Below are 576716 nucleotides of genomic sequence, written 5' to 3'. Positions count from 1 at the left end.
CCATTCCAAACTGTAACAACATTTTATATTACATTCTATGACTCAGCATGAAATTATGTATGAAATATAAATTTAAGAACATGTTAACTGATAAAATTCTTTACAACCAATTTACGTACTATTCTAAAAAAATACTTACATCTTAGAGTCAGCAAGGTACTTACTGTAGTCAAAATTTTGATCAAATGAAGATAAGTCAATTATTGTGTATGTAGTGAATTAAAAATAATTTCCGAATATCGTAAATACCATTAGTAAAAAACAAGTCTTAGTAAAAATCTTATAGCTTTTTAGAGAAAACCAAATGCAAACAAAAAGTCAAAAATGTCCATCTAGCTCATGTAAAATGGTGACCAAGTTTGTTGAAGACATTAGTTTTTTAGTAATTTTCCAAGCGTATTCACAGTCCGTTTCCCAAAAAATAAAAACTCTGCAAACAAAGTGGGTTGCGTTTATTTTTTTCCATATATTTTGCTTTTGGTTAAATGTATTTGAAGTTTTTAAACGTGAGTAAAATTGTAATATGATCACTTTTGTTCCTTAAAAAACTTTCGGATGAAAAATTTACATAACCACCAGACGTGTTTGCACTGAACATATTATCACACATTCCAGGGATTAAATTATACGCACGCTTCAAAAAACTAACCATATTAAATAATTAAAAATTAATTTGGTTTCTTAAAGAGCACGTATTTTTGGAGTTAATATTGTTACTTTGCGAAAAACCGCAAGAAAGCGCTAAGGGTGATCCTGTCACATGCATTAAGCAACCAGTTGCCTAAATGTACCTCATGCTGAGTATATATATAATACTTCAAGTGGTGGCACTATAATGTTATTGTTAAAAAAATCTGCGGCAATGTACAATGCAAATAGTCTGGGTAGTTCAGCAAATATTCAAATGGAGGGTTTTGACAAACAGCATTGTGGCGATTCCTATTCAGGCCATTTCGTAGGGCTTTGATTTAAAATCTGCAGTTTAGCTAAATATCTTTAACGTAGGCTGACAAAGTATTATTAAATTCCCCTCCCCCCACTTATTATGTAAAAATGGTGGAATTTTTTTTGCCAAAGCACTTATTTCGAACATCCTACAGCTAGATTCTGTGGCAGGCGGACGCGCGCCTAAACCCCTTATTACACCCACCACCGTGAGAATTATACAGACGAACGCTGCCGCAGGTAAGCACCATACTGGCGCTGGAGTTCCTAGCGACGTGCAATTACAACAGCGGCGATCAGATACAAGGGCTAACCCTTCTCCCCCACCCCACTATTCTGGGCTACGTCACGGCGCGAGCTGTACCCCAATTGGGAACCTGCTATTCATCGCCAGACTACCGCATGCAATGTGTCGTGCATCCTCGGTTTTTGTTGTTGTTAAAGTAAATGGTAGGTTAAGTTATGAATTTTTACATAAGTAAAATTCTAGAAAAAAAAATCCATATTTTATTCATTAACTATCTAATTCCCGGCATGCATTGTAATGGCTCGATCAAGTTTTTTTTTGTGAATTGTTTTAAGTAGGTAAACATACACAAAACATCTCTCCATCCCTCTCTCTAACTCTCAATCTCTTTATCGATCTCTCTATTTACATCTCTGGTAGTAGGTCCTAGGCTCCGCTTCGCGAACATGGGTCACACGGAAGCGTTCTGGACTCCGATTCGCAATGAAACCTTTCTCGAATACGTTTTTCTGCTTGGCGATACGCACAATTTCACCGACATTAGTTTTACGCTTTCATGAATCTTCATTCATCATGTAAAACACTGTGCGAAGGAGGTGACTATATTTCACAACTTTAGGCTTAATTTTCGTGGTAGAATGCTGTGTGGAATTGTGTTTGTTTGTTAGTTCCGGCAATATATCCAGCCACTTGTAATTTGCATTAGCCATGAACTGTTGCCACATCTTGATGTGCAAAATTCTGTTAAAACTTTCGATAAAAGAGGCTTTGACATTACTAAATGTAGAGTAGTGTTTGATGCCAAACTTATTCATCAAAGCCTTAAAGGAAAATTGTATAATTCTTTGCCGAAATCTGTTTGCAGTTGCGATGGTACACGTACACCACGCAAAATGTCCATCATGCTTATGGTTACATCGATTGCATTCTACTATTTCACACGTCTACCCAAGCGAACTTGCTATACTTTATGTCCGTTAACATGTACGTGAAGCCTTTATTCATTCGGGAATATGGTATCATCTCAACAAGGTCCTCTTGGAATAAATCAACAAGTCCACGCACTACGTATTTGCAACGAAGGTATTTTCGTCTTGCAAGAGAGTGAAGTTCGCGAGCGCTTCCGATTCGACTCATTGCATGTAGCCGACTTCCCTTAGTTATTCGAGTATGGAGAATTGATATCGTTGATGAGCGAATAGTTTCCTGCACTAAGTGGAGCAAATAAAAATCTTAACTTTTAGATCATTTTGTTTGGATCATCCCAATTCACATAGTCAAAGTAATGACCAACTTATAGTTTTTTAAAACCTTCACCATGTACTCTGCTAATTCACTGATGATATTGGTGAGAATGTAGATTTTATCATGATCATCTTTATGTATACAACTTTCAGGATCTTTATCTCGAAAATGTGCATGAGTTAGTTCTATAAACTTTTTTAACCATTAAAAGTTTTTGTGAGAATAACGTTTAGTTTCCCTGCCGAACAGCAATTCGAAAAAACCTAAAGTCCCATGTGTTTTCTATGCGTACGATATTTCTTGATAACAATTCTATTTCCTTGACACCGAGGAATCACCTATTATGTTTTTTGTGCATTGCATAGATCACGTTATTATTCCGATTTGTGAAAAATCTCATGTATTGTCGGACCATTGCATTAACTTTGTGACCGCATTTCTGTAACTTTTTCTTTCGCATAGATTCAGTACTTGTAAAGTCCTTTTCTTCTGGAGTTGGTTCGAATTTCCAGTTCTTTACAGTATTCATCTCGTCATCAACTTCAGTCTTCACTTTATGGGTAGTTCTTCCTTATTTTTAAGTTCGTCGAGACGACTAATGATTGGTTTAAATATCGCTTCATTTTACATTTCACGTGCAAGTCTGCTCTTCTAGCAAGTAGATATTTTTCACGAACAGACTGTAAAGCTCGATGAAGTTCACTGGCCAAGTCCGAAATTGTACTGACTGAAAACAATTTGCAAGACTTCCTTTTATACTTTTTATTTATCCGCAAAAACGTCTTTCTTGTGGTTAGCAAGATCTATTTTCGTTTCCAAGTGAGTTAATGGTGCATTCAGGCTACTTTGAAAAGCCCTCAAATCGTCTCATCTTTGCACATTCGATATTTCGATCATGTCGTGAATACGAGAATCCGAGGCCTCCACGCGCTGTTCTATGACTAGCAGGTACTCTAGTAATTCGTTTTAAACACTTTCTACTTTTTTAGCCAGTAGTGAAATGTATTTCCGGATATCAGCGTCGTGAGACTCGATAACAGTATGCAGTTCGGTAGTGTTACAGCTGCGATAGAATTTCAAAATGCTTTGGCTCATGTCTGATGATAAACTGATCTAAAACTTGTCTGTTCCTGCCTTTATATAGAGGCACGTTATTGACTATAACTAGGAATCCGTGCTCGTTTTTTTCCAGCACAAGGAGAACATGGCTTTGAATATCGAAACATCATGTAGGTATTTACATGGTCATCGTAAACATGGTGTAAATTAAGTTCGTCCATGCAGAAAAGTACTATGATGTTCGCGTTTTCTCGTAGCGGATGCTTCGGAATACGAATGTATGTTTGACACAGGTAAATGCATTCTACTTTTGCGTGTCTTCCCATGGAAAAGTACTCTTGTATTATGCCTTGTTTCTCGCACATGTCATCGTCAAAAACTGTTACTAAATTGGCTGTTGTTTGACTAGGAGGCAGCACATCTGCATTATTGGTAAATGGAAAATACTGCAGGCCTTCCACCGACTGTAGAATCGTAGCTATGCGCTGGTACTTTGGTTGTTGCAACTTCTTGCAATAGAGGTACACATTTTCGAACCTAAGACCATTTGGTTCCTCCAATAAACTCATTAGAACACACATTTTCCCAAAGTTGGTCGGGCCTGCCATTACGCATCGTACGGTAGAAGACATTACGAACCATATCGCGATTCGTGCGCACTGGCTTCGTCTTGTGTGATATATTAATAAACAATATTAATGAATGCAACGTACTGAGCAGTTATGTATGCACCCTTCTGATTTAATACAATTCAAAAGGATGGCCATTTATTGAAATCGGCCGTTGCTTTAATCACACACAAATGTTAACGGAACATTGCCACCAGTCGTGGCAGAGTTGAAGCAGAGTGTGAGAACGGCACATCAACGTAATATCATTTGTCCTCTTTCCATGAATCGTGAACACACGTCGTGAAACCATGACGGAAGTTCTTATGTGGCTTCTACGCTGAGTGAGAAGCCATTGTGCCATGCTCCACCACTGAGAAATATACATGCGTTTGTAGGGAATCTCCGTACACACAGCCCTGAGACTGGTATTACAGGAACAGAAATAAGCTGGGTTGGAGTTACCATTCAACTGATGCTGCAACATACGGAACGGTTATGAACTGTGACTCAGGATATTATGTATACAGAGAATTCTTTTCCTGCTACTGAAATTTGGTACACTGATAGAAATAACAGTATTTTTTAAACGAAGAATTGACCTCAAATAAACGAAGAGTTCTTTTTAATCTCAGATAACGTTTTATCTTCGTAGAAACTACGGCGGATTCCGAGTTCAGCGTTACGTTGCAAACAAGGAAAAACACGTGCGGAAGAAAAATGAAGGTTCTTGCTGTAGATTTAGAAAGTTGTTCGATGTTTTGTAATTGCAATAAGATTGTTATTGTTGATTAATATTCAATGTAGTGAACTCAAAACCCTTAAACTTACGTAGATAACCATGAATTTACGAAAAACCCTGGTTAGTTTATAATCAGTTTTCTTCGTAAAATTTAAGTACAATTTACTAACAGTGTACCAGCTTCCTTGTAAAATTATTATTGATTTGTCCTCGTTTTCCTTCTCTGCTCATTTATACCAATGAACTGTAGAGCTTAGGTTAAAATTCATTCCATTTTTAACAATATTTTTTTTAGGAGAATAAATCTTGAATTATAAAAAAACATTAGACTAAGTGCATGGGTTTCAGTATTTTTTTTTTTTTCAGTTTTAGCTCAACCCGCGGTAAACAAAGCCATGCATACGAATTAAAGTCAGTTTTTCTGGATAAGTGTAATAGTTACAACATTTGTGTCCGTTCGTGGGAAGCTGTCCAGCTATCGACACACGGTTAAAGAAAAAACTAATTTATTTAATTCACAATTCCAAACAGTTACAACTAAAGAAAGCGTAGTGAAGTGAACAAATAAACCAAAAAATTAAATGACAAAAGGGGCAAAAAAGAAATCATAAACTATAAAGAAACAGTAATATTTTGGGACATGATCGTGTATTTTTGTACTTTGCACTACAAATTCAGTAGCTTATTAACTACGTGATTGACAGCAGAAGTAAAGAAGCTTGGAGCATAATCTTTAAAGTGATTAGAAAGAATATAGAAATATTATTTTATTGTTTCACGTATATTAAGAGAAAAATCCTTCAACAAAAAAATATTTATCTTAGAACATCCAGTAGTAAACAGTTTAACACTGTCATTTATTAAAGGTTTTTTTTTTACAAAACAAGCAGATGATGGTAGCATTTATTCGAAATAATTATCTTGTTCTGTAAAAACATGAACTCTTTCGACAATATAGTAAGAATTGTTTATTAACTAATTAATTTAACGTAATCAACCAGCAAGCTAGCGTGGCATGAAAGCCATTCCAATTAATATTTAGACAAGTTAATTTGAAACCAGTAATTACATATTATTATTTAATTTCCTTGCATGAACGGTATTTGTCAGTCGATGGTGTGTGACTAATAGAACATAATTTATAAAAGAGACGTAACCATGTCTGTGCATTGCATATTAGAGACCCATTGTTTTTCACATCGACAGCTGATATAAAAATTACTGAACAACAGTAAGACTTTATTTCATTAAGTTAAATATTTTGTATTTCAACTTTATTTTATGTTCAGTGAAAAATTCGTTGGATTTGTCCTCACACATATTAAAAGTTACATTAAAACTTTAAAATGTAAAACTACTGAGAATTCAGAGAAATTTCCCTAGGAATCCGTTGGAATTGATAGTGTTTGACTCCGTATGAAGAATTTATAACAGTTACCCAATAAAGTTCCTGTGATTCGCAATAGTTTTAATAGTGTTATATATGTGTTAAAACAAATGTTACAATTGTTGCCAGAGTTACTGAAATTTTACTAAATTGTTTTCAGGTACACATCAATGTCTTTAAATACCAGGTCGCTTCATGCCGTAAATGGATGTGTTATTGTTCAAGTTCTAGAGTATAAAATCGTGGAAATTATAATTATAATGCCGTAACGTTTGTACTCGTAAAAATTACTGCAATGGAAACCACAAAAAATAATTGTAGACTAAGCACTGTATTAAAAAATATTTTTGTTGCTAACTGGCATATCGTATATTAGTCTTAAGTAATTATTTTAATAAACATAATGTGCAATTTACTGCGGGTCATTTACCCAAAACCTACGTTTATATAATTAAATTAACCTTCATTTTTTATTCAAATGTTTTGCAAAAGATTAAAATATCTTAGATCGCGGTTGCCAGCAAGTGATGAAAATATTTTAAAGCGTTATTTGCTAGTATTCTCACGAGTTTGTTGCAAATGTAACTTACCATTTTTTAGTACGTATCTTAAAATTTCGCATCTGAGGACTCTTATAATGTAGTCTTCTTTAAAGTAAATATAAAGTAAGACGTGTTGATCAAATTTAATTAGAATATAAACTTTCATGTAACTTTATTAATACATATTTTTAAATTCAAGTTACTGAGTATGTGCGGTGATCGGTTTATTGTAGTTTGTTTACGAAATAGTTTTAACAACCAGCAAAAGTACGCCGCATACAAAGCAAAATTAATTCAGTCAGTATTTCTCAATTATCATTTGATCAATCTTGTTTACGTTTAAGGTTTAGTAACTACGTCATTTGATAGATAAACCCGGACGGTTTAGACATGTTTTGCCCCGATGAGACTACCAAGACTTTCACTGTCCTTGGTAAATATCACTAATGAGCTGGCAGTTTAATAATTTCTAAATATAAAGACTGAATCACATATATGAGAAAGTGAATTTAAAATGACTCCTAAAACCTGTTTGCTGACTGGTAAATCAGCGAACGTTAGAAATCTGGGCCTTAAAAGAGGAGCTTAAAAGAAAGTTAAGTCCAAAAATTCAAACGTTGTAGATAAAATTTGGCTTTAGCTAATCTTCTATCTTTTTATCCCTGGTTTAAACATACTAAGAGTTATAAATCTTCTTATTTTGTTCCCTGGTCCCATATTGCCTTTTCTGATAGTAATGCTTATTTTTACTAAAGCTACGAGTTGTTTTTATTACAATAATATTTTTCTTCTATATATGAGCTATACACGTAGTTACAAAAACCTGTTATATAATTCCGTCTCATTATTTAACTTATAGTTCTTCTTTAAGTCGGAGACTTTTTTTTATCCTAATCACAATCTTCCTTCTGAAGCAGCCTAAATAGTTATTCTTTCTTCTTTGTCTTCGTACTTAAACAATATTAGCCAAAGTCATTCATCTTCTTCTTATTTCTAATGCTTCTTCAATTTTAAAACTGTATAAGTTGGAATTGTCTGTTTTAGTCTACATACTCCAAGTTTTATAAGTTATTCTTGATTAATTTCCACGATCTATCGTTTAACGATATCTCCATTTTTTTTAAATTCATTAATAAATCTGACTTTAGAAAATACCCCTTTTTAAATCTAGACATAAGTATTAGTATACAACAATTTAAAGTACACACTTATATAAATAAACTAAAATATAGGTATTTAATTAAAAACGGTCAGTTTTAAAGAAATGTACAGTTAAGCTACACTAATTTGGAGCGAACTCAGGTATTCTGAACTTAAGTGGCATTCCAAGACACAAAAATAAAGGTTTAGTTCTACCCTTTGCCGATCTGTTGCCCAAATTCCGAGCATGCGCAGAGCTCACTTTTTCGAACTGTATATAGTCACTTTTTGGAGCATCGGGGGACGCAGCAAGTGTGTTTGTGTGCCAAATATAACTTTACGATAGAGAATTTATCCTAGATAACATTTTGAACACTTTAGTGGACTTAAAAATAAATTATCGCAACTTGAAAAGGACTTGAGAATATTAGAAAGGCGCCTTTATTTTGTGCGATGGTGCTGCTATCATTAGTTTTTTTTTTGCCGTAACAACTGTATCGGTGGTTGCGAAACGTTCGCTAGAATGCGTCGAAACCATTTTCTAGCCTTACGCAGGGCACCATTTGGGGAAACGATTGCCGAGCTGTTACCTTACTGGGATTCGGTTTTTTGAACACGTACCGGCATGCAGCCATCGAGATAGGTTACGGTTGTGTCCCGACGAGGCAGTGCTTATTCTCCACCTTACCCGAACGTCTTGGGACATCGCCCTTGGAGCCACCTCGAGTTGTCGCAGCCGGAGACGCACGGTCCCTCACTCTCTCTCTCTCTCTCTCTCTCTCTCTCTCTGCGCCAGGGCCGGGCGCGGCGTGACGTAACGCGACGTCACGGGTGCGGGCCCCGGGGCTGCAATTTATCGGGCAATATCGGCCTCTTCCTCGCGACATGTTGTTCAATTACACGGGCACGGGCTGGCGGAGACGGGCGAGTCGGCCAGGAATTTCATTAATAAAACTGCCGGCGCGCGCGCGAGCGAGTCACGGACTCATTACGGCGGAGGCGCGTTCCCCGGCAACCCCTCGCCCCGCAGTCCGCGACTCGTCTCTCGTGTTCGAGCAACGCCCGCTTACCAACGCCGAAAATTAAAATTTCCTTTTGGAAACCAGTCACCAAGAAACAGTATGTAATAATACAAGCGAGATATTGTAACATTGCACAACACATGTCTACGGTTATTTTTTCATGTATAAATTACGGTTTTCGAGATAACACTAAGCATGTCTTACAAAATATTGGCGCATAATTTTATATTCTAATTAATGTTTCATTTAAGAATAATTTTTTTAACTACGGAAAAAGTAATAAAATATTAATTAAATGGGCTTTTTATGTGTTATCATGCGTATTATGTGCTCAGTTAATACTGGAAGCCATTAACGGAACGGTTTACTATCAAAGGTTCTGGAACAGCACGAAACACAAATTCGTGGATAAGAATACTAATACAGTACTACTGCAAACACTATTTCGTAGTGATACAGTTGTTTTCGTGTAAATGTACAAATGTACAACTATCTGTAATTTTACATGAATATTTCTGTTCCATTTACTGTCCATAGCAGTCACTCGCAAAGATACACGTGGTGCTTGCTTGTGAACAATGATAACCCCATGAAGTTGTTTACAAGCACTGTAAACAGAACAACATTGGAAGGAAAAAAACGCTTAGATTACTGGTGCCGCTTCTGAGAACTGTCAGTTTTAGGACATGTTAAATGGCAAAAACTGTGTTTGCATCGCTGCTCAGGGTTCCAAAGATGACTTTGGTTTGTATTATGTAACGTTATGTAATTTGACAGCTCTTGAAAGAAGCACGAACTATCACTGGTAAAAGAATCACATAAAGATGGTTGTTTGCTAACACTAGAAACTACAATAAGTTTTTTTACAATTAGTGTCGACATTATAATGAGTGGGTCATAAATTTGTTATGATAATGTTGAGCTCAATAAGGTAAAGAACTATTTACAGACTGATTTGCGTTTTTAAGAAAAAACAAAAAATGAACAACTTCTTGGTGTTATAATATGTTTATTTAAATATTTCAGGTTTATATTTAACTAAAGTCATATAAGTATACCTTCTAACGTGTACGGAAACTTTAAAGTATTAAAATTTTAGTTTTTATTAACAAGATGGGCATTGTTTTAATAAAAATTCCATGTTAAAAACCGGTCCAAATCAGAGCTTTATCGGAGCCGTTTCTAAACATTTGAATTCTTCGTTTGTTTCTTGGTGCTAATTGCTACCTGTATTTGATTGTAACAAGCTAAGTTTACGATTCAGGCAGCGAATTCTAGCAGCGAACGCAGAAAGTATGTGTGATTTTCGCATCCAGAAATTTTTAGTATTTGAAAAGCGTCTATTTTATTTATCTTTTTCTTTATCACGCTCGACATTATTTTAAAGTATACTTCATTAAATTTCGTGTCTGAGTTTTGTATCATACGTTAATTTGCAACATGACCAATATGAGAACACATGAATGCGCTCTTTACTGAGGTTACATTTTTACTCATCACTGCTGAGTACTGAAAGACTCGTTCAAATTTATTTCCTCTGGTTCTTTCTTTTTCTGTTTACCTGAAATCAACATGTCGAAGATTTGAATTTAGAATTCCATTTATAGCGTATAAAATCATCTTGTATTCACGCAAGTTAACATTTTCAGGTCAGCGATTGTGCGGTTTTCCATTAGAGGTTCCCAGTAGTATTTACAATGGAGTTTAACCAACCACTGGTGAGTCTCCAGTTCTTTTTTAATTGGTTGCGGGGCCGGTTTTAGAGTACACGGCCTCGTTTGTAATATGTATATTTTACGTCAAACAACAAGCAAATGTAACTTGATGGAGTTGGCAACCCTGCAGCCCTGCAAATAAAAAGTGCTATGGAACACGATGCATCGTTTTGGGAAACGCTCAGACGCGGCGCCTTTTACAAACGATAGTTCCAGTTTAGAAAAGGCAACGTTCAGAACAACTTTCCACCACGAAAAATAAAAATGGTCGTGTAGCTGTCGAGCGCGTTCATATTGCGAAAAAAAGAAATATCCACTTGAACGGTAAAACAACACATGACCGATAAAACTGAACGATAAAGTACACAACGACATACTAAACGAAATGTGTTATTAGGAGACCGCCGGAGTGTGTTCGTCAACGTGTTTACAGTAGACTGTCCACTAGGAGCAGCGGCGGTCAGCGTGCGTAACGAAAACTGGCAACACCGTAGCTTCGCTTCACCAAAGCTTGCCCACGAGATGAAGAGCAAGGACGCTTAATATTCCCTCCTCCGTTTATCTACTCTCGAGTGCCCCACTCCTGAGCGTTGCAATTATAGTTACGCTCTGATGGGTCATCGTTTTACCCGCTGCAGTTTGGCAGAGCAGCTTGAATGAAAGGCTAATGAAACACTAGCTTAATAACCCGGCATTGCCCAGGCTAAATCACCCGTGGGAGTTGATTTTCTGAAAACCTAGTTTCAAGTATGTAGGAAATATATTTGAAATATATAATTTTTTATCTTTAACCCTTTCAGTATATTCATCCACTGAAATGGACAATTTATATCTTAATGATACATCGAGTTGATCAAATCTTGAACGTGTAGGTTAAGTTGTACCTACAATCTAGTGGACATTACACTTAATGGCTATATTATAATTACAGCTTAAGATTGTTACTATACAAAAAATAAATAAAAATAGTTTAGTTACAATAGTAAAATAAAATAAGTTTTATCTAAGGAATTGTCAAAGTGTGACTGATACGTGTTATAAGTGTTATATGTGAAATGTTTAATTTTAACACCCTCCGCAACCCTCCTTGAGAGCTGAAGTTCGTAAAATCCTTTCTTGTTGGATGTCCACGTAGTAAAAGGAATACACGTGCAAAATTTCAAGTCTGTAGGTCCGATAGTTCCTGATGATTCGTGATGAATGAGTCATTGAGTGTTATTTCGCTTCATAAAACTTTACTACCCGTTTTAACCCCATTAGGGATAGAATTTCTTAATGCACTTCGTGGGTACTCTAGATTTCAACTCTCTATGTCCACCGGTTTAGGCCGTGTGTTGTCTGTCAGTGCATGTAAGAGTTTGACTGAGTAGACGCCGGTCCGGCTGTCGTGAGCTCCTGGCTGTGATCGGCCCGAGGCCAGCGAGCAGTGAGGTGTGCCCCTGGGAGACACCTTGAAGAGGGGGGGGGGAAGGTAGGAGTAATGAGGCTGGACGCCACTCCCGTCTAATTAGTTTCATTACGTCATGCGGCCTCCGCGGGAGAGGCTGCGCGGCAACAGGGGCGTAACTGCGTCGACGGGACACATGGGAGCGAGGTAGATCCTGTTATTTCAGGGCTGCGAAACCGGTCGTTAATTAAATGCTGTCTATACAAATAAAAATGTTCGTTCGTTGAAAACCTCAAATCTCCGAAAGTTTTTCACTGATTTATGTGAAATTTTTAGACTGCATTGTATTCTAATACACACATGTTTCTATATACCTATGTCACAACTGTGACATGTGAAAAGATAGATAAAAATAAAAATAGGTAAAAACAAAGAGTTTAAGTATTTTAATTGTTATAGAGTTATATATCCAATAGAGGTATAACGAGATATGTGGATATAGGTATCTAGATGAGAGCGCTAGAGAGATAAAGAGGGAGAAATAAATATAAAGATATATATGTATAAGAGATAAAGAAAGAGATATGTAAGGAATATATAGAGAGATAGTAAGATATATACGTTAAGATATATAGAAAGAGGGATAGATAATTAAAGAGAGATAGATGCTTTGATATGTGTACCTACTTCAAACAAATTACAAATAAAAATATGATTGCGGGATTGCATTACATGCCGGGTATTAGCTAGTTATAAATATTTACTCTCTTTTTGGGTGATTTATTATCATTTCTGTCGTAGGTTAAATATTACATTTTTATAATTTAATTTAAGTAAATTCTTTATTAATGTGTATAAATCTTAGCTCTCGGTATACGGCATTTTGTAAGAGTAATTACGTGAATGGAACGGAAGTCGATGAACGGAGATGTGACACAAAGATGGCGGACCCACGTGTAGCAACATTAAACCCATATATAGTCACTATCGTAACATTAGGGTACATACCAAACGTATTGGTATGTCAAAAGAAATTTTATGATAGTGAAACTACCCAGGAATATGAACTAAAGTGGTCACACTAAAAATTAAATCCACAGTTTGTAAATACGTAATAAATCTGGCATTACAATTATTATAATGAATATTCTCCTTGCAATATGTCAACGGGTTCGTTAGTGTGACACCGGTAGAGTGCGCGTTTGTTATTCTTAAGAGACATGATTCAAATATCGTCACTAAAAGATTTTTTTACATCTTAAATAACATTATTATATGATATTTTGTAATGACGATGTTAAATCAGTTCAGTAAAGTTAAGGCTTGCTTGTAAAAAATATTTACAGACTGATTTCAGTCGTTTAGGCAAAAAATATATAAAAACGCATACTTATTATTATAATATAAGTTTTAAAATTTTCAGAATAAGAGTTTAGCAATGCCATAGAAGTATAACTTTTAACGTATGCAAAAATTTATAGTATTATCTGTTTGATGAATTTAAACAAGATTGACAGTATTTAATAAAATTTCTTGTCGAAAATTAGGTCCAAAGCCAAGGTTTAGGATTTTTGCGAGTCCTTTATTATTTTTTTCGGATCCGTTTCTAATAGTTTAAAATTATATCTGTTTCGTGGTGATAGGATATGCGCGTGATGGTGGCAAGCAAGTTTTACGATTCAGGCAGCGAATTCTAGCGGCGGGCGCCGAAAGTAAGTGTGTGATTCGAGTATAGAAATTTTGGCATGTACTTGAGAAGCAAATATTTTATTTATTGGTACGTTTGTCATACTCAGCATTATTTTTAATAATTTTATTTTAAATTTCGTGTCCATGTTTCGTATTACTAGTTAATTCGGAACATGAACAACATGAGAACAAGTATTTTTGCTCGTTACCGACCTTAGATGTTTTACACATCACTGGCGAGTACTAGAAGAAACGCTCATCAATACTAATATTATAAATGCGAAAGTAACTCTGTCTGTCTGTTTGTTACCTTTTCCCGGCTGAACGGCTGAACGGATCGTAGTGAAATTTGGCAAGGAGATAGATTATATCCTGGGGATGGACATAGGCTATCTTTTGTCTAAAAAAAAATCTTTAAACGGGTTAAAAATATATAACTTAATTTTATTTAATGGGTGTCATAGATATACAAATTGTTAGTGTCATTCCTCTATGTCTGCCGAGCAATAGCTTTCAAGCCATTACTTAACGTTTTGCTATTGTAAGGAATTGAGTAGAGAGTAAGAAAAATTAAAGCTCTGCATCGTAGTATCTCAATACACCAGTAGATGTCACTGTTAGTTTTTTTTTATTAATCGTTACTCTGTTGTCTAAAAAAATAATCTTTAAACGGGTTAAAAAATATATCTTAATTTTATGTAATGTGTGTCATAGATATACGAACTGTTAGTGTCATTTCTCTATGTCTGCCGAGCAATAGCTTTCAAGCCATTAGGCTGGGTTCACAATTGAAAAAATAACAGTAACAGTAACAGTAGGTCGTGTGCATAGGATATGAACGCCATGTTTCCTAACCTAACGATTCACAATAGCAGAAAGTTGGTCGTGTGCATGGGAGCGAGGTCGTGCGCATAGGAGTGAAATGAATATATTTTATTTCGGTCGCGTACGCATGGCACAACAGCCAATGAGAGAAGAGCAGGGTGTTTTTTTTTTGGTGGGACTAGAAATATGTTTATATTTACTAACCATATTGTGGTAAGAAAATGTCGAGATAATAAAAGTATTATCGTTATTTTGAAAGTTAATGTTTATTTACTAACACTGCTAACAGATGTCGCATCGTACGCGAAATTTCATTGGCTGAAATTAACAGTAAGAATTCAATTGTGAAACGATTTCGCAGTTCGCAGAAGTCGTGTGCACAGGTCGTGTGCATGGCTTGCTATGCACTCGCTTAATTTTTTTAATTGTGAACCCAGCCTTACGTTACGTTTTGCTGTTGTAAGGAATTGAGTAGAGAGTAAGCAAAATTTAAGCTCTGCATCGTAGTACCTCAATACACTAGTAGATGTCACTGTTAGTTTTTTTATTAATCGTTTTATAGTTTGCACATCCTAACTAATATTATAAAAGCGAGTGTTTGTTGCTATGTAATTACCTCTAAATTTACGTAATTTTCTATTTTTACATTTTGTTTGGTTGATCGCACGGTAAATTTATTTATATGTTTTTTTATTTAATTTCTTCTTTATATATTTTCACCCTACCTAGGGCACCCATAATTCTTTTAAATTTCACGTGAATGTTTTCAATGTCATTCGAGAAGTACAAATTTTTTTGTTAAATTGTTCGTTATTTATATTTTTTGTTTTATTCTGGACTATGTTTTTTTTTACTTAATTCAAAGATTTGTGGTGTGTAAAGGGAGTGAAATCTTTATTAATATCTATAATCCTTTGGATAAGCGGAATATGGCCACCACAGTTTTTTTGGTGTGTATAGTTTGAAGTTTAATATTATGTATGTACGTAAATTCTTTATCATAGAGTTATTTATTAATTTATTTAGAAAATTATTCATAGGTAGGTAATAAGTTTTTCTATTTGTCAATATTGTTATTATGGTAGATAGGAGTACAGTAAATTCCTACATTCTTATATTCCTTTATATCTCTTTCGATTTGGAGTGTTTCCGAGCCATTCGGGGTCCTCAATATCACCCCCCCCCCTTCGGAGGTCAAAGCCCCAAAATTTCGAAAGTTTAAAAAATTTTAAAAATCTTTTTCTTTCAATTTTAAGTGATTTCGAGCCATTCAGGGTCCTCGAACCCACCGCCCCCTTCTGGGGACAACGCCCCAAAATTTAAAAATTTCAGGAATTTCAAATATCTATTCTTTCGAGATGGAGTGATCCGAACCATTCGAGGTTCTGAACCTCAACCCCCCCCCCCCCCTTTTCCCCAAAAGTGAAAGCCTCAAAATTTCAAAAAATTAGAGGAAATTGTATTAAAATTAAGTCATTACGAACTAAAGTGTCCGGGGCATGGTGGAACTTTTACCCAAAGTCGACTTCCCATAAAATTTGTGGAAGGGGGGGGGGGGGGGATGCTAAACCACAAAATTTTGAAAAAATTTGAAAAATTTCTTAAATTTAAGTATATTTTTTTACTATTCGGAGTGTTTCCGAGCCATTCGGGGTCCTCAAACTACCCTCCCTCCACAAGGGGTCCAAGACCCAATAATTCAAAAATTTCCCAAAATTTCGCAAATCTATTCTCTTTCAATTTGGAGTGTTTACGAGCCATTCGGGGTCCTCAAAATACCCCCCCCCCCCCCCTCAGGGGTCAAAGCCCCAAAATTTCGAAAATTTCAGGAATTTCTAATATCTATTCTTTCGAGATGGGAGTGTTCCGAACCATTCGAGGTCCTGAACCTCAACTCCCCCCCCCCCCCTTTTCCCAAATGTGAAAGCCTCAAAATTTCGAAAAATTAGAGGAAATTGTATTAAAGTTAAGTCATTGTGGACTAAAGTGTCCGGGGCATGGTGGAAAATTTAAATTCTTATCCATCAAAATTGAAATGGGGGGGGGGGGGGGGGAGGAAATGCAAAATCCCAAAATTTCGAAATATATATATATTTTTTTAATATATACTTTTTTGCGATTTGTAGTGTTTCCTAGCCATTCGGAGGTCCTCAAACTAACCTCCCCCCACAAGGAGTCAAAGCCCCAAAATTTCGAAGTTTCATAAATTTCAAAAATCTATTCTCTTTAGATTTTGAGGGTTTCCGAGCCATTCAGAGTCCTTAACATACCCCCTCCTCTAGGGACAAAACCCCAAAATTTCGAAAATTTCACAAATTTCGAATATCTGTTTTCTTTCGAGAGATAAATAGAGATAGATACATAGATATATAGATGTAGATAGAGATAAATATATATATATATTTAGAGAGATGGATAGATGATTTGTATATGTGTAGGCTAACAACTTCAAACATATTACAAAACAAAACTGAATGAGGCATTGCAATGCATGCTGAGCATTAGCTAGATGATGGAATCTTTTCAATATTAGTAATCTCTTATTTTTTCAGCTTTTTTCTATAGTGGTTTATATAGTCTATATCACATACAGACCACCAACTTTTAGATATATACAGGTAAATAACTATACACTGGCAGAACAAAGTCTGTCGGGATCTGAAAATGATATAAATTATTTTGCGCACTTTTCATTCAAATTAAGAAGACAATTACTTACTACATCTGATTACAAAAAAGGTCCCCCCTCACCCTGTGTTCAGCCCGGGCAACGCCGGGTACTGCAGCTAGTATTTTTATATACTTATTATTAATTGATAGGATTTTAATGATGTAAAACATTTCTTCTAAACTAGCTTCCCGACCCGGCTTCCAATGGCTATACTATTGGAAAAAAATTAAGCCACATCTTCCATTTACAGTAATGGTAAATAAAAAAATTTCAGTGGAAAACTAATACAATGTATAATGTACCGGAGAGAAAATGAATAGCACCGATGGTTTCCCGACTCGTGCACGCAACGGACAACTGATGTACCCATACTTCGCTACGGCAGTCTACAGGCAGATCACTCTTGCGCCGCTCATTATACATGCCCCTCCTAGTGGGTACGCCACTGCCGCGCGATGCCCGTTGCCATGGAGACGCAGAAGGCATGGACAATGCAAAATCCTGTTCTCATGCAGACAAAGTACCCACTGTTGCCTGGTTTTAACCACCCATGGGATATAATTTTCGGAAAATGACATCCTGCGTAACATAAGGTACATTACTGTGAAGTTTCAAGTCTGTAAAATATATATACTTGAAAAAAAAAGGGCTATTTTTGATATTTAAAGTACCCGCAAAATTTCAACAGTGATAAGGACTGCACTTACAATGAAATAGTCGTTGCCATAGAGACGAATGAAGCATCAAAAAAGCAACAGCCGTTGCCATGATGATTTCCTACCAAAAACTCGACATTTTGATATATTACGCCCCCGAAACTCCCCTTGGGATCTGATTTCCGCAGAATCCGTTCTTAGTGAGCGTCTACATCACAAAATGAGTAACTATGCTAAATTTCAAGTGAATCGGGTGTATAGTTTTAGAGAGATCTCGTGATGAGTGAGTCAGTGAGTGGTATTTCGCTTATATATATATATATATATATATATATATATATATATATGTATATGTATATGTATGTGTATACAAGTCCTTGTCAGAATTTTAACGGGTGAGGAAAATTATTGATGGTCCGAAAAATGAAAATTAATTAAAAATAATAAAAATAATTCTAGTAAAAGAAAAAAAATAAACACAGAGAGAGGAAAAAAAAACAATAGTTTAGGTTTGCGATTTAAAGTGATAAAAAGTATTCAAATACTAATTGAACTCTTATGAGGGTACTGATTGCTTCGTCGTTAATATCACACGGGTGTTTTTTACTTGTATGGGAAAATTAAGAATGTTAAGGCATCTAGTGCGTGGCAACAATGTTAATAGGCAATAGGAAATAAACTTCTAGTGCCTGCGGCATTGTGAACACACACTTCGTACGTGTACTTCATGTTGTATCTAACCCCCTCCAACGCATTTGATTCTAAATTGGACTTTTAGTAAGGATCCCTATTGTTATTTATAATATAATATAGCCTATAGCCTTCCTCAATAAATGTACTATCCAACACTGAAAGAATTTTTCAAATAGGACCAGTGGTTCCTGAGATTAGCGCGTTCAAACAAACAAACAAAAAAACAAACTCTTCAGCTTTATAATATTAGTATAGATTTAAAATAATGTAATTTGAATGACAGATAAAGCTTTTTCAATAAAAATCAAAGGAATTAAAAATCAACTTATATTTGATTATACAGATAATGTATCCAACACTTCTTTATTTCTTTGTGATTACATTTACATTGGTTTCTATTATAAAATACATATATTTGTTTTAGTGGAAAATTAGAAAATTCCTGACAAAATTCTTTTTTTGTGTAGTGGCGAGAACGTGATTTCAAATAACGATGACTACCGGAAAACACTTAGTGTATATATGAGTGGGAGGAGAAAGTCATAGGACTTGTCCAAAACAAGTAGTACGCAAAATGAAAAATCAGTAAACGAACGTGCGCGCGAAATCTAAACCTGAATAACCTTAGACTTGTAAATCATTAAACTGATGTACATGATATCTGAGCTTCGAGCAGGGCGAGCATGGTTCTTTTCATAACCAATCAAAGGAACGAAGCGTCATCGGTATTATGCTTCGCCATTAAAAGCGAGCATGGGTTGCAAGTCGTATTTCTTGAAGACTTCCGCCCGTCGTACATAAGACGCTTATTTAATCCCATAATGCCACTGATGACGTGTCTTACACTCATTTAATACGAAACAATTCTTTCAAACGACCTCAGTTTTGTATTCTCGTAAAAGTTAATGTTTTGCCTCAGAAATGATTTTAACGGGATGTATGATGGATTAAAAAAAACGTTATGATGGTGCCTGAAAAAACTTCGAACTACTCGTCTACACAAATAGTTACGTGGTATGAAATATAGTATTATATGTTTCGTGTAAATAAGTTACAATGATTGTGTTTTTCGTAATATTTTTTACCGCTCATTATTTATTTTGTCAAAATATACCATATTAAAAATATATATAATTTACAGGCAATCTGTCTAATATTGCAATATTAAATAATAAAAAATTAAGTGCAGGACAGAAATACGTAATATTTAAACAAGATACCTTACCATTAGTCAATTATTCTTGACTGAAATTAAGTGTAAAACAGATAGAATAGGGTCGTTTATATAACTTCTAAAAAAAGACAATTTTTTCCTTTGCCTTTCCTTGCGTGGTATAAATTTTCAACTGGTAAAAATAAAATGACGTTCATTGATAAGGCCGAAAAAGCTTAATAATGCTTCTGATTAAACACCGAGCAGTCTGCTGGTTATTGCACCCAAATATTTTATCCAGTTTTAAACAGAAATCATTTCTACCAAAAATGAATAATTTTTAGGTTATACCTAATTCCCAGTCCCCACTCTTGTTGGTGGCTAGGTTTGGTCTTGCTGTATCGCTTATTCTTGCCACATATTTTGTACACAAAGGCTTCCATAAAATAATTTGAAGCATGAAAAAAGATTACAATTTAAGAAAAGTGTTTCTCATGGAGTTAAGAGGCTTCGTGTTTATCTTTAATGTTACAGTTGTAGCTATTTAGAGTAGCGGCTTCTGTGAAAAGAATCCTTTAGTAAATGGTACTTAAGTTCCTATAATTTTTTAGTTGTTACACAATACAGTTACAATAATCTTTACTTTAGTTACTTGTAATTATATTCAGGCATTTAATTAAAAAAACTTTTCGTGTTTTACGTTTTCGAGATTTTATGATTCAAAATAAATTATATTATATTCGCACGATCCGTATGCTGGAGTGCAGAACAGTGTACTGACAGTTTACTAAGAAAAATTCTTGAAGTAATTCTTAACATAATGTAATTTCATAAAACAACACTATTTTAAAACAGTTTTTTTGAAACATAAATAACATGGTTTTTATTATTTTTTTTTGCTCTTAAAAATGGCAGGCTAACGTCAGCGGTTGCAAAAAAACCCAATTATGATTAAAGCAGTCTAGTAATGTTTCACGTCGAGTAGCAATAGTATTCATAATTTGTTTGTTTTATCATGTGGCTATAAGTAACAAAATATAATATTAATATGAACGGGCAACACATTTCACTAGAGGGCTAAATAATGCCGTCATATTAAATCTACAAACGTTTATAGTTTAGCAAAATATTTATTGAGCCTATTAGGAAGTATTTAATAATCATAATCTACTTTGGCATGTTAAATTATTTCATCATACTCTGAGTCTGATACGCGACGTGTGCATTGTGGTGCAAATAATATTCTATAAAACTTACATTGCACGAAAAAAAAAAACAGTAGGAATACAATGCAGGATGATAAAAACATTGAATTTATTTGTGGAAAATTCACAATAGGATGGAAACATCAAGCCTTATTTTTATGAAAGTCCAAAAAAAAAATGTGTTTGTTTCAGTAGTTTTCTAATGTCTGTTGATTGCCAGCAGATGCACCAACTGCCAAAATAAAACACGTCCTTTCTGTCAAACCACTGCCAACGTCTGCATATTAACAAAAGCCGAGCCGTATTAGGTTTGGCGCTTTAGCGATGACGGTAGAGTTATGACGATGGGATCCGTGCTCACATTTTCACGCGGCCGTCACAACTCAGCCGTCATACCAGTGACGCGTCGTCGCTATGACGGTGGCTAGTAAAAGAACCATGCTTGCACTGCAGTTACATAGGTAACGAAACGTCGGACATTGTTGGCACGAAAAAATATCTGCAGTTTTTTTTTTGTATTTTATTCCAGAACAGCCTGTGGCTTGAAATACGATAGACGCAAGGTCGAGACGCCGTCGGAGCTGGCGCTCGTGATTCGAGATATAAAATCGATGTTCGGTTTGGCAGGGAGAAACCATTCCCTCCCCCCGCGCCGCCTAGTGTATCGGCAGGCGGAGGTCGTATAATAGCGGTCTGGCCACGTGCAGGGAAACTCCCTCCAAGGCAGTTCGAGGCAGAGAGCAGAAGGAAAAGTCAAGTTCTGAACGCACGGTTTTTTTTTTTTTTTAGCGTTTCAGAATTTAAAATGGGTGGAATGAAGTTCATAAAATAACAGGTATGAGTATTTATTTCTCGAAACGGGTATATGGTCTATTTAGAATGCTTCGCCAACTTTCAATTGCAAATCAAGAACCAACCACCTCTGCGTTTTACCGACGTGTTGCGCTAAAAAAAATATATTTTAATGCCTCGAAAAAAATAGTTTGTTTAAATATGAGCAATTGCTGAATCATATTGCTTAAAATAAAATGTTTTATTGGAATGTACTTTTACAGGAAAAGCAGTATTAAACTGTTGTGGTAAAAAATTATAACATCCTATTGAATGACGAACTTAGCTGCTAGTGATATTATAAGTGGGTGTCGTAACCTCAAAATAAAAATAAATATTCAAATGAAACAAAAACATCAAAGAAAAATTTACCAGAAACGATCGTAGGATCAACCTTTAGTTTATGTTTTAATAAATTTGATAAAAATGATAAATAATATTAAATGTTATTAAATTTGATAAAAAATTCTTCTAAAATTTTAAACCTGGTAAGATTTTTAAATATCCTATAAGGTTATAATACTGCGATTGTTTCGTCCAGTCAATGCCTTTCTTCAAAACGGGGACAGACTACATACAGGCCGGGAAATGACATAAAGTTTGTATTTTATTTTCTGCCATCTTTCTTCGTTGTATATTTTCTTTGGGTTTGAATTTTCTTTGTCTAATGTTGATGTGTTTTGTTTCGACTAGTTTTTGAAATCGAATATAATTTGGTCAGGTGTATTTTGTCTTTCTTGGTTGTTATTTAAAGACATTTATAGTCCAAATTTAATTTTGCTAAAAATATAATATTCGATCCTCATAACAGCTAATTTAAGTTTTACGGGGGCGTTTCTAATGTTTCTTGAATAAATTATTACAGTAATATAACTTTGGGGTGGGAGGGAAATATAAATGCACAATGAAAATATTAAATCGACAACACTCACAAGGACTAAATATATTTTAAACTGTGAGTATGTGTGTAAGTAGCATAAAACATTAATTTTTTAGTTAACATTCTTTCACTTAATGAAATAATGAAATACTTATAAGATTGACTTAGGAAGTTCAGCGGTGTCGCAGTAGTAAAGAGTACTGACGTTTTTCTTTGCATTTCGTCAGGCATATGCAGTGTTAAGAATAAACTAAGAACTGGGAGGTTGTAGATTTATGCACACAAACACACGCACACACATATATACACACACCCATGCAGGTGGTCTTCTTTACGAAGCCAACCACTAGAGGCCTCTTCTTATTGGCTCTAGTTACAGCCAATCGGAATAGGGCACGTCTACTGTTGGCTTCTGTATCGGCCAATAGCGTATGCCGTTGTCTCACTGGGTGTTATTAGCCAAGCTCTCTCTCTCTCTCTCTCTCTCTCTTTGCTTACTGCTGCTGTTTGTTTTTTACCTTTTTTATAACACACGTTCATATTTTTAGTCAGGCTTTAAGCATCTTCTCTTTTTGTGTCGGTCGGGTTTTAGGTAATATATTTACATGCCTTATCCATCTTTTTCATGTAATTCTCCCTATTAGCTTGGGTTGAAAAATTTCTCGAAATCATAATTAAAATTTAACCAAAACAGGGGCAGTACTAAATATACATTTTACATGTCATAGATGTCACATGTTTGTAACTATGTGTTCCATTTCATCCCACGGCAGTAGGTACCAGTCTATTTTGCCTAGTTTACAGTTTATATTACAGTAATAATCACCACCACCCCCCCCTCCAACTTGAGGTACAACGAATCGCGCTTTTCAGCTGGCATCGCTAGTTGCGTCTGCGTTCGACGTCCGAGCTTCGATCCGTAAAAATTTTGTATGTAAAACTTGTTTATTTACTGAACTGCCTACCCGTTTCCCTCAATACAACTTTCAATGGTTGCCTAGCTGCGTGACCATTACCCGCTTCAAGTCAGCATTACTTCTGGAGTTCCACCTCTTTTATGGCCTGAGGTAGGAATAAAATATCACTTTTATATGTGACATTTCTCTTAAAGTAGCATAATTTACGTTATATATTAACTACAATTTTCCCGATTTCGTGGGCTATTAAAATGTATGCAGTGGTCTGCGCGTCTTTACAATATTTGCCACTTCATTACAGTTGATTTAGGATTGAAGATTAAATATATAAGTGAAGTCATAATAAAGTACTTCAATTCAATGGTACGTTGTCTATTTTATGCTGTTTTGTCCCTCGTCGCCACATTTTTTTATAACATTATATATTAGGCACGAGAAATTTTTGTAGCAAGAAAATTAACCTACTGTTCAAAGTACTTATGCTGTTAAAATAAAAATATGAAAATTCTATTAATACACGGATAGGCTATTGAAATATCTGTGCGTGCCATTCTTTAACGAATAACCCAGATAAATCTTGAGAAGTTTTCGTTGAGAGCTGTTTGCTGACTGTTTCGTCCTTATCATCATACGTTATTATTTATTTATTTCCGTGTCGGTGACTAATTTTTTTTAGCTGATTTGATTACTTCATCAAGATTTGTTTTTTCATTTGACTATATATAACCTAGGCATCGATTTTGAATTTTTTGTTGTTGTGTTCAGTTCGTACTTAACGTACTTCATTTTGTCAGTCTTGGCTATCAGTGGCAGGACGAATGCCTTGAAATGGCATGTGTCCGTAATTCCTAACTTGGTTTTGAAGTTACGCACACCGTTAGGATGCTGGTTGGTGATCACATACGGGTCACTGTGTGGGCGCTGCGGGAATCCGCTTATGGTCTGCGCCATGTTTGTGGCAAACATAAAAACAGAAGAAACAAATGGTTGAAGATTAGTATTTGCGTCATGGAAACAGTTTTAAAGGATTCTTATTTAGTGCAAATGACTGTGATTATTGCTATAAACTCTAATTATAATTTATTAATTTAATATAATTTCCTGGACATACGCCATTGCAGTTTTGCACTGTTTATAATGGAAAAATAAATTAAAATAATACTTATATTTAAGTTTCTAGTCCAACAGCCGAATAATGCACCACAAGTCTGTATAAATTAAAACATGGGGTGCTTGATATCATTTCTCTTAAATTTTCTATCAGTAATAACTATATGAATTGTAATAGATTTGCTATCACTTATTTTAGGATATTGTCAATACGAAAATTTTAGGATATAGTAATTACGAAAATTTTAAGAGATAGTATTACGAAAATGTATATATGAATTTAAAAACAATAACGAACTTAAAATTAGTAATGGGGTGCTTCAGGAGCGCAAATCTGAAGGATTCGCAAGTGGGGCCCGCGGAAATTTACAAAGGGTGTGGCGCGGCCCGAGAATTCTGTAAGTGGTGTTAAACGACACGTCATATCTGGATGCGGTGGCCGTATGCTGTACAATGAACTTAGAATTAGTCTTTAATGTTCATGTAATCGTCATTTCAGCTAATGCGTCAACATAACATGGATTTTTTCTTGTTATCTGAGAGTAATCAAGTTCTTCTTCTTGGAGACCATCCAGTGACTACGCGACTAAGAGCAACATTAGCCTGTCTGGCAACAAAGAGACGCAATCGCAAATAAACAATTGCATAATCTACAGTGCAGCCTTACATTTTATGCACGGTAGATGTGCAACACAGTATTAATGGCAACATTTGCCTTTCAGCAATACCATAGCTGTACTTCGCTGGAACCTGAATAGCTATTGGTTTAATTATATGTGCAACATCTGTATTGAAATCAACTCAGACTGATGCATACACTTTATCATGCCGGAAGAGTGGCCGGATAATTTCAGATATAGTACCAAATTGCCATTAACTAACCCCAGGCAAATTTTCCACCATAACCCGATATCGCAAACACACTAAATAGAAAATAATATATTTTTGAAATTTTGGCAATTTAGGGGCAAATTCCCCTCCACCCCCCCCCCCCCCCCCACTTCCTACCTTCCGAGGGGGAGAAAGACGAAGCCCGGGCATATTTTCCACCATAACACATGACACAAACTCGGAATACACTTTTAAATTTTTCAAAATTTAGGGGCATTACCCTCCCCCTAACCGGGCACATATTCCACCATAACCCGACCTTTTGGATCGGAGAAACACTTAAAATCAAAAAAATAATTATTTTTTCAAGTTTTCAAAACTTTGGGTTTTTAACACCCCTCCCCCAATTAGGGGCATATTTGACCCCAGGGAAAATTCCCCTCATAAATAGACAAAAAGCGTGGTTATTTCCCACAGCTCGAAATTAGGTTTTTTGACTCTCTGACTCCCTCCCCCCACTCATCCTTAACACTAAGGTCTTACGTTATTAAAATATTGTATTGGCAGAGGTTCTTTAAGGGTTTGCAAAATTGCAACACATTCAAACGTCGAAAATTGGGTAAAAATTAAATGGAAAGATTTAATTACGTAGTCTATTCATTCATATAGCCCAAGCTAATAAATTAAACATGAAAACATAAACCCACAGAAAACAAGCCAAAATCAACTGATACCAAAGATATACGCCCAATGCTGATTTTAAACAGGTTTTATGGACAACATCACGACGACAGCACTGAGGAACACATTCAAACTTAAAACAACAGAGAGCGCAAGAATTCCATGGTAGGAATTTAGAGATGAAAAAATAACAGCACAGATGAATACCGTCGACTAACAATGACGAGACAGTTTAGACACGAAAAATTTATACAGACTGACAACTAAACCTGGAAACGCAGAAAATATACGAACACAACGATGTAGATGAACAGATATTATGGTCAACAAACGACAACACCGAAGAACACAGTAACTTTTCTACGACAAAACATTTGAGACGTTTCGGGAACTGGCATATGTTCCCGTAATCAGGCACAAACAGACAACGTCGCAACTGTTTTGTGATAGGAAACTTACTATGTTCGTCGGTTTTTGTCGTCATTTGTTGTCCATAATATCTGTTTATTTTCATCGTTGTGTTCGTATATTTGCTGCGTTATCCAGGTTTAGCTATCTACCTGCATTTATTGTTATTGTTGATAATGCGTTGTTCGTCTGTACTGTTGTTATTTTTTCATGATTAATTTCTTGTGCTATTATCTGATATTTAAGTTTGAATGTGTTCGTATGTGCTGTCGTCGATTTGCTGTACATAATACCTGTTTAGGTTCATCGATGAACATATTTGTTTGACATCAGCTGATTTTGGTCTGTGGATTTATGTTTTCTTTTTTTAATTCTTGATTTGCATTCATGAAATTTTTTTCTACGACAAACAGTGCTTAACTGCAATGGCGTTTGTCCAAGAAATTGTATTAAATCAAAACTACCCAATTGCGTGTTTCATTTGAAGAACGTAAAATTTGTTCAAACATCACGAGCATAATTCCCGCAGTGTTTCGGGGCGTTCCGATGCGGCGAAGGTGAGGTAAGAGAAAAGACCTGAACGGCGGCGTCACAAGCATGCCGTCTCCTGACACCTCCCAGCCCCGTGACGGCTGCAGTCCCCTGTTCTCCACCTGCTGTGTCGCGGACGCCGCTGACGGACTGCCGCCGTCTGCAAGGGCGTCGCCGAAACATAAAACACACCTTCTTCGTCCCCATACCCCCCCTCCCCCCTCTCCTTCAAAAACACTCATAAATATGGCCGGAGCCGGGGGACGCCGCGCCGTAACGACCGCCAGATGGCGAGGAGATCCCATTCACCCGGCGCGGCGCCGGAGATTCCTGGGAGGAAGTGTGAGGGAGGGGGGGCCCCCTGTTCGATATTGGCTGCAGCGGCGAGGGCTGCCCGTGTGGAGCAGGGAGGTGGGACCTGGGAGCGCAGGCAGGTGGATGAGGCTGGCTCCCTCGGAGGAACTGCGGGGAAGAGTGGCCATTTCGGCAACCTGTCCTCTAGTCGGAGGAAGTATTCACGTGCAACCTCCCGGCACCCGTCTTTCATTTACTTAATTTACTTCCTCCTCTTTTTTTGCTACTGGTGGACTGCTGACCAGATACGTATGTATGCTCACTACATAGCCCAATAAGATTATTATTTTTTTAAGAATTAATATATGTTAAGAAAATGTTAAGAAATATTTTATTCCGTTACTTTATTTAAATCGCTATATTGTATTTAAAAAAATATTTTAACGAAATTGTCGTTCAAAGTTTACTTTCGAAGGGCAACTGGATGTAAAAACAACTTAATTAACATATATTAGCGGTTGTTTATGAAACTGAAGATTTAGATTAAATTGTGTAATTTTTAGAATAATATTTCGTTTACGGACATGCTTCCTGATGTATATTTATAATTATTAAAATTATAACTGTTATTCATAGTTCCTGATTTTTTTACTGTCTTCAGCATATATTTATTTTACTTTGTGGCTAAATTTTATTTTTACATTTACTTATTTACAAAATTTTATATAATTGCTAAATATTCGATTTAAATATAACTTTGTGAGCCTACAAAACTGATACTTTTTTATTTTATTTCTGCGCGTTTACGTAAAACAGCATTAATATTCGAGTGGAAAAATGTGATACGAGAACATTTGTTTTAATTTTCCAGCTTGCATCATCGTGTTAATAGAACCTTTTGCTGCTTCAGATTTATGCTTTTGGAAGCAACAATTACCACCCGGAACTACTTTAAGAAATACAGTCTGTAAGTTCTACTTACAAATATCGTTAGGCTCAAATAATTTACCCACTAAAATAAAAAAAAACACAGAATTATTTTTTTATTACAGTCATTCTGATTACGAGTTTTCCATGATTCTACGAAATATTCACGAATAACCTCAAGCAAATTTTAGGAATAAAAAAATTCCTTACTTTAGAAATATTTCTTTGTAAAACAGTTGCCAAGAAATATATTTAATAATACTACAATATATATGTTATAACTTTGTACAACACATGTATAAGGTTATATTTTGCATGTATGAAATACGTTTTTCGTGATGATACTGAGAATTTACTACAGCAATTGGTGCTTAATTTTATAATTTAATTGATGTTTCACTCAAGCATAATTATAATTTAATCATGAAGAGGTATCCGAATATTCAATAATTTGACTTTATATTGTATTAGCAGAACCCGGCAGACGTTGACCTGCCTCTCAAAATTAATGGATTGTTTTTACCTGAACAGAAGTGGTTATGAAAACTTTGGAAAAATGAAAGATAACTGATATTATAGATAGCGGCATGCATATTTCGTGAAAAGATTCCTCGACTAGCTGAAAGTTAAAACACTGTAGCATCGTCTGTGTTTCGTGATTGGGTGTCTTTCCTCCAGGTACACGACGACTGTCACAACACCAATCACAGCAATTCAGTTCGGAAGCAAACGCGTCCTGAGTGGCTCGGTCAAACAAGGCAACGACTTCTCTAGCAGACGGCCGCCAATCACAAGGAAGAAACCGCTGGTGCGGGTGTACCTTGTTGCAGTCTAATGGGCGTTCAGGTTTATTCGCGAAAAATGCCTGCCCCTACTTATATATAACTAATCAAAGTCATAATAAGTATTTGTTATTATTTATTGCTATGTATTCCTAGAGTTATAGAAAAACAGGTATTTTATAAACTAGGAGTTTGTAAGGGGTCTAAGGCGCCCGTTAAAAAATTATGACTTAACATATTAATTTATACTAATTATTTATGATATATTTATGAATATATAAAAAATATTTGACAAAAATTATATCTATATAAAGTGCATTATTGCTATTTACCGATAATTTTAGTAGCAAGAAATAAAGTGACCAAAAAAGAAGAACATAATATAAAAAGTCAAAAGGGCGTAACTACAAAAAAGCAAACCAGCCAAAAATTCTTTCGGGTATACATACATATATTATATTCATAAGAGACAAAAATCCAACGGTTTTTAATAAAATTAGAAACTTCAAATTTATAAGCATATTAAAAAAAATAGGTACAAATATTTTCGAAAAGAGCTTAAGTATAAAATTCAAAATATCACTAAAAGATACCCAGTGACGCAAAATTGTATTTCCAAAAAGTAAAAAAAAAAATCACTATTTCTCGTTTAGAGTTAAATTTTCTGAGATATAAGCCTTTTATAGTAATTATAAGGATAGTTATTTGTAAGGCGCCTAAGGCGGCCATTGAAAATGATGGATTTAGCAAACACTTAAATTTAATAATTAAGGCGTGTTCCTCTTATGTAGCTGTATTTCCAATGTTACTATTTTGTTACACTTAAAAATTTTACTTTATACACATCTCTAAGAAATAGGCTAATATTTGTGCTTCATGATATATTTATATCTTTGGCGGTACAAAGTCAGGGAGTCAGTGATGATCTTTAATATGTGTATGATTTATATAAATCCAGGGTATGAAATAATTATTAAATAAACAAAATAAATTTTAATTATGTAAAAAATCAATGAACACACTGAAATAAAAAATTTGAATTTAATATTAAATTCCTTACGTAATTTTAGTTACCTGAAAGGCGCCTAACGAACCCGTTGAAAAAAAAGATGTATGTAAAAATCACTTTAATATACACAAAATATTTATTAGAAATTCAATTATTCATTTTAATAAATTTTAATAAATTGCAAATGAAAATTATTCTATATATAGAAAATTATTAAAACAAATTTAACATTGTTTTTAATTTAGAACCTCTTCAAAAACTTAATTTCACATTAATAGTCTCTGGTGATTTAATAATCTTTTTGCTGTTGATTGATTCAATATAGGGGAGACCGGGGCAGGTTGGCATCAGGGGCACGTTGGCACAGTCGCTGTAGTTCTCCAAACAGACGCAGTAAAGGGCCACCATTACTACGTGAAGTGCGTCAGTCTGAAAATTGTGACTTTTTCAGCGGAAGAAAGAACTTTTTGTGTTTCTTGAACATGTAAGTAAGATTGAATTTTAAATTAAAATCCTAAATAGCATTGTATATATAACGTAATTTTTTGTATATAATATATTCATCTTAAAGACAACTGTTTAAGGTTTGCTTTTAGCTATCAAGATAGTTAATTTTGTTAGGTTGATTTATTGAGGGTAATGTAAAGAAGTAACCAAGGAATGGGGCACATTGGCACAATGAATAAGGGGTAGGTTGGCACACTGTGCCAACGTGCCGCATAACTGAAAAATTTATTAACAGCCCATTTTTATATCCCGATAATGTTTATGCAATATTAATAATAATAAAAATAATATACTTTTTTATTATTTATAATATATTTGCTATATTTTACAACTAGTCTATTCAATATTGCTTGCAAAAACTGAGTATGAATACTAAAAATAACTGTTTGTTTGTTCCTAAAATTTCACAATGGTGCGCACTTACAAGAAGAATACTACCAGGGGCCAAGTGTCAGCTAAAACAATGGAAGCAGCTTTACTTGCTGTAAAAAGAACGAACCGTTCAATAAGGGGAGCAGCTCAAGATTTCGGTATACCATATAGGACACTGGCGAGATTTTGCGCTAATTATAAAAAAACATTCACTATCAGGGCCAGCATCAACACATCCTCTTACATCCCCACAACCTATGGCAGCACCAAAACAGCCTATGGCAGCACCACCACAGCCTGTGACAGCACCACCATAGCCTATGGCAGCACCACCACAGACTATGGCAGCACCACTACAGCCTATGGCTGGACCACCACAGCCTATTGCAGCAGCACTACCACAGCCTATGGCAGCACCACCATAGCCTACGGCAGCACCACCACAGACTATGGCAGCACCACCACAGCCTATTGCAGCAGCACCACCACAGCCTATGGCAGCACAACCATTACAGCATCTGGCGAATGTTCCTGCATCTTTGCCCTGGGTGCAATTTGGCTATGCTAAACCATAGAAAGTAAACCTACAAAAGTTATTTTCATTTATTTAATATATCTTGACATCCCTTTGTATGCCTTTTGAGAACATACCATCGACATCTACTCATATTGATTCGTCCCCATTACCTACTGCCCAGACTTCGTATCCTTCCCCAGAGTTGGTAAGGCCATTCACCACAGTCCGACCAAAAAAAGAAACTGGCAAAGGCCGAAAGAAAAGGAAATCAGCAATTTTGACAGACACTCCAATCAAGAGGGCTTTGGCAGAGGAACAGGAATCTTCAAAGAAAAAAGAAAGAAGGCCGTATAAGAAACTGTAAACCGCCAAAGAATATTTTTCCTTTGGATCACACTTCCAAGAAAATTTGCATTCCAAAAAGATCTTCCCCTTTGGAAAGTGATGATCAAGATGAGGACTGCCTTTGTATTTGCTGCTTAGATGCATTTAGCAATTCAAAATGCAGTCAAGATTGGGTTCAGTGTACCAAGTGTCATAAATGGGCACAAGAAGGCTGCGTTTCCGGTGACACTCTATTTTATGTGTGTTTCAGATGCGAGAAAAACTTATGAATGTGATCTTTCCGGACGTATATTGTTCAAAGAAACAAGTTAGTTAACTTTTATGTTTGTGTTTATTTTATATTGATTTATTGTTATGGGTTGTATTATATTTCCAGATTATTTATTACAATATTTTGATATTTGTGTGTTGTGCCAACTTGCTCCAATAGCGGGGCACGTTGGCACGCTCGTCTTTACTTCAATAAAAATTGTTTTGAAAACTTCATATTGAAATTTACTTAAATATAGTAATTTCAATATGTGCATTAAGGTCTATTCTTTTTGCTAACGCCACAAAACTTTAATGTATGTTAATATCATATCTTTAAAAAATAAATTTACTAAAAGTGTGCCAACCTGCCCCGGTCTCCCCTACACTTTCACGTGACTTGCAACTCTTGATCGTGAAAAAAAAAACACATACAGTTCGTCGTGTGAAGATATATTGAACAATAAAATTAGTATTTCATATTTCATTAATCAATACATATAAAGGTAATATAAATAAAAAGGATAGACCATTCATCTACCTTATGACATTAATCATTCAAACACAGAAGGACATAGGGGAAAATAATGGGCATAAACATTAAAAGATAATGGTTAGTATATGGGAAGATAATGGTAAAACACATAATTATTCACGTACAGAATAATACAAATAAACTAACACACATAATCATACATTTAAGATACTTAACTCACCGATGATGTGCAGGAAAAGGGCTTACCCAACACCAAGATGTAGTCATAATATTATCCTTGCGCCACAGACTCGGCAGCAATGCTAGGAGGAACAGGTTAGCAAAGAGCAATAAAATTTATATAGCCTACAGCGTTACGCGATCATTTAGTCAATGATGAGCGTAACTAAATATAGGATTATTGACATATAAGAACTTCAAAGGTAGTTTAGTTGAGTGTGATACTAAAATATTTAATGCTTATTGACACATAAGACGTCCAAAGATAGTTAGTAGCGTGTGATACAAATGTAATTTGCCTGCAAATAAAAGAATGCTAGTTATTGCATAGCTGCAGTACACTGCGTTACCCGGGCTGAACACAGGGTGACAACAAAAGCATAATCGCCCGGGTAAGAATCCGAGCCCAGTATTACTCCGAACTCTATTTTGTATTGATACAAATTTTTTAATGTAAATGTACAAATTTACAAATGTCCGTATTTTCACATGAATATTTCTGTTCCATTTACAAAAAAATATAAATATTTCAGCGAGGAAAGTGTTGGACTGATCATCTCCACGATTAACGATTAGGGACTGTGGACGATGTTGACTTGGTGTGAGTCTCGACTAAGTCACTCGTGATTCGACATTTATTTGGTTTCGTATTTTTTTACTGGGACAGAATAACCTGCATGAAGTGTGAACCCATTGCAAATGCAGCAAAACATTACAATCGTTCGGATTTCATTACGTCATGAAATGATTTGTGTCATTTGGTCAACAGTAATAAGTCGAGTCCTCTCTGCATTGCGTCAGGCATTTTCACAGTTAATAATAAACTAAGAACTGAGAGGTTGTAGGTTTATACACAAACAGCCACACACACACACACAGAGACACACTTGCAATGAGTCTTCTTTAGGAACCATGAGAGGCCTCTAGTTCCAACCAATCAGAAGAGCGCATGCGAGTGCGAGACTAGCTGAAAGTTAAAACAGTTTAGAATCGTCTGTGTTTCGTGACTGGTTGAGTTTCTTTCAGGCACATGTTTACTGTCGGCACACGAATCACAGCCTTTTAGTGTGGAAGCAAACGCGTCCTGGATGGTCCTGTCAAATAAGGCAGTTGGTTTTCTAGCAGACGGTCACCAATCACATGGAAGGATCCGCTGGCGCAGGTATACCTTAATGCAGTCAAATCCACGTTAAGATATTTTTTTCCTCACGAAAAATACATGGCCCTATCAGAGGCATGCATTTTTTGTGAGAACAATCTGAAGCCTCATTAAACTGCAATATAGTATGCCTGCGCTAGCGGTTTCTGCCTTGTGATTGGTGACCTTCTGCAAGAGAAGCCATTGTTTATTATTTGGACGAGCCACTCAGGACGCGCTTGTTTCCGAACGGAGTTACAATAATTGGTTTTGCTGAAAATAGACATGCACCAGAATGAAACTCACCCAAATACGAAACGTTGCTGCGGGTTTTTAATTCTCAGCTAGGCTACAAAATGTTTCGCGAAAAATACATGCCCCTACGTATACGTATTACTGCCGCCCAATTGAAGGAATCCGAAAAACTAAACACGAAGACAGTAGACAATAAACATATAAAAATGGCTATAAAACAACTTATTACCATCAAGTCTAACTTTCCAGAATTTCAAGGTCTTAAGGCTCGGTCTCACACCACCATGTTCATTTTTTTTGTTGGTCTTTTCGCCATTACTTTTTAAAGGGTTATTTATAAAATTTTAATTTCTGAACTCCCTTGCATTGGTGTTTCTGCTACAAGTATTTCCAACAGATATTCCTATAGAGCAATATAATGGTTGTAAAAAGGCGCGCAATTCTTAGTTATAAACATTACTGTGAATATTTAGGGACGCTCATACATGCACTCGAGAAAATTACATCTGCTCATTGGCTAAAAACTCGTGACAATGATTAACTGAGGTGCTCGTGATTCAATACTTCTTTCGTAAATGGTTTTCTATTGGCTCAGAGTCCTTCAGGTAAACTGCGGTCCAATCACTGAAGCAACGTGAAAACGAACAAGTTTGGCGAAGTGGATCCGCTAAATTTTCCTGTCTCTATGAATATCTGTTGAAAATGTTTATGTGCAGGACAACAAATTCAAGAAAGTTATAGATATAAATCTTTAGACATAACCATTAAATGAAAGAAATAATGAAAAAATGAAAAAGATCTTTTGGCACGACAGACAGAGCCATAGATAATAATGTCAACAACAATTATCGATTGCGTTGAGAGGGAAAAAAAACAGAGAAAGACGCAGTTCAGGTTAGCGTAGTAGATTTTTCGTGAAAACTTCGGGAAAAAATTGTTTCTTACTAGTATATAATTTAATTATCAATCTCTTTTATACAGTGGACATGATCCGTGGAATTTGGGACTGTCGCTGGCCGCTGTATGCCCGATCGGCCAGCTACGTAATCACTTTGCGCCGTTTTTTTTTTATGTTCTTTTCGACGCTGCCGTAGCTCTCGCAATCGCTCGGCACTGGGAATTTTATACCGTTTTGTATTTCTTTTGCCTTTTTCTATAATTTCAAGCATATTTACGAGTGATATGAGACGACATCTTCAATTATTTCGTAATTTTTCGATTTAATACCGATTTTCACCTACATTCCGACTTTGGGTCCTAGTAGTGCTTCGCAAGCGCTTCACAGTGACACCCGAATAAATGTCCCAGCTGAAATGCGTTTTCACGCCACACCATTTATTAACTTTACATAAAAAGATCATTCCTAACCATCACGCGAATGCTCCTAAACTGTTACGATGACGTCACAGGCCAAAAAAAAAAAATACTGTGCTACAAACACGTACAGACATTATGTATCCGTCGTGAGCTAACCATTGGACGCATTATTAGTCTCGCAGCTACTAGCGGTTCATATTATCACTCAAGAAAGTTCGACCGACCATCGCTGTGACGAGCGAATGGATGTTTTCACGCTAAAAAAAAAAGGAAAAGAAAGAAGAAAGCTGTAATGGAGCGGTGTTCCTCGGAGTTCAGTCTTCAGTCTCTCGCGAACCAGGTGACCGAGGTTCGAGAGAGAGCACCAGCAGGAGGCAGAAACACGGAAGAGCAGTGCTCTTGCAAGACGAGGGAGTCTCTTCCTTTCACAATGGAGCAGGCGCAAAGTCGGCGCGCGAATGTTCGAGCGCAGGAAATATCCGTCGCCTCCATTCGGAGCCGAGTGTCGCTGGCCTTTCCCAGAGAACAATTTTATTTTATTTTTTTTCCCTTACGCGCCACGGGAAAGGGAAATCAGAGAGCATGAATATTTTTTTCGTTCGGGTTTTCTCGACCATTGACCTTTCACATCTGCCGAGGTGTCGAAAGTTTATGTGTTATATCACATCTTTGCAAATACGAGACCGGAACATTCCATTTGTGATAGTTCTCAGCACACGTACAAGAGAAACAAGGGATATTTTTCTTCGATACGGCGAAAAACACATTAACTTGCTGTTCTTATTATTTTTAATGTACCTGATTATGGGAACAGATAGCAGTTCCCGAAACGTCGCAACTTATTTGTAATAGGAAACCTACTTTTGTTCAGAATATCTGTTTAGTCTTGTAAATGTGCTCATGTTTGTGGCTGTGTTGTCTAAGGTTGTGGTTTGTCTGTATTTACTGTTCTTGTTGCAACTGTTTAATCGTTGTCAATCCACTGTGTTCATCTGTGGTTGATATAATTTTTTTTTCTTACTAAATTCCTTCTACGTAATTCTTTGTGCTGTCTAGGCATATTACATTCGGAATCAGCTTATATTGTCTTTTTCTCCGTGTATGTATGTATTTGCTGTCCATTTTTGAGATTGCCTTATAAAAGTCCGTGTAAACTAGCCATGGCTATGTCAATGATGTTTAAAAAAAATTATGATGACAAAGTATAATCTTAATAATTTTACGAGAAACTAGGCATAATAATATGGTCCCCCTCCTGTAATTATTTTAAGAAAATATGAAATGCAAATGAAACGTATTATTATTAAATATTCTTTTCCCATTGAAATGAATATATTTAAAATTGTTTATAAAACTACCTACAATGTTTTGGGAATGTTAACAAAAAATCATACAATGTTATCAATTGATATAAACTATTCACAAGCGTTTGCTTTTAAATAGTATTTGAACAGATAAGCTTATTTATAGTTGTATTTATATTTTTTATGTACTAGCCACAAAAACGTAAACGTTGTATCAATGAAACTAGGGCGTACAACGTGATGTGAGATTTCATAAAAATAAACACGCAGCGGCAGCATCCACCATGGCGCTCGGTTTCAACATTTCTTCCGGCAAATTATCTGTTCAATATTGGTGCCAAATAAATATTTTGCACGGAATTTTGCGCGTGCGGTTTATTTCATTATTACTGTATGCCGCAGAACGGCTGTGTGAATAATGTTCAAAAATTTTTAGTAATCGGACTTCAGTGCCAATAACAGAATCATCTGTTTTCAGAACATTCTAAATCATTGACTAGAACAATTACATTTGTGTAGTAACAGTACGTTGGTAGTAGAAGCTCTTTAATACGACACGTTTGGAATAAAGACCATGCTAGATTAGTGATTTTTCCATACTATTAAATATAAAAAACATTTTTAACGGTTTATTTGAATGGTTCTTGGAATGGGGAAAATTGATTTAAGATTTTATTTACATACGCCATTTCTGGTAACATGTAATAGCGAGTGTCCACAATAAATTCAATAGGAATAGAAATAAAGTTATTAAACATTTCTATGGCTGAACTTTGCGTGTACAAACATTAAATTAAATCCAATAAAAACAGGAATAAAAACTTTAATATCCTAACGCAAGAGAAACGATCCGTGCCGGATTACTTAATGTCCTGATCCGTGCCGGATTATAGGGATGCAATACAGCTTATACTTCAATATACTACCTAACAGTATTGGAGGGTTGTGGGAACGTCATTTCGGTTCCTTCAGCCATGTTTTTCTTCTCAGCGCGAGGGCAGTTTGCTTAATGCGTTTGGTGAGAGGAGTTGCAGCACCCGGAAGAAAACCCCTGGCTTACGGTGATACGTCCCCCGTTAAATTTCGCCAATAATCCGGATTGGACCACCGACGAAAGAAGCGAATGTTTGTACACTTCAGCGCTGAGGTCTAAATTTTGGAGATAAATAAAGTGATGTTACTGAGGAAACATAAAAAAATTACTAAATATACCATAAAATCAAGGTGTTTTTACATGATTTATATATTTTCTGCATATCTTTGTAAGATAATACTATATTAAGGGTTGGTTTAGTCTAAAATTTACACGCTTCAGAAATGTAATATGTTTTAATGTATTCATAAAATATTTTAGTATCCTTTTTTTACTGATATTATTTAGGGAGGAAAAACGTAATGCTGAAATTAAATATGTTTGAAAACAAAAATTTTCAATAACTTTAATATCAAGAATTTTTTTATTTTACTTAATGGTTATTTGCAAGTTGCTTCAAAGCGTAGGGTAGGAAAAGTAACTAGCTAATGGTTTCTTCTCCGTTCTCTGCCACAATGCAAATGTCGTTACAAACTGATATCAATATCACGAGTTGCTACGTTAGGGCTTAAAATAAATACTCTGGAGACTAATACCAGATAGCTTCAGGATTCCTGTGTGAGAACTTAGCGTTGTTTTCACGTCCGTCCGATATATGGCAGGTGGTATGCCCAGTATGAAACATGACGGTACTTGGGTGGTGTGAATAATGTAACTGTTTAATACTTATGGTACCAACATTATGAACACGAAAAAAACTTTCTTATCTCTAAGAAAATCTTATCTGAAACTATACAGATTTAAGGGGAGGAAATAAACCTCCGGTGCTTCTATTTCTTAAAAAGAAGTGAATCCTTTGATACCAGAAATTAGACTGTATAATTAAACGATTAATCTATAAAATGTGTTTGTAGTCAACCCTCTTGCAGGTAGGTTATTTCTCTCACTCTCGCCTGTGTTGTTAGCATAGAGCTGTCCGGTATTAGTCTCCAGTGCATTTCCTTAAAACCTGTGCTCAACGACAACAAAAGTAAATGTGTGTTTCCCTAGCGACGGAGAGCATTACGCGGCCGACCAGAACAGTGGGGAAATCCTAAAAGTGTTTTCCTACACAGCGGATGACGTCATTTTTCAGCTTGATAAAGCCGACCGCTCGAAGAGGAACGATTCCATCATGCGCTCTGTGCTACCTGCGTTGTGTGCGTGGAGGAAGTTTGTTGTATTTGACAATTTCCATGTCAACAACGTAAAATATGTCGTCTGTTCGTTTCTCAGCGGCAGATAATGAACAATTAAAAGACTTGACAGCTCGGCATCAAATTTTGTGGAATATGGTAGACGCTGAATTCAAGAACCATATAAAAAAGAAGCAAAAAACGGACGGAGATAGGAAGGATGGTAAACAAATAAGATATTTGGCTATTTTTAGTTATATTGAAATAATTAAAAGCCAATGCAGCTATAGGCTATTTGCGGTAAAGTGTTTTCATATTTCAGCCAATCTGAATCCTTGGCCACATATCGGTACAAAACACAACTAAATACAGTGTTTACGATTCTTTCCATACCACGTCTCAGACAACAATTAAATATATTAATTTATTTAAATTGAGGGTTAAGTAATTCATCCTTTGAATCAGTACGACATAAATAAATACTATCCAATGGCTTGCGTCATTTAAAAAAATAGCTGAAATATCGGTTATACATGAAATCGCCTTTTTCGTCTATGTCTTTTGTGAATTTAACTTCCAATAATGCACACAGTTTTCGTTTCATTGCAACACCTCGTCTGTCTTGAGGTAAGTCTCTGCATAACTGATTATTGTCGCTTTTCTGCCATCCTCAACCAAACAAATTTACTCTGAACTCCACAATATGACAAACCTCAAGAGACATTGCGAGTAGGTAACACAGTTGTGCTACACAAAGTTAAAGAAACTAGGGAATTGTTACGTCTTACATTAAATCCGTTAATAGGCTTTTCTTACATGTGGGTATGAAAAATAATAATCTGATCTTCAAACATGTTTAGTAAAAACAAAACGATTAACAAATTTTCTTATATTTACACACTGGACACTGTATCATATTTTGCAGTACACACACATTCATATCGTGAATTTATATTGTACACAACTACAAAACACTTACTCTATTGTAATTTTAACATAGAAACTACGAATCTACCAAAAATATATTTAGAACAATTATTTAAAGGTATTTTTTTTATAAACAACACTAAGGTGTCATTTTTTTAAGTATTAATCATTTATATTCGATTTAAGTTTCTAGAACGACTTTGTTCCTGCACATAAAACATATTTTGTAGGTGTCGTAGTGCCTACGCTCTACATTTTTATTTGAAAAACTTATTTTGAAGAATAAAATAAATTATTTTAAGTATGTTAAATTTTCTAGACATAATTAGTGAAATTAATTATTTTTTAAATGGAATAGTAGCCCTCCATCCTCCATCCATGAAGTAGGTTTTGGTTTGGAACAGCAGGGTTTGGTTTCGAAGATGGGTGTCAAAAGAGGGCATAGCCCCAATGGAATTTTTACGGGAAGTCGTTTAAGCAGCTAGGAATCGATTGCCGAAGTAGCCAAAAATTGCCAGGATGTTCCTGATTGTTCTAGAATGTTGGATAATGTTGGAGAATGGTGTAGAATATTACAAAATGTTATTTAATCTTTGAGAAGGTTCAAGAATGATCTATGATATTCCATAATGGCATATAATATTAGAGATTGTTGTAGAATATCCCAAAATGTTATATTTTTTCCATAATGTTCCATAATGTTCCATAATGTTATAGACTGTTTGAGACTGTTTTAGTATGTTTAAGAATGTTATTTAATCTTCCTGAAGTTACGATAATGCTCTATAATATTCCCTAATGTTATAGAATGTTCGATAATGCTGGAGAATGCTGGATAATGATGTATTGTTGTTTAATATAAAAAACAAGGTAGAATTGTGCTTTGAAAATAATTTTTTAAATTTAATACCAAAAGAGCTAGGGCCATCAAAAAACTTAAAGAAGACTTGCTGATGTTACAGGGCGGACAACGCAGTTTCCAAACACCGACAAACGGACAAGGGTGTACCTACATCTGGAAATGAAAGGTGACAGTCTACTTGTCACGGCCTGTGGAGTGATATGACACAGAGGAATGCAATAAGTAACGAAGTGGGATGCATATAAGGCGCGAGAAAGGGAATCGGGCGAAGATTTAGTTCCTGGAAAGGAAAAGGAGGAGAAAAAGAAAAGAAATGCCAAGCGACTGGCGGCGGAGCAAAGGAGAATAGAATGGGGTCTCGGTGGGCGCCTAGTGGGGGTTGTTTTCGAGTATTTTTTTTTTTTGTTGGGGGTTGGTTGGGTGAGGGTGGAAGGGAAGGGGTAGCCAACTTGTCAGGAGCAGTTGATGTGCTGCCGGCGGGAGAGAAGCGGCTGCAACGGACGCGGAGCTATATACGGCTCGAGCCCAGGGCTGCACAAAACAGAGCCTCTCATTCCTCTAGGCCCCTCGACACCTCGGGGAAAATAAACGCAATTACTTTAATCGCCGCAAATGCCAACACAATTCACGGAAGCGTCTCCTCTACCGGTATTAATTATTAGTTTCGTGGAACGATCTAGATAAATGACCTTGTTGTACTGACGGATTTTACGATAGAAAATTAGTTTTCCTAGAAAAATAAATGAATTAATGAACATTTTTTGTTATAATTGCAAGTAAGATTCTCGTTTTTACCACATTTTAATTTCATTGCCTAAAAAAACAATACTCATAATATATCGAAATGAAACTTTATTCTGAATAAGTAATTAAGAGCAAAAACTTCATGTTTTTGACTCAAAAACAACTGAAAGTCAAAAGAGAGTAATTGCAAAAACAATCCTTACCAACGCTTAACTTTTAAACAATCCCACGTTCAACAATGATTCTAGAAATTAAAAAAAAATTGCTGCTCGAATGATACCTAGGTTAGTGTAAATTTAGCTGATGTAACGTGAAGTCATGGTAAGATCTTCCTTTCATTGCCGTGTTATTATTCCTTTAGAAATTGCAAGTTTATGCTGATAACGTGATAAGGTTTGGGTGAGTCTCAGAAGCTTAGATCTGTACGTGTTTAAAGTTTAGGCGAACCTTAAATAAACCATATTCTTTTTATTGAAACATTGCCCAATTAACATTCATTGTTTGTTTTGAGGCGTGTATCTGTTCCTGATGAGCCCAGTGTCAACGAAATGTTCTAACCTATTAGAACATAATTTTTCTCACGAAATTTCTACCAAATTTATCATGCTCTGCAGTGGGTTCTGTTATTGATGAACTGTTTGTTATTTCAGCAGGCATGCTTCTTTTTATAATGTAAGACATTAGACGTGTGACTTCCAGACCCCTTTTAAATGAGGTGATTTATTGATTCCACTAGTTGAACGTACGGACGTCAAGGTGTGTAGCGATGTAGGAAATGGTTGGGTCCCACCCGAACCCATTCACACGCAGTCACCTCTTTTGCTCTGGCGGGTGGCCAATTATGCACCTGTGCCACTCTTGTTCTCATCCCCACAACTAGACTCACCACGAGACACTCTAATCGGCATTCGTCCTTCACACCAGTCGCCTAGTCGAGTCCACCGAGGTCTAGATGGGGGCGTTCCACCTGCCGTTTTCAATGTGGAACAGTTCGTAGTAGTCCCGGGATACGTTATATGAGGTGAGAGGAATACTGCGATAAAATCAAAAGGAGTGGCTAAGTAGTTGTGGACATAATAACGAGAAGCGCCCGTTTCGCCCGTTTCCCGGTTTTGTATCAACGGATGAACCTGAACTTTTTTTTTAACTGGGTTTCCTCTTTCTTTGCTTCTCTTCGTGCACGTTAATACGCACAAGAAATAATGCTTCTGCTTCCTCATACTGACATTCCACTGGGAAGAGAAGTTGATTCCACAAGTTACCTAGTGTGAAACCAGCCCGTAAAGAGTCTTCACATGGCAGTAAACTGGTTGAGAGTCAACCAGGCATAGCTTAGTTGAATCATACAAACTGCCTCGTCAGTTACTCTCCATCCCGAAGTCTAAGTTTGTATCTATAGTTTCTTTTTGCGATCACAAGTATACTATTTTGAAGGCTTCCTGAATTTAACAAACGGACGCCATCATAGGTAAACCAGACAAACTCAAATAAGGTGGAAAAAACTTATGTTAAACTTTATAAACACCAAAAACCATCCTGAAAATAGAACCCAAATTTCTAATAAGCATTTTACATACGGAAGGTTAAAAAATTTTCTCTATGTAATGCCACAAAGGCTCTTTTGATATGAAACCATTCTCTTGAAGTTTGCTCATCCAGCACCCCTTCCTCCACTTTATTCACTCCCTTGAGAGTGATTTTCTACAAACGCTGTATACAATCTGTATACTGACCGAACATTTTGTATTTTCGAAAATATTTTCTTTGGAGACTATTTGCATAATTAATTTATGGTGAATATAGAAATTTATTAGTAACAATATGACCCAAATTTAGTACTTATGTCTAACAAGCAAGTACTCCATTCCTCAAATTATGATAAACAGTTAGTGACAGCATAATTTTTTATACTCAACAGCAGTGAACTAGATAATGTTGAATTGTTTGATTTTGTTGTTACAACATTTTTATTACAGCAGCTAGTATCCAAAGGATTTCCTTGTAAGTGTAACAAGAATTTTTTTACTGGTTGTCACGGACAGTAAAATTTAACCCATAGAATCACTCACATGTCAGATTCTTGAGCTCCTTCTTCGGTTTTAGTGGCCGCTAGGAATCGATTGCAAGCAGGACTAATGTTCGACTGTGCGGACTTGCTTCCTGGCTGACGTCAACAGCCAGCGGGACATAGTTCCTATGTATCTACGTTGCAGGTGAGAAACCGTTGCCCTGCCGCTTGATCATGATTGGTCGTTATTAACCCAGTAATACCACTTATATCCCCTTTCCGGACTCTGCGGTGTCAAATGGTTTCTGGTTCATGCACAAAGCTTTTTGTTAACAAACATAAATACAGTTTTTACACGTGATATGAAGATTAAAGCAATTTATTGTAGGTTTTCTTCATCTGGTTCGAAGTGATTGGTAGTAATTTATTCTCATATTTACTACTCATTCTCATTTACACACTAAATTAATCTGCATATCTAAAAACAAACATGTCCAGTAGCTAGCGGTTGACAAACTGATGTGAAAATACATCAAAAAAGTAAAATAAGAGGATGTGTGTGTGATATTGTGATATAAAAAAAATGTTTGGGGATTTTTCCCTCTTGGTCTCCTGTTTGGGAATACGTCAGCGAGTAAGGACAGGGTAACAAATGACGCATAATCACAGCGGGGCCTGAAACTGATATTGACGGCTAGTAAGAGCTTACGAAACGGATCATTTGTTACGATAAAACATTAACGGTGCGTGGCTGCGCACACAGGGTGTTGTTTTAGACATTGTTTCAGGCGAGGCTCTGAAAAATAATAAATCACCGACCACATGAGCTTTACTAATAGTTTATTTAAACCATTGAGTTCGCTAACGAACACTTATGCCATTTTACTTTCATTATGAGTAATGTCTTTATTAGTAAAATGCTGTTTAGGAATATTTACTTTGTTAGCCACTACAACTAGAAAGACATAGTTTCTAAAAAAAAAGAAGATGAATATTTCATAGAACTACACTCTGTATTAATGAGTGATTTCCATCATACAATTTAATCCCTTTTTATATTCAATGTTTTTTATTCTATACATGTGAGTCATATTAACTACTGCTAAGTGTTAAACTGTGTAAGATACTGTTCATCAGTGAAGTTCGACTGGAACACACTTTAAATTGTTCTGCTATTAATGAGCTTTGGGTAGTTATAATATTTTTTTTTAGTGGAATTCAATTTATTGGGCGTAGTTTAAAGGCATTCATATTTGGGCTATTGACAAGACGTGTGATGAATGAAGTATCTTAGATAACACAGTCAAGAATTATTCGTAAATTAGTTTGTGTATAATAAATAATAAAAACATATATAAAAATTTATCTTTTTCATAAGGTTCTATTGTCAGTTTTAAAATGTTTGAGCTTAAATAACATTATAAACCAAAGTAATCGTTTCAGAAATTAAAGATTTATTATCTTAAGTGTTTAATAAATATGTTTTTCGATTACTTTTCTGTTAACAAGTTTAAATGAATATGCACAACACTCAGGAATATATATATGTGGACTATATATATATAGTATCACAGTGTTTTTTTGGTAAATATATGTCTCATGGTTTCCACTATTCACAAAATATTCACGAAATTATAACTAAAAAATAAAATAATAAAATTAGGGTAATTTTATATAAAATAAGCTTGTAGTCATTAAATTTTGTTAGGCACTGTAAATATAGGAATGGTTTATATTTTTTGGAAAATTTCTATGATTTTTTCACTGTTTAGCATTACACTTTAAGGTTTGTCTCAATTTTTACGCCATATATGTTTTTTACACGTAAACTGCTGTTTGTATAATTTTAGGCGAGTTTTCTTAACTAAAATGTTTTCTTACCCATCCTGATTGCATTGTAGCCACACACTAGAGGCTCTGGTTTTAGTGTTTAAAAGCTTTGTAAATGTTGCAGTTTAGGTCAAGAAGTATATCGTCAATCAATGTGTTCTATGCTCCCACCTCGAGTAAGAAACAAATTTTGTACAATTGAAAACTACTTATCTTTGATTAATTATTTACTTCTAATTCACAATGGTTCTAAATAAATAATAATAGACAAAACTAAAAATTAAGATTGAATAAATAAATTAAAATTATGAACATAAAATATAATTTTTTAAACAAAATCAATTGAAAAACGGTTCTGTTCATAGTTATGAAATAAGTTTACTTACTGAGTCATAAAAAACTTTGTCCAGCCGAGGTGTTAAACTGTATATTTTATGCTAACATCAATAACCTTGAAACATATAAAACACCGTTTAATCCTACAGCAATCAATCTAATTCTCTAGAATCCTTCTTACTTGCCATGTTAGTTATTCCATTTTATTGTAATTGTTGTGATTTAAGTGATTTTAACGTAATATTTTAGGTCTCTGGAATTAGTTTTTGAATCATAAAAATGTGTTTCATGTACTTACTGAACATTTTTTGAGTTGTTAAAAGTCATGTATGTAAGTTATATAATTGTAAATACTTGAGTAACAGTTTGAAAATATGAAATAATATTATAAAAAAATACCTGTTGAGAAAATTTGAGAGGAAGCGTAAAATGTAGGAGAGCTGTTGTGAATAATCTACAGGAAAATCCCTCGAATAATAGAAATAACAAGGAAACAAAATCCAACATGGCGTTTGCGACCGAGCCTTTACGCACTCCCGCCGGACGGAAAAAAAATAATCCCACGTGATTTATTTCTGCGTGGGATTATCGACCGCACTCCAGACGCCTGGGGGGTGGGAGGGGGTATCCAGCAACAACACTCGAGGGAGGGGGGTCGTTGCGCCCTGTAAAAGCGAGGGGGTTAGTACGGGCAGAGGGGTTGTTGGGGTTGTGAAATATTCATGAGAGTCTCGCGGATTGCCTATGGTGACAGGGGCCCTGCAGCGGGAGTCAGCCGCTAGCACCCTCGTCATTGGCGAATTCCTCCCAACACCCCCCCCCCCCCCACACACACGAACTCTTCCCGTCTTCCTGGAAGCCGATTGGCGCAACTCTGAACGGTCTTGAGGTCTGGAGACGCGTGAGTGACGTCACCAAGGCTGGCTGGTATCCAAAACATCAAATGACAGAAAAAAAAACCTATGTTTGTTGAAACAGAATTTCACTGTCGACAAGTCATGCATACTGTTATCTAAGAAATTTGTAATTTGTACCATATAATTTTCCTAAAAGTCACTAAAACTGTCATAAACTACTAACTGGATTTTAATTATTTCAGGCCATTCTGTTGGCAGTTTTGAATGTTGTTGTCTGCTACCTTGTAAACGTTTTTTCCCAAAATGATATTATTTATTTTGTTCCAGGTTTAATCAAAATATTTTATACAAAATCAAGTTAAAATATAGTGCTCACCCCATACACTAGGTTACTTCTAAATTAGGCCAGCTTAAACTGTTCTTGTTCGTTACTGTCTCAGGGTCACCCAAGTTTATGGCAAGAGAAATTTGATGCATTTATTTGAGTTAAGAAGATCTTCAAGAATTGTTTCAAGCCTTCTTTGCTGCCGAATGAATCTACTAAATTCTTCGCGTCAATAAATATAATAAATGAGAACATGACGTAATCATAAAATAATATATATATTTATATCATCATTTAATAATAAATTATCATCTTCATATAATATCTTTTTAACTTTAGCTATTACTTTGATGAATAACAATAATAAACCAAATCATTATAATATTTTTACATATACAAAATAACACCTAATATTCATAAGTTTTATGTTATAAATACCAACAATATTTTTGCCAATATATTATCTACTATTTTTGTAGGTATTTTTATACGTAAAGAATTTTGCGTATAATTCAAATCTTTTGAATAAGTATTTGGAAATCTGGCCAAAAGTGGTATTAATCTGTGTCACGTTACTTGTCACAGATTCTACCATTCTCAAAAATAGTGCTAGTGGTACACAAGTGTCGCTTGCAAAGCAACATGTGAAGTTTGTGAAACGACAGTGACTTTTAAATTAAATAAACATTGCAACAAAATATTATAGAAATATTACACAAATAAGTGGTATTGTAAGGAATCTACCATCAGTTCATCTTGCAAAAAAATATTTCAGCAATATGTGGTTGTATAACGTCCGAGGTCCAACTGCAAAACAATGCAGTTGTAGTAAAATAATGAACTCAATACTTTCACTTTAAGGGTGATTTATTTTTATATGTGAAAATCGTAAGGCAGATTTAAATGCTAATTAAAGGAACGTTTTCCATTTTAACTGGACAAAAATATAAAATAAAATATAAAAATTCTCAAAAACAATTTTTTTTAAAACTCTGCTTGATCTTCAAAATTTTAATATTTCCTTTATTTGAATTTCAGGACATAAATATGAGTCAACTGACTAAAACGTATTGGTCATTAGTTATGATTATCAAATCTTCTGCGCCAATAACTTCTTTTTTCAAGCTAACCACCAATTCATTAAAACAAATTGTTGTTTTGAGAGAATTCGCAATCCGTTTATACCAAAATGCAAATATTGGGGCATAAAAACGTAATTTGCATTTCCATTGCGTATAGAGCTTTCGAAACTGTAACTTTCAATGGAATTTTTATATATTGACAGCTATGGCTTACAGAAGAACAACCACTTTTGACGGCAAATTATGAGGAAAAAAAACCGCGGTTTAATTTTGAAATTGCTACCGCAAGCTTTAGTGCTCGTTGGCGCGCGTGTGTTTGCGCTTGGAGTAATAGGATTTAAAGTCGCGGCAACTCGTCCCGAATTTGCATTAAATTGCGTTTTCGAAACTACCATGCCGTTGTTAAACCTCGCTCAGAAGGGGGGGGGGAGGGAGAGGAAGTGAAATCACATTGTGAATAAAACAAGTACTGTGCCTGACTGCAAACCGAAATTTAATTACAGAACAAACAGTTGGCAGGCCTGCCCGTTGCTGCACGACGGCAGAAACGATTTTCGTTTCGCGGGACCGTTTGCTTATCCAGAAAAGAGGCTTATGCCATACGTAAAAAAGGGGGGGTAATTAAAATTTAATTAGCCGTGATGGAAAGGGGGAATTTTTTTTTATTGGGTTATTATTCATGGGCGAGCTGGCGATCGCGCGTGCGCACACCGCTCGCTTGTTAATTCCCCCGGCGACGCCGCTGCGCCTTTATTTACGTTTCATTATCGCGTCTTTACGCTGCGCTTTTGTTTGAGCGTCGCGCGGCAGGGCCCGAGGGCTGAAGCGCGCTGACGGGCGGTGTTGGATCACGGCGTTAGCGTTGTCACAGCGCCAGAACTGATTCCCTCCACTCAGTAGACGCGCGCGGATTTACATCACAAATCTTTTCATTCCTCTTCCTCTCTACTACCCTTAAATAAAAAAAAACTAATTGTTCGTGTAAATAAGAATAAAACCTTGAATTAACATGCTTGCTAGAAAATACGCCACTATACCTTTATTTAAAAAAAAAACACTCTTCAACTGTTGCGAAAATATTCAGATTAGAAACTAAATTAATTAAATAATTTTATAAAGTTCTTGTAACCATTATTTAATATTTAGCAGGGTTTTATACAAAATACGGTTGTAAAAATGTAATGTGTCCAAACTATACCTATAAAAACACATTTAACTGTTTATATGTTAAATTAGTAAAATATTTTAATAAACAAAGGAACTATTTCTTAGAGTAACACAGGAGGTTAACGCAAGACGAAAAATAAATTAAATTTTTTGTTAAAATAAAAACTATGTGTAAATAAAAATGCTATGTAAGGAGCAAAAATAAACTAACTTATATGCATTTTCCACGGCCCACTAAACAGATACATTTTCCTGAATTTATAAATTATTTGACATCAATAATTTTACAAGTAATATCATAAATAAAACTTTAAATTATTATGTCAAAATATTTTACAGATGTCAAACCAATTTATATTCATTTATTGAGCCTTAGGCCCTGTCGATTTTTTTCTAAGCTGTAAACGTGCAGCCATCACAACACTGAGAAGCTCAGGCCATAATCGGCCATCCATGATGTACTGAAAGCAACCATCTCAGCATTCACCTGGATTGAAATCATCATGGCAGAACAGGAACTTGTAACACTTTCGTCCTCTATATGTGAAAAACGCTATCAATGTTTTCTAACTCGCGTGGTAGATATTTTACGTTTAAAAGACATAAAAATTGGGTCTCGTTCAAGACGCGAGTCTTAACTATAATTTAGTTGCTGTCGAAATGGCAAACGTTAAATTGGAAAAAAATATTGGATATTAACATTAAAGACTAAAACGTTTATTTAAATAGTGGCCTGTCATAATGTTTCACACATGCACGCGACTATAGCTGGTATTTTAGGGATATCTGCTGAGGATCTAATTCCAGTATTCCTGCGCCACACGCATACGAACTTGCAGTCATGCGCCGAGCAAAGAAAAACTGTTACAGTTTTAAAAATACAAAAGAGTTTAGTTTTAAAGTAAATATAATTTTAATTACCACTTACTTATATAACCAATTCATAACAGCAAAATATCCAAAGCATATTTTTATAGATATAATATCAAGTAACTCACTTTCGTGATATTTTGCGCACTTACATGACTAGGTAATGTAAGGTTAGGTTAAGTATCGTAAGGTTAGTGATCTAATAGGCTAAATTCTAAGAGGACAGGTTGGTTCAGGTAAGGATAGGTTAGTTAAGGTCAAGTAAGAAAAGGTAGGTGTATTTTACATCGGGGGCCACAATGGTTGAGTGATGTAGCGTAGTCGATGCGGGGGGCTCTGGGTTCGAATCAAGGATAAGACATGGATGTAATATGTGTTGTCCTAATAGTGTCCTTGGTGCTTACCCATACACCATCAACCACAATAATCAACGACTCAGGGGTACATAAAAAAATACCAAATAGAAAGTGGGGAGGACAGTTGGCTTTTTGAGACTGTCAAACTGTGCCAATCATCTTTTTAAAAGACTTGTTGTGATCACTCACCTTCCATCGAGATCCTCTGCGATCGAAGCTTGGCCGAGGTAGAACTCGGAAATTTTTTCTATCAATAAACGTGGCGAACGCGCCCACGTAAGCCCTAAATGCTACATTCTCACCACATAACCTCTCATCATCGACGCCAAACGAGCTATTTTGAAATTATTTTAATTATTAAATAATTAATATCCCAGAGTGCGACTATAGCCTTTAATTCACAGATTCTTCAAGCGGTAACCAGTTAGCAAAAAAAAATGTGAGTGAGCCTTTCAGTACTCGCCAGAGATGTGTAACATCTAACCTCGGTAACAGGCAAATTCATTTGTTCTCATGTTGCAAATACGAAATTTGGACACAAAGTTGAACGTAGAATTCTTTAAAATAATTATGAGCGTGATAATTATACGCAAAGTGCGTTTTCGAATGCACATTTCTTGACGCGAATCAAACGTAGTTTCCGCACCCGCCTCTTGAGTTCGTTGATGGCACTGCTCCGTCGACCATCAAAAGGTCAAACTATAGAATGAAACGACTCCGATAAAAGCGCAAATGACGTGAAAAAAATACTACACCCCGGGTTCATACCTGATTTCAACAAGGAATATTATTAAAATACTGCCCATTTTGTCGAAATTCAGTAAAAACTAAATTTTTTCCCTTTTGGATTTTTGAGCTTTGGTTCCTGCCATACGTTACAGATGGCAGCACAGCGGATACACATTTCAGTTCCAATCGACTTCCGATCAAATCGCGAAATAACTCCTATCAAATGTCATGTGCCGAAAGCTAAGATGTTACAAGCGGAAGAAAAAAAAAGTTCAGATAATAGAGAACGCGCAATGTCGGCTGTTTAGCCTGGAAACATCGGTCAAAGCATGCGAACGTTGGGGCTGTAGTCTGGCTGGTGTTCGCCCGGCCACACCAATTCCCTCGTCTTCACTCCTTTCCAACTTATTTCCCCCCCTCCCACCCTCCTAGAGACGCACAGCGCTTCCAGAAGGGTGGCTCAATCCCCCCGACGACTAGACCAGGGGCGGCGAGGGAGGGGGGAGGGTTGCATTAGGCTGTCCAGCTCTCCGGGGACGGGCTGTCGCAATCATCCGCTGGCTGCGGCCAAGTTCCGCGAGCCGGCGAGACAAGCGGCTGTCCAATTTACCCTTCCAGGGCCGTCCACGGGGTGTCCCAGCTCTTGAATCCTGAACTCTGCGAGTCAAACCTTCTTTACAAGAGCATCCAAAAGTTAATTGGGGATTATTTTAGAAAAAAAAAATCCTACGTTCAGGAGATAATTGACATTTTTGTGTTCAAATATAAAAAAACGGTAGTTTCCTTTAAACATTGTACTGTTACACTCATACAGAGTATTTTAACGTTAATTGTTTTGGTTAAAGAGCAGCAAAATTGTTATTATGTTTACGGTATAAAATTAGTACTGTGACATGTAGAAACAAATTTTGCTCTATGGCACCTGATATTTCTTTGGTAGAAAGAAAAGAAAACGGTTGTTATTACATGTAATGGAGAGGAGCTTAAACAGAAGAAAATAAAAAGTGTGTGTCCATTTGAAATTGTGATGATTATTTTATAAAAGATATAAATTGTTATAAACTTGATGTTTCAGACTATATCAATAAGAACCTTTATTACTCACTCAGTGGTCTGAATGTAAGTGGTCTTATGCTCGTTACGTAAGTAGCTAAGCCGGCGCATAAAATTTTAATATTAATCAAACCAATGTAATAAATTTAAATAGTTACTGCTGAAATCAGTACAACATTATAAAAAAAAATTAAAAAACGAACATAAGGCATCGAGTTCATAGTCCAAAAATGTAATCCTTAGAGATAAATTTACATAAATATTTTTAAAAAGTACTTTTAAGCAGGATAGTTTTCAAATAGCCCTGACGTTATCTTGGCCAAGCTTAAGAAGCCGAAATCAATGTATTGGGTATGGAGTGTGGACGTTAGTAAAATCATTTGCGGTTTTCAGAAATAACATCTCTGCTGTTTTCAGAAATAAAGTAAAAACCTTTATTTTAGTGAAAATGGGGTTGGATGATTTTTTTAACAATTTCCATGATTGGATCTAATAAAGTGTAAAATAAAAATTTAGCATGAATTACTCACAAAGAATACCTTATTTGTTTTTATTTTACGAAATTTGACCCATAGCGCTCGGATAAAGATTACTTTCACTACATAATTTATCCCCGATTTCAAACAATTATTAAGCAATATACTGGATTTGAGTACTAGTAATAAAAAATACTAACACACTTTTACCCAATTATAGGTACTTTTATTTTAAGATATCACAGTTTTCATAAAAATATTGTATTTTAAATAAGCGTAAATAGCTCACAAGTGCACACGTGGAAGTGGTGGCATAAATTTGAGCACTTCATGCTCACTGTTTAACCAACTCACCAGAGTCAAGTGCTCAATGATTACATGTTTTTCTTAGCATTACAAGTCGTTTAATATTAGTGGTAAAATCCAAGTATTTTTGCAGATTTGAGTTTGCTATACCGATGGATAGTTCGAACGTTTCAGTAATGTGGACTGTATGTAACTATAAATCAAAGCTGCAAAATGTTTGATTGCTGCTTCTCTTTTCTTGAGTCCTTCATATATATATATATATATATATATATATATATATATACACACACACACACACTGGTATGTTGTATATACTGGCTGAGTCTGAACTCAACCGACAAAAAATGTTGAAAACATGTATTACCACTAATAACCACATTTGAAGTTGTAGCTGAACCGGTCGTTATATTAAAAATAATAAATTATCTATTAATGATGCAACAGAAAGTGTCTAGGTAATATAGAATTGAATAAAGTTCTACAAATCCGGCAAATCTTTTCGCTGAGGCAAAATTATTAATTGGAAATAATTTAATGTAATGCCCTTATTTCCTACAAATATTTGTGACGGGGAGGAATAATGTCGTATATAATAGCTGTTAATTAATCTGGATATCCAAAGTAACGAAAAAGGTCGCCGTTTTCGTGAAATTTATATCGGAATGCTTACGCGCCTCGCAGGTATGCAACACTCACTACAGTCAGTTTTAAACAGCCGTTATTAAGCAATGTAAACGCAAATGAAGGTATTTCGCAGAAAAAAATTGAAACTAATAAAATTAAATAACTCCAGACATAAGGTAAAGCACATAAACGTGAATTATAAATAAGCTGTGAGTGTCGTAGAACACTACAAAATTAATTAAAAAACGTGTTTGCACCTTGCTAATTAAAGGATAGTTAGAACGTAAAGTGTGGAGGATGCATTCTAATTCTGGAAGTCACCTCACAACACAGTCGGACACTAAGTTGTTGGGTTCATGTTGATGTAAGTGTGGGCAGTTGTTCAACGTGCTACCCGATTTCCATATTTAAAGCGAAATTTTCATATTTTAAATACTTAATTTCATAAACTGTGATACCAAATGAAAAATCCGTTTATTATCAAGTTATGTTTAATAATAAAATATTTCCTCACGAATAAATGTGCGACCACATTTTTTCTCCCGTAGTGTTTTATGAGACGCATGTTTTGTGCATTATTCACGTCTATGTGCTTTAAGAAAGTCTGGTTGTTTAAGTTTAGTTAACATTTGATTTTTTTTTTCTGTGAAATACTTTCATTTCCATGTACATCACTTAACTATCAGTGTTCCTGATTCTAGGGAAGCTGTTTAAAATTGAGTGTTGTGAATGTGCACACCTGTATAAGTATTCCGTTCTAAATTTGAAAAAAAAATTTCGCGTACATGATGAGGTATATGGCATTATAAAAAACCGCCTTTTTTCGTCACTTTTGATATCCATATTTATTATCAGCCATTAGCAACACATAACTATTCGAGTCACCAAAAGTTATGAAGAAATTAGGGTGTTACAGTAAATAATTTCCACTTAATAATTTTACTTCAGCAACGAGATTTCCTGTTTGTACAGCTCTGTTCACTTAAATACTACCCAGACGCTTTACATTGATCGCTAATAGTTTATATATACCTATTATTTAAAAATAAAAATAAAAGGCTGTTTCAGCTGCAACTTCAGAGGCGTATACTAATCTTGGAAAGCTTTTTGGAATATATATATATTTTAAACTTAATTTTACGTGATGAAGCTGCAGCCGAAGTTTGAAAATCGAATTCGGTTTCACTGTGTACTTACGTCTGCGCCTGGCTTCCTGTGGAGCGCTGGAACGCCGCAGCGCTACGATCGCCCGGAAAAGTCCTCTGAAGTCCGAAACATTTAAATTTGCTCGCTTCTGTTGCCACTTCTCACGAGAAATATTCGTGAAACAAGCACCGTATGGTCATTAAAAAGAAAACTCGAGAAATAAAAGAAAGCTTTCATTGAATGTTTTAGTTTACCACAGACCTACTTTACATTTCCACATGATCACAATTCATTTCCAAGCACTTTTCGCAAAATTGCACCAGTTTCTCTAATCCCTCTGCATAGAGTTCGCCACCTGGAAATTTAACCAGTTGACGATCATAATTTTATAATTGTTGTTCTGATTGTTTATCAACGTTTCATTAAATCATCCAAAAACGACACAGTTTTCGTCCCGAAAAAAAAAAAACAGTAGGCCACCATTTTTCGACTCGGGTACGGAGGTTCCCTAATTGTTTTCCGGAGACGTTTACCGAGCGTCTGTACGCTGAATGCGCGATGCACGTGGCAGAGGCGTCCGTTCCATTCTCAGACGGCGAACTTCTGCGCAGACGGGGGTTAAAGAAACTAGTGCAGAGATTTACGAGAAAGTGTCTGGAACTGAACGGCGATTATGTGAGAATGTGCAGCAGGCACGTTGGAAACTAAAACTGTTAATAAGAACTTTTCTCTCACGAGTTCATTCCATTTTCTTAATCATCAAACGGACCTTACTTTAAGAGATCCCTCGTATATTTTATATACTTGGCGTGTAGACCGTGTACACGCCCGCTAAATACGAGCGCTGTCCGCGTGGCGTTCCGTGCCAGATTACGTCGAAGGGTATCCGAGAGAAGCTTCGGGCGGAAAGCAAAAAAAAAAAAAAAAAAGAGTTGAAGGGCGAGCGGATGGAATGGCTGTCGGGTTCGAACGCCATCCCCGCAACAGACCAGCCTTTCTTTTTTTCTTTTTTTTTACGAGAGCCTCGTCCGCGCACCGCCCCGTAAAAGAAACACCCCTCCTACACCCCGCTCCCACTAACCTCCCCTTACGAGAGGGGAGGAAAAAAAAATAGGAACCTTTTTACCCCAAGCCACGGAAACCCTCCGGCCTCTCGTTTCGTCCGCGCGTCTCAAATCACAGGGCGAGGAGGAAATGGAAGTCTGCCGGGAGGTGGTATCGACTGTGTGCTCTCGGTGTCTGTGCCGTCGTCCCGGGACTCTTGAGGGATGCAGCTGCCCTCGGAGCACAGCCTGCGCCGGGAACAGCCTGTAATGATCAATTATTCACCGAACTTGGACGGATGTGCCAATTCCCTTTCCTTTCTTCCAGCGCCCAATTCTTTTCTTTAGTTTTTTTTTTCTCCCCGCCGCGTCGATGCTGGTCTCGTCCCTATTGGTTCAGGAACGAGGCAATAACCGCCCAAAGAACTCGGCGAACCGCATGTGGCGTGAAGATGTCAAAAAAAAAAATAATAACACGAACTTTGCATAGTTTGACAAATATACAATTCATTGCAGCTGAACTCATATTTTTGAAATATATTTCACTCTGAGAAAAACACTGCAGACAAGTTGATTTATATTTCATAAAGTAGCTCTAATTAATATTATACTAAATTCTGCGTTATTTAGTAGCAGTAACGTAGTACCTTTAACCTACATATTTGCTGTTCCAATATTTAAAATATTCATTACAACCGTATTAAAATTCTTAACTGCAGTGCGGTAAGTACAGAAAATATGTGGTGACAGGAATCTTGTGATTTGTTTGGAGATTGGCAGGTCACGACATGAAACAGCACTGCAAATAACTTTTCGCTTTCCGATAGTGATTTGGACTTGATCTTTCTAGGTGGATAAAAGAAAACTACAAAGGCACAGGAGGATGAAAAGTGTTAATTCATTTCATTCCAGCTGCAAATATACATGGATTAGGTAAGATTATAATTAGGTGTTCCGGTAAAAGAACTGTTCGAGGCAGTGGAGGTGAACCATGCGAGGGTTAGGGTTTAGACAGTGTGATCTGGATTATTATTTTGTATTCACGTCTAGGTATATAAAAAAATGAGTTTATAAATATCTCTTGAACTTAAATTAAAAATTCATACAATCACTAAGGAGTTTAAGACAAATTAAATATTATCATTATGCAATATTATCCTACAGTGGCAAACACCTGCTGTGCTGCAAAGTTATTGCATGAAATCCGTCTCCCAATAGCATGCTCGCGAACTTCCCTGTGCCTCGTAGTACAAACACGTTCCTCCTGGCTTCAAAATATTTGAACACCTGTCGGCTCACCAGTCAAGCAACTAACCGTTCACATTACTGCAGGGCGTGACATATCTATCGGGCGTAACGAAAGTAGAACTTGAAATCTATCAATTCTCTTGAGTACTGAAACAAAGCATTTAATCATACCTATAAATTAAATAAATAAATTTAAGTGCACTGTCTCTTACTTGGGCCTACACATGTCTGCGTAATCATTTGACAATGCTGATTAACCAAGCCATTGAAGTAAATGGAATATTGAAATAACTCTTATTGTTTTTGATTATTTATGACGTCTGCAATATGAAAAAATAAGTTACATTTAGAGTTTATACCCCACAGTTGTAGACCAAAGTACTAGTAAACGTTTGAGATTGTAGTAGATCACTAAACACTTGAGACACCGACTATGTTTTCTCCAAATAATAAGTTCCCTCACGTTTTTTTATCAAACCAATTAGCTACACTTGATACGACGCATGAACGTTTCCAACAGACGAACTTTGAGATGTGATTATCTTCTGGATTTTTTTTAAATAAGGCGATTTTAAAAGATGTGTAATAAAAGAGAACCTAATAATTCACTTGAAACTGGCACTGACTACTTGATATGTCTTTTAAAAACATAAAATTGATCGTTTCTTTTATTTGTGCAGCAAATTCGTTGTTCATATGGAAAGTTAAACCCAGCTGTTCGAATTTTTTTTAAGAATTTTCTAAAAATGTGTTCATTTTGTCCTTTGAGGTTAGTATTGGACAAAATAAATAAATATTTATTTACGATTTTCTTATAAAATTTTATAACTGAATAAAGAAGGTGTTATGAAATATGGATTTCCTTGTCAAAATAGTATTAATTTATCAAGGACACTCTAGTGTGCTATAGTTATTCGTATGAAAGTCATTTTCTTGACAAATCATACAGTAGTTTCCAAAAATACTTTCTTTTAACTGTTTGTACTCAAACATATCATTTGTAATGGTAAGAATATATTTAAAGATTAAAAAAACTTAATTGATCAAAATAATGTATACCCGCGCAATGTGATTTCTAAACCTAACAGCCCCCGATTACACACGTGAGTTTAACCTTTTGTCTTTATGCTCGCAGAAATCAAGAATTTTTTAATGGAAAACTTGATGCAACTCACTCAGATTAACAAAGGTGGGCATGACTTTTATTTTATTTAAAAAAAATACTATTTGTTTGTTGTCCTTTAATGGATACTGCTCACTTAACTGTGCGCCACAGAAAGAAATAACGTTAGCATATAATCTAAATATGTGTTTTAGAGTGGCTAGAATATTGTTCAATAATCTTTTTTGAAATTTACAGTGTAAATATTACTGCAATAAAATTCCTTTTTATAATTTTATAATTTAAACCTACTTTCGAGCACATACCAGGCTTAGAACCCTTAACAAATAATCAATTGTTTGACTTAAAAGATTTTAAAAACATTTGTTTACATAAAGTGTGATTTAATGAAACAAATTACGTATGGTTATTTCTATAATTGAAAATAATTGTGTGTACATTTAATAGCTGCAAAAATTTTTAATTTATACTATCAAGTTTTTAAGCACACATCCTACAATCTTACTCACTCTGAACCATTATCTTCTAACTACGATTTTCTATTATTCCAAGAATCGTATCAATATAATTATTACTAATGTGTTATATAAAGTTACACACTTTCTGTTAAATTATCGGCATTTTTTGTAAAATTTTTGATTTGGAAATACATGGCTGCCATTAAACTCAAGAGAATAGGCTACAATCTTCATTTTGTAGTACTCAAGCATTTATATCGACTACCTTTTGACTTCCGAAGTTATTGGAGACAAGATGTTCTCTCTCTCTTTGTTGCAACTGACTTCTCTTTGCACCGTCCTCTGCGCGAACATTCTGAAACGCAGAACACTCGTCTAAGTAGCAAGGAAGAGACGGGTTGTTGAATCTACTTATTCAGTAGACAAAAATCTCTGTGAGTTTTAACCCTACTTGTACGAAGAGCACTCACCTCTTAGCATTGCAAATAAAAAAAACACAATCTCTAGCTGTCTTGCTGTTCGATCCGAACACTCCATTTCATTGATTTAGAAAAAGGAGAAAAAGGAAAAATAAAAATTCGGGAAGAAAATCACGCGACTTGAAACTTAGTGCGCACGACATTAACTGTCACGTTGGATTTTTATGTTTTACTTATTTAATAAATGGAATTATGTGTATATATAAATATATATAGACACATACACAGGAAATCAACTTATTGTGACTGTCACGCAATTATTTAGGCCAAAACTTTTAATATGTATATTTAACTGGTTTTTTTTCCAGTTAGAAACTAACTTCTGGCACAAACAAATAAAATTTCAAAGTTCGTTTAGCTAAACATAGGTCAAAGTTGCAATGAAACATTAGTACTGTTGACACAACTGAACAGGTTGAGTGGAGCCATGTTTTAACGCCAGAGCATTTTCACTTTTATTCGCACAACCCCTTCCCCTTCTTGCCCCTTCTCCTCCTGAGAGAAGAAGGACTCCTCCCAGCCCGCCAAGCTTCCCTCGAGCCACCAGGGGTAGTTTTACCCTGAGTTTTACCCCTTCGAGACGCGGCGCAATCTCCCCCCGGGGGTGCAGCCAGGCCTCCGGGCCTCCATTGTTTGTCGATAACAGGGGCCTACCCCCGGCTCCATACCCCACCGCCCCTCCTGCCCAGCCTACTCCGCTGCCCCGCGGCGTAGTTGACACAGCCCGATGGCGGCGGGAGGAGCTCCGACACGGCCAGGCCGAGCTACAGACCAGCGACTGTGTTATAGATAGGGTTACCACTTTCTTTTCCTAACCTGACCATAAACTAAGTGTATTTGCAGGACGGGTCCCGGGTTAGGGAGGAACTTAAGTGCGTCTCAGACAGAAGCCTATACGTCTAGCCATGCTGGGAAGGTACGCATTCATCGTGTGCGTTGTACATTGATTGGTCAGCCATGGCAGCGATTGGCGCCATGACTAACTGCCCCATCTTATTTAACTAGGTTAAAACTATGATAAGTTTGGCCTAAGTGAATACCTGCACAGACACGAGGAAAACCCTGGAGACAGACATGCGGGATACAGAGGATGGTACGGATGAATAGTTCGGCAGAGTAGAAAAGAGTCTGAAAGGCAGGGGTTTGGGAACATGGACGCGTAGTCCACTTTCATATTTTCATACTTTGCTGGAGTGGCTACACTGGTCACTCACTCCACTACCAGTCTAAAGAAGAAAGACAATAGAAAACTTACATACTAGGCACGTTGACTGCGACATTCCAGAGTCGGCACTCGCAGTCAGTAGCTGCGAGGATGACCTCGGAGCCTGACGAGACGAGGGCCCGCGGGTGGCATCTCTAGAGTGACATGCTGAGTCACCGTGTCGATGCCGGTATGCTGACCCGCGCTTAGGCCATTCGGGTCTGACGTGCCAAAACGAAATTACGATGTCGATATTCTTACACCTACTTGCCGAGACCAAAATGAAGATATTTATGCAGGAATTATCTGACATGTTTTTGCATTGCATAACTATCCATATCATTGCAAGGCATACATGTCAATCGTTGACATAATTAGAGGGTGTCACATCTATATATTTAATGAAAGAGAAAGTTTATTATCCAAATAGTTGTATATACGATCAAATCCTTCTTAAGTGGAAACACTTTGCACGAAATTTTAGTCAATTTTATAATAATTCTGAATATAATGCACGAATATCCTATTGAAAGATTACATGAATGCGTCAATAGAACCTTTTGGAATTGAGATAGGCAGTGACAAACATATCGCGATGTTATTCGACAAAGTTACTGGATAAAATCTAGTTTCTGAAATCCGGTGTTCGTATCAAAGCGAAGATAAAGTATTCTTGTTTCCAAAAGTCCAAGAATGTTTTATTATAAATGTTTAAGACGTTTCAATTGTTTTTTCCAGATACATTTTAGTGTTTCGTTGTTGACTGCAAAAAGTTTGTTCCAATTTCTGTTAGCTATAAAATTTTCCCAAATTGGAGATAGAAAACCTAATAAGTGAGTTTGTGCAATCATTGCCATGTCATTAACTGAAGAAAAATTAGAAAAATACTATTCACTTAACTATGAACTTTTACAATTACACCTAGCGATATAGTTAGTTACAAGACAACTTGAAGCTTTAGCTTTAATACAGCTCGGGTTGGTTTTACTAAAATTTTGCTAAGCAGGAGAGACCTCAACTTAAGAACAGACACGCACTTCACTCATCCAGTTAAACCATAAAAAATTTCCTTCTTAATGTCTATAATCAAAGAAACTATTATTTCGTGGATTCATTTCACTCTCGGCCAGACTATACTTTGTCAGTAGCATTTTTAGAATGGTCAATTTTCGATGAGATAGCCACATTCATTGACAAGTAACAGGCAACTGAGTAACTAATTTCCATACTTGTTTGTAATTTGTTCAGGGTCGTTAAAGGCCGTGTCGAAATCATCTGCAGTCCAATCAGACGTGAGCGTGCTCCAACTCTGCACCCAGAAGGAGTCACCTGCCGTGGCATTAGGAACGAAGTCTCCCGGCGACCTGCAAATCAGCTGATGACGGATCTTGGCGAGGAGAGAAAGAGTACGGACGAGCTCACACAGGGGGGGCAGGCACGAGTCCAGATGTCGAGCTCCATGAATCTCCCCTCCCGGGTCGACGGGGCTCGTGGGTGATGAGTGATGACGCGTCACGGCACGTGATGTACGCCGCGCGGTGCGCGCCCCCGGAGTCGGCCGCGCCATCACTCATGCCGGACACGAGGACGGGGAATTCGAACGCGAGAGTCGGTAAAATGGGGGAGTCGGGAAGCGCTGGTTTGCCAACACCCCCTCCCCCCCCCCCTCCCCCAACAACACCCCCGAAAACCGAGCCTGGGTAACTCACCGGCGGCTCAGTCACTCGCTGTACCCTCTGGCACCGCGCACAGACCAGAGTTAATATGCAACATACAAAAAAAAATTAGTACACTAATAATTTACTGTTCCACGGTTTTTTTCCCCCCTTCACTCATTGGTGATTTTTCATCACTAGCGAACAAACCATGCTACCTTCGTGAACAAACCATCCTCCCTTTATTTACTTGTTTTGGTCATACGACCATTTTTTTTTACGCTTTTTCAACGGTTCCGTTCTCTTTTAAATATTTGTTTCCATCCCCGATTAACCTAGCACCCGACTCCATTGCATCGAAAAACGGCATGTACGTATCTAATTTCCCTATCTTTTAAATTTTTTTCTCGTAAATTATTTTTTTTATTACCAAAGATACATATTTTCCCCCTTTAAGGAGATATTTTAAACTCTTTTTGACACACAATTTTCACTTGACAATTGAATGTGTAACGAGCTATGACGTATCAAGACGATAAAAATTTTATACTCTACCTAAGCTTCTCTTGAACTCGGAGGTCGGAATTTATTTATACTATCACAATTATAATTAATTGAAATTTACTATCAATTGAAATTATAAAAAATATCTATTGCATGAACGCAGTTATACAACGAGGAAACAAATGCCATTAATCTAATTTTTTGATCAATCTTGATTGGAAAAAAAATTAATGATTCAAATAAGTTAATCTAAAATTAATACTTTTTAAATCACTTCGATGTGGTGTAGGGACCAAGAGTAATTAATTTTTCCACAAGGCTTCGTGACAATGGCTTTAGAACAAGAGAGTATATTATTATTTAGTTTCGGATGCCTATACGACAGTGCGGCTGAATAAAAACACAATTCAGGAAGAATGTTATAGTACATGAGAATATATTTATTGCAGTGATTTTTAGTAGTAAAATTATTTCTTATTCAACCAAATTCGATACTTTGAGGAATTTTTGCACTAGAAGAAAGTTTCGTAGAGATGATGTCATGTGTATGATATATATACATTATGCAAAACAAAACATCTTACTTAATAACTAATAGTTTTAAAAATATATTAAAAACCATTTTAAAACTCTCAATATTTTTTTTTAGATCAAACAAAGAAAATTACGTTGATGTTATATTTTACTTTACATTTTGAAATAACTAATTTTTAAAAAGAAAAAAAAAGAAATGATTAGGGTTTTTTTTTAAATCCTATTAGATAACCATAAGACCTTTTAAAACATAAAATGACATATACAAAGGAATTAGTTCGCTTGAATCACACTTACTGTATTGTAAATAACATTTAAAAAATCAAATATGTGTTTTTTGTGACATAAAAGTAATAATCTTTAATCTATTTTAAACGTAGTTTAACTAGAGTTTTTTTCTGTAAAAATTTACTTAAATGTTTTTCGGTAAAAATATACTGATATGTTTTTTAGAGCTTCCGCTAATTTTAAAGAACGCAGTGGTTCATGAAAAAGGTGTGAAACCAGTACCTGTTGATAAAACAAGTAGGGAGCTCAGCGCCCAAGCCAGCGTGATTTACGCCTCAGTCCATGACAAGCCGGCACTTCGTGAGCATGGATTCGATGATGGCTAAAAACTTCAAGATATTCGGCAACAGTTCGGTCAAACGCAAAAGGATTTTCAAAAGGAATACATGTAATCGAAATTCCCCCTTCCTCCTTTTCATCAAACCGAAAGTCCTAGGCGCAAAAAAATAACAAATATATTTAAATTTCATGCAATTTATAAAAAAGGGGAGTTACTTGTCGGAGCTACTTACGAGAGGTTGCATGAAAATGCAACACCGACTCTTTTACTCATTTCCGATTGTGGTGCGGTTTTATTCCATCTACTGCTGCATATTCGTTTTTACTGTGAACAGATTTTTTTTTTCAAAATTTAATAGTTAATAGCCCTAAATAGTTATGAAATGTTCGCTTTGCTGTGATGCATAAAAAGAGTGCTTTATTCATCCCAAACCACATAGTAAATAATGACATTCTCTCTCTAAGGTCACTCGCCGTGAACTGATTCGTCTTGTAGTTCGTCACCGATTGAAAGCATCACTCTACCTCATCATGCGGCGGGTGGGGAAAGTTTCGGCTGGTTCGCTTACTCTTACTCGCTTACTCTTTAATGAATCAAGTTCCGTGGCAATGAAGAACCCCCGCCGCAATGGAATGTTTCTCACGTGAGTTTCTTGACAGTTCTTCTCACACTGGCGTAATCGAACCGTCTGTTAGCTAGTAATATAATACTTAGGAACAAATTTATCTAGGTAAAGAGGAATGATCAAGCAAGACAAGAAACCGCATGTAAATATTTGAACCTTCACATGGAAGAGACTGGTTCCGGTACAATTCAATGACACCATATAGCATTAATAAATAAGTAGAATTTCTAGAAACCACTACAAATTATGATGACCACTGCAATGCCCCCGGATGCCGATTTTAAGGAATTGTTTTAATTATCGTATTTAAATCTGTGTATTATATATATACGTAAAATAAATATAACATCTTCATGTATACCCTATTCAGATGATAAATTTTGAAGAAACAAGATATTAGGATTATAAAACCAAATGGGTGGGATAGGTTGGTTCGCTTATCCAAGTTGCGATGGAATGGCGTATTCATTTCCCTGTGGTTCTAGGGAGCCCGTGTTGGTGGTGATCTATCTCTCCACGGGGAGAAGTTGCCATTAAATGGAGCACGTTAAACCAAAGCGGGATCTTAGCTGACCTACATGTTTCGCTTATCGCTCCCAACCTCCCTCTGTCGAGACACTGCCCTCGCATTTGTCTTCGGGTACTAGTTCCGAACTTGACAGTTTTGGTGTCGCCCAGAATATTTGCACCTAGAAAAATGATGGAGATGAAGAAAACAGGAGAAAAAGAACCCAAGGAAAACCAGTCAAGAGGTGAGAAGAGCAGATAGTTAAAGGAGTGCAGCAGAGAATAGAAGACTGGAATAAAGTGTAGGATGGTGAATGGTGGAGGAAAAGTGGAAGGTGCAGGCATTTTATTTTGCTTACCCGAGCACAGGCTAAAAGCATTTGGTGATGTTGATGATCTGAACCGTTTTTATGTCAGTAAAATTTGATTCCTCGGCGAGAAAATATCATAAAGGGTGATATAACGCACATTTGCGTGTTAGGCTCTATATCATATACTCGGAAGGAAGCTATTACCCTTCCCAGAGATAGCTCATCATGCTGTGGTTTGCGGTGACACAACTCTGGTTCTAGCTTGGTAAACTAGGAGCTGGTTAGAAGCGCTAACCGCATCGTGGTGATCGCTACTCTGGCTGATTGAAGCTCAGTACAAGCTGGTAAGGGAAATGGGGCCAATAAGGGCTTTGAGACTTGGGTTTGTAGGTGGATCAGTGAAACTCTTGGGGGTTCGCAATCTAATGACGTCTCCGTTTCCACATTACGGTTGTGGGTGGTCGTGTTCATCAATAATTAAACTCTCGCGTCTGTAACTTGCTACGTATTTAGAAACCATGTTATATTGGCATTGTCTCCTTCTGTGTGAGAATAATTTTCAATATCCAATTTATTTACCGAAGTTTGATTATAATTTTAATTGTTTTTGATGGTTTGAATCCAAAATTATACTTGAAAAATGTTTTTGTGTAACGAGTGGAAAAAAAAAAGCTTTAGAAGTTTCTATCACGTTAAAAACAACTTGTTTGTTTGTGACTAAAAACAATAAAATGAAAATACGTAAAATAATATTGTAAATAGAAAAACGTAACTGATATTTGTTTATTTACCACTGAAAAATATTAATTGTTATCCGTCAAAGCAAATATGAAGTGTTTATTTAGCCAAATACATATTTGATTTTCAGATGTATCGTGAAAACATAACAAAAAAAGTTAAATCAATATTTACTACTTTATTTTGGGTTGGAATAGTTAATTCTACGAATTTCCATGAACATTAGGCTTAGATTATCCAAAAATACATTAATTACTTCAACTCTGTATATGTTTCTCCACAGATGAACAAACGTTTGAGTGCATTCAACAAAACATCTTTGTCTGCGTTTTTGTAACACCAAAAATTCTTAAAGCTAGGCAATAATTCGTACTGTGGTTGAGTGGCCAGTCTACGCGCATAACAGCAAGACAATTCCGGTTAAATTCTCAGGCAGGGCCAAACCCAAGTTTTCTTCTCGCGGGCAACGTGATGTTCATTTTTTTTCGTGAGCTTGAAGTGTTTCTCAGGCTACTACAATTTCCTCCAACCAATGCGTTCCACCGCTGATCCATTAGCCACCACGTTCTACGTAACGCTATCTCCAGGCTGGACGGAACGACAGGTCTGTCACTCTGGCAGGGCAGACGGTTGCCACGAGTGTCAGACACGTTCCATCCATGTCGATCCTGCCACAGGCGGGATGTTACATATGGATGTGTGTGAACCAAGTGAGATGGGATGTTTATCTCAATACCACAGCTGGAAACACGCCAGCTTTCAAAGCTACGCGTTCTGGGTTCGAGTCCCAGACAATTAATGGGAGTAAATTTGTTTCCTCTAAACTATCCACAAAAATAATAATTCAAATTACTTAAAACTGCCAAATTTAACAAACGAATATCGATAATAATATGTTCTTAAGGTGGAATTGTTTGTTCGTTGGTGGGAAAGTTATCAATACAACACATTTATTTGAAGCAATTTTAAACAAAAAAAAGTTATAATTCGGGAAAAATCTCTGGTCAATTCTGTTGTATTTAGGTTTTTTTTATCGTTCCTTGAAATCACACCAAATCACTCCTTTATTTCCTTGACTGGTTTGGTGTCTCTAATTACCTTGTCCGCAAAACTTTAAATTTAGATTTAAAAATTAAGTTACTTATCATATGTGAAGCAAGGGCATGCACTGCCAGGTATACCCAAGAGAAGTTTCCAGTGAAGTATTTAATAATTTATTTTTGGAAAAAAAAATTGTTAAAAAATGTTAGGGGGCGATAGATCTCAATTAGACAAAAAAAAATTCACCACACTATATATACCCAGACCTGGACCGATGATACGGCAGAGGTAACTTTCCAGCAAATGATACAAACGTGAATCTCATAGCAACCTTCAGCATCTGCTCTGTCGATCTACAAGAAAAGCAATGAGATTGTACCGAGAATATTTACCAAAAATACACGTGTGAAGTCTACATAATTTTTGGAGGCCGCAGTATTGAGCAGTTGTGGGGTTTTTGTTTATTGTAAGTTGTTGATTATAACTTTTTTCCCTTTAATTCATCGGGTTTTGCCATTTTGTCCCTTTCTATCATGATTATCATTTGAATAACACAGCATGTACAACCCCACTAGTGACTTACCAGTTGAGTTCCAAGCTTATATTGTGTTGTAACTTGTATATCACATCCTAATATATGACCACGAATTTCGAAACACCAGTACATTTGTATGTAAAGAGAGTGGTGTTCAGAAACGAATATGCCACACCACACCGTAATCAGCAGCTGGGAAAGCATCGTTGACCAAGGAATGCTATGCTTGACTGCCCTTCCTGGCCCGACCCGAAAGGCCAATTAAGGTCCGGCACATCCACTTACTCGAGACCAAAGGTTAGTAACTTTCTCGCCTCCCGCCCTTCAGCTAGGACCCCATCTGCAGCTGAGGCCACTCGCTAGCAGGGCCAGAAGTACAGACCGGCGGTGCTTCGAGCCCAGATATCCTTGCGGGTCTCACGCGCACTCTTTTGGCGATCTAGGTTTCTTTGGCATACTTTACTTCAGGCATACCTTCGTTTTCATTTAAAATCACACACATAGCCGCTGCACGCGTCCCAGAAATACGCCACGAACGCGCGAAACAAGTTTGCATTCAGATGAACACACTAATTTGAGACTAACTGGAATCGCACACCAACTTCACGCTCCTGCAAGACGGAAATACCTTCGAAGCAAAGTTGTGGTGCGTGGATTTAATGATTTATTCCAGGAGGACCTTGTTGAGTGAAAAAAAAAGGATTCAAGTACATGTTAACGGTCGTCAATGTGTAATGTAAGTTCGCTTGGTCAAAGCCTGTGAAACCTAAGAATGTAATCTATGTAACGAAGGCCATTGCAGACATTTTGCTCGATGGACGTGTACCGTCACACATGCAAACGAATCTCGGCATAGAATTTTACATTGTGACCTCAAAGGCTTTTATGACGGAGTATGACATCAAACACTATTTCATATTTAGTAATGTCAAAGCCTTCGTTGATGAAATGTTTAACAGAACTTTGCGCACCGAGATATGTCGTCAGTTCTAGTCTAATGAAAATGATAAGTGGCTGGAAATATTTTCCAAAATAATTAAATAATATAATTTCACAGTGCATTCTACCACGAAAATGAAGCCCAACGACGTGAAACCCGATCACATGGTCGAACAGTGATTTTCAACATTAAGAAGAACGTTCCACGAAAGCGTAAAGCTAACGCTAACAGTTCTTTAAACCCGATCACATGGTTCGAACAGTGAATTCCAACATTAAGAAGAACGTTCCACGAAAGCGTAAAACTAACGCTAACAGTTCTTTCTTATAAATAATAGTGTAATTAAGACATATGTCATACCAATACAGGGCTCCATTAAAAGAAAAATAGGCAGATCCGAAGATGTGGCCTCCACATGTGGCATTCTAGTACAAGCAACGTACATACAAATACCGTCCAACAATGAGTGCTGTTAAAAGCAAAAAAAAAATAATAATTTAAAGGCTGAGCTACTGGCTGAACAGTTTATCTGTGCAGATTTATGATTACATTTTAAAACCTTATATTCTTTAAAATAAAAATTATAAAATAATATATAAAAAATAAAAACTATGTAGGTAGGCCTACGCTATTACATAAATAATAGGCAAAAAGGTGGCTTCTCGCACGGTATACACGTGTACAAATACAGTACCAAGTCTGTAAAATTGTTTTTCTTTTTCCTTTCTATAACTTTGGGTACAGTTAGAAGCCTGATGGCTGTTGTTTTTAACCACCCACCACCAGGAGTGCTTATGTCCCTGGTTACAACCCCAGACCTCGCGTCCAAATGCCCCCAGCCCCCGCGTGGTATTCTCTTTGTCTGCCCCGTCCAACTCTTCATCCAGACCATCCTCTGACTCCTGCATTCTACAACACCATTGGCGCAGGCTCGTTTCATCCCGCATGTCTGTGACCAGGGCCCAACTTAACACAGTCTTAGTCTAGATTTAAGATAACCGCTGCCATGGCTGGCCAATCCCCGCACAATGCACACGATGCATGCGACCTTCTCCCTGCATGACTAATTCCTGCATGACTAGCTTCGGCCCTGAGACTAACCTAGGTCCCTCCCAGATCTGGACCTACCAATTTTCAGTTAAAAAATAGGGGAAATTTTTTTTTAAAACGTACGAGGGCTGTTTTTTTTCAACCTCCGAAAGGCTAAATAAAAAAGGAAATTTACGTAACATAGTAATTCTACCACCAAAAGTAGAGTAGGGTCTTACTTATTTTAATACATAAAAGCCAAAACTATCGAGGCATTTGTCATATCGTAAAAGTTAGCCGCCAGTGAATAGAGATAACAGGACAAGTGCCTTGATCTCCCGCTCTCTCACGACACCGCTGTAAGGCCGGTGGACTAATTTTGCGGAGTATTGTGCCTAATTATTCATATTCTTGCGATAATTCTTGACGCGGGAGCCAGTGCGCCGCGCGATTAGTCCACCCGCCTCACAGAGGTGTCGTGAGGGAGCGGGAGATAAAGGCCCTTGTCCTGTTATCTCTATTCCCTGGCGGCTAACTTCTTCGAAACATGCATAGATAAGATTGTGTTACGATATGATAATGCCTCGATAGTTTTGGCTTTTATGTATTAAAATAAGTAAGACCCTACTCTACTTTTGGTGGTAGAATTACTATGTTACGTAAATTTCCTTTTTTTATATAGCCTTTCGGAGGTTGAAAAAAAAAAAACAGCCCTCGTACAATAATAGTTAAGTTTTCCCCTGCATTTGTGAAAAATATTCATTGTTATGTTTCTCCTAACAAACATTTGCTGCCAAATACAACATAAGGGATTAATTTGTTTCAACACTTGGTGTTTAGCGGGCGTGGGAGATACAACCTGGTAATCTCTCATTTTAGGTAACCCGGCCCCGGTAAAGTTTCGAGCGTTGTTGCAAGTGTGGTTGTTGTGTGTCGCCGTCTGTAAAGACCTCGTGGTCGGCTCGACTGAGCGCCGCGACGCCCGGTTGCCCGCAGGCGAGCGGCAAGACGGCGCCCTCCTCACCGGCGCCGCCCCGCTGCCTGGCGCTGGCGCCGCGCTGTTACGGCGCCGCCTCCAAGAGGACGCCCGCCGTGGACGGCGAGATGCTGGTGGAGCCCGACACGCCCAGCGACAAAGGTCAGTGGCAGTCCCTGCCTCCTACAGCTTCTGCGAATACTGTCTTCTACCTTTTTCCCCTTTCTAATCGAATTAGAGAATCGAATATTCAGGAAAATCGAATATTTTTTTTTAATCGATTCGTAACATACAGTGAAATTATTTTCCCCCCTCCTCTTTACAGGAGGTCAAGAAAAATGATCCAAAACACAGTGAAATAAAAAGGCGAGTAGTATATACGGAACCATTTACAACAGGTGTAAAAATAAAGGGATTTAAATTTAAACTGGCATTAAAATATTTTAAACCAGTAAATTTTAAATTTAATAATCAATTGGATCTGTTTACATGCGTAAAATATAATATTATTAATAATTTTAAATCATAATAATTATTTTTGTTTGGAAGTAAATTATTGTGTGAATATTGTTCCTGTACACATTAAAATTTCTTAATAAATAATCTTAGCCTCGTACATATTAGATTTTTAATCTGTTTTTATTAAATTGTTTTGACATGGCGTAGGCCTATCTATAATTACCAAATAATCTGAAAAAAAAAATTCTATTTTAAATGTGGAATCGAATATCAAAATTTTTATGAACATCTAAAATCGAATTATCACAAATATCGAATTTTTTTCGAGTACTTCCAAACCCCTAACGCTTTCCTGGCATGTTCCTATACGAGATGTGATCTAAAATTGCTGTTAATAAATTATCACACCAGCTACTGCAGACGCTACATCTATTTGAAGCCATAAGCCCGATACCATGATCCGTTGAAATAGTCAGTGTCAATTTTGAACAAGTTGTGACTTGTCAGTTGGCTTCCAGCACAGGAAGAGTGAGGCGTGTTACCCTGTCTGTCGCGCGGTTAATGGATAGAGATCTGGAAATTTCGCGTATTCTTCTGTCCTCTGGGTAGAATAAAAAGCCATACCCCGTGATTGATTTCTTAGCAAATTTTGTCCTTATTAATTGGCACTACCTGATTTCCTTACTTATCTCCTAGTTGAGCATCCTTGGCTCACGGTTGTAGAGGGGTGTAGCTAATTAACTGCGGTCCTATCATGAACACATTGCGAGAGTGAACATTTACATTCTTACTTGCGACTAAATTAATCCGCGAAATTTCCGTATCTTCAATCGTGGATTCCGAACAAAGCGTTAACATTAAGTTTTGCTTGCGAAACAAAGACCATAAAAATGTATCTTGCTAAAAAATAAAGATTTTAACGCCATTCCCGACATTGAGAGGGTCACAACAAAGCTGCTGAAGGCCCCTACGAAAATCCTTCCAGAAATGCTTTCAATCCTGAAGTCAACATTGGGATAAAGGGGCATGACTAACCAAGGAGAGTATTTCTTTTTTAAATAAGGTTACATTTTATGTAAGCTTGATACTTTGTGCGTGATAAAATTAGTCACCGTATTTATTTGAACACAACTCATATATAGAGAAACAGGAAAAATTCGCGGATTCATTTCGCGATTTGCTTGAGTACCTTTGCAATGCTTCTTATATTGGCTCTCAGTTTATCTGGAGGGCTCTGGGTCAGTGAGAGACGCTCGAACATAGAAGCGTCTCACAAACACAAAGTCATCAGCCAATGAGCAGGGAATATTTGATCAAGTATGCAGAGGACTGTGAGGTAATTGAAACCGCAAATTTTTCCAGTCCTTAGTTCTAACCAGGGAGAGTCTGAATTGACAAAATTTGGCTGCAGGTTCATTTCGACAAAAACAGTTGAAACTTTCATACGTCTTATGGTCTTTAAGTGCTTCCCGAAGCTGGTATACTCTTTGCATCTTAACAACATTTTTATTGTAAAAAAATAAAGTATTATTATAGATAAGGGCAGGCATTTTTTGCGGAAACGTTTGAACGCTCATTAGACTGCAATATCATATTCTTGCGCTAGCGGTTTCTTCCCTTTAATTGGCAGCTGCCAGCAAAAGAAACCATTGCCTTATTTGACCGGGCCTTTCAGTATGTGTTTGCCCCTGCACTAAATTATTGTGATTCGTGTGTTGACAATAGATATGTATTTGAAACAAATTTGACCAATCACGATGGATATACTCTCAACTAGTCTTAAAACCCTTTTGCGAAAAATAGATACCCTTAAAAGTATAACACTATGCGTCTGGGTAATGTTAAATTGAAGAAACTTCTAACACCACATATAAACTCTTCGCTGTGATAAAAATATTTCAGTTTAATAATAAAGGGTAAAACCCATAATTTCCACATATTTTTGTGACTTGCTGCTAAAAGTTTCAATGAAATTAGTTCACAACAGCAATAAAATTCTATGTGTGTAGTATATAATAGGAGCAACATCCACCAGTGCGTGGAGCGTGGTGCCTACCGCCATCCTGGATGACCTTGATCTTAACATTGACATTTGACGTTGACCTTGACCTTTCCTTTGACCTTGAACGTTTACCTTTACCTTTCCTTTGACCTTGACCTTGACATTGGACCTTGACCGTAGACACCATCTTGTATTCTACATCTTGATATCGAATCTCCCACTCCACAAACAATGCAATTGTTGTTACCCCTGCCATCTTGTACATTTATGAAGCCATTGTTTCACTTTTGATTATGGTAACCATCTTGAATTCTAAACGTTGCAATTTTAGATACTGCCGTCATCTGATGTAACTACATCTTTTTTGATTTTAACATCATGTCCGCCATCATTATTTTCAACACTTGCCACCAGGAGCGCTATTTAATATGCATCACCTGCTAGAGTGCGCTGCTGCCCTCTTGTTTTCAGTAATCGATACGAGGAGCGCTAGTGTCAAGTAGTATACACACCAACTGCTAACGTGTGTTGCCACCATATTAGTTTAATTTTTACCCGCTAGAGTACAACAGTATTTATTACTGTGGCGTCCGTCATATTGTTGGACGTCTTGGCCACCATCTTGAATTTCTTTAACTGTTTATCTATAAATTTTGAAAAAATTCTAAAATTATTTAAAGAAATCACTCATTAAAAAATCATTGATTCAATCGATATCCGTCCTCGGTTCAATCCTTGTAACTTTTTCAATGAAAAAATAATAATTTAATCAAAAATACCATAAAACGACTTCAATAAATAAAACAAAAAAAAAAATACTAAATAAAAATATTATCCCATAAATTCTACATGTACAAAAAAAAAAAACAAGCAAATTACTAGCGTATCTCGATTTGTGCAGTCTTAGAAGACGAAGTAAGACCCTTGCATGCCTTGGCATATGATTTTAGGGCAACTCTACATGACAGTCGATTAACCAGGCTCGTCCAGTCAGCACCAAGACCCGTCCAGTTAGATGACCAAAATCGACCAGCTGCTTGGTCACGCTAACACGACCAGTTTTTGGCCAGCCACTTCCAGTTGGTGGCTAGACACATATATTCAGTGGCCAGTAAAGCACGACCAGGTGGTGGGCGAGCAATCACATCTAGTTAGTGACCAGGCTCACCCAGTAGGTGGTCAGACACATCCAGTCAGTAGTCAAGAGGTATTTTTCATCGATACTCGGTGAAAATTTTAACATTTCATGTACAAAGTCATGCGCATTTTTTTATTGTTCGTCAATACTTGACCAACATTTTTTTACAATTCATGTTTAATGTCAGGCGTATAGACCAGGCGTCACCTAACCACGATATCAATCATGTCCTGAGTACAGATTTGTCGATGCTCATTTGTCAAAAAGGAGGCACATTCTAAAAAGAAAGCACATTCGTCAAAAAGAAAGCACAGTCAAAAAAGGAAACACAATTGGAAACACAATCACGAAAAGGAAGACAGTAAAGAGGAACCACATTTGGAAGCACAGTCAAAGAAAGGAAGCACAATCAGAAGCACAATAAAAAGTAAGCACAATCGGAAAAACGATATAAAATGAAAAACATTCGGAAGCATTATCAAAAGAAGGAAGGAAGCACATTTGGAAGGACAATCAAAAAATTTATATAAAAAAAAACCAAAACCCCGCTTTTATCGTTGAATTAACTAAAAATTAAAAACTAAAATTTAAAATTAAGTTTATTGCCCAACAACCAAATAATGCACTACAACTCTGTATAACTAAAAGCGTGGGGTGCACTCTTCTTTCATTTTCGTATTGATTATATCCTAAAAATAGTGGTAAAATTGTTTAGACAAATTATATCCAGCACCCCAGTACTAATTTAAGTTCATTAATGTTATTAAGTTCATATAATCATTTTCGTTTTGGCTACATATAAAATTTTCGAAATGACTATATCCTAAAATTTTCCTACTTGATAGAAATTTTAAAACAAATGATATCAAGCATCCCATTACAATTTTTAAGTTCATTATTGTTATTAATTTCATAAAGTCATTTTCGTAATAACTATAATCAAAAAGTTTGGTATTGACTATATACTAAAATTAGTGATAAAAAATCTATTACATATCATAATGTTATTTAGAATCGAATATCACAAAATTCATGAAAAACGAAAAATTTTCTAGTCGAATTGTATCATACGTCGCACTAAAAGCTTGTCATCAATCCAGGTCGCTGGTCTAGGAACCCACATTTATTTTCCCCGATCGTCCATCGTGGGCTGACGCTCAGACAAAAGTAGACCGCGAATGACTCTACTGGACGACAGCTAACACGGAAAGAAGCCCGGAGGCCCGTGATGCCAGAACTGTAATGCATGCTGCTCTATCAACGCGCACGCGCAGCAGACCAGGGGAAGAGGGGCGGGACCACGTGACACACACGCAAAAGGAAGGGGGGGGGGGAAAGATGAAAGGTGGAAAGGAATGGTAACACCGGACGGAGGGGAAATTGGCGCCCACACACAGAGTTTGAAGCGGTGATGACGCTGTAACAAGAATAAGTATAACAGTGAAGCTATTTTTGTAAATATACTATTCATACTGGATATCTGAAAATTTTCATAAATTTGCTTTTTTTAATTAAACCATAACTTACATTTTATAGTCATCTAATTGGAGGAATGTAAAGAAAAAGATGTAAAATCAATTTGCAATTCTTGTATGTTTAGTATTTATTACCATTAGATTACATTCAGTTTCATTTGCTCCGGAGAGCAATTGTTTCCCCTTTTTACCACTTTAGGGTGGAGTTTAATATTTCTATGAAGACTATGTTACGCTACATTATACGTGCTATCGTACTCCCAAATGTTATCGAACTCGGTTAAGAAATAAAGAAATGGTTTGGTTACAAACTTAATAACGCAAAAAAATCGCCATCATCGAAAAAAGCAACAAAAATATTCACATTTATATATTTAGTTTAATAGGAGAAATATCGAACAAACACGATTTTGGGAACATTACGTGATGTGTTTACGAACCTAACAAAATATATTTATGTTCCACAAAAGATTCCTTTGGAAACCAGTACTAAAAAATAGTTTGTAATATTACAAGAAATATGTGGTAACTTTTTACAATACATTGTCATGCTTATTATAAGCGCAGTGAACACTAAAACCCATTCAGGGAACGGTTTACAAATAAATAACTATTATAGATTCTAGGACAACACGAAAAATAAATTAGCAGGTAATAATTCGAACCCAGTATTATTGCGAACACTATTTTGTAGTAATAAATTATTTGTTTTCAAGTAAATGTACAAATGTACAAATTCTATAATTTTACATCAGTATTTCTGTTCCATTTTCAGAAAATAATAAAGTTTTACTTTTGTTTAGAATTTTTCCTACAGATATTTTTATTGTTAAATTTTAATACGTGAAAGTTATCTGCGTTTTGGGAACAAAGTTGATCTAATAAAATATCTAATTATTCCTTTTGGTGGCGAGTAAATGATGACATTGTTATTCACACGAACATGTCACGAACAAATTTTATGCACACCCAATTTTTTTACAATCTAGAATTTTCTTCCTTTTTTGCAAGACAGATAAATATTCTAGCACATGTTCTTGTCACCCACGCACACTTTCTACGTCCCTTTTTCAACCATAACTCTTCAGGCTAACGTCGCAACGAACCCATTTACATCCATCATACCTCGTTCCGTTTTCTTTTCGGTTCATTTCTTATAAAGTTTTTTTTCTCTCCCTCTCTCTATCTCTCGCCATACACGACATTTGTCGTGTTTTCTTCAGCACAGCGGGGTGGGAAACTGTGCTACATTGCGGGATCCGCGCAAAACATACGTGAGGCGCTTGGTAGGAGGTTATAACGTATACCCTTGCTTCGGTCGCCATAGCGCTTGTCTCATGTTTCTCTCTCTCTTATAAAAAAAATAAAAATATTTTTTTTTGATCCCACGTGCGTGCGTTAATATAAAATGCTAGACCCACCTCCTGTTGGAGTCTTTGGGTTGGAAAGGAGTAGGGAGGGGGGATATCGTTGTAGTAAACCACCTTCGTCTTCATAAAAGCTGGGATGAAATTGTCGCAGTGTTCTGGCCATCCGTCGTGCTTAGTAATATTTGTGCGTGTGAGCGCGGGAAACTAATTTTCCGACGAATTTTACCGCAGAAGTTTCTCCTCGCGTTTCGTGTATTTATGAGTGCAGGATTGCCAGCGCCCGTGTTACACAAAGAGTCGTCATGACTGTCTCCACATTATACGAGTTGCTACCAATAAGAATTCCTGGGACATTTCTTAACATATCAGCTCTATTTTTAAGGTCCATGTGGTAAAATGCTCAGATTGTAGCATAAAACGTTTTGCATAATGAACTGCCCAAGTCAAATTTTCTAACTTTTGGGAATATTCCCACAAGGATAGCTAAATGGTTTGCAGGGATGAAGTTATTCAATATAGAAGTCAGTTGTACTGACAATATACGGCCTAACTATCGTAAATCATAGAAACAATTAGTATTGAGTGAGGTATGGAGATTCAAATAATTCATAGATTTTGACATCAAACGAAACGTAGATGAGTTTTTCCAAGTAATACGATTGTACAATAAATTTTAACATTACTAACCGTGTGGTATCAACATTCAATATGGAATTATAAAAATAATTTTTATAATTTTTTCGAAACTAAGTCAATAGCATACATAAAAATATGATTACATCTCTAAGTAATAATTTTACATAAAAAGCTATAAATTATTTTTTTACAAATTTCATAATTTTTATACTTAAAATAATTACAATTTGTGCGATGTTTTAAGTTCAGGTTAGCCGAGATTCACCACCAAGTAAATGTAAAAGTTCAAACAATTCAGTTTTTTCTCAATCAATTAGTACGTTTACATACAAATATTTGCATTCTGTAGTGAATATATCAGTTGCCTTTAGTAAACCACAAGCGTTCCCTAACCACCTTTTTTAAACTCTTCTTCGCTTGAGACATGCAAATGATTTTTTTCGTTTATTGGTGTGCACGATAAAGTAAAAATGTAAGCATGTCTTTCAGTGATGTGGAAATATCTAACTTCGGTATTGAGCAAACTCAAATGTTCTCAAAGAGTTCATGTTGCAAATAAACGTAAAATACAAAATTCAACACAAAATTTAACGAAAAATTATTAAAAAATAATGCCATGAGTGATAAATAAACTGATAAATAAAATAGTCGCCATTTAAATACCAAAATTTCTGCATGTGAATCACACACACACTTTCTGCGTCCATTGATATAATTCGCTGCCTGAATATTAAACGTTGCTTGCCACCATCAAACGTAGATAGCAGTTAGCATACCGAAACAACCGGAAATTTTAAGCCATTAGAAACTGTTTATGAATAAACGCAAACTTTAGAACTGATTTTCGACAAGGAATTTGTTTTAAATACTGCCATCTTATTAAAAAATTTATTGAACAGTTAATACTATAAATATTCAGCAAGTTTTAATAATGTCATCCTTCTATCACATTACAAAAGTATTAATCTGAAATATTTTAAAACAAATATTATAACACTTATCACGCCCCTCAAGTACATCTCTCAGGAAACTACAATGATTAATATGTACTGTAATGAGTGCAATTCCAGTTTTATTAGGTATTTTAATATTATTAATTACTCTTTACTATGGCTATTTTTGTTTACCAAATATATTACAGGGTAGATTCACTATCATAAAGTTTAGTTTGGCACACTAATAAGTCTTGTATGTCCCCTAATATTTATGAAAGTGTTTATGTTCAGGTTTATGTTGCTACAAGTGGTTCCACCATTTTTGTGTCACATTACCGTTTATAAAATTTTGTTCCATTTTCACGAAATTACTCCAGCGAAATGCCGTGTACCGACATCTAAGATGTTAACACATTAAAAATATATATTGGTAACTAGTGAATAAATATTATGATACTTCATACAAGAATGGTCGTAAGAACAAATTTTACTCTAAAAAAGTAGGTTGTTACATTTAGTCCAAAGACAGTTCGAAATTTTTTTATGGCACTCGAAATTACTGTCTTGAACACTATTTTGTATAATAGCGTTTTGAAGTCATAATTTAGTTTTTTATGTTCATTCCTGATAAATTTTATATTTTTGTAATAATAAGATTATAGTATTTTTAAAAGCCCAGAAGCTATTTTTACATAAGTTTTTTTTTTTGCTTTGCTAGAAAGTTATTCACTGGACGTGCATTTTCTGTTATCGTAGTTGGTTAATGTATGAAACTTAAAATCGATATTTCCAATTTCCAAATATTTATTTGCGAAACTCTGGAAAAAATATCTAACCTGATGTTTGCGTTTTAAGTTGTGGCACACCTGTGAAAAAGACGATGTGCATGACGTTTCAGCATTCATTCTTGCAGCCAACTTCAAGGGTGGTAAATTACATGATGTTCCTCCACAGTCTTTATTAAGGTTATTTTTAGGTAGCTGTCATTAGTCCATGGGAGTGGCCATGATTTGACGACGATCTGATCAATAAGGTCGATTCCTCGTTCTGATTGGCTGGGACTCCCCTTTCCAATCATGATCGCCTTCGTGTACGAGAATCACAGCTCGCTGTGAATGACTCTTACAAATACTGGGCCAGGACACCAGGCTGTTAACTGTACTTGAAGACGGTTTGAAGAAAGCACGTTGAAACGTATCACTCATAAAAATCTTCACAAGTGTCACCTCAGCCCAGAAGCCAAAATGTAGGTTTTTCACTATCTGCAATCGAAATGGCGGATGCCGTCAAAAGCTCGGCTCTATCCCAAACATTGAGAAGTATTTTTTCACTTCTTTAGTTTCGGGTTTGGAAATCTTCATATGAATGTTTTACTGTACAAAAAAAAATTAGATACTACGTTTTGTAGCGCTATCTGCTGTTTGTATATGAGCAATTAAAATATTCGGAACTAATACATATTGTTGGTTAATAGGGTCAATCCCACTCTATGATAATTCTTTCCCGGCACTTCCACGGCTGGATAATATATTATATGTGTAGTTTGTGATTAATTTTTGTAATATTTATCTATACGAAACTGAAAAAATTTAAAAATTTTAAAAATCGAACATGGCTTAAAAGGGCTGAGCCGCAACTGTTGTCGCGTCCGAAGAGAACGTCGGGTCGCTAGTAAGCTTGCAATCTCGTCGGAACAGCCTCTTTTGCATTAGGTAAGTTGGGAGGGGGGAGGAAGAGTGGCGATATAGGCGGCGGGGAGGGTAGGGAGGGGACGAAACTCGAGGCGCCCCGACGCACTTCCCCTGGGACGCCCCGCGCACCCACCCCCGTCGCTCCAATTAACCCCTTCCGCGCGCAGGTACATGTCGTGCGAGATTCCCCTCCCACGCCCCAGGATTCAACCCCCTGAACTCATCAGCGGCTGGTCCCCTGGGGGGATTCTATAGGGTCTACTCAACTACCCCCACCCCTCTCTACCCCTTTCACCACGGCACAAGTTGCGTTCTCTGCTATATATATATAATATATATTATATTTCCAACGCAACCCAACCCCCTTTCAGCCCACCCCTGGTCATTCCGACCAAAATCCACCCTCCTCTCCCTCCTCCGAGGGAAGATTAGTCTCCTCGGCTCGGAAGCTTCCACCCGAGAGAGCTATGACGTAATGGAGACGGATGCGAGCGAGCTCGTGAAGCGACGATGAAACACACGGCGAGCAAACTGCGACATTTCCTGACCCCTTCCCCGCTCGCGACGTCATCTTCTTTTCCGCACTGTTTTAAGGCTCTGCATCGCACGCCATCTTGATTTATCCTGTTTTTTTCCGTGTTTACTTTTTTAAAGGAATATTTCTAATTTTTTTTACTTTTATTTGATGTTCTACCACATATATTTTCAACTTGTTGATACAAAATGTTTATAAGAAGTCGCATAGGTGATTATAATTACCATAAACTTTCGCGCCTTTTTACACCCGTTATATTACACTAAGTTAATGTCTGTTCCAAACGTCTGTTCAAAATTAAAATAAGGACGGAAAAAAAACCCACACATCGTGTTCGGCCGAGCCTTATGTACTCTAAGGTAACACTGCGTAGGACCTACCAGAAGCTATCACAACCTTCCGGGATGTCGTTCGTAACAATTATTGTTATCTGTCGACAACTGCAACGCATTATTCTTTCTTCCCGGCGTAGGGAATGATATTTGACATTTCACTTAATGACTTGCCACTTGCAAAAATTCAGCAATCTTCGGGCGTGTCCGACGAACAATATCTGTGATCGAGAGATATTCGACCACGATCGTTCACCCTTTGTTTCGACTTTGACCAAAGTAATAACCCGATGTTTTACTGGTTGTGTAGCAGGGTGCGCTACTGTTGCCTACGGAGTGAACTATCGCCACCACAGCCATACATAAATTTTTTTTCTGTACTGACTACTTAAATAATAAATTCAAAATAATGGAACTAGCGTACCGAGCTCCGAACAATTCGATTACCGACTCCGTGCTCACAAATCTTGTTTTATACCGAGAACCTGGTGTATCGCACCGACGATTCTTGGCACTCTATCGCAACCTTTTAGCTTATACAACCACCGCGCACCTCCATTTTCAAAAAATATAAAACATTTTTGGAAGTTCAGCAACTAGATTAAGGATTTATCTGATGTATTTCAAATAAAAGAATATTTCAAAAGAGTTACGGAAAAAATTATTTTATATTTGTGCTAATACATTTTAGACATCGTTATATCAAAATAAAAATTAACTTTACTTTATAAAACAATATCGTCTTTACCAGTTTTGCAACAAATTTCTACTCTTCACAACACACAATGAGTATTCGTTTGAATGTGTTTTTTCCTGACAGGCAGCTGAAATCACTAAACAAAAAAATAACTGCGAAATTTAAATTTAAATTTTATATTTTTTCGATCACGTCATAGATATTCTACGAAATTTCGAAATTATTTGTTACCTCATTTGCGAGGATAAAAGCGTTTAGTTGTAAAATAAGAGTTGCTCTACCGAAAATATGACAAAGATTTTGAGATCATCTTTTTGTTTTGGGTTCTAGAGAATGTAGTCTACGTAGTGTGTATATATATACATATATATAAACTCTCTTATTTAATCGTAGCATAAGATTATATTTAAAAAAACACAACATAAATGATATAGCACAACTTACCTGGTACAATAAAAGCGTTGTTTAGATAAACATTTTTGCACATGTGTTACCGGGTACCTTGACTTTAGTAGATAAACGTGCGTGGAATCTTACTCGATGGTATGATAAAATGATGTTTTAATCTGACTGTTGGATTAAATAATGGTTTTCGTCTCTTTAATGATAGCCTCTCAGTGTTTTTTGAAATTAATTCCACTTCTGTACTCTAGATATTTTACATTATATTACACGAAAAAAAAAGACGCAAGCAGAAGAGAAAAATAAATATATATGCTGATATTAAGGAATGCAGAGCTACTGTAGAAAAAGTCTTATTAAAATATTACTTAATACTTCTGTAAAGGTGTCTGCTTACGAATGTAAATCAGGGTCTTTTAAACTTACCAATGTGATTTGAAATGTTAGTGTCACCTTTATTAAAAAAAAAAATATTTCACGAATATGAAAAATATTTTAACGCAATATTTTTACTACATTAATCAATTCTAGACAAAACTGCACTTTTAGTAACCAGCTGTAAAATAGTTATAGCGATCAACGCAATTTGTAATGGATTTAAGATTTTTGTTTTTAGAAAATTCTTCTTTATCAGTTAATTAGTAGTCTTTAGATTGCCCAAATGTAAAAATATAAAGTAGTGACCTTAAAGTAATTGGTTACGAAAAAGTTTTTTGTTATTAATAAATAGCATATATAATTTGGAAAATATGTAACAACGAAATTCGCAAAAAAATTAAATTTACTGAGAACTAAAATGTGTACTGAACTATCCAAAGGAATGCAGTTTTTTTCAATGCAATAATCTAACGAGTTGGGTCCTGTGCTCTGAGCTATTAGTTGTCTTCCAAACCAACCGAAATCACTACATACGAGAGTATATAATTTTATTTTGAGACTTGATGTTAAGAAAATCATTCTTATAGTAAAGAAAATATTTTTATGATGTTACGCAGGTAAATGCCTGAATCACACAGTTGATATTACATTAAGGTTCACATCTTGGTGTATCGTTCTTGGCGAGCTCATGCTGAGATCAGCAGAGAAAATTTCGAAAAACCTGCCACGATTTGCACATAAATATGCTTTTTCCCTTAAAAATTACAGGATTTTTTTTTATTTTGGTTTGTTGTGTGTGTTTAAAGTCTGTTATGCAATGACAATACGATTCCTTGACCGCGTATAATCTCGCTGGATGAGATACTTGAGCACTCACACGAAATGAGGCCTGCAAACTTATCCGATATTTGGTTTTTTTTTATGAGAACAAACACTTGGGATTCGATTTAAACTGATTGTTTGAAGTTATTATGTTCAGTCAGCCCAGGTATAGCTACCTCACTTAAAAAAACATATTTAAAATTTTGTAAGCAAGTTTCGTAAGAAACAACATGTATATGGAAGCCATTAACGCTTAATTATTTATTGTTACACAGTCTTTGCAAGATATATTTTTTACAGTTAATATAAATAAGTTATTAACTAAATATATATTTTTCAAGTTTTTTTTTAAAAAGGCATGCACAGTTTTAGCTCATTCCAAATATTTTTATCTTTTTCAGCTATTCAATATATATTATATACATATTTAAAATCTCCCAATAATGATCAAAAATTATTCATGTTTTTAAAGTAAAGTTTTTTTTAAATATTATGGTTTAAATTCATAATATGGTAATTATAATAATTTCAGACAGGGCAGACAGTAAGGTATGCAAGCATTTCGATTAATTGAAATAATAAATAATGCTAAAGATTCAAATACTTAAATATGGTATGATTTTTCAAATTTAATTTAAAAATTATAAAAAAATTAACGTGTATAAAACACACACATCAACTTATACATGCATGTATAAATCCTCAAACAATACTTGAGACAAAACTGCTCTGGGATCATTCATTTTATTTGTTTTATAAAATAAATAAAATTCATTTTACTTAACCATGTAATTAAACATTTGTTAGACAAGTTTTTCCGTGGGATCTGAGCATGCCTGTTTGGACATTCATACTGTTGCCATTAATATCTCACTTATACCTTAAGTTTAATCCTTTAATACCGTGGAGTTAAGTGGCCCTTATCAGAGTTACAGCAAATCCGCTTAAAAGCTTTTGTCCGAAATTAGTAGTCACTTCACGAACTTTAACCAACCAGCAACTATTAAGCTCATTGAATAAAAATGTATGTTGTGTTTGTAAAAACAGAGAGTAAAGTACTAACATTACCCAACGATGCTATTAGAGAACTAACTGCTTTCCTGACTGGTTAATATAAGTTTAGATAATAAGTTACCATGTATGTCGCGTTTCACTAAGTTAATTTAAATAAACCTGGGATATTAATTTTAATGTAAATAGAATTAAAAATTTAATATGTGAGATAATTTTAAGCTATCTGTAATCTCACGAATAACACAAACTAAATAACAGTAAATAAATTGTATAGGTATTTTAAGCATCCATATTTGAATACGCTAAACAATTAACATTTACGCAAGAAACATTAAAATTCACCGTAATAATATATATTGAATTTTATTGTTACTATGTTGAAACCAGTCATAAATTGCTTATAATGTATGTTTAGTGAAAATGTCGATAGTGAACACAATAATATATACGGTAAAGCAGAGAGAAAGAAAAAAGCATATTATGCACAAACTCAGTAACTACATCAAATGATACATCCAGTTGTTGTTGACGTTTTTTTACTTAACTTACCTACGCAGTTGATTATTCTACAATTAATATTAATTATATATGCATAAAAAGTTATGTCTTCGTTGAAATGTTATAGACATCTGCAACTGTGTTAAGAAACCTTTATGCATTCACACATAATTCTTTAAATAAGCAATTACTTGATAACGAAATGAGAAGTTTTGCAAGAACGTTGTTTACTAATTTCTGAAGTTCAATTATTTTATATATCACGGTTATTCAAAAGATTTTTTTTCAGTTATTAAGCAACTATTTGTGAATAATACTTATCGATAGGCAGAGGTATTTATTGCTTTTAAAATATTCGTTTACACATTTTGCGAACATACACGTTTGGCACGTTATAGCCCCAGGTTACAGAAGTCAACCGTATTTTGGGGTTTCTTTAGGTTTACTTTATATGTTACACTGTTTTCACCACTGCTCTGTTGAAAATAAAAATTAAAAGCTCTCCATTATTGAAAATCTTTTTAAATCTGGAAGCTGTTTCCTGAAATATCAGCGCTGCTTCTTCGAGGCTGTCTTGTCCTGGAGAAGTGACTCGCTAAGGTAACTCCGGTGGAATCCAGATAGAGAGTGGACGTGGCTAGCAGAAGCAAATTTGGTGTAGCCAACGTCAGTGCCTACAAACACATAATACGTTAGTCTGGCCAATAATTTTCTTGAATAAGCCAAAAAAAAAAAAAAAAAACTAAAGGGATTATTCTTTTTATGGAAAAGACAACACCATTTCACTTTTACACTAAAATACTTAAAAATTCTTAATTTTTATAATATTCACATGATGTCATTAACAAAATATTTTTACAAAGACTCAACAAACAAATATATAAAAACCTCAAAAACAACCAAATTTATCATAGCCATTCAGGACTCGGATGTTAATATCGTTAAATACATGAAAAATGGACATACGAAATTATGTTTGTTTAATAAGAGTAGTGAGCATAAGACCTATATCACTTTCAGTTTATGTGAATTCACTCTACGCCACCAAACCCACTTACTATTTCAGAGCGCACCCTAGGGTGTAGTACACCACAAACACTGCTCTATACGAACTACTGCGTAAACGCCCATATAATTCCATATTTGAATTCGTATCTAAGTTTATTCTTTTTAAGAGCCTTAATTGTTTTTCATTATTTGATACATTTTAATAAAACAAAAGCCAGAAGAGATTTTATTTTTGTAAAAATGATTTTCTATAGAAAATCCGTAGCAGATCAATAGTTATTTATGGTAAGAAAGGAACCGGAAGAAGTTAATTTTTTTGTAAAGTATTATTGTTATCAACATATGTAGAAGACGTAATAATTATAAGATAAATAAATAGTGTTCGATTTAATTTATGTGTGTTGAACAAAGATAATAGCAGACCCTACGTATCTGCTCTCCCACATGTCAGTGTAATTATTTAAAAACGAAGGAACTGTTCCCGTGGCGCTATCTTACTGTCCCGAAGCGGAGTTTAGTATGAAGAACACAGCGTCGTCAAAGAAGCGGTTCTTGAACATAGACTGACGGTGAAATGGACCACGCTTTTGCTGTTCAATTGGCAATAATGGTGGTACCATTATTGAACACACTTATTTCAAATATTAATATTCAAAACGTGTATCATTTCGTATGTATCAGGCACATTGCTTAACTTAGGAAATATATTATAAATTTACAGTCTCACTTAAAATTCAGTCAATAAATGTTTGATAAGTAGTGACAAGTATAATATAAAACGTACTACTTTGAAATATATGTATATATACATGTAATAATTTCAAATGAAAGCTTAGGTTTATTCTAGTGCTTCGTATTCACAGATAAGCATAAAATTGTTAAATCCGATAATTACTGCTTATGTTTAATACATACGTGGAAGTAAGTCTATGATCTTGACTTTTAATTTACCAAAACCATTAACATTTTCTTTTAACAAGGTCGCAAGCTGAGAATAGTAGTTTTGTAAAAATTTTCTGGAATTCACCTATAAATAAATTATGTTCTGTTATTCTCCTATATACCTAACGAGAAGAAAACAAGAGCATAACTGTAGCTGTACAAACATGCATGCTGCATTCATGGTCATTATAGTTTTTTTTCTCGTGTACTCTATTTGAGAAAAAGTATAACAAATTTGGACTGGATTAAATAAATGTATAAAAACTGGTATATTTAACTTCTGTGCACTAATAAAAACGACTTGTGACCCTGTGCAAAGTCACGAGATTCTTTAGGTGTTTTGTTTTTATGTTTTTAGACACTAGAAACACAGTTGAGGACAATTTAAATAAGTATCGTTAACCGTACCTGAGATTTAGAGTGGGGAAAACAAATCATGTGTTGTCATCAACGAGCTGTGTGCTGTGTGCTGCAAAAACGTTAAACATTCAGAGGAACCATAGGATCAGTAGAGGGCTGAGAAAACTATCTTCTTGTAAACATAACCAAAAACCTCAGGGGCACCAACCGAACAGGTAGAGAGCTTAAAGGAAAAGAAGAAAAGCGTAAGTCTCGTCTACGAATCGATTGGGCCGAGTTTACTATAGAACAGTGAAGAATACGCCAGAAGGATTTAGTTGCTTCTCCGGTGTTCCGAATTCCCAGAGGATTGAGGGGTAATAGAAGGAAAGGGGGAGGGATATGTAGGGTGTATAAACTCGGGATTGGAGCAGATAAGCCAGAGAGAATCACGATACCAACCGACGAGAAACCGCGTTGAGAGAAATAGAGGGTCACAGACTAAATGGAGGTTTGAAGAGTATATTGCTAGTTTTTATTTTTTTATTTTTTTTTTTAAGTTGCCAGTAGTTTTTCAGACTTCAATGTGTTTTGCTTGCTTTCATGATATAATTTTTCAATGTTTTTTCTTTGTTTGATGCACCTGTTAAGAAAATTGAGAGAGAGAATTTTTTATGGTTGCTCATAATGTTTATTTTCCTATGAGCGACTTCTGCACATTTTCGACACCTTTTGTTCTAACAAATGCTATTTGTTTTTTGTGGCCGTATTTGTTTGAGGAAAATACTTTAGCTCTCCAAATACTTTAAACATTATCTCTCAAATGTTATAATAATTTATTATTGATGATTTTTCAACAATCTTTCCGTATTGTTAATATTTGAATCACCCTTCAGAAGTTTTTGCACTTAGTTATCTTCCTTCTGTTTTGTTATTAATCTGCAGGTTAGGCCCCATATGGGCAAGCAAGTTTGTCCTTTATGTGTTGAAACTTGGTTAATAGAGTGAAGCCTGCAGTGAGTGTTTGGTTCAAGTGGGAGGAACCTCAAAGTTAATAATTTTTTTTAAAAACATGTGAAAAAGGTAGTGCTAACCAAACTTCACTACCAGCAATAGATTCTCCCGCATACGGAACCATATGAGCTGTTTCTTAAGGCAGTTCCGTGCTTTACAAAAGGAAGTAATGAGGTACCTCAAATGCAGACAATTTTTATTCCTGTATTAAACGCATGGAGGATTGTATGCCACAGACAAATGTGGAAGCTATAGAAGTGCGACTTTTACAGTAGAATGCCATCTGTTGAGTGGGCCCATAACTACAAGCAAAAAAAAACTCTGTCTGGAGTGTTAGTTTCATAATGATAAATTAACTACTTGACGACTAATTGCTTAGTAGAAGAATATAAACTGTACCAGTTACATTTTTGTAATAAAAAGTCATGTTCTATATAAATGAGTAGGATATACAATATTTATGGTATGCCACACCACAAAATATGTGGCTTCCAAAATAAAGTGAGCTAATTTTCACTGGTTTGTTTGCCTGATAATAGCAGTTGCATTACTTCTAAAATCAATGTAGATATGTTAGTATTATGTTATTAAAACTAATATCTAGCTAATGGGCCCGAAACTACATTAAAAAAAACTAGGGTCTCACTCTCAGCAAATAGAGTTTCTCTCACACGGTATGTACAAACGTTTAGTTGCATAGGATCATATTTTTTCCTCAGTGTGGAGTATTGTTTTCAAATTATTGACGTCAACTACTTCTTGGCCACTGGGCTGAAAGCCAAGCCCTGGTCAGTCCGACGTTTCGTAATGCCTCATTGCCGCCATCTTCAATGGAAATAAACATCAGTTGTAAATCGCCCATAATTTCCATGGAAGTGACCTCAATCTAGAACCATAGAAGTTAGTTATTGATCATGGCCGGGAAAGACTTAAGTTATTGGTGTTTTAGAAAAGTTTTTTTAAGTTTCAATCAATGAAAAGATTTGTAGGGTATGTATATACTCGGATTTCGAGCAGATTAGGTAGAGAGAGAATCGTGATACTGACTGACGAGAAATAGAAATGAGGGAGATAGAGACACGGTCATCGACTGAATGGAGGTTTGGACTGTGTAGGGCCCATGAGTCACTTTGAGACTTGATGAACTGCATAGAGAGCAGCTTTCTGGAATAACTATACCGCTAGGGTAAAAACGCACGAAGAGACGTGTCGGATGAGCCCGAGAGAGCTGGCGGCGAACGCGCTCCGACGACGAGGCCTGCGGGGAAGCCGTCGGGGAGAGAGGTGACATTAAGAGCAGGAGTTCGATAACGAGCGAAAGTGCAAGTGCCAGTTCCGGTTACGGCGACATGAGCCGCCTGGTGGGTGGCGGGGGGAAAGGAAGGCGCGGCTTCGCTTCATTACTGCACGCCGTCGGCGCAGCGACTGCGCCCGCATAGCAAACGAGGCCGCCTCGAGCTGACACGTGACCGCGCTGTCGGGGAACACAGCGCCAGCGCGGTGATGATGTACCTGCTACGTCTGGACTTGAGCTGGCGGTGTCCTTAATTATATACGTATTTTTTTTTATATTTCGTGTTTTAGTTCAGTATTAAAAAATAAATTCAATTTACTACCCTTATAATTGTTTACAAAACATGCTTTTTTATACTAATAAGCACTTCTTTATGTTTTTTTTAAATAATTTGAAAGCAAGTATTTATGTCAGTCCCAGCATTTACTGAAAACATGAAATTATGTGTTCGACAGTTTTGGATTAACTTTTCGCATGTAGCCTTCATCTTCAAACACTTTATATTTAATATACCATTCATAAATCAATCAAATTCAGTTTTCCCTAAGTCCCCGAAATATTAAGGTTGCTTTGGTCATGGAAAAACATATTTTTTATTTATTATTTACTAAAAATAAAGTCTTTGAAGACGAAGGATATTTACGAACGTTTAATCTAAAACTGTATACACGAATTTATGATTTTAATATTTGCTAAGACATACATGAAAAATTGCCTTAATTTCATAAATTAAATAAGTATTGGTTTAATTGAAGAACCCTGTTTCAAAGAAATAATTATTGTTGTTTTAATTTTTTTAAGTAAATTGCAAAACACGAAATATTGAGGCAAAATAATTATCGATACTACCTATTTAAGGCTTAGTCTTACACGCAATAATAGTTAATTGTTTATAATCATTGCTGGAATTATTTTTTCTTCAGATAGATATTTAATTCATTTTATTTGCAAGACGTAAAATGTCATTTAATTTAGGAATTATTACAGTTGATTGTTAACGGTTCCTTTACATTTATGTTTAAAAGATTTGGAAGGAATATTAAATGCTAATGAGCAATCAGAATAAACTGACATGAGTTACCCTAAAATGAAAAAAAAATAACAAGCATGGCAAGTGTGACAGAGCTTTTAAGGAGAAGTATAGGAAACAAAAGAGGCAATATTGTTTTTGAAATGTTTTTTGATTTCAGAACAACATTTTAGTAGTTTCATACAGAAAATTTGCCTTTGTGCAGACAATTGTCACAAATAAGTAGATTCACAAGGAAACCACGATCTGGTTAATTGCATGTATTACTAACGTTATAGTCATTTCCAGTATTTAATCCAATACTGACAGTCACTAACTTTACTATGAAAACTATCTGTAACAGGCAGGCATTTCATTAAATTTTAATGTAAACTTACATATAATTATAAATATGCGCATTTACATGAAAACAACTATATCACTACAAAATAGCGTTCTCAGTAATTCTGGGTTTGATGCTTGTTCGGGAATTTATGCCTTGTGTTGTCCCAGTATCTCCAATAATTGAAGTTATTTGTAAACTGTTAACTGAAGAGCTTTCCAGTATCTTCTGCGCACATTACTAAGCACGTTTAAACAAAATAAAGTCAATTTGTTGAATATTCATTCATCTTTATCATGGTTTGAAAAAAATACGCTTGAATAGAGCATCAAATAAAATATAAAACTATGTGCCAATTTTAGAAAGAAATAATCCTTATTATCTCGAAAAACGTATTTCACGTATGCAAAAAAACCATAGCCATGTTGTACAAATTTACAATATATTTCTTTTAGTGTTACAAAACTATTTCTTGGCAACTGCTTTCCAAAGGATTTTTTTTTTTGTAAAAGTACATAAATTTTTTCTTTGTATAATATTGTTATGGCCTCAGATGTGTTGCAAGCAATATGACAATATTTGGTCGACAAACCTTCGCCTGAAAGCCCAGTCTCACAAGCTATGTTTGCTATTTAATTTACTTGTCACTTATTTCATTTAAGGGCTCCTTCTGTTAACTTACCTGTATAGTTTTTTTTACAAGAAAACCACTTCCTTTGCCGCAGTAAACTGTTTTTGTAATAAACTTATAAAAAATTAAAATGTTATCCATTACATGTATTATGCAGCTGCAAAATTTTAGCTTTATTTGTACACACCCTGTAAGCCCAAGCTTTCGTTGTCATTAAAATAGCGAAAAAAAAATCTTAATTATGAATTTAGCTACTATTTCTATGAAGATATCTTAACATACATTATATTGTAACTTCAAATATATAATAATGCAAACAAACTCTTATTGTATCAAACACAAATTGAACTAATAAAGATCACAGACATTCACGGTTATTTTCTGGAGTTATTTGGCCTCTGGGTTGTAACTGCGTCGAAGGCGAAGATATCACCAACGTTTCAGTCGACGATGCAGTCGTTATCATCAGGATATGAGTGACCTACTGAGGTTCTTGGAAGTTCTCCCGCCTTTTAATACTCTCGCCTGAGAGGGGGGTGTTTACCGATTGGCGGCAGCTGCATCTCTGATTGGTTCACCGCATCTTTTAAAAAACATAGTTTATTTGATATCAATGTAAGAGTTTATAATATGGATTAATGTTGTTAACAAATAGAATTATAGGACATTTTTAACTATTTTTAAATTCAAATTTTTAATTTAATATAGACTACATGTATGATAAGGTATTTAATTGCTACTCTGCTTTGCTTTCAGAATCTAATAAAATTGTTTTTCAATAGGGTAACAAACCTATGAAAAACTCAACCTCCAAGCCAACTAAAAAAATATTTTTCATTTAATATTCAACCATCAATCATAAATTTTCGTCTTTTGTAGAATGCATATCTATACTAATATTATAAAGCTGAAGAGTTTTTTTGTTTGTTTGAAAGCGCTAATCTCAGGAATCACTGGTCCGATTTGAAAAATTCTTTCAGTGTTGGATAGTACATTTATCGAGGAAGGCTATAGGCTATATTATATTATCAATAACATTAGTAATCCTTACTAAAAGTCCAATTTAGAATCAAATGCGTTGGAGGGGATTAGATACAACATGCAGTACACGTACGAAGTGTGTGTTGACAATGCCGCAGGCGCTAGAAGTTGATTTCCTATTGCCTATTAACATTGTTGCCACGCACTAGATGCCTTATCATTCTTAATTTTCCCATACAAGTAAAGAACACCCGTGTGATATTAACAACGAAGCAATCAGTACCATCATAAGAGTTCAATTAGTATTTAAATACTTTTTATCACTTTAAATCGTATACCTAAACTATTGTTTTTTTCCCTCTCTCTGTGTTTAATTTGTTTCTTTTCCTTTTACTAGAATTATTTTTATTATTTTTAATTAATTTTCATTTTTCGGACCATCAATAATTTTCCTCTCCCGTTACAATTCTGACAAGGACTTGTACTATATATAATTTCAAAATTCCTTCGCTTAGGGAGTTTAAAAGGGGTAAATTCTGTTTTATAATAACACATCATAGATGGTAAGTCATAGGGTTTGTGTCATTTCTCTATGTCCGCCACACGGTCATTTACGTCCTATCCTTCTCCTTGGCTAAACCCATCCGAGTGAATCTCGCGGCTGCTAGCGAACTAAAGGTGCTAATAACAGTTTAGTTTAAAACTTCGTCATAGATGGCGTTTCCTTGAATTTGTAACGCGTTTTGTGCGTCCGTTACGTCTTGCCTAGGGGTTACCTGCCTTCACATAAAACGAAGCTGAAAATTGGTGTCCCGGTTTTGCTGATGCGTAGTTTTGATGCACCGAGATTGTGCAATCAATGGGACTTTAAAATCAAAATGTCCAGTTTTTAAAGTGTATGTCATATAAATTTGAAACTCGGTAGTGACGTTCCTTATATTATGTGTTTAGCCCGGGCAACGCCGAGTACTTCAGCAAGTATTAATAAATATAAGAAATATGTTAAGTTTGACTGTCGTAGAAATAAACAAAGCCTTAAAGCAGTATTATAATAAATACATTTTACTTGCGGCTAATACTTGTGAAATGTTAAGTAAAAATTATTTGGGTTCTGTGCACCTAAATCACTTCTAAAAGAATAAAGGATAAAAACATAAAAAAAAAATATTTCTTTTGGAAAGAAGCGATTTCCCAAGGGCCAGAACCAGCCAGCCATCATTATTTTACACCAATGTTTACTTTTTTCCTTCTTCTTCGTCCCTTACACTTAACTTTTCCCATTTCCTACTTCGACCCGTCCTCCCTGAAGTTATTTTATTTCTTTCCGATCTCTTGTCGTCGTGCAGCGCGCCATTATAACTTTTCGCAGGATGTTTTCACTCCGTTAGGTTGCGCTCCCTGGAGATAAGTTGTCACGTGACACCAGGAATTGTGGGCCACTCTGGAGTAGCCCTCTGACGGAGAGGGTCGAAGTTGGCAGACCTTCCTTTGCGGCGTGCGCCTGGCGCATTCAGCAAGAATCCGGAAGAGGTTTCATCTGTTGGCTTTGCTTAAGAGCCACTGTGAGCCTAAGAATTTACTCACTATAGACATTACGAAATTTCGCTGTAACCTTAAGTCACATTGGAATATACCGATCCTTTTGTCTCTGGAACGGTGCACATTATAACATTGTCTATGTATATGATATTAATTTTTTAATGCTTTTAAAACAACGTTGAGGTAAAAGTAAGCGTTACATGCGAATTATACAATGGCACAACACTTCTTTACTCTGTGTCAGTCAAATTCACACTAGGTGTAAAGCCCAATTGTCACACAACGATTAGAAATTAATGTTATCGCGTGGTTAACCAAAGGTTGACACTCATCGGTTACAGAGGCAAAAATGCGCTTAGTGAAAGCACGTGAGTCGACCTTATAAGATATTATTTCGTCTGAAATGTTAACGTTTTATTGGTACACACATTAAAAATTTTTCTTTGTATATGTAGCTGTAAAAGTCAACTTTTTAAGGTAACTGGGTCCTACACGCGAGGTCAAGGAAATGAAATGCAGATGTAACAACTTTCCAGTTTTAAAGACAAAGCTAGTGGGTGGTTTATTAAACTATTCTAAATTCCCAAGAGCAAAGTTTTTTTACTATAATTTCGATACAAATAAAATTTATTGTTTTAAAACTATCTTTAATTTTCAGTACACAGAGCTCAGTTTATAATAAGCAATGGACGAGTCGAGCACTACTCAATTACGAGAAACAATTTGTTTTAATACTTGTTAATTTTTTATAGTCTCGACTTTTCCATGAAAAAAAAATCCCTTTCGCCACAGCCTACAGGCAAAGGTAGTTTTCGCAGTACCTACTTCTTCTGGAAATGTTTTGTAAATTTCTGTAAACTCCTGGAATATTTTAATAACTTAATGTACATAACATCCTATAAGTTCCCCAATATTTAAAACATAACATCGATTTAACATTTTCTCATATTACATGCAGTGAAAATATTTTGAATGTTTTAAACTCAATACATTCAGCAATTGAATGTCTTAAGAAAATTTATAGTATGCCTACTAAGGTAGTTATGCAAATATGTTTGACCTTCTAAAACAATTTTCCATCCCTTGCACTAATAGTCGTCGTATAAAATTTTTTTGAGACGAAGTTTAAAGGTAATATTAAGATGGTTAAAAATAAATTCTGAAGAATTTGATACCAAAGAAGTATTAGTTATTATTTTTTAATTTCAACCATTTTTTACGGAAAAAGTTCGTTCCATCAAAAATTGTTTCAGCCAAAAGTTTTAGATATATTTTTGGAGTTTTACAATAAATTATAACGGATTTAATTACTTTTGTCTTTCTACCCTTGTTATCCCCACCCCATGCAGTAGTGATGTGTTAAAAAAATTACTTTATACAAAAGTTTTTCATCAATATTATTAAAGTTTAACAAAAATAAATATTAATTATATAAAGTACATAATAGGGAAGTTTTATTTCTTTTCTTATTTCAATCGCATGTTTTTTCAACCCCTTGATGTAATGGTTTTTAGTGTCAAAAATTGTTTCAGCCAAAAGTTTTAGATAAAATTTATAAGATTTACAAATAATGTGAACGGATTTGTGGGTATGCCTACTAAATAAATTATTAATATATGTTTTTATTTTTTTATTTCATTGTCCGCCCCTTACAGCAATAGTTGTTTGTATCAAAAATTATTTCAGACAATATTTTGATAGTATGTATAAGGTTCAAAAACAATTTGAACGAATTTGAAGGTGTGCCTGCGGAGGCAATAATGATTATTTTTGTCACCCAACTTTTGGTTTTTAACCTCTTGCAGTAATAGTTGGTCGTATCAAAAATTTATCCAGACAAAATATTTTGATAATACTCTTACAAGTCTTATAATACGTTCAAATGAATGTGATATTTTCCATTTTATGGGTGTTACCCAGATTTTTTTATTGTTTTTCAAAAAATCTTTTCCATTCTACCCCTTTAGTTGTTTGGATATTGCCCATTAATGAACTCAACCGAGATTTTCAGAACTGGACTTTATGTAAGTTTGGAAGTAATATCTGAAAAAAATGCGGCAGTTATCGTGTCCATAAAATTGTTATATATATATATATATATGGGGTATGAAACGAAAAACTACAAAAAATTTTCCCGTAAGTCTCACCATGGTAACGGCTACAATAGGTGGTAGTATTTAATTGAAATCTACCTAAAAACAACAAATGATATTTTTAAAACTTCTTATGTACTTTTAATATTATAATCACGCTGACCTAACCTAACCAACCTTATAATCCGGAAAAACGTTTACGCGAAAAAGAAAAACTTTTAAGAATTTCATAAACAGCGAAATCAAACTATATATACTTTTACTAACAGAAAGCACCAATGTTTTTAACGATAGTAAATAACAAAAAAAATCAAAGTGTTTAACATGGCAAAAATTTCAAACAAACATAAACATACACAGAACTGAAGTAAATAAAAGTTACTCAAGAACTAAAATTATTGGAATTTTGCAATGCTTGCGTAAGAGTTTCATCACATTATAGCCTTCACTAAAAGCGGCTACTCTAGAAAAACCACCAAATGTTAATTTCGAAAGGGTGACGATTAGGGAGAGCTCAGGTTGGAGTGTTCAGCACAGATAGCGGGCGCTAGGGGTCCTTGCGAACAGCGCCCGCTTCGAGACCAAGAGGTCTGGGGCAGAACTCCCCCATTTGTACCCCTCAACCCCCCCCCCCCCCAACTCTTTTTCCCAAGCGCGCGGCGCTAAGTTTCCAAACAAGCCGAGCGCTAAACTTTGCCGACAGCTTTGAATGCCCCCCGCTGTTTTCTCTGTCTACCTCTCTCCCTCTCACTCGCGCAGCCAGTAGCCACATCTCTATCGCCACGGTAAAATATGCGGATACAGTCGGATCCACGCCGGGGGATGAACTTGCGTCGTAAATCTGCGAACTCGGTCGTTATTCAACTGTCCTAGAGGTCGAAAGGGGCTCTTGAGAAGGCGGGGGGAGGGAAGGCGGGATAGAGGAGAGGGGTTGGCGCCTCGCCTCACAATGCTTCCTTATTAAGGAAGTAGTTGGAAACATTTCATCTTCCTGGAGCAAAAGAACGACCCGTCTCATCGACTGTTCTCGAATTTTCGTTTCAAATTTTTTTTTGTGTGTGTTTGTGTGTTACTCGTGAATGACAAAGTTCCAGAAACCGCGAGGCAGTAACGAGATACCGTCCGGGAGACGGTTCGAAAAGTTTTAACAACGACTCGTTACACAGTTCAGCCAACAAAAGTGACAAAGGACAGTTCCAGTGTTTTTATGTTTCCTAACAAGTATATATTAGAATAAAAAAAATAACATGGTATTCACATTTATAACGATACCGAAGTTCTCTTTTTATGTAAGGCTGTTATAATATACAGAACAACATATAAATATAAACTTATGTCCTTATGCCAATTTTTATTGTTAGAATAATTTTGAAAAAAACTTTTCAAAAATTACAAAAACAAAAAATCTATTTTAAACTCTTGTTTTAACTTCAATTCATTTTTATCACAATTTAAGAAAAACAATTGTGTTATGCATTAGGTTCGTAAATTTTTTCATGTGATACATTGGTATGCATCCAAAATTAAATTTTTTGTGGGTAACTAGAATAATTTTAAATTTGTAAAACTTTGTTCTGAATCAACCTAACTAATGCTCTAAATAAACAAACGAGTGTTACGCATATCTTAATCACAGGAATACAAAAAAAATTGTTGTGGAAAGGGGAATAATTAGCAAAATATTTCCAGTATTCAGTGGACTTAGCGTTATATAGTCCCCATAACACAATGCATATTATAATTCAATATTGGTATTAAAGCCATAAATAAAAGCGCAAATATTCAAAAGCAAAGCAGCTAAAAGAAATCCAGTTTAAACTTATATCCTGGATATAAGAGACAGTCTGTATATAATCCACATGTTTATTTCAATTACTAAGCAAGTAAAACTTCAGATTTCTTTAGCTGCAGAGGAACAGTGATAAGTTATGTAAATAAAGCAGAAAGAAAGAATCCGTGAGTCAAAGAACAACTTGCGTGATTTTTCAACAATAAGAAGCTAATTAAAATCCCTCTTTATAAATGGCGAGACAAAGGCTATGTATAATTAAAAAATCCACTGCGAAAATTCGCAAACTCAGCTTCTCAAATTAATAATTCTCTTTTATTTAAAAAAATGTAGCTCTCTTTTGAGCCATAATATTAAACAACACCAAGGTACGTCTGGGTGTAGAGAAACTGCAGTGAATAATAATTTTAAATACACTGCGACGCATTGAAATAATTTAAATGGAATAGCTGAACACTAAAGTTATCAACAAAAAATGTTTATTTAACGTGTAATTAAGGAAAATATCCGTTTTTAACTTCTAAATAGAGTATTATCTGATAAATTATAATGTATTAATTATGGTACGAGAACGGGTTACGGTTATAACATCAATAAATTAAATTTTGCGTTAGTGTTTAAAAATATATTGTTTTTAAGTTTCGCACCTTTTTCTAATCACGGAATTTTTACCATGGAATAGAAGTGCGAGCTTCGAAGGAGGCTAGGCGACATCAATTCTGTGCTCTCTTAAAACTTTATACGCTAAGCACGCATTTTCCATAAATATATCTGCACTCCGCGTTGTTCAAGTTTTGAGAAATGACACTATCCTTTTTGGTACCAACAGGTTAAAACCGCGTTATAAACTGTACCATGGTAGACTGAATACATTTGAGTAAAAAAACAAGACTGTATATTTTATTCAGTTATTTTTTCTGACTCATTTGACCTTTTGTCCGAATAGCATATTATTGGATAACTGGTTTTGGAAGTTACTTTTTCTTAAGAACGTTACAACACATATCCAATCCGATAATCATGAAATTAAAATGTATAGTGAGTTTACATTATGGACTGTCGTTGAAGACTCGAATGAAGTCACGGCCGCTGATTGGTCAGATCACGTGCCTCACGCTGAAGTGATCCAAGTTCAATTATCAGCGTGGTGAAAACATTTAGCACAATGAAATGGAAACATTGGGGATATTGCCAAGAGCTGGTGGTCTTTCTCGGGGTACTCATGTTTCCTCCTACAAATTCATTCCTTCGATGCTCCATCTCGTCACGATACCCATCAACGTCTTAATGACAATAACATCGACGTTAAGCCTTAGTTCTATTATTTATTCAATCAAGATACAACCGACCTCAACTTTAATCTTAAAATTAAAATTCGTAAATTGTTTGTGTTTTTTATTACAAAATAAAAACTTTGCACTAATAATAAAGTGTTTACAGTAGTGCAGCTGATAATCATTATCATATATTATTATTCAAATGTGTTTTTTTGGCAACGCCATATCTCCCTTAATTCTTAATCAAAATTAATGATTTAACCATGATTTTAAAGCTTATGTTACCCGCTATTGACAGAAAATAGACAAATAGATTAAAAATTAACGTTTTCGTTGAAAATGGCTTAAAAACATTTTATAAAAAGCATATTTCCATTAGGAATGCAATCAGTAGATGGCATTCATAATGAAAATTTATTCAAATAATATGTAGGAGGCACCATCTATTAACAATCTAATTAACATGCCAGCTGTTAGATTTTTTACATATTTATGCAAGTGTAATCTATCATGCAAGAGATCAAATAAAATAAACGTAAAACGTTATAAATCGTTATAAACTGTTATTTATACGTAAACCAACGTAAATAAATAAATAAGCATAATTAGCTGAATGAAATCAACGTATTAAATCAGGTAATTACTCCTAACTTCAATAACATTGACGCTGAACATATTGTAGGTATACACAGATAACGACTATTGCAATAAGACTGATATTTATTACTTATATGCAAAATAAAATATATTTCAGTAATAAATTCTTGCATTTACTTATTTCCAAATTGTTATATTATCTACTAGTAATTTTTTTCTCACGATACTGTCAGAAATAATCGCTCGGATCAGCTAGCCATATATATTAAAACAATAAAAACTCAAATATATTTATCTTTTTTTTAGCAAAAACCACGCAGTTAATCCCTATAAATTTGGTATCGTTAATTAGAAGATATTATTATCTATTATTGGGGATCACAAAAAGTTTGAATTAAAGATAACTATTGAATTATTTTTTACTGAATTTCTATATTAGTATTATAGAAAATATTGGTCTGTTTGTTTCGCCCAAAAACTACTTTACCGATTTTGATGAAATATTTGTGCTTAGAATGGTCTATGTTTCATCACGCTACGATAACGGGAGCCATAAATTTTACAATAAAAATTCATTCTTTCACAACCAAGTGCAACCAATATAAGGTGCGCTCCAATTTCTACCAACACCCACTTCTACCAATAGTACTATGTACCACATACGTACATAATGTAATTTATTTATTTCTATCACAGTCAAAACTATTTCACGATTGATGATAACTTTCTTATTATATGATTTTATAGTTAAAGAGGAAAATTCCCATGCGATTATTTGCTGAATGCGATGAAATTTTATACACTTGACCTTCGAAACACTAGAAAGGTTAAGGAGAGATTTCTATAAAACCAACCCATAAAGCAGAATTTAAGATGGCGCGCGAATAGTATCGTATAATTACCAGTAAATATTTTGTGACAATTCCTCTTTTCTATTGTTCGAAAAATAATGGTGACACACGATTCGAGAGATATAGTTAGAGAGAGATAGATAGAGGTAGAGAGACATAGAGATAGAGAGTTATACGAAGAGAGATAGATAAAAATAGAGATAGATGTATAGACATTGAGATGTATGGTGACAGAGAGATAAATAGAGATAGAGAGATAGATATATAGATAAAGATATATATATATATATAACGACAAAGGGATAGAGACAGAAAGATAGATAGCCAGACAGAGATAAATAGATAAGAGAGCTAGAGGGAAATAGTGAAGTGTTTTGCATTGGCTTTGTATCACCGCCTGTACCTACTTAAAATTACAAATAATAATAATAATTGAAAGAGGCAATGCAACGCATACCGGGCACTACCTTATGTAATAAGAAATGCAGGAATCTCGTCATTTTAGTCACCACCCAAGAACGACTCTTTAAGTCTGCGTCACGTAACTTTTTTAGAATTTTACGGTTCTCAAAAGTGTTACCAGTACTAACCCACGGACTATAGCTTGGTTGAGCCTTATGGAGCTACCGAAAAAAAAATAGGAAAAAAAAATCAACGCCTGAGACAAATACCGACCTAACACGTCGAGGCTTCTTTCTTTATTTTCTCTTCCGCGCCCTCTTTATTTGTCCCTGGACGACCGCAGCGGGGAGGAGACGTCTTCGCAGTGCTCGCCGCACCAGCGCAGGTACTGCCACAGCATAACAAAACAAAACAAAGAGAAGACATTGCAACACTTGTAAGGGGGGATAGGGGGAGCTGGAAGTGGTGGCAGAGGTGTTAAAAAAAATTCCTCCGAGGGAACTTTTTTTTTTTCATTTGATATTTCCGCGCACTGCGGCGGAGTTCGCTACCCGGGCCGTGACGCAACCGCGCGTGCCCTGCACCACGAACGATCCTCCCCATCCCCCTTCCCTTGTCACACCGCACTCCTGCCCCCCTTGCCGAGCCAATAGAATTCAATGGAATTCTCCACCACACCTCCGCCAGAACCCTTCACCCGCCCATTTATATTTAAATCAGACGATTAAAGTGAATGGCCAAATATTACGAACTGAATTTCTCCCTTCGAATTACTTCAGACGTAAACTCATCACTGTATGTTACAATCTTCTTTTTTTTACCTTTATTAAAAAAAAAATATACGTCTGTATCCGGAAAAAATATATTTAAAAAACAGTGGAATATGATAAACTTAAATCCTACTTAATGTTCAACCAAACCATATTCCTGGCGTATCAGCTTATTGGTTAAATATTGTCCAATTACCTCCGTATTGCAGAAGGCGGAGGTAAGCCACCGCGTTATCACCCTGCCAATGAAAGCCGCCAGTGCGTTGCGGCTTCCATAACGTGAAGTTATCTGGAGGTAAATGCGGCGAGAAATTAGCCTCAGGACTCATCAACAATATTTTGTATGATACTGTGTAAAGTTCGAGAACTTAATTTATAACTGGCATCCTAAGTGGCAAATATCGCTCCCGTTGTGATTGTAGCGGGTTTTGTGCCTTGCGTTAGCTTTTATCACTGGTTCATTGTATTTTCGTGTGATGTGAATCCTTTGAGCATTAGATCAAAAAGGGGTTATTCTGCAACATCAGCCCCTTTGGGGAATATAAATCTAAGTTTTGTTGGTCAGAATAACTACATATATTTGTTAAGGACACATCCATTATGAATATTTAAAATAAGTGGTTCTGTGTAAATTATATATTCTGTATACAAATTATTGTAATCAATGTCCAACAACAGGCTATATGTTAAAAATTTTCTTCTAAAATTAATCAAAAACGGCGATTAAAAATTATCAAAGACTCATAGTAAAGTTTGAGATATTTTTCATAAATATTCGGTAGGCTTGTCAAAATTATTTCCTTCCATATTAAACTCACAAGAACCATTTTTAATGGTTAACTAATGTACAAAAACTTATCTACTCCACAAAAAATATTTTCAACCTTTAACAAGATTCTACACTGTTTAAATTGGAGCACATAATTTAAAACAAGAGATCCGAGGCTGTTTGTACGAACATCCATTTATCTTATGCTTCAAAGAATACTTTCTTTAATTTAAGTGTATTTAACGTTGAAAAGTACGTAATTCTACTTTTATTTCTATGTGGTGACCACATCGGCTAGAGTCGTTACAGATTTGCCCATTTATGTTTCCATGTATGGAAATGGCTGCGACGTTATTCGTTCTATTTAACAATAAAAAAGGGAAACGTTAATTATATTCCTGGAAATCGGATTACCATTAGCCGCTAAAATTAAAACGGTTTTATTAAGTTAGCTTTAAAGAAACTGATGCAGAATTATAAGTGTAGTAACTAGAAATGCTTACGAGAACCACTGAATAGTCCTGAGACATATTTCGAATAAAAAAAAAATTGTAAGCTAGTTTTTCAGTTCTTGCCAGTGATGCGTAAATATCTAACATTGGTTACGATCAAATTTACATGCTTTATTGTTGAAAATACACTTATAATGCAAAATTCGGACACAGAAATTAACGTAGAATTCTTTAAAGTAATGTCCAGCGAGATAGATGTAAGAAAATTTTGTTTTCAAGTACATTTATTGACACAAATCAGACGTACTTTTTACACCCACCGCTAGTATTCGCTGCCATCTCAGATACTTAAAATATCTAATAATTCGAGTTTCAGAGAGAAATTTAAAATTATGTAATGAAACAACTCCAATAAAAACGACAAATTAATTGAAAAGTACAAACCTCAGGCTTTGGACCAAATATTCGATAAGGACATTTTTAAAAAGTAGTGCATATCTTGTTAAAACTCATTAAAAAGTTATTACTATAACGTTTACCTTTGGCTTTGTGAACATTGGTTCGCGCTATCAGCCACAGGTGGCAGCACCATGATTACACATTTCCGTACCATACGACTTCCGTTCCATTCACGAAATTACTCTTAGCAAATGCCGTATACTCGAAAGGCGTTTATGTAGTGTGCGATATGGAGAGACTGACATATGGACGAGAGTAGACAACGCTTTCGGATGATGACTCTGAATTTGGCTCTAAGTGTGTGTAGACACACTTCGATACGAACTCAGAGGCCATTTAAACAAGAGACTACAATATAAGCAGTCTGTAAACTCGAAATATACATTTTCTTGTTGTTTAAAAGTTGTCATGTATAATCTTTATAAAAACAAATTTTTGGACGATATAAATGACTATAACATTTCGGAGCAGGAGATGATTTTTTAAGTATATAGTGTTTCTTCAATTGAAAATGACGATCTTGTGGAATATATGGTAATTAATAAAATAAACAGAGAAGAGAAGAAATTAACTGTTATTTGAATAAGTACATTTGACTTTATTCGATGGAAATATAGTGTAGTTACAAAAATATATAACCAATAAGATATAACATTCTAATGAAAATTGTTGTCAGCTTTGAGAGTTGTAGGTAAAATACCATACCTCTAATTTCTCTCCCTTAATATGACCCTTTTGCAAAGTCATATATTTTATATTTAACTTCCTTCAGTTAGTTACTTACTTGTATTAATTTCCATGTTATTAAAATACGTCGCATTAGGTATAAATCATAATTTTTTTTCAGTACAACCTCTTTTTTGTAGCTCCCTTCTTTAAATTAGCAAAATGATTTTTTTGATCACATAGCCTACGTATCTAGGGTTACACATCTCATAGACTTGGTATTAGCTAATTCAGACGGCATCTAGGATCCAAATCTCGAACCAGCTAAAATTTACGCACAGTAGCTTGTCATTCTGTTTATCGTCAGTCTACAGTTAGTGTTTACAACTTTTTTAACTTTAATCTCACTATCTGGATGTATATCTGTTCTCAGGTTAGCGATTATATTTTGTAGCCAGTATTTAACTAGATGATTGGCCTGGATGATGTTAATTTATTAGGTCTTTTACCACAGGCACTACAAAAAATTTAAAATCATCATTATAAAGCACAAATATTGATTATGGGGGAGAATTAAATTGTTTAATGTGACTTAATTCAATGCGTGTAGTTTCAGACCTGATGAAGAGATAAATGTGCTACATTTCTGAGCAAATTTTTTATGTCATGTTTTTTATGATAGAGTGTACAGAATCTATCGTGAGCGGTGTGTTCAAAGACACACGGTGCAAAAAAGAGTTTCGCAGGAGTGAAAAAGTAATGAGGTTGAGATCAAAATTTCCCCCCTTTCTGGGAAGGGGTGAGTAACAATGGGATCGTGAATGTGTCACAGATGTTGAAGGTTAATGAGGAAGAGAGAGGAAAGTTTACCCTCTCTCTAAAGGGGGAGGAGGTAGTTTTTCGAATTAATGCTGGGCTCATTGAAGTGTCGCAGTGTTTAAGGGTAATGAGGAAGAGAGGGGAAATTTTCCCTCTCTCTATGGACGGTGAAGAGGTAGTTGTCGAAGTAACGCCGGGGTGGTGGAAGTTTCCCAAGTGTCGAACGGTAATGAGAAAGAGATGAAATTTTTTCTCTCTCTCCTGAGTGGTAGAAGGTTGTTGTCGAATTAATGCCGGAGTCGTAGAAGTGTCACAGGTGTTGAGGAGAAATGAGGAAGAGATGAGAAAGTTTTCCCTCTCTCTATGGAGGGTGAAGAGGTGGTTGTCTAAGTAACGCCGGGGTCGTAGAAGTGTCACAGGTGTCGAGGGGTAATGAGGAAGAGAGGGGAATGTTCCCCCACTACACAGCGGACTGGGACCGCGGTCAGTGCCACCGAAGGGGCTTCTGGGCTGTGTGTTGTCCACTTTCCCCTCCTCCTGTCCTCTCCCTTCACGCAAGTGTCAGGGGGCCACGACCGGCTGTATGAAATACGACCCCCTCGTCGGCGGCTGCGGCCAGCCGTGCGTCCCCCACACTACCCCTCTCCCACCCTTGCACATGCGCGCACACCCGCCAGATATTTCACGCGGAACTCCGGCGCCCGCAACTTCTGTTCCGCCCGACCGTGAAATATTGACTTCCGCGCGCTCCCGTCGCCGCCTGACTAATGTCGGACATTTTGTTGCGCGCGCTTGGCAAGGGTAGGGTGGGGTGGAGAGAAACAGAGAGAGAGAGCTGTGTGTGACGGAGAGGTACAAATCACGTGCCCGACTCCCTTTACTTTCATTTTTTAATTCTTCATAAACAACGACGTCTGCAAATAACTGCCGCTGCTGAAACTGTAATATGACCGAAAATTGGAAACTGAGGGAAATCAACAATATTACTTTTTTTTCCCTCCAGTCAAGGTAAGACGTTTTGTGTGTAGGTATTGGTTATTGTGTTTTGGCGGAGAGGGATGACTGGCAGTACACATATCACATGTACGTTTGATAATAATGTTTGCTGGTTTCGCTGCCATTGCCTGAGGCTAATTGGTTTTCAGACTGCTACCCTAATGTTGGCGACTGCCATTTCAACCAAAAATGTTTGTGGACTGTTCATTTTTTATGTGTCAAAATCCCACAAGCCAAGATACCTTATATTTTAAAATTTAAATGAATTAACGTGTAGTTTAATCTGAACACACTTTTTTTAACTGGCATTTTCAAATATAAAGTCATTAAAGATGTGATTTGCTACCCCTTGTTATTTTTTAATTTATTTACGTTTTTGCCACTTGGCGATAAAGCAAAAATAGTTTATAGTCATACTTTTATGTCAATCTTGCAAGCATGGAAACTATCTTGAATCAAGATGAATTATATTTACGTGACAAGCTTTCGAATAAAATGATTCGATAAAAAAACTTGCCACAAGCCCGTCAGTCAATATCAAAGTTTTAGGTTAACGATGACAAGTTTGGTTTTGAATAGCCTAATTCAAGCCTTTAGTATTCTTGACAAATAATTGTCTGTACCGACATAATTGTCAAATTTACGCTCCACCTATGCTTGAATTGGCTAGAATGTATGTCAATTCCAATTGAAGGCAAGCTTCGGCCAAATTATAACGGTATAAAACTAAGAATAACGTGAGTTCCAGAATACAAACGTGCAAAAACTCAGTGTAATTCGCCGATTGTTTCAAAATTTGTATTACATACGTGGGGATGATAGATTTAATTTATACAATCATAATTACATATATACTACATGCTCGGAACTCAACGTTAAAGGGAGTTTTGCACTGTGTTGTGAAATAATGAAAAACTATACAGAAAGAGACAGAATGGCAGAACACCCATTGATTTAGCAACACTTTATTAACAACTCCAGATGATACAAATCCCACATCACAACAACTGCTCATAAATTGCAAAAGCCAACTAAAAACACAGGTCTTACATTACACTAATCTTGTTGGAAAACGTTCTCGATACAATATTTTTTGCTCAAATGCTGACTTTTCTGTGCACGAGACATTTAACTCGTTTGAAATGAAAGGCCCCTTAGGGCTTCACCTGTTGAGTTCCGTACATATATATCGGATGGTGATTGGTGCTTGACTAGTTGCTTTCTTTTACCTTCTAGGGTATGCACCACGAATTTTGAATCACCTGTATCAATAAATCCTGCTGAATGCAAAAAACGCACAATGCTAACTATGCACTATGCTAACTTAAAACAAAATACTTTTGCGGAACCCAGAATGCGTTACTATTTGTAAAGCCTTGAAATTGCAAAAAAAAAAAAAAAAGTTCAGTGTATTTAAATATTTTCTGTGCTAAAGAACTCTAAAATAACGCAATTTTTAATAAATTTATTTATTTTTTACCAAGAGCTAACTAACACATTCCGAATATATTAAAATAGAATGAAGTGATTTTATTAAATATATTTTAAACCAAACGGGATTACATTCGAAATGCATGAAAATTTCCACTGAAAATATCGTCACTTTGTAAGCATAAATGTTTCGTAATATCGAATGTATATATTTTATTAAATATAAATCCGTGAACAAATCACAAAGTAGTTCTAGCTGCGCTGCTATACTTTGATACAATTTTCTTACGCTGGTGAGACCAGGACTTTCATTTCCGTGTTTTTCCCTTCTTTCCTTTATTTTCCACGGTTGGTTGGATTCTGCCTCTTGAGCTTGGTACTACATTATCTTTATCTTGATCTTCAGCCATGTCTTTTTTTATTCCATCTCACTGCCAGAAGCACTCTAAAAACAACAAAAAAAAAATCCAAGTTTTAAACCGCACAAACTCCGAGAAAGTCTTTGGACAAGCATTTCACAGTGCCATGTTACTGATTAAAATTTATTGTTATAATTCCAGTGGATTTAACAAGTAAACAAATGAAATTTTATTCTTGTCACAAAACTTGTCACTAGACGTACACTTATTGGTATACTTATTGGTTGATAAATATCATTCAATGTTTCTAATTAATCATTATAACTTGCATTACTTTGAATAGCTTGAAAATAGTATTCGGCCAAAAAAATAACTGTCAAATAAAAAAAGGCAAAGTGATAGAGATTTAAAGATATCCTTTAATAATAGCAGCAATAATACAAAAATGAAATAATCAACTTGAAGAGTGAAACCGAGGATACATTTTGTAATAATTTTCCTTCTTTAAACAATTGGAATGAACCGCATTTGTTTTCTTTCGTGCGTTCAAACTCTTTAAATGAGACGTAAATAAGTCCGATTTTTTTTTAGCTTCGACCGAACTCAGTAGTTGAATATTATTAATGTGCAACTAAAATAAGCCCATATAATTTTTTTTTTACATTTCATGCTTAGCTTGCGTATGAACCTCAGACGGGATTTGAAGAGGACTTAGTTTAAATTCCCATCAAGTTATGTAAATTTAAGATTTCCCTCGTTTCCGAAATTAGTCCAGACATACCATGGATTTGCTAAAAGAAACGGGGTAGACAAGGGTACGAAAGAGGACAAGGAAGACAGAACCACAGGAATTTAAACTAGTAGGGTGGGAGGACCGAGCATAGGGCGAGCAAGGGACAGTGTTCCAAAGGCAAGGTTTGCAAAATTATTTAAAAAAAAATACAAAAAAATGATAGGGACGATTTCTTACAGAGTACTGATGAAACTAAAAAAAAATTGACAAAAGGAAACATAGATATTTGTCCATACATTCAGGGTGAAAAGTAGATACGTTAGCACAAATAAAGTGGACAGGCACCAGGCGCTGAAGCCGGGAGCCGATCTGCCATCTTGGTTTTGTGACGTCACGGCGGCCATCTTGGATGAACGTGAATTGACCTTTGACCCCGTCGGCCATATTGGAACCGCCAAGGACGGGAATCGATCTAATCAATAAGTATTTTAATAAGTTAATTTTTTGGTGAATTTTGAACTTTTTTTTCACTAAAATCGGATAATAAATAAAGATTTTCAAGATGGTGCCTTTAACGATAATTGATACAAGTGGTGACATAATTCAAAATGTCGTGTGTGGTCTAAAACATTTTTATTACTTTTTATTTTCAATTTTTAAAATTTATTAATAAATTACCTGTTTACTCTCGCCCGGAATCTAACCGAGGACCGAAAACAATAAAGTAACTAAACATTTGTAGTATGAAATTTTTTAAATATTTTTTGGAATTTTTTCGGTATTACTAGCATTACAATTACGGATTTTCAAGATGGCGACCGTAACGTGAATTGCAACAGTTGTGACTTAATACAAGATGGTGGTTCTGTCTCGAACTGATGTTACTATTATTACTTAAAATTAAAAAAAAATACAAGTCCGAATATGCATGTTATTTTTATATATAACTTATTTAATTCTCAGTCTGGTAAATGTTTCGATGACCGTGCGGTTAAAGGCGTATGTTTTCCAACCTAGAGATCAGAGCTGCGATGGTTTGAATCACAGCGCTTCCAATGCATTTTGTATAAAATATTTAATTTAATATGACGATAAGGTTGATAATAGCTATGGTAGGTAATGGAACATTGACCTTATGTGATGAGACAGAGCGATGCTGGCGCTCTCTAGGAACAAACAGCAGAAACAAATTATACGGTATCCAAGATGGCGGCCTCCAGCAGAAAAGAAAAATATCGATATGGCGGCCGAGACGAAAATTTCATTATGAGTGAGTGGGGCGCTCGATTAAAAGATGGGAGAACCAATATGGCGGATCCAAAATGGCCGCCAGGGTCAAGTTCAAGGTCAAAGTTTCATGGTCACGGTCATCCAAGATGGCCGCCGTGACGTCAGAGGTATTGGTCAGCTCCACGGCACCGGCACCACAGCCTGAAGCCTGGCGCCGGGCACACTTTTACATACTACTAAAATTTATTAAAAATAACAAAACCCAAAATTATAAGATGTTTCCAGTCAGTCATTACACCGAGAACAGTTAAAATCAGGGGACCTAAAATATCTTCATCGTTAACCCAGCTACACTTACTACCCTAACGACAAATGAAAAAGAGAGAGTATCAAAACCTTTACTCGCCGAAACTTTTACTGGCTTTAAAGTTAGCTTAAACGGACACGTTACCTACATCCATAGTCTTAAACTAGAGAGGCTTACTTCTACAAGGGGGTCCCATGTATCTACGATTCCCGTTCTCTTCCAAGTCTTCTAATTCTTCTCCACGGGCCACAGCTACACCTCGAAGCCGGAGTGAGCCCCGAGGCTCCCACTCACTCGTCATTACAAGCCCAGCTCCGCCTTCCAGAAGGTTCCCCAAACGTCGCAATCAGGGCACAGACTCGTCGAGTGGGACCCAGGTCGCTCGCGCTCCGAGGGACAGAGTTACACGGAGCGACCTAGAGACGTCAGCACGAGACAGTGCCGGACGCTCGGCCGAGCTCACCACACAGTGGTACAGTGGTACAGTGGTACAGCCAGCACAACCACAGCGCCCGCCAAGTGCTCCCGTCTCCGAGTGGCAACACCCAACCAGCCTGCGCCAGCCAGGCGGCTATACCGAACAATTCTGAAACGTGACAATATTGTAATTCAAGTATTGATCCTAGTTTCTGCGTTGTGTAAACTTCCTTTTTTGATTGCATTACTATAAATAAATAAAATCATCTTCGGATATATATTTCACCGCATCCGTGTGGTTACATGAATTTCCTCGCAACGTTTGTTGATTGATGTGTTCCGTTGACGCGTCTCGTTCCAACGCCCAGGGGCCGTGGAGTTTGACTGCTAGAGTCAGTCGCTTCCCACAATGTCGTACCCTGGTTTCTTTTCTTTTCGTATCGTAAATGGGCAACTTTCCGGAAGTGGCCGATATAGTCGAATGGATTTTTTCTCGGGCCACTCCAGTTTCCCCTCGCCCGTTCACTCCGTCAGTGCCTCATTCTCATTCCATCGGCCCTCGTGGCCTCTGATGACTTTTGAGTTCAGCAGGACTTAGGTCAACGTTAATTAACTGAACACTCCTGCGAGTGGGAAGAGATCACACCCCCGTTGTACGATGGACTGCACGAGAAGAGGAAGGGCAGGAACCGATGGCAATCACAGCTCCGTGCTGCATGCAAGAACCGTCTGGCGCTTGGACCACGATTTATCATCGTTTGGCATAAGTAAGCCGACTGACCGTTTTTTCACGGGTCTTTTCGTTATCAACTTTTTTCTATCATATTTTCAATGGCCTAAATTCATATTTTCTACGAATTAGGCAATTCTATCATGGAACGGTTTTGTAATGACTAATGAATTATATTTTTTGTCACATTCCAAAGCCTGTAAAGAGAAAAAGTATAATGAATGGAAAATTGCCTGACAAATGCGATAAAAGTAATAAGAATTTTATTTTTACCTGAAAAAATCTATGACATATACCGTCACCAAGGATATTATACTTAACATTTTAAATTTATTTCACACGCTAAACGACATTGTTGCCAATTTTCCGAAAAAAATATATACATATTTTAGTTTTCATACGGACGAATCGCTGACGTGGTTTTTAAGTCTCGTGTCATTGAAACAAAATTATGCACCCATTAAACAGAATATAGGTTTTCTTTGACGTAACCTACACTTTACCAAACTTCAAACGACGATGAAAGAATTTAGACGCGTCATGCAGATATTTTGACTTCCCCTTCTGACAGTTGTATAAAGGCGCCTGAGTCTCCGATTTCCGAGTAGACAGACAGCTCTTACGTCAGTCCCAATCGATTGGAAAATCTGGAATAGCGGGAGGGACATTTAAATTGACTGTTGTGCTACGCGCTCTCGCAGCGAGTGCTGTGCGCTCTCGCAGCGAGTGCTGTGAGAGGAGATAAGGCATTTGTTCAACTGAAATTATTGTTAAAAAATAAATATTTACCAAAGTAATAGTCGCATAGTTTCCTGGCCGCTGTTGGGGATCTCTTGGCCACCAACGTTTCGGTTGATATTACCGTAGCCATCATCAGAGTAGTAAGAGAGCTCGATGTGTAGGAGACTTACGCTAATGGCCACTACAGTTTCATCCGAAACGTTGGCGAAATTTCACTTTTGACGCGGTTTAAAACCACAAGCCAATGTATTATAATTATAAAATTTAATGAGTTAGAATTTTTTGTATGAAAGATAAATGGCGAACGTAATTAACTACTTTCTCGTTTGATAAGTGATATTTTTTTCCTTTAAATTTCAATAAATGTTTTAAGAAGAGCTGATTGAACAAGTTTAGTACACTCCCGATTGGAGAGTTGAAAGCAGCCACAGTTGTATAAATCGTTGTTGCCAGTCTATGTATACTAACTCCTGTTGATGCTTTGGACACACGTCGTTCTTTGAACAATGATTTCACGCAGAATCTCCGACGGTCACAACCACCCATGCTGCGCTGCAGCACAATTATGAGTCTGTCATAAAACAGTGGTTTTGTCAAACGAACTTTCAAAATTTTTTGTCACGTTGAACTCAGTTGTTCCGTTTTGAGGTTAAGAAACATAATTGCAATGCTTGCATTCACGTCTCAATGAGAAAAGTGATCGATAACCATTTTACTGTGATCTGTATCAAATACTTCTTTACATGAAATATAGTTACTAACTAAATCGATTCTCTGTTTTAGTGGCATTTGTATGCAAAAGCGCGCGACCGTTTTGACATCAGGTGACTTTGACAGTTCTAAGGGGAATTCTTAAGCTTTTTTCAGACGAATAGCCAAAATTCATGAATCAGTGTTTGAATATCTTTAATGTGATTAGTTAATTGTCACAACCCGTCCCTAGGTGTAATGAAGGCGTAGTTTTGTTTTCACCGGGCAAGATAACTAGCTACGCACTGGTCACGGAACTTCTTAGTGGAATGAGCGTGCTGATATTAAATCAGTGAGTTAAAAAGTAAAGAAATTTGAAAACTCGCGAACTCGCTTGCTAGCTTTTCCACAGCGGGTTAATTGTTCGTTCTCAAAAAGAGTTTTCCGAAATCCTCCTCAAACTCTAGTTTCTGTTTTTTTTTTGTATATAAAATTGAAGTCTAACGTTAGAAATATTATATTTTCTAATTAGGCAAGCCATTAAATTTTCCTGTCATGCTAAAAAAATATTTATCACACACAATTTTACTCTAAATTTACATTTTCTTCCCTCGTTTCCCGACTACTGGCATAAATAATTTCCTCAACGAACTATTTATTTCCACATTAAGTGTCTTCAGCAACCAGAAAACCACCAAAATTTTAGTATACAGACATAGTACACACGTTAGTGTAACTTTCTGAAATGTAAAAAAAAAATCGTAAATTGTTCATTGTTAGTCAGCATACCGGAATAAACTGAGTTGCTTTGGAAAGAGTGAAACAAATAATTACATTCACAAGCAATTGAAATGTTTCGTGCAATTCACAGTTCATGTAAAACCAAAACAATGGCTACTTCTAAACCACGAAATTTATATTTTTTAATCAAACCAAATTTTATGACAATATAATTAGCTTAGTTTGGAGATAATTGAAGGTAAACTATTTATTTATAACTACATTTTAATGAGTAAGCTGATTAAGAAAAATGCAGCTTAAATAAATGTTACCATATAATGTTTTAAAGCCAGTAATAAAAATAATTTTCAGGTGATGTAAGTGAGAAAATAGTAAATATTGTTAAATATTTATTCACAAAATATCCAAGCAATAAATCACAGATATTAAGTAAGAAGCATTAGATATTCTCTAAGTTCACTTCGCTAGAGCCACATTACATAAAGCACATTGGAAATGTATGTCTACAAAAAAACAAAAACAGATTGCATCAGATTCATTAGCGCGCCAATTAAAATTAGTATAAATGGGAACACGGTGGTTGAGTGGTCAATTCACTCAATTACCTCCCCTCACCATTCTTGAAACTATCCGGGTTCGATCCTCTGTGGGGTAAACCTAGGTTTTTTCACGAGTAAGAAACGTAGCGTTATGGTGATGAGACAATGACGTAAACCTAAAAATTCTTTCATTCACGAGCAGGAACAATTTGCTTTGCCAGCTTTCTGTTCCTTCCCTTACGTTGGTTGGCACTGAAGAAAAACATGTGATGGTGAATCGGTAGAATGAATTGTTTAACTTGGAAGATGTCACACAGCTGTAAATTGGATTTGTTTTGATGTCTTACAGCCTAATTTTTTACTGAGCATGCCCGTTTTTACCTTATTTTTACATGAAAAAATAGTTCTTTAGACGCCGTTAGTGTTTTTTTTGTTTATGTATCATTTAAAGCATTTAAATAAAATGTTTAAAATCATGTTTCTAGGTTTCTCTAATAACTTAATGATGCTTATTTACATTTCTGATTCCTTCCTTAATGCGTCTGCAATGCTCACAAATTTGTGCTTTATAACCACATCTGTGTCGGCGAGATTTCATACTTCCGCTAATACAAACACAATTGCAAAAGCCATCGGAAAAAAAATTCAATGTGTGTATTTTTTTGCGGATTACTAATGGTGCAAATGTGGTAGTACATTGAAGTGGATCTCTTTTGTAAGTAAAAAATTCTTTGCAAGTGATATATTTATATTTTGTTGAATACAGTATAAAATATTGTCACAGTTATAATTTGTTTAAAAAGGTTGTTTGTAATTTTGGGAATTTTGTATGTCCACCGGGCACATCTGTATGTGCCAAAAAAAATTTCAGTGTTGGTCTCTGAAATTATTTTAAAAATACGTCAATTATATATATTTTTTAAAACCTTTATTCCTTTTTGTTTTATTTTAAGAAATATCCAAACTCTCTCTCTCACACACACACACACACACGAATAATTTGTAAATAGTCATTTTTCAGGCCCTGCAGATTTGTCTGAAGAACATGTAGAAGAACGTTACAACACATTAGGGCGTGCCTTGTTTAACTTTTTCTACTCCACTCTTTCTCTTTTTTTCTCAATTATCCCCGGCGCTCACTTCTTCGTACCGTGCCCTTTAAACCCCCCCCCCCCCCCAATGCATCCAGAGCTAATGCATTATTAAGCCTGGACACCCCAACATGTCGTGTACGGTATCCTAATGGGCGTGATACTTTCACAAGTCTGCTTCTTTTTTTTTTACGTCCCCAGCATGTTATCGTGAAATGGATATCAAGTGTGAAAGCCATTAGGTTGATATGAAAATAATGAGAAAAATAACTGCACAGGAATGGCAAAGCATTATCAATAACTCTGACGACTTTAATTTTTCAGTAAAAGATATTTTTGTCGTAAATGTTTCTTGAAAAATATTTTTAACCTAAATTGACGACTAAACTACCTTTTATATCGAGAATTAAAAAAAAGTCAACCAAAAGAAAATGTACTGAAATTTAATGTAACGAGCAATTGTGTTCAAAGTTTTTTTTTCTGGAAACGCTACAGATTATATTTACTTATATTATAGGTCAGTTAAATGTAATTGTGGGACCAATGGTTCAACGTTAAATTTCCGTTGCGTCACAACGCATTCTGATTAACTAAGCTATGTATAGCCTACATATATGTTTATATACATAAATCGGTATAGAAAGAACTAAATCCCCAGTAAAACCATATATTATGGTAGGAAAAATAAAATAAGTTAATTTATCTGTCGTTTAAAAATTCAAACTAAATAATAACGCACACAAGCTACTGCGGCTTCTTTTACAGTGCATGATAACGCCATAAACACATGCAAAAGTATACATGCAACAGTTTTATTTATTTATTTAATTTAAACAAAAAAGTAGATATTCATTTTTTGGTTGATGAACTTGGTATGTATTATGAAAACATAATTTTTTTAACATAAAACATAGCCCAAACCCAAATATAATTATGTAGCTTTATAACTGTGGAATAAATAAATTTTGATCTCGTGGTGTTCAAATTTACTTCTTACAATATAATAAAGAACAAACTCACATAATTATTTATAATATAAGGATAAATTTAGAATTATAAAATTTCCGTATCTGAATTGTTAATTGTAATAAAGCCCCGCAATCTTTTATTATTTTTAAATATTTTGCTGTAGCTTATCTTTCTTATTTAATTCTTTTGACACGCTATTGCATAGCATCTGATGTTGGTCAACAGTAAAATCAATGTTTGTGAACTATAGTTATCATGATTGTTTTCAATCGCGCAAAAAAGTCAGTTATTTCCTTTTGCCGTTTACATACTAGATCATGAGAATAAACACTACATTGTTTCAAGACACAAAAGCCTAGATATATGTTGTTAACGCCTAAGCACGTCCAAAGTATGTTTCAGTATTTAACAATATTATTGTTTTCAAGAAAAAATACAAATGAATCAATAAGAAAAATATTATTTTATACATTTATAATTTTTTATTAACATTTAATTATTATAAATAATTTTTAATATTAGCCTATTCATTTCAAAAAATATAATTTAAACAAAACTTTATTCGGCTTGACAAACATAATAATTGTTAATGCTTCTCTTAAATCACGAATGAAATATTTTTATAATTCAATAAGCAAGTAAATTTTTTGATTACTGTCTCAACAGTATCACATATTTTAAAGTAATTTTGAAGGGACAACGTTTGCTACCTCACAGATATATGTGCTTGCGCTTATGTATGTGGTGGTTCGGCCTACTTAAGATGTCATTGTGCTGCTTAATGAGTCCTGGGTTTATATTCTGGGTAAATCATTGATAAGGGCACATTAAAACATTTTTAATATAAGTATACTTTAGAGTCACTCCTCATAAGTTTGGTTTGGCCAAATCAACAGACCAACCAGAAGGAAGAAAGGCTCTTACTGGCCCACAGCAGCAGCCAATCGGGAAAAACTCCTCTTTCAGATGTAGGAGTATTAAAAGGCAGGAGAACCTGCAAGTACCTCAGTAGGTAACTGTTCTCTGATGATGGTGACTGCAACGTCGATCGAAACGTCGGTGATATCTTCGCCTTCGACGCGGCTACAACTTAGAAGCCAAGCAACCCCAGACAATGACCGCGAAAGCCTGTGATCTTTATTGTTTTAGATTTATATTACATCTAATATTAGGAATTTATATATGTTATTTGATAGTTTAATTATATAACATTTTAGTTTATTTCCGGAAACTTGAAATAATAATATTTGCAAATCTTTATTTCAAAAATTTGCTATGCAAATGTTTATTGTTCATTGGATAGAACTAAATTTAAAGAATTTAATTATTAGTGAGACATTTATGGTGTAATATGTTGATATTTTACATCTTTATTTTATAAAAAACTTAAAAACGATCATTCATGACACACTGAATTAAGTCCATTAAAAACTATCAGAAATAGCTATCGATCGGAAAGGTCAGGTGAGAAATACCGACACGCATCCCGTGAAAGCTTTAAACAGTCAGGATTTCAATTTCGCAATAAATAGTTTTACTTTGAATAAATTTAGATAAACGGCTGCTTACTGTTGAAGTATACCAACGTCAAAATTTTACTTAGTTTGCATAACCTACTTGTAAGGTTTTTTGGTCAAAAGTACGGTTTTAAGCAAGGTACTAAAAAAGGAACAGCTGAAAATGATAATTCCTTCTCTTTACGAAAGCATTTGCAAGATGAACAGTCGCACACTAAAGTTAGAACGTACCTGTTCTAGCAACTCCATAATGTTGCTTAGTTGGGGAAGGCAAACTACCGCAATTTTCTTACCCACCGTGTTCCAGCCCTCTTCCCCTCCTTCTGACGTCTGCTTTCCCTTTAGCTCGCTCTCCGTACTCGCGGAATTTCTGCCGTTGGCCGCCGAGTTCGTATTCCGTGGGTTGCGCCCAAGTTCGAGATAATAATCCCTCCTTTCACTTCCCCCCCCCCCCCCCCTCTTTAAACCCTAACCATTGTCAGAGGAGCGACTTGGGCGTCTCCGAGTTTCACTTCCCTCCAATGGCATGATGATAACGAGAGCGCGCTGACTTTGGGAACGCGCCCCGTCGTCTCGGAGAGCATTTCGGAACGCACGCAGCATGGCGAGGGAGTGAACAGTAATTGTGACGTTTCATTACCTAATTTCAGAAAGCAGAAATGTATGTAAAGTTAACGTCTACATTCTAAAGTCATCCTTAAGAACAAGCCTGGCTCTTTTTTCCCCCACGTGTTTAGCTTGTTTTTTACTGTTATAAAGGCACGCAAGTAATAGAAACCAATTTGAATCAAAGTTTTTCTAATAAATTACCTTACAAACAGTTTTAAATCTATGTTTTTCATGTAGTTTAATTCCTTTCTTACATTCTAGTTATAATATTTCGAAAGTTATTTAAGGCTCATGAACTGGTGGGTATTGCAAACATTTGATTGCTTGTATTCGTATTTCATTCGCAATTTGTTAATGTATTTAAATATGGAATAAATATTCAAGCAATTTTTTTATGAATTCGTTGATACAAGACTGGCTCAATTGAATTCCGATAGTTAGTTAAATCTCTACTATACCTACTACCGTCAAGACTAGACGAATTTACTCTTAATCGCTGGAATGACTTTCACTGTGTAGTAAATTAAACATACCTTTATTATTAATAATAAATCGTTGAAAAATGTATGTACAAAAATAATCATTGATGTTTTATTTTACATAAAATTTGTAAAATATCCCTTTTCAGGCACAAAACCTTTTATAATTATCTCAAAACATAATAACCATGTACCTGCATTAAACTTTGCGTCCGGCGTTCCACGAATTAAAATAAATTATATTCAAAAATAGTTTCATAGTTTAACATGGCACGATAAAAATAATAACTTCCACTGCAGAGGCAACTGCGTTTATTAAATATAACGCTTTTGTAGAAATCTTCACATTTTGCTTTCTTTCCTGGCACCGGACAAGACTCCGAAAGCTTGTACATAAACAAGTATTATATTACGTAATATCCAGGTCAATCTTGGTTGGATGATGTAACATCTATTTTCTTTTGGTATTTTGTCTTTGAAAACGTGTGAAACTATACCCATGATACAATAATAATGCCATTCAAATGTTAAAATTTGGCAGCATCAACGAACGTTTTACTATGTTACATACACCTTCTGTATATGCGGCTATTTAGAAATATTTAGATATGTTAGTAAAATTTTAGGGTAAGGGTGGGGTGACCGCCTTCTGACGGAGGAAATTTACTCTCGGTAATGGTAAAATATTGGACTTCCATCCCAGAGGAAGCAGTTTCGAAACTCACTGCGTCCACCACTCCAGGGGGAAAAAAATTGGAGGTGTTTCCTCACTTTAGGTCCTGGCCGATTTTTCCCTCCATATTTCTCTTTTATAGAAAGCTAGGGGTGTCTGCAGGCCCCGGCAAGCCAGGCAATCTCCCAGTGTCCCACGCCGGCCCTTATATTACTAACGCACTAGTTATATAAAATGTTTGTCATTAAACTGGAGAACACTTTTCGTTATGTAACATAAATGTAGTTTATTAGGATTCGGCAACGCTGAACATATATTTATTTATTTTTATTTAATTTTATATTATAAGCTTACAGATAATTTAGCAAAACCATCGTTGAAATTTGAGGTCCTGGTTGACTTTAACAAGTTTCTAAACAATTTTTCTTTCGAATTTTATTTCTTTACTCTGGCAGCTCTTGAAAATATCAGAGTCCCGCAGAAGTAAATGACCCAGGACCCAGCAAATTCCGGGGCCACCAATGTTCAAAGCAACCCGAATTGTACTCTCTCCCTGGCTAGATACGTAATGTAAGCAAATGTTTATTTAAATAAAGCACAAGAGTTCCAGCATCAATTGAGGGATACATACCTGGGGGTAAATTTGTTCAGTCACTGTTTCTCGTAAATTAGTCAAAAAATAACATTAGAACATTTTTAGGTGTGTTCGGTGAAATACATTTTGATCATGATGGTAAGACGTAAGAGAGTTGCAGATTATTGTTACCATGTTAGTTTAACAATACTTACTATGTGATGGCAATTTTTACGATTCTTCCGAGCGATTCCTCAAAATATGAAAGAAAACTTCTAGCATATTAGCCTTCACACAGCTTCGATTTCTTTTGCTATCCAATTGATAACCAGTTGACTTAAAATTCACAACAGACACCCATTCCATAGGCTTATGCCTCGACGATTTAGATTTAAATATTTAAATGTTTAAAGTACTGCTTTATTTTCGTTTCTATTTTACAATTTGTACTATAGTCATCATTCTTTGCATTCGCCCCAGACACAAATCTAAACAATTACTCCTAATCTATTTTGGCATTGGGTTTGAGCTAGGCGTCGTGTAATGCCTTTTTAAATCACTTTATCCCCTGAAACCGTTCTAGCAAAGTTAAACCACATATTCACATAATTTTAGAAACAGCAGAAGCAGTCCATACACTTACGAGTTTTACTTGGTAGTCCTAAGAAGAAAATTCGCACGTGTCACTGTGATCCTCTATATATCAGCCAGCTGACTGCCACATATATAGCCTCTCAACGTATCTTTGACTTCCAGTGTTGCGATCAAATTTATTACATATTAAAAATTTCATTTTAATTACTCATTTAATCTTAAAACAAAAAAATTATATCTTCTGCAAATGTCAATGCGAGTTATTTGTTTATACGACAGAGGAATTAATAAATAAAAAGGACGGTTTTTTATTATTTAAATGAGTTTATTACAATTTAGATCAATATTTACATGTAATTGTTCTTTCCTAAAAAAATATAACGCGTGTAACTGAACACAAAAGAACATTACTGGCTCAAAAGCCTTTTTATATGCTTTATAAATGGAAAACAGCCAGAGGTACCGAATCATATTTCTGAATCAATATTGAAAATTTTAATTAAGTTCCCTTTTTAATAAAAAACACTCCGATTGCGAACTCATTGCATACAAATTGGTTTTAATTAAAGAAAGTGCGTTATGTTTGTATGTACATGGACACTGTAAAGAAAAGACCATACCTTCCAATTTTTCTTTTTTGATTAAATTTTCAAAAACATATTTGTTCAACGTGAAGTAACGTTACTAAGGGACGAAATTAACATAAATATTATGCTTCAAGTAGTATAAACTGCATTTATTTTGAACAAACTATAGCCTAGCGTTCCATTTATATCTTCCAAAGCAAGAAACTCAGAACATTAAGTTTTCTGCTTTTCATCTTTTTTTGTTGTATTTTATCACCACTGAAATTTTGTTGTAAAATTGAAATTTCGCTATAAAATCTGTATTTATTCAAGCCAGTTTCTTTTATATTTTCTTTGTGGTTTTATGAACAAAATTTCTTATTTATTTACACACAATAAGTTTGTTTATTTCGAACATAATTTGTATTTTATTTTTACGTGGAGTATACATTAAGCTTATAACGTGTATGAAACAAGAGCTGAATATCTGATACCCGGAACCACTTGTAAAACATTATATTAAGTAATGTAAAAAAATCAGTTACTGTTAACAAGATTAAAAATGGTTGCTCTTTAATAAATGAATAACATAAGAAGCAATCTGTGAAAACTTCCCTTTCATTGAATTTAACGAAAAAATAAAAGGGTGTACGAAGTAGACCACAATAATTTCTTATATATATATATATATATATATATATATATATATATATATATATATATATATATATATACAGCTTAAACATTTAATTGAAGAATAGAACTATTTCGCCGTAGATTCCATCATTCCCGTCCAATGGTTGAATTTAAGCTCACCGTTAAGCGATATGATTAAGGTATCTTTGAATCTGTAAAAAATTTATAACATAAAAACTTATACCCGCAACATCTTCACAATTTAGTGGCAATACAATTAAAAAAATTCTTCATTATCATTTCTTACTATAAAATTTTAGAAAAATAATAAAAACTAAATTTATTGAAACTTAAAACACAGGCAGCTGGATAATTCATTTTGCTTTTGCTATTGTGCACGTATCGCCGTGCATTGTATTTGAAAATGGAATTATGTGGCTATTAACTATGGAAAAAGTTTTATAAGAGCAGAAAATTAATACATGATTAAATTAATTATATGGTCTATCGCTATGCTAGGTCATCCAAATTGGCCCAAAATTAAAACGTTACAGAGTTAAAAAATTTATACATCTACACTTTCGCATAAAAGTGGGTTGTGCTAGTCAAGGGTGTCCAATATCCCTCTTATCCTTCAATTAGCTTCAGAGACCTAAGTTTTTATTTTCCGATATTAAAATTAATTAATCTATTTAGATAATTTAAAATATTTGCAAGATTCTATTATTATTTTTTTACTGGAGATAGGACATTACGTGAGTCAACTAAAGTATTTAATTTGAGATACTACACTGTGCAGCATGTTGTCATCTGGCATTCCAATATTTTCTGCTTAATGTAATTACTTTACTTGCCTTTAGAGTAACACATTATTATTCTAAGATATAAGAAGCTTTTCTTGACGGAAGTAAAGAGAGACCATGCAATTTTTTATAATTATTATCTACTATATAAAAATAAGTCGGGTTTTCCTTCCTGACGCTATAACTTCAGAACGCACGAACCGATTTCCACGGTTTTGCAGTCGTTGGAAAGGTCTCGGGCTCCGTGAGGTTTATAGCAAAGAAAATTCAGGAAAAATTCAGGACAAACCAACATTTTAAGTAGATGGCGCCGGTGCGTGATACATTGTTTGACAGCTACTCATTGTTCTCTGCTCAGTTAATTTCATGTGACAAATCGGTATTGTGTTCACTGTGAAATTGTGAAAAAAAAAAAAATAAATAAGTTATTCGTTTCCTAACATTTCAATTGGAAACCATCAAATCAACTACTCATTGTTCTCTGCTCAGTTGATTTCATGTGACAAACTGGTATTGTGTTTACTGTGAAATTGTGAAAAAAAAAAAGTTATTCGTTTCCTAACATTTCAATTGGAAACCATCAAATCAACTACTCATTGTTCTCTGCTCAGTTAATTTCATGTGACAAACCTGTATTATGTTTACTGTGAAATTGTGAAAAAAAGAAAAAAAAATAAGTTATTCGTTTCCTAACATTTCAATTGAAAACCATCAAATCAACTACTCATTGTTCTCTGCTCAGTTAATTTCATGTGACAAACCGGTATTGTGTTTACTGTGAAATTGTGAAAAAAAAAAATTTAAAAAACATATAACGTATATTGTGCAAATTTTTATTCAATTTCAACAGCAGGCATTTGTCTTTAAGGTCGTAAGTTGAACTGTGTAAATTATGTGGATCGTGCATTTGAGGTTAAATTCGCCACTCTGTCCATAGCCCAAAATGCCTAGAGGACGACGTGCCAACATCGGCCGCCGCACAAGACATGCAAGCCAGCAACAAGTGTATTCACAGAACTTAAGCGAAGATACAAAATGTCCAGCGTAGAAATACTTACCGCCATATTCATATCTCACAAAAAGTACATTTGGGCAGGACAATGTCTGTCGGCTCCACTAGAAAGATATATAGAGAGATAGAGATATAAATAGAAAGATAGAGAGAGTTATAGAGATATACATAGAGAGATAGAGAATTAGAGAGATAAAGAGAGATGCGTATACGTTAAAAAAATTACAAAAAATTTTTTATTGAGGCATTGCAACGCATGCCAGGCATTATCTAGTACTATATATAACTGTTGTGATTTTCAATTTTATAAACGATTTACCCCATTTACACCCTGTTATGGATGTAATTCTGTGTCCCTAAATATCACATTTAAAAATGTATTATATAAGTTAACTTATTTCCAGATTTCACCTAATTTGGATCAGTAGTAAAGAATATAATTGAAAAACATAACACATAAACTTCATAATTTTATTACGATAGAAACTATTTTTAAGTGGCCTTCAAACCTAGCCTTTCCTTTGTTACAAATATAACTAGAAATGATTGGATTGTTCAAAAAAATTAAGTAGAGATAAATTTAAAATTTACTAACAACGAAAAAGTTATCATTCGCTTGTAAAGACAGTTGGTTCGTAGCTGAATTGCTGGATTCATCCCTCCAAAACCCACAAACGGATGCGTTATAAAAATATTACTAAGAAGTTTTTTTTTTTGCAGAAGGAGGAACTTTCACTACTGTATCAATAATGATTGGCATAAACGTTTATACTGCATTGATGATAAAAAAATTAAAACAGCATCAGAAAAAAAGCATTTCTTTGGCGATGTCAATTTCATTTTATTTATTCCTGAAAAAGGGTGTTTAATAAAATGAAAAACAATTTGTCGTTGCATTATACAAACTTATACTCTCAAAATATCTTCATTAAAACTCACCAACAATAAACAAATAATACAATATACGTAAATACTTGCATAAATGCAGGCATTGCAAATGAACGTGAATGTGTATTTCATTTGCACAGCTGTATTTTAATTGTTACCCTGATGTGTAGGTGACACAATGAAAATGAGTTCCATTTGCTTAGCTGTATTTCAATTAATGCTCTGTGATTAAGGTTACACAATAACTACATTCACACAAAAATGATAAAACATTTGTTTTCCATGAACTGCACGTGTTCATGATATACATATTAATAATATATATACAGTAGACTAAAAAAAACAGGCTTTTACCATAAAAATTTATTCACTACCTTTTTTAACAAAATTCTTTCTATCACCTTCAAAGTACTCTCCATTAGATGCGATGCAATTGTCAAGTATTTTTCCCCATTGTTTGAAGCTCCTCTGAATCTCTTTAATTTTGATATACTCGAGTGCCCTTTGGGAAGCTGTTTTTACTGCCTCCACCTCATCAAAACGGTTCCCTTTTTTTATTTTATTTATTCTCGGGAAAGGAAAAAGTTTCACAGGGCTAGGTCTGGCGAATACGGAGAGGCCAAATAGCTGTTCACTCGTGAGGCCGTATGTGCGGGGGCGTTGTCGTGATGAAGGAACCTGTCACCTGATCGCCAAAGTTCCGGGCGTTTCCTTCGCAAATCCTCTCGCAAACGTCTTAAAACTTTCAAATAAATGTGCTGGTTAACAGTATGACCAGGGGCAACAAATTCCAGGGGTGCACAATTCCAAGAACATCAGAAAAGACAATTATCATCGTCTTAACATTTGACCTCACTGGTCTTGCTTTTTTTTTTCTTGGGGGTCTGGAGGAGTTGGAAGATTTCCACTAGCTTGACGCTTGATTGGTTTCTGGGTCATACGCGTAACACCAACTCTCATCTCCTGCAATGAATTTGGTCAACAAGTTTGGATCAATTTCAAAACATTTTTTCAAGTCCTGGCTCAAATTCAATCGAGCTTTTTTTTTTATCCTGTTTGAGAAGGCGAGGAAGAAATTTAGCAGCAACAATTGCAAATCTTCAGTTAAAATCCGCTGGCACAAGCTCCAACTCACTCCTGTCTCTTCTGAAATTTATTCGATCGTGAAACGACGATGCTCGTTTATTTTTGACGGATTTTTTCAAAGTTTTCACAGTTTCGAGATGTTGAAGGGCGCTCAGAATGAGCCTGGTCTTAAACACTCATCTCGCCACTTTTAAAGCACCGAAAACTCTAAAAAAAACTTGTGTGCGGCTCATAACATTCTCCTTAAAATCCCGTTGAAGCATTTTGTAAGATTCCGTTGCCAATTATTCAAGCAGGGAACAAAATTCAAACACACTATTTGTTCTTTTAAATCTGCTTTAACGACTTCGCAGGCGGAACACGAGAACAGTAAGAGAAAAATAATACTACTATCAAACATTAACTTACAAACTGATGCCATATTGACAGCTGTTTAGTGAAGGTATCTACTAATCCTATTCAGTGGGGGAACTCTCTACTACGTCTAAAAATGGCAGTGCACTCTCACTCCAGTTTTTTTGGGTCCCATTAAATTACTTTTAATTTTAATTTTACATATTTCAGTACGTACATAACTGAAATACAAAGATTTTTCCCTCAAATGTAACCAATGTTTAGTGTTTATTTAATCCAAAAATCCATAATTTACAAATTTAATCGAATAGCTTACATATCCTATATTTTGAAACGAAAAATATTGTGTGAAAGTGAGCATAATTTGGTTATTTCGTTGAAACAATTGCATGTTACAATCAGTAATACGGTGACGATTTTATTTGTTTTCATGGATACTTATATTTTCCGTATAATATAAATAATTACTGTTTAATGTATGAAATTGTTATTTTCTTAATATTGTCTCAACTCACACAAATACCAGTTTTTGAACGTATATTACCATCGCTAAGAGTTCATTGATCAGTTCGCTATGGATCGTTGAAGACGTGCAGTCTTTGAGCTACTTTTTCTGGGGTATTTTATCAGACGTCTGTAGGCGACGCTTTTTCTTCCAACCATAATTTCTAGTAGAAGAGGACAATTCTTATTCAAAAGTTATGTCTGACAAAATTGCCCACTTACATTTTTTTACGTGATTACTGAAGATTAGCATCGGGAATTCCAAAGCCATTTACAGAAAGAAAGGATGCGTGCAAAAATTTGGCGGTGCCAATAAACTTTCGCAGCATTCGCTTTTATCATTTCTGTAATTACCTGTAAACGGCGTATTATATTATATGACTATCATTGTAAGAGCTCGTCAGCTTATTTGGAAAATTACTTTTATTGTACCTGCATTTGAAACTTTAAATTTAAATTTTGTACAATTTCAATTCACAACGACAGTAGAATGTATTGGCAGGTCCGGAAACTGGAGTCGGGGTGGGGAGCTCGAGCTGTGGTCCGCCATCATGGATTTTGACGCCATCTTGAATCATTTTGACCTTGATTAATGTGTGAGCATGATTTATGTAAACTTATTTCGGGTTTCTCCGTGTGCTCCTGATTATTCCTGGCAAGACATTTGTCGGTTTCCTCCCACTATTTAAGTAATTTCTGCACAAATTTGGTCGGTTTCCTGCGCGTGATCCTGGCCATTCCCGGCAAGATATCTCTCGGATTTTTTCCCCCTTGTGGTTTTGGTTATTACCGAGCAAGAAATCATCTGTTAATTCACAGAGCATAAGTTTGTACGACTAATGTTGGTTTTTCTCACTGTACTTCCAGTTATTCTTGACTCATCAATTCTCCGTTGGGTTTATTTTTATTTTTTTGAAGAATATGTATTTTTTATGGTTCAAACACTCTCTTGAGTCATTTCATGATGCAAAATATGTTGGTAAAAAGTGAACTACTTGGATTTTTTTTCAAAATAAAAAAATAAATACTCTTGTTGATTGATTTCTTTAAATATCTATTTCAGTAATTTATTACAATGTAACATTTCAGTTTACATCTGAACATGGTCACATAAGCTAATATGGATTCCGGATCGATACCCTCTGCGTTACTGGAAAGCCACACGTATAGTCACTGCAGCAAGATAAATGTTAGACGTTACGAGAAGAATCATTGTTTTAAAATTAACTGCTCAGAATTTTGTGTCGTGATCGGTGTGGCCGGTGGTTAACGCGAGGTGATAGCTTAAAGATACACGGTAGGACCTGAAAAGCCGTGCATACTTACAATACAGAAGTCAATGATGGATCTACTACGCTAGAGACGAGTGTGCTGCATGACGAAAACAATCTTCCTTGCCTCGAACGTGATTAGGTTCGTAGCACTCCTGATCCCAGACCTAGAACTTGAACTGAAGGACGTTGAGTGTTTAAGGAAGACTGAAAACCACGAAAGTATGATTACTGTGAAAAATGAGAATACGTTCAAACCGATTTCAAGTAGATCCACTGAAATTTGGAAAAATGTTAGACACTTAGAAATAATGCTTGTAGACGATGAAGAAGTTTTGATGCCAAGATTTTGAATTATTACATTAATCTAGATGAGGATGATAATATCTAAGTTTATGATGATTTTCAAGCAGGCGATAAAACAGAATACTAAAGTTTTTCTAGAAAATTGACAAGAAAGGTGTTAAAAAGATTGAAATATCAGAAGAGATGGATTAAGTATCTCAGAACGATGCAAATGGATTCGTTGAAAAGCTGAAACATTTGATTGGTTCTCTATAGGCATGCGAATATTCTAGCATGGATAAAATATCCTCCATATTTGAAGCCCTGAGAGAATCGTGAATGACAGAATAAAATATTAATATACCAGTTGAACGATATAAATTGTTTTTATATATTTGAGAGGTCAATACAATAATAAATCAGTTTTCCAAATATTTTTTTGTGATTTTTTGTAATAAAATACTTACACATGATGACAAACGTGCATCCAAAAGTGTTTCTTTTTCGTTTAATGTGCGTCATTTTTGCTGAATGTGCATGAATTTGAATGTTCGTTCCAATGTGCATTCTGTTTGTAGAATGTTCATCAAAATGTGTGTCCTAGATGACGAATTTGTGTACAAATATGTATCCTTAATGACTAATGTGCGTTCTTTATGTTGAATGTGAGTACAAATGGGTGTACAAATTTGTTTCCTAGATGACGATTGTGTGTCCAATTGTGGCTCATTGACGGACCTTAATTCGAAATTTACTTTTGAAAATTCTTAATGATACTTTAGATCCTCAGATAAACCTATTAACGTGATTTCAACTATTTAAAGACATTCTGAATTCGAAAAAAAAGTGTAAACGTATTGTATATTTACTGCAAAAAAATCAAAGAAAGGCGCAGTTAGGTCCCACAGCGTACATGTTTCGTGAAAACTTTGGTATAAATCGTAACAAATGTTTAGTAATAATATTTATTTTAATTAGCAATCGAATTCGTAACGATCGCTCGCATCGCCACACTGGAACGACGGAACAGGTAAAACTAATACTGCGCGACAAACACATACAGACATTATCGATCCGTTCTGGGCTCAACCAATGTTGACACATTATTAGTCTTGTAGTTATTAGCGATAAAAATATGATGGTTGTTTTGTCACACAATAAAGATCGACCATCATTAAATGAGAGAATCGAGTTTTAAATTTTTTTTTTCCAGTGTCGTTTATAACATTTTCGTACGTCCAGGCTTGCAGTGTGCATAGCCCCGAAAGAAAAACGGTGAAAGGCTTAAAAGGTTTAAAAGAAAGCGGACGAAGGTACGGAACACACAAAAAAAAATAAATCCAGAGAAACGTTCCCCTCGAAGAACTTCCTTCTTCCTCCCTCGAAATGGCCACTGGCCACCAGCCGAGGGCTGAAACCTCTCTATCTCCCTTCCGCTTTTCCATTTCTCCTTCCCCCACTCCTTCCCGGGCCCAAGGGGACGTAAATGTTGGACGGAAATGAGACGTAAAAAAATTTTTAACCCTCTTTCCTCCGACCTGACCTCTGCAGTGTTCGCTGGTGTTTGCGTTGGCTCGCTGAATCCAGCCGGGAAAATTGATTCCGCCTCCAGCCCCTCTGCCCCCTCTCGGCAAAGTACCCCCGTCGGTCGCCCTCGCTGGATAAACACGCCATCCAATTCCAGCTCGAGGTCAGTGGAGGGGTTGGAAAGGGGGTTGAAAGGCGTATCAACCCTCCCCAAACCACCCCTTCTGGCCCGCCACCAGCGACAGTTTGGTGCGCGACCTAAAGTTTACAATCCCCGATGTTTGACTCGCTGAAAAATTTATTCGATCACCCCTTTGAGGTGTACCCGGATTTCGGCAGGTGAATATTTTAAACATCGCTTTGGAAGTCAACGCCCTATGGCAACCTATCTTTTTTTATACCCACGACCTAATAATAGTTTCAAAACAAAAGGATAGAGAAAGAGAGGAACTGTGATGGAACATCAGGAACGTTATTGATTCCTTTTGGACACGTTCGTCGTCACTATTATTGATAACGTCGGAGGTTGCCGTGGCGTATTGATGTTGTAACACTCATCCCCTACCTCCACCCTAGTGGCAATCCGAGTTCGATCCTTGATGAGAGTCCTTCCCGAGTTTTAGTTGTGTTACTATTATACGACCGTTATACGTTACGTTGTTATATGGTGGATTATGCTGATCTTTTCACACCTAATTTCCCACTTGCTGATATATATACATACATATCTGGCGTTATTGTTAAACAGCTACTAAATAGTTGAAAAATTGGTGCGAATTTAAAAATTTTAGTTTCATTGCTTTTGTATTTAAAATATCCCTTTTGACACAAACTAAAATTGCAGGCATATTTTGAAGTACCTGTTTTTTACTACTACTTATGAAAATTTACTCGAACATTCTAGATACCTTTGGAACATTATAAGAATTTAACAAACATATCCTTATTCTCTTTTCCAATATTTTATATTTCATTCACCGATAAAGTTTAGAATATTAATAATTCGAGGTGAGGTATTCAGCATTAAATCAAACTTAAAAATAATTTAATACGATGCTTACTAAGTAGATATGAATTTTTTTATTTTCAAACACATTTTTTTTACCCTTTGCACTAATAAATAGAATGAAATGTGGTGAACTAAGATGTTAGATCATATTTATATGGTTCACAATAAGTCCGAACGAATTTTATATAGTACGTTGTAAGAAAGTTATGACTATTTTTAGTTCAACCAATTGTAGTTAAACAAAACTAAACAAAAAATTTTAGCCAAAAATTTAGATATCGTTAAGAATTGTTTTCAATAAATTGTAACATTTGACACCATATCTTCTCAGGGTATTATGATTTATTCCCAGTCAATCCTCACACCCCTTGTAGTAATGGCCTGTCGTATCAGAATTTGAATAAAGAAAAGTATCAGATAATGTTAAGAAGTTTTAAAATAAATAAAAACGGATTTCATAGTGTACATGGCATAGAAGCTTTGAGCTTTTTAATATTTTAACACCTGTTTTTTCCAACCCTTTGCAGTAATGGTTTGTATTATAAAAATTGTTTAGACAAAAGTTGTAGATAGAAATTATAAGATTTATAAACATTGTGAATTGATTGATGGTATACATACAAAGGGAATTATTAATTTATTTTAATATTTTACTCCTATTTAGCCACCTCTTGCAACAATAGTTGGTTGTATTGAAAATTATTTCAGACAAAAGTCTAGATAATATTCATATGTTTACAAACAATTAGAACGGATTTGATAGTGTACCTACTAAGAAGTTATGCATTTTTTTACATTCTACCCATAATTTTTCAACCTCTATCAGCAATAGTCCATCTATTCGAAAACAGTTTCATACAAAAGTTTTAGATAAAAATTATAAGATTTACAAACATTCAGATCGAATTTAAAGGTATGCCTACAACCCTTGTTTAGTAATGGATGGACGTATAAAAGATTATTTCAGACGAAAGTTGTAGATATTAATTTAAGGTTTTACATTAAAAACATAACGGATATAATATTAAATGGTTTTAACGGATTTGATAGCGTTCCTAATAAGGGAGTTATTATTTTATTGTTCTCCAACCTCTTGCAGTTATGGTTTGTCGTATAAAAATTTATGGAGACAAAATATTTTGGTATTATTCCAATGAGTTATAATACGTTTAATCGGATGTGATATTTTCCATATTATTGGGTTACAGTTTATGTTTTTCAAAAATCATTCCCAATTTCTACCCCTTTGGTCGGATATTGCTTATTAACGAACTCTACCAAGAATTTCAACTTCTAGATTTTTTGTATCTGTTTGCATGTGACTTGTGATAAATGGTGGCAGTTATCGTGTCCATTATATATATATATATATATATATATATATATATATATAAACTTTTGAGGTGACGATGGTTTTAGAGTTTATGGATCATGAAACAAAACACTATATAACATGCATGGAGAAACTGCTTTAGCCATGAGCCGAAGTCATCAAGTTGGTGGACCTACGTGTGGCAATATGCACCCGTGCATGTTTCGCGAATTTCGGGAAATGTAATAAGCGTATTGATGTGCCGAAGTAAACTTTATGGTTAAAAAATTATCCTTGAATACTTTTTGTAAATTTGAATAGTTATAAGAAAATATAATAGCAACTTCACAACTTTCGTTATGTTATTAGCCAGGAAAATTGGGTTGGAACGAATATGTCATCAAAAAATATTTATCATTTTGTAGGTTATCTAAAGCATTACGAACGGGGCGCTATATTTCAGGTATTCTTCAAACTAAAATTTAATTTCCATAGATCCCGGTATTGGTTTTTTCGACAAGGAATTTTATTAAAATAATTAATCAGTTAATACTTTAAAGTTTCCGCACATGTTAGATGTATACTTTTATGGCAGTACTAAAATGTTAACCTGAAACATTAAAAACATATTATAAACTAAATATATGTTTTTAAAATGATTTTTACTTTTAAATTTATTAAATTATAATTTTTTTTTAATTTTTCGACAAGGAATTTTATTTAAACCATTCATCAGTTAATACTTTAAAGTTTCCGCACATGTTAGAAGTTATACTTTTATGGCAGTACTAAAATATTAACCTGACACATTAAAAAAATGTTATAAAACTAAGTATATGTTTTTTTATTTCAAATTGGTTCTTGCTTAAAAGACTGAAATCAGTCTGTAGATACTTCCTACAAACAAACCTTAACCTTTCAAGTTAACAAGCTCGCGTTCTTCAACTAATCTATCGGGACTATTTGAGTTCATGGAAGAGACTATGATTATTAATATTGGACAGCCATTTTCCTAACGTATTTTAAAACTTGATATTACCTTTTACTGTGACTATTTTAGTTTACCAAATATTTTCCAATATAGTTTCACAACCAACCAGTTTCTTTTGGCACACCAATACGTTTGGTGTGTACCCTTATGTTTACGAAATTGACTATATACGTGTTTATGTTGTTACATGTGTGTCCACCATCTTTGTCCCACATTAACTTTCATCGACTTCCATTCCATTTTCACGAAATCACTCTTAACAAATTGAGAACTAAGATTTTTACACATCAAAATAACTGAGTAGTGTCTGTTTAAAAGGTGCTATGTTTATTTAATAAATGTATTGTTTTTAATATAAGTCATAATATTAGCTTTGAAACAACATATATTTACTTCATTCGCATTGTCTCATGCAATGATATGGCTACGTTTTAAATGTATTTTTTTTACATCTCAGTCTATTACATTTTACTGTTTGAAGCACATTTTAAACAAAAAAATCAGTTATTTGTGGAACTATTATTTTGCAATTACATCGTCCTTACTAAATATTGTCACGAATCGTTATTTTACTTAGAGTAGGTACTTTGGAAAGGCTTGATATTTTAATACAGCATTTAATTTGTTTACCCAAAGCTAGTTCTCATTAGAGGCGAGTGTTAGGTTTATCTCAAACTTCAACCATTTAGATTCAGCTATACGAAAGCTTAAGGAAGAAATTAACCAAAATACCTCCAACGACATAAAACATGAGCGAATGCCTTAATTACTTCAGGGATGTGCAATCCCATCTTACGTTAATCGCCTTAATACGATGCTAAAGGGAAACTCGTAACATATACTAATCCTAAGCTGGTAATTAAGGACATGTAAATTCTAGTAGCCTCTTCTTCCCACTAAGCAATTATATCTGTCATATGCTACAATTTCCTTTGAAGAAACAAATGAAATGCGAGTACAGATGAGCATAGACATACGTATATGTCTATGGATTGGGAGATATTTATTGAGTTCAATTTACTCAGACTTTTAATTGGTTAACAAAAAAATACCACAGTTCTATTGAAACTAATGTTAAAAATAAATTTTATAAATTGTAAAAAAATTCATTTGGGAAAGTCTTAAAAATGCCATTTTTAAGTGAGTATTTTTAAATAAAGATGTTAAAAATTAGCACCATCAATAAATAAATGTTTAAATTCATTAAAAGGAATAAGATATATTTTGGTATGCAAATTGTCATGTAACCTGGGGGGAAGTGTAAGGGGGATCGTTATCAGTTTAACTTCAATTATAAAAAATGGCAAAGATTGCAAACAACAGTTCTCTAACGTATCACCTCCTAGAACATGAGTTAGTTTAAGTGAACAAGCAGTTGTCTTGCTTTTAGGAGCGTAACTTTGCTGAAACCCATACTCTCTTACACACAGTTTCCACGGCGTGATTATGTGTTGTTTTAAGGTGCTCAGCCCTGAGTTGCAGCTGTATCTTCAGGAACAGTGCGTTGGATAAACTGGGTTGGCGTCGTCATAAGATAATTATCCACAGATTGTTCAAACCAATACAAGACCAACTAGCTCCCGCAGCTCAGCGCACTGAATTCCAGCCTGTCCATGTAGATATAAATAACGCCCTTCGTGAGAAGGAAGTTATAGAAAATCTTTATACTAAATCGCTAAAAGAATTCAGTGCTTTATTTTGTACATTGATGTAAGATTAGGAAAAAGTTTTAATAAAATATATGGATTCAAAGTAAGCCCATTAGCTGAAACCACCGCGTTTTTAACTTTAAAGATATTTTTTTACGGCCTAAGCACAAAATAAATGTTTGATCTAGGTTATCCGTCACCAGAAAACTAAATTCAATTTTTAACAATATTAAAATTATTTCATCCATGTAAAATAATTTCTTGGCACATAGATGACCCAGGATCAGATTTGTAATTCTTACAGAGTCATTCCTGGTAAAATAATGTGGAAAAATTTGTAATTATTTATTCGTAATTAATTAGAAAGTAACTTTTTTCTTATAAAAAATAAGTGTTTCATTAAACTTCCTAAAAGAAAGTAAATGTTTTAATTGTTTTTTTTATTTTATAAAATGGGGCTTTACTATCGTATTGTTACGAACGAATACAGGACCACGACACGCGCCAGGTTCCAAGCTGGTTGGTGTCCCTGCAAGGCCACTGGCGTCATTCTCTGTGTCACGTGGCGTTCACTGACGTAATGCATACCACGAGTGCCTGACCGGATTACAAGGATCATCTCTACCTCCTCCCCCCTCCAAAGCCCGCGCGACGTGCTACCTCGGCGCTGTTATCTATCGATGAGTGGCCTGGGGAATTCCGCGGGCCGCCGCAGCGAATTGAAGCTGCTTCTCTGGACTGTTCAGACGTCGGGTCGCCTCGGAATGACGTGACTCGTCACAACTGCGCTCGTTGGTTCTGTAAAGATGACCCACGACTTCATAAGCCGCGACGCCAGCCTCCGCGGGAGTTCCGAGCGGTTTCCGAGCGAAGGGAAGTGCAACATCGGCGAAGAGTATGAAGACCCTCCTCGAGAGTAGCGTGACGCGGAGTTTCGAGAGAGTGCGGTGACTGAGTGGCCGAGACTTGTGTGTGGACAGGCGCGAGGTAAGGGGCGAACCACTGTTGAGCCTAGGTCCAGTGAGGAGTGTGAACTGCGGAACTTAACAAACATTGAGTGACTTGAGAATAAACATTATTAAGTGCCAGTGAATTGTGATGGAACATTTTAAATAGAATTATTTATTATTTATGTAAAAATTAGTAATTAATAAAACTGTAATAAAAACTTAATGGGGCTATCCATTACGAACCCAGTTCTCCCACTTTATAAATCGTAACAGTATATTAGATAGATATTTGCAACGCCAGTTTACAGAGATAATTGATGACGACAGATACTTATTATACTTATTATACTTATTATACTTTAATTAAAATTTTGTTAATTGAATTTTTTTATAAATTTAAATTTTTTTAAATTATAATCGGAATATAATTAATGATTTTCAAGATGGCGGCCATAACAGAAATTGCAACATTGACGTCATACTCCTAGATGATGTCAGAGGCTTAGCAGAGGCTGCAGACAAGGATGCTGAATCCTCTTTTAGGATTTTGTGTTCTTTCTAAGGCAAAAGTATTTTGAGGTTTTTCGAAATCCTAATTTTTGAATGTTTGTGGAAGTAATCAAGTAATTTTTCCTCAAAATGGGAATTTTTGAGTCATTTTGAGTCTTTTTTGAGGAATTTTGAGGAATTTGTGAGTCCAAAATGGCCGCCGTGACTTCACAAATCCAAGATGGCGGTCGGCACCAGTCACCACACCCAGAACTCAGTGCCCGGACCGTACTACTCGGCTGATAGGGGAGATATGGTTTGAAACCTAAGGAAGGTCATATGTTCACGAAATTTGTTTTTATAGAAGATAAGCGTGCGACTGTATCATACTGAAGTGTTGGTCATGTCAGGACTGTAGGATTGTCATATTGTTTTTTGTTGAAAATTATTACAGATATTGTTTTTAAATTCATTTGAGAATGTTGAGAAATCCTACGACATTTTAAAAGAGGTTTTGTGAGTTTCGATACTTTTTACTTAGTGGCAGTGAAGATAAATTTTGGGTGTCACCCACATTTGTAATCGATTAAAAAAATACGTACCCTTTAATATTACAGAATTAAACATATTAAATTCGCATTTAAAAATAACAAAATAAGGTATTCTGGCTGAAAATTTCTCAAATAACTGAATTGCAAGAAAACATAACGTTTGTTTTCAAAAGAGCATGCAAATTCCTGTCAGTCCTACAGCCCAATTACAAGCAGAACAAGAAATGTGATGGCTGTACTGATTAAGGGTATGAGACGCTTCACGAATTTGAAGCTTACATATGTTTTTTGGAACATTTAACAGGTAGTAATAAATTTACAAACAATATTTTCAAAATGTTTTCAGATGCGTAATAATAATATTTCATACCATAAACCATCACTTTAAATTTTGAAAGGAGAACGACTTTGTTTTCCAAAGCCCTGCTGAATATAAAACCCTGTGCTTAATATAAGATATTTTTTAATATTTTCATGCAATAATTAACACAGAAAGTTTTGCTTAATAACCCAATATGTTTGCTAAGCATTACATAACACCACAAATACTAATAATTTAAAATTAAAAGAGGTTTATGTTGTGAACTACTCAGAAGCTAGATATTATGCCAATTTATTATGGTACATGTTAAACTAACCCCAAGAAGCGAGATTCACTTGACGATGCGTCAATTAAATGATAAAATCGGTATTTCTCAAACAATTAGGTATACCTAGTGTGGAAATAATGTTATAATTTGCTCGTGTCTGCAAGGTTCTCGATACTATTTTCTCGTTGTTAGTTTATATTTGGCTGCAAAGAACGCAAATGCCTTGGCATAGATATATGCAAAATAATGTTTTATATTTTAAATTTTGGTATTGGCGTCATAAACTTACACGCAATAAAATTGTTTAAATATTTAAAATTGGTTGTTTTCAACAAATGTCATCTAAGGAGTGGAAATCACTATTTCGTGTTTATCAATGCAGGAAAGCTAAAGAATGTTTTGGATGTGTAACATCTTAGCCTTCGGTATACGACACTTGGATGAAGTAATTTCGTGAATGCGACGGAAATGTGTAACAGGAAGTAGGCGCGGCCTACAATTGGCGCTTGTGCTGCAGCGTGTCAGCGAGCGCAAACATTTCCATGGCGTCTGAAAAGAGAGAGAGAAGGCGAAAAAGAAAAAGAAGACACAACTGCTTACCGTTCATTCCACTAACAGTAGTTTTAAACAGCGTGACGAATTTTTATGTGACTTTTCTAAGTTATATATATATATAGCCTATATATGTTTATTTGGTCTTTTATGCGTTCCTAGACCAATCATCCGATTGCGATGAAACTTTGCACATTTGACCTTTAAAACACAAGAATGATCACTGTATAGGTGAAATTTCGATAAAGTTAACTCTTAAAGCAGATTTTTTTTAATTCTGGATGATATTTTGCCATTTTATTGTTAACGCATCGTTCATATGATTTCCTTGAAATTTTGAACACTTGACCTTTGAAACACGGGAAGGTTACTGTCTAGGTGAGTTAGCGTACATTAGGTGGAATGCTAGTCTATTGGATAATTACCAGTTAATAGTTTTTGACAGTCCGAATGATAATGGTGGCGTGCGAGTCATATCTATGGAGTGGGTGTGCGTTCGGAACTTGAAGTCAACTGTTATAGCAACTGAATAGCAAAACAAATCATAGCTGTATAAAGGCATATATGTATACGTTTGTTTGTCCCGAATGCGTTTTATACCATCTATCCGATTGCGATGAAACTTTGGTGAAATTTTATGCGCATGCCCGTGAAGGTTTCATAGTTAGTAAAACCATTTTACAATAGGCGGTACGCAAATCGTTTCAAAAAAGGTGTGTATTTCGTAGATATAGTTTAGCGGCTATTCGTGTGTTTTTACGCATTACAGAATTGAAATGAATCAAATAGAAACAGCAACGACTAATAAAATTGATTTGAATTAGATACAAACAGTGACATTTCAGTTCGAGTGAGATAAAAACAATAGGTGGCGCGCGAGTCGTATCAAAAAATGTATTTTCATCATATAGTTTAGTGTTAGTTCATGTGTTTTCGTGCTATGAGTGCGCACGCATGACAGAATTGAATTGAATTAAATATAAGAGATCTAGAGAGTGATAGAGTGATAGAAAGATAAAATGATAGAGAGATAGAGTGATGATAGATCGAGTGATGAGAGGTAGAGAAATATAAATATATAGAGATAGAGTTGGATAAACAGAGACGTAGAGGGAGATAGATCTATGTATAGAGAAAAGATAGAGAGATAGATAAAAATGTATATAGAAATTTAGATGTATATGTAGATATAGGGAGAGATTGAGAGATATAGGTGTATAGGGGAGAGAAATTTGGAGATATTGGGAGATAATGGAGATATATAGATACAGCTATATAAAGATAGAGAGATATGGATAGGCATATATATATGTAGATTTAGATAGAGTTATATAGATATATATAGAAATAAAGTAAAATATTGAAAATAAAGAATTAGAGAGATATAGAGAGCTGCTTTGTATATTTGTACATACTGCAAATAAATTTAAAAAAAATATTTAATCATAGCAACACGTGCCCGGCATTAGCCAGTACGTTAAAAAAACTTTTTAAATAATATTGTACACTATACAATAAAAATTTAAAAATTTAATTGGTGTTTTATTAAAATACGTGTTGTGTTAATACATAATATCTGTTTCGAGTTCATTCATGGAGTTTATTTTTATAAAGTTAGTGTTAATATATAGGCTCTGTAAATTGATATAATATCGTTTTAATATTTGGGTTTCATTCATTTTGATGGCATGCTAATTATAATTTTACAATTTGTACACAATAAATTTTTTATTTAATTATAAAAAAATAATTTTATTAATAATTTCTTGGATCGATAAGAATTGGTTTAATTTTTTTTAACTTAATAGGATTTTTAATTCAAGAGAAGAGGATGTGCAAGAATACTGACAGCGTAGGCGTTTGGAAAAATTGCAAAATTGAGAATTAGGGCCTAAAACTTTGCTCGTAACTCTATTCAACGTAACCGGGATTTTGCTCGTTACCGAAGTTATATGTTACACATACTGGCGAGTTATGAAAGACTCACTATTTGTTTTTTAATAAGCAGAATATTTTAACCAATAAAAACTCAATTTTTGTTGTACGACTCAAATAAGGTATCAACAAATGCTTTGCCAATATAGTAATAAGAAATAAAAATACATTGCTAATTTTAACAGTTTATGCAAACATTGTCTGTACTTAATCTTATTACATAACAAATTTAAGATGATTAAGAAAAATTGGTGCAAATTATGCATAAGAAAATTACAGGTTTTTTAATGAAGATAACTTAAATTTACCTCATTTACACAGTTTATCTCCAAAGCAACACGTTTCTGCAAAAATAAACAGTGCAGTATATAGCCACTACTGAAACAAAGGCTTACTATACGCAAAAGAATCCGTTTATAACTAGGATGAATCATAATCGTTATAATAACGTTCAATGTTTTAAGCTATATTTGTTTGTTAACATAAATACCTAGGACACTATTAATGTGTTGATTAAAAAATATATTTCTAAATAAGGATGATGATGATCGAACCCTCAATAAAAATAAACATTTGGAAATTTATGTCAACTACATTGCCTTAATATAATTTTATCTATTTACGTGTAATCTTTAATCGTGTGTATAAAGAAAATTTATTTGATTTCTGAAGAAAAAAAACTTATTTAAATAACACTGTATAAGTACTTTTCAGGAGAATACTGTACAAATATGGTACACCAGTGACAACCAGTATCACGTTACGGAAATGTCAAAATGGTTCTGCCACGGACTGTACCAGATGCTTGCGGCGTATGTGTTACGGCCTCGTGCATAGTCGGCGGGAACCATTATGCCTGCGGGCCTCCGTGGACAACAACCTGCATTGCACATTTGTCACGCGGATAGTCTGTACGACCAGGCGCTCGCAGACCGCAGTATGTCGTTCCGGGCGATCTGGGGCAGTGCAGCGCGGATAGCCCTGGATACCACGAGTGCGGCGCATTGATCCCTCATTTGTGCTCGGGCGAGATTGCTCGTTACGTAAACAGAGAGGCAGGTGTATCAGTCTCTACTAACACCCCACCCAAAGTTTACTGGAAACGCATACTGTCTCTTCGAATGAAAAAAATATATATATATAGTACTAGCTGTACCCTGCATGCTTCGCAATGCCACGTTATTAAAAAATAATTATATTGTTTGTTTACTTTGTTTATTGGAGTACTTGCACACATGCAGCCACATGCAGCTGTCCATGTGAGAAGCACGTGTTTTCCAAATTTAGTCCACACAATTGTAGTGATTGTACTTGGCCTGGTCGATGGTCATCGCAAAAAGGAGTCGCGCCGGAAACTACCAGCGTTTGAACTCGAATGGCATATCTGTCAGAATCATCTTCTCATTTTAATTTTCCTTTTAAAACTGTAGTTTCGATGAAATTTTTATAATTTTCTTCACTGAAAGTCTAGTACTATTGCAAAGTCACGATGGATTGATGTTTCGGAGAAGAATGATAGGCGCGCAAATTTTTAATGTTAACTCATGTGGCGGCATGCCTAGAATATCAAGTGAATTCAAAATTCAATTGGATAATTTACTACTTCGTATTGATTCATTACAATATCGATTTAATTGTAACTTCTCGTCTCACCGGATATTTTGTTTTGATTGCTGAAATTTATTGCATTCACATAGTTGTTTTTAGTTGCTAATATAGCAAAATATAGCAGGTTCGCTGAGCCACCGATGAAGTTTGGAGTTCTGTGTGATATTTTGGAAAAAAATATCAATCTTTGCGTCTGTGGTTGCTGTGATTTTACAGACGTTTATTATGTGGATTCGTTAGTCACCATATTCCCATTTCCAATATCCAACAAATGTTTTGCGAAACATTCAGCGGATGTATCATCTTGTAATTGCACACGCATATTGGTTTTCAAAACCAACTTCTGTACTTGTCACCATTAAACTGACGATTTGAGAAATGCATTAGTTCATCAGCGGGTGTTGAGCACGGTATAGCGGGTAGAGTTTGTCGAAAATCACCAGACAATAAAATGAGTACACCACCAAAGAGGTGTTCATTTTTAGTACGACAAAGAGCTTTTAATGCTTGTTTGTTGGCCATAGTACATTAATCCCAGCTAATGAGTTCAAATGTTTGTAGTACTTTATCCATTCCAACCATTTTTGCTGATATTGCATGTTTGTGTCTCAGTATTTTGAATTTTCAATGGCAACTTCAAAGCTGAATGCTCTGTTCGACTACCATCCAACATGGTTGCCGGAATCCCAGTTGATGTAATTGCTAGTGCAATATGTTTTTGTGATCGTATGGTTAGAAAAAAAATGTGAAATACGAAAAGTTTTGCTTTTTCCTCCGGGTGCATTTAGAAAATAAAACCAAGCGCTTTTGATTTTAATTTCTGGCAGTAATATTGTGATACATTTCGCGTTGTACCGGAACCAATTTCGGTAGATTCGTTTCGACAAACGTACCCAATTCGTCGACATCAAAGTTTTTGCAAATCTCGATCTAAAAATGTTGTTTGCAGATATATTCGGCGCATCCATGTCCAATTGTACCAGTGTTTTGTTAGCGATTGCCAAACACATGTCTTCAATCAAAACCAATGCCTCATTATTAACTTTTCATGGAAATTTACTGTTCGAATTTTGATTCATTTCATGCAAAATATGAAGGATATCTTCGCTCATATATTCTTTATAATTTTGCAGATAATGTAAGGATTTAATGGGAAGCGCATTGTTAATATGATTGCAAATAATGTGCGTATTTATTATGGTGAAGCAGTCTCACATGCATCCAAGAGCGAAGTGACCCAATGTGCATCGTTTTCATGAAATTTATTTATTGGGAAGCTTCACTATAAGTGGCACATACATCACTATTTGCTGTTCTCAATTCTTGGAAAGATGTCTGTCCACGTACTTTGATTAGCAGTAATCGAAAGTAAAATCATTCTGCATTGTTTAGATGTACAGTGAACAGATGAACAGATGACCTATGTATACAAATAATCCGGATTCTTGTTATTTGTTCAAAGTTGTTGCCTTTACTTTTATAAAAGACCCAGATATCCAGGTTTCCTTTCCCTCTTTATTGGCAGAAACACATCCACAATGCGTTGTCAAGCAGTTCAAGTTCTGGCTTTTTCAATTTTTGGCAATTATTAAGGCGTTTTCACCATCTATGGTCAGTGTATATGATTCAATGTAGGGTAGACCGGGGGAAATCGGGTCAATTTTTTGAAATTACTGAATAAGTATAAAACCAATATTGATTTACTATAAAGTAATCTACAGTAATATCAGTTATACATTTATGTACATATTTACATACAAACATTAGCCAATCTTCCTTACGAATTGACATTAAACTTGATAAAAGGAAAATGAAATGTTTTGACCCGATTTGGACAGAAGTGGGGTAAATCGGATCACAAGTGGGGTAAATCGGATCAACAGATTTTCTTTACTGTTTTGACAGAAACATTCCGCATACAAACTGTTTACACTGAAAAGCATTGACACAGCGCTCATGGTACCACATTTTGCAAGACTGGCACTGAATACAGTCTCCAGCAGTGCAGCTTCTGATGTCTTTGTATGCAATTTTGCACATGTTGCAGAGAACATCTTCCTCATCATCCTGGCCTTCTTCCAAAATTTACAACTCGGATGTGTTTTTAGTTTTTGTTCGCTTCTTCGTCTTCAGAGGTTCAATTTTGCTTTGCTTTGAACTTAAATTAACACCTGCATCTTGCTTTTCAATTTCCTGGATTCCAACAATGTGCGATTATCTTTTGACAGTAGCCTTAGAGAAGCAACAGTTTTTCGTTCACCTATTCTCTTTGGTGTTAATTTTTCCGGTTTTGGTAACAGGAATTTCACTTCTTTTGTGGTGCTACTTCCACTTACATCTTTGGCAGTGAACTTGTAATTCTATATTTACATGGATAATATTTTCATTATTTTAACATGTCCTAAACTTCAATATTATTATAAGTACTTACAAATTTTAACTAAAGTTGAAGTCATGTGCCTTAAATTCATTTTTTCCACTTATTTAGAATAGGTCTTAACTTAAAAATTGAGAAAGAAGAATAAAGTGCTTCACAATATATAGCAAATATATGAAGCGACCCAATTTCCCCACTGTATGCAGTGACTCGTTTTACCCCAACGGCAGCGACCCGAGTTACCCCATTTCGCACTTTAAAACAAAGAAAAATATTATAAATTCTGTCAAACATATAGAGCTTCAGTAATGCAGAATAATGTTAATTGGGTACATATTTTCGTACTCCATTACTTAAACTACAATACTATTTCGAAATGCGAACGTAAAGGCTTATTTGAAACAAAATAAAACTTAAATTGTTAAGAATTTTCCACTTCAGGACTACACAGGTTCAGGTTCATGTCGCACAGACTACCAGAATGTTGTTGCAGACGATGTTCGCCTTGTAGTGGACGGTTGTATAGACAGATAGCAGCACTCTTTGGTAGGTTCCGTAGACTCCAGTTCATTCTTTCGCCACAAGACAGCAGATCTTGTTACGATGACCCGGTTTACCCCGTGACCCGATTTCCCCCGGTCTACCCTATTTCCGATTTCTTCTCCGATGTTTTATGGTCGTAACGCCTTTATTGAGTTACAGGGCAATTATTTGGAGTGATTACCCTTAGTCCAGTCTTTTAAGCACTGCTAATTTTTAATTTAATGAAAGAGTAGTGTGTTTACGTTTCACTCCTGACGTGTTGAAAAAACACACACAACGGTAGGCACAATGGTATACAAATACGGTAACGAACACAGAGAACATTTTCGTAAAACCCACGAACGGTAAGCACAAAAAAAAACTGCACAGTGCAGTACAATGAACACGCACACAACGACACGAACGACACGAGAGATGACGGAGCAACTGAAGCGGACAAGCGATAACGGCCAGTAAGCAACAATGGCGCGACGGGTGGTTAAGTCACAGACGAGTCGGGACAGGTTCGGCCCGAGGTCGGATCCGCCGGAGTGGCGTACCAGCCGAGGGCGGGCCGATCTAACTGGTGGGGAGCTTCTCTGCCCCGCCGACGACAGGTACACGTGACTTTTCTAGCATCACACTACAAGCCAGCGCACACACCGGCCCGTGTGCCAAACCTATCACACGAGACACGCGCCCCGCCCGTTGATCCAAGCGATTCTAACAAAAGCGTGCGGTGCACCTGAATTACAATGCACCAAGCGGGTTATAGAATGCTCGGTTTCTGGTCTCGCACACACTAAATGCCCCGGATGGCAGTATGATGGATCGACGGCGGCCGAGGGCGGAGGAGAAGGGTTCTACTGTACATGGGTTGACCTTGGCGGCGCATTTTCCATTGCCTTCGTCGTATTTGTTTGACTGTAGTGACCTATCTGCCGAAAAGACACAGAGAAAACTAATTAAAATACTTTGTTCGTGTTTCAATATTTTCGTTACATTAATACTGACTATTTGAGAATGGACTAAGTAAATTTAAAAAAACATAGACGCGGGAGAAATCGGCGTAAATTTTCAGACCCGTTCCGTTAGAATACCATTTAGCTATTTTTAAGAGTAGCCCTATATCTTTATAAATTATCTTTATTTGCGATGATGTAAATCAATGTATTTCGTAGAAATCCCATACACAGACAGCAATGCATTGTTTTTAGCGTGTTTTATTTCCCTCAGCATCCTGGATGCTAGCTTAGTTTTTTTTTGTGTTATGACATCATGTCGCAGACAGGTTTCTGCTGATTTGCCGGTCCAGCCCACTTCTCTTCTCTTTCGCGCAAACCTACTTTTTTTGTGTTGTTTCCCCCAAGCTTTTATTTCCTGTTCCCCCTTCCCCCAACCCCCCCAAACCAAAATCTGGACTTCCGCCAAGCCTGGTGTGCGAAACGAAGCTTTGACGTCCCGTCAATACTGCGCAAATGCTATTTCTTTCTATTTTCGTCCCTGTCCCCCGTTCTCCTCCGTCAAATCTCTCTCTCTCTCTATCCAGCTCTTTCTCTTCCCTTGCCAACCAGACAGATATCCCATTATTACCGGGCTGTGGCGCTCACGCCTTTGAAACGCCAGCTACTGCCTCCCACCTCCAACACCATTTTGGCACTGATAGGATTCACGGCTGGCGTGGGCGGTGGAACGACATAAACCTGGCCGGTGCTCAGGTGAGCTTTTCCCCGCCTGTCCCCGCCTGTCCCCGCCTGTAGCCGCGGTTCTATTGACGGCGATTCTGCGCTGGAGCGCGCCCGGCTCGTAATTAACCCACAGCGCCGCGAGTTTCATCCCCGTGGGGGGAAAGTGCTCTTCCGGGTTTCCTGCGGCTGTGCTCTGGTCTCGGGAAATTTTTGTCGTCGTTTTGGTGCGAAAGATTATCTGTACGAAAACTTGGTAGTATATTCAAAATGAACGTACCCATAACTACAACTCAATATTCACAATGGCTTAATTGCGCTAGAAGCTTTATTTATAAAATAACAAACACAATATTTATATTATAATTGTTTTGGTTAGTAAAGAAAATTACCTACAAGGATCAAGGGTTAAAGAGTTCTATTTGTTATTTAATATAAAATTTTGATTTTTCTATTCTCTAGGCGTAAGCTTGAAATATTATCACTTTTCTTACAGCAAGATGTACGTTAGATCGAGCATACTGAAGTCTACTAAATTATTCCACGTTGAGCTCTTTTTGTGTAAAAAGAAAAAATACATAGTTAAAGATTTATTTCTTAAAATATTAAGTGAACTTAATAGTCTTAGTAAAATAGATGAAGATTTTTCTTTAGTATTGTAATGGAAACGGCAAAAAATACATTTGAAAGTGCGTTGAAAACATTATGTAAGCAGAAATTCTTACCGCTGATTTTATCGGTCTTATTAATCTTATTAAATATGATTATTATTGTGATTTACAAATTAACACATATGATAAAAATAAAGCTGAAAGGTAATAGTGCGTTTATAAATTTTACAACTATAAAGCTCGCATGAATATTAATTAAAGTTCAGAGAAAAATATGAAATACATTAGTGAGAAATTAGTACTTTATTTTTACCCTGATATTTTTTTCCCGTTTAAATTATTTGAAAATTATTAAATAATCTTTAAAACATGTAACTAGTTCTTTTTTTGAAATTACAAATGCAAAGTTTAATTTAAAACGTCATTAGTGTAAAAAAAGGTATATTAACATATGGGGCTTATAAAAGTAATATGTTTTGGCCAATCTGAGGCAAGTCTTAAGACTGTGGTACCTGTGGTACCGATCGCCTTCTTGGATTGTGTCGTCAGGGCGGTCATCTTGAATGAATTTGACCTTTAGCATCAAAAATGTGCAAAAATTCTCTATAATTAGTCTAAATCCGACAAATGTTTCAGTGTTTTGGGAAAAAATACCACAAAAAATAAAATAAAATAAAAATTATTTTTTCGAGGGAAAACTTCCCGTTCTAAGGAAAATTATACCGTTTTATTCCCAAAAAACGTCAGAAGCTTGAAATTTCCCCAACGCTGCTTAAATTTCTCATCGTCAAACCACCATAAGCCGCAATTTTCGTTACGGTCACCATTTTGGATTATAAAACATTGTGCTTTCGTAACGGTCGCCATCTTGGGATTCTTGAATGTTGCACTTTTCGTTATGGTCCATCTTATATTCTGTAATGTTGCACATTTTGTTACAGTCTCAATATTGGATTATAGAGAGTTGTACTTTTTTACAGTCGCCATCCTTTTCATTACGATCGTCATCTTGGATTATAGAATGTGGCAAACTTAAAAACTTAAAAATCAAGGAGAAAATTTAAATTTATTAAATAACATTTAAGATAAACTAAACTTGCATCATTGAGTCCTCGGTTCAAACACATTGAGTGAAAAAATAAAACATGGCGATGGATACTTCCTCTACGAAAGCCACCGGCAGAAAGACCTCCCACCACTAATGCCACATCATCTAGTGTGACGTCATAGCATCCATCTTGGATCCGCCATTTTATTTTCGTATGCTAGAGGGTGCTGCCATAAGGATATTATAAACCCACTATAATGTAGTCTTATTATTTATTACCTTGACATTATCCATCTTGCCAGCTGTTATGGTTGTCATCTTGTAAATTTAAAAATTTTTAGGTAGAAGTTCGGGAAAATGATAAAAATCATCAAAAAAATACATTTTTATTTCCTGATTTACTCGATCGATTTCAGTGCTTGGTTCGAGCGTTTATCAATACAAACAAGGCAATAAAATAAAATATCATATCCATTTACCAATCAAGTGACAAGTTGGAAAAAAACACAAGATTTTAAAAAACAAAAAATTAATTAATTCTACAAGAAATAAAAACGCGATATTTTTACTATTTTTGAAATTTTTCCAGAACATCTAGGTAAAAAGTTACAGATTTTCAAGATGGCGGCCAAAACAGCTGACAAAATAGCAGACGGTAAGGAAATGGCGGATCCAAGATGGCCACCTTTACGTTACACTCGTTTATGTAATATCTGCCTTGGTATTAGTAGTGGGAAGTCAGTCTGCAGGAAGCTTGGTGGAGGAAGTATCCATCACCAATTTTAATTTTTGCCCTCGCCTGTTTACAACCAACGACTCTATGACGCAAGTTAATGTTTTGTCAGAATGTTATCAAAATCGTATTAAAATATTTTTCTAACATTTTTTTTTTTTTTTAATTTTTCCGATTTTCTAGATTAAAAATTATGTATTTTTAAGATGGTGACCATAACGAAAAAATCAATGTTCCCGAATCCAAGATGGAGACCGTAACGAAAAATAAAACGTTCCAGAATCCAATATGGTGGCTATAACATACCAATTGTCGAGGTCATGACCTCGGGGGCTTAGGGCAGCTTGACATTGAGGATTTTAAGCCACTTTAGGGATATTTCAAGCCTCTGGCTTTTTTTGGGTATAAATCGGGAAACTTTCCTCAAAAGGGTAATTCTTTCCTCGGAAAGAAAATGTTTCATTTTTCAGATTTTTTTTTTGGGAAAATTTTTTGGCGGAAAATTTTCCAAAAAACCTGGAAAGTTTTGCGATTTTCGGCGACTTTTGGCGAAATTTTGTAAATTTTTGTTAATTTTTCAATGGCAAGGTCAAGGGTCAAGGTTATTCAAGATGGCCACCGTGACGTCACAATTCAAGAAGGCGGTCGACAACACAGGCGCCAACGCCTTAAGTCTAGCCTCAGTTTGGTCAAAACGTACTATTTATAAATTATACTTTACTTATAAGAATGAAATCTTTCTGTTACTGTCTGTTATTTCTAATATTTAAAAAAAAACTTTTTTATTTATGTAGTAAGTGTTTATTTGATAGGTTTACGGCGAAAAATATATGTAAATATTATTACATTAATTCCGGGAATAATAACTTATGACTAAATGATTTGGATTAGTGCATTATAAAACTATATTATTTAATAAACTTGTACAAAAATAGATAATTGAAATAAAGAATTTAATGTCCACTAAGAATTAAATGCTATCGCACAAATATTTGATGGGTTAGTTAAAGATTGCAAAACTAATGTTCTAAAGCATTTAATAATAATGTACGGGTTTTATCTCCATTTGTTCTTTTTTGTAGCAGGCCATCTGTTTAACTACAGTAGATACTGCCATATTTAGTATTTATTTAAAACAAATAAAACTTTGTTATGGTTTTGCTTTATTAGAAATCGTATTGGTTCAAAGAAAATAAATTATGACTCCTTGAAATAACTATTCTTTTTTTAGTTATTCCTTTCAAAAGTCCTAAACGATGTCTTTTATCTGTTTCAAGTTAGAATGCCACACAGAAAATACGTGGTGTAACTTATATAAATTTTTGTTGAATCTGATCATACATAGTAAATGTATATTAACTTGTTAAATTTTATCAACAACTTATTAAGGGAAAAAAAGTTGTTCTTTCTAGCTATTAGAGTAAGGTTTTAAAATAAATTATTTTGGAAAATATCTTGCATTTTACAGAGAAGTTAATATTGTTGTGATAATGTAATACAATTGAATAAATAGTAATTTCGAAGTATTGAACATTGAAATTAAGCATACTGTATTAACTGCCAATAAAATTTTTAAGCCAGTAGTTTGAATAATTTTAATACATTTTATTAACCTTCACAACCATTTTTAATAAAAGAAAAATGAACTTAAACATGCTATTAAACAACTTTCAAAAACCTATGGGTTGGGGATATGAAAAAAATATTTACAATTGGCCAAATGTTGTTTGAACACTGTTTTTAATGAAATCAAAATCATTGAAAATTGAAAGACGAAACCAAAACTTATATTTGTTAAAGCCATATCTTTTATGTTAAGAACTGTAACATTTTTCGTTCTAATACAAGGTTTGTGTTTAATAAGCACCTATGGTAATTATATATATTTTTATTATAATTATCTTTGTAGATTATTAGAATTTCAACACTTTATTATCTTTAACTATTTACAACGGTAATATATTCCATTAATTTTAATTGATTTTTTACTCATTTTTGTTACAAACAGGGAAGGTATTCATACAAATTTACTTCCTATGGTGGCAAATTGACCAATGATAACGTTAAAATAAAAATATATTAATGAAATTTTCATAAAATATTCTATTTGAAACACTTCAAACCTAAAATATTCATTTCTAAACTAAGAATAAACATTATTTAAGTGGGAACTTATTAAAAAATAAAATAAACCAATTAGTTATACCAAAGATTATCATAAAAACTTAAATAAATTAAATATGTATTCTCATTGGAAACTTTCAAGTTTATAAAGGAACATTATTTTTGGGTATAAAAAAAACTGAACTTGTAGTAAGCGCAAATATTTATAAAACAAATAAATTACATACAATTTTAGCAGAAAGTTATAATTTGTGGAGACTTACATATTAGAGTCGTAGAATGATTCCGTCCTTAACCTAGAGTTTGTTCTAGCCTTAATCATGACAGGTGAGGTGAGCATTATGTAAAATAATAATTTTTTGACACGTTAATTGAAGATGATTAGTGTTTTTTTATAGATAAAAACATTTGAATGGAAATATTTCAAATAAGTTTGAACAGGTTTTATGCTAAAAACATATTTTTTAAGTTTAATATAAAACTTCTGCTTGGGTAAAGCATAAATCATACAGAAGAAGATTTTAAAAGATTTTATCATAGATTTTACTGACAGTATTATTACAATTTTAGTCATTCCTAAAATTGATTCAATACCAAAACACAGGTTATATTATTTTTGTAAGCCATTTAGTATCAACTTAAGGCATTCTATTAAGTCATATACTTTTCTGAAAAGAAACCAAATTTGTTAAATGAAACGATAGGAAATTATTATGGCCTGAAGTATGTTTCAACCAATACGCTATCTTTCAATTCCTATCCCTAATTTTTAAGCTCTAGACAATCATTTTAGATGAAGAACTTTGTTCAGGAGTAGCTGCCAGATAACTTTACCAGGTTGTAGTTGATGCGGGTAATCAGAATCTTTGTTGGCACTCTTACCGGAAATTATACGGGCGCTTTTGCTCCCTGGATTTGTTTTCAAAACTCTTCATCCTGAACTCCAGAACACAAAGGGGCGAATGCACAGATTCCACTAGAAAATTAGTGGCCACTAGCTCTTACTCTAGTACAGGATTCAAATACCAGTAGATTTCGTAGATTTAAAATATTATAGTGTCAGCCGAGCTGAAATTAATTAAATCTAGCAAGGAATACCACTAGATACGAAAACAGCAGAGTTCAACCGAATGAGATCTGAATAAAATATTGTAGTAAAATATTTGCCCGAATTTAATGAATTCAAGATGTGATATCACAACCTTGGTTTATTAAGCACGATCATGATCACATGTTATTTCCAAAGATAACAAAAAATACGGAACTGGTTTTACTTCGGACGAATATTAATCAGAAAAATATATTTTTAATAACATAAAACTTGTATAAACATATGGTTAGTTAAAATCTAAAGTGAATATGTAATGCCATATCGAGCTGTTTGTGCTTGTAGATATTCTAATAAAATGCTTGAGTGTGAAAATTTATCGACTCAATTTCTTGCTTGCACATGAATAACGATGCCTGACGATAGAACAATTCTTCAGTCATATATAGTTCAAGGGTTCTAAAATGTGTTGTAGCAACATTTCTTCGTAATGTCAATATTGACTTAACTATTGCAAACAGTAGCGTGCCCAGAACCTCAATAATATTTTTAGTAAGGTTTGGAAATGGGTGGGGTGGGTACTCGTGCTCAGAAACTATTTTCTCTAAACTATTTTTGTGTGATAAAAATTATTATACATTATATTAAAAATTATTATTTATATAAATTATTGTATATTATTATATTAAACCCATTATATATTCTGCTGACTACAATGTAACTCTTTTTTTATTTACTTTTGGCGTCCTTAGAAATGCTAGTGTAAAGAACCCCTTTGAGAAAAGCTGTGTTTGAAGGCAGCGCACTGCACTCATTTTCACTTACCCACGACTCCTTCACGAGTTCTAACTCATCCTTTGATAAAACTACGTAGACAACCTTCGTTCACTTTTGACACAATATGTGTCATGTGCTGACTACGTACACATTTTTTTCTTATTCTGCCCATGCAGGGGTTTTGTATTATTCACATGCTTATTGAATTATTTAAAAGTTCAAACATAATATGATTAAAGAGGCCGATACAATTTATATTATTATAGCTGCAAGACCAAATTTCATTCATAAATTAATATTTCTTCAAAACAATATTTTGGATTGTTGACCGCTGTTAAATTGTTCAATCAAAAATATTTTTTTACGAATGTAGGGTTTTTCTGCATAGTAGGGCTTTGTGGAAAATAGGAAAGTAATAATTAATTTCTATTAGATAATATTATTTATAATATTAATTAGGTACTTACAGAATACATATTTAAATGTAGCTGATACAACCTAACCAACATCCAACTTGAGTAGAACATTTGGTCCTATTTCCAGTAAGCTGTTACTCTACATATTTACCAAACAAAACGAATTATGGCACAATCTTTCATCACCATAGAGTCCATTATAAATGATGGGGGTAGATAAAGTGAGAATGGATGACTGGGTGGGAAAAATCGTAAATACCGCGAGAAGAAATAAGCCCCCGACGTTTGCTGGAAAGCGCCTTCTAGCGCTTCACCTGTTGAGTTCCAAGAATTCATCCTGTGGTGACTTGTGATTGTCTAGCTGCGTTATATAATCCCCTAACGTATGTTCCAAGAATTTTCAAAGATTCAGTTTATACTTTATTTTACCCCTCTCCTATGCTGAGTAACATTTTCAGTGAAATATCAACTGAGCTATTATTAAATATATGCTTAGAAAAAACAGTTACAAATTTTTTTACCAGCATCAGAATTTTCCGTAGATATAAATTTTAAACCGAAGTTGAAAACAGTTGCGGAAACATTTTGTTTGGGTACTTCAACCAAGCTTTCTGTTGTTTCTATATAACCTTTTGGGCTCGTGGAAACAAATTTGTTCCTAAACCTAATTCTAAGTATGTTTAATTAAAAAATATATATATTACGAAGCGATTAGCATGTATCATAATACATCACGAAATAGCTTCAAAAAAATTGAAATAAATACTTTAACTCATTTCTGACTTAAGTGCCTTTATAAACCAACCTTTTTTTTATAATTTATTCAACTTGAAATGGAAATCAGCCTTTAGCGTACCTGTACACGAGAGATAAAATATGATAAAAATGATTTTTGTTTGATAAACGTGGCCTTTTTATAAACTGATAAAATATATTTTAGCAAAAATAAAGATGTTAATTTATTATCTCGTAGTGACAAATTATTAGTGTTGACTACAAAATTGTTTCACATGGAATCAATAGCATATTTAACACTCCAGAAATATTTTGTAATTGTTTTTTTATAAAATATTAAGAATTCCCTGCAGAAAATTTTTACTGGTGCGTACATCAAACTTCTCAAAACATTAAAACAAAAAGTTACCTGAAACTGCTTAAATTTACGTAAATTTAATCTGGACATAAGGTTAGTATCCTCACGTATATTGATAAGATCTAAGTGTTAATTAGGGCTAGAATAATATAATTGAATATTGAGTTGATAAAAAGATAATTATTTGAAACTTATTAATTGTGTATTAAATGAAAGGTAATTATTTTGCCGGATCGTAATTCAAACCACCGTGACTTCCATACCTGATAGTGGTTTAATTGGCTGATAATTCCTATTCCTTGCCACAAATTAAGGCAACAAGTAATAACATGATAATGAGTTCGTAAAGCACGTAATTCACCGATGTTCAATGTTGATTCTGTGTGTGTTTGTAGCTCAGAGCGATAACATGCATTTGCATGTTATCGCCGTAGTTAGTACACGAAAGGTTATTAAATTGAATCCCCGATGAGCTCATTAGGGACCAACAGGGTATTACGTAGTTCATGAGTTAGTTATAACTTTTTTGATAAAAATGAATGTTCTCTCTGAAGACATTATTTTTTAAAACTTATTATAAACACATTTATTATGTTATTTATTATTTTCCCGGTAAATATTAGCAGTAAATAGCCAATATCTTAATCTTTTATCGAATTTAATGGTTATTAGAAAATATTTAGAATAAAATATCGAAAAAAAATTATGTTTCAACGTTGACAAATGTTTTTTCAGATGAATTTAAACATAGGCAAATAAAATTTATTTTATTTTGTGATCGACTCGTGATCAATATTGCTGGATACTGTATTTAAGCGTTTGGAAACGAAACGAATAAAAATGAATTCTGTAAATTCTATCATTTACTTGAATTAATCAACGATCTCCAATGTATAATAACCCTGTTTGATATATTAACTAAACAGAATAATTACTATTTAATTCCAATATGTTATTATTATTTGCAAAAGCCTATGTATTCCCCAACCTTTATCCCATAATTTCACCTATGAATGTGTAGGCAGAGTAGGAATAAATTCAAGAATGAGAATTTAGAATAGTCTTGGGACAGCATCACTATTACTTAGTGACACTTTATCTTATGTCAGTAATCATTACAGCTATACTTTCTCTTTAAATACACAGTTTTTGAACCAATATATGACTGTAACATTGTATGAAATGGTCACTCGTAAATAATTTTTACTTTGTGTAGCTTAATTTCCACTGTTTTCGATTTTCAGTTCTCCTCTTATGAACTCACTATCTTAACCAATATGATAGAGAAAAAGGCCTTTTTGTTTCGAACGATGCAATAATACTTATTCTGTTGCAGTCGATACGATAAAAATAATACATTTTTGGAAACTTCTTGTACGTATGTATATAAGATAAATCACGTGTAGTTATATCACTTGAAAAGCTTAATACTGATATCATGTGCAACAAAATATGTCTTAAAAATGTGGATTCTATTCCCAATGTTGACGGAGTAGTAAGGAAAATTGTAAAAACCTCTCAATAAAGAGCGTATTTTGTATTTCAAAATCACCTTGTATTGTTTTCCGTTTCCCAGCGGTTAATTGTTAATTGTTAATTATAATACTTACTTACGAAGCCCAAAGTACTTTACAAGGAGACAAAAAAACGCACAGGGCTAAAGAAATGTAGACTTTTGTAAAACAAATTCTAAAAATATATCCATTCAATGTTTTAAGGACAGTGAAAAAAATCATTGACGATATTTTAACGTTTAAACTTAGTTTAAGGAAAAAACAAAATGATAAAAAGTTCCTAAAACATTCACGATTCACCCAAAATGGACGTCACATCTTCGTAGAAAAAACTTCTAATCCTTTCAGTCGGAAAGGGAGCATTAGTATTGTCCAGGCCAGTCACCCTCTCTGGAGACTGGAGCTGTTACCCCAGGCGTACTGAACCAGCGAATAAACAAACATTTTAACAATCTAAAATCCCTGCTGATTGTTCAACAATTCTTAGGCTTTTCTCGACTTGCGGGGAAGAGATCACGAGTTTAACACCCGGCTGGGAGTTCTACAATCAGAATTTTTTTTAAATATTAAAATTGCCCCAAATGTTTAAATCCCATAAAACACGTTAATAAAACCTATATAAAATGAAATTCTAAACAAATACAAGAGAAGCGAATTGTTGAACACCAAAATATTGTTAATATTTACTAACATATATTTTCAGGAAAAAAAAAATGCCTTTCACAAAATCAATTACATTCTGTGAGTTGAAACTGTTTGAAAAGCATCACCGAACCACTACTAAAACCCAATACTAAATATTCATACAATATTGAATATAAAATTATATAATAAAAAATTAAAACTAAGTATATAAATAATATACATTACTTTCAATAATAGACGACATTGCTTAGAAATTACTTGACTCTAGACAAGTTTATTAAGTTACATTATGAAAACAATTACTTAAGTCCTTTGAAAGGTTTTGTGAACTCATCATTTGAAATAGGCCTACCTACTTATTCGCAAAACTGAGGATTTACAAAACATGTGGAAAGCCAATACATTGCGGAACCAGTTTCTCGCATGTTCGACAGTACCTAAATTTGTTTGCATCGCTAAATTTCCTTTAACTTGTAAATTTTTATTTCATATACCAAACTTCATTGTTTAGTTAGAACTTAAGATTTTTCTATATGATAGGTTTATCACAGTTTAAAACAAATTGAAAAGCAAATATTACGTTGAGCAGTTCTCTCAAAATTTTTCCTTATCAATCAGCTCACCAAGGCTTAGCACATTTCGGTTCATAAGAAGACGGTTCGGACCTAGTTAAAAATTTCCAACTGTAAGTTCGATATCTTCGCTGGCGGTGCCTTCTCGGGAATAAAGGTTTTGTATCGCATTCACTTAACTAGCGAAAACGTTGCTGACGTCACAACAGCCCGAGAAACTTAGGCTGCGAACGAAGAAGTCTGTGGGCGAGACCTCCGCGATAGGTGACTATATCCCGAGCCTACTTGCGAAAACGTTGCCGACGCGAACGAAGAAGTCTGTGGGCGAGACCTCCGCGGCACAAGTGAAAGTAGAATCACGCGTCACGCTCTTGACTGACAAGGAAAATGTCTAGGGATGTACTTTCAGGGTTCCCGCCAGGCAGCAGCACATCACAAGCCCATTAGCAGGCGTACCCCGTCTTGCCTCGCTACCCCATCTTGCCCCCCCTACCCTAGATGATGTAGATGATTGTCTAGCTGTAGATGATTAAGTTTCTTCGCAAGATAAAAAACCCACCCTATCTCCCTTTGGCAACTCTGTTCGAGTCGCCGCAGAAGATAACATGAGAACGCTACCGAGGTTATATTCCGAACATCATTGACTAGTACAGGCCCCGGTCAAGCTCCATTTCCGCGGCGACGGCGAGGTACGAGGCGGCTCCAACCGCGCCGCGGCCGGACCGCGGACTGACAGCTCCCTGCGCGCCGGGACCGCAGCAGACACGCCCCGACGCGCAGCAGGTGACGGCGGCGGTTCGCGCTCGGCCCCCGACGCGCGGCTAATATTTCATGAGCCGCGCGACGGTGAATAATGAATGGCGGGTCTCCTCCGCGGACCCGCCTCGTCGGCCACCCGGCTCCTCCCCGCGTCTCCCCTGCCGTCTGCCCTCGTCCCGGACACGTCGCGAGAGCGGACACGGATCCTGACGCCTCTTTAGAAGTGTTCAAGGTTCCCGCAAAAAAATAAAAGAAAAGGTGGTTGTCTGTAAAGTCGGTTTACGGACGATAATTTTACGAGATAACGTCATATGAAAACATTGATGAAAATTTGCATACTTTTATGAATTTAATTCAATTATTATCACTCAAATAACATTATTTTGTATAATACAAAGAAGGAGTTAATTGAAAATTACAATTTTTTTCCATTGAAAACTAAATAAAAGCAGTTGACTTTTTATACGATAGTTTATATGAGATAATAATTTCTTAGTCAAAATTGTAACGTAACCTGTTATTACTGCACTCGCCGACCGATGCTACTTTTTTTTAATAATCAAAGAACAAATATATCAGATTATATCGCTAATCGAATTCTTAAAATGCAAGTATTAACTACCATTGTTGCCGCAATTATTGTTGTAATAAACAATGGAAGCCACATTTACTTTTCACTTCACTTTATAAACAGTTGACAAAACAGTTCACGAGTAGGTTGTGTGCTGCCGCTGTCTCTCTTCTACTCGGACGCATCGGCCGATGGAGTGGAAGAGAGATAGATGATGCGTCACAAGCCGATCGTGCCTCTCTATCGCTTGTTCCGCGCTTTCGCTTGCACGCTCGGCTCAGGCGGAACGTGACAATGTGTCATGCTTTTTCGTGCGTGCAGCCGGCGTTCATCGCTTTATAAGACGTTATCACGTCAAAAAAATAACGTGTGTGCGTGGAGTCCACGCTAGACAGAAGTTAAACTTCTTGCTTATTAGGTATGGATAAAGATAAATTGTTGGTATTTTTCTACTGAAAAAGAGATAATAATTGAGAATATTACGAACGCGGGTATGATCTCAGATTAAAAAAATATGTTGTTTTTTTCCGCTCCTTGTACTCTCGCATCCGTTCACTGGCACTTTTTTGCGTATCTTTTGGCGGTTTATCCCCACGTTGCCTTTGATAAAAACCTTTTACTTGCTTGTGCCTGTTATTATTATGTATGATGTTTAATCACGATCTCGAGCTGAATAAAATGAAAGAACAAAAAAACCATTCCATTCTAACATACATTAATTACACTTATAAAATCGATCTCACAAGTCTACAAGTCCTTTTGACATTTCAAAATCACGCTGTTCACTACCTAAAATAAATTACACATATAAAGCTAACCTGTTTAGTCTATATGCCTTCTTTTATATCTTCAATCACACTATTCCCATACAAATTTATGATACTTATGAAGTTATTTACCAAAATCAATAAATCTTTTCCACAAGAAATAATTAATTGTAGATTCTTTAAATTAAATAAAATTAATATTGTAGCGTCGATTGTTAGCCGTTACGAAAACTGAGGAGTAGACAAACACAAGCATCGCTATGAGAATTCCATAGCATCACAATTGCGTAATTCCTAACTCCCCCCCCCCCCCCCCCCCCCGTCATCTTCCCGTCCGGCCGTTTCAACTAGCATATAGCATGCTACGCTACGTACCTTTCCCCACCCTTCCTTGCCGTCTTCCCATTTGACCACTAGTGAATGCTTTGGAGTGGCGCCGCTGCTGACACACTCTCCTTCTCTCCCAGTTCCCCCACCACGTACCTAACCATTCCCCTCTTGCGATCGGGATTTTTGTAACGCTTGAAGATTGTAGGCCTCTTCCACCCCACCCGCAAAACGGTCTGACTGAAAAAAAAAAACAGGAAAAACTCAGGAAATTTTAAAGTTATCCTATAAACCTGGAAAAAATACGGGAATCGACAAATTCTTGGTTCCAAAAAACTGTGGTTATTAACAATTTTACATACAATGATCTATATAAATGTCCAAATATTTATACCAATTAAATAACAATTTATTAATGATAATCCGTACTTTTTACAATAAATACACATAATGAACATAGAAAACTCTGTATTATATTTCAAACACAATAAAATATGAAAGTTTGATGAAACAAAATAATTTAAACTAGGTCATCAACGAATAACGGTCACGTCATTAGATTTTATTAATGCACAGGAAACATTTGGTTATTTTACACGATACTCAACCGATACGTTTTGCCCTCAAATCACTGACTTTTAACATTATAAAACACTCTTCAAGTTTATATGCTAAGGTTTGGAAAACGAATTGCATCTTACTAGCTTAAACTCGCTGTGAATATTCCTTTTACTATTTGTTCTAAAAACATTCATCTCGTTAAGTGATTAATGCTGATAGACGTCCACCTATGTTGGAGTAAGTCAGAATTGTATAGGAAATTTGAATTACAGTGAACATACTAGCTGCACAGAAATATTTTCTATTCAAAAAAACTGTTCATAAAACTGTTTAGTAAAATTGTTAAAAATGTATTCACCTATTTTTGTTTATAAAATTCTTACTGAACCTGTGGCTTCATTTACCTTGACAGAATAATTTTCATAAATCAGTTAGATGGAAAAACAATCTGAAGTAAATTTTTATAACAACTTTAAGTAAAAATGTATCAAAAGTATTAAATACGATTCATTAAGCTACGAAGAATTGTAATTTTTAAGTTCATAATTGAGAATTTATAAGTGTAATAAAAGTAAATATAAATCACAATAATTGAATTATGAACATGTGAACCTAACGCTGATTTTTTTTTCCAAATGGAACTATGTAAATTAAGATTTTTTTGAAACGATTATGTTTATTTTCATAAAACAATTTTTTTGTAAAGAAATAAAAAAAATATTTTTTTAACTCCGAGATGCAATGCTTAGCGGAAATTCAATTTTGGTAAATACTATATTCTTAATATATTAGTTTACTTTGGTTGTGTTTTGATATATCATAAAATAATTAAGAGTAAATTGATCCTGTGGATAGGCTACTGTTTAAAGCCCGTGCCATTTTTAAGTCAGCGTCATTTCAGTTAAATCATGGAAGATTAACAAAAAAATATTTAAATTTTAAGTTTGGGTAAGTTTTATGAAATGTTAACAAAAAACAAACATTGAATACGTAAAAACATAAAAATACCCACAAAAATTCGATTTATTTTCTTTGGTACTTTATAATATAAGAATACGTGTATTGTAGAAGTATACTGCGAAATAAGTGTTTAATGAAATTAAGTGTGTGTTAATTTGTCATGGTACTGGTAAACATAAAAAAATTAAGTTTAGAAACTATAAGTAAAAGCCCCCAACTTTGTTTTCATGTCATGGTTCTGGAAGTTCTTCTTGGAAAATCCTTCAACATTAGAAATATGCTCAGTGTACGAATATCACTGTACCAAATCTAGGACGTTTGACCAGGGTGCATATTTTAAGTCCATAGTTACTTTCATGACACGTTTTTCATTATTGAGTCAACTCAACTTCGCAATCGTAAAGACGCTTCCGCTGCTCAGCAAGCATAGGTTAATCTAATTCCTCTCATCTCTTGTAAATTAATCACATAATCACGTAATTCGTATTGGTACAAAAACGAAGTTTGTAAGTTTTTTCAGCATAAAATTATGTCATAAAATAAGAATAACCTTACGATGCGATACAGTCGAAAATGAATGATAATCGATTATTATAAATTGTATTAATCCTAACGATTAAATTGATAAAAGCTTCCAGAATTCTGTAAACTTGCAGCAGTTTTTCCTTATTCACTGTCGTGCATTCTGCGTCTTTGGCGCTCGAAGGAAAGCTTTGGTCGTTGGTAGCACAGTTTCTTACACATTGTGTGCTCTACCTTCAGTGCATCCTAAATTATATAAAAAAAAAAAGTATATAATTTTTCCCAAGTACTTTCTCTTCCAGACAAAACTGATCAAATATAACTTTCCGTACTATTTCTTAGTAAGTTGTAACAGGTGTATAACAAACAGGCTGTGTTCAAGATTTATTTTGTCAATAGGATTGACTATCATACAAAAAAAAAATTTTAAAACATGTTCATATTTGCTGAAATGTTTTTAATGAAGTGAATAGAGGATCATAAACTAGCCATGTTTGTTACGGTTATGACCCACAAGTGTGAGCATTTCTTGTTTACTTTAATATCTGGTTTTATTATTCAAATGAAATTTGAAATTTGGAAATTATGCATCATTAGGCGCGTTGTGAACAAATGATGAGAGTGAATAAAGGCTACCTACAAAGAAAAATTATATACGTTCTTTTAAATATTATGTTTTAGTCTATGATATTGAATATTGGTCCATATAATTAAAAACATATATTTATTTTGATAAGTAGTATGTTATATAACTTTTTTTAAGTGTATTTATATAAATGTGGTTGTTTTTCAGTATTTATAATTTGTTTGCATTATAACATTTACATATAATAAATATATATAAAAAATAATTCATTAAAATAAACTCTCATTACATTTATTTATTTTCATTATTATGAAAAATGTATCTCAGTTATTTTATTAATTTAAATAATAATTTATTTTTATACGAATTATTAATATTGAATACGAGTATTTATTTAATGTTTTTAATTTGGTTGAATGTGTACTAGACCAACCGTATTTATAATATCACTCTACTCTTTTTATTTTTTTACTTCTATTAATGCATGGAAAATTAAAGTTAATTTTTAATCAGCCAAGTAAGTATAATTTCTAAAGCTCGTACGTAAGTACACACACCCATTATTTTTTTATCGTTTAAATGAATTATTTAAGTATAAAATTTCTCTTTTAACACTCGTGGTAGGAAAAGAGTTTTTTTAATTAAGTTTTTTGTCTTTTCGACAGCAAGGTGTTCAGACAAGGCGATGAACAACAACGCGAATCAGCGACGCAGGGAAGGACTCCTTCATGGTCCGTGAAAAAAAGAGACATTCAAGCATGAGCTGTAATTAATCTATTGGGTCCTCGGAAGTCCACGATCGCTACCGCGTCACGCTTATGTGTGACAGCTGAGTCGGCGCCAATTGGTTCGGAGCCTGCTATATTATTTTATGTCCTTGAGTATGGTCACACCTTATCGGTAGGGACATGAAGATTTGGCGGAAAAATTGTTTGTCGCAAGTTAGACTGCAAAATGTTTACCATTTAATTATTTTGGAGAATGGATCACAATTCTCTGACACCCTCCTTACGTCCGTGGACCAATCAACTACCAGCCACACTTAAAAGAAGGAGCATTTTTGCAGCAAGAAATCAGCCAATAGGAAAGTTTGTGGGAGGAGTATACATGAGACCTCGAGAAGTTTGGGGAAACGCTAAAATTAGAATGGCTAATCCGGGACTGAAACATTGGATCCTGTGGAATACCACTTCAATGTCTCACCGCTGTGCCACATTTATCCCTTTCATTTCTCCTGTGGTATCGTTTACACTGCATTCGCTTTAAAAGCTCTCAGGCACGTTCTTGACGGAAATATTTTCTTAATATTGCTTATCATTGAACTGAGACACGACGTGATAAAAAAAACCTAGTCTAGTCCACAAAAAATTAGAACTTTTCATGATTGGTTTTCGTTTAACTGCACATTTTAAAGCCCTACTAAAGTTTAAATGATTCCTTTTTAAGAGTAGACTGTACAGTTAAAATCAAAATCATATATATGAAATGCTTTCCTTTTTGTGAAGTAACTTGGTGGAGTTAAAATCAAAACCAAAGTTTCTTTGTGATATTTTTGCCTTCATAATAATTTATTTTATTCGCATTTGAAAAGTGTTACACACATTTAAAAGGACACTACATAATATTTGTACAAAACATTGAAGGAATTCATTCATATATGTGATAAAACTGAAATTTGTGAAAACTATTTGTATTAATTTGATGTAAAATAAGTTCCAATTTCGGAATACTTGTGTTTTTATGTTTGCATTCTATGCCAAGATTTTAAATTAAAATGTGGTGTTTTGCTTACAAATCGTGTTAAAGGCCTGGGGGAAGGGATATTTTAGTAACGAACCAACCAACTTTGCCTTAAAAACGTTAAGCCTAAGCGGTCATTATAACTTGTGGACAAGGGATGTCCGATAAATAATGATAGGTTAGCGGAAAAGTGTAGGGAGGGGGGGTGGTCCAATCAACCGAAGGAAACTTCAAGCGGTTTAGTAGACCGTGAAACAACCTAAATCACTCCTAGTTCTTAACTTCAATCGAACTCCCATGTCAATAGGCTACCCCGTTACCCCTTTTTCCCCTCCTACCTGCCGCTGGATGTTCCATTACCCGTCAAATTTTCTTGCACCACGGCGATCCAACCCAACCCTCCGGTCGCGATCCCCGACTGCTTCGCACCCTCGGGCCTAATTTACTACCTGCGAACAATGTGTGATTAATTCTCCCAGGCCCCGCCCGTGTGGGGGGGGGGGGGGGTGGAAGAGAAATTCGGTCCCTAAATGGCACTCCCGGGTGATCAATCTTGCGCGATCTCCAAGCCGTTTTATTAATTTGCACTTAATTAGCGCCGACGTGTCACTTAAAAACAGTCTTCACGCGGAGCGCGTCAATGAGTTAAGTGTCGGTATTAAGGCTTTTCATAAGGTCCGATTGTTAATTATAAAATTTCAACTACCTACAGTATTTACAGTATTAGTACAGTATTTCATTTCAAGTATCTACTTTAAATGATCAGTTTAGAAATTTTTGAAGAAACCCAGTTTATTTTATGTTGGGCTTTGTTAACGTAACCAACTTATGTTGGAAGACTTGGTCGTGTAAATATTACAAAGTGACTTATTGGGATTCTAATAAAATTCCCAATTTTAATTTGACTAACTTTCGAACCAATGAGATAAACGTAAAGGGCACAAAATGAATTTTACATTCATAAAATAAAAAAATTTGACCTTAAAAAATATATATAACTTCCTTGTTCACCTAGTAGTAATTATTTTAGTACTAAATTAAAAAATCAATATCATCAAAGAGGTGCTTTGATATTAAAAAAATTATTTGACACCTTAATTTAATTGATATTGTTTTTATAAAATTGTGATATATTTCCAATTAAAATTAGTTACAGTATTAAAAAACTACGAATTGGACATTAGGCCTGAAATAAGTACACAAAACTACCAAATCTTTTTACCTTGTGTTACATAAATTCATAAAGTAAGGAGAGGAAATATAGTTTTCATACTTCCTTATAAATCACATTTAAGTTTTGGTTGTTTTAAGATTGGATTTCAGTATTCAAATAAACTTTCAACTAGTTTTAATGCCTGATATTTGAAATTCTGTTGAACAGTTATGAAATGAATTGACATTGCATATTAAAAATAAAGCTTAATTTAATATTGATAAACAACTATATATTTTATGAAATTTGTAAACATGAAACTTGTTTTAAATTCATTATATTATTTAACACACAAAAAATCTATCACGTAGTCGTTTTAAAAATATCAACTTCTTAACAAACTTAATAATGTCTTGTTAAGTATAAATCGCTATATGTAAAGCATTATAAGTTGTTCATATTTGCTTGTAAATGTTTGGTGATCCTTTAAAAAATATCTTAAAGAAAAATCTTAAATATTAATGTGAATTTTAGAAAATAATTTTAAACTTACAAATCAATTTTTCAGTGTGACATAGAGATCATAAGAGGTAATGCTTTGTATATTTTTTTACGTCGCACAGGTATGTAGAGTAGCATACGCGTTGGGTCGTGCCAGAGTATGGTATTCTATGAACCGCTTGGTCACAAACTCAGAGTTCATTAAAATGATACACGTCATTGTGTTAGAATAGAACCAAAGACCAACACTAGCGTGATATTTTAGCAATTTCGGCCACCAACTAAAGTTTACTAAAGTCCAACTAATGGACACTGAAGTTCATATTATGCCGTTAAAATTATTTGCTTTAACTATCAGAAATTTTCTTTAAAGCTACTTGCATAAAATTATTTTAGTTACAAACCAATCAACATTTTATTTCAATTTACCTTAAAAATGAAAGTAAGCAGTTTTTTTTTATTTTTTAGAAAATTATTTGTCTCAAATACACGTATGTAGTAGCTAGAACAAACATGGTGTCAAAGATATTTTACATTATGTTAGTTCTCTAATGCATTTTGAACGCGGCACTACCTTTTCAACATTTTTCAAATATAAGGTTGCAGTCCATTAGATACATTTAAACTTACCCAACTTGAAAAGTTTAAAAACACATATTATAAGTTTACGTATTTATATAATCATATTTTTAAGGCATAAAAACTAGTCTGTAAATAGTCTCTACAAACAAACCGTAACTTTATTGAGCTAATTCAACATTTAATAACTAAGGGTTAGTAAAATTGTAAAATAAGCATTTTAACTTAATTTTTTAGTTGTCACTTTTTATTTTTATGACAATAAATTATAACATATAATACTAAAAGATAGTCGTACTATTAAAAATTTTGCATTGGCACAGCAATACGCTTATTTCATCCCCAGATGTTCGCAAAAAAAAATATTATGTACGGATGAATCACGCGGTTCCGCTTTTTTTTTCTCTCTCGGGATTTCAGAGACCTCCGCGGACGGCAGCACCTTGTTTACACATTTACGTTCCAATCGATTTCCGTTTCATTCGCGAAATTACTTCTATAGCGAATGCCGTTTACCGAGAGCTAGGATGTTTACACATCAGAAAAAAAAGAACGCTGGTAAACCTCGTGGTACAGTCGAGCCAGAGCTGAATCATCTCATTGTTCCTTGAACTCACCTCGCGGGGCCAGAAGTTCCCGACAGCCGCTGAGCTCTCCCCCCTCCACACCCGCCCGAACCGCTGCGTCACTGGCCACCGCTAGGGGCGCGGCAGGTGAAATACCACCCGTAATAACTGGAGAAGGAACAGTGGCCGTCGGTTCGGTCGAAAGAAGGGGAGGAGGGACTGGCGCCCAGGGGTAACAATCACTAGGGATGATAACGAGGCTGCATTCCTACCCCCGGTGCCGAGAAGGTATTGTCGGGGGTTGGGTGGGACACACAGGGTTTGTTTGTCTTTCTGCCTACCTTCCCGTTGGCCCGCTAACCTTCCGCCCGCCCTCCTCTGAGCCTTTTGCACCTTCGCCCCGAACCTCTCCCTTCCCTTCGAAACCACCCCTAATTGTGGAAGCAGGGGGGGTAGGTAGTTAGAAATTACTTGGCATTCGCAGCGGTTTCTCGTCATTAGAGAGAGCTGGATGGTTGGGGGGGGGGGGGGAGAGCGTTCGCATAGCAACGGTCCTTTGGAAGTTTGGCTTCCCCTCCGGTTATCCCAACACCCTCACCCCCACCTCCGGGGGGTAGGAGGCTGTTGGTTGACAGAAGGGGAGCAAGCAGCCCGCTAACATCTGTGTCATGTCCCATCGTGACGTTTCGTTCTCACTCCAACCGACACACCGCCCCACCACTCTTCATCCCCCTTTTCGGGGTTCACGACGTTAATATACCGGCTCCGTCCGCTTCCGTCCGTTTCAGTCCCTGGATCCATGACGTGTGCGCCCCTACGCCAGGGAAAACCTGCTATTCACTGAACCCGACTCAGACGCCCGAATAACTTACGTTCGTGCGTCTTCAAATTTTTGTTTGGGCAGGTAGCTGTGTTTGTAAAAAGAAGTTTGTTACAAAACTTTATTCGTTCTTAATTTTTTTTTTGGGGGGGGGGGGGGGGGAGGATAGTTTTTCGCTCATCACGGTGATCGTTACTAAAATAAAATTTAGGTTACTTTAGGTAAGCAGTGACATTTATAATGTTATGAAATTTTAAAAAGTTGTGAAAACTCGTCAAGAATGTTTTTTTTTTTTTTTTTTTTAATCCAGCCACAAAGTTACACGAGCGGGCAGAAAACCTCGTACATGTTCAGGAATGTATCAGGGGTAAATACAACGTATTCCAATTGTTTGGAATATTTTATCCCTTTATAACAGATACTGGATAAGTAAGTCGGAACTTTTATTTATTCAATTTATCTTTAACATTCCTTTGAAATTTAATTTTATAACCCAACTTCTTAAGGGAAGACTTAGAATTATCACTTAGATGATTTCAGCATTTGTAAGAATAGAATTTTAAAAAAAATCCGCTTATGTATTCCCAAAGCGTCCGTGGGGTACAATTATCTAACTATTAAATAACTGTTGACCACATTTAAACTGATGAAATATATTTGTGTGAATTTTCTGAGTACAAATTATATTATAAAACGTGAAATAATTGTTGTAGCTTAATAACTGCAAAGGGTGGCCGGAGAAAAATTCGTGATTAGGATGGCAATTTATTCCCACGGGTTTGAATACAAAGTCCACCTCCGCAGCACACTTGCATGCACATTGGCTTCGCGGCGAGGAGTTCTGGTGAAGGCCTAAGTGTGTATTATAATCGTCAAGTTGGTCAAACATTCGTCGAATTCATTGAACCTGTCAAAATAAACTGCTTAACTATCAAAAAAGTGAATAATTTGAGAAGGGTTAGCTCGTTGATCATGAAAATATCACCGACTACCATAACACTTGAAAATGTACCAAAACTCTTGCCACCACAGGATATTTTGTGACCGTTCCTCCCGTATGTGACGATGGTAGGGGCTACTATGGACTCTTATTTTTGAAGGCATAGTCGTTGAAGTGATAGTATTCTTAATAAATGTCTTCTAATATTTCGTACTTTTGCACAAAATGTTAAACAAATCCACAATATAACCTTTTTAAGTTTTCTATAAAATACTTTCTTACTACACAAGTTCCCATTGGACGGTTTTCAAGAAATTAAAGGCAATTTTTCATGTCAGGCCTCGCATGTACTGAAAGCATGAAATCATGCGTGTTACAGGTTTCGATTAATGTTCGTACGTAGCCTTTTTGGTAAATCGTTTATAAATCAATAAAAGCTATATTTTATAAAAACCTTGAAAAACGCATGGATTTTGGTTGTATGTAAACATAACTCGTATTTATATAATTAATCATTTACTAAAAATAAATGTTTTAGTATAAAAGCTACATTCCGCCTGTTAATCCCAAAATGTTTATCACAAAATTTCATACTTTAAGTTGGTACAATCTAGGACTTAAAGTTTATGTAAAACACTTTAAAAGTATTTATGTAATGGATAAAAAAATCTTTTATAAATATTATAAAAATACATTTTTAATTTACTTAAAAACATGTGCAAACATGTAAATCATAAGAAGCAAAAACATTCAGCATTTTTTTCCGTTTATAGCTAGTGGTACGAAGCCTGCTGCAGTCCTGGAGGGCACGGTAGACAGCCCTCTGTGCACTACCACGTGTCGTTAAAATTTATAAAACAAAACTTCTAACTTCCATGATGTCGCACTGAAAACCCAAAAGTTTAGTGGCTTCCTTATATTTTTTGGTGATTATATATATATTTTTTAATTGTTCCCAAAGTATTTTTGTTGGTGTAACTGATTTTTCTGTTACCAATAATAGGTTTTGATTCGTGTAAAATATTACTTCTGTGTTTATAGATCACCTGTGAATGTGAAAGCATGTGCATCGGAGAAAATGATAAAGTTGTTTTCAAAATGAATCAAAGAGTACAAAACCAACACAACGAAGGTGTCGACTTTACCGAAATAATTGGTTGGGTGTATCTTGAAAAAATATGTAGTAGAGACTAGAAAACTGATTATTTCCCTCCCTTTTAGTACGTCGATATGTTAAATCTTCAGGTTTTTTTAAGACTAAAGACTCCGCCTTGCATGCGTTCTCCTAACTACATACAACAAAAGGCAACGAAAAATCACTACAATTTTTTTCCGCCTCGTGAAGTTACCACGAGCCGAGATTTATGACTTCTCAAGATAGCTTCATTAATGTAAGAAAACATAAAAATATGTTTAAGGTTTTTTTAAAGTACAGATTCTTTATTTTAATTTCCAAGTATTTTTTTTACCTTGTGACGTGTTCATTTGATATAATGAAATGAAAAGAGAAATGCCTGATTTTCCTTTATTCAAGGTTGGGAGAACTCTGAAGAAGAATGCCGTTTGTGAAGCGACCCGTGAAATGCCACGTACTAACATTACGAACGAAATATCAGTGAGCCTAATTGCTCGGAAAATTGAGTCTGGTGTTCGAAATGTGGAAAATTCAGTCAGTCATCAGCGGAGTTTTGTTTCTAGCTTTCTTTTCAACAGTCGTTGTTTGCGAACTAATTAGATTTCAATAGATATTTTTAGTTGACTTCAAACGTGCTGGTTAGTTGCCATTGAAATCTAGATCATATGAATTGTCGAAGACACAAAAGAACTTTGATACTGTAAATTAATTTGAAACACGAATGAGTTTAACATTTAATGCTTACAAATTTGAGTTAAAGTAATAAGGTTTCACAAATAACAAATAATTTTTACCTTTAAATTAGTCTCAATTCATCTTTAGAACAAGTATTTTTTACTTAAACGTGAGAAACGTATAAGTTATAACTATTTGATGTTAAATAACAGAAAATAGCAAACTTCATCAATTAATTTCATTCTATAATAAATTTTATATAAAAACTATTGGTATAAAATCATTTAACTCTAACTAACAAACTGTGAATAATTGTTGAATTTTTTTTATTTCTTATTTCTAACACTTTAAAACTTTTATTTATAAAAATATTGTTTTGGGTATATTTCAAGTAGCCATTACCATGGTGCGACTTCCAGAAAATATTTATACCAATAGTTATTCGTTTCATGGCCCATAGATCTCAAAATCATCGTCAACTAAAAAAAAATATTTATATATATCACAACTTTGTGAACACGATAACTATCGTAATTTATTTCACAAATAACTTCGAAACTGATATAAAAAATGTATTAATGAAAACCTCGGTAGAGTACGTTAATGGGCTATATCCGACTAAAGGGGTAGAAATGGGGAAGGTTTTTGAAAAACATAAAAAACACCATGATATGGAAAATACCACATCCGTTTGAACGTATCATAACTCGTAGGAGTAATACCAAAATCTTTTGTCTATATACGTTTTTGATACGACCAACCATAACTGAAGTGGTTGAAAAAACAATGGTTGGAGAACAAAAAAAAATCATAACGCCCTACGTAGGCACAACATCGAATTCGTACAAATTATGCATTAATATTATAAAATCCGCTCAAATTGTTTGTAAATCTTATAACTTTTGTCTAAAACTTTTATCTGAAACAATGTTTGATTAGACGAACCATTTGGCCAATGGGTTGAGAAAAAAAGGGGATATAATTAAAAAAAAAATTCATAGTTTTCTACCATGACAACAGTTTCAACCCATTATGTTTTAGTGTAAAACCTTAAATTATTATCTACAACTTTAGTCTGAATAAATTTTTATACGACCAACCATTACTGCAAGGGGTAGAATAAAAAAATGCTTGGAGGACAAAAAATCGTAACTTATTCGTAGGGACATCACATTCGTACAAATTGTGTATTAATCTAATAATTTTTATCTAAAACATTTGTCAGGAATTTTTTTTATAAGATGAACCACTGTTTCAGGGGTTTGAATAAATAAAGGAGTAGAATATAAAAACAATGTAATTTACTTACAATGTGCGCTGTTAAATCCATTCTGTTTTACTGTAAAACCTTAAACTAATATCTAAAAATTTTGTCTAAAATAATTTTCTATTCAACCAACCAATTCTGCAAAGGGTAGAATAAACAAGGATTGGAGGAGAAAAAAAAATCCAGACTCCTTCGAAGACGCATATCGAATTCATACAAATAGTGTATTATTGTTTTAACATTTATTTAAAACTTTTGTCTGAAACAATTTTTGATTAGACTAATTATTGCTGCAAAATGTTTAAATAATGAGGGGATATAATTTAAAAAAAAATTCGTAATTCTCTTTGTAGGAACACTATCAAATACGTTCAAATTGTTTTTAAATATTATAATTTTTATCTAAAACCTTTGTCTGAAACAATTGTTGATAATACAATCCATTACTGCATAAAAATGTTTTAAAAACCTAATGTCATTACTTTTTTAATACATTTAATTTCATTTCCATTATAATTTATTGAGAATGAAACGTACTATAACCGTAATAACAGGGGTTGAAGTTATAAATAAAATAACTTTTTTAATATCAAATTCGTCGGAATTTAATAATAACTATTTTAATATTACCTTAATCCTTTGTCCAAAAATATTTTAACGACCAAGTATTAGTGCAAGGGATGAAAAATAGTGTCTGAAAATCAAACATATATGGATTACTACCTTACGAGGCATATTATGAAATTCGTTAATGCTGGATTAAAGAAAAACATTCAAAATATTTTCACTGCATGAAATATAATAAATATTTTATTTATTGCTCATTTTTATAATATTGGCGAACATATAGGATGTTATGTAATTTCAATTAAGATTTTAAGTTGTTCCAGGAGTTTATAGAAGTTTACAAATATTTTCAATAAACATAGGTACTTCGAAATTTACCTACGCCTGTTGTCTGTGCAGAAAGGGTATTTTTTAGAAATTTATTTCCTGATTTATATCAGCCATAACTTTTTTTTAAATTTTATTACTAAAAGTTTGATTAGTTTACAGAGTTACTAGATTAAGTTGTGCAAAATTGAATTTTCTGTGAGTCAAGCCTGGTTAACTCAAACAACGACTACGAAAGCTTCCAAATTTTGTAATATTACTTTCGTGCCTAAGCAGGTATTAATTCTTACGAGATATTCTTTAGCTTCAATGATCATGTTCCTAAAGTTATTTCTGTAGCCTAAACCATACTCAAGTCCACACCAACATGGGATCATAAATTCTCTACCGTCGCAGCAACAGTGCGAACTCCCGGTGGAGAGGAGAAAGGCAGGAAGATAATGGGTAGTGAGGGGGAAGGAGATACATTTTTCGGTCCACCGCTTCCAGTAATTAGCAGGATGTGGCAACGAAATCCGATTTTTTTTTTAATTTTAGACAAAAATATACCGGACTACCCACGGCACGTAAAACGATGGGCAACAACGTGACGGGGAAAAAAAATCGCGCGTGTTGTTAGATTTTGGAGGACGGACAGCGTGGTCGAAGAGAAATTGTGGTGATGGAAGTTGTTGAAGGGGGAAGAGGGAAAGGGGTGTGTTTGCAACGCCATCGCATGATCGATGGCCGAATGAAAAGTTAACACGCACGCGAGGCGACGCCGGTGCTAGCGCCCGTTGATGATGATGATGATGACGAGTTGCCAGCGTGGCATCGGTGACTGTGGATACGGCCAAAGGGATATTTATTTGAAAACCGGAAAGCGCACCCTGCGTGTTTGGGTAAAAATATACACAAAAAAATATATCCTCGCGTTTCACGTTTTCATTTCTAGAGAACGGTACTGTAATGTTTATTCTTTTTAAAAAAAAAATGAAAGCGTAGAGTGAAGGAAACATAAAACCACACGTCAGTGTTGACTTACTGGCAAACAGTACGTGAAATTTTTATATAAAACTTTGGTTTTTTTGCATCATTGGTACATAAAAACAATGCAAATGTTACCCGAATTTTCCACTAGGTAAATAGAATCCGGGGGAAAAAAAATTATAAACCAGAGTTAGTGATAGTATTACACGACTTTTTTTCTCGTATTTGTTGGTTTTACCAAATACGTATTATATTTAACGTTAAAAAAACGGTATGAACATAGTATAATTATGTCTTCTTGAAAATCCTTGTTTGTTTAGAAATGAGGAAAAAACTCTTGAGTCTGTTTAGAGTCGAGTAAGGGCATTTACACACGAACGACTTTCTGTCGCTGCGACCTCTTTCACACGAGCGTTACTTCTGTCGCAGTATTAAGATGGATTTCGCTTGTTCGGAAAGCACGTGCTAAAAGGAAACAAAAACGAAGATAGCATTGGTCGGCAACTAATTAAAATCTTTTGATACATACAATTGTTTGCATTTCTCTTTCTTCTTATCTACACCCAGGTAATTACAGTTTGTGATAACACTCTTACATACAACTGCCCATAACTTCGTTTTCAAATTTATATCATTAATCTTTAATGCGCAATTATTGAGTTCAGGTAGTTTTCCTACCTCTAAAAATTAACAATTCTTTATACTATAATCATTGTTGATTGTCGTGTCGATATATGTATTTTTAATAATCCCACACAATTCATCATGTGACCAAATTACGAAAATGTATAAAAATACTGCCAAAGTTTTTCAAAACGGCAAAAAAATGTGCACTTTACCACCCCTGACTTTAAATTCTTAGTGTGTGAGCTAAACACAATACAAAAAATCATCAAGGATGATTATGTTTCAAATTTTTAAGTCACGAGTAGGTATTCGCAACCATAGTTAAAAAAAGGGCATAAAATTATAAAGTATTATATTATGCTACCAAAAAATTCGTTAAGACAAATAATTACAATCGCTGTACAATAGCAGTGAGCTTATATGATACTTTAGCTCAGTAACAAAAATCATTTATGAAAAATTAATTTTCTTACAAAATACATGGGTACCGAATTCCCCGCATATGACCATTATCTAAACTGACCAAAAACAAATACTTCACCAAAGACACTAAATATGAACTAAACTATTGTTGCGGGAACAAACAGCCTGATGAAAAATACAATATTTAAAAAGGAGGCAGTTTCTCAATTGTCAACATCATTTTTGCACTCGACTAAACATTTTAATTGGACGTAGAATTTACTCATAAAACTGCCAAAGATTAAATATGCTACAAACTAACACTATCCTATACTTATTTTACATTAGTCCCACTAGTGGTATTTATTTATGTCTTTTATAGTTTCTGTGCACATTTACTTCGTAAGGAGGGCAAACTTGGGAGTTCCGGGCTTCACAAAAAAGGAAAATCTTGCTAGCAAGCTCACTGGACGCGTCCGCGTTTAACGAGTTCATCTGAGGTGCAATTACACTGGGCGGGTACACTGGGTCGCGGTGTTTCTCTTCGTCTCTCGATGAGTTGGGTACACTCAATCTCGCATGCACTCGCATAGACCAAGCTCCTGGTAAACCTTGGTAAATAATAGAGCGGTAGTTACGCTATTTACCGCCAGGTGACGAAACGGTGCTAGCGGTGCTCGCGTTTATTGCCCCGCGCACCATGTCTAGCAGACCACACAAACTTCTGCACGAGACTCCAAAGGGCACTCCACATTATTACGTGAAAGGGTATTCGCCTTGGAAAACGTGCAGTGCTGCGTGTCTCAGGAAACACCCGCGTATATCGCCCGCGTACAAGCAAGGCGCTCGTCCGTTCCATCCGGCCGCTCAGCCAACGCCGACTGTACTCTGCCTGTCCCCCTCCCCTCATCCTTGCGAGCACTCGCTATCGGCATGCCACCGATGGGAAATAGTTTCCACTGTTTATAACCTAAATAATACTACTAACTATAAAACTAATTTCACGCTAAAAAAACTAAAATAATGACATATCTAAAGCCTTATATTAGCAAAGAAAAAACTCCAACTAAAACCTCACAGTTTAGGTTTTTTAAAGTCTCAAAGCTTATTGTTCATTCTCCATCTAGCTTCACAGTTCGTACCAACTTTGACATAAACACACCACGGGAAATTTCTGACCCAGTAAAATTCAAAATAACACAAAATATTTATAAATTAAATAAGTTGCTTAATGACATGTAATTAAAGATCATTCAAATAAACCAATAACTATTAGAGAGTGACGTAGTAATGATTACGTCACAGGCGTAAATTCAGTTTTATAATACGTAAAAACAGCATGGGCAAGTCATAGACATACAGTGATTGTGTGTAATTTGTCTATATCCGCCACACGGTCATGTTTTAATTTCTAGCAAATTACTGTGTTTTTCGTGGTGAGACCCGTCCGCTTAATGAAGCCCGCGGTGTCTAGCGAACTAACGGCGCAAAAAAACAGTTATGTTTTGAATTTCCTCAATATATGCTGTTGCCTTGAATTTAAAACAAGCTATCGAATGTGTTGATTCCCCACATACCAATAATTCCTAATAAATAGCCATTACAAATTTAGAAGTGGCAATTCCTTCTGAAGTCAGCATTTACAATAGCATCAAGTCCCAGGACTAGAAATTGAAAGTGGTATGAGTTCATTTGGACACTCCATGCTTCTCGCATGGCCAGATCTTGGTTGTTTTTTAGTATCAAATGCCTTAAACTTATATATACTGGTGGAACAATAATAAATCATATTATGTTGTCTGCAAATATATAGCATTTAATTATGAGTGTCAAAAAACAATATATATTCTGCAACTCCACCATGTTAATGAAGCGACAAACTACAGTACGAATCAGATTTTTTTAAATTAATTTTTCCCTTCCATTTTTATCACATTCTCTATCAAATTCTGAAGTCCACACAGACGAAGTCGCAAGCAAAAGCATGTTATAAATACATATTGATAATTAAACTATACTTAAATATAAAAACAACGTACTAATAGCGACTTTATAATATATTGTCACGTGCACCTAGCCGGTGCCACCGCCATTTCTGTCACGATCCACCTTCAGAGGGGGGGGGGGCGAGAATCGTAGCTCTTTACATAGAAACAACTCGCTTGGCATCAACTAGTCTTAACTTCATAAAATACTTTACTGTACCTAGGATCATAGGTTCGTCATCCCGTACAGGATGTCTGGTGAGAGCTGAACTACGGAGATTTTGCAAAATAACATAATACTTAATTAAAATTATTTTATTCTTAAAGTCAAATACTCAACATCATTTTAAAGAACATTTAAATAGCGGGATTACAATTTAAAACAATAATCTCTTTACTTCCTTAACGATTGAACGACCTTACAAGAGAGAGAATGAGAGAACTTCACTAAACACTTCCCTAGTCCTTCCGAATACCTCAAATCATAATTAATACTTAAAATTAAAACAAAGATAAGTCCATACTCACATTTTCCGAAAAGCCTTTCTTGATCGATTACTTTAAAAAAATAACGTAGGGGCCTCTCCTGCCCTTGAAATCCCGAACGAACATTACATTTTAAAAACTATGACGCGTGACCCCTGACGAGGGCCATAGCCTCCGCCCGAAAGCTTGACGACTACATTATGACCTAACTTAAATTAAACGACTCGTGGCCTCTGGCGTCGAGCATAGCCTCCGCCTGAGTGAGCCCCGAGTCACCACTCACTTGCGCTTAAATTCGCGCGCCCTGCCGCGCCTACCATAACAAAAGCTCGTTATTGAAGTCAAATTTACTAAACAACTAACTAGAACATCTGGGAAGACTACCCCCCCTCTACCCCAATGTGCAGGCCACACCGCGCGGCTTGTTACGACAGCGCGCCCCAGTAACTGCGGCCCGTGGCTGCGCCAGCGCGCGGCCAAACAAACAAACAAAATTCTGCAAGCCCGCAGCGCGCCGCGCCGGCCCCGTGCCCCAATTACATGGTCACGCCACTTGCGCTGACGAGTGAACAGAGCAGCCAGCCCAGAGTCCCGTCAGTAAAGTCCCTAAATTTGATTTCAACAACCCTGCAAAATTTCAACCCGCGACATAACCCTCCCCTCACAGAGCTCGAGCCCCATCGAGCTACCTCAAAATTACAAATTGTCTTTTTCCATTAAACCATAACTATAAATTCCTCATTTCACAAAAATAATAATTTTCTTAGTTCCTTGCTGTCTGAACATACATCTAGATTCTGCATAAGAGTTATTTTAAAACAACAAGTATTCATAAAATTAAATGTAAAACTTTTATCTGGTTTGTTCTCACAGGAACCTTCAGAGGCTCGAGTTCTCAATTCTAAAAAAATTGTTCTGTTAGTGAAGCTCTCTTTACAAATTAAATTACTGTTCTTAGTTTCTCAGTATTCGTTAAACAATGTGCAAATTCTTGATAATTATTATTATTTTTTTTTTTCGGTTTCCGTTTATTACCATACTTCTTTCGTTCTTCAAAAAAAATTAAGTGTCCTTACAGTGTTTCAATTAATTAAACTCTTATCTCGTGAAGGTTGGTGCAACTCCTCGAAGTCAGTGTTGTCGAGAAGAGTAGCTCCCTGGGCTGGCCATCAGCAAACACCACTCAACTCCAACAGCTACTGGACTGGCTTCCAGGGCAGCTCACAACTTCTCCCCACATCTGCTTCGGAGTTGTGCCATCCTCATCACGAACAGATTACAATTCTGAAACATCATCAACAGGCATTACCATCACGCCTGACAAATACAAAACTAACTACTAAACTGCAATCGATGGGCAAGGATGCAAACACACAAAAAAATAAAATTAATTAATTCAACTGCTAACATAAAGTATCCCACCCTTAGCATAATCTAATCAGGCAAATAATTTGATAGGAAAAACTTAAGGAAGGGAAACATGACCTCCAATGATTTTCCCTAACTCTTGAGTCTTGATCTTCTCTATACAGCAAATAGTCCCCACGAAGTAACTGGGTTGAAGGTCAGTTCACATGACCCACCCATAACCTCTTCTACTCTTCTTTTCTTCTGGGGGCAACCACAATGCCCACCAATCTCTCTCCATGGTGCCGAACCAGCTATCCCATGAGAGTAAACAACGTAGTCAATAGAAGCGCAGAGGGGAAACACCAATCTCTGGCTTGTCGAGTCATAAAACTGCTTTATCTTCTTCTTCTTCTGAGTAAAAATATCTGACTAACCTTGCTTCTATTCTTCCAAACAGTAAAAGTTCATCAGGTATCTTCATGAAAGAAACATTCTAACTAATAATTCTTCATTTTTCTTCTTCTTTATTTCTGTTAGTTGTAATAGAAGGCCATGTTAGGGAGGTTATAGGGAAAAAGAGTGGCCAATTCCCACCCCATCACCCACCTAGATCATGACTAATTAACTTTTAAACTTTCTATTTGAAACAAATAAAAAAAAACATTTTTTTTTATTCAAACTTTTAAACTATAATTACTTTTACTTCATAACCTCAAAAGCTAATCAATAATTCTAAATGAAATTGTGATTTACTGCATCCTTGTTCCATCCGATCTGTTTGTTTATAACCTTTCTTGTAAAGTATAAAATTTTCAAACATTACTAATTCAAAAAAAAATTAAATTCTGGTGTCCTTTGAGTTACAATTAACTTTACTATTTCTTAGCTTGAAATAATTTAAGTTTTCAGAACTATTTCATTGTCTAATTCACAACACTTAAAAATCAACTCAAAACAACAAATCATCAAAATCAATAAGATCATCTGACCTACCTATCAGTACTGTGAACTTGAACTGTTCGTACACATTTATAATAAGCTATTGTATTTAAATTCCAACCTAAATAAGGTTTAAAAAAAAACTACTAATCCCTCTGTAAATTAAGAAAATTAACTTTAAAAATTAAACTTAAGGTATTAGTTCTTTTTGACAGCTACCACAACTCACTAGTTCCATTACATTACTATAACCTAAAAAGTTCTGTAAATAATGTTTATAACAAAAAAAAACTCCAGTTACTGTCTTCCATAAAAAAAAATAAAACTTTACATGACCTTATTAATCTCCACTTGTAAGTCCATGGCTGCCAGCTTTCTCTTCTCTTGAATCTTCAGTCTTGGCTCTTGTTTCAGTGATCTTGTATCTTGTCTCTCGAACTCTTGTCATCTTGTAAACTGGACTGCTGCTCAGCTCATCTTAAGGAATCTGTAACAGTTTCAAAAATACATGTTAATTTAAATTACATAATTCCTGTTCTTTGGTCCTAAAAAAAAAATTGTATTATTAGTACACATTACCCTGAAACAACATTATTATTCATTGTTTATTACTTAAAAAAAATGCTTTACCATAAAATCCTTTTTTGTTCTTTTCATTAGGCCTATTTATTTTCCTTCTTCTTAATTAAATTCTGCTTCAAATGTTAATCCTAACTTAAGACCTACCATCTATTTATTATTCATTACCTACATTATTTATGTTACCCTAAAATTCCCATAAGTTTCTAATACTTCCTATCAAAGACATTCTCTCTAAAAAAAAATTTACTTGTGACTCTTAACTTAACAAACTTAAAAAAAACTTTTACACTAGACTTAACTTATTATTCATTCTTAGTTACTAAATTTCTATTTGTAAACTTTAGTACTTACAAACAAAAACTGCCTATTTCTCTCTACCTCTTAATCTCTTTCAATTATTACAATAATAATGTTACCTTGCATCTTTAAACTTTCTTCTTTTCAATTAAATTAGACATCTCATAACAATAAAAATTCTGCCTATACTCTTCTTATGGGTGTACAAACCAACAACAAAATTTCAAATTCTCAAGTTTCCTTATATTTAAATTATGCAATGCACATAACCTCTGTGGTGCCTGTACCCTTTTAGGCCTACCACCTTCTCCTCTCACAGCATGACAACTCTTATTCCTCGGGGTCTGTATTCACTGTTACAAATCAAATATCTCAAAAAAAATTAAAAACAAATTTATTATTTTAAGAAAACAAAAATTTACATTGAATTTACTATGGAGCCTGGAAATCTCAATGTCCCACAGCAGCTAACATGACTAAATCCCATGGAACCCCAGGTTTACATAACCTGTGCCCAAAAATTTAAGCATACCAGGCTTTCTCTGCACTGGTTTTACAGCATCACACACTATTTAGGGCCCCTGATCTGCCATCAGTCCCAAGGAGTTTTCCCACAACCCCTCTCTACACAAGCGCCTACCGCATTCCTCTCAATTGGCTATCGGTTTTACGGCATTCTTTTGGGATCCGACCATCAAGTTAGGGCTAATCGAACACTAAACCTCCATACTTCCAAACTAATGTAAATCAATTAAATTTTCTCTGTAAATTCTAAAAATCAAAAAAAATTATTCCAACATGCCAAAGAAACTTCCAAAAAAAATTCATAATCTTATCTTCAAACCATTAAAATAAAAATAAATAGATTACTCTGTTTTCTCCTTAATAACTGTAAACTGTCAACAAATATCATGTCGTAAATTTTAACTATGCTTACTGACTCTTAATCAAAAAATCTCATTTGTCCTAATTAATAAACAACCGATTTCCTTAAAATCTCACTGTATCTCTCACACTCAAACTTCACTGGCTGAATATCTCAATAAATTCAAAAACAAGTATCTAAACTCTTAAAGAAACTCCTCCCCAATTATTCAAATTACTTCACCTTATTTTATTTCATTACTTAAAACACCTTACTCAAAAAAATTAATTAATTATCTAGCTATCTTCCATTATTATTTATTTACCGAACAAAACTTTCTCCTAAATTAATTTAGTAAAATTCAATTTCACATTAGGCAAGTACACTAACTCTCTACAGCAATGTTTCTCATTTCCCTCCTTCCTAACTGAATCCAATCTTACTTAACCTCCAGGGAATTTACCTCACAAAATAACCAAAAATTTCACTGTAGTGCCTATCTGCTATAGGCCCACTACACAGGGGGCTCTAACCCCACCAACAAACTTCATTGAAATGGTACCCTATCCCATACAGGATAGCCACTTCGGTACTACCATGGGGAACTCCTGCCCCAAACTACTCACAACTCTCAGGATTCTCCTGACCCTTAATTCCGTAGTCAGCCCATCTCCTATGGTCTGCGCTACAATTCCCTTTCTTCCCAGGGACACAACGCCTCACCTTAGGGTCCCTCGCCCTAATGAAAACATTAATTTTGTCTCTCTGTTCTTTTGGAGTAAATTCCCTCTACACACAAAATCTAGCCTTCCCAGTTTTCTCAATGCTTATCGATTTTATAGTGTACCTCCTTAATAATGTTTACAAATCCCAAAAAAATATTTTTAAAACCGAGGTAGAATTTAACTAACAAAAACATAAACAACTTACAACGAAACACTTCTAGCCTATACATCATACACTTCTTAAATTAAATTACTTACATACTGAAAGTTCCTCTTCTCCTAAAACACACTTAAATTTAAATTTATTTAACCAATAGTCTATTTTCTTATCGCTAAGTTACCGTACAGCTGATCAAAACAAGGTCACGGCCTGTCCACGTCTCCGTATGAGCCCGTGACGTCACCGAATTCCATCAGGTGCGCCAACCCTCGCTTGCGGTTCCTCCGTTCTCCGCTAGGTCTCAGCACCTCCCCGTCACGTGTTCATTCTGCCACGTCCACTGACGTGTCGTTCTGAAACAACTCTCAACATTTTTCTAATTAAAACAAAACATCACTATAAATTCTATAACTCTCTTTTACATAAACTCTCGTTTTCTCTTTAATTCCTTTCTAACGTTTATCCTTCCCTCGACTGATTTAATTCGTACGTCTCGTCTCCTACGCGCACGAAAACAAAACAAACTTCTCTTGAAAATAATTCCTATTTACGACAAAAAACTTTATTTTAAATTATAATTCTCTTAACCTACAATCTTAAAATGAACTTCAATTAAATTAAACCACTTGCATTATCTCTAATAAGCATTTAACTTATAACGTATTCTCCTCACGTAAAAATCCCTGATAAACTCAACGACTTAAAACAACTTATCACTATAAACTTTATCCTTACAAGTATACTCAAATAAACATCTGTTACGTCAAAAAAAAATCTCAAAGACTTCCTCCACTATAGACTAAAATTCCGTAATCCTCTCCTCAAGTAAACTCTTAATAACCTGCTATCAGAAGCTGAAACTAACTTAATAATAAACATAAAAATCTACCTCTCTCTCTCTCCAGAAATAGAACCTATCCGGCGAACTCTACCATTTCTGTCACGATTCACCTTCAGAGGGGGGGGGGGCGAGAATCGTAGCTCTTTACATAGAAACAACTCGCTTGGCATCAACTAGTCTTAACTTCATAAAATACTTTACTGTACCTAGGATCATAGGTTCGTCATCCCGTACAGGATGTCTGGTGAGAGCTGAACTACGGAGATTTTGCAAAATAACATAATACTTAATTAAAATTATTTTATTCTTAAAGTCAAATACTCAACATCATTTTAAAGAACATTTAAATAGCGGGATTACAATTTAAAACAATAATCTCTTTACTTCCTTAACGATTGAACGACCTTACAAGAGAGAGAATGAGAGAACTTCACTAAACACTTCCCTAGTCCTTCCGAATACCTCAAATCATAATTAATACTTAAAATTAAAACAAAGATAAGTCCATACTCACATTTTCCGAAAAGCCTTTCTTGATCGATTACTTTAAAAAAATAACGTAGGGGCCTCTCCTGCCCTTGAAATCCCGAACGAACATTACATTTTAAAAACTATGACGCGTGACCCCTGACGAGGGCCATAGCCTCCGCCCGAAAGCTTGACGACTACATTATGACCTAACTTAAATTAAACGACTCGTGGCCTCTGGCGTCGAGCATAGCCTCCGCCTGAGTGAGCCCCGAGTCACCACTCACTTGCGCTTAAATTCGCGCGCCCTGCCGCGCCTACCATAACAAAAGCTCGTTATTGAAGTCAAATTTACTAAACAACTAACTAGAACATCTGGGAAGACTACCCCCCCTCTACCCCAATGTGCAGGCCACACCGCGCGGCTTGTTACGACAGCGCGCCCCAGTAACTGCGGCCCGTGGCTGCGCCAGCGCGCGGCCAAACAAACAAACAAAATTCTGCAAGCCCGCAGCGCGCCGCGCCGGCCCCGTGCCCCAATTACATGGTCACGCCACTTGCGCTGACGAGTGAACAGAGCAGCCAGCCCAGAGTCCCGTCAGTAAAGTCCCTAAATTTGATTTCAACAACCCTGCAAAATTTCAACCCGCGACAATATTCTTTAATTTTTTCCCAATGAAATAAATATTTTATGTACTTGGCAATTCATTGTGGTCATTTATTAACTAACAATTTTCGGAATAAATCACATATTTTTTACATCAGTTAAATAACAGTGATACCATGAAAATGTGCGAGTGAAGCCGCGGGTTTTTAAATTGTTATACATAATTGTGGTGGAATAACAGATGCGAGATTGTTTTGATTATGAAATTTATTGACTACTACTTTAGCGTTAATTATTACCACAAAAACCGTTTGGTGTTTAATTTAACCTTAAAGGGGCATCTAATTCGTGTATTAAATATTTTTATTTTGATATTATATAGGACTGCTTAAAAGTTTCAAATGCCTTAAAAAGAATTTGTTTCACATAGCTACCAAATTATAATTTTTGGGTTAATTTTGCTTGTTCCGAGAAGAATGCTGAAGATACGCGCATCGGAAATTTTTTCATGTGAATACCCTTGGGATTCAGCAGAAGCAGAACGTAAAGTGCTTTTGTAATAATACGAGTACGTGTGACAGGAAGGAGGTAGTAAAAAAAAAAGGCTGAAAGGGAGAAAGCATTTCCATGTCACGCGTGAGGAAGGGTTTCGTCCTCTTCCCGCGAAGGGATTTGAAAGCAAGCTCCGGAGACGGCGCGAACGGCGCCGGTTGTTTGTTTAGCAGGAACCGGGCACGGACCTGCTCCGGGCGATTCCTCAAGTCCCCGCGGCAAAGCCAGCGATAAGAGGCCGAGAGCCGGCTTGCCCCTGCCCGCTCTCACCCACGCAACCCGCGGCGCTAAGACGTACAGCGGTGTTGCATACTGCATGAGGGTCTAGGGGCGGGCAGATAACCTCCCCCTCGCTGGTCGGCGGTGTTCCTTCGCAACTAGCAGGTCCGTGCGGAGTTGTGGGGATGCGGTTCCCGCGGGGAGAGGTGGAGGGAGAGGGTGGCAACTCCCAAGGACTTATCTGCCTCGTCACGCCTCGTTTGCGTCCTAATGTAGTGCGGGCGCGCGCCCGATGCCCCCCGCGGACCCCTCACAGGCAACATCGAGTAACTCATCACGATGAGTGCACGGAGACTCGGAGCTGGAGAACTTCGTGCCCTTTTTGGCCGAAGACGCATTGTTCCGCGAGCGTTCTGCAGCACTAACTGCCACCTAAGTCTCTATCCAACCCTTTATGCGTGACATTAAAATTTTTTCTATGATTAAAAAATTTGATGAAACAGAATATTTGTTAAACAGAACACACTAAGTTTAAGTTAAATTAAGAGTTTTAGTTTTTTAGTATAAAATATTCGTGTTATATAGACCTACAACCGCAAGAATGATACGAAAGTACAATAAATCAAATTGTGTTCATTTACCAAAAAAAAATAGGCATCTATGATACAACACTCTGTTTGAGCGCCAAAGGATAATAAAAATTCTTCATTTCTGACAGAACATTAAAAGAGGTAATAAGTTAGTTAATAACCCTGTTTAACAGCACATTACTAAAATAACAATAGTGAATTTTATTAAAAGTATTCATTTAATGATCTTAATTTTGATTCCAATAACAGTTGTGCACACTGTGTCATTTTGGGACATTTGAAATAAAGTTTTATGATAAAGAGAGAACAGGAACTGCTTACTTTGGTCCTCACAGCCATTACGGAAACTTTCGAGGTACATTTTAATTTTCATTACGAACATTTCGCATTCGTTCTTAGCGTATTTTCATGCGGATTTTATAAGTAAATGATAATTTGTTGCATGGTTCAGAAAGGAATGTAGAAATATTTAAGTTCAAGAACTACTATTATGTCAGGAGCGTCAGTGCACTGTAAATTAATATATAAGTAAATTTGTTCATTTGTATGAAAATGTATCCCTTCAAAACATTTTTAGCAGTAATACTAAATTCAAATTTTTACCTGGGCATTTATGCTTTGGGCTTTCACAGTACCTTCAATAGTTACTCATTATTAACTCGGAAAACATAATTCATTTACGCAAAAATAATCATTGTCATGTGTTGTACGAAATAGAATATTTTCCTTGTAGTATTTCAAAATATTTATTGGCAACTGGTTTCCAAAGGAATCTTTTGTAAAAGTACAAAAATAATATATGTATGTGTGTGTTGCAAATAGCGATTTTACTAAAGAATCGTATTAATTTTAGTGACTGCTGTGATATGTCATTGTACACGGTTGGGTAAACTTAGACAGCTTATTTTCTAGCGAGAAAATTCTTGTGACAGAGAACATGCAACCACTAGCTGAGAAGTGTCGAGTACAGTGAATTTATATAAAAGAAGGGTCTTGCTTTAATGCAGTTTTTTGGACATACACCTTTGCAGTTTTGCACTGTTTTTCATTAAAAAATTCCGAAAATCAAAAAAAAAAAAAAAAAATTACTAAAATAAAAAGTTCACAGAAAACAAGACTCAATAAACTGATTTCATACAAACAAAACCAACGATGAAACTCAACAAGTATTATTGACAACACAATGACGAAAGCACAGAAAAAATGTTCAACCTCTAAATATAAGACAGCACGAGAATTCCTTTGAAGGAACTTAGTGTTGAAAAATAATATAACAACACAGACGAACTACGTGGGCTTACAACGTCGAGACAGATTAAATGCTGGCAGACTAAAAACCTGGTCAACACAGCAAACATATAAACACAACGTTGAAGATGAAAAAATACTATGAACAACACAACGACGACAGCACTGACGAACACAGAAGGTTTCCAATGATAACAGTTGCGGCGTTTCTGGAACTGACATCTGTTCCCGTCATAAGGTACAAATGACTGGTTTGGCCTGCCATTGGCTGTGCAAGGAGAGGAACTAACAAATATAAGCCTATGGTTTTCCAGTGTCCAATATAAGTCTGTTTGTAAGTAAGTTTAGTATAAAAAATCATAATTGTAGGAACAAGAATTTTTTTACCCACAACCCACATGGTTAATTCATGTAGCGATAGTCATTTGATAGTAAAGACAACCAAATTATCCATGCAACGCGAGGAACTAATATTAACTAAGGTTTGGAATGTTCTGTAAATAAATCGTTTTGTTCATGCTACTAAATAAATACACTGTTCAAAAACCCAGTTATTCTGAAGAAATTATTTTAATGGATAAACTTTTCCTGAATTTGTTTGGTTGATTACTTCTGTAAAGAGTATATTTTTGTTTCTTAAAAAACTTGGGTTTTTATTTCCTGTTCTCAGTACATTTCCAGTAAAATACTCAGTAAAAACCACCAGATTGTACATAATCAATTTTTGAATGGCGTATAATAGAGAAATGATATGTTGTGCATTACCTGGTCAGTATTTTATCAGTATAAGCAAGGTATCAACTTAATCGTGCTTCTGTGCTCGGTAACAGCACTTTTAAAAAACTATTATTCATTATTTTCTTTCGTAGTTTGAGATTGCAATTATTAGAGAGCAGGAATTTTCGTGGATTCTTTTGTTCACCAGTTATTTTAAAAATATGTTTACCTCAGCAATGTTTTCGTGATATGTTCACAATTTCAACGCCACTCCCGTCTACGTCTGTTAAATATTCAACCACCAGCTAGCAGTAGAGTGGCCGAGTCACAAAAGAAGGAGAGTTACTTCAGTAATAAATCAGCATTTGTGGGTACAGTATGCACATCCCTGTGAATTTTAACCTGACGCCGAATGAATCCGCGAAATTTCAGGACCTCTATCCGTGATGCAAGATGCACGCGTCGTGGCGCACAACGAAGCAGCTCGCGAGATGAGCGGTGAATAATGCACGAAGCAACCGGCTCGCATGCGTCGTGAGAGCAGAGAGGTTCACGGGCTGGACGGTGACGTGCAGCGAGCCAGGATGCTAGCGGCTGGTGGCGGAGGAGGCAGTTGGAGGAGGCAGTATGGGGCAGTTGGAGGAAGCAGGTGGAGAAGTAGGTTGGAGGCGGCAGTTGGAGGAGGCAGGTGGAGGAGTAGGTTGGAGGAGGCAGTTGGAGGAGGCAGGTGGAGGAGTAGGTTGGAGGAGGCAGTTGGAGGAGGCAGGTGGAGGAGCAGGTTGGAGGCGGCAGTTGTAGGCGGCAGTTGGAGGAGGCAGGTGGAGGAGGAAGTTGGAGGAGGCAGCTGTATGGGACAGTTGGAGGAGGCAGCTGTATGGGACAGTTGGAGGAGGCAGGTGGAGGAGTAGGTTGGAAGAGGCAGTTGGAGGAGGCAGGTGGAGGAGGCAGGTGGAGGAGGCAGCTGTATGGGACAGTTGGAGGATGCAGGTGGAGGAGTAGGTTGGAGGAGGCAGGTGGAGGAGGCAGGTGGAGGAGTAGGTTGGAGGCGGAAGTTGTAGGCGGCAGTTGGAGGAGGCAGGTGGAGGAGGCAGTTGGAGGAGGCAGCTGTATGGGACAGTTGGAGGAGGCAGGTGGAGGAGGCAGCTGTATGGGACAGTTGGAGGAGACAGGTGGAGGAGTAGGTTGGAAGAGGCAGTTGGAGGAGGCAGGTGGAGGAGGCAGGTGGAGGAGGCAGCTGTATGGGACAGTTGGAGGATGCAGGTGGAGGAGTAGGTTGGAGGAGGCAGGTGGAGGTGGTAGTTGGAGGTGGTAGTTGGAGAAGGCCGTAAGAAGAGGCTGCTGATTGGTGGACAAGATTCGGGGCTGACGGATAGAAATTGGGACGTCGGTGATCGCCAGAACGCAGTTCGGGTTCCGAAACAAACTGTCCGTCCAGTCTGATATGCACAAAATCACTGTCCGTAAACTGGGACTGTGAAATTATGTCCGCCTTCTGGTAAACATCAAGTTATGTATGCAGCACGAATAAAGTTTTTTCCTCTAATTTAATTCTTATAAACAAATATAACTGATGGCTTATTCCTTGATAATTTTTGGTTTGTGTGCATTAGAATCACGTGATTTTAACTTTTGAATATTTCCAACGATCTAACACAAGTGTATTAAGGATTTATAACGAAAGTACGTATTACTGAGAACTTTAGAGAATGTTCAGGTTAGCGAGAACTAGCTTTAATCGAAGTGAAATCGCCGTATTTCGTCCTGTTATTACATGCGAATCATGCTCAAAACAAAAAAGGAACTGCAAACTCACACTGGTTGATTTTGCATACAAAAAATAATGTACAATCTTACATTGAAAAATAACTTTTTCGGTTATATTTTCACTACGATAATTTTCTATTATCTAGGGGTGATATATGTGAGGATATTAAATGTACTTGCTAACAAATCTACAATATTACAAAATAAATTCCTTCTAAAACTGTCCATCAACTCAATAACTTGTAGAATGGCTCGTTTACACCAACATTTTGCAAAATATGTCGTCAATGTCTTAGTCCTTTAGCTCCAGAGCACGCGCAGTTAATGTGAAATGCTGTCTGGAAGTAGAATTACATAAAATGGGCGTTGGTGCATCTCATATTTGCTCACAACGTTTTATTAATTTATTCACTAGATAGGCCTGAAGTATAACTATGTACAAGGTACATAGATTTTTTTTGTTAAGTATGAAAATTTGACAGACCGCGAAAAGTAGAATTATGTACTCTGTAGATTGATGATTCCACTTTAGGTATGGAACTTTGTGATTTGCTGCACAAGACAGACAGGAGGTATAATTTTGTACTCTGTGCATTGATTATTCTGGTTTAGGGTTGATACTTTGTCATTTGATGGGCAAGTTGCAACTTGTGCTTTTTTTTTTGCGTAATCCTCAGTGCATACCTAAGCTAGGAAACCGAGCCACAACGGAGCTGACGAGAGCTGAAGGGCCACGTGGGATATGGTGGCGGGAATCTTGTCGCAATCCCTGGCTTCCTCCGTTCCTACCACAAGCCAACCGCTTCCCCCCCCCCCCCTCTACAATCTCTTTTCCCTGGAACTCCGGGGAACAATATGCGCTCGCTGCGTAGAGCGAAGCTTATAATGGAAGGCAAACTACCCCCCCCCCCCCTTTACCCCGGGTCCCTCTCCAAACCCTTCACACTGCGCCCTGCAAAATGTAATTCGGTTAGCCGAGCGGAGGTGCGTTAGCATGCCCCGGGGAAAATTCCTGAAAATTTAATGTCCCTATTGTGGGCGTGGGGAAATAAATTGGTAGTAAGCGAACTGGCGTTAACCCCTGGTCTTTAAAAAATATATATAAGACCGAAGGTCTTACAAATATTATTTTCCATATTTCACAGCGGGTTAATTAAAGTGGTCTGGGGTTGTAGTACCAAACAGTGGGCGTGTATGAACGCGGCTGAAAGCCAGAACTAAGGTCCGTAGGTCAAAACTCTCTTTTGATTTACAAACTCATTTCGCGTGTTTGTTCGTGAGAACATAATTTTCACGGAGAGTTCTAAACTGAATGAAAATATTATTTTTTCTCCTTTCCTCGCATTTAAATGTATACCTACGGAGCATGAATGAAACGCTTTGGGGTGTTTGAAATACACGTTTAAACATCAAACTACCCAACTTATTTAAAATTATTTTTTTTTTTTTCACAAAAAGAATAAAAAATTCAGATTACGGGGAATGCGAACGTTTAAAGGACTTAAAATCCAGTAAAAATGTATTTATTATTTTAACTTAATACACTGCTATATCTTTAAATATAAAAGGTATTAATAGCAACTAAACTACCAAAAGCGTGTGCGCTTATCTCCGTTCAGCAACTTTCGACAATATAATATTAGTGTTTAATCTTGAAGTGTCAAAGCTACACGGGATACGACAAGAAGAATGCACGCCCGCTCAATGCCGCGTGTGTATAAAGGTCACTGGGTTTTGTGTGTGTGTGCGCTGATGTCGTTCTTAAGACCTGTTCACAGATGTTGAGCAAGCTCGGTCGAGTACTTGAAAGTATCAACTCTGATTTGGTATGGCCCGTTTACACACTTAAATTAAAAAAAAAATATTTGAATGTGTCGTGTGTTATTTCTATATAATATTTTTTGTGAACATATCGTTGTTTTAATAAATTTCTTGAAATATGTGATCAATTTGTTGGTAAAGTAAATAAATCAGTGAAAAAGAAGAAGAAACAAGGAAAAAACTTCGATGACATTTATACTTTTATCTATTTTTGGTTGTAGGTCGAACGTATTATTTTTCAATGTCTGTTTCGGCCCGTTTATAACCGAACCCTCTTTTAACGTGTCTTTAAATAGTTTCTCAACCGCTGTTTTTCAGATATTTCCATTCTTGTACGTTTGGACTGGCGAGATTCCACAAACTTCGATGTCTCGAGGTGTCGAGTTGATGTCTCTCGGACGGGTCTACTCTACTCGTTCTTGTGTCCGCGTTAGCCTAGAAAGCGATCTGTTACTAACTCACCTTGCTACTCACCCTGGACTGCTGTGAAACAAGCTTTAACCCTTCATCGCTCTTGTGTACGTTTGAAATATGGTTTACTAACGGTTTATCGAGCTTCGAAATGGGAAAATATTATAGGTTTTTCTTTATATCTGGAATTTTTTATTTTCCATTACCTTGACTTCATATCCCACAGGTTTTCATCGAGATTAATAAAAATGTAACCAGCAAAAAAAATACAAAAGTATTTTCTGTTAAGACCATGCCTAACAACCAAGCACGAGGGATACGTGTTAAAGGGAATTTTTTTTAAACGGTTTTGGCAATCTGGCATAATGTAAAAAAAAATGTTTTGTCCTTTGAAACAAAACATCTGACATCATTGAACTATGTTTCAAATTTCGTTTTTCATTCTAGCAGTAACCAGAATGTTTAACGTTCGTTAATATTAATTAAAACATTTTACTATGGAACTCGTAATTTTGTGTACGCCTACAATGTATTTCAAATTTTAGCTCAAAATCTATGCAGATATTTGGAGGATATAAATTTTTAAAACATTGTCTTAAAGCTTTCTGTAACATAAATGTACGGGGGCAAGTAATTTCATTAACTCATTTAAATATATCTATAGCTCTGTACTTTGATTTATTTAGTTTGTATTTAATAAGCCCTTTTTTATTTTAGAATATAAAATTTCCTGAATAAAATTAACAACTATTAAAAAACTTCAAAGAAAAATAATATTTACTTGGATCTGATTGTATGATTATAAAAAATAAAGAAAAAAATTTGTTTTTGAATGAGAGGTTCAGTAGGATAATTTACGCAATTTGTTTTCAGTTATAATATCAAAATTTATAAAATGGTGGTTCTTTTTTATACTTTTCATGTATAAAATACCATGTTCATACTACTAGAAATTTGCAATTTTTCATATCGGAATTGATAATTATAAATAAATTTTCACGTGACCGAATACATGAAAGCGCTTTTAAACAAACGGAATATAACTTGTACAAAAATAAATGTATAAATAAAAGGTGAGTGAGAAAGTTGTAGTGAGTGACTCCACCAAAGAAGAGTTTAACAAAATCTACTACGATGGCAAATAAATTTACGACAGTCTACAGATCACTATAAATACATACGTACATTCGGTAAAGAAATATATTAAATATCTCTGTAAATTAATTTGAATTTGAATTACCCATGTTAAACTACGGTTTTTAAAAATTATTATTTTTTGAATTATTAATATTACTTGTTTAGAAACTTAAGCACGTCCCGTGCCCTAATTAACAAGAGCGATTGTTTATTTTTGATCGAAAACGATACGCATGTTTTTCAGTTTACCCTTACGATGGGTAAATCCATTTTTATAATGATACGATGCAGCCTAAAAAACAATATATGGACAAATATATGGACCTTCCCTTTAGTACGCAACTGTGTCTCAATATCTTAATGTAATTTTTGATGAGAAAGCACAGTTATGTCATAAAGTTTCTTCAACCAAATCAACCTTGCAAAAAAAACTAAACATTTTAGATGCATTTACTTATTTCGTGGTACGATGGAGCTTTTGGACGAGGGAAAATATTCGCATGGTTTTGAAATGAAATCGTGCCTCGGCCGCCGCTGGATGGAGCCGGCGAGTGAGGTTGGACCGCGCCGACCACGCAAGGGCTGATGAGGTTCGCGTGCTGCCCCCGTCAGCGCAAAACGCAAAATCGCGGCGGCGGCGTCGGGTGTAAATTTAATGGCCCGTGCGATCCGTCTCGCTCCACGACCCGCGTGCCTCTTCCGAACCACCTCCCCCTCTCCCCCCACACTGCAACAACTCTTCCCCCTAAAAACCACCCCGCTCTCACTTTCCCACCCCGAGAACCGACCGTGGGCGCAAAGGGCGGGAGGGGAGAGAGGTGGCCATTATTTTCGGTCGGATCAACTTCCTAATTAATGTTTTCCCGGCAAATTGAAAGGATCAGTTTCCGCTGTGCAGAGTTTTTTTTTACTTTTAATATCATCCTCCCCCCACCACCTTTTTTTTTCCAACATACCCGACCCCTTAATGGTACCGCATCTGCGGGTTACGAGGTCACTTCTGCGAATGGGAACTCAAGTTTTTTTTACAAGTATATATATAGTGTCGCCTCGCTTGGTTCACTGATGCGGCCAGACACAGCGAGACTTATAACCAGGGCCCGCGCTCCACTACCGGGGGCTTTTCACGCCGAATGGCGTACATGAGACCGCGACGAGAGGAGAAAATAATGAACAGGGAAATAATAGCAGGAAAATTTATGTGAGAGTCCTCGTAGACCGCGACTGCCTAACGCGTCTCTCCCACGTGGTGAAAGTCGCTGTATCGATCCCAAAAACACGACTTGAATCTAATTTCTAGTAGTGCCGAGTGTACCGAGCGGCTCGGAGCCCAGACTAATCTTGGAAGTCCTGTCGTCCTAAGTCTTGAGCCTCTGTGCATGATCACCTGACGCTGAACCATATAGAACCAACAAAAAAAGTAATCTATTTTAGCTTATGCCACACATCGGCGTAAGTTTTTGTATGGCGCAGAAACATCTACACAGAGTGAGGCTGAGTTCGGCCAACAAAATTCTGGGAAATTCATACCGACCAAAAAAAGTTGAAAGCATAAACACGACTTGCTGTCTAAAGTGCTTTGCAAGAAGGCTGGTGTAAGTCTTTGAAGTTGGAGCTTAACAACATTCTCATTGTAAATATAATAGAGATAGTACTTATCTGAGATACAACACTGATAATCTGCATTATGTTTAATTTAATGAAGTTCTACAAACCAACGAAAATTTTGTCGCTGTAGTAAAATCATTTCATTGAAATAATTCGTGGTAACACCTTTAAACACTGGCAAACACTGGCTGAACCATACGAGATAGATCAAAATAATGTACTACAGTATTGCACACTTAAAAAAGATCTACAAAAAAACGCGATGGTATTTGTGTATCTCTTAGGGATAACCCACAATAACCATTTTTTTCCTTTACTTTTTACGAGAAATAATGGCTTATTTACGAAGTGATTTTAAGCAAAACTGCATTAATCCTTATCCAATTAAGTACCTTAAATACATTAAGCATTTAATATAGATCAATATGGCTCTTTATAGCATGTAATTAAAATGAATATTTTCGAAGATATTACAGATATAAAATGCAGGGACATAGCGGTTGCGGCGGTACCGGCCGGGCAGCCGGCGGCGCGTGCCTATATTGCAATGACCATTAATAAATCGTAGGGTCAAACTTTCAAAGTTGCAGGCTTAGATTTGAGCGTTGAGTGTTTTTCACATGGCTAATTATATGTTGCTCTTTCAAGAGTAACCACTGAAGAAAACATGATTGTATTGTCCAATGACAAAAAAGCTGTGAACGTTGTAGTATATTCTGTAGTATATTTAGTATCAGCATTGCACCCGTGCGAAGTCGGGGCGGGTCGCTAGTAAACAAATAATCTGGGAAACACAACGACAGTACAGCGCACAGACGACGCCAAGCTATGTAACTGAAATATATTACGGAGTTTCGTCACTCAGTTCATCCGTGCTGTAATATTTTTCTGACACAATTCGTTCTATGGAAATCTGTGTGCTATCTAGTTATTTACATTTTAAATCAGCTGATTATGACTTGTTCTACAATTAATAGTAATGGGACAAAGCCCCCCCCCCCCCCCTTTCCTAATTCAAATCTCAAATTGTAATCCCAAAGAGTACCTCGATTATACCCTTCAAATCCGAATCAAGGTCTCAAGGGTCAAAAATAAAATAAAATACCAGAAATTAAAAAAATATTTACTATGGTGTTAAAACATTCAACCCTTAAAAAGTTTGTTTCACAAACAAAGTTTCCAGAATAAGGACATATGGTAATTTTATTTATGTATTACCTGATAAAGTACAATATCTTGGGAAATAGTAAAATAATAGGGATGCAGAAAAATTAATTAACCTTGTAAACTTCAGAGATTATTAGTTTTTTTTTACTTTATATTTTATTTTATTTCTTGTAATATTTTTTTTGAATATTTTTCCTCGAGTATAGAATAATTAATTATTTGATGGTATTTGAGGTTTTGATTGGCCCACCCCAAATAACTATCTTTACTATCTATTCTTAAAAAAAATTCATGGAATACATGTTTATTTAATACACTTCTTTGAACATACGCCATTGCAGTTTTGCACTGTTTTTTTATATAAAAAATCCAAGAAAGCAATAAAATGAACTCTGGACAACACAGCAAACAGATGGACCAAAAGATTAAACAAAATAGGTATTAAGAACAACACAACGATGACAGCACACACGAACACAGTGGGCTAACAACGAGAAAAAATGTTTCAACAAGAACAGTAAAAACAGACAGAAAACGAATCTTGACAACATTGAAATCGTCGTGTTCGTAAGTTTGCTGTAATTTATAGGTTTTATTTTGTTTGTCACTGTTCTTGTTGAAATTGTCTCGTCGTTGTAAGCTTACTGTGTTCGCCTGTGCTGACATCGTTGTGTTGTCCATAGGTAATACTTGTTTAGTTTCATCGTTGGGTCTATCAGTTCGCTGTGTGATCCAAGGTTTATTATTTTGCATTCTTGAATATTTTTTTCCAAGACAAACCGTGTACAACTTAAATGGAGTTTGAACAAATAATTTATCAAATCAGAATTCCCCAAATCACGAATCATTTAAAGGACATACTTGCTGGAGGATCGTAAGGTTTGATGCAAATGAAAATCAGTGGCGACCCTAAAATTTGCGGGGCCCTGGGCCATTTAATTTTTGTGGAACCCTCATATCTTACCAGAAGGGGCTTCACCGAGGGTTTGGGAGGGTTGAAGGAATAGCCCCCAGAGAAAAAGGACTTTCGGGGGCTCCATTCTGGAAAAATTAGAAAATTAAACTCTTGTAATTTTTTTTAATCAAGCTGGAACTTCAATTTCAACCATGGTTTCGCTAGTTTATCTTAAGAAATATAAATATTCTTCCCTGATAAATTATACTCGAGTTAGTTTTTTTAAAAATCGTATCGATCAAACTCTCTTTAAATCGCGTCTTTAAATAATGCAAGAGAAACTTCGGATTTTTTTTATGAAACCCAATTTAAATCGATAGGTATTGGCCAGCACTTTAGATAACATGCTAGTTACAATCTAATTGTTCCTTGGCTCGTTCGTCTCCATTATTTTTCACCGGAAACTCGACAAACAAAGGGGTTCGGGTCGGGGCGCCGGGCAGTTGTCCTGCTTGCCCTTCCCCGGGGCCGCCCCTGGTGAAAGGCCTCCCACGGGAGAGAAATTCTAATTGCCTGGAGTAAAACATAGTTTTCTGAAGTAGTATTGGGTCCATCCGCTAGATAGTAGCTTTCATTATATTTTTACGTCCTATGTGGGGAGAACTACTGGGTTCGTAAGTGATGGTCTAATTAAACTTTTATTATAATTTTCATAAATATTATTATTGTCATGACTAATAAACAGTTGTACTTATAAATGTCTGCTCACCAATCACTCGCAATTAAAAATGTTTATTCGCAAGTCACTCAATGTCTGTCAAGTCCACAGTTCGCACTCCTCACTGGAGCTAGGCTCAACAGTGGTTCACCCCTTACCTCACGCCTGTCCACACACGCAGTCTAGCGCCACTCGGTCGCACTCTCTCAATCCCGTTGCCCACGTCACGCCACTCTCGAGGGGGTCTCTCACCCTCTTCACCAAAGTCGCACTTCCCTTCACTCGCGGAACTCTCCGAACTCTCGGAACTCACTTGGAACTCGTCAAAGGGACTCCCGCGGAGGCCGGCATCGCTGCTTAAATACCTGTGGCACCCTTCTCGAATCGACGACGAGAGCGGCTTTCACGTGTCGCGTCATTCCAGGCCGATCCGACGCCCGAAACATCGAGAATGGAAACGCCTATTCACGCCACTTCACGCGGCGGCATTTGTAAGCTGGGAATTCCCAGGCCGCTTAAGGTGATCATAGCCCGAGGTGGGACTATGCGCGAGGAGTGGTAGTGTAAACACTTGTAATCCGGCGAGGCACGCCGTGACGTCAGTGGCCGTGCGTGGCCGCCAGCCCGCCCCGAACCTGGCGCGCTTCCGCGGTCTCGTCTCTTGCATTCGTAACAATATGTAACTAGCATGGCTATATTTATTGTGAGAAGTTGTGTGTACTCTATTATCAGGCAAACAAACATGTGAAAATATAATTCACTATATATTTTTTTTATATATATTTTGTGGTGTGGCATACTGTGAAGTTTTATTACAAAAAATACAGCATTCAGAGTATCCATATTTTTTTCTGTTAACAATCAATTAGTAGAGACCTGCAAAATTCGCAGATTCATTGACCTCTAGGATAGACTCCACAGTCCTTTAAATAGTCGCGGAAATGACACCTGTTCATTGGCTACTGAAGCGTGAGACGTCTCAACTAGGCTGTCCGTAATTCGGCACTTTCTTGGTTTAGTGTTTCCCATTGGCTCACAGTTCCCCGGATAAAAATGTGGGCCAATCGCAGAAGCGGTACGAAGGTATAGTTGTTTTGATGCTAGCCTATCGCGAAATGAATCCGCAAATTTTGCATGTCTCTATCAATTAGTCGTCAAGCAGTTAAATTAAGATGATGAACCAAATTCTACATGTGAACAACCCTCCCCCTCTAGCATAGGCGTACCCAGGATTTTTTTTCGGTGGAGGGGGGGTGGTTGAGGGAGGGGGCTTCTGAGTTTTAAGAAAAACTCTATAAACACCAAAAAAATTGTTTATAATAAACTTTTTTAAGCTTACAAACTTTTTACAGAAGAATTCTTCTATTTTTTTTTTTTTTTTTTTGGCAAATTCAGTAACCACATTCTCCGGGTCGATGTGGATGTTGTAGAGGACATTCAGGAGATATGGTGTTCCGCAGATAGTATTTTAATCTTCTTAAGCAAGAAAATGTCCTCTCCGGAGTTGCAGTTGAGACGGGAAGGGTCGCCAAGACTTTTCGGAGGGGGGGGGGGGGGTGTTTGAACCCCCAACCCCCTCCCCTCCCCGTGGGTACGCCTATGCCCTCTAGTAGTTATGTTCGCGCGGAACGCGGTCGCCAGTGTGTGCAGTGCGAGTACAATAGCTCGCTGTCCCGCAGGCTCGGCGCCGCGCTCGTGGTGCCTGGCGTGCGCGCTGCTGCTGCTGCTCGCGCTGGCCGGCCTCGGCGTGGTGGTGCCGCTCGCCGCCAGAATGCGCCAGGAGCCGCGCGCCGCCGACCAGCTGGCCGCCGTGCGGCGCATGCTCGCCGCGGTGCCGCTCGTCGACGGGTGAGCGCTGCGTTGCCACACTTCCTCCGCTTCCCGCACACTCTGTCCAACTGTTCAGAAAATATAAATTCCCACAGAAAAATTGAATTTCATTTTTGGAATCCTGAAACTTTTCCAAGCATATTCATAATAAATCTATAATATAGTAGAGAAACATGATAATTTTAGAGGTTTCTAATGCGATGTCGTAAATAAATACATTTTTTTTTGCGCTTACATTGCAAACACTGGCTGAAGCCTACGAGATAGCTCAAAATAATGTACTACATCATTGTACACCTTAAAAAGATCTACAAAAAATTCCGCGATGGTATGTGTGTATCTCTTAGGGATAACAATTTTTTATCCTTTACTTTTTACGAGAAATAATGGCTTATTTACGAAGTGATTTTAAGCAATACCGCATTAATCCTTATCAAATTAAGTACCTTAAATACATTGAGCATTTAATATAGATCAATATGGCTCTTTACAGCATGTAATTTAAAGCCAGGAAAATAAAATTACCTGATTTATTTTGTGGTAAGTTAAAATTAAAATTATTTTACTTATATTGTGCTTCTACCATTGGTTCAATGTTATACATATTGAGGACCGTGGGCTTATTAGAGACCCTCAGTCATAGATGTATCGAATCACACGCTATCCAGTCAGCAGCCAATGAACAGGTGGCATTTTGTCCGGGTCTTGAATATACATTCTGGAGGTCATTGAACCCGCGAATTTTTCCGATTTCTTTAGCACTAGAGTCAAAATTTGAATTAAAAAATATATTTTTAAATTTCTTTTATAACATACTCTATGGATTTAAATTTTTCAATGTTAAGAATTTTAACGTTTTTAAAAAAAAAACATTGAATATTGTGTTCGTTAGTTTCGTGATTTCAAATAGAAAAAAATTGAGACTTAGTATGTAATGATCGTGACGTTGAACGTTATGTTGGACTGGTTTGCGTGACAACTGACATTTTAAAGTTTTTCCAAAAAGTACCAATGATCTACGTATCATTCTGCTCCTGTGGTTCTGTCGATAGTGTTTGTAAAAAAATTAACGTGGTAACAAGTGTACGTAAATAACAATCATATAATCATATTAAGTGACAAATTGATAGTGCCACGTTTAAAATGTCACCAATTTGATACAAGGTAAGTTCATAGTTACGCATACTATTAAGTAATTTAATTAATTTTGTTTCTTCGTTCCACGAAAACCGATATTCTCAGCGAAAAGTGTTCATACAACAAAACCAGTCATGGAAACTAAGGGAGTAATGCGCCATGCCCTACAGTAAAGAACTGCCCCAGCATATGCTTGGATTGATGACGGTAAATTATGAAAGATCTAAAACAGAAATTTGAAATGGATTTTGAACCTAGGACCTGCTGAACACAATCAAATTTCACTGATCTGCAGTTATCTAAACTGTTTTACACCCGCAGCAAACTATCAAACCTTGGCGCTGAATATATGCAGAGTTTAATGTCGTAAACAGATAGAGCGTTCGCTGTCTAAAGTGAAGTTACTTCCCCCCTTCTCTAAACCCACTTTTTCTGTTGTTCAGTAATAATAATGGCGTTGATTTATATCAACGGTCCCTGCCTGTTTTTCTTTATGATCGTCATTGACTGTCTTTGTAAATGTATTACACTATAACGAGTTATGAAATATGTCCACGGCTACGATCAATGATGATGTTACTGCATTCAGGACCAGCTGATGCAGATGCAAATGAACGGTCGCTATATGGGTAGGTAAAGTTCACTTATATTCCCTTTAATGTCTTCTGGCTCTGCTAAAATCGCATATAAACATAGCCAATATTTCAACCGTGTATTTCTCTCGTATATTTATGTTATTTTCAGGCAATGTTCCAATATTTTCTTGACATTTTGTAATTTGCCGTTTGCGTTTTGCATTGTGTGAGCTTCCAATTAGTTTAAAAATATGCATTGTCATTTATTTGTGTAATATTTTTCTGTATTCATAAATTACCGTGTTCGTTCCATAGGAGTATAAACCAATAGTTATAAAATAAACTAAAGCCTTTTTTTTCTTTTCGCTGCTTTATATTGATTAAGAGTAAACGGATATCAATAATGATTAATTCTCAGAAATTTTAAAATTCTATTAAAAATTTATAAAGTTTATCCAACTGATGTTATTGAAGCCTCTTTTTAAAATAGGTTTTATGATTACAGTACAAAATTATGTTTTTATAATTTTTTTTTAAATTTTTAAGTCACAACTTGAACCGTATTAATCTTACAGGGCAGCAATGTGGTGAATTATTTTTTGTATTATAGAATGTTTGAAAATATTAAACTCAAAACGAAAACCAGAAAAATAAAGAAAAAATAATAATTTTCGTTTAAATTGAGTCACGTCACTATTTCGCATACAAAAAGTTGTGTCAATTGATTACAGTGAATTTATTTGTGAGGATTCAAACATTTCGTGGATTCATTAATCATGAATTATAACTGGAAATATTTTGGTTTTTTATTAACGCCTTCAATTGAGCCCCGATGTTTTGACAAGCCCTTAAATAGTCAAAACCAATAAAACATAGCAACAAAACGCTCAAATCACATTAAGCCCATTAAAGAAATAAATGTCTTCTTAAGTCAGCGGCCTATGAGAAAAGGATTTTGTTTCGAGAAATTCCTACAATGTCTAGTATAGTTTCCATATTTTTTTAAAAAACCAGTGAAATGTCCGGTTATGTAGTAACTTTGTAAATATCATCTCAAGTAATGTTTGACAACCTTGCTTAGCTCCACAGTCTCTACACACTATACAGATTATAAACTTTTTTTGGTTGATGCTTTAAAGTGCCTGTGCCATTTACGTCTTTCGCTAGTTGACATGGGATTCACACAACTTTCTGGCTAACGGTTTACAGTTGAAACGCAAATATGTTTGCAGAGAAACCAGCTGAGAAAATATTACGTGAAGTTGCAAAGTAAACTTCATAGGTGGGATTGAAATAGTTTTCGTACATTGGGTTTGAAAGGTTTGACTTTGAAATAAATTTCTGAGCTCCGTCTATCATTTTAGTTTAATAAATGTTGTTGGCTTATTTTAAATAGATTCTACGATGATTTTAATAGTGACGTAATAAATGTAGAGAAAATTTCTGGAAAAATTTTAAATGGAGTTCATAGATATTTCGGAATAGTTTTCTTAGGTAAGTTAATAGCAAGGACATCGAGTTTAATGTTTTAAAATATTTCCTAAGACTTGAAACTATTGTGTGTTCCAATAAAAAGTACATCAATGTAACATATTCAATGCGACATACATAGCTGAAGTATTCTGAGTTTCAATTATGTATATGAAAAGAGCTCTAGAAAAAAAATAAAAGAGGAACATACCATCTTCAAATACTGGAGGACATAACACGCGCTGAACATTCTGACCGCTCTAACGGTAATCCTGTACTCCCCAGCCCTTTTACCATTTTAACCCGTTCCATCCCCTCCTGTGCTCGAGTGAAGAGCATCCCACCCCAGCCATTTTAAATACTGGCTCATCAGCACCATTTTCAAGATGGGCCGGGGGATGGAAGGGGAGAAGGGGTTCTTAACTGAGAACAAAACTGGCATATGTGCTTCCGCTGGGCTCTTTCTGCCAGTACGCGTTACAGACTGGGATCGATGGGCCCAAAATAGAACAGAACAGTTGGAAAAATTACTCACCTCTTTCTTAAAATAGAAAAATTTTCAAAGGATAGATATTTGAAAAAAATTAAGATAGGTATTTTTTACTCTTCAATTTAAATTTATTCATACCAACGAGCTTCGATACATTCACACAAAAAAAATTTCTGTACTCTTACAAAATTTTCATTTGGGAACTAGTTTCCAAGACACTTTTTCCAATACTTCAAGAAGAAGATTGTAGCTTTTTACAGCATTATTTGCATAAATGAAATACTTTTTTTAATAATTAGTATTTCTTACAATAATTGGTGCATAATTATATATTTTAATTGAGGTATAATCCTAGCTGTATCCATCCATGTTGTATCACGCTTATTATGTGCGCAGTTAATATTGGAAAGCTATTCAGGGATCGGTTAGGCCTCTTTCACACGGAGAGCCGTGCGGCTCGCACTCGCGAGCGGGAGCGAGGCGCGCGAGACTGAAATGCATAGAGTGCAACTGGAGCTTTCACACGGGGACTGCGGGCCTTCAGGGCGCGCGAGCGAGGGCCGGCAAGGCTCGTGCATCTCGAGCCGGATTCGCGCATCGCGAGCCGTGCGCTGTGGCCGGGGGTCGCGCTTCATCCTCGAAATGCAAAGGGAGGAGTGGGGGCATTCACACGAAGGGCGACAATAGCTCTCGCTCCTCAGTCTCTCGCTTTCAAGATGGATGTTGATGTCGAGTTCTTAATTAATTCAGTGCGTATCCGGCCCACCCTTTGGGACAAAAGTACCGAGTTATACAAGGACCGGAATGAAGTGGCTAGAAATTGGAGGGAAGTGTGTGAAGAAATCAACGGTGAATTTGAAACATTGTCCGGGCCTGAGAAAAAGAAATACGGTAAGGTGAAAGTAAAACACATATTAATTGAAATTGTATTTACGTATTTATGTATATACGTATATTTTAGTATACACATATTTATAAAATAATTTTGAGTCTGAATGCACGGCAGTGTACCAGCCAAGTAAAATAAGTACTCAAATATGAAGCTACATCAATTTTTGTGTTTCTTTTTATTTAATGAACTGTTTGTTTCTGTTCATTTTACATATCTTGTTACTGGGCAGGTAGGCCTACCTACAAATAAAATAAAAAAATAATAAAAACGCGGCGCTGCAAAGTACCACAGAAATTATTTCTGACATTGTTGCATTACAGTGTTAAATTAATATGCAATGTTACAGCAACAACAAGTAACTTAAAACAATTACAGAAGACATGTTTGACATTGTTGCATTACATAATTAAATTGCATTCATCTGCCATGGTACCGCACCAACAGGTGACATGAAATAATTGCAGAACGCATTTCTGACATTGTTGGCGGACAAAGTTCCTCGCACTCCTTGTTGCTGTTGTACATCCTCCAGTCCTGTAATTGTCATAGTGTCTTCGAATGCAAAACCATCTCTGTCACGAACGAAATTATGGAGTACAATACAACATTTAACAATGTCTACAGCGAAATCTGGCTGCACATTGATTGCCCGATGAAGGATTCGCCATTTGTTTGATAAAATTCCAAATCCGCATTCTGCAAAACGTCTTGCCCTACTTAAACGGTAGTTGAATACTCTCTTTTCAACTGAAAGATGTCGTCCTCCAAAGGGTCTCAACAAGTTTCTGTGCAACCCGAAAGCTTCATCAGCGATGAAAACATGAGGTAGTTGAAGTCCCATTGCACCAGGAAGACATTTATCGGTCGGAAGTTCAAGAGTTCCATTTTCGATTGAACTCCAAAGTCTCTAACGTTGAAAAACCGAAGAGTCGCAATCCTTTCCGTAGCTGCCAATATCCACGTACACAAAGCGGTACTCAGAATCCACTATGGCCATGAGAACCACAGAAAAATATTCCTTGTAATTGTAGTACATGGATCCACTTTTGAAAGGGCATACCAAACGTATATGTTTCCCATCAACAGCACCAAGGCAATGTGGGAAGTTAGCTTTTTTTTCAAAACCTGCTGCAATGCTTTCCCGCTGTTCTTTTGTCGGGACTGGGAGCACTTCCGCTTTCATTGTTGACCAAATGGCTTCGCAAACGCTTCTCACAATCATGGATGCAGTTGATATTCCGATTCTGAACATGTAATGTAGCTCGGTGAATGTGCAACCACTTGCAAGGTACCTGAAAACATGGGCGTAGATCCCGGGGGGGCCAGGGGGGCCCGGGCCCCCCCTGGAATTAATGGGCCCCTCCTTGGGGGGGCCCACTTCGTGATTTTAAAGTTAATGGTGTACACAGCATATATATATATATCAGATTATTATTTACAACGACGACAGACACTTTGACATGCTTTATATTCCTACCTTTGAGTTCCGTAGTTATTTTCCCCTACCCCTTCTGCGAAAGCCATGGTATGGAGTTTTCCAGTGAGAACTTTGAAACCCTTAATTCCTAGAAACCGTTCATTCCAAAGGACGAAGCTAGGGTAGGGTTCCGTTAGCATTTCCTCCCCATTGATACCCACACTACCTTGTCCTCTGAAACGACAGTATTATAGGTTTCAGGTAGTCTGTTTTTAAAGTGGTTTTGCTCTCGTGTGCGCCAGTCTTCTGCTTTCTTGGCAAACATCAACATGGATAATTTCGTGACGCGGAAGAAACGGAAAACAGAATCTGATTCTCACCTGGTAAGCTTGATTGTTTTATAAGTAGTGACTATTATTTAGGTAATATATTTTATTTAAGTGATTATGTAACTTTTTTTTTTTCAGTAAATAAACAACTTAATACTTTAACAGTAATTATAGCAGAATTTAGTTTATTTATGAACTGAAACTTATATACCATGACTGGAATTTTTTTTAGCTCATCTCCATTCTGTAAGGCTAGCTGCTCTGTACGTTACATCTGAATATACAGGGAATACTTTTTTTCCTCGTCAATATGGAATTTAAAATCACTCCCCTTTTATTATCAAACGATAATTTTCACAATTCATGGCCGATAATCACTTTATAACATTTGTTATTTGATAACTGCAACACTGCACGAGTAAACAAAAGTAAGATTGAGAAAGAAGTATTTAAACGTTACACATTCGTATTTAAGTTAATAAGGAAGCAAACGCGTCTCTTTAATAACTAATCAAGCGGTATATTTTAACTAAATAATATTCACTGCCAAAATACTAATTATACTAAAAATAAGCCGAGAAATGTATGTGGTTCAATTAGCTGTAGGATAAATTTCATAGTTCTATCTACGAGATTTTTCATTTGTGTCATTAAGTTTTTTTTTTCTTTTTTACCTGGTTGATGCCTTTACTAAATAAAAGAGTCTTTAAGGGTTTTAATATGATTCGATCGTTCATTTGATGTTGATACGTTTATTAGCTTTGGAGCTTTGGGTTTTTAGGGCGCATCAAAAACTGTGAACAAAGAATTTCACGAACAGCATTTGAATCGCAGTAATTATGTGATGTGGCATAAAAAACCCTGACAAAGTGCGAGTCGAACTCGCGCACGAAGGGTTCCGTACCATTATCTATAAAAACGGCAAAAAAAATCATGTCTCTTAAATATTTATTTTATTCTGTTTTAGAATTTCTTGTTATAGCGGCAACAGAAATACATCATTTGTGAAATTTTATTCTGTTTTCACGTTTGTTGTATGGAAGCCCCCTTAAAAATTTGTTTTATTTTAATTTAATCATTTATTTTATAGTGAATATATAACTAAATATTCTGTGAATATTTCAAGCGTCTACCTGTTGCCGTTTTCAATATCAAGCAAAAACGAACAAAAAAATCACGTTGGTTGCATGGGAGCCTCCTTAAATATTTATTTTACTATGTTTTTAGTATTTGTGTCTAACTATCACGGTTCATGAGATACAGCCTGGTGGCAGACGGACAGACAGACGGACGGACAGCGTTATATTCACGTATATTATTTTAATAGATTTTTTCATGGATATTTTATGTATTTAGGTTAGCAAATTATACAAACATGTTTGAGAGATCATTTCTTATAGTCATTAATTAATAATTACTAAAACATATGTTGCTCTGCTTTATTGTTAATATTACTTACGTAAAAATAAAGTGTATAACATACGAGCTTATCATCCAGAGAAGACTTGTTTCGGTTGACCTCTAGCGCAAAATTCTTAAACCACAGAATTCACGGGCCCCCCCTGGAAATCCTACATATTTGCGCCCATGCCTGAAAAGATAGTAATAGTGCAAGATCATTTATCAGTTGATTGGTAAAAAAAACTATAGCCTATTAACACAATAAGGACGAAAATTGGCCATACGGTTATGCAAAATACGAATTCCCTATTTATCAATTGCAGTTACTATCGAGTTAGTTGTTTGACATCATTTTTATTATTTCATTCTGTAAATATAATAAACTAAAACAAGTTAACATGAAAATAAACAACAAAATTGTGAAAATACTAGTGGTAATTCACTATGTTGTCACACGAATCATTTCTTTTTTGTTGCAGAAAAGGACTTAACGACTAAATGGAAAACTATCAGAGATGGATACAGAAAAGCACTCGACAGAGCAAAAAATGCGAGGAAATCAGGAGCCCCCGCTTCAAAAATCAAGAAGTATGTTTACCACGACCAAATGGATTTCTTAAGGAAAGTTTTTGAACGGAGGGTGACTGAAGATTCTCTTGCCAGTGACAACAGTGACCCAGGAAGTTGCCTCGGAAGTGTAGAAGGTGAAGCTGAGGATCAACAACAGTTTACCGTAGGTGCGGTACCCTCGAATCCGGAAAGCCGTACCCAACAAAGGGAGGTTCTTTCAACAAACAAGAAGGGACGAAAAGAAACACCCAGAAGCCACCCTGACGAATTTGAGCAGAAAATGCTGCATTTACTCGAAACCCCAAACAGACACATTTGTTTCATGCAAGGACTAGTGCCAACACTGGAAACCTTCACTGATGATGAGGTACTCGAATTCCAAGCTGGTGCACTGAATTTGATTCAGAAAATAAAATCTGCAAGGAATAATCCACCTCACTCCGCTGTTACATTTGTTATCGATCCAAACCAGACAAATCAACCTTTTGCATGGGGACAACCAAGCACTCCTCAGCAATCCAATCATAGTTGCTACAACTACTCGCATATAATGCCCACCTCATGTGTGCCCTCTCCCAGCCCAAGCAATACCACAACCACGTCTCCAACACAGACTCCATTTCCACAGGATATGGGACGATAGTGCAATTGTCTTGTTTCAATTAGTATGTGTTTGCCTACCTAATTATTCTTTCATTGTCTATATTCTTTTTTCAATACCTTAAATTTTTCTATTTTTTAATTATTATTTTTAGAAATAACTTTTGTATTACTTATATACAAACTTTGAGGTTTCAGTGTGCATTATTTAAGCTTAATATATATATTGCTAAATTTATTCGCAATAAAGAATGCTGCAAATTAAAGAACATATGAGTTTATTATAATCATTCTCTCTCAAGATTTTTTAGTTCAATTAAATTGAATTTTAGTTTGTGTAGGAGTTGGTGGCCATGGTTTACATAAATTTTCTGTTTAGACAGTGCGATTTACTTACCTTAATGTTGCAGCCAGCCTCAGTTCAGGCTGAATGCAGTTCCTTATGTTAGTATTTTCGAGCTGGATACTATTCTTGATCTTCCCAAGGAGCTCATCAAATTAGGCCAATGACATTCGAAAGTAGTTGTAAAACTTGTTGCCATCTCGTCGAAGTTCTTGATAAAGCGTGGCAAAAACACCTGTTTCATCGCGCCTTTGATTAATAGGATGTACCCAATACGTTTTGGTACATCGGCGTTTTTGTGGTCGAAGACGTCGCCTACGGTAAAGAAGATACATGGCCACGCCACGTGTACGAGCCAAAAAGGCTCTCCGTGTGAAAGAGTGGAAGGTACGAGCGGAAAAAGCTCCCGCTCGCGAGTGCGAGCCGCACGGCTCTCCGTGTGAAAGAGCCCTTAGGGTAATAATCCGAAACCAGTATTACTGCGAAATATATTATGTTGCGATTGTGTTATTTTAATATAAATGTACAAATTTTTTTTCAAATATCTGTAAATTAACATGAATGTGTCTGTGTCATTCACAAAAGAATAAATAATAGTGGTGGGTTTGAATCCAAAGTAAGTCATGGTTACCATTTATATCAGCAGATTATTTATTCACTAAACCTCTCTCATTCAAGCAGGAATTTAAAAAATCGCAAAAGGAAAAGAGCAAAGACATTTTTAAAGTAAATACTCGAATAAAAGTGTGAAGCCATGTTTTTTTATAAAAACTCGTTTTTGATGCAAAATAAGTCTAAGCTTCACTGGTCCTCAGTTACCTGTCCGGAAAATCAATGTCTGTGCAGCTTTTGAATTTTCTTATTCTGGGAAGAAGAAATGCTTTAGCGTTATTTTTTAAATAATTTAATTTAACCTAATCAAACCTTCACTTAAGAAATGGTATCATGGATCATAAAATACACTATAACACCATTTTTAATTTTCGAGTTGGTAATTGAGGACGTGTGAATTTTAGGCTATCATCTGTTGCTGAAAGATTTCATGAGTCATAAGTAGAATGATACACCAATCTAGAAATTTCTTTAAACAATCAACATACATCTAGAACACATAAGCTTCCGTGGCTAGTCAATAACTGCTTCTTGGCTTCTGGGAGAACGAAATTGTGTATCGGACGTTGCGGCATGCCTTGTAGCATGAATTGAAGCTACTGCGATTAGCATTCGCAGCGGGAGTTCGTTAAAAATATCATGGCTAGAATTTACGATTAGCCTGTATTTTTATATTGTTTTGTCATGGCAGCTACTAGGTTTTGACATAGCTGAGGAATGCATGCAACTTAATATTTTATAGAAACAATTTTTTTTAAATATCTTATTCATTGACATCGAAAACTATATAAAAATAAATATATTGACTGAGGAACTCTGCTGGTTTACTTTGATGGAGGCTTTTGCAAGTAGACACGTTTCTGATCCAACAGCTAAAGTGATGTGAGTGCCCGACATTGAGCTTTGTGGTATTTTGGTAAAGCGTTTCGTTCTACTCCGCTCTTGAGACCTCACGTGCACGGTGGGAAATAAAAACACCCGACTAAAAAATTCCAGCCACGAGCCACTCAGCTAGGGCACAGAGGAAGAGTGCCGTTGTTTCCCGCAACGCACGAGGTAGGAGCTGCGCGGGTTGCCGTGGCGATAGGGGCGTCTGGAGGAGTCGTGTGATGCGACCTGCAGGGGAGGGGAGGTGGTGGCGCTACAGAGCTGGCAACGCTGTAACGATGAACCGTCTACAGCAGACTTTCCGCATCTCGCTCGCACGTGGAGCATTAAGGGAAACATAGACACAAAAACTCGCCATAGGAGTTTCAAGGGTTTTTATGCCATGCATTTTTTTTTTTACTTTTAGTATCGAAAATTTGTCTTCGGCAAGGCGAATAATCACAAATTAAGACATAACATAGTGCTTATTTACAGTATTTTTTTTTAATTTATAATAGTTCCCGTTGAAACTGTTCAATGCTAAATGAAAATGTAGCAGATACAAAGTTGATATTGATTTCAGGCATTTGACTTAAAATCTTAAATCTAAAATTAAAAAAAAATGTCTATTTGTAAAAAAGGAATAACCAAAATAGCGTTTATATTTTCCTTTCTCTTCCCGCTAGGGTTAGAGTATAAATTATACATACCACTCATCTTATATGTTCCCATGAATACTCTAAGCATTTATTATTACTTGGCTCACTCATGGAAATTTTCTGTGTGTTTGTGGAGAAGAGTTGTTCATTGACTTTAACTCAGTGTTTTTCATCGTTATGTTAGTAACCAACTCAATTCCTGCTTTATCTGTCGAATCAGAAACAGCTGATTCTGCTATTGCTTCCGAAACAGTTAAGAAGCACGATGCCTTGTTCTTTACTTTTCATTATTATAAAATATATTAAAATTTTCTATGAAAAGTTATATTTTAAAATGTGACTTTAGTAGTAGCTGTAGAAAAACAGAATAATGTCTTTTTAGAAGTTACAATGTTACTTGCCTGACAATATACAATTATCAAGGAGTTTGTGTTATGTACTTCATATATATATATATATAATTAATGCTTAAAAATACAGTATATTAAAGCATATGTAAGAAATACAACTTATGTAAACTTATGTAACAAAGTCACGTAAAGAACACCAAAATGAAATGAAGTCAATCAGTGTTGGGTTTTTGTTGATGTTAAAAATAAAATTTAGCACGCTGTATATTTTATTATAATCTGATGTGTCATTGGCCCTTCCTTGCAAAAGTATGACCACCCGTGTAGGGACACCACGAGTTGTGATGGATCTTTCACCCGATGCGGCGTTGCCGCCAGCGCTCGACGGCGCCGGGAAGACGCGGGGTTGCCACATGTTCTCCTCGCGAGCACGCGGCTCCTGTCTCCTGCTGGGATCGCCACAGCGCACATTTCTGTTACCAACCACGAGACTTCGGCGCGACAAAATTTCGCGGGCGCGGCAAACTTTCCGATCAGATAATTTGGCTATTTCCACCATGTCGTGGAGCGGGTTTCACGTCACTGACATGGCCGTCAGAATTTGGTGTGCGAAATGTTAGACTGGCGCATTAGTTTATCTTATATTATACTTGTACTTTTTAAATGGTTTTGTTTACTACATTTATTTTGTGGAGTGTTTGAAATTTCTTCTTAAAATTTTTAAATGGCATATATAAGTGACACAATTTTTTTTTAGTTTTTGAAGATTATTATTTGTATTTTTACTTCAAACAGAGTTGGCCATTTTGAGACATTAAAATACTTTCAGATGGCACAAAATTATTTACATCATTATTATATCAATAAGTACTATTCATTGCGTTAATGTACTATACCTGGATAGCAAATTCCAATACAACACATATGTGCCCACTTTTTGAGTTTTTCCTTATGATCACCCCAATATTTTGTAATTCACATTTACATTAAAGTAGGTACAGCTCCTTTGAAAACCTTGCGAAGTGTGGCTGACGTTGTGCAAGCAATGGCAAGGCTAACTGTAGTCGTTTCTGTGTGGTTGACGCACGGGTGAAATGACTACACGTTCACCATAACGTGTTGTAAAGTCGTGTTGCTCGCGCTACTTTTGACTCCCAGCATCGTGCGTTTCCGCCGCAGTTCGGCTCAGGATCGCGGGATCCCGCGCCCGCGAAGGAAACACCTTTGCGAGGGGTGTGTGTGTGGGGGGGGGGGGGGGGAAGTACGCGGCTGAAGCGTAGGGCGTAATCGCATTAGAGGAGAGCTCGCGACGTCGCGTCGTCGGGAGAGACGGCTGCCGCGACTCCGGTAAGGCGCTGACGATCCGTCGACATGCGCTCAGGCGGCAGTTCGGATAAGGAAAGGCACAGATGCGAGATAAGAACGAGAAAATTATAATTCATTCAGAATAAACGGGGTCAAATGTGCGTATATATTAACATATTATTATTTACCACTTCGCCGTTTCGCGTCACGTAAGTCCTCTGGGTCGTAAGGTTGAGAAAAGAGGGTGCCATGCAGATTTTACGTTAAGAATGAATTGAAACACAGACTTTAGTGACAACGTGTTTTATTGTAGCCTTAGCAGGAAGACAATATCCGTCACACAGTATACAAAAAATATGTGAGCGAGTGTTTCAGTATTCGCCAGTGATGTGTAACATAAAAACCTAACGTATCACAAAGTTTTATTATCTCAACAAGTTTTATAACACACCACTTATGTTATACTTTCTATCTCACAACTTATTTATAACGTATTATAAAAGCCACATGGCAATGCGTCACGCTGTTAAAGACTGCGAACTCGCTTCTCTCTCTCTCTCTCTTTTCAGACGCCATGGAAATGTTCGGGCTAACACACACGCTGCAGTAGGCCGCACCGAAAACTTCGAATGCCGCGCGCTTTTCTCTACTTCCTGTTACACATTTCCGTCGCGTTCACGAAACAACTCCCACCGAATGCCGTATAAAGAGAGCTAAGATATTACACATCAATTTTTTTCCTTACAAAACATATGATACCAAAAATGTTTGTAATAAATAACAAAGATAAAAACTTTTTTTTTTCAGAATAAAAACCACGAACAGATATGAATCGTTAGGCAATTAGCAATGTTTTAGTTGCGATGACTATGTAATTGGTATTCGTAAGGGCGTAGGTACAAAAAAAGCTATGGTTTTCTCGTGGTGCTCCTAGGTACCACAGTGGCCGCACTACTCGCCTTGGGTTCGAGTTCAACCCGGAATGATCGAAAGGTGGGAAACGAAGCGTAAATTTACGTGAGAAAGAGGGTTTTCCTTGGTTTACTACCGCTTTACGCCAACCTCATGCGTTTCGTCATTAGCCCTCATTTTACTGTCCCTTAAGAACTTACTGTCGTCGAGAAATTAATCCATTTATCATCCATCATATATGGTGTTTTTGAAGCCTTTCAGTCTGCAGCGTCTTTTCATTCAATTATGGTATAGAGGAGGTAAGGTAAAGTTAGTTGAGTACCACTCTATAGGGTCATTTGGGAAAGTGTAAAAAATGCAATATAATTTTTTTTTCAGTTTGTTTGATTGGTTTTTATGTCACTCACAACATTCTGGGGGTTAAGGGGAGTAGACCTTCAAGATTATTGCGGCAGGTCTTTTAACTTCAATGAAAGTAGGGAAACCAAAAATATTATAGGCATATATATTTTTTAATTTCTGGGAGGAATGAATCATGAAAATATTTGATTTGGGAGTTACAATAAATATTTTAGACAAAGGCTTAAATTTTTTCGGTAGCCCATTAATTGTAGCATGGCTATTGATTTTTTTTGCGTCGGTCTTAGTTTATTTCTATGCTAATGTGCCCAGTATTTTTGAGCAGAGTTGTATCTCCTTTAATTCGGCACGTGAGGCTGAATTCCGACTATGATAGTGAATTGGAGTGTGAAGTGAGAAAAATTACATTGTGCATATAGATTCAAGGCATTTTTATTCTATTTAAACGGTCTTGTTATTACGTTGACGGGACAATAAGTAACAATGCAATATTTCATTACATGTGTTGTATAGCAATTAAAAAATTAATTAACGTGAGATGTCACAGAAAAGTCGGATTGTTATGTTTATAGTTTTTTTTTCTTGAGCACCGAACCACTGGTATAACGACTCAGTGCTCATAAATATGAGTCATGCTAATGAGTGTAGGGATCGAATCCACGACCCTCGCCTCATGAGCAACGAGAGGGTGGAAGGGAAGAAATGGTGTGTCAGGAGCTATAGTCTGTCTCACGCTTGGATTGCAGTACAGAGAAAATAACACCCCACTGTTTCCAGGTTGATACTGCCCAGTTTGTTATATGATATCGATGATTATGATAAATTTTAATACCTATAGGTTTTCAATTTTACCAATTTGTTGAATTTTTAAAGCCATTATATATCTTTTTTCATAGTTATTACATTTAAATGTGTACATTATCAAATAAAATAAATTTTAATTTTAAAAACCAAATATTGTTTTACAGGATAAATTATTAGTAGCAGAGGGTCATTATTAATAATAAGGCCTTTCATTGATTAACTTCTATAGTCGATCAGAGCTCAATTTTAATACTAAAAGATTTTTTTAATGCTTTCAAAAATAGTTTAAACCAATATGGCCTCTTTGTGATAAATTTTCTTAAAAGAGATAAATGAATATAATTAGTTGACGCTCTTGGTGAAATACGAAAAAAAAATAATAATAATAAAAATGTATTTCCGAAAATATCATTTCAAATTTCACTTTTAAAAATAAAAATTTCTTAAATAAATTTAAAAGTTTTTAAAATTATAATGGTATGTATTAATATTTTGTGCTCTTTGGGTATGTCTGGCAACAGAGCACACTGAAACAAGGACAGTGCTAATACCAGATATTATGCGTTGGAAAGAGATAGTAAATGTCCATTAAAATGCACACTGCAATCTAAGGATGATACGCGCTATACTTATATCTACTTCTGACCAATCCCACACGCCAATCCGGGTGTGGTCCTGAACCACAAGCGGTCCTCACCCCGCTGACGTCATGAGGCACGAACGTCTGTCGGGAAGGGAAGTCTACAAATCATTGACTTCTGGTCAGTACCGAGTTTATCCTAAGTTTGTCGCTCGCTCGTACAACTTCGCGGTATGTGTAAAAACAATAATCCACGGCTTTTGAGAATTTTAAATGTTGTTGACCTGATTACTAGCCATTTTTAAATTAAGTTACAAACATCCAGACGTGCGAATACCTACTATTTCTGATTAAATATAGACTTAATTAGTGCAAGTTTGTAGCTAGTTGATACATAAAAACAAGTACGTTTTGAGTTGGCTTGAAACATGCAACAGCCACGTCGACGATGACGTCAGGGCGCGGCCACTGCAATCCCGTCTTCCGTTAGGCTTTCTCTCTCTAGTTCCACCTCTCACTCCTTTCTTGTATCCCCTCCAGTCTGGGTTCTGCGCGTGCGCGCCTGGCCGGGGCCATGTTATTTAAGCCCGGGAGAGCCCGGACTCGTTCTTATTCTTCGTTTAGGTCTGCACCGACTAGTAACTGTTGTAATTACTAATCGAATATAGAGGTCTGGAAAAGACTTAGGCGAGTGACGGCGTGGCAGCGAAAAACGAGCATGGCAAGTATTTGACAACTGTGGGGTTCGTGGCAGACGGTGGCTCTGCCACCTGGAAAAAAAATAATTAACGTTTGGGTTATATCGGTTTTGGATTGCGTTTGTGAGAATTTAATGTTTTGAATACTCTTTAGGGAGATTCACTCCTCGAGACCTTGCCATGGGTCGTTAACCGCAGCCACGTGCGTGGATTTTAATTGTAAAGTCGCTCTCTAATATCACGTTGGCTTAATTGATATTTCCGTTATTCTAACTTGACGAGTCACCGTAAATGTCATTTTCCCCTGTTCAGTCTTGCTAAAGTATTTTGCAAACCTTATTGCTTGTTTGTTTGTAAGGGATTAGATGAAGCGTTTATTCGCTAGAAAGAAAACAGGCGGGTTTAATGGGCATTCAATGCTTAAACCTGTATTGTCTTTCATGCCCAGCATATTCAGTCGTGTAATTGTCGTTTAAATAAGTTTGTAGATTATTATATACGCGGGACGTCTGTGTCCCTGTGGCGTATCACATGCACGTGCGCGTATCGAAATAAGTGTTACGATCATTGTAAATTATCTATTATAATGTGATTGAGAATATATGTTTAATGTCTACGAAATTAAGGATATGTTGCAACTATGTCTTATGAGCGAGCAATTTGTATTTTGTCCTAGTGCTAATTATCTCGGAAACTGAAAGTATTCTATTTACTGTTGTCAAGATAAATATATAAGTACTCAAGTTTTTGTATTCGGATAAAATTGTGAAATGACACTTAATGTCTGGTTAGAGTGGAATAAATAAGGTCGAATTGAATAAGGTTTTTCTTGTAGTTCACAACCCAGTGCCAAGCTCCCTTGTCCATTACAGCATGGACCTTGTATGTAATAACATGACAATTATGCTGCTAGTGTAAACTACGCTAGGACTTAGGCCCTTAAGTAGACGTTAGAAAAAGTATACCAGATGTCAGGCTCACCAAGACATTCAAACAGTCACCGAATTTATAATGAAGATTCAAGAGTCCAGTGACATAAATGCCTGTTTTCCTCAAAATTATTTTAATTTTGCTTATGGCGAATAAAACTATAGGGCTAACACGTAGAAATAAAATGTAGGGAAAAAAATTGTTAACCTAATAAAATGCTTTCGTCAGCTCAACTACATATTTTAATAAGTGAACGAAATAATTTATGTTGGATCTACTAAATATTTTGTGAAAAATATGTTCATTTTGCGTTAAAATTTTTTAGGGCTTCTTCCTTAAATTCGGTATTAAACTTCAAAAGTTTGCTATTTTAGCAAGTATACTGAAAATAATCGCTCTGAGGAAACGGAACAGCTACTGCGGTATAGCGCGTTCATGCGTTCGTGCGCGAATCCGAAAACTCATCTCAACCGCATCTCCAGTCGGGCGATCAAATAAGACCGTTGTTGTTAATCTGCTTCGCTTAACATTATCTCGATATTATTCTCGGTGCAACAGTATCATAAGCAGCAGCAAGCTACCGGTGTTCAGCCGAGAAGTCGCCGTGTTGTGAGAACTCACATTCATCACACAATGAACAGTTTGGTGGATAGAGCATTCCAGCTGATCCAACAATTTTGAAATTACCGCTTGTTTTATTCTTTTTAATTCAAAATATATTAAAATTCGGCAATATCTGTATTGATTTGCTATCATGTGGAAAATATACTTATACGAAATGCTTTGATTGAATACTATATTTGTGAGAATTTAAAGGCAAGGTTAACTGTAAGATTTTGATCACAAAATGTGCTATCCTCAATGCACTAAATAATAAAATTTATATCCGGAAATTTCAAACTAATACTTTGGGGGAAAAAGTGACCATAAATTGTTCTTGTAAAGTTATAAATAGAGCAATTTATAATGTTAACATTAAATATTTCCATTAACTATTAAAATAAATTTTTATTGGAGCACTTTGTTGTCATAGCGTTGCTTAGAACTAATACAATTTATTGAACACCATAAGTTAGTAATTTGTGTATTGCATGGTCAAATTTTATTTTAAAAGGTGTTCATTTATTTTCTCATATTATTAATATTTTTCTGTAGAGAACATTATAAAATCATGCCTTAATTGGTTGTCACCAAGTATTAATGAATTATTTTATATTGAAAACTTGAAATATTACGATACATTATATGAAATAAAAAATGTAAGAATGTATCACTGGAAAGAGATTACTAATTCACACATTACATATGTATTTCTGTTTTAAAAACGTTAAACGAAATAATTGAGTAGCATTATAATTTCGTAAATAAAATTTTGTCTAAAATGAAAATAATGGGTTGTTATCGAAATATGTTGCATTGAAGAAAAATTAATTTAGTCTCAAAAGAGTGAACGTATTGAATGAACATATTTTCTGGTAACACAGTGAAATCACTTTTATAGATAGCGTATTTGTGTGATGAAAAAAGAGTTATTTGAATAAATAGCAAGTTCTACTTACCCTACAATTTAAGTAAGAAAATATTTTGTGCACATAAATAAAGTGTAAATATTTTTAATTGCATTTATCTGTACCTGGTTATAAATACGCATGACATCCAAGTAATTTTTAAGAAAAAGTATGAAAGTGTTTGCAAACAGTCATTCACAACGGGTAGCTTAAAGCATGGTAGTGTACAATTGTGCAATATCATTATTCTGAATAATAGAGCATGTAAGGTCCAAAAATAAAAATAAAGTAATAGACTTGCGTTTTCTGTAAAATATTTCCAAATATTTCTAAAGTAAAACTACATCAGCTTAATACAAGTCAACATGCAAGCACACAGATAACCTCACAATTATATTAACATAAGTTCATTTTAGAAGAAGCATTCGAATAGTTTAAAAATACATCTAGCCGAACTAATAGTTTTATAAAAAGCAAATTGTGTAGTCGAAGATTACATTTCTGGTGTGTAGGTTGTTTTTAAAACTTTTAATTTAAAATTTAACCCTGTCCTTTTGAGACATTTTTCCTTTATGTTGATTTTACGTAATTCACGACTGAAACCACGGAAATGTTGCACACTGCTGAATTTTTAAAAACACATTACTTTCCGGGCAAAAAAAATACTTAACTATTTATTTTGTATTTGTGACACAAGGTTGAAATTAATCTTCCTGGTTTTATAGAAAAAATGCACCAGAGCCAGAAACCAAAATACAAATATCTTATTTACTTTTATAAGTTTACACACAGCTGAACGCTTGCAGCCATACTTACTGTGTTTTTGATTAATAACTGATTAAGGGGGAAATGCGTCCTATAGATTGGGGTTAAAAATATGTTCTTTTACTTTACTAAAAGTCTGGAAATTAAGACGCATGTAATTTTGGCAAGTTCTTTAAATGATTCATGCAATAGTAAATTTTGATTAAATACAATTTCTTGGACCTACGCCAGTGTAATTTTGCACTGTTTATCATGAATGAAAAATAAGAAATAAAAATGAAAACATAAACCCACAGAGAACAAGCGTAAATCAGCTGATGTCAAACAGATAAACCCAACTATGAACCTAACAGGTATTATGGACAACACTATGATGACAGTACAGACGAACACATTTAAACTTAAATATCAGACAGCAAAAAAAAAGTAGAATTACGTGGAAGAAATTAAGCCATGAAAAAAATAATAACAGCACAGGCGAACACAGTAGGCTAACAACGACAAACCAATTCCAACAATAACTGTTAATGCAGACAAAAAAACCTGGACAAAGCAGAAAACATACGAACAAAACGATGAAAATAAACAGAAATTATAAACAACACAACTAAAAGGCGACTAGCACAGTATATTTCCTATGACAAAACAGTTACAACGTTTCAGGAACTTGCATCTGTTCCCTTCATCAGGCACAAAAATCTGATGTACTTTTAGTTTAAGCACAAACTACTTAGTATTATTTACATAGTAATAACTTTTTTTTAGATTTTTTGTAATTTTATAAAAATTAATTATTCGTATGAGTTTTCCTTCCTTATACAACATTACCTACTAAATACACGCCAGCGCATTAACACTTCTTTTATTTTAATATCGTTACCATTAAATAAAAAATTATATACCTTGCGTGCTCTTTTTATAATTTTAACATCCACTTTTGTTGTGTGTACAAACACAGTGAATACGTTAGTAAGGAAAAATATATAATTAACAATTCATAATACTTCTCAGCTTAATTATTAACTAGATACTTAAAAGCCCAATGACATTATATATTCAGACATATTCTGTACAGATATAAACGAAATACCACTCACTGACTCACTAACCCATTTAACACACACATCATGAATTCTATGGAACTATAACACCTACAGACTTGAATCCTTTTTGATACATCGGCATCAGCTAAGAACACATCTTCAGAAAATTATCTCACGAGGTGGATCGAGGGGCCTTTAAATACAACAATTTTCATTTTTCAAGTAAACTTGTCCTACAGACTTGAAACTCTTATATTGCATTGACATCAAATAAGAACGTGATTTTCCACAGAATATCTCTGAGGGGGGTTGCGGGGGTGTTAAAAATCAAAATTTCACTTTTTTCAACTTTATGTTCTACAATATTTTATGTTGATGCTTTCTTCATCTTCATGGTGATGGCTACTGAATGTTGTTTTTGCCATTTCCAATGTGTTTAGCCCGAGCAACACCGGATACTTAAGCTAGTATAAATACATAAAGACTGTTTTAACTTGAGCTATCATCAAAACTTATTCATTCTGAAGATAAGTATTATTTTTTAGTATTACTGTGGATTAAGTAATGATGTTTCAGACAATTGTTCTCACGTTTATGTTTTTATACGCTAGATTATTAAGTTTTTTTATCGAGTTTGAAAACTTTAACTAAGGAAATAAATAAACAAAACAGTAACAGTAATTTAAGAGCAAGAGTGAGGTAATCATCTAACATTAGCGATGTTAGTTTAGAACATTCATCCAATCTAACCTGCTTACTGTCCCATCGTCGCATACCTGCTATTTCTTCAGAGGTGGTGGCATGCAACTGTAGTTGCGTAGCTACTTGGCGCTATTATTAGTGTGCACGTGAAATTTCTGGGGAAATGAGACGATGACTCTATTTTACTTCCTCAAAGTGACAAACATTTCATAGGCTGCCTAATGATCTTAAACAATTTCCTCTCCCTTTCTCCCGGAGTGCTTGAGCTGGTCTATGAATCACCAGCTCTCGCAACTACGGAGAGAGCTTTCCCGCGCAGGAAAGGGATTTTCAGAGCTACCGGATCCCCTCTCTCCGGAGAGTGAGTGAGTGAGAGTGAAAGTGAGTGGCACTCGCGTGCGTGGAGGTAGTGGCGTGCTCAGGGACAGGGATGGCAGGGTCCCTCCCCCCCCCCAAACCCCTTGTCAGTCGCGAGCGATCGATCTCGGTTGTCAGTCGCACGCGTCTGCTACTCTCGATCCTCCCCCTCCCTTCCTCGTCACTTCCTCCTCCTCCTCCTCCTCCTCTCCTCTCCTTCCCACGGTCGGGATGCGAGACGGGCTTCACACCTCATACCTCCCCACCCCACTCTGCATCAACTTCCCCCTTCCCACTCCCCCCGCCACCACACCAGCCTGCCTGCAGCGTCCTACCCACGTCACGTACACACCACCCGTGGCCTGTCCACAACTCGTGAGCCCCCGACCTGAATTTTTTTTTCCCCCTACGTAAATCCCGGACGTCAGGCGATGGGACTACGAATTCCCAATCACGTGATAATTTTATGTTTTACCTCATGTAGTACGTTACAGTTAATACCAACACTTTTCAATCAATATTTTCTTCCTTATAGTCTAGTCATTAAAATTTACAAATAAATTGAAATAATTTGGATCATGCAGCAGGTGTAAAGCATAATAACTTTAATAACATTTTTTATTGTTGCTAAGAATTACTATCAAAATTATTGTAATAAATCCATGTTCCTTGAACTATCACAGAAACATGACAATTAATATATATTTATATTTTATATGTTGATATAAGTTACTGCGTCAAAACCAAATGCTTGAAATTAATTTTTAACTGTATGATTGAAAAATTCATACAAATATAATTAAATTTGTTTGAATTATAAGAGCGTTTCCAAAGCACGGTAAAAAAAAACAAAATTGCTACAAAATTATTACATTAAAAGTAACATTACCTTATAATTTCGCGAAATAATTACTTAAATATCCATTTTCATGACATGCTATATTGTAAAATATGTCCAAAATTAATATGAAGAAACATCTGCAAAAAGGAAAAATATATATTTTTAAAAAATCCAAAATTTTCTTTACCCAAAAAATAATAATAAATGCTCAAAAACCATATGGACTAGAATCGAAATTACCCCTTTTAATAATTCCACTTAACTGTAAAAAAATCAAATTTTACTTGAGAGGTAGAAATAAACTGTGTAGTTCACAATGACTTGACCAAACAACCAAACAACCAAACATCTTGGAGACGGCGTGAGTGTGTTTCTAAAGACGAGTGGTGGGCAGCAGAATGAGTGCGTCGCGGAGTAGTTAAAACAAATACAGTAAATAGGAATACCGGACACTCGGTAGCCATATTGGAAACAACTGCGATCAGCGCTCCTATCGGGCAGTGTTGTGTGTAACGTTGTTAGCCCATTTGCTTACGTGTTTTGACGGTGATTATTTTGTGGTAAATAATTTATAACGCGCAATTGAGATGGATCCGCCGACATATGGTACGTGCGGCAGTATATGCGCAATGTATGGGTGCAGTAATTACAGAGTTCAGAAGGATGCCAAGTCATTTTTTTCTTTCCCGAAGTCTGACATGTAAGTACATTGTTGTTTGCGTTTTGCTGTAAAATTTTGAAGAGATTTCAGGTTGAAAAGAATTCAAACTATATGCAGTAGCCTGTTTCTTAAATTATAAGTAGTGAAACAGTATTAACTTTACATTTTGAGTTGTAATTATAGAAAGTTTTATCGCAAGCTTCCTGGGCATCAAGCAATGATAAAATGAAGAATAATGTCAAGGAGACGAAAGTATTGAGATTCACTAAGAAGAGGGTAAAGAGCAGGCTCTTTTACAGATGAGGAGATCAGTAGAATGGGGAGGCGACGGTAATAAGTACCTGGGAGTTGTATTACAGGAAGACCTTGGGTGGAAGGGTAAGGTGGAAGAGTAGTTTTCAAGGGAAGAAGGGGCCTGGGTATGGTGGGGAGAGCCCTGAAGGGTGCCAATAGTGTGCAGAAACATAAGGCATACATCTCAATGTTTTAGTTACAAAATATTCTTCTGTGTTTGTTTGCAGCTATAAAGAGTGGGTGCACAAAACAAAGAGAGCTGACCTTGATGAAAGTGTCAAACTTAGAGGTCCAGATTGTCTCAAATATTTGAAAGTGTGTGAAATACATTTCAAGGATGATGACTTTAGAAATCCAAGAAATAAATCCCAAGGGTAAGTGTTTTGTTTACAGGTACATATTTTAAATGTTTGGTTTTTGAGAAAGTTTGTTAAAGTCAGTTTAATTGTTCCATAATTGTGTTAGCTTTTTGAAAGTAATGCAGTGCAGTGTCTGTTACAGTTTTTGAGTTTAGGCTGCATTTGCAACAACATGCGCTGATTGTCGAAATCATTTACAACACCCACTCAGAAACTGTACAGGTTTACATGTAAAATTTTTGCATACTGTAGAAGTGTTGGAAATTATTTGCAGAACAAATTTTATTTTTAAATCACAATATAATTCATTACTTCTGTAGTCAACGTATAAGCATTATAAATTCGAAATGTTTCATTAAACGTCATAATATTCAAACCTACTAGTGTAATATCATATCCGTCCTGTTTATCTATTGGTAGCGCATGAAAAAGCACGTTAACATTTTTTTAATGTTTTACACATTCTTCATCTCATGTGCCTTTATTTTCACAGACAGGCACCATTTTGCTGCACCTCCCTACTAACTGCCAGGAAGGCCACGGTGGCCGAGTCAGTCCTGTTACCTCCCACCAGTGCGATCCTGGTTCATTTCACAGTGGGGCCATGCCCCAGAATTTTCCATGTAGGAATATGCTGCACAATGCCATTGGTTGGTGGGTTTTCTTGGGCATCTCCCAGTTCCCCCACCCTTTCATTCTGTTGTCACTCCATGTTAATTAGTCACCCTGTACCAGTGCTAAAGACCTGGATTTTAAGCACTGACTTAAATCTCTCACTCTTATTCTAATGCTCTCGCTCCTGCCCCTCCCATCTGTTTATGTATGCCCATACACTTCACTATTCTGCTTGTAAACCCCACAGTCTTTGTCTCACACATATTTTCTTTTTTTCACTTCAGTCCAAAATTGTACCTTCTGTCATAATTCATATTGTTTCCTCCTCCCACCTGTGTCTATCAAGTCAGGTTATGTACTATTGTTCTTAGCTGGTTGCTATAGTTGGTATGGATTGTTTGTTAAAGAATATCAGTGTGTTAATGTTATTTTGAAATCCATTTCCAGGTTAAAAAAAGGAGTTGTTCCAAGTCTACATGTTTATAATGGAAGCACGAAGGTAGATTCCAGGAGGAGTCCAAAGAAACGGCCTCGGTTGGATACATCAAGCCCCTCTAGATGTTCAAACAGAACAAATACACTGCCACAAAATTGTGAAAATTCAGGTAAAATTCTGTGATATTTCCTCCTTCAAGATTCCAGATTTGTGTGTTATTAAATAGCATAATCAGTACCAAGTATAAAACTCTTCAGTTGCTTATGTACAAGGCCATATTCTAATCAATTTAAGTATGCCAATTGCTTCACAAAACTAATTGTGCTTGTCATATCTTTCTGGTGTGGCCTTCTGAAATAAAAATTTTAAATTTTTTCAGTGCCAAATACAATTGTAACTCTTGCTGGTCCAGCAAGTGTGCTCGAGGTCAGAGAAAATACTTAATTGCAGTTGTCAGTTTTTATGTTGTGTACTGTACAGCAGCAGTTAACAAATCATTTGTGTTGGAATTATGTTTGTTTTCATTGAAATACTTGTCTGTTTTGCCTAAACCAAAACATTATTTTGTGGTGCATGATCACATAGCATTGAAATGATCTCTCACATCTGCGATCAATATTTACAAACTGGTTGGGGAGCGAATATAATAAGCAGTCGGTGACTTATATTTTTTTTATCAGAGTGACAAATGTAACTTCGATTGAAGTGGGATGCAGTGCAATTGTAATTTAACTTTTGTTTTCAGGGCCTCTTCCAGATGCGAGGCTACCAAAAAGAAATAGTACTGCTATTTATTTGCAAATGCAAGCTGAGGTAAGGAAGTTGAAGTTAGCACGAAGCAGAATTTCGAAATTGAAGAAAACAATACAAAAACTAAAAGAAACTAAAGAACTCCCTAGAACTTGTACTGATATTGAAGATGGGAATTGTTGGGCTAGTGTTTTCAAAGATAAAGATAGCTTCCTTTTCCACCAGCTAAAACTGAAATGTAAAAAACTGAAGGCTCGAAGATATACTGAGTCAGACAAGAGTTTTGCTTTAGCTCTTCATTATTGTTCGCCTGTTGCATACAGATTTCTGAGGAAAACTATATGCCTGCCTACTGTTCGCTCATTACGGCGATGGTTGGGAGGTATAGCTGTGTGCCCTGGGTTTGCAGAAAATATATTGCAATTGCTGAATATGAAAAGCAGACACATGCGTACAGAAGACAAAGTTGTCTCGTTGGTCATGGATGAAATGTCGTTGAAAGAAGCAGTATCATACCATGCTGCTGGTGACATCATTGAAGGGATAGCACCTTGGAAGTTTGATGTAAGCAGTACAGGCACAGGAGTGGAATCGGATATCCCTCTAGCAAACCAAGTGTTGGTTATCATGATGAGAGGTATTAAAACAAATTTCAAACAGGTAATAGGTTACTTTTTTTCAAATGGGCCTATTCCAGGACAGAGTTTAAAAAACATCCTTCTGACCGCGATCAACAAAGTCAAGGGTGCTGGTTTCATTCCGAAAGTAGTCACTACTGATCAGGGAAGTAATAATGTCCAATACAGAAATTTATTAGGTATCACAGAGGAAAAACCATTTCTAGAAGAAAATGGGGAGAAGGTATTTTTTTTCTATGATGTTCCCCATCTACTGAAATCTGTTCGAAACAATTTCAAAAAATATGTTATTGTTGCTGGTGGAAAAACGTTTAAATGGAAACACATTGAAGAATTTTATCACAAAGATAAGGATATGTATCCTAGATTAGCCCCAAAATTGAAGAACATTCATATAACATTGCCTCCATTCAGTTCTATGAGGGTGTGTCTGGCTGCCCAAGTCTTAAGTCACTCCGTCAGTACGGGTATTTTGACGCATGTAGCGCTGAATAGCATGGCTCCCGAAGCTGCCCATACCGGAGAATTTTTGGAACACATGGACAATTTATTTGATTGTTTCAATTCGTCATCGCTCAGTGCAAATAACATCTTCCGAAAACCTCTTCAAGATAATTCAATACACTGGGAATTTTTAGTGAAGGCATCACATTTGTTAGAAACCGTTCATTTCACAGGTGGTAGCAGAGAAAAAATTCGCTGTATACGTGGATGGAAGACAAACATCTGTGCTTTGAAGTTGTTGTGGAATGATCTGTCTACAAAATTTCATTTCAAGTTTTTGTTGACGAGAAGGTTGACACAAGATTGCTTGGAGAGTTTTTTTTCTGTCATGAGATCGAAAGGGGGTAATAATGTGACCCCAGATGCCAGTAAATTTCGAGCAACTCTAAGGGCAGCTATGGTTCAGCAGCTTCTTACATCATCTCCTGACAGCAATGTTGAAATGGATATGGAAACATTTTTGTTGCAGCGGAAAGAAATAAATGATGCTAGTTTTAAATTATATATTGAGCCACAGGTAACACTGAAGGATTGCCCGGATCATATACCATTCTGTGATGAAATCGAAATGAATGCAGTTACATACCTTGCTGGCTGGGCATGTAGTCAGCTTCAACATGAAGACTGCAAAAGAAAATTTACCAAAGAGAACTGGTCTATGGAAATAGATGAAATTCACATCAGCATGAAAGAGTATCAAGGTTGTTCATTGTTATACCCCAGTGATGAAGCAAAGCAAGTGACAAGAATTGTACATGGGTGTGTTAAATGTATGTTGAAGAAAATTATTTTGCAAAGTAATGTTGGTGTAAGATCTTCTCTAATGAAAGAAATCATGTGTAGGTTGCCATCTTTGTCAGTGTGTTCAGTGTGTAAAACCATGTTTGTATCAAAACTTCTTAATGCTAGTATTAAGTGTTTTGTTAAAGTAGTAAATGAAAGTCACATAATTAAAGCAAAGAAGAAGCAAAACATGAAAGCCAAGAAAATAATGCACAAGTAATATTCAGGTCACACACTTTCCTGTAAGGGATACCACAGTATATTAGTTATGTTTTATTGTGTTATGTTAGGTCTCTGTAACATAGGAAATAGGCCATTTTAAACTAAAATCATCATCAGTCATCCTATACTGTTTCCAGCCTGTCTACGGGTCAGCTAAGTACAATGCCTCCATCATCCTCTGTCTTTCCACAATTCCTCATCCTTCAATTTATTCCAGTCTTCTCCTCTATCCTGCACTGCATTTAAAATATCTTTAAAGCAAAAGAGACACATCAGTTAGGCTAAGTAAAAAAATTATTATAAAAATTATAAGCTGGTTTATTTAAAGATCATCAACAAAGCCAAATTACTGAGGAATAACAAAATTATTAGTAATGCTTAAAATAAAAGTAAAGGTATATGGAATGTTGTAAATAGTACTATTGGTAAACTTGATGAAGGATTTGAAAATATAAACATAAATATAAACATAAAGATTTTTCCTGACTTATTCAGATGATGCCCATGAGCACTGTAAAGCTCCTTACCAAATTTACTAGTGTCAACAACAGTGACATTATAGTAATTTTTTACAGAGCATGCTTATTTTACTTTTTGTTACTTCTACTTCTTTGTTGACACATGACCTTTACTACCAGCTGTTATTACAGCATTCTTTGAGCTAAAAATTATAGTTAGGTTAAGGTAGGTTGAATCACCTTCAGTAAAGTATTTTTACACTTTTATACTACTGATTTAACTGTTTTTACCCCAAAATTTTAATGATCTCATCAGCCCTCCCCACTATGACGAGTTCTGCTCTTGGAGTGCATAATTACAATACTGTTTGAGACAAACACTGTGTTTCTACTCGCTCATAAAGCACTCTCTTGCCCACTCTTGATGTCGCAGAAAGTCCTTTCTCCAGTCCCAACTAAGAGAGAGTGCAATCCTGGTTTTTAACGAGAGTTTACACACTCTTGAAAGCTGCGACACGGCCAGGCCAAAGAACAGTCTATATAGGCCTACATACACATAAGTAAACAAAAATTTGGAAACAGAATAAACTTACTGCAAGCATATTTAATGTTAAGTAGCTTACAAAATACCTTTACGAAAATGTATAAAAAAAATATTTTAATGCATGTTTAGTCTGTTTTTATAACATCATGTTCACCCTAACCTAATTGGTACACAAATATGTCTTCATCACTTGGTTCTCTTTTAATTCGTTCCGAGGTCATGTTCGTTTACATTTCTGTCCTCCAGCACTAGCAAGAGAGTACATAATAATTTCCAATATTTTCGCCTGTTCAGATCATGTCACAACAAAGATTATTTCTGCTTTTCCAATGACAACAAACATTTAGGACAGTATGTTCAATATTTGCCACAATGTCATCGCGTCAAATTTGCTTATTATGCACAACCAATATTACGCATTTCAATCTGACAGTTATTTTAACCAAACCACTGAAAAAATGACTGTAACGTTTGTAACAAACTCGTGTATGTCATTAGAAATACATTCATTTTTGAATTCCCGCCACTAGCATACAACACCTCACGCAAGAAAGCGCTAGCGTCGGGGGTTGCCAGGCTTTCCCATGTTAAACGACAGGAGTGTCCGGTATTCCTATTTACTGTATTTGGTTAAAAACACACATTTCCTTTCAGATATTCTATAAGAAAACGAAACTGTTCCAGCAGTAAAATACCGTTCAAAATTTTTTACATCTAAATTTATTTCATGAAAGACATACGAGTATTATTTTCAAACGAGTGTTCAGTATTACACTAAAAAAACAAACTAAGACTGTTGGAAAAGTTAAAACAAATATCACAATTCTTATTTGAGTCAATTTTAGAAAGAAAAATATCTGTCGTTTCCCGTGAAACGAAAAATGCAGCAATGCGGCGTCACATCTCTAACGCTTGGCTGAGAGTTAGGAGTGGGGTGCTCTGATGATTCATCACCTCTACTGACATTTTAGTGTTCAATGAGTTATTAGGTTTGGATAGCGGGACAGAGTACAAATATCACTTTTAAGTCACTCATGAAAATCGGGGTAAATTTATGATTATTTTTTAACCCTGAAATATACCTCTAAAATAAATGTTCATTGTTATAATGTTAATGGAAGAAAATCACCGCGACATTGCCTACTGCTAGTTTTCCCAGTGTCAGCATTACTTACGAACATATTGAGTTCGCAGGGGCACATCAGCTACCCTGTGCGGTAAATGCTCTGATGCACAGCGGGTGGACTACTTGCACTTCCGAAGAGGAACTTGCTACTGCAATGCGGCAAAATGCTTGTAGGCTATGACATAAGAAGTCAACAGTGATACAACATAATGAAATAACTATTTAGTCCATAGTATACCGTTTATTTATGGGATATCCCTAGACAATTTTAATTTTATTCTTGCTTTATATTTTGTATGTACCGTTTTGAAAAGAAATAAAATAACCTGTTTACCCCTTTTAAAAATAATTTTATTTTAACATGAAAGCTTGTAACTTTATATAATTTTCTATATAAGTTCTACCAATATTAAGGCATTCATCGTATCGTATAACCAACTTTTAAATCACATCCTCTTAGAAGCCTGCTACAATGATTAACTACAGTTGAGACTCATCAGATAACAACGAAATCGTAAAATTTTGTTCTCTTTCGTCAACATTCAGCAAAAAATCTTCAGTAATGGAAGAACGTCACCTTCTTCATTCATCATCTTCAACATTAATGAACATAAAAGCTCTAACACATTTCTGTACCATTCCACTGGTCATAATGTTTTCTCCATACACTTCACTGATCTGTCGATGTATTTCAGCCGCTTTCATGCCTTTAGTACTAAGAAAACGAATAAAATCACGTATTTGACGGTCACCGGGATTCTTAATCATCGGAGGCATTTTAAATACAAACAAACGTAAACACGGTCGAATATTTTCGTAATGGCCTCTGTGGCTTGTCAACAGCTGTAGGTACACAGCCCACATGCGCTGTAGCGGCAGAATTTCATAACCGTACTTACTTATAAAAAACCTATAGTAACTTGCTTGGATTTAAAAATACTTGTTTAGTTTGATATATGACGCCATAACGGTACACATTACCCGTAAATGTTTGATTTTAATAATATTTGAATACGAAAGTGCAGACGTTATTTTTTGTAAGCTCCTTATACATGCCGTGCGCTCTATTAACTCAGCAGTTTTGTAACAACCCTATTACAGCTTTCAATTTGAATTTTAGATTATCTAAAAAAACAGCCTTATCGTAACCGGCATCACGAAAAAAAGAGAGCATTATTAAAGCAGGTAGAAACTGAACGTAGATATTACTAAAATTGGTTCATTTAAAAGCTTGCGAGTCTGTGATCATTTCTTTAACAAAAAAGAACACTACACTATTTTCAGCACAAGCTTTTTATTTTTCACAGAGCACTTTTTTGTAAAGATAAATTTGTATGGAAACTAATTCTAGCTTTGTTGCAGAAACAAGGAAATAAATTAAGTTATTTTTTTTATTAAATAATTTCAGCAATGGTTATTTGCACTCCCGTATTGAAGGTTCTGTTCTACATACACATATATAATTAAAGTCATATTTTTTATTGATAGTTATTACTTATTTATTTGATGAGTAATTTAACAGTACGATTTATATATGCTTTATTTTCACAGATTTACTATTGCTGAAAATAAATAATAAAGAACAAAATAATAATTGTTTTGCTTAGTATTCTGAGGATCATAACATGAAAACACTTACTTTTTCGTACATCACCAATAATATTTATAAAGAGCACACTTAACTTTAGTTATTCAATATAGCAATGTAAAATATTTGGTTTTTATCTTGCATTCATATATCAAGCTTGTCCAAATATCTGATACAAATTTAACAGAATATTTAATTTTTATTAAAAATATGCATATCTTATTTAACACGTTTTTATTTACAATGGGGAAGTTGAGCGTAGAATTAAAGACTAGGGTTGAGAATGTGGTCAGTAACCTACTGCCGTCTCGGATTTTAAGAGAAAATATTTACGAAATTCCACAAAAATATTCAAACATTCTCATATCGTAAAACAATGGTGTTATTTCAAGGGAAAATTTCCGATTTTGAAAGAAAATTTTCCGTTTTAATACACAATAATATCGATGACTGAAAAGTCTTAAAGAGACTTCAAACACTTAAAAACAAGCCTGGACTAAGTCTGTATCATGACCGTCTTTACCTAATGACGACTGAAATATGATACCTCAAGTAAAATTCGAAAAACTATTACATTTTTAAATAAAATATCAAAAAAACAATTGTTCTTAATATTTTTAAAACTATTCTAAAAAGTTAGAATGTTTATTTTGTGTACAAAGGATATAGGAGATACTGTGTTTAAACCCAGAAAAAGTAATTAAATAAATTATTTAAAAAATCTCAAATAAAAATTAAAGAATCCAGGAAAACTTTTTGAAATATTCAAATGCTAGCCGGACTTAACGTAATGCATTTTCGCAGTCCTCGCCTTGATTCTCGGAGAATGTACTTGTGAAAATAAAGAGCAACCTTCTAAATATTTCCACTTAACAGCAGACTATTTACTATAAAGGTACATATTATCTCAACCAAGGTAACGTCAGGGCAACCATCTTGGATTCCGCCATCTTGGATTTGCCATATTTTTCACATTTGCTAGAGCGTGCAAACTATAATCTTGATTATTTCTACTCTCTAGAGATCAGTACTATATATCACCAGATAGTCAACTATTTTCACGGCCATCTAGATGGCCATCTTGGCAGCCACCTGGAAAATATCTAATTTATAACAAAAATTAAAAATATCTAGTAAAGTACTTATTGACTCGATTTGTTTCATTTTTGGTCCAGAAAGAGGCCGCAAACAATAAATTAAATTAAATCATTATTGAACATTCTAGGTTCCAGGAACGATAAATAACAGAATAAATATCACATAAAACTCCTGGACAGAGAATAAAGGTGAAAGAACATTAAAACCAAGCACTAGGCATTTAAGAGGTGAGGGTCGTACCTATGTTAGATTCTTACCTCAGGCATACCAGCAACATTGAATTGTTTTCTTGACGTTATGTAGAAAATCGTATACAAATGCGTATGAAATTAAAAGTATTAATGTAAAACTAGTCAGAGTACATGAATTCGAGCACGTTACCCATAAAGTTATTAAAAATCCTCTCAAGACCATAGCGAGTAGCGGGCTACACAAGCAACGAGCGTGCCTTACGGCGCGGCGTGGGCAGACAGACTCTGGCCCCGCGCTCCAGGAGTTGCGAGGTTGGAGAGATGTCGTGGCGACCAGCTGATAGCACGAGGCGCACAGCTGATAACACAAGGCACACAGCTGATAGCATGAATCGGCCATATGATAGCACGAGGCGACCAGCTGATAGTACGAGGCGACCAGCTGATCACACGAGGCGACTAGCTGATCGCACGATGTGACTCGGTGATAGCACTAGGTGCACAGCTGATAACATGAGGCAACCTGCTGATAGCACGAGGTGACCAGATGCTAGCATGAGGTGATCAGCTGATAGCTAGAGGCGACCAGCTGATAGCACGCCGTGACAAGCAGATAGTACGAGGCAACCAGCTGATAGCACGAGGCAGTCAGGTGATAGCACGAGGAGCACAGATTATAGCACGAAAGGAACCAGCTAATAGCACGAGGCTGACAGCTGATAGCACGATGTGACCAGCTGATAGCACGACGAGACCAGCTGATAGCATGAGGCGCACAACTGATATCACGAGGTACACAGCTGATAGCACCAAGCGACCAGCTGAAATCACGATACGCACAGTTGATAGCACTTGGCGCACAGCTGATAACACGAGGCGACCAGCTAATTGATCAAGGCGAGTATCTGATAGCACGAGGCAACCAGCTGATCGCTCGAGGCGATCAGCTTTTAGCACGTGGTGACCAGCTGATAGCACGAGGCGCACAGCTGAAAGCACAAGGTGACCTGCTAATATTACGAGGTGACCTGCTGATCGCACGAGGCGACTAGCTGATAGCATTAGGTACACAGCTGATAGCACGAGGTGACCAGCTGATAGCACGAGCCGACCAGCAGATAGTACGAAGCGATTAACTGTAAGCACGAGGTGACCAGCTGATACCAGAGGTGCACAGCTGATAGCACGAGGCAATCAGCTGATAGCATGACTTGACAATTGATAGTATGAGGCGACCAGCTGATAGTATGAGGCGACCAGCTGATAGTATGAGGCGACCAGCTGATAGTATGAGGCGACCAGCTGATAGTATGAGGCGACCAGCAGATTGTACTACATGACCAGCTGATAGAACAAAGCGACCAGCTGATAGCACGAGGTGACCAGCTAATAGCACGAGGCGTACAGCTGATATCACCAGGAGACCAATTTATAGCACGGGGCGAACAGTTGATAGCATGAGGCGACCAGCTGTTAGCACTCGGCGACCAGCTGATAGCTCGTAGCGACCCGCTGATAGTACGTGGTGACCAGCTGATAGTACTAGGCGCACAGAGCCGCTGGCCCGACCAGCTTGCCAACACGTTAGAAGTGTGCGGTATTAACAACCTGTTAAATGTAAAGTATGTACTTTTTAAAATATCTTCAAAGTACGAATAACGGAAGAATTAAAAAATAGGTTTTAATATATAAATTGCGACAAAAAAGTTGTAGATTATGTATCAGAGTCGAACCATGGCCGTATGACACAAAAAATACATCGTTACGAAAATCAGAAAAAACATATCTACAGCAATACACCTGGTGTAACACACGCGAAGCCTGCAGCGAATACTCCGAAGTCCCAGGTGTTAAAATCCTAGCGAGAACACTGATTTTATAAAGATTTTATTTTTGTATTCGTTTTGACAGTCATACTGATGATCCTTACTGCAAACAAAGACGATACAATATAACTTCCCAGCTGAAAAAATATTTTACACTCACTACGCCTGCCTACATGACCAATATAATGGCAAATCTAAGCAAATAGGACAAGTGTCTCCCAACCAAGAGAACTACTTTTCTATACTTAACATTTATTTCAAACAAGTCATGACCAACGCCAGGCAAATAAAAATTTTGTATCGGAACACAGAGTTTGTATTTACCGATACTGGTAATAAATACCTTTTAATCAGGTCATTTACTTGATAAGGAGTATAGGCCAAACATAATCTGAACAATGAGGCCTTATTTTAGATACTTTGAATAACTTCCAATCAATTTATCTGTCCTGGAACCTAGACTGTTGTATAATGAGTTAATTTAATTGACTCTTTATTTCCTATGGTTGAATGAATGACGGGAATATAATAAGGTTTTTAATATATTATTATTTTTTTAAATATATTTTATAATATTTTTAAAATAAATTTAATATATTTTTTAAATATATTTTGCAAAATTTTTTAAAAATATTTTGGTTCATTATTAGAGATTTTCAAAATTACAGCCAAGATGACCAACAAGATGGAGCACGTGACAATATTCAACTGTCTGGAGATTGATAGTACTGCACTCTAACAGTAAAAAATAAAAACCATTATGGGCGGTGGACACTCAAGCTGATGTAAAACAGTTGGGGATTCAAGATGGCGAAATCCAAGGTTTCTGCCGTGACGGTTTACTGGTCGAGAGTACCAATTGCTTGATAGTAATCAGTCTGTAGGTACAAAAATTTGTTTAGAAAGTTGCGGTTTATTTTCACAAGTATTTTTTGACGAGAATCGAACCGAAGACTTTGTAAATGTTTGGCATAAGAGTAGTTTTAATTTAAGTATTTTAATACATTTTTCTTTGTTTTACATTTTTGGGGATTCTATTAATATTATATTAATTGATCTTGCGGGGACCGAACTCAGTACCTCCAAATTCCATAGCTTAAAAAAATACATTTTTTGTAATTTTTAAAATAAATATCATTTATTTTTCAAATTAATTTGTTCTTTTAGTTTTTAGGTAAAAATGGAATCGTTTTGTTGAATTGCGCTCGAGGTAACTTATTTCAGTCGCCATGAGAGTCAAAAGATCACGAATCAAACCTAGCGGCGTGTTTTTTAAGTGTTTTGACCAGCTTTTAGGACTTTAAGCCTTAGACATTTTTTAAAATTAAAACAGAAAAATATTTTTTATCTAAACGGAAATTTTTCCCTCGAAAAAGGGAAAATTTGTGACTTTTGTAAGATTTTTGAGACTTTTTGTGAAATATTGGGTAAATCTTTCCTTTTAAATACAAAATGGTGATCCCATACTCAATCCTCCTTCTTAATCCTGCGACCGACTATCCCATTTCCTACTACTATAAGTCTATACATATTTTTAGCAAATGAAAATTATGTAATTGTTTTGCAAATAATTTCTTATAAGCTAAATATGTATATTCTTGTGTCTCTGATAAATTATTTTATTTTAATTCGGGAAATTACACATTAAATTCCCTTCCTTTTTTCCATGATATCCCCAGGTACATTCAGTTACCTATGGGCTCTAATTATTTTACTCGGGATTTACCTGATCACAGAGGCTCAACACATCGCCCAAAGGCGAACATCCAGGGAAAAAATTTTAAAAACCTTTTGGACTGAGCATGTCAACAGACGATGACAATGCGTAACATACATGTGGGTGTGGGTGTGTGCGCGATACACGGACACGCATACATTTCTCTTACACGCGGCAAGCATTCCCGCTTCGGGGCGGCGCGTTGCAGCGTTGTTTGACGAACACTACATCGCGGGACGCTCCCTCGTCACACAACGAAACCCGGCGGCGCCGCAGTTTGTGAACTACAGAGCTACGCCTCGGCAACGGGACGTAAGTACTGGCGCTGGCACGCATATTCCAGCCAACCCCTTTCTGCCGGCGCTTCCCAGCCGCCAAGTCCTCGAGCGCCGCTGGCTGGAGGGACGGGTGTGGCCTCGTGGCTGGCCGAACAGGAACGCCGTTCTGCCAGGCATCCAGTCATCTCCCTTTCCTCTTCGCGCTCACGTCGTCCACCTCCTGCTCCGTCCTGTACCCAGTTTACCTCACGTGTCACACACCTGTTGCAAGTCAGCAAACCATAAATAACAATTCATTAATGTTTCAGCTATCTTTAAATTATGTATAAAAAAATTAGTCTTGTAGGTTTCCACACTCCCTCTTGATATTTTTTTTTATGTTATACGTCTTTAGGCGCGTTATAAGAAAAATAATTATTAGATTGAATTTTTTTGCACCATGCAACGGAATTTTCACTGCATGAAATAAAAAGGCTACATGCAAATAAAAATGATGTATTTGCTTTTAAATATTATATTTTAGTGATTGATATTGCATTCTGTTCCAAATCGTTAAAACATTTATTAATTGTGACAATTAGTAATAGAAATTGTGTTTGTAAACTTTTCAAAAGTATTTTCAATGGTAATTATATATTTGAAGTTAAGTTGCCTTGTGTATAATTTATTTGCATTATAAAATATAAATAATTACATTACTAATCAAAATAAATAATTAAAATTAATATATGAGAATCAACATTAATGTTACGAACACGAGAGACCAGACCGCGATGCCAGGTTCGGAGCTGGCTGGCGGCCCCGCACGGTCACTGACGTCATGCGCCATCCATTGACGTACAGGTAAGACATGCCACGCGTACCTGCCCGGATTACAAGGGTCGTCGCTACCCCACCCTTCTCCTCCTCCTCTCCGCTCCCCGCGCGGCGCCCTGTCCCGGCCATCACGAGGGCTGCCGATGCTCTTCTCGACGCTTCGCGCGTCGCGTCGGGTCGAAACAGGATGACGCGACTGGCTCCAACCGCGCTCGTCACTTCTAGAAGGGCGCCAGGGTCTATATAAGTCTGGACACCGGCCTCCGTGGGGGGCTCGGTGAAGGGAAGTGCGACGGCGGCGACGAGTGCGACGAGAGTCTGGCGACGGAGGTCCACGAGGAGTGCTGCGGCGAGAGTTGCGCGAGGGGTGCGGTGTGTAAGGACTTGAGATACTGAGTGCGAGTAATCGATTAGTAGGCATTTTAAGTAAGATTATGAATTTGTGTTGTAAATACTAGCAGTTAGTATAACTGTGCAAAAAAAAATCAATAAATGGGTTATACCTATACGAACCCAGTTATTCCACTCAACGATGATTAAAATCGTAACAATTAATAATTATTATTGATTTTCATTAAAATTACAATTTATTTCGATTATTTTACTTTTTATTTCCTTTTATTATTTTTTAAATTATTTGCATATGAAATAAAAATTTGTTTTTTACTACGCCAAGTAAATATAACTCCAGAAGCGCTTACATTAGTACACGCACACAATTTGTTTTTAATTTAATCGTCATTAACACCAATTAAGAGCTATTTCTGAAAATTTAACTCAATACCTATTCTGCATTTGTTGTTCGCTTACAAATACTTTCATGAGATATTTCCTAAGTGTTATATAATTGAAGGGAATGCAGTGCAAGTGATAGCAATTATTACAAAAAGTTACGCGCATTTTTACACTCAGTATATTTGACTAAGTAAATACATGTGGACAATATTTATTATAGAACAATTTAGTGCTAGAGTTACAGAAGAAGCCCGTTAATTGTAGTCATGTTGAAAATATAAAAAAAAAATCAACTTGGTGTGTGAGACCGCTTTTAATTCGAGTAATTAAATAAACTACGATAAACCATTGCTTTTTTTTCTATGTACCACCGATTGCCTAGAAAACTCAGATAAACTACTACTTAACGACTTCATTAGACTTCTTGTTACCACAATAGCTGCCAACAGCCCATCTCATAAAATATTTCATTTTTCTTCTTCTTCATTTTATTAGAAGATTTTGATAGCTGTTAGAGACAGCAAACCTTCAATAATACCTACCACTCTTATAAGAAAAGATATTGGTCGTTGCCTGTTGTAAGGAATCCTTGTAATCACGGGTAGTGATGGAAAACGGAAGGATGGCCGCCCAAGGACTCGAAAACAGGTCCTCTGGAATTCGAGTAAATACTTTGTTCATATACTGCTTCTCCTTATTGTGTTTCATGGCACGTAATTTCATGCCTAGTAGTGGCTACTGCTCTGTCAATGCTGCGACTGAATGTCAAATACTAGCACGTACACATATACAGATATTGATAAATATATCTGCGTAACAGCATAAAAACATACCAATATACTTAATTTTATGCATATAATAATATTTATTACCCAGTAATGACTGTTTGTTACTGTGGTTTCATAAAAACATAAGAAAAAATGTTTTAGATTAATAAGAAAGATATTTTATAGATTATTTGCAGGCTTTAAAATTAGGTAAAAATAGTTAGACACTTTGCATAACTCAAGAAAAACATATACGCAAACACAACTAGATTTAGCACTTTGAAAAAACCTTAAAAATAGTTTTATATTATTATTTATTATTTTATTATTATAGATTTTATCAGTGCTATTTGTCATTAATACTGTATCTAAAATGTAAAAACCTCAATCTTGCTAATTTTTGGATTTTACGTTGCATGACACAATTATAGACATAAATGCTTTTACTTTGCTGTTTGTTTGCTTGTTCCTTCGGCTTGATAGTTCATCGTAAAGCATAAGGTCTGAACCGTCAGGACTTCTGATGGTCCAGTATTCGACCATTTACTTATGTTCTGTTTGTATTAAAAATGCCTTAAAACCAATTACTTTTTACGTAACTAAAACTGTAAGATAACAGAAAAAAATTAAGTTTTTTTTTCAGTTTCTTAAGTAGTTTTTGATGTACGAGATTGGTGTCACTTTCGTCTAAGCCTTGTACTGGATAGTGTAGGCCAACAGTAGGGACTTAACTGCAGATTTTTTCGTTATTATTTTTCACGGCTAATAACAGTTCCGTGAGATATAACCCTAGTTGTCTAAGCTAAATAGACTATGCAGCAATATATTGATGGATTCTTAAATATCACATCTAACTACTGAATATTTAGTATATATTTTGGAATGGTGACCGCTAAATAAATTAGAACGTTTTATACTTAAAACGTTTCAAACTTCAATATATTAAATCAGCGTGATAATTGGTGTACTGTTGCACTGAAATCATGTCGCCAAACGCAGCAGATACACTAACCTAGTTTAGACATGAAAAACAAAAAAGAACAGTAAATCATTATTTTTAAATAACAATATTTGAAAATATTTGTCTGTTATAAAATGATTATTATTAAAATGTGACACAGTCCATGCTCCTTATAGGAGTATAATTAATTGAGCTAGAACGGATAATCTGGATACATATTCGTAAGAGTCTGTGGGTCCATATATTCACCGAATGTTATTACACATTATATTGCTGTGGAAATATACACATTTTTATAAAATATCAACACCTTAGTAAACAGATTAAACGATATCTCGGTGTCCATTCTGAACAAGTATTCGTCATTAAAAAAGGTTAGATCATAGTTTAAATAGTAAAGTGTTAAAATGAAAAAATAAAACTAAGAAAATCTTACGACATTGCTAACTTCAGTAATTTTAAACTGAACTTCACTACAGATTTGTTTCATAAACTATAACGTCACTCAAATTTAAAAGGGTTGTATGTTTAATATTTGCAGATAAAGTATTTGCAGATAAAATAATCAGCTACAAAAAAATATTTGACTAGTTAAGCGTAATCTAACCATGGCTAATAAAATATGTCCGAACGCCATTCATGCAGGAAATCAAAATCTTATTTGTTAATTAGTATATGTACTCAACTCTTTTGGTAATACAATGTCAATTCAGAATAATTATGTAGTCAGAAGCCTTTACGTGTGTAACTTAGGTACTATTATTATAAACACCGAGACATTAGTATAAACATTCCGATCTATTCCAGTCTTAACCAATATATTCCCGTGTAACATTATAAGCTCTTTCTTCTAAATGAAGTAAAAGATTTTAAGTGTTGCTAATGAAATATATTCTCTTTGACTAGTTTATCTGTGTGCTTTTGGTTACTGAAACTACCTAATTTTTTTTTAAAAATACAAATGTTTTTGACATACGCCATTGGAGTTATGCACTGATTGTCATGAAAAAATTAAAAAAAAAGAACTAAAATAAAAATGCCCAAATCCATCTTATGTTGAACAGATTGACCCAAAAATGTACCTAATTAAGTATTATGGATAGGTTTTTTTTTGTTGGGTCCATCTGTTCGACATCAGCTGATGTAGGCTTGTTCTCTGTTGGGTTATGTTTTCATTTGTATTTGTTATTTTTAGATTCTAAACCCCAATTGCATATGTTCAAAAGATTGTATTAAATCGTAATTACACACTGCATCAATCATTTAAATAACAAAACAATTTTTTTTACGGAATAGGAACAGTTTTAAAATACATTTGGAAAATAGTGCGTGGTTGCGGCGACCAGGCTTAAGGCAGGTAGGAAAGTAAAGTTGACCCCAAAGGGGCAGGGGGATGCCGTGCGGAAGCCCCGTGCGAACATAGCTGCGGTCGTGACAACTCGCGGGCGAGACCAGGGCTGCGGCCAAGCGACGAGTCTCCCTCCTCGCTGCCACAATTACCCCCGGAGAAGGTCGGCCACGGTGGTTTGGCGGCGCGGCTGCAGCAACCGAGAAGGGGGGTCTCTCCCTCTCTCCCTCTCTCTTCCTCTCCCTCCCTCCCGCTCCTCGACCACCCTCCCTCCCTCGTCCAAAACCTAGGTTAGCTCGCGCTTGGGCTGGGAAGCGGAGATCACTTGAACGGCCACCAGGACACAGCCGGGAGAAAATGCCGGTGCCTCTCTTGAGCAGACTGTGAACGGTCGCCACCTCGCGCCGGCCAAGAACACTGCCTGACAATCATCCGAGGGACAGGAGCCGAGGCCACATACTTCAGACGTGAAGCCGAACTCCTTGAAAAAGTTTTGGTTAAGTGGTTTTGGATTGAATCCCGATGAAGGCACATGCGTGTGTAGCGCGTTTGACCGTAAGAAATGGTTGGGTCTGTTTCGTAAACTACCTCCCAGCCCCTCGAACACCCTAATGACGTATAACAGCAGTGACGTTAATAATAACAGATTGGACATGAGCACACAAGGTTCATCAACAAGTAAGTACGTATTATCAAAACCTTTAAAAAAACTATTTAATTCCTTAGCAGAAGCATTATCCTTAATGTTTCGTTACTCGTGCATGTTTCTTCCGTTTACATTGCAACATTGGACTCATAAACAGAAGTTTAGAGTATATTATACAGATAGCCAGTTATTTGGAGCTACGAAGGTCCCCACATTTATGTTGTGTAACATCTTAGCTCTCGAGATAGGGCGTTTGGTAGAAGAAATTACGTGAATGGAACGGCAGTCGCATAGAACGGAAATGTATAACCACGGTGCTGCCATCTGTGGAAGATGGCACGAGCCAAAATTTAAAAAGCCAAAGGTAATTTTTATAGTTTTAAATTTTCAGTCCAATTCTACAATATGGCAGAATTTAACATTCCTGGTCAAAACTCCGTTCCAAAGACGATGTTTCGTATTTTTCAAGACTTTTTCGCTTTGATCGGAGCCATCATTTTTATATAGTTTAAAATTTTGTACTGCAAATCAAATGATTTTATAGTCGACTTAGCTTCTCCGATGTAGCTTCTTTGTATCAAGAAATGTATTTTAAAACAAATTCCGTACATTTATGACGCTCGGCATTATTTTGAAGAATTCTACGTTAAATTTCGTGTCCGAATTTCATATTGTAAGTGTATTTGCAACCTGATAACTAGGGACAGGAAAAATTCGCGGGTTCAATGGCCTGCAGGATGAACTCTCGTTTCTCATTGGCCCAGAGTCATCCAGGTGAGTTGTGAGCCAATAGCAGAGGCAGCACTGAGGTAAAACTATTTGTACTTTAGCCTATCGCGAAATGAATTCGCGAATTTTTCCGGTCTCTACTGATAACACATGAGTTTGCTCGTTACCAAGGTTAGTTGTTACACATCTATGGCGAGTAGTAAAAAACTAGCTCACATTTTTTCCCCTGGTACATTCTTCGCCGCAAAGCCCTCGGGCGCAGCTATCAGGGCCGCAAGAGCTGCCGGTGAACCCTACCAAAGTAGTACATCGGTAAGAAGCTGGACTTTCTTTACGGAAGACGTGATTTCAGATCCCGGTCCACCAATCCTGATTTAACTTTTAAATGGCTTCCAAATATAACTCCAGATCAATGCTGGGATGGTTTCTTATCCACTGTGCATGGCCGATTTCTTCGCCTAATTTCCCTGACCAATAACCTCGCTGTTAACGAGAGATGACACAAAAGGGGGGGGGGGGGGAAGAACAATGTGAACGAGTCTCTTTCAGAACCCGCCAGAGATGTGTGACCTATAAACTCGGTAACGAGCAAATCCACGTGTTCTCATTTTTCAGACACACTCATGATACGACACTCGGCCGCACCACAAAAATAAATTAATTAATGGTACGCTCTTCTCCCTGCTTCCTGTCACACATTTCCGTCGCAGTCACGAAATTACTCCCACCAAATGCCATATACCGAGATATAAGATATTACATACCACAAAAAAAAAGCAATTTTTGTGGCTACTAACAAATAGTTTGTTAATATACACACTTCAAAAAATTTATTTGGTGTTAAAAAAAATATTTTTTGGCCACTAAAATCCATTTATTAAAGACAGCGAGCATCACAAAATCATTTAAGTGGCCGTAAAGAATATTTGTTAGGGTAATTTTTTGACAAAATTATTGTTGGCAATAACAAATCTGTTTAGGATTTGGCTCGGTTCCTACCACCACTCCGCTGCGTCTGAGGCTGTTTCGGATTGGTTAATTCATCACGTATGCATTTTGTTCTGTTCTCTTTCTCTCAGTTAAATCTTTTTTTTTTTTAGTGGCTGCGTGCGAATTGTTTGCAAACGCAGCGTGGATCTTCGGGGAAGAGGGCAAAATCAGTTTCATATGTGGACTTTAGGAACGGGGGAGAGAGGGTAAGGGCGTGAGTGTGTTGCCATGGAGAGCCTGCAAACCCTCTCTTTTCCCCTCCTCGGTACAACGCCATGTTTAACCGATCAACAATGCCCCGGTGACGGGAACAATTCAATTGCGCCGCTAAAAGCGGGCGGCCGGTGGTGGTCTGTACGCGGGTGGAATGACGCAACAACGCCGAGCTTTTTCGCTTAATCAAATTTTTCCCACAACCGAACATTTAAATCAACCTAGACCTAGCTTAGCGTGAATCTGTAAGGACTGAAAGCATCTCTAGGACAATTAGTTTCATTTACCTAATAAAACTTTTAACACGGACTGACAGACAACGCATGGCTTACGCTGGTGGGTCTATAAGCATTAAATTTTGCATAAGAGTTCCTTATATAACGTAGGAGAACACTCAGAAATATTTTTTAAAAATTCGTTTCCTAAGGGAGTTAAATAGGAGATAAAATGTTGTACGTAAGTTGGTCATTTTCGACGTTGAAATATGAAATTAGGTTTATAGGCTTCTGTTTATAAATACAAGTCAGTTGTATCAGCGTTTTTTTTTTCTAATTTATCAATAATGAGGATTATAACTTTTCCAATCGGTCACACGGCTAGTTTTCGAAACTTATTATATTTTCATTTCTTTTGGTTTTTACTTTATTTTGTGGATTTTTTTATGTGGTTAAATTAATGCGTGCCGTCTTTTACATCACTTTAAATTTATAATGATGAACCAATCTTATTTAGTTAATCAATTTACAAGCATATAGATCGTATTTAAAGTCTACAGCATTACTTAAATAGCGAGGTTAAAAAATCTTTTGTTACTTATAAGACACTAAACATGAGCTTGTTTTATGAAAGAATAACTAAAGTGCAAAATAATTGACTTATTATTACAGACCAAATTAAAGTTTTATTAAGGATGAAAGTTAATATCTTCATACATTTTTAATCTTAAGTTTCGTCATGTTTATTTGAAAATAAAGTAATTGAAGTTCCTGAAAGGAAACTCTTTGTTAACTGGTATGTTCTAAAGATCTCTTCGGCCTGTTCCCTTTTTTACCTGTTGTAGCACAACCTCACTCCTGTGATTTGCGAACATCCCCGCACGTTACATAATAATCTTTTACAAATTCCCGTAATTTTACGGAAAACTTTTCATGAAAAGTACCGTCAATTAACGGAAATATTGTTCGTTATGCTCTGAAACAGATATTATCTCCGTATTTTTAAAGACGAAACTTTTCCGAAATTTTTGTAGCTTCGGGAACCGATTACGGATATTTACGAAGATACACGATGCACACCTAGGCCGGTGAAGTCTGGAGACTGTCATTACTAATGCATTTGAGACATCCATACTACTGGAACCTTTATATCGTCGAGTGAAAATGCGGCAAAAATCACAAAACTCAGACTTACAAACTTGAAATACTTCAATATGATAAAACACTTGTACTATATAGATTACAATTACTGTGAAAATAAACATTTAATTTTTCGAAATATCTAAGCGTCACATGGTCGTTGAGTACAAGAGTTGCTCAGATTCAAAACCCATGAATGTTTAAAGAAGTTTTACTTTATTGTTTCTATGTGTGTTTAAATTTTTTTAATTATTTGATATCCTACCAAAAAACAATAATTTTTAAATAAATATAATAACATTAAACTCCCTAATACCCTGCAATTTTTTTTTAAATATAATGGAGGTTTACTAAATCAATTTATACCAGCTCTTTTCCGTGATCTTGAGTGATACTTTTTCCATGTTTACTTCAGAATATTTCAGTTTTACAGATTTTTATGTAAATATAAAAGCAACAGTATTCGTAGTCTATTCTTACTTAAAAAATAATATAAATATACTTATTTTATCTACTTGGTACAACAACTTTCACTTCAGTGGGTCACGTTAATTGTACACATGAAAGTAAACGTCTCACTTCTCCTTTAAAGACTTTGGACTTTGTATAAATATCATACATCGCGATATCTCTAGGATATATGTGTGTGTGTTTCAAAGTAATTTATTATTACATATAGACTAAGGAACTATTTCATCGTGATAAGTTAACTAAAATGATGAGTGACACTTGGTCCTACATCGATCCGTGAAGAAGTTGGAGCCCATTAAGGGGTGCTGATAGTAAGTGCGTGGATGCGTATGAAAAGCATAGTCGTGAAGCATATTATATCTGACCACAAAACACAAAATATAAAGCTTGTTTATTGAAATATGCGTACTAAATAAAACTAGTGATTAAAATTACACTTAGCTAACTTTCGTTGTGGCAGTGGGCTGAATAAATATTCAACCTGAGTGAATGAATTATCGAGATCTCAACAGTGTGAATGTTTATCTCCACACACATCTACACATGACCCTCTTGTTACGAACAAAAAAAATATTTCTCACACCCTATTCGAGTGAAACGGGAGTAAATAAGAAAAATACGGCAACTACGGTTCTGCATCAACACCTTATACACAAACGCATCACCCCTAAAATATTATTAATTTCCGAAAACATTTTTCACTTAAAAATTTAGATTTATTAAGGCTTCAATACGATTTTTTGTTAAGTTTACATTCTGCGAAAGAGTCAGGTCTGGTTTTGCAGTTTTAATAAATACTCGATGGTCTAATATTTCATTTTTGGAATATTTTTATAGCGTATTATACTGTATTATATTATATTTTCATTTTCAAATACTTTTTTTTATTTGAGTTCCCAATTATACGCCATAATTAATCTATTATTTGTAACATGTCATGCAATAAATATTTTTGTTTAATGAATTTGACCATAATCATTCAAGAAAGAGGTTTTTTTTTGGTTGCTACAGTTTAAATTAATGTTTTTCCTGCAATTTTTTAGTAGAAAAAACCATGAAACTCGACATAGTGGCTAGAGAGGAGCCTTAGTCGGAGTTACGTCTGAAACTGCGGTGTTAGTCTTACGTAGAGAGACACTGAGAGTAATAAATACTAATAAGATTTTTTCCCTCAGACTGCTTCCTTGTTTCGTCACAGAAACTTCGTGGGGGGGGGGGGGGGAGGAAGTAGAAACTTATAAGTAGAACAAGTTAACAAAAGTTTCTTAATTCAAACCCAGCCCCAATTACCAACAGCCTTTAACTTCACAGCACGCCGCTCTACTGTAGGTCTGAGGAGTGTTGTGATGGGGAGAGGGAGACAGGGGCTCTTCTCTGCAAGGGCCGCGTGTTTCACAAGGGTGCGGGAAAAGCTGGCCGCTAAGCAAGCGCGGTTCACATGCGATGCCTGATGGCCCAGAAATGCCAAGTCGTCAGTATCTTAAAAAGGTTAAGCACTCACAAATGTTACGGCATACTGGCTGAAAATAGCAGCAGCTGCGTTCCTATCATTGTTAAAATGACTATTCAGTTAATATGGATTCTTAAATGGCAGTTCCCACGACTTATTTCACGTCGACGAAATAATTCACAACGTTTAATTACATGGAAAAATTGAAACTGTAAATAGATTTTTACCATTAATAATAAAAAGTTTTCACTCAAGAATATAATTATTCCTAAGATTTTTTGTCAAGTTAGATAAGAAAATAAAATTTAAAACCTTGCGTTTATTATAACCCACACAAATTTGAATAAGGCCACGATAATTAGGTGGATTCATTTCACTCCACTTAGCATTCGTTTACTTAATGAACAATTTTTGGAGTGCTCATTGGTCAAAAACACGGTTACATTCTTCTAAGAGTTACATGTGATCTAGTTACCATTTCTTGTCTGTGTTTATGATTACCTAAGTAGTCTAATCATCATCGACTCTAAATTTTTACCTAATGAATTCGTAAACTAACTGTTTGCTATGTATATAAATGTAGATGAATTGAAGCTAATAACTGCAAGTTTTAATGTTTTACGGGAATCATGTTGTGGTGCATTATTATCTTTGTATATTCTTAACTATTTAAATTATATTCGAATAAAATAAAGATTTAACAAATAAATCCACGTTTTACTTTTTAAAGCCTGTATGAATTCCAAGTCGATTAAATAAGCCGTTTGTAAGTAAAATAATTTAGTATACACAGACAAAGGATTTTTTTAACGGGATATCCTATTGGTACCTGATTTATTAACTGGAAATAATTATTATTGTGTAATAAATCGAACATCACAGCAGACAATTTAATTTTATTTATTTGTCTTGATAAACCTTTTACTTGTATCAAATACAAGTTAAATATAGTAAGGAATGTATATATTTTAATTAATTATATTTGTACTAAAAAAACTATTTCATACTCAGGGACTCAATAAATTTATAAGACTGAAAATATTATTCAAAACACAATTTAAGTACAAAAATGTAATACAACCTTTCACGTTGTGATAAGGTACGACGGCAAAAGTTTGCTAACAATCGGGAGAACTATAGTTCCAATTCTGGTCCATTCATTCCGATTTTTGTTTTTCAGAATTACTCGAGCTAATTCCTAGATGGTTCCGTCCCGAATACTGCTGACGTGTATGTTGTTTGACTATCACTAAAAAAAACTCGTTGACAAAAGTAAAGTTAATACAAAAATCTGTCTTTTTTAACTATTTGTAAATTTCTGTGAAATAATGGCAAATATGCGTACCCTAGGCTCCTTCATTAAGGTAACAGTAAACAAGATTCATTAGTGGTAAGAGAATTATGATAACAGTGCATATATCAATATATTACCATTGTAATGGTATGTGTGAATTCATTATGATGTTATTATTATTATAGTTGAATGAGTACCATTTTAATGTTATACGCACCATCACAATGGTATGCGTACCGTGATGGTGGTACGTAAAACCACCCTGGGATGCCCTCGAAGTGCCCCGACTCTCGTCGGATGGCCGTCCGACCTCCCCAAGTCGAGACACGCGCGCCGCGGGCGAAATGGCTGCTTCAGCACACACTAAATACTTTAAGCCAATTTGTGAGGATGACATGAAACCTCTCCCCCGCCCCTCCTCGTTCCCCGCTGCTGAACTCCAGCGCGCAGTTTATTACCCCCCGGGCGGAGAGCAGGGAATGGCCGGGCGCGGGGGGCGGGGAAGGGTCGTATAAGGCTGCGAGAGTCGTGTGGATTTACAAGGGATGGCTCCGCTCGCGCCGTGCGAAACTCCTGGATAACGTCAGCGCCCGCTTTAAGCCCCTTCGCGTACACTTCCCTCCGAAAGTCTGTACGCGACGCCAAGGAATCGATTTTGCAAATTTTCCGCAGCAGCTTGGAAGACAACACTGTTCAAGGCTCGGTCCCACACGTCACATCACATCTTTCGGCAGACAGAAATACAAAACCTCACATTGAAGTTGCTCGGCTTCTAGGGTTGTTGCCGCGTTGTAACCGAAGTTTATATCATTTCGGTTGGCGTTGCAGTCACCATCAACACTGAACAGTTTCCTAAAGTAACTGTAGGTAGTAGGTGACTGCTACCCTGATGATGGCGACAGCAAAGTTGACCGAAACGTCGGTGTCATCTTCGCCTTCGATGCGGCTACAACCCAGAAGTCAAGCAACTCCATACAATGGCTGCCAAAGCCTGCGATTTTTTATTTAACCACAAAGTGTTCAATTTCACCGGAAACAAAAAAAAAACGTTATTATGTAAACATAATTCTTTTAATGTTAAATTTGTTTTGTGTTCTTGAAACAGGTTTGTATGAAGTTTGTGAAAACCACCGTATAATATTTTATATAGAGAACATTCATTGTTTTAATCCTAGAATTTTATTAATTTTTTTTTCGCTGGACGTATTTTCGACAGAGAGTTCATAAGAGATGGTAATTTACACCAGGGATATTGGTACAGAAACAGGGTTCTTGGCCTATATTAGGAAATCAACCCAGCATTTGTCTCCCGTCGGGCTATAAAACCATGGAAACAAAGTGAAATCAGTCTGGCTAGACACTTATTATAACCCGAGTCCACTGGAATTTTAAACCGTGGCTTAACACTGTACCACCTTACTCCATTTAGGTTAAATTGCTAGTTATATCTATTTATTATTATTGGTCATGACCATCGTTAACTGGTAGCAAATGTTTTTTTAAGGTACATATTTAACGTTATTTTTGAGCTGTGAAATGACACGCAAGTCAACATTAAACACATGCAAGAGTTTTAACGGCTGTTAGAAATCAGTAAGTAAATACCTGGTGACAAAACTTTTAACTAAACAAAAAAAGATGCATGTAAGATTCTGGGATATATTTAAAGGAATAGCTTTTAAATAACAGAAGTGACAAGAAACTTAAATAATTAATATGGTACGAAAGACAATACCTTAAGAAACCCAGACTGCGATTATAAAATTTTCAGCCTAATCTTTTATATTTCCTGTGTTTTGTTAAATATATACAATTGAATTTATTTTTAGGTCGTTAAGTATTCTCCGAATGGGAAAAATGCACTAAATGTTATCATTGTTGATGAATTTATTCTTTCCTTGTCTTGGTCAAAAGACTTATTTAAATTTTGGAATATAAAAAATGTAATTTTTAACAAACAATTCAACTTTGTGAACAAGATAGGGTGGACAAAAAATTCCACGCCTTAAAATTATAAAAAGCAGCTAAAATTTTACTGCCAGGTTAGCAACTTAAAAAAAAACTCAAATTAAAAATAAATTATTGTGTATATTTTTTATGAAAACATACATCAACTTTACATTTTCTTCACGTAAGCATAAATTGATGATTAAAACGTGTTTGTTGAATTTGTTCGCGTATCGGTATTTTTGCTGTTTGTATCTATTCTGAAGTGCGAAGTACGACGACCGGCACTTCAGCGCCACAATAGCATTCATCACAGCTCGAGACGAGTTATTTACGAGCATTGTCGAGGAGTTTCACTCGCATCTTCCCGCTTCGACAGAATAGCCCTCGTTAGAAGGCGTGGATTCCCCCCCCCCCCTCACCCAGATTGTGTTGCCTTCAAGTCGCCTGGCTTATGTACTGCTTTCTTACGTCCTGTCTGCGCGAAGCAAGAAGCTGTTCCTTCAGCGAATAGTCATCTAAACCTCAGATCTTTGATTAAATGATTCTACGTTTCTATACTTAAACCGTATGTGCAAACATTTTCAGTTAAAGAAATTAATATTGTTTACATGTTTTACAGGCAGCTAAGCTCACTGTATCGTTTTGACGGGGATTTATTATTGCTTTTATTATGGAAAAATATAATGCACAACCACAAATATTTACTATGGAAAAACTGCAAATAAAACAAAACAGTGTTGAATGATTACGACCAGAATACATTATTTTAATAAAATAAAATATATATTTGGAACTTTCTATTGCACTACAGTAAACGTGTACCTCTTAAATGAAATTTTTTCATTCATTTGAATTTCGTTAATGAAATTCATTGACCCCCGTGGCCCATTCCGTTCCTTATGGGTCCCACGCTTAAATAAATGGCTCGCGCTGGTCTAGTGGTTCAAGCACTCGCCTCTACCAAAAAGATCCAGGTTAGATTACTGGCTTGACGTAAATCCACATTTATAAAGTGGGAACGTGGTTGACGCTGCCATGAGCATGTTTTTTTTTGTATAGGGGCTTCTCTTTTCTCCTTAACATCGCATTTTGTCGCTGCTAAGTTCACCTTGCCTCACTGCCATCGGTATATACAAATCTATATGTCGACTAGACATTAAGACCCCAATTAATTAATTCGATTCTTCTAATTTCCCGTTAGTTATAAAAAACTACACAAGCTGCGTCCGAATCCTCTGGAAAAACTTCGGTTGCAGAAACGCGACGAAAAGGTAACTTGAAAACATGAACAATTCATCATATAAATTGCTTCCCATAGCTGGTTTTAGCACTCGAAAATAAAATAGGACACCGTTGTACTGCAAATAATAGGAAAAGTATTTAAGATGGAAAACTTAGCTCATGAATAAAGTTGAACTAAAGAAAGTTTTACAATCACCTCAAAACATGTATTTATTTAAATATTTGTGACCAACAACCATTCACTGTCATTTCATGACAGCGAGAAGTTTTGGTGATGTTGTAGAACACAGTATTGAATTGTTACATAGACGCGTGTATTTCCGTCTTTAATAATTTCTCTAATTATATATTTCTCAGCTTAAGTTAGAAAAGCGCATACCAGCCTTGGGAAGTACTTTAGTTCATAATTTGTTTGTGTGCTTTCAACCTGTTTTTTCCATGACGTACTTTCAGCCAAAGTCCGACGCTCGAGTTCTGACTCGCTCAGTCGGTATACTATGCACACTACGCACTGCACCTGCCACGCCTACTGAAGCTGCATGGAAGTGGTGGCAGCGCGTGCTTCCCTGGTGTTTCATAATGCTCCCCCCCCCCCCCACTCCCACAGCACCAGCTGGCGCTGGGATAATTAATTAACAGGAAACACGCGCGACCAGGCACGGGGAGGAGACGTTATTCCGCGGAGGTTACAAGCTTCCTGCAGGCTAGTACACTGTTGAAATTTCGCGTTAGTCAACGGAATGAGTATATTAATGCTTTGAGGTGTGGTTTTACAAGACATGTTATTATTTTATTTTGTGGTGAAACATATTAGCTCTCAGCACTCGACATTTGGTATGTGTAATTTCGTGAATGTGACGGGAAGTCAAGAAACGGAAATGTGTAAAAACCACAGTGCTGCCATCTGTAGCGAATGTTGCGAACCGAAGTTCACAAAGGCCAAGGGAAACTGTTGAGTAAATTTAAACAAGGTGAACAGTATTTTAATCAAATTCCTTGTTGAAAATAAGGTCCGAAGCCAGGGTTATCGGAGTCGTTTCATTATATAATTTAAAATTTTTGTTCGCAAATCGAATATAACGATAGTCCAAGAAGCTGCTTCGGCAGCAAAATATTGCGGCGGGTGCGGAAACTTAGTGTGATTGGCGTCCATAAACGTAGTTGCAAGCACAATTTGCTTATATTCATCAAGTTCGGTATTATTTTAAATAATTTTGCGTTAAATTTCGTGACCGAATTTAGTATTGTTTAATAATAGGTATTTGAAACAAGAGGAAACACATTTTGCTCGTTACACATCATTGGTGAGTAATGAAAGACTTGCTCACTTTTTATTTTATTTTCTTGTTATTACTAATATTTAACGGTTATTTCTTTTATTTTTTGTTCTGTTGCCTATATTTGAAACAAACAGATATTTATTGAGTGTTATTGTGTGTTCATAATAAAATGTCCCAGTTTAAAAGGTATTTTAAACATTTTAAGTAAGACTATACTTACAACCAATCATATATCAAATTGTAGGTTAACTAACCTTATTTTTTAAACAAATGATTAGTAAGTGCACCTTTAGTTGTACGGAACACATCCAGCCCTAAGTCCAATTATTCCCACACTTTGGTTAACACTTCCGGAGTAAAGAAAGTGATATCCTCTTCAATTATGTTTCTCAACTCTGGCATATCATTAGTAGCGGTGGAATGTAGACACGATCTTTTATAAAGCCCCAAAGGAAAAATAATCACATGCCGTTATGTCAGCTGAACGCGGAGGCCAGCAAAAAATAGTTATGTCGTCTTGACCATTACGACCAATCCAACGGTCAGGTACTTCGACGTTCAACCACTCTCGTACAAAGATATTCCAATGGGGAGGGGCTCCATCCTATTTTGAAATAAAGTTTACAGGTTTAACCTCTACTAATTGAGAATAGAGTCATTCATTCGCGCTGCAAGGGAGACAACAATAAAGTAATATTCGGACATGCGCTTCTCTGAAACTGTTTGAGTTACTCTTTAATTGTGAACACGAACCAACACTCTACAACGTTTAGAGTTGATACTATGAAATTTTATAACTGGGACTTAATAATGGGTGAGAAAAGTGGTGGCAATATTTGTGATCGTTATCACTTGCGCGTCTTTTCACAACAATATCACCACACATAGTAAATGTGTCATGAAAATATTTGTGACAAAACAACACACCAAAGAGAGGTATAGTGTTGAATTAACATGTTAATGGCGAGGAAATAGAATAATAAATATGGCGTGTGAAACTCTACCTTAAAGGGAGGGGGGAAGAGCAGTTTTCATTCTTATGGTTTCATCCGTTTCGAAGCTTTTTTTATATTAGTATTAATAAGTTCCATCGTTAAGGAATAAAGCATACATTTAGATGTTTCTGAGAATAAAAAATTTAGTTAAATAACAGAGCTTTTTTAAATCAGTCATTCTCAAAAACTGTTCTTCAATATTAAACGCCGAATAGTTCACAGAGAAAAACTATTTGCAGTAGCTAGTAATTATAAACTTCAGATACTATAATAAATTATTTGACAAAAATGTAAAAGCTAAAAGCTTTGAATGTCATTATGGCGAATTTCTGCTCCTATTTTTTCTCATTGAACATCTTATTGACAAAAGTTATTTAGGAATAGAAAGAGGGGTCAAATCAGGGGCTAGAGGTTCGTCAAAAGGAAATTATGCTGTAAACGGAGTTTGCTCGTTGGAAAATATCTTCCTCGTCCGAAACTATTAAAAACTGTGAAAAATCAGTGTTAAACCTCCGAGAATCCATCAAATATGGCCTTGGAAAAAGTTGTCATACGATTACGCAGAATATGTCCACTATAAATTTAGGAACTTTCCAATAAATACCACTTTGTCAAAATAACAAGTTTGTATTCAAGTTTTATGAAATAATTAAAAAAATCTCTTTCAATAGAACTTAACGAACGTGTTAATTTTCGCAATGCCAGATACTTACAGACTAGATGGCATACTTTCAAGGGAATTTAGTTGATTATGCCGGGAACTCTTACTACCAACCGAAAGATTCATCGCATTAGTGCGGACACAGGACTAATACTCATTTTTCTAAATCACTTGCAACAAATACTTGAATTATTACTCTTCGAAAGTAGTGATTAATATCCTCCACAATTGCCTAACACCAAACAACTTTCATGTCTCCGTATTTACTCTAAGAAAAAATATGTCACAGGGACCCAATATCTGTTCGTAGATCTCTTCTATACTGTTGATAGAGTGAATACAATTAAATGCGCTGAAAGTAACACTCTCACAAACTTTGGTTTAGAACTTTCTGTGTCCGGGGGGATATCATGTGGTCTTGTAAACCTAGTACTTAAATGTCTGTTAACATTCATCTACTTATTATTCTTATTGTTAAAGCTCAGTAGTCGAAAAGGCCTTTAAAACAACAGAGAGCACCAAAACAAATTATCTATATTTAATTTAACCTGTACTTGCATTGTTTTTGTAAGTTCTACATTAAATATAGTTTAAATTTCACTTTTTTCAGGTAAATAAAGAATCATTTTCATGGGCCTGATGACTTTAACGTATAAACTGAATAAGTTAATCTGTAATATTTGTGTCAAATATAAATGTGTTGGATGTACACCAAATAGTACTCTAATGTTCTTTAACAAGAAGATTACATACATTGGTTTTAACACAGTACTTTCAGTAAGATTTAAAGCCGTGAAATAACGTTTACTGTGTGCTGCCAGAATTCAAAGGGTGTTAACTAACCATTATCGCATGTAGTTACAGGAAGTGACTTTTTTTGTCAAAGGTTGCTTTTAAACGTTTTCATATTGGCCTGAATGTACGGCAATGCATTGTTCTTCGTCTACCACGGAGATTCAGTGGTGCCAAGATGACTGGTTTTTCAACTAAACTCACTTCCTACACAATAAAACCGCTCGAGGAGGTAAATAATATGTAGTGAAAATAGGTTATTACATTAACGCCTTATATTTCAATCTATGCAGCTGTGAAGTAGTCAAGAACCAAAATTTATACTGTTTTTAATAATATGTAGCATAATCAATCACTTGTGGTTTTTTTCATACATGGTTGTAACAAGTACTCGGTGATTCAAAACCTTTTATAGCCTTTACCAATTTTTGTGAAAATGTGTTTAAGAAATGATAAAATAATGTTAATATCTGAAAAAACTAACTAGACTTAAAATAGAATGAATAGATTTAATTAGTTGTATCAATTTTCTTTTCTGTGACTTTTTATATTTTTTCGTCCATTTGATTTGATTAAAATAATGTAGAAATGTTGACATTGATTTTTAATTAATTTATATAATTTCCAAAATCAAATCAATTTGTATATTGTTTTATATGTATTCGAGGATACCCGGGTTCGAGTCCCAGATTTTTCGTATGTGAAAAACTCTGGCGTATCTTTCCATGAGCCGGCTGTTTTTTTTTTCTTGTGGCACTCCCGTCTCCACCAACTCAGTTCAAGCTGTCAGTCCCAAACACACGTATCCCATGACCCCTCACGGGAAGGTCGTTGAGCGTGTGGTTGTCGGTGTGGTTGCAGCCACAACGACCTGGCGTGGAACCTGCGCAAGTTCGTGCACAACCAGCTGCACAGGTTCAACTTCTCGGCGGACCTGCGCGCCGTGGGGCCCTGGTCGCGCAGCCCCTGGTCGCAGACGGACCTGCCGAGGCTGCGGGCCGGCATGGTGGGCGCGCAGGTGGGTCCGCCACAGCCACTGCGCCATTGCCTTCCCATTTCACCATTCACTACCACCAAACCTTACAAAATTATATTATTTAAATTCATCATATCTTAGAAATATAACTTAAAAACCAGAACTTAGGAACCATAACCTATAAACCGAAACTTAAAAAACAACTTAGAAATACGACTTAGAAACCACAGTTTAGAAACACAACTTTGAAAAAACCACTTATAAACTACTACTTAGAAACCACAACTTGGAAACTACGACTTTGAAACCACAACTTTGAAACCACAACTTATAAACAACAAACTAGACACCACAACTTAGAAATACAACTTAAAACCACAAGTTAGAATCAACAACTTAGAAACCGTGACTTACAAACCACAACTTTGATACCATAACTTATAAAGACAGCAACATAAAATATTTCAATTTAAACCCACAAAAACTTAAAAAATCATGGTTTAGTTACATCATATATTTAACATGCCATTATTTAGAAAACACACATTTTTTTAACTGTTCCTGGTTAAAACAGTGTTACTAAGTAACACACAAAACCACTTAGAACTCAAACAAGTATGACACGTGTAACATAAAATGATCACATGCTAGGAACTTAGGCCTTGGAAGATTCCAGAAACTAGGAGAACACAACTTACAGCATACCTAAGAAAATGCCGTTTTGTGTTTGAAGTGAGTAGCCCGCAAAACAGTAAAATTACTTTGTAAAGAACCCGGCTTGGAATCAGTACTCAGTTTGGTTTGCCCCTTCTCCATGACAACACTCCAGGTGCCGGGACTCACCCTTTGCTTCACTGAAATCCCGTTGTGTATAGGTGCACGCTGTCAATGAGAAGTTGATTTACATTTTTAAAAAAACTGATTTAGAGCTTTTTAAAATGCTTGTTTCTAAGGCCTATATTTTTTAAATTTAGCTAAGCTAACAAACATATACTGAATAGTGTGTCGGCGTACTTCACTGACATGGTGTGCTAAATGCAATGATGTTCACAACGAAACCAGTGTTAATAACTGACTAATATAAATCACTGATAAAAATGTAAATCAGCATGTAGCTTCCCACCTGAGGCAGGATCTACATGGATGGAACGGGGCTGACACTCATAGGAGCCGGTTGCCCTACCAGAGGTACAGACCTGTCGTTTCGGCCAGCCTGAAGGATGGTGAGGTGAGATGAGATATGGTGTGGGTAGCGATGAAAATAATAATTGGTATGGGAAACGGGAGTACCCCGAGATAACCCTCTGGCCACAATATGGCACTTGTGAAAATTCGGGTTCTACTCCAACGGGAATAAAACTTCAATCAACTAGGTGGAAGGCGAGGATTCTAACCACTACTCACCACGCCTCAAAAAAATCACTGAATTGAACTTTATGAATAAGCAAATGCAAAAGAAGCAGTGACCGCCTCGTCAGGGGTGTATCTGTGTTAGTGAGGCGGGATGATAAGCGCGACGCTCGCAGGTATTTCTAGCGTGGTATCGCCTCCAAGCGTTAGAATTCTCGTCGTTCATAGGACAACTATGAAGTTTGAGAGGTGACTGTAACATTATATGTCGGAGAAATGAAGATAAAGGTGTGATGGAATTCCCTTAAGCGCTTTCATGTATCTGTACCGGTCTTCTTATGCCTAAATATTACTCTAAACACATTCTTATAGTCGTGTTAACTCTTCAAAAAAATACAGTTTAAAAACTTAGTCCGGTAAATGAACTATTGATCGGTCCTCAGCGAACTCTTGTTTTTGGTAAACAGACACCCCACTCGGATATCTTGAGTAGTATTCAAATCGCGTGGGGTTTTTCCTGAAGCTCTGCACACCGCATGTGCTTCCCCAGGAAGGCGGGGGCCATAACGGATTCGCTGTCGAAGCTCACTGGTGTGTGGCCGTTCCCCCCCGGCAGTTTGAAATTCGGCGGGGGATGCGGGACCGTGCGTTCCCTCGGAGGGGTGCTGGCCGGCGCATTGATCGCCGATACACAGTACCCGCACGGCCACCCTCTCCCCCCTGCACACCACCCTCCCCTTCGGGACCCGCCCCTCGACGTCACAGTACACCAGGGGCGGGAGGTGGTGAGGGGGCCAGGTATGTGACCTGCCTTACACCGGGCCGCAAGTACCTCCCCCCCTCTTGTACAAGCACGGCGCCAATGCAAGCAGCTCCACGCACCAGCACCAGCGCGATCGAACACGACTGCCTGCGGTGATCAATGGCTCATCATGATAATGACTTATTACCGAAGTATGACTCCCGATTGATTAATGACACCTGAACTGACTGAACCATCGCGACAGATGAATTAACAGTAATAAGATGACCACATGCGACTTTGGCATATGATCACGCTCTCTAGTTTGCTATTAAATTACGTGGTGTGAGAAGTGGGTTTGACTACTCGGAACCCAGTCCTGACCATGGGAAGTGATATTTATGGACTGAGGTCGAGAACTGGGGAATCCTGGTCTCGATTTGCTAACGTTATGGCTTCTGATCAGAATTTAAGGGCGAATGAATTAGTTGCTGATCTGGAGCCTAACGTCTCGTCAAAATCATGGCTCTTGAAGACGATGACCGATTATGAGGTTAAAATTGATCATTGCTGGAATCAATTTATCAATTAATGGCGGAAATATTGTGACAGTATTCCAAGCAAACCCATCGTATTTCGACCACGAATGCAATGGTAGGACAAAGAATTTTACTCCAGAGGACTCGTGTTCAAATCCTAACCCGGCCGCTTTGACTTCAAGTTTCCACGTTTACACCTAGATCACTCGAAACAGATGCTGTGTTGGTTCCCTACTTTTGAGGCAATATTCCTGGAAGGTGTCGTTCGACCTCGTCTTTGATCACCTCACTGTCGACGAGATTTTTGGACCAAAATTAAATCCGTCACGTTTTCCACGAACAATAAATCCGAGATATAACTGTCCGAGAATCTAAACGATGTCGGAAAATTTCCGGAAGTAATTCGGGGAAAACTGTTTAGAAATAAAACCAGGTTTGCTATATCAGGAAATTAAAACAGATGGCTAGTCCTTGCTAAACGTGATATTTTGCTGTCCACATTTACATCACTTTACTACTTTTTCGTCATTAGTCTTTCATGTAAATTATTTGCACGCTATAATAATAATACGCAATGGTAAGAAATCAAAATAACCGAAGTATTTTCATAAATGAAACTTAGTATGGAAATGTTAATTTTAGACCTCAGAATTTTCCCAAGCGTTTGTCCGTATTGCAGAGTTGAGTTGAAGATTATAATTCCTGGATTATAATACCACTTTGCTTGAGGCAGTTTCGAGTTCTTACAGTTTTAGACAGGGAAATTGTGTTTTACTTCAACACTTAATTAAATATCTTAGAAGGAATGGTAAACCATGTTTTCGAGGCTCCTGCCATAGCACCAAATTTGTACAGAGAAAAGGACCCATCACATAGTGTAGTCGTCAAAAAATTATAGAGTTTAATTAGAAAGTAGTTAGGGTGATTTTAACAAAAAAAACTATCATCTAAATAAACGTCTAATCTACAACTTCATGCAAGTATTGATATGTTTGGTTGGTAATTGAACACTACATATTTAAAATCATGTATCAAATCAATGTTTTTCCACATAAAAATAAAATAAAAAAGTTGTCCAAAAGATCCATGTTTATGATTTAGGAATTGGACTGGGTTGTTTTCCTATTTGAAAGCAGCAATAAGTATATACAGGCCACAAAAAAAATTGTCTCATTTAAACTTTTACACGAACAAATGTTTCGCATAATCTGGAATGAAATAAAATGCTAACATTTTTGAACTTCATTTAAATAAAAAAAAAACTTTCTGCGTGTAGAACAATAATGATGGAATTTCCAAATAACACAAAATGAATTTCATCGTTTTAAGAATGGTATTATGAAAATTGCACAGTCACTTCCATAAAATACAGTTCTTAATAACTATTCCCAAGATAAAAAAAAAACCTACACTTAGCCAAATGTTCTGGCTGTCCCATAAAAGCGACGCTGACTGGCAGCTTAGCAACTAACGGCTTAACTCAGTGTCCATGTAGTATTGCGTGCTGGGCCACGCTCAGATCGAGGCTCGGCTAGTATGTGCTGTGTGCACCGTCGCCAGAAGGGGGAGAGGTCGGACTCCTGAGTCCTCTGCCTGCCACGTCTCAAGTGTTTGGACTCTCAGCGAAGACTGGTCAACTGGACGTGGTTTAAGAGGCCACTCCAGTGTTTCAGGGGCACTACGCAACCCGCGTTAACGTCATAAGATTCAATGCTATTTTCATTTTGCTTATAACTAATTAAATAATATAGATTTCGAAATGATGTTTGCTTGATATGTAAGAAAATGCTGCTCCTACCAAAGCCCCTTTCTTCAAAAACGTGCATAAATTATGGTTATATACTAATCATTACTAATATGCATAAGTGTATTGACTAGGTTTGAACCATAATTTATGCACATTTTTGAAGAAAGGGGCTTTGATAAGAGCATCGTTGTCTTACATGTCAAGCAAGTATCATTTCGAAATCTATATTAGTTAATTAGTTATAAGCAAAATGAAAATAGCATTGAATCTTATAAAGTTAATGCGGGTTGCGTAGTGCCCCTGAAACACTGGACTGGCCTCTTAAGGGGTGGACAGGCATGTTCGTGTGACAAGCCGCTGTTCATGCAGCTGCAGCGTGGATGCATGCACCGCGACCTGACTGTGGTTCGTGTCGGCAGTTCTGGTCGGCGTACGTCCCGTGCGAGTCCCAGTACAAGGACGCGGTGCAGCTGACCTTGGAGCAGATCAACGTCATCCGGAGGCTGACGGACTCGTACGGCGCCCAGCTCAGCTTCGCCACGTCGTCCGAAGGTAAGGCTAGATCTCCACCTTCCCCAACCTCTCCCCCTTCCCCAACACCTCCCCCAACCCAAATTGGTTCCAACTGTCGCGTGTGCGGCTCGCCTCTGAAGCTGGAGTCACAACTGTGCGACAAGAGCGATGTGACTGCAAAATATAGTATTAGGCCTATTGTGAACATGCTTTGTCATCCGAGCGACACACAAAATTTAAACATTATTTAAATTTTTTTTTTTTTTTTTGTTGGGTATCATCTTAACTCTCGGTATACGGCATTTGGTTGGAGTAATTTCGTGAATGGAACGTAAAAGTACAGCAGACAGTGCTGCTTTCTATGGAGGCTGGTGCGAAACTAAGTTCACAAAGCCAAAGGGGAACTTTATAGTGTTAACTGTTTAATGGATTTCAACAATGTGAGCATACTTTTAATATAATTCGTGGCCGAAAATCAGGTCCAAAGCTGGGGTTTAGTATTGTGTCAAGACATTTCGCTTTTATCGGAGTCGTTTAATTATATAGTACGATATTTCGTTCTGCAAATGGAAAGATACAATAGTCGACGTAGCTGCTCCAACAGCGAATTATAGCGGAGTTTGCGAATATTAAGTGTGATTAGCATCCAGAAATTTAGTTGAGAACCCACTATGCGTATATTTATCAAGCCCGGCAATATTTTAAACAATTCTACGTTAAATTTCGTGTCCTAGTTTCTTGTTATAAGTGTATTTGCCACATAAGAACACATGAATTAACTTGTTTTAGAGGTTAGATCAATCATCACTGGCGAGTACAAAAAAAACTACTCACATGTTCACCGCAAAATACGACAACCATCAGTGCATTTTTGAGGAATTTTGACACCAAGATGGCCGCCGTGACGTCACCATCCATGATGGCGGGCCGTCATTTCGGCATCTCACCCATGACCCTGTACTCGGACCTACATTCATATACTACTCTCAAAATAAATATTATCTATGGTTATTTAATAATTTATATTAAACGATATAATAAATAGTAGACAATTGTTTATTCACTTAATCTTTTTTAAAATTTAAAAACGTTCGCGAATATTTTTAATATTCACTTTGATATTCGCTTCGTATCAAAAAACTAATATTTTTGCACATGCCTAATTACCTGCAGTTTCCATACTTGAAAGATCCCTGAAAACATACGTTACAACATTTCTGGCTGCAAAAAATATATATATATACCTTCATTTAAAACTAAACCGTGAATCTTACCTGACATTGGCATGGGTGACAGCTTTTAAATGCTGTTATTGATCGGAAAACATTGTTAATATTGAGCGGGTTTGTTAACGGCAAGTAAACACTTGAAGTTCTACGTGCAGGCTCGTGGGTCAGCCAGGGCCTACCTGGGCGCACACTCGGTGTGCAGACCATTATAAGAACACACAAGAACTTATAATTGCTCACGGTATCCACGTGTTGGGTATTTATGGAGAGCACTTACTAATACGTAGAGTTTAAAATGGCGGTTTTATTTACAGATACATTTTCAAAATTTCATTTTTTTTTTAAAAAAAGGTAACTTTCTTACAGCCTGTAAGTAAGTCGAAGCGATGACGTGATCGAAGTGTAAGAGAAGTGTAACCGCTCAGAGTGCAACAAAAATTGCAACTAACATGAGTTGAACGCTCGATGTCATGTTGACATTAACGCACATTTGCATATTTTAGCACTTGAAAATTTGCAAACTTGCTTATTTCCGCACTTGTATACTTGCATACTTGTGCACTCGCATTCTTGCACACTCTAAATAGCCCTGAAATATATCAAATTTCTAAATGCTTACAAATCCAACTTTTTTCCCCTGACAAAATGTTTTTTTATTTAGTAAATACATTTATATGTATTTAAAATTGGCAGACAGATACAAGAAGAAATGCAACTTTTTCATACGTATATTACCAAAGAGTTGCTGCTAGACGTTTTTGATTTCACAGAACCAAGGAAGACGAAGCGTTGGCAGTGGAGAATATGTAATTTTTACAATGCATGGCATACGATGAGCTATTTAATTTTAAGTTTTAACAGTGTACTTGGAAATATTACGTTCTCTATTTACGAGTCTCTTTGAATATATGAAAATAAGTTTTGAGTTGTAAAAATGAAAGATTGTAAAAAAAAATACAAATATTTTAGCTGTAATTTAATTCAATGTTTTAAAGCTATCGCAATTTCATACTTTTTTTTACAACAGGATTAAATTGTTAGCGAATTTGTTTTAATGCCTTTCATCTTCACATGCATGATAAACACCACCGTTTTAAAAAAAATCTACAAAATATTTGGTTAATTACTATGGAAATTAAGTGAAATCATTGTTTTATACAATAAATCATATGTGCAATCCTTCGTTTAAAATTCGTTCGGCTAAAGTAAATATTTATTTTGGCTAAGTTCTTCAATGATAGAGAGTGAAAATACATCGCACACTTATTAATTATTTAAGTGGTCAAAGCTTAAATCCCTACTAATGCCATGAACAATGAACTTTTATGAACGTCGAGTCTGTGATTAAGTATTTCTAGTCTACTAGAGTTTCATAAGTTACATTACCATAAGAAGTTTTTGTTTAGCTGTGAAAAATAGATTCATACATCTACCAACAGTTAACAATGTGCAGTTTTTTTAACAATCAAATTATTTAATTTAAATAGATTTCATTAATGACAACTTAAGAAATATAATTTCACTATGCATAAAATTTTAACTTCATTTTGGTAAAATATGTTAAAATTCAGTTTATAAGTATTAAAAATACATATTATTTACAGTAAACACTATTAGACCAGAAAATAAATAAATAAAAAATGTTTGCTTTGTGGTTAAAAGGTGGAGGTTAAATTAATTTTAGCCTTGAAACTCTTCACGAAATTATAAAATAGTTTTTAAACATTATTCTTCCGACCGAATGTCTTGATTTTAAAATGTGAAAAAAAAATTGTCTTTTTTATTTTATTTTATTTGGGAAATTATGCCTGTACCATACTTACTTATCAAACGAAAACATTTTTTCCAGCAGTACAATTCGTAACTATATAACTTTATAAAACAATTTTAGTTGGACAATAGTAGAGTATCGGTGATATTTTTCCCGGTCATAGCTTTTTAGTAGGTGTCTAAGTGGTTTGAAGACCGTAGAGTTAAACCATCAAAATAAACGGTAATTAAAATTGTACTATTTTAATGCACTGTTTGCCACAAAAAAAAAAGATTTGTTATAATACGATGGTATTTACAAAAATTAATTTAACACGAAAACAATCTTTATTTTGTTTCTTATAAATCGGTAACTTTTCTGGTATAACTAGTCAATTGTTAATTTTATTAATTAAATTTTTTTTAGTATATTTATGAACGTAACATTTAATTTACATTTGTTCCTCAAAACATTATGGGGTTCAATTTTCAATTTTACAGTCGTTTACCTTGGCAGTTGAAATCTTTACGGGTGTTAAAATGCTTTTGTGTGTTCGTAACTGATGTGGGCAGGGTAACAGCTGCTCATTTACATAGAACGGAACGGGACGGAATGAAGCGGAATGAATATTAAAACACGTCACTTGAGTTTCCAGGTCTGCTCCGGCTGCGACCTACAGAGGTGAAGTTCCCAACCCGTTGTTAGGCTGCTGAATGAATGCTTCTCTGGCACATATCCCTGTGTAACGCTATTACTTGTTGGACTCTGTGCTTAGTTGTAAAATTCATCGTAGAGCAATGCAGTCAAGTCTTCATGTGTTATTTATATTTTGTTGAAATATTTAAATTCAAAATTTTGTGTTTTTAATTCGAAGCAATTTATAAACGTTATTTTACATAAAAAACAGTTTTAAATTGTATATAAAGTTAGTTTAGTGCTAGTTTTATAAAAAAAACAAGAATCCATATTTCTAACAATGAGAATTTTGAGTCAGAGGCGACTGTTTCTTTTTAAATACAAATGTTTGTTCAGTGGTTTCAGGCAAATATATATTGTTTTGTGTGTTGCATTTTAGAAAACAAAAATCACACTCTCAATTGAAACTGCTGTGTTCGTTCACGCTTTGGCAATGAGTTTGATCTCTCCTATTATTACGGCACACATGATGGTTTATTTCCGTGAATTAAGGTTAAGCCTATTCAATGACTGTGATTACCTAACGTCCTGTATGTCTCTCATTAGGTGTAGTCCATGAGCAGATTTGGTTACCAAGTAGTTCTGAGCCAACAATGATCTTGGAGGGAGCGTTAATAACTAAACGATTTAAGGCCCTTCTTTTCGGATATTCTCTTATTCTGAATGCCCCAAAAGTTCTGTCTCACAGGGGATAAGTATGCATGGTTGGATCAAAAAGATGTAGAGCTCATGATACAAATAATTTGAAAGTTCATAAGTACCACATTAATGCCCAATGGATATATATTCAACGTTATTAAAAAGTCTTGAAAATTAACATCAAATATATATGTCATATTTGTCAAATTTACAATTTAAACGATCTTTTTTAAACCGTTTACGTGCAACAAATGAAGCCCAGAAAATGTTTCTCGTAGGAAATTTAATTTGTGAACCCAACTCCCACAGTTGGTTATGAACGTTTACTATTGAGTACATAAAAAATAACATTCACTGTTTATCCTGAATAACTCAATCGTAAACATTCCTTCCTCATGGGGACAATAATAAACCTTGTTAGTACGATAAAGGTTCTTGAATGATACGAGACTATCGTTTACTATGGTATAGATTGTTTAAGTTGTTTTATACGGATCATCCGGTTGCTAATAGTACATTTAGGTTACTGCTGCCTTGTAAACCGACTTCATGTATTAATGTTTTCCTTTTTTTGCTTCATTTTCTTCCGCTGAAAAACTTGCATTCAAAAAAAATTGGCTTACACCTTAACTTTCATATTGTTCTGACGATTTTGCTCCCATTATTCCAGAGAAATATTTATCACAGCTACAAGATTATAAATGGTTTTTTTGACGTGACAACGTCTAATAAATCGATGAACGCTGGCTGCACACAGGAAAAAGTGTCCCGTAACGCACATTGTCCCACTACGATGTGTCCCGTTACGCTCATTGTACGCTTGCGCCGCATCTATCTCTCTTCCACTCGATTGGCCTATGCGTCCGAGGAGAAGAAAGACAGCGGCAGCACACAACTTACATCTACACGTGAACTGTTTCTTCGACTGTTTATAAAGTGAAGTGAAAAGTTAATGTGGTTTTCATTGCTTATTACTACAACAATTTCGGCAATAAAGGTTAATTATTCTTGCATTTTAAAAATCTGATTACTAGTTAAATTTCAAGTATTTATTCTTTTGTTATTAAAAACAGTAGCATCTGTTGGCGAATGCAGTAAAAATAGGTTATGTTAGATATTTTATTACAATTTATTTATATGAAAACTTGTTTATAATTATATTTAAACGAAAAGTTAATGTAGTTTTCATTGCTTATTACAACAACAATTTCGGCAATAAAGGTTAATTATTCTTGTATTTTAAAAATCTGATTACTAGTATAATTTCAAGTATTTATTCTTTTATTATTAAAAAAGTAGCATGTGTCGGCGAGTGCAGTTATAATAGGTTATGTTACAATTGACTAAAAATTATGGTGATTCATATAATTGATGATAGATATTTTATTACAGTTTGTTTATATGAAAACTTGTTCATAATTATATTTAAACTTTATAGCTAAACGCCAGTATTTAAAATTAATTACAAGTCGTCTACACGTGAACTGTTTCGTCGATTGTTTATAAAGTGATGTGAAAAGTTAATGTGGTGTTCATTACTTATAGCAATAACAATTTCGGTAATAAAGGTTAATTCTTCTTGCATTTTTAAAATCTGATTACTAGTATAATTTCAAGTATTTATTCTTTTATTATTAAAATAAAAATGATTCAATTTTATTCATAAAGTATGCAATCATTTCATCAATGTTTTGTTATGACGTCACGTTAAACTATCGTCCGTAAACCGACTTTACAGACAACCAATTATTTTTAAGAATTGCTTAATTTAACATAATCATGATGCTCAGTGTTCAACACAAATAATTTATCTAATTATTATAATTTTATATCTCAAATGCGTATAGGAGGAGCAATTTAACATATAACACGTAGGCCTGAATAAGTTTTCAACTTAGTATTTCGTCGTGTACTTGCAGCCGAAGTTTTGTTGGCAGAATTTGACTCAACCTGTATAAAACTTCGATACTGCCATTCCCCACCCTTCATCATCCAACTACACACAAAAACACACGCACGTTCACTGGAGTGCTAAGTGAAGAATTAAGCAAAAAAACTGTTAACTTTTAGTACATCATTCTTTACATAAATAAAAATTATGTTTTCGCAAAATTATACAAACAGAAGTATTTCAGAGATTTAAAAAAAAAGTAATATTAATTTTTTTAATGAATGAAAAACTAAAAATTATCAGTTCTTAGACTAATGCCACGTACGAACGATAGATCCATATTTGTATCCAACATGATTTGATGCCTTCAGTTCATGCTAATTTTCCTTAAAATTTGTAAAAACTATTAAACTTGAAGCTTGTTTATTAAAAAAAAAAGCATTTTATAAAAAATTTAACTTGGTTAATTTATGAATTTATTTAAAATGTACAATGACACGAAAATATAGAAGCTATATAATTAAGGATACTATCCCCTTAAACCCACACCCGCCGTGGATCATGCGTGCGATGATGGTGCAGTATTAACTCTCCCCCCCCTTCCCCAAAATGTTGTCGCTGTTATCAGCGCTCGCTTGGAACCTCTCGCGCGCTGGTTGCTGTGGTTCGGTGATAAAAGCCCTGTCACACTGTCAAACTTTTTACATCCGAAACCTTCCAATGTTTCGTAAAATAAAATTGGAGTGGTATGACGTCACCGGACACGTCATTAGCGCAGCCATGTTTGTTTGACAAGTGGGATGACTTGAGCCTTCCATCAATTTTTTTTTGCACGCAGGACAGGTTATAAAATATGTTGGGTGTTGGATGTAATTAGCCAATCAAAATCGGGCCTATCGAAAACGGAAGTTTCCAATCGCAACGAATCTTTAAAAAGGCGGAAATCACATGAGCTATTAAAAAGGTTATAAATGTGAAATAAATAAAATAATGTTATATTTGAATGTCGTATGCGAAATAATTTTATGTGTACATACAAAAATAGCGTTTCTACTAATTTCCATTGTTAATTTAGCAAATATTATTACGAGTTTAATTTATATACCCTTTAAAAAAGTTAAAATAGGAAACCAGTTTCAAAAATTGCATCCAGCACAGTAATGCGTTATTTAATTTCAAAATGAGATTCAAATTGAAAAAAAAAATTGACATAGCTCAGACTAAAAAATAAACTTTGATAGTGTGAACGGTTTTAAAACATATTTGAGGTTATCTGACCAAAATTATTTCACGGGGAAAATTGTAAGCCATATTTTCTGTCCACTGATACCCCTCAACCGTATGGCCAGATGCAGGCATAGATGGAGACAAGTGTTCGACAGTGTGACAGAGCCGTAAGGGAATTGCGCGAACTCGCGTCTCGAGACCTTTATGGTGGGAAAAAGGGGGGGGGGGGGGCGCGAAAGGGAAGGGAAGGGTCGGTTGTCACGTGGCCTGCTCTCGTGCCGCGGACGCCAGGAGGCGCCTCAGCTACCCCGCCGAGTCTTTGTGACTGAAACAGAAATAAATACGTCAACCTACAGATATTTGGGAAATTTTTACGTTTCCAATGGAAACAAATGCACCACTACTAACTAATGCTCGCAGTAACACTGCGTTCGGATTCTCACCCCGGAATTTGTGCTTTGCTTCATCTCAGTACCTCCAATAGTTCAAGTTGTTTGTAAACTGTCCCCCTGAATAGCTCTCCATAATCAACTGCGCGTATTAATAAACCGTGGTAAAACAAACTAAAGTCAAACTGTTGAATATTCCATTATATTTTCCGTGTTTCCAGAATATTTTGCGTGAATGAGACATAAATAAAAATATAAAATCAGGCACCAATAATCGTAACAAATACTCAGTATCAATTTGAAAAATATATATATTTCATTTATGCAAATAAACCAAAGCTACGTGTAGTACAAAGTTGCAATATTTTTCTTATAGTTTTGCAAACTATTTCCTGGCAACTGTTTCCAAAGGAATCTTTGGTAAAAGTATAGAACATTTATTTCTCCTCTTTGTGGCTTGCACTTTGCGGGTATCTGCCTGAGCTGGGTGACGACACGACAAAAACCAATAACTAAGTTTTTTTCAGTTTTGTCATTAGTAGTTAATTTTATTTAATCATTCATACCAGGTATTTTCACTGGAATAAAATTATTATTTAGGAATCATAAAATAATTTTATAAAAATGGAGGTCGCAGAATATTTCGTGTTTTCAGAATAATAAATCTTATTTATCCTTGGCGGAGCTGTCATTAAGAAGTCACCGATGGACGGTAAACGATTTTTTTTTAGTGGCGTACATACAAAAAAAATGGTTGCGTGTACTTATGTACGCGCGTGAGAAGTTATACTTCTTTGGCATCATTAAAAAATAGTTTTTAATTGCATGCAAATAATTAATTACAATAAAATAATAAAAGGGCTGGAAAAAGATAGTCAACACAGTCAATAAAGTTCAGTTTCAATTTGTAAAATTAAATAAATAAAATTTAGAGAAAATAAATATATATATGACATAATTTGTACTAAATATTATAAGATTATTAATTTGAAATATTTATCATTGATTATTTAATATTTTAAAAAGAAAAAATAAATTTAATAAAAAATTCAAAAATTTAATTTAAGTATATTCATTGTTTAATATTTATTATTTTCTTAATTTAATATTCCCTTTTCATTGTTATCAAAAAGTTTTCATTTAATTTGTTCATTTATTTTTATAAATATTTATTATTTGTTCAATTAAATATTAAATATTAAAAATTGTTATTTTAATTTGATGTTCGATTTTAATTTTTATCACAAATATTTTATTAATATTATTTCTTTATTTTGGAAATATTAAATAACCAATAATAAATATTTAATATTAATAATTTAATAATATTTAGTATTAATTTTATTAAATTATAACATTTTAATTTATATGAATAAATAATTCATACGGATAGTTAACCTCAATTATATTAGAGCACTTGAAAAATATAAAGGCACATTTTTTTTACTAATATTTACAAATATTAAATAATATTAATCTAAATATTAAATTTAAATCACTACTGAATATGATTTATAAGCACATATATAATTCGCACTTGTATGAAACTAAAACACGTGTTGTGAATGTAGAAACTAGAAACATGTGGATAAATATTATAAATATGAAAACAGTGATCAGAGGCGACGAGCGTGCCAACATGCGCGACTAATAGAGGTTCTTTTTCTATTTTGTTGGTAGCTTTTTTTGAGACTTAATGAGCTTGTTTAGCGGGCAGCTTCAACCTGTTAGTTTTGTGTTACAGTGATGCGCGCGCATCAAAAAATTTCACTCTCATAATTTTTTCATAACACGTCTAAAGAAGTAAAACTTCAAAAATGTGCTTGTTCAAAAGAGTTTATTATTGTTCAGCGTGCTCTTTTCTTTCATTTTCGTACGCAATTCAAACCATCACGTACGGTTGTTGCATTAAAGTTCTTAAATTAATTTAATTTTTCATAAAAAAAAAACAAAGTTTTGTATCTTTAAACTCTAGGAATGAAATTTATTTTAAATGTCAATTACTTGAATATGTTAAGCTAAACAATTAAATTTTGTATATTGTTTTAAAATGATAATAATTTTCAGTTAAATACACTATAAGAGTAAAAATTAAAATTATAAGAGTGATTCCTTTTCTCATAGCTACATAGTTATTCACTGAGATTATCAATAAAAGAAATTTAATGCTATTTTTTGTAAGAATATATGTATTCTTATATAAAAGGTTTGTTTGCACGTTAGCATGTGGTGATAAGTGCAGTAAGGGGGGCCAGGACCTATATCTGCAGACATACATATTATACTTTACTAGACTGTACTGAACTGCACGGAACAATAGCATGCACTCCCATTACCAAAGCTGTGTTTGTATGGAACAGCTTTCTACGTATACTTTTGCCACAGGTGTGTTAAAACAGATGTTCATAAACAAATTCATGTAATTCTCAGGGTTCGAAACAAATTTAATTTGTTGTTTTGCAATCAAAATTTTGAAAATGGGTACCACTGTCAAAGCTTTTAAGATATCTCATATCATAGGTAAGTTTCATGACACCGACTTTACATGCTATCATATCATCGCAGCATTGTGCAGATTAATAAATGCAGCATTATTTTCATAGACCGTAATATAAAGGGATGTACTGCAAGATACTATGTATAAAAACCACTTTGGTGGATTATGCAACTTTTCATTATGCGTCGAGCAAGGAAAAACTATTAAAGTTATATTAAAAATAAAATTTTGTTATTACTTTAAGAATCTTTGCAATAAGAATAAACTAAAAGGGAGATATCTCAGAGCATTTCAACCACCACATTTAACTTTTGATAACTGGTACAATATTTAATTTATTTTTACTACTTTTCATATACAATTTTTAAGCAGTTATGTCAATTAATTTTTTTTGAGAAAATAAAATAAAACAATAATTAAAAATTTAATTTTATACTATATATTATATAAACAATTTTTTTACGAATGAGCCCAGTATGGTTCGTTAAGTGGTAAAACACAAAAGGAATGAGCTATAAACAAGATAAATTTATGTTTATTCTAAATGCGAGTGTCTTCCCAGTATTTAAAAAAAACATATTTAAACATTAATTCCTTTAATTAAAAAAAGGTCTTGACTTAATAGCTACTTAGAAAACTGTTCGAATTTTACAAATATTTATGAAAATGTGTCCACAGTGCCTCTGACTGCTTGTCGAATTTGTCATTGAATTTAGCAATGAGACGTTATTTGTGAAAGCAAAAAATTTGAATTCAACCTAACAATGCAAATATTTACATACGAAAACCATTCTGAGAGAGAGAGATTTACCCACGAATGATGCAAATATTTAAATTAATTCGAATATACATCCGCCGGCCTAGCGTACTTATTTATTTAAATCCTAACGGCGAAGAACTCGTAATGACATTCGATTCGCAGGATTTTCGTTTCGGACTTTCAAGCCCATCTATTTTTTCGAAAGTTTCTTTACGACTGCTCCATTTAGCGGAGAATAATAAAAAGTTATTTCAAAACATTGGCAGAATAGCTTTCGGTGCGGGATGCTGTAGGCACCCGGGTTAGCGGCACCAAGATACATTGCCCTGGGAGGAAATCCAATAAGCTATTTATTGCCAGGGTATGGACGCTCGTATATCACTTGGGCGCAGTCACGTTACCCCCCCCCCCTCCCCACCTTTTTCCACAGGCCAGTAGGGACTTTAATTTGTTCACATGAGACCAGCCAAATGAATATTCCCTTCCTGCATAGTGTTTCCTTTTTTCCTTTCATTTTTTTTCGGTTTCCAGTTTTGAAGCTTGATTAATTTACATGCCACTTTTCTCGTAGCCCAAGAAATATAACGTTAGGATTGATTGTTATTTTTTATGTAGAAAAGAAAAAAGACATACTAACTACATTTTCACAATAGACATTGGTTCCTAGACACATATTAATGTGGTAAAGGAATTGCTTCCTTAAATTTATTTTTGTGGAACCTATTAATTTTAGTGAAATTTTATTTATATTTTAATGGAATTCCTTTTTTCAATTAAAATATTCATAATATTTAATATATATATAATTTTATCTGTAATTTTTGGAGTTGAAATTATTTTGAAAATAATTATTTTTTATTTTAAAAATGTATTTTTATAATAATTGCAATTTGCTATGTAAAATGTTAATGTCAATTTTAATAATTATATGGGCATTTTCCAAAAATAGATTAAAAGAGGTTCTGTGAGTGTCGTTCTTAGAGCATATTTTTCAAATTCTATATTGTTAAGGTAAAGTTTTATTTTGCATATCTTTAAATATGCATTTATTTTACAGATTAACTTAAAATTTGTTTTAAATGAAAGAGAGAGAGAAAACAGAAATAATGCTTACATCGTAAAATGAAACTTTTTTTTTCAAACAATTCTTCTATCTAGATCGTAAGATATCCTGTCCAGTCACTTACTAATATTTGGCTTTTGGATTTAGGTCATGTTCTTGTAAATGATGATGTTCCCAACGTTTCTGCGTACCTTGTTTCAGATTTTCAAGGGAGATTAACAGGATCGCCATTGAAAATGTCTGCAGCAAGCAACACCGAAAAGTCGGGAACATTATCATTTACAAAGATGTGTCCTCAGAAGTCAAGAATTGGTTAGTTTTTGGTATAATGTTCTATAAAATGGTTAATAACAAAATTTTTAATTTAAACCAACGCAATTGTCAATAACTGATACAGCTCAGAAAATTAAAAAAAATAATTGAACATCACTTGTCCAACCGCTTTATTTATATTGAGAAAAATAATTTGAGAAGATTTTCGATACTCATACAGAAAATATAGCTCGGGAAAGAATTTTAATCAACCAAGAAACTAAAGAATGTTAATATTATTTAATATGTCTATGTTCAACGTCATTGCCACTACTCAGGTCTACGAGGTAAAGAAAATTTCAGCGATAAAATTGTTGAAAAATATTGATAAAATTAACATTCGGTAGTATATTGCAAGCCTGAATTCCAACACCCTGAAAACTTAAAAGAAATAATAACTTTTTAAAATATTGTTTATGACAATTCTTCGTGTAGATCTTGGGATTGTATGGACATTTCGGTAATTGCTTTTGGCTTCTGTCTGTGAATATGTGATGCAATGTGTGTACTTATGTAAACGCATTAGAAGTTACACATTTTTGGCATGATTATAAGAAACTGAGAATTAAAATACTTGCTAAAATTTTGTTGAAGTAAAATTGTAATAGGAGTGAAGAAAAGTAATAACAGTAATTAATAATATTCCGTGAAATAATACATAATTACTTCCCCAAGTTGTAGGCTTCATGATTGGGTAAACCAGTCGTGTTTTTCTAGCGACGTCAGCCCGTGGGAGGGTATAACTGCCAGAGCTGTCAACCATCGTCGGCGGCGGTAATACTCTAGGCTGTCACGGCGGTCTTGCACGTGGTCGTTACTCTGTGTTATCTTCCCAAAAAAAACGTGTCTTAGCACGTCAGGACAACCAAGTCCTTCGACCTTATGTTTTCGTCTCACTGTTTTCTACCTGATCTATAAAAGGTTACTTCGCCACGTTTTGTACGAACCTCAACACAAGGCGGGCACTGTGTTGTGTTTGTGCTGATTTACAGACACGTATAGTTGTACCTACTTGACAGGTTCTCTTACTAGTAAAAGAAAAGGCTAGCTTATAAAGCGGGTTTCATTTATGTATCTGATCAACCATGTAAATAGTCTTTCTCAGTGTTAGTTTTCTCTAATTGAAATCGCTGAAAGTAGTGAAAATAAAAACACTATACATAAATAAATATCCTTAAAATTCCCTAGTCTTTCTGGAATTATTTTCCTACCCAAAGTAAAAAAAAACATTTCAACAAAATACTGTTAATGCGTGGGTCAGGTTAGCATTATTTTAAAATACTGTGAAATGGTTTGAAATATTGGTTTGTTTATGTAACATTTGATGAATTTAAAATAGTGTTAATTGATGTGCATCGTGGTTAGGTTGGATTATCAATATTTAACATATTATCTTTGAAAAAATATTTAACGACACAGATAAAATTTCAACGAGCATAATATTATGCAAAAAAAAAAAAAATCACCAAATCTCGCTGGCTGAAAAGATGTTTGTGAACGTAAACAAGCGTTTGTTCCCACCTGCATGTTCAATATTTGTTCCCTCATTGCATACATTATTTAGTATCAATGAAAATTACAGGCCTGCGTTTTTTTAATTAATGTATATATTGCCGAAAATAGTTAACGGAAGAGTAATTGAACGAAAGCTTGTATACTTTATATATTTCCAATTAACAATAGCAAGTAGGTATTTGATAAGTGCGCGAGAACATATATAGCCAAAGTATGGCCCCGGTAACATCACAATAACATCCAGTGGCACAGTGCATGAAACGATTTCTACCACGACAATAAAATTAAATAAAAATTCAATAACAAAACAAGCTATGGTTGTTAATTGGTATCTGCATTTTATTATACACATTGCCTATCACTAAGGACACCTGTATTTCGCGATTTCATTTCATGTCAAGGTATTTCACAAAACACTGTAGTTTTTTCTAAGAGTCATGGCAAATTGTGAGGGTGCAGCAGTACTGTGACCACATTCTCATTGGCCCCGTCAAGAGCGGGACGACACCTCTAACCGACCTCAGCCAATAACCACAGGAGAAAAGCTACAGCATTTTGTGAAATACCTTGACACGAAATGTATTCGCGAAATACAGGTGTCCCTACCTATCACCAGATACACGGAGATTTACACGTTTGACAAGATGGCTGCCGCACGAAATAGTTCCATTCGTAAGTACTATCGAGCCGCGCGAGCATCCAATGAAAGCTAAAATTCACTCCCAAAAAGCCCCTAAAAACAACGTCAAAAACTAATTGTTTTTATACTCACGTCTATGAATATGCGATACCGTTTTACAGAAATAACTACTTAGTTATGCCACGTCTGTGAATATGCTTTTACAAAATATTAATGTGACAAATTATATTTGCGAACATTATTTGTGCTTGAATTTTTTGTTTTTCAGTAGAATGCGACTTCGCCTTCACGACACCTCTTCTCTCTCTTTCAAACATCATCCAAATTTTGTATAAAATTTCAGAGAAATCCTGTATGAATGATAACAAAGTAATCAGAAAAAAATGGGTCAAACCTAAACATCCCTAGAGTGCAAACATGATATTCTAAATAATTAAAAAAAGGGCCAATCACAGCAAATTGATATTGCACACAGTGTTCCGGAAAATGAACTATATAGTTGAATCAGTGGTTTCCAAATATATTTTATCACATGATGATGTATTCTATTTTTTTTCGCTGGTAAACGATGCATCAGAACGCACCAGAACAACTACATATCATTCGTGAGCGAATGAAATATACTCAATTAAGGGGAATCAAGCAATAAATCCTAAAGAAAGTAGGTCGCTTGATTTGCGGTAAATTTTTACTATTGTCTAATAGTTTTTATTTATTCTATAGTAACAAGTATTTAATTCCTGAGAAATTATTATTTTTTAATTACGATGTTACCTTGTGCCTTTATGATTATGTTTATATATCTTTCCATATTTTTCACAAAGTTGCTGTCTCCATTTTGCATATAGAGCCTTTATTTCAAAACAGTCTTTCCAGTTTTCAGTTTTTAATTTCTTAAATTTTTTTTACTTTTTTCAAACTTCGTTGTTTCTGTAAGAATAATATATCATTTTCATATTTTTTCTATCATAATATTCTGTAATTTTATAGTAAAATTGGAGTTTTTCTACGGCAAACAAATTATCTCTTCAAAAACGTATGTATTAAATTTTCACCAAATAACTTAGATAATAGAGTAAAACGTGTCCAGGTTACTTTAAAACTTTTTATGTAACTGTTAAGTTTTTTATAGTAATACGATCTAGAATAAAAAACATTTTCTAATAAAAAAATAATTTTTAGAAAATAAAAAAAGATAACTTTGACATTCATTCAAAGGTTTCCATCAATGGCTGTTTCCTCAAATATTATCCTTTTTTTTATTGGTTCAAGCTATCATAATATTAACATTTGCGAACTTTTTGGTCTGTGTTGAACAGACAATAAAAATAATTTTAGACATCTGGTTTACTTGGCCATAATACATTCACACGAAATATAGAAGTTTTTTCAAGGCTTCAAATAACTCCAAAATCTCAAAGTTATCAAAAATAATGACTTGCAATATTTATGACGTGAGTAATACATTCTATTTTCTCTTTTTTAGATATAAAAAACTGATTAAAAGAAACCAATTGTTTACAGGTAATTTTAAGAAAATATTCGACTGTATAACACACATAACTCAGAAATTCACAATAAGAAAAGTCTTAACTTAGACTTGGAAAAAACTATCTATATAAATTTGAAAACTGTCATAATTAAGAAATAACACACTTATTAAATATATAAAACCACAACATAATAATATTATAACAGAAGCATTCAACGCTATTAACTTAATTTAGAGACGTCATAACTTAGACACATAAATTAAAACTATTCAAGCATATAAATAAATAACTTAAAACACATTTATTTGAACGCAGAAAATTCTATGTTGTGTGTTTAAAGTTACGATAGTGCCCCAGATATGACGATGGTGCTTGCTACAAGCACTATCGGAGTACATCCGACTCTTGAAACTACAGCAAGCATTTATTCATGTATACGAGTGTATCTTTCGAAGGTTAAAGGAGACCGAACTATAAACGAAGGAGAGGGCAGAACGAGATTCTGGGATCGCTGCATGCTGAAAAAAAAAGGGAAAAAAAGGAAAACCCTGAGGTTTTCCTACGGTTCAGCTGCGAGGATAATGACTTTCCCACGCGACGCATGCTAACCTGCCCTTTCCTTTCAGTCTGTCTTTGTCTCTTTCTCTCTCTCTCTCTCTCTCTCTCTCTCTCTTTCCCTTCTTGCGGATGCTCGGCGGCACTCCGCGCAACAAGGGACCATGTTCCGCCTCGACCATAAAGTTAGGTAATTGCATTTTACAGTAATTAGTTTCGTTCAGCGACAATAATTACTATGGTTGTTTTGTGAAAGCATTTTTGTTTTCGTTTGAAAGTTTGTCACGAAATATAGCTAAGTTAGCTCAAATCTAAGACCCACATTTCCCATTAGGAAATACTCCTCACTTAAAATTTTGATCAGTAACTCGAGTAAATATACATTATAATACATAAAATTACGTACATGGAATGACATCCTCATATTCATGAAATGTGTTCAGATTAATAGCCGGTCATTCTGATTTCAGCTGTACCCATTCATTCTCGCCTCTTTTCTTATTTAATGAACTCGCCAATGAGGTGGTAATGTCTTTACTTAAAATTAGCAACAATTTAATTTAGGGTAATTTTAAATACGGGAATAAGCCGAAAGGATGGTTTGATCTTTCCCAGCACTGGAATAAGTCCGCATTGATTCAAACCAAAGGGTAACTGTGACATGACAATGCCACCGACAGACCAATAAACACTAACAAACTACACAGCACAGAAGACGTACTAATCGAGTAGTTAGATGGGGTAGGGCTAACAGTTCTTTTCCCAATCCCGTAGTCCAAAATGACAGTCAATGATATATTACATTATATATTACATGAAAGTATTATTTTACTACGACATTAACTTACCCAACTACATACCAAACCAATTTTTGCAAAGAACTAACTGATCCAAATTGGTTTGGTATGTAGTTGCTGGGTAAGTTAATGTCGTAGTAAAATAATACTTTCATGTATATATATACATGTATGTATGTATATATATCTTAATATATATAAATCTCGTGTCACAATGTTTGTCCTCAATGGACTCCTAAACCACTTAACCGATTTCGATGAAAATTGGCATTTATGTGTAATTTTTTCCAACTTGAGAGATAGGATAGTTTTTATTTCGATTAATGGTCTTAATCTGATAATTTTAGAGTTTTCTAATGTGATGTATGTATGAGTTGGCAGAAAATCACCACGGCAACGGCTGTAGCATAGTTGATGCTTCATTCGTCTCCATGGCAACGACTATTTCATTGTTAGTGTAGTCCTCATCACTCATTAAATACAGACCACCAATTTTTAGATATATACAGGTAAATAACTATACACTGGTAGAACAAAGTCGGTCGGGATTTGAAAGTGATATAAATTATTCAAATTAAGAAGACAATTACTAACTACATCTGATTTCTAAAAAGGTCCAGTGAACTCTTTACCAAGTCAACCGATTTCGATGAAAATTGGCATTTATGTGTAATTGTTTCCAACTTGAGAGATAGGGTAGTTTTTATTTCGATTAATAGTCTTAATAATTTATAATTAATAATAAACTGATTATCAATGTTGATTGGTGTTTAAGCCCGGGAAACAGTGGGTACTTCGTTTCCATGACAACGTTGCGTGCTTGAGAGTCGGGAAACCATCGGTGCTATTCGTTTTTTCTTCGGTACATTACAAAGCATTGTATTAAGTTTTTGTCAAAATTAATTAATTTTCATTTTATTTCATTTATTATAACTGTAAATAGGAGATTTGGTCTCATTTCCCCCCCCCCCCCCCCATAAATACAACCGTGCACAAGAATCTCAAGAACAGCGTGACGAACGTCTGCAACAGAATATTACGAGAACAAGAGCGGCACGAAAACGAAACATAGCTACAGTACGAGTACTAGATCGACAAAGGCAACAAATCAGCCGCTCATTAACACGTGCATCATTCGTTCGGCTTGCCTTTGAATATGCACCAGATATTAACTACTCAGCGCATTCAAAAATTGCTATCGGTGGAATGGATAAAGTATGTCAATATTGTCAGGCATTGAAATTTCGGAATGAAGCAGCCGGCATGTGCTGCGCATCAGGAAAAGTTGTGCTGTCACCTCTACCCGCTCCGCCGGAGCCTTTATTATCCCTTCTTACTGGCAATTCAGATGATTCCAAATTATTTTTGCGTAAGATACGCAAATTAAATTCTTGCTTCCAAATGACGTCATTTGGGGCAACTTAAATTTGCGATCGTGCATCCGATGGACGTAATTTTGAAACTACATTCAAAATTCAAGGCCAGGTGTACCATAAAATCGTATCACTGATGCCAATGCCTGATAACAATCCGAAATTTCTTCATATTTATTTTATGGGCGATTGTGAAGAGCGCGTGACGACTCGGTGCCTGTATAATTTTATTGAACAAGCAGAGGAAAGAGCAATTGTGATATTATTGGAAAAAATTTTAGAATATCACAATCAACTAATTCAATTGATCAAAAGAGTTTCGCCACGACTGCAAAATGACAATTATCAAATCGTCATAAAAGCCGACAAAGTACCATTAGGTGAACATGCTGGTAGATTCAACGCTCCAACTGTTGATGAGGTTGCTGTTATCATGGTTGGTGATCCAGTTGACAAAAGATCTATAAAAATTACACGGCGAGACAACACTGTCAGTACGATTTGGGATCTACACCGTTCATATGACGCACTACAATATCCATTGATATTTTGGCAAGGACAAGATGAATATCACCTTAATATCAAACAGTATGATCCAAATACCGGTAAGTTTGACAATTATCTATTTACTTTCTTACTGTATGTATAGATTTTAATTTCGTATTGCATTTTATTTTTTATTTTTTTAGGTGATTACAGAAATAATACAGTTAGCTCAATGAACTACTACGCACACCGAATAATGGTTAGACAACATCAAGACAATTATATCCTTCGATATCGTCAGCTGTTCCATCAATACATTGTTGATATGTATGCTAAGGTCGAAAGCGAACGCTTGCGATTCCTTCGATTCAACCAGGCAAAACTACGATCGGAAGAATATATTCACTTACGAGATGCTGTTGCTGGAAACATCGATGGAAATTTAAATCCCAATGACATCGGTAATGCTTTCATTTTACCTTCAAGCTACATCGGCAGTCCACGGAACATGCAGGAATACATACAAGATGCGATGACTTACGTACGTCATTACGGCCGACCGGATTTATTTATTACATTCACATGTAATCCGAATTGGGAAGAGATACAAACTTTACTATTGCCAGGACAACAAGCCATTCATCGTCATGATTTAACTGCACGTGTGTTTAAACAAAAATTGAAATCCTTAATTGATTTTATTGTTAAATATTCAATTTTTGGTATCACACGTTGTTGGCTGTATACGATAGAGTGGCAAAAGCGAGGTTTGCCTCATGCCCACATTTTGGTTTGGCTTAAAGATAGAATCCGTCCTGAAGAAATCGATCAAATAATTTCAGCCGAAATTCCAAACCCATTAATTGATCAAGAATTATTTGATATTGTCACCAAACACATGATCCATGGGCCATGCGGTGCTTTCAACATGATGTCACCGTGCATGGAAAATGTAAAATGTAAAAAAAACTTCCCAAAGCCGCATACGAATGACACGATCACGGATATTGATGGTTATCCAATGTATCGCCGCAGAAGTACTGAGAATGGTGGCCACACATTTACAATGCGACTGCCGAACTTTCCAAATCAAGTTGAGTTTGATAATCAGTGGGTGGTACCATACTCACCACTACTTTCAAAAACTTACAAAGCTCATATCAATGTTGAGCTTTGCAGTTCTGTTAAATCAATTAAGTATATTTGTAAATATGTAAACAAAGGCAGTGATTTGGCCATATTTGAAGTACAAAACATAAATAAAAATGACGAAATAGCACGATACCAAATGGGCAGATACATTAGCAGCAATGAAGCTATTTGGCATATTCTCAGCTTTCCCATCCACGAAAGAGATCCTGCTGTCCAACATCTGGCAATACATCTTGAAAACGGTCAACGTGTATACTTCACTGAAGAAAATGTTCTCCAAAGAGGGTTCGAAGCTCCGAAAACGACTCTAACTGAATTTTTTACATTGTGTCAAAAACCTGATGTTTTTGGCCAATTCGCGAAGACATTGGTGTATGGTGATGTTCCACGTTATTTCATATGGAACAAATCCAGTAAAAAATGGGAGCCACGGAAACAAGGAAAACCACATCCTTCCATTACAGGCATATTCAAAGCTAAGACATTGGGGAGACTTTACACGGTACATCCAAAGCAACGTGAGTGCTTCTATTTACGTTTGTTATTGGTGAATGTTCCCGGACCAACGTCTTTTGAATTTTTACGAACAGTTAATGGTCGAGTATTCAATACATACCAGGATGCATGTCGTGAACTGCAATTGCTAGAAGACGATAACCATTGGGACTTAACGCTTGCTGATGCTGCGTTGACATCAACACCGAATAACATTCGTCAGTTGTTTGCAATTATTTTGACGACATCTTATCCCTCGCAAGCACAAACTTTGTGGGAAAAATATAAAAATTGTATGACAGAAGACATCTTGCACCGAATTAGACAAACAAATCAATGCCAAAACATAGATTATACACCAGAGATGTACAATGAAGCATTGGTCTTGATCGAGGATTTATGTGTTCTTATTTCAAATTTACCACTTAATCATTATGGTATGCCATCACCTAATCGTCCAGCCACCGACTTAGTCAATACCGATTTACAACGAGAAAATCAATATGACCGTGGAAGTTTAGCAACAATTATCATGAACAGTGAACCATTACTGACAGCAGAACAAAAAATTATTTATGATCGGATTATGCTGGCTGTTGCTGCTGAACAAGGCGGTTTTTTTTCTTGGATGCACCCGGTGGAACCGGTAAGACATTTTTAATATCGTTGATTCTTGCCAAAATACGGTCGCAACAAAAAATCGCATTAGCAGTAGCATCGTCAAGCATTGCGGCTACTTTACTGGATGGTGGGCGAACAGCACATTCAACATTCAAGCTGCCATTGGACGTTCATAATAAACCAGATGCAATGTGTAACATCAAAAAGAATAGTGGAATAGCTGCAGTGTTGCGGAAGAGTTCTATAATAATTTGGGATGAGTGCACAATGGCACACAAATATTCACTTGAATCATTAAACAGAACTATGCAAGATTTAAACAGCAATAATAAACTTTTCGGTGGTGCTATTTTACTTTTGTCTGGTGACTTCCGGCAGACCTTACCGGTTATACCTCGCTCTACTTTCGCGGATGAGATTAATGCATGTTTGAAACAATCATTCTTATGGCGAAGTGTTGAAACACTTCGATTGACCATAAATATGCGAGTACAAGTGCAAAATGATCCATCAGCACAAATATTTTCCGAACAACTACTAGATATTGGGAACGGTAAAATAGAACTGCAACCAAATACGCAATGCATTAAACTACCAGACAATTTTTGCACTGTTGTTCAGGATAAAAATGAATTGATTCAGAGTATTTTCCCGGATATACAGAATAATTATTTGAATCATGAATGGCTTAGTCAACGGACGATTTTGGCAGCCAAAAACGTTGATGTTGACGAAATTAACTTCCAGATACAACAGTTGTTACCAGGCGATCTGATGTCTTTTAAATCAATCGATACTGTTGTTGATGAAAATGAAAGTGTAAATTTTCCGATTGAATTTTTAAATTCATTAGATATCCCTGGAATGCCACCACATAATCTTCGATTAAAGATTGGTTCCCCTATTATTCTCCTCCGTAATTTGAATCCACCTCAATTATGTAACGGTACGCGTTTGGTCATCAAAAAGATCACCGGAAACATTCTTGAAGCAAACATTTTGGCTGGGAAGTTTAAAGGAAAAGTGGTCCTGCTGCCACGTATTCCGATGATACCATCAGATTCTACCATACACTTCAAAAGGCTACAGTTTCCAATTCGTTTAGCTTTCGCCATGTCTATAAATAAATCTCAAGGTCAAACAATGTCCATTTGTGGTTTAGATTTGGAAAATCCATGTTTTTCTAATGGGCAACTATATGTTGCGTGTTCACGTGTTGGGAAACCGTCGAATCTATTTGTGTTAGCTAAAGACAGGTTAACCAAAAACATTGTGCACCGATTGGTGTTAAATTAAATTGAAATTGAAAGTATTTATAATTCAAAAAAATAGATATTAATGTTCAAAAGTTTAAGACTGTCTGCCTTGCCTACCTCATTCATGAGTTTAAGCGTCACATTTTATTTACTGTATTATACTGTAATATACTTATATTTGTTATAAAATTAAATGGAAATAATAAATCTGATAAATTTTTATTTTGTACCTATTGATTTCTGCTTAATATCAAGTGTAAGAACATTTTAATTAATTGTGTTCAACGTACTTCTCCTTCAAATCTCAATCCAGTGAATTTGTATACCAACATCAACATTTTCGTCTTTGTTCGTAAATAATTTCATTGTACTAAAGGGTTATAGTAGTAGAAAGTCAAATAAGGATATCACCATATTACACATTCTCTTATTGTTCCTCTTAGATTGTTTACTATAATGTAATATAACAAAAACTTTAGCCACAGCAACGCGTGGCCGGGTCAGCTAGTACTTTTATATATATATATATCGTTCCACTTTTAATGGAGTCTTTCAGGAATGAGTAAATCATCCATAAGTTTTTTGGAAATGTTTCACCCTCCAGAAATAAATTTTGTTTACGCCATTTCCGTCTCTTCTACAACAGTTAATAACTGGTAAAATAAATAAAGAAGATTGTAACAATTGGAATTTGTAGTACTTACAGACGGACACCCCTGAATATTATTAGCTAACTTTTTTTTTGCCAGGTAAAACTCAATGACAATTACTATATATATAGTGCCGGAAATTTGGTATTCCGACACGTTTTTTTTTAATTTCATATCATTTTAAATTTATTTTTGGATTTTATTTTTCTTTATAATTTGGTTTCTAAAGGATGATTTACTCTTTGTTAGGCTGGTGTACCCCCCTTAGTTAAACTTTGTGCCAGTAGTCTGAAGCACCTTTCCCAGAGACGTATCTGATCTTTTGCAGATCTAAGACTTTGTTGGCTGACAGTTTTAAATTTCCCTCGCTTACAGGCACGTCCCAGGCCTGTAACGTTACTTCACTTCATGACTAAAACTGCATACAGCAGCTCTGGACGAGCTGTTACCATTTCTCAGAGGCGAGCTGACCATAGCCTTTACCGTCACGAATACATATTAGGTTCTCTCCTCGAAAAGCATGTAATGGACGCTCGTTATCAGCGTCGTTGCACTTTTTATCCACCCCCCTTCCCTCTCGGTTCTAAGAATTCGCCTAATACCAATGACCGGTCATAAACCCCAGCAGACAGTGACAGTCTCCAAGGATGCCTCGCATTAAATGGGTGTGCAAAGATGGACCACCCCACGACATTTCGCGGCAGAAACAGTAACTTATTATCTTGGCCGCCAGAGTGTAGCACCTGACTGCCCCTTTAACCCTTGGTTTAAGCAGACGCCTTGGGCGAATCGATTCTTTTTTTTATTTCAGACACCCCTCAACAGGTAGCGCTAAGGTCGGCCAGTGCTACCAACTTCGAGACATCAGTCAGAGTTTTTTTATGATGCCTACTCGGGGAACTTCGGAACCTTTCGGTCCGGACTCCTAGTCCCCCCCCCCCTCCACTTTTTTATAGAACAGTTACTTTTAATTACGAGACGTGGTCCTTCGCGAGACACTTCGCGTCGTGACTGCAGACGGACCATTTTGCGATTATCGGTGAGTCGACGATACACTGCAAGACTTCCATCCGGCCGCAACCGACTATGTAGTCGCCTAAATAAGGGATGCTATCCCTATAATCTTTTTCAAGTAGTTTAGTCCGCCTGCTTAGTACTAGAGTAATAGTAATTTTTCTTTTAAATTATTTCTGTTGAAATGAAGAAAACATCCGCGTCCAGCCGCGTATTCGCGGGATCCAGTTCCTGGCGGGCGACGCATCGGTAAATAGAAGCCAACTCCCATGTCTGGTGAGTGACGATCCGCGACTTTCCCCAACCTCCCCTTAACTTTTCCGGGCATTTTCTGCCCCGTATACTGTCTGTGTACAAGTTCTGATCAGTTTTGATTCGGACTGTTCCAGACAGGGTCCGAGAGCCGGACGCCGAATTGGCATTTTCATCTCCCTTCCACAACAGGACACAAGCGCCCTGGCATCATGTACCCGCGTGAGCTCCGAAACGAAGCCCCGACCTCCGGCGCTACTGTATTGTTCAACCTTTTTTTTTAACTTTCCTAAATTACGCCGTCAGACAAAGTTAATCATACAAACATAATTTCTGGACTTTAAGTACATAACTCAACTGGGATAGTTTAAATATATTTGTATTTTTTATTGGTTTATGTATTTTTTGTAAATGAAACTTTTTATAATTTCATGTACGGCCGGCCCACATATATTTTCTTTCTGAATATACCTGAGAGCTGTTTAAGAATGTAATTAATATTGTACGTTAATATTCTCTTGTATCTGTTATAAGTTTACTCAGTATGCAGTAATTATATTTCAGACGGAATCACACCTTGTTTCTGTTCATTACTAATAACATTGTGAAACCTTAAAGATCCACCCAGCACAAAAATGGTAATCCGACCGTGGTTTGCCGCTAAAATATATAAATATATATATATGTTAATTAAGCTCCGGTCTACTGACATACTATTCAAAAATTGGCTGGCTCTAAGCAAATATGAAACAAATACAAACATAAAAAACATAAATATAGAAAAGAAACTTGAAGAAAAATCTAATTTATTCACGTTCAATTTGATTGTATTTCGGTTTGGCTGTAAATGATTTAGACATTTCCACGGCAACTCGTTTTCGCCGTAGACCTGAAAAACTTACAATAATTGTTGTTGATAGGGTAGATTTCATACCCTAGTGCCTTTCATTGAAAGAAATGTTTGAGTTTGACAAGCCAAAACAAATTTATTCTTGTAAGAGTTTAGTTAAAAAAAAATTTAATTTTAAACTTCGTGATTTTGAAGAAAATGTAATTTTCTTACATAATAATTAAGGTTGGCTGTGTAAAAACTGTTTTATTAATTTCGATAATGTTTTTTAATATTTTTATGTTTCTTAGATTATTATTAGTGACCAATGTGTTTCACCCATAGCGTGAACTGAAAGCATAATATTAGGTTTTCAAATAAGAGTTTGCACTAAGTTGTTGTCTTGCTAACACTTAGGATATCATTCTTGAGATTGGGGTTTTCTTAAATCCTGTAAAGATAAGGTTTTAGTTTTAAGAAATACAGTTATATATACCAATTGATTACACGCCCTAAGTTCATGATAAATTTTAATTTAAATTTACCTTCAATGTACTTGAAATAATTTATAAAATACCTTTTTATAAAAAATAATTATAGATAAATCATCATCCATACCTATATCATAAAATTAATTGAAATCATCAAAAACGCAAAATTTAAAAACAAAATATTTCAGGAATTTGCACTAATTTAAAACATGTATTTGATCGTGTTATACTAACACATAAAAATTAAAGTATAATTATTTTTTGTATGAAGGTTGGGATTTTCGTTACTATTTTATATATTTACTACTAAGCTGATTTGGACAAAATTAGGAACAAAGGTGAATTTATAACTAGGCTATAAAACATAACAAAATTCCACCTCTAATTTTGTTGGCGGGAGAAAGTAAGGTTTTATAACGCAAGGAACTAAAAGTATTATATTTTCAAAGCCAATGAATAAAGACGTAACATATTGAACATACAAAATAAACATATAAAAATCGTCAAAAAAGTTGCAATTTTCTAAATTCATTAACTAAGGGGATGTGAAAGTTTAAACATGGCTTTATCATACAAATTTATCCCGAATTTCATCCAAGAAAATGATAAAATGTAAGATGTGTGGGTAAAAACTACAAAACATTATAGCCTACTTTTTCAGAAATTTCAAGACTTAAATTTCAGTCTTACAAGCTGTGTTGATTTTCTTCATATCCTCGTCATTACTGTTATTTAATTGCTTATTCTGAAATTTGATCACATTACATTCATTTCATTCTTTTTTGTAAATCCAATTATTTCAATTCATACTTATTAATTATAATAAAATGAGTGCAAAACGTTACGCAAGTTATAATATGGAAAGTTGGATACAGCAGTAAGTAGAATATAAAATACTTATGTAACAAAAGCAACTAAAATCCCTCAAAAACTTAGCTAACCGTTTTTATAAGTTTTTTTTAAACTGGTTGAAAATTATTAATTATTTTTTTCTTAATTGGAAGACTAAGTTTAATTTAAACGAACTTAAATATAAGATATTTTACGTACGTTTTTCGGAATGTACGTAAGATCTTTTAAAACTTCATAACTTAATTTAATTTTTATATATCTTCCTAAATTATAAATTAGGTTTCATTTTGAGGTAATTTAAGTTGTTAGGTTTTATTGAATAAAAGTTATTATTTTTGTACTAAAATATATAGATTTCTTGTAATAAATTTTTAAAAGAGGTGATTTAAGTCCGTTTTGATAATATAATTGCAACAGTAAAGGTTATTTTGTAAATAAGCGATTCAACTTGTTGCCTATAAAAATTAAAACAAAAACACTTTGAGAATTTTTTCTAGCAAAGTTTTAGCTCATTAGGGCAATAGCTTCATGGATTACGACCTTTAAATGTTTCATTGGGTGACATTGGTATTATACTGCTAAATTTAAATAGAAAAACCTACGACCAACGTATCCCGTTACAAATTAATGCTATGCGTGTGCTGCAAGACTCATAAAGAAAGTTGTTTTGATGGAATTAGTCGTGGTTTTGAAAGTTTATGTTTAGTCAACAATTGTTAAAATATCTAAACAATACAAATATTATAATCCTTTGAAAAGCATGTCCATAAATATTGTGGAATTTTATTGGGACTTAATATATACAAAAATTTCGCCCCAAATCGCACACAATACTTCAGAAATATTTAATAAATATGTTTCTGCATTATTACATGATTGTAACCAAATGTTCTATACGTACAACATCATGATTAATTAACTGGTTGCCAAATAGGTTTTTACTAAAGATTTTGTAATGTATTTATGGTGACGGTGTTCTTTTATTGTTTATTTGTATATTTTTGATAAAACTATTTGGCAAATTGTATTTTACTTTCATTTTAGTGAAAAAAAAAATGACAATAAAAATGATTTCAGGTGCTAGAAAAATATGATCACGAGAGGAATTTTTTCTAATATATATAAAACTATTTTAGAGTGTCTTAATTTGGTTGAATTGAATTGTTTACTGATGTATAGGTAGTGATATTATAAATAGAGAGCGTAATTCTTTTTCGTTTGTTAAAGTAATCTAGACCTATTTAAATACCTCTTTTATTGTAAAAAAAATCTACATTATTTCAGATGAAAATAGGCTATATTTTCTTTTAAAAAGTAAACTTTTTTTCATAGTTTATCACAGAATTTGTAACCAAGCTCGGGAACAACAACAAAAAAAAATACTGATTTGTAAATTACAAGTATTAACGCGTCGAATTCCAAAGTATTACCCGTGCAAATAATATCGCCTTATATCAAGAATGTTGAACGACAGCAGGGTGAAGCTTACTAAATGAAGTAAGGTGCTTCTCCCAGACTCTGCGCTTCCAATTACTAATTTTATTGGGTTTGTGGAGAGGGGGAAATGTCCTAACTAAGGAGATCATGTCGAGTGTCGCAGTGAAGTCGCTCTGAGGGCAGGATGCTAAATGCGCTCACAGCGGAGCGACTGGCGGGGAACTGAAGTGACTGCAAGTGGTTCAGCAACGAGAGGAGGGAAGTAAATGACATGCGGGCGTAGCCACAGTGGGATCCGCACCAGAGGAAGAGCTCGTCGCAGGGGAAAAGAGGGATTGAAGTCGTTGTTCCTCCGAAGTTCCAGATTCGGAGTGGAGTGAGACGGAGCTAGAGAGAGAGAGTGATAAAGGGAGAGAAATCCTTCCATCTTCCGGGAGAAGAATTTTATCACCCCTGACTCGACTGCATCAGGCCGCTCTCTCCGCCGGAAAAGATTTTTCAGAGCGCGGAACATCCCCCGCGGCAGATGTTCGCGCACTTTGTTCCTCGATGCGGGAGAGAGTCCCTGCTAGGGGTTGGCTGGGCCGGGGGGGTTGCGCGAGGTGGCGAGCATTCTCAGGCACAAATTCCCGAAGAAGAAGAATACGTTCCGCGCGGCGAGAGTTATAAATGGAACACACCGCGCGACAAATGCCTTTCTTTCCATCTCTCCTGCCTTCCCTCCCCTCCACCGATCTTTTTGCAACTTTCTTTATTCTTGAAAGAAAGGTTTGGGTCACCTACGAAGTGAATTTTACGAAAGCTGTGGTATCTAGAGAAAGTTTAAGATTCTCAATGTCACCTACTGAACTTCATTACTAGTCCCAAACTTTATAAAAAATGGTCTACAGACAGTGTGATAAGAAAGTAAACTGAGTTTACAAGTTAAATGTTCTTATTTTACCGAGGAGGGTCGAACCTTATGGCTCTTTACCAAGAGCTTCTTTTTGGTGAGACAATAATTCAAGTCCCGACAGATTCGGGAATATTTTTTACTTCGATAATTTTCTTCTCGTTTTCAGGACTAAGGCTTGTGTGCTGTTACCACCATCATCATATTATTGAGCGAGGTTGGTTGTGCAGTGGTTTTATTCTAGTATAGCACCAAAGAGCACCTCTGTTTGAAAACAGGTCCAGGTATATTTATATCCTTATCCTTACAATTAAATAGTGAAATGACTTTCTGCCTTAACAAATTGCTATTTATTATGTTGTTAAATATGTAAATGTATTTATTCATTCATCATCAGCTATTAAGTGAAGCGTTCAGCGAATTAAATAATAATATATACATATTTTTGGAAACAAAAAGAATATTAACTGATCAGTCATGAATTATTTTAGAGCTTACTTTTCAGTATGCAGATGGTTGAATCCTGCCAGTTAAGTGCAAGGTACGTTTCCCGTGTAAGTGAAGGGTCTGTAACTGTCTAAAATTGGGCCATAAATAGATTTTTTGGTTTGAAATAAAATTACGAAGATTATCTATCTGTCTGCACTGAGATATAAATTAACAGAAAAGAATAAGAGAATAGTGTAGTTGTGAGATTGGATATTGTGCCATTACCAAACTTCACTACGAGCAAAGTATCTACATATTTTTGTAAAGAACAATATAAATTATAGTTTATAACGTTTAGTGTATTTTAAAAACAATCTCAATATGGTTCTTGCATTAAAATTCTAAAAATTTTGGTCTATGCATTAATAGTTTTATATGTTTATCTGTTTGCAATATTACACAATAAATGTAATCTAATATATTATTAGATCCCAATCTATTAGCAGAGATTTTGAGAGAATAGTTAATTGTACTTAATTTGGTTTTAATAAAATTTTAAAAATGTGTGTCATAAGAAAAATATGACTCTTTAAGTTTAGTAAATATTACAAAAACGTTTTTTCATGGTTATCAAAATGTCATATTTATTTATTGATTGATACTAATTTATGCACCACTTATGCAACTCTAAAAAAATTGTTTATAATTTTATTTAAGTTTATTTTATGGTTGGAACTGCTAAATAAAATATTCAATATTTTTAAACTTCAATTATTCAAAACAGGAAAAATAAACTTTTAAATGTATTGTTTGTGTTATTTCAAAACATTTTTTAAATTTTAAATTTTTAATTTAAATATAATTTAATTTTTTACTCTTAGGTAAATGAGTAAATTAAAAAAATGTATATACGCAGATAACACAAACAAAATTTTTTGTAGTTAATTTTTCCTATTTACGAATAACTCTCTTAAAATCACTAGCAAAATATTAACAAAAACGTGCTGTTTTGCGCATCGCCTTTGATAAACCTAATGGTGATAATTAAAAAAAAGCGTTTGTATAAACATAATTACGAATTTTATTAATCTTAACCTCTAAATTCCAACCCATGGATTAAATATAGCTATAGACCACACGTGCCAGCTGCATAATATCACCAAACGGATAATTTGCCAATACATACGTCAAAACAGACGGACAACAGTTTTTGAGTAATTGACGTTGAAAAAAGTAGTTTGACTTTGTCTGTCCATGTTTCAATACCGCTTGTGTATGCTTCTTCGTTATAAGTTTGTATAAACATATTATGTGTCAAATTAATACTTAACACATAGAAATTTAAGGAAAAAAAGTTTATTTTGGTATTCAGTTAGTAAACCAACTCAAAGTTGATTTAACAGTTTTGGTGGCAAGTCGTAAGCAAGCGTTGGGCTCGTTCGTGCAGAAGACAATAATACGCCTGTATTGTGTGTTTGGTGAATGGTCCAAACGTCTCCCAGGGAGTGAAAAAAAAGGCTCTGCTCCATCGTTCATTGCGTTTGCTCGTCGCCGTCATGTTGGGCAGATACGTGATCGGTGCGAAGTCGTCAGGAAGCAACGATGCAAGAACTTGTTATTTTTTCCTCTCTTTCTCTCTTTCTCTCTTTCCATGGCAGGAAAAAAAAGTTGGGCTTTTTTTTTTTTGAAACGTCGCCAGCGGGAGAAGGGTGGAAACGTGATCGATGGCGAGTATAAACGAGTTAGCGCTATTTCGCTTCGCTCCCCAACCCCCTCTAACCCCTTTCCCAACCGTTCGCAAACACCGCCTGGCTGTCACAACTACTGCCTTCGCTGTTCTGACGGTGATACGCCTGTCGGGTCCGGCACGAACCGAAGGTAGCAGTGTTGCCAAAGTAAAGTTCACCTTCGCTCTGCGACAAAGGTTCTCAGTTTATCAACTTTCCTTTAATGTCCGCATATGCCACCTGTGCAGTTAGTACAAAAAAATCGTATTGGTTATTGATTAAGATAATATATTTATTGTTTCTATTCAGTGTGGATGAAATCGATGGATAATAATTTAAGAGAAAATAGTATTTAAAATTGTATTTTCATAGTAATATGTTTTAAATAATATATATAAGAACATTTACTACATACTTTCATGAAATTTTTTTTAAAATAGGTCTTAATATTCCACCTCTCTATAAATAAATTATATTTTTCTGTAAGTTGACGGTAACAGTTCAAAATTTCATTTTTTTTTTATAATTTAAAGAAACTTATATTTGTAATAGAGGAAAAAATTTATCAACAAACTTTAAACAAGAATTTTTCATAGTAATACTTGCCTTATTTCCCTTTATTTTATTTTTCTATAAACACAGCCTGCCATTGAACATATTAAAGTGCATCCAAACACTCGGCTGATATATGGCGAAACAACATAAAAATCTAAAGAATTTATGTTTATAATATATTTGAAGCACTTAAGGTACCACCACGTCAAAAAATGAAAAACATTCAAAAATATTGGGACACGAATAAAGAATGATAAATTATTCAAATTATAAATCATTTATTTGACTCTAAATTGCATAAAATTCTTAAACACAAGATTAACAAATATAAAATTTAATTCCAGGATAATCCAAGCCCGAAAATTTGCCAAAAATATTTTATTTATAAACTTTCTACACTGTTCCAATATATATATATATATATATATATATATATATATATATATATATATATATATATATATATATATATATATATACAACTTCGAAATATTACAAAAACTGAAAATTTTAACAAAACATATATTAGATGTAATTGGCATAAAAATCCAAAACTTGCATATTTAAATAACGCAAAATGTTTCCAACTTACTCCAACTTATTTCGTGAAATATTCTTAACCCAAAAATAATAATACTCAATAAGTACCTAACTGACTTCATAAACACTCGTTTAAGATCTAAAAATTCCAAACAAACTATTATTAAAAAAATAACAGTCTAAAAAAATCTTTGTGACAGTACAAATTATCTAATGCATCAATGAAAAAATCTCCTATTGCCAATCCATTAATACATCGCATTAAATAGTTGCATTGAAAAACAAGTGCAAACCCATGAAATGATCAAGATTCAAACATTATCTTAAAAGGGTGGCTGCCAATAAACTAAGATGGAGTCATATTGCAGGGAAAACGTTCCAGTCCAATAAGGTTCCTCACAGTTTATATATATATATATATATATGTATAAATATATATATATGTATAAATATATATATATATATATATATATATATATATATATATATATATATATATGTATATATATATGTATATATCGCGTCTACGCGCAAAATGATAAACCGAGCTTAAAATATCTTCTATGGCCTAAAATGTTACCTGTATGCGAAAATGCCAAAAGCCGGAATGGAAAATTTTTATGTAAGCTTGACAAACTGCTTATTTCATAGTTGAAACTTACGTGCATCGCATCTGACTTCGACTTACTTGCTCACAATACAAATAAAATGTGAGAGTCCACTAATAACTGCTAGTCTGTAAGCACCATCCAAAAAGATATTACCTAACAATGAAATACGCATCCATAAATTATGTGCATTAACATAGCAGCTGCAGTCCAAACTCATGTAGTATTCAACAGTTTGCGAAATTTAATTGTGTACACAAAATTTTGCAACGCGAATTACTAAGCCAGCTAGATGAGCGAAAACAGTCGTTTATGCTCATCTAGCTGGCTTAGTAGATGGAGTCGTGTGGGAAATTAAATAACTTTTATGAAAATATTTGAGGGCTTTAACTTTATCAGCTGGCCCGAAGGACTGAAAACCTCCATTTTAAGTTAATTAGACCATTAAACTTACAGTCCCAGCAGAAGACCCGGAGGTGGAAAGACTACCAAGGCAACCCAGCCAGCTACCACACTCATCGACGTCTTGCGCACTGTCTTCGATAAACAAGCCGGTTCACAGACCCGGCGAGACACTTACCCGCGACTAGCTCGTTTTACATCCGGAACCGCAAGCCCGGATCTATGATTTAAGCAAGGAACGTAATAACGCAAGACTATTACGGTTGTTTATAAAGCACGCAAGACGTCAAAAACCCTGCACAACTTGAAATCGTAAAACAATATAAAATGAATTCATTCCGTGGCTTCTTTTTGATAATGCATGTCCATCACGAGAACCAAAGAAACACGCAAAAAAAATTATTTTCAAGTATAAATGTGATTTGAACAATAAAAATATAATCGAGACCGTTTCTTCACTTTAACGTGTGGATCTTTGAAAGTTTTCCGAACACTTCTCTTGAAATACGGTCGTTGGTATCGAAAGCCTAAACGCAAGAAGTTGGAAGTTGGCCAATGCTTTCGTTGCGTCTTTTGTAGCCAATAAGCGGGTAGCATATTTGAGAACGACATTATTGAAATGTTTTACGTTTCTCCAGTTATTGCGTTTCTTGCGTATTTTAAAAAACCCAGCGGGCCTTCCGCGTGACTCCCGTACCTCCGTGGCGACTCCTCGAAGCCAGCGCCCCTCGCGGCGATCTCGAGAAGCAAGCACTCAAGGAAACTATTCCACTAGTGAGTGTAACGAACATAGAACAATCTTAAATCATCACAAAAAATTATAACTGTGTTTATTACTTTAAGAAGCTGACAAATAAGAAGGATACCAGTCATTCGCAGCCATTGTCTGATGTTGCTTTGCCTGCGGGTCCTAGCTGCGTAGAAAGAAAAAGAAATTGCCAACGTTTCGGTCAACATTGCAATCACCATCTTTAGGGTAGCAGTTACCTACTTCAGGTATAGTACCCACAAACCAAGCAACTTCAACTGTCAGATAGCAAAAAAAAATTGCACATTATTAAGGCAGTTACCTACTTATAAACGATAAATAGATTTACCAAGAAACTGTTTGTGGAAAGCGTATAAGCAGAACATTAAAATTACAATACCGATAATTTACAAGGTACCAACTTTTCAGTATGTTATTTCTCATAATGAGCTGTTAATGTAAATTTTTTAATAAATCCACGTTGACCATAAGTCACTTTTCGTTGTTGTCTAAGCTCTTGAAGTCATTTAGGCCTAATTGATTTTTCTTCGATTAAGAGCTGCGGCTGGTGAGAGACGTCTTTATGCCAGGCATAGAAATAAAGGCGACAATAGCTGGTGCATTACATTAATTCTCAACCCCTTGCTTCGGTGTTTTAAATGTCTTCCAGTATTTCCGACGTGTACTTTTTTCCATGGCACTTTCAAATGTGACGGTAATATTTCTACTAAGAAAGTCCAGTGTAGGTTTGTTGAAAGTTGAAAATAACACACTCAACTTAGACATAGCGTTCGTACGTTCTTACTTATGAAGTTTTCTTTAGAGTATTCATGCAAGCGTATAACCGCGTAGTCTAAGACTCCATTAATATCCCAATGTAATGAATACTTTTTTCTAAAAACATAATTTATCCATAAGATTAACTTGCTTTATATTGGGCTCTGAACCATATTTTTTCATGAAATAATAATGCGTTTTAGTGTTATACCTAAACTCCTAATACAACTTTCAAAACACAATTTAAGAAAATGAGATTCATCAATACTAGATGTTATATATAAATGAAAATTTTATTTTTATTGTGCTGCGTTAGGGAATAAAAGCAATATTTTTTTTTTCCAGAAATTTAGTGGTTAAATTATTTATAACCTACCATACCAAATAATGTAGGCTACTTGTAACTTTTGGTGTGGATAAATTTTTTTAATACGTTTGTTGAAGGTGACAAAAATACAAAATTATTGTAAGAAAATAAAATGTGTAATACAATTTATTTTTTACTGTCCGCATTTTTCAGATTATTGCATAGTAAAATGATCTCAGTAAAACATTTATTGAGCAAATTTTCATACGACCACGTTATAAGTGAAAAGTATGAAAAAAAAAAAAAAAGTGTTTGTCATAATATGAAATTCGTGCTGGATGCATTCAGTTAAAGACACTCATCACTTTTTCGCTGCATGGAAAATGAGAAAAAAATGTTTAATCGATCTTTTTTTAAATATTGGGGAACATATCGGATGTCATGCATATTAAGTCCTTAAATTGTTCCAGTACATAGTTTACAGAAGTTTCCAGGAGAAATGTGTACTTGTAAAATCTACCCACGCCCGTGGGCTGTGTCGAAAGGGATTCTTCGTAAGTTGCGCACGTAGCCTTGAAAGCGGTGTAACCTCGGAGCGGGCACTCGACCAGCCAAGCTGTCCCGTCTGGGCCTCGCTGATTGGTCCGGAGCCGTGACGCGCCTGCGCAGACACCCGCTGGCACTGGCGGGCGGTGCAGGGCTCTGGGTGTCGTTCTGGGACGTCGACACCACAAGGGAAGCCAATCAGGTCTGGCCATTCATTCCCCGCATCTCGGTCATACCGCCTCTTCGCTAAGAAACATTCACAGAACGGGAGAGTAGAAACGGTCTTGGAAATATTTCAAGAAATGGATTCCTTGTCAGTGAACACGGCGCAAGTAGCCAGTACCCAATTTTGGTATGTAAATCCTTGCTTTATTATAATTTTTTTCCACAAACACCAGATAAGAATCTCTGCCATGTAAATTGTCTGAAATAAATAAGTTCTCAAATGTAGTGTGCACAAACGTTCTTGCGTATTTTTTTTGCAACTTTCGTGTTTTAAAAACGTCTCCATGGGGTTCGCAAATATGATCCATGTGTTGATTTGCAATTTAAATTTGGGAAATAGGTTAACTACTCCGGTAATATTTTTGAAAACCTTTTTTTAATTTAAGGCAAGTTAGAGTACGCAAGCTTGCATCTTGAGATTGCATAAAATGCAATGCTTACTAAGTGGAAAATCTCGTTTAATTTGTTAAAGATGGAAGTAATGGATTCCGAAAGACTTACGTATCAACTAAGTTCACTTTAATTAGTGGCATGTAGAACGTTAGACATACGCCAGGTGAACGCAATATTTTTTTTAAAAAAATTTAAGGAATATATGTTATTTCACTCGATATATGAAACTGCAATCCAGGTATCGTATTTCAAGGCCAAACGTCGAGGTTTCAACTCAGCTGCTTAAATTTAATTTTCAAATTTCATTAAGGCTTTTTGTGGACACCTCATACCATTGATTTTTTTGTAACAATACAGAAAATCCTGTCTTTAAGACAGAAATTTTTCACTCAAAAAAATTTGTTATTAAGAATACTGGGTCATTTTTTAAGAAATTTGGGAAAGATGGACACCTGAATCCATGTTGGTTGGCGTTTATTGAACCACTCGTGCGTTTAATTCTAGCCTGCACTAGAATTCCCTTTACCATTCTATTTTTAGGTTTAATAAAATAATTATTGTTTAACAGCGCACGGATATGCAAATGTAAAAATATTTAAGGGACGGCTTCCACTCCTATGTTAATATTGCTTTCTAGGGTAAAAACTTTAATTCAAGGGTGGTTCCTATGGTTTTAAAAAATTATTAAATATTTATTTTGGTTGTAAATTTTGATTATTAGGTAGGTATATTCTTAAAAACTTCACGGGTGTAATTACAAATGATATTTTTAAGCTAATTTTGGAATAGTTACTCATTATAAAATCAAATTAGTGTTTTCGAAATTTATAGAACAAATATTCTTTTGTCCAGGTTTCCAAAATGTTTTTTTATAAAGAAAGAATGAATAACCTTGGAGTAATTAGAATAGTAGTATATAATAGCCGGAGCTGGCCCAGGCGCCAGGCGGTGGAGCCGAGAGCCGGCTCCGCCATATTGGATTGTGACGTCACGGCGGCCATCTTGGATGGTTGTGACCTTGACCTTTGACCTTGACCTTGAATTTGATCCTCAAAAATCGCCAAAATCCGCCAAAATCGGGCAAAATTTGCCCAAAATTCATCAAAAATCGCCAAAATTACCATTTCTGTGGAAAAAAGTTCCGCCAAAAAATCTCAAAAAATTCCACAAATTAAAAATTTCTCATTTCGAAGGAAAAATTTCCCGTTTCGAGGGAAAAATTTCCCGTTTCGAGGGAAAAATTCCCGTTTTTAGTCCTTAAAAATCCCAGCGGCTGAAAATTCCTAAAACCGGCTTAAGCATCCTTAACTCAAGCCTCAGTTAAGCCATTTCTAGGAATAAGGATACCATGACCGCCATCTTGGATAATGTCGTCACCGTTGCAATTTTCGTTACGGTCGCCATCTTTAAATTTATTATCCGATTTTAATGAAAAAAAATTTTAAAATTATAAAAAAATCAAATAATAAAATTTTTAATAACATATTTAAAAAACAAACATTTACGACACGGAGCTCGGAGTCCTCGGTTCGAACCCGACGAGTGCAAAAAAAATGGCGACCGATCCTTCCCTCGTGGTGGGTGCTGGCAGACTGACTCCCGCCACTTTTTATCATCATCTAGTATGACGTCATGTCCGCCATCTTGAAATTTGGACGTCATCTTGAAAATCTTTATTTATTATCCGATTTTAATGAAAAAAATTCCAAAATTCATCAAAAAATTAACGTATTTGAATTCTGTTTGATTATATCGATGTACGTCCTTGGTTAGATTCCCGACGAGAGTAAACAGTCGATCCTTCCTCCATGAAAGCTACCTAGACTGATCTATCACCACCAATACCAAGGTATATATCGTCAACTGGTATGACATCATGTCCGCCATCTTGTCTTCATACGCTGGAGACCACCATCTTGTTTTCGTCTGCTAGAGTGTGCCGATATCATGTAGTATAATTATCTGGTCACCACACCTTTGACCTTGACCTTGAACTTTGACCTTGACCTTGAAATTTGACCATGAACTTTGACCTTGACCTTGAAATTTGACCTTAACCTTGAAATTTTACCTTGACCTTGAACTTTGACCTTGACCTTGAAATTTGACCTTGACCTTGAAATTTGACCTTTACCTTGGAATTTGACCTTGACCTTGAAATTTGACCTTGACCTTGAAATTTGACTGTGACCTTGAAACTTTACTTTGTCCTTGAAATTTGACTTTGTCCTAGTCGACCATCATGGATCCGACATTTTATGTTCAGTACATGCTACCAGGAGCGACCACATGCTGGAGTACACCATCTTGTGCGTGTACTCGTATTATAGAGTACATTTCCATCTGGTTAATTTTATTCTAACCCGCTACATTGCAGTAATCATTTATTACCGAGGTGCCCCCGCCATCCTGAAATTTGGGCGACATCTTGGAATAGTGTAATTATTTAGCTAGAAATGCGGGAAAAATTCCAATAGTCTCCAAAAAAAATCAATTAATTCACAAATTAAATCGATGGATCCCTGTCCACGGTCCGATTCTTGACCAGAGACAGTTGTAACTAATTATTAAATAAATGTTAGGTTCTGTTTTCCATTACCTTTCGCGGAGTTTATTAATCATTCACTCTACGAAAATCAACTGAAGTCATTATACCGGACCAACGAATTAAATCAGTGCCGATTAGCCTATTATGAAAGTCTAATTTTTCAATAATCTAAATAACATATAAGCCGTTCATGTACAAAGCCACACATATAGATCAATTGCCTTCAGTCCATGAGACCGAGTCATGTCATTATCAGACGTATAGGCTAGTCATTTCAGGACCACATGACCTTCGTAATCCATCGTGACATTTTTATACATTCTAAAGGACCAAGTAACCTTGTAAAATATTTTAGTAACACCAAGAGGTGATAAACTAGTAAATATTCAATCACTACATTTTGTACTACGCGCAATCAACAAAAAAGGAAGCACCAACAACGAAAAGACAGCACCACCAACGAAAAGACAGCTCATTTGGAAGCACCAACAACAAAAAGGCAGCACCGCCAACGTAAATACATCACATTTGGAAGCACCGACAACGAAAAGACAGCAGTGACAACGAAAAGGCACCACATTTGGAAGCACCAACATCTAAAAGACAACACCGCCATCGAAAAGGCAGCCCATTTTGGAAGCACCGACATCGAAAAGGCAGCACCGCCAACGTAAATACAGCACATTTGGAAGCACCGACAACGAAAAGACAGCAGTGACAACGAAAAGACAGAACATTTGGAAGCACCGACAACGAAAAGGCACCACATTTGGAAGCACCAACATCTAAAAGACAGCACCGCCATCGAAAAGGCAGCACATTTTGGAAGCACCAACAACGAAAAGGCAGCACCGTCATCGTAAAATCACGGACCGCAAGACCGGGTCATGTCAATATCAGACATATAGACCATGAACTCAGTACACACAGGAAAAAGGAATGTACACGCAGGAAAACGGAACGTACACGCAGGAAAACGGAACGTACACGCTGGAAAACGGAATATACACACAGGAAAACGGAATTTACACTCAGGAAAACGGAACGTACACGCAGGAAAAACGGAATGTACGCGCAGGAAAACGGAAGGTACACACAGTAAAACGGAACGTACACGCAGGAAAAACGGAACGTACACGCAGGAAAAACGGAATGTACGCGCACGAAAACGGAAGGTACACGCAGTAAAACGGAACGTACACGCAGGAAAAACGGAACGTACACGCAGGAAAACGGAACGTACACGAAGGAAAAACGAAACGTACACGCAGGAAAACGGAACGTACACACAGGAAAACGGAAGGTACACGCAGGAAAACGGAACGTACACGCAGGAAAAACGGAAGGTACACGCAGGAAAGCGGAACGTACACGCAGGAAAACGGAAGGTACACGCAGGAAAACGAAACGTACACGCAGGAAAACGGAATTTACACGCAGGAAAACGGAATGTTCACGCAGGAAAACGGAATTTACACGCAGGAAAACGGAACGTACACGCAGGAAAAACGGAACGTACACGCAGGAAAACAGAACGTACACGCAGAAAAAACCGAAGGTACACGCAGGAAATCGGAACGTACACGCAGGAAAACGGAATTTACACACAGGAAAACGGAATGTACACGCAGTTAAAAAAGAATTTACATGCAGGAAAACGGAACGTACACGCAGGAAAAACGGAACGTACACGCAGGAAAAACGGAACGTACACGCAGGAAAACGGAAGGTACACGCAGGAAAACGGAAGGTACACGCAGTAAAACGGAACGTACACGCAGGAAAAACGGAAGGTACACGCAGGAAAACGGAATATACACGCAGGAAAACGGAAGGTACACGCAGGAAAAACGGAACATACACACAGGAAAAACGGAAGGTACACGCAGGAAAACGGAACGTACACGCAGGAAAACGGAATTTACACGCAGGAAAACGGAATGTACACGAAGGAAAACGGAATTTACACGCAGGAAAACGGAACGTACACGCAGGAAAAACGGAACGTACACGCAGGAAAAACGGAACATACACGCAGTAAAACGGAAGGTACACGCAGGAAAACGGAACGTACACGCAGGAAAACGGAACGTACACGCAGGAAAACGGAATTTACACGCAGGAAAACAGAAAGTACACGCAGGAAAACGGAACGTACACGCAGGAAAACGGAACGTACACGCAGGAAAAACGGAACGTACACACAGGAAACAGAACGTACACGCAGGAAACGGAACGTACACACAGGCTCCAATATTCATTGGCTTCAATATTCATTGGCTCCATCAGTCATTGTCACCAACAGTCTTTTGGTTCCAAAAGTCTTTTGGCTCTAAATATATTTGGCTAGAATTCTTCGAGTCTAAGAGACTATGAGGCCACATGGCTACGAGTCTAAAATGATCTAGATATTTTACGAGTTATACACGGCTTGCGAGGCTAGAGCTACGAAGCTTCTAGTTCACAAGTTTACGTGACTGCGAGGATACAGAACTACTAGTCTACATGAGTACTTGACTACGAAGCTACTCGTCTACAAGGCCCCAATTGCAGCATCTGTCTTCGTCAGAATTTTCTCTCTTGCTCCAACTGCACCGCCACCATTATGTTATAAGATTACATGGATACTTGCTTACGTAGCTTCAAGTCTACGAGACTCCATTACATCATGTCTACGCGACTACGAGCCATGAGGTTACGAGACTACGTGACTACGAATCTTCAAGTTGACGAGACTGCGAGGCTACAGATCTACGAAGCCTCTAGAAAACGAGTTTACGTGTCTGCATGGATACAGGAATACAAGTCTGCATGAGTTCTTGACTACGAAGCTACTCGTCTACAAGGCTACAATTACTACATTTGTCTTCGACGGAATTTTCTCTTTTACTACATCTGCTCCATCACCATTATGTTATAAGAATTCAAGGCTACTTGCTTACGTAGCTTCAAGTCTACGAGGCTCCAATGCATCATGACTACGAGACTACGTGCCATGAGGTTACGAGACTATGCGATTGCAAGTCTTCAAGGTTACGTGATCCTGAGGCTATAGGACTACCAAGCTTCCAGAACGTATGGTTACGAGACTGCATGACTAATTGGCGGCGCGGCTACGAAACTTCATGTCTCTAACTGACTACAATAGCACTATTCAGTGGTGAGAGTTAATTTATCTCATGTAAAGGGACTTGCTGCAAGTAGTTCCGCTTTTCAACATCAGATGACGTCACGTGTTGCTTGCAGGTAAATAATATTTATTTCTTATATGCGGGATGCTCACTATCGATCACATAAGAAGGATGGCTTCGTTAGTCTCCAAGGAGAAGGAAGTTCGTCCTTCCTGCTAGTGCTTCTCAGATTTCTCACGGTCCACCATCTTGGATTGCGACGTTACGGCGACCATCTTTGATGGGTGTGACCTTCCCCTTTGACCGAAACCGCAGGAATGATTGCAAGCACTCGGATTAATCATCAAAATATTGATAAGAATAATCAGGAGCACACGGAGAAAACCATCACAATATTGATAAGAATAATCAGAAGCACACGGAGAAAAACGACACATGTTTTCTTTGATATCATAAAATTACAGGAAAAAAAATTTAAAAATAAAAATAAATTAATAAAAAATTTAAAAAAATTAAAAAATACATAAATTGATTCTGCTAGCTTGTAAACTTATCATTGTTGAGCAAAGATAGAGTTTTAGTACAAGCCAGAATTTTATGTATTTTTTAATTTTTTTAAATTTTTTATTAATTTATTTTTATTTTTAAATTTTTTTCCTGTAATTTTATGATATCAAAGAAAACATGTGTCGTTTTTCTCCGTGTGCTTCTGATTATTCTTATCAATATTGTGATGGTTTTCTCCGTGTGCTCCTGATTATTCTTATCAAAATTTTGATGATTAATCCGAGTGCTTGCAATCATTCCTGCGGTTTCGGTCAAAGGGGAAGGTCACACCCATCAAAGATGGTCGCCGTAACGTCGCAATCCAAGATGGTGGACCGTGAGAAATCTGAGAAGCACTAGCAGGAAGGACGAACTTCCTTCTCCTTGGAGACTAACGAAGCCATCCTTCTTATGCGATCGATAGTGAGCATCCCGCATATAAGAAATAAATATTATTTACCTGCAAGCAACACGTGACGTCATCTGATGTTGAAAAGCGGAACTACTTGCAGCAAGTCCCTTTGCATGAGATAAATTAACTCTCACCACTGAATAGTGCTATTGTAGTCAGTTAGAGACATGAAGTTTCGTAGCCGCGCCGCCAATTAGTCATGCAGTCTCGTAACCATACGTTCTGGAAGCTTGGTAGTCCTATAGTCTCAGGATCACGTAACCTTGAAGACTTGCAATCGCATAGTCTCGTAACCTCATGGCACGTAGTCTCGTAGTCATGATGCATTGGAGCCTCGTAGACTTGAAGCTACGTAAGCAAGTAGCCTTGTAATCTTATAACATAATGGTGATGGAGCAGATGTAGTAAAAGAGAAAATTCCGTCGAAGACAAATTTAGTAATTGTAGCCTTGTAGACGAGTAGCTTCGTAGTCAAGAACTTATGCAGACTTGTATTCCTGTATCCATGCAGACACGTAAACTCGTTTTCTAGAGGCTTCGTAGATCTGTAGCCTCGCAGTCTCGTCAACTTGAAGATTCGTAGTCACGTAGTCTCGTAACCTCATGGCTCGTAGTCGCGTAGACATGATGTAATGGAGTCTCGTAGACTTGAAGCTACGTAAGCAAGTATCCATGTAATCTTATAACATAATGGTGGCGGTGCAGTTGGAGCAAGAGAGAAAATTCTGACGAAGACAGATGCTGCAATTGGGGCCTTGTAGACGAGTAGCTCCGTAGTCAAGTACTCATGTAGACTAGTAGTTCTGTATCCTCGCAGTCACGTAAACTTGTGAACTAGAAGCTTCGTAGCTCTAGCCTCGTAAGCCGTGTATAACTCGTAAAATATCTAGATCATTTTAGACTCGTAGCCATGTGGCCTCATAGTCTCTTAGACTCGAAGAATTCTAGCCAAATATATTTAGAGCCAAAAGACTTTTGGAACCAAAAGACTGTTGGTGACAATGACTGATGGAGCCAATGAATATTGAAGCCAATGAATATTGGAGCCTGTGTGTACGTTCCGTTTCCTGCGTGTACGTTCCGTTTCCTGTGTGTACGTTCCGTTTTTCCTGCGTGTACGTTCCGTTTTCCTGCGTGTACGTTCCGTTTTCCTGCGTGTACTTTCTGTTTTCCTGCGTGTAAATTCCGTTTTCCTGCGTGTACGTTCCGTTTTCCTGCGTGTACGTTCCGTTTTCCTGCGTGTACCTTCCGTTTTACTGCGTGTATGTTCCGTTTTTCCTGCGTGTACGTTCCGTTTTTCCTGCGTGTACGTTCCGTTTTCCTGCGTGTAAATTCCGTTTTCCTGCGTGTACATTCCGTTTTCCTGCGTGTACGTTCCGTTTTCCTGCGTGTACCTTCCGTTTTCCTGCGTGTACGTTCCGCTTTCCTGCGTGTACCTTCCGTTTTTCCTGCGTGTACGTTCCGTTTTCCTGCGTGTACCTTCCGTTTTCCTGTGTGTACGTTCCGTTTTCCTGCGTGTACGTTCCGTTTTTCCTGCGTGTACGTTCCGTTTTTCCTGCGTGTACGTTCCGTTTTTCCTGCGTGTACGTTCTGTTTTACTGCGTGTACATTCCGTTTTCCTGCGCGTACATTCCGTTTTTCCTGCGTGTACGTTCCGTTTTCCTGAATGTAAATTCCGTTTTCCTGTGTGTATATTCCGTTTTCCAGCGTGTACGTTCCGTTTTCCTGCGTGTACGTTCCGTTTTCCTGCGTGTACTTTCTGTTTTCCTGCGTGTAAATTCCGTTTTCCTGCGTGTACGTTCCGTTTTCCTGCGTGTACGTTCCGTTTTCCTGCGTGTACGTTCCGTTTTACTGCGTGTATGTTCCGTTTTTCCTGCGTGTACGTTCCGTTTTTCCTGCGTGTACGTTCCGTTTTCCTGCGTGTAAATTCCGTTTTCCTGCGTGTACATTCCGTTTTCCTGCGTGTACGTTCCGTTTTCCTGCGTGTACCTTCCGTTTTCCTGCGTGTACGTTCCGCTTTCCTGCGTGTACCTTCCGTTTTTCCTGCGTGTACATTCCGTTTTCCTGCGTGTACCTTCCGTTTTCCTGTGTGTACGTTCCGTTTTCCTGCGTGTACGTTCCGTTTTTCCTGCGTGTACGTTCCGTTTTTCCTGCGTGTACGTTCCGTTTTTCCTGCGTGTACGTTCCGTTTTACTGCGTGTACATTCCGTTTTCCTGCGCGTACATTCCGTTTTTCCTGCGTGTACGTTCCGTTTTCCTGAATGTAAATTCCGTTTTCCTGTGTGTATATTCCGTTTTCCAGCGTGTACGTTCCGTTTTCCTGCGTGTACGTTCCGTTTTCCTGCGTGTACATTCCTTTTTCCTGTGTGTACTGAGTTCATGGTCTATATGTCTGATATTGACATGACCCGGTCTTGCGGTCCGTGCCTTTACGATGACGGTGCTGCCTTTTCGTTGTTGGTGCTTCCAAAATGTGCTGCCTTTTCGATGGCGGTGCTGTCTTTTAGATGTTGGTGCTTCCAAATGTGGTGCCTTTTCGTTGTCGGTGCTTCCAAATGTTCTGTCTTTTCGTTGTCACTGCTGTCTTTTCGTTGTCGGTGCTTCCAAATGTGCTGTATTTACGTTGGCGGTGCTGCCTTTTCGTTGTCGGTGCTTCCCAAATGGGCTGCCTTTTCGATGGCGGTGTTGTCTTTTAGATGTTAATGCTTCCAAATGTGGTGCCTTTTCGTTGTCACTGCTGTCTTTTCGTTGTCGGTGCTTCCAAATGTGATGTATTTACGTTGGCGGTGCTGCCTTTTCGTTGTCGGTGCTTCCAAATGAGCTGTCTTTTCGTTGGTGGTGCTGTCTTTTCGTTGTTGGTGCTTCCTTTTTTGTTGATTGCGCGTAGTACAAAATGTAGTGATTGAATATTTACTAGTTTATCACCTCTTGGTGTTACTAAAATATTTTACAAGGTTACTTGGTCCTTTAGAATGTATAAAAATGTCACGATGGATTACGAAGGTCATGTGGTCCTGAAATGACTAGCCTATACGTCTGATAATGACATGACTCGGTCTCATGGACTGAAGGCAATTGATCTATAAGTGTGGCTTTGTACATGAACGGCTTATATGTTATTTAGATTATTGAAAAATTAGACTTTCATAATAGGCTAATCGGCACTGATTTAATTCGTTGGTCCGGTATAATGACTTGAGTTGATTTTCGTAGAGTGAATGATTAATAAACTCCGCGAAAGGTAATGGAAAACAGAACCTAACATTTATTTAACAATTAGTTACAACTGTCTCTGGTCAAGAATGGGACCGTGGACAGGGATCCATCGATTCAATTTGTGAATTAATTGATTTTTTTTTCGGAGACTATTGGAATTTTTCCCGCATTTCTAGCTAAATAATTACACTATTCCAAGATGTCGCCCAAATTTCAGGATGGCGGGGGCACCTCGGTAATAAATGATTACTGCAATGTAGCGGGTTAGAATAAAATTAACCAGATGGAAATGTACTCTATAATACGAGTACACGCACAAGATGGTGTACTCCAGCATGTGGTCGCTCCTGGTAGCATGTACTGAACATAAAATGTCGGATCCATGATGGTCGACTAGGACAAAGTCAAATTTCAAGGACAAAGTAAAATTTCAAGGTCAAAGTCAAATTTCAAGGTCAAGGTCTAATTTCAAGGTCAAGGTCAAATTCCAAGGTCAAGGTTAAATTTCAAGGTCAAGGTCAAATTTCAAGGTATAGGTCAAATTTCAAGGTCAAGGTCAAATTTCAAGGTCAAGGTCAAAGTTCAAGGTCAAATTTCAAGGTCAAGGTCAAAGTTCAAGGTCAAATTTCAAGGTCAAGGTCAAAGTTCAAGGTCAAGGTCAAAGGTGTGGTGACCAGATAATTATTCTACATGATATCGGCACACTCTAGCAGACGAAAACAAGATGGTGGTCTCCAGCGTATGAAGACAAGATGGCGGACATGATGTCATACCAGTTGACGATATATACCTTGGTATTGGTGGTGATAGATCAGTCTAGGTAGCTTTCATGGAGGAAGGATCGACTGTTTACTCTCGTCGGGAATCGAACCAAGGACGTACATCGATATAATCAAACAGAACTCAAATACGTTAATTTTTTGATGAATTTTGGAATTTTTTTCATTAAAATCGGATAATAAATAAAGATTTTCAAGATGACGTCCAAATTTCAAGATGGCGGACATGACGTCATACTAGATGATGATAAAAAGTGGCGGGAGTCAGTCTGCCAGCACCCACCACGAGGGAAGGATCGGTCGCCATTTTTTTTTTTGCACTCGTCGGGTTCGAACCGAGGACTCCGAGCTCCGTGTCGTAAATGTTTGTTTTTTAAATATGTTACTAAAAATTTTATTATTTGATTTTTTTATAATTTTAAAATTTTTTTTCATTAAAATCGGATAATAAATTTAAAGATGGCGACCGTAACGAAAATTGCAACGGTGACGACATAATCCAAGATGGCGGTCATGGTATCCTTATTCCTAGAAATGGCTTAACTGAGGCTTGAGTTAAGGATGCTTAAGCCGGTTTTAGGAATTTTTAGCCGCTGGGATTTTTAAGGAACAAAAAACGGGAATTTTTCCCTTGAAACGGGAAATTTTTCCCTCGAAATGAGAAATTTTTAATTTGTGGAATTTTTTGAGATTTTTTGGCGGAACTTTTTTCCACAGAAATGGTAATTTTGGCGATTTTTGATGAATTTTGGGCAAATTTTGCCCGATTTTGGCGTATTTGGCGATTTTTGAGGATCAAATTCAAGGTCAAGGTCAAAGGTCAAGGTCACAACCATCCAAGATGGCCGCTGTGACGTCAAAATCCAATATGGCGGAGCCGGCTCTCGGTTCCACCGCCTGGCGCCTGGGCCAGCTCCGGCTATTATATACTACTTAGAATATCGTATTTTAAAAGCTAGCAGATGATTTTAAAAACGTAAATATATTATTTGCTAAAAATCATTCCTTCAAAGTTTATCCAATAAAGGTGAAACACATCCGTTATTAAAGGAAAAAAAATCAGCCACTTATAAATTAATGTTTTTTTTTTTTTTTTAACTGAAGCCTTGCTACATCTGACCCCCGCAGACGTATCATAATTGTTAGTGTGTTTAGTGATGTTCAGAAAGAGCGCTTTGATGTACTGAGTTGGTTTGTGATGCGGCGGGCCGGCTCTCCCCTCCCTTTGATCTCGCGCCGTATCAGGGATTCAGGCTCCGTTCGAGCGTGCCTGCGACCATCTGGTTATCCGCGGGCAGACAACAACCCGGCCGGACTCGTCTGCGTGCGCGAACCAGAGGGGAGTGGTTCGTATCTCTGAAGCGAGAGATTTTGCATTTAGAAACTTTACAGTCCCGCGTGTTGGCCTAACATGTGGTTACCGCCAACGGCTGGTGAGACGAAAGGTCCACTTGCACGCGTACCGAACGAAATTTCAACCACAATTGAGGATTTGAAATTATAAATATATATATTTTTTTTATGTGAATACGTCTTTAAAATTGCTTCCATAGTGAGAGGTAATTCAAAAAAAAAAAAAATGATAACAAAATCGGGGGATAGAGTTTGGTGTTGCAGCTACATATCTATCATCTCCATTCAAAATTTAATAACACCACTGGATAGCTAAAGGATCAAAGAATTCGTTATGCTAAGTGAGGAATGCGACGCTTTGTGTGCGGTGGAAGGGGAAGCGCCGCCATTTTGAGGTCATTTTGCTACGTTTCGAGATTTCCATTTAGTATAACTTTTGACTCGGAGAAGCTACGACGTTCGTTTGAGTTTCAATCGTCAGTCCTCGTCCAAATCTACCGATTATATATATAAAACATTAGTGTTAAATAGTTACAGTGACTGTATAATATGGTTTTGGAATTCAGAAAAAAATGATTATAACATATATAAAATAGCGTATTTTATATTTTTTATAGAAAATATTACCTGTTAAATACACGAATTCATGTACAACACACGGCAGTGTCCATGACACAGCCACACCACATTTCCCCCCCCCCAAAACGTTTTTTTTAACTCAGTCCCGAATATGTCATATGTTGTTTGTTTCATACTGATTTCATATTTGATAAATAGCATTATGTATATCAATGAAAACTTCTTACGTTTTAAATATTATTACCGTACAATTAAGAATTGCGCGAGCACAAGGCCCTATCGTAGGTCCCTGTACCTTATGTTGCTCGTTCCTTAACACGGTTTGGAGCAACCCTGTTTGTCCCGATGCATATATCCATATCAAGCAGTGCGGGCCTGGAGGTCTAATGATGACTAACTTTCCTCCAGAAAGTTTAAGAGAGGTATTCCAAGACGTTCGGGCAATCACTGCCTCGTTGGGATACAACCGTAACCTAACTAGCGGGCCGTATTCCGGAACGTGTCCAAACCGAATCCCAGTAAGGAAGCAAATCGGCAGTCGTTTTAATAAACGGTGCCCTGCGCGAGGCTGGAAACAGAATTCTACGCACTCTAACGTACGTTTCGCAACCATCGTTACCATTGTTACTGCAATAATACTAGAGAGAGCAGCAACATTGCAGAAAAATTGAACCGCTTATTTTTATGTTCTCAAGTACTTTTTAAGTTGCTATTATTTATTTTTAAGACCATTAAAGTGTACAAAATGTATTCCGAGATTGTTTCGCCATCATAAAGCTTCATTTGGCACACCAATACGCTTGGTACGTTCCCCGTTGATCACAAAAATGACAATATCGAGCTAATGGCACGAGACGTGGATCCTCTCTCTAGACGAACTCAACGAAAAAAGCAAGCTCTGCGCATGCGCGGAATTTGGGCCACAGATCGGGAGCTAAAATCCGTTCCCTAAAATTAGGGACTGGCCGGGTCCTATTGTGCACAATGAATACAGTTAGTGTAGGTACAGTCATAGCATATTCAACACCTAAACCCATATTTTTGTACCTTTCAATACAGGTTAATTGTTTTAAATGCCGTCATTGAAGATTCTAAGCAGAAATGTTATTTGTTTTTTCATATAAAATGTGAAATAAACTCGTAGTAACCATTCCAAAGCAATCAGTCATCTTGATGTATTAATGTTAAGTAAATTGTGTGTTGGAGCACGGGGGGGGGGGGGGGGGGCGGTGTTCTTTACTCTGCTCTTAAAAAGCAACGTGCCAACTCTTGCAACTCCACTGCTTGCGTTCCATTGTTAAAATGTCTTTGCGAAGCTTCGACTAAGCGAATGAATGGAAGCTTTTTTTAATATTCGATTTGACTTCGTCAGAAAATTTCGTATTCGTTTAATTTGAAGCTTCGGTTGTGATGCAAAGCTTCCCGTCCGATGTGAAGCTTCGCATTTATTACAAAGCTCTAAAACATTTAGAGATTAATGAAAATATTTTGTGTTTTATGTGTTGTAAATATTTTGCTTAAATAAAGTTATTTATTTAAAATAATCAAATTTTGGCTCTCCATTTGCGTATGTGAATGCTCAATATTAATGAATTCCGTGATTTTTTTACTATTTTTAATGATGTTGTAAATAGGGGCCAGTTAGTTACTTAATCAGTTCAAACATTAAAAACGTTAAACGATTTTTTTTTTACTTCAATCCAGTATTTTATAAACCAAGTGGAAAACTGTTTCACTGAGAATAATATTCGCAATTCGCTTTGACTTCGCAAATATTTCAAAAATTCGATTTAATATTCACTTTGCATAAAAAAAAAAAAAAACAAGTATTCACACAGGCCCATTCATCATTGGAGCCGACGCAGTTGTACACGTGTTCGGTGGTACCCGTGCTTGAACATACTATCCGGCCTTTCCGGCTTTAGTTGCTACGGTAGTTCCCCGGATAAAAAAAATACCTGGCTCTTGACAACACAACTCCCTCATTATACACCATAGCCGATTTCTCGCCCAAATTTCCTGCACTATCTGCGAGTGTTTGTTATTTAACAATGTAAAACGAAAACAATTCCAAATTCGTCACGTTCTATTAGCACGAAATTACGAAGTAACACAGAGTGGTGGCTGTTTTTCTAAGAATAAGTTTATTACAGCCGGTAGAGTAGTATCTGAATCACGTGATAACGGAAGTGAAGTGATGGAGTTAACATGCGTTAGCATTAATATTTCTCGATGGAGCAATAAAAAAAACAGTTTTAGGAAAATAATAACGAACACAACACTGAATAAGACAAATGATAAACTCTTTGCCGGATTTGCTTAGATTTACATAATTTTTTCAACTCGTAATTCGCAACCCTGAGGTTTAATCCGGGGTCAGCATTAGAATTTTGGCAATTTTAAGACACTTCCAATCGTGCTATAAATGATATTTTAGCTATTATAAACCTATAAAAGCATTTTTAGTTTACATTGACGACTGGATATAAAATAGTCTACTTTCAATGCATAAAAATTACGAGTATTTCAAAAACATTAGTGTAGGATAAACATGTCCTTTTCCTTTATGTATGCAGTTTCACTTCTTACGCGCTTGATGACAACTCATCCAATTTTTTTTCTCGTTCTTTTTAGTTCTATGCTGATTTTCGTATACAGCCAGGTCTTCAGCGATGGAAACGCGCAACCAGCACGATTCAGGGATGATGTGAGGAAAACTTTTCCGTGGTCTTCCTGGTCTCCTGGAGTCTTCCCGCTATCTTGCGGAAAAACTAATTCGGGATGGGCGAGCTGGAGATCAGTCCCGCTCCGTGGGCTGCTGTAGCTCTCCCTCCCCCCTACTCTCCCGGCTGGAGCAAGACCGCCGACAGAGGCCGGTGTCGGGAACAGCGCGACGCTCCGCGGAAACTTTCCGCCCGACCGCACGTAATTGGAAACTGGCCGCTCGTCAGATTGCCGGCCGGCGCCGCGGCCATTAATCACGCGGCCGTCAGCGACCGGCCGCCCAGAGTTCGCCGGGCCGCAGCGCCGTCGGTCCAGCGCGCAAAACACGCCGGGGGTTAACCCCCCAGCGCCCAATGCACCGTGCGACCGGTCAAGTGGGGCGGCCCGGAGAACATCGCGAAGCAAATTGCGCGCGCTGCGCTATGGGGAAAAAGAAAAAAATAGTAAGGGAAGAAAGGAGGAAAAGTATAGAAAGAAAAGTTGGAAGCCTTCCGAAACAGACGGCTTAATACACCCGTCTTTTCTTTCCCCTTTTCTTTTTGCGCCTCCCCGCGCGTGAAAAACGGGGCAGAAAGAACTCAATGGCGGACGAGGGAAAAGGACGTCGAAAAGAACAGCGGAAGAAGTTCCCGGCGGATGGAGGGTGCGGTGCAAGGAAGATTAAAAAGAAAGTAGGGAGAGAAAGATGGAGAAAGGGGAAGGAATTATAAACGTTTAAGATGAAGCTGGTGGGACGACGGAAATCGTTTCCGGGCGCGATAGAGGAGTGGAAATAAAAAGGGAGCGGGGTGGTTTTTTACGTGAGGATCTGGGTACGACCTTTCGGGAAGACGCGTGCAGCCTAGATCCTGAACGCTAATTACTCTCACTCCTCCTTTTCTGACGACACGAAGGCCTTTTTCGGTCCGCGGAACCAGCCGAGCGAACTTTGTTTTTTTCGTACCGACCGTCTATATATAGAATTTTTTTTTTGCTAAAACTTCTCGCATACCGCTCACCCATTCCGATCCTCTTTTTCCGACCATCGCCAGCGAAAGGTTTACACCCCCAACCCCCCACCCCCCCTCTAACTTCGTCAGAGTCCGCCTCGCTCTGGCCTCCGCGGAGATCTCCCAAGCCCCAAAACCCCAGAAGCCAGCGGCCGCAGAGTTGGGCGTTGCGAGCGCTCGCGGACTCTCGCCCAGGCCCCGTCGAGCGAAGCAGGCCTCAGCAGCCCTGCCTGCTTTTTGCGCCACCGTCGCCGCAGCAGGAGCTGTAGCGGTCTAGCTGCAAAACAACAACAAAAAATGTGCAGAGCCAGGGCAGCAAAAGGGTTCTGTAACAGAAGACCTCCAAGCCCTTTACTTACCACACTGTTAGAATTTACAGTATGTTTGCGTACTTTTCAACGTAGAATTACTAAAAAAAAATTAAAATGGGTGCATGTACTTAGGTACGCGCGTGAGATGTTATACTTCTTTGGCATCATTAAAAAATAGTTTTTTATTGCATGCAAAAATAGTGCGTGAAGTCCCTCCGCGCGGAAGAAGTGAAACTTCGTAATGTGGAAATGAAAATAGGAAGGGGTAGAAATTGATTTTTAGTGAAATCATATTGTATCAAATCAAACTAAAAAATGAAAGGAAATAAATTTGTACGATTCATAGATTGATTTTCAGAGAGAGAGAGAGAGAGAGACCTATTGAATGTCTATAAAACTATCTTTTTTATGAGAGCAGATTTTCATGACATAAATCATGAAATCACTCAACGATAAAAGCTGTTCATTTAATTAAGCGGACGGGTTCGCCCCAAGGAGAAAATTGACGCGGCGAGACCTCGTGGACATAGAGAAATGACACACACTCACTTTTTATGTGCGTCTATGAAACATGATTTTTTTTCTGCAATTTAAATTTTAATATACAGAAGAGGTATTGAAAATTGAAACAAATATGGCAACACTACAATCTGTCAGGATCTTTATTTTTTTCTTACTCTCGACTTAGTTCCTAACAATAGCAAAACTAATGGCTTCTTATAATGTTTATATTGTATGTCATAAAATTAAGATTTCTTTTCTTTCCTTGAGCCGATTTTGATGAAATCCTTACTAATATTATAAATGCAAAATTAACTCTGTCTGTCTGTCTGTCTGTCTGTTTGTCTGTTTGTTTGTTTGTTACCTTTTCCTGGCTGAACGTCTGAACGGATCGTAATGAAATTGGGCAAGCAGATAGATTATATCCTGGGGATGGACATAGGCTATCTTTTGTCTAAAAAAATAAATTTTAAACGGGTTAAAAAAATATATCTTAATTTTATGTAATGTGTGTTATAGATATACAAACTGTTAGTGTCATTCCTCTATGTCTGCCGAGCAATAGCTTTCAAGCCATTACGTTACGTTTTGCTATTGTAAGTAACTAAGTAGAGAGTAAGAAAAAATAAAGATCTTGACAGTTTGTAGTGTCGCCATATTTGTTTCAATTTTCAATACCGTTTTTGTATATTAAAATTTAAATTGCAGAAAAAAATCATGTTTCACAGACACGTAAAAAGTGAGTGTGTGTCATTTCTCTATGTCCACCAGGTCTCACCGCGTTAATTTTCTCCTTGGGGCGAACCCGTCCGCTTGGTTAAATAAACAACTTTTATAGTTGAATGATTTCATGATTTATTTTATGAAAATCTGCTCTCATAAAAAAAGTTAGTTTTATAGACATTCAATAGGTCTCTCTCTCTCTCTCTTTCTCTCTTTCTCTCTCTCTCTCTCTCTCTCTGAAGATCAATCTATGAAACGTTACAAATTTATTTCCTTTATTTTTTAGTTTGATTTGATACAATATGATTTCACTAAAAATCAATTTCTACCCCTTCCTATTTTCATTTCCATATTACGAAGTTTCACTTCTTCCACGTGGAGGGACTCCACGCAATATTTTTGCATGTAATTAAAAACTATTTTTTAATGATGCCAAAGAAGTATAACTTCCCATGCACGTACCTAAGTACACGCACCCATTTTTTAAATTGAATTTCTTCTTATATATTTTCTCCCTACCTAGGGCACTCATAATTCTTTTAAATTTCAAGTGTATGTTTTCAATGGCATTCGAGTTGTACAATTTATTTTGTCAAATTGGTCATTATTTATACTTGGTTTCATTTTGGAAACATACGTATTTTAAGTATTATGACAAATAAAAAAAATAGTTTCACTAACATTCTTAGGTTTTTATTGTGTGGATAGTTTCAAGTTTAATATTATGTAGGTACATAATTTCTTAAACTTATAAATTTATTCGAAATTTATTCATAGGTTGGTAGGGCCTACTTATATTTTCTATTAGTCAATATTGTAATTTTTTTACAGTACCTACATATTTGTAAGGAGTTTGGTTTAGTGTTTATAATTTATCTGCTGAGCGTGAAGAGTCTTAGGGCTGCCGAGACCGAAGACCAGAAATATTTATCAATTATGTAATATATTGTTGAAAAAATTGAATTTTTCTATTTCAGGAAAGATGATTTTTTTTTATTAATTAGAATAGTTACGTGTAATTGCCATCTTCCTTTATTTCATATTAAACATTATGTTTGGTTGAGAGTGAGATAATTTTATTTATGTATGTTTTAATTTCATTTAATTTCTTATGTATATTCTTACCTACTTATATCTATTAAATTTCAGGCGGATGTTAACATTGTCATTCCAGTTGTATAAATTTTTTTGTCAAATTAGTTGTTATTTATACTTTTTGTTTCATTTTGGTCCATGTTTTTTTTTTTTTTAAACTTAATTCAAAGTTTTGTGGTGTGTACAGGGAGTGATATCTCTATTAATTTCTATACTCCTTTGGATAAGCGGAATATTGCCACCACAGTTTTACATATACACAAATCCTACAAATGTTTTAAACATTATGACAAATAAAAAATTGTTTCAAAAACATCCTTAGTTTTTTTTGGTGTGTATAGTTTGAAGTTTAATATTATGTATGTACGTAAATTCTTAAACATACAGTTATTTATTAATTTATTTAGATAATTATTCATAGGTAGGTAATAAGCTTTCTATCTGTCAATATTGTTATTATGGTAATTGGAGTACAGTAAATGCCTACATTCTTATAATCCTTTATATTTCTTTCGATTTGGAGTGTTTCCCAGCCATTCGGGGTCCTCAACATCACCCCCCCCCCCCCCAAAGGTGGTTAAAGCCCCAAAATTTAGAAAGTTTAAAAAATTTTAAAAATCTATCTCTTTCGATTTTAAGTGTTTTAGAGCCATTCAGGGTCCTCGAACCCCCCGCTCCCCTCTGAGAACAAAGCCCCAAAATTTCGACATTTTCAGGAATTTCAAATATCTATTCTTTCGAGATGGAGTGTTCCAAACCATTCGAGGTCCTGAACATCCACTTTCCGCAAAAGTGAAAGCCCCAAAATTTCGAAATATAAGAATATATATAATTGGATGTTGGCATGTATGACGTCGATAAAGTCTTACACCGTTTGACCGATCGCCATGAAAGTTGGCACATCGAAGTTTTTTTATCATGGAGAAGGTTTTTATGCTAACCATTTTTTTTAACTCGCCGCTAGATGGCGCAGTAGCGCATCAACTTCTAAACCTTTGAACCGATCGCCATGGATTAACAGAAAACCATAGGTCACAGATACACAAACAGTAATTATGTGTCATTTCTTAATGTCCACCACACTGGCCATATCGCTATCCATTTTGCTGTAACTCGCGGACAATATATCACCCGGTGTTCAGCCCGGGCAAAGCCGGGTACTGCAGCTAGTAAAGCTTATATTTCTTTCTATGCTACGCTCACGTTAACTTGAAAACCCGATTAAAATTCCTATAGTAGTTTTGTAGAACACCGCGTACAAACAGACATTGCTTTCATACCCCCTCCATGGTAGCTTTAAACGTTTAACCCAACCTTGTTGGAAGTCGCATTAGAAATATAACTTCAATAACTTCAATAAGCCAAGAGTTCTTCGTTCTTTATTAATACATATGGATATTGGTATATATGACGTTGATAAACGCCGACACCGTTTGACCGACCATAATAAAAGTTGGCACATCGAAGTGTTTTTTCATGGAAATATTTATGCTACAGCTCTTCATATTGTATATCCTTCAACCGATCGACATGGGTAAATAAATTTTTTAACAGAAAAGCATAGGTCATAGACATAAGAAACAGTGAGTTTGTGTCATTTCTTGATGTCCGCCACACGGTCATATAGTAGTGTTTGGCAAATTCCGATCCTTCTCCTTGGTGAGATCCATCTACTTAGTGGAGCTTAAGGAGGCTATAGATCTAACGGAGATAATAAAATTTAGTTTTGAACTTCATCAATAGATGGCGTTACCTCGAATTTTGAACGCGCTTTCGTTTGATGCGTTCGTCACGTCTTAAATGTTTGTTTGTTCCGTATGCGTTCCGATAACATTCATCCGATTGCGATAAAACGTTGGTGAATTGTTATAATCATTTTAAAATAGCTGGCGCACGAATTGTTTTAAAAAAATGTGTGTATTTCATAAAGTTTAGTGGCAGTGTGTTTTCGGTGTAAAAGTGCGCACGCATTACAGAACTGAAATGAATCAAATAGAAACAGTGACTCCGGCAACGCTGGGCACTACAGCTAGTCTCATATACCTAAATGAATCATCGTAGAAACTACCCTCCTATGTTGTCTACTCCGTTCTATGTTTCGTTCTAAACAAACGTAAACACACTAGTAGACAAAAGAAGGTCGTTCTTGGCTGTAGACCTAACCGGTTTTTTAAAATATTTTTCTAATAAACCCTTAATATTCTTTTGGAATCATATTCAAATTAAATGAACACATTGTACGTAAATTCACAAATATAGCCATCAAATTCATGAAGACCCCTGGATAATGCATAACCAGCATTCTGCGTAAATTAAAAATGAAAATGTTTAACAGTGTAGCCTTCACCCATCTTGGTCTATCTGCTAGTAGAATATATCACGTAACGACCAACACCCTTATAAATTCCGTGATAGTAGTATGTAAATGGGCGTCCTGCGCCAGGGTCCAGGGGCGTGGAGCTGGAGCCGGTCCGCCATATTGGATTGTGACGTCACGGCGGCCATCTTGGATGAGCGTAACGGGACAAAGCGTAACGGGACAAGTAGGACATTGACCTTTGACCCTCAAAATTCCCCAAAATTGGGCAAAATTTACCCAAAATTCCTCAAAAATCGCCAAAATTTCCATTTATGTCGGGAAAAAAAAATACATAAACAGATTCTGCTAGCTTGTAAACATATCATTGTTGAGCAAAGATAGAGTTCTTGTACAAGCCAGAATTTTATGTATTTTTTTATTTATTTTTTTTTATTAATTTATTTTTTATTTTTAAATATTTTTTCCTGTAATTTTATGATATCAAAGAAAACATGTGGTGGTTTTCTCCGAGTGCTTCTGATTAATCTGGTCAATATTATGGTGGTTTTCTCCGTGTGCTCCTGATTATTCTTGCCAATATTATGATTGTTTTCTCCGTGTGCTCCTGATTATTCTTGTCAATATTTTGATGGTTTTTCCCGTGTTCTTGCAATCATTCCTGTGGTTTCTTCAAGTGCTTCTGACTATTCTGAGAAACCGCTCTCTGCATGGATTTTTTTTTTGTCTAATGAGACATGTCATTTTATTTGGAGTTACATTTAATTCGATAATTTCTGCTACTAAATCAAAACTTGCAATATTTTTATCAGGTGGAATTTAAAAAATATCATTACTCAGTCAAATTAATAATATGCCATGAGACATCTGTGGAGCACCAACATGCAAGACTAAATTCCTTCTCCTTGATGTCTAGCGAAGCCATCCTTGTTTTGCGAACGTTAGTGAGCATCCCGCATACCACATAAAAGAACTAAATAAATTATGACTCAACACAACACGTGGCGACATCTCATGCTAATAATCGAAACCACATGTAACGATTTCTTTTGTATGAGGTAACTTAATTCTTGCTGATGAAATATTTAAAAAATTCTATTTAAGTAATGTATCTAATTTAATTCACTCAGTTTGCATCTGACAATAGTCTCAGTAACTAATATTAATCCTGATTCGGTGCCTGTTGCTGTATTGAAAGGACACAGGTGTAAGTATTGCAGCAAAGAATTTGTCATGAGAAAGAATGGAAGACAACACGAGAAGAATGACTGTGTTAAAAATCCACTACGTAATATGATAAGTTGTGTTAGATGTAGTAAGTCGTTTACGCGGAGAGAGAGCTAAAAAGACATGACAGAACTTGTAACGCCAAGCCTGCGTACAAGCTAGAGGACAACGATGGCTCTACTAGGCTAAAGAAGAGCGATTTGCATTACGACAATAATTTGCCTTGTCTTGGGAGAGATTATGTTCGCGGCTCTTCTGATCTCGACAAAAAACTTTAATTGAAGGACGATGATGATTTATGGAAGAATGAAGACAATGGAAGAATCATTAACGTGAAAAGTGAGAATACATTCCAGCCGAATCCAAGTAGATCTTTCCTACTCTGTAAAAATGATGGACTCTTAAAAAGGAAGCATGAAGACGATGAAGACACTTCGACATCATCGGCATCGAATTTTTACGGTAATCTGGGTGAAGATGATGCCTTCTACGGTAATTGCTACAGCGAATCTGAGGCTGTTGACAAAGGCATAGACTGTGATAAAGCAGCTAAAGCATGCAAGATCGAAGACTGTGTCGGTATCCTGAGACCGAGAGGATGGAAACGTCGTGAAATATTAAATAAATCTGATCAAGCTTGTGATGATCACTATCTCGATAATGAAAGTTGCCCTGAGGTTGGTGTTAAAACGGAATACACCAGAGATCATAATATTTATAATAAACAAGCAAGTAATATGGTGGTAGAAGAGATTGATTACACATCATGGAAAGATCCAAACATATTGGTTGACCGGCTAAGACTTTTACATGGCTCGCTTTGTGCAGGAAACTATTCGTGCATCAAAGAAATATCCTTCATTCTCAAAGAACTGAGGAAAGCTGGCTAAGACATACAATAATGGCTTGTTTTACTTGCATTTGTATAATGTAAAAAATAAAATAAATAATTTGAATTATAAAAATTTAATGTGTTTATTTCTTGTATTCTGATTTCTAACTAAGACTTAGTTCTCTTAACTTGTGCTTCCAAATGTGCTTCCTTTTCGTCGATGGTGCTGCCTTTTCGTTGGCGGTGCTGCCTTTTCGTTGACGGTGCTTCCAAATGTGCTGCCTTTTCGTTGACGGTGCTTCCAAATGTGCTGCTTTTTCGTTGACGGTGCTTCCAAATGTGCTGCCTTTTTATTTTGCTTCCAAATGTGCTGCCTTTACGTTGTCGGTGCTTCCAAATGTGCTGCCTTTACGTTGTCGGTGCTTCCAAATGTGCTGCCTTTTTATTGTGCTTCCAAATGTGCTGCTTTTTCGTTGTCGGTGCTTCCAAATATGCTGCCTTTTTATTGTGCTTCCAGAATGTGCTTCCTTTTTGTTGATGGTGCTTCTATTTTTAATGTTGTTTTGACTCTAGTATTATAATAAATTGATCTTGATTTGACTAGCGTATTATTCCATTCGGAGCATGTATATAAGTGAGTCCTAGACATCAGGTTGCTCAGTTTGTTACTGTCGTCGACGGTGTATGGATCACCTAGTTTGTTTCTTCTGGTGCATTAGTCACGTAATTAATTACCAGTTCTTGCGAACTCGATGGCATCTTTACCGACTTTAACGACGAACTTGATGGAGGTTGTACCATCGTCTCCGGGAACCTTGACGAAGCTACGATGTTGGAGCAGATCCCGTTGGCAACGACGACGACAACACTGGAGGAGACTTCATCAGACATGATACCACCAGCAGAAGAGACTTTAATGCCGGTAGTGCTGGCTGTACAGGAAACCTCGACGAACGCTGTTTCGCCCTCGATGGTGACTTCAATGGATGGTGATTCGACAACAAACAACGAACATCGGTGCTGTTACTGCGACAAGATTTTCTCAAACAACAGCAATGCTCGACGACACGAGAATAGAGAATGTGCTAAGAACCATTATCGAAAAATTTTTGGCTGTGAGAAATGTCGTAAGCAATTTACAAGAAATGCTAATTTGCAGCAACACTTGGAGACATGCAAAGGACCTGTTGCGCGGCAGAAAGTAAAGGTGTCTATACAACAGCGAATGATTGATGTGCATAAGAGTATGCCTGGAAATGGGACGTTGGCGGCAACGTCAGTATCTGGATCGAGTCTGAAAGGTTCGTCTTCATCACCGCGGTATCCTTGCAGCTACTGTGATACGTCGTTCACATTTTCCCATAATGCACGAAGACATGAGCGGAGCAAATGCATGAAGAATCCTTCTCGCATGAAGTTTCGCTGTGATGGGTGTTATGAATGGTTTACTCGAATTGATAATTTGCGTCGAGATGCGAAAAACTGTAAAAGTGAAGTCCGTGCGCCTACTACTGAACTACCTACAGAAATTTCGACTCCTCGCTTTAGATTGGAGACTCTTAGGCGTACAAGCAAGAGAACAGATGTGCAGCAACCGATTGTTATGGCATCTGGACATGGAACTAAACCTAAGACTGTGATCGGTGCTCTACAGGTGAATGATAATGGCTTCTACTTGGCGCAGTCTGCATTTCGTGAAACAATGAAAGACTATTATTATCTAAATACGTTAGGTGAGTCGAAAGACATTTGTAATTTTCTTGATGATATCAGACAGAACATAATTAATCAGCTTACTGATGATGTAGCAACAAACGGACCTTTGAAATATAACTTGTGGTTGGACTGTATACATGGAAAGCCATATCCGTTCGATGACAAAGTGAAGAAGTGTGCATTCAAGACATCGGCTGCAGTAATTTACAGTTCTAACGATGTGAAGCAAACTGTTAAAAACGGTATCCAGAAACTCTGTCAAGAAGAGGAGGACTATGTCTGTAAAGGTTCTGGCTGGACTCTGTCTAGTATAAACCGATTGGAGCTAAGAATTAGTCATTTCACACCGCTGCGGAACTAAATGATTATAAGATTGCTGGCTTTCGCAAATGTTCGTGTAGTAAAATATAAATTATGTAATAAATATTATGTTTGTAAAAGAACTTGCGGTGTTTAATTCCTCGCACCTGACACTTTTCTGATATTTAAATTAAATTTATTTTTAGCTTCGTTCAGAGATTGAACCAAGGACTGGAATCGATCGAATCAATATGTTAATTAATGAGTGAATTATTTAATGAATTTTCAATTTTTCTCATTACAATCGGATAATAAATACAAATATCTAAGATGACGGTCGTACTGTCTTATAGGATGATGGTTGATTTGGAAACTATGCTTCTTTTAGGACTTTGATCATTATTTATAAAAATTATTATTTTTTACATAAAATCAAATGTTTTACATCGTCTAGGGATCGAACCAAGGACGGGAATCGATCGCATCAATCAGTATATTTATTTCCAATTTATTTAACGAATTTAGAAATTTTTCCCGCATTTCTAGCATTGAAATTACGGATTTACAAGATGGCGGACATGACGTCATACTAGGTGACGATATATATACTTTAACAAAAGTGGTGGGGGTCAGTCTGCCTCCAGCCACTGTGAGGGAAGGATCGGATGCCATTTTTTTTTGCCGTCACCGGGTTCGAACCGGGGACTCTGAGCTCCGTGTCGTAAATGTTTGTTTTTTAAATATTTTTATTAAATTTTTATTAAGTGAATTTTTTTTATAAATTTTAAATTTTTTTTCATTAAAATCGGATAGTAAATAAAAAAGTTAAATATGGCGACCGTAACGAAAATTGCAACGGTGACGTCATTATCCAAGATGAAATATTCCATGATGACGTCAGAGGCTTATCGGAGGCTGTCGACATGGATGTTTAAGCCTCTATATGGACATTTCTAGCCGCCGGGATTTTTAAGGACTAAAAACGGGAAATTTTCCCTCGAAACGGAAATTTTTTCCTCCAAAAGAGAAATTTTTAATTTGTGGAATTTTTGGAGATTTTTTAGCGGAATTTTTTTCCACATAAAAGGAAATTTTGGCGATTTTTGAGGAATTTTGGGTAAATTTTGCCCAATTTTGGCGAATTTTGAGGGTCAAAGGTCAATGTCCTACTTGTCCCGTTACGCTGTGTCACGTTACGCTCATCCAAGATGGCCGCCGTGACGTCACAATCCAATATGGCGGACCGGCTCCAGCTCCACGCCCCTGGACCCTGGCGCAGGACGCCCATTTACATACTACTCGTGATCATTCAGGCTTGCAGGCTCTTATGTGCAGGTTTTCTTAATAGTCTTTTAAGAGGGATATTATCCCTCCTACAGTTTACAAGGAGAAATTTAAATACTATTGTTTAATATATGCATGGTAAATCAAAATGATTAAGTCACTTAAGTAAGTCAAACATGATTTCTCGCCAATTCTGTGTTAATAATTGGCTTGATGACAATAATAGAGAATTTGCGATTTCGTATAAGATCAATAAATAATCGATTTCAGTGAGCTTACTCCGAATGGCTATCTGAACAAAACCTCCTGAGACCTACTACGTGCACTCTTTCGATCTTATACAACCCCGAGAATACCTTTTGATTATGTAAAATTTTAATACGTGAATATTATAAATAATCGTACAATAACAATTCATAAATTCTTCATGTGTCCAGTTGCAGATCTAGAATTTTACGCCATTTTAGATTACGTTAAACCAATGGCATGCGGGTAAAAAAAATCCACTTTCAGCAAAAATGCTTATGTATCACTTTCAGCCAAAATCTCTTTCACTTTATTTACCCATTAGATAAAACATTTTTGCCATTTGAGTTTTAATTTAATTCAAAATTTATTTTTAAATATTTATGTTTGTTGAGATGTTTTTGAAACCTTTTAATGCCTCAGATAAAATGGTTAATTATATTTTATTTTTCTCGGAATTTTTCCTGATAGCATAGAATGTGTGGATAAGTTAATTTTGAGTTCGTCGCACACTGCATGTCCTATGAATATTTAAAGCTGTAGCTTTGGCATCACTTTTATTTTTTCCCCAGAAAACATTCACAATCCCGCCCATTATTGGTTTTACTCTATTGTCTATTACATTTCCAATTCAAATTACGTCCGGCACAATTGCTCATCTGCTTCGTTCTCGTGGGAGAGACCACGGCGCTGCCATATCAAATTCGATATTCGTAAAAAAAGAACTGAATTTAACGGATATTTGCGAGTTAGTACCAGTGTCGAGAATCCAGTTGCAACTAGAATATCTTTTCAAAGTTTCTGTGTTATGTGCTTTTCAAACGTTCATTCTTGAAATTAAATAAAATTACGCAATTTGGCGTTTATCTCTTGATTCAAAATTCTGTAAAAACACGGATAAATACTCAAGATTGTTGAGGGCGTAAAGTTTAAAGTTTTTTTTATCGGCTATATTTCAAAAATGTCCGGGCGCTACCTGCATCGCACCCCTCCCGCAGACTGGCGTGCCTGCTGGCTGGCCAGCCTCATCGCTAGCGTCCTCGTAACAATATGATCGTACTATATAGCTTATATCAGAATAGCAAATGGACTTTGCCACAATGCTTGAATGTATATCGACACATATGATAATAGCTCGACATATTAATATCTGTAGACAGCAGGATTATTTCTTCTTTTATTTTCTCTCCAAGCTAAACTTAACTGTCTTAATGTGCTTACGAATACATAATCTGTTGGGTAGACTGCGTTTAGTTGTCACGTAATCGACAATAGTGGGTTAATTTAATATTTTCCGGACAATTATAACTATTTTAGCAATTTTCGTAAAAATTTTAAACGATAGGAGTTAAAAAAATCAACTAAACTTGTAACGTTGTATTTGGTCAAGGAAAAATAATATTTAGAAGAGTCTAATTATCAACTGAAAATTTACTTCTGCCTAGCAAAACCATAATTTAATCATTTTTATTTTTAATTAATCCAGAACTTTTATCAGCTGAATTAATATTTTTGTAATGGAATCAAATACACGGTTAATATTTACCATGATACTGTCATTGAAATAAATTCTTCTTTAGGGTTATGTTTGTCAAGACTTCCTGTTGATCTTTTAAGTTTGTCGGCGACATTCACGAGTCAGGGTTGGCGCGCGGGTAAGCCACTCGCGGTTGCGTTTCCGAACGGGCAGAGCCAACTCTAGCTCTGACCAAGGAAATGGTGGTAAGGTTTTCATAAGCGTCTTTATTGGTACTCAGTGGCGGCTCAAGACTTTGCGGGGCCCTGGCCCATTAATATTTGTGAGGCCCTTATATTATGGAGAGTGACTTCACCGTGGTAAGAAGTACTCATGGGGGTAAGAAAAGTCCCCAAGAGAAAAGGACGCTACCAAATTTTTTTTTAATATAACTCTATACATCAACATTTCCAAGCAATTTTGGTGATGGTTTTGCTAATTTATTGATATATTAAAAGTAAAAAAATTAATAACAAAAGAAAATTTATTGTTTTTGAATTTAAATAAATTGGTTTTTTTCTACATTATATAATTAATATGGTTCTACAGTTCAATTACAATCATTCTACAGTTGCGTTAATTTGAACCCCGGTCCGTCCATCCTCATTTCTGTTTTCAGTTAACTCCCAAAATCACTACTAAATTTTGGGATGGTCTCTTACTATAAACTTAAAGAAATTATTGTACTTTTAAAAGAAAAATCCTTGGAAACTCAGTTGCCGATACATCATTTGTAAAACTATACGGCAGAGCTTTGTAAAATTAAAAATGTTACAAACCTCTGCTTTGGGACTTTAGGAGTGATATCGTTGGTACTGAGTTGCCGAGGGATTTCCTTGTTAAAAGCAAAAAAAAAAAAATACAGTTTAAACTATGCCCCAATATTTCCTAACTGTAACCTAATTATGTAAATTATGCCAGTCTTAAATAATTTCACTTTTTATATAAAATTTATAGAAAATATCATGCCCATAATTAGAGGAATCTTAACATTTACACTGGGTAGCAGAATGATACAGACACACTGCTTTTCTCAATTTATTATTGACTCAAAATATTTCAGGGATTTTTAAATGAACTATCAGCTTGTCGCTGAAGTGAAAAAGTGATGGTAACCGGTACAAAGTGGTTTAAGCGAATAATTGTGCTTTATGGAGTTTTCCATAATTATGACGTTTCAAAGGTGAAATATGTAGATAATTCAAAGCTGCAAAATGTTTGATTTACACCTATGTCATGGAGACCCTAATGTGTAAGTGTGCTTCAAATGCGAGAAATATTTGTTTGTCGATTGACATCCTACTTTGCATTCGAAAACGCAACGTGATTTCGTATTTTCATTTTACTTCAGGTAGTACGCTGTTGAAAATATTTTAACATAATGTAATACGTTTAGAGCAGTTTATATGAGAAAATTTCGTAACTGAAAATTATTAAAATATTTCCGAAATAATTTTTGTTGCACGGTTTTATTTACTCTGGCTCTACAAAGATTTGTATTTGTTTTGTGTATTACGGCAGGCTGTTCAGCTATCATAGTCTGAATGTTCCTTGCAGGACCAGTAAAAAATTCTCACCTTTTCTGTACCACCGTGAGTCCTATAAATAAACGAAAAAACTGTAACAATTTAATCAACTGTATTTGAAAATAGAGTAAAAAATTAAACATCGCTGTAGTCAACAAAAATAATTTTAACTGCACCAGATATAATGGTGAACAGCAAAGTATTTTTCAACTTTACAAAAAAATTTGTTTTCAGTAAAAATAAATATTGCTGTAACTAATAAGACACTAATTGAATATTGCAATTCTTCTTTGCAAATAAAAACAATTTCGGGGAATTTTTTTCCTCGAAGGCTCGGTTCCGTTACATACAGTAACATTTAAACATGCACTGAAAAAAAAAAATTGTTTTGCACGCGCCACAAAACATTTTGGTCAGTAAAGGTCCTGAAATATTTTATGTGTTGACAGCAAAAAAAAAAGTAGCCTTTTAGTGACAGTGAGACTATGTTGTCCCTCAAAAAAAAACTATTTTTGCTAAAGCGTCGAAATCATGCTCTCACGACAAAACATTCAATGCGTATTATAACTGTGTGGCAGCCTTCGTGTGGGTGTAAGGGAAAGGAACCCTTGGCTTAGTTATTTGAGGCGCATTGCTCGACGGAAAGTCGGTAAATTTGACTGTTGTGTAACAGCGTGCAGGGGTGCTCTCGCCGCGGGAACTTCGCCCCATCTGTTACACGATAATGGGCGAGACGGCAGGCAGGTTCGTGACGAGGGTGGGTTGGCGGGGGCGGAAGGGGTAAGAAAAGGAGACGGGGCAGAAGGGCTGGTGGCGAGGGCTCTCTGGCAATGAACTCCAGGCGGGAGGAATTAAGACAACGGCGGGAGGCGGCGGGGACGCGTGCCCAGATCCATTAACTCTTTCCCCTGGATGATAATTAATGGAGGTGTTGGTGTGGAGGGGAGAAATGCCGGGGCACGAGGGAGGGCAAAAACTACCCCTCGTCATCGCGCTCGCAAGAGTCTTGTCGAAGGCAGCGCCGCAAGGGAGAGAGGAGAGAAGTAGAAGAGGTAACGACTTGGAGCATGCAGCTAAAACCCTGCCTCCTCCGCCATGTTGGCCTTTTTTTTTGTTAATTACAAGAAATACTGCGTGAGACTCCAGATAGGTCATCTTCAAGGTCGACTAACAACCTAAAGCCTGATGTTCTGACGTCACTTACAAAAAAGATAATTCATAACGACCTATTTTTGATGACTCTGGACAACCATGATTGGAGGAGGGTCCAGCTTATTATTATTACTCTGACATGCCTCAAATCAAAAGCCAATGGGTAGTTAGTGCACTGTTAGAAACTACAGTAAAATTACGGTTTTTTCAACGAGGAATTTATCTCCAGTTAACGTAGAGTTCTTAGTAATATTACATAACTGAATCTTCATAGGAACTACGCCCTATTTCGAACGCTTCGTTCAAGAAAAACGGTAAAAACACACTTGGACTAAAGAGTGTTCTTGCTTTAGTTTTAACCATTTTTTTAATGTTTTGATAATACACCAAGTATATTGTTTTGGATTCATTTACAAATTAAGTGAACTCAGTGTCCGTTTACGAAGATTACCGTAAATATTTACGAAGATAACCGTAAATTAAAGAAGATCCTGAATAATTTGAAAGTAAAAAATTTTAACATTGTGACTCCAACCCCGAATAAGTAAAGAACTACAGTTTTTCAATGAATTAGTTAATGTCAGTGGTTTTTCTGTGAATTAAACTATTGGAAACATAGGTAGGTGCATAGCTAAGACCAATGATTCTCCAGTCAGTATTATTTCAATAGCGAACTTTTTGCCAGTTTTCGTTTTACTATTTAAAGTTATTAATTCAAATTAACGATGTGTGTATATACATAAAACTACATGCACTACCCAAGAGCTGAAACACAGCAAACTTACTTCCACTGAGTGACCATTATGCAAACAACCGAAAATATTGTTTTATTTCAAATACTTGTATTTTCTTTGGGCAAGTAGTGTAGTACATAAACCATTTATTTTTCTTGATGTCCAAACTTTTAATTAAGAATTATAAGCAGCCGATGAATTTTCGCGGTATTTCTTTACTGTCCTTCCCTATCATTTCGTGAGTCTGCCACCAATAACGCTCAGGGTCACTGCAGAAACATCTACGTTGAGATCCATGGGAACTGTATTTATGAATCTACTAATTTTGCTGCCACCATTTCCACTATCAAATGAAAATTAATTTTATCCCAAAGCAATGCTTATCAGAAGAAACATAAGTAGTAATTGCACTTCGTATAATGTCATTTAATGAAAATGCAATGTCAAACAAATTGCTGCAATTAGAAAAAATTTAATATATTTTTTGAAAACATTTTTTTTCGATGCTCTATAAAGACATAAAGACAGACTAAAGAAAATATAAATAAATTTAAACAACGAAGAACCATTTACATAAGATTATCAACACAATCGTTAAATATTGAGACCACGGTCACACGGGCAGTAGTTCCCCGATGTACCGAACGCGGCCACGCAGTATCCGGGTATATCGGAAGACTCCCCGCGGGGAAAGTGAAATTCTATCGCAGCTGCGTCCATCACGCCGTGCAGGGTGATGGGCACAGTTCCCCGTCCCCTCCGTCCTTTCTTGTGCTTCTGAAGGAGGTTGGGAGGGGGGGGGGGGCTCGCTGGTGGCCGGACTTCATAAAAACCGCAGCCGTAAATAACTCGCGCCCGCTGCGCGTAAAAACAACCCACCCGTTCCCCTGTCGACCGGGTTGAAAATTTGTTCTCGCTGGGGAAGGGGGGGGGGGGGGGGAGAGGCGTCGCGACTTATATGCTGCGGCGTGCGAAGACGCGACGTCGTAAACGAGTCGTGAAAACCGCGTCCCGGCAGTCGTAAAATCTGAGGGCTAGGAACTCGGTCGAGTCGTAACTCCCTTCCATACGCCCTTCCAACTAAACCACACCATTCCCCCTTTCCATTCTCATAATTCGCTGGCCTGCACAAATTTTTTTTCTCGCAGTCGGATCTTATATTTCCCGGGGCGGAAGCTGTGGCGAACGACTTTTAACTCCGGTTAACGTTTTTTTTACTTCTATGATTTTCTCTTATAGTTTTCGTTCAGAACTTTTTTTTGTGCGCTATTAGAAATTATAGTCAATTTACGGAGTCTTCTACCAAGGAAGCACCTCAAGCTTACTAAGAATGTTAAGTATTTTGAAATAACTGGACCATCGTAGAAGATACGCCATTTTACAATTGCTGTTTCTGTGTTATGTCATAAATTGTAAACATGCACGTTAAAGGAAGACGAGTAACTAAGAAAAATTGGAATATTTTTTTTCTGCTCGATGATAACTATAACTTCTTGCTCCTACACTAATATATCCGAAAACTCACAGAAGATCTCTGAATAATGTGTAACATTCCTATGTTTAAAATAAAACAATTTAACAGATTGCTGTTTGAGAAAAAATTATCGTGCGTGTCATATTTGTGTATCGTAAGTGATTTTTTTTTTTTTTTAATAATAGCTTTTCACAGTAACTGGAAAAATAAATGCGATTTTGTGTCCTCCGTGCTACACTCAACAGTACTTACGCGTGGTGAAATGTTTTCTGTTCATTTGCTAGAGTTCTCTATAAGCGCTGTAAAAAGTCCCTTTTAAATTGCCTGCTCACTCGAAAGAATAAATAGTCGTATCGTTCGTTAGAAGTTCTCCTGGGCTGTCGGCCAATCATAGACGCATATCAAAGGTTAAAATTTTTTAAATTTCTGTTTCGAGATGCGAAACCCAGAGTTTTTACGAGGTCTAGCTACTATGGCTAAAAATTAACTCGGATTTTGGGTAAAAGTATAATTCTCAGAGTAATCAAGTTTCCGCTAAGAAAATAGAGGTTATAGTCACATCCAGTCTTTAATTAAGGGCAATAATTATTTGTCTGGTACCAATTCACGGTAACAGAGTATTATTCGGGAAGTTAGGATTGTCAAATATATATATTTTTTACTTTAAATTTCACTTAAGTTGGTAATTTGCGATTAAAACTTATCTAGTCGAAAGTTATGGTGCCTAATGGTGGATCATTAGAATGCTTCTTAGCAAAAACATTTTATTTCCACTTCATCATAAATCACCCCCTCTCTTCATCATCTTAAAAAATAGCCCAATTTTTTCGTGCAGAAAAGCAAATATTTTTCACCACAGAAAACATTTATTTTTTTTCTTTTATAAAAGATTCCTTTAAAAACAAATTTCCAAGAAATAGTTTGTAATATTATAAACAAATTATTGTTGTGGTAATTTTCGCCTGAATAAAACACAGCTTTGGTTCAATACTGAATAGTTCTTGTTGCGCTTACGAAAATTGGAGCATAATTGTAATGTTTTTAATGCTTTATTTAAGGATACATTTGTTAAAACCATGCAAAATATAGGTATCAGAATATTAAACATTTGGACTTAATTTTCTTTTATTATGATTATCAAGGTGCGCAGTTAGTACTGGAAAGCTATACAGGGGAGGATTTAGCAATAACTTTCACTAATTTAGGTACTGGGACAACACAAAGCATACATTGCCGAACAAATATCCGAAACATTTTTCTGCAAACATTTATTTCTATGTAGATACAGTTGCTTTCATGTGAATATACAAATTCACAAATATCGATATGTAATCAAACATGGCTATTTCAGTTCCAATTACAAAAAAAACTTAACAATTCAAGTAAATTTAGAACAACTTATGGGTAAATCTAAATAAGTGATTTGAATGTATGAAGTGAGGATAACTAAAAATCCTGCAAATTAGTGAATTAGCTCACTAGTGAATTAATGCAACTTCAATGTATATATTTGCCTTTTAGAATGAAAATAACTAGAAAATAAGTGTAAACTTCTTATGATTCATTGAATCGCCAAAGGAACTTTATTATTTGAATATGCGAGTGAGTCATGCATCATAAAGTAAAAATGTATTTATTGGAGCAGTTTTAGCAGTTAAAATTCCAAAATATTGCGTGAATATAGGTAATCATTATTATTTATTAAATGTCACATTAGTATTAATACTGTATTAGCGAAAAATTGAACAACGCACATTTTCTTCACGATGCAGTACATTACAAGAATTTCAAGTGCAGTTGATCTTTTAAAAGTTTGATAATGTTTTACCAATGATCTACAAGTGTAGAAATTTCCTGTCATAAAAAATACAGATGGTTGTAATATTTAAATAATTTATAAGAAAATTATTTTCAACTGTTATTATGGTTGTATTTATTAAATCATTAAATATATGTCCACAAATTCTATTCAGAACTCATTGATCCTTATAAAACTTTATTTTAATTACAAATAACCTTGCTGAAAATGCATTTAGTGTTGATGTATCTTCAAACAATTTACCAGTGATATAGAAGAAAATTAAGCTAAATAAATATAGCCGAGTGTGTCTTACAATAAAAGCCAGCGTAGATTATTTAAAGTTACCTCAGAATTAGAAATCATATAGTATATAACAAATCGTTAGGCAAATCGTGTCCTAAATTAACCGATAATGATTGTTCATTGCCGAACCTTAGCACCGCCAAAAGCATTTAAATGAAACTAAAAGCTGCTTGCTGCCGTTTAGAAGATCAATCTGAACACAACGTTAACGTTACGCGACTGTCCCGCACGCCTGCTCAGTAGCCAATCAGATACTTTACAGGTTGTGGAATTGGGAAAATTGTGGTTAATCGCAACGTCCCCCGAGGCCTATTGGCGACAAACGACACGTCAGCATCAATTTACCGCCAGTTCGGGGTGAACACGTCACGAGTGCTTTCATGTGGCAGGGATTATTCGAAAATTGGAACGCGGAAGGACTAATTTGCATCACTTGCAGAACCCCCGTTAAACATTTTACTTATGCCATTTTGGTAAATAAAGGTTATAGTTATGTATGTGCCAGTTAAATTCCTTAAACATTAAAATGCCACCAAATATTTGGCATTTGAAAGATTTCATATTTTAGACAAAAACAAATTCCAAGGAAATTAATTGATTAGGTCAAATTCAGAAAACCAGTGACTGCACAGTTGACAAGGAATAATATAATTATCCCTGCAGAAGCTATGAAAGAAAATCTGTATCTGTCACCAGCTAATTTGCTCTGGGTAAGTTTGTTAATATCTTCAGAACACAATTTTGAAGGAAAAAGAATGTTTGTAGCCTAAACACACACACAAAAAAATTATTTAAAAACAAATATCCAATTTAATGATTATTCAAAATTTTAAATTTTTTTTTCTTTTTTATATTCTCTCTTGAGAGCCCGATTCGGAATAAATAAACTCTTTAAAGAATCGAATTTAAGATTAGGATTTGAGAACAAGTGGATAAGGCCCATCAATAGCTTTATTCGATGTTTTGTAGAAGGTTTTTGTTTTTTATGGATAGAATTTTCAATAGTTTTTCGTCAATGAAAGTATTAAAATCCTCTAGCATGACGTGGGAATAAGCCCTAAAAATGTTTTTACCCAATGATTAAAACTGGGGGCTTAATTTTTGCGGTTAAAGTAAGTGCTCTGTCCCTACTAGTCACTCAAATATATGAGTACACAGTGGATGAAAATAGTTCCAAGCCCATTTAATCTCATAAATGCCTCATTTTTAAATAAACTTTCAAATGATTTACTCATGTATTTAAAACCCTCTTTAATTTTGCTTTGTGCATAAACTGAACTAAAACTTCTCTAATATAACTTATGAATTAAAACATATGATAAGTTCTGTTTTGTAGATTTTGCCTATTGATGTTTAAAGACACAAATTTCGTTAATTTTTTAACTACTGGGAAACTAAAAAAAATTATTTGAGAATTATTGCGCATCAATATTTAGAGAAATAAAATTTTAGTTTCAATAGTGTCATTACACAGTAATTTAACATAGGAAATGAGCACCTGGAACAGAAAATTTCATTTTTGAAACTTTTCAAAGAGTAGTACGTATATAGTGCCTTTATGCTTATACTTGTAACATGATCAGTCCGGTTCAATGCTCTGTTTAGAGTGAGATTAATCAAAATTTCCTTAAATACGGGTTGAAATTTTTGTCTAGTAATCTTGATTTCATTTTATTTTATTTATTGTTCCTTTACTTCTCTGCATCGTATCATTTGCAAGCTTCGTTGCCAACTTGACCGCAAAACTATTTTAATAAAAATTTCAACGGATTCGATACTCTGCATACTTAGGGATTTATATAATTTATTTTCGAGTTTAAGATAATTTATGTTTGGGGTTATCAAAAACATGTCATACAAAATATTTGTTACTGCTTTTAGAAAGTATAATAAGTTCGAACGATACAATGGTTTAAATACTTAATGAGTTAAATGTTTTGTCAGTTTTTTATAAACAATTTCCCGTCTCTACTCGGTTGGTCCTAACTGTTATGTCCGTATTTTATTTTTCATGCTACGGGTAATTTGTGCAAATTTGCGACATCTGAGACAACTATACAAATAATTTTGATAAATATTCCGGAAGTGGTATAAAAGAAAATATTGAAAGTAGTACACTAAACAAACTATACTGGAAAGATTTAATTTACTTAATTGCGCAGAAATCTTTTGCGTGTGTGCTTAAACCAAAATGAAATTTCACGTTTTACTAGATAAGTACCTAGAAATTTTTTATAGCGGGTAAATTTTCTGGGTACATTTTTGTTTCAGACAACAAAATTGTTGCTTTAGTTTCAATGAAATAAATAGTATACCTATGCTCAATAAAATAATATTCAGAAGTAACTATAAAGTGTATTTAAACAGTTGGTAGAAATAGCGTTTTTTAAGGCAGAAAACAGTAGCAAGTACTTTTTAATAAAAATATTGCCAGACAAAATGCTGTTGTTGTTTCAGATATAACTGCGTTATAAAAAGATGCTGCCTAGCAAATATAAAAGTTTTTGAATAATTTCGAAGTTTAATTAAAAAACAACTACTGAACCTCTCGTTTACTTTAAATTTAAATGTTGGGAATATTTCTCTAAGAGAAGAGGAAAAAGAAGTTAATCGAAATGTCATAATTTTTATTTATAGCGCTTACAAATTAAAAAAAAATCTTCTTGGTTATTCCTGCCCAAAATACTTAGTTACTGCTTTTTTTTTAAGCAACTGTTTAAATTTATGCTATAAAATAACCTTAAATGAATATTTTCGACGTGTTTGCCATTTTAAAGATGCTGTTGTTTGATTTGTTTTTTTCCCCCCTTTTCTTTGAACACTTCAATAATGTGAAGAGTAAATACGGAACAGAGAAAATTTAGTCTGATGAAGTACAGTACTTTTTTGGTTTTCTTTAAAACAAACATTTATAAAACTCAAGGTTCGTTTGTTCTATATTTCGGACAACAACTTGTCTATTCTCTCTTTCATTTATGTACCCTTTTTTTACTGTAAGTTCAACTTCGAAATTCCTTCTCAGACGTTAATGAACGTTACATACAGTCCAGTGTTTACTCTAGTCCCGATAACACCAGACACATATTCCATTCTTTGTTCCTAATGCCTTCCTTGTATAGAATTTAAAAATAATACCGATTATACAGGTTGTCCGAAAAGTCTTTCCCTGATTACACAAATTAATAACATCGGCTAGAAGTAAGATAAAAATATGAAACTGGTGACAACATGTTGAGAAACTATCCAAGTTTATTTTTTTTAAACATCAGAACACTTCCACATGAGCACCTTTGGTAGCACGTAGCACATATAGTCGATATTCAATTTCCGTCCACAAATTAGCCAACATCTTTGGAGGGATCGAAACAATGACTCTGGTTATCCGTTGTCGAAGGGTTGCAATATCTGGTAAATGTGTTTGGTAGACCTCATCATTGACATAACCACATAAAAATAAGTCTAATAGGGTTATGTCAGGAGAGCGTGGAGGCCAAACCGTTGGTCCATCATGACCGATCCATTGTCTAGGAAAGATCATATCAAGGTAGGCACGGACCTCCAAACCCCAATGAGGTGGTGCACCGTCTTGTAGAAACATGACATCGCGGTGATACTCAAGCAGCTGAGGAACAGCATGAAGTTGTAACATGTCCAGATACACTGGAGATGTGATGGTTGCCTCAGCGAAGAAGAATGGCCCGATAATTCTGTAATGCAATAGCGCGCATCAAACATTCACTTTTGGACTTCCTCTGGAACACTCCATCACCTCACCAGGGGACTGTGAACCCCAAATGGCGATTCACTACTCCACTGAAAAAAAAATGTCGCCTCATCAGAAAAGGCAATTCGTTGGAGATAGCTATTATCGTCCTCCATACGTGATAACATTTCGACCGCAATGTCATATCGACAACGTACTGCCATTGGGCAACAGAGCCTGAACGATTTGCACTTTGCATGCACGAAACGCTAAACGTTTGTGTAAGATATCGTGGAGAGAGCTTTTTGGCATCTGTAATTCACGTGAGGCCCTTCGCACCGATTTCTTCGGACTTCGCAGAAATGACTGTCTCACAGCTTCCACACTTTCAACTGAGGTTGAAGGTTGACCAGCCTTCGGATTGTCAGCAACCGATCCTGTGGTCTTGAACTTCTCATACCACATCTTAATGCTCTTGATATCAGGGGAAATTTTTCCAAATGTGGTCTGGAAGTTTCCTTGCACTGTTATTAGTGATTGTGTCTCGTGGTGCCACAGGACACACTTAGCTTTCTCCTAATTGGTAATCATGTCCGGCTTCCTGGGCACCACACATCAGACTCTGCACACCTACTGCGAACCTATACAAATAAACTTGAGTTATGACCTAATAGGTTGACACCTCTTTCATATTTTTATCGTACGTCTAGACGAAAGTTATAAATTTGTGTAATCAGGGAAAGACTTTTCGGACACCATGTATTTATATCGACTATGTCATCGCCCGTTTGTAAAGCAAATGGAAATCAGACGTAGCAAGAAGGAACAAATTATCTCCTTAGAAGAGGAAAGGAATTATTTTCAACCGTGTGTAAATCCTAGCGTACTTCTTACTTTTCCTTGTTTCGCATTCCGCTCACGTACGTCGTGTGTGCTGAGTAACAATTTGTAAGATTATCACGTAGGAAAGCTGTAACTCAGCATGCCTCACTTTAATGGGATCTGAACGCGTTAACACCTTTTACGATGTCTACGGTCGTTTACTGAGGCGAGGATAAAGTAGTTATTTCTCACATGACACGGCACTTCCTGGTGCAGGAAACTAATCAAGAGCCCAAAGGAGGGTTTACAAACCACGCAAGGAACGCAGGAATGCAAGCAGTGCCAGATGCAGAAATTTAAATAACGACGTTTAAAAACAACGTAAAGAATGCAATAACGCAAGAAGTGCCAGACGCAGAAATTTAAATAACGACGTTTACAAACAACGCAAGGAACGCCAGAACGCACGAAGTTTCAGACGCAGAAAAATTAATAACGACGTTTACAAACAAGGCAAGGAACGCAAGAATGCAAGAACGCAAGAAGTGTCCGCCGCATAAAGTTAAATAACGATGTCTACACAAACCCGTTAATAAATCACGCAAGAACAAAACGCAAGCATTGAAAATATTTCCCATTCTTGCGTTTCCGCCTTCTATATTTAAATTGAATTTTTCCGAAAATGTTTATAAAGATGCAGAGTTTATGCCTATAGAGAGTTACAACATATTTATCAAACGCAGTACGTTTTCACTTACTAAATTAACATACAGCAGTCATTGTTCTCTTGTCTTATTGTGAAGTTTATAAACCCCGGCTAACAGAGAATTTTCATATCAAATATAAGGCTTTTTTTCCATTTTCATTTAAATCGTGGTCAAACCATTACAAGTTTATTTTTCTTAGAACATGACCACAAATATCAATAGCCAAGAACTCTCTTTAAATTTAGGAAATGTTAAGTTGTTTCATAATATCATAATTGTTCTGCCAGGAATATTTGCGCAAACGTATGAACTTGAACAGGAATTGATAAAAATATGGATTTGCATCTTATTCTGCGTCACGATTACCATCAGAGATGGGTACATGCAAACAGTTATAGTTAAGAAAATAATCATGGGTGTTCCAAGCTATTATTATATTATTTAAGATATCCTTAAACAGGAAACAAATACCACAAAGTCAATGTAAATAAGAAACTAATCAAAATATAAACATAGTGTGAATTAGAACCAAAAATCATTAACTTAATACATACATAGTTTTATCAGTTGAGTGAATTTCGGTTACAGTAGTTTCGCAATAAATATAAATTGCATGCAGTTTAATACACGGTAAAAATACAGCACGTTAAAATAAGTAACTCTTAAACCTGTAGAAATTATTTATGTTAATACTTGTGGCCTTCTGATTTTGAGTCTACTGCTATGGATGTGAAGGTGTGTCTAATGTTTTGTCCTGCCTTGTTGTAAGCATATGTAAGGTCTTTGACGATGGCTATAAAAAGGCATGCTGAAACGAAATACCATAGATTTTAAGGACTGGGTCTCAATCGGGAAACCAAGAAAGTGTTAGCGACTACATACAAGAAGGCTTAATATCATATATATATATTTATATATATATACACATACATACATACATACATAACACTGCCAGTTAAAAGTAGAATATTTTCTAAGGGTTTAAAACCAAGTATCCGTTTTACGTTAATGTATATCATAAACTTGGAGACTTCAGCTGAAATAGAGCATAAGTTTGAAATAATCCAGAGCAGGATTATGTAAACTTTATGCTGTTATGCTTGTTATGTTAAAAAAAAATATATCTGAGAACTTAGTTTTCCGTGAAATGGTTTCTATCAGTAAACAAAAAAAAAAGCTTGTAAGTTGCTTTGGAGACGGCTTCTAAACTCCGCATTTTAAAACAGTTGTTTGAAGTTATTTAGTACTTACATATATGTACAATGCGTATGATGATAAAAAAAAACCAAAGGATATGAAGACAGAGCGTATTAAAACGTTGTTTTGGTAACCGGTAACCAAAATGAGACTTACCGTCTAAACACACAAAAGGGCTTTAACAAATATTCGCCGTTCGTTGAGAATACAATCCGCTTAGTTCACGCCCTCTTGTTTCATGGATTATGTGACAGGGGATATATATATTTTTTTAAATTTTTAGTAACCAGTCATTTTAAATGTTACTAAAAAGTGTTTTAACGATTTGAAGGGTGACTTTAAAAACTTTAAGGTAATATTTTTTCGTACAGCTAATAATTTTAAATTTTGTTTGTTCAATTTTCTGTAGGTTAGACATTATGGAACTGGGTTTTTTAAAGCCTTAATCGTTTTGTTATTGGCTACTGTTAAAGAGAGAAGACATGAGTTTTATTTGACCGTTCAGTCACGGTTGGTTTTTTTTATTTGTTGAGACTACACTAGGGCCGTTAAAATTCACTGTGGTCCAATTAAAAACGTCGCAAAAACATACAAATGTTTTGAGTTTAGCTGGTAGCGAATGAATCCCCGAATCTTCCAGAACTTTAACTACTCATGGAATCTCTGCGTAGCCTCATGCCAATGTCAGCGAACGTCAGTAGAATTGCTGAGCGCTGGTTTCTGCCATTGGGGCAGAATGCCACGCAAGCTCCAAATCCATCTTTCTCTCTTTCTTTCTCTCCACCTTCTTTCCTAACCTTTCACTCTTCCGCGCTGTCGGCGAAATTCCTGGTACAGGATGTAACCATAATCCTGCCTCGAGGCATCGAACAAATTCCTTCAGAGCTTTGCGAACTCACAAACGTGACCAATGAGCTTTTTCACCATAAATGACGTCATCTGAAATTCAATTTATCCTAGAAAGAAAAAAAAAATTGTTTTGTTCTTAATTAATTTAATAGTGAACCTTTACACCAAAATTTTATTGAAATACTAAATATCTCACTTACAAAGTATTGATATTATTTTGAAATTTTCTCTTAGAGCGTGTTTCTTATAATTATTTAATATTCAGAATTCTGTATATAAGAAAACAGACTGCAGAAATATTGTTTCCTACCATTCAATAATAATTGATATTATTTATAAATTTGGATTCTTGTCCTTACTGATAATGAACTCTCTCTTTGCTAGTCAAGCGCCACCTACCACTATAATTCTAGATCGTGTGGCCAATTAGGGATTAGCTTGGGTGCGTCTGGTTTTTCGGGCTGTCTGATCAGTCAGAGACAATTAATCTTTGTCTCTATGCTCATTTAGATTTTGACAGCTTGCTGTCAATCATTCAATCACTGACTTTTTTCAAGCATTCTAATACATATGTGCTATGCTATTAACGAAGTCATGTTTAAATCAGAGAATAGTAAAAAAAAAATTTAAAATTTTTTTTAGAATTCAAAATTTAATCTATCAGCGTCTTTCTCTTTGTGTAAAGACATCTCTTATTTGAGGATGAATTTTATATGTGCTTCGCAGAGTCGGAGAAGACTGCTTATTCATTTCTCACAAGGATAAAATTATAACATGTGTACTTTAGACCAGCACAATATTTTTTGTTTACTCAGAGTTCACGTCAATACCTCTGGACCAATAGCAGTTCTTTGGCTTAACAAGTGTCTAATCACGAGAAAGCCACCCGAGACACTTAAAAATTGAGCAGCCCATAAACTAATTAAAAAGTCTCGTGTATACAGAAGGTTATGAATTTCATCATGTAGGTCAATCACCCTACGATGTTTCCCAGTCCTTAGTGAAGTGATTTAGTAGTATATGTAACGTCACAGCTGTATATATTGAGCAGTATGCCTCTAAGCGCAAGACACGTAAATAAAAAAATAATATTTTCACCTTGAAGCGTATTACTTTTGGCTTTGCGGTTGAAAAACATCAATTTTAAAATTGAAATGTATTTAGCAATATTCACTAGAGGTGTCTACCGCAGTTCTTGTATAGTAATTTCTAAAAAATAAAAGTTTTAAAGAACAACTTAAGATTTTGTTTTAGGTAAAATAACTTGTATTTATATCAAATAAGTTACTTCTTGATAGAGTCTTACTATTTTCTTCTAATAAACGTGATTTTTTTTAATATATAGGCTTTGTTTCAAATTTCTGTTTAATTATCTAATGACACAGCATGTCTGCTTTTTATCACTTAAACCAGTTAAATGTTGAGCATAATTGTACGGTGTTGTACAAAATGAAGTATAAACATCAAATATTAATCAAATTAAATCTTTAGAAAGTTTTCCCAATCCGATTGCAAACACGTTGCAATACATATAACTATAGCTGTTGAAGATTGTTAGAGACAATTATACTTATGCAAAAAAATTTAATCTCTTGATAAGCTCCCACCCACTATGTTCATGCTTGCAAACATTCTTTCTTGATTGTCTAGAATTGGTGAAATGTGCTCTGTTTGCTGGTGACTTGTTTATTTAAAACTGTAGCAGCTTTGCTAGTGGTCATACATGTTTGTTTGAAAAGAGTTTGACTCTCTTATATATTATTTTACTAATCAAATGCGAAAGGTTCATGAAAAAATTTAGACTGAAAATTTTTTGGACATTTCATGAAGAATTTTTTTAAAAGAACGAACATATCTTAGTTTAGTTTGTGCCTTTTTACTTATAAAAAATTTGACAGTTCTCAACACTAGTACCAATGGTCTATGTATCTTTCGTTGACAATATTGGTACAAAATTATGTGAATTTCAGTGTTCAAAAACATACAATATGCGTTGTTGTGCAACCGACATTTTATTAAGGGTAATAATGGTACTACTTGCTTTACTGACTTTCTCATTTTAAATAATTTACATGACCATGAATATGGTTCCATACAAACTTTACCATATTCCGGCTTCCTAGTTATATGTTCTGTTGTGAATAGGGTAAATATACACGTGAAAAGGAATAAAGGCGTATTTTAACAAAATTAATTATGTTTTGGATTATTTAGTTAATACTCTAAGATTACGTCTGTGAGTTCATTGTAATAATTCAGAACCCGTATTTTTACGTAGTTATCAGAAATTTTACGATAATCCCTAAATAACATAACCAGTGTTATTTTTAATTTCGAGATGAACGTTTTTAGTGTGTATTAAATATACCGTTACATAAATAAAAATAATAATTAAATTTTAAAATATTTCTCAAAACACTGTAGTTTGTTCTTACTTAGTTTCCGGTAGTTATCTGTCAAGATGTACAAATAATAAAATTCAAAAATTAACGTTAATAGTTTATTAAATTGTCAGAAATTCATTTAAAGAATTATTTAATACCCAACGTTAAAGATGGCATAACTTTAATTTATATTTTTGTTTAGTACTTTTACAGTTCGAAGTAGTGTTTTAATTATATCATTAAAGTATAAAACATCTGACGATTTCATGTTCTTAGGGAAAGTTGTATTATTAATCTGGAGAAGAGTTATTGGAAGAAGATCCTTCGCGTTATTTAACATTGTTATATTCAAGTTACACAAACTGTTTTCGTGGGATAATGTCCTAAATTATTCGGTTTCTATGATGTCAAGTTTTTTTCCTATGATTATATATATATATATATTGTATTGTAAAATTCAGTTATGGTTTATAAGTATTTTAATTAATTGATAAATTTTTAATGACTTAATAAGAAACTTCAATCCTTGCATGAACTATGAGCTTGTACATAATCATGAGATATAAGTATTATTTGATTAACTTTTGTTTCTAGCCTTTGTTGTAATACTCATTTTTTTAGGATCTCAATAAAAATTTAAATTTTCATAATACCAGGTGCCTTCAGAAAAACGTAGTTGATAATTATTTATGGGATAATAATTAAAAATAAACAGCTTTACGACAGTAAGTTCGTAAGAACGGTTAATTGAAGCCTTTAAAACACACGTTTACATGTAAAAAGTTAATGCTAAAATATGTCATACTGTCGCTAAATTTTTTTAAACCATAAAATAAATAACTTAACGTTGAAAAATAATTAATTAAATTTGTAACGATTCATGGATTGATTTTCAGAGAGAGATAGAGAGAGAGACCTATTGAATGTCTATAAAACTAACTTTTTTATGAGAGCAGATTTTCATGAAATAAATCATGAAATCATTCAACGATAAAAGCTGCTTATTTAATTAGGCGGACGGGTTCGCCCCAAGGAGAAAATTGACGCGGCGAGACGTCGTGGACATAGAGAAATGACACACACTCACTATTTATGTGTCTATGAAACATGATTTATTTTTTCTGCAATTTAAATTGTAATATACAAAAATGGTATTGAAAATTGAAACAAATATGGCGACACTACACACTGTCAGGATCTTTATATATATTTTCTTACTCTCTACTTAGTTCCTTACTTCACTCTCGCTCTCTCTCTCTATCTCTCTTTCTATTCCCCCTCCCCAGGAGCGTTAAACGTTTAACGCAACCTTGTTGGAAGTGGCATTGGAAGTATAACTTCAAAAATCTATAGTTGGTTCATGAACAATTTTCAAGCAAAAGCACACGTTATTGTATAAAATATTTGAGGTTGTGTTGGAGATGCCGGGGAAGGAAACCTGTGAAGCGAGCAGCAGCTGCCGGCCAGTATCGTGTCCGTGTCCGTGTTCGTGTCCGTGTCCGTGACGGTGTCCGTGTCCGTGTCGTTGCAGACGTGTGGCGGGCGCACCGCTCCGGCCGCCTGGCCAGCCTGGTCGGCGTGGAGGGCGGCCACTCGCTGGGCGCCAGCCTGGGCGTTCTGCGCGCCATGTACGACCTGGGCGTGCGCTACCTCACGCTCACGCACTCCTGCCACACCCCTTGGTGAGTCCGCGCGGCGCCGCGCAGCCACGCGACGCGACTGGCGCGACGCGAAAAAAAAAAAACAAACTAAAATTCCGGCCAGACGTGATTGGGACATTCGCGACTTCAAGCTACTGTGCCGATAAAAAAATTTTTTTTAAGGGTTTTTGCCAAGTTTTATCTGTGAATTATTTGAAATGCATTCATCAAACAATTAATTTTCTCCAAAATCTTAAAGTTGTAAAAAAATATTGTCACGTGCACCTAGCCGGTGCCACCGCCATTTCTGTCACGTGCCACTTTCGGAGGGGGGAGAGAATCGTAGCTCTTTACATAGAAACAACTCGCTTGGCATCAACTAGTCTTAACTTCATAAAATACTTTACTGTACCTAGGATCATAGGTTCGTCATCCCGTACAGGATGTCTGGTGAGAGCTGAACTAAGGAGATTTTGCAAAATAACATAATACTTAATTAAAATTATTTTATTCTTAAAGTCAAATACTCAACATCATTTTAAAGAACATTTAAATAGCGGGATTACAATTTAAAACAATAATCTCTTTACTTCCTTAACGATTGAACGACCTTACAAGAGAGAGAATGAGAGAACTTCACTAAACACTTCCCTAGTCCTTCCGAATACCTCAAATCATAATTAATACTTAAAATTAAAACAAAGATAAGTCCATACTCACATTTTCCGAAAAGCCTTTCTTGATCGATTACTTAAAACTAACGTAGGGGCCTCTCCTGCCCTTAAAATCCGAACGAACATTACATTTTAAAAAATTATAACTAAACGACTAGTGACAAGGGCCATTGCCTCCGCCCGAAAGCTTGAAGATGACTACATTATGACCTAACTTAAATTAAACGACTCGTGGCCTCTGGCGTCGGCCATAGCTTCCGCCCGAAAACTTGAATTCCTACATCACGAACGAACTAACAACTCGTGACCACAGGTGAGACGCATAGCCTCCGCCTGAGTGAGCCTGAATTCCTACATCACGAACGAACTAACAACTCGTGACCACAGGTGAGACGCATAGCCTCCGCCTGAGTGAGCCTGAATTCCTACATCACGAACGAACTAACAACTCGTGACCACAGGTGAGACGCATAGCCTCCGCCTGAGTGAGCCCCGAGTCACCACTCACTTGCGCTTAAATTCGCGCGCCCTTCCGCGCCTACCATAACAAAAGCTCGTTATTGAAGTCAAATTTACTAAACAACTAACTAGAACATCTGGGAAGACTCCCCCCCCTCTACCACAATGTGCAGGCCACACCGCGCGGCTTGTTACGACAGCGCGCCCCAGTAACTGCGGCCCGTGGCTGCGCCAGCGCGCGGCCAAACAAACAAACAAAATTCTGCAAGCCCGCAGCGCGCCGCGCCGGCCCCGTGCCCCAATTACATGGTCACGCCACTTGCGCTGACGAGTGAACAGAGCAGCCAGCCCAGAGTCCCGTCAGTAAAGTCCCTAAATTTGATTTCAACAACCCTGCAAAATTTCAACCCGCGACATAACCCTCCCCTCACAGAGCTCGAGCCCCATCGAGCTACCTCAAAATTACAAATTGTCTTTTTCCATTAAACCATAACTATAAATTCCTCATTTCACAAAAATAATAATTTTCTTAGTTCCTTGCTGTCTGAACATACATCTAGATTCTGCATAAGATTTATTTTAAAACAACAAGTATTCATAAAATTAAATGTAAAACTTTTATCTGGTTTGTTCTCACAGGAACCTTCAGAGGCTCGAGTTCTCAATTCTAAAAAAATTGTTCTGTTAGTGAAGCTCTCTTTACAAATTAAATTACTGTTCTTAGTTTCTCAGTATTCGTTAAACAATGTGCAAATTCTTGATAATTATTATTATTTTTTTTTTTTCAGTTTCCGTTTATTACCATACTTCTTTCGTTCTTCAAAAAAAATTAAGTGTCCTTACAGTGTTTCAATTAATTAAACTCTTATCTCGTGAAGGTTGGTGCAACTCCTCGAAGTCAGTGTTGTCGAGAAGAGTAGCTCCCTGGGCTGGCCATCAGCAAACACCACTCAACTCCAACAGCTACTGGACTGGCTTCCAGGGCAGCTCACAACTTCTCCCCACATCTGCTTCGGAGTTGTGCCATCCTCATCACGAACAGATTACAATTCTGAAACATCATCAACAGGCATTACCATCACGCCTGACAAATACAAAACTAACTACTAAACTGCAATCGATGGGCAAGGATGCAAACACACAAAAAAATAAAATTAATTAATTCAACTGCTAACATAAAGTATCCCACCCTTAGCATAATCTAATCAGGCAAATAATTTGATAGGAAAAACTTAAGGAAGGGAAACATGACCTCCAATGATTTTCCCTAACTCTTGAGTCTTGATCTTCTCTATACAGCAAATAGTCCCCACGAAGTAACTGGGTTGAAGGTCAGTTCACATGACCCACCCATAACCTCTTCTACTCTTCTTTTCTTCTGGGGGCAACCACAATGCCCACCAATCTCTCTCCATGGTGCCGAACCAGCTATCCCATGAGAGTAAACAACGTAGTCAATAGAAGCGCAGAGGGGAAACACCAATCTCTGGCTTGTCGAGTCATAAAACTGCTTTATCTTCTTCTTCTTCTGAGTAAAAATATCTGACTAACCTTGCTTCTATTCTTCCAAACAGTAAAAGTTCATCAGGTATCTTCATGAAAGAAACATTCTAACTAATAATTCTTCATTTTTCTTCTTCTTTATTTCTGTTAGTTGTAATAGAAGGCCATGTTAGGGAGGTTATAGGGAAAAAGAGTGGCCAATTCCCACCCCATCACCCACCTAGATCATGACTAATTAACTTTTAAACTTTCTATTTCAAACAAATAAAAAAAAACATTTTTTTTTATTCAAACTTTTAAACTATAATTACTTTTACTTCATAACCTCAAAAGCTAATCAATAATTCTAAATGAAATTGTGATTTACTGCATCCTTGTTCCATCCGATCTGTTTGTTTATAACCTTTCTTGTAAAGTATAAAATTTTCAAACATTACTAATTCAAAAAAAAATTAAATTCTGGTGTCCTTTGAGTTACAATTAACTTTACTATTTCTTAGCTTGAAATACTTTAAGTTTTCAGAACTATTTCATTGTCTAATTCACAACACTTAAAAATCAACTCAAAACAACAAATCATCAAAATCAATAAGATCATCTGACCTACCTATCAGTACTGTGAACTTGAACTGTTCGTACACATTTATAATAAGCTATTGTATTTAAATTCCAACCTAAATAAGGTTTTAAAAAAAACTACTAATCCCTCTGTAAATTAAGAAAATTAACTTTAAAAATTAAACTTAAGGTATTAGTTCTTTTTGACAGCTACCACAACTCACTAGTTCCATTACATTACTATAACCTAAAAAGTTCTGTAAATAATGTTTATAACAAAAAAAAACTCCAGTTACTGTCTTCCATAAAAAAAATAAAACTTTACATGACCTTATTAATCTCCACTTGTAAGTCCATGGCTGCCAGCTTTCTCTTCTCTTGAATCTTCAGTCTTGGCTCTTGTTTCAGTGATCTTGTATCTTGTCTCTCGAACTCTTGTCATCTTGTAAACTGGACTGCTGCTCAGCTCATCTTAAGGAATCTGTAACAGTTTCAAAAATACATGTTAATTTAAATTACATAATTCCTGTTCTTTGGTCCTAAAAAAAAATTGTATTATTAGTACACATTACCCTGAAACAACATTATTATTCATTGTTTATTACTTAAAAAAAATGCTTTACCATAAAATCCTTTTTTGTTCTTTTCATTAGGCCTATTTATTTTCCTTCTTCTTAATTAAATTCTGCTTCAAATGTTAATCTTAACTTAAGACCTACCATATATTTATTATTCATTACCTACATTATTTATGTTACCCTAAAATTCCCATAAGTTTCTAATACTTCCTATCAAAGACATTCTCTCTAAAAAAAATTTACTTGTGACTCTTAACTTAACAAACTTAAAAAAAACTTTTACACTAGACTTAACTTATTATTCATTCTTAGTTACTAAATTTCTATATGTAAACTTTAGTACTTACAAACAAAAACTGCCTATTTCTCTCTACCTCTTAATCTCTTTCAATTATTACAATAATAATGTTACCTTGCATCTTTAAACTTTCTTCTTTTCAATTAAATTAGACATCTCATAACAATAAAAATTCTGCCTATACTCTTCTTATGGGTGTACAAACCAACAACAAAATTTCAAATTCTCAAGTTTCCTTATATTTAAATTATGCAATGCACATAACCTCTGTGGTGCCTGTACCCTTTTAGGCCTACCACCTTCTCCTCTCACAGCATGACAACTCTTATTCCTCGGGGTCTGTATTCACTGTTACAAATCAAATATCTCAAAAAAATTAAAAACAAATTTATTATTTTAAGAAAACAAAAATTTACATTGAATTTACTATGGAGCCTGGAAATCTTAATGTCTCACAGCAGCTAACATGACTAAATCCCATGGAACCCCAGGTTTACATAACCTGTGCCCAAAAATTTAAGCATACCAGGCTTTCCCTGCACTGGTTTTACAGCATCACACACTATTTAGGGCCCCTGATCTGCCATCAGTCCCAAGGAGTTTTCCCACAACCCCTCTCTACACAAGCGCCTACCGCATTCCTCTCAATTGGCTATCGGTTTTACGGCATTCTTTTGGGATCCGACCATCAAGTTAGGGCTAATCGAACACTAAACCTCCATACTTCCAAACTAATGTAAATCAATTAAATTTTCTCTGTAAATTCTAAAAATCAAAAAAAATTATTCCAACATGCCAAAGAAACTTCCAAAAAAAATTCATAATCTTATCTTCAAACCATTAAAATAAAAATAAATAGATTACTCTGTTTTCTCCTTAATAACTGTAAACTGTCAACAAATATCATGTCGTAAATTTTAACTATGCTTACTGACTCTTAATCAAAAAATCTCATTTGTCCTAATTAATAAACAACCGATTTCCTTAAAATCTCACTGTATCTCTCACACTCAAACTTCACTGGCTGAATATCTCAATAAATTCAAAAACAATTATCTAAACTCTTAAAGAAACTCCTCCCCAATTATTCAAATTACTTCACCTTATTTTATTTCATTACTTAAAACACCTTAAAAAAAAATTAATTAATTATCTAGCTATCTTCCATTATTATTTATTTACCGAACAAAACTTTCTCCTAAATTAATTTAGTAAAATTCAATTTCACATTAGGCAAGTACACTAACTCTCTACAGCAATGTTTCTCATTTCCCTCCTTCCTAACTGAATCCAATCTTACTTAACCTCCAGGGAATTTACCTCACAAAATAACCAAAAATTTCACTGTAGTGCCTATCTGCTATAGGCCCACTACACAGGGGGCTCTAACCCCACCAACAAACTTCATTGAAATGGTACCCTATCCCATACAGGATAGCCACTTCGGTACTACCATGGGGAACTCCTGCCCCAAACTACTAACAACACTCAGGATTCTCCTAACCCTTAATTCACGTAGATAGCCCATCTCCTATGGGTCTGTTCTACAATCCCTACTTCCCAGGGACACAACACCTCACCTTAGGGTCCCTCGCCTTAAAGAAAACATTAATTTTGTCTCTCTGTTCCCTTGGAGTAAATTCCCTCTACACACAAAAACTATCCTTCCCACTTTTCTCAATGCTTATCGATTTTATAGTGTACCTCCTTAATAATGTTTACAAATCCCAAAAAAATATTTTTAAAACCGAGGTAGAATTTAACTAACAAAAACATAAACAACTTACAACGAAACACTTCTAGCCTATACATCATACACTTCTTAAAATAAATTACTTACATACTGAAAGTTCCTCTTCTTCTAAAACACACTTAAATTTAAATTTATTTAACCAATAGTCTATTTTCTTATCGCTAAGTTACCGTACAGCTGATCAAAACAAGGTCACGGCCGTCCACGTCTCTGTACGTGCTCGTGACGTCACCGAATTCCATCAGGTGCGCCAACCCTCGCTTGCGGTTCCTCCGTTCTCCGCTAGGTCTCAGCACCTCCCCGTCACGTGTTCACTCTGCCACGTCCACTGACGTGTCGTTCTGAAACAACTCTCAACATTTTTCTAATTAAAACAAAACATCACTATAAATTCTATAACTCTCTTTTACATAAACTCTCGTTTTCTTTTTAATTCCTTTCTAACGTTTATCCTTCCCTCGACTGATTTAATTCGTACGTCTCGTCTCCTACGCGCACGACAACAAAACAAACTTCACTTGAAAATAATTCCTATTTACGACAAAAAATTTTTATTTTAAATTATAATTCTCTTAACCTACAATCTTAAAATGAACTTCAATTAAATTAAACCACTTGCATTATCTCTAATAAGCATTTAACTTATAACGTATTCTCCTCACGTAATAATCCCCGATATAAATCTACAATAAATTCAACGACTTAAAACAACTTATCACTATAAACTTTATCCTTACAAGTATCCTCAAATAAACATCTGTTACGTCAAAAAAAAAATCTCAAAGACTTCCTCCACTATAGACTAAAATTCCGTAATCCTCTCCTCAAGTAAACTCTTAATAACCTGCTATCAGAAGCTGAAACTAACTTAATAATAAACATAAAAATCTACCTCTCTCTCTCTCCAGAAATAGAACCTATCCGGCGAACTCTACCATTTCTGCTTCGTGCACCTAGCCGGTGCCACCGCCATTTCTGTCACGTGCCACTTTCGGAGGGGGGAGAGAATCGTAGCTCTTTACATAGAAACAACTCGCTTGGCATCAACTAGTCTTAACTTCATAAAATACTTTACTGTACCTAGGATCATAGGTTCGTCATCCCGTACAGGATGTCTGGTGAGAGCTGAACTAAGGAGATTTTGCAAAATAACATAATACTTAATTAAAATTATTTTATTCTTAAAGTCAAATACTCAACATCATTTTAAAGAACATTTAAATAGCGGGATTACAATTTAAAACAATAATCTCTTTACTTCCTTAACGATTGAACGACCTTACAAGAGAGAGAATGAGAGAACTTCACTAAACACTTCCCTAGTCCTTCCGAATACCTCAAATCATAATTAATACTTAAAATTAAAACAAAGATAAGTCCATACTCACATTTTCCGAAAAGCCTTTCTTGATCGATTACTTAAAACTAACGTAGGGGCCTCTCCTGCCCTTAAAATCCGAACGAACATTACATTTTAAAAAATTATAACTAAACGACTAGTGACAAGGGCCATTGCCTCCGCCCGAAAGCTTGAAGATGACTACATTATGACCTAACTTAAATTAAACGACTCGTGGCCTCTGGCGTCGGCCATAGCTTCCGCCCGAAAGCTTGAATTCCTACATCACGAACGAACTAACAACTCGTGACCACAGGTGAGACGCATAGCCTCCGCCTGAGTGAGCCTGAATTCCTACATCACGAACGAACTAACAACTCGTGACCACAGGTGAGACGCATAGCCTCCGCCTGAGTGAGCCTGAATTCCTACATCACGAACGAACTAACAACTCGTGACCACAGGTGAGACGCATAGCCTCCGCCTGAGTGAGCCCCGAGTCACCACTCACTTGCGCTTAAATTCGCGCGCCCTTCCGCGCCTACCATAACAAAAGCTCGTTATTGAAGTCAAATTTACTAAACAACTAACTAGAACATCTGGGAAGACTCCCCCCCCTCTACCACAATGTGCAGGCCACACCGCGCGGCTTGTTACGACAGCGCGCCCCAGTAACTGCGGCCCGTGGCTGCGCCAGCGCGCGGCCAAACAAACAAACAAAATTCTGCAAGCCCGCAGCGCGCCGCGCCGGCCCCGTGCCCCAATTACATGGTCACGCCACTTGCGCTGACGAGTGAACAGAGCAGCCAGCCCAGAGTCCCGTCAGTAAAGTCCCTAAATTTGATTTCAACAACCCTGCAAAATTTCAACCCGCGACAATATATAGCTGCTCAAAGTGATATAATAAATTGATGAACAATTATTGCAGCTCGGGTAAAAGCTAGTATGTTCAATACAACGCGATAATTTACCTTTCCATTGTGCCCTTCGTGTCGCGTCTTCCACGTGGTTGGAGTTTTGGTTAGTTTTACAGTCATTGTATGAAAACAAATATTTGGGATACACCTCAGTATCTAATGTTTTTATGTTATTTCCCCTTTTTTACATAAGACACCAACATTTAAAAATGAATTATTATATTTATTATTTAAGACGAATCTGTAGGTAATTCTGCATGTCAGAAGCATAAGTAATTTGAGATTATTCTTGATAAATATCTTGAGAACATATTAATCTTTACGAACAATTTTTTTTTCGCACTAAAGTAAGTGAAAATACTCAATCCAAGTTTGTATTTAGCCACACGTTTACTACTGGAATGACGAGTAAACTGAAACGGACTGCAGTTAATTTAACAAACAAAAAAATGTTGTATGTAGTGAAATTATTTTTATCACTGTAAACGTTTTGTGAAAGAGTGATATTTTTGATAGCTACCTGATATTTTTTCTTTAAAGATGTGAAAACGTTTTGTAAAAAATTACACTAATAGAGAATAATACAATAGTAATTTTCATATTCATGTAAACTACAATGTTTAAATGTCATAATAGAATATGAAAAACAAAACTTATAAATCTACGTACACTTATGGATTAGTATTGATTGATTGGATGGAATGTGAAAACACTAGAACAATATTTATCAAAATATTTAAAATTAAAACGTTTTCAGGTTTTTGTCATATATTTTAGTTCTGAGTAAGGATATAAAACTATAATTCGTAAATAAAAGTTTTGTTTTGAACATATTTTTTTAAATATTTGATCTTGTGATCGACTGGTACATGAGTAGAGAGTCTCGAATATTTCTGTACTTTCAAACCTAAGTAGGATGACGGTGCTATACTATTATTTGACTTTCATATTTTTTATAACTTCAACTTACAGCTTATCTGTTTACGAACAGAAAATAATTGGTAACAGTAGCAACATAATATGGCAACACTGTAAAGTTATCCTTGGTAGAAAAAGAATTTCATTTCTGCGGTAAGGAGTTCATGAAATTTCGTCGATTTTTATTTATTATATTGGCATTGCGTGTCGTGCTGTTTGATGTTCAGTTATTCGGAGGGACGGTTTTCCTCCAAGTTGCCAACACTCACGCCAGATTGCCTACCTTTACTTCCGTAAATCAATTTTTATGTGTACATTTCAAGAGCAGGTTGTAGGCAGGGAATATCGCCCCCTCCCCCCTATTTTATAAGCCGTAAAGTGCAGTTGGAGAAACAGGAAGGCAGGGGATGGAAATTCCTAGAGAAGCAGCAGGCACCAAACGGCGTAATTTATCTTGGGCAGCCGGGGCGGTTGTCCCATCGTTTAGCGATTCCCTGCCACCGTTAGCTGCGCCAGCGACAGCCCCTGACGGCATATGTTGACCCGCCTACCATAACTGTTCTGCAGGGTTGCGCGTATTTCAGGGGCCCTCCTGAGGTGCAAGACGGTGTGTTGTAAAGCTATTTTCCAAGTCAAACTTGGATTTTTAACAAACATCCAAAAAATTCATGCAATAATGTGGAAATAAAATAAATTTTTTAAATTATAAATTTTAAATGGGTAAATTTACCTTTTCCAGTATTTGCTTTTAATTGTATTGATATTTTTTAAAAAAACATAAGGAAGTATCTTTTGATTTCATATGACAAATTTTCATACAAGTCTATTATTCCTTGCTTCATACATACTAAAGCAAACTATAATTTTTATTGTCAGTCTATGGTCTAAGAGAATATTAGTATCGTTAACTTTGTGGGTGATCTGCCTGTGTTTGCAGAAATTCCCTAATGCTGTTGGGTAAAGAAAAATGGTTTTTATTTAATTTAGTCATTGACTCAATAGGAATTTAATCAGTTTTCTGTTAGGATATTTTTTTTTGCGCTGAGGGTTTTATTTTTATACTACTCATTAGGGGAAGTCCGTGTAATTTGGGCCGGCGTGTAATTTGGTCCGGCTCTAGCTCAAGAACTTGTGTGTAGATAGCAGAACAATGCAGCGCCTCACAACCAGTAACGCTCAGAAGCGGCGTACCTAGGAACTTTCAGTTGTCCAGCGCTAACGACACACATGTGACGCTGCTTTGTTTGCGAACGGTGATTTTAATCTTATTTCGTGCCGATTTGGAAATTGTGTTCGTTTGTATTCATGTTGCCTATTTGGAAACGCCAATAAACCTGAACAATATTCAATCCTCTGGGGTAAGTAACCTAATGCATCAAATGCCTGGAAAATGTTTGTTACAAATTGTGCATTGTTTTCGGTGCCTGTTACCTAGTGTGTAATTTGGACCAACGAAATCCGTGTAATTTGGACCAGTCCAAATTACACGGACAGTAGAAATGACAACATAAAAATTCGGAAAATTCATATCTCTATATAATTTTATACAGTTCTTAAAGTAAAATAAAATTTTACAGTTCACGAATTACAGTTACACATAGGGTATATTAATTATGTCTACTTAAATTTTCAGATGACGAGAGAATACCGAAAGTCGAAGGGAATTTACTGTAAATGGACATTAGAAAACTTAAGTGAAGCTCTAAATGCTGTAAAGAATGGTGTCGGGTTGAATGAGGCAGCACGGAGATTTAATTTACCTCCAACTACACTTAAAAGGTATGCGGCCGATCAAAAAAAGTCTGTTGTACCCATTGGACGACCAACAGATTTACCTCCTGAATTAGAGAAAGATCTAGTGCAGCATATTTTGCACTTGGAGAGATTGTTCTATGGGTGAGTAAATTAGCCTAGGATAAGCTATTAAATTTTTAATGCTATTCACAATAGGGCTAACTTTAAACTCTAATGTAGTTCTATTATGCTATAAAAGATGTTTTATTTGTTTCAGTTTAACCCGGAATTCAGTAATGAAACTGGCATTTGAAATAGCGAAGGCAAATGGAATCACAACTCGCTTTTGCGATGCGACAGAGACAGCTGGAAAGGAATGGTTCTCTGGTTTCATGAAACGTCACCCTGAAATCAGTCTGATAAGCCCTGAAGCGACCTCTCTTGCAAGAGCTTCTTGATTTAACAAAGTTGTTGTTTACAAGTTTTTTGATACTTTGGAAAATCTGGTTGATGAACACAACATCACAGCATTCAAAGTGTTCAATATGGATGAAACATCGCACACTGTTGTTCAGCGTCCAAACAAAATTGTTGCAATGAGGGGTAAACACCAAGTTGGGGCAGTCACAAGCTGTGATCGTGGACAGAACGTGACTGGCGTTTATGAATTCAGTGCAGCAGGGGTTTATCTTCCACCTATGCTGATCTATGGCAGGAAACGTATGAAGGAAAGTCTTACAGTTGGAGCACTGAATGGTACAATTTTATGTTGTCAAGAGAAGGGCTGGATGAATACTGATTTATTTTGTGAATGGATGAGGCATTTTATTTCTTTTGTGAAACCATCACTCAAAGAAAAGGTGTTACTGATTCTAGATGGCCACAGCAGTCACACCCAAAGCCTAGTTTCGATTGAAATAGCACGGAAACATGGTGTCATAATGATATCACTGCCATCCCATTGCACGCATCGCATGCAACCATTAGATGTGGGCTTTTTCAAACCACTTAATACCTTCGTGAGTAGTGCAATTTCTGCAAAACTGAGAGAGAAGCCAGGGAAGACTTTGACAACAGAACACATCGCATCACTGGTTGGAGTGGCATTTCCAAGGGCTGCAACAATGTCAACTGCAGTAAATGCATTCAGGACCACAGGATTATGGCCAGTTGATCGACATGTCTTCTCAGATGCTGACTTTGCTCCGTCCGAAGTCACAGATCAGCCACCATTGATGCTTCCATCAGAAAAAATGTCAGTCATTGATCACCAAGCTGGGCCCATTGCTCAGGTGAACAAAGATCCTACACCAGATGAAACTGTTAGACCTACACTTTGACCATGTGGACAATGTTCTTTCGCCAAATGAAGAAACTAGAAGGGTTGGCCCCACTGTTCCAAGGAACAAAGTGCTCACACCAGAAACAGATAGGCATAGGCCTACTGTTCAGGTGGGCAGAGATCCTACTCCAGAAGGAACAACTGTAAAACCCAAGGGAGCAGCAACACCTGTGACAAAAACCTACATTCCAATTCAGCAGATAAGTCATATTCCATCGACATCTGGAAAATGCTCTAAGAGGAGAACAACAAAGCGACGTTCTACTTCCGGTGTGATTCTGACAGGTACGCCACACAAGGACACCCTGTTGCAACCACCCCCCACCATTACCAAACCGAAGAAACAAAAAGTGTTTCAAAAACAAGAAACAGGGTCTCACCAGTCAACAAATACTGTATCGTGTATCCTTTGTGGGGATTCAAATGATGAAGACTGGATCCAATGTCACGAATGCAAAGGATGGGCTCATGAAGACTGTGTGGACATAAGTGACAACCTTTATTACTTTTGTGAATTGTGCTGCAAAGAAAGGAAAATGGTAATCTTCATTCAAAAATTAGCAAACATTAATAACCTACAATTTAATCATACTTTTTACGTTAATTTGGATTGTAAAATGTATTTTTATCATTTATCATTTTTATCATATTTATCATTACTGTCAAAGATGTTTTTTTCGTATTAAAGAAATAAATCTGAAATTTAGTGTAAAAGTTTCTAAAATCTATGGTGCAGTCCAAATTACACACCATGCTGGGCTAAATTACACGCCATCGGTCCATAATACACGCCTCTGAAAATTTGAAATTACAAATTTTTTCTAAGAAACTACTGTCGTTAAAAACATTTTGGTTTTCAAAGGGTGATATCCCAATCCGTCTATCAATTTCCCAGTATCGTTGAACGCCAAATGGTTTTCCAAATGATTTCATTGGCAAATGAAGTTAAGTGGGCCAAATTACACGGACTTCCCCTATATAAAATTTCCTACGTAATTTTTTAAGAAGTGAATATATGCCAGAGTATATTTTAATGGAATTGATCAGAGTTCAAGATTCATAAAAGCTTAAATGTTTGACCTTGATATGTTTGCACAGCGTAGTTGTGTTTATCAACTTCAACATGAAAAACATCTTGCCAATTATCATTGACATACCTCAACCGTAATGTTAGCTTGTGCTATGAAATCTATTTAAAATTTGGTGGTTTTGCTGCAATATTATTTTCACATAAGAGAGCGTAAATTAACTTAATTAATATGATCTAAGAAATCAGTAATTACAAATAGAAATGTTTGAATATTTTAAAAACCTTTAAATCAATACATAATTCTTTAAATACCGCAAATTATTCAGATAAAATTAAAATATTTACTTATGTTAAATACCTACTGAATCCATTCATTCGTGGTATTCAGAGCTGTATAGCAAAAATTTTTTTTTTGCACACTAGCATTTTCTCTTCTAACACATGGAAAATTTTTGAGTAGTCTTGTTTCTGCAACTATTTTTTCACGTGATTTTATATAAGTTCAAATTAAAATATGTTAGATAATTGGATTTGTTTGATAATATCTACTATCGGTTGTTCAATGATTAAGAACTTTAAATATCTATATTTTAATCCTAGCCTTAACTAAAGGCCAGAATTCGCATCATACACATTTTTAGTAGGCTGTTAAAATGTAGCATTTTCTGTGAATCCCTTCAGTTAAAATAAAACGAAACTATAAATCTCTTAATATTTTGCTTTGCCAAATTTATGAAAATATGAATTTTTCGAAGTTTTGGAAAACACCTTTTTTAAGCATTATAGAATATATCACAAAATATTTTTACAGCAAAGGCTAAAAAAATATAGTTAATTCAAAACTGTTAATCACATGACTACGTGTAATTAGTTGATGCTAGTATTGAAATATAAATTGACATTTAAATTATATTAAATATTAAAATAAGCACCTATCGATCGGATAAACTATGTGTTAACAATAAAAATATACTTTATTATAAATTCAATATAGCTTATAAGCAAAAAAACGGAATTAATGAAACATAATAACTAATAACATGTGTTATATACCTATTTTCTCTCAGAATGGGAAATTCACCAACCCGGAACGACATATGGCTCCTATTCGTATGTTTTACTCCCCTACGGTCTCCATTTTTATCCTTTATGAGATCACTTTTTGTCGAGTCTTGCTTTAAAGGGGCAGTTTTTTATCGTCCAACTGGAAATTACTTTCCGCTCCTCATGTTTTCTTAATGCTGATGTACTCTGACAGCCAAGCAGTAAATTTAATGTGCTGCAGGCCTGCTTAATATTCAAAACAGCCTTAATTTGAGTTGAAGTGCTGTATCGTAAGCTATGTTCTAGGAAGGTAAAAGTAAAGTTCTTCAAAAAAACACAGTGCGACAAAGGTCAGGCGTACAAATTATGGTCTTCCTTGAAAACTTCAAAAACAAACACATTTCCTACAATTTTTCTGCAGAATAAAAGTTCTTTAAATCTATTTTTTCCAAAGAAAATTTATATTGTATAATACAAGATTAAAACATTGTTTGTGTTTTAAAATCCGTTTCATTTCAATTCTCGAGTTTAATAGAGTAAACTTTGTTTAGTAACAAATGTTCAAGAAACTGTGAAGATATTATTTTGTTTCATAAATTTTCTCCAAAAAACCTGTAACTCTTTTATTATTAAGTTATTTTTAATTTGAGAATATCTAATAATTTTATTTTTGCAAGCCATTTTAAAGATAGGTTTTATATGCTGTAAAAAATTATACAAGCTATTGTTATTAGTTCTTATATTTGATTACAAATAAATTGTTCTTTTTAAAACGTGTTTGTTTAAGAGTGCATAAGAGTTTCAGTGTAAGGATATCACTGATAGGTCGTTAGCTTAAGGAAAAGAAGAAACTGTAAATCGTACTGGATGTATTTTTTTGTTTGTCTTCAGTCAACAACACATACTATTTTGCGGCATAAGAAGAGTTACTGATATTCATAATTTTTTAAAATTACAATCGACTGCCTTCTTTATTTAAAAAAAACCTAAATTAACTCATACCATTTTTAATTCTTAAAACACCTCACACGCTATTTGTTAAAAAAACTTCTTCTGCTTACTTCCGGTTGCCTTAAAGTTCCAAGTACACGCGATGATATCAACTCTTTTTATTACCTACACGTCTAGGGTAAAGACGAATCCCTTCGTCGAGAGTGGGATGATCATAAATACCACCGTCAGACAGCTCAAATCCATTTAATTGCGTACACACGACATACATCTGCCGTTTTTTGACCGGGAATCAAAGTTAAACCTCACCACTAAGAATTATTAAAAAAAAAAAACATTTACCGCAGCTTTCAATGCAGAAAATAATATTATTTCTTTATGTCTCTCGAAAAACATCGGGATTTTTTTGGACATTTCATGATCTAGTTTTAGCGTATGCAGTCGCTCATGTATAATCAGAAATTTCATTCCGGTAGTAACATTCTGTAGCCCGTTAATGAATACCACTCTTAAACAACGAGTCAGTTTCTCGGACGCTATGTTCCCTAATTTGTCACACATTACGATGAAGGTCACTGGCTCGATACCAGATCCCTACAATGTTTCAAATACGTGAGACCCATGTCAACATTCCTCCGGTTCGGAGACCACTTTGGACTTGAAGGTCCCTTCGCCTAAAGCTAAAACTTAATTATTAAAACCTTAATACTATTAGAAGTACATTGTGTTTTTCTTTGTCATTATAAGAATTTTAAAATATGAATTTAAAATGGCAAATACTGCGGTAATGTTTCAATGTCAAATTTGGGGTTTATGAAACCTAATTAAGAAATGCACTGAAATCCAGAAACTCGAATACGTATTATAAAATGCCTGTAGTTACTAGTGACCAAATGCTACAAATATCTTATCCCGTGAAGTCTCTGACGTTTAGTATTAAATTTGTTTCTTGGGGATGACTACAGCTGTATATAACAGTAAATTGACAGTTTATGTATCATAAACTTTTATCTCTGTCTTAACGAAGATAAAATTTAAAAATATTTTAAACTAAAATATTTATTATGGCTACAAACTGTTGAAACCAACGTAGCGGATTTTTTGGCTTCTGTTTGTTTTTATAATCTGAATTGAAAATTTTATTTTCTTGTCATAAATAACCACTATAAAATTATTTGTCAGAAATTATTTCGACAGATTTTGCATTTATTCATCGTCTTGCCGGATATTAACTTAACGATAGTTTCAAGACTTTAAAGTTAACGCAAGTAGCATTAGTTATGAAAAATTTTCGTGTGTTTTTTTTTCCGCAGTTATATTTAATTCAATAAATACTTGTTTTAGGATGTTTCCAGACTGAACATAACATCCCAGAGAGAACGTCGAGAGTGCGGCGATCGTAAACAGCGCCGCCGTCAGAAAGCCCAGTTCCATTTAATTGCGCACGCACATTACACGTGTTTCGTTTTCAAACCGCCACTTTGGATTTTTAAAATTCACAAGAATAGCCGATTCGGTGCTCGGGACGGATGTCCATGGTCCCGAGGTTTGTCGACATCCGCAGGGGCGTTGACACTGAGATTCCTGGCGACTCGTTCTTTCAGAGCTTTCTGTCCGTCACTTTGTCTGCCGCGACACGCTCGCCTCTTTTGTCTGCGCCAGGCATTCCAGCTGCGCGGGAAGAAGGGGGGAGTGGGGGGCGAGGCACCTCCGGGCGTGGGTGTGGATGCTGTAAAGCTCTCTCTTCATCTCTTCTTCCTCCTCCTTCCCCCCCTGGACGAGTCTCCGCATACACCGACACGCGGCTCTGCCCGATCACTCCCTTCCCCCTCCCCTTCTCAACCATTCACATCCCCCCTCCCTTCCCCGGGGATTGACGTGCCCGGGGTGGAGATAGCTCTTCGAGCACGCCGAGTTACGTCCTCGCCGTCCTCCTCGTCCCATGGCGCTCTACTCGCGGTTTTTGCCCGGGCTCTTCCGCGTTCTCCGTCCCTGCTCGGACGAGCGTCGAGTCTTGGCGTCTTCAGCTCACATCCCACGGATGTCTCACTGCGCACTACACGGTCGAAAACGTCACATTCGGAAACCTATTTACCATGCAGGCTAGAGATCAACACCGGGCAGAACAAGGCTATCAACACAGGCAAGCGTTTGACAAAAAAACCTAGAGGCGTGGGGCGACACCATATTTATTTTATTTTTCTGTCGAAATTATTATTCACTTCTATGAAAATAACTGAAGCACTGGAGTGTCATACCAAATTATAAAACTTTAAAAAATCGCTTAGAATTTTTTTTTATATTTTAATATTTGCACTGTAAATTTTTAATAAATAAGATATTTATTCTGCAAATATATTCTGCCATTCTGGTATGACCGCAATGTCAGATTTGTCGCACAAAATTCGTATATATGCCCTGCCTCTTCTTAGCTTATGGCTTGGTGGTCACTGACTGAAATTTCATTTTCCGTTAGTAACTTTTTCAAAGGTTTGCTTTGTTAAACTTCGTAAATTGGAAAACCAAACTTCAACATGGTGAATGTGGCCGAGCGTTAAATGTTAGTGGGAACCCACGAATAATATTGTTGCAGGGTTTGCTTATGTTCACAACCAAAACAAGTATTTTAAGATATTATATTATAATTTTAAATTAAAATCCTTTTCATAATCTGTAGGTTTGCAAAGCATCGATTAGGAAGTTACACTTATTTATGTTAAAAACTTAGGTTATTATAAATTTAAAATTTTATGCCACACGTAAATGATATAGTTGTATACTAATTTTTCATTTACACAGAAAATAATAGGTGTTTCTCACGGAGAGAAAAAGAAACGAACTTCTTCATAGCGTGAGGTAAATTCTGTGGTATTATTCTTGACTTGTAGTTTGGAAGTCTTAAGTTCGCATACTGATTTATACACCCTAAATCTTTTCTACCCAAAGGTCTTCCAAACTATTTTCTCAATAAAGGCTGTGACAGTCCAACCCTCCCTCGATTTCTTTGATTTGTATTCTGAGTTTCCGTCTCAAATCACATCGCTGTTATTGAGACGTCCAATTCAATTGTAAACAAAAATAAATTTTTGTTCGGCACTGTTAGAAATTACAGAAAATTTACGGTTTTTTAATGAAGTATTTACCTTAAATAAATGAAGTCTTCGTATTTAAAATAACTAAATCTTCGTATGAATTACGTTGTGTTTTAACTTTAAAGATGAATGTTTCGTTCTAAACAAAATTGGACAAATTAAGAGTGTTTTTAATAAAGACTTAACAAATTTTAAGATGATTTGTTAAAATACCAAGAATATTCTTTAGGATTTATGTCCAAAGTAAGGTAACTCAGTGTCTGTAAATTGACGAAGATAGTCACTATTTTAATAAGATCCCATGATAATTTTCTTTCTTCGTAAATTTAAAGTTATAATTTTTATCAGCGAGTGAAGTATAGGTCTACTTGAAGTATAGGCCTACCGGAGAGATATTTATTTTCAACAAAACTGAGCGTGCGACAAATCATCTGGCGCATAATGTAAAATTATATCATATTCCATTCATATTTAAACATTGCAGTTAAATAACTGGTTTTATTATCTGGATACAATTGTTTATCACTAAATTTGGGATATTTTATGTTTTTGAATATATATTTTAAAATAAATTAAAGAAAAGATTAAAAAGGTTTAAGGTTTAAAAAAATAAAGAAATTTCATCGTCAAAATAAGAGTGTCGTGCACGTTAAACAATATAGGACACATTTCTTCCACCAACCTGTACGCTGACAACAACAGGTTTTCGCACACAAATCTTGTAGCTATCATGTAATCGTCTCCAGCATATTTGGTTTTATTTATTGCTGATTTGTAGTGGTCAGATCAGGTTCAGCGATCTTTAGTCTAGACTTTATGGTGCCATGTTTTCTCAAATATTAAGCTGGGAATTCACTACGCAAATTATTAAGCATTATACAACAAAATAAAGTCATTGTTGAATATTCGATTACCTTTTCAATAGTTTGAAGAAAGAAAAAAATGATTGACTGAAACATCAATTAAAAATTCGTAAAAATAATCTAAAAAACATATTGCAAAACGTAAAACTAACCAGAGCCATGTGTTATAGAAAATAAAAAATCTTCTTTTTTGTAGTAACTGGTTTTGTAAAAGCACGGGATTTTTTTTTGAAGACGTGTCATAACAATAAGAGGTCGCAAAATCATGCGACTGTTTGGAGTTGAACCGGAGCACGTGGATGTCGAGTTGACGCCCGGGAGCCGACACGGTGGCGAGCGGGTGAATCAGGACGAGGCACCAGACGCCGGTGGCGGTGATTGTGTTCACGCTCTTCGGGCCGCTGCGCCCGCGCGGAGCGAAGGCACAGAGGGGCAGCGGCGTTTGATCACGGCTCTGTGTGGAGGACTCGGCCCGTGGCTGGAGGGGGTGGAAGGACGTGCGAAAACACGCAGCTGCGTCCGAACATCCCGCACCGGTGTTGGTGCCACGGCTGGCCAACAGATGGCGGAGTGAACAAATTACAGTTCAATGGTATAACCTGCCTGGGCACAGAAAAAAAATGTGCATGAGCTGTGGAGTGCTGATTCTGTTTTCGGGATTTTATGTCATTGACGGCGCTTTTGAGATTTTTTAAAAAAATATATTGCTCAAACGAGAATTTTCAAAATTAATTGTTGTTATTATTAACTTTCGGGTGAATAAAAAAGGAACTTGCGTTACACGTGTACTATACGTTATAACGTCATAACGTCAGTAGCAATTGTCAAAAAATCATAGTTGCCTAATGTATGACGCTCTTAGAGGCTACACCAAACTAGAAGTACCAGCGAGCGTCCCACCTATAATTTTTTTCCGCTTGTGCAAATGCACACTCCTGGCTAGGAGGAACTCTGACATTTCGTTGTTAGTGAGGTTATCCGCGGATGTCATTGGTTATGGACCAAAGATTAAAATATGAGATGAAGCAGTGGTGAAGTGAATGGTGGCAGGATCCTGAAGTATTTCGATGTTTCTTATAAGCGTATTCAACTAAATGTTAAACAACTAATCAGGATAATTTCTACAAGGCCAGGTTTTGCGTTATTAAATCAATATTCTTATTTCTGATTTAAAAAAATCGTCGCAAATTATAACTCAGAATGCTTAGTTGTTGATATTTTAAGTACAAATAAATAACTGTAGTACTATACACTTGAAATCAAATCCATCAACTTCCACTTGGTTTTTGTGATTTGGGCGCAAATATTTTTTTTTTCTTTCAGGTATAAAGAAAACAAAAATGAGTTGAAGGGCCTTGAAAGCGCTTTTTCGCAACAGAGACTTGAGAAGTGTTTTTTTTTTCGCATTAATTTTTTTTAAAAATTTTATTTAATAAAACTCATACAAAATAAAAAAACAAACAAAGAAAATTACATGGACACGAAAGCCATATTGGTAACAATATTTTTTTACAAATATGCACTGAAAATATTGTTGTACTTCTACAAGGAAAATCCTTGCAAAATCTGTTGCCCACGATTACACTTATAAAACTTCCAAGAAAGAGATTTTTAAAATGGCAAATCGTACAAAGCTCTGCATTTGCAAATTTACAAGTGATAACGTTGGCAAACTGGATTGTATACAATTTTGGCTCTTCCTCCGACGGAAGTCCGTCCTTTAGGTGAGCTGTTGGTCGTGGTGTCAGCGACGTTGGCTGCCGGGAGTCGAGCGATGGATGCACAGCATTGGAGGGTTGATGACGGTCTTGGAGCTGATTCTGGTGGCTGTGTGGTTGGTGATGGTCCCCAAGTGCTCTCCGGTTGACGCGGAGGTCACCGACGTCATCCACATGGCCCACCGGCGGTGGCGATGTCGTCCTCATCGCGCGGGTGGTCAGCCGCGAGCAGGTGTCAGGAGGTGGCTCAGATCACAGCCTGTTTGGATTGTCTGAGCGCTCCCACAGATGTTGTAGACTTAGCTAAGCGCCTTGTATGATGAGGAACGGAAATTGTCCGGCGGGGTAGGGCGAGATGGTTCTTGGATGGAAGGTTGCCCAGCCTCTCTTTGTAGCTCCTCCTCAAACAGTTCCAAGTCTCGATGAAGTGGCGTATCAATTTCCCTGTGGCTCTAGAGAGCTAGCTCGTGATGGTGGGGTTCTGCCCTTCACGGGAGTACCTACATGCCAGTAAATACAGCACGTTAAAAGAATTTGGCAGCGTTCTGCTGAACGACTGTCGGATGACGGAATTGTCGCTGCGTTGACATCGTCTGAGGAACTCGTGGGTGTTCTTGCAGAGCGTCTTGTGGACGTGCGGAAGACCCGTCCTATCCGGAAGTGTACGGGGTGGACCAAAAAGCAGTCGGGCGCCAAGGAAGTGTGATCGCGTGATTGGTGGGAGGTTGTTGCGAGATGAGCGAGCCACGAACAAAGTGCGAGACGACGTGAGAGCGATATGCGGCGAGGCGAACATCGAGAGGTGTGCCCGAGGACGGGTGACGGACTGCGACGTGACGTCACTGTACTTGTACTTGACGGAATCCAGGTTTGGGACTCATGTGGCAGATCTTAGCGTGGGTTTGTGGCCCACAAAAATTGTGTTTGTGCGATTTCTTTTTAAAGATGCTTGCATCAATTTTCAGTACACCTTAAGGGTTTCGTTTATAGAAAATAAAAACTAGCTGGGTCTCCAGGTAGACAGGATCGTTAGGATGCATCCATAATTTTACATGTGATTCAAGTAATGCTCACAGTGTATCTGCCGAGTTACAAAATTTGATTGAAAACCGGTGCAAGTCTTCCATTTCACCGCGAATTAATATTATTTACTCACCTCAGATCATCTCCTTTAGAAGCGGCAATAACTTTGAAGTCACTTCGGTTAATTAATTTTTTTCCAGAATTACAGTTTCTTAAAATTATTTGATATGTATTACGCCATTATATATTCAATAGACGGCTCGAAACAAATTGGTAACTTACTGTTCCCAGAAAACATCAAATACTTTCGTGGGAAACGACTGAGTGTGTATCAAGATTTCTTGCTGTAGTCAAAAAATAATAATTTGAAAGTAAAATTGCTGACATCTCCAACATTGTGCTTGGCGATTATAATTTTCGTCTAGAGAAATGGTTAAAATTTCCTCTTAATTTAAGACGTGCTTGCACGTAATTTCGGTTATTATCAAATATTCGCAACTATTCTTAATGAACGTAAAATGTATACAAGTATTTTACAGAGAGCTACTTTTGCATACAATGATACGAAATATCATCAAGCCACGTAGCAAATGTTCAACAATCCAGCTGCGTTTATCTTAGCGGCTTGTCAATAATTAATTCTTTGGCTAATTTGTAGATTTTTTTTTCACCGAGAGTAGTACATTAAGCTCAAAGGGTTACACCGGAAGCACTTTCAGCTTGCTATGCACAATTCTCCCAGGGCCTTTTTCCAGCCAGCGCAGGAGTGACAGGCTGTTACAAACGAAACTGCCTTCGCGGCAGTAAAAAATAAACAACTCTAAAACAAGAGCAGTAAACTGCAGACTTTAGGATTTTGTATCATCCATCAAATGGTGGATAAAAAAAGCCAATGGAGATTAGAGAATTTTTTTCCTGTACGCGTTTTCTTAATGCTCGGTGTCCAGAAGCTGATTTGTTTGTTTAAATTTCCTGTCATTACTTTTGATTTATGGATTTTACTGCAAATGTATTTTTATAGATTTCTTGCATATTATATCGTGTCAGTTATTACTAAACATGTTTTTCAAACGACAGAACGTTACGAAACAGACTTAGGTGACTTTTAACCACGTTTAAATAATATTTTGTAAGTATCCGTTTAGAAAATTTGAGACGTAACATAAAATTTATGACAGCTTTCATAATAAATGTGCAGGAAATCTCTCAAACAATAACAAAGACAGGAGATTAAGATAAGTAAGTTGGCAGGTAAGACCTAGCCTTAAAGACGTAGTTTTGTGAGCTTGTTAGTTCACAGCCCATGTGGAAAGGAAAACGGTCTTCGTTGATTCATTTAGCATCGTTTTGTCATGGGGAATCCTGTGTTCGTCGGTGCCGTCGTCGATCTTTTGTCCATAATACCTGTTTTTTTATATTGTCGTGTTCAAATGTTTGGTACCTTAACCAGTTTTGTTGTCTGTCTGTATTAACTGTTCTTTGTTTAAACTGTGTAGTCGTTGTTAGCCCACGATGTTCATCTGTGCTGTTATTTTTTCGTGACTAAATTCCTTCCACGCAATTCTTGCGATCTCTGATATTTAGTTTTGAATGTGTTCCTCAGTGTTGTCGTCGTTGTGCTGTCCATAATACCTGTTTCTTTGCATATTTGGGTCCATTTGTTCGACAATAGCTGATTAAATATTTTTCACTGTGGATTTTTAGATATGTTTTATTATGTTCAAGCATCGATTTTTTTCATTACAAACAGTGCTATACTGCAATGGCGTATGTGCAATTTTTTTTATTAAATTGACATAACCATTGAATTAATCATTTAAAGATTGTTGTAACCAATTTTTAAGTATGTGTTTTGATTTGGTTCCATAAAAGAAAACTTTATTTTTGAAACGCCTAATCGAATTTAAATATGGGGTATTCGATATAAAAGTAAGTTTTAGTTTAAAAAATTGTGTATTATTATTACCTTGGGTCCGGAAATATAGTTTTACACTTCACTGATTTATTAATTATTAGCAAATCATTTTCAGTTATTAAAAAAGCATGTTTAAAAAGGTATTATTTGGAATTATTATGACCACAACCACTTGACGAAAGTGTCGCTGTGTGGAATTCCCGCCAGTTATAAAATATTATAACTGCCTCAGCCTCGTAAAGTTATATTTTTAACTATCTGAAACCCATGTCTTTTTTGAAGTACCCACAACCCTACTACTCAATTTATTCATTTTCGCCCTTTGTTCCTGTTCACAGAACTAAAATTTATTTTGACTCTTAACGACTAGGGACGTTATAATGGCCGTTATGTTCAATACATTCAGTATCAGCATTCGTTTTTTCCTTCAAAGCCTTTAAACATTTAAAATCGTCAAAATTTAACACGAGTGTATATGAGGTGGCTAACTTGATTTTTTCAACGACCTTAACTATTACGCTGTTTTACTAAACCAACGGGTTTTTATTTAGAGAGCAAATCTTAATTTCTGAGTCCTGAAAATATTTATAGTATTAACATTATATTTATTTTAAAAAAATCTAGCAGAATCATACAAATTTTGAATAATGAAGATTCGTTCATAGTATTGTAAGTAGATAAAACTACATGATACTAAATGTTTACTATTTGAAAAATAAATTATTTTATGATATAATATCACTAAACAAAAAATCACACAAATGCAAAACTGCCAAATTTTCAGCAAAGCACATAGTTTATCTCCTTTAAATTTTGTTTATAGAATTTATCTGTAATGGAGTAATGAGAAAAATTTTAAAATATTGGCCTAAAGCTTATTTTGTGACCTCACGCATCCATATACAATACGTGTTGAAATTATTTTTGTTTACGTTATTCAAAACTCACCGCTGATGTATATATATATGTCTTGTTTAATTTGCTCCTGACACAGCGAATGGAGGGTCGTGCATAAATTTGGCTGCGTGTTCTGGCCGCGTGCTTCGCATATTTCCGGCTGCGAGCGCCATGTAAATGCGCGCCCAGTGGTTGTTCCGAATTACCACTCAAACAAGCAGCTAAGCCTCCATAAATTGCACATGTTAGGGAACTGACATCCGAGCGCGCGGAAAACAATGTGTAGTATCCGTTGCTCCCGTTATAAAAAGTTCCTGAAATATCCTGTGTGACGTAATTGCACTTTGACCTACTTTGTCATGAGCCATGTCGTATGGTTTTAAATTACAGGAAAAATATTTCACGCGGACGTTTGCAATGTCGACTTTTTTTTTATCATTTCAGAATTTTCTATTGTGTTTGTTGGTGTATGTAAATGTGTTACGTTTTGATTGCTACGGAACTTTGAACAAAACCTGGCGTATCAAGTTAAATTATTTTCTGAAAATGTTTTTTTCTGTCATGTGCGGTCTACGTTAACTTACTATTACCACGAAACAATTTTTTTCTGAAAACGTGTATGTTTACTGAGAGAGAAATACAGAGTTGTGGACACAAAAATTACTTTTTGATTATAAATATTAACAAATATTAATTTTGCGATAAGAAAATATGAAGGGAAAGTGCCCCCAAAATTGGTTTTAAGCTACAAATATTTTTTCCACTAATTATAAAAAAGTAACATTTTTATAACTACTTTCAATTTTGAGTAAAAACAATAAACGGTAAGTGGAATTTCTAACGGGAATAGAAACAGAAAAGATTAAAAACTGCAATATAAAAGCATTTAATTATCTCCTTTAGGAACCCCTTGAAATTTGTGTTAAATAAAGATAAATTGTAAAGCTCGTAAACATATTTGTTCACGAAGATTGAAAGTATATACAAATAAAAACATGAAAATTTGTTATATTATTATAAGGAGGAAAACTATATAAAAGTAAGCCTTCGGTAGTAAACCAATAATAATGGTCAAAATAATTTCACTAACATAATACGTTACAAAATTAACACCCCTGTAGTTTTTTTTTTTCAATTAAAAATACCTCCACTTCAACATATATTACAATGACGTGAATAAAGCTCGTATAAACCCAAGCTCACAATGCAAAGTAAAAAAAAAAGTGCTTGGTTTGCTGGGCATGAAGTGGTTTTAATTTTGCAGTGATTACCGCACGCACAGTGAAAGATATAAACACACCGATAAAAAAAATACTATTCTTTTGAAACAATGTATCGTCTATACGAATGATTTGTTCATTCAGACGTGACTCATTTTTCACATGCTAGGTAATATACAACAGATATTTGAGAGAGGGTTCAAACTTTTATAAAATCAGTATTTTTGCCATTTAAGCGCGGTATAGCATTAAAAAATATTTTAGAAGCAGTAAAAAAATTTTATATTTTCCTTTCGGTTTCGGCTTGAAATAGTTTAACTTCTTTAGAGGATTTAAACAGACCTGCCTCACTTTAATGCATTAATTACATTTATGATGTAAACAAAAAAAAGTGTTTGCTACTTTAAACCAGTGATGGCCAACTTTAATCTTTTCGAGGGCCAGATATCATTTTTGAAAACCATCCAAAGGCGAGACACCTGTGAAAAAAATATTAATTTTTTCTACAATAGATTTTTTATGTCATACGTTTCATACAACGACAAATAAATACAATATGTGGCAAATGATGGCTAGTCTTGGTTGCATTCTACGGCAGTGTTATAAATGATATGGCCCTCTCAGCTGATAAGCTTGTCAACTTAGTTACTAAAATAATAAAAGACTTTTTTAGAATAAAAATACAATTTGATGCTGAAGACAGCACGACATTAACTCTGAATCGAAAACATTAAAGATTTTCTTTGTTACAGTGATAATAAATTATTTGGCAGCAGGTACTTTGTTATAACATTAATTTTGCTGATGACGCCTATAAGCAGAGTATTTACTAACAAAAATTGTATCTAGTAGTATTTCATGTGATTTTATTTTATATTGACGTTGTTTCATTACAAATATAATACAAAAAAATATTCTTACTGTTTGAATAATGTGATGTGTTAAGTTACTGTAAAAATTATATTTATTTGTTATTATCCATTAAGTTCTGTCACTATAGTGTTTATTATTTCATCAGTCCATACCGTTGTAATGATTCTCTAGTGCTTTAGTGTCCTTGTGAGTAATTTCACATGATGTACAGAATGTTCTAAAACTTGTCATTTCTGTTAGGGCAGACTCGTCATCAGAGTCTTTGCTCGACTCCAGTACAGGTGGCCAAGGGCTCACCGACTTCGGTAAAGTAAGTACCGACATCAGTCAATGTGCAGTCATTCCAATATTTAAAACTCTTTTAACGTGTAGTTCAGACAAAATGCATGCACTGCTATATCGTCAAATAATTTTAATAATTTCACTGCACGTAATTTTTGTTTTTAACTTGAAGATAACTTTGCCATAAATATATATTATTCTGTCTCGTCTTGCTTCAAGTTTTAGTAATATTTTGTAAGGAAAAAAATGTGGCATTCTTAAATTGTTATATTTTTTCACTTAAGTATTGCATTCCAGCTTAATTTATGTAAAAAATTATTTTAATCAAATAGAAAAATCCTCGCATATCAAAATATTGTTTTTTCCAGGTGTTGGGATTGAACCTATGACATTCGTAATGATAAGAATGAATGATATATTGGAGTAAATGTAAATTCCATAACGTAGATACCACACCTAACTTTAAGTCATCTACAGCAGAATTTTTTTTTAACTTCTTTTAATAATTTTTTACAATCTTAATGCTAGATATTTTCCGTTGAATTTTCCATTCTTATGTTATGAATATAAAATTGATAAATACTTTTGAAGTAACGTAAATAAAACTTTTAGTTGTGATTAAGTAATTATATATATTTCGTAATTTCCTATACAAAACTCTATCTTGGCCACAGAAAACACTTCTTTATGAAAAAAAAATTCCAATTAATTACCATTTCTATGTTAAACTGTAGCAAACAAAAAATTCAGACATATATGGGCAAAAAAAATTGAAATTGTCATTAAAATATTTAACCAGCTTTTTCAGTGTCAAACTATAAGCAATTTAGTAGGCTATATGTTGTGTTACTATAACAATAAAGAAGTATATTATATATGTCAAAATATGACAACTATATATCAGAAAACGTTTTGTTTCAAATAATCACTGTTATAGTGTTTACGATATTTCATTTTACTTTTTATTCAGTCGTTTTTAATTTTTACAAAAAAAACGCTATGAAGGATTGGTCATACATGCCATGTTGATAATTACATTTGTGTCGTCTTTAATTTATTTATAGATTTGTTCTGTAAACTTATCAGAGTGACTTTCGTTAGCCTTATTGGTCCGCAGATATATTCATCTCAGCACCTTTTCCCCTCTAGATATCTTGTGCATTTTTTTTTTAAATGGTCCTAATATTTAAAATCCCATACGAAAAAAATTATAAATATTAGTCTGTTTCAGTAGATTTAGTTTTAAAAATTACGTTAATGCATTTAAAAAATGTGTAAAAAAATCAATAGTCACGTGAAGATAAAATAGACCACTTGTGTGTATATACATGTATATATGAGTGTGTATATAAGTGTATATATATATACATAAAACCACAGGTAACTTCGGCGCGCGCCATGGCCCGCCTGAATATTTCAACACAGAAACGTTATTCTTTGAAATTTTTGTTTGTACGTGCTACAATATGTTGTCAGCAATTACTGTTATTAAACCATTATATTCTTACAGAAATATTGTAAATATTATAAATTTTCTAGTCTAAATGTTTTTCATAGCTTTAATTTTTATTTTTTGTATGTACGTTATTTAAGTGTAATTTTTTTTTTCCTTTCATCATCGCATGTCACATTTGAATTTATTGGTCATTGTTCATAATAACATGGCATTAAAATTTTCTTTAAAGAATTTAATATTATATCATATTGTCTGGCCCTCGGATTATTCAGAAACTACATCTGACCCTCAAAAAGAGCTAAGTTGGCCCTCATTGACAGACGACAGAGCCTGGAAGTTCGCGAGCAGAAAGCAAACCCAACGCTGTCCCTTCGTGAGCTGATGGCGCATTTGTGTTCGCCACTTTTGACTCGCGGTGCACGCGCATTTTTCTGTTTTGTCTCAAGTTTTCTCAAAGTATAAGTATTTACCAAAAGTGTCATATATGATCATACAGTTAAAAAAAAAAACTTTCAGTGAAATTTTGGAGAGGAAATTTTGCGGGTAAAAATAAAAATTGCAAAAGTGCTACAGAGACGTACCAAAATTCAAATACGCAACTTGGCGTGTGGGACCGAGCCTTCGCAGAGAGTATTTTATTTTCTTTGATAAAGGGTGGTTTGAACGGTGTGCTGTGTGAAGCCGGCCGGCGAGGGTAAGTGTTGGTTTCCCGTCGCGGCAGGTGGTGGTGATGGAGATGAACCGGCTCGGCATGTTGGTGGACCTGTCGCACGCGGCCCCCGCCACCGTCATGGCGGCGCTCAACGCCACGCGCAGCCCAGTCATCTTCTCGCACTCGTGCGCGCAGGCGCTGTGCAACGCGTCGCGCAACGTGCCCGACGCCGTCCTCAGACTGCTGGTAAGCGCGTCCTCAGACTGCTGGTAAGCGCGTTCTCAGACTGCTGGTGAGCGCGTTCTCAGACTGCTGGTGAGCGCTTCCTCAGACTGCTGGTAAGCTCGTCCTGTCCCAGTCCAGACTGCTGGTAAGCGCTTCCTCAGACTGCTGGTAAGCTCGTCCTGTACCAGTCCAGACTGTTGGTAAGCGCGTTCTCAGACTGCTGGTAAGCGCGTCCACATACTGCTCGTAAGCGCGTCCTCAGACTGCTGGTAAGCGCTTCTTCAGACTGCTGGTAAGCTCGTCCTGTCCCAGTCCAGACTGCTGGTAAGCGCGTTCTCAGACTGCTGGTAAGCGCGTCCACATACTGCTCGTAAGCGCGTCCTCAGACTGCTGGTAAGCGCTTCTTCAGACTGCTGGTAAGCTCGTCCTGTACCAGTCCAGACTGTTGGTAAGCGCTTCCTCAGACTGCTGGTAAGCTCGTCCTGTCCCAGTCCAGACTGTTGGTAAGCGCTTCCTCAGACTGCTGGTAAGCTCGTCCTGTCCCAGTCCAGACTGTTGGTAAGCGCTTCCTCAGACTGCTGGTAAGCTCGTCCTGTCCCAGTCCAGACTGTTGGTAAGCGCTTCCTCAGACTGCTGGTAAGCTCGTCCTGTACCAGTCCAGACTGTTGGTAAGCGCGTTCTCAGACTGCTGGTAAGCGCGTCCACATACTGCTCGTAAGCGCGTCCTCAGACTGCTGGTAAGCGCTTCTTCAGACTGCTAGTAAGCTCGTCCTGTACCAGTCCAGACTGTTGGTAAGCGCTTCCTCAGACTGCTGGTAAGCTCGTCCTGTACCAGTCCAGACTGTTGGTAAGCGCTTCTTCAGACTGCTGGTAAGCTCGTCCTGTACCAGTCCAGACTGTTGGTAAGCGGTTCCTCAGACTGCTGGTAAGCGCGTCCTGTCCCAGTTCAGACTGCTGGTAAGCGCGTCCTCAGACTTCTGGTAAGTGTGTCCTGTCCGCTAGCTTACCATTATGTCCAATTCCCAGTCCGAACTGCCATGTCCGAACTGACAGTTCGGACTATACTGAAGCCTCCAGCTAGCTGTTGCTGTTTGATGTATCATTCCATCGTAGAATGCTGAAGAAACTTGGGACGTTGCACTTTTAGTTAGAAAAAGGAAAAAAAAATAGCAGAACAACCAAAGAGCATGAACAAAGATTTATGCCACGACACTCAGCTGATGGACTGATGAACTGATTTTTTTGGACTGACGGTTTGGACTGGCGAGACGCTGTTCCCACACACGGCAGTTCGGACTAAGTGCTTGCGAGCCCACTGTCCGATATGATGCGAAGCCATCAGTTCTTTAGTCCGTTAGTTCCGACTGGTCAGTACACCGTCCTTACTCACACGGCAGTTCCGACTGTTTAGTTCTAACTGATATGTCTGAACCTTAAGAGAACAATTTATTTTGAAAAAGTTTTTCTTTTGCCAATATGGTATCTTTAGCAGACACGTTTTTAACATGGAGTGGCCATGCACAACATGGCTGTGGGTGTCTTTTCTGAAGTTGAAGTCAAATGGTTAGCAACTGGATGGCAAAACAAATCGTAGCTGTATTTAAAATTTGGAAAACATATAACTCGCTAGGAAGAATCTTAAAAATGCAATCATGTAGTAAATGTTGCTAAACAAGCAAGATTCAAAAACAACTGCAAGTAATTAGCGTTTGAATTCATAATAATCTAAAATTTTTCTGCTATATGCTGATAGAAAATGGGGTTTACATTACTAATATTGCACATACCAACACCCTTTCTTCTTATCTCCATGATGCACACAGTTAGAAAACACAGTAAATGAACGAACGTTTAAACGAAGATTTTATTCAAATGTACGAAACATGTTTTTTTTTATCATAACTGGATCTTCGTAGAAATGGGAAGCCTGATATGCGTAAAGTCTTTTCATCACTCCCGAATACTTACCTTTGTGTAACGAATCAAAAACGCGCCATAAATCTATCAAGTGACTTAACAAATATTAATACGTGAACTGTTAAAAGAGGAAAAAACTAATTATTTGAAAATGTCAGCAACTAACTTTGATTCTTCACTTGATACCTGTCACTACGAGATAGGTTATGGTTGTACTGTCCCTGTCAATATTGAGACAGACTATTTGCAAGCACAGCAGGGACGCACGTATGGCGACGCCTGCATTGCTGCACAAGCGAACGTCAAAACGGTTAATTACACGCGAAGTTCAAAAAAGGTCCAAGCTACACGTGTGTGTAGAAAAGGCTTCGGATAGAGTAGGTTTCCCGCGTAAAACCTACGCCAGATTGACTTCCGAACTATGTAAAGAAATTGTAAACACATACGTGTTTAATGTTAAAATATATTTATATTAATTATGTAATATCTTGGTTCTCGGTATACGGCATTTGGAGGAGTTTCTTTTCATGAAAGGAACGGAAGTTGCATGTAACGGAAATGTGTAACCACAGTGCTACCATCTGTGGCGGATGGCGCGAACCAAAGCTCAAAAATCTAAAGGGAAACATAATGGTATTAACTGTTTGATAAATTTTATCCAGATTGGGCCAATATTTTAATAAAAAAAGTTTTGTCGAAAATCAGTTCCAAACCCGAGGTTTAGTATTTTTTTCAAGTCTTTTTCGTTTTTATCGGAGCCCTTTCCTTATATGGTTGAAATTTTGGTCTGCTAATAGAATCATCCATTATTTATTATAATTTTTTAATATACAGACGGTATTCTTTTTCATTCATGTTTATAGCAAGTGAACTGCAGTAACCGAAAATCTACACAGATACCTGGATAATTTGGGTCCAGTACTCTTCCAGGAATTCAAGGTACACTGAATGTAAGTTTTACTGCACGGGTACCACGTGCTGCCATTTTTTTTCCAGCTGTTGGTTTGCGACATGTTTTGCGGGACATCCCTATAAACTGGGTACAGTGTAGTGTTTACAATGTGGAAACTGTTTTAAAGAAAAGTAGTTTACTTACGTGACTGTGTTTAGCGACGGAATCACTCACCATCAGAAGGCGTGGTCAAGCACAGGTTCCGCAATGTTTCTGATTTTGCAATATGCCGAATAAATTACAATCTCCATGAATTTTTCGTCTCATAATTATTTTAGGGCGAAATAACGACGTTCTTCTTAAAATAAGGTGATTGATAACTGTAGAACGAATTTATTTTCTTCGTTTAGAACCAAAAAGAAACTAATTTTTTGCAAATATGTGTGGAATGTATGGAAACCTATTAAACAGTCGAAAAATAGACATTCGTAAGCTTTACTTACCTGATACGTCGTGATTATTGACCAAAATATTCGTGTTATTAAATACCCGCAGGAAAGCATTCACAGTAAACTATATGAAATTTTCGGTTTTCAACCAATACCGAGAAAGCAAAAAGGATGAAAAATATTTTAAAAAAATTTCTAATGTGATTATTTATGGGCCAAAAAATTTAGTTAGTTAACGAAAACCACGTTTATTTAACATCATGCTTGTGTTTAACAGTGAGTAAGCCACTAAATAAGCTTTCCTTTGAAATTTTTTCAACATTTAATGTTGAATAAATATAGGTGTGTGAATGACTTTAACTGTATAAATATAATCAGTAGATAGGTATTAGAATCAAAAGTCTTTTTTAGTGTGCACTTAGCGAATATAAACTTTCAAAAATTAATAAAAATTAAATTGGTTGAAATGAAAATAATTTTTGTGATCCAATATAGCAGTTTTTTTTGTTTTATATTATGAAATAATAAACTAACTGTAATTCATTCTTTTTTTCTAAATAACTCTTTTAAAATAGCCACTTATTCACACATATACATGCCCCCACACACACACATCTACACGTGCAGAGGTCGGTGCACCAATTAAACTATAGTTTTTTTTATGCAGCAGCAAATATGTTCCATCTTAATTTTTTTTATTAAAAAAACATTTAACTATGATCTCGCTGGACACTGAAAATTCCACGTATTTGTTTATGCGAAGCAAGCGGTGGCCACGTCTGCATGATTGCAATGTAGGCCTATGTGTGTGAGGCCTTTTATTTTTCCCTAAGTCTATCGTTGCGCCATGTTGGTTGAAACATTGACTGGAGTGTAGTGTTCGCATTGAGGAAACAGTTTTAAATAACGTTTTTTTTTTCTTTCAAAAATTGTTTGTTTTCAACGATGGAGATTCTAGTTCATGCCTACTTACCATCATCAGACGTCATCAAGCACCATTTCCACAATGTTTTGTGCGGAACAACATGGTGAGTTTAAAAAGTGACTTCAATGACGTCACAGCATGCCAACTCCTGACCATTACTAACTGCAATACGCAAGGCACGGGATGGCGCTATTCAACCATGGAAGTATTAATTTATGGATGGGACGTATGTTTAAAAATTCAAGTCATTCTGGCTTTAAAAGAATTAGCAAAATATCAGGTACTACATTAGCTTGTGCCAGATTTTTTTATAACCTGGATGGGACTCACTTAGCAGAATTGTAAAAAAATCCATCATGAAGTGAGTATAACTGAACAAAAATGTTACAGCACATCGACAAGAAATTAGCAAAACTTCATTACACCAAATATGGGTGCTTGGTCAACCCACACGTTGGAAGTGTAACATCATACATACAGACATATAGGAAGTTTGTAGGGTTGTCAAATTTTCAATCTCAAACCATACTATAAACATTATATATACATGTATAGTAAATATCTTTATTAATTTTATATAAAGTACGTTTTTGTTAATATTTTTTTTAAATCATCCAACAAAAAAGAAATTATTCTAGAATACATTTCTTTTTTCATACTTCTTAAGTCATGCACATTGGAATGCAATTAGTTTTCTGATTGTGTGGTATGTTTCCGCAAAAGTAATGTATAAGGGAGTAAATATTTTATTTTCCCTTTTTTTTCATCTACCATAAAACGGCAACTATAGAATTTCAAGTCACTAGGTAAATCTCATTAAATCAAGGTATTTTTTTGTCAAATTAATCTGTCATAATTCAGTTTAAAATTTTAGGTCTGTGGTGTGTTAATTGATGGACGTTACACAATATCAGCTGGAACATACATTATTCCAGACGCTGAATTAGAGCAGCAGTATTAAAAATAGTATAGCAGGGAAATAGCGTGGTATATCTTTTGATGTGTCTCTGGACTTTCATGGGCTGTTTATTTTTTGGTAATGATTAGCGAATTCAGGGGAAAATGTATTTTTTTTGTGAAAATTAAATTATGTGAAATAAGTAATCACCTTGACAAATTACCACCCGCCATGAAGACCCTCACTTTAAATAAATGCATACTTACATAGCCACCTATAGCATATATGTGTACTTCGAAGACATAATACACTATGTCCTTTTTTTGGGCAAACAAATAAACTGGACCACCGTTTGACTTTTTTTCTAGTGGCACACAACAATAAGCTCTACAATATGTCAAAATTGCATATATTTTTGGTAGAAAATAGTTGATAAAATAAGTGAGGTGCTATTTAAAATCTCTCAAACTGCTCTACCGAGGTACAAATATATATTACAATAATAATTTTATATTTCGATCTTCCAACAAAAAAAAAGGATGAATAGAAAGCAATAATTCAACTAGACGTCAGAAACACAGGAAAGAAGTAAAAGAAACCAGGACGGAGCAAATAACACACGCGGCCCCAGCAGGGGGCAGGTATAAGTGCTCCTTCATTCCAGACGTTATTTACTGAAGGGCTTCTACGGGCACTTCCCTGCCGCGCTCTCGACGACACAATCCAGTTGCTCGCCCGGCCGTCTCCCCCTCGGTTTCTGAACGCGCCCTCTCTCCGCTAATGGGGGGTCCCGAGCGCGCGCGGCGGGAAAACTGAACGCGCCCGCCTCCCTAATGACGTCGTTCAAGCGCGCCACCTCGCTCCGCCGAGCACGACCAGTTAGTGGGACGAGGATGGCGAGGAAGCGCGCTCAGTGCATTCACGGAAAAGAACGTAGTTCTGGAAAAAAAACAAACCTTCGTGAGAAAGCCCTGCCCGCTATTACGTATAATGTAATTTCTTCATCAATATCCCCTCGTATACGTAGTCACGCAAGCAGGCACTCGTTACGAGAGTAATTTGAAATTAGTCGACAGCTAAATTGGTCTTATTATGTTTTGCATGTATTATAATAGTAAATTGAGTGTCTCGTCTACAGAGAGTTTCCCAAAATCGCCGATTATATCCATTTGTTAATTATTTACAAGGAAATAAAACTAAAATGTATTTAATACATTTCCCTTAAAGTTAATTAAGTTTAAGTTTAAGACTAAATTATAAAATACCTTTTCAATTAAATATATTGTTCTATGTTCTTTCAGCTAAGCAACACATCGATTAATAAGGTTTCCAATAACGTTCATCCTAAACCTGTAAAAAAATCTGGAAAAGTTATTCATTTCTTCATTGATCTGATTTTTTTAGTGAAAGACTATTTACACTTTTATGTTGGAACTAACAAAAAAAATGATCGTCATTTAGGACCACGCACTGGTAGGGGTAATGTTGCATAAGATGGGACAAACACAGCTGCAGCCAAAATAATGAACGCCAGTGCTGTCTGTCAGCATTGAGAATAAGCTTCTAGTGAGTGGATTCAGATGTGGAGAAACGAGGTTCCGATTCCGCTTTGTAAGTTGTCTTCAAGAAAACAGAGAGAATATAGGAAACAATCAAATATGGTGGCAGTCGAATTTAAATGACGGAGGGTGAGCTCCGGCACACAACATGGTCGCCTGTAAAGTGGGTAGACAGAGGGAAAGTTCCGTCCTGGGGAAGACAGCTGCCGTCCAAGTGGAGTGACAGAGTACGGCTGCTTGTTCGCTCCCAGCAGTTTTGCGGGTAGTCGGAAGCTCGGGGTCACAAGGGAAGTAAAGGCCTTGTTTTCACAGGCGTAACAAGCTGTTTACAAAACCACAAAAAAAAAACTGGCTGGAAGGAATGGCGCAGAAAAAATAAATCCACCAAGAATTCACGAGGAACGACTTTTCTCTCTTTCCTTTTTTTCCCTCTTGTGTCTTGTAGTAACGAAAAGAGCAGTGACGCATTCGACGCTAGCATCGAGATCTGGAAAAACGTCCATTATTTTAGCAGTTTTCAGGAACGTAAGCAGCAGTAACTTTTTTTACCTCTCGCCTTCCGGGAAGTGACCAACATAATGTGCGGTGGTGCCGTGAGTTGGTTTAGATGTATCATATCAGTCACATTCCTACATAATGATCCAGGGTCAAACGCGGGTTTTATAATTTGAAACTTCTTTGCTGAGGGTGCTACAATTTTCGAGCGTTACGAAAATTCCGTTCGCATGTGGGGAACAGTTTGGTAGGTGGGGGAACCGGTAGAGCAGGAGAGTGCGTCAGCGGTGACGCCACTCCAACGCATGCGCTAGCGATCTAATGGGAAGACAGCGAAAGGGGGAGGATAGTTACGTAGCGTAGCATACTATATTCTAGTTGTAACGGTCGGAAGGGGAGATGGCAGGAGTGAGGTATGAGGCAGCAGTGATGCTACGGAATTCTTGTAACGCTGCTTTTGTTTGTCGTCTCCTCAATTTTCGTATCGGCTTACGATTGACGCTACAATATTTCTTTTATTTAATTTAAAGTATCTACAATTTATTTATTCGTGTGGTAAAGAGTTATTGATTTTTGCAACTAACTTTATAGCTATAATTGATTTTTATGTGAATAGTTGATTGAAATGTAAAAAAGACGTATAGACTTAAGAGTTTAGCTTTATACGTATAATTTATTTTTGATATATGAATATACTTATTTAAAATGTTAAAATGACATATAATTAATAAGTATAGGGTAGCCCGGGGCTATTTCGAACATGGGGCTATTTCGAACACACCAAGTGTTTTGTCACACTGCGCACATATCTTGCGCATTGGCTTTGCCATGTTGTGTACAGTTGTTAGGTAAGGGTCGCGGAAGAAGTTTATTGTAATGTGTCTGCGATTGCTACATAGATTCGGCTGCGACGTTGGATTTATTCGGTGAAGGTATGTACCACAACTGAAAAATTTAGCCAAATTAAACTTTCTAGCTATACAAATTAAGGCATAACTCTTAAACGACCTAATTTTTCGTCGTGGGTTAATCAGGTGTGTTTACTTGCAAGACTTCCGTTTTATCGTACATTATAGTTTTGTCATAATTCTGAGTGGTTGTAGGGTGGCTAATTTATTCGAATTTGGTTACATTCGGGGCTATTTCGATCACTAATACTGAGACTAGACTAATCACTTGATTATACTTATTAATTAATTTGAAAAATCGTAGAATTGTGGCAGAACTCATATGAAGTCAATAAAAATGTGTTAAGTAAACAGAAAAAAAAAACCATATAAAATCTGCTGGAAAATTAAGTTTTGCTCCAATGTTTGTTAAAGTAATGCAACATGATCTATTTTTGTTTCTATTTTGATAAATAATTGCTTTCTTTAAACAAAAATGTTAATATTTACATTTAATGTTAATGTAGTAATAATTGTTAAGGTGGTGAAATGGTATTAATGCGCGGCTCGGAATCTATACGGCTTGGGTTCGAACCCTGCCTGAGCTGAGGAAACGTTTTCTTAATATTTAGTTCAGAAAAAATATTCAGTTGTCATTATCATTAACAGTATGCAAAATGTTGCCGAAACTAACCAACGAAACAATTATTTAAGTAAGCAACCATGTAAAATATAACCAGTAAAATATACAGTTAAAAATTATGCTCTATAAAATCTGATTAAACCTACGTAATGCTAATAGGTACCTATTGGTTTAGGATCAGCATAAACTATTGCTTGGTAAAACCACTCGTCTTGTGTTAAGAGACTTTCAGTTAATTCCATCTTATTTTTGCTGTGACAAACGATATAAATGGTCGTGCCATAGCTTCTCATTCGTTAATTAGGCTACTTTTGAAAAAAAATTTAATGTCATTTTGTTTGAAACAATTTTTTTATGGCCTACCTGAATTAATGTCTCTTTGAATGTTTTATGAATTGATGTAAGCTTTTGGACATACGCCATTGATAAGCACATGTATGTCTGTAGAAGAAAACTACAAAAGACACAAAAGACAAAAAATCAAATTAAGCAAATTGCTTGATTTTGTTTTTGTCTTTTGTCAATTCCACATACCCCAGAAACCTCAAATGAATCCATTCAAACAATGTCTCCTGCTGGAAAACAAGAGTCACCCTTTGCAGAAATAATACCAACACCTCAGAAATGTGAGACTAGGAAACAGACAAGAATGAAACCTGGACCACGCCACCTAACATCTGACGAAGGAGTCAAACAGGCAGTTGAAAAAAAGAAAAAGAAGTTTTCAAGAGAGAAAAGTACACCTACAGCCAGTATGTCGTCTAGGGCAAAAGAGAAGAAAGTCATCAAAAAAATATTCTCTATTAGTGATGAAGAGTCTTCCATTGAGATCTCGGACGAGGACGAGGAAAATGTTCCCTGTGACTTCTGTAGTTTAGGATATTTTTCCAAACAGAGTGCATCAAAAGGTGACTGGATACGGTGCCAGAAATGAAAAAAGTGGTTTCGCGTGATTTGTGTAGGTGCTGCTGGTAAAAAACAATTTATCTGTGGAAAATGCACCTGAAAAACATGTTACTGTCAGTGATCGGCAATAGCCCCAACTGTGATCGGAATTACCCCGCACATGTGAAAAATTTTGTACTTTACACACATTAAGTTTTAAATTTTTATTTCCCATTAGGATTGCTTTGGAAACTCTTTAAAGTATATTAATGTGTAGCTAAGATATCTGTGTGTCATGTCCTTCAATATAAAAATAACATATATTGTTTGTTTAACAGAATTTCGGGTTTGAATCTGAATTGATCGATATAGCCCCGGGCTACCCTAATTTATGTTTGTTTGGAGTGTATTTTATCTTTTATTTTATTCAGCTGGAGATCGTGATTTAACATCAAGCCTAAAAATAATAAAAAGATGAAGCAGATAAGATTATTATCAAAGCAGATAAGGTATTATCAAAAGCAACGTGGGAATAAACTACCAAAAGAGGCACCAAAAGTGCCATCGAATGCGAGAGTATAGGGTGCGGAAAAAGGAATTTTTTTTTAAATTTGAGATAATACCCGCATCCTTACTATTTTCTATTATTATCTCTTGTTAAATTAAAAAAAAACAATAATTCAATCTCTATCAATACCTAATAAGCTAGACGTTTCACGTGGACTCCACGCACACAGGTTTTTTTTTACGTGTGAGACATCGCACGTGGCCGTAAGACTCGGGTTTTTATTACTTCCCCCTCCCCCATTGATGTAGGCCTATTCCGGCACTGCTCCATCTGACCATCTCGTCCTTCATCTGTCTAATGCTCTACAAGATCCTGTGACATTAAACCCGTAAATACTCATGCGTTTAAACAATTTAATATGTAAAGGAATTCATTTCAATTTTTATTGACAGTAACTACTAATGTGTACGATTGTATGTTAATTTTCATTTAAAATCAGTTCTAAAACATAATGCTCTTTCCTTTTCGATAAAAACCACTGTGTTTTTTTAGAACCGTAGTAAATTTAAGACCAACGTTGCATTAATGCATATAATACCTAAAGAACTCTATCTATTATCATTAGAGATAGGTCAGTAGTTAGACAGTAAAATTTAGCAGCATCAAAATGCAATAGTAAAACTTTCTCCTTTTGTTTACCTTTATTTTTCCTTGTGCCTTGAAGTAATGCAGTAAGCAGTGACGCATTCAAAGCTAGAACCAAAAAGGAACTTGGCGGGGACCGTTTTGACCACCAAATCAATGTAAGAGTCAAAATTTAATTTGTTACAGAATAAAATTAAAACCAAATGTTGCAAATGTGTATATATCCACGTAATATATTATATTGTTTCCATGAATAATTTCATCTGATCAAATCGTAACTTGAACAGTTATGCTTCCTACTTTTTTTATAGATTTGACCTGTTGTGCAGAGAGAAAATGAAAATAGAAAGCTGTATTTTGACCCTTCTTGAACGCACCGCAGCGGTCGGTACAAGTTTGAAACTTTCTCCCCCCTCGACCCCTGGAGCCAACTTTCACAACTGTCAGCTCGGAAGCGTCTGTCACGCTAAACAGCTAAGGAGACGCGCAGAGACGCGCGGAATGTACCAGTTCAGGTGGGAGCAAGTCAAACTGACAGTTATCTCTGACACTGTTACAACAGCAAATAAAAAGATTAGCCGAAAGTTTTTCAAGTTGTTTGGTTTCGCCGCGTTTTTAACTTTGTAAAAAAATTTTCAAAGAGACTCCCGCAATTTTAAACATTAATGTTTCGGTGGTATCATTTATTTAATACTGCCATTTCAAAATAGTTTGCAGAAAAATTTTAATTCAACAACAGATTTTCTGAGACTACGACATCATAACAGTAGAACTTAGTCACATTTGAAAAATTATTTCAACTAACATCCTGATGAAAATAATGCAAACTTTAGCTTATAACATCAGGGAATTTTTAAAATTATAAACTCATTAAAATAATATTTACCAAATAACAGTTTTTTTGTAAACATCTAAAAATTTAATATTTTTTTAAAAACAGATTTTATTAATCTCCTTAAAATTCAGTGACCTTTCAGAAATTCACATTAATAAGCCAGAAACACCAATTCTGTATCATTTAATCACTAAGGTTTTTATTCTCACTTAACATTTGTAAATAAATTAATTTTCAAATTTCAAAAATAAAGAATAACATAAACTTTAAAGATATGTTTTTACACTAGTCGTAAGGCTGGTAATGTTTTCTTTCATCGATATGGTACACGGAATCTCAAACCCAAACACTCACTTAGTGTTGACAAGATTTTGCCACTTGTCGGTGGCCTGATTTCATTGGGCCACGTCACGTGTGTCTGCAGCACGACGGGAAAAAACAGCTAATTTTTCTACGTGTAGTGGCGTACGAACTAAGCGTTTGGGAATCACTGTGTTGGATAAGGCCTCCGCGATCCCAGCGCTAGCAGTGGTGACAGCACGTGGAGTATATTCTGTGTTAAGGGCTCCATCTGTCTGGGCACACATCCGGTGCACACCGCAACAGGAGAACCCATAAAATTGAAATACTACTCGATATTCCACAGTGGGTTCGGTTTACTAAAATAATTTTAAATTTAAATTGAAGAAAAGTTCCTTTTTTAGTTTTTAATAACTGTATTTTTTGATAGTGAATCAGGCAAAAAATTAATTTTTAACTATAATAATTCTTTAATACACATAATAATCAGCGCTTAAAGGGGATATTGTGCTAGACGAGAGGCAAGCATCGCACTTATCATTCCACGTCATTTTCACGAACATACTGCTAATTTTTTATCCTCCTTTAAGTTAGGGGGCAGCACTAATTACAAATTATCTAAGTTTTGTAATACTTACATAATTATGCACGGATAATATTTTTAGTTTATGGGTTATGAGTTTTTAACTTAGTTGGGATATGAACCCAAAAGAACAAAATGGTTTGTAAACGAAACATTTAAAAACATGTAAATATTTGCAAAAATCAATACTCTTCTTTATTGTATGTGCGTTTTTACTCTGTTTTTAATGACACACAGTACTTACAAGTTTGAATCGATCGTAGTTTCAGAAAATATTAATTATTCTAGAACCAGAAAGAACTCTTCGTTTATTAGAATTACGTTCTTCCTTGAATAGTCTATAATTTTACTATGGTTCCTAATAGTGTTTTTTTCCCTGGCAAGTCGGATCCCTTTAGCATCATAATTCCGCATAGTTTCAGAGTTGTCACAGAACAATGTCTTTTTGTAGACGTGAGTAGTATAGGATAGCCGGAGCTGGCACAGGCGTCAGGGTGTGGTGCCTGTGGTGCCGAGCCACATCTCTGACGTCACGTCCATCTCTGACGTCACGGCGGCCATCTTGGATGAGTGTAACGGGACATATCGTAACGGGACAAGTTTGACCTTGACCTTTGACCCTCAAAATTCGCCAAAATTGGGCAAAAATTGCCCAAAATTCCACAAAATTCGTCAAAATTTACATTTCTGTGAAAAAAATTCCGCCAAAAATTCTCAAAAAATTCCACAATCCAAAAATTAGAATTTCGAAAAATCCTCAAAAGTCGTTTTGTCCTAGAAAGAACCCAAATTCCTAAAAGCGGCTTAAAACTCCTAAGAGCTAGCCGCTCTAAGCCGCCGACCTTGAAAATTAGGATGCCATGGCAGCCATATTGGATGATGACGTCACCGTTGCAGTTTCCGTTACGGCCGCCATCTTTAAAATCTTCATTTACTATCCGATTTCAATGAAAAAAATTTTAAAATTTATTAAAAAATTCAAATAATAAAATTTTAATAAAAAATATTTAAAAAATATACTTTTACGACACGGAGTTCAGAGTCCTCGGTTCGAACCCGGTGAGGGCAAAAAAAATTAAAAATGGCGACCGATCCTTCCCCCCCGTGGTGACTTTTGGCAGACTGACTCCCACCACTTTTTTTCAAAGCATATATATCGTCATCTAGTATGACGTCATGTCCACCATCTTGTCTTCGTTGCTGGAGACCATCATCTTGTTTTCGGCCGCTAGAGTGCGCTGGCACCATGTTAGTTTAGTTCTTATCCGCTAGAGTGCAGTAATCATTTATTACTGTGACACCCGCCATCTTGAAATTTGGCCGCCATCTTGAAAATCCGTAATTATTTAGCTAGAAATTCGGGAAAAGTTCCAAAATTCATTAAATAAATCACTCATTAACTTACATATCGATTCGATCCACTCCTGTCCTTGGTTCAATACCCGATCGATAAAAAACATCTTTAATTAAAAAAATACTAAAAAAAGTGTTAGGTTTGAGAAACTAAAAACACCACAAGTTCTTTTAAAAAAAATTTTATTACATAAATTCAATACACTACTACAAGTACAAAAAAAACACTGACAAATTACCAAAGCCTTTTGGATACCTCGATTCAAACAGTCTTCTTGTTGTATGGTACTACAATTGTGTATTACATAATCCCGTAATTTCAAGTTTTTGATCTTCTCACAGTACGTGCAGTCGGGTGATGGAACACCGCTGGATGCTCCTTCCTTCATCAATGCCACTGGAACTGTTGACAACCATTGTAACACTGCTGACATGCTAACTTCTGAAGCATTTGAGGTCTGCTCTGCAGAAGATGTTGCACGCGTCGAAATCTCCTACTGTGCTGAGAGAGCAGGTGTAGCTGTAGACATCGTTGTCATCGTGCTCTGCACTGATGATGGTAGACCTTCGATCCAGGTTGGTATATATAGTGGTAATGATGCCATCGAGTTCTCAAGAATAGCTAGATACCGGTCTATTATGTTATACAAGTCTAGCTATCCGATCCGTTCATTACCGCAGCCAGAGACGGACTGAAGTCCATATCACCAGGGTCTCACTTATATAGACTCATCAGTCGGTACAACACATGAGTCAAAACAAGATCCATGTTCATTATACTCACACTTAACTTTCTCAGAGCATTTTTTATAATGAAGATGTAAGCTATCAAGACGTGAAATTAGTTTTTTGCACTTATTGCACTGAAATTGTATTCTTTTAACATTATTAGAACAACTGCTTCTTTCATGTCTCCGAGCATTTGAGGTGATAGTAAATGATGCATCACAGTATTTGCACTGTCGCAATGTATGCTCTTCATTAGTTGAAGAATCCATTGCCGACGATGAAACTTCGGATGAATGGTGGTATCACATCTGTTGAAATCTCTTCCAATGTTGACGCCGTCGTTGCCAACGGGATCTGCACCTTCTCCATCGTAGCTGTCGTCAAGGTTCCCGTAGACGATGGTACAACCTCCGAGTTCGACGTTAAAGACGGTAAAGATGCCATCGAGGTTTCAAGAACAGCTAATTGACACGACTTATGCACCAGAAGAAACAAACTAGGTGATCCTTACACCGCCGACGTCAGTAACAAACTGAGCGTCCTGCTGTCTAGGACTCGCTTATATACATGCACCGTATGGAATAATACGCTAGTCAAATCAAGAACCATTTACAATAATACTAAAGTCAAATCTACAAATTAAAAAAGAGGATCATTTGATCGAAAAAAAATATCGATCTCTCCAATATACGCCAGGCTCCAAGAGCTACAATTCACGTCATCAGATCCATCTACATTTTGCTCCTATGCTTCAATTGACCATTAGCTGCAAGTGCTCCAACAGCTCCATCAGCTTCAACACGTAATGTACGCAATGTACGCGCAATACATGCAATTTACACGCAATAAATGTAATGATTACACAGTACACACAGGAAACGGAACGTACACACAGTATACACAGGAAACGGAACGTACACATAGTACACACAGGAAACGGAACATACACACAGTACACACAGGAAACGGAACGTACACACAGTACACACAGGAAACGGAACGTACACACAGTACACACAGGAAACGGAACGTACACACAGTACACACAGGAAACGGAACGTACACACAGTACACACACAGGAAACGGAACGTACACACAGTACACACACAGGAAACGGAACGTACACACAGTACACACAGGAAACTGAACGTAGACACAGGAAACTAAACGTACACACAGTACACACAGGAAACGTAACGTACACACAGTACACACAGTAAACGGAACGTACACACAGTACACACAGTAAACGGAACGTACACACAGTACACACAGAAAACGTAACGTACACACAGTGCACACCGAAAACGGTACGTACACACAGTGCACACAGGAAACTAAACGTACACACAGTACACACAGGAAACGAAACGTACACACAGTACACACAGGAAACGGAACGTACACACAGTACACACAGGAAACGGAACATACACACAGTACACACAGGAAACGGAACGTACACACAGTACACACAGGAAACGGAACGTACACACAGTACACACAGGAAACGTAATGATCACACATACAGTAGCGGAAACACACACAGGCTTAGTTGGAAATCAGTATACAAGAAATTTAAACATTAAATTTTTACTTTCAATATTTTATTACTTCTCAACATTACACAAATACAAGTAAAAGAAGCCATTATTGTTTGTAGCCAGCTTTCCTCAGTTCTTTGAGTATGAAGGATATTTCTTTGATGCACGGATAGTTTCCTGCACAAAGCGAGCCATGTAGAAGTCTTAGCCGGTCAACCAATATGTTTGGATCTTTCCATGATGTGTAATCAATCTCTTCTACCACCATCTTACTTGCTTGTTTATTATAAATACTTTTAATATCACAATCATCCCAGTGATCATAATAAGCATTATCAGATTTATTTATTATAACACGACGTTTCCATCGTTTCGGTCTCAGGACATCGCCACATTCTTCGATCTTGTCAGCTCTAGGTGCTTCATCACAGTCTATGCCTTTGTCAACAGCCTCAGAGTCACTGTAACAATCACTGTAGAAGACATCCTCTTCACCCAGATTACCGTATGAATTCGCTATCGATGATGTCGAAGTGTCTTCATCGTCTTCATGCTTCCTTTTTAGGAGTCCATCATTTTTACAAAGAATGGAGGATCTACTGAATATAGGCTTGAATGTATTCTCACTTTTCACGGTGTTGATACTTCCATTAGTTTCACTCTTCCCGAAGCCATTAGCATCCTTCAATTTATGTTCTTCCTCACGATCGGGTGAGCTAATACCATCGCGCTCAGGACAAGGAAAATTATTGTCATAATGCAGATCACTCTTTTTTAGTCTAGTGGATCCATCGGTGTCCTCTATGCCGTAAGTAGTCTTGACTTTACATGTTCTACCATGTCTTTTTAAGCTGTCAATTCGTGTTAACAACCTGCTACAACGATTACAGCTTAACATGTTGCGTAGTGGGTTTCTAGCACAATCATTCTTCTCATGACGTCTAGCATTCCTTCTCATGACAAAATCCTTGCCACAGTATCTACAGCGGCTTCCTTCCGATTCAGCTATAGATAACAAACCACGATCCATGGTAGCTTCTGTGACTAATGTTAGATACAAACTGTCAGTTTTCTCCAATTGGAACCATTTCTTAAATAGAGTTTTTGAAATATTTCATCAGCGAGAGTTAAGTTATCTAATGCAAAGCAAATTGATGCAAGTAGTTCCGGCTGTCGTCAACAGATGGCGCCACGTGTTGCTTGCAGGTAAATAATATATATATTTCATTAATGTGGGATGCGGAACGCTCACTACCGATCGCAAAGGGAGGTTGGCTTCGATAGTATCCAAGGAGAAAAAAGTTCGTCCTTCCTGCTAGTGCCTCTCAGATTTCTCACGGTCCGCAATCTTGGATTGTGACGTCACGGCGGCCATCTTGGATGGTTGTGACCTTGACCTTTGACCTTGACCTTTGACCGAAACCGCAGGAATGATCGCAAACACACGGATTAACCATCAAAATATTGATAAGAATAATCAGGAGCACACAGAGAAAACCATCAAAATATTGATAAGAATAATCAGGAGCACACGGAGAAAACCGCCACAAGTTTTCTTTGATATCATTAAAATACAAAAAAATAAAAATTAATAAAAAATAAAAAAAAGCAAAAAAAATTCAAACATTCTGCTAGCTTGTGAACTTCTCATTGTTGAGCAAAGATAGAGTTCTGGTACAAGCCAGAATGTTTGAATTTTTTTTGCTTTTTTTTATTTTTTATTAATTTTTATTTTTTTGTATTTTAATGATATCAAAGAAAACTTGTGGCGGTTTTCTCCGTGTGCTCCTGATTATTCTTATCAATATTTTGATGGTTTTCTCTGTGTGCTCCTGATTATTCTTATCAATATTTTGATGGTTAATCCGTGTGTTTGCGATCATTCCTGCGGTTTCGGTCAAAGGTCAAGGTCAAAGGTCAAGGTCACAACCATCCAAGATGGCCGCCGTGACGTCACAATCCAAGATTGCGGACCGTGAGAAATCTGAGAGGCACTAGCAGGAAGGACGAACTTTTTTCTCCTTGGATACTATCGAAGCCAACCTCCCTTTGCGATCGATAGTGAGCGTTCCGCATCCCACATTAATGAAATATATATATATTATTTACCTGCAAGCAACACGTGGCGCCATCTGTTGACGACAGCCGGAACTACTTGCATCAATTTGCTTTGCATTAGATAACTTAACTCTCGCTGATGAAATATTTCAAAAACTCTATTTAAGAAATGGTTCCAATTGGAGAAAACTGACAGTTTGTATCTAACATTAGTCACAGAAGCTACCATGGATCGTGGTTTGTTATCTATAGCTGAATCGGAAGGAAGCCGCTGTAGATACTGTGGCAAGGATTTTGTCATGAGAAGGAATGCTAGACGTCATGAGAAGAATGATTGTGCTAGAAACCCACTACGCAACATGTTAAGCTGTAATCGTTGTAGCAGGTTGTTAACACGAATTGACAGCTTAAAAAGACATGGTAGAACATGTAAAGTCAAGACTACTTACGGCATAGAGGACACCGATGGATCCACTAGACTAAAAAAGAGTGATCTGCATTATGACAATAATTTTCCTTGTCCTGAGCGCGATGGTATTAGCTCACCCGATCGTGAGGAAGAACATAAATTGAAGGATGCTAATGGCTTCGGGAAGAGTGAAACTAATGGAAGTATCAACACCGTGAAAAGTGAGAATACATTCAAGCCTATATTCAGTAGATCCTCCATTCTTTGTAAAAATGATGGACTCCTAAAAAGGAAGCATGAAGACGATGAAGACACTTCGACATCATCGATAGCGAATTCATACGGTAATCTGGGTGAAGAGGATGTCTTCTACAGTGATTGTTACAGTGACTCTGAGGCTGTTGACAAAGGCATAGACTGTGATGAAGCACCTAGAGCTGACAAGATCGAAGAATGTGGCGATGTCCTGAGACCGAAACGATGGAAACGTCGTGTTATAATAAATAAATCTGATAATGCTTATTATGATCACTGGGATGATTGTGATATTAAAAGTATTTATAATAAACAAGCAAGTAAGATGGTGGTAGAAGAGATTGATTACACATCATGGAAAGATCCAAACATATTGGTTGACCGGCTAAGACTTCTACATGGCTCGCTTTGTGCAGGAAACTATCCGTGCATCAAAGAAATATCCTTCATACTCAAAGAACTGAGGAAAGCTGGCTACAAACAATAATGGCTTCTTTTACTTGTATTTGTGTAATGTTGAGAAGTAATAAAATATTGAAAGTAAAAATTTAATGTTTAAATTTCTTGTATTCTGATTTCCAACTAAGCCTGTGTGTGTTTCCGCTACTGTATGTGTGATCATTACGTTTCCTGTGTGTACTGTGTGTACGTTCCGTTTCCTGTGTGTACTGTGTGTACGTTCCGTTTCCTGTGTGTACTGTGTGTATGTTCCGTTTCCTGTGTGTACTGTGTGTACGTTCCGTTTCCTGTGTGTACTGTGTGTACGTTTCGTTTCCTGTGTGTACTGTGTGTACGTTCAGTTTCCTGTGTGCACTGTGTGTACGTTCCGTTTTCTGTGTGCACTGTGTGTACGTTCCGTTTTCTGTGTGTACTGTGTGTACGTTCCGTTTACTGTGTGTACTGTGTGTACGTTCCGTTTCCTGTGTGTACTGTGTGTATGTTCCGTTTCCTGTGTGTACTGTGTGTACGTTCCGTTTCCTGTGTGTACTGTGTGTACGTTTCGTTTCCTGTGTGTACTGTGTGTACGTTCAGTTTCCTGTGTGCACTGTGTGTACGTTCCGTTTTCTGTGTGCACTGTGTGTACGTTCCGTTTTCTGTGTGTACTGTGTGTACGTTCCGTTTACTGTGTGTACTGTGTGTACGTTCCGTTTACTGTGTGTACTGTGTGTATGTTCCGTTTCCTGTGTGTACTCTGTGTATGTTCCGTTTCCTGTGTGTACTATGTGTACGTTCCGTTTCCTGTGTGTACTGTGTGTACGTTCCGTTTCCTGTGTGTACTGTGTAATCATTACATTTATTGCGTGTAAATTGCATGTATTGCGCGTACATTGCGTACATTACGTGTTGAAGCTGATGGAGCTGTTGGAGCACTTGCAGCTAATGGTCAATTGAAGCATAGGAGCAAAATGTAGATGGATCTGATGACGTGAATTGTAGCTCTTGGAGCCTGGCGTATATTGGAGAGATCGATATTTTTTTTCGATCAAATGATCCTCTTTTTTAATTTGTAGATTTGACTTTAGTATTATTGTAAATGGTTCTTGATTTGACTAGCGTATTATTCCATACGGTGCATGTATATAAGCGAGTCCTAGACAGCAGGACGCTCAGTTTGTTACTGACGTCGGCGGTGTAAGGATCACCTAGTTTGTTTCTTCTGGTGCATAAGTCGTGTCAATTAGCTGTTCTTGAAACCTCGATGGCATCTTTACCGTCTTTAACGTCGAACTCGGAGGTTGTACCATCGTCTACGGGAACCTTGACGACAGCTACGATGGAGAAGGTGCAGATCCCGTTGGCAACGACGGCGTCAACATTGGAAGAGATTTCAACAGATGTGATACCACCATCATCCGAAGTTTCATCGTCGGCAATAGATTCTTCAACTAATGAAGAGCATACATTGCGACAGTGCAAATACTGTGATGCATCATTTACTATCACCTCAAATGCTCGCAGACATGAAAGAAGCAGTTGTTCTAATAATGTTAAAAGAATACAATTTCAGTGCAATAAGTGCAAAAAACTAATTTCACGTCTTGATAGCTTACATCTTCATTATAAAAAATGCTCTGAGAAAGTTAAGTGTGAGTATAATGAACATGGATCTTGTTTTGACTCATGTGTTGTACCGACTGATGAGTCTATATAAGTGAGACCCTGGTGATATGGACTTCAGTCCGTCTCTGGCTGCGGTAATGAACGGATCGGATAGCTAGACTTGTATAACATAATATACCGGTATCTAGCTATTCTTGAGAACTCGATGGCATCATTACCACTATATATACCAACCTGGATCGAAGGTCTACCATCATCAGTGCAGAGCACGATGACAACGATGTCTACAGCTACACCTGCTCTCTCAGCACAGTAGGAGATTTCGACGCGTGCAACATCTTCTGCAGAGCAGACCTCAAATGCTTCAGAAGTTAGCATGTCAGCAGTGTTACAATGGTTGTCAACAGTTCCAGTGGCATTGATGAAGGAAGGAGCATCCAGCGGTGTTCCATCACCCGACTGCACGTACTGTGAGAAGATCAAAAACTTGAAATTACGGGATTATGTAATACACAATTGTAGTACCATACAACAAGAAGACTGTTTGAATCGAGGTATCCAAAAGGCTTTGGTAATTTGTCAGTGTTTTTTTTGTACTTGTAGTAGTGTATTGAATTTATGTAATAAAATTTTTTTTAAAAGAACTTGTGGTGTTTTTAGTTTCTCAAACCTAACACTTTTTTTAGTATTTTTTTAATTAAAGATGTTTTTTATCGATCGGGTATTGAACCAAGGACAGGAGTGGATCGAATCGATATGTAAGTTAATGAGTGATTTATTTAATGAATTTTGGAACTTTTCCCGAATTTCTAGCTAAATAATTACGGATTTTCAAGATGGCGGCCAAATTTCAAGATGGCGGGTGTCACAGTAATAAATGATTACTGCACTCTAGCGGATAAGAACTAAACTAACATGGTGCCAGCGCACTCTAGCGGCCGAAAACAAGATGATGGTCTCCAGCAACGAAGACAAGATGGTGGACATGCCGTCATACTAGATGACGATATATATGCTTTGAAAAAAAGTGGTGGGAGTCAGTCTGCCAAAAGTCACCACGGGGGGGAAGGATCGGTCGCCATTTTTAATTTTTTTTGCCCTCACCGGGTTCGAACCGAGGACTCTGAACTCCGTGTCGTAAAAGTATATTTTTTAAATATTTTTTATTAAAATTTTATTATTTGAATTTTTTAATAAATTTTAAATTTTTTTTAATTGAAATCGGATAGTAAATGAAGATTTTAAAGATGGCGGCCGTAACGGAAACTGCAACGGTGACGTCATCATCCAATATGGCTGCCATGGCATCCTAATTTTCAAGGTCGGCGGCTTAGAGCGGCTAGCTCTTAGGAGTTTTAAGCCGCTTTTAGGAATTTGGGTTCTTTCTAGGACAAAACGACTTTTGAGGATTTTTCGAAATTCTAATTTTTGGATTGTGGAATTTTTTGAGAATTTTTGGCGGAATTTTTTTCACAGAAATGTAAATTTTGACGAATTTTGTGGAATTTTGGGCAATTTTTGCCCAATTTTGGCGAATTTTGAGGGTCAAAGGTCAAGGTCAAACTTGTCCCGTTACGATATGTCCCGTTACACTCATCCAAGATGGCCGCCGTGACGTCAGAGATGGACGTGACGTCAGAGATGTGGCTCGGCACCACAGGCACCACACCCTGACGCCTGTGCCAGCTCCGGCTATCCTATACGACTGACGTGATCACTTATGCATCACTTTCACGCGGCGATGGTTGTGGCTTCCATTTCTACTCTCCGGCAGTACTACAATTTTTTAACATCGAGTTGTTATTAATGCGGTTCGGAACCCACTATTGTCTTAGAGATTGCACTCAGTACGTAAAACCCTATCAAACATTAAAAGTGGTAACGCACGCAGAGATCATGTAGTTTTATTCTTCTCTTTAATTCGTTTAATTTTCAAGATTGAAAAACTATGTTTTACAAGAATAAGTCATTGCGAAACACAGTTATATAGTAGTAATGTTCTTATACTGTTTATTTAACTCTGACCATACGTATAATAAACACGACCTTTTCTTTGTATTTATAATTTCTTTACAAACAAAAGTAGGAGAGATATATTGATGTTAATTGCAATCCTAAACGTATGTATAAGTTAATAACTTCCATTAAATGTTTACGAACATAACCATATGTTCTTCACAGTGAATAAAACGAGTTTATCCACAGAGTTTTAATTTGAAAAAAAAACTTAAAGACTGTACTGACTCGGTACTCATGACTTTGAGACATACTCCAGGTTTCTGGGGACGTACCCAGGTCCCTTGCCGTACGGGCTTGGTATGCAAACGAACATGGCCTCTGAATACAAGAAGAAAAAGCGAGCGATTATTTCAGTACTCGCCAGAGATGTGTAACATATAACCTCGGTAACGAGAATATTCATATGATCTCATGTTGTAAATACACTTATAATACGAAACTCTATCATGAAAATTAACCAAACATTTTTTTGAAATACTGCTGAGCCTAATAAACGTAGGCGAATTTCATTTTCGACTACATTTCTAGACTCGAATTACACGTAGTTTCCACACCCTCCACTAGCATTCGCTGTTGGAACAGCTACGTCAATTATTGTATAATTTGATTGGCATACCGAAATTTTCAACTACATAATAAACCTCTCCGATAAAAGCGAAAAAGACTTCAAAAAAATGCTTAAACCCCGGATTTGTACGTGATTTTCAACCGTGAATTTATTAAAATACTCATCATATTGCCAAAATGCACTACACTGTTAATAATATGAAGTTCACCTTTGTCTTTGTGAACTTTGGTTTGCTCCATCTGCCACGGATGGCAGCACTTTTGTTGTTACACAGTTCCGTTCCGTGACGTTCGTCGCACTCGCGAAATTACTCCTACCAAATGCTGACATTTTTGGCAGTTCGCGAATCCTTCAAATAGCACCCAAGGCAAGAGCAATATGACTGCCGTACCTAACATTCGTCATTGTGCTGGAGTAAGGCTCGCAAAAGACTATCTTCGTCAGAAACCAGAAACGTGCGAGGCCGTGATCATTCAAAAATGCATCAGACATAGTCAAAAAGAACACGTTTTTTTAGTCGTTTCCAGCTTGCGCTCAACCTAAACTTAATCCAAATACAAAAAACACTGTTTCGTGTAAATTATCTATAATTAGACAGTTTTCGAAAGCAGTGTCAATGGTGTGCTTATCCTTCCGCCACTGTTGCCCCGCGGACAGGTACGCAACTAGACTACTTTACACTCGGGGCAAGAACTCATCTTTGCGCATATTTTTTTTTTCAAAAACAAAAAAAAACATTTTCTGACAACACCCCATATTCATTCCACTATTTTTTAAATATCTTTATTCAACTTCGATGGTAAATAAATAAATTTATTTGCAGTCATTTCATTTTGAATACATCGGAAGTTGGGTGGTATGCAAATAAATACCAGTTTTTAAGTATTTGACGATATACATCTATATATCTTTCAATACAAAAAAATTCAGTTCATCTGCCCTTTAACATTTTTTTTTTTTGCGTTCTAACACTAACATGCTCAAGTAAATATATATATTGAAAATTACTATGCGAATTAAGTGTCCCCCCCCCCCCCAAAAAAAAAGACGAACCCGGTCACTTCCTCCATCTAGTTACGTCCCTGCCTGCTGGCAGCGTTTGTAAACAACTTCTAGTCCATGTCAGCATTCTTAAACAAACATCGTGTGATTATTTCTTAATGACAGTTCAGAAATAGGAACCTTTTGGTTCTTTATTTAAAAAGTGTCAAATTTCAAAGAAAATACATGATGCAATCTAAGTAAACGTTTTTTAGCCATTTCTGAGTACAAACTAACGTGCTTCTCACACACATATTTTTTTTTTTAAGTGCTACATCCATTTTTAAATATCATATGTATTCAACATATAGGTAATCCTTTCGTAGATGTCATTCCTGGACTTAATCAAAGATAAAGATCACCGAAGGCTCTTGAGTCAAATTTGGAAGCAAGAATTTAAGTCACCACAAAACGCTTCCAAACGTCCCTAAGTAACATTTTACTTAAAATTAATACATTGGGTTCCGAAACATGAAATAAACAACATGCTGCTAATTTGAATACATAAATTCATACTCGGGATAGAGTTAACGACAAACCTTTACTTCGACAAATGAACGTGTAGCTTAAAAAAATACCTAAATATCAATAAGTTTGTCAAAATGTTTAGTAAAATCTAGTGCTAATGTTAATTCTGATGGTTGTAAATTTGTATGAAAATATATGCATAGCAAATTTGCTGATAGTTTATTTACTTTTAAATTAATATCCAAAAAACTAAATTCTTTATTTGATAATTTTTTAACATACGTACTGACTAGTGTAGGCATACAAAATATAGTCGGTAGTTATAAATTCGTTTCAAAAAATTATTTAATTTTTGTTCAAACATTGTTCTTGCTACAAAATTGAGTTTTAAGCGACATGCTAGGATCGGTATGTAAATAATCATAACATTACAAGACCGCTGTTCAAGTAGATAATTTCGTATCGATATTGCCCTTGCAGACATAAGTTTATAGGTTTATCGGAAGAATATAATACTGGCTAAAATCATAACACGCTCATACACTCATAATACAGACGTGCACTCTTACGAAAATAATATAATTTATAAGATTTTCTGATGTGTAATGTATTGATTTTCATTATCTTTGGACATGAAACGCATTAAGATCCTTAAATGTAGCAGCGGTGCAATGGCAGACAAGGTTAAAATAGAACCCGCAAATATAACCCAATGCTGACGGTTTTGTTCCGTATCGGTATTTTCCACATTCTCTTTTTGCGTAGGAACCCAACTCGTCTACATTTTTTTCGCGCTTAATGTCTCGTCGTCAGATAAAACTGTCGGGTCCCATGATGTAAAGAAGAGGAGGTGAAACCGTCCGGCCGCACAAACTCGTCCTCCACTGCGCACTACGTCACCTTGGTCGCACCGCCCGGTCTACACGCAGCGCGCTTACGGGAATACCACGCACAGACAGTTCAATTACAATCGTTTGAATAGTAGGAGTGACCACGAAGCGTAAAAATACTTTGCTATGTGCATTGTATAGCATGCATTTAGAACATACAGTTTAAATAAATATATTGGCATCCAAACGCGGGGTTTATATTAATAATAAAATCAACGAAGCAATATTTTTCTGCTGTTTCATCACTTCAAAATGTTTATTGGGTCTTGTAAACACAGAATGGTAATGGGAATTAGAATGAATATGCTTCGAAAATATTTATTATGAATATTAATAAAATAGATATAATAAACATTCAAGATGCAGGCGACAAAGAATAATACAAACATATTACAAAAAAAAGCATGTGTCACAAAGCAAAGTTTCTATAAATACGTATTTGTAATTTACATAAACATAAGCGCTTTTGATTTATTTACAAATTTTAATTTTATTTAGTTACAAACAATAAACAAAAGGATAAATAATGATAGAAAGTATATTTAAAAAATAAATTTAAAACATATTATTAAACCAAATAGGTAGCTCTACAATCTTCAACAAAAACCAGCTTGCAGGCATTACACAATTTTTAGGTACAAATATATTAGTCGAATGTCTTTAAACTGACTAATATCAACTTAACATTATATATAATGTGATAGTAATTTATATATTATAATAATAAAAAATATTTTTCCCCCTTTATTAATACTACACAACCTAGTGTTTAAGTTAGTTCTTTAAAAAAAAAACAAGAAAAAAGTTAAATTGAAATAAATTTTGTATTTCTTGCTGATGTCCGAACACACAAACATTTTAATACAATTGATATGAGTTTTTATTATTACGTTGAATTTTCATTTTTAGTAAATTAATTCAATAAATAACCTTTGAACCTCGAAATACTTTATTATTATAGATAATAACTTAGTATTTTGCACGAAATATATTCCTTGACCTAATATTAACCTACAGTTAATCATATAAAAAATTAAAAATAAATACTCATATTATAAAACAAGTGACATTTCTACTTAAAATCACGTTTGTTTAAACTTACCTCTGCTAACACAGAATGTGTCCTTCCTTTTTCATAAGTTCACCCACTTATTACAAAGATCTTCATTTTTTGGGAAAGAAAAATATTTTATGCCAGAATCTCGAGTCTTTTTGAAATGATTGTGACATCCGAACACTGCACAATTTGGTATTTCAACTACATAAAATTACGTTCGCACGAGAGGCAGATGAAAAGGATGGGAAGCGCTTGGAAGAAGAACGCTGGCTACAACCAAGGTGACGTAGCGAGGGAGCGCGTGGAGGGGGGAAACCTGCGCATGGTTTCACCTTCTCTTCTTTACATCATGGTCGGGTCCTATTTGGAGTGTTGACGGAGTAACCAAACGGATTGGAAAAATCTTACACTAAACCATTTACGGCGTAAGAAGATGGATGGGTGTGCTGGTTACCCAAAGACTGCACAAAACTTGAAAAAGTTCTTGTCGTATCATGCACCCTCTTACACATATAAAATACAGCCATGAGTAGCTATGTGTAGCAACACATGCATACGCAAGTGTGTGTGTGCATGTTCATAGAATCATACAAAAATATATATAAATATATTTTGTAAGATTATTTGCAACCGCCCTGTTGCTTTACTCCAGCAACATCGCGGTCAACAATCTGTCCTCACACCCTTGCCCCAAGGAGGGTTAAACTTCGCGCGGGTGGCACGATCCCACCGCACGTGACTGTACAAACTATAGTTCCCCTTTTCATTCCGCAAGTGTGAGATGCTTAAAACCAAATAATGTAAGAGCAGGATTCAAATTCTTTAATTCTCTCATGGCTGTTACTGAGTAGCATGATTCAAACTAACTCCTAAGAGCATTAAACTATAACTCTGTATTTACATTAACACATAAATAACTTGATTGGCAAAACAAAATATTAAATGAAAGGTCCTTGAGTCTCTATAGTTCTTGTGCGCGCACTTTTACGGTATTATGCATGAACTCGTTTGCTGTCTGTCTCGAGCAATCACGGCCTAAGTGGGTAATGTTGCATCTCTCGTAAAAAAAGCATCCAAAAAATACGTCCACTTCAAACACTAGTAATACATGGGCCCGCCCTTTGCCTATTCTGGGAACAAGGTGTATTTGCGTCGACTCCTTACTTTATATGCTTTGACTGGGGCCCCAGCTGGTCGTCCACGCGGGTCGCGGTCGCCGCCACACCTCCGGCCGCCAGCTGTCGCCGGCCCATGTTGCTGTCGTCGTCGCTGGCTCGCAAGTTCCGTCTCACAGGCTCGCGCGCCACAGCTCTGCGCGTCACTCCGCCACGTCATCGTCGTGCATCTTCTACCGACTTCGGGATTGTTCGGAACACCCAATACCCACTCAACACTTGGCGTCCATTTAGCAAACGATTTCAGTTTCATTTTAGCATCCTAACGGCATTAATTTAACAAAAATGGCAAAAACCAATTAAAATGAATATTTTCTAATTAAACACAAAAATAAATACTTCTTCAAAGAAAATAAACTCACGTAGGCAACAGCTAACTAAACAATGAAGAAAGTTACCGGGACCGGTAACATATTTTACACATTTGTGACGCTCAGCTGTAAACATTACGGTCTGATAATATATAACTGAGATTACCTCTAAATGGCTTATATTTGGATATATTATGTTTCGAATCACTCTGGATACATTTTGAACACTACTTACATGTGCATGAGATATTCTTATCCAATCGACATAAGGAATAAGTGCTTATAATAAATAAGTTCTGTGAATGGTGAAAATAATTCTGTATAGGCGAAACACACTTACAGTTTGAAGATGTTACCCCTGATGGTGGTGACGCCAATAAAGGTAGTTAAGTTAATGCGTATCATAACTTCCTGATTACATCAGATAGAGATGGCTTGTGGTAGGGCCATCGAAAGTACTTGAAGTTTATTGTAATTTGAATTGTAGCAACACCAACAAAACCTCAGTTAAAGGTTTTCAGATATTGACCAATTACAGCACGATCGAAGACAGTCTAATCAGGAGTTTAATTGTGTTTGTTAGTTTGGATAGTCAGTATGGTGATTATTAAAGCTTCTAATGCGGTATCGTCCCCTAAGCGCATGTATCTAAACTAGCTCTCACTAGTTAGGTCGTGCATAGGGCTTAATTTTTTTTTAATTTTTGGTCTCGGGAGTTTCATGCATTAAAAATATTCTGAAAACACGCGTTTTAGTCATTTTCACATTCCTAAAAATACAGTTTCCAAACGTAATCCAGAAACTGAGCTCACAATTCTATCTTAGTGAATTCTGAACTGCCTTTCGTAAACATAAACCACTCGTATATCTTGAGACGTTTTTTAATCAGTGTTTCTTTTTATTCTGGCGCTATGCACAAGGTATGATTGTCACACTATCATAAAAAAAAAGTTAAAGGAAATACGACCAGATGACAAACTCATTACTTGGAAGGGAAACGGGCGTTGTTTGTAGACAATTAATAACCACATAGAGAGATGGGGAGGGAGAGAGAGAGTTGTTACAAAGGCACGTTCACCCACCCTACGAGTCCAATATCTGCGAACACGCTCCTGCGAGCGTGTGTGGAGGCCCTCAGCGCCCCTCCCCTAACTTCTCTTCGCGCCACTGCGCCTGGGTACTCATTGTTAGCCAGCACTGGCCTTACCCCCCAACCCCCTCCCCTGTCTCTTCCACCACTCCGTCCCACATCCATCGCGCTCTCCAGCTCCAGTGAATTATCACGCCACTATCCTCTCTCGCGAGCTCCACCGCCGCGTCGCGCGCGACAAGGGCACATGTCCATTTTCAGTCCATGCTCCTGTCTGTGAGGACACCCACACTATGCGGGATACGAAGTTGAGGCTCGTCAGGATTTCTCTCTCTAACCAAACTTACGAAAATGTCATAACTATAGGAAATTTTCCTCCAGGCCTAAAATGTATGAGAAACCTAACATTCACTGACTGCGATGTTCAGTGCTTCTGCGGGTTTTTCCTCCTCGCTGTATGAACTAAACAAATTTCAAGCCCGTTATGAAAATATAACTTTTGTTGGTATTCGTTCTGTATTACGGTAGGGTAGGATTCTGCATGTCAAGAAAACCGTGGAGGAAAAAAAAGAATGAATGGATTATTGCTTTAGGTCAGTGACATTTAAAATTCTCTGAAACTGTGATCATGTGGGAATCATCTCTAAAGGTTTTTTTTTATTATTATTTGGAAGTACGGTATTAATATTTTCGAAATGTATTGGAGGTCCTTCCATCCTTTGGCTTCTACTAATTGTAGGAAAATAACTTTCATGACATGTTTAGAATCATAGCCGAAAAAATTTATACTATATACAAATTAAGGTAAATATAGATTTTTGTCTGCTACAGTTGGCTCTGACATTGTCTTAAGACTTGCCAGTTGGACTGTCAAAATCAAACTACAAACGACGATAAGAGCGTTCGCTTGCAAATGGTAATCCACCATAAGACCAATTTTTTATTAAATATTTAAAAAAAATTGTGTCAGTTTCATAAAACTAAAATTAACTCATTAAATTCTAAGAATTGCAAAGTGATATAGATTGCTTTCACCACGGCACGCGATTATTTTTCTCATAAACACTGTATTGCTTTTTTATGGGCATCCATTAGTTTTCTTTGACGGTTGTTATACATTATGTGCTGAATTTAGATACATTTACACCCATCGCTTACCTGTGACTTAAAATCAGTATACCTTGATGTGAAAGCTGGCGTGTATCCTATTGCGCGGTAGTGGTAGGTCAGCTTGAACTAAGTGATTCTAGTGTATGTAATAAATAACGCTTATTGTGAAATATATAAATAGCTATTTAAGGCACCAGTATCTCATGTGGGTTAGACAACGCCGACACTATTTAACGAATATTCACGGCCTAAAGGTTTCTTTTTTTAAATATATGGTTTCATGTTTGATTTCGATGTTCGCACGTTTAGCAACAACGACGAAAAAAATTATATTGCATATTTAATTCAAATATTTATTAATAAATCAGCCAAAACTTGAAGTTTGGACTAGGGAAATTAAATTATTAAAATAATACTTACAGTATTCAGTGAAATAAAATAATCATGTTTTACAAACGATTAGTTTATTAAAAAGAACATGCGAGAGAGTCTTTCAGTGTGTAACATCTAACCACGTTTACGTGCAAATTCGTGTGTTATGTTGCAAATACACTTATAATACCATACACAGACACGAAATTTAACCCACAATTATTCAAACATTTTACCAGAGGGAAAATATATACGCAAATTGTGTTATTCGCTACACATATGATCCGAATCACACATAGTTTCCGCAACCCGCCGATAGAATTTGTTTCTGGAGCAGCTACGCCGACTATTAGGCCTAAATCATTTTATTAACAGAATTAAATTTTAAAGTACATATTGAAACGGCTTCGATAAAAGTGAAAGACGTGAAAAAATACCACTACACCCCGGCATTGGACCTGATTTTCGAAAAAAATTAATTTTTTTAAAAAACTGCCAGGCTTGTTAAAATTCACTGAACAGTTGATACTATAAAGTTTCCCTTCAGCTTCGTGAACTCTGGTTCGCGCCAATCGCCGCAGATGGCAGCACCGTGGTTACACATTAACGTTCCACGCGACTTCCGTTCCGTTCACGAAATTACTCGTACACCGAGTCCCTAATTTGCTACACATTAAAAAAAACGCCCTTCAACGTTGCGTGCAAGTATCCGCGGATCATAACGAATATCACGCCTCATGTTCGCTCATGATCGTCGCCAGCGGCACGTGCTCCGCTAGTACGTGGGTTCGTAATCACTGTAGAGACCTGTAAAATTCGTGGAATCATTTCGCGATAGGATAGAGTCCAAATACTTTTGACATTATTTTGCTTCAGTGATTGGGCCACAGTTTATCTGAAGGACTCTGGGCCAATCAAAAATTTTTAACAGAAGAATTAGCGAATCACGATCATTCCAGTCAACAGGTGTTACGAGTCGGTAACCAATCAGCAGATGTAATTTGCGTGAGTGCATAGAGGATCATGGAGTCTATCCTTTAGGGATTTGAAATCGCGAATTTTACAGGTCTATAGTATCAGTCTGCGGGTGGCTCTGCGGTACACATCGGCCGTGTAGACCGGACTTGCGGTATCAGCGTGTGGACTGCGAGAGCGTTATTCAGACCGTGCCGCCGGCAAGTTTCAACGACTGCGGGATCGCAATAGCGTGACGGACGCGATGCAAATTACGCGATGTAACAGCAAACATCACATTGTATAGTCGAAATTTACATCCAAAACTTATGTTGAACATAAACAAAGAAAATGTATCTTGCCGTCGCATTCACAACCCGTGCACGATATTCATCAGCCGTTAAAAGTATTTTTTTTTTTTTATGTGTGGACATAATAGCTTTCAGTGTACGGCATTTGTTAGTAGTAATTTTGGGAAAATTGAACGAAAATGTAACACAAAGATGGCAGACCCAAGTGTAGCAATATAAACCCGTTTATATTCACTTTCGTAAACATAATGGTACATATGAAATATATTGGTGTGCCTGAAAAATCTTTATTATATTGAAACTACCACGGAATATATTTGGTAAAATAAAATAGTCAATGTTCAAAGTAATCAAAACGTTTAAAATACCTTAGAAAAGTTGCATTAAATTGAATAACATACATATTCTCCTTGCAATACGTTTACGGGTTCGTTTGTATAGCGGCAGAGTGGAAACAATATGTATAATATAACTACAATGTTTAATCAGCTTAACATGGTTAAGGTTTGTTTTAAGTAATTACTTACAGACTGATTTTAGTTTTTTAAGCAAAAACCAATATACAAACATATACTTAGTGTTATAATATGTGTTTTAAAATTGTTAAGATCATTTTAGTAATGTTATAGAAGTATAACTTCTAATGTGTGCAGGAACTTTATAGTATTTACTGTTTGGTGAATTTTAACACGATAAATAATACTTTTATAAAATTCACTGTCGAAAATTAGTTCAAAGCCTGGGCTAAGGATTTTTTCCAAGTCTATTTCTTTTTCATCACAGCCATTTCTAATACGTAAAAATTTATGTTTGTTTCGTGCTGCCATCTGAGGGTGATGATGGCAAACAATGTTTACGATTCAGGCAGCAATTCTAGCGGTGTGCGCAGAAAGTAAGTTTTCTATTCACTTCTAGAATTTATTTTATGTACTTTAAAAGCTACAATTTATTTAATCAGTGCGTTTATTTTGCTAGCCATTATTTTAAAGAATTCTACTTTATATTTCTTGTCCAAGTTTTCATAAAGACCTAGTAAATTTGCTCGTTACCAAGGTTAGATGTTTACATATATGTGGCGCGAACTGAACGACTCATTCACTATTTTTAAACATACCTCAATGAGAACAAATTATTTTTCAATAAAATAAAATCCTATATGTAATTTTACGTGAACATGTTTAGTAAATGAAACCACTAAAATAAAACGTTATAAACTTTTTATGACCAATGCACGAATTTTACCAGCATTCTAAAACATAACGAACACTGTAATTTCAGGTAGAATCACGCTCGCGACACTCGATGGATAAAGAAAAAACTTTCCAATTGGGAAGTCTGTTGGGTCCACCATTTTTGTTGCGCTGACGTCACAGATGTGTCGAACGTGATTGGTTCTAGAGAAACGTTCGCGTCCATCGCGTCATGCTCGTCGCACTATTGTGCTTCCAGAGTAAACGTCGCCGTGGTTTTTATGGACGCTAGGCGTTTCTCACGTAGAGCTAACTGAAGCGATTTTTTTTTTCCGAAACGAATGTGCCTGCATTACCCGCTGGGAAATTGCGATCGACAGAGAGCCCGGCGTTGGACAATTACTTTTTAACGAGGCAATTAACAGGCGCGGGGACTCATTTTTATTTACTGCCGGAGGACGACGAAGCTATCACGATGTGCGTTTTGCCGATAGCGGTAGGCGTGGTGCGACCACGGTGGTATCGACCCATTTCAAATATGCAAACCTCAGTTAACTCTTTTTTTTTCTGTCCCAACGTGTTAAGCACAGTACTCAAACCATTTAGTATGGCAACGTAAGAGGCCTGAGCCATGCTGGATTACCGGACTTAAAGGAAGTTTAATTATTAATATCAAAGATGATACCCAAGTAAAATTCATGTACACAAGAATCATATTTAAAAGTAGTAATAAACTGCTCTTTTTAAAAATGCAGCTGAAAGTTACTGCTGTCACGTTTTTTACATGATTAAATTATATTCTTAAAATAATTAAAGTGAGCAACTATTTCCCAAACCGATTAATGCCAGATTAAATAGCGCTGTCTTATAGCCTTAGATTAAAAACTGACATCGAACTTTCTTAGGAAAAATAAACTATAAGGTTATTGGGCTTATCGCGTTGAAGGCTAGTTTTGAATTCCCAACCAGTGAAGGCTTTGGGGGAGCTATAAATTACAAGGCTTGATGATTTTTCAATTATTGAACCTCGCCTTTCGTATTAAGGAGGTCAAGCGACAACTTAGCAACCATTCCTGAACCCAGTAAGAAATTTTCCTATTATAGAAATACCTGACCCGACAAGAATTTGAACCCGTGATCCTTACTACTGAACAAAGATACCATAATAAAAAAGTAGCATATGCACACAATTTTGATCATTAAAATCTACTCTAAATAAGTTAAAGTTGATTGTAAATGTATTTTTTTTATTCGTTGTGTAGCTTCCTTGAGTTTATTTTAGTAGGCTATATTTATTAATTTTCTAGTCATCTCCATTGATAACCGCCGTCTTTAATGACTTTGCTGACGAAGAAATGTTAAACAGAAATTTAAAAAAAAAAACCTTTCGGCACAAACTACGGGCGTAAGTTGATTTTGAAGTACGTATTTCTTCTGGAAACGTTCTGGAAACTTCTATAAACTACTGAAACAATTTAAGAACCTTATATACATGATCCCGTAATATGTTCTCCAAAACTGAAAAATGTTATATTAAGAATATTCTAATTTTCCATGCTGCGAAAATATTATGAATGCTTTTAACTCAATGCATTTAGCATTAAACAGATTAGAAATAATTTCAAATTATGCCAACAAAAGTAGATATTCAATTATTATTTTTACATTCAAATACTATTTTTTTTATTCTCTGCACTAATAACGTGGTCGTATAAAAATGGTTTTGGACAAAGGCTTAAGATAATGTCAAGATTATTCAAAATAAATTCGAACGAATTTGATACTAAGGAAGAATTGAATTTTTTATTTAAATCTCTTGTTTTTACGGTAAATTTTCGTTTCACCATAAATTATTTCAGCCAAAGATTTAGATAAATCGTAAGGTTGATACAATAAATTATGACCGATTTGATACATATCTGTTAAAAAAGTAATCACTTTTTTTCACTTTCAACCCTTAATATTTCCACCCTTGCAGTACTGGTTGGTTGTATAAAAAATATTTTAACAAAATTTTTAGACAATATTTAGAAAGTTAAACAAAAATTAAGAATGATTTCGATAGTCTTCATGGTACGAAATTTTTTTCAACCCCTTGATTTAAAGGTTTGTATTATCAAGAATTGTTTTAGACAAAAGTTTTAGGTAAAAATGATATGATTTACAAACAATTAGAACGGACTTGATGGTGTGATTACTAAGATAGTTATGAATTAATTTTTGTATTGCAGCGATGGTTGGTTGTAATTTCAATAGTTTGAACAGAATTTTTTAGCTAAAAATTATAAGATTTACAAACATTTTGAACGGATTCGATTGTGTGCCTACGAAAGGAGATATAATTTTGTTTTGTTATCCAACCCTTGTATTTCACCCCTTTGATTAATGGTTAATCGTATAAGTAATTATTTTTGACAAAAGATATAATCATTTATGATTTTACAGCGGATTTTATAGCGTACATATTATTTTTTAATTCTACCCCTGTGATTTTTAATCTCTTTCAGCAATGGTTCGTTCTATGAAAAATTGTTCTAGACGAAAGTTTTGGTTAAAAATTTTAAAAATGACAAACAATTCGAATGGATTCGACGGTGTACCTGCAAAGGGAGTTATAATTTGTTTTGTCCTCCAACCTTTTTTTTTCTTCCCCTTTCAGTTACTATTGGTTCTATCAAAAATTAATTTAGTCAAAATAGTTTGGTAAAACTCCTATGAATAATAATACGTTCAAACGGAGGTGTTATTTATCATATCAAAGGAATTATAGAAATTTTCTGTTTTGTTTTTTTGTTTTTTTAACCTTCTCCGTTTCTACCCCTTTGATCGGATATTGCCCATTAATGAACACTACCGAGATTTTCCATTACTTATTTCATGTATCAGTTAAGATGTGTTTTGTAAAAAATTACGGGAGTTATCGTTTCTATAAATATATGATATATATTAACTTTTTATTTGACTATGATTTTTGGATCTATTGATAACACAAACTATGGAAAAATTTTCCGGAAGTCACACCATGGTAGTGGCTATAATATAATAGGTAGTATTTCGTCGAAATCTACCAAATACTCGGGCATGATATAATTTTTAACGTATTATTCTTTATAAAACTGCCGATTGTTATATATATAGACAGAGAGAGAGAGGCAAATTAATTTCAACTACATTTCTTTAGGCAAATCAGACATAGTTTCCGCGCCCACCGCTAGAATTCGCTCTCAGAACAGCGACGTTGACTATCATATCATTACATTTTCAGGCCGAAATTTTAATTATATAATGAAAAATCTCTGATAAAAATGAAAAGACTCGAAACTTTAATGTGTTTTCTTGCTGCAAATACATTTATAATACGAAAATCTGACACGGAATTTAGCAAAGTTTTCTTAAAAATAAAATAATGACATGAATCATTTTTAAGCATATATTATAACACTAAGTACATGTTTGTATATTTTTTTTGCCTAAAAGACTGAAATCAGCCTGTAAAATTTTTTTTAAAAACAACCCTTAACCTTATTGAGACGAATAAACATTAAACATTTAATAGTAAAAATTTATTTACGAAATTATTTTACTTTCATGGCGTAGAAAATGTGTAGGCTAACAATTTGTTGTTCCTCTACAGTATTATGAACGCTGCGATATCTCTACATTCCAATGTTAAATAAGGGTGGTCAAAATTGTAATGCCAGTATTCAGACGCATTTTAAAACTGTCATTATTTATTTTATGACTACAAATTATAACATAAAGTATTAAGGGATAGTTATACTATGATAAATTTTGAGTTTTTATTAAATATGAGCGGTGTAAATTCTGCGATATCCACGAAAGCAAGATATACGGATAAATCACCTGGGTTCGCCATATTTCCGCGATTTCCACGACGGATCGCAGCACCGTGGTTACACTTCTCCTTTCCAATCGACTTCCGCTCCATTCACGAAATTACTTCTACCAAACACCTTATGCCGAGAGGTAAGATTTTCACACACCAAAAAAAAACTCTTTAAGCTGAGCTCCACGCTGGCAGTTATCTCTCTCTTGCGCGTGATCCCGCCCCCCAAATACCTCGAGCTTATGCTCGTTACCGGGCCGCCGCCCATCCCGGGCTGCATATAACAGGCCCCGGCGGCTGCGACAATAACACTCGGGCAGCTGCACGGACCGTCCCAGAATTATTGCGGTCTCTCCCCCTCCCACCCCACACACCAATTTTCCCCTCTCACAAACGACGAAACCCCTCGTTCCAAAATTCGTTGTCGGACAGCTAGCGCCTGGATGCCCAAGCCTTCTCGCAAACAATATTACAAAGCCTTTGAGAGCGAATTTATTTTACCCTCGCCAGCCTTCTTTGACTGTGCTTTGAGTAACGCGTTTTTAGAGCAGAGCATTTCCCTCCTTCGTCTGATTTTCGTCCGTAATTCCGACATTATATATGTATATATACATATATACATAGGCTGTGTTTGAACTGAAGAGTGGCTTCATCGAAAGCCTTTTTTTTTGCAGGAAATATTGTTCTTTTTTTTTCATTTTTTTTTCTAAGGACTTTGATTACAGCGAACACTACCCTTTATGTGACGCTGTTTCCCTCAGTTAAACTGACATAGCGTTTATTTTTATATTTACTTTTAAAATGGCTTCATGAAAAATAAACAATGAAAATTTCTGAAGTAAAAACGCGAAAAAAATCAAAATTTTGCAATGCAGGTAATTTACAGATTTTGTCTGTGTGCTGGAATTTTTAGAACACACGGTTATGTACCTATTGAGTATAAAGGTATAGGAGTTCCAAACTTATAGAAGGCTCGTAACCGCTTGCTTACCGACTAGGGACTAGGTGCTCATGAATTTGTGTCATGCTGGCTTCCGCTATCATCAATGAGAGAAGTTTTGGGTTTAGAACCCTATGTAAGGCAATGATGTGTGTGGCATTTTTAACGTAAGGTAATAAAAAAAAATTTTTACAGCCTTTGATTGGCCTAGGGGTTTTTAATTTTTTTGTGTATGAATCCTGCTAAAAATATCATATTCGTTTTCTAACATAATTCATCACTCTGATGAACTAAATTTTCTTAATAAAAATGATTACAAGATGATTTTATTCTTTCCTAATAACATTCATATTTATCGGCCTTCTATTGAAGTGCTGATCAATTAAATAGCAAGTCTTTGCTATGAAAGACACTAAAATGTTGCTACGTGTTAGTAACACAACTTCTAAAATGTCATTAGTCGACTTACTTAAAGCGTAACGGTATGATTTCCTTCGTGTGGCAATATAAACAATGTTTTCGCTATTACGTGGTGCCGGAACACGTGACAGATATGTGGTCGTGAGTGGCAAGCACTGCTGGTACCACGCCACCAAACGTCTTAAATCCTAAAAAGTAAACACAAGTGTTTGTTAGTGCTCGAATATTTCTTTTGCGTTTCGTATGAACGGAGTTAGTTCCACCGGGAGCGTAAAGTAACTTAGGTTCCATCCGTATTCGTGGAGCAGTTGAAAGTTTTCAGCCTTAAAATTTACACAACAAAACGTTTAATTACTGGATTCTCAAAATATTCGTTCAATTTAGCCGGTCTGGTACATGTATATGTAAAGCGTTGTTGCTCTTGCACGCTCTCTTCTGTGAGTTATGTTGTTCAGTGGCCGATGTCATTAATGCGTTGACGTTCACGTAACTGAGGTCATGGAGTTCTATTCCAACAGCCTTTAAGAGCTGCGAGACGCTACCTAAGAGTTTCAAAGCCCACTTTAATTTCAGATGTTCCTTCGCCTAAAAATTAAGTTCTTAACCGTGGAACGTAGTAATTTAAACAACAAATATTTAGTAATTTAGTTTTCGAAGTTGAGCCGCGTCACAATAGTAGTATGAATAGTATGAACCGACGTTTCACTTTGCATTGCGGCAGGCATCTTCAGGGTTGAGAACCAACTGAGAGGACGGAGTTGGTATGTATGTATAGGCATTATACTTTCCAGAAGTCTTAGACACAAGGCATCCGCCTGGGGCTCTAACGCCAAACAATTAGAGGATGGGTCTGCTGTCATTCGCTATAACGTATCGGCCAATCATGTATGGTCTTGTCTCATTTGCTTTTGTTGTTGGCCAATTGGAATTAGAGCCTGTTTTCATTCTCTGATCTTGCTTTAAGCTAATTTTATTTTTATGTTTATTTTTAAATAAGTAGTGAGATTTTTTACTTTGCTTATAGGAATAGATTGCTAACATAGTTTGCGGCATATTGCCTACTAAAGCCAGTAAACGTTTTTAAATCATTCGTTAGATCAACTATAATGACTATTATAGATGTAGAATCCAAAATCATTTCGCAAACCATTTACATTGGTACACTTGCTGTTAGTTGCGATATTATATAGTTGCTACAATGCGCTTTTATAACTGATTTCTGTCAAGCATCACTATTTTAGTTCATAGTTTGAGATAGCATGTTACCTCCCATATTGACCTCCGAGTGTTTTGTAGGTCATGCGTTAGTGACAGTAAAATAATCAGAAAAATTGAGGCCCCGTTGTTTGAAGAGCACAAATCAGTCAAGAAACTAAGACGCCAAGTGTAATCGTAAGGTTTGTTGATGTGCAAACATCTTAACTCTCGGTACACGGCATTTAGTAAGAGTAATTTCGTGAATGGAACGGAAGTCGAATGTATAACCACGGTGCTGCCATAGTAGTATGTAAATGGGGCTACTGAAACAGGGTCCAGGGGGTGGAGCCTGTGGGCCGAGCCACATCTCTGACGTCACGTCCATCTCTGACGTCACAGCGGTCATCTTGGATGAGTGTAACGGGACACAGCGTAACGGGACAAAACGTAACGGGACACAGCGTAACGGGACAATTAGATCACGGCGGCCATCTTGGATCCGACATTTTGGATGATGTAATTGGGTGTTCTCGAAAATTCCAGCGATGTGTTCCACCATATTGGATGATGACGTCACCGTTGCAGTTTCCGTTACGGCCGCTATCTTGAAATTTGAACGCCATCTTGAAAATCTTTAATTATTAAACAATTTTAATGAAAAAAATTCCAAAATTCATCACAAAATTAACTTATTTGAATTCTGATTGATTATATCGATCACCGTCTTCGGTTCGAACCCGACGGGTGCAAAAAAAAAACTAAAAATATCGACAGGCTCCTTCCTCAATGATGGATGCAGGCAGACTGACTCCTACCACTTGTTTTCAAAGCATATATATCGGCAGCTGGTATGACGTCATGTCCGCCATCTTGTCTTCGTCCGCTGGAGATCACCATCTTGTTTTCGTCCGCTAGAGTGTGCTGATACCATGTTAGTACAATTATCTGGTCACCACACCTTTGACCTTGACCCTGAACTTTGAACTTAACCTTGAAATTTGTCCTTGACCTTGACCTTGAAATTTGACCTTGACCTTGAACCTTTAACTTGACCTTGAAATTTGACCTTGGCCTTGAAATTTGACCTTGACCTTGAAATTTGACTTTGTCGTTGAAATTTGACTTTGTCCTTGTCGACCATCATGGATCCGACATTTTATGTTCAGTACATGCTACCAGGAGCTACCACCTGCTGGAGTACGCCATCCTGTGTGTGTGTGTACTTGTATTATAGAGTACATTTCCATCTGGATAATTTTATTCTAACCCGCTACAGTGCAGTAATCATTTATTACAGAGGTGCCCCCACCATCTTGAAATTCGGCCGCCATCTTGGAAATCCGTAATTATTTAGCTAGGAATTCGGGTAAAGTTTCAAAATTCATTAAATAAATCACTAATTAATTTACATATTGATTCGATCCGCTCCTGTCCTCGGTTCGATACCCGATCGATGTAATAATGTTTAATTTTATATAAAAAATAATAATTTCAATAAACCATTTTCAACATTCGTAAAGAGACTTTAAATCCTCTACTACCACCATCCTATCAGACATCAAGACCACCATATTGGTAATTCATAATTGTAATGCTAGAGATGCGGGAAAAAATTCAAAATTCATTAAATAAATTGACAATAAATATACTGATTGATTAGATCGACTAAGATCCTTGGTTCGATCCCTGGACGATACAAAACAACTCTAATTTTAAAAAAAAATTACCAGAAAAGCAATAAAATTTATTATCCTGATCAAGTTTGTGGTGCTGACATGATTGAAGACTGTGGTGACACATCAGAAGCTGGCATGAACGAAAACTGTGCTGACACATCTAAGGCTGACATGATTGAGTACTGTGCTGAAGCACCAAAAGCATGCAAGAGCGAAGACTGTGATGGTGGTTTGAGACCAAAACGATGGAAACGTCGTAATAAAATAAATTATCCTGATCAAGCTTGTGATAATCACTGGCACGATGACGAAAGTGACCTTGTGGTTGGTGTTAAAACGATAGACACCAGAGATAATAATATTTATTATAAACATGCAAGGATGATGAACGCAGCAGAAGAGATTAATTATACCTCATGGGAATATCCTAACATATTGGTTGACAGGCTACGACTACTACATGGATCGCTTTGTGCAGGAAACTATTCGAACATTAAAGAAATATCCTTAATACTCAAAGAACTGAGGGAAGCTGGCTACATACAATAATGGCTTAAATTAAATGTATGTGCATAAACTTGAAGATAAATTAATATATTTTCTTTCCAAATGGTATGTACCATTTATCGAAATCTGATTTCTAAATAAAACTTATAACTTAAAGGTGCAAAATACGTTACCACTGCCAGTCAAAATGTATACTAATAAAGACATGTTAGTAATCATGCCAAGTTCGATAAGAAAAGTAATTGGAATCAGTTGGAACCAATTGAAGATGGAGCTCTTGGAGCAATTGGAGCCTTTTGAAGCATTTGGAGCCTTTTGGAGCTGTTGGAGCCATTTGTAGCATTTGGAGCCTTTTGAAGCATTTGGAGCTGTCAAGCATTTGGAGCCATTTGGAGCTGTGTTAAGCATTTGGAGGCTGTTGGAGCATTTGGAGCCTTTTTTTTTGGAGCTGTTGGAGCATTTGGAGCTGCTGGAGACATGTGGAGCTGTCAAGCATTTGGAGGCTGTTTGGAGCATCTGGAGCCATTTGGAGGCCGTTTGGAGCATTTGGAGCCATTTGGAGCTGTGTTAGGCATTTGGAGGCTGTTGGAGCGTTTGGAGACCGTTTGGAGCATTTGGAGCCATTTGGAGCTGTATTAAGCATTTGGAGGCTGTTGGAGCATTTGGAGCCTTTTGAAGCATTTGGAGCCTTTTGAAGCATTTGGAGCTGTCAAGCATTTGGAGCTGTCAAGAATTTGGAGGCTGTTTGGAGCATTTGGAACCATTTGGAGCTGTGTTAAGTATTTGGAGGCCGTTTGGAGCATTTGGAGCCATTTAGAGCTGTGTTAATTTTTGGAGGCTGTTGGAGCATTTGTAGCCTTTTGAAGCATTTGGAGCTAAGAAGTAGTCGTTGCACGCCTATGCAGGGCTAAATGTTTATAAGATTGCTGGCTTTCGCAAGTGATTCTGTAGTTGGAGAGAAATTGTGTAATAAATATTATGTTTGTAAAAGACTTTGAGGTGTTTTATTTCTCGAACCTTAAACTTTTCTGGTATTTTTTTTTAAATTAAAGTTGTTTTCGTATCGTCCAGGGATCGAACCAAGGATCTTAGTCGATCTAATCAATCAGTATATTTATTGTCAATTTATTATAGAATTTTGAATTTTTTCCCGCATCTCTAGCATTATAATTATGAATTACCAATATGGTGGTCTTGATGTCTGATAGGATGATGGTAGTAGAGGATTTAAAGTCTCTTTACGAATGTTGAACATGGTTTATTGAAATTATTATTTTTTATATAAAATTAAACATTATTACATCGATCGGGTATCGAACCGAGGACAGGAGCGGATCGAATCAATATGTAAATTAATTAGTGATTTATTTAATGAATTTTGGAACTTTACCCGAATTCCTAGCTAAATAATTACGGATTTCCAAGATGGCGGTCGAATTTCAAGATGGTGGGGGGCACCTCTGTAATAAATGATTACTGCACTGTAGCGGGTTAGAATAAAATTATCCAGATGGAAATGTACTCTATAATACAAGTACACACACACAGGATGGCGTACTCCAGCAGGTGGTAGCTCCTGGTAGCATGTACTGAACATAAAATGTCGGATCCATGATGGTCGACAAGGACAAAGTCAAATTTCAACGACAAAGTCAAATTTCAAGGTCAAGGTCAAATTTCAAGGCCAAGGTCAAATTTCAATGTCAAGGTCAAATTTCAAGGTCAAGGTCTAAGTTCAAGGTCAAGGTCAAATTTCAAGGTCAAGGTCAAAGTTCAAGGTCAAGGTCAAAGTTCAAGGTCAAGGACAAATCTCAAGGTCAAGGTCAAATTTCAAGGTCAAGGTCAAATTTCAAGGTCAAATTTCAAGGTTAAATTCAAAGTTCAAGTTCAAGGTCAAAGGTGTGGTGACCAGATAATTGTACTAACATGGTATCAGCACACTCTAGTGGACGAAAACAAGATGTGATCTCCAGCGGACGAAGACAAGATGGCGGACATGATGTCATACCAGCTGACGATATATATGCTTTGAAAAAAAGTGGTAGGAATTTGTGACTGACTGCATCCACCATTGAGAAAGGAGCCTGTCGCCATTTTTAGTTTTTTTTTGCACCCGTCGGGTTCGAACCGAGGACGGTGATCGATATAATCAATCAGAATTCGAATAAGTTAATTTTGTGATGAATTTTGGAATTTTTTCATTAAAATCGGTTAATAATTAAAGATTTTCAAGATGGCGTCCAAATTTCAAGATGGCGGCCGTAACGGAAACTGCAACGGTGACGTCATCATCCAATATGGCGGAAACACATCGCTGGAATTTTCGAGAACACACAATTACGTCATACAAAATGGCGGATCCAAGATGGTCACCGTGATCTACTTGTCCCGTTACGCTGTGTCCCGTTACGTTTTGTCCCGTTACGCTGTGTCCCGTTACACTCATCCAAGATGACCGCCGTGACGTCAGAGATGGACGTGACGTCAGAGATGTGGCTCGGCCCACAGGTTCCACCCCCTGGACCCTGTTTCAGTAGCCCCATTTACATACTACTTGCCATCTATGGAATTCTCAGAAATTTCTAACAGATGATGGACTCGCGTGAGTCACCCGTTGATGTTGATTTCGTGAACATCTCAGAATTCACATCGCGCATGGGTATTAAATAATAAAACTTTATAACATTACAAAAATATTTTAACACTTTGTGTTATAATTTATTGTTATAGTTATAAATATTGACAACTTAAAATACTTTATAATCCTGGCAGTACAGACCTTAGTTAAAATTGAAACAAACGGATAGCGCAGCTTACGTATATTCAACGCCATAAAAAATAAAATAGTTTCGTGGTGAAATTTTTACTGTCAATTCTTAAATTTTAAGCAAGCTCAATAAGCTTAAATTTCTTTTCGTAGGTAGTATTTACAGAATAAAACAAATAAACAAACATAGACTTAAGTGTAATTATATTTGTTTTAAAGTGATTCAGGTTAATATTTTGTTTTTTTTAAGAATTCTAATTTAAATTCGGTGTGCGAGTTTCGTATAGTAAGTGTGTACGCAACAGGAGAACACATGATTTTGCTCGTTACCGAGATCAGCTGCTGCACGTGTTTGGCAAGTACCGAACTTCTCACTCACTTTTAGTTATTTATTTTCATAAAATTACAATTTAGAACATGTCTGACAGCCTGGCGCTCGTTGAGAGTGGCATCCCGGACCCGCCGCGGCTTGGAGCGTGCTCGCCATCAAGGAAATTGCTACAATCACCCTGAGTAGGGGGTGACGTGACCACGTTAGCGATGATTGTTGGCGGGGAAAACAGCGCGACTTCCCGGGTCGCGCAGTCCCCGGGCTCGCCAGGCCCCGCCGCCGGGAGACGAGGGAGACGGGCGGGCCAATCCCGCTAATGCAGGGAGGTGGCGGCGCGTCGCTCGGACAAGGCGGCTGCGTCACAGCCGGGCGGGCCCGCGACACACGAGCAGCTGACGTGGTCGTGTTCACCCCTGCTAGACTTGCACTCTTCCTGGCGTTTCCGTGGCTTATTTTACACCCTATACACGCAGTGTAGCTGACATGATTTTAGAGAAAACCTGATTCATCATAAATATAAGACGATTTAAAACACTGTAAAAATTAACGCAAGTTTAATATAAAATAGGCACCAAATATGCTCATATTTTTTTTTCTCGGTTTTAAGGAATAACGGTTAAATTAGCTGACATAATTTTAGAGAAAACCTGACACATCATAAATATAAGATGATTTAAAACACTGTAAAAATTAACGCAAGTTTAATATAAAATAGGCACCAAACTTGCTGATAATTATTTTTCTCGGTTTTAGGGAATAACGGTTAAATTTGCATGTAAATAATGCAATGTCTGTAAGTTGAAGTTTTTAGGATGAATAGAATGGACAGTATACCCTACGGCTGATATTATTTGAAAGGGAAGCAGCAAGCAGCACTGGCATGCTTACCGCGCTGCCTACACTCCAAACGCAAGGGGCTGTCAATAATGACGCTCGGCACCTGGCGTTTCGCTGGCTTGTTTGCAGATGTCTGTTTTCAACAATTTTATCTCTTTTTAACAATTCCTTTGGGATATAAATCTGGATAATTTATTAAATCAGTGAAAATAATAGCAAGCGTAATTTTTCTAATGATTTTGCAGTGTTTTTTCTGTGTTTTAAATTCGAAAACACTAGTAAACTTTTGAAAGCCACTGATATATCGATCAGAATTAGTGACTTCAATAATTTATAAGATCCCCTGATTCAAATGCAGCATTTTCAACAGATCTTCTGTGAAATTTCACACATTGTGTGCCATTTAAACAATTTCAGTTGTGCAGCGCGAACACTAGAAGTAGGCGCAAACTACGCACGAATCGTCTGCATATTTGTCTTGCAGTTAGTGCAACAACCAACACGCCAACTACAACAACTGCCGAGGACTACAGAAGCGAGGAAGCGATAAGGGAGAAATTAGCACGCTGACCAAGCAGCTCGAGGACTTCACGCGCAAGTTGGGCGCTCACTTTCCGTCACTCAGCGAGCACCTGCCGGGCTTCAAAGCGGCGATCTGGCAGCTCCACTGCGCACGAATAATACCACAAGTTTCCACAACGCTTTGGGGATCTTTGTGGGGAGGGAGGGTTGTGCTAGAGGAACTTATATAAAATTACGTTTACGACTGTATAACCGGGAGAAACATAAGCTTCTGAGCTCGGAAACTCTCCCTCACCCCCCCCCCCCCCGAAATGCTATATTCAGCGTCATTATCCATCACTTGATTTACTTAAATAAAGTATTTTTTACTAAGAATTAAAATTTAAAAAAAATTAAAATAACTTTTTTCAATTTTTCTACAGTTGCAACATTTTAGTGAGCAGAAAAGTACCTCAATTCCATCCATGTGTCAGTGATGTTTATTGAGTGCTTTTCAAAGCCATATGTCACAGCCGAACGTTCAATAATCTTACATACAATGCAAGATGAATGGAGCTGTATTTATCTCTGTTCATGTTACACAAAGGTAAGCACGTGGAAGCTTATATTTAGTTATTTTCATTCTGTGTCTTACCACGTAAACCCCTATTTAAGTATCAATAGCCCTAATTACTTGTTTCTACGTCTATCAAGTGAAAAAATTACGAATTTGTGTGGCACTGTTAACATATTTCTTATTTTTACGTGTGTTATTTACTAAGTAATTGTTTAGGTTGCCATTGATTGTATTATGAGGGAATGAGTACATGTCACTTTGGCTTTTTTCACAAAGGTATTTATAGAAATATTCCGTATAACATTGTAAAGCATTTGACCTGGCTTTAACTATTTGCTTAAGTCATAGATCGAGGACAATTGATAATATTATCACACGTGTGGTGGCTTGCGTGAAATAATAAGCGTTTCTCTCTCGATGGTGGAGTGCTGGAGTCTCATAATAAATATCATACTTTGTGAAGAAATAAAATCTATTAATGGTATTGTTTAATGAACTTAATATCATTCCAAATGAATAAGTTGGAAAATTTGATTACGACAAATAATAACAAATTAAATTATAATCCACGATATCGAAATACGTTTTAATATTTGACCTACTTTTATTTAGATGCTGTCATCTTAACTTATGTTTTCTTTCACCTAGAAATACATTTTTTAAGCATTATTTCAATCATTACGTTAATATTCCTTTGGCTTTCAACCTTTCTTACATTTTTAACAGAAAAAAAAATAACATACGACATTACAAAAATTAATATCTACCTTAGACAAAAAAAGAACTAGAGTAATGGAGGGGTAAACAGAAATATTAACAGCCAAAAGTAAGGCGTGAAAATTTATCCATTTATATATTTATGTGGTTATTTTAATTTTATATATTGTCCTATCGTTTGTATTATTTTTGTATTATTGACTTTCTCTAGCCCGAAAATTCGTTCGTGTGATATACATGATTGAGCCGATGGATTTGACGGAGTTGATTAGATAACTGCAATACATCTCTATACGGTGCATTAAAGGGGTAATAATCTGGCAAGTTTTGGAGTTATGATTACTAACTATAAAAATATTATGATACGTCATAAATCTTAATTTATGTAGTTCATGCTCAGTTACGTATCTTCCACTTAATCTTCTTTAAGAATATTAGTTTCTAATAAAAAAACTATATAAATCTTTTTTATTCCACTTGGGGTAGAACTCCGTAGTAAATTATAACTACGTGTAAATACTGTTTGTGCGCTACCTATCTGATTAAGGAAATACCCGCCGATATCACCTCAAAATTCGCCGAAGAGAGCCGATCATAATGTCCCGAAGAGTGAATATATTTTTTTTCACAGCGCGCTAAAGGCAGCCTATGATTTCTCACATTTTGTTCGTAAAGAGGTTGGTTTCCTCCCTGTGTAGCGAATAATGCCGATTATTCCTCACAGTGTGCCGAAGAGAGCCGATGCTTGCCGGGTTGTGTGGCAAGAGCCTTATTTTCTCAAAGTGTGCCGAGGGGATCTGATGATTTCTCGCAGTTCATAAAAAAAATTGTTTTCTCACAGTGTAGCGAAGTGTGTCTATTTTCCTTACAGTCTGCCGAAGGAAGACAGTGCCTCCTCGCAGTTGTTCGGAAAGAGCATTATTTTTTCACAGTGTGCCGAATAGTTCCGATGTTTTTTTTTATCACAGTGCGCTGAAGGGAGTCTATAATTCTTCACGTTTGTTCGTAAAGAGACTTGTTTTCTCACAGTGTAGTAAAGAGTGGATATTTTTCTTCGTAGTGTAGTAAAGAGAGGCTATTTTTTTCTTCACAGTGTGCCGCAGGGAGCCGATACTTCCTCACAGTTGTTCGCAGAGAGCCTGTTTTTCTTGACAGCTGTGCCTATAAGAGAGCTTATGTTCCCGCGCAGTTACGACGTGTATTGTCGCGCAGGCGCAGAACGGCGGCCTGGTGATGGTCAGCTTCTACGCAGACTTCCTGACGTGCTCCTCCACGGCGCGGCTGGAGGATGTCATGCGTAAGTACTGCTCCTGACTGCTCGTTTGTTGCCGACACACAATCTATAACATCCCCAGAAAAAAAACAGCGGGTATTCTCGTTAGCATTTATGTTTAACATAATGATTTTGTACTGAATACCAAGAATTTTTTTTTCTAAACACTTACACTAAAATAATTGCTTGCTCAAACTAAGCGATTAATTTTAAATGAAACATTTTGTTGACACCTAGTTTACTATATTTATTGTGTAAACATCTTAGCTCTCGCTAAACATTATTTGGTAGTAGTAATTTCGTGAATATGGAACGTAAATTCGTAACAACGATGCTGCGTAAATATGGAAGACACGCGTGTTTAACTAGTATATATGTATATAATTTTTTGTTTTGTTAAAAGTCGTAGGCAGCCATCAATGGCACTTAGCCATTATAATAGTCCTAACTAAAGCATATTCCTTCTCCCGCTCGACCACCATGAATTCATGAAATTTAAAAGTTTTATAACCGTAGATATAAAGTAAGAACATCTCAGAATAAATAAAATTCTTACGAGTCCTTTAATAAAAAATAGGTTTGCATTAAATGTATTATATAACCTTAAAGCATAGTTATGTCTTTCGTTATAAGCTTTAATAAAACTTTATTATATGTAATTTTATTGCATAGGTATAACATATAACATAGCTATGACATATAACATAGTTATAACATATGCTTTTTCTTTATTTTTGTAGGTATAATAATTAATTTTAACTAAATTACTTTTTTTTATAAACTGTTTATATTAATAATATCTTACGTCATAGGTTTATCTTTAGACTACGCCCCTTTATCTATAATGTATATGGTAAATATAATAATAAAATATTTTTCAAATTTTTAAAATAAAATTTTAGTACAACTATATCATGGAATGACATAGGTATGTCTTCGAAGTAAGCTCGTTCTTCATTAGTGCCGAATGTCATCAAATATAGCACAAAAAATAATTTTTTAAAGTAGTTAAATAATAATATTATGATTTACCCGTTTATTAGTAACATATATAACAATGGCTTGGAAAGACATTAAATTGTTGTAAATAAACTTTAGTAAATATATTATCATATCGTATATGTATACCTTTAACATAAAAGCCTTAAACAGTTAACTGTATAATAACTTATAATAAAAATACTTTAAAATGTTAAATATAATTTATTATAAAGTTACAATTTTAAAAAATAGGTAAGTCCTTGAACTTAAGCACTAACTGCATTATAACTGTTCCGAAACTACCCGAAGCACAAAAATTGCCCAGGCCTAGAGATAAATTGTAGGAAATAATAAAAATCTGCCTAACCTAACTTTGCTTGAGTTGGTATGGGTTTAACCATCGTTTTAAACGGAATTATATTTATGTATTAAAAAGGGGGAAAATTTTTCACTTAATTGAATAATTTTCATATATGTATCACGCTCGGCGTTATTTTTAAGATTTCTACGTTAAATGTTGTCTCCGAGTTACGTATTATATGTTTATTTGCAACATGAGAACATATATATCTTCTCGTTAACGTGTTTAGATGTTTACACATCACTGGCGAGTACTGAAAGACTTGCTCATTTTTTACAATTTTTTTAGTTTTTCAATATATTATTACTGTGTTTTCACTTTGTTTGTGCACAGCAATGCCAGAAAATATTTAATAAAGAAAATATAATCCATATAATTAAAACTACATAAAAATATACAAATTCATTTTTTTTCCTTAAAAATGTCAAGTTTGTCACCAGCAGTCAAACCAAATCGAGAATTTTTTTTTAATGTACTTCACTTGTTTCAAAGTATTTTTTACTAAAGAAAGAAATGTGTTCCTCTAGGCACATAAACACCTTGAAATCAAATTATCTTTAAAAATTCGTAACCATTAGAATTCAACATACAAAATCAGTTGGTGTTTACTAGCTAGTAAAATCGAAAATATATTTCGTAGTGAAAATTAAATGGCAAGTTTTAAAAACTGTTCGGATACTTTTACTATTCAAATTATCTTCTTCATTGTGGGTGAAATAGCCTTTTGAGGGATTATCCTTTATAGATTGTTTTTATAATCACTATAATTTATATTATACATCACTTATCCCAACTGCGATATGACAGCTCATACAAAAATACCTTTTTAAGTTGCACGCGTTATTAAGTAGTTAAAAGGCTTCAGCACGCAAAAGGCGAAGTAAATAATTGATTGTGTCACGCGGGCTTCAACTCTTGGCGTAAAAGATACAATAAAAAAATAGTAAATTAAATATCAACAAGGCACGCCAAACCGTCGCAAAAATCATTGAATATACAGACGTGGCATCAACACAGAAGTCAAGAATTATTTCAATTAGTAAAAAGACAAAATTTGTGTACACCAACTCCATAATTAATTGCTTCCATGCCTTAATGGATTATTTTGTAGAATACCTTGTTACTAAGGTAACCAAGTTTGAATACAATGCAAAAAAAATGTGCGTGAATTTCACGCACGAGTGAAGTGAATGAAACCTCTTTCTTATAGTTATAGATAAAGATAAATTATTAGATTTTTTTAACTGAACAAGATATAATAGTTGAGAATAGTGAGGATGCGGGTGCAACCTTAAGTGAGAAAATGCCCTTTTCCGCGTCCTGTACACTTAAATTCGTTCACTGCCACATTTTTGGTGCCTCTTTTGGCGATTTATTCCCACGTTGCCTTTGATAATATATTGTATCTGTTTTTATCTGTTTCTTCCTTTTAAATATTTTTAGGCAAGATTTTAATTCACGATCTCCAGCTTAATAAATAATTGAAAGAACCAATAAACACTCTAATCCATTTTAAAATGCACTTATAAAATATATTTCACAAGTCTATAAGTCCTTTTGACATTAAAATGCACAGTGTTCACATGCTAAATATAAATTACACTTATAAAGTTAACCTCTTAAGCTTATATACTTATTTTACATTTTCAATCACACTGTTCACATAAAAATTAACGATAGTTATAAAATTAATTGCAAAATCAATAAAACATTTTCACACAAATAAATAAATTGTAGATGTTATGAATAAAATAAAATAAATATGGTAGCGTCAATCGTTAGCTGTTACGAAAACTGAGGAGTAGATAAACATTAACAGCGTTACGAGTATTCCGTAGCATCACTGCTGCGTCATTTCTATCTGCCGTCTTTTCTTCAGGCCGTTACAACAAGCATATAACATGCTACGCTACGTACCTATCAACCCCCCCCCCCCTCCCTTTTTCCGTTTACCCATTCGACCGCTAGTGCATGCGTTGGAGTGGCGTCGCCGCTGACGCTCTCTCCTGCTCTACAGGTTCCCCCACCACTTTCATAAGTATTCCCCTCTTGCGTTCGAAATTTTGTTAACTCTCGAAAATATAGCTCCCTCAACAAAGAATTTTCACTTCAACAAAAGTTTGATATTTTAAAACTTATGCATTGAAGTATGTTTTGTTTAAAATCTAATTTGCACTTCAAATTAAACAAAAATAGGTTTGTTGATATACCCTTAGTAAAGAGCTCCTTATAGGTTTGTTGATATCTTCTCAATATGGCTGTCTGGCTGGCATTTCTTAAGCTCATGATAGTTCCTTGCGTAGAAGACCACACTAAATCTACACAAGACAACTAGCCTTTGCGTAAAACGCTACAGTTCCTTCGCCCGTCTAAAGCTACCTGGTTCTGGCTGCCTGGCACTGACAACCCAAAATGCACTGCGCTTGCGATCCTAAACGTTCCATTCACCTACTCTCCACGCTCTGCCAGCACCGCTGTACTGCGCGCGTAAGACGTGTCCCATTTCACTCGCACTTGCACGTCAGCACGGCGAGGACATTCCCCGTCCTTCGCGCGATCGACCGCAGTTCAACTTCCGTGCTTCGCCGTCGGACAGCCACGTTTAATTAGTTCCCCGGGCCGCTGATTATTGCTCCGTGCCTCTCTGCCGGGCTTCATTTGTTTCCAGGCCTTCTCTTCGACGACCTCTTCCTCCTGCGCGACAGCGTTAATTTGAGCCAAGTGGCTGGCCGTTATTAGCATGTGTAACGGTTCGCGTATCCGCATCGCTGTAATTGGAGGATGTAGGGCGGGCTTCGGCAGGGCAAGTACTCGGAGGGGAGGAGGGGGGAAGGCCATTCCCTGCTGGACCTTAAAGCGCCGCCACAAAGGGAAAGGGTAGGTCGAGCGAAGCATTTGGGAAGTGGAGGGCAGACCCTCCCTGAGGGCCGATGCCGTTTGCTAGCCTCGACTCGCCCATCGCTACCCCCTCCTTCCTTCCTCCCCGCCGGAACTGTTGCGAGCTGTTTCCGCTTCCTTCCCCCTCCCCCCCCCCCCCCACGGCCCCTCTGGCACCATTCCCCTTGTCATTTCCTCGCCCGACTAAGTCCCAATTTCCTTCCTCGCTCGCCTGCCAGGGGCGACGTTATGCAACCCGTTTGACGTGAAGTCGTCGTTCCGAACACAGATGCAGACGCAGACGGATTCTTATTTTATACGTGTAAATCCACCACTGACATACGATACGTAATCACAACTGTCATTTGTTTTAAAATGTTATTAAAAAATAGTGATATAAAATTTTCTGAATATAAAGTAGTAATTTGTCGTCAAACAAATTAAATTAACCTGTGCTGAAACTTAGCAAAACCACTTCATCAAAACGTGTAGAAACAAAACTATACAAGATTTTATAACCTTAAAAACGTACAAAATGCATCCACCATAAGACATGATTCTCACAGTTATATTTATATTGGCATACAAGTGGTTCAGTGATGAACTGAAAACATCTACATTATTCAGCTTAGGCGCACGCAGTCTAAAATTATCACTATCTATTATTCTGACAACTCCGTCCACCTGGTCAAATAGGGGCATAAAGTAATAATGGATATAGATGTATTTTGCACATGGCTTTAGCATTTGTTTATCAATTGCCAACATAACGGTTCAAATCTGCTGAAGAAAATACTGACGTTTTAGTTAATAAAATGCACTTCAACAAATGAATCATAGCGTTAAGATGTACGGGAGGAAGTATTAGCAATAATTCCTCAGTTAAAAATTGAATTATAAATCTGAATATAAAAACAATTTTCTCTTGTTATGATAGAAATTACCATTGATTCCAAGTTTGTGTGTTGTTACGTCTTTGTTTTTTAAGTATACTCAATTTATTGAAGCATTTTAACGATTTTCCATGTTAAGCTCAATTTAAGTTATTAAACAAACATCTATCCTTAATACTGCTACGGTTTGCTTAACTAACAAATTGCTAACCAGAGTGACTTAACTTTATATCATACAAATAATATACAGAAAAATACTTCCATACTAGAGAAGATAAAGAATTTTACTACGAATAACGTGCAATGACAAAAGATTCCGATGGATTTAATATTTTCATGAAGAAGAGTATCTTCTCTATCTCTAAAGAGTATGAAACAAAGTCGCTTTCCGCGTCTGTCTGTTGGTTGGCTTACCTGTTCTAAACTACACAATGGATATTCATGTAGTTTTCACCATAATTTAGAGATTTCTATCGGAAGGTTTATGTGGTCAATACATTCATATGTAATTTAAAGATAGTAGAGAAATCTTGTGTTTTTACATCACGTTAATGTACTACAGAATTGTAGGTCTTAATAATGCGCACAGGAAAGTCCAGAATAGGATTACGCACATAAACCATTTATATGTTTAAAAATTGGTTGAAAAATAATGAGTAATTTGCGAAGCTATTTTGACCGACACAGTGTTAATGCTAATACAATTAAACATATTTTAACATTAGACAATAAATTTAGTTTAGAATTGTGAAAACATCGGAAAATTTCGAGAAGTTTATACATATAAGTACTTATATATTATATCTAAACAATGCCACGTTAGTGGATCGCATCCCAGCGAAGCCGGGGTGGATCACTAGTTGAAGCACCGACACTCCAAGTTGTTAAACTATTCTATAAACTAATCACCCCCGTTTCGCTGCGTCCAGTTTGAGAAATGGTTTCGACAGTTCTATTGGCAAACCAGCCGTACAATTTCAAGGCCATATTTTATTTACCTGCGCAGAATCCGTGCGCGGCCTACGAACCAAGAGGCCGCAGCGGGGAATTAAGGTGCAGGTAGTGTCGTACTTAATCCGCGCGGTTCTGCACAGAGGCGTAAGAACATGCGACCTCCCAACTTGGTACCCCATCAATTTTTTTCATTCCCGGGTGAAGATCTTGAACATGAGACCCTCACGAAATCACTCAAACGTGTTACCTAACAGCCTTCTTTAGTTCGGGAGGTTTACGTTCATTATTTGAAAGCACTGATTAAACACAACTTATTCCTGATGAGATGTTAGGAAGATGGAGACAGATGAGTTTAGAATATTGTCACGATCCACCTTCAGAGGGGGGGGGGGGGGCGAGAATCGTAGCTCTTTACATAGAAACAACTCGCTTGGCATCAACTAGTCTTAACTTCATAAAATACTTTACTGTACCTAGGATCATAGGTTCGTCATCCCGTACAGGATGTCTGGTGAGAGCTGAACTAAGGAGATTTTGCAAAATAACATAATACTTAATTAAAATTATTTTATTCTTAAAGTCAAATACTCAACATCATTTTAAAGAACATTTAAATAGCAGGATTACAATTTAAAACAATAATCTCTTTACTTCCTTAACGATTGAACGACCTTACAAGAGAGAGAATGAGAGAACTTCACTAAACACTTCCCTAGTCCTTCCGAATACCTCAAATCATAATTAATACTTAAAATTAAAACAAAGATAAGTCCATACTCACATTTTCCGAAAAGCCTTTCTTGATCGATTACTTTAAAAAAATAACGTAGGGGCCTCTCCTGCCCTTGAAATCCCGAACGAACATTACATTTTAAAAACTATGACGCGTGACCCCTGACGAGGGCCATAGCCTCCGCCCGAAAGCTTGACGACTACATTATGACCTAACTTAAATTAAACGACTCGTGGCCTCTGGCGTCGACCATAGCTTCCGCCCGAAAGCTTGAATTCCTACATCACGAACGAACTAACAACTCGTGACCACAGGTGAGACGCATAGCCTCCGCCTGAGTGAGCCCCGAGTCACCACTCACTTGCGCTTAAATTCGCGCGCCCTGCCGCGCCTACCATAACAAAAGCTCGTTATTGAAGTCAAATTTACTAAACAACTAACTAGAACATCTGGGAAGACTACCCCCCCTCTACCCCAATGTGCAGGCCACACCGCGCGGCTTGTTACGAAAGCGCGCCCCAGTAACTGCGGCCCGTGGCTGCGCCAGCGCGCGGCCAAACAAACAAACAAAATTCTGCAAGCCCGCAGCGCGCCGCGCCGGCCCCGTGCCCCAATTACATGGTCACGCCACTTGCGCTGACGAGTGAACAGAGCAGCCAGCCCAGAGTCCCGTCAGTAAAGTCCCTAAATTTGATTTCAACAACCCTGCAAAATTTCAACCCGCGACATAACCCTCCCCTCACAGAGCTCGAGCCCCATCGAGCTACCTCAAAATTACAAATTGTCTTTTTCCATTAAACCATAACTATAAATTCCTCATTTCACAAAAATAATAATTTTCTTAGTTCCTTGCTGTCTGAACATACATCTAGATTCTGCATAAGATTTATTTTAAAACAACAAGTATTCATAAAATTAAATGTAAAACTTTTATCTGGTTTGTTCTCACAGGAACCTTCAGAGGCTCGAGTTCTCAATTCAAAAAAAATTGTTCTGTTAGTGAAGCTCTCTTTACAAATTAAATTACTGTTCTTAGTTTCTCAGTATTCGTTAAACAATGTGCAAATTCTTGATAATTATTATTATTTTTTTTTTTTCGGTTTCCGTTTATTACCATACTTCTTTCGTTCTTCAAAAAAAATTAAGTGTCCTTACAGTGTTTCAATTAATTAAACTCTTATCTCGTGAAGGTTGGTGCAACTCCTCGAAGTCAGTGTTGTCGAGAAGAGTAGCTCCCTGGGCTGGCCATCAGCAAACACCACTCAACTCCAACAGCTACTGGACTGGCTTCCAGGGCAGCTCACAACTTCTCCCCACATCTGCTTCGGAGTTGTGCCATCCTCATCACGAACAGATTACAATTCTGAAACATCATCAACAGGCATTACCATCACGCCTGACAAATACAAAACTAACTACTAAACTGCAATCGATGGGCAAGGATGCAAACACACAAAAAAATAAAATTAATTAATTCAACTGCTAACATAAAGTATCCCACCCTTAGCATAATCTAATCAGGCAAATAATTTGATAGGAAAAACTTAAGGAAGGGAAACATGACCTCCAATGATTTTCCCTACCTCTTGAGTCTTGATCTTCTCTATACAGCAAATAGTCCCCACGAAGTAACTGGGTTGAAGGTCAGTTCACATGACCCACCCATAACCTCTTCTACTCTTCTTTTCTTCTGGGGGCAACCACAATGCCCACCAATCTCTCTCCATGGTGCCGAACCAGCTATCCCATGAGAGTAAACAACGTAGTCAATAGGAGCGCAGAGGGGAAACACCAATCTCTGGCTTGTCGAGTCATAAAACTGCTTTATCTTCTTCTTCTTCTGAGTAAAAATATCTGACTAACCTTGCTTCTATTCTTCCAAACAGTAAAAGTTCATCAGGTATCTTCATGAAAGAAACATTCTAACTAATAATTCTTCATTTTTCTTCTTCTTTATTTCTGTTAGTTGTAATAGAAGGCCATGTTAGGGAGGTTATAGGGAAAAAGAGTGGCCAATTCCCACCCCATCACCCACCTAGATCATGACTAATTAACTTTTAAACTTTCTATTTCAAACAAATAAAAAAAAACCATTTTTATTCAAATTTTTAAATTATAGCTACTTTTCCTTCATAACCTCAAAAGCAAATCAATAATTCTAAATGAAATTGTGATTTACTGCATCCTTGTTCCATCCGATCTGTTTGTTTATAACCTTTCTTGTAAAGTATAAAATTTTCAAACATTACTAATTCAAAAAAAAATTAAATTCTGGTGTCCTTTGAGTTACAATTAACTTTACTATTTCTTAGCTTGAAATAATTTAAGTTTTCAGAACTATTTCATTGTCTAATTCACAACACTTAAAAATCAACTCAAAACAACAAATCATCAAAATCAATAAGATCATCTGACCTACCTATCAGTACTGTGAACTTGAACTGTTCGTACACATTTATAATAAACTATTATCTTTAAATTCCAACCTAAATAAGGTTTAAAAAAAACTACTAATCCCTCTGTAAATTAAGAAAATTAACTTTAAAAATTAAACTTAAGGTATTAGTTCTTTTTGACAGCTACCACAACTCACTAGTTCCATTACATTACTATAACCTAAAAAGTTCTGTAAATAATGTTTATAACAAAAAAAAAACTCCAGTTACTGTCTTCCATAAAAAAAAATAAAACTTTACATGACCTTATTAATCTCCACTTGTAAGTCCATGGCTGCCAGCTTTCTCTTCTCTTGAATCTTCAGTCTTGGCTCTTGTTTCAGTGATCTTGTATCTTGTCTCTCGAACTCTTGTCATCTTGTAAACTGGACTGCTGCTCAGCTCATCTTAAGGAATCTGTAACAGTTTCAAAAATACATGTTAATTTAAATTACATAATTCCTGTTCTTTGGTCCTAAAAAAAATTGTATTATTAGTACACATTACCCTGAAACAACATTATTATTCATTGTTTATTACTTAAAAAAAATGCTTTACCATAAAATCCTTTTTTGTTCTTTTCATTAGGCCTATTTATTTTCCTTCTTCTTAATTAAATTCTGCTTCAAATGTTAATCCTAACTTAAGACCTACCATCTATTTATTATTCATTACCTACATTATTTATGTTACCCTAAAATTCCCATAAGTTTCTAATACTTCCTATCAAAGACATTCTCTCTAAAAAAAAAATTTACTTGTGACTCTTAACTTAACAAACTTAAAAAAAACTTTTACACTAGACTTAACTTATTATTCATTCTTAGTTACTAAATTTCTATATGTAAACTTTAGTACTTACAAACAAAAACTGCCTATTTCTCTCTACCTCTTAATCTCTTTCAATTATTACAATAATAATGTTACCTTGCATCTTTAAACTTTCTTCTTTTCAATTAAATTAGACATCTCATAACAATAAAAATTCTGCCTATACTCTTCTTATGGGTGTACAAACCAACAACAAAATTTCAAATTCTCAAGTTTCCTTATATTTAAATTATGCAATACAAATAACCTCTGTGGTGCCTGTACCCTTTAGGCCTACCACCTTCTCCTCTCACAGCATAACTCTTATTCCTCGGGGTCTGTATTCACTGTTCCAAATCAAATATCTCAAATAAATTAAAAACAAATTTATTATTTTAAGAAAACAAAAATTTACATTGAATTTACTATGGAGCCTGGAAATCTTAATGTCTCACAGCAGCTAACATGACTAAATCCCATGGAACCCCAGGTTTACATAACCTGTGCCCAAAAATTTAAGCATACCAGGCTTTCTCTGCACTGGTTTTACAGCATCACACACTATTTAGGGCCCCTGATCTGCCATCAGTCCCAAGGAGTTTTCCCACAACCCCTCTCTACACAAGCGCCTACCGCATTCCTCTCAATTGGCTATCGGTTTTACGGCATTCTTTTGGGATCCGACCATCAAGTTAGGGCTAATCGAACACTAAACCTCCATACTTCCAAACTAATGTAAATCAATTAAATTTTCTCTGTAATTTCTTAAAATCCAAATAAAAATTATTCAAACATGCCCAAGAAACTTTCAAAAAAAAAAAATTCATAATCTTATCTTCAAACCCTTAAAATAAAAATAAATAGATTACTCTGTTTTCTCCTTAATAACTGTAAACTGTCAACAAATATTATGTCGTAAATTTAACTATGCTTACTGACTCTTAATCAAAAAATCTCATTTGTCCTAATTAATAAACAACCGATTTCCTTAAAATCTCACTGTATCTCTCACACTCAAACTTCACTGGCTGAATATCTCAATAAATTCAAAAACAATTATCTAAACTCTTAAAGAAACTCCTCCCCAATTATTCAAATTACTTCACCTTATTTTATTTCATTACTTAAAACACCTTACTCAAAAAAAATTAATTAATTATCTAGCTATCTTCCATTATTATTTATTTACCGAACAAAACTTTCTCCTAAATTAATTTAGTAAAATTCAATTTCACATTAGGCAAGTACACTAACTCTCTACAGCAATGTTTCTCATTTCCCTCCTTCCTAACTGAATCCAATCTTACTTAACCTCCAGGGAATTTACCTCACAAAATAACCAAAAATTTCACTGTAGTGCCTATCTGCTATAGGCCCACTACACAGGGGGCTCTAACCCCACCAACAAACTTCATTGAAATGGTACCCTATCCCATACAGGATAGCCACTTCGGTACTACCATGGGGAACTCCTGCCCCAAACTACTCACAACTCTCAGGATTCTCCTGACCCTTAATTCCGTAGTCAGCCCATCTCCTATGGTCTGCGCTACAATTCCCTTTCTTCCCAGGGACACAACGCCTCACCTTAGGGTCCCTCGCCCTAATGAAAACATTAATTTTGTCTCTCTGTTCTTTTGGAGTAAATTCCCTCTACACACAAAATCTAGCCTTCCCAGTTTTCTCAATGCTTATCGATTTTATAGTGTACCTCCTTAATAATGTTTACAAATCCCAAAAAAATATTTTTAAAACCGAGGTAGAATTTAACTAACAAAAACATAAACAACTTACAACGAAACACTTCTAGCCTATACATCATACACTTCTTAAATTAAATTACTTACATACTGAAAGTTCCTCTTCTCCTAAAACACACTTAAATTTAAATTTATTTAACCAATAGTCTATTTTCTTATCGCTAAGTTACCGTACAGCTGATCAAAACAAGGTCACGGCCTGTCCACGTCTCCGTATGAGCCCGTGACGTCACCGAATTCCATCAGGTGCGCCAACCCTCGCTTGCGGTTCCTCCGTTCTCCGCTAGGTCTCAGCACCTCCCCGTCACGTGTTCACTCTGCCACGTCCACTGACGTGTCGTTCTGAAACAACTCTCAACATTTTTCTAATTAAAACAAAACATCACTATAAATTCTATAACTCTCTTTTACATAAACTCTCGTTTTCTCTTTAATTCCTTTCTAACGTTTATCCTTCCCTCGACTGATTTAATTCGTACGTCTCGTCTCCTACGCGCACGAAAACAAAACAAACTTCTCTTGAAAATAATTCCTATTTACGACAAAAAACTTTATTTTAAATTATAATTCTCTTAACCTACAATCTTAAAATGAACTTCAATTAAATTAAACCACTTGCATTATCTCTAATAAGCATTTAACTTATAACGTATTCTCCTCACGTAATAATCCCCGATATAAATCTACAATAAATTCAACGACTTAAAACAACTTATCACTATAAACTTTATCCTTACAAGTATCCTCAAATAAACATCTGTTACGTCAAAAAAAAAATCTCAAAGACTTCCTCCACTATAGACTAAAATTCCGTAATCCTCTCCTCAAGTAAACTCTTAATAACCTGCTATCAGAAGCTGAAACTAACTTAATAATAAACATAAAAATCTACCTCTCTCTCTCTCCAGAAATAGAACCTATCCGGCGAACTCTACCATTTCTGTCACGATCCACCTTCAGAGGGGGGGGGGGGGGGCGAGAATCGTAGCTCTTTACATAGAAACAACTCGCTTGGCATCAACTAGTCTTAACTTCATAAAATACTTTACTGTACCTAGGATCATAGGTTCGTCATCCCGTACAGGATGTCTGGTGAGAGCTGAACTAAGGAGATTTTGCAAAATAACATAATACTTAATTAAAATTATTTTATTCTTAAAGTCAAATACTCAACATCATTTTAAAGAACATTTAAATAGCAGGATTACAATTTAAAACAATAATCTCTTTACTTCCTTAACGATTGAACGACCTTACAAGAGAGAGAATGAGAGAACTTCACTAAACACTTCCCTAGTCCTTCCGAATACCTCAAATCATAATTAATACTTAAAATTAAAACAAAGATAAGTCCATACTCACATTTTCCGAAAAGCCTTTCTTGATCGATTACTTTAAAAAAATAACGTAGGGGCCTCTCCTGCCCTTGAAATCCCGAACGAACATTACATTTTAAAAACTATGACGCGTGACCCCTGACGAGGGCCATAGCCTCCGCCCGAAAGCTTGACGACTACATTATGACCTAACTTAAATTAAACGACTCGTGGCCTCTGGCGTCGACCATAGCTTCCGCCCGAAAGCTTGAATTCCTACATCACGAACGAACTAACAACTCGTGACCACAGGTGAGACGCATAGCCTCCGCCTGAGTGAGCCCCGAGTCACCACTCACTTGCGCTTAAATTCGCGCGCCCTGCCGCGCCTACCATAACAAAAGCTCGTTATTGAAGTCAAATTTACTAAACAACTAACTAGAACATCTGGGAAGACTACCCCCCCTCTACCCCAATGTGCAGGCCACACCGCGCGGCTTGTTACGAAAGCGCGCCCCAGTAACTGCGGCCCGTGGCTGCGCCAGCGCGCGGCCAAACAAACAAACAAAATTCTGCAAGCCCGCAGCGCGCCGCGCCGGCCCCGTGCCCCAATTACATGGTCACGCCACTTGCGCTGACGAGTGAACAGAGCAGCCAGCCCAGAGTCCCGTCAGTAAAGTCCCTAAATTTGATTTCAACAACCCTGCAAAATTTCAACCCGCGACAATATTCTATGTTCACAGACTAAGACATATAATTTTGTCAGCACACTAGACTATTATGAAAATAATTATGTGTGTTAAGTATAAAGTTGCATTTCCATTCCATGATTTACTTTAAGGATAGTCATTACAACAGAACTTCAATTGTGTAATGCGCTACAGTGTAGGATGGCTGCCAGTGGTTTTATTTACGAAGTGCTTGTTTTATTTCTGGAAAAATAAATAAATAATGTAAGAGAGAAAGAATATACATTTGAGATCATACCGAAAAACTTTACCATTTTCTCACCAATGTAACTCTTTTAAATGCATATTAAAGTTGGTTCAGATCTTGTCCTAGATAGTGGTGTTTTGTCCATTTATTAGTTAAGAAATTTTGAAAAAAAATATATCATTAAAGTTTGTTGGTTGGTTTTTCTACATAACAGTTTGACTTCAGTTTGCAGGGATGATTTTTACGTTGCAATTTTCTTGTCTCCCATTACACCTATTTACAGTTTATTGACTCGAGATCTTCATAGAAGTTATCAAATAGTATCAAAATTTAAAAAAAAAATCATTTATAAGTCAGTTAAAAAAATAAATGAGCATAAGAATAGAAAACAATGGATCTTCAAAATAATTTCCTGTGCTACATCTAAGAGCTTTTATTTTTTTGATCAGTGATGAAATAAAGTGCACTAACTATGCCTATGTTAGAACAATAGGGTAATTTTGACATGCCAAGCCCATCAGAAGGAAGAAACAAGGATTGTGCAGTGGTAACACACTGAACTCGCATTCCTAAGTATCCAATTTCAAACTGGTGTCACCCTCATGATTTAGGTTTCCCTTGATTTACCGAATTCCCTCTAATCATACGGCGAGACTTAGTGAGTGATCTGCTACGTTGTGTGTTACTGTGTCTGATGACCAAGCTGTCGACGATACAAAAATTCATTCGACGATATTCGCACGAAGATTGTCAATCTGGCCATTATGTTACTCTGTTTTAAATTAACTTAATTTTTAAACGTAGCTTGCCGATACAAAGTTTAGTTTAAATGTTTGCTCGTATATAAATTGATATTAGGATATTAAATTTTTACCGTATGGAAACAACATTTACTCAAGGCGTGCAAACCTTTCACTTGTCATCAGTTTTTTTTATATAAAACATCAGGGGAAGAGTTTGCGCATATGTAGGATTACAGTAAAGCTTATTACTATTTAGTAGAATCATAATTTTATTAATACGGATTTTAAATGACTTTTAAAGATATATAATCGTAGGAATTTTTGTGTAAGTTCAGTTAAGAAATTCGTAACAATTTCCTCTTAACTCGCTAATGATATTAAGCGTGAACGGTAAGCCCATTATTAGTTGAATCAGCATGACTACATGGCCAGCTAAAGACAGAGTAGAGCTTCAGCAAACACGATTGATTTAAAATCTGCTCAAGATAACGGAGTGCTTAGTTTAAAGAAAGTAATTTTAGGAAGAAATTTTTTGGGGCCCAACTGGTGATAATAGCTAAAGTGAATAAGTCTGAATTTTTCAGAATAATATTTTATGTATGAAATTTTTAGTAAAGTAATCTTAAATGTATCAAAGGGACTTGGATAAAATTATTTTTTTTTCACTTTCTTATTTTACAATTTCAAGTCCCATAATTGCTTACTGCACGACGAAAAGGCTGTTTCTCAATTCACAGCCTTGCGTTTAAAGGCGATACTGCTTATGATATACCAGCGAGATTCACCTTTATTATTTCGCTTAAATATGTTAAATGCGTTTCCCAAGATAGGAGGCTCCTTCAAATTGAAACATTTCAACAACAAAAAATTATGCGTTTTAAATTCGTAAAATAAGTTTTCCCGTATAAATCTCGGCAGGATTTATTTTTCTTGAAGTTATGCAGAGGCAGACTGTCGCTCCCAGCAACCACACCTCAGCGCTTAAAAACTAAACCTCCCCGTCGGGGGATGGCATTTCAAGCGGCGGTCAGCCGCAGTTGGCAGGCCTGGTGCGCGCACTGATTTCGTGGCCGAGAGGGGTGGCAGCACTGCGACGCGCTTCATTAATAGTCCGGAGTAGATGGCAGTGCAAAGAGGAGGGGGGGGAGGGAGGATGGGTTGACAAAACGCGAGCGTAGTGCGTGTGACAGCCAGATCTGTTACCGCCGGGGGGGAAACGGAAACAGACGTATAATAATGTGGAATCGCGTGTTCTGTGGGATCGGAGGGAGGGGGGAAACGTTGTGAGTTGGATCAGCTCTGCGGACAGCATTTATTTCAATTTTTAAAATAATTATGTCACGACCAAAGCAATTTTGATGTGAATGTGAAGTAAATATTGTAATTATATTCATTTATTTGCATAAAAAATAATTAAATTGCAATTTTAACTTTTTAAAAATCAATAACTTTGTTTATAAACCATATTTATATGTTAACGTTTTTCAAAACATAGAGAAACATAATTTTTTTTAATTTTCGTGTTAACTGATAATTTTGCTAATGCGTTTACCTTCTATGTTTTTAAAATGTTCGTGGTTGGATGGATTTCCTAGTAATTAAGTAGTAAATTTAATTAATTAATCAATTGAACATGTGATTTAGTTACAAACAACAGCTCACTCTTTTAGACGAAATAAATTTTCTACACGCTTCACCTTAAGCAATGCTCTATTTAGCAGAGTATTTTTCGTATTTCTTTACTTGCACTAATTGTATTCGTTACGTTAGGTACTACGCTGTGCGTGAAATGGTCAACGACCGCTTGCGAATATATCGTGACGTGCACATTCAAACAGTAAACTAGTTATACATAAAACACTGATTCAATTTTGGTGTTTCCATCGAGACTCTGCCGATTGCATGGCTGCTATCTGGGGAACTTGGCTTTAAGTCTCCCATTCTCACTCCCCCTCTCACTCATACTCCCAATCACACTCTCACTCCCACTCTCACTCCCACTCCCTCACCTACTCTGAATCCCATTCCAACACCCATTCCAAATTCATCCCCACTTTCACTCCCACTCATTCACCAACTCTCACTCCCATTCCTCTCCCACTCTCAATCTAATTCCAACTCCCATTCTCATTCCCACTTTCACTCCCACTCATACTCCAACTCTCACCCCCATTCTTCTCCCACTCTCAATCCCATTCCAACTCCAACTCCCATTCTCATTCCCACTTTCACTCCCACTCATACTCCAACTCTCACCCCCATTCTTCTCCCACTCTCAATCCCATTCCAACTCCCACTCCCATTCTCATTCACACTTTCACTCTCACTCCCACTCCGACGCAGACTCTCACTCCCAAGTTGGAATCTGTCTGTTCTATCGTTAGTTGGAAGTATACTCAAAAAATGACAGTAATGATTTTAAAAATGCATTTTCTTTAGTATAGAAACTTTTTTAGATACTGATGGAAATAGGTGAGTTTTAATTTTAAAATTTATTTTTTCATTATACATATAGCAATATTGGTAACTAAAAACGGAGTAAAACGATAAATAACAGCCTACTTGACTCACGAAGACAAAACCGCTACCGAGATAACAGAACAACTTTGTCACCCTAGCATTGTCTGGCGAGCCGGCACACAGTGCTTACAATTTTAAAATATAAATATATAATTTTTGCATGTTGAAAATAATTTGAACCTCTTAAACCATGTTGTTTTTTTACTATTCGTGCAATTTATCGAACAAGATGGGTAAGTAAATTTAAACTTAAAGACCAGATACAAGTTCAATTTAACAGATAAGAGGAGTAGAATATTTCAAATATTTTAAACACTCGTAATTATGCGTGGAATGACCATTATTTACTTGAATATTTCTATGTTTTCAATAAAATCTAAGAATGAAGAAATTGATTTATGATAGCTAAACTATGAAACACAACCCTATTGGAAATGTCTATACAAATGGTCACAATTCTGATGCTACCACCGGATTCAATCACAGAGTTGAAAGTTTAGAGTTGTGAATTACGAGTAGTGAAAGTATGCAAAAGTAATCAATTAAGCAAAAGTATGAAAACTAATGCAAACGAATGCAAAAGTATTAAAAAGTATGAGGAAGTACGTAAACGTTTACTAAATTGTTGGAAGTAAACGAAATCAAGCGTCGCTGCTGCCATCTGTAAACCGGCTGTAAAGATGTAACAATTCAAAAACCCATTTTTTTTTCAACCTCTCGACATCAAGCAATATTCATTACATACGTTAAGTCCGTTACCTACTCACGTCCGTTAGCATGTGATTGTGATGCTACTCTAAGGGTTGTAAAAAAAATTTACTTTAAAAGGAATCTGAGACTGAATATAAAGATACCAGTTTTTATAGTGATTCTTAAAATTTGACTTGTTAAGTTAGTAATATTTATTCACCTGCGCGGAGCAGGTGTCAAAGACATTATTTAATAAATCAACGTGAGAAATTTAAATTTGAAACAAAAATATTATTCGCGTGTCGTGCCAGTCACTTGCTGTCGCCCTTTTCCCGGCGCTCGCGGAAAAAGTTACGTCACCTTGCCCGCCGGCCAATCACGGCTCTCCGCCAGGCGGTAGCCACGCCTCCACCGGCGACAGACGAGTGCTCGCGTTACCGAGTTGGCTTGTTTGGTTCCAGCAAAATCATACTAGGCATTTTCAGAAAATAGATTAAGGATAATTCACGAGGCGTTACCACCTATCGCAGGGCTTTTACCTAGGGACTGGGAAAAGTCGCGTGTTCAGTGATCTTCAGGGTAGACTACAAAGTCCTCTGTATACTCGGGTAAATTACGCTCGCTCGTTGGTTGCAGACTTATGAGACGTCTCAACTGGTTTACCTGTGATTCGGTACTTCTATGGTTGAGTCGTTCAGATGTACAGTGAGCCTATATCGAATAAAGCTCAAATGTATTGGTATTTAAATGTTAGCCTGTCGCGAAATAATTCGCAAATTTTTAAGTACTCTACTTATACCTCAATCATATGGAGAAAAATATGTCTCATAAAAGTCACTTATTCATTTATATATATAAAGTAGGGTTTCCGTTTGTTTGTTAGTTTGTTCACTTTTAGAAATTTTCTCTTTAAATTTAACGCTGGTCACAAATTATATCGCGATCTTTGTTAATTTACGGTTATATAGGTACGTTTTTGGGCATTTGAGTAGGTTTTATTTAATCATGAGTCAACAAAGAAAATATCTTTATATTAAGAAAACATCCGAAATAATTTTGAGTCTGCAGAGAAAAACTTTTTCTTTTCTTCCGCGTGTGTGTCTAAAATTGTTTACATCGTAACACAGAACTCAAATGTCTGAAACCGGAGAAGTTTCTACGAAGTTCGCGGTTATCGAAGATTACGACGAACGCTCCATTTATTTCAGGTTATTTCTTCCCTGAAAAGTCCATAGATTTACTGTGATTTATAACCGTGTTTGTTTGTTTCGTGTTCAAATCTACATTTATTCACCTATCTCGTGGAAGTTTCGCAACTTTGATCTTCGAAACACCAGGAAATGTCAATGTCCAAATGATATTTCGAGAAAGCCTCCCGTTGAAGAAGAATTTTTTATACTTCTTGGTGAAATTACGCTATTGCATTGATGATGCTTTCTGCATCTCCATGGCGACGGCTTTTGCATCGTTTGATTTTTATTCGAGGCTCAGCAGTGGCGTACCCACGAGGGGAGGCACGTGTAATGAGCAGCACTGTTGCATTAGCTAGTGTTTACATAAAAACAAAATTTATCATAAACATTGTAAATAATATTAAAACAATAATAACCCATTCAGAGGTACATACTGTTATGTATTATCGGAACATTTCTTTCTACAATTGAGTATAAAGACTGCGTGTAAAAAAGCTTCAAAAGATGTTTGCCTAATGCAAGCTTGGCAGAAAAGTTCGTTGGAAGTGAAAGTTCACATACAGAGGGATAGGAATGTTTCAGGATAGGTAGCATCCATCCCAAGTACTACTCGTGAAACGTCCACCTGCGGCTCAAAATTATGTGAACCTGGCGCGAAGTGGGAGTCCTTATATTTTTTATGTGAAAACATCTTAGCTCTCGCTACATGGCATTCTGTAGGAGTAATTTCAAGAATGGAAAGGAAGTCTAATGAACGGAAATGTGTAACCACAATGCTGAAGTAGTCAAGATGGCGGACATAGCCACTTTCGTAAACATTAGTGGACATACTGAACGTATCGGTGTGCCAAATGAAACTTTCTGATAGTAAAGCTATCCCAGATTATATTTGTTAAATTATAAGAGTCATAGTAAAAAGCAATCTCAATTTATAAAATACGTAAGAAACCTGGCGTTTGAATGACGATAATGCATTTTCTCTGCTTAAATTCTCAATAGGCTTCGTAGCACAGTAGTAAAGCCCGCGCTTGTGAAGCTCACGTGAAAATTTTTGACCTGGATAAAATTTTATTAATGGAAAAACCATTATTGTTACTTTTTTAAATAATATTTTAATATTTTAATATTATATAATAATACTTAATCAACTCAATAAGTTAAAGGTTTGTTTGTAAGAAGTATTTACAGACTGATTTCAGTCGTTTATGCAAAAACTAATTCACAAACATATGCTTGATGTTTTAATATGTGATTTAAAATGTTTCATATTAAAATTCATTAATGACATAAAATTAAAACTTTTCACAAGTGCGTAAAGCATTTTGGTATAAACGTTTAGTAAATTTTAAAAAGATGGACAGTATTTTAATAAAATTCCTTGTCGAAATTCAGTTTTAAAGCCAAGGTTAAGAATTTCTTCGAGTATGTTTCACTTTTATCGGCGCCGTTTCTATTAGTTTCAACTCTCCGGCTTTTTCGTGCTGCTATGTGTGAATGACGGTGGCAAGCAACGTTTATAATTCAAGCAGCGAATTCTAGCGGTGGGCGCTGAGATCAATTGTGTGATTCGCGTCTAGAAATGTTGGTACTTGAAGAGCAAATATTTTATATATCAGTATATTTATCACGCTCGGCATAAAATAAAGAATTTAACTTTAAATTCCGTGTCCTAGTTACGTATTATAAGTTTATTTGCAAAAAGAACAACATGAGAACACATGAATTTGCTGAAAGTCTCGCTCATGTTTATGTTATTTCTGAAGATTGGACTCAATAAAAAAAAATGTCTTACATGCCACCACTCACATTAAAAGTGAAACCTTACGTATTCAGGATAGGAAATTTTATAGGGTACACAAATATTTGAAACGCATGTAAATATGCATTATGCATCTTCGTTCAATATTATCAATGTAATAAACGGAATTTATAAATGAAATAATGGGTTAGTGCTAATTAAAATTTGATACATGAATGGAAATGTATATACAAATTGTTATAAATCAAACTGGATTAAACTGAATTTTAAGGAGAAAACACTTTTTTCCCAGAGTAACGAAAATTCAGCTGTCTATCGTCGATAATCCAGCGCTTGGACGATTTTGAGTAGTAAGACGTTCAATATTCCCCTCATTATTATTGAAAGCCTCACTCCTAAGCATTGCAATTTTCGTTACTCTCTGCTGAGTCATCATCCCTACTTACCGTACCAGCTGAAAATATTTTTTTTTCTTAAAAAAATTTAGTTATCTTAAAAACATTCAGTTTTAGATTGGTCGTTGTAAAATACGTGTTTTTTCCGGGCTGGAGTAAATGATTCCGCCCCCCCCCCCCCCCCCCTCTGGGAGACGCGCAACTGGCCGAACAAGGCGGTGTTGCCGCCGGCGGAGCGGCAACACCGCCTCTCGTGAGCGATGGCCGCTGTGCGTCACCGCAGCGACAGCCCATTGCCGGAAACACGCGAGCCGTTGGCCGAGGCCGCTATACAGAGTGCGCGAAAACACAGCAGTGCGCGAGGTCGTGTTCTATACTAATATACGAGGCGTGGTTTTTAAATTAATACTGTTTTGAAATTATAAAAATATATTTTTTTCTTAACAATTTTATTTCCAACTTATCAATTTGTTTATAGCTTTACACCTATTTTGAAAAGCTGTTCCTTGATAAATAAACATACAGGAAGGTTGAATATGATTTAATAAGTAAAATAAATGTTAAAAACATTTATTAGTGAAGATATGCACGCTCAGCTAGCCACTTATAATCGTAGTGATGTATGTTTATCGTGTGGGTGACTGTTTTAAAGTTAAAAGAGAGTAGCTTATTAAAACTAATGCTAGAAGTTTTATTAATACTTTGAAAGGAACTCGCTATTAAGAATCATAAAAATTCCATCACGCAGCAAGTGTTGCTAAACAAAAGTGTTTTACACTTCAGCAAGGAACTAGCGTATAGCGCTAACATATCTGAAAGTATGCTTTAGCTTTGCATAAGGCAAAGAAGTGGGAAGTATTCTCATTTTGTCTTAAAATGGTTAAAAAGCAAACATCGCTCACAACCTCCAAGCTTCAAAAACCCATTATAACTGCATGATTATTACATTCCTTTTAGTTAAAGTTCCTACTATTTTATAAGTTGAAGATGAATTTTTCAAAAGTTAATAAAACCGTTTCATGACATGTGGAATTTCATTTCACAGAAAGGTACGTTAACGTTATGGCAACAGTGATTCGCCGTCTCGTAAGGTTTACATCTTCCCCGGAGAAACAGCTTCTAATATACGAGTAGCTTTTTTTTCTCCTTACTTCCTCTGAGAGTCAAACAAACGTACATCACATTTCATTTCGCACAAAAGAAGAAGTTATTACCCTGCTGGCAGTTCCGCACTCTGCCTGCCCCTGCCGCTAGGCAACCTGCTCCATCTCGCTCTCGATACTGCCGACTTGGGGATAGCAACTCCAGCTCATATATATATATATATATATATATATATATATATATATATATATATATATATATATATATGTATGTATGTATGTATGTATGTGTGTGTGTGTGTGTTCCATCACTTTATAAAAAACTGTGCCGATAAAATACTACAAAACGAAGCGTATATCGTCATTCTGGACTAGTTTCCTAGTACTGTGGAGATTGAATAGAAATACTTATATTATTTGTGTAAAATAATAAAATTTGCTTTAGTATACTCCAAGTGAAAACATTAAAAATACATAAGAAATTTATATGAAGAACTTCTATGCATTTATTGCGGGAGATCTACAATCGTGGTGGGATTTAAATTTTTTCAAACCTTGTGTATTGTTTGATTCCAGGAGATATTTTAGTAAATCTTCAATAAATTATATCATTAATAGGACAATTCGTTCATGTATATATTGATTCTTTGGGATCTCATATGAAATAACTCATTTAAAATTTTTCCATTGTTGCATTATGTTGTTTTAACTGAAATATAGTCACATACGCCGATTATGTTATTTAGTTTAATTTAAAAACCCAATTTTATTTTCAAAACAAGAATTTCTTTTTTAAGTTTTAAACGAATAACGTCTGAAGAACGTAAACCATAAAATCATTTTCTCAAATATAAATTTAAACGTCATGACCTCATATGAACAGACAGTGGTATATATCATTTGTTACAAACTATAAAAAAATATATCGATTTTAATTGGTTTTAAACATATATGATTAACATTATGAAAAAAGGTCATGTATCCTGATACATATCCATGGTTCGTGTGTTATTTTTTAACAAGATTGCTATTATTTCGATGAAATACTGTTGCTAATGTCACGCTTATTTCGCTGACGTCACTGGCTCAGTCTTACGCGTCATTGCGTCGGGGGAAGTTAGCCGCGTGAAGCGACGCCCGCGGGCAATCTCCGTCCCCAAAGGGAGTTCAATTTAGACTGTACAAGGAGAGGCAGGGGCTGGTGGAAGCCGGCCACCCTTCCCCTCCCCTTACCACTTCCCCACTCCACCCGCCAACTGAGCTCCCCGAGAGAGGGCACCTGTCGCTCCTGGCGGACAGAAGATTGGCTGCGGCGAGATGACGTCGTGGTAGGGGGTCGGGGAGGGGGAAGGTCTTACGGAGAATGTGTGTCCGGGGAAACTCGTCTCCTCGAAGCAGGTTTCTTCCCCCGATCGCCGCTTGCGGGACAGTTCCTCGCCGAGGTCCGAGGTGCTAACTTTACCAAGATCTCTGGTTCAAAAAATTGTCCACGGATCCTAGTAATAACATTCTAAAATGTTTCGTAAGTTTACAGAAACTGAGTTGTTTTTTCTTGCTTTGAAGATTTTTAAACAAGAATCATATTGGAGCCTTAAAAAACCGTTAAAAACGTTTATAGTTTTGATGCGAAAAAAAAGACAGAGAAAGGCGCAGTTCGGTTCCGCACCGAAGATTTTTCGTATAAACGTCGGGATAAAATCATAACAAGTGTTCCGTATCAATGTGTAATGTAATTATTAATATATACTATAAACAATGGTTACACAGAGTAGTATAATGGTTACAGAATAGATGAATCACAAGTTTATCGCGTGTAGCACAAATACTGCGTGACAAATACGTACGTTGCGGGCTCAACCGCTGTTAGTCTTGTAGTTATTAGCGATTCGAATCTGGCGGTATTTTTTTGCATAAGACAGTTCGTTCGACCATCATTGAAACGAGCTTATGGACGTTTTCACGTAAAAACCAAGCTTCGAAGAAGTGTTCTGGAGTGGGTTCTACGAATGACTTGAACTTCGAAGAACTCTTATATTAATTGAGAGGCGCTCTTCGTTGAAACTTCCTTGATATATTTTGTAATTTGTGAACGCGTGATCTCGCCGGCACCAAAGAAGTAATCAACCCTTCCATGGTTCCACACTCTAAACACGAAACTGTGTAAACTACTGTATCTCCTAAACTGACAACTTAATAATCAGTTCGGAGATGTTTTATCAGGTTCACCAGTAAAACTCAGCTATTTACAATACTCTTAAAAGTATAAAGAGTGGTGGCTCATGGTTCAACCCCAGAAAACCTAAAGTGATTTGTTTTAAGATTAAAACGTCACTATATGTATACATTCAGCACCGTTAAAATTGTTTTCCTTAAACTTACTTTACTTTTACAAAACATATCATTATCTTTTTGCGTGATTAGCTTTCAAATTTCAATTTTTAAAGTTTTTTATGACACCACGGTTGCCAAACGAATAATGGCATCTTGGTGGTTTATATTGCAGAGATATTAGGTTGATAACATTCTTAAGCCAATATTTTAATGAATTCAGATATTTAAATAAATACCACTCAAAGTATAATATAAAGTGATTTTAGTTATACTGGTAACAATAATAATCTTAATTTTTAATGGTACATAATAGCAGTTTGGAAAACATGTGGACTGTTAACAGTCCACTTTCAATCACTATGGTACACATAAAAGTGAACCATCTGCAATGATGGCGGCTGGAGTAGAAACCAAAGATGACCGATCAATGTCGACGAGCTCCCGATCACAGATAAACATGTCACGGACGCGCCCGAATATGGCCGAATCATCCCGAGGGACTAATCACAACCCAATATGCTACAATAATTGCAACAACGTTCAAATTTTCTACTACTTGTATTGTACTGTATGAGCGCTTCATGCAGTTAAAAAAAAAAATAAGTTAGTGAGTCTTTCAGTAATCGCCAGTAACCTCGGTAACGAGCTAATACATGTGTTTTCATGTTGTTCATGTTGCAAATAAACTTATAATACGAAACATGGACACAAATTTTGAAGTTTAATTCTCAACAATACTGCCGAGCGTGCTAAACATACTGGTTAATAAAGTATTCGCTTTTCAAGTACATACTACAATTTCTAGACGCGAATGACACACTTCCTCTCTGAGTCCGTTACTTATATTCACTTCTTGAATCATAAATGTTTCTTGCCACCATCACCAAGTGCGTTAACATAATTCTAGAAGAATATGTATAACACTTGTAATGTCAATTTTTTTTTAAACATGTGATTATTTTTTACTATAGTAATTTTATTTTACTAAATATAATCCGAAATAAATTCAATGTCATAAAGTTTCATTTAGCATTGCATTTTTCTTAATGGTTATGGAAGATACTATATAAGATTTATGTTGCTACACATTATTCCACCATTTTTGTGTCACAATTACGTTTATTGACTTCGACTTTATTTTTTCAAAATTATTGCGACAAAATGCCGTACTCAGAGAGCTAAGATGTTTACACATCAAAAACTTCTGTAAAGTTACAATAATATTATTTTTAAAAACCAGTTGCTAAGAAATATTTCTATAAAAGTATAAGAAAAATTCTGTAAATTCTACAGCATATATATGGGGAAAATAAAAAGAAAATGGTGCATTTCTACAAAAAAAAATTGTGTGGTTTGAGTAATTGTTATCACGCAGGCACTGGAACAGTGTAATATATTATTCTTAATAAACTGGCTAGCCAACAACTATTTAGTAAGATCTTCAGCAAATATTTGGCAATGGCACAGATCACAGAAGGGTAGCTCCCTAGGTCCACCCTACCTTCTGGAATAAATGCCTATTAAACGGTTGCCACTTACAAACTGGATTTCTCTCGTATTTACTGGGAGATTGATATTCAGTTTGCTATGGGATAATTACCATAACTCTTTACACTTATTCTGTGCACATACATTAGGAAATTTGTAATTACGAGCCGGAGAATTGGTAATTATAACGACTATGTCCAGGTAGCTAGCATGCATGTAGTTACAAGCTGGGTTTGAAAAGAAAAAAAGAACAATAAATTACAATGCAATTGTATGGATCGTAGGTATCATCTAATGGGAGTGGACGAAACTTCCCAAGTTCAATTACCATGGTATTGTGCTCACAGGTGCACATATATAATTTTATTAAATAGAGTAGGGGTGCCACAAACTCAGGAACGGTGTACCGAAAGGGTATGGAAAGTTTTTGCGTTGGTGTGCCACCCTGTGCTGGGACTCATACCAGAATTCCGGTGCTTTTTTTTTTTGGGGGGGGGGATGCGCGAGTGGCGCGCTCTGCGCATGCGCGGCGGCCGAGTGTGGAGCTGATCGTCGGAGCCGCAGGAGAGTCTGCTTCGTGACGCCTGGGGGCGTGCACACGTTGGAGAGTGGGGCGCTCAATGTCTTCGTGGGCTGGAACATCTAGTGCATAGAGACTGTACGACCGTCAAAGCAACGAACACCGCCTGATAATAATACTAATACAAAAACATCTATATATAAAAGAAAGACGTGTTAGTTACACTATTTATAACTCAAGAACGGCTGAACCGATTTGGCTGAAAATTGGTAGGGAGGTAGATTAGAACCAGGAGACGGACATAGGATACATTTTATCCTGTTCCCGGGGGAAAAAAATAATAGTTTAAAAAACTAAAAAAACACGCTTTATATAGAAAACCAAACTGAAAAATAGAAAATCAAGAAAGTATATTGTTCACAATAATCATAACCCACTCTCACTTTTCATTTAATTAAATGTCACTTCATTTAATTAAATTTCACAATATTAAGTAGACTTTGTTTATATCGCGCCAAAGACAAACTGAAAGAAAATAGTTCGCACATGAGCGAAATGGTTTTCCTTACAATGTGCGAACTCTTTTCTTTCAGTTTGTCTTTGGCGCGATATAACCAAAGCCTACTAAATATTGTGAAATTATATAAATTGACGAAAATCTAATTTTGAAAATTTAATAATGGAATAATCTTATAAAATCAGTGTTTTGCCATCGGGCCTCGATAAATCTACAAAGTTTGAATGAAATCTCGCCGTTTAAAGTGGGTCAAAATCGCACCCAAAGAAGTCGTTTACAAACATACAAACAAACAAACATACAGGTGAAGCTAATATAAAGCGCGTAAAAAAAGTGGTATAACAAAACGCAACTAAAAGCAAAACGAAAAGTTTATCAGTCAAAACATCGGTCTAGCCGTTCATTTGTTAAAAATGGTATAGCAAAACGCAACTGACATGGAATAACAAAACACAACTGACAGCTAAACGTAATGTTGTCTATGGTTAAGTATGGTTGAAAATTTGACAATTAACAAAACACAACTGAGAGCTCAACGTAATGTTGTCTATGGTTAAGTATGGTTGAAAATCTGACAATGTAAACTTTTAAAGTTGACCGGTTGATGTGTTTTTTTCGAATTTCTATTGGCTTATCGTGCCGATATTATCATTAACAATACCATGCCGCGACCAAGACGATCAAATCTTTCCCGACAAGGCCGTAATGCAACAAGGATTCGAAACATTGCGAATAAAAGGACTGAGGAAGAACAAGAAATTGCACGTGGAGAGCGCCGCGTTAGTATGGCTGGACTTCGTGCTTCTCAATCACAAGAGCAAAGCGAGGCAGCTCGTGAAACGGCTCGGTTGGCAATGCGAAATCGTCGAGCAAACCTCAGAGATCAACAACTAGATAATTTTCGACGCACAAGAAGAAATTTATCAAGTACCCTACTGATTTGAATCGAGCAGCGTTTCGATACGATAGCAGCAGTGATTACTGCTTGCATACTAGCGTTCGCATTGGGCCGATGGACATTGTTTGCGAGTTTTGTGGCGCTTTGAAGTTTTCGGGAGAAACGCCAGGATTGTGCTGCCTTAGGCCGGGTTTATATAAAACGCAAGAATGCAGAAACGCAAGAACGCAAGAAATTCACGGTCGTTTATAAAAAAACGCAATGACGCCGGCCATCGCTAACGTCAAAAAATAAAATTTCAGGAATAAGTCATGATTATTTTTAAAATGTTTGTTGTACTTATCGCACAGGCAGGGAAAATTTTGGATAAGCTGAACAAGAAATTCATCAGCTTCCTCCATTGCGCTGTATTCACTAGAAGAATGCCAGCCCAAAACATAAATAAAGAAACACAAGCGTAACGATTGCAATCGCAGAGCCTTCTATATGCATTACATGACAGTTTCAGTTTTTCACATACTAAAGCAACCAGTATAGAAGGCCGAAACGCAAGAAGTAGAAAGTTGAACAACTTCTGCGTTGCGTTCTTGCGTTATTGCGTGTCTTGCGTTTTTTATAAACGTGCTGGTAGAAGAGTTAAGGTTGGACTTTTACCGTAGTTGCGTTTCTTGCGTTTCTGCGTTCTTGCGTTTTCTATAAACCCGGCCTTAGTGGGAAAGTGAAATTGCCATTATTGACTCCGCCACCTGAGACATTGCATTCATTGCTTCTTGGCGAAACACCCGAATCACGAAATTTTCTAGCAAACACTCAAAAATAAAATAGTTGTTTCCAAATGATCTCATTTGGGGCAGACATTATCGAAGAACGAGGATTTAATCCGACATTCAAGGTATTTATTTATTTTTGTACTTACATACAATATATTCAATTTCCGATCAGTCTTGCATTCACCATGACCATTAACAAATCACAAGGCCAATCCTTGAAAGTTTGTGGTCTGAATCTAGAAAATCCATGTTTTTCCCATGGCCAATTAGATGTGGCATGTTCACGGGTCGGAAGACCATCTGCGTTATTTGTTCTTGCGCCTGATAATAAAACAAAAAATGTCGTCTATCACAAGGTGCTTCAATGAAGAGTGCAACCCATGCACCAAAATACATGTCCAATAAAGAATCATTAAAATACTTGATTTTTTATTTATATTTACTATCTTAATAAAAAATTGAATTTAATAAAATCCCAAATCTGCTCATTTACTGCCTCTAAGGCGGAACAAAGTTCGCCGGGTCAGCTAGTTTTTAAATAAACATATATATTTCACTAATACAAAAATATTTTTTTTTAACATTACTGTTCTTTTTGTAGCTGTTCAGAAGACAAGTTTACAAAAATATTTTTCGTAATTATATACATTTGTATGTTTACGAATAATACTTCAGGCACAATTATTTTTTTGGTGTATATCATCTTACCTCTCGCGGTATTTGGTATGAGTAATTTCGTGAATGGAACGTTAATGTGTAACCACGGTGCTGCCACCTGTGGCGGATGGCGCAAACCGAAGTTTAAAAAGCCGAAGGGAAATATTATAGTATTAACTAAATGTTGAATTTTAACAAGCTGGGCAGGATTTTAATAAAATTCCTTGTAGAAATTCAAGTACAAAGCCGGGGTTTTATGTTTTTATGCAAGTATATTTAATTTTATTATATAGTTTAAAATTATGTTCTGCTAATCAAATGATTCGACGTAGCTGCTCCGGCATCGAGTTCTAGTGGCGGGTTGCGGAAACTACGTGTGATTCGGGTCAAGAAATATAGTTGATAACACAATGGGCGTATATATATTTCACACATGGCGTTACTTTGAAAGAATTCCATGTTAAATTTTGTGTTCGAATTTAGTTTATAAGTGTATTTGCAACACGATAACACAAGAATTTGCTCTTTAACAAGGTTATAAGTCACACATCTCTGGCGAGTACTTAAAGACTCGCCCACGTGTTTTTTTTTCTAATTTTTAATATTGTGAATGAAAGTACCTGGCGTGCCTGGTTGGCCTAAAAGACCCCACACACACGCTCAAACACGACAGTCCACCCTCAGGACAACCACCGTTGCAGCAGGCAGTTGCGCCATGACAAGTGTCAGACCTGACTCTCGGGTGGTCGGGTCTAGCGCACCATCCAACTACCATTTACCCCACCACTTCTACCTGTGTGTGGCAATGCTAGTCTGACTTGTGTAGTCTGCTGTCATTTGTCTGTTGCGCGCTGTGCAGCTGTTAAACAGTTAAAACGTCTCAAGTATCGGAAGAGGAGAAGATACCTGATTGTTGGAAAAAATAAATCAATACCAGTGTCTTTGTTATAAGCAACATTGGCAGCTGTTTCAAAATGGAAAACTTTTGAACTGCTTTCGAAAGCGGTGCCAGACACGTGTGTAGACATATATGAATAGGCGCCGAGAGAAGATACGGTGGTCGTGTCTCCTGGTTCGGTCGCGGCACGTCCAGGGCAAGGCCCCGGCACGGACGGTCAGGTCGGGTGGTTGTGTTGGAACGTGTCCTGTAAGGCGGAGGCGCGCCAGATCTGTCAGCGTCACGGGGGCTCCGCTCTCCTCCTGTGGGTAGCAGCGGGGGGTTGGGCGGTGAGGGAAGGCGGCGCCCCCGCCACACAGTGCTACCGGATTTATTCTGCCGCTGCCGCCGGAGCCGAGGGCTTTGATTCCCTCCGGCGGATTTCGCGGTGCCATCCAATCTTTACTAGCCATCTCGGTTCCCTTCCTTCCTTCCTCTCTCTTCATCTCCCTCGGGGGTACCGGAGACGCTCCCTGCATCAACGCCACAACGCGCGGTGCGGCGAGTACTTGTTCCGTTTCGCTGTGAGATAAAGCACAAGGGAGTTTGGGGGGGGGGGGGGGGATTATTTGTCTTGTTTACGGAGTAAGTTCTAGGATATGCTATTGCCCAATTTATGAGAATAAAAGTAATATAATTTTTTGTAAAAAAAATTGCACTGATGATTTTACAATGTATTTAACTAGAATCGTTTGAAAGCTTACATAAAGTAGTATCGTTTGTATTTTATTATTAAAAGAAAATTATGGATAACTGGTAATTTCCCACACAATCTTATCAAAAAAATATCTTTATGCAATGAAATCATCCATAAACTCATAATAAATAATGTTCTCTCAAAACTCTTCTTATAATAAAAAGTTAATTATTTCTTGATTACAAGCTACTATTACAAAATATTCATTTGTTTTGAGAAATAAATGAATATTTATATAATTCTTTTCTGAAATTTTTTCAATTTTCAGTGAAATAAATTGTTAGAATTCCTTCAGCATTTAGCCATGTATTCCAGTATTCAGTGTTCCATGGAAACCAAAATTGGCTTCAGAGAAATGCTGTGATGATTACTTTGCAAAAAACTGGCGGAGACTTCTTCCACAATTTCTTTTAGTGTTTTGCAATTACCTCTTTTCGACAAGACATAATTCTATGGTGGTAAAAAATAATCCTTTAGCGCAGTTGATTGCGCTATGGCTATTATTGTTCCCGTTGAATCTGTAGTGCTCGGAAGAACTGTGCTTAAGTATATTTATCGCTTAATATTTAAAATCACAGCAATCTATTTGGATTTTTGCGATAGCTATGCTTTATTTCATTACTACCTTAATTACCCAGATTAGGGAAATTTTGATCCTAAACACCCCCTCGACCCTCTATGTGAGATGATTTTCAAAATATCCTTTCTTAGCAGAGGTCTACGCAGCAAAAGGAATACGCGTGACAAATTCCAAGTCTGTTGATCTTATAGTTTCTGATAATTTGTGATGAGTGAGTTATTAAGTGGTATTTCGCTTCATACAATCTTTACCAACCCTTAAGAATTATATTTCAAAAAATTCCTCCTCAGTACAACCCTAGGATACTCAAGAAATATTTTCTCTAAAGTTCAGGCATCTACACCCACCGGTTTAAGCTGTTCTTTGTCTGTCAGTTCAGTCAATGTTAGAGTTTTATTAAGTAGATTTACGATGCACGGTATATCGCGAATTTTCGTCTATTTTGTCAATGTTTAGTTTAACTTGATATTAACTAGGTACCTAGCTTTGTAAATTGTAAAGTATTGATGCGTGTTTTGAATATTAGTGTAACTGAGGTCTGCTACGTATTTACCAAATTAGCATATTCTAAAAGTGCTGTTATAAGCCACTTGTTTCAACGTTTGTACTATTGACGTGAATAGTTATATTTTGACTATGTTAAAATCCGTGGCTTCACTCGCGCAATTTAAGGCTATTGCTAAAATTGTAACATTCAAAGAAAAGTATGTGATTAATTTCAAATTTTTAATTAAATAAACAGACACAATATATTTGTCAGAAGCATAAAAGATTGATTTCATACCAAAACCTTTTAGAATGATATATTTGAAAGTGTACATTGGAAGGCCTTTTTAATTTTTAGAGCTGAATAAGTATATGATTTTAAAAATTCTGTTTCCAAAAATCTCGAGTATGTATTTTACCTTCAAGAAATTAGACTTACTTCCTCTTCATTTTATAAAGTAATCAATTAAAAATATTATTAAACACGCACATTTTTCATTTTACTATGTTTATGACATTCCTTATACTAACACTTGGAATTAGGCTACTATGATTAAAGCTATGCTTATAAAAATGTAATAATTTCACATTTTTAAGGATATTTGATACAATCGTTTTTTTATATTAAATAAAGAGACCGACATAAAAATTTTAATTTAACGTATAAATTGATTCTTAGTTTCCTTAGTATTACTTAAATAAAATCCTCAAATGTTTTACCCTTCTCATATTTTCCCACACGAATGCCAATGTAAAAATTCAGAACTAAGTAAATTTGGCAATATCCATTAACCAAACAAAAACTAAACTAACCACGTTTTTTTTTACTACATATGTGAATTCCAAAATAAATATAATAAAATTGTATTTATATTAAGTTTAATACTTATTTGATGGATAACATTTTTTTTTTAATTTTTAAATAATACTAACCCTTGTTAAAATTAAGAAGTGATAATTCAGAGAACATTGAATAAGAGAAGGCGTGTATATTTATTTCCAATATCTTAAATTAAGTTTCATTTATTGCCAATATATTATTTTTAAAATTTAAAACTCTATTTACAATATTTCACCTTTTAAAAATAGAACTTCAGCAAATTTGAAAAAAAAAATATTGGTTGATTTCGCATATTTATAAATGCTAACATATAATTTACAACTTCTTTGATTAGCTTCAGAGATACGACTTTTGTAATACAGAAATTTGACCACCTATTCACTCCTTTTGCGGTCGAATATGGAAAAAATGGTAATGGTTAAAAAATGTTATTATATCATAATTTTGAACGTTATTCTTGCTCAGTTTCTTACCTTCAACTTAATTTGCTTGAATATATGTTTATTACTGTAAAAACTAACGTGTCCACATCTCACTGTTTTTGGGGCCGAATATCGAAAAATTGTACAATTAATCTACGTAATTAATTATTTACGATGTTTATGCTAAGATTCTTACATTCAGCTTTATTTGCTATAGATATATGATTTTTTTATGATAAAAAATAACTTACTCATTTTCACGCCCTTAAATGAATAAATCCAAAAAACTTACAAAAAAATTAACTCTATTGGTTTAACTTTTAAAGTGGAACTATTTAAGTCTACATATTTTTGGCTTAGATTGTGCGTGCAATTTTCTTATCTCACGTTTAAGTGCTTTTGGACATATATTTAATTTCGATAAATTCACACAAATATTTTCCATATCATTAAAAAGCTTATTTTGATAATTGGTAAAAACCAACATTTACCAACTATTCACCGCTTTGTACTTGGGATTTAAAAAAAATTTGAACCAAAAATCACTATGTACTTACTTTGAAATGAAATTTCTGCTCAGTTTTGTTGCTCCCGCTCGAAGATAATTCAATTTTTTTTAATTTTCATAAAACACAAATTTACCCGCTTTATAGCCTTTTGGGGCAGAATTCTAGTATTTGAAAAAGTAAGTTTGCAGTTTTGGTTTGTTTACTATTTACTCTAAATTTCTTAAGATAAGCTTGATTAACTTCGGAGATTTTAAAAAAAACTGTATTTACTGTATTTACACTTTTTCACTCCCTTAGGGGTAGAATTCTGTAATCATAAATATCCTAGTGTTTTATTTAATAAAAGACCTTAACAACAAAAAACATTACAAACAGAGAAATAGTCAAAACATTTGAAATCTTATACATTTGACCGCAAAATAATATAAACATCCGTTTCCAATAGTCTGTTCATAAATTCATACAAAGTGAAGTATTTCATCCTAAACAATTGTATAATTAGTATAAACTGATATTTTTCATATAAACTGGTTAAAAATTTAGAAAATATAAATTTTTAACTTTTTAATTATTATTTTATTTAAAGAAAAAGTTCAGTTATGGTTGTATGTAATACAAAATAGCACTAAACACAAAATATAATTAGACTAACCAATGTAGGAAAATCATTTGAACTTTTTAAATTACTCGTAGCTCAAACATCTGACAGCTAGTCGTTAGCAATACGTCTTAAGGAAAATGATTTAGGTATCTCTATTAGTTTTTATTTATGTTAAAATATTTCTAGCCTGTCGTGCACTAGGTATTTACGGGGCACGGCCAGAACCGCTTCGTGCGTGGGGACGTGACGTGTTCCCCAGCCGCGCTGTTGCCGCGCTGCCCGGGGGAGCCGGAGTCGGGAGAAGTCGGGAGAAGTCGGCGGAAGTCGGGTGAAGGAGGGGAGTCACCGCGGGGACCTGGGCTCGCGGGCGACGTGGACTGATGGGGTGCTGGCGGAAAGGGAAGGGCCGGAGTGTCGCGAGGGACAGGAACACCTCAGGGTTGACATGATACGACGGCGGCCATGGTGAGGCTTAGAAGGGTGGGGGAGGGCGGTAGAAGAGGGAACAAGGCAGAGTGTTGCGTAGCCCCAGGCACCCTGTCGCGCCCACGCGGACAATTTACATCGCCGTTCTTTCCTCTCCTCCCAGTGCCCTTCGGGGAAGGGACGTACAAAAAAATAGAGCAGGACGTCCGAAACTGCGGGCAAGAAAGAGAAGGGATGACAATGGAAAGAAAAGGACCAAAAAGGGGCAGGGAATATAGACATCGCTGCTGGCGTAATGACGGCACGCATCAAGGGCGCAAGTCGGAATGCCTGACATTATATTGACATTTCGACGCGTAAGAAACAAATGATGTGTACCGAAAGAATGTTTACCATTAGAGAGTATAAGTCAAAATAAAAAAAGATAGGATCCAATTTAAAAAATAAAAACCTTAGAATAGAAAATACTAAGACGTTCAAAATATAGGAATAAACCTATCAGTTAAATGACATCGTAAATATGGTTTCACAAAACCAAAAAAAAAAAGTGTTTTATTAAAGGCTGTAAGTATCTGCAAGCAAGGACATAAGTTATTAATCGTTGACAGAAACTTAAAGGTGATGACAAGCCGCCATTAAAATTCAAATGGTTAGAATCTTCACCATTGCCAAGATTAGTGTGCCAAAAGATAGTTTCAGTCAACAAACGCTTTTGGAAAAATACGACCAATAAATCAATTTTTTTATACTTGAGATAACTTAATATATTATTGCTAACAAAACCTTGATTGACAGACATAATAACTGCTTCTGTTATGCTGAACGAATATACAGCTAACCTCTTACATTTTTGTAGCTGCAAAAATATCCGGACTCTAACAAAATTTTGAATTTGGAGAGCTATTTGTGATTTAGTTCCACAATACAAAAAAAGTGATTCTACAATACCATTTCTTTTTCTCAGTATATATTGAGCCTGGTTAACACTTTGACAGTTCTACTGTGATAGTGTTTGTTATCAGAGTGGAAAGAAGCTGATATGAATACAAAATCCGCACACAAATTCCAAATGAATTATTTACATTTAACGAGGTTTTTTAACGCTATGTCCTATTTTTTGTTGTAAAAATTGTTTAAATTAAGATTAGTGACGTAAAAATAATTTTTATAAGTCTAACATTAATCTAAGTTTATATATTTAAAGTGGAATTTGAATTTTAATATTTTTTTTTAATATTTCTAAAAATTGTTTGAACATATTTATGATTTATTTCCGACAACTTTTACGAGTGTTCTGTCCATTATATTTTCGGCTTTATATTGCGAGAGAATTCTTACAAGACTGAGACATCCATACCACGGTTTTAATTATGGGTGTTTTGTGACAGTGCCAGTAGCCATTACGTTTGCAACTTTACAGTGTTACTAACCCCGGATAATGAGTATTTAGCGGTGATTACAAAAAAGTTTGTGTAATTGACATTAAAAATTATTAATAATTTTAGGAAGTAAAACTTAAACGTAATATTCTTAACAATCAAAAATGCTTAACGGAATAAATATACAATTATTATCCTTTCCCCATTTCCAGGTGACAACTCATGTCAACGCAACTACGAACATAATGACTGAAATTTTAAACAGCATACAAATGAGAATTCAAACGTTATTATAAATACTCAGCCTTTTTGTGTATTTCTATATGCGTAGCTTCATTGTGGCATCGTAAAACCTTTGAATATATATACTGTATAGAAGTCGCGAGCGGATAGGATTTACTCTACGTTTTTCAGTAGCGTAAAATGAGCAGCTTGGGAACTTCACCGCTGCAGTGCGCTGCCGTAACGTCTTGTATCGTCTTAGGTTGTTATTTGCACGTTAGAGCGCAGCACTGTCGCCCGCTGTCATTCCCCCGCACGCCCCACACTAGCGTCAGCGACAAAACCGGTTTGTTCATTCCCCTGATCTACTCCTTTCCGGCTGCCTTACAAACATCTGCAGGTTTCTACCCCGCACGCTGTACGGAAATAACATACCATTATAAAGTATTTGAAAACACACCGACGGGACGGTCGCTCCACGCGCCAAGCTTTGACCATCGAGATCAAATTCTAGGGTGCTAGGGAACATTATGTAACGTCACAATTTGGTCACAATAGCGGAAGTCAGCAAGCTGACTGACTGTTTGTTTACATTTTTTCATTGTACATTTTTACTCTTTCTGCCCATGTAGCATATTTCGGAACTATTAAATATGCTAGCATACATGTGAAGTAGGAAGTGATTTTTTTTCCTTTAGTGTAAGGTGTATATGGCAGTTCGTGACAACAGTTAGGTATACAACCTTTGGCATGTGACGTCGGTTGTCGCTTCCCGTTTCGTGCTGGCCGAGAATATGACGTAGTTACTGACGTGATACGCCTGCGGCGAATTTGTGTTATTTAATTGTTATTTTATTTTCTCGCCTGATCCGGCGTAAACAATATAAATTAGCATGCTTGTCTATGGTATGATGGGAAACGTGTTTATTTATTTTTGGTATTTTGTTGATACATGAAAACGTTTGTGGGTGTTATTGACACAATAAATAGTGCATGGTAAATAAAATATCTACTAGTTGGGATTTTGTGGTGTCTATAGTAAAAACACACGGTGAATATCAAAACAAAATCGCCGCGAATCACGTGAACTCTTAAGTTTCGTACGGATTATTTTTTATGACACATGAATCTCCAAACATCTTACGTTATTATTTTCGTTGTTATAAACAAATGGGTCATCCCTATTACTATGTCCAACAATTACAGTAACAACTAATAATACTGCGAATGAGTGATTTAGCAGCTGTAATTTGTCATATTTGAAGTAAACCACTATCAGAAAAATTAAGATATTAAATGTCAACGCAAGCGTAGAACATATTGCAAACCACCACACACACGTACTACTTATACAAATATATTTAGTTGAAAAACAATGGTTCACTCATGTAGCGTCATCATACTTATTATTAGTGTTTAAGTTTTTTTCAGTTTACTATTTTCTTTCACATTTGTCTGTGATTTATCATGTGACTGATTTATTTGGGGGTCAGCTTCTGAAATATGTTCTTCATGGAGTGTCAAAGAACAAGGACTGGAAGCAGTCTCCTCTGTGTTGAAGCTTTGTTCAGTTAGTGGCGGGGATTTACATGGTGTGAACATTCGAGGAACGATAAAATAATTTAATGACTTCTTAAGTTCATTTTTGAATTGGTTCACTTCAAAATGATCAGCGCATATCACACGGTTTCTAAGTTTGTTGTCTGATAGTTCCAGAAGTTTGTCGTTACCACTTTTCAAAATCCATTCAAGACATCTTTAAAAAAAATGTCATTAGAACCTGTTTTTATCAATCAATATCAGTAACCACAGTGTACCTACTATGTCATTATTAAAATAACCTTATCAAGTAATACGTACATTAAAATATGCGTACATTGAAGTAAATTACTGCTAAAAATATTATTCTGCCTAACATTCAAGATTATATATTACTTATGCGTAGTGTATTACTAGGTTGTGATGAAATTCTTTCAGTAGGTTAGGAAAATAATCACATATTATTAAAACGAAAATTATTACACATTTACACGTTTGCAAGATTTTGGTGTTGAAAAACACATATATTGATGCGCCAAACGATATAAGGGGGGAAAAAACCTATTTGTGTTGATATTTGAACCACGCCATTGTTCTCATTTCATTTACACTGATAATGTAAATACTTTCAATTTATTATTGTTAATAATAAAAATCCTAAAATGAAACATTAGCACAATCATTTTCCATTTTTACTACGGTCCTAACGTAATTATCATGACTTACGTGTTTTTGTGTATTGGTAAATTTGAAGGTATGTCAATGTAATAGGAAAAACGCCGAACAATATTTTATATTTTCATGTTGGATAGGGCACACACTTAAGTGTTCATTAAATCTTTGTGTTTCTTACATGTGTACGGTTGAAGGTAGAATTTTATTGTTTCAACTTTATACCTAATCGTGAATTTCAGCGTCACAAATTATTTACTTTGCGTTATTTGACGTAAATTACATTGTAAAAAATTACATACACCATACGGCAGGGTCATCATGCGTAACTCATAACAGTTGTGTCTAGAGTCGTTTTGTTTTGTTTTGCAAGAATTTAATTTCCTCAACATAATAACACACTTCACGTGGAGGTGAACGAGAATAAAATATGTTAATAATTGTCTTGTGAAATCACAGAAAGTATTACTTTTCTCTAATAAATTATTGCTCGAGTAAATCATTTGTTCACATTATATTCCTATGAAGTTTAGTAAACCAAAATGTTTTAACGGTTTCAAAGGCTAAATTAATTGAGGGCTTTCTTTTTTCAAAGAGAAAAAAATGTTCTATTTACCAATTTAAGCAATTAACTTTAGCGTCAGCATGCAGGGATTGATATTTTCACCTATCATAATCTTGGCAGTGAATTATAAGCTAAAAGCAACCTCCATTGTTATTTTTCGGAATTTTAATGAACAGTTAAAGTTATTTATTACTAACTTTTCAAGCTAGTGTTTTACGCTAAGCATTGAAACTAATATGTAGATTTTTTTTTAAATCATGTGAAATTATTCCGAATGATAGGAAAGGAATATAGTAATCTACTTTCGAAAAAAAATAGTCTTAAAACTTTTAGGGCATTATTCTATTTAAAGTTAACAGTAACTGACCATATGGTAGGTATTGTTATTAGCTTATGAACGCATCGATTTAATAACCACCCTGTTGTTTGTCATATACACACAATATTTCGATGTGTAAGAAAGTTATGCAAAATACACACTACACCGGCAAAAATATCATGCATGAGACAAATAAGCGATCACCTCAGTTAGCTCTGTTAAAAGGACCGGGAAATGAAATGTGAATGAATAAAATATAAAATCAATGATAAAGGATAAAGTGTGAACCAGGCACTCATTATACTGACGACTACATATTTCAATAACGGACGTCATATCTATTAACTTTTAAGAATAATATAGGGCTACGAATCACAAACCCAGTTAATGAGGGGGAAAATATAAACTGTTCAACAACAATCACATCTCAGTGATAATTAGAGTTTAAAAACACTTACGACTCTTATTTTAAATTGAAACAATGTTTATGTAAACTTAACCTCAGAATTACAATTAATCCGCGGGTTATTTTCTCTGTTTGGTTACCATAAAGCTATGGATATAATAATAATAGCCAAACTTCCCCCCCCCCCCCTTCATTTTTTTCCTTTCCTACTTGATGATGAAACTAAAACCAAAGAAATTTTTGCATATGCTTAGACTTTAACCTCACGGAAGCACGTGTGTCGTAGTAAAAACAAACCATTTTAATCATTGAGCGAACCTATTTTACTTTCATAATCACAACCTCTTGGTCCTTGAACTACACATCTGAAATAGCCTATTAATTAAAAAAATTACCGTCCTTGTCTTTCATTGGGAAACTGAACATAGATATACCTGTGGTACTGTTTCTCGTATTAAAACAACCAGTGTAATCACATTTCTTGCCCATTCTGAAATTGGCCATCGTTCCTCGAAAACTAAGAACGGAAACCAAAATCTGAGGAAGGAACTGTGAAATTCTCGCCCGGGCGAAACATTCACTGCAGCTCAAGGTCGTTCAACGGGAGTTTGTGCGTCACAAAACTGTAGTGATGAGAGGCATGGTAGAGGGTGGGTGGAGGACAACGCGTGTTTGTTGGCGAGTGGGGAAGGGGTGTTCGAAGAGTTCGACACTTGTCCGCTAGGGACCACCACAAGTCGATGCCCTAGAGATGGTGGCGATTGCGGCGGTGAATTAACCAACTACCTCAAACCGTATTAGAAATTTTAACCTGGGCTGGCGACTTCTATACAGTATATATATTCAAAGGTAAAACTCACACTGCAAAAAAAATTTGTGTATATTGCGCAATTTTTTATTGCTGAGAATGTTCCACTAACGTCACTAAATCATTAACGCAAGGGGTAAGGACAACTTCTACCCCTCCAGACTCGAACAATTAGTCACCAAAAGTGAACAGTTATACCGGCAAACCTGGCGAACCCGCTCACCAGCTGCCTCTGCCAGCAAAGACCTGCTGGCGTGCAACAGCGACGCTATACGGAATGAGATGGCGCAGTGTAATACACTCGACCCTTGACCCGTACTCTGAGTGACATGGGTTAGAATACGTGTAATCACCTGCTAATAGAACGCTTTACAAACCGCCTCGCTGACAAGGCGTGTCCCAGAGACCCTAATTTTCAAAGATACGCCTAGTCTATACTAACGGCTTGTTCTTTCTTTGGGCTGGGGCCTCAATACTGAGCTTTGATGTGTAACAACCTAGCTCTCGGTATACGACTTTTGGTACAAGTAATTCCATGAATGGAACGGAAGTCGCACGGAACGGAAATGTGTAACCACGGAGCGGCCATCTTTGGCGGACGGCGCGAACTAAAGTTAACAAAGCCAAAGAGATACTATTAAGTATTAACTGTTTAATGAATTTAAGAAGATGGGCAATATTTTAATAAAATTCCTTATTTACAATCACGTCCAAAGCTCCATGTTTGGGACACCAAGGGTAATAGTTGAGTAATTGTTAAGCCGAGACGATACAGATTTTTTTTTTTAAGTTCCTAATTTGTATTCTGGAACGGTGTGTATTTCTGTGTCGTTTCAAAGACGTCTCTTGTTCGAAGAATGGTGAATCTGCGTTGTCTCGATTGAGGGGGGGGGGGGGGGGGGGGAATTGAAGCTTCTGGAAGCTCGCGGAGCCACCGGGAGGAGATCGAGTGTTTTGCGCGCTGGAGGGGGCGCTGTCGGCGACAGCGCAGCGAGAGAAAGCGCTTCAAAGAAAGCGCGGCTGTTGGCCGAGAGGCGAGGGAACACTTCCCGCGCCGAGCCACAGGCAACAAGACAACGGAACCTGCAACAAGCACACTTCTGTGCTGGCGAAGCTCGCGTCGAGACGAAGGATCCAGTCCTGTTTCGGGAACTGACTGCAACAACAACAAAAAAAACCGCTGTCTTAGTGATCGAAGTAGGGCTTCATCAGACTGATGAGACAACGGAACCTGCAACGTGAAACCAATGTCTTTGCGACCAATAAATAATACATATCAAAACAAAATTTTCTTCAATCTGCATCATTTTAACTTAATATTAAAAATATTATGTTCTCTTAGCTAAAAAAAAAGGTTAATTTGCTTTATATGGTTTAGTAAAGATGTAATATTTCTTTGAAATAACGATTATTCACCTTGAAATAAAAACATTTCTTCCCTGTAATAGAAGCTATATTTGGCAATTATAATGTTTTTGCTTTTAATTCCTAGAAGAAGACTTTAAAAATCATGCTTTACTTTTAAGCACATAAATATTCAGTTGAAACTATTTTTACAGCAACATAAATGCTATTACAATAAATTTTTTTTTACTTTTATCGCATAATATTTGTTAGGAAAAGTAAGCTGTTTTAAAGTGTCATAGAGTAAACTTTAAAATGTTATGGCTTTCATTTCTCAACATTGGCTCAGCAATGCTTCCTTTAAATCTGTTTTTATTCTATGATAAGAATAATCAATGTACACAAAAAAATTTGCGTTTGTGTACATTTAAATTATACAGATCTGTGTTATTAATTTAGTGCATTGCAAAGTTAAATTGATTTTGTGAACCTTCAGCCAAATTATAACAAAAAAACTAACACAGGCTCTAGTATATATAGTTTTTCCTCAACGTGTAGTCTAAGAGGGTGATAGTTTGAAGGGATTTGTAAGAATTCTTATCAGTAGGTATCAATGAAATTTGGTTGCTTCATAGGCTGAATTTGTATTACAGTAGAGAAATGCTTTTTTTTACTCCAAGATTTAATAACTGCGAATCAATTTTGGTGTAAAATATTGACTAGACATTACGTTTCAACAGAACAAACCACTGCCATTTTTAAAGTGATATCTTTTTTTAAAGTATTTGACCATACAATTATTTTATGTGCCGGTAAATCTGAAGTAAAAAAAAATAATTCAAAATATATTCAAAATGTTTTCCATTAAAATTAACAATATACTGTAAGAGTCAAAACAATATTTCGTTGTGAAAACATTTAATTTAGCTGAAATTTATTTGTGTCATCATGAGTTAGACCTATCTATCCAATTCGATGATTCTAATGAATACATAAAATTAATTTGATGTAAAACTAATTGAATTGATATATCTGCAGTTCTTTTAAATTTATTGTTTGAGGAAATGTAAACAGATAGTTTTATTTAGCAATAGTAAAAGTAATTTTAAGTACTTACAGAAAATAAATAAGACATTTTCAGTCTATCAATGAACTTTGATGATTTATTACAAAATTTAGATATTGAGTAGTGATTTTTAAATTGCTTTTGTAGTTTTTTTACTCCTTTTGAAGTGGAAAAAGGTAAAAGGTAAAATTTTATTTTTTAAAGGTTTATTTATTTATTATCATATTTACAATTTCTAAAATAAAACAATATCTGGAATACCAAGCGTTCCTTGCAATGTTAAAATTAAATAATATTTCCACATAAATTGTAAATATTATAATTTCAAATTAAAACTTGTTTAACGATATTTACCTGGAATAATTTAGTCATCAAATAAAACAACTCAATTTAGATAAACTTTAAAAATGTTGAAACTATAAGTTTTTATTTACTGGTAAGGACACTTAGCTCCTAATTAAATAAACAGGTTCATTTAACCATACCTACTATATTGGCTAACAAAATTACACCAATATCGTTTCATACAACCAGAAGTAATGCGTATTGTGCAAAGGTTTTTTTTTTTGTTTTAACTTCGTATAGCTTCACATGCAGCAGAATCTACACCTGATTGTATTGTAAAGAAGCCTAACTGGTGTTGTGTATAAAAATGGCTGCGCATTTTACTTTAATATGTGCATAGGTGGTTCAAGTTAATATGTATTGATCCTAATATTTGATGAATTACCAAAAACTCTGACACAACTAACTTATATTTATAAAAATAAGCCTAAATACCAATTTCCATATTTCTAAATTAAAAAATGACAAACGCGCATAAAATCTTTTATTCCATATTGAACTCCCTCAGGGGATGAATTTTCAAAAATCCTTTCTCACTGCTCACCTACGTTATATAAGTAAATACTATGCAAAAATGTAATGCGTCTAGGCCCACCGGTTTAAGGGCGTATGTCCCGTTCCAGGTCATGATTTTAGATTTATATTAATCACTGATCAACTTTTAGACACTTTCAATCGTTTAACTTTCATGAAATGAAAAATATATATAGTTGCATACTTTTCGCATAATTAGCTGCCAAAGTTACATTTTTAACCTTTTTGGGTTGTACAAATAAGGAGAATTTAATTTATTGCAGAACTGAAACTTTTTAGGATTAACTGCTATGCCACTGGCTACTTAAAGAAATGGTTTGCATTTCTTTCAGAAAATATTAATTAATTTTACCTGACATTTCAAAATTCTCAAAATTTGTATGATCTTGACAGCCAAGAAACATGAAATGAGTTTTTGTGATAGAAATGCAAACCATTTCTTGAAGTAGCCAGTGGCATTGCAGTTAATCCTAAAAAGTTTCAGTTCTGCAATAAATTATATTCTCGTTATTTGTACAACCCAAAAAGGTTAAAAATGTAACTTTGGCAGCTAATTATGCAAAAAGTATGCAACTATATATATTTTTCATTTCGTGAAAGTTAAACGATTGAAAATGTCTAAAAGTTGATCAGTGATTAATATAAATCTAAAATCATGACCTGGAACGGGTCATACACCCTTAATCTGTGCGTTGTCTGTCATTCAGAAAGGATTAAGAATTTTACTAAGTAGATATAATCTTTACACTGATGGAATGTCGTGTAAAATTTGTCATAACATTTTGCAAACCGCTGTGCTTACATTGGCATTGTTATGTTGCAGGTCACGTGACCTACATTAGGGATGTGGCGGGCGAGGACCACGTCGGAATAGGTGCCGGATACGATGGCATAAACAGGTGAGTTGTAGCATGAGTAGTGGTGATACATGCTGGCCCAAACACCTTATTCAAGTATTCTGTAGTCTAAAGGCTCCTTGAAAAGTTCACTTTTAACTATGTCAGCCATATTTGTTGACTTTCCCAAAAGTTACAAGCGTCTCTAGAGAATTGCCAATGAAGGCTTTGGTGAGAAGACGGATCGCTCGTGTCTTTTCATGCATTCTTGTACCTTTCGGATTAGCAATACTTTCTTAATTATTTAATTTTTAGGATCATTCCTTGCTAGAAACCTTTAAGCTATTAACATACATATAGCCCTATCCTTTATCCAACGTTGCTAAACAATTGCTTACCAAAGTGACTTCGCCAGTTGTTTCTAACACCCTAATCCATGCACACGCCAGAAAAAGTGGGAACCAATTAAGCAGTATCCTGTCTTCCTAATAGGGCCATCATAAGATATATTCGATTGCTTTGTTTTCATAAGAAATAATTTTCTATTCCACATGGTGTCACAGCTGAATTACCCTTCACTCTTGCTTTTAACCATGCTGTGACTTTAATGAAGTAACCTTCTAGCTCATTATCGCCAAATCACAACACCCAAAACATTGTAGAGAGAGTGCTGGAACACACTTGATAATAATTGTTAGAAATTAATAATTAAAATTTTTGTCGTAAAACAATCACTTAAAAATAAAAAAGGTACCTCTAGAACTGTTTTCACAATGCAAACACTGCAAAACTTTGGGTGTATAGCAGAAATGGCTTCGATCATCAGTTGGACAAAAATAACTATTTCAAGCGCTATCCCTGCATGCATGGCAAACAGTGATTCTACCTTTTTCCTTCAACGACCCGGCTACATCCTCTCCCAGTGGCGGTTGGTCTGTGTGGCCTCGGGAAGCCTACAACTCACGTAGTTTCGGTTCCCTGCAAGAATTTCCGAAGATTTCCGAAGTTTTGCGTTTTGGTTTTAACGCCACTTCAGCCGCTAAATCAGAAGTTTCCAATGAAAACAAGCATGTTGTGACTGACCTAACCTAACCTAACCCTTCGATTTTTTTAATTTCAATTTTTGAGAGAAATCGAAGTTGCACGAACGTGGTAGGGAACCGAAACTACGTGAGTTGTAGGCTTCTCGTGTGGCCTCACGCGCGTAGCGGCTCACGTTGGCGACTACTGCGCAGGACGCCGCAGGGGCTGGAGGACGTGTCGCGCTACCCGCACCTCCTGGCGGAGCTGGCGAGAACCAGGGGCTGGACCATGCCGCAGCTCGAGAAGCTGGCCGGCAGGAACCTGCTGCGGGTGCTCGGGAAGGCCGAGAAGGTGAGTTACTAGCGTGTGTGTGCCGTAACCATGGCACGTGCGCAGTTACTACGGCACGTGAGCCGTAACTATGGTTAGTGCGCCGTAACTGTGGTGCATATGCTGTAACTATAGTACGTGAGTTGCAGATATAGTGGCTGCAACGTATTTGAATATTTTTTTCGTTTCTACGATGAGACAAATAAGGCGGCAAATTAGTCTGATACCAGCAATGTTTCATTGAATATGTTTTTTTTTTTTTTTTTTTTACGAGACGATGTATTAAAAATAAATATAATCGATAGAACCAAAAAAATTTGAGCTAGTCTTTTAGTATTCACTTGTTATTTGTAAACATCTAAACACGGTAACGTGCAGATTCATGAGTTCTCATGTTGCAAATAAACTTACATAGTCCATTGAAATGTTACAATTTAAGGACCGAATATTGCATTTTTTAGAGGACGCAATTTTATTTTTGGGACATGTTTGGGTGGTCAATAGAAGCTTAACCTCAAGTTTGTGGGGTCGCCACCCTTGTCCCCCGGCCGCCATCTTGTAAAAGGGATGCAAACACCTTTTTCGCGATATCTCGGAAACTATGCGTCCTACAAAAACATTTTAAAGACATAATTTGTAGAAAATTGCGTTTCCTAAAAATATGATTATATAACGTTTTGCCCTAAATTAAAATTAAAGACGTTATAAGCAAAAAAGTAAGAACATTTCCACAAAAATTTTCTTTTTTGCTCTATAACTTTTTTTTCATACATTTTACAAAAAAATTCCTCAGACCAATCTTGTAGATCGTCTTTTGAGAAAAAATTTTCTTTACATTTTTTTATTTCATTCATTTAAAACGCTGTTACAGCGCTCCAAAGTTGATCGGGTTAGTCAATACTCATGAGAATCCGGTCAAAACGAAATGTTTAACTTAGTTTTAGTCTGAGGTAATTAATTTTGTAAAATGTATGAAAAAAAAGTTATAGAGCAAAAAATAAAATTTTATGGAATTTTTCTTACTTTTTTGCTTATAACTTCTTTAATTTTAAATTTAGGGCAAAACTTTATATAAACATATTTGTAGGAAACGCAATTTTCTACAAAGTATGTTTTTAAAAGGTTTTGGTAGGACGCATAGTTTCCGAGATATCGCGAAAAAGGTGTTTGCACCCCTTTTACAAGATGGCGGCCGGGGGACAAGGGTGGCGACCCCACAAACTTGAGGTTAAGCTTCTATTGACCCCCCAAACATGTCCCAAAAATAAAATTGCGTCCTCTAAAAAATGCAAAGCTCATGTAACATTTTAATGGACTAACAATACATAACTCGGATACGAATTTTAACATATGTTTCTTTAAAAATAATGCCGAACGTGATAAATATACGAAAAGTATATATTTTAGGGAAAGATTATTATAATTTTTTCCCTTTTCATAACCTAACTATAATTATGTTTAACAAGAATGTAAAAAAACTAATCGAACCTAAATCACCCAACCCAGGATAGGGTAAGCTCATTTTTATTTAATTCCTACAGTTTTTTTCATAGTCAGTTCTTTTCATGCGCTTCAGGTAGTTTCGCAACAGTTATGATGCATTTCATGTGCTAGTATATGCAGGGTGTCTTAAAAGAACAAAAAGTAAGGTTGTGCACTTGATGCACTTCGGGTAATTTCGGAACAGTTATAATACAGTACATGCCTAAGTTCAAGGATAGACCTATTCTTAATAATAATTATAAATTAAATTATATTAAAAAAATTTTATTCCATTTTTTATCATAAGTTATGATACATGGTATAGATTAAGGTGTGTATGTTAAAGGTATACCTTACGAAGTGATAATAAATTTACTAAAGTTTTATTTCCAAAACATTAAAAGTTTTTATTGCATATGTTATTTTATATCGTGAATTTAAAGGGAATAGGTACAGGATGTACTTATGTCATAAGATTATAAATATATATTTATGTTAAATACTTTTAAAACATATTTATATCATATTTTTTTATTCGGACGTGTTACACGTCAGTAATAACAGAGAAAACAGTAAACCTAAACTCTGCTATCATTTTGTCACACTCCACTCTCTCTTGATTACTTGTGTAATTAGTGGATATTTTAGTTTGAAAAGGCAAAATAATGATTAGTCTAGATATAAGTACCTTTATGTTTATTTAACTTTTGATTACTTTCACATAGAATAACAAACTATATAAATTGATTGACAAATATATATTAAATTACATTAACATGGATTTAAAATTACATTATCAAAAGAATAGGCCGGCCATAATTAGAAAATTGTTATTAATCATTGTATATAATTAAAATATAAACATAAACACTACACAGGTTAATAATAAACAATCCCATTAAAGTCCCGAAAGAAAAATTTCTGGTGTCCCGATCTTTTCAACGTCGTGATTTAATGTTTATATGGAAGACGTAAAAAAGCTGGAAGACAGGAGGTTTGACGTTCGCTGGCCGAAGTTGAGCTGCTAACGAGTCGTCAGGGTGCCTTAGTCGTCCTGATTGCTGGAGGAAGGGCTTAAGGGTGGTGTTCTTGGGTCCGCATCCGGCCCTAGGACCCTGTCTGTGAACAGTTTCGAATCAAACATGATCAGAACATGATCACAGATAGTTAGCAAAATAGGCATAAAATGCTTATTAACAAAAATCATTGTGGTCGGGGAATAAAGTTTGTCAAAAACTCACCAAACAGGGAGATGGCTTCTAGCGTCAGCCAGGGTGCGCAATGGCTCGTCGACGATTTTCTGCCTCTTCAATAGATTCATTAGCAAGTAGCGATGCCAAATATTGTGCGTGTTGTAGCCGTCTCAGTTGTGACTGCTCCGTCGTTTCAGCAGCACGTTGAGATGCCAAATATTCGGCGTGCTGCAGTCGCCTAATTTCTGACTGCTCCGGCGTTTCAGCAGCACATTGAGATGCCAAATATTCGGCGTGCTGTAGTCGCCGTTATTGGGTTTGCTCCGGAGTTTCAGCAGCACGTTGAGTTGCCAAATACTCGGCGTGCTGTATTCGCCTCATTTCTGACTGCTCCGGCGTTTCAGATAATCTAGAAGTAGCCTGTCGCTCCACTTGCTCAATTCTTCTTAGCTCCACTTGAGGAGCCGTCTCTCAAACTCTAGCTACTTTCATAGCCCGAGCTTTATTACTCCTCTGCGAAAGATTAGATTTGCGTTTTCGGGGCATTTCAAAAGACTACGACAACTAAAACAAAACAGCAAACCAATAAATCAAAATCAAATCCGTATTTATTGATAGAGACTTTTAAAGATAAAGGAGCCGAGCGAAGGTTATTTCGAAAAACTACCAAATAATAAAAAATCGCACAAATTATAACTAACCTAAAAACGATGTACTTAAACCTGTAGGCACAGAAAATTTAACTAACCTTAAAATAATTTAATTACAAAAGCACACAACTAAACTAAACAACAAATTTATAATTTACTGTATGTATCTGATAAATAACCTCTTTTTTGAAGTCATTTAAAAACAAAACAGCAAACCAATCATTCAAAAACAGGTCCGTATTTATTTTATTTATAATTCAAAACAAACGACAATTGCTTGGAAGATTACATTCTTTGCAAGATAAACTTAATAGCGTGATTCAGAAAACTTATTGCTCGCCGTAACGCGCCATCTAGTGGCAGAGCGTTAGAACCAAATTATTACCTTATAACCAGAAGGAACAAACGTTATCGGAATCCTGTAAAAAGTGTCTATTTTAAGTCGGGGGATTTTCATTTTTTTGTTTTTATTTTAAATTTTTTTGAGAGTTTTTATCGTTACTGTGTAAATTAATCAAGTCTTCTTGAGAAAAATGCGCTAAAAATCTATTTCACGAACTTTTACAAAACCCTTTAAAAAAACACGGTTCCTGTATGCTATCCCATAGGAACCGTGCATTTTTCCGGGTTAAAAATTAGCCTATGTCATTTTCTGACCCTAAACTACCACTACCTATGCAAAAAATCATTTATAATATTAGTGGGATAAATTGTGTCATGCGTGCGCATTTATACAACAAAAACAAACGAAGTGTCGCTATATAATATGAAATAAACACATATTTTGAAACGATTCTTGCTCCAACTATTGCATAATATGTAGTTATACCATCTCAGAAACCTTCAAGGGCATGCGCATAACAACTCACCAAAATTTCATCGCAATCGGATTAATGGTATAGGAACGCATACGGCTCAAATAAACGAAAATTAAAGACATGAAAAACGCATCAAACGATGGTGGGTTTAAAATTCAAGGCAACTATATCAATTGACGAAGTTAAGAACAAAACTGTTATAGCGCCTTTATTTTGCTAGCCGCTGCGAACTCCAATAAGCGGGCAGGTCTCACCAAGGAGAAAAATATTAATTTGCCAGACCTTAATATGTGTATGATCGTGTGTCAGACATAGAGAAATGACACTCACTCACTGTTTGTATGTCTATGACCTATTACTTTTTCTGTTATAAAACGTAATTATCACTTTTTCACTCCCTTAGGGATGGAATTGCATATTAATATGTGGTCTATATGTTAATCCACGTTATGAGCTCGCTGTAGGCCAAATTTCATTCAGATCCGTTCAGCCGTTCTGGCGTGATTTAGTAACAAACATCCATCCAAACTTTCACATTTATAATATTTGTGGGATTTTTAAGACTACTGTATTCCATCATGTTATAGTGACTATGCTTTAGTTTGGACTTTTATCAAAGTTATGCTCCATCTAGTGTGGTTGGTACCTTGGATGGTGAACACGATTTTTTTCAAAAACTATATTATAGGGCTATATACAATTAATCATGTGAGTCCGCCTTCTTTTCTAGGTTTCTGAGACTTCCGCACAGACGCAACGCCGTTGTTAGAGTCAGCCACACGCACTAGCAGCCAGCAGTCTGAGGGACCGCACCCTTCGTAGTATGAATCTCCCTGGTTTAAATCCTACGAAAGTATTCCAGTTCGTTACACTTCTGTTGTTAAAGCTCCCTTGGAAAATAAGCTCCACACCTGCGCAACTGCTTTCAACTCCCCATACACCGTTAACATATCGGCCATATCCGCGCATGTAAAGTCGGTCATGCTTTTTTAGCTGTTTCAGTTTTCAAATTTGAAATCGCAGCAACGTGCTCACTAACAGTCAAAACTGCGCCAATTGCCCACAGCCAAACGTGGAAACGCACCACAACCAAAAACATCCCTTTTACTGTACACCAGACTGCTGGTTGCTGGTGTGCATGGATAGCTCTAAACGTCTGCGCCCAGTTCGTCGCCTGTGAACTCGTGTCCTCTCAGCCGATGAGTGGTATCATTATGAGCGCGAAATTCAAATCTTCGCCATACTTTTGTGCCTGTATCTTTGCAAGTTAGCGTTTCCTTACATTTGTCCCTTTACAAAAATAGCTCGTGTTTGGCAGCTCATGTTCCCTATTACATTTATTTCCAGAAATTTCCTAACACAACTTAATATTGTGTTACATTTTTAACAGCTACAAATGTATATAAGTCAATATTAATAGATAGAAGGCTTTCTTGGCCAAAGATTTTTTTCGTGGGAATTATGGTGTTTCCCCGACGTTTCGGCATGCTTTGTTGCATTCATCTTCAAGGGCGTTTGTTAACTGAAGGGCAGGTCCTCTAGCACAGTATTTATATAGGGTCATTCACAGCTGAGTGTGATTGGTTCTTTTGGGCGACTGTGATTGGACGATGGTCTGTACAATCATGATGAGCATATTTAGTAGTTCCAGCAGTCTTGACTGTGGCTAAGTCTTGGATGGTGACTCACCATGAAACTACAGTGAAACGGCTTAAAGTCCCGTAAAGGCGAGTCAACATTGGAAAGTCTACACACAAGTTTAGCGTCTCTCTATGTGCAGGCGATGCTGCAGATTATTTTAAGTTTAAGTCACCCTTGGTGCTTCCTGCGATTCTGTACCCCGAACAAGCAAAATATTTCATACCTGAAAGGCACCCCTTTTTTCTGTATTTCAACTCTGCAGCGATAGTCATTCAAATATCCACGATTTTTAGATTGCAGTAGGGGTATTGTACGAAAATGGCTTTTGTGTAGGCTACTCGGTTTTAGCTCACTTTTTTTTTTAGTCGTGAACAAAAATGTGAATTTGAGAATGTCTGGATCGAGGCTTGTTTATTCATTCTGAATGCGAACTCGGGGCCTTTATTTTTTTCCTCTACTCACGTGTATAGAAAAACTCGGGCTTCGATCAGCAGCACATGCGAACAAAAGTCAGATCTGAAAAAAAGAAGACTGGATGAAAGCATTCCGTATTGATTTTGCGGACAACTCGGCTGGTCTGAAGAGCTCTCCGGTTGGCGCTGTACTGCGTCGGTGATGCTGGCTGTGCGGGCTTTTCAACCGCGGAAACCTATGCTGTCCAGTAAATGGAATTTCCGTTTTTATAATCAACTCAGCTAAACAAGAAATTAACGTTTTAGTTATAATTTGCAGCAGTCTGACAAAAATTGTTTTTTTTTTTTTTACTTTTCATTAACTTTTAAATAAATACTTTGTTTTTTTTATCTTTGAAAATATATTTATTTAATTTTAGCAAAGAACAACATCCCATTAGGGCTAGACCGTTTTAAAAATGAGCTTCCAAGAGCCATAGGGAAATAGATACGGCAATAAAACTCAACTTGGTGATGTCTGAGGAGCTACAACGAAAGGCTGAGGCAATCCATCCCAGCATCACTGCCACCTACTCCCCCTTAACCTAATTAAGGTAATGTATGGTTGACTTGATGTATCTCCCATCCCAAAGTTTCAAAAGGCGCTTAACCAAGTCTGCCACATCTAAGGGAGCCCTCAGACATCAGAAGTGTACCCAACCTCCCCATGCTGTCCAGGCTAGTACCGGAGCTGTTTCGCCTCTCACAGCATCCGCCCATTATCGGAGTAAGGACTCACCGGAGCATGCTTTAAGGCCCGGTCCGCAACTGGAAATGTAGACGGATCTCACGGAACAATGGCACGCAGACGAGGAACGTACTCGTACCGATTAGCTCGGCCATGCTAAGCTCTTCAGTTTACGTTGCTAGGTGCGCCCAATAGAAGGCGAGTACTTAACTGCGGTGATAGCCATATTTGTTTATGTTCTAAGTACGTTAAAAATTGTTATAAGTACAAGAGTATCTAGTGTTCTCTTATCACTTGGTAGTTTATTTTTACTATGCATACGTAAATTCTGCCCGTGCTATGATCTCGAAGCATAATTTTTTTAATCGAATTAATATTTCATAACCTCTAATATGCAAATACGTTGGTTGCCATTTTGTTACTTTTCCGTCCATTTTGGAAGCAGCAGACGCGATGGTGAAATGTTTCGGGGGAGACGCCTCCGTTTACGTGATTCGTCTCCGTTCCCGTGCCATTGTGGAACGGGCCAAAGCGACGGTCGCGTGTACGTACGTACGTACGTACGTACGAAGACCTTGCAGATGCTGCAGATGTTTGCAGAAGTGGCGAGGAAGCGCCCCGCGTTCCCCGAGGAAACCCACGAGCGCCGCCGTAATGCCTTCTCAGAAGCGACGCAATCAGCGCGCGGCGATGGCTTCGCCGGAAGCAGCTCCGCGCTCGGGCGAACTTCCCCCCCGGGGAGGGGAGTCGTCGAGTAAATGAAGTTTTCTCAGTCCCTTGCGTCGCCGCCCGGGGATTTTTATTTCTGCAGGTTTCCCGTCTGCCAGCCGCCGCCGCAGGGAGCGCAGAACCGCGCCATGGTGCCGACTGTCGGCGCAACATTTGTAAACTTGGCAGTTGGATGGTCGTGTAACGAATATTCGCATAATTCTTAACGTTCGCATTCGCGAAGTTCATGGGGATATTTTGCGAGTATGAGTACCAGAAAAAAAATAACATTTTTTTAAAATGTGAAAATAATATTAAGTAATACAAATAATTATGAATTTTTCAGCATTTTTATTACAAAACATGTTTTTCCTTACTTATTTTTGTAAAAAAAATGTGTGTGCGTAGAGTCCACGCCCAACAGAAGTCAAAATTCTTACTTATTATATTATTAGGTATAGGAAACATAATTATCTTTGGCTGACGTACAAATAAAAAAATATATGCAAGTATGAGAGCGATACAATACGTTATTGCGCAAGTATGCAAGTGTTCAAGTGTGCAAGTATGCTAGTGTGTAAGTATGCTAAGTCATTTCTACCTCTCACCTGCCGTTAACTCCTCTCCCGGTTCCCCCACCACGTACCTAACTATTCCCCTCATGCGATCGGAGTTTTCGTAACGCTCGAAAACTGTAGCCCCCTCAGCAAACCCAGTTCAAACACTTAAGTTGTTTTTCACTTATGTAACTTTGAAATTAATTTTTTATCAGCCTTTACTTTAACGTTAGTTAATAGATAACAAAGCTTTAGACATAGACAAAAAAATTATTTTCCTAAACTTTTATCACTTTTTACTTACACATTATTTTTAATTTTAGCGTTTTAGATTAATTTCTTTTAAGAAATTATAATTGTTAATTAAAAACTTTTTTCTTAAATTTGATGGCAATAATTTAACATTATTTTACTTTTAATGTGACAAATAATGAAATGAAAAAAGTTATTTAAAGGATAAAAGTTTTTTTCCCTCCTTATAATTAAATTTTACACAACACGTGATGACAACTTAATATTCGCATTCACATTCGCATTCCCAAAGCGTAAAAACGGACATTCGTTACATCACTAAAGTTGTATTCACGCTGGTATCCGGTGCGAAGTGGTTCCAGGTTCAAGTCCCTGGTTAGGCATAGGTGTTGCTTTGCTTCGTCTCAAATAGGTCACATGCATGTCACAAGTTAAAGAATTTTTACTAATTTGATTAAATCGTCTGAAAATAGCATTTGTTCGTTGGAAACTGGCTCGTTGATAATTACAAGTGAGGAATACATTAATTTTAAAAAATATCTGTTAAAAAATGTTTGCTCGTATTCGAAAAATTGTACACTCATTCAAGATTGCTCAAGTTCCAGTACCTGCCTATCTATAATAGGTTTCTGTTTTTCACTCATCATCAAAATTACTTTAGGCAAATTTTAGGATGATTTCATAGTACCAGTATAAGTACCAGCATCCCCGGTCAAGGTCATTTGTGTTACCTTCTCTATGATCTGGCTTTCGACAAGTTATGCTTGGATATTTAAAAAATAATAATAAAAAGCTGTTCAAGACTGCCGAGCAATGCCAGACCCAGGAAATAGTTGCTAATAGAGAGGTAATGTAAGATTTATTAGTTAGTTTTCTGCATTTAGTTTCGTAAACTTTATCTTTTTTTTTTCGTAATTTCATAGACGTTTTACCACTTAAGAAAATTCCTTCATCTTACTAGCCAACCACTGTGGTTTTATACTACTAGTAACTTCATTAATACAGATTCCTTTGAAAATGGTGATCTGATACATGCGAGGTTTTACGACTTTAAAAAAAACGTGCTAGAAGGGAAAAAGCTTATTTTTGAGTTATGGCGTAATCATGGTAGATCCCGTAAGCATTTGGGAAAACAGTGATCGCGTATTCGGAATTCTAGTATTTTTTTTTCTGAACGGGAAAATTGATGCCAGATCAATGATCAGGGAATTTCATTATTCACGTGTTTTGCCTTCGCCCACAAATGAATCTTCCGCCACAGGATTGCAATCAGGTGCGTTTGCTATTCCGACCAGAGGCGGGTGGGGGAAAACATTCCCACCAGGAGAGCCAACACCCACGGCAACTAGCCTGAAGCGTAAACTTCTTTGCAACAGTGATGGGCATGGTAGTTGTATAGAGCTCGGGAAAACAGTTTAAATATTAATGAAGGTGGCAATTTCGCGTGTACACAGGCTAAAACGAATACGCGAATACATATAGGTGAATTTGAATATTTTTACATATTTTCAAATACAAATAAGCGAATATGCATATTTTATTCTTTTATTCGTTTTCTCTATTATGCAAATACGAAATATTCACACGAAAAAATAAAACTTTATTCGTATTCACACCTGAAATTACGAACATAGTCTTATTCATGCCTGTACACACGAAATATTCATATTTGTATTTAAAGAAAATATTTTTTTTTCCTCGAAAACATTGGTATTCATATTTATGAATGCCCATCACTGATGATTTATACTCGTCCCTGGAAGTAATATCATTCGGTCGTCCAAAGAGGAGGTGAAGTATGCAGGTATGTATTTAATATAATCTGTGTTTATCTCACAGATTTTCAGGTGAACAAACGTAATCGTTTTGGAAATAGTTTTGTAGATTATGTTTGAATAAACTTTTAAGTGAGCATACCGTATAATTTTCTGTTAGTGTTTTATCACTAATGAAATATTTTAAAAAAATTGGTTGATTTAGATTTCAGTACCGATTGACTTACGAAGAAATTTTGAATCTCAAGTAATTGAGTAAAATAGAACTACCCATTACGGCATAAAATATTTTCTGGGATTAAATGTATTTATTAAAAACTAAATATAAAAAACTTGTTCAGCTGACTAGTGCGCTATATGGAGACCAGAAAGTACATCCTTCCGAAAGGTTCTAGGCACACCACAAGCGCAAGTGAAGTGACCCGGTTCGCGAGTATGTGCTTGGCCGAGAACTGGGATTCGGACACGGCCTGAGGCACTTGACCACGCCACACCTCAGGTGGGGGTGCAAACCAAGTGCTCGCGCGAACCGACCAGTAAACAACACAGTTGCACACGCGCAGCAAATAAGTTCCCTTATGCTGGCCGCGGTTGTTGCATACTGTTCCTGTTGAAACCTGTCCCGTCTTTGTTAGCCCACTGCGTTTCAGCTGTGCTATTTAATTTATTCAGAACTAAATTCTTTCCACGGAATATTCTGTGCCGTCTGATATTTTAAGTTTGACATGAGCTGATTTGGGCTTGCTCTCTGTGGGTTTATGATTTAATTTTTATTTTGCATTCTTGAAGATTTTTTTTTTCTTTTTCAAACATTGCAAATTTGCATTGGCGTATGTCCGAAGAAATTTATTAATTCAAAATTCCCCATGGCCCTATGATTCTCTCTTGATTACATCAATCCTGACTGATACCTTTCATTCGAGCGTTCGCGTTCGGTAGTATTAGGTACTTCTAGCGCAGTTATGCCAACCATTGTTGCTTCTAAAGTTCCCTGATTTAAAAGTTTCCATAGAACATAATAAAACACAAAGACTTAATTTTTTTTCTCGTTAATTAAACTGTCCGACATCAATGTCGCTAATTTTACGCCGACTTACTTCTCAGTCCATTGATACAACCATCAAGAAGCCACTGAAACTGTGACATTGACATTGGAGGCAGTGACAGGGTTGGCAAACCTGCGTGCACACGGCGGATCGGCGACGCTGTGAATGAAAAGGACTTCAGACAACGCTATTATGTAACACTCGAACGCTCCGCGTCGTCACTATACGAGCGCTCCGAGTTACAAAACGCATCGTTTGTGATCGCACTCCGCCGTGAATAAAAAGTATCGTTTGACCCGACGTGGCGTTCTTGTAAACACGAGTGTGAACGTGTGAGTAAAATAATAATAATTTGAGAGAGTCTTGCATGTTTACGCCAGAGATGTGTAACATCCAACCTCGGTAACGAGAAAACTCATGTGTTCTCATGTTACAAATAGACTTAAATACGAAACTCGGAAACAAAATTTAACGTAGAAACCTTTAAAAAATTGCCGAGCGTGATACATATAAGATAAATGTGTTTTCAACTACATTTCTGGACGCGAATCTCACTTAGTTTCCGGACCTGCCGCTAGAATTCATTGCCGGAGAAACTACGTCGACTATTGAAACATGTGACTAGTAGATCGAAGTTTTAAATTATATAACGTAAAGACTCCAATAAAAGTGGAAAAGGCTTTGAACCTGATTTTCGACATGGAATTTTATTTAAACACTGCCCATGTGGTTAAAATTCACTTGAAAGTTAATACTATACAGTTGGTCTTTGCCTTTGTGAACTTTGGTTCGCGCCATCCGTCACAGATGGCAGCACCGTGGTCGTTACACGTTTCCGTTCCTTGACATCCGACGTATTCACGAAATCACTCGAACCGAATGCCGCGTGCCGAGAGCTGAGATGTTACGCATGGAAAGTGCGTATGACGCCAGGCCACAGCGCCTGGAAGCCGCACGTGCGGCGGACAGAGCGGCGGCGGGAGAGACCGCGGAGTGACGTGTTCAGCCACGCCCTTCCGAGTCTGATGGATGGATGTGGGTGTGGTAGCGCCAGAGGGCGTCTTCTGCTCCCCGCGCCGCGTCCTGGTCGGCGGCTTTTGTTTCATTCTACCTGAAACACGTGCTCTGCAACTTTAGTACATGTTCCTGGAGAAACATCAGTTTTGTCAAATTTATTTACAACCGATAAGGTAAGTGAAGATGAGGACTCATAAGAGAGGAATAGAAATCACAAATTTAAATGCTCAGGAGTGGAGCACTCGATGGTGGAGTGGAGTGCTCGATGGTCAAGAGAGTTAGAGGAATAACGAATAAATCAGAGAGTCCGAAAACTGCGAGACTGCAGGTTTGTTACAATTCTTAACTTCCATTGTTTACCTGATTGTTTATAGCTATCATTTTGATACATAATAAACTATATTTTGTTTTATCAATCATGTGCATTACATATTATTGAAGTTTCACTTCCAACACATGTCGTAGCCACGCACGTACTTGTTTATGCTTCGTTCGCTATGAGTCATTAAATAGTTTTACTTATGACATAGAGTGTCTTTTTCCCTTGTGACACCAGTTAAAAATATTAATTGTTGGCTAATTATATTGCAAAATCAAACATTGGCCCTGAATTTCATTATCACTCTTAATAATATAAATTCGTTTTTATGATATGGATTTTTAATTCAATTGAAATAACTTTTACTTCGTTCTCTTTGGCATCATACCCTCCAATAAACATAAAACTGTAGAATAAATTGGCCTATCTTTATATATATATATTTCTTGTGTGCGTGTGTATGTCACTGAACTCCTCCTAGACGGCTGGACCGATTTTGATGAAATTTTTTGTGTGAGTTCACGGGGATTCGAGGATGGTTTAGATTCACAATTGGATATTTTATCTCGATTCTGAGTTAAGAAAAAACTAAAAAATGTAATGTGTGTCATAGATATACAAACTGTTAGTGTCATTCCTCTATGTCTGCCGAGCAATAGCTTTCAAGCCATTACGTTACGTTTTGCTATTGTAAGGAACTAAGTAGAGAGTAAAAAAAAAAAAGCTCTTGACAGTTTGTAGTGTCGCCATATTTGTTTCAATTTTCAATACCGTTTTTGTATATTACAATTTAAATTGCAGAAAAAAATCATGTTTCATAGACACATAAATAGTGAGTGTGTCAATTCTCTATGTCCACGAGGTCTCGCCGCGTTATTTTCTCCTTGGGGCGAACCCGTCCGCTTAATTAAATAAACAGCTTTTATCGTTGAATGATTTCATGATATATTTCATGAAAATCTGCTCTCATAAAAAAGTTAGTTTTATAGACATTCAATAGGTCTCTCTCTCTCTCTCTCTCTCTCTCTCTCTCTCTGAAGATCAATCTATGAATCGTTACAAATTTATTTCCTTTATTTTTTTAGTTTGATTTGATACAATATGATTTCACTAAAAATCAATTTCTACCCCTTCCTATTATATTTCCACATTACGAAGTTTCACTTCTTCCACGCAGAGGGACTCCACGCAATATTTTTGCATGCAATTAAAAACTATTTTTTAATGATGCCAAAGAAGTATAACTTCACATGCGCGTACCTAAGTACACGCACCCATTTTTTAAATTTAATTTCTTCTATATATATTTTTCCTCCCTACCTAGGGCACTCATAATTCTTTTAAATTTCACGTGTATGTTTTCAATGTCATTCGAGTTGTACAATTTTTTTTTGTCAAATTGGTCATTATTTATACTTTGTTTCATTTTGGAAACATACGCTTATTTTAGGTATTATGACAAATAAAAAAATAGTTTCACTAACATTCTTAGGTTTTTATTGTGTGGATAGTTTCAAGTTTAATATTATGTAGGTACATAAATTCTTAAACTTATAAATTTCTTCGAAATTTATTCATAGGAATGTAGGGCCTACTAATATTTTCTGTTTGTCAATGTTGTTATTTTTTTTTTACATTACCTACTTATTTGCAAGGAGTTTGGTTTAGTGTTTATAATTTATCTGCTGAGCGTCAAGAGTCTTAGGGCTGCTGAGACCGAAGACCAGAAATATTTATCAATCATGTAACATATTGTTGAAAAATTTGAATTTAACTATTTCAGGAAAGTTGATTTTTTTTATTAATTAGAATAGTTACGTGTAATTGCCATCTTCCTTTATTTCATATTAAACATTATGTTTGTTGAGTATGAGATAATTTTATTTATGTATGTTTTAATTTCATTTAATTTCTTATATATATATATATATTCTTACCTACCTACTTCTATTAAATTTCAGGCGGATGTTAACATTGTAATTCCAGTTGTATAATTTTTTTGTCAAATTAGTTGTTATTTATATTTTTTGTTTCATTTTGGACTATGTTTTTTTTATACTTAATTCAAAGATTTGTGATCTGTACAGGGAGTGATGTCTCTATTAATTTCTATACTCCTTTGGATAAGCGGAATATTGCCACCACAGTTTTACATATAAACAAATCCTACAAATGTTTAAAACATTATGACAAATAAATATAGTTTCACAAACATCCTTAGTTTTTTTTTTGGTGTGTATAGTTTGAAGTTTAATATTATGTATGTACGTAAATTCTTAAACATAGAGTTATTTATTAATTTATTTAGATAATTATTAATAGGTAGGTAATAAGCTTTCTATTTGTCAATATTGTTATTATGGTAGATAGGAGTACAGTAAATGCCTACATTCTTATATTCCTTTATATCTCTTTCGATTTGGAGTGTTTCCGAGCCATTCGGGGTCCTCAACGTCACCCCCCCCCCCCCCATGTGGTTAAATCCCCAAAATGTCGAAAGTTTAAAAAATTTTAAAAATCTATCTTTTTCAATTTTAAGTGTTTTCGAGCCATTCAGGGTGTTCGAACCCCCCGCCCCCCTCTGGGAACAAAGCCCCAAAATTTCGACAATTTCAGGAATTTAAAATATCTATTCTTTCGAGATGGAGTGTTCCAAACCATTCGAGGTCCTGAACATCCACTTTCCGCAAAAGTGAAAGCCCCAAAATTTCGAAATATAAGAATATATATATAAATTGGATGTTGGCATGTATGTCGTCGATAAACTCTAACACCGTTTGACCGATCGCCATGAAAGTTGGCACATCGAAGTGTTTTTATCATGGAGAAGGATTTTATGCTAACAATTTTTTTTGTAACTCGCCGTTAGATGGCGCTGTAGCGCATCAACTTCTAAACCTTTCAACCGATCGCCATGGGTAAACAGAAAACCATAGGTCACAGATACACAAACAGTAATTATGTGTAATTTCTTAATGTCCACCACACTAGACATATCGCTATCCATTTTGCTGTAACTCGCGGACAATATATCACCCGGTGTTCAGCCCGGGCAAAGCCGGGTACTGCATCTAGTTATCTATATTAAGTTGGCCATCTGGTTGGTCGCTCAACAGGGTGCACAGCTCCGGGTGTTAACGCGCCGTTTACAAACCGCTCAAAGATTTATTAAAGTGATCTAATTACGAATAACGTTAAAGATTGAACTTGTCTATATAAGTTTTGTTTAATGAGATTCGTTTATAACGTGCACTTTTGAAACAATTAAAAAGGCTAAAACGGGTGTTTTCACGACCGTTTTTAGGTATGAAAAAATTCTTCACACAGTATTGTAAATGGTATAGGGAGGTGTAATACTCCACAATAAAATTATCGAGTCACCGCTTAAAGACCCATAAAGGCGGGTTATCGACGCGAAGAATGCACGCCGGTACGGTGACTAGCACGTAGGGGCTTTAAAATGTGTGATGCGCCAGCCAGGGTCGCCCTTAGCGCCCCCACGATTCTACAGCTTGTGCGTCCAGCCAGGTGGTCGCCTTAATGAATATCCTTGTTTTTACTGGGGCGATTTTGGGAAATTACAGTCAAACAAAAAACCATATATCGCTGAACCGGAATTGTAACTTTTATGCGCATTCATAGACGTAAAACAAACCTTTTTATTTTGAAATGGGATAAATGGATGAGTAAGTGAACGAAATAAGTTTTATGACTACTGAATTTTAACAGCTGCAATTAATTTTTTTGTTAGGCCAGCAATCCAAGAAAACTAAAAACTAATTTTACAATTGAAAACTTTAACCAAAAATGTGTGTAATAATTTGTTACAGATTGTAAAACATTTCTATATGGCTTATATTTCAAACAATTGAACATAAATAATATATAGGTGACATTAGATAAAATTATATTTCAGGGGGTTAGAATCAAAAGGATATAAAGGAATAAAGATATTATGTTTAGTTGAATGATTATATAAAAAATATTGTAGGCAAAGGGAAACTGTTTGATACCAAACGGATACATTTGTACTCTACGATTAGTGATGCCATGAAGCAATTTTTATTAAATCACTAAACAAAATGCTTATCCTCCTTGAAGGCTCTGAGGATTATTTCTCTATAAAATCCTATATTTACTTACAAACTTTACATTTGTCCGTCTCATTTTTATTTGGTTTGCGAGGTGTACGCAACGCACAATGCAACAGTTTAAAAATTTAAGGAATAGGTTTTGGAAATAAAGTAAGAACACTTTTTTAACGATGTATGTAAGTTATAGCATTTAATAAAAGTTATATGTCATATAACTACAAATCACTGAAAGAGGTTATGACTTTCTAAAAGTCGTGACCTTTTTTTTATGCCGTTTTACGTTTAATAATTAGGTCTGATGCCAGGTCTCCTAGTTTTGTGACCAACTGTCATGGGTTCGATCCACAGTTGTGACGAAGATTTTTACCTTTGAAAAATGTAATTTTCCATGTACAGGACTGGATGTTAATGTTGCACGTTCGTATTAATTTTACGTAAGTCAGTTACAAATAACCGTAAAATCCCGATGCTGTCAAACTGCCTGGCACTAATAAACAGGATTGAACACGTAACTTCTGTGACTAGCAAATAATATATTGTTTAAGGAGAGAGAGGTAGCCAAAGAAAACATGTTATGTTCAACTTTTTAAAATTCTGTAGCAATGTTTTATCTTTAAATATTTAACAATTTTCTTCTTTACGGCAGTTCACCACACTCAAAGAACATTTCAAAAGCCATAGCATAATGTCTATAGAAATGTGTATCCTTTCCAAAAAAAAAAAAAGTTAAAGGTCAATTATTTATAAGGGAAAACTTTCTGTATCAGTAATTTAAAATAAAATTATCTTCAAGCATTCCAAGAAATTATATGCTATGATTTAACAAACACAAGTTTAACTTGTTAAAACGAAGATGACGTCTTTCGAGTCTTTTCCCTCTCCGTAAGCGACTCCAGTTGACGTGTTCGCCGACCCGTAAGATTAAATTACATCCTGGTAACTTCAAACTGTGTTTAATTTAAAAAAAAATCCGATATATTTTTCGGTATCATCTCCCTTAATCGACCCACCTCAGGCAAGCAGCACGAGGCGGCGGTCCCGTCCTCCGTCCCCAGATCTCGCCAGGCTTGATTTTGTTTCGAACCCTCCTGCCCTTTTGCCGGCAACTACTTTGGCCTCGGGGCGCAAGTTTTAATTCCATTCTCCAGCCGAGCATGTTTGCGGCGGGTTTCCAATATCGCTCGCCCGGAGCCTTCCAGGAGCTTCTCCGCTCTCCGGCGACAGTTTCCAAATATTTGTCCCACTCCCTTCAGGGCCCCGCTCCGCCCCCACCGGCCCTCTTCGACGCACAAAGGCACTTCCTATCTGCAGCCGTGCAGCCTCTCACCTTCCCTTGGTGGAGCGCTTTCTTTCGGCCGTACCCCAGTTACGGTACACGTGGCAAGCTTTAGTTCAGTCCCGTGTACCACAAACTAGGTGAGCTACACACTATCAGCTATAGCATAGTCACGTTATTTGTGGCCTCGCTTCAGTTTTTGCAGTACGTATTGTAATACACTGGTGTTGTCATTGTAGTCGCCACCATTATGTAAGCTCGTCTCACGAATTGCCAACTTTTTTTTTTCATTCCTCTATGTTCTGTGGAATAATTTGGCTGTTACTAGTTGGTTGTTTGGAAAAGATAATATAATTTTTAATGTAACAGTTCTTTACGTGATGAAATTTTATTGACTGCTTTAATTATGTCAATTATGTAATTAATGTTTAATTATGTAATTATCGGATGGCGCGTCTTTTTAAAACGGAAATAAAAAAATCGGAAAACATGGTTTTCACACACTACAAACTTCCCTAAATTTACCCTTAAGGGATGGTTTCTTAATTTCTTCTTGTTTGTGACAGCATCAGACGTCGTGACTTCGGGAAACGAAAAGTAAATAAAAACGGAAAATATATTTTTCAAGTACTATGTAGAGACGTCCCTAAATTTACCCTGAAAACATGGTTTCTTTATTACTACTGGTTCGTAAAAAATAACAGTTTAAATATTACATTACGGTACCTGTGGTTCCACACTGCCGCCGCCAGTCATTGTTTATCCGTGATCGTGTCTCTTTGCTTATCACAACTGTAACCAACTATGGAGAATTAAAAATACGCTAATTCTCCCGTTTCATATATTGAAGCTTATCTCTGGATCCTGAAGGCTTGATCCTGATGGCATGATTCTGTTGGCTTGGTCTTGTGGTACATGATGCTTGCTGTTTTAATTCAGTAGGTCGAAAGATCCTGTACGTAAAAATAGTATGGTCATATAATAATCAATTATGTTCGTAAGTCGAACAAAAAGTATTTTTTTCAATCTACAATCATAATTCTTTCTTATTTCGCAATTTTTTTATGATCCAGGGATAAAATTAGATACATAAAACACCAAACATAACAAACACAGAATAGAGAAGAATTTTCTGGAAAGACGGCAAAATTCAACGTGTCAGCTACTTCAATGCACAGCACGTATTCCTCACAGAAAATGAATGGCGTTAACAATTCAATTCAAATTTTAGGCTCCCGTTACAACGTGTTTCAAAATAGTACGTACTTAAATGCAATGTAACAAAACAAACATTTCGTAATGCAATAACTTATTCTAATAAAACAAAAAACATGAAATACAAGCATTAAATAGTATCCACACGGGTAATCATAAATAATTAATGTCGGCGATTGCCTAAATAAACAGGTATTGTAATGTAGGCTGTAAACTGTTATTTTTTCACAAGCTAGTTAGTATATTCCTATTTATTGCGGGTAAACGATGAAAGGCGGCGTCAGCGTAAAATCACAGGTATTGTAATGTAAGTTATAAAATTCAAATGTTTTCACAAACTAGTAGGAATTACGAAACCATCCTTTGGAAATTAATTAAGGGGCGTGTGTAGTGTGTTAAAATCATATTTTTTTCGATTTTTTTCTTTCCGTTCAAAAAAGCCGCAACTTCCAAAAGTTATCACTGAAACTACTATAGGTGTTATAACAGATCTATGGAATAACTGTACCAGTAATCGTCTGGTTTAAGTATGTCAAAATAAAAATTATATTATTGATCTCCAGTCAACGTGCCGGACATTAACATGTGACTCCCAAATGAGGGTTAAAATGTTTTTTACTTTACTTTGTAATACAAATTCATTATATGTTTATAATAATTAATCTACGAGGGTTATTTTTTTTCAACTTCCGATTGGCTGTAATAAAAAAAGGGAATGAATTGGGAAATTATTTTAATTTCAAAAGAAACGTACATCTTTACTCTATTTTTCGACATAATCACCGTGCAGATTGAGGCATTTGTCGTACCGATGCACCAGCTTTCCAATACCCTCTGCATTAAATGATGCCTCCTGCCTATTCAGCCACGTTTTAACAGTGCCCTGCAGTGTGATTACAGTTTCATTTCTCCATGGCATGCCCATTAATCGATACCCTAATCGCTCGTACACGAATCGACACGTCTCGTAGTGTTTACCCCCTTCCACCAACCATGTGGAGCGTCCAACTCACACCTCAGTTAAAGCTTGGTTATGGGAATGTCAACATGGCTGCAACGATAAACTGTACGGCGAAATGAGAGCTGCGTGGAGTCATCCGTTTCTTACAGGCAGAAGGGCACACTGCAGCAGAAATCCATCGCCGAATGAGTGTTGTGTACGGTGAAAACTTTATGAGCGATGGCGTTGTGCGAGAGTGGTGTCGGAAATTCCGCGAAGGCCGTATTGATGTTCATGATGAAGGTGGCCAAGGAAGGAATTCGGTAGCAACAGATGAAACAGTTCAGAGAGTTGATGCAGTTGTTCGTGAGAGACGTCGATTCACGATTTCAGAACTGTCTGAACAATTTCCGCTCATTTCAAGGTCAGCCCTATACGCCATTGTTACAGACAATCTCGGATACAGGAAAATCTGTGCCCGATGGGTACCCAAGATGTTGACTGACATCAACAAGGAGCGGCGAATGGCATCAGCCTTGTCGTTTTTGCTGCGTTACGCAGACGATGGTGAACACTTTTTGACTCAAATTGTGACAGGTGATGAAACATGGATTCATTTAGATAATGAAGAAACAAAACTTCAATCACAACAGTGGTTGCACACCTATTCTCCAAACAAGCCGAAAAAGTTCAAACGGACATTCAGCACCAAGAAACAGATGGCTACAGTGTTCTGGGATCACCAAGGTGTGCTACTGGTTGATTTCATGGAGCCAGGGACAACAATCAATGCTGCTGCATACTGAGCGACACTACGACGGCTAAGACAGTCGATACGCAACACGCGGAGAGGAATGCTGACATCTGGTGTTGTCTTGCTTCATGACAACGCCCGACCGCATAGTGCCGCCGTAACACAACAACTCCTTGCAAGATTTCGATGGGAAGTGTTTGATCACCCTCCTTACAGTCCGGATTTGGCACCGAGTGACTATCACCTTTTCCCCACGTTGAAAAAGTGGCTTGGAGGACGACGCTTCAAGACCAATGATGAACTGCAGAGCACTGTTAAAACGTGGCTGGATAGGCAGGAGGCATCATTTTATGCAGAGGGTATTGGAAAGCTGGTGCATCGGTACGACAAATGCCTCAATCTGCACAGTGACTATGTGGAAAAATAGAGTAAAGATGTACGTTTTTTTTTACATTAAAATAATTTCCCAATTCATTCCCGTTTTTTTTATTACAGCCGATCGTAGGTTGAAAAAAAATAACCCTCGTATATGTACCTACTAAACAGAAAATTACCTTATAATTAATTTTTTTATTATTATTGTTACTTATTTCACATGGAATAAATTAATAAACTACATTTACTCGCGGCACACTCTCGTTGGTTAGCTGTTGTCAAATAGGTTCCAGGGTCACTAGATGGCCGTAATCAAAAACGCTTAAGGTGTGTTAGACAAGAGACAAAGTAAGGGTCAGTGATTTTATCACAGCTTTCAGTTCAATTTATCCACGGTAATACAGACCATAATGTCATCTTTAAACTCTTGTGTGTATAAATAAGCGTCGTGAATTATTCCTGGTCATGCGAGGAATGCCAAACCTTACCTCAAATATGTGTGTAGTTAGGATAAAAAAATACTCTTATTACAACCCTTTAAGACAGTATATCTGAATGCTACTTCAAAAATTGGATAGTAAATTGTGGACCATCCAAATGTAATTCTGAAATGTCGTTGTTACTCATTTAATTAAGTATTCTAGAAAGATATTCTTTTTTCGATATTCGTACGCCAAAATGTAACAAATTCGTCTTTCCTGAAAAAGTAAATGAAAAATGAAAATCTACTGATACCAACCTAATCACACTCGTAAACCTTTAAGATTTTTTTACACAACTGTAATAATCTGCTGTCCCCTCTAAATACGCAATGAAAAGAAGTACGATTATTAAAAATATTCTGCTTATTTTATTGAGCAATTTAAAATTAAACATTGTGTATTTTATTGATTACACAGGCCTGCGATGAAAAAATTGTTTGGAATTTAAAGGGTGATTCTTAAGTATTTTAGCGTGCTCAATTCAGGAAAAATATTTTAAAAAGTCCATCACGTACAGTTTTTTTTACAAAATATACTTACCGTACAATTATAATATTACAATTTTCCCCTCAGGAGTAAATGCATACACTAATGTTTTCTGATTTTGTATATTTATAATTATAATTGCGGGGTCTAATTAGTTTTAATTGTTTTAAAGATTTCTGGTATAAAAGCATTAAAGTTCAAGAGCAGGTGATAAAGATGACTTTCGGTAGAGGAATGAGAGCAGCCAGGGTGAAGAGGTTCTTGGCCGCCAGACAGCCAAGAACATGTTCAATCAGGTTCTAACAGGATTTTTCATGTTCTGTCCTTCTCGTTCATAGCACTTCTTACTTTCCTTCTATCATTCTTCCCTTGGTGTGCCGACCTCCGTAGCGTAGTCGGATGCACACCGGCTTACGGTGCGAGGGGTTCTGGGTTCGAGTCCCGGGTAAGGCATGGGTGTTATTTACAAGCTACAAATTGATTGATTAGGGCATGATAATGATTCGAATATGGACGAATTGTACAGAGATTTTATTGATAAGATATGATAAAAGAAAAAAAAGCTTCGTATAAGGACACGCTCATTTCTGGCTGAACGGGTACCCCCCAAGGCCATAACTATCAAGGTAGAAGAAGAAGGTTCCCTTGGTGTTGACACAGTAAACGTGGTCTTACAGTCGTATAAAATCTAATTTGCTCTTGGTTTTGTTTGTGTGTGTTTTTTGTTTTTTTGACCACTGACTTATTTATTTATTTATAAAATGACCTCCAGAGGATGTCGTGTTTCTCCTGATAAGTTTTGTTATATTTGTGGAAGTTTTATTGTGAAAAAACAACAGAGAAATATTACTGATTTTGTGAAAACAGCGTATTTTGCCTATTTTGGTATGAAGCTAGGGGACCAAGACAAATCGTGGGCACCACATAAAGTGTGTTCTATTTGTGTAGAAGAACTTCGTCAGTGGACCCAAGGTAAGAAAAAATCTTTTCGATTTGGAATCCCCATGATCTGGAGAGAGCCTCGTAATCATTCAGATGATTGCTATTTTTGTTCTTGCGATATTCAAGGTTACAATTTGATTAATAAGAAACAGATTTTTTATCCAAATATTCAGAGTGCTATGCGTCCTGTTCCCCATGGTCCAGATATTCCAGTACCCGTTGCTCCAAAGTCATTAGATGATATATCACTACCAGAAACATCTGAAGAAGAAATCACTGTTTCAGGTGATGAAGAATTCTATATACCTCAAAGTGAACCTCAACTGTTTTCCCAATGTGAATTGAACGATTTGATCAGGGATTTAAGTTTATCTAAAGAATCTGCTGAGTTGCTATCTTCTCGACTGAAAGAAAAAAATTTATTAGCTCCAGGTACTTCTTTCTACTGGTACAGAAACCGTGAAAATCATTTCACTCCATTCTTCACTCAGCATGAGGAACTGGTTTACTGCCATAATATAACAGCGTTAATGGGTATGTTTAATATTGAGTATAATAGCAATGAATGGCGTCTTTTCCTTGACTCGTCAAAGAGAAGTTTTAAAGGCGTACTTCTGCACAATGGTAATAAGTATGCATCAGTACCAGTAGCCCACTCTGTTTACTTGAAAGAGCGTTATAAAAATTTAGAAATTATATTGTCAAAGATTAATTATAATGAACATATGTGGACGATTTGTGGAGATTTAAAAGTGATCTCGATGTTACTGGGACAGCAGGGAGGGTACACAAAATTTCCATGCTTTATATGTGAATGGGACAGTAGAGACAAAAGTTCACATTGGATTAGAAAGGAGTGGCCAAGAAGAGAAGCATTAGTACCAGGAGTTAAAAACGTGTTAAGAGAAAATCTTGTCGAACCAGAGAAAGTTCTTCTGCCCCCACTCCACATTAAATTGGGTATTATGAAGCAATTCGTCAAAGCATTGCCAAAAGATGGCCCGTGTTTCAAATACTTGGGAGAAAAGTTTCCAGGATTGTCTGAGGCGAAATTGAAAGAGGGCATTTTTGTCGGCCCTGATATTCGTAAGTTGATGAAAGATGATGTGTTTGAGACGAAAATGAATATAACAGAAAAAGAGGCTTGGCTTTCTTTGAAAGAGGTAATAACCAAGTTTCTAGGAAATTATAAGGACCCTAACTACATGTTCATTGTAGAGAATATGCTGACTAAACTGAAAAATCTGGGTTGTTCGATGAGTTTAAAACTTCACTTCCTGAATTCCCATCTTGACTACTTCCCACAAAACCTAGGAGCTGTGAGTGAGGAACAGGGTGAAAGATTTCACCAAGACGTGAAAGAAATGGAAAGGAGGTATCAAGGTCGATGGAACATTACTATGATTGCTGACTACTGTTGGATGCTGAAGAGGGACTTACCGGACAAAGTCTACAAACGAGAAAGCCATAAAAGGAGCTTCAAAAAGAAGAGAATGAGGCATAATGAAGACGAATAAACATACAAATTGGTCATATCATACAGTAAATGGTGTTAAAAGCGCTCTAAGTGATTTATGAACAATAAATTTTATGATAAATAAAAATAAAGTGAAGTTTCTTGATCATTTATAAAATTGTATTATTTCTCCTAATTTTTATTTGCATTTTGTAGGAAAACCTTACGTGATGGAAAAAAACCATGGTCATATTTGGATTCAGCACACTTAAAAATATAAAGTTCAGCCACCAAATGTGAGACAATTTTCAAAAATTCGAAAAATGCAGGCCTGTGTTATTTTAGTGAAAAACGTTTAGATATTTTTCTTTAATCCGCCAATTAAATGTGTGTAGGTAAATTAATTTTATCCGGGTACCATAAATGTATTAAAAATACTTATTTAAATGATGTGCCATTATTTAAACCTCCGCTTCTATAAAACACTACTCTGAATAACAGGGTTTCCCACCGTTAACCCAACGTCCTTGCATTCTAGTGTCCCAATGTCACCAAAGCGCTTATGTACGCCCCAGCTCTAGGCTCTGAGTACCAACTTAAATAACGTAAATATAAATAAATTATTTGTCTGACATGTCTGTTATTGCAGTTTATGTCGTGAAAGTTCACTGCCTGTCGAATTGTAACATTTAAATTTACAGAAATTTTTCAAAGAATTTAGCACCAACTACAAAAACATATGAAAAAATTTTAGTGGAGTTAGACTAATATAATACCAGTTATAATGTTATGTACCTGTGACTGCTAAAAAAAATTTGGAATTATTTATAAGTTCCATCTTTCTGGTCACACTTTATGAACGTTCATGGAAAGAACCGTATCAGTAAAATATCTGTAAATTTTTCTCCTGTTAATTTGCCCAAATGTGACTAAGACTCGTTTTGTTCTGAGGTACAAATTAAAAATAGAGTTTTCGTCTCCCTTCCACTATAAAGACCAAGAAAATAAAAACGTAGCTATGATTTTGTTTTATTTCAAGCCATAAAAAGCTATCTATATTCAAGAACAAAGTTGTGCAGAGGATTATATTAGACATTAATATGCTATTTTAATGATCTTATAATGCTTGTAAAACCATAAAATTTTAAGATACGAAAAAAAAATTGCTGTAACTTATTATAATTCATCTGCAGTGTTTCGGCAGTAATTTCTTAACGTGATGTCAATTTATACTCTTCAGGCGATTATTTTAATGTTTGCTTGATGTAGTTCTGCAAGTTTGCATAAACTACGTGATGAAATTATCGTTTATTCATAGCATTATTTTTAATTCTAAGAAGATATTTCTGCAGACTGTTCACTATGTACCAGAAAGCAGTCCATTTTGTATTACGTTGCAAATTTGTTAAAAGTCAAGCAATTATTCATGGCTTGAATTATATGTTTGACCAAATATTTTTTTATTTTATTTTTCTACACCTCTTACAGTAATGGTTGGTCATATAAAACTCTTTTTAAAATCAAGATTTTAATACTGTTCTTAGATGATATAGAACTTAATTTTTATGGAAAATGGGGCAAATCAATGAAAATACAGTGATTTTCTAATTTCTATTTTTTTCTTCAGAAAACTATCCTCATATGTACTTTCTAGATATGATTTTGCCAATTACCGAAGTCTGCTGAGAGGCTTCAGCTCTAAATTTTATTTATCAGTCTTGAATTAATTTTTGCATTATCCATTAAAAGTGATAAATGTATATATTGACGAATAAATGTATTAATATGAGTAAACCATCGAGTTGATGGTATTTTGGGGTCTATGGATCGTGAGTTAACTTTCTGTGTTTCAACAGCCGGGTTATTCGTACAAATTTACGTCTGTGTTTCGAAAAGTTTCTCAACAAAATAAATAAAGACCAAAAACCCGACATGGCGTATGATTGCGAGCCTTCGTCAGCGAGGATGTCGCAAGCACCGCCTGCAGTCGGCTCGTCGCGAGGCGACAAAACGCGAAACCCGCGGGGGGGGGGGGGGGGAGTGGATGTCTTGTCTCCCGCGCCCTCCGCGGTTCTGCGAGGGGTGGTTGTTGCCCCGGGGGGAAGGGGTGGTTTTGGTTGTGGGCGGGAGTCGGAGGGGAGGGTTCGCTCATCCGGGCTTCCCACGGCGATGACAAAGCACCCCGTCTTCCTGCGCCTCCGCCGCCGGTGGGGCGGGAATCCCGCCTTCATCCCACTTGATGCCCGGGATTTCATTCCAGGACACGCTCTTTTGTCTCGGGACCTCCGGCCTCCGTCCTGCACCCAGGCCTCTCTTCCCCTCCCGGGAGGGCGTCGCACCGCCGCGGCCTGCGGCTCAGCGCTCGCCTCACTGGTGCTTCGCGGGAGGAAAGTAACGAGCCACACACCACACTCACCATTAAGCTATATGGATTTCCAAATAATTTTTTCACGTCACAACGTCTAAAAATATCGATGAACGCCGGCTGCACGCACGAAAAAGGATGACTCATTGTCCCGTTACGAACATTGTGTCGTTACTCTCACTGTACGCTTGCGCCGCATCTATCTCTCTTCCACTCGATTGGAACAACCATCGATTTGACTTTTTCGAGGCACATTAAAATATAAACACTCCCATTTGTTTCGTACTTTTTCTATCATCGTGCTATCCTTAACAGAATAACACAGATTGGAAGAAGTTAAATAGCTAACACGTATAAAAGTTATAGTTAAAATAATCTGTTCGTTAAAGTAATAAACATATTTGAATTAATGAGTGCAAATAAAAGTAAATTTTTCAATTAAATTGCAGATTTCACTTCACTCCTTCTTTTTATCCATTCAAAATAGTGATAATTCAATAAAAATGATTCAATTTTATTCATAAAAGTATACAATCATTTCATCAATGTTTTGTTGTGACGTTGTCACGTTAAACTATCGTCCGTAAACCGACTTTACACACAACCAATTTTTTTTAGTAAGTATATCTATTACACTCATTGCCATTGTGTGGCAGTAAAATAATTTCCAATGTTTATAGATGTCAAAGACATCGTCAACCCATAAGCTTTATTGCTTCACTTTTTAATACACACTATAACTGGCATAATTTTTTTTCACACATTTACATTCAAAATAATACATTTAATACAAGAAGTGTGATACCTGGGCCGAGTTCGGTAATGGGCAAAACCTGCATAACGCATTGAAACAGGAACAATTTTTTTTGGGAAAAACTGAAATATCACTATAATTTCCTTAATCTGAAATATTTTTGTGTGCACAAACGTGAAGGCCAAGAGAAGATAAAATAATGTTTGAAAAAACACAAAGATCATTGGTAACACCTTTTGTAGTGCAATGGGTTATAAATAGGTGAGGTTGCGACGAACCACAACAACACTACACCTGTCAGATATAAACAAGCATTTATTCACAAGCTCGAGAAAATCCATAATTTACAATTCTTCCACAAATGATTTTTCTGTAGTTTTTGGATTACAAATGCTGACTTCAGGTTTCCGACCTTCTTTACGTGTTTACTGAGAATATAAATATAACCCGGGGTTAAGATAAAGTTTAGGCAAACTTTCAAATTAAAACAGATCATGAGAAAACTATAAACTGCTATCAACCAAGGATTCAGGGCATTAACTTCTGATCATATTTCAATCTAAATCTACTTTGATAAAAATGCCAAAATGTCTCCAGTGAAACTGCTTTAATATTATTAGGCACAATGTGTTTAAATGTTATAAAGGCTTTGATTTACAATTTTCAAGTAAACATGTACCTATGAACAATACAAGGAGAGTATAATTTCATGATACAAAACAGTTACGCAACATTTATGAAATAGATATGAAGTATATGTACTTATGATGCAAGGCCATTTTAGGAATTGACGTGTGTAAGTAACCACCTCCAAGCAATGCGGCTCCAGATGACTTTAATACTCACCCCGCCAGTCTCGGGCCGTCCGCTGCGGCCGGTCCTCGGGCTCCAAAAGAGCGCCGAACTCGACCTGTTTGCTCGCTGCAGGCGCGGGCAGCCACTGACCCAAGGCCGGTCACCTCTGCCGCCACGACCTGGTCCCCGTCGTCGTCTCTCTACTCGATCTCCATCGGCAACTCGTACTGTAGGCGCCCAACCAGGGGAGTCTCTGAACCCAGGAACGTCCAAACTCTCTTACTCGCTGTTGTTTTCTAAGGAAAATGAGGGAAGCGAGTGAGATCCGATTACTATTTCGACAAGATCACCAGGTCCAAACTTGCTGAGCGAGTAGCCGCTCGCTGAAACTGGTTCCGCACCCACTGCCCGTGACACGGGTGACGTACGTCACTTAGTGGTCCCGTGACAGTCAGTCTCACCCTCACGTTGGATGGTGTCCAAGGGCTGAGGTTCGATTCGTGACGGGTGGCGGCTGGTGGTGATGACGTCGGTAAATCTCTCACTGGGCAGTCTGCAGGTGTCGCCTCTGTCGCTTCACAGACGGAGGTTTATATACCAACCAGGGTATGGTCGAGGGTATTCTATATGGGATCGTCCATTAATCACGTGAGGCTCGAAAAGGGGGGGGGGGAGGGGGAAGGGAAAAAACACGAAATATCACAAGGGGAGAGGGGGGTGTAGAGAGATATCACGTGTATTTTTTTTTTCGCCCGATTTCTACTAAACCGAAAAGCGATGCGTGACCTTGACTCGCCGTAGCCAGGCAACAATATCCCCTCCCGTCGCAACATGAACCACCCGGCTCGACTTGTCAGTCGCTAGTAAGACTGTGATTTTGGCGCCGAATACATGCGTAAATCACATATAAGCCTTTCCTTTATTATTTTTATGCCAGTGAGAAAAACCTGTAACCTAAATGTGTGTCTGGACATTTTTATCACTGTGCTTAATTTTCCAGAACTAGATTAGATTATACCTATATTTAAAGATAATATTCCGAAATTTTTAAAAATATTTTGCACCAAAAAATAGACGTGATTTATTGGGGGGGGGGGGGGGTTGTCTGAAACCTCACCACAAATCACTAGGGGGGAGGGGGGTTAAAAATTTGCTAAAAAAACATCACGTGATTAATGGACGACCCCTATTCCCTTCGTTCCAGGCGTGCGGAGAGCCTACCTACCAGAGCGCAAGCATCGCGGGATCGCCTATCCCACAGGCGTATGCACGACACTCGCACCGCGAGTGCTGCGGGTTGCGTCCAGTCAGAAACACGAGACAGAAGTCTTACTGCACAAACGTGACGTCCTGGTGAAAACCACTCGCAACTTATGTATCCCTTAGTAAGGACAGCATAACATCATTTAAAGTTTTTGTAAACTTTCTTAAAATCTCAAACTTTTGTCTGCAACTACTTTTTATGCCACTAACATTCACTGTTAAGAATGAGATTCGGTAAATTTTCCTCTTTATGAATAAAACACTTAGAAAGATTAACTTCAAAGTCTACCTGCTCCTGTAGGCCAAGCGAAAATGGATATGTTGAAAATGAGACTGCAGAGGTTTTGTTGTATGCATTAGCCTACCCAGCTGAGTAAAACACAAAAAATTAACTACTATTGAATGAGAATGACGCAGTTGTCTTTGATAATATTTTGATTGTAATAATTTATATTACAAACATTTTGTCACTTATATCAGATGTATAACGTAGAATATATGAGGACAGAAATTAACCTTAAAATCTGCCTCTCAATACTTACGTAGTGAAATGTAAGTACGAAATGCAATAAAAACAAAGGTAACGACGCGAAGATTCAGTGACCTATCATGGATAGGGGTGCCGAGAATTAAGAGTTAGTAGGATTTCCGCATGACCTGATACTGTGGAGGATGGTAGTCGTAAGCAATAAAGGTCAAGCTGCACCCTTCCACCGAACGCATCTTCAGCTCTGGGACTGCCGCGCGCAGACCTACAGGTTTACGCAATAACTCTGCATATCGATGTGTGACAATGGAGTTTCGAGCGTGGTTTTTCATAGCCAGTGAGCAGTGAGTACTGATTTAATACAATTTCTTGGACATATGCTATTCCAATTGTATTAAATCGAAATTCCCCAATGCATTATTTATTTAATGAACGAAGCAGTGAGTACTGTTTATTTTATTTCATATTAAATAATTCCTTTATCTACACGAAGCTTTGAAATATTTATAAATATTTCACACAGTAAATTCAAATAATATGTATTTTTACACTATCTTCCAAAAAACAACCATTGAACCATAGGTAGTAGTAATATTTTACTTTTTTTCTTAACAAAAACACGTACATATATTGTAATAATATTTGTTTTTGTTGATAATATTCAAAAACCCTGCAGCGAGTTAATAAAAGGGTTTTCGCCCACTGTTAATATTTCATTGCCATTCGATATTGAAGTCACTTCAGAAGGCCAAGATTTCAAACTACAACATGCAGCAGTTACTAAATAGGAGCACCCCCAGTAAACGCACTGTCTCAAAATGACCAAAGCCACGTACCTCATTTCAAAAAACCAAATGTTAAATCCCACCCTGAAAACTAACTATTGGTTTCAGGCAAGTGATATGATTACTAAACAGCAATGGCCACCAGTAACGGATCATTAATCAGCATGTAAAGTACGTACTGTACTATGTAAATTATTGTGTAAGCGACTTAGATGTGCGCGATATTGCCACCTGGAGGCAGACAATACGCGCTGTTTTTCAACTTTATTCCGTCAGTATTGTACTTGCAAACTGCTAAGTAACTTCCTGCAACACATTTTATTTTATTTTTGCTTCAAAATAAAAGTATAATTGGTTCAAGTAGTCCTAAATAGAGGCTGCGATTGCTGATAAGTAACGCCCAAAAGCTCAAGGGAGGGCTATTGCGGGTTCCGGTAAAAATCAAAATTTTAATAACCAAGTTTGGCGGATATAATTTTGGAGGACTGGTTATCTTTAGTCTACATAACCGTGTGATGCAACCGCCTGTAGAAATCTAACGATAGGAAAATGTTTTAATGTTTTGAGAAATAGCTTGACACAATGCTGTTTGATTGGACACACGGCATTACTGTTTTATACTACGTACCATAGGTGAACCTCTAAATGAAAATACAAACACACGTAAAACAAGCCAAAATCATTGTATGTGAGATTAAAAGCATAGACAGCACAGAGAAATCCGTGGACTGAATAAGTCAGAATAACATCACAGCACAGACAAATGCAGTGAGCTGTCAACAACGAGACAAGAATAGTTCATACGAAGAAAGTTACCTTAAAAAACAGCGACAAAGGAGGGAACCTCACCGGTAATATGAACAACACAACGACAACATTGCGACGCGTAGGTAAACCCAGTGTGTGTTTGTGTTTTTATATCTTTGTCAGTTCTTGAGGTTTCTGTTTGACATACAGTGTAAACCAGCAATTACGATTGTCCAAAAATAAATTTAAGAAATCTTCCCAATCTCAGGAATCATTTAAAGAACGTGTTGATACTAAACGTTTTCGCAAAAGTTTGTTTAACAGAACCAGGCTTTAGCAACAGTTATCGCTCTAACAAGCCTGAGTCATCTCACGCCATAACGTGAACCTCGGGTGGGTGAATGTAGCTACGTGCCGCCGTATCCTTTGTACGAAGACATTTACGAAGTATATTCCTCGTGTTTCCTGGTTTACTATGCATTGTTTTCCTTCCTCTCGTTGAGCCCCAACCAACCACTGCTTTCATATCCTGCGAAATTGTTTCGAAATTCCCGCCATTCTCTCCTCATTCTTGCCTTGTCTCTTTCTACGTCCTACATCCTCTACACCAGAGTTCTTCTTTGAACTACCCATCATTTGCCAGCTCCGGGATGGCCTTGTGAACTATTAATTGATATATCAACACTCAAAATCAGGTGATAACGCGCGTGCATTCCAAATTGCACAGACGTAGAAGTGTAAGTGTAGAAGTAATTTTTTAAGTTATGATTTTATATTGATTGAATAGTGGGCATTAATACTCAACAAATTCCTAATGTGCATTTTTCTTTACAAATCATTTTAAGACAGTGTAAAAATTAATAATATATTTATTTGGTCTACAATTGTTCAAATAGAGTGTTTTGTAATAGGGGTTTGAAAGTACTTTTTTATATACATAAGCTTATAAATCATTATTAATTACTATATATATACATATAAGGACCATATTATGGATTTTTCAAGAAAGAATGACTATAAAACAAAAATTCATTTGAAATTTAAATTTTATAAGGAATAAATCCCTTAGTAATTAATTTATGAAAAAAATGTATAAATGTTTTATTCATATTTTGTCTTATGGATTAGCCTGCTGTTCGCCTTGTCGATGTTCGTAAAAATTTTGTTTATCAAATAGCCACGCTCACAATTTACATTGAAAGTAATACATTTATTTTCTGGTGTCGTAAAAATAGAATAAGTATTTAATGTATAAAAAAACTTATTTATTTTAAAAGAAAAGATTTTGGTACGTACGTCTTTAAAAAAAATCACATGACTTAATTTTTTAATTGGGATAACCTTAAAATACTGTGTAGTAAATCAAAAAAATTCACCGATATTGTTTCAAATACATCACTTTTTTTATTTAACACTTTGTATCACACAGTAATACTGAACTTGATATTAAGGTACGAGCTATTATCTACAGATTTACTACATTATTTTGATTTTCTGTTGATAGACTTTTAAAACAAAAAGCTGTATTAAAAATTTAAAAAAACTTAATGGAGGTTCATTTTATACAGTTGTGCACTTTGGCTCAAGACTACGAAAACTCCAAACTTATATGGGCTCCGAACCACTTAGTGCCCACTTGGTGCTAATGAATATGAGTCTGGACGAGGGTGGGGTTCAGTCAACCAACCCTCCGCAGTTCGGGTCACATCTGGCTGCCGAAACTTATAACTCCATTACTAGAGCGGCAGTTATTTCACGGTTTCTTTTTCAGCAGACTTGACTCCACTTGCCTTTATGTAATGAAGTCTGTTTCGAGTTCTCATTTGGTTGATAACAAGGTAGCATACGCTGGCGAGTTACGCGTGATTGGGTGCATTTTAGAAATGCAAAGAAACATTCATGTAAAATTTACAGATAATTGTTAATTCAGACATTCACAGGAAACCAACTGCGTCACTATAAAATAGTGTTGCGCAACAATGCTGGGTTTTAATTCTTCCTCGGGTAATTATGTTTTATGTTGTCCCAGTACCTCCAATAGTTGAGGTTATTTGTAAACCGTTCCCTGAATAGATTTGCAGTATTAAATGCGAACGTTAATTAGCATAATAAAATATTAGATAGTAATTTCCATGCTTTAATGACAAATTAAATAAAATATAAAATTATGCGGAAATTTTCATAAGAAATACTCAATATTATTTAGAAAAACTTATTTCGCATGTATAAACATTTCCATAGCCATGTGTTGTACAAAGTTACAATATCTTGCTTGTAGTACAGTATATCAATAAAATAAATATCCCAGTTATAAATTTTTAATATTATCATATTATCGACTGTAAGCGTTGTAGAGTGTTGGTTCTAGATCACAATTAAACAGTAACTCAAACATGCATGCAGTACATGCATGCGCGAGTACTGCTTTGTTGTTTTCTCGCTTTCAGCGCTATCTACGCAAAATGGCGACTCCTGAGCGTAATTTCCCCAATTAGCAGAGGGTGAGCCTGTAAACTTTATTTGGCAACAGGATGGAGCCCCTCCCCATCGTGATCTCTTTGTGCGAGAGTGGTTGTACGTCGACGACCCTGGCCGTTGGATTGGTCGTAATTTGCCGAGACGACAGAGCTCTTTTTCGCTGTCCTCCACGTTAATCTAACACAACGCCATGCGTTTTTTATCTTTAATATACTTTCCGCCACTACCTAATGATTTTCCAGAGTTGAGATACATAATTTAAAAGGCTATTGCTTCCATTACTCCGAACTTGTTAATCAAAGTGTGGGAAGAATTGAAATTTTGGTTTTATGTGTACCGTATAACTAAAGGTGCACACAGTGAACATTTTAAAGTAAAACTAAGTTATTTTACCTTCAGTTTGATGTATGATTTGTTGTACATTGTCTCAATTAAACATTTGTAATTTACAATTAAAACTGGGACATTCTCTTATGGACATCCTGTATTAGAAACTATTTCTTGGCAACTGGTTTCTAAAGTAATCTTGAGTAAAAATACAGAATTGTGTTCTGTATAGTCGCTTATCCATGTTTATAACTGATTTAGCGTTGTCAGGGGCGTGATAGAGCAATGTCTTCAGTGATCAGCAATTATCAGATGTGTGAACTTCAAGTCTGCTTTTAACCAGTTTCATGTGTGAAATCCACGTGTCATGTCACTAGCCATGACTCGACGCCGCAGAATGATGATTTAATTAAGATGGTGGGTTCAGTGACCTCATCTCCTATTATATTCATTGAAATATCGCTTCCTAATTGGCGACTGGCATGTGTGATATCCCATCTAAGTAGCCTGTGAGTCAATTGTACCTTTTTGGATGAGGGTTATTTATTATCCCAGAGTTCTTTTCTTTAAAATGTACGCCAATGTGCAGTATAAAGGTGTAAAAATATCGAAATTTTCTTCATATCGAAGTAATATCCGCGAAATTTTCAGGTATCACGAAATAAGAAATGCTACAGAAGCAAAATGGCGTGGAAGATCCTCTGATGAAGGCATCCTCTATCTTCTATTGGTTGATGTACGGAGAATCAGAAACTACTTAGCGTCTGTTCGATATAATTACGCCCATGTATATTTCGCAAAAAATTTGATCGCTCATTAGACTACAATTAGGCATGACCGCACTAGTGATTGTTCCCTTGTAATTGGTGGACGTCTGCAAGAGAAGCATTTTCCGTATTTGGCCGGGCCATTCAGAACGCGTTTGGTTCCACTATGATTGGTAAGCTGGCAGTATATATGTGCCTGACACAAACAATGCTACAAAGTATTAACTTATAGCTGGTCTGGTTATATTTTCTCGAAAAATACATGGCACTACGCATCATTATTTGGAGGGATGTAGGAATGCACATCACTATACACTTGAACTTCATTCTCGTTGGACCAAACGTAGATCAGTCACGCTCTGAAGGACAAGGAAATAATAACAACATTACAAAATTAATTACCAGATTACATGCAGTTCGGTCGAAAGGTAAATTTCGAAGCAGCCAATGGATAGGGGCATGCGTTTTTCGCAAAAAATAATTTGAAGGGATATTATAGTGCCATATATAATGCCTGCCGGAATGCCTATGATGGGTTGTGCTGACAGTAGACATGTACCTGAAAAAAACTCTCCCAATCATGAAACACAGAATGTGCTACAGGTTTACAACCCTCAGCTAGTCTCAAAATATTTTCGCGAAAATTAATCAAGCCCCCGACCAATAAATAATAAAAAATATTATTGTTTGTATACAATAGTGTGGAGTTCATCATGCTTTTAGAAAATGGTTCACATTACCAGGTCACTTCTGATTGGCAACTCAACGCTGTGAAATATTCCCTGCCTTAGGTATATGGCAAGCCCGTAAGGCCTTATTGGCCCGTTAAGACTGGGACAGTTGTCCACCGCACTAAACACAAATCACAATTCATTGTTCAAAAAAATTGGTTGTCTGTAAAGTCGGTTTACGGACGATAGTTTAACGTGACAACGTCATAACAAAACAATAATGAAATGATTGCATACTTTTATAAATAAAATTGAATCATTTTTTTGAATTATCACAATTTTGTATGGATACAAAGAAGGAGTGAAATGAAATCTACAATTTAATTGATAAATTTACTTTTATTTGCACTCATTAATTCAAATATGTTTATTACTTTAACGAAGAGGTTATTTTAACTATAACTTTTATACATGTTTGCTATTTAACTTCTTCCAATCTGTGTTATTCTGTTAAGGATAGGACGATGATAGGAAAAGTAGGAAACGAATGGGAGTGTTTAAAGTTTAATGTGCCTCGAAAAAGTCAAATCGATGGTTGTTCCGATCGAGAGGAAGAGAAATATATGCGGCGCAAGCGTACAATGAGCGTAACGGGACAACGCGTAACGGTACAATGTGCGTAACGGGACAATGAGTCATCCTTTTTCGTGAGTGCAGCCAGCGTTCATCGATTTATTAGACGTTGTCACGTCAAAAATTTAAAATAATTCAAAGTAACACATTCTCGCCAAATAAAATGTATTTGTATTCATTACTTTCAAATTTCTGTAGATGGCAGCTGTTATTTTACAGCTAACATTGACATGAAATTAGAGTAAACGGTGTGGTTGATTGGTCTATAAAATATATTTTATTTATAAACTAACCTGCTATATTTCGAAACACTTGTATTAACTCTTGCTTTTTTTAAGTTAGGCCAACAGTGCCCTAGGTTTTCCTTAGTGACGCTCCTTCGAGTAAACGTTATGGTGTCTTACAGTAGACCAAAAATCGTTGTGACGAATGTCATTTTACAAAAAAGACGAATACCCAAAGGTGTTTGACCTACAAGATCTAGACCTACATTCATTTTACCGAAACGTAATTTGATCATTAGTTATTTCACCTAAAGACGTTTCCTCTCCCATTAAAAAACAAATGACTTTTGGTCTACACGGAGAAAAAAATCTGTACTTTTACCAAATATTCCCTTGGAAAACAGTTGCCAAGAAATAGTTTGTAATACTACAACAAAATGTTATGTTACTTTGTACAGCATATGACTATGGTCATTTTTTCATTTAATATGATATACGTTTTTTCAAAATAATTCTGAGAATTTGTTACGAAAATTCGCGCATATTTTTATTTTATTTTAATTAATGTTTCATTTGAGCATAATTTTTAAAACTATGGAAAAAATAATTGAATATTAAATTATTGGAATTTATTTTATTTTACCGTGCTTTTTCCGTGCAGTTATTACTGGAAATCTGTTCAGGGAACGGTTTGAAAATAAGTTTAACTTTTGGAGGTGTTGTGACAACACGAAGCCATAAACGCCCGGGTAATAATCTGAATCCAGAATTACTGCGAACGCTATTTTGTGGTGAAACAGCCGTTTTTAATGCAAATGCAAAAATTTACGAATACCGGTAATTTTTACATTAATTTTTCTGAGCCAACTACAAAAATCAAATAAAAACTACCTTGTGCTGCCAAAATCGATATCGTGCTGGAAAGTATAATGGCCCTGTACAATCTCGCCCGCTCCCCAACCCCACGACGCAACATTCCCGGCACCACGAAACCCCTTATGTACAACTCGCGCCGGACCCGAGACAATCAACGAGCCAAGCCGCAGCGCAGAGCCAACCCTTGCAGTAATTGCTTTCGCTTGTACTCGAGCGCGCGTGGCGGGACGGCGGTCCGCAGACGTGGGGATTTCCGAACAATCGGAATCGCTTGCCTCGACGGATGATCAAAATATGCCTGCGCTGCGCATCCGCTCGTGCCTATACCGTTCCGGTTACGGGGATGAAAAAAAAAAAAAAAAAAAAAACAAAGACGCACCTTTATGTAATTCTAAATAGCTAATATCCTCGAAATTACTTTCTGCCGGATAATTGTTTTTAGAGTTTTCACAAAACAAACGCAGTTTATTGAGATATCATTTGGAAGCGTACTGTGATGATATCCTCGTTGGAAAAAGCTTCAGGCTGCTACGGAGATATCATTCAACAAGTACAGAAAAAAAAATTACCTTCTGTTAGGGAGATTTACAAGCAGAAAAAAATGTAGATGTACTGTTAAGAAATCAAGAACAGGGTTTAAGTAATGAGATACTTTATTATTAAAAAAATTAACATGGGAGCTAAACTCCAATAAAGGCAACATATTTGTATGTCTCAAATCAACATAGTCACAGATCAGGTAAAATAATCAATAAATAAGATAATGTACGTGGAGTGCGAATCTAGCGCGACTCTGTTCAAATAAAGAACCCGATACATACAAATTCACAAAAATTAAGGTTTAAATTGTATTGAATATATTAGAAATAGGTGATTATATGATCGTTAATTAGTACAAAAATATATAGAATTCCAATACATATTTTGAAAAATTACAATTATTATATATATAGTTTTTAAATATTAAGTTCCATTAATATAATTGTAAATTAGTAAATAGAAAATAAAATCATATACGATCAATGATCCAGTAAGTTATGCCATATATAGTTGTCGTCGAGCGGGCTGATCCCCTTATTGGTTGTGTAGGTTCTTGGGCTAGCTCAGTTGGGGGTGGGTTTCGGGCCGCGTGGCAGTTAAGAGGATCTAGCCTGCTAATAATGAAACTACATAGGGTTTCGTGGCACTCACTCTTTTTATTGGCCACTATTTGCACTGGCACGGGGCTATCGCAGTTCCCGCCTACGACCGTTCTTAGGTGAGGCCTGACTACACGAGAATTTCCCCTTACACGGCCGCCTATGGGAAGTAGTAGGCGCCGGCGTCGCGGCGCTAACCGATGGCGTTTGTCCCAAACCGGCAGGGCTTTGATTTCCTGTCCTATAGCGAATTCAGGCAAGCACTACCTGCGGACACAGTTTCTGAAATGTCCCATTAAAATGGCGAGGTCTCGTCCATGACACAATGGTACTATTTTATCCTAGGCAATGCATGACTATACAAGCGAATAAAGATATATATATATATACATACATACGAGAGGAAAGGAAAAAATTATGAAACACTAATAAAAAGAAAACTAAACTATTTACAATAAGGCGACCCCTTGGCAATAGTTGACATACTAATCTCCATAGTTTCGAACTGCCTGACACGACTCGAAGACTGTTGCTGATCTATTCCCCGCGTCACTGTCGTTAAGCCCGGAGGCCTCTATGCTCACCCGTTTCACTCGTCTTGGCGAGAGCTCGCGGCCGACACGTCACTCCTCCGCGGTTCTCCAGACGCGACTCCCTCCTCTGCTCGCGCCGACCCCCTCCCCGCGCGCGTCTCGTGCAGCATCTCACGTCCTCGTGGACGGGAACCCGCGACTTGTTCACCCCGTGCATATTAAAATACATGTTATTTACCCTTCTAATTTAAATTATACATGATGGATGATATTATAGTTTTTACAATAAAAATTATGTCCTGCTGAAAGAAAAGAAAATATACATAAAAAACTACGTCGGAGGGACACTGATTTATTGAAGGTGGCACCACTGGCTCCCGCACACGCCCGCGCACAGAAGAAGGCGGTGACGCGCCATAACGGCCTGTAGGAGCTAGGGTGGCCTCTGGGTCGACGTCAAATGCCCCCCCCTCCCACAAGGCCATTATGCGCGTCAACGTCTCTTAATCGCATCTGCCGTTGCACTCGTTGATCGTAGAAACGAGAGGGTAGGAAGTGTCTTGGCCTCTGGTGTGTATCGTGTGCGGGTGTCTCGCGAAGGGTGGCAGTAAACTCATGACACTGAGTCGGGATCCTGTGTTAGTGTGGTGGCTTGCCTTTGGTAGGTTATTGCACTGAAATTCCCGTAAGTAGGTGGGTACCCGCCGTATCCTCCTAGGTCGGGAGTTTTCCCCAGATTCGCTTCTGGAAATTGAGGGGCTGAGCGAACAGTTGGGGTCTAATGTCCTGCCCTTTCCCCCCATCCTCGTGGTTGGGATGGCAGACCACCCCGAAGATCCTGGTTCACCTGTCAGGACCCCCATCAGTTCTTCCTCCATCCCCTCTGTGTCCCCCCGTTCTGTATCTGAGTCTGGTTCGGTGACGGTCATAATGAACGACGAGTCCGCCAGACTCGTATTGAGGGGCCAGAGAGGGGTGTCTGGGTCTTTCCCCTCCTCGTCCTCCCCGTCCGTGTCCGGTTCCGTGATGAACTGGATCACGTTTGTGTCGGCGGTCGTTTCGTCTGGTTCCCCAAATGTCCTGGCTGGTTCCATTACGCTCTCTTCTGCCCCTCCTGTCTCCGTTCCCTTCATGGCTGCCCCTGTGTCGGCTGCCGGTCGCGTCTCTGTCACGTCTCCTTGTTCTTTCTGTCCCGCCATGTCCTCGTCCCACCTTCCGTCCATGTCACGGCTGGCTTGGTTTGCGTCGGTGACTGGTGTAGAGGCAGACCCCTCTCCCCTGTCCGTGTCCCTTGGAGCTTGTCTCTCCCCCGCGGCTAGGCGCAGTTGGTCTCTGTGAATTTTTGCGGGCCTCCCGCTTGGTGTACGTATTAAGTACGATGTGGCCCCCGCCTGTCGCAGAACGGTCCTGGGGCCCGCCCATTTCGGGGCTAGACCTGCACAAAAGTTCTTTGCCCTTGACGACAGAGGATGCTGTCGGACGTACACTTGGTCCCCGGGGTTCAGAGTAGGGGGGGGTCTAGTGGACTGTGGTGTCGTCTGCTGTAGATAGGCCTCCTGTCTCCGCCTAGCCCTCTCCTGCATTCTGGTCAGCTCGGTATTGAGACATTCGCCCCATCCGGCTTCTGTGGCTGCCGCCTCTACCCGGCATTCTCCTGGCAGCGCCAGGTTCCGCCCCATGACCAGCTCTGCCGGCGAGTAGCCCGTGGCGGCACTCGTACGACGCCTCAGACAGTATAAGAGGTTCGGCAAATGGGTATCCCATTTTGAATGGTCCTCTCCCAACCGGAGACGGAGCTGAGCCTTTATCTCTTGGTTCCGTCTCTCGGTTGGGTTGGCCCTCGGGTGATACGTCGACGTCGTGTGGTGGCTCACCCCCCACCTTCTGCAGGCCTGTTTCCAGCGGGCTCCCGTGAACTGACATCCGTTGTCCGATAGGAGCACCGCTGGGTACCCGAAGCGAGGGGCTACCTCTCCGTCGATCAGCGCTATCAACGTTCCCGACCGGACGTTGGAGACCGGATAGGCCTCGACCCATCTGGTAAACAGGTCTGTTAGTACTACAAGGAAGCGCTTGCCTTTGCTGCTGCGGGGATAGGGCCCCATGATATCTAGAGCTAGTGTGTGGAATGGGTGTTGCGGGCGGCGAGGTCGCTGTTGCTCCTCGCCGTCTGTCCTCCGGGCCTTGCGCTGCTGGCAAGTGTGGCAGCGTCGGACGTATTCCCGGACATCGTGTCCCATGCCGGGCCAGTGGAAGGAGACCCTGATTGCCTCCGCGGTTTGTTCGGCCCCGGGGTGGCCTGCTAGCTGGTGGTCATGGAAATAACCCAGTATGGCCGCGCGGGCCCCCTTCGGGGCGTGAGTTCGCCAAGCATCCCCACCTCCCGGCACCCGCGTCTGCAGGACCCCGTCCACGCAGCGCTGATCCGGTACCACCTGGTTCCCGCACGCCTCCACGGCGGCCTTCGAGACGTCGTCCCCCCGCTGAACCCGCTGCACGGCGCTAATCAGCTGGGAGAGAGTGTCCACTGCCTCGGGTTCAGTGACTGGTTCCTCCTGTGTTACCGCGTACAATGCCGCGGGCCCCATCTGGTCTCCCGTGACGGGTGCGCGCCCTGACGGAGGAAGCAGATCGTCCCACGTGCCCTCGTCCTCAAAGATGTCCTCTGGGTTAGGATGTCGTGACAATTCATCGGCAAGTTGGTTAGTCCTCCCTGGCACGTGTTCCACTGTGAATGCAAAGTTTTGGAGGGTCACAGCCCACCGGGTAAATTTACTCTTCCTCCCTTGCATCGAGTTCAACCATTTTAAACACTGATTGTCCGTCCTAAGAGTAAACTCCCGCCCTTCCAGATGGTGTTGGTACCGCTTGACAGCCCACACCACTGCCAAGCACTCCTGTTCATTCACATCGTAGTTCCGGGCGGCCGGCCCGAATTTGGCACTGGAATACTCCATCACGCGTCGCTCGCCATTGGGTCCGACCTGGTACAACACGGCCCCCATACCTACTTGACTCGCGTCCGTTTGTAGGTACAGGGGTTCGCCCGGCACCAGCCGTGCGAGGGTGTGACTGTCCTTGAACAAGCGCTTGACAGTAGCCAGGGCGCGGTCGGCCTCCGCGGTCCACCTGTATTTTGTTTTGGGGGATAGCAAGTCCGTCATGGGGGCCGTCACCGCTGCGAAGTCCGGTATGAAGGACCGCAGCCAGTTCAGGAGCCCCATGAGTCTTTGCAGCTGTTTTCTCGTCTGTGGAGCCGCCTTGGACGCGATCAGGTCCAGGTGCTCCGGGAGAGGGCGGCACCCCTTCTCACTGACGACATGCCCCAGGAATCTGATCTCCGTTGCCCCGATATGGCACTTGTGCGGGGCGCAGGTCAGCCCGTGTCTGGCCAGCCGTTCGAGGACCAATGCCAGGTGATGCGCATGGTCCTCCCACGTCCGTGACCAGACGATCACGTCGTCCAGATAGGCCGTGACGAAGTCGCCCACGAACCCATCCAGGACGCGGACCATCATGGCCTGGAATGTCGAGGGGGCGTCCATCAGCCCGAACGGCATGGCTCGGAACTGAAACCTGCGTCCGTCCGGGGCCGTAAACGCGGTCTTAGGACGGTCTTCCTGCCTGACGGGGACTTGCCAATACCCGGACCTTAGATCAAGTGACGTAAATATACGGGCGTCCCCCAAGCCTGCCAACGCGTCTGCAATGTTTATCAGTGGTGGTGGGGCGGGTATGGTGACAGAGTTCACGGGTTTGAAGTTCACACAGAACCTCAAGGTCCCGTCCTTCTTCTTAGCCATGACGATTTGGCTATTGTACGGAGATTCACTAGCTTCTATTACTCCGTTCTGGAGCATTTCGGTTATCTGTTCCTGCACTACCTGACGGTCTTTGAGTCCAAACTCCCGCGGCTTTACGTATATGGGACTGTGTGGCTTTGTAGGGATGGCATGTTCCGTCACCGTTGTCCGCCGCAGCATGTCTGTGGCCGCGAACACTAACGGTTGCTGCGACAACACGCCCTCGAACAACCCTGTGTAATTTGGTGGCACGTCATGAGTGAGGTCTGCCAGCTGGATCTGTGGTGAGGGAGGAACAGGGCCCGCCCGGCCCACGCCGTACAGCGTTCGGCGCCCCTGACGGCCCACGTGCAACTTACTGTCCTTGATGTCAATGGCGGCGTCCTCCTGGACCAGCCAAGGCAGGCCCAGGATCAACTCCTCCCGCAGTCCACGCATCACCAGGGCGCTAGTCCGACTGAATAAGTCACGAACACCGATGGTTACCTGTGCGCGTCCAGACGTGGACGCGCTTGTCCCCTCCGTTGCCAGTTGCACCTCGTCCTCGTGTGGCTCCAAGTCCTCGTCCGGCACCAGGTGGGCGGAGACAAAAGAGTGGGTCGCCGCCGTGTCCACCAACGCGTGGACGGGACGGCCGTTCAGGAGCACTGGCACCCGGAGCAGCGCCGCCTGGTCCGTGCCCAGCTGTCCCAGCTGTGCTGGAGGAGCCCCCTGCTCCTCTGGTGGTGACCTGTCCCCTGCTGTTGGACTGCTACTGGCTCCCCCGTCTGCTGTGGCGTCCATGCTGCGGTTCCCGTGGTCCCTCGTGTCTCTTCCGAGCTGCCCAGTGGGGCTGTCACTTTTGGCGGGCGACGTCCCTGTGTTCCTCTCGTCCCTGTGGCTGGTGTCATGGCGGGCGTCGTTGGGCTGACTCGTCCTCGGGCTCGGTGAGGTCTTTTCTGTCATGTTGTCCGGGTTCGTATCTAGGAGGCAGTGGCCGACTCTGTCCCTGCCCCCTATTGTCCGTTTCCCGGATGGCGTCCTTCCCTTTCCATCTTCCTCCACAACTCCGCCTTGGTTGGACACTCCGCGTGCCAGTGATACTCCGGGCTGCGGCAATACTGACACCTGGGTGGACGGTTGTCACTCGTCCGCTGATTCGTACTCCGCTCCTCTGACCGTGTTCTGGTCTCCCGTGTGGGTCCCCCTGTCGTCCTCTGCCCTTGTGGTGTGGCCCCGCCCCTGTATCGGACCAATGTCATTGCGTCCTCGGGTGTCACAGTCTCTTGTGACATCACTGGTGTCATCCTAGGCTCCCGTCGTGACTCTCTTGCCCAGAGTTCCCTCCTACTTGCTGCCAAGTCCATTTCAGTCTCCCGGGCCAGCTCCACGAACTCGGATACCTCTAGGTCCACGGCCCGTCGCAGAAAAGGGCGTAGCGACGGCAACAACTGTTCGCATATTACGGGCATGACCTCGCTCACTGTTCTCTCCGGCCCCACTCGCCGGTGCAACCGCACCTTCCTATAGATAAATGATTCGGCGCTCTCCCCTGCGGCCTGTGGTACACTGTAAAGTTGTCGCTGACACTCGGCTCGTGCCAGTGGTCCGTTGAACCGCCTCTCTAGTGCTCGCTCGAATTCTCCCCACTCGGATAGATAGTCCCCCGTGTCCGTCCACCATTTCGCCGCCCGGCCCCGTAACTGGCCACACACTCTCGTCACCCAGTCCCTTCGTGGCACTCCCCTAAGCCTGTCCACACACGCGGCTACAAACGCACTCGGATCTTCGTGCGGTTCTCCCGCAAACTCCGGTAATGGGCTAGCCACCTCGACCACTCGCATCACTATACTCGGATGACCATGACCTATGGGCTCTCTAACGCCCTCGTCGCGGTGACCCGGTAAATGACTCCCCGATTGTCTGTCATTACTCTCCCCGCTACTCTTCACGTCCGCTAGTCCCCATGGGCATTCGCACGAAAGGTCCTGTCCGTGTCTCCCCCTGAACGGAAGTCCACACCCCACACACGTGTCCATCACCCTCGCCTTTGTCTCATCCGGTCCCTCCATTTTTCCGGTCGTCACCCGGCTTCACTTGGTTATCCGATCCTTCTCGGCTCGGTCGGCGAACTCGCCTCTCGGCGCGCGATAAGCCGCAGCGCGATACCGCGCGAATTCGAGCCCGGCGTGGGCCGCGCCGCCTTATCTCTCTCCCGCGTGAACCTGATCCCGGCGTGGATGCGTCTCCTTATCTCTTTCCCGCGCCGCTCCTTCCGCCTGCTTCCGCCGCTCCGCCGCGCCAGGCAGCTCCCGCGCCGTTCGCGTGACGCAACTCGCGCTACGTCGCACGCTACTCCAGTCCATATAATGTCCGTGATGTCCTTTCCGCCCACTTTGTCCGTGTTCTTGGCAACCCGCACTTTGCCAAATTACGCCCTTTGAGACAAAATTTCGAAAGTTTGAAAGTTTTTTAAAAAAAATTGAAAGTTTTGAAAATTTGAAAGTTTGAGAATGCGTTGCCACCTAGTTGGGGGCCACTTGTCGTCGAGCGGGCTGATCCCCTTATTGGTTGTGTAGGTTCTTGGGCTAGCTCAGTTGGGGGTGGGTTTCGGGCCGCGTGGCAGTTAAGAGGATCTAGCCTGCTAATAATGAAACTACATAGGGTTTCGTGGCACTCACTCTTTTTATTGGCCACTATTTGCACTGGCACGGGGCTATCGCAGTTCCCGCCTACGACCGTTCTTAGGTGAGGCCTGACTACACGAGAATTTCCCCTTACACGGCCGCCTATGGGAAGTAGTAGGCGCCGGCGTCGCGGCGCTAACCGATGGCGTTTGTCCCAAACCGGCAGGGCTTTGATTTCCTGTCCTATAGCGAATTCAGGCAAGCACTACCTGCGGACACAGTTTCTGAAATGTCCCATTAAAATGGCGAGGTCTCGTCCATGACACAATGGTACTATTTTATCCTAGGCAATGCATGACTATACAAGCGAATAAAGATATATATATATATATACATACATACGAGAGGAAAGGAAAAAATTATGAAACACTAATAAAAAGAAAACTAAACTATTTACAATAAGGCGACCCCTTGGCAATAGTTGACATACTAATCTCCATAGTTTCGAACTGCCTGACACGACTCGAAGACTGTTGCTGATCTATTCCCCGCGTCACTGTCGTTAAGCCCGGAGGCCTCTATGCTCACCCGTTTCACTCGTCTTGGCGAGAGCTCGCGGCCGACACGTCACTCCTCCGCGGTTCTCCAGACGCGACTCCCTCCTCTGCTCGCGCCGACCCCCTCCCCGCGCGCGTCTCGTGCAGCATCTCACGTCCTCGTGGACGGGAACCCGCGACTTGTTCACCCCGTGCATATTAAAATACATGTTATTTACCCTTCTAATTTAAATTATACATGATGGATGATATTATAGTTTTTACAATAAAAATTATGTCCTGCTGAAAGAAAAGAAAATATACATAAAAAACTACGTCGGAGGGACACTGATTTATTGAAGGTGGCACCACTGGCTCCCGCACACGCCCGCGCACAGAAGAAGGCGGTGACGCGCCATAACGGCCTGTAGGAGCTAGGGTGGCCTCTGGGTCGACGTCATAGTAGGCGAGCAAATCAATTAGGCAAATTTGATAATACTGGTTGGTAATTTACAAATGGGGAAGATAATGAAAATCAAAGAGCAAAGTTAAATTTTACAGCCTTCGAAGACTCAACGAGTGAATGACAGAGCGCCGATCACGGGCGTCGAAAGCAACACAAGACAGACTAACAGTTTAACGAAGAGAGACAAAACACGTGTGAGAATGAACGTTATTTTGACTGTGGTGGCCAAAAGGAATTTAACAAAAGGAAGTGCAAGAATACACAATGACTATTCATTGCCAACAGAATTCAAAATTTAAACTATTCACTTACACCAGTGATCGGTCACGCAGCACTGTCGCCCACAACTGCAGTGCTCGTTCTAAGACTATCAGGCAATAAGGAAGAGGCACGCTGTGCGTGAGTTAAAAAAGGCGTAACAAAGTAAGCTTCCGCAAATAAAATAAAAATTCCTTGTAAAAATTAAGGCCGGTAAGGGTGAAAAAAGGAGCGGGTCGGGGAAATGAGGGGAAGAAAGAACGCAACATACCAAGCCAAGAATGTCCGATGATAGCCGATGCATGAAACTAGGCGGCAACGAACGAAGAGTCGTTGTAGTTAAACCATCAGTCGTTTCTCCGAAATGTCTGCCAGATCTATCCCTGTTCGATCTATTTCAGCGCACGCAGGTTTTGCTTCTGTATTGGTTTGCTACTCTGCGCAGACTGTTTCCCTGTATTTCGTAGTCGCCGTGACTGTACTCTTCCTCTCTCACGTCCCATGCTGAATGCTGTCGTGGATCACTTTCCTCTTGATGTGTGGCCGCGTCAAGACTCCGGAGATGAACAGCTTCGTTACGCGGAGCCCGGAGCCTCCTTTCCATCCACTTAAGCCTCACTCCCTCCTCTCTCTCCTGCGAGTTCTGATGGCAGAACATGTCACGGTGACAAATACGCGAGCATCTTACGTGAACCGACTATATCCGTAGGAGCGAGTTGCCTCGTGCACGGTTGAAATCCTGTGAATCTCTACTGGTGGTACATATAGTCTGTGTCATATACAATGTACTATGTTTTGTATTTTAAACAGAAGTAATTAATTATAAAACATATAGTTGTCAGTTTGTACATTTACGTGAAAACAACTACATCACTACAAAATAGTGTTTACAGCAATACTGGGCATTTATGCATTGTGTTGATCCAGTACCCCCATTAGTTAAAGTTACAGAATTTGTAAACCGTTTTCGGTAATAGCTTACCATTATCTACAGCGAACAATTAGTGTGCTTATCAATTTGTGCATTATTACTAAAAAGCTATTCAAGGACAGTTTTACTAATATCTCTAACTATTGGAGGTACTGTGATACAGTTGTTTTCATGTAGGCTAAATGTACATATTTACGAAATTTGGGTGATATTATGTGGAAATTGTTGTTAAATTAACAAAAATTTAAGGAAATGAGGTGTGGCTGTGTCATGGACACGGCCGTGTGTTGTACGTGAATACGTGTACGTAACAAGTAATATTTTCTATACAAAATATAAAAACGCTAGTTTATGTATGTTATAATAATATTTGAACACTAAGAAGAATTCGCGTATAGCCCGACATTATATATTTTTGATTACCAGTATATACATATTTTTTAATTTAACACCACATATATTCACTGTAACTATTTTACACTAATTTTTTATATATGCAATCGATAGATTTTGACGAGAACTGACAATTGTAACTGAAACGAACGTCGTAGCTTCTCCGAGTCAAAAGTTGTACTAAACGTAAACCTCGAAACGCAGCAGAATGACCTCAAAATGGCGGAATTTCCCCCTCCACCGCGCGCGATGCGTCACAGTCCTCACTTAGCGTAACGAATTTTTTGATCCTTTAGCTATCCAGTGGTGTAATTAAATTTTTTAATGGAGATGATAGATATGTAGCTGCAACACCAAAATGAATCCCCCAATTTTGTAATCATTCGTTTTTTTTTTTTTAATTGTCTCATACAATTTTAAAGACGCATTCACGTCAAGAAGAGAATGTTTGTGTGGTTGCGGAGAGGGGTATGTGGTTCACCCGACGAGCCTCGTGCTGGTTGCAGGTGAAGGAGGAGCTGCGGCGGCTGTCCGTGGACCCGCGCGAGGACTGGATCCCGCCGGCGGTCCTGGGCGACCGCAACCAGGCCGGCTGCCTGGGCCGATGATCGCCGGCCGGGCCGTCAGCACAGCGTCCCCCCCAGGCCCCTCCCGACGGGTCCAGCCGGCGATAGCGAAGCCAGACAAGCCGGACCGTTGCCACGCGACTGCCGCGAATGTATCCTCTTCCCGCGACCACGGCGGTCGTAACACATCCACCTAACTCTTTTCTGACGGACAAAAAAAACTAACCAGTTCTTTTCATCATGATGCAACAGCTGCTTCAAACACCATTGTCGTTCATCCGGCTTTATGATTCGCTCGTGAAAAAAAAATTATCACGTGCGATCTTTTTCTACAAGACGGTTCTCCAACAGACACTAGCTGTGCAATGAATCTTAGTCGAAGAGACCTCCATATTATGCTCGGAAAACCTTTCGGTGCGGATTTCGGTGCTCACGTGAATTCGAGTGTTGCCAACCGAGGATCCACAAAAACTGCAACTGCAGTCTTATAGACACATCAATCGCTTCCTTCCCCCCCCCCCCCACGTACTTAACGTGGGACGCACAGAGTGCGACCTCGATGACCCTCCAACTTCACGCGTCACGACACGGGTCTCTCCGTCAGTTCCATTGCCGAGTAAGCCGTTCAACGCATGGAGGTATTAGACCAGGGACTGGATTTTCGTTCAGTAGTTGAAGTCTTCATGGTGGCCAATCATCAAAACAAATATTTTAAAGGTTAACCAGGCGAAGGGCCCGCGTTTACACCGCGTGCTACAACGACGAATGGTCAAGGACAAAATATGAAAATTTGTGGGAAGTGTATCGGGGGAATTAAATAACTTTGAACGGATCCAACATGGTGTTAGCTAAGAGAGTTATACAATTCCTAACAAATTATAATGTATTTATTAAAATATACCTAAATAAAGTACACAAACGTTGATTAAAAATACCTTTATACATTTTGAGGGCTGAATGTGCTTCGCTGCAAAGTCTTACTCGGGCTATGTCATATGGCAAAGGGGAAAATCCTCTTCCTGATTCACACCTCGCCAAGAAAAATACTATATCTCCAGAACGGATCAAAAATAGTTTTTAAAGAAAATATTTATAGTGTGACAACAAATTTTAAAATTTTGGATCATTTATTATTTATTTAGGGGCAGTTCTCAACTCCGCAGCACAAATAGAGCAGAAAAGGCAGTTTGTTGCGTTTACCTAAGTCAAATCATACAACTTTGGTAACGCTATCTCTTCCAGGGTGGAAAAGGGAAGGGAAGTGGGAGAGTCTATTGGGAGATTAAGGATGGTAGATGTGTTTGAAGCTGGAACGCTACAATCGGTCCAGCTATTTTGTTTTGACAGCCCCTGAAGGTTTTTTTTATGTTGAAAACTTTCTTGTTGGTAAATAAATAATTAATATTTTTAATAGCTTGAAAGGAATTGCCATCATAACGTGAATAAATTTTTTAATACTATCCTTATCTCAGCAACCAAATTGTGTTAAAATAATCATAAAATTACATGGTGAATTTTCCTGGTGGAAAATTGGTATGGGGGATGATTCTAATATTGACTTCAATTATTAATGCAGCAACGCAACTCCTCAACGTTTTACCTCCATGGTTCAATGCTGGAGCCACAAATTAAGTATTTCCTATATCCATGTTCTTTCCTGGAAACTCGCGGCTGGCCATTCATTATCTTTGTTATTGCCTACAGTTGCCGACTTCCGTATGACTGAGAGTAACAAAACATTCTACGTCCGGCGTGGATCGAAGGTGTGCGTTTGGTACGTTGATATCTGTGGACATCCGTGTAGGAGAGCTGTGCGTGTTGAATGCGAGTTCCAATTCGTGATATTCTGTGTTAAAAAATTAACAAATATATATATTAATTACCTCGTAGACAATTATGTGACGTTTCTACTCGCATAAAAGTTCCAGTTGAGGTGCGAAACAGCACAAAAAGAGAAACTGTGTTAGCACAACGTCTTCATACACTAACACAAGAAAATATTCATCATGTGTTACAGTTTCGAACTCATAAATTGGGAAACATTTCTTTTCAAGCGGCCTAGTAATTTCAAGGTGGCAACCACTGTGTCGTAGTTTGGTTGTTCTCAAGTGTTCCTTTGATGTAGTATGTGGGCCTGAAAAACCTATATATATATATATATATATATATATATATATATATATATAATTTAAGGCAAGATCCATCAACCCGAGAAAAAAAATCCCTTCCATATAACTTATTGTTCAAATAATCTTTCCACCAAATGGGAACAAAATGTATCCAAAACCATTTTATACAATAAATCAGTTATTGTATTTGTATTTTGTCGTGTGTATCCATACTTGTACAGCTAATTGTAACTAATCTTCCAATGGTTCCTTTGTCTTTCAAAAAAAATCTGTCAATATCCAATATATTTGTCGACTTTCACCTGTTGTCATTTGCTGTATGAATTACCATCTTTCTGATATATTGCAACAAACGTAAAAAAGGTTGTAATTTTTGATATTGTAACTTTGTATTTATTACTGTTAAAGTAATTGCGTGTAGTTGTGGATGAAAACAGACGCGCAAAATCGTACTGAAATCTCCCCAATTATGTCTTTCAAGAATGTTTGAGGCCTGAAACTTAGCTAAGAACCTAAAAAACTCTTGGCTAACAGGTCTAAATGGCAAGAATTACATTACATGACCAAAACTACGTACCAGTTTTCTTGTGGTTTTATTTATATGCATTTGTTATAAAAAATAATTGCTGAGGCAAATTGTGCCAAAAAATTGTTTTGACCATTTCTTATTTTAAATATTTTCCAAAAAAAATAGTATTTAGGAGATCATAATATCTACTAAATAACATTATCATTACTTCTCTGTTACTGTATATTTAATTGTTTAACCATTTTAAATTCATTATGTATTCATAATTTAATTTTGAAATAATAAGTTTCATTCATTTATTAATAATAAAAATTACATTACATGAATGTTATTGTTTTTTCATGTCAGTATGTAAATGGAAAGATTTTATATGAGACAGCAAAATATGTTTACCTTATCTGATATAGAAACTTTTATGTTCCAAATGTTTGTAAATTAACTGTTTCCCTCGAAACTGAAGTCCGTGATTAACGACCACATTTACTGTATGACAAATAAAAATGTTATTTGAATACTGGTTTTGTTTTCTTTTTGTTTTCTAGTCAAATGTGGTAAGTTTTTTCAACTGTGTCTGCTCTTAAGTTTTCTGCAGCACGTAATCAAAACTAAATATAAAGGAAAGTAAAACTACATCAGCCCCGTTGTTCGGCCATTTTTCGAAGAAAAATAAGAAAATAATATAACCTTTCAATCTGTTTGTCTTTGCATGTATATTTTTGCCTTATTTGGTCTTACTTAGAGCCAAAAATATAACTATACTACAAAAACTATTTAGCGTATCAACTAATATATGTCCAAAAGATTATGGTTTTGTAAACAAACTATGTATATTGGATTGGCCGATTCATTCTACTATCATAAATATATTTGGTTTTAAAACTTTTAGTTCAAATTATGTTAATGAACTGCGTTATTTAAAAATATAGTTAATATTTTTTTAATGATCACTAATTTACTAAACGTTAACTGACAAATACAAGTAATTTACTAAGACAAAATACATGATTACATATTAAAGTTCTTTAAATAAAATGACACCTGGTAGGCTGCATTTGACATTCAGAAAGGTATCTGATTTCATGCCACATTTCGTAAGTATTTTTATAAATATTATGAAATTAATATAGTGAAGTGTAGAGGTGCGAGCTTGCTGCCGGTAGAGTTCAAGTCTCGCTAATAAGTAAGGCGCATTAAGTCAAAGAAAAACTTGGTTATGGTACCAGCACGCTAAAGGAGCATACGAGTGTTGAATCAAACGATTAGATCCTGAGAAAACATATTATTCCAAAGACAACAGCAGAGATTTGTTCCAAACAAAGCTTGTATAATCACAAGACCGCAAGGCGGAAAAACAACATTGTAACACAATACAAAGACTGAAAATAATCTTCAAATTACACATTTTTTATAAGGAGAAGTAACTGGACGACGAGTTCAAACTTCAATAACAATTTAGCGCTCTAAAATAATACAAGGCCAGTGGAGCTGGTGGAGTTGATAACAAATAGGAGTGAGCCCCGTTCAAACATGATTATGTAAGTTTCCTCGCGAGACATTCAGGCAGCAAGGTGGAAACAACCGCTACACAAAAGCATTTTCAAAACCTATCTCACTCAGACAAATTAATAGGTAAAGTACAAACAGCAAAACAATCTAAGAGCAATTCAGGATAACTACACATATTGAATGTTAGCTCATAGATTACAAAGGAAAACAATAAAACAAGAATATTTATGACGCAAAACTAAAACGATTACAATTAAGGACGTGAATATTAAAAGAAGATAACTCAGTACGCCCGAGCACTCAAGGTGAAAAGACACTAATAGGACGGAGATTTTCAAGTTTAATTAAAGAATAAGCGTCAACCACAAAAAAAAACACACCAGACACAAAGTGGATGACGAGACAAACAAGGAATAACATTCCTACGAGAATCTCAGAGTTTCTTGAATACCACCAGGAGAAGCTTCGGCGAGCATTATGACGATCCAGAGAACATCACGCAGACAATTTGGCTAGTTAATCAAAGCAGCATTTTGGCAGTGACCGCCGAAAACTACATTTGAAAGAAAAAAGTAACCCAAGTTCAATTTACATAGTTACGGTGCGACCACTACACAACCATCAACAGACAATACGATTACTTTTCTATGAGTCACTCGAAGCCTCGCTGGGGCATTCGCTGACGTATTAGGACCTGGTTGACGACGTTCAAATGCAGGTCGATGCCGTTACGCCCTTGGCTTTTTATTCAAAAAAATTCCACAAGCGCGTATGCGCGGACCCTGCGGGGAGGGGCGGTAGGGGAAGGAATCGAAGGGGAAAAAAGGTATTTCGTGGTTAGGGGAGCGGATTCGATGTTTGGATAAGGGTAGAAGGGGAAAGTTAGGGTGGAGAGGCGATGACCGACGAACCACGATGTCTTCAGAAAGTTGCGCAGCGCAATATTAAAAAATCTGTTTGACAAACGTCATTTCTACTTACAAAAAATCTTCAAAAAAAATCAATTGCCTATAAATTCACTTACAGTTAGTTTTACATAGCCTCTTTTTTAAGTTCAATTAATTCAGCAAGAAACTGAAAAATTTGTCATAAATTTAAAAAAAAAAATACATTTCCATTTAACAATTTAGGGGAAAATATATGGTAAGTACACCCCTTTCAAACTTTTCTCAATGATAACTAAGAAAAGTAAAAAATAATAATAATAATAATTAAAAATCACTACTAGTATTTTACTTTATAACCGACAAACATAACTAAAATAACTAGATATAAATGTAAAATTAATATAATTATGTCACAAAAAATAACAAATTTTCATTATTTTGATCAATTTCCATAAAGACAGTTAAAAACTGAACTAGATAGCTAATTAAACTAGCTGATTTTAATGTATCTAAATTGAAAAAATAATTTTATTTTGATTGAAAACGTTTCTTTCTTAATGTTGTATCAACATTACTGCTCTTTTCTTAAGTCATTAACTATTAAATCCAAAATGTCTTTAAAATACCCACAGCAACAATAAAGTTCATTCTAATAAAAGTGTTTTTGAGTTCTAATCTCTCATAAGACCAAACTAACAACTCAATAATTTTTAAAACAAAACAATTTTTTTTCCTTCCTAAAACAAAATTGTTTGTTAAAACAGTTTCTAAGAATAATTAATTTTTTTAATTGTTTCAAAAATGAACACTTCTTATTCTATAATATTCTTACGATTATTATAATGAAATAATTGTCGTGGGACAATTACTGGGGTCGTAAATTGATAGCACAACTAAAGATTTTACTACACCGTTTTATTGATCGCCAATATTTACATCACTACAAATAATCTTTTGAAAATGCCTAGTAATCAATTACACTTTAAAAATAATTTTATTCCACAGTCACTCGGTTTTACACACCGCACAATTCGCTGGGCCGCAAATATGGCGCACCGCCGTCGCACTTACCTTCGCCGAAGTCCGCTCGACGCTTCGTTCGGAACTTCTCTCGGGCCTCTCGCGACCCAACTATCGCCGAGAACTCAACTATCAACTGAACTGGAGGCCGGCGTCCCGGGCTTATATAGGCCCAGGCGCCACTTCTAGAAGTCGTGAGCGCGGCTGGGGCCAGTCGCGTCATTCCACGCCGACCCGACGCCAGAAATCTCGAGACACGCGTCGGCGGTTCGCGGAATTCCCCAGCTGTCAGGTGTCAGATAACTCTCCGAGATAGAGCGCCACGCGGGGAGTGGGGGGAGGGAGGAGAAGCGGTGACCCCTTGTAATCCACCAGGCACGCGCGGCACGTCTCACGTTGCGGCGGCTACGTGACGTCAGTAGCTGTGCTGGGCCGCCAGCCAGATCCGAATCAGCGTGCGCCGCGGCCCTGCTCACGTTTGTAACATTGTGTATAATTTAGACTTCCAAATATCTAAATATGTAACTCACCTAATGTAAAAATATACTTGAAGCATATTTTGCCAATTTCAATATTCAGTTTAATGGTAGCTTAATTCCTTTATAAAGAAATAAGTTTTCATTGTTTTCGGCTTTTATTTAAAGCCAGTTGTAGTAATATGTAACTATTAGTTCAACATTTTAAATATGTGAGCATATTTTTTTTTTTTTTTCAATTTGTTTGTTACATTAAATATTTTTCATTCGTTTGAAAATAAACCTCGTGCTGGTTTACACATCTGGCGTTTGAACACAACTTTTTTGTTTAAAATTTTATTTTATCACTTCCATACTAATAACTGTACGTATTTTTATTTTTGCTACGTTTGTTTGATATGTTTTTAATTCATTTGTAATCAAACAAGGAAATTTATTTATATTTAATATTTATGTTAAATGGTTCATTTACTTTATTTTTTTTAAGTTTGAACATGTCTAAAATTTCTTTTAGTAAATATTTTAACGTAATGATTTTATGAAAGTTTTAAGGTCAGCTAAAATGAAATTTTTAAGAAAATCTATAAATAATGTTATGATCGCGCTTGGCTGCAGTGCTTGGCATCGCCGCGCTCGTTCGGCCTGTCTGCGCCCCCTTCCACCTGCATCCTCTCCCTGGTATCTCGTGTCATATTATCGCACGACATCCTGACCGTCGCAGCGCGCACCTGCCTCAGATCGAGTTACTTAAAAGAGGCCGCACTGCGGAATAAAAGGACTCAGACATGTTTATCGGCGCGTTTTGTGGGAACCCGATGCTTGTTGCGTTTATCGGCGTTCTTTGAGCAGCCGCCGCGTCCTTCGACAGGACTTACGACGCGTTTCTGCACATTTCGACGGCGAAGGTCGCGCGATATTTCGGAGACATGCCCGATTGTTCTGGACGGGAACCCAAGGGCTATATAAGGAGGTTGGGCCGACCCTCGAGTCAGTCAGAGAGTCTGAGTGAGTGAGTGGAGTCGGGAGCTCTCCCGCGGCGGAGTTTCCGGGCGATAGTGCCGCGGGTGCGGCAGAGTGGCGAAGTCCTTGGACGAAGGTTCCAGGGCAGGGAGTGAGTGAGTTCAGTGGAGTCGGGAGTTTCCGGGCGATAGAGTCGTGGGCGCGGCGGAGTCCCGAGTGAAGTTGCGAGCGAGTCGTCGTGTGGGATCTCGGCGAAGGGTGTGACGGCGGCGGCGGAGTGCGGTGACGGAGTCCCGCGGCGGAGACCCACGAGGGGTGCTGCGGTGAGAGTTGCGCCGGAAGTGCGGCCCAGCGAGGTGTGTGGAACGAGTGACTGTGGAATAGACATTTCTTTAAGTGTAGTTAATTATTTGCCATCTTAGAAGATTAATTGTAAGTGACAAGTAGTGGTAATAAATAAAACTGTGTGTGTGATAAAAATCTTAAATTGGGCTATCCTTTACGAACCCGCAGGTAAATCGTAACATTTTGGTGTCAGAAGTGGGATAGCCCTAATTAATAGATTTAGGATTATGTTTTATTATCAGGAAAGTTAAGAATATAATTTAGTTTACGAGAATAGAGTTAGTGTTTAGAACTTTAGTGAATTTGGATTTTTCTAGAGTTAGAGTTTATTGTAGTCAGTGATATTTTTGAATGTAATAGAGTTATTGTTAATTTAATTAGAAGGTTCGGCTAGGTCTATTAAAATTAAGAACAGTATCTAACAAAAATTATTTAGGTTGTTTAATTAGTAAATGCTTTAGTGAGAGATGGCTACTGAAGGGTTTACTGTCGAACAATACAAAGAGATAAGGGTTGCCTTGGAAGAAATAAAAGCAATTTGGAAGAACTATAACAAAGAAATGTTAGCCAGTATAAAGAACTATACGGAAGTAATGGTAACCAAAATCGAGAACTTTACGGAAGAAATGAAGAGAGGAAGGAAGGAGAGTAAGAACCACTGTGAAGAAAAGAAGAGTGAGTCCAATAATAACCCCGAGGAAATGAAGAAGGGACAGGAAGAAATAAAGGGTCAGGATGAAATGAAGAATGGCCAGGAAGAAGTAAATAATGAAATGAAGACCGAAGTGAAGATAAGCCTAGAAGAGAATAACAGAGAAGAGAAGAACAGTGAAGAGAATAACAGCGAAGAGAAGAATAGCGAAGAGAAGACCAGCGAAGAGAAGACTGGCGAAGAGAATACAAGCCAAGATGAGACTAGCCAAGAGGAGAATAGCCAAGAGGAGACTAGCCAAGAGGAGACTATCCAAGAGGAGACCAGCCAAGAGGAGACCAGCGAAGAGGAGATCAGCGAAGATGAGACCAGCCAAGAAGAGAACAGTGAAGAGAACAGCGAGGAAAACATTCAGGACATGAATATGAAAGAAGAGATGAAGAAAAGCACAGAAGTAGTGAAGATGGGTTACAAAGTGTGGAATATTGAACAAGAAGAAATGAAGATAAACCAAAGAGAGAGTGTAAAATGCCAAGAAGAACTGAAGAAGAGCCGAGGAGAGATGAACATGAGTCAAGAAGAGATAGAGAAGCACAATGAAACGAAGAAATACCAAGAAGAGATGCAGGAAGACCAAGAAGAGATGAAGAAAGACCAAGAACAGAGGAAAGAAGACCGAGAAGAGACAATGAAAACACAAAGAGTGATGAAGATGGTGCAAGGAGTGAAGAAGATGGTGCAAGGAGTAATTGAGTGCAGTCCAGAAGATATTCAGAAGAACGAAGAGGGTATGAGGAACCAAGAAGAGCTAGGAAGATATGCTGTGTGAACGAGTAGTAAGGAGAGAAAAAAATAGAGAGAAAAAGAAAAGAAACAAGGAAACCATTGGAAGGCAATGAGCAAGACTCTCATGAGTATCGGGCCCGTCCAAGGCAACGGTCGGCCTGGCTCGGGCGGCTGACTGAACAACATTGGGCATCAGCAATGCAGAAGTGTCACTGGGTGACGAGAGAAGCAACATCTAATGCGAGAGAGGGTTATCTGGTGAGACTGTACAGTCCGCGATGGAGGAAAGGCAGGAGGCCTAAACTTCGAGTAGCATGGGGACCTCCAGGAGGAGATGCATTACCTGTTCGGGACGATCAGGTTTAAGGAGGGGGCAATGTTACGATCGCGCTTGGCTGCAGTGCTTGGCATCGCCGCGCTCGTTCGGCCTGTCTGCACCCCCTTCCACCTGCATCCTCTCCCTGGTATCTCGTGTCATATTATCGCACGACATCCTGACCGTCGCAGCGCGCACCTGCCTCAGATCGAGTTACTTAAAAGAGGCCGCACTGTGGAATAAAAGGACTCAGGCATGTTTATCGGCGCGTTTTGTGGGAACCCGATGCTTGTTGCGTTTATCGGCGTTCTTTGAGCAGCCGCCGCGTCCTTCGACAGGACTTACGACGCGTTTCTGCACATTTCGACGGCGAAGGTCGCGCGATATTTCGGAGACATGCCCGATTGTTCTGGACGGGAACCCAAGGGCTATATAAGGAGGTTGGGCCGACCCTCGAGTCAGTCAGAGAGTCTGAGTGAGTGAGTGGAGTCGGGAGCTCTCCCGCGGCGGAGTTTCCGGGCGATAGTGCCGCGGGTGCGGCAGAGTGGCGAAGTCCTTGGACGAAGGTTCCAGGGCAGGGAGTGAGTGAGTTCAGTGGAGTCAGGAGTTTCCGGGCGATAGAGTCGCGGGCGCGGCGGAGTCCCGAGTGAAGTTGCGAGCGAGTCGTCGTGTGGGATCTCGGCGAAGGGTGTGACGGCGGCGGCGGAGTGCGGTGACAGAGTCCCGCGGCGGAGACCCACGAGGGGTGCTGTGGCGAGAGTTGCGCCGGAAGTGCGGCCCAGCGAGGTGTGTGGAACGAGTGACTGGGGAATAGACATTTCTTTAAGTGTAGTTAATTATTTGCCATCTTAGAAGATTAATTGTAAGTGACAAGTAGTGGTAATAAATAAAACTGTGTGTGTGATAAAAATCTTTAATTGGGCTATCCTTTACGAACCCGCAGGTAAATCGTAACAATACTTTAATCTCAAATAAGAGTAAACTGCTCATTCTACATTTCTACTAATTACAAAGGAACATAGGTTAAAATATTAGTAAAAATATATATGTAATAAGTAGTATGTATTTTAAATGTAATATATATGGTTAATTTATTTTAAAAATAATTGTATTTCACAGATGTCAATAATTTTATAATTTTATATTTTAGTAAAAACCGATCAAATTTTATTACTACATTTCAGTTTGTCTTTAAATCTATGAACAATAAATTCAATGACTGTTTACCAACACATTAAAAACTTAATTAACTGAGTTCAAACAAACAATAATTTTTAAAATATTATAATGTTAATGATAATATATGTACTTGACCTTTCTTAAAATACCTGGGCCCACGATTTCGTTCACATGAAATATTTTTAGTGTGACATGTGCAAAAACAAAGGCACAATACCTGCAGAAACGATGTAATAATAGCGATGGAAAACATAAAAAAATGTTACTTCACGATATCAGATAGTTTCCAATAGAAAGTTGTCTTTTTTTCTGCTAAGTTTTTACAAATAAATATTTATCTTTAAATTTTAAATGAAAAAAACTTTGATAGAGTAATCTGTCAGAAAAGTTCACTTGTTCCAAGTACGACGGCGATGATAAACCTTAGGTGTTATGTAGGAGCGATTGAAAGTGTCGCGCGTGAGTTTCGAGAAGATAAAATCTAACTATTCATAATTTTCATAATTGTCTAAATATTTTACGTACGTCTGAAAATCCAAGGTTTACGTTATCACCACCAGTGCCTCACCCCCTCCCCTCCGAATATTTGTAAGAGATTCTGGTCCGACCTTTTAGGCACGTTGTGCTCACCGAACTTCATCTTTATTGACACCCGCCTCGCACGGGGACCGTGATTGTAACCTTTCTGCCTGCCTCCTTGCAGTCTCCGCCAATTCTCCCGCCTTCACTCCCCCCCATCCCCCTCATGGAATAGCGACTTCCGCTCCCGCACCCGGCCAATCCCAGTTCCGGAACGTGCTGACGCCGCTAACGAGACCCCCCCCCCCCCCCCCCCCGAACAGAGCGCCTCGCGACAGAGAACCCTCTGGTTCTCACAGGCCTCGGCGTTAGGTCGAGACCACGCTGTGGGTCCCACGCACTCTTAAAAAAAATGTTCTCCTTGTACTGACGAACCATGCTGTGTGTAGATTTGGCACCCGACGTGGGGCCGTTTTATAACACGAGTACTTTCATACTTGTTATAAACATTCATACGTTGTGTTAAATCTTTAAATATCTTCAAATTGATTCCCCAGTACTTCGGGCACATATATACATTATTATATTTTAGGTATATTTAAAAGAAATACTACCTATTGTAGCCGTTACCATGGTGTGCGACTTTCGAAAAAAAAATGTTTATATAGTTTTTTTCGTTTCATGGTCCATAGACTCAAAACGATTTTTAATCAAAAGTTTATTAATATTTTATACAAATATCACAAATTATTGGAAACGATAACTGTCGCAATTTTTCAAAAAACACTTCCAAACTGATCTATAGAATCTAGTAGTGCAAAATCTCCGTCGAGTTTGTTAATGGGCAATATCCGACCAAAGGGGTAGAAATGTGGAATGTTTTTTTGAAAAACAGAAAAATCGCAGTAACTCACATAATACGGAAAATATCACATCCGTTTTCACGTATTATAACTCGTAGGAGTAATACCAAAAACATCTGTCTGAAAAAATGTTTTTGATACGCCAAACCGTAACAGCAATGGGTTGAAAAAACAAAGAGTGGAATACAACAAAAGAAAAACATTACTCCCTTCTTAGGTACAACATTGAATTCGTACCAATTAAGTATTAATCTTATAATTTTTAATCTTAAACGTTTGTCTGAAACAATTTTTTAGACGGTTCATTGCTGCAAGAGGTTAAAAAAAGAAGAAAGTAAAATTTAAAAAAAAATCATTACTCCCTTAATATACACACTATCAAATAAGTTCAAGTGTTTGTAAATATTATAATTTTTATTTAAAACTTTTGTCTAAAACTATTTTTTATTAGACGAACCATTGCTACAAGGGGTTTTTAAAAATTAGGGCTAGAATTTTAAAAAAAATGCATAATTCCCTTAGTAGGTACACTAGCTAATCAGTTTGAATTGTTTGTAATTCTTATAAATTTTACCAGAAACATTTTCTGAAACAATTTTTGTTTATATATACCATTACTGCAAGGGGTTGAAAATACCTGGGGTTGAAATAAGAAAAGAAATTAAACTTATCTACCATGTTTTCAATCCAATTAATTAATGTTTTTTTATAACTTAAAATAATGTTGAAAACTTTTGTTACGGGTTGGAAATAACAAGGGTAGAATGACCAAAAGTCAATACTTGTTTTTATAGATACACTATGTAATTTATTATAATTTATTGCAAAACTCCTACACTTAAGCTAAAATCTTTGGCTGAAACAATGTTTGATGAAACGAACTGTTACCGTAAAAACAGGTGTTGAAATTTAAAAAAAAAAAAAAAACTCTGTGTATATAATTCGTCGGCATTTATCAGTAACCTTCTTAATATTACCTTAAATCTTTGTCCAAATTTTTTTATAAAAAACCACGTATTAGTGAAAGGGATGTAATAGAGTATTTGAAGGACACAAATAATTGCATAACTGCATTAGTAGGAATAATATGAAATTATTCAAGACATTCAATGTTGGATGCATTAAGTTAAAAACGTTTAAAAAAAATTCGCTGCATGGAATATGAGAAAATGTTAAATCGTTCTTTTTTTTTAATGTTGGCAAACATATTAAGATGTTATGTACATTAAGTTCTTAAAATGTTCAAGGAGTTTATAGAAGTTTCCAGAAATTTTCCAGAAGAATTAGTTACTTACAAATCTACCTACCCCTGTAGGCTGTGGCGAAAGGGATTTTTAATCTCTATTACTGCATATTTGGCGCCCAACGTAGGGTTTTATGATACGGAAGCCTTTATCATTTTTACATTAGTAGCATGAAGCTTTTATTTCAAGTTTTAACTTTAAATATTTGACATACCCTTACTTGAAGCACACATTTAAATCGCTTTAATTTTAAATGTGAACACTGTTTACATTCTGAATCCACATAACTGAATACATATTGTACAGGAATCTTCGTAAATCAACATATATCTTCGTAATTTCACAGGTAGTGTTTACTATGAACATAAACTAACAAGAATTAATTTAGAGGGTTATTAAAACTTCAAAAACTTGTCAAGTCTACAGAAAAACCACTTTTCTTCCATACACGTGCAGATTTACCCTCATTAGACCGCAATATTGTACCTGTAAGTTATAATCCGACGTAGTTTATTCGGGGATACAGTTTTGTGGAACTGAAATAAATATATATATAAATTTTTTAATACGTAAAACTTTACCCAAGGTGTATTTAAGGGGGTAGCACACGACGAACGTTACCACCCTTTCTTAAATAAAATATGTAGTTGATGTTAATATTTCACGTAACCTTTATAAAAAATATGTGTTTCCTGAATGTTCCAAGGTGAATTTTGTAGTAATCTGCAAAAAAATAATATTTGAAGTGGATAAATAATTTTATTCAATAGAGTTTAAATATGAGATAATAATTGCCGAGAATAAAAGTTGCAATCAACACTATTGGGTCCTCTCCTGAATAAGGCACTGTACTTCTCATCTATATATGTGTATTATTAGCGACATCTATGTGATTGAAGTTCACTGAATTATAACTGGTTTTGACTGATTATATTTCCCGAGCTGTTTGCTCAGTGCTCAGAGCTTCTGACTGCTGGGTCCCGACAGGGTCAGTGGTTTTTAACACGTGATCAATTCTTCTTCCTGGGCTCTATACTGGGTTGTTGTAATTTCCCTTCACATATACAATGCAGAAGACAATGTAAAACCACTGCAGAAACATCTCGCCAAGAACATCAAATTCCCACCATGACCATAACCTCTTGGCGTTGGCTGAGATGCCGAACCGGCGCTGGGTTTATGAACCCATTATCATCATCATCATCATCATCATCATCATGTTGAGCGTGTATTCACCAACAATTAAGCTGGTTTTTACTAACCATATAGTTGTCTACAGAAATTTCAGTCATCATACGACTTTTGACATCTTTAAATTTCTGATTAGTAAAAACCTACTTTTTTTAGTAAACATTGCCAGTTAATACAAGTGAAATATTTATACATATGTAAATATTTTATAAGTTTATGTCCATCCGCATTATTTAAAACTACAGACATAGAATGTTTCACTCTCATGTTGAAAACACATATACATTTTTTAAAGAGATATTTCCGAGTGTATTTTTTACTATATAAACCTATATACATTTTAAAAGTTATGTCTACTTAATAGAAGCTGACCTCTAATTTTTATTTCAATATTATGTTTTTTATAATAATATTTAATAGCTTAATTTGGGAAAATGAGCAGAAAACAATTTTGTAACAGATTTGGAAAGTTTCAGTGGCAAAAAATTAGTCCATATAATTAATTCATCAAATAGCAAACTAAAAATAGTTCTCAATGGTAGGTATATTGCAGAAATAGTGATATTATTAATTTCTAAAAAGAAAAAAAAGCTTATAAAACTTTCTACAAAGTTTGAGTTCGAATTTTACTAACGAACTTCGGGTGCAAATATTTTACGAAAAATAATTAAAATAAGTTGACTATTTTGAATTTGGTGTTATTGTAACTAATATAAAACCCAAATTGCTTTCATAGCGTTTAAATTGAACCAAGTTCTACAATAATACAGCAAATATTTTCACTTATGAAAAAGATTAAATTTTAAGGATATCATCTCATCACAAGCATTTAAGTCAAATAAGATTGTTATCCCCAAAATTTCCATAGACATACGAGTTTAATTGTTAAAAACAGATTATGAGTGCAATCATCCCCGGAGGCTGATCTGGGATGACCAGACATTGCCGTGGGGATGATGTGTCTAAAAGGCGAACAATGAGGAATGATGATACGGAGGAACGACATTTTCTTCCGCAGGATGGAGGTGAAGGGTCAACTGCATAGTTACTGGTATTTATTAATAGTATTTGCCAATACTCTAAGTCCAGAAATAGTCTGATTGAGGTGGGTGTTTGTGAAGTTGTTATTTAAGCTAAATAAAATAATTATATGAGCTGATTCACTATACACCGTACTCTTTGAATATTTAGTTGCATTATAAACACAAATAATAATTGCAACTGCAATAACACACATGGATTGACATAACCGAAGAAATATTTCATATTTAATTTATATTATAACATATTATTATACATTATATTATTATACATATTATTACATATTATAACATATATATAACAATTCCGTATAATACTCAAATAAATTATTAATATTATTATTATGAAATTGGTGACATGTGTCTGATTATTAAACTGGATCTATGTCAGGATATTATGTCGGCACAGAAGTAAAATCACAAGAGTTTATTGTCCAAAATTGCATTAAATACTAATTCTTCAATTACTGTGTATGTAGCAAAACGTTATAAATGTTACTAGTTCGTGTTAGGGTTCAATAAAGATAATTATACCACTGCTTTAACTCAGGGTCAGCTTTGAGAAACTATACTCTTAGACCACTGGTTTGTGAATTCTAATTTCAGATGAAAATGTTTTAATTTAAATAGTTTAAATTGTGTTGCAATATTAAATAAGACATCTTGGCTTGATTGAAATGCATACGATTGCAACCGATATTATCATATCCCAATGTCATTAACGATGTCCAAAGCTGAGTCCTTTGTAACGCAAAACGTATCTATGAAATACCTAGCAAATCTGTCAATTACAATAATATTTTATACTCACAAATAATATTTGGTGTCTGGTGAATGCGACGACATATAAGAAAGACACTGAATTTAAAAACTTACATTTTCTGTCACCAAAATAATAAGAGGCGTATTGGTCAAACCATACGAAGATGACGCCTTATTACTTCCTTTCTTTAAACAATTAAAATTTAATTAAATATCCTGACCTGAACCGGCTGCTGATTGCCTGAAGAGCATTTAAGACAACAATCCGCGACAAAGATATAATTAAATTAAAAATAAAAATAATGAAATTTACAAAACAAAAAACAAAAAAAAAACAAAGAAAATACCAAACAATATTATAGGTAAGGGTTCAAAACAAATATCTTAACTATTATTATATTGTTGGATTGGGAAAATAAACTGTTCGTAAATAGTCTGTATTCCTAGTATGTGGCTGGAAATATTAAATGTGGAAAATAAGCATTACACAATATCTTAACATTACATAAACAAAACAATAATAAAAATATTTAATGTGTCGGAACTCTTGTTTCCGCACAGAATACAAGACCCAGTCCTGATTCCCGGGGATAAATTTTCAAGAAGTGGAAAATCATGGTAAATCATACGTGGAACTCTTTAACTCACCAGTTAGAATTTATAACTACTAACCCAAAAGATAAACCTCGTTAATAACTATAGACGATATTTTTGTGAATGAAAGAAAAAGAAATTTAACATAAAGAAAAGAACTCATTATTTCAATGAATGGCTATCAAGTGGGCATAAGTTAGCCACTTTCAGTGTATATTCATTACTGTATGATTAAATAAAATGGCAATAAACAAAACATTTGATGCATTACTACTTAAATAAACTAAAATGCAACCAGTAAATACATGTTTCATAATATTTTTATAGCTTAAATTTAAGGATGTACTCAAACACATAGCTTTCAATTGCGTATATTTGTATATTGACATAATTTGATTTTATAGTATATACTTTTGCCTAAAAAGGTTTATACATTTTGTGCGCATACAAATATAATGATGTCATCTCAATTCATATTGGTACATAAACAAATAAAAAATACAAAATGTTTAACATAGGAGTGTAAAAGTTAGTTATTTTGTAGCATATGTTATCTTAAGTCATGATAAATCATTGCAGTAGTTTTTTAATATTTTTCTAAGTCTTTTTCAGAATACTGTACAATTATTTTGTAATTGGAAAAGAAATATTCATGTAAAGATAATATAGTTTTAACTCTTTACATTTACATGTAAACAACTGTATCACTACAAAATAGTGTTCACAGTATTACTGGGTTCGGGATTCTTACCCAGTCATTAATGCCCTGTGTTGTGCCAATACAATAGTGTAAGTTATTTGTAAACCGGTCACAGAAGAGCTTTCCAGTATTAACTGCGCACATAATAATCATGATACAATGAATTAAAGTCAAATGGTTAGATAGTTGACTATCTGCATCTTGGTTTAAATATTTTATGCGTGAGTGAAACGTCAATTAAAATATATAATTATGGGCATATTTCCGTTGTTAGTAGTATTTAATAGTATGACATTATCTGCCGGTATCTTCTGTGGAGGAATGATCTGTCAGCATTTTAAATCGATTGTACTCGTCGAGTTTGAATCAAGTATTTTTTTTATAAATTTTATTATACAGTGTTTACTAAGTAAATTTTTTATGAGTTTAAAAATTTTTTCCCATTAAAATCGGATAATAATTACGGAATTTCAATATGGCGGACGTATTTCAAAACGGTGGAAGTTCATTAACTAAATTTTTATATTAATAATTTTAGAAAATTTTATATTTTTTGTTAATATCGGATAATATTTACAGATATTCAATATGGTGACCACAACTAAAAGTGCAACGATGACCCCCGAGGTCAAGATCCTGATATCAGATTAGTGCGGCTTGCTTTTAGGAGTGTTAAGCAGCTTTTAGGATTTTGCAAGTCGTTGACATTTCACAGGAATAAAATGGAAATTTTTCCCTGAAAACCGAGAAATTTCTAGGAATTTTGAGGAATTTTGAACCATTTTTGAGGAATTTTGGCGAAAACCGACACCAAAATGGCCGCCGTGACGTTAAAATCCAATATGGCGGACATAGGCTCAGGCTCCGGACCCAGGATCCAACCGTAGTACTTACTATTATATACTACTGGTATTGTATATATGAAAAAATAACCACAGCCACATTCAATACTTTTATTGTATTCTTAAAAACAGGTTATTGGGAACTGTTTTCTAAAGAAATCTTTTGTAATGATACAGACAAACACGAACGCCATACACCCTGGCATGGCTCAATCATCTGAGAAAAGTCGGTACCACTCTAATCTTGAACGACAAGTCTTCTCTATTCTCCGTGTTACGTTATAAAATATCAATGAATACCTTTATCAATACCGTATAACGATTACTGCGTGCCTACTGTGTTTTTGCAGAGAAGTTTAGTCTCGTTCCCCCATTCTTTCGTGATCATTATTCATTCTCCTCTAGTTTATACATCGTGATTGTCTATCGATCCTTTGGGAGCCGTGGCTCATTTTAAATCTGCCTGCAGGCACTAAACCAATTGCGACTCTTTGCCGCAATTTAAATTCCTTTTAACGCGAACGCCACTCACGTTACACACGCTCAGTGATATTCTGATAAACAGAGTCGCTTCTTTGAAAGGCACGAAAAATAATCTATTACATTCCATAGTGTTAAGAATTTAGGTAATGGGTGGCTAATCGTTGCCATATTAATAACTGAAGTCAAAATTAGAACCAATTCCCAACCCCCTTCTCATCAGGAAAGCGAAATATTTTTGTATTGTTACAATAAATTTTAACACTAATTACTGGCTGATTTGTTATTAATATTTTTGTGGATCAATATTCACCACTTTGTGATGGCTATTTTACGACTCTCCATAGGGAGTTTCTTCCAAGTAATGAACCGATGTCGACAAGAATTTAACTCAAATCATAAAAAAGTTATTAATAATTTCAAAAACTAAATTATCGTATTTCGACTACTGAGTTAAAAGTTTCGTTCGAAACACACAAATTGACAAAAAAAGTGTTATTTCCGTAAACTTAAGTAGTTTATTTAAATATTTTGTTAATATAGGCTACCAATAACATTCTTTGGAATTCATTTTTAAATTAAGTGAACACATTGACCGTAAATTTACGAAGAAAGCCGTAAATTTACGAAGATCACTGGATAATTTGTAAATTCAAAGTGAAAATTTTTAACAGTGTACCAACAGCCTTAATATAGTGACTGTTTGTTTTGCTAACTAGCTACTAACCATTTTGTCTTCAACTTTAACACAGAAACTCACTCCGTAGACATACCTCCAATTTGTGAAGAATCTTAAGTGGATTGGCATAAGTTATACAGCTCCCTGTAATATACTTTAGTGTGATATATTCTCCTTGATGTTTGTTCTGTATGTATTAAAGAAATGTCTATCAAATTTCCAAATATGTGTTTAAAATAAAGGTTTCTAACGTTTCGCGTTTTGGTAACGAACCTTAAATGTAACCTTGGTAAGTTAACTATGCTACAAATTTTTAACATTTAAACAGGAACCTCATAAAAATGATTTTTTTTTTTTTGTGTTTGGTGTGTTTGTTTTCAATTTAATAGAACTGCGTTAGTAACAGGTAGTACGACAAACTATTTTTGTTATCATGGGAAAAAATAGTATCCCATTTCTAAGAGTCGGGTTTAAAGTTCTGAGCCAATATTTATTTTTGTTTTACATCGGTTCCGAAAATCAGCTAAAGCTGCACTCATATGTAAGCAATTTTCACACATGAGAGCATTGTCAAAGAATTCAACTTTTTATACAAGTGTGTTGCAAGAACAGCACTGGGCACAATCACGTGGCTAGTTACCTGCAATGAAGTCTTTTACAGTAAATATATAAAGTATGAATTTATAAGTATGAGTAGTATGTAATAGGGCATCCGGGGACAGGCTCCAGGCGGTGGTGCCGGTGGTGCCGACCGCCCTTTGGATTGTGACGTCACGGCGGCCATCTTAGTTGGTTGTGACCTTCACCTTTTACCTTGACCTTGACATTTGACCCTCAAAAATCGCCAAAATTTGCCAAAATTGGGCAAAAATTGCCCAAAATTCCTCAAAAATCGCCAAAATTTACATTTCTTAGGAAAAAAAATTCCGCCCAAAAAATCTCAAATATTTTGATCAATTGAAAATTTCCGTTTTTGAGGGAAAAATTCCCCGTTTCGACGTAAAATTTCCCGTTTTATTCCTTAAAAATACCAGCAGCTAGAAATGTCCATATGTAGGCTTAAGCATCCATGTCTACAGCCTACGATAAGCCTATGACGTCATCATGGATTATGACGTCACCTTTGCAATTTCCGTTACGGCCGCCATCTTTAACTTTTTTATTTATTATCCGCTTTAAATGAAAAAAAATTTAAAATTTATAAAAAAATTCACTTAATAAACTTTGTGTAAAAATATTGAAAAAACAAACATTAACGACACGGAGCTCGCAGTCCTCAGTTTGAACCCGGTGAGGGATAAAATATAAAAATGGCGACCGATCCTTCCTCCACGGAAGTCACCTACAGACTAACCTACCACCAATAACCAGGTCAACTAGTATGATGTCATGTCCGCCATCATGTCTTCATCTACTGGAAACCATCATCATTGTATCGTCTGCTAGAGTGCGCTGACGCCTTTTAGTGGAATTCTCACCCGCTAGAGTGCAGTAATCATTTATTATTGCTGTGACACCTGCCATCTTGTCATTTGGCCGCCATCTTGAATCGTGTAATTATTTAGCTAGGAATTCGGGAAAAATTCCAAAATTTATTAAATAAATCACTCATCATTTTACAGATTGATTCGATCAGTTTCAGTCCTTGGTTCGATACCCGATCGATGCAATAATGTTTAATTTTATAAAAAAATTATAATTTCAATAAACTATGTTCAACATTCTTAAAGAGACTTTAAAACCTCTACTGCCATCATCCTATAAGCCATCAACACCACCATCTTGGAAAATTTGTAATTATATTGCTAGAGATTCGGGAAAAAGTTCAGAAATCATTAAATAAATTTCCAATCAATATACTGATTAATAAGATCGACTAAGGTCCATGGTACGATATAGGATGATGCAAAAAAATTAAAAATAAACATCAATTTAACATAATAGTAACAGGTTCGAGGAATTAAACACCGCAAGTTCTTTTACAAACATTATATTTATTACATAATTTCTATTCTACTACAGGATCACTTACGAAAGCTAGCAAATTTATAATCAATCATTTAGTTCCGCATCGGTGTGAAATGATTAATTCTTAGCTCCAATCGGTTTATACTAGAAAGAGTCCAACCAGAACCTTTACTGACATAGTTCTCCTCTTCTTGACAGAGTTTCTGGATACCGTTTTTAACAGTTTGCGTCACATCGTCAGAACTGTAAATTACTGCAGCCGATGTCTTGAATGCACACTTCTTCACTTTGTCATTTACGGATATTGCTTACCATATAGACAGTCCAACCACAAGTTATATTTTAATGGACCGTTTGTTGCTACGTCATCAGTAAGCTGATTGATTATGTCCTGTCTGATATCATCAAGAAAAGTACAAATGTCCTTCCACTCACCGAACGTATTTAGATAATAGTAGTCTTTCAACGTTCCACGAAATGCAGACTGCGCCAAGTAGAAGCCATTATCGTTTACTTGTAATGTACCGAACACAGTCTTAGGTTTATTTTCATGTTCAGACGTCATAGCAATCGGTTTCTGCACATCTGTTTTTTTGCCTGTACGCTCACGAGTCACCAATCTAAAGCGAGGAGTCGAAATGTCAGCAGGTAGTTCAGCAGTAGGCGCACGGACTTCACCTTTACAGTTTTTCGCATGTCGGTGCAAATTATCGATTCGAGTAAACCATTTAAGGCACTCATCACAGCGAAACTTCATGCGAGAAGGATTCTGCATGCATTTGCTCCGCTCTTGTCTTCGTGCATCATGGAAAAATGCGAACGACGTATCACAGCAGCTGCAAGGATGCCTAGTTGAAGACAAACCTGAACCAGATGACGTTGTAACTGTGGTTGTACCATTTCCAGGCATGCTCTTATGCACATCGATGCATCGTTGTTGCACGATACCTTTACTTTCTGCCGCTCTGCAGGGCCTTTACATGTCTCCAAGTTATGCTTCAAATTAGCATTTCTTGTAAATTGCTTGCGACACTTAATACAGCCAAACATTTTACGATAAGGGTTCTTAGCACATTCTCTCTTCTCATGTCGACGAGCATTGCTGATGTTTGAGAAAATCTTGTCACACTAACGACATCAATGTTCGTTAGCTGTTGAGGATTCGTCATCCATTGAAGTCTCCATCGAGGGCGAAACAGCGTCCGTTGTGGTTTCCTGTACAGCCAGCACTACCGGGATTAAAGTCTCTTCTGCTGGTGGTATCATGTTTGTCGAAATCTACTCCAGTGTTTTCAATATGTGTGTGGTTTTCTCCGTGTGCTCCCGATTATTCTTGTTATTACTTCGTCTCCGTGTGCTCCTGATTATTCTTGTTAATAATTTGATAGTTTTCTGCAAGTGCTTCAGGTTATTCCTGGCTAGATATCTAATGATTTTCTTCGAGTGCTGCTGATTATTTGTGAGAAATCGATCTCTGCATGAAGGATATTTACTTAATGAGTCATTTCATTTTATTCAGAGTTACATTTAATTAGTGAATTTCTGCTAATAAATTGACACTTGCAATAATTTTACCAGGTGGAATTAAAGAAATAAACAACCAATACTCTGTCAAATAATATGCCATGAGACATCAGCGAAGCATTAACATGTAAGACGAACTTCCTTCTCCTTGGTGTCTAGCGAAGCCCTCCTTCTTTTGCGATCGTTAGTGAGCATCCCGCATCACACATAAAATAACTAATTAATATTTACCTGCAAGCAACACGTGGCTACATCTGTTGATGATAGCCAGAACTACTTGTATCAATTTGCTTTGCATTAGATAACCTAACTCTCACCACAGAGTGGTGCTATTGTAATCAGTTAGAGTCATGTAGTCTCGTAGCCATGTAGCCTCGTGTCCTGGAAGCTTCGTAGTCCTGTAGCCTCGCAGTCTCGTAACCTTGTGTTCTGGAAGCTTCGTAAACGTGATGCATTGGAACCTCGTAGACCTGTAGCTACGTAACAAAGTATCCATGGAATCATATAACATAATGCTGTTGGAGCAGTGGGAGCAAAAGAGGAAATGCCGACGAAGACAGATGCGATAATTGGAGCGTTGTAGATGTGTAGCTTCGTAACCAAGTAACCTTGTAATATTATAACATAATGCTGCTGTAGCAGTTGGAGCCAAAGAGAAAATTCAGCCGAAGACTGATGACGCAATTGGTGCCATGTAGACTTATAGCTTCGTAGTCAAGTAGCCTTGTACTATTATAACATAATGCTGCTGTAGCAGTTGGAGCCAAAGAGAAAATTCAGACGAAGACAGATGCCGCAACTGGAGTCATGTAGACTTGTAGCTTCGTAGTCAAGTACTCGTGTAGACTTGTAGTCCTGTATCCTCGCAGTCTCGTAAACTTATGTTCTAGAAGCTTCGTAGCTCTGTAGTCTCGCAGTCTCGTAAACTTGAATACCCGTAGTCACGTAGTCTCGTTACCTCATGGCTCGTAGTCGCGTAGTCATGATGTCTTGGAGCCTCGTATACTTGTAGCTATGTAGCCAAGTAGCCTCGTTGACTTGTAGCTATGTAAACAAGCAGTCATGTAATCTTATATCATAATGCTGCTGGAGTAGTTGGAGCTTTGTACACTTGAAGGTAGTTGGAGGAGTCTTGTACACTCGTAGAATTGTAGCCTCATAGTCTCTTAGAGTCGTAGCATTCTAACCAAATATCATTGGAGCTGATGAAGCAAAAGGCCGTTGGAGCCAATAACTGTTGGAGTCAATGGCTAATGGAAATAAAAAATGTTGGATTCATAGACTGTTGGAGAGATTATATCCTAACTTATCAATGACGATCGCATTCTAACCAAGTTGAATGAACGAGAGAATGCGCCTCCTTTTCGTTAAATGAGCTTTCGTTTTATAGAATTTCCGTCCAAACGTGCTTCGTTTTCATTAAATGCTTGTCCTGCGCGAACGAAGCGTAGTCATTGTGTGTACATTGCATATATATATTGCGTACATTGCGTACATTGCGTGTACTTTCCGTACATTGCGTGTACTTTGCGTGTAGTGTGCGTCAATTGCGTGAATATTACTTGTTCATTCCGTTTACTGTGTGTACTATTTCTTCATTTCGTTTCCTACGTGTACCGTGTGTTCATTATATTTATTGCGTGTAAATTGCGTGTATTGCGCGTACATTGCGTGCATTGCGTGTTTGAGCTGTTGGAGCATTTGGAGCTTTATACACTTGAAGGTAGTTGGAGGAGTCTTGTACACTCGTAGAATTGTAGCCTCATAGTCTCTTAGACTCGTAGCGTTCTAGCCAAATATCATTGGAGCTGATAAAGCAAAATGCCGTTGGAGTCAATGACTGTTGGAGAGATTGAATTCATGAGACGCGAACGTATAACAACTCGTCGAATTTTTTTTGATCATATATCCTCTTTTTTAAATGTTGACTTGACTCTAGTACCTATTATAGTAAATGGTTCTTGATTTGACTAGCATATTATTCCATACGATGCATGTATATAAGCGAGTCCTAGACAGCAGGTCGTTCAGTTTGTTACTGGCGTTGACGGTGTAAGGATCACCTATTTTGATTCTACTGGTGCATAAGTCGTATCAATTACCTGTACTTGCGAACTACATGGCATCTTTACCGTCTTTATCGACGAACTCGAGGGACGTTGTACCATCCTCTACGGGAACCTTGACGTCAGCGACGAAGATGATGGAGCAGATCCCGTTGGCAACGTCGACGAAAACACTGGAGGAGACTTCGACAGACATGATACCACCAGCAGAAGAGACTTTAATGCCGGTAGTGCTGGCTGTACAGGAAACCACAACGGACGCTGTTTCGCCCTCGATGGAGACTTCAATGGATGACGAATCCTCAACAGCTAACGAACATTGATGTCGTTAGTGTGACAAGATTTTCTCAAACATCAGCAATGCTCGTCGACATGAGAAGAGAGAATGTGCTAAGAACCCTTATCGTAAAATGTTTGGCTGTATTAAGTGTCGCAAGCAATTTACAAGAAATGCTAATTTGAAGCATAACTTGGAGACATGTAAAGGCCCTGCAGAGCGGCAGAAAGTAAAGGTATCGTGCAACAACGATGCATCGATGTGCATAAGAGCATGCCTGGAAATGGTACAACCACAGTTACAACGTCATCTGGTTCGGGTTTTTCTTCAATTAGTCATCCTTGCAGCTACTGTGATACGTCGTTCGCATTTTTCCATGATGCACGAAGACATGAGCGGAGCAAATGCATGCAGAATCCTTCTCGCATGAAGTTTCGCTGTGATGAGTGCCTTAAATGGTTTACTCGAATCGATAATTTGCGCCGACATGCGAAAAACTGTAAAGGTGAAGTCCGTGCGCCTACTGCTGAACTACCTGCTGACATTTCGACTCCTCGCTTTAGATTGGTGACTCGTGAGCGTACAGGCAAAAAAACAGATGTGCAGAAACCGATTGCTATGACGTCTGAACATGAAAATAAACCTAAGACTGTGTTCGGTGCATTACAAGTAAACGATAATGGCTTCTACTTGGCGCAGTCTGCATTTCGTGGAACGTTGAAAGACTACTATTATCTAAATACGTTCGGTGAGTGGAAGGACATTTGTACTTTTCTTGATGATATCAGACAGGACATAATCAATCAGCTTACTGATGACGTAGCAACAAACGGTCCATTAAAATATAACTTGTGGTTGGACTGTCTATATGGTAAGCCATATCCGTAAATGACAAAGTGAAGAAGTGTTCATTCAAGACATCGGCTGCAGTAATTTACAGTTCTGACGATGTGACGCAAACTGTTAAAAACGGTATCCAGAAACTCTGTCAAGAAGAGGAGAACTATGTCAGTAAAGGTTCTGGTTGGACTCTGTCTAGTATAAACCGATTGGAGCTAAGAATTAGTCATTTCACACTGATGCGGAACTAAATGATTGATTATAAATTTGCTAGCTTTCGTAAGTGATCCTGTAGTAGAATAGAAATTATGTAATAAATATAATGTTTGTAAAAGAACTTGCGGTGTTTAATTCCTCGAACCTGTTACTATTATGTTAAATTGATGTTTATTTTTAATTTTTTGCATCATCCTATATCGTACCATGGACCTTAGTCGGTCTTATTAATCAGTATATTGATTGGAAATTTATTTAATGATTTCTGAACTTTTTCCCGAATCTCTAGCAATATAATTACAAATTTTCCAAGATGGTGGTGTTGATGGCTTATAGGATGATGGCAGTAGAGGTTTTAAAGTCTCTTTAAGAATGTTGAACATAGTTTATTGAAATTATAATTTTTTTATAAAATTAAACATTATTGCATCGATCGGGTATCGAACCAAGGACTGAAACTGATCGAATCAATCTGTAAAATGATGAGTGATTTATTTAATAAATTTTGGAATTTTTCCCGAATTCCTAGCTAAATAATTACACAATTCAAGATGGCGGCCAAATGACAATATGGCAGGTGTCACAGCAATAATAAATGATTACTGCACTCTAGCGGGTGAGAATTCCACTAAAATGGCGTCAGCGCACTCTAGCAGACGATACAATGATGATGGTTTCCAGCAGATGAAGACATGATGGCGGACATGACATCATACTAGTTGACCTGGTTATTGGTGGAAGGTTTGTCTGTAGGTGACTTCCTTGGAGGAAGGATCGGTCGCCATTTTTATTTTTTTGCCCTCACCGGGTTCAAACCGAGGACTCCGAGCTCCCTGTCGTTAATGTTTGTTTTTTCAATATTTTTACTCAAATTTTATTAAGTGAATTTTTTTATATATTTTAAAAATGTTTTTATTAAAATCGGATAATAAATAAAAAAGTTGAAAATGGAGGCCGTAACGGAAATTGCAAAGGTGACGTCATAATCCATGATGACGTCAGAGGCTTATCGTAGGCTGTATACATGGATGCTTAAGCCTACATATGGACATTTCTAGCTGCTGGTATTTTTAAGGAATTAAACGGGAAATTTTCCCTCGAAACGGGGAATTTCTCCTCGAAAACGGAAATTTAAATTTATCAAAATTTTTGAGATTTTTTATCGGAATTTTTTTCCTAAGAAATGTACATTTTTGCAATTTTTGAGGAATTTTGGGCATTTTTTTGCCCTATTTTGGCAAATTTTGGCGATTTTTGAGGGTCAAATGTCAAGGTCAAGGTCAAAGGTCAATGTCACAACCATCCAAGATGGCCGCCGTGACGTCACAATCCAAGGGGCGGTCGGCACCACCGGCACCACCGCCTGGAGCCTGTCCCCGGATGCCCTATTACATACTACTAGTATGTTTTTGCAATTTTAAATCGTATAAATATTTCCTCTTGAAAGTATCTATTCTTTAAACTATCGAATATTTACTGCGTTTTAAGATATTTCTAAACACTAAAGATAAAAGTTTTTCAACAGCCGAAAAGAAATGAGTGATAGTCGTCAGGGTGTTAATCTTATCATATTAATGGATTCAAATTTATAATCAAGTTATTTCATTATTTATGTAATTAAATACCGTAAATAAATTTAAACTGTACTGAACATTTATTTCTATAATAACCTAATATTTTAATATATTTTAATATTTCTTGTTAATTTAAGCTGATGTCCTCTGAAACACAAAGCAGGAATAAAAGAAAATCAAACGCAAAAATTACATAAACTTTGTACCACGCTAACTCATCCTTTATAAATTTATGAATGGTAACATGAAACATAAAGGTTAACATCACTCGAAAGGCTCTCGCCTCGCATACGAACGACGCATACGAATCGGCGGGAGAGGAAATTACTACAACAACTTCTTATAAGTCGTAGGCTGTTCCAAATGACATACATACGAGTTAAAACTCGTATAATATCGAGCTTGGTCCCTTCAGGCGAATGCCAGATTTTTCTTTACTGTTGTTGTACCCATGGCAATCTGATAAATCGTTCTTCCAGTGATCACTAAGGAAAAATAAATAATACTTGAATGTGACAAGTATAACTTATTAAACGTTTCTCCTGGGAGCGACCCACTTGTGACTTTGCTTATTATTTGTTATGAAATCACAAATATTTTACTGTGAAATTATAAGCCAAACGTTGTACTGTTACAAACCATTTATTTCAATATAACAAATCATCGCTCTCACAGCTTAATAACACTTCAGTAAATATGCTATAAATATGCTATAGAACAGAATTGCCTTGTACTTTAAAAACCACTTTACGACTGGTTTCCAAAAAAAACAATATTTTTCAACATTCCACACACCTAAGCAACATTTATCTTTGTATTTCCATTAGATGCAGCCATTTTTCATGCCAGTAGACTACCATTGGCGCAAATTTCTCAGAATGGTTTGGTGTTTCAACCAAAAATTACAACTTATGGAAACGTGACTTCTTCCTACGATGTTGTTGCTTCTAGCATAGCTTTATTGCTACAAGATAAGTTTTTTTTTTCTTTCTCTAGCGATATCAAACGCTCAAAAGTCCAGCGACAACAAAGTAATATTGTGACAGGGCGAATGTCACTTCTAATTAAGCCGACTTTAGTATTTCTCAAGGTGCAGATACCCTTTTCGCCATGGCATCATGGAACTACGTAAAAATAAATAAACACTGCCTTTAGAGTACGGGCAGAAGCAACCCCAAAAAAAACTGCATTGCTCCGTAAAACTAAACATCGAAATTCTCCACGGAAAAGAATAAACTTCATGGAACAACCGCACAACAGAATGCCAATCTCTCGCGAATTGCTCGCCTTTCCTACAAACAACCCACCTCCTCAGAAGGGCGGAAGAGTGGATAATGATTGTTCCCGCCGGAGTGGAGGGGATTGCAGCGGGGAGCGACAGAGGGTGGTTGGCCGATGAGGGGCCGGGAGGGGGGGGGTGGTTGAAGGAGGTCTCGGGTGGGCAGGACGTTGTAGCCAGTCTCTGCTAGATCAAAAGGAAAGGAATTTTCAATTTCCACCGCTCAGCGCGCCTTCGGCCGAGCTTTAAGGGGTTGAGGTTTTGTTTTTGGTGGGGGAGCGTGAGGGGTTGTGGGGACTCAAGGTACGTGCGAGGCGAAGCCAAGACAAAGAAAGGAGATGTTTCCAGTCGAGGAGATAATCCTCTCTCCTTCGCGGGCGGCAAGCGATCAAGCGACCAGCTATACAAGGACCCTCTTTTTCCGGAACAGAAATAAGTTGTAGCGCGCCTCCGGCAAAGAACACATTCCTCCGTCGGTCGGCTCGTGAATACCCTGCAACGATTCAACCTTTACATACACATACACAATTAAACATGACCCCAGTGTTTAAATAACAGAGTCCCTGTTTATCTAGTTTCCATCAAAAGACCTTGTAAATGATGTGAAAAAAATTATGATTATGTTACAGGTGGTTTTTTGTGCCCTGTAACACTATTCCTGTCGTCCCTGACTTGATCGTGTTTTGTCGCCTGTGAGACACATTACCCTCCAAACACGGAATATTGTGTACTGTTCGGTTCATCCCTGAGTGGTAAGGATTCCCAGCGATGTTCCACGTCAGGCCGGATACCGGTGACCACGTGACTACCGCTCTCTTCCGAGCGAGACTTCGGAAGATAGTTCTCACCAGTTCTCGCAGGCGAAGACTAGCAGTCGTCGAGTGAATCCCCCCAGAAGCTATGGCCCGCCGTGTGACTACGCCACCCCGACAGCCGGTCGCTTGTTGACGTCGTGTTGTCCGAGTCTACATCCAGCCGATGAAAGGACTTAGCCTGAGAAGCGGTAAGCGCCATTTACACACCAAGTCCAGACGGACTCAGCACTGGACGAAGTGAACCAGTCAGAGACAGTCTTCAAGACAGGGTAACTTGTCGGTTGAGAGCTTCGACGTACTCGCAGTCATAGTGTGCTCGCCGAGCGATTAAAACTTGAAAACTCGCTCTGCTGAGTGTATGTTAAATACTCACTGGTGCAAGTGAAATGTTTTCACTCGCTGAGTGAGTGATCAGCGAGTTGGGGATAGTGAGTAAACAGGGTGGTCAGCTGATAGCACGAGGCGAACAGCTGATAGCAGGAGGCGGCCAGATGATAGCACAAGGCGGCCAGTTGATAGCACGAGGCGGCCAGCTGATAGCACGAGGCGGCCAGCTGATAGCACGAGGCGGCCAGCTGATAGCACGAGGCGACCAGCTGATAGCACAAGGCGGCCAGCTGATAGCCCGAGGTGGTCAGTTGATAGCACGAGGCGGCCAGCTGATAGCACAAGGCGGCCAGTTGATAGCACAAGGCAGCCAGTTGATAGCACGAGGTGGTCAGTTGATAGCACGAGGCGGCCAGATGATAGCACGAGGTGGTCAGTTGATAGCACGAGGCGGCCAGCTGATAGCACGAGGCGGCCAGATGATAGCACAAGGCGGCCAGCTGATAGCACAAGGCAGCCAGCTGATAGCACGAGGCGGCCAGATGATAGCACGAGGCGGCCAGATGATAGCACAAGGCGGCCAGTTGATAGCACAAGGCGGCCAGCTGATAGCACGAGGCAGCCAGTTGATAGCACAAGGCGGCCAGCTGATAGCACGAGGCAGCCAGCTGATAGCAGAAGGTGGCCAGCTGATAGCACGAGGTGGCCAGCTGATAGCACGACGCGCACAGATTCGCTGGCCCTGCCAGCTCGCCAACACGTCAAAACTTCGTTGGGTTAATAACCCGTTACATATAAAGTACTTGTTGGAGTAGTTTCAAGGTACGAAAAACAGAATGAGAATTAAATAAATTGCGTACAAATATATAAATTGCAACCGAAAAAAGTCGCAGAGCATATATTAGAGTCGAACCACGGTCGTATGCCGCATAAAAACATCGTTAATTGATCAGAAACAACAAATCTACAGAAAGCCTCCTTCTTGTATAATACACATGATGCTCTAGCTCAATATGCCGAAATCTCAGGTATTAAAATTCAAGCAAAAACAGAAATGAAAATTTAACAGGATTTGTTTTTTATGTTCGTTTCGACAGCCATACTAATAAAAATCATCATCATCATAAAAAAAATTTAACTATAATTTCAACCACCAAGAGGATACATTCGGTGCTCCTTATGACTACAAGAGTGACAAATACAAGCGTATGGGCCAAGCGCCTCCGAACCACGGTCTCCTCGGTCGATACCAGGCATTTCTTTCAACAAAGTAATGTCCAATGTCAGACATATTGCCCCAGCGTATCCGAACCAAGAGGCTTTCTTTTTCGACACTTGTCATATCTTGCAAACAAATGTGACCCATTTCAAACAGACAACTGACATACCTACAGTATGGATATTTGGTAAGGACTCAAAAATGCACTCGTCCTCTCATCACAACTGATATTTTTTCTCAAGACCTAACAATCCGGAATCCATATCAGCTTCCGCGATTAATAGCAGATGAATACTAGGATTTTTTAATTGAAACAATTATATAATTAAGATATCTAATAATTCATCTGCGAGAGTTAATTTTACATTTAAAATTATACATGTACCTAGTAGTTCCGGTTTTTAATATCAGGATTCGCCACATGCTGTTGGAACTATATATAGTTTCATATTTTTTTTATATTATTTTAGATGTTATGATGCTCTATCTCATGGACGAACGAGAAGGAAGGCTTTAAGGCTAGCCTACAAATGATTTAGCACAGAAAATAGCACACGCACAGAAAATAGAAACGAAGTTTTTGAATTGCGCCACCTACACTCGAGCACAGCATACGCACGGGAAAATAGCACAGGATCGACGCACAGAAAGTTGACCAACTTTTAATATTCTCTGTGCGTGTGCGCTGTGCGCTGCTCGCTGACCAATGAAAACCGGTTTACCACCGAGGTCATGCGCAATTGTAAATGTTAAATGCGTACGTAATTTGACTAGATTTGTACATTATTGTTTTGATATTAGGTGCGGGAAGTTAAATAGTCTCCTTCAATTTCAACATGAATGAAGAGAATAATTTCGACATAAGTTTAGTTTGCCTGGTTGAAAGCAAACCAATTTTACTTGATAAAACCCTGGCAGGGTTCAAAAATGAAGAAGCCAAGAAAAATGCGTGGCAGACGATTTGATATGATTGATTTGATTTTTTATTGCATTCAATAGACCATACATAATGGTATAGAATATGTCATAAAAAATACAAATAAACATATATACAAACACATAAACAGGTACAAGAACAGTATATTAAAAGCATACAATTAAAATAATATAACAGCCGCACTTCCATGAATAAGCGCCTATTTAGATAATATTATATATAAAAGAAAAGTAATACATAATTACAGTAAAAATTTTACGAAGCTACCTCCTGTTCATAATCATCTATATTATAAAAAGCCTTATGTGATAAATAAAGAAATAATAAATTATATTGCTCCATATTTTTTAGATCTGATGGTAATTTATTAAATAATCTAATACCATCATTTTTAACTGACTGTAAAGTTTTTTTTCTTATGAACCCTTTGAAGATGAAAATCGATCGTTTATGCCTTGCGCGAACATCAACTGTAAGTATTCTGTAAATGAAAAGAATTACCTTGCAAGGCGTCATATATTTTAATTCTGTGTTTCACGTTATTATTATGCCAGTTTACCTGAATGGCGCCAAAACGACATATTTTCATTTAGTGTTGTTTACAATTCTTAGTTATATAGTTACGATTTTTATAGCATTTTAGAACTACAGATTGAAAGTTCCTGTGCAGAAAAAAGTGTTGAATATGTAAACATGCCATACAATGTAAAGGTCTGTAACATTGTACCCTTTCGAAGGATACTCTGTTTAAGGTTAGAAGTGTACGATTGTTCAGAGACCTGGAGGGAAATTGTGATTTTTGCTACCTTAAACCAAATTCTTTTCCTTTTCATCCATCCTCACAGCGCGCGCAACACAAATAAACATATCAGCTGTTTTCCTCTGACAAGGCTACCAATACATGTACACAATTTTTCCTTCGCTGCACTTCCTTTAATTTTCGTAAATATTTTGTATAAACTTCCGATTTCTCTGTACGTGTGTTATTTAATTGTAGGTTGAAGTTCTGAGCTGTGTGTGTGCCCTGTGCGAGTGCGTGTGCTATTTTCTGTGCTAGTTTTAAGCGAGTATGGTTATTAGAAAAAGTTGAAAAGTTTAGGTACTTAAATCCTATTTTTTTAATATTAAATGCAAAGAAAACGGTTTATGTCTCCAGATGAGGTCAGGAAGTTAAATTGCTATAGGACCAAGAAACATAATGACAATGTTACGCTTACTACAAGACCAACATGTGCTCAAACATTAAATCTTCAGTCCTGACTTCAGACTTGAATGAAAACGACGAATTTAACGAAATCGAAGAATTTTTAACACACATTCAACTCGGTAGGATACGAACGGCAGGATACATAAATATACCATAGAATGCGATATCCTGGATACAAAAGGATTTATCTCCATCTTCTTTTTGAAGTAAAAACTTCTATAGGAAGGTTTGGATAGGGAGTAAATGTATGTAAGTCGTCATCGACATGGTCACGTGACGTAAATGTATATATATATATACTGAGTGGTGCGCGCGCAGCCAGTACGCGTCTTCGGTCCCTGTACATCAGTGCTGTGCATATGTGAATCGAATGTGTGTATACAATGTTAAAATGTTTTTTTGTTCAATTTTTATTTTAAATCTTAAGTATACTATTACTGTGCAGTAAAAAGTGAGTATAAAATATAATAATATTCTCATATAGATATATAGTTTGAATAACGAATAAAACGGAGTCTTTGTAGCAATATAACCTAAAAAATAAAAAAAAAAACAATATTTATTTTTTAATACCTACAATAACTATGCAATGCGTATTTTATAATTATTTAGGAGTTATTTTACTAACGCGACAAAACAAATTTGTTGTGTGATAATATATTTTCGTAAAAATTGCGAAAAAAATCTCAGATTTTTATCAAAAAATAATTTCTTATGTTTCACAATTATATTTTATAAAGTTTGTATTCCTTATTTCAAATTATATTTGTATTTTCTGAATTATATTATTAATATTAATAATATTTTCTTTGATTTACAAGTTTTAATTTAAGATCAAACAATAATTTGGCTATCCAAAAATAACAACTGTATGTTTATAGATTTAAGTTTTCACTTCTGTCGGCAGTCCTCATGACTGCTTTGAAATTTTATTTTCGAATATTTACATTTGCAACATCGAGTTTAAAATTTAAAATATATATGTTAACTTAAAAAACCAGGTATGCTATAATGTTTTATATACTTCATGGATACTTCAGGTACCTAAAACCTTAATTTAGGTATGTAAGAATGCTATTAAATACAATTCATTTTTATTTTATCTTTGTACTAAATTTTAATATTTATGTACATCAGATCAAATAAATTTATGCTTTAATTCTATGAACCCCGCTTCTCTCAAAACTTCTAGTATGGAGGATATTTCGTGTGTGCAAGAACAGTCTTCTGCACATAGAGAATAAATTAAATGCCTTAGACTATCAACTAATCTATTTGGATAACCCCTCGATGTGAAACATGTCTCTTTTGTTGTTGTTTCAGTCTTCTTTACTCCTTAGGTGTCAATATTCAGAAAATCTATAGTTTTCTGTTTTATCTCCAGCTTCAATTTCACTGTCGTCATCGTCATAGTTCTCAGCATCATTGCCATTAAAACTGTTACATTTATTTGATCACGTCGTTTCCACTTTTATTTATCTCAGAGAATAATCAAAGTCTTCTGACTTTCTTTCCATTTTCAAATTCTATATTGTTCTCAAATTCGCGTAGGTGACATAAAATATGGTGTCAGTATATTTTTTTTCATTTCCAATAATGATGCCAATTTCTTCCTTAGGTTTCAATTTTAAATCATAAGCGGTGTCTGGGATGGTGTTGTTGGTATCAGTATTTTCACATTCTTCGAGATTATTATAGTAGTCTAATATTTTGTTTTCATTCCACTTCCTTGGTGTAGTAGACTCGTCCTTGTTATTGTTAGTCAGCTTGGTTTTACAGGTCTTGCGGATTTTATTCGCGATATGTAGCACTTACCACAACTAAACGATTTTTGGTAAGGACCCAAAAAGCACTCGTCCTATCATCACAATTGGTATTTTTTTCTCAAGGCATACAACAATCCGGAATCCATATTAGCTTCTCCGAGTTTTACCAGATGCATACTAGGATTTTTTAATTGAAACATATATTTAATTAAGTTATTTAATAATCCATATGCGAGGTCGCTTTTCCATTAAAAATTATACGTGTTCCTAGTAGTTCCTTTTTTGATAACAGAATTCGCCACATGCTGTTCGAATTTTATATATATGTAGTTTAATAACTGTTTTTATTTCAGATGTTATGATGCTCTCTCTCATGGACGAACAAGAAGGAAGGCTTTACTAGCTTGAAGCGATCATGTCGTACCTTCATTGGAAAATGTTGGAAAGTTTAGGGACTATATTAAATGCAAATAAAACTGTTTTTGTCTCCAGATAAAGTCAGGAAGTTAAATTTTTAATTGATGTTTAATACATGAAGTTTTTAAAAGTTTAATTTTATTTCATTTTTGACATTGAAATATTTTTATATGTATTTTTTAGTTATAAACTTTTTGCATTACCCCGGGATATATTAAATAAAACTGCAGTTTATCCAAAATTAACTTGGCGGAAAATGTTTTGCATACATTAGAGTGTCTTAAGGTTAACTCACTCATTTTGATTTCCAAACCACTAAAAAAACTTGGTTTATGTGGTTTTGAGAAAAAAATATTTATATTTGATATAGTAAAAATAAAGTGAAGACGAGCGTTATATACAAACGGTTAACTTAAAAAATATATGCTACATTATTTCATGCTTTCATTACATCCTAGGACTGACAAAAAAAAATTTTTTCTCTAGGTTAATAAAACTCATTAATAAGGACTTGTTTAGATTAAAAAAGTATTTAAAGAACAATTAAATATTGTTATAACATTATGGAATTATTTAATAATGTGAAAAACACTCAACAATAGAAGCAAAGTAATTTAGGACAATGTCGCCTTAAGGGTCGCTGCTGCGACCTCGTCGTGCGGAAGAGCCGTATTGAAGAATCCTGCCCCAAACCCCACCCCCCCCTTGGTGTTTTTGTTGCAAGTCCGACGACCCCGACGGCCTCGTAAGAGGATTACCGCGCCGTCCAATAAGAGCGCGCGACGTTGGTTAATCCCGTGGAAGACATGGGGTCGTTGTGACGAAGAGGAGGGGGGGGGGGGTGGATGTTGGAGGCGGGAGAGGGAAGAAAGGTAGACTAAACCCCCCTCTCTCTCGCGCTCATCGCTATCACCCTCGCTGTTGCGCGCGATAAATCGAGGGGTGGGCGGAAGGATTTGGGAGAGGGGGGCTTCCCGGCAGATATCGGAGCGACCAGGGGATCCGCCGTGTATCGCGTCCCGCGACCATGGGCTGCGTGAGTGGCGAGGAGGAAGGGGTGGTTGCGGTGTGTTTGCTTTACGTCGACCCCTGACCTCAGCCCCGCCGGCCCGCTACCCGCATGCAACCCCCCTCCCAGGGGCCGCGGTCAGGCTGCCACACACGCGCGAGGGCGCGGTGTTTATTCTCCGGTAATCAGGTCAGGGAGCACAAACACCGAGCGCTTCTGTGCGCGCTGGTCCGTGGCGCCGCGGACAGTTTCGCATGCATGCTGGGTGGCAAAGAACACTTATTGACTAGGCTACTATGGCTGAATTAATTTACCTACTTATTTTTTTATAGTTGGATCCAGGTCTTGTGATCTTTTCTCGAGCGAGTCAATGGTGCAATGGCTATCCATCATGAACTTCGTGGTCGGAATGAAAAAAATAATAATCTGTGAGAATAAATACATTTCAAAGAGTTAAGGCTGTTGGATGGTCGGGCGCTGGCATCTTGCCACTATAGGAAAATCAATGTTAACTAAATTACATTTAATGTAGGCACTAAATAAGATAAAAAGGTGAAATAAAAACCAGAACGCAGATAATGCAGGTATACACTTGCGTTAGTACCCACTTTTTTAATAACATTTTCACATAGTTTTTAAATGACGTGTTCATTTTTCAATACTCTATTGTAAACAGGCTGCCCGTTTTATATATAAAATGAATATTAAGGCATATTCTGCAAGTTATTTATATCAAAAAAGTTTCAGACTGCATGTCTCTATCTGTAATAGGAAAGCTATAATATTATATTTGTTGTATTGAAATAATTTGTGCAGGGGCAAATATCTCAGATGAGCGATGGCTAGCTGGGTGAGGGGGGAAGGAAGGGAGGAAAGCTGTCAGGTAGCTGCCTTGGTGCCTGGAAAAGGGGGGGGGTGGTACTAATCCCTTCCTGGAGCTGTTTACAGTTTGTAGGTCGTGACTCACCATGGTATCGAAACTCTGGTATATTTCCCCCCCTTCGTTCTTGACAAATACTCAGTTTGAATCCTAGACCCTAAAACAGATTTTGCGAACTGGTATACCATATCACCTCAGTGTGGGGCCACCAAATTATAAGTGTATATTACCATGTTACTGACGATGCGAATAAAATTATGCAATTTACTATGTGTGCAATTTGTGTGACACTGATTATAAACCAGTTATAATGAATAGCCAAAGTTATTACAACTTCAGCATAACATTCGTTAACTGCTTTATCTACACATCGCGGACTTAAATATGATTGAAAACATGTATCATTAATATTACATGGTAAACAAAATGTTAAATATCTGATAACAAATTATATAGTCAGAGCTTTTAACTAGGTACCGGTAAAGTAGGATATTTTTTCCAAACTTAAACATAGTAAGTAGTATTCATTAAAATACCTCTATCGAATTCGTATACTTATTTAGAAATGAAATATTTATTATATTTAGCAGATTAAGTGTGATTACGCACGCAATCTCGGCGAGTGAGCGTACAGACAAATAAAAAAATTGCTTACAAACCGTTAATACATTGGGCCTGCGTGTTATCTGACAACATATACATAACTGTTATTGTAGCGTCAGTGAGAAAACTATTTTGCAATGTTTGAATGATTTTACCTTAATTACGCAAAGCAAGTATTGTTGGTAAATCAGCCATAAAACCACGTAATTATTTATTACGCTCAGTTGCGTTCATATTTAAAAGAAAGGATGAATTAAACGTTAAACGTATATGTTTCATTGCTCCAGTTGTCTGTATATTATAAATATATATTAATATACATTAACTTATATTGCTGTAAATATTTTGCAGCATTGCGAAGAGTGTAGAATTATAGTGTACAGTAAAATGTAGGACCGGGACCATATGTGCGTCGCATCGCTCTTTATTTCGGCAATATAAGTTTACGCTACTGAATACACACATGCCTACATTATATACATACATTAGCATAATATATCTGAGGACGTAGAACAAGTTATAGTTATATAATTTATACGCGCTTTGTTATATTTGAATTAATGTTGCATTTACTTCACGAAACTAATCACAAACATTATTATTATTAAAATAAGTGAATATCTAATCAGACAAAAGTTATTAAACTATACAAATAATACGTTCTTTGAATGCTTGATGCAATGGGATATTTTGATTCAGTGAAGTCATTTGGACATACGCTATACAAATAATAAAACAACTCACTTAAACTTTAATTCATATTTCTTAATCTAAAAATAATAGTGCTTACCCAATTTATTGTAGGCCAATATTAGTATGAAATTATTATATTTGAATTTTTTTGGTAAATCACAATTAACAGCCATTATTCTGATAAATTGCAAGTCCCGTGTATGTTTCAGTTGCACTCATAACACAAGTCATTTTCATATTAAAAATATGGATTATTTTACAGGGTTACTGATCGACGAAGTCAGAATAAGTAGAGAATTTTGGTTGAGTAAAATGCTTCCAAAACTTCAGACATTTTACAAGGAGTGTCTTCTGCCTGAAATAATAGATTCGCCATACATTCAAGATGCAAAGAAGAAACTGCAGCTTAACAAACATATAAAACAAGAACAAAAAGTATTTGATGTGATTTGGGAGGTAATGTGTAGCTTAGATATGCGTGTACTGTATGTACAGATATGTAGGCCTATTGTAGATATTGTAGGTATGCTTGTTTTTGAATGCCTAAAAAAGGTTATCAACAGATAAAGTAACTAATAACGCAATTTAAAAGCCTACGTGTTTCTCTCTCTCTCTCACTCCTTTTTACATCGCACATTCTCTGATCAGCTTCTGTAAAAAAAAAAAAAATTCGTGAAAAACAATTTTCAACATGTTGTTGTGGCTTGTTGCTGAATTAATAATAACTACACACTAACGTAATGGCTTCTAAATCACATACAAAATAATAATTTATTTGCTTATATAAATTATAAGTAGATTTCTTCAGACTTTGCCGACTTTGGAATAACGATTACTAGGTACACTGATTTGTCTTAGGTCGTGCAAGTGTTTTAGATTATGTCTGTGGTAAGATAAAGGATTTATGTTTCTTGCAGGAATGAACAGTAATTTTTTTAACAGAAAAATCAATTTAAAAAAAATTAAAAATTACTTTAACACACTTTGTAATAAGTTGGCGTATTTAATTTTGTTTCGAAGGCATAAGAATTTCACCGAAAAGGAAATTTACTAGCGAAGAAATTTCTTGCTCATTATGGTGACCGAAACCGTTTTGAAGTATGCTCGTATAATAAATGTTTGTACAATATCAGTATAAATGCAAATTTATTAGAATTACATAATTATATATATTTATATATTTGTGTTATTATAATCATGATGAAAGGTTAAAATAATATTGCAAAGATTATATGTATGCTGCATACTGTACATTTTATTCAGCTTGCAAATTATTTTTTTACTCTCCTGAACCATACAATGATAAAACAGTTGCCCATATTTATTATATGTGGTTTTGAAATGCACCGTGCTATTGCATAATCGCAATTCCGTCCGTATACAATTTTAGGGCAGCTCATTTCTGAATAAATTATTGTATTAAATATTTAAAACTGTTTTTCACGACACAAAAAATATCCTCACTTAATTTGTGTATTTTCACTAATTTAATACACTCATTAATGAATTAACAGAAGTCTCATTTATCACGTAAAGTTAGAAAACAATGTTTTTCCAAATTCAAATAGCAAATTATAACATGAACAATGCCGTTTTAATAGTAGGATATTGATATGTAGCTCGCTCGTCGTAAGTCCTCAAGAAAATTAGTGCGTCCCTGCCCATTTATATCCTTCCCCACGTTCAAGTACACATATACAACAACAAGATGTAACCAAAACAACTACGTTGTCATTAACTTGACTGTGGATTAAAGGAAGGCTTCATTGTTCAATGTCTTCACTTCAAATTCAAATCGAAATTTCGCAAGTTAATTGCCTATAATTTGCCATAAAACGTAAACGACTTCAACTATTCAAGTATTATATATATATATATATATATATATATATATATATATATATATATATATATGGGGACTAGTTAAGTACTGATCTTTTCTTTTATTCTTAAACGATACTTACACACGCTTATTATTTACAGATAGGCTTACGAAAAATATCTGGATGACCAGTTATGAAAAAATATAGTAAATAATATAACATTTACAGCACAGTACGTACGTGCTCATCTAAATTGACGTTTGATGGGAGTTTGTACGAAGTAGAGTTTGGTTCAGGTACAGAAAATTACGGATCTTTTAGTAATCTCTGCTAGTGTCAGAAGGATCATTACAGTGCTGAAATACGTTTCGCTGTAGAAGACTCACCAGCTTGCGGAGGGTGGGGTCATGGGTTCGAGTTTCTCGTGAGACATGCATGAGCGGACTAAACAAATAGGGGAAGTGTTTGAATACTTATTTACACACACGATTATTTCACCAGTAGGTAATAACTTATAACAATCCAGTGGTGGAATATTCACTCACGCTTTACATACCACATGACAATTTCAGCCTTTGTGGTATATCTGCTTCTGGTTTAGATATTTTTTCAGGCCAATGATGTATAATTACTCCAAACGTTAACAATAGTATTGCCATGCAGTAAATGCCATGTGACTACCACAAGAAAATGTTTTAATCGGAAGATGCAAAATACGCATCAAAGTAGATCTAAGCCAGAAGTAGATATTACAAAAACGTTGAGGTTACATTGCGGCACCTATAAACAACTGTAATACCACAGTCGTGCGACATATTTACAATTAAAGTCAAATAAAATTCAAAATTACTTTCAATAATTTTTTGTTGTGTATTACACCAAATATTACATAATTATATGTGGTAATTTAGTATTGACATACCTTAATGCTACATTAATTACTTTCAATCTCACAGACTCTGGAAATTTGACATGTATTGCATTTTTTTAAAAGTACGAGTGCAGTATTATAGTGATCACGGAAGCGCCTTAGATAGAGAATTGCAGTATGATTGGTCAAATGCGAAAGATGATAAGAAACCAGACAGGAAATTAGGTGATAAATCCATGCCACCTGCGTGGCATAAAAACTGATAAAGTGGATAACACACATCATAGCAAGACATACAAAATTAATTATGCCACAAAGCAAAAAAAAACGTAGTTATATCTTACTCAAGGCAACTACATTATGCATATAAATCGAATGGCGACCGAAAGAAAAAGACCCCTAATTGAATAAACTTTTCATGTAGGCAATTTTCTTTAGGTTTTGCATAAACGAAAATACTGCTAATTAAAAAGTTCAATTAGCGTGGCCTTAAAAACGACGCTTTTATTATAAGCAACTGTGATGCATTTATAAATTAGAAATCCCAACCCCATTCATTTTTTTGTGGTATAAATGTGTACTCCACGTGACTGAAAGCTTCCCAACTACGCACAGGGATCAAGCCTTGATTCTGCGTTCAAACAATAACTTGTTTTTGTCGGAGATATACACGGAGAGATACTCAGTAATGCTATAAATACCGAATGTGAACTGTAGATACGCGTAAATATAGGCCCTACATAAATAAATATACGTATGCGTTGCCTTCCATTACAATTTATGATTTATTTTACTGCAACATCGGCAGGCAGACTATGTTAGGCATAAATGTCGCTGCCTGAACTTTCGGTGTTATTTTTAAAAGACCTTTTATTTTAAAATAATGTCGCACATAGAATGTGTACGAGGTCTTTTACAGGCATGTTCAACGGAGAAGTTTATCAAACAAGCAAGAGAAAATAAACACATATTGCACTGTGAATACTTAATTATATGTACCACTTTGCAGATTTCGCAATATCAAAGTATTTTTTTAATTCTGTGTAGCATTTTGATATCTATAACTTATTGAATTAAAATATTGAATTCAAAAATTCCACCATTTGTTTTTCCTGAACTCCACATAACACCTCGACTCGCCCCAGGACAAGCAGCATGAGATGCTTCCTTTCCTCTTTTCAAACAAGGGATTACGATAATCCCCATTAGTGAAGCACCCAGCTGTGTTGACGAAGGTCGGCCATGGGGTCGGCAAGATGTGTCATTAACCTGGAGGGACACAGGTGGATTATACGGCCAAATTCGCCTGAAAATTCAGAAGATGCTACTTGTCATACATCCGTGCATTTAGATAGGCAATTGTTCATATTTTACTGAAGTTCTTGGCAACCAGTCAACGCCCTTAACATTACGTTGAATGTTGTTGGCATTACCCAAGCAAATTTTTATTCAATAAACGAATTTTTATATGTCCGCAAGCTTATCCCCACGTAATAAAAATTAATAAAAAATTGATATTTTTTGCGAAAAAGTTAATATTAAATTGAAGATACCACGTATTATTTAAATTATTAACCCTAACCAACCAAAATTTAATTTTAGTACGGTTACCTAGACATGCTTAAATCTACCCTTCCGAAGTAAAAATTCTTGTACTTTTGTGTAATTTTTATGTTACATAACGTATTTAGCCTAACATTCTTTTTTTTAATAAAACAAAAAAATATATTTGTGGGCTGGTCTTTCAGTACTCGAGAGAGATGTGTAAACATCTAACCTCGGTAACGCGCAGATTTGTGTGTTCAGTCGTGTAGCCAGGATTTGTGTATGGAAGGGGGGGGGGAGAAGAAGCATGGGTTCCCCTCCCCTATTAAAGCGGGGGGCCCGGGGGTCCTCCCCCGAAAATTTTTGGATTTTAAGGTGTAAAATAGTGCTATTTGAGCAGTTTTCGGTACTTAACTTCAAATATCGTAATGGTAAAAATATTATTATTTATTTAATAATTAATTAAAGATATTTTAATCAATCCAAGTGAATTGTCCACGTCCACTCAAAATCATAAATCATGTTCGAAGATTGACAATACAAAAAAAAAAAAGGGTTGGGTTTGGCAGAACTGCCTTATTCCTGGAAACAATTAGCTTTAGTTTGAAGAGTTTTCATGCCACCATGTCATCGTCTCAATTATATACACACACAGCGATACTTACACTTTTAGAAGCCCAGTCACCACCTGCTTATAATTACCACGCTGGTTAAATACAATAGGTGTAAGATATTTGAAAGCTTGGGACCCGTCACAACATCACAAGCTTCTGCTCGCGACAGGGGTAGGGGAAGGGAAAGAGAATCGGTAGGGCTCACTTACTCTTCCTCTCCAGTGCAGTGGCCGATGATAGCAGTAAGAAACCCAGGCTTTTAGCTAAACTGCTTTCAGATAAGAAAATAAATTGGTGCTAAGGGGGGGGGGTTAGAATCCCTAACCCCCCCACTGAATACGCCCCTGCGTGTGTTCTTATGTTACAAACACACTTAAAATACGAAAATAATTCCTAGCGTGATATATATATATATATACGCTAATTGTGTTTTCAACTAAGTATATTTTTTATGGTAATCACACAATTTTGCGTACCCACCGCTATAAATCGCTGCCACGCCGTTACGCCGACTATCGAATCATTCCAGTTGCATACCGAAATGTTCAACTATATAACAGAACGGCTCCAATAAAAGCGAAAAAGTCTTCAAAAATACTAAACCACAACTTTGGACCTGAATTTCTTCAATTAATTATATTAATAAGTCCCTTCTGGTTAAATTCATTAATCAGTTGGCTTTGTGAACTTTTGTTTGTGCCAACCACCACAGACGCCAGCACCGTGGTTAGACATTTCCGTTCCAAGCGACTTCCGTTCCATTCAAGACATTACTCCTGCTAGATGTCGTGTACCGAGAGGTATGATGTTAACACATCAAAAATCACGTACCTTTTTTTTTATGTAACAGACTCACCTAACCGATCTCTCTTTCTTTCACAAAAGCAGAAAAAAAATCTGAAGGTTCACAGACGTGGCATGTTTGTGCGCCTGATTCGAGGTCGGTGGAAGTTAGGTTCATAGCAACTGGCCATTAGCGCGGTGAAAACAGCCGCCGCGCTGGGCAGGCTGGAACTTGTCGGACTCGCAATAGCAAGGGAAGGGGGTGGAACAGGCGGAACAGGCGCCTTCCTCGGCAGGAAACAGCGCCCCTGCGTCTTCAGCTCGGAGCTACACGCCGCGTTTCGTCTCGCCCCGGAAATTACGTGACGTCACACTCGCTTCCGGAACGTTTGAAGAGGGGGGGGGGGGAAGTCTGTATTTGACGTTCTCAAGTGTAAAATATCACCAAGTACTCGTGGAATACTTTTTCGGTTTCTAGGTATTATTAAGTTTTTCGCAGTCTTGAGGTTGAAAAGTAATTATATATTGGTAAATAATCCCTTAATTATAAAAAAAATCACGTAGAAGAAGTGTTTTGACTAAAAGCTGTTAATATCGTCTTTATTAATAAAACTTCTAGATAACATCTAACATTTTTACAGATAAATACTTCCATGTTGTCATCTCTGCTTTTGCCAGGTTTTAATTCAAATGCAATCAGCATTCACACAATTCGCGCTCAGTACCATCATTCTTACAAGGTTAATGTGCGAAATAAAGTATTAAGTCTGCAAAAAGTTTAATAATAATTAACAGTGTAATTTATCGTTTTATCTGCCACCGAAACCAGCTGCATAAAATTGTTAAGGTAGATGTCTGAGCCACAATAGGACACCCTTTTAATCTATTGTAAAATCATCGATCGCCGCGTCATTTTGAAACTGAATGACACATGCCTGCGCATGCTACGATGTTATTATTAAAGACTTGTATCGCTAAGTCGAATGCTGGTGCCACCGTTTAAATTCTTGGAAAGTGCTTGTTATTACTTTAAAATAAATCATATAAATTTGTGACTTACTTAATTACTTCCCCTTTTTATATACTGTAAAATTTATATATTATGGATTTAAAATGTTTTATAGTTAAAGTGCGGTAGTTTTAAAAAAATATAGTTTTATACGTAGCTTTATTAATAGCTATTATTGTATCTATATCATTATTAATTCATATTATTTTTAAAAATATATTGCTGCAGTGTACATTATTTATTTGTATAACTTTATTGATTTCTTAGTTCAAAAAAGTTAATAAAACACATAAGTTTTTATTACAAAGGGGAATGATACAAAATACGACTGAAATCATTAATGAATACGTCTCCTAGCTCTATGAATAGTTATTGTACAAATATAAAAAAAATCCAGGTTTTTTGGCCAATGAGTTCTCTGTCAGGCGGAAATGGAGCGAAGTGGCACACTGGTTAAACGCTGGACTGGCGTTCGGTTGTGTCTGGGTTCGAACCCCGCTCCCACCATCCAGATCTCAGTTCCCCTTCCTTCACCTGAACCCACTCCGAGCAACTGCTGGGATGGTTCCTTGCTGCAGTCCATGGGTGATTGCCTCCTCGACATCCCAGTTCTGTGTAGTTGAGTGTTATCGTCTCTAATGACCTCGCTGTTGCTAAAAGAGGGGTGGGGGGTTCTCAGGGCAATCCGGGAAACTGCCTAACGCCCCGCGCAAACCCGTTTTATTTTCATCTTCCTGGTTTTTCTAGTTGTCTGTGAAAAATAATGGAAATTAATGGGAAAAGGAACAATTCAATTAAGTGCTAATCGATACTTTCGATTAAGATTGGGTTTTCTAATGATTTAGTATTATAAAAAACATTCAAAGATTTTATTGCCTCGTGTAATGATGTGATTTAGATATCTAGCATTTGTTTTTTAAACAAACCCGATTATAATATATCAAAAAAGAATAAATAAAATTATTTAGCCAAATTAGCAAAACCGTAATCTAAATTTAAGTTCCAGGTTGGCTTTAAAATGTTGTTTCAAAGATTTTATATTTCAAATTTTCCAGGGCAGATCTCCCGAACGTTCTTTTATCTGGAAGCTAATCCTGACGTTTTCAGGCCTCCAGTAAGACCCTGCTACAAAATACTAAGGCCCAGGGCTCCACAAAATCGAGGCCTACAAATGCGTGTCGGGACGTTAAGACCTGTACAATGAAACAACTGAAATTAAACTGAACATGGTCAAATTAAAAAAAAATGACTCCCGTTTTTCCTGTAATCAAACCCTCCTCAATTTCAGGTAAGGTTCTGCGTCACGTGATTTCCCACACATGATCAATGTTACGGGGACTCTGAGATTATACAGTTTCTTCACGCATCACTGCGTTGCTAGCGGGTGCAGCGCTGTTCTGACATCCGGTGACGGATAAATATCTATTAACGCATATCAACAATTATTTTTCGCTGGGTCAGTTTTTAATTCAGGAAAACAAAAAAAAATTGCTTGAGAAACGTGTCCAATTTGTTAACAAAATATCAAGTGCACATATTATAAAAAAGTAATGTAAACTAATAGGGCAGTAGCAAAAACAAAGCAATTTAAAGTTATGAATGTATAAAAAGTACGAGGGAGGTAACCCGCCGAGTTAACATAGGTCTGTTAAGAGTATGTTAATATATTATTTTTTGTTTGAGTAACCAGTTATTTAGGGCTGCAAAATTATTAACAAATACCCACATTTAGAAGTATTAGCCAACTTTAAATCATGGTGGTTTATTATTTACTTTTTTTTTTCATAGGCTTATTTTTAGTTGAAATGATCATCCCTGTCTACTAATGAAAAGATGGGGAAAAAATAATGTAGGAATTTCGGCAGAAAATATTTTTTAAATTTATTAATTAATTTTTTCTTGTTCAGGCTCTTCCTCTTGCCACTCTGTTGTCTCTAGTGCGTCGCGTTACTTACCAGACACCAACACAGGCTTGTCGATAGAGACCTCGAGTGCCTTCACGACAGGGATTAGCTTCTTTCGCAAAGTATAAATTTATGGAAAGTGTGCGGCTCATCAAATATAACATTTCTAAAATGGAAAATATCACTTTTTAAAATATTTTTTTAAAATCTAACATAAAATGCATGTTAAAGAAAAGTCTCCAACGATGTTGGAGACCTACAAGTGTAAGTTTTTTTTTTACTTTTATGCTCAATTAAAAATATTTTCAAAAGCACGAATGTACAGTTGATATTATTATAGTTTATGGTGTTTTTAATAAAATATTTTATTAATATGAATAGGTAGGTACTTTTTGCAGTAACGTGGTCATTATAAATTTACTCTGACAAATATTAGACACTTTTACAATTGTAACCTCTCGTGTCAAACGCAAGACGAACAAGGGGTGATATGGTAGACAGAGGTGTGCTGAGTGATAGATATCAACTTTTATATTCTTCAAATACACATACCCTTCATCACAAACAAATATTAACTTCAAGATATAAACAAATCACATTTGTTTCCAGAGCTTTCACTTTTTACACAGCTGGAAAGTCTCTGTGAACAGAAAATACAAAAATTATTAGAACAGCCCTTACTTAAGTGAAAGCGCCTTAACAAAAACACTGCGCTTGAGGCTACTCAACTAGTACATAACGCCCACGGCAATGCGTCGGGTTACACTGCCAAATCACATTACGTGAATTCACAACAAAATACATGAAGCGACAATAAACCATACTTTAATGCTGAAGGCAGAACATTGATACACGTTAACGAAATATATTACAAGAATAAGGATATATCCAGTTCCTTCAAACACAAATAGTAAACAAGTTTTATGATTTTCAAACACACAAATCTAAAACTCTTATCATTTACTTTAACGCTCTTCAGAATGATATTAATTCTTAGGAACATAATTATGAAACGTCACTAAACCAAGTGAGGGAGTGACTGCTAAGTTGATCAACGTTTAAAGTCCTCAATGTTAAAAATTCTTCTTGTATCTCCATTTACGTATTAGTTTATTTATAACTGAAAAACGCGTAGTTCTGATTGTTGAATCCGGGAGTTACTGTTATTTGTCGGATCAAAGAAAATGTCTCTTCTGGGTGGTTTTAAGCTCAAATACCGCCATCTCCAAACCACGCCGCCGTCAACGCTAGAACCTCTTCTGAATTTATAAGTATTGATCCAACTGGTATCGCTGTCTTAACGTTGTTGCTCCTAGCTGGGCAAACAGTGGTTCGAAGTTTCTCGGGCAGCGTGACGGCAGGCAGGCGAGATTTCTGTTGGTGTTGCAGTCGCGGGCAGCAGCTCCCCGCCTCGGTTGTCGTCTCGGAGCTGTCTCTCCAGCTGTCTCTCTCCCAGGGCCTTATATACTCTGGAACTCGAGGTAAAAAACATCGGACATTGTTCTGGGCCTACATGACCGGAACACGCCGCACACCCTATGTCCGGTTCAAATGCCCGCCCAACGAAGTTCGCCGAGCATTTCCGAGCGGCTCCGATGCTTTCCGCGCAGCGCGCGACAACTGCAGTTGAACACGTTGCATCCAGCGCGCGGTTAGGCGCCGCGCTGGCGTCATCAATGTTAAGTATGCCGGGCATATGTACCACAATGATTGAAGCCCGTATGTAAAAACAAGAATGTATTTATAAATTATACAAGACATTGAATTATTAAATTGTATGTAATATTTACATATTTTGTCCTATGTGTATTTTAACACCCTAGGTACTAAACATAAACCATTCTCATTTGTATATTGTAACCAAAGCTAATAGAAATATTTCTTTAAATCCCACGAAATGTACATTTTTACGAGAAAAGAATGTAAAATTCCTTAATGTTTTTATATGTTATTTTACCGATTATTTTTACATTTTATGACTTATCGATGAACTTTTCTTGTGAGTGATGCGAGACAATTGAAGCAATGACTAATGCACTACATGAGACGTTTTATTGTCTGGTGCATACACAAATAGATTTTATTCGTACACTTTTTCTTGTGAAGCATGTTCGTCACATTTAGTCTTATATAGTCTCAGAAGCCATCCCTAATTTCCACACATATTACTCGATTGCTCTATAATATAATATAATATAATATAAAATTCTTTCTTACTCTTTGGCATGTTTTAAATTTATATTTTTTATATATATTTTTTTTTACCTTTCACATTTTACTATTTATTTTTCACTTTATACGTTGTTTTCCTTTATTCGTACACTTTTTCTTATGAAATATAAACTGAAGCATATGCGTCCCATATCTTCCACACCGTTATAGCTACCGTCGCGCAACCACCATAGTGCACGTTGGGAGACTTGGGGCTACTACTACACATAAAAACCATTCGTGTGAGATGTGTAGTTTTGACTGCAGAGTGAATTATTGGCACAAACACGTCCAATTATATATATATATCTTTCGATTATGTTGAAATTGAAATTGAATTTCGTTGAAATATGTGAATTGGGAGGCTTATGACAAACAATAAAACCCGCAAATAGCAATTGTTTGCAGGTACAGTTTCATATTTAATTTTTTGTTTGATTGTTACAGAACAGGCAACGAACACTCTATACGACTTGCATTTGTAAATAAAATAAAAGGTTTTTTCAGGTCATATTACTGTACTTAAATGCTTGCTGATAAATTCAATCAATATTTTTAAATATAAATGCCTGTGAAACAAAAATTAATTTAGTGAAAAGATAATAGAATTAAATTTACCTGCAGGTTTTTATTTAGTCATGTATTGTTCAAATGTTTTTAGTTTTTTTTAGTTTAAAATCATGTCTTTTTATCATCGAACTATCAACAAGATATATTTTATCAAAACAAATTACAAAAATTCTAATAAGGATTTCCGGCTTTATCAGCCATCTTCTAGGCTTTTTCCGCGTCTAAAATGATGAGTTCACCAACGTTTTGATTGATTTTACATTCACCATCATCAGGGTAATTGTCTCATACTAAGAGTCTTGGCATTCTTCTTGCCTCCAAATATTTTTACCTGAGATTTGAGTATTCCCCGCTTGACTGCAGCTGTGGCCCAATCAGAGGCTTATTTCCTTCCTCCTTATGTCAAGCCAGCCATGGGGCTAGCCGCAAAGCCTGGAAACTACAGATTAAAGAGGACTTACTATTGGTGTGGAGATTGGGGAACCACAGAGGATACAGGCCTTCGCAGCGTGAAACGATCCAGTACCGTTGATGGTTGATGGTGACGCCGGATGGCCACTGGCCACTAGGGATCGCTTCCCGCAAAAAGACATGCCAATTGCAGATGGATTTATGTATCTGGTTGGAACTGCTGGCCAATCAATAACCACTTATCTTCTGGTTGTCTGGGATTAGAGGACGTTTCGAAGACTAATAACACGAAAACCTACGATCAGCCACAGCAGAACACTCCATGGAAACCAGACGCAGCATTGGATCTGACTAGTATTGAAACCATAGACAACATCCCGCTTTACAAGCCACGACACACTCGAGAACAGGAAGGATTTATTAGCAAATCAAGCAAAATCAGGGAACATGTCGTCAGGAACCTTTAAGAACAAGCTCTACGTTCGGTAATTGAATGGCCACTGTTACAAATAACACAAAGTAGAGCCACCCAAAATTAATCACCACAAAACTTAGAAGTGGCATAAATTATACAATTCTACCGTTTGGTTTTCAAAGTCGTGTGTTGCTAAGTTACGTCATCGCCTCAGACGTTCCCGCAGGCGCCCGCAGACGCCTGCCTCGGCGGGCGAAGAGACGGCCCCGCCGCCGACGCGGGAGTTCTCAAATGCATGGAATTTCTCCTCCCAGACGTCGGGGTAAGTGAATCTCCACTCAGCACCACGGCTGGGTGAGGAGGGGTGGGAAAGGGGATGGGAGGGGAGAAGTTATTTCTCGGCTGCGGCGAGCACGCATCGCCGGATGATGCGATGCGAGATGGCGGAATTTACCGCCGTCGAGAGGATTTACTCGCGCAAGGGGAGGGTCCGCGGGAAGGAATAAACCAAAGAGGACTGCCACTGGGGGAGGAGAAGTGTAGGAGAGCACCGGGGGGGGGAGTAGGGGTTGTATATACGACACGCTGACACCCGGGGGTCGCGAGAGACGTCCACGACAGCGCTGCCCTCCAGGGAGGGGCGCGGAAAAGGCTGATCGCGGCGAGGGGGGAAAAAGGGGGCGGTGTTTGACGTGACTAGAATGTGACGACGTGGTTGGCGGAATGGGTTAGGGGTTGAGTTTGTGAATAGGGAAGGGGGGATGGAGAGTGGAAGAGAGATGTCCGAGGAGGGATGAACGCAGGAAAGGAGGTGGAGAGGAAGGCTGCCAAAGAGGGAGGCAAAAACTGTCTGGAGTTGATTCTGCGAGCAAGTGCTAGCTGCATCTTTAACCAGGAGCCCTTCGCCCTGTACCTTCCCTTTCCCTCCTGCGTCGTGTGCGTGATGCTCCGGGACCCACGAGGAATCTAAAACATCCCGTCTCCCACCCCCCGCTCCCCATAGACCATCCCTATTCCCTCCCCACCTACTGCCACAAACCCCCCTTTTTTCCCCGCAGCGGACACGAATAATTAATTAACCTTCCTCCGCCGTTCGCCGTCTTTCGCCAAGGTGAGAAAATAAATTAAGAAATGCGACAGTCCCTGCAGCCAGCAAGAACAATGCTTCACTCTTCGGAGTCATTGTGAAGCGGTGCCTTGTGAACTATGTGCATATGAATTTATACAGGCCTTGCTTTAATGAATTTATAATGGTAAAACATAATAACAGTTTCTTCATATTCTACTAACATATTAAAGGAATGCGTCCCGTTTCATGCCCTATTTTAAATTTTCGTTCAACGCTGTCAAATGTTCAGATATTTCATAGGATTTAATTTTTTTTAATTCAATTTTAAACACATATTTTATACTTTTTGCATGATTATTTTTCAAAGTTGTATTTTTAACTTTTTGGGGAATACAAATTATAAGGATTGAAAAATATACAGATTTGATAGTTTTACGTTTAAAGGAAACGCTATTGGCTACTTTAAAAATGTCGTTTAATTTTCTTGATATGTTTATATATTTTACTTAGGAAGTAAAATTCCCAAAATTATATTAATATTTTTGGCCAGGAAAAATAAAAAAATGTACCTGTAATAATTCTAAACCTTATCATTAAGTACAAAAAAATTATCGCCTTATAATTAAAACTTTTCATAACCATAATCAATTTGATTCTCTTTATTTGAATGCTCTAGAATCTTTAAAAAAAAATTCTTTGGCAGTAAATTAAACAACAGTGTAGAGTATTTTTATTTCAATTTTGTATAAATTCAGAAACTGAAAACGCTGGCATGTTCAAGGATGTTTACCATTAAAATAAAATAATGGTTTTAAATGAGACGTACACTTTTAACAATGTATATTTACGTTTGCATGCAAAAACTGACGTTAGTTTACACGTAAGTGCGTCTTGCACTATCAAGTCTTTTCCGAAATTAAACTACGGTACTGCTTTTTTTTATTTTCCTTCTTTACAAAGAAAAAGAATTAAGTTTCGGTTTCACACGCAATGAGGATAATGATTTTCATTTTTCATCATTTTTATTTAAGGACTGTGTCTCAAATTAAACTCGATACTTCCTTACAAATGTTGTTCCGTCACAAATATTTCCAAACGGTTATTAACTTACTGAAATATAATGGTTTTAAAAAGGTGCGCAAGAGATAAAAAACACATAGATTTAAGTGAAGTATTACTCAAACTATAGTACACTATATATATATATATATATATATATATATATATATATATATATATATTAGCTGCAATACCCGGCGTTGCCCGGGCTGAACACAGTATGTAGTTAGTAATTGTCTTCTTAATTTGAATGTCAAGTGTGAAAATTAATTTATATCACTTTCAGATCCCGACAGATGTTGTTCTGCCAATTTATAGTTATTTACCTGGTCTGTATGTAATTTAGACTTTATAAAGCAATATAGAAAAAAGCTGAAAAATAAGAGATAACTAATATTGAAAAGATTCCATTATCTAGCTCATGCTCGGCCTGCATTGCAATGCCTCATTCAGTTTTGTTTTGTAATATGTTTTAAGTAGTTCCACATATACAAATCATCTATCCATCTCTCTATATACATTTATCTCTATCTACATCTATATATTTCTATGTATCTCTATCTCTATTTATCTCTTTATATATACATATATACTTCCCACTATCTCTATATCTACATCTTTATCTAACACATTTCATTCTCTATACCTCGCTCTATCTCAACTTATCTCTCCGTCTCTATCTCATTACATATATCACTCTATCTCTGTCTCTCTTTTATATTTAAATAAATTTTGTCATGCGTGCGCACTTAGTATCAGGGTATGTTGATTTTAATCAGCATGATTTAAATCGTGATTTTAATCATGATTTAAATCATGTGATTTTTTTTAAAAAATCAGTGATTAAAATCAATTTATAATATGATAGTATGAACGTTAATATTTCCTATACTGTATCGTTTAAACCAAGTAATCATGGCTATTTACATAAAAATTGACTGCTGCAAAGATAGAATGAAAATTGAATAGTACTTAATTTCTTCTACAATGTATTTATAGTTATTTTGAAACACTTGTTAAATATAGGTGGGTGGAATGTACCTTTAAATGCCACCTCATTTTCTCTCTTCTACTCTCCTCTACCTCATGTGTTTGTGTTGTGTGTGTGTGTCATATCTCCTCCGCAACAGGTTTGTCTTCCAACAATGTCAAATGCTATTTTTAGAACTGTAGGAAGGAAATTTTCAGTTCTTTGGCATGCCTGGTTTGGTTCAGTGAACATTAAGAAATCGACTGGGTACAGAAAAAGTTGCAAAACTTGTATTTTTGTTTAAAATAATAAATAAGAAGTAATATTTTATGTAGAAGTTTTACTTTGAATACTCTCATATGTGTGCAATTCTGAGAAGAAAAAAAGGAAATTGTTATTTTGGTTTAAATTACTTTATTTAGAACAATTGGACTATAAGACTATAAGGGATGACAGAAGTGACAAAGTTACATTTAAATATGATATATTTTCAATGATGTAGTTATTTTCTATAAGACATCTTTTTTTTTACTAATGTTAACTATGTTACTGTACTAAAAATTTTCATAAAGTGACATCATTAATGTTTCCTTAAAACATTATGCAATGTAAAATGTGGTTATTTCAAAGAAAGAAAATTAGGCTAGTTGTCTTTACAAAATGAATTAATCTGTTATTAATTGTACTGTAGAGCAAAGTCAAGTCATGAAAACAGTCATGAAAATGTACTGTATATTACACAGATTACAATTTTTTAAATTTTAATCAAAAAAATCTGATTTTAATCAAAAAAACCAGATTTTAATCAAAAAAATCTGATTTTTTTGATTTTTTAAAAAAAATCAGGATTTATTCATACCCTGCTTAGTATACAACAAAAACAGACGAAGTGCCGCTATATAAAATGAAATAAACACATTTTTTGACACGATTCATGGGCATGCGCATAACAACTCACCAAAATTTCATCGCATTCTGATGAATGGTATAGGAACGAATACGGCACAAACAAACGAAAATTAAAGACATGACAAACGCATCAAACGATGGTGCGTTTAAAATGCAAGGCAACTCTATCTATTGACGAAGTTAAGAACAAAACTGTTATTAGCGCCTTTATTTTGCTAGCCGCTGCGAGCTCCACTAAGTGGACTGGTCTCACTAAGGAGAAAAATATTAATTTTCCAGACCTTACTATGTGTATGATCGTGTGTCAGACACAGAGAAATGACACTCACTCACTATTTGTATGTCTATTACCTATAACGTTTTGTGTTATTAAATGAAATTATCACTTTTCCCCTCTCTTAGGGATGGAATTTCATATTAATATGGGGTCTATGTGTTAATCCAGGTTATAAGATAGCTGTAGGCCAAGTTTCATTCAAATCAATTCAGTAGTTTTTACGTGAAAGAGTAACAAACATCCATCCATACTTACAAACTTTCGCGTTTATAATATTAGTAGGATATATATATATATATATATATATATATATATATATATATACATATATATATTTATATGGATAATATTTGTTACAGAACAATAAATGCAAAAAGAGAAAGTTAAAATTTCATAAATATCCTTAAAATAAAGTAATGACGAAAAAAATACAAAAAGAAACATCAAGGTGTTTCACAGAGCCTTAAAGCGCTTGCTGTACTGTTCGTTTTTTACCAGACCACCGAAACATATTCATTGCAAGATTTTGAATCATTTTTGTCTATATATTTAACAGTAATATTACTGAGGCAGTGCGTATTCCTTATTAATTTGTGACACAATTAGTTTTTGCATATTCATAAATATTCCAAAATATTTTTTAGCTGTATTATTAACGAAACTCTGTAATTTAAAAACTTGTTTCGAAGGAATTTTTTTTTTTTTTTTTGGTTAGGTAATAATATTAGGCGGGAAAAGTTCAAGAGTATGTCTGGTAAAAGTTTATATTCCAAAAACCAGGTATTTTTTTACCTAAGGCCACAATTAGATGAAAGGTTGTCTGACGTACCTGGGTGGGCTTCAAGCCAATGGAAAAAAAAAATTTGAAAAGGCGAGAGTTTATGGCGGACAACCTAGTAATCACTTTGCATTACGACGCTTCGGCACCAGCTCACACTTCAGAGGTGGTCCCAACCAGTGCCATCTGCGGAGAATACTCTGCACGAGTGTTAGTTACGGAACGTTCCCCAAAACCAACAAAACGACAATTTTGTTATTTATTTACTATTGACGATTCCCCGCATGCTGGCCTATTAAATTACTGCTGTTTGTATAAAAATTCACACCAGAAAACAGTGGGGAAAACGGAGTGAGTTCAGCGAATAGGCAAACACAATAATTATTAAATAATTCTTTAATTTTTAACCTTTAGCTGTTTGGTGATTATTCACCACCAACGAGCCATGAAGCCCCGATTTTCATACCTACTAAATAGTGGCGGTTTTAAAATATCTGGGATGCAGTCTCATTGACTGCGAAAAATATTTTACCATTTTAGATTATGAAAATTAAACTTATACCTTAACCGGGACTTCAACACAGAAACGCTCAAATTAAAATATGACGTGCATCAAACTTCTCTACGTAAGTTCTCACTAATTTAATTATAAAACACAAAGCGGAATGGTCATTAAAAAATTATGTTTATGAAAAATGTACCCTTAACAATAAACTTAAGTATATTTCCTTTCAATTTCACATATGTTTTTTATAAATAATGTTACATATAAAAATTTCTGTAGAGAAATAACATTCTTCTACTGAAATTAACGACTTGCTAGTGACAAGCTTCAAAACAGTAGCAATTAATTTTATTACCGATAATAAATAGACATAACGTAAAATATTAAGTTCAGTGCTGTGCATTTTCGTGAATAACACTTTATGTAACCGGATATAAATGTCTAAATGCTCCTTAAAAATTTTAATAAAATATGCGCATAATATTTATTACAAATATATGAAGGAAAATTCTTGTGGCAAATTCACATGTTTTGTCACACGAATATTAACTTCTCACACGTTTAACAATTAAATAAAAACTCTCACAAAAACATAACTTTAGACTGGTGGGTGATAAAAGTCAAACGCAACACGAAAGTGGTATTGCAAATTTTACAGTTAGAGTTTTAAAATTTTAAATAGTTCAATTTAATTTGCGACTTTAATGATAGTAAGCCATAGTAAGACAAAAGTCTGCGAGCGGTGTAGGCCTGGGTGTTATTAACGCAGTATTTACAAAACGCTCATGATTTCCTAAAGGTTTAATTTACGAGTAGCATTTTATACCCATTAACATTGACCAAACTAGTTTATTTTGGGGTTTGTTTTATTTTTGTCATCGAAGTGACAAATACAGGACTGCACAGGAGCGGGTGCCGTCTAGCCCGGCGAGGGGCGCACCAGCCTGGGGCGGCGGGGCGGGGCGGCCGCCCGGTGAGACCAGGGCCGGCGCGGCTTCGGGCGGCCCAGGTCCCTCCGCGGGTCGCTGGTCGGCTCCTCAGCAGCTGGTGCGGCCTCTCCGTCTCCTCCAGCCACTGGCACTGCGCAGGATCAAACACTTGCTGGAGCCTGCCTCCCTGCAGCCCAGCCACACTGGGACAGCGGCCACGTGTCCAACATTCCGCAACTTACCTCGGTATCGCCTTTAAACACAAACTGAAATGTGCCCAACTAAGATATTAGCATTGCTTTAACAACAAATGTACATGTAGTTTGTGCAGGTTTATAACATTCACACTTCTCAAAATTACACAAAACACCTACCTACAATATATTTGTTGTCTTATAGCTATGTTTTCTTTGTACAATGAACAGGGCAGAATTTATTTTTAAGTAGAATGGGAAAAATACTTAAACGTACCTAATTATTTTTTACATTTTACAACTTATCTCGTGTAATACTAGTATCCAGGAAGAAGGTCAGTTACGACATAGGAATGAATTAATAAAGACATAATCTAGTTACCTAGATAATTTAATTTTAATATTTTAACGAATAGTTTTCTAATATTTTGTAATCCAACAATCGTTGTTATTCTATACATGTAACCTATTACAAATAAGAAGCGTTGTATAGGAGATTACTTTGTTCGTTTGAGCTTCCAGTTCTCAATATTGTCTCGTGATTGTTATTTATCGATATTATTTTAATTGGGAGTTGATTTAACGAAGTCTGAAACCAGCTAGAGCCTACCGGAAACTAGTATCTGATTATTGTTTTAAACTACTAGAAACGCGCTCTTGTGTCGTATTCTGTCATAAATTTTAATTAATTGAGTTTTTTTGTTTCTTTTGGTGTTTTGTAAAAGTAACAGTCTTAAGAGGGCCGTCTAGTCGGTGTGTGCTTGTGTTAGTGTAGCGGGATGGTAAGCGCAACGCACACTAGTGCATCTAGCACAGTATAGCCTTTAACTGCAAGACTCTTAATTTGTCTTTTCTTCGCAGGATAACTGTGAAGTTCGAGCAGTCACTGTAAGATTATATGGCGGAAAATGAATATAAATGTGTAATTCAAAGCCCTTAAGTGCTTACGAGAATCTGTACGCCTAATTATACTCTGAAAACACGCGTCTTAACCATATTAACACTCTTAAAAATACTTTTTTAAGAACTTAATCCGAAATCAAAAGTACTCTTCGGGCCTCAACGAATATTTAATTGATTTTCGTAAGCAGACCCAGCTCGAAAATTTCGAGTAGTTCGTGTTGTTTTTCCTAAAGTTCTGCGAACCGTATGTGTGCCCGGGCAGACGGCGCCCTTAAAGCTGCGGAACTTGTGTGTCAACTCGGAGGTCATAAATATGTTTGATAGTGTATGAACAAAAAAATGTGTATTACGCTCTGTTACCAAGTAAACTAGTAGAGTCAAGTGTCTAATACTCACGATTGCAGGGAGGCGCCTCGAAGCTGGAGACAATGCTCCCAGTGCAGCACGTGGTGCTTCTGGGCCGCGAGTCTCCTACGTCGATGACGTCAAACCATTCGTACTCTGCAAGGCAAACGAAACATCCGCCATTCAATGATTGTACGTAACATTTTGGCTCGTCACCTATTTTAATTTATAAACTTTCTTATAATACGGAAAAATTTATATCCTAGCTAATAAGAACATTTATTAATTCTGTGTAGACTTTCGGTTAAACATAATGTATCCAAAATGCACACAGGTAACCATAAGTGTACCGTGCTCATTATCGCATTTATGGCACTACACAAAACGGGATCCAATGAATATGCCCTTACTAACGGATCAAGCGATAAACCGAATCATTTTAACAGCTATGTTCATTGACATACTTGCCTCATCTACATGTCCTGCATTTAATGTCATATATTTAGGATACATCCTCTATAAGTATTCGTTTGGTATGATAATATCTATTGTAAACTAACACATGTCAATACCGTCGTTCTAGAACCAATAAAAGTGTAATATGTTAACGGGGGACCTACAAATATGACGAATCGAGATATCGATTTAAGTAGCGCTTTGGAAGCACACTGGCTTACGGTATTCTGTGTGCGAGTACCGGATAAGACATGGTTGTAAATTGGGCAAATATATACAGATCAATTTTTGGAGATGATATTCTGAATATGCATTCTTGTAAACAACATTGATAGATGAATTACAACTTTATCTATATATACATACCATTTAATGCAAGGGTCAATTGTAAGTCGCAAGGTTGCCCCATGCACGACGAAAAGCCTGTGATCCAGACCAGAGCCTTGCTCTTAGAGGCGATACCACATTAGCAGTACCAGTTATATGAGGACCTATTAATCCGCCTAACTGACACAGATACACCCCTTACTAGCGGGCTCCTTGTGTATTTTATAGTCTCATCTCAAATTAAATAAACACATTTTTCTTATATATCCAATACGTACTAAAATAGGTAGGGTTTCTATATATTTATATGAATAAGTAAAAAGTTTTGATTAAATATTAATTCTTACCAAATGAACTAAATATAGTTTTTTTGTCGAAACCACACTTATTGAGAACAAAATTTAAATTTAAAATTAATTGAAAAATTACAATTAAACCGACTCCAAAGCAGATTAATACAAATTTTTCTAAACAAATCATGTTAAATATCGCTATGTTCATAACAAAGAAGTTTTTTTATAATATAGATTAAATTATTCGGAAGTATCATACGTGTTTCCGCCCAGTCATGGCGTTAGTTTGTGGTTCGTGCTCACACCACATTGACCTTGAGCTTTTTTAGAAAAATTCTGAATGCCAGTGTTCTCCTGCTAAGCTTGATTTTAATTTTTTACTTGTTCAAGAATTTAGTTATTCAAGAATTTTTTTGTTGAGAATAAAGAAAATAACTTTAGAGAGTATCCTTGAAGTAACTAATTGGGCAAATAATTCGAATAAGATAATTGTGCTGACCTTTTTTACATATATCAGTTAATATGTAATTAATATTTTTTGACAAAAATATAAAATAAAACACAAAATACAGTGCATATTTAGTGACAAATTCATGTTAATAGGTATAGATAAAAAAAGTTAAATTTTTAAAGGGGTGTGGGGAAATTCAAACCGAATATGTTTGGTAATGTTTAGAAATAAACAAAATTCGTGGATTCAATTGGCTGCAAGTAAGAACGCACACCTTCACACTCTTGATTATTGTCATGATTGGACCGCAGATATTTGGACACGCCCCTCTGTGAACTATAACCATGGATTACCTGCTATACATGGCATAAAGTAGCGCTGATTAAGAAGTACAAAATACAAGTTCTCACTTAGAAATCAGCCAATGAATAAGCAAATGTTGGATGAGCGAACATAAGAATTTG

General features: G+C 36.4%; 1 protein-coding gene across 1 annotated transcript; it reads left to right on the top strand.

The window, feature by feature from the left end:
- The first annotated feature begins 196947 nt into the window (after positions 1-196947).
- Positions 196948-515357, top strand: LOC134528038 (dipeptidase 1-like). The gene is made up of 10 exons (XM_063361232.1): positions 196948-197180; positions 253324-253480; positions 258236-258368; positions 341368-341518; positions 368416-368485; positions 370635-370811; positions 419707-419791; positions 464929-465004; positions 466177-466315; positions 515256-515357. The coding sequence occupies exons 1-10, from the start codon at positions 196948-196950 to the stop codon at positions 515355-515357; spliced, it is 1323 nt and encodes a 440-aa protein (XP_063217302.1).
- Positions 515358-576716: the final 61359 nt, after the last annotated feature.

The sequence above is a fragment of the Bacillus rossius genome, chromosome 1, assembly GCF_032445375.1.
Source record: "Bacillus rossius redtenbacheri isolate Brsri chromosome 1, Brsri_v3, whole genome shotgun sequence".
NCBI lineage: Eukaryota > Metazoa > Arthropoda > Insecta > Phasmatodea > Bacillidae > Bacillus > Bacillus rossius.
This window is presented reverse-complemented; position numbering and strand designations above follow the sequence as displayed.

Excerpts from the sequence above, each read along its gene's own strand:
- LOC134528038 (XM_063361232.1), top strand. The coding sequence starts at position 196,948 with ATGTTCGCGCGGAACGCGGTCGCCAGTGTGTGCAGTGCGAGTACAATA. Across the intron at positions 465,005-466,176 it reads GGATACGATGGCATAAACAG|GACGCCGCAGGGGCTGGAGG; the intron begins GTGAGTTGTAGC and ends ACTACTGCGCAG. Across the intron at positions 466,316-515,255 it reads TGCTCGGGAAGGCCGAGAAG|GTGAAGGAGGAGCTGCGGCG; the intron begins GTGAGTTACTAG and ends TGCTGGTTGCAG.